The following is a 576,716-nucleotide window of genomic DNA, read 5'->3' as shown; positions in this document are numbered from 1 at the left end:
TTAATTTTCAAGAACTTTTCATCAAATTTTCTACGGAAGGAAAGGAATTTGAATTAAGAGGTATTGCAGGGAAACTAGGAAAGATAATCAGCTCTAATGGTATGACAAAGCTTTTAAAAAATGAGAAAAGAGGTGTAATTGCACAATTATGTTCGCTAGATGTTTCCACATCGGAATCATCTATTTCTCCAGATCTCCAAAAATTCCTGGAAAATCATTCCAAGGTATTTGAGACTCCCAAAGGTCTCCCACCTATGCATGATCATGATCACATTATTCATCTAATTCCAGGAAGTGTTCCTCCAAACATCAGGCCATACAGATATCGCTATGTCCAAAAGAGTGAAATTGAACATATGGTTGTAGAAATGCTAGAGGCTGGTATAATTCAACCGAGTCAAAGTTATTTCTTTGCTCTAGTAGTATTGGTTCACAAGAAGGATGGATCATGGTTGCTTGTGTCCAGATTATAGGGAGCTCAACAAGCTCACTGTTAAAGATAAGTTCCCCATTCCTGTCATTGATGAATTACTGGATGAATTGCATGGATCAATGTACTTCACCAAGTTGTATCTTCGTTCATGATATCATCAAATCAGAATGAAGACTGAAGACATTCTAAAAACAAAATTTAGAACTCATGAGGGTAATTATGAATTTTTGGTCATGCCTTTTGGCCTTACCAATGCACCTTCAACATTTCAAGGTTTGATGAATTCAATTTTCAAACCATTCCTTAGAAAATTTGTGTTAGTATTTTCTGATGATATACTAATCTACAACAAGTCTTGGAAGGATCATGTTGAACATGTGGACAGGGTGCTACAACTATTGGAGGAGAAATAATTATATGCAAAAAGATCCAAATGTTTCTTTGGAGTCCAGGAGGTGGAATATCTGGGTCATATTGTATCTCATGAAGGAGTTAGGGTAGACCCTAGCAAAACTAAAGCCATTAAGGAATGGAAAATCCCCACATCCATAAAGCATCTGCGAGGATTTCTTGGGTTGACAGGGTATTATAGCAAGTTTGTTAAGAATTATGGGAGAATAACAGCACCTCTAACAACATTATTGAAGAAAGATGCATTTTCATGGACTCCAGAAGCAACAAAGGCCTTTGAACATCTTAAAGAGGCAATGTACCAAGCATCGGTCTTACCTACACCGGACTTCACAAAAACCTTTATTGTAGAATGTGATGCTTCAGGAAATGGAATTGGTGCTGTTCTAATGCAAGATGAAAGACCCATTGCTTTTGAAAGTCTTCCAATCAAGGGAAAGTTTTTAAACAAAGCTATTTATGACAAGGAAATGTTGGCAATACTCCATGCACTTAAGAAATGGCGACCCTACCTAATGGGAAGACACTTCAAGGTAAAAACGGATCATGATAGCCTTAAATACTTTTTAGAACAAAGATTATCCTCTGAAGAGCAACAAAAGTGGGTCACAAAGATGTTGGGTTATGACTTTGAAATCATCTACAAAAAAGGGAAGCAAAATGTGGTGGCAGATGCACTCTCAAGAAAGGATGAGGATGTGGAAGCATTGTTGTGCGCCATTTCTATTATCCAACGAGATTGGATAAATGAAGCAAGGGAGGAATGGAAGAATGACGAAGAAGTGTGGGCACTTATTCGAAAGTTACAACAAGATTCCAGTATGTCTGATACATTTAGCTAGCAAAATGATTTGTTATGGTACAAAGATCGCTTATACCTCTGTAATAATTCCCAGCTAAAACAAAAGATTCTTATGGAATTGCACACTTCTCCCTTAGGAGGGCACTCAGGATTTTTAAAAACTTACCACAGGGTTAAGAAGGTATTTTTTTGGGATGGCCTTAAATCAGATATTCAAAAGTTTGTGGCGGAATGTTTGGTTTGCCAACAAAATAAAGTTGAAATAATTAAGACACCGGGTCTATTACAACCTTTATCCATTCCAAGCCAACGTTGGGAGGAGGTTTCAATGGATTTTATCACAGGTTTACCCAAGTTTGAGGAAAAGAGTGTCATCATGGTGGTAGTTGACAGACTTACCAAGTATGCACACTTTTGTGCATTATCACATCCATTTAAAGCCAGTACAGTTTCTACTGCATTTATGGAAACAATTCAAAAGCTACATGGAAACCCAAAGATTATTGTAAGTGACAAAGATCCCATTTTCACTGGAAATTTTTGGACAGAATTATTTTCTTGTCTTGGTACTCAGTTAGCTCATATCTCATCTTATCATCCTCAATCTGATGGGCAAACTGAGATAAACAAATGTTTGGAAGGATATCTTCGTTGCTTTGTATCTAATAAACAGACACAATGGGTCAAATGGTTGCCTCTGGCTGAATGGTGGTATAACACTTCCTTCCATATAGCAACAAAAATGACCCCATTTATGGCACTTTATGGGTATCAACCACCATCCATCACATCATATTTAAGAAAAAATTCTAAGGTTCAGGCAGTGGAACATCACATCAAACATCAACAACAAGTCCTCCAACTCTTAAAGGATAACCTCGTGTTGGCACAGAATAGAATGATACAACAGGCAGATCAACATCGCAGTGAAAGAAGTTTTGATGTAGGTGATTGAGTATTCCTATGGCTACAACCATATAAGCAAATGTCCCTCAAGAAAGCTAAGAAGGATAATAAATTATCACCAAAGTATTATGGTCCTTACAAAGTGTTGCAAAAGATTGGTACTATGGCATACAAATTGGAGCTTCCTGCGGCTTCTCGATTGCACCCAGTTTTCCATGTTTCATGTTTAAAGAAGGTTATAGGAGACAAGCTCCCAGTTCAAACAATATTGCCAGAACTTGACGAGGAAGGAAAAATTATATTGGAACCGGAAGCAGTCACAGAAACAAGAACTCGACAGCTACGAAATCGATCGATTTTAGAGTATCTTACCAAGTGGAAGAACTTATCCATTGAAGATTCCACATGGGAGGATGAGAATTTTATGCAGAAGTATCCAGAACTACTCAAGCATTGAGGACAACACTTTTTTGAAGGAGAGGGGCATGTTGGGTCCCTATAATACAAGTGATTACCCCATTACTATTGTAGTTATACCCCTTATTAATATTGTTGGGACCGTATTGCCCCCATATTGTTATTTTTGTGGCTTTATATCATTATTATTAGGTCAGCTGGATTATATTGTGACTCCTTAGACTCCTATATATAGAGAGGAGGTTTTTTCATTTGAATCATCCAAGAATTGTTCATTTATGTAATGTAAAGGAGGTTTCCCCCTCGAAGAGGCTGAATTCTAAGGCATTGATCTATCTTTTCTATCTTTTCTTGAGTTGGTTTCATAACACTCGTGCAAATGTTTTCCAGGATTACTCTCTTTAAATAATCTTCGTTTTCAAATAATTCATGCAATATTTTCATGAAATCAAACCTCTAGATGCGTGACAACTATTTTTTCCATGCAAACATATACGTATTTGCATGGTAGCCTTTTTTTTACATGCAACTATATACTTCTTTGTACAATAGCTATTTTCCAACATGCAAACATTTACTTCTTTTCTAAAATAAATCTAGCATAATATATATTAATTTCATGCATATGAAATTTCTTTTCTAAGAGAAATATAATATAATAGATATTGATCTCACACATATGCAAATTATTTTAATAAATTGATGCATAGATAAATTATCTTTTAATGCTTGGAATCCCTAAGCTCAACGAGACTCTTCATGCAATATTCAATGTCAAATCTATAATTTCTACCACACTACTATAGCCAACAGTAGCCTCATAAGAGATGAAGAAATAATTTGTTGAGCTCTTGAGAGGATCAACTTTCATTCAACAATTTTTGTACATATAATTATTTAAAAACACTCATTCCTTTCTCCAGACTTGATTCTACATGTATTTGACCATTAGCTCTCATTGTCCATAGGATTACAATAATTAGAATTAAGATGTGCAAAAAAATTTCTAAATCCTAAAAGCATTCCATAAATAAGATTTTTCCTAAATCCTAAAATCACTCCATAAATTATATTTTTCTAAATTATAAAATCACCCAATAAATCATCCATAAATCTCTCATGCATTTTCAAAGTATATTTGTTTTTTCTTTATGTACAAAATCTCACCTATCAATATCTTTTCTAAATCTATGACTCAATGTTTCTAAAACTCATAAATAGACCAACTTGGAAAATACATTTTTATAGAATAATATAAATTACTCTCAATATATAAATCAATTCTTTTAATAATTTTAATTAAGAATTAGAAGAATATTGTTCTAGTAATACCAATATAAGAATTAGTACTATTTAATTATTCAACAACACTCGTTTTATGAGAGTTTTTACGGTAGCTTAGGCGATGGATATTACATACTCCCCCATTTTAAAGAGAACACTATCCTCGGTGTTCTTCTCTCGTTATAGCTTTAACTTTTAATCATAATATAACAATCTAAATAACCAAAAGGGAAATATTTTCCCTTAAGAATGAAGGATTTTTATGTTCAATAAGTAAAATCAATAATGTTTATCAATAATCATAATCATTTACAACTACCAAAATAAGTAATTTCTACTTTTCTTCACTTAGCCATTATTGAATTTTTTGAGATGAAAAAAACAATATCTATACCAAATTACCATTACTTAACAATTATTCTTGGAATTCATGGTCACTATATGCAAAAAAAATTAACTATAGGTCGTTCCACAACCTCGATGGTGAGCATCATGTATTGTGTAATCAACAAATTCAATCACATTAATCACAAAATTTTCAATCAAATGAAATATTTTTAACTATCAATCACTTATGCAATTTCAAGCGATATTTTAATCACAATGCTTATATAAGTACTTAGAGAGCACCTAACTCTCTAATCACAAAAGTGATAAATCATTGCACCAAATGAACATTGTCTTAACTCTTACTAAAGACATCCACAAAATACTTTTTATAGGTACTCAAAGAGCATCTAGCTCTCTACTCATCAAAATGATCAATAATTGCATCAAGTGCATAATGTCTTAGCCTCTGCTAAAGACATTCACAAGATTGGTAATACAATAGAGGAACTTACATTTCTAGTAATTCTTTTATGAACATTAGGCTCCTTTATTGTCAATATGTATATAAAATGCTTACACAAACATATAGAAAATTTATATTTAACACATCATTTATCTTATTAATTAACTTGTTCTACAATGAGAACCACATCAAGAAAAATAATGAGGAACCGAGCACGTTCCTCCCGACCACAAACTACCTCTGCAAGTCCCCCTGAGCTAATATTTAATTGCCAATAGAATCAACAACCTCATTGATTCGTTGGTGGTTTATTTTATATTTTTTATTCCCATTTTGGGTCTACCAACTCTTTTTCTTAGGCCTTTTTTATTTATTTATTTATTTTTATTTTTTTCGAAAAAGGTTCTTTCATTTTTCTCTAAAGCTTGTATTTTTCTCTCGCAGTGCTTTATTTCACCTGGACTTAGTATCTCTCTCCAACTAAGTCATTTAATATGATCTTTCTCTCCCATCATATTAAATCCATTTATTTCTAATTATTTTCTCCTAGGGATTTTCAGGATATTTGTAGGGAAAATTCATCGTAGACTTAACCACCAATAGTTGTTTCCACAACACCATGACTAGCTCATACTAGCTCATCATCCCCTTGCAGCAACTACATATCCAAGATACACCACATGTGGAATCCATCTCCACTCAGAAGCCACAACATCATCTCTATTAGGTCTAGTCATAAGAATGTTGACATCAATGCCAACTAAACAAGACCATCACCAAACATGCATCCAACACTCATGCATATGACCCACAGCACCAAGAGGTCGTTGACATCAATGCCAACACCATAATGCCAACAATATTTTGGTGTGCTTCTAACTTCACGAATTTCGTATTGATAATAAAATTTATGATCTAATTTACACCCTTACATTGGAATGACAAGGAGTAAGAAGAGATACTTTCCAGTTGAGTTCAAGAAAGCTAAGCCTCGTACCTTTGATGGAGAGCTGAAGAAATTGGAAGATTCAGAAGCATGGATGCTTGGAATGAAATTCTTCAAGATGCATGATTATAAAAATAATATGGAATCCATGATAGCGATTTTCAGCCTCAAGGGAAAAGTGGGCATCTGGTAGGAAGATTTGAAGCATGTCATAGGTATCAGGACAAAGTAGTTTAATGGGCATGAGTTTAATAGACTTTTCAAAAAGAAGTATTCATCAGATACATGTTATGATGGTAAGGATCAGGAGTTCTATGTGTTGAATATGGGATCTATGACAAACAACCAATATACGACTAAGTTTATGGAGTTATTCAGGTACGTGCCATTTCCATTAGAATTTAAGGATGAGATTGAGTATGATGAGCCTCAGACATTGGAGGAAGTCAACGGGAAATTGAATCATTGTTATGAGTAGTCTAAGAGTAGATTGGAGCCTAAGCAGGGTTGGAAAGGTATTGAAAAGACTAAGAGAAAGTGGGAAGGAAGTCGATCCCTTAACCACTTTCATAAAATATTGCATAGAAACAATTCTTAAAAACAACATGTCTAGCTAGAGGTTATTACAATCATCATGATATCATTTACCCACTAATCCTCACACTAGCTATTCCCATCAGTAGATCATCTTGCAGCTAATGATCCTCAATCTAGTTAGACTATCAATTGTTTACCTGCCATAATGTTAAGCATAATCTAGAATTTGCATAAGTCACCATTGTTCCCTGCCATTTTTGTTGTCATCAAACTTTAATATCATGATTAGATAATCATCCATTAATGAATATTTATCAGTGTTGCTTTATCATCTATTCATGTGCATACATGAAACATAAACAAAATATTATGATATGCTTCCTTTTACAATCATTAGACGTGCATTAATCATAAGCATATAACTATCAAACACCACATTAATTTTTATTCCCCTCTCCCATAAGCCCACATTATTTCCCAAAGCACTACAACTGTCCTTATTCCTTTAAATAAAATCAGAACATTAGCTACAGTTTTTCATGTGAATGCACAAACTTTTCACAATAGTTTTTATTCCTGCTTGCAGATACATAATCTTTTCTCAAAAGAAAAATAACATAATCTTGAATGAATATGCATAATATTTATGAAAGAAAACTAATATAATCTTATATATACATGCATATTCTTTCAAGAGGATATCTAACAAAATTTTGCATGCAAATTCATAATCTTTCCAAAGGAAAATTAACTTAATAGTTATTGTTATTATGCATGAAAATATATATATTTCTATCTCAATAGTTATTATCTTTATGCATGTAATTACACAAAATTTATCAATAGAGCTATCCCCTTTAGATATTACTCTTGGTGCATGCAAATACGTAAAAGGAAGCTAACATAATGGACAATGTTCCTATGCATGCAAATGCATGTCCTTTCTAACAACATCTTTTCCAAATGAGAGTTATTCACAATAACTATTGCAAATGAATATACATGCTCTATTCCAAGTAAAGCTAAATGATAATTATTATTTCTTGTGTGCAGATACATGTACTTATATAAAGGAAAGCTAGCATATTTATTGCATGCATTTACATATTTATTTTCAAAAAGTCTAACACAATGATCATATTCTCCTCTACATGCAAATATATATATATAGATATATCTTTTCCACAGAATCTATTGTAATGACTTATTCTTCTCATGACTTATAAATATAAATGACTGAGGACAAAATAATACATTATTTTCCAAGAACACCAGCACATTAGCTATGTCTATATGTACATAAACAATTATTCTTATTGTGTTGATAAATGAGGTGGAAGCACTTTTTTTTACTCTCTTTTTCTTGTTTTAGCCATCAAATTTAGGAATGGTTTCTAAACATATGGAAATGAATTATTTAAGAACAAAAGAGGTTTTTGTCAGGAATGGATTCATTTAAGAAAAAAAAAACCTTAGTTTTTACATATGTGTCATGGTCTGGAATATTCAAATGAATCTTTGTAGCCCATTTTTCTAGATTTAAATATTAAGTAATTGATTGTTTTAATCATCAACTTTGGGCTCGTTTTTGAGAAGTTGAAAATGAATTTTCCATATTTTAAAGAGGATTTTGTCAACAACTGGAAAATTTACAAAAATGTCTTTCAATGTTTACACAATTATGACGGTTTGGGAGATATGAAAGCATATTTTGACCTTATTTTTTAATAACTCGTGCAAATATTTTCCAAAATTAGTCTCTTTAAATTATCTTTTTTTTCAAATAATTCATGCAATATTTTCAAGAAATCAAACCTCTAGGTGCGTGACAACTATTTTTTGCATGCAAACATATACGTATTTGCATGGTAGCCTTTTTTTACATGCAACTATATACTTCTTTGTACAATAGCTATTTTCCAACATGCAAACATTTACTTCTTTTCTAAAATAAATCTAGCATAATATATATTAATTTCATGCATATGAAATTTCTTTTTTGAGAGAAATATAATAAAATAGATATTGATCTCACACATATGCAAATTAATTTAATAAATTGATGCACAGATAAATTATCTTTTAAATGTGTGGAATCCCTAAGCTCAACGAGACTCTTGATGCAATATTCAATGTCAAATCGATAATTTCTGCCACACTACTATAGACAACAGTAGCCTCATAAGAGATGAAGAAATACTTTGTTGAGCTCTTGACAGGATCGACTTTCATTCAACAATTTTTGTACATATAATTATTTAAAAACACTCATTCCTTTCTCCAGACTTGATTCTACATGTATTTGACCATTAGCTCTCATTGTCCATAGGATTACAATAATTAGAATTAAGATGTGCAAGAAATTTTCTAAATCCTAAAATCATTCCATAGATAAGATTTTTCCTAAATCCTAAAATCACTCCATAAATTATATTTTTCTAAATTATAAAATCACCCAATAAATCATCCATAAATCTCTCATGCATTTTCAAAGTATATTCGTTTTTTCTTTATGTACAAAATCTCACCTATCAATATCTTTTCTAAATCTATGACTCAATGTTTCTAAAACTCATAAATATACCAACTTGGAAAATACATTTTTATAGAATAATATAAATTATTCTCAATATATAAATCAATTCTTTTAATAATTTTAATTAAGAATTAGAAGAATATTGTTCTAGTAATACCAATATAAGAATTAGTACTATTTAATTATTCAACAACACTCGTTTTATTAGAGTTTTTATGGTAGCTTAGGCAATGGATATTACATACTTCCCCATTTTGAAGAGAACACTATCCTCGGTGTTCTTCTTTCGTTATAACTTTAACTTTTAATCATAATATAACAATCTAAATAACCAAAAAACAAATCTTTTCCCTTAAGAATGAAGGATTTTTATGTTCAATAAGTAAAATCAATAATGTTTATCAATAATCATAATCATTTACAACTACCAAAATAAGTAATTTCTACTTTTCTTCACCTAGCCATTATTGAATATTTTGAGATCAAAAAAACAATATCTATACCAAACTACCATTACTTAACAATTATTCTTGGAATTCATGGTCACTATATGCAAAAAAATTAACTATAGGTCGTTCCACAACCTCGATGGTGAGCATCATGTATTGTCTAATCAATAAATTCAATCACATTAATCACAAAATTTTCAATCAAATGAAATATTTTTAACTATCAATCACTTATGCAATTTCAAGCGATATTTTAATCACAATACTTATATAAGTACTTAGAGAGCACCTAACTCTCTAATCACAAAAGTGATACATCATTTCACCAAATGCACATTGTCTTAACTCTTACTAAAGGCATCCACAAAATACTCTTTATAGGTACTCGAAGAGCATCTAGCTCTCTAATCATCAAAATGATCTATAACTGCATCAAGTGCATAATGTCTTAGCCTCTGCTAGAGACATTCATAACATTGGTAATACAATATAGGAACTTACATTTCTAGTAGTTCTTTTATGAACATTAGGCTCCTTTATTGTCAAGATGTATATGAAATGCTTACACAAACATATAGAAAATTTATATTTAACACATCATTTATCTTATTAATTAACTTGTTCTACTATGAGAACCGCATCAAGAAAAATAATGAGGAACCGAGCACGTTCCTCCCGACCACAAACTACCTCTACAAGTCACCCTGAGCTAATATTTAATTTCCAGTAGAATCAACAACCTCATTGATTCGTTGGTGGTTTATTTTATATTTTTTCTTCCCAGAAGATTTTAGTAGTGTCCCGCTTTTGGGTCTACCAACCCTTTTTCTTAGGCCTTATTTATTTTTATTTTTTTCGAAAAAGGTTCTTTCATTTTTCTCTAAAGCTTGTATTTTTCTCTCGCAGTGGTTTATTTCACCTGGACGTAGTATCTTTCTCCAACTAAGTCATTCAATATGATCTTTCTCTCCCATCATATTAAATCCATTTATTTCTAATTATTTTCTCCTAGGGATTTTTAGGATATTTGCAGGGAAAATTCATCTTAGACTTAACCACCAATAGTTGTTTCCAAATTCACAAGAAATATTCTAACTGTAGTGCACTTTCCTTAGTATTTTTCCAAAAATTTAATTTATTAATAATAATTAATTGATTACATCACAATAGTTAAATCAATTACATCATCACAAAAGTTTAAACATGGTTTCCATAGCCATCTAATCCTAAAATAGTCCATGTCTAAAAATAGTCAATGTCTAAAAATCCATTGTAATTTACATAACTCACGATTTTCATATTATCATTAAACCAAAGGAACATTTATGTGCATCATGCATTCATACTTGACCCTAAACATGGGTCCCACAATCTATAAAAGTAAGTTGATAATAAATCATCACATGTCATACAGGTGGTATACATTCCAAATTTCCAAACAGTAACAATCATGAAACTTGGAAAAATCATTCACATATCTTACATACCATATCATTGTACTTTCTCACTTACAATTGCAATTCACAATGCAACATTTTACCTTTCACGGGTTCTTATGCTGACGCTAAGCCACCCCTGGTTAATTGCATCAACAATATTAGTCACAACAATTTTTAATAAAACCATACCTTCTACCAAAATATTGTCTTGTACAAAACATCTTTCAAGTACACTCAAGATGCATTTCACTTTCACATGTATCTTTGCTTTCAATATTTCAACACGTAGAAATGTATTGGTCATGTTACTTTCCATAAACAACATTTTGTAATAGCACCTTGTAACAAAATTTGGTAACATTCTTCTATACATTGAAAGCAATATAACAAGTAAGGAAACATACTCCGAATGTTAAAACAAAATTTCCATAAGTTTTTTCTCCAAACAATAGGTAAGGGAACAATACCTTAATCATTGTCAGGCCCATAGTTTCTAACTCATGTAGCGTGTCATTTCATTTAGACATATGCATCTAACAAATAATCATTAAGCAATACTACTATATTCAAGTCATTCACATAGACTTCTCTTGGTTAATCAAACTAGTAAAACCAATAGATTCAAACATTGGAATTTTCTTTTTGCAATGAGAACTAAAAACACCATGTTTCCACAACATCATGGACTTTCCTGATTAGATTTACTATGTTTTGTTACCACAATATTCACATGCACTGGATGATTTCTAAAATATTTAATTAACATATTTGTTAAATATAAGTTACAACCCAGCTAATATCATCATATAATCATCAATTGTAAAGTTGTGAGGTTTAAAAAAAAAAACATCACTTGATTACTACTAGTCCTAACAATAAGTTAGTAGAACTGTCAAATCAATCACTTTAACAACACTATTGTATTATGATCCAAGTTCTTTGTCACCTTCAATAACTTACAATAATAGGTATGCATGGTTAAACCAATATTCACTTGTGCAATCATTGTATTTTTCTTGTATGTATATAAAAGCATAAACATAACTTTAATCATTCAAATGCACTAATTTATCATCAATGTGTAAGTGTAACAATTACGGTAACAATACAAACATTCCCAATTCCATAGTGTATTGTTACCAACATACCAACAATATGATGTAAATTATCGCAATCACTTGTTTACAACTTGCAATAATATTTCATTAAAACTAATGCATGCATATAAGTTTTGATAGTTAGACATGTAATACTAACTAATCAATGCTACTGACCTTCTTAAATTCAATCATGACAAGACTCGATCATTAATTATACATTACAATTAATTTTTACTACTTGACTCATTGTTCATTTTTAACATCTAAAGGGGTTCTTCCAATGTCCTTTAACATTCTATTGTTCTCTTCAAGGATAAACCCACCTTCTACATCCTTTAGTTTCACACAAAATCATTATATGCATTCATTTCTTATAAGTAGGGCACTGTAACTTAATAATTTTCCTATAAAGTTGCCATTAAAATTCTTATAATAGTATGCATGCAAAGGGTTCGTAATTAATTCTCACTATAACTAGTGAGTGCTCGATTTATTCATAAATGCAATAGATATTTTATTATATCTTATCCACATCAATATTCAAATGTTAGGAGCATAATTTTAACGTAGAAATTATCACTTACTATTCTTTAATGTAAATCATTAATCATGCATCTCATGCAAAATGTAGTCTACTACAAATTTGATTAGAATCATACCTGAGTTGATACTCATTAGCATCATACCTCAACTTCTTTTCCCCCCAACAATTCCTAAAAGGTGCTAGTGCTGCAAGCTTTTTCTTTGATACCACTTGTAACACCCCCAAGTAACCTCACAAGAAAATGTATGGAGTTAGGAAATTTTTACAACATTTACCAATGCGTAACTTTCTAAGTTACTTTCTCCATTCCTTCAATGACCATTAGATAAACCATCATCATTACATAGAGTAATATTTACTAAAACAATAGTGAGATGCACAACTATTAATTGTCATTGTTTTAGCATATTGACTTATACTTCTTGATGTAAGCTTGCATCAATTCCATGATTATTTTAGCTTAGTTAGTTAATCTCATTCATGATAATATAACGGTTACATCATGTAAGGAATCAACATTGTAAAAATGGCACAACAAGCAATCACATCATTAGACACCAATATACCTTAGAAACCTCGTAGGTTGAAAACCAATAAAAGTTTAATTTTATTATTAAATTCTTGTGAGGGTGTTCACCGCTCAATCAAAGGCTAATAAGTAATTCCATCACTTAATTATTGTCATAAAATATTACATAGAAATAATTCTTAAAAACAACACGTTGAGCTAGAAGTTATTACAATCATCATGATATCATTTACCCACAAATCCTCGTACTAGTTGTTCTGTTCAGTAGATCATTCTGCAGTTGATATTCCTCAATTTTCTCTGACCATTAGTTGTTTACCTGCCACAATGTTAAGCATAAGCTAGCCTTTTCATAAGTCACCATTATTCCCTGTCATTATTGTTGTCAGCAAAATTTGATACCATGATTAGATAATCATCTAATAATCAATATTTATCAGTGTCATTTCAACATCTATTCATGTGCATAAATGAAACGTAAACAAAACATTACAACATGCTTCCTTTAACAATCACTAAACATGCATTAATCATAATCATATAACTATCAAACACTACATTAATTTTTATTCCTCTCCCTCTCAAGTCGAGATTCTTTTCCAAAGCACTATAACTATCCTTATTCCTTTACAAGAAACTAGAACATTAGCTATGGTTTTTCATGTGAATACATAAACTTTTCAAAATAGTTGTTATTCTTGCATGCAAGTACATAATTCTTTCTCAAAAAAATAATCACGCATGCAAATTCATAATATTTCTGAAAGAAAATTAACATAATCTTATATATACGTGCATAACCTTTCAAGAGGATAGCCAAAATAATATCGCATGCAAACTCATAATCTTTCCAAAGGAAAGATAACTTAACAGTTATTGTAATTGTGCATGAAAATATATATTTTTCTAGTTCAATAGTTATGATCTTTATGCATGTTATTACACAAACTTTATGAATAGAACTAGCCCCCTTAGATATTACTTTCGATACCTGAAAATACATAAAAGGAAGTTAACACAATCAACAATGTTCCTATGCATGCAAATGCATGTTCTTTCCAACTTCATATTTTAAAAATGAAATTTATACACAATAACTATTGTAAATGAAAATACATGTTGTATTCCAAGTAAAGCTAATAGGATAATTATTATTTTTTGGGTGCAGATACATGTACTTATCCAAAAGAAAGCAGACATATTTATTGCATGCATTTACATATTTATTTTCAAAAGGTCTAACACAATATATTCTCGTTTGCATGCATATATATATATGACTTATTATTTTCATGCAATCTCAATATAGATAACTTAGCACAAAAAAACACATTCTTTTCCAAGAATAATAACACATTGGCTATATCTATATGTACATAAATAACTATTCTTATCGTGCTGAAAAATCAAATGGAAACACTTTGTTTTACTCTCTTTTTCCCATTTTAGTCATCAACTTTCGGTGCGGTTTTCGAGAAGTTAAAATTAATTTTCCAATTATGAAAAAGTATTTTGTTGAAAACAGGCTCAATTACAAAAGGCTCTTTCATTTTCTACACATGTTTCATGGGTTGGTAGGTGTGTTATAGACATTTTTGGGCACTGCAACCCCAATCATACATGTCCATAAACCAAGGGCTCCTAAGTCCCTAAAAGTGTTGCTTCACACCCTAAAGGAACAAGGTCAGCTGATTACATTATCTCCCAGAAGTTCTCCACAGAAAACTAGTCAAAGCTGGACCATACAAACTGCCCAGTGCAGACGATACGATGCATCTCACCTGCTCAGTGAAAAGGGTGCGATGGATGAGAGTAGACAAATGGCAGAGACAGTTTGCAAGGCGGATCGTCATGGAATCTTTCAGAAACTTCTCTTGTGACACTTGCCTCTCTGAATTCACCGAGGGATGAGTAAGAGATCATCAATCTCCAAGTGGAATTAAGAACTATCAGAGAGAGGAAACTAATCAAAATCCCAGAAGCTGACTCACCCCCCTGCAATCATCTATATATGGATCCCTCATCATAGAGATCGAGAGGCTGGAATTTTGTATCTTGTAAGGAAGTGATGGTGGTTTCTTGGTGGAATATCATAGTGTTGGGTGATCTAAGCTTTTCATGAGGTGAAGAAGGGCTTTCATGCTAGGAGGATGACACTGGATCAGAACAATTGGTTGTAATCATCTTTTATATTCTTGATATTAATAAAGCTATTCACGTTTTCCTCCACATTCTTGTATGTTGATGATATATGAATTTGTGTGGTCAATATATATCTGGTCCTATATTGTTTATGATTGTAGATCTTTGTTCTTCGATAGTATTATGCTGCTTTGATTCCACAGGTGCTCTTTGAAGCTGGGTAGACGAAGGCAAAGCGGCAAGGATCTGTCAGAGGGGAGAGGAACCAAGCAAGGAACTAAGCGCAAGACTGAGTTTGGTGTCCTTTGTTCCCCTCTTATCTACTTCTCATAAAGGAAAGCGAAAGTAGTTTTAGTTTGTTTGTTTCTTAGATAGCTACCAGTCTTAGTGGGACTAGCAGCTCCGAGTGGACACTAGATTTCCCGATAACAAAATGGCGACCCCACTGGGGAGCGAATAGCTTGTTTGCTTGTCTATACTTGTTTGTTTTATAAACTTACAGACGGAGCCTGAAGTTAAGCCAGCTAGCCTTTGAACTGCATTTGCTATGCAATTGCAAAGTAGATCAATGTTGCTTCAGTCTATCTCTAGGTTTTGTTTATAAACTGAACAATCGATTTGTGAACATCTTAATTGCCCTAGTGGTGGCTCTAGTAACCTCATTAGATTAGCCCCTGTGATTTCTATTTACTGACTATGATTAGCTCAACCTAAATCCCTGAACCAAGCTACAAACTGTGACCCGGAACCAAGTTGAAGTCTCATCCCTGGACCATCACACTTTCTCCTCTTGGGAATCTGGATGCATCACACCTCCTGTGTGCAGTAGGTGCGCTACATCTCACTTTCCCTATGTTGCAGGTGCGCTGATCAGACAAGACCTCTTCTGCTCTCAGATTTTGGTTCTCTGTTCACTCTCTTCAGCTTTATTCAGGAGTTTTGCTATCTATGATCAGTATACGACTGTAGAAACTCCCTTTCTTTGCATGATTCTGCCTCCATAGTACAAAGAATTGTGAATGTTTTTATGTATTGTGTGCCATTTACAGTTCTCTTTTACAAAAGAGTAGCATAATCAAGCTGTCATATTTTGATTTGAAAGTGTCGCAAGTGTCGTTTTCAATCAAAGAAAAGAATTCTATTGTTCTTGATGGTCGATTATACAGTTACTCTTGTATTTGATTTGAATTGGTAGTTTTTCAAGTGTCGAAAGCAATTTTCAATTACAAAGTGTCGTCATTATCTTCCTTTAGTTTTTGAAGAGAAATTTGTTAGTACTATCGCTATGAAAAGATAATTCAGATTTGTACTTAGCATTCTTCTTGTCTTTCACACATTAAGAATGCTGAAAACAAATACATGCATGTGCATTTTCATTTAGACTACTTGTTGGTTTGACTTAGGACAATGCATCTAGTGTGTGCTCTCTACTCTATGTTGAAAGAATATCATCTCTCTTTCTTTAGTAGCTAGGATTTTCATTGCAAAAGGAAGATTAAATGATTGTTTATCATCTTAGATTGAATTTTAGGAATTGTATATCTACATCACGCGGTGAACCTGAAAGGAAAATTTCTTAAGAAAGATCAACTGTAAAATAAATTCAATGAACATAAAAACGCTTTGGAACCTAACACACAACATCTAGAAGTCTAGGCTAGAGATGTATTCTAGCGTCGTAAAGCCTCGTAACTATCGCTTTCACTGTTGGTTGGGTGATTCCTCCTCTTTGAGATGACAAGTGCCAGTACGGACTTGTGCTCCCACGTACCGTCGAGTATATATTGGGATACCACAATAGGCTATATCCTTTATACATAGGAAGCCGTGTCTGCCGCCCTACCGATCGCAATGCACTGAACACAATATTCAGGAAGATTGACTGTCGTACTGTAGAAAGTATTCTGTAGTTTTGCAATTGGTTTGGTAATATCTCTATTTAGATTTCCAGAGTAGTCTCTTTCGTTCCTTTTTAGACTCCTTAAAGGAAAAGGTCCATCTGAGCACTTGTCACTTCAGGCTCATTAAAAATCGGAGGCGACTAGAGTCATCTTTTGTTTTTTCTTGACTCTTAAAATTTGAAAAAACAGGTTGTGTCAAAGCGTCTAAAATTTATTTTAATCGGAATAATATTACCATTCCCGCGTTGGTCTTAGGTTGAGGAAAATGGAGTCCACCAACCAAGGATTTCCCCTTGGAGGAAATCCTAGTCCTTTCTCCTTTCGGGGAGATGTTGGTGCACCTCATATGGCCACATTGTCACTTCCAAGATTGATGACTGGCTTGCCAATATGGCTCTTCTCGACCTCCCTCATTCAAAACACCGTAATTCCTGAGCAATCAAGTCAGAAATTAGATGATACCAAAGTTACCCCCCAACCTTTTACTTCATCCAATTCTCCCTCTCCTCCTTCCTCTTCGCTTGATAAAGCTGGTAAAGCCAAAAGACAAGTAACTAAGAAGAAGAAGAAGGGGAAGGAGAAGAAAGAGAAGAAGGAGAAGGAGCTAAAGGCGAAAAGGGGTAACCGGGCATCGTCTAGTGAAAATCCGCACACTGCACCATCCAAGCCTAAATCTCCATGTGTCATTTGCAAAGGAGACCACTATCATCGAGATTGTCCTTGCATCCCTCAGATCTTAAGGGACTGGTCTCCTCGTTTGCACAATCGGGTGTCATCAACCGCTGAAGATCATGTTGAAAGTACAACATTGACTAGTGAAAGTGAAGCATTTGGACAGAAAAGGAAATGTAAATTTCCTTGTAAACTATGTGATAGCGATCACATCGTCCACCGTTGTCCCTTCCTAGACGAAGCTAAAAGAGTCTTGGATGACCATCCTACTTCACCGCTACGACTTCCTCCTGGATACAAGAAACTATTGCCAAGTCCATCACTGGTTGAAAATCTGATTGACACGCCATTGTGGTCGGACGAAGCATCTATCATTGAAGATAAACCCGCTAAATCCATACCAAATGAAATTCAAAAGGTTGAGGTGGTAGTCGACCCGGTCTTGTCTTCGGAAAGTCCATCTTCAGATGATACAATCACCGAAGAGAATGAGAATGACACTGTTCAAATTATTTTCGTAAGCACAGACTCCGATGAACATGGGGGCAATCTAACCGTTCCTTTACCGCATGAAGGAAGTTCGTCAGAGTCATATCTGGCCGCCTATTCCGTCCCACCTCCAAGCAACCTAGTCGTTTCCTTCGATTGGAATCTACTAGACAGACCTCGTTTACTGGCTAATGTACCATTCTGAATCATTGTACAAGCTTACAAAATGATCATGGTCGGTACCATCATAGATGAAGGGCTTCCATGAGTATCCTTTCCTCAACTGCTTGGGAAGTGCTTGGTTCGCCATCGCTTCTGCCTGAGATGAGAAATCTAACAGGCTTCGACAAAGGAACCAGTCCACCGTTAGGGATCCTTCACAATGTACCCATAACGTTGAGAAGGAAAACCATTTATATGAATGTAATGGTAGTCCAAGGACCTCTAGATTATAATATACTCCTTGGGCGTGACTATATTTATAGCATGGGAGCCATTGTCTCCTCACTCTTTAGAGTAATGTGTTTTCCGCATGAAGGCCGAGTGGTCCAGCTCGTAGACCATCTTTCGTTCCCCAGCTCACACATAGCTAATAGTCAAATGCCATCCCTAAATGGTCTTTTCATGCAAGGAATGTCTCATCAATCTTCGGTCCATCCACCTGAAGAGCGCGAGTGATTCGTGGGGACATGACTGAAACCCAGCAGGCATGCACCCTGGTCTATTTCGGCAGGAAAACCTTGGGTATAGGGTAGGTTTTCGTGGAGCATATATGACTAGTCTGACACACCCGTCCGTTTAGGAAAATGGGATTGGACTTGAATAAGATTCGCTCGCCAAAGTTATGTGAGTAGAGGCGACCACGCCACTCACCTTTGTCTATTTCAATAGACATCGCCAAGGAAGTGTTTTGTTTGCAACACGGATGGAACAATCTCGCGAATGCGAGAGCTTTCATATGGTAACCTGAAAACTCTACTTTGCTATACCTGGGGGCTTGCAAACCTTTTTGCCTGGAAGTAAAGAGCGACCATTTATTTTCTTAGTTTGTAGTTTCTTAACCCTTTAAACTCGTAGGATTGGTCGTTCCTAACTTGCATAATGAAAGGATCCAGAGCAAAGTTTCGAATGGTGCAAGCTCCCCAAAAATTGAACCTATTGATGAGACATCCTCATTATACGACTGGCACGAGCAGTCTTTATGCGAAGCTCAAGCTCGTTAAAAATTAAACCTTAGCAATGAGCAAATGTTCCCCTGGAGTTTAAGCTCATTAAAAAATGAACCAATCCCCCAGTAAATAACCATTGTGAATGCATTATCATCAGCTTTTGAGCCCTGGTCGTGTTCTTACCATCACCTCCACTCTGTTTTAGCCGATCATTCACCTCCATTCGATTGTTTACCCCTTTTGAGGAACAGTTGCGAATAGAGATCCTGTTAGCCATCCTTGTGACACTGTCGTGTTTGGAAAATTCCAAACCTTACCTAGAATCAGCTACTACCTGAAATTATCACTCGTTCCTCAAAAGACGAGTCTCCTTTAAGCTCTTTTCAACTGACTCATAAAATATGAAAATATTGCCGAGCAATTGGCCTCTCCAGCTCGTTAAAGCTACCGGGAGTGTTATCCCTCCTCTAGATTTTAATCTTTTTGGACCTGAGGTATTATTACACAAAAAGATCGAGCGCTTGTTTTGTTCAACTCGTTAAAATTACTGAAAATTCATCCCTTTCTTATTATTTTATACTTTTTCGGACTTAAGGGGTTATATGACAAAAAGGATTATTGGAGTTTCCTTTACGTCCCTTTCAGACTCTCTAAAATTTAAAAGGACCGAGTTATCTTTGTCGTTAAACTCGTTAAAACCAAATAGCGACAAACTTGTCCATATAGACAAGAACGAGTTTCATTGTCGCTAGGCTCGTTAAAACATAGCGACGGGTTTGCTCGAAGGGAAAATTATAGAACAAGCATATGTTATCCTCCTCAAGCTTGACAAAAATAAAGAGGTACTAGTCAACAATGACTGGGAAAAAATTGGGAAGAAAACTTGAAGAAACTCTATTGGTAGCAAGTTGCTTTTGAAAATGACACTTTCACTCTGCATCTGAGTGGGGTTGGGTTATTCCTTTCACCGGTCACATCACCATTGGTCCATCGCACCATCCATATTTGGGGTCAACGCTACCAATCCATGTCAGTGTCGCCGATATGTTCAAGAGAAGTCGCTCAGAGAATTCACCTGTGTCTCATCCGCTGCAATACATTCATGCTCCATTCTTTCATGACCGCCACCCTGAACCCTATATCATCAGATAGTTTTCATCTCCAAAATCATTTACTCCGTTCCGTGTCGTAGATATGGGATTCATTAAGGCCCTCCTACGACGGGTCGCTTCTTGTTGACATCAACTCATTATCCAAGAAGGCGACTTAGGAATAACCCTTTCAGTAATTTAAAGCTTGCATGCCTCAATGGCAAGTTTCTCACATCCGGTGATAGGTTTACATCAATGGCCTTCGACCCAAATATTTTGCGTGGTGTTCGACGCCAAGTCCCTTTTCAAACCATGTGAATTGTACTGTAGTACCTTGAGGGTCATCATCATTATCGGTGATTCCTCTTGCGCTTTTTAACAGCTTACATCATTGGCTGGTAATCAGGCGATGTCTTTCCATATTCGACTCCAGAACAACTTTCACATGGATCGACTTGTAGTCTGAGTGAAGATTGGATGAGTTGAAGACCCCAGATCTAGTTTCATCCATCCGAGCTATGATATATTCAAGAAAATAAAGACATCAAATGTACATCATTGCTGCACAGATGGTTATCCGAATCAAAGGATGATGGCTCTATCAGAATCACCAGTCTGCCACACAGATGGTTGTCTGTCTTATGTACATGAAAATGAATTTATAAAGCTGAGCATGGGAATGCCTGCCTCAGCTAGATCGTGAAAAATATTATGAAGATAATGTATTGTATTGTATCTTATTACAGGTCGCCTTCCAGCTCGAAAAAACTTCGGATCCTCATGATAAATCATTTCACCCGACATCAAAAGATTAACGACCTCATGCTTTAGGGGGCAACTGTTATAGACATTTTTGGGCACTGCAACCTCAATCATACATGTCCATAAACCTAGGGCTCCTAAGTCCCTAAAATTGTTGCTTCACACCCTAAAGGAACAAGGTCAGTTGATTACATCATCTCCAGAAGTTCTCCACAGAAAACTGCTCAGAACTAGTCAAAACTGGACCATACAGACCGCCCAGTGCAGAGGGTGCGATGCATCTCACCTGCTCAGTGAAAAGGGTGCGATGCATACTGGAAAGCCCTTCTGTAGGGTGCGATGGGTGAGAGTAGACAAATGGCAGAGACAGTTTGCAAGGTGGATCGTCATGGAATCTTCCAGAAACTTCTCCTATGACACTTGCCTCTCTAAATTCGCCCAGGGATGAGTAAGAGATCATCAATCTCCAAGTGGAATCAAGAACTATCCGAGAGAGGACACTAATCAAAATCCTAGAAGCTGACTCACCCCCCTACAATCATCTATATATGGATTACTCATCCCAGAGATCCAGAGGCTGGAATTTTGTATCTTGTAAGGAAGTGATGTTGGTTTCTTGGTGGAATATCATAGTGTTGGGTGATCTAAACTTTTCATCAGGTGAAGAAGGGCTTTCATGCTAGGAGGATGATGCTGGGTCAGAACAACTGGTTGTAATCCTCTTTGCTATTCTTGATATTAATAAAGTTATTCAAGTTGTCCTCCACATTCTTGTATGTTTGATGCTATATGCATTTGTGTGGTCAATATATATATGGTCCTATATTGTTTATGATTGTAGATCTTTGTTCTTCGATAGTATTATGCTGCTTTGATTCCACGAGTGCTCTTTGAAGTTGGGTAAACGGAGGCAAAGCGGGAAGGATCTGTCAAAAGGGAGAGGAACCAAGCAAGGAACTAAGCGCAAGACTGAGGTTGGTGTCCTTTGTTCCCCTCTTATCTACTTCTCATAAAGGAAAGCGAAAATAGTTTTTGTTTGTTTGTTTCTAAGATAGCTACCAATCTTAGTGGGACTAGCAGCTCCGAGTGGACACTCGATTTCCCAATAACAAGGTGCAAAGGCATATTTGGACTCTATTTTTAAATAACGCATGTGTTACAGGGAAAAGTGTCTATTTAGAACTGCTCTATCCCACTAAGGTGTGACAGCTACCTTAGAAACAAACAGAGAAAAACTACTTTTGTATTTCCTTTATGAATTATAGATAGAGAGGAATAGAAAGAACCAACCTGTGTCTTGCGCTAATCCTTTGATCCAATCCCTCTCTTCTTTGATAGTCTCCGGCTACCTACTCCCTTGCATGCCCAGCTTCACAAAGTACCTGTAAGATCACAGAAGCAGTAGAGCACTATACAAATACATGGATCTATATTCATAAACAACTTAGGATCAGATTTAAGTTAACCATACAAATGTAACAAGCATCAATGATACAAAAGCATGGAGGAGAACTCAAATAGTTTTTATTGATAAACAAGAAAAGATCTGGGAGGAGTTACAACCAGTGGTTCCAACCCAGCATCAACCTCCCAGCAAAGAAGCCCCTCTTCACCTCAAACAAAGCATAAATCGCCCAACAATTTGATGTTTATCTCTAGAAACCAATAGCAATTCCTTACAATATGCAAAATTCCAGCCTCTGGATCTCTGGTATGAGGGATCCATATATAGATATCTGTAAGGAGGATGAGTCAGCTTGTGATTTGGTTAGTGTCTTCTCTCTGTCAGTTCTTGCTTCCACTTGGAGACTGAGGGCCTCTTACTCATCCTTGGTCGAATTCAATGAGGCAAGTGTCACAGGAGAAGATTCTCGAAGCTTCCATTGCCTCTCCACCTCGCGGAATGACACTGCCATTTGTCATTTCTCGCCCATCGCACCCTATAGAAGGGAGTTTTGAAATGCAACGCACCCTCATAGTGCATTTGGGTGAGATGCAACGCACCTAGCCAATGGAGCAGCTACAGTGATCCTGTTTTGACCAATTCTGAGCAGTTTCTGGTGGAGAACTTCTGGGAGAAGCTGTAATCTGTTGAGCTTGTTCCTTTAGGGGTTAGAACAACACTTTTAGGGAATTAGGAGCCCTTGGTTTATGGACATTTTATGCTTGGATTTGTAGGGCACAAAAATGTCTATAACAGCGTGCAAATTTTTCCAAGATTAATCTCATTAAATTATCTTTGTTTTCAAATAATTCATGCAATATTTTCAAGAAATTGCGTCTCTAGATGCATGGAAGCTATTTTTTTCATGCAAACATATAATTCTTTGTATGGTAGCCATTTTTCTTACATGCAACCATATACTTCTTTGCACAGTAGCTATTTTCCTACATGCAGACATTTACTTCTTTTTCTAAAAGAAAGCTAGCATAATATATTTCAATCTCATGGATATAAAATTTCTTTTCTAAGAGAAATATAACATAATATATATTGATCTCACAGATATGAAAATTATTTTAGGATATTGATGCATAGATAACTTATCTTTTCAATGCTTGGAATCCCTTAGCCCAACGAGACACCTGACGCAATATTCTATGTGGAAATGATAATTTTTGCCACACTACTATAGCCAACCATGGCATGGTAAGAGATAAATCAATCCTGTGTTGAGTTCCTAACACTATCAAATTTCATTCAACAATTATTGTACATATAATTATTTAAAAACACCCACTCGTCTTTCTTGGCATGCTTCTACATGTATTTGGCCTTTACTTCTCATTGTCCATAGGCTTACAACAAGTAGGATTAAGAAATGCAATAGTTTTTCTAAATCCTAAAAGCATTCCATTAACCATATTTTCCTTAAATCCCAAAATCAATCCATAAATCACATCATAAATCATATTTTTCTAAATCCTAAAATCACTCAATAAATCGTCCATAAATTGCTAATGCTTTTTCAAAGTAGATTTTGTTTTTCTCTACGTACAAAATATTACCTATCCATAGCTTTTCTAAAACTATGGTTCATTACTTCTAAAACTCATAAAATATACCAACTTGGACAATACAATTTATTTACATAGGAGAATGTAAATTATTCTCAATATAAGAATTAAGAATTAATTCTTGTAATATTCTTGTAATTAATAATTAGAAGAATATCTTCTTGTAATATCAATATAATAATTAATAATATTTAATTATTCAATAACACTCATTTTATGAGAGTTTTGACGATAGCTTAGGCCAAAGATATTACATGGATAATGATGGAGAGAGGAGAATCGTATAGGGAAAGAAGAAACCTACATCAATGAGAATGGTTACAAATGTAGACAAAGTGCAATAGAAAGAAAGGGTGTGCATCGTTTGTAGCTCATATATCCAGTGATAAAGGAAAGGATATTGAGGATGTTGAAGTCTTGAAGAGGTGTTTGGTTTTGCAGAAATTTCAGGATGTATTTCCAGTAGAGATTTCATAGTTTCTGCCTCATAGGGAATTTTACTTTTCTATTGAATAGTTGCCAGGAGAAACACTAGCATCAAGGGCACCATACCAAATGAGCACTTCAGGGTTGGTGGAATTGAATTTGCAGCTTAAGGAAATGCATGATAAGGGATACATTAGGCCAAGTGTATGGCTTTGAGGTGCACCCGTATTGTTTGTGAAGAAGGAGGATGGTACTCTCAGGTTTTGCGTTTATTATAAGCAGTTAAAGAGGGTGACTATCAAGAAAAGGTAACCTTTGCCAAAAATTGATGATTTTCTTGATAAGTTAAAGGGGGTGACATTGTTCTCAAAGACTGACTTGAATTTGTAGTAGTTCATTTTCGTCTTACTACTACCCTAGCTACTTTCATGTGTTTGATGAATAGTGTGTTGCATCATTATTTGGAAAAGTTTGTGATAGTATTCATTGATGACACATTGATATATTCAAAGAATGAGGAAGAGCATGAAAAATTCCTTGCAACAGTATTAAAATTGTTGACACCTAATCATCAAGATTGGGTGAACAACTGTAATTGATGTAAATAAAAAATAAAAAAGATGGAGAGTCACTAGGAGATGAAATGAACAATCTCTATCTCATGTATATAATAAAGACCAACATGAATGAATATCATGAATTTTTTTGAGGAGTTACCTCCTGGCCTGACATGGTATCAGAGCCAGCTCTATATTTAGCATTACAGTTTGCCCTTGTAACTCCCTCCTAGCCTATGTTATGGCTATTTTGCAAAACTCTTAGTACACTGTCATATGTGTTTTCTATTTCTGACATTATGAGCCCTATGGCAAAGACGAGAGTATAGTGGAGAGATTCTACATCTTCCCACCCACCAAATACTGGCATCACCATTCTTGGTCTTCCAGTCATAAAAGCGTTGCTCCTCCTGCTGCTGCCTGGCATTTTCACTACTTTACATAAAAGCGTTGCTCCTCCTACTACTACCCGACATTTTCTCTGCTTTACATAAATGTTGCTCCTTCCAGTCTCAAGCAAAAACTTTGCATACAACACCATATGCACCGTCAAATACTCAACCCACTGTTTTTGCTCTGTGGTATCATTGTTTTTGCTATGTGGAATTCTTGACTCGAATACCACTCAGCTAACCTATCTCGAATACACTCCATACTCTCGCAAAACAATTGTTTGTTGCCCCAGAAATCTGTCGCAGAGGCATTTCAAAAGCTCTTCCCTTTTCATTATTTTTTGGGGTTCGTCATAAATTTCAATGGATTCCAATGGAGGGGAATTTAATATGGTATCATTTACTTTCCTGAATGATGAAGAGGGATTTCCTACATTGTTGGCTGCAATGCGCCAGGTGATTTCCTACAATGATGAGGGGGTCGAAGCATCTATGTTGGGTTGTTGTAGTGAATTGAGAAAGGGTTTTGTGGGGGTTTTAGGATTGAAATGGTGGTCTAAACTGGGATCCATTCTACTGCAAAGTTGACAACGCCTATCTATCTGCTCTCAAACGCCTATGGTAATAATCCTCTCTTTGCATTCAGATTGGATGCTTTTCGTTGATTTGGAATGTTGTAGGAGTTTTCTAGCTCGAAGTTCCATGGTTCTCTGAAGATCTGTCCTATATATCAGAGTGCAATTATTTTTTTTTTAATTTTTGCACCAAAACTCTGTCTTTTTCTCCACCAGAAGTATTTTTTTTTACAGTTCACAATATTTTCCACAGTACACAGATTTTACAATGCATTCAATCATATCTATTGTGGTAGTAGTTCTCACTCGCAAAGAGAACTATCCTGAGTGGTTCTGGAAAATAAAACACACCTTCATTTTCAATGAGTTGTGGAAAGGAGTGTGTGTTGGAGACGGAGACAAAGAGCCAGAACAGCCTACCTCAGACAAGGATTTCACCATTTGGGAAAATAATAAAAGCAAAGCCTACGCATTAATTGCAGCATCTGTAAGTGAAGAGGTGAGTCGACGTATTTCGCCATTTTCAAATGCTTTGAAGCCTTACAAAAGCTGATGGAAATCTATGACTAACACTCTACACTTGAAGTTGTTCAACTCATGATTAAACTCTTCACTCTTGAATTAAAAAATAATGATCCTCTTGCTCTTGCATCTGAAGTAAAATCTATAATGAATGATATCAAAGCCACTAAGGTTGAATTGGATATTCCTCTTATCACTTTTCTCAAGGCACTTTATCCTACGTACTCCAATTATCTTGAGTCATTGCAAGCAAATGGAAATCTCAAAGATATTACCTTTGACTCTCTTGTGAAAAAATTTGCTAAAAGCGAGAAAGCTTTTGGAAAGAAGACAACCCCTGAATCTTCTGAAGAGGTTTTGTGTCTTGCCCAAAGAGAAAAGAATCTTGCTCAAGATTCTTCTAGAGGAAGAGGTGGTCAAAGAGGAAGAGGAAGAAATTTCAGAGGCAAGGGGGCAGACACTCTCAAGGAGAAAAGTCATATTTGCACTACATACGCTACAAAAGAAATTGGTCACATGATGCCTCCACATGCAAGTTACCTTGGGACAAAATTGAGCAGCAAAGAAACCAATCCAAAGGTAAAACTAATGACACAGACAAACGTAAAGCACTTGAATCCACTCATTATGTTGTGGCACAATGTAATATTGGAGTAAATGAAGACTGATTTAATGCTTCACTTACTTCTTGGAAAAATGATTGGTTGCTTGATTCAGGGGCAACTTGCCACATGACTCATAGAAAATATTTTTTTGAAGAATTTACTGACAATGTTGATGGAGTAGTATACTTTGCAAACCAATCAAAACTCAAGCCATCAGGGCTTGGCTCAATCAGGCTTAAATTGTCTGGTCCTCCAGACATTCTTCTACATCATCTTCTATATCTCCCACAGCTGAAGAGAAACTTGTTGTCCTTGGTCCACATCCGCTGGCAAGGTCACTCCATTCATATGTTTGATGGCAAGCTTGAGGTGAGAAAAGCATCTGACCACTCACTAGTGATGAGGGGGATAGAAGAAGAAAGGCTTCACAAGCTGCAGGGTATCTCTGCTCGTGCACAACATTTATCATACAATTCACATTATGAAGAATGTACACTTCCATCAAGTTTATTATGGCATGATAGATTTAGACATTTGAACTATGACAGCCTCCGCTTGTTGAAGAAAAATGGTGTTACTGGTTTGCCTACAATTCCTAGGAAACTTAAGAAATGTGATGCCTGCATTCTAGGAAAGCATAGCAAACAGTCTTTTCATGATTCACATTCAAGAGCACATAGAAAACTTGAACTCATTCATTCAGATTTATGTGGTCCAATGCCTATTCCTTCTGCAAATGGAAATAAATATATGATGACATTTATTGATGACTACACTAGAATGTGTTGGGTTTATTTATTGAAGAACAAATCTAATGCTTTTCAAACATTCAAAAACTTTCATACATAGATTGAAAATGATGCACAATCTCATATTGGCTCTATTCGCACTGATAATGGAAAAGAATACACTTCAAATGAATTATTTTGAGGAGTTACCTCCTGGCCTGACATGGTACCAGAGCTGAAAGAATGAATAGGACAATCTTAAATATGGTACACTCCATGCTGTTCTTCAAAAATGTAAAAATAATGTTTTGGGCTGATGCAGTTCTATGTGTTATATATATAAAGAATAGATGTCCATCTAATGCTATTAGAAACAAGACTCCCTATGAAATTTGGTATGGGAACATTCCTTCGGTAAAGCCTCTTAGTGCCTTTGGTTCCACCTGTTATGCCTTGATACCAAAGGTACATAGAAACAAACTTGGTGCAAGAAGTCATAAGTGTATCTTCCTGGGGTATTCAAACACCTCCAAAGCATACCATCTCTAAGATGAAGTCAATAAAAAGTTTGTTGTATCTAGAGATGTAATCTTTCTTGAATCATCCAAAACTGACAATTTTGTTGAGCAGCAACTTGATTGCTTGGATAGATTCACAAATGCAAAATCATTTCAAGAATTTGATAATCGAATTCAACATCTTGAAGGGGGATTCCTATACTAGATCAACCTATGGAATCTTCTTCTGAAGCACTCTCTCCCCCGCATGAAACTCCAACAACAGATGATACTTTAAGGGATGTGATTGATATAATTGGGAGACTAAATCTTGATTCAGACCCAACTCAATCAACGAAACAGCTTGGACAATCTAAGAAAGGTCCCCCAAAGTGGCTGACAAAGACACTTGAAAGTGTTCATCCTGATGAGGCTGGAAAGACAGGAACTAGAAATTCAAACTAGCAAAATGGAGGTGATGTAGATGACTCTGATTCACCTGTTGATATGGATGTTTCTTATGATTGTGAATTGAATTTTTCTATTGATTTTGAACCAACTTCCCTCAAAGAAGCTACTTCTCATGACGAATGGAAAGAAGAGATGCAAAAGGAATATGATGCCCCGATAAAGAATGGAACTTGGAAGCTGGTTGATCCTCCATTAGGAACCAAACTAATTGGCTGCAATTGGGTCTACACGAACAAGTATAAAGCTGATGGCTCACTTGACAAGCATAAAGCCAGGCTTGTGGCAAAACGTTTTGCATAGAAGGAAGGGGCTTATTATAACAAGACTTTTGCCCCCACAGCAAAATGGGCTACCATCCGGACACTCTTTGCCCTAGTAGCTTAGAACGATTGGAAATTCCATCAAATGGATGTAAAAAATACTTTCTTGAATGGAGATCTAAACGAGAATGTTTTTATGTCCCAGCCTGAAGGATTTGCTGTGAAAGGACATGAACATTTAAAGTATGCAAACTTTTGAAATCCTTATATGGCCTCAAACAAGCACTGCGAGCCTGGTATGAAAAACTAACTGAGCATATTCTGAAACTCAATTTCAAACATTATGATCTTGATGATGCAACTTTGTTTGTCAAGAAGGTTGGAAAAACAATTGTATATCTTGTGGTATATGTAGATGATCTTTTTATGATAGGAACAATGAAAGCTACATTGCATCCTTAAAGAAGGAATTCAGGAAAGGTTTTGAAATGACTGATTTGGGCTATGTTCCTTACTATCTTGGTATTGAAGTAATTCAACATCCGAAGTCCATATTCCTTTCTCAAAAGAAGTACATTGGAGATCTGTTGAAAAAGTTTGGCATGACAGAATGCAATCCTCTTACTACTCCAATGGAACAAAACTTAAAGCTCACATCCATTAAAGGAAAATAATTTGAGGATGCACTAAAGTATAGACAGCTTGTAGGAAGTCTCAACTACCTAACTACTACCAGACCAAAAATTTCGTTTGTTGTTGGAATCCTCTCCAGGTTTATGCAAAAGCTTTGTGAAGGACATTGGTCTGTTGCAAAAAGAGTTCTAAGGTACTTGAAGGGAACTCAAGACTTCGAATCAAGTATACACAGGTGGGCGACTTCAGCTTGATTGGATATTGTGATTCAAACTTCAATGGAGACAAAGAAACTGGGGTATCTACTTCAAGTTATGCTATGAGTCTTGGATCAGGAGCAGTCTCCTGGAGATCACGCAAATAATCAGCTCCAGCAGATTCCACAACAGAGGCAGAATATGTGGCAGCAGCTAAGGCAACAAAAGAAATTGTGTGGCTCAGGAAAATTATTGAAGATTTGCAGGTAAAACAAGTACAATCGACTCCACTCATGATTGACAATACCTCGGCAATAAAGTTGGCCAACAACCCAAAGTTCCATGATCGAACGAAGCACATCAATACTAAATATCATCTTATTCGACATCATGTTGATGCCAAAACAATCCATCTTCACCATTGTTCCACTAATGAAAAAATTGCAGACAGCTTCACCAAAGCGCTTGGAAGAGAAAAGCTTAGAAGATTCAGAACGATGTTTGGACTCACCAAAATCCCTTCATATTAAGGGGGGGAATGTTGACACCTAACCATCAGGATTGGGTGAAAAACTTTAATTGATGTAAATAAATAATAGAAAAGATGAATAGTCACCCGGAGATGAAATGGACAGTCTCTATCTCATGTATATAATAAATACCAACCTGAATGAATAACATGAATTATTTTGAGGAGTTACCTGCTGGCCTGGCAAAAAATATCGAGAAAGCATCAGTTGTATGCCAAGCTTAGTAAGTGTAGTTTATTTCAGACAAAATTTCATTATTTGTAGCATGTCGTTTCCAAGGTATAGGAGTGGACCTGAAAAATCTCAGAGCTATCATGGAGTGGGAAACTCCTAAGAATGTGGGTGATGTTAGATCAGTCATGGTACTGGAAGTTTACTATAAGCAATTCATTAGGAACATCTCACAGATTTCCTATCCTATTACATATTTACAATGCAAATGGAAGAAGTTTGAATGGACTAAGGAGTGTGTAGCTAGTTTTTAGTTGTTGAAGCATTTTCTTACAAATGCTCCAGTTTGAAGATTGCAAATCCTGAAAAAAGTTTGTGGTATGTACAGATTCTTACAAGCGGGAATTTGGTGGGGTCTTGATGCAGGAAGGACATCTAGTATGCTATGAGTTGAGGAAGTTGAATGAGCACAATAAAAACTATGTGACTCATGATCTTGAGTTGGAAGCTATCATTCATTCATTCATGTTGTGGAGACATTATATTCTTGGCAGGAGGCTCATATTTATGAGTGATCATGGTGGTCCGAGGTACTTGTTTGATCAACCTAATCTTAATGTTAGGTAAGCAAGATGGTTTTATACTCTTAGTGAGTTTTATTTCAAGATTAGGTACATCATGGGAAAGGAGAATAGGGCTACAAATGCTATTAATAGAAGAGTGTAGGCGAATCACATTACAACATTGAGTTCTTATAGGACATATTTGAAGGAGCATATATTTCCTGCATGACACTCTGAGGATAGGTATCAATGGTTTGGGCACATGTTATAGCAGTAGTGTGAAGGTGATAGGGATGAGAGGTATCACCTCACAACAAATGGCTTAGTCAGATTCAGGAATAGGAGTTTTGTACAACATGACAGTGGGCTCAAGAATCTTATCTTGAGAGAGTTTCATTTTAAGTCATATACAAGTCACCCGAGATATCTGAAGACAATGAAATTTGTTACTAATTTCTACTATTGGCCGAACTTAAAGAAAGAGGTGGTTGAGTTTGTTACAAGATGCTTGGATTTTCAACAAATAAAATCATAATATAAGCATGCAACTAGTTTATTATAGTCAATTATGATTTCAAAATGGAAATGAGAGGTCATTTCCATGGACTTAATTGTAGGATTACCAAGGGCGTCGAAGCAACATGATTCTAACATGATTTTGGTTGAAAAGTTAATTAAAATAGATCACTTCATTGCGGTTAAGTCTACGAATTCAACTAATGAGGAAGCTTATATTTTCATCAGGAAGATAGTGAGATTGAATGGTGTCCCTAAGAGTATCATATCGAAGAGAGATGCCAAGTCCACTTCCAAGTTTTAGAAAGAGTCGTTTGTAGATATGGGGACAAAGTTGGCCTTTATTACAACTTATCATCCACATGAAGGTAGAAAACTGGAGAGGGTTAACATGATTCTTGAGTACATGTTGATGATGTACGCCATGCATCAACAAAGGAAGTGGGAAGATTATCTTCCGCTGGAAGAGTTTTTTTACAACAGCGAGTATCATGAATATTTGAGGATGAGTCCAGTTGAGGCACTTTATGGGCGAAGTTGTAATACTATTATAAGTTGGAGTGATCCAGTGAATAGGATACGGATTGGACCAAACATGTTGGAAGAGATGGAATGGGAAATGCAGGTTCTCAAAATGAATCTAAAGGCAACACAGGACATGAAAAATAACTATACAAATCAGCATAGGGTATTTAAGGAGTTTCGAGTTAGGGAGCATGTGTACATCAAGCCCAAGAGGAGCTCCTTGAGGATGGGATTGTGATACCCCATTGTTTCTATGTAAATAAATAAATATATATTAATTAGATTATAATATTTTTAGTTGCGATGGCTAGTAAGCCATAGTGAAGTCAATTTGAAATAAATCACGATGATGTAATAAATAATTTTTATTAATGCAAAGGAAAACTGGAAACTACTTGGGAAAGAAACACTAGAGTTAATGATATTAATTCCAAGATCCGAAAACCAAGTTTGATGGATAATATCAAGAGAAGTTTCCCTTAAATCACCCTCAAAAATCCCTAGGGGATGATTAACAAGATTTAATATGATGGGAGAGAAAATCTATTAAATCACTCGATTGCAAAAAAACACCGAGAAAAGTGTGGGATAAAGCATTGGAGAATAAAAAAGCAGGCTTTAAAAAGAAAAAAGAAAAAAACAAAGAAAGAATAGGTTAGAGGATTGGCAGACCCAAAAAAGAAGGATGCTAGTTAGGAAATACCTGTTAGCAAAGAAAAGTCTTAAAATATATTTTTTTTGGAATCGTAAGAGGTTGTTGATTCCTTTGGTGACAAATCTCTGCTTGGGGGAATCGGAGGATAATTTGATGGTTGGGAGGAAGTGTTTCTCTGAAGCATAGGTTCCAGATAATTTAAATAAATAAATAAATTGGTTAAATTTTTTGTAGATTTATTAAATTATACCTGATGCAAATTATTAACATATCATTTATTCTAGAGGCATGCAACTAGAATTATAAATTGTGTATCTGTTTCGTGTAAGTGTATTATTTTCTTGTCATGGGGATCACTAAACTAGCTAATTTTGGGAAGAGAAAGGTATTGATTGAATTATGTGAAATTGTAGATGGGAAGAAACATTATGCGGGTATTTAACGAGTTGGGAGTTTACATTAGAATTTTTTTATTTGAAAAGAATTTATATTGCAAATTACGGTTTCAGAAAATTATCACTAAGATTTAATAGAAATTTTGGATGCAATGTATGTACCCCTCAAATGAAGATATAATCAATTAACAAACTTTTCATTCTGGGAATATTAGAAATCATAAAATCAATGGGAAAATTACTCAATCCTTCATAATTACCAATGTAATTATAATTTAGGGGATATAGTATACACCATTCATTTAATACTGGATGATTGGACGATTTAAATCCTCACGACATATGTTCATTCACAATATCACAGTTGGACCATGAAGAAGACTAGATATAGGGTTGCTAGTGTGATATTTGATGTCGCGTTGTAAGGAAATTTTTCAAAGTTAGTCAAATTGTATTAGGGCATCATTAAGTTTGTACACTAGAGGATTATTGTAAAGTCCTATGGTCTAGAATACTTATCATAGGAAAATAATTCCACTAAGACACCATTAGTGGTACACTCACAGTTCAAGCTAGAGTATATAGTGGGAAAAATTAAGGAAACAATTATCATAAAATTTCCCAAGTTAGGTAACATAATTTTTTTCTTAATTACCAACAACGTTAGGCTTTGAAAAAAGGAATTCGTGTGATTTGAAATACAGTTCACGAATTGGGAGATGAATGATTTTCCCATGTGTCTGCAAAAAATTTGGGAAGGCAGGAGGTGGATTGTAATAGAGACTCTTCTGGCATAGAGGTTGAATTCCTTTGTCCAAAGGAATGAAGGACTGAGGACTGATTTGTCGATGTAAGCAAGGCCAAGGAGTAATAGCAACAATCCCCTACACGGTGCTGTAGGGTAATAGTATGAGATTGAATCCACCAAGGGTCTCAACACAATTAGCTTGAGTGGGAATTCTACAATAACTACACTCACTCATAAACAATAGATATACATATCGAAACATACTAAAATAAATCCTTGACTTAGTATGGAAAATAAATGCTTGGAAACCAAATTGTCCAGACAATATTCATTGTAGCTAAACGTAACTATAAACATTATGATTCTTTACTGGTGTACATGTACAATAAGCAAAGGAACTAAATTTCATAGTCGTAATAACATACACAACTTCCAAATTAAATTGAAATTTACAGAAAACATTTACAAAATTCATCACTAGAAATATCCTCAAATCAAAAAGTTGAACCAGATATAGACAACTAAAACTGTGAAATATTATACCAGAGAAAATCATCCATAACATCTGAAAGAAAATGGGTTTACACCCATGTATTCATAGTTAGGGAAAAGAGCCCTGAGATTACATCACAACACCAGATCAAAATAAAGTATTGACCGAACGCCCCAGTATAACTCCTATTCTAGCCAGAGGAGAAACTTCCTCTTAAATAATTAAATAATCGGCATTTATATTGAAACAATTCTATTAACAATGAAGGGATTCGAGTTCTAAGTCAGTGCCCAAATAGGGAGAGCTGAATACAACTTGTAATGACCCTAGACAAGGAAACAACTATTGCATATAGGAGAAATGGCCTCATTTTTCTTTGTATGGTTGAAACCCTTCATGGATAAGCATACAATATGCAAGAGAACCAACCTATAGCAAGGATGAGAGGTTAGAAAGTGAATGATAACCTTAGACACCGTTGAAACTTGCATAATCAAAATTTTTGAGTTAACAGGGGTGTGAGGTATCTAGAGGAGAGAAACAAAGAGATTAACTCAAATCTAGTTGAAGGAAATAACAAAACTAATGTCATAAGGAAACCCAAGAGAGTACAAACCCAAAAACAATAAAGTTTATTAGCTGACTGAACACAAAATCTATTGGAGGGTTCTCATTTTGTGCCCTGGAATGTGCAATGTAGAAAGAGGGGCGTGGAATAGTTATTTAGTCGTTAAACCCTCCATAACATCAAGGTGGAGACAAAATGAAATCACTACAGTAAACGAATGAAGCATAATGAAAATAGAGGGAGCATACCTACTGGCTACAGGGAATCGATGCCGCATTGAGCTAACACCAGCAGTGCGAGTCAAAGAACTGACTCTCCCTACATAATGGAAATTAAGGAGATATACTAGAAAAATTATATAAAAGGGGAAAAACAACTAATTATACAAGTAACCTTGATACAATGGAAATAAATCATTGTGGAATTTGTAATTCAAACTAGTAAACCGCAAAGAATGTACAAAGCTAACAATAAGAACTAGGGGTAAATAAATCCTAGTGAGATTCATGGACTAGCATAGGGAATCTATCTGCGCTCATGTCTGAACCTTACCCAAGAAAACAAGAAAAGGTTGAGCATGATGAACATCGAGGCAAAAAAAAGCATTTGAATATGCTTGAATACCTAACTATTAACAACTCACTTGTCTCAGTGAAATGTGGAGACGCAAGAGAAATGCTACCAACTCTTAATAGAAAACCATTTGTAAGCATCTTCTCTCCCATCACAGTGGAATGGTTACAACAGTCGACTCCACAGAGCAGGGGAGGTAGTTTCTTGAATGAGACAGTTGCAAACCCTAAAGCTAGGGTAAAGAGAGGAGACAGTCTTATCACCATTGGATGAATATGGTTCAAATACCATCATTGAAGGATCAAGAGTATAACAGGTCAGGTAGAGGGCACATGGTGATGGCATAGGTGATGCGAGATCATCCGACTCGAGAACCAAAGACCAACATATACACATTTTAGTGGCAAGGTGGAAAAATAATTGTTCATTATTAATGTTGGTAAGTTTAATCAGAGTGATGTGCCATTAGAGAAAAGGGAGAAGTGCCCTTGTCATTATATTTACCTCCCCTCCCTATACTTAGCTACCAATACCAAAATTGGAAATCATGGTCCATGCCAAATTAAGTGTAGAAGGTTTATTCACATATAAACCTCATGAAAGTTATAACTTTAGGAAATGTAAACATTCAATCAATTCATAAAAGGTATCATTAGTGCAAACATATACATCTTCCTAAGTATATATCTAAGTGCTGACTAAATTACCAAAGTGATATAGATATCGAAACCATAGCTCACATAATGTCGCATATGCAAAGGAGGTGTTTAGTGATATCATGTAAAGGAAACTAAACAATGAAGAATGACATACATTTATCATACCTAACAAGAGGAATGGGAATTTTGATTTATGAAGGAATTTTTTTTTATAGGTAAATTAAGGTTTGTTACATGGATCAGTTGGCACCTCAGTATTGTGGGCCTTTTGAGATCCTTGAGAGGATTGGACTAGTGGCCTATCGACTTGTACTGCCCCCGACAGTGAAATTCCATGATGTTTTCTATGTTTCATTGCTTAATAAGTATGTCCAGGATGTTTCTCATGTGATTGACTGGTCTATATATTGCAAGTGGAACCAGAGGGAGAATTCCATCCATAACCACAACGTATATTACAGCAGAAATAGCTCATGCTCCGAAACAGAGCAATTTAGTAGGTTAAAGTGTAGTGGAAGCACTTTGGGCCCGATGAAGATACATGGGACATGGTTGATTAGATGTGACCTGTATATCCTTCATTCTTTGCTGGTTCAAGCAAATGAGTTTTTGGTATATGTATATGTGTATATGGATGTTTTTGTAGATACCGTAATGAGTTTTGTTACAAAGCTCCAATAAGTGTATTATTGTAATTTTTGTTATGTTGGTCATGGTTTACAATAGTTTCCATTATAAATATTATATCGATCTATCTTATAAATCTACATTGGTAGTATGCATTGTTTTTTATTGATTCTCAGGTTCTTTATGGCTTTCGGTTAAAACAAATTCTCTGGAAGCCTTGGAAAAAATTGGGTTGAGTTAATATTCCCTGCAGTCAGGCTAGATAAATTTTCTAGAGTCTTGGAAGGTTGTGGATTGAGTTACTAGTTCTTGAAGCCCTCGAGAACTTGGGTAGAGACTGATCTGGTTGGTGTTAGTGATGTTTGATTATAGAGGTGCAATCACATTGGTTGAGGGTTAAGGTGGTTTAGCCTCTGGAAGCCCTCGTTTGTTTTGTCTTGGTTTATTCCATGAGATATCACATTGATGCTTCGAATATGGCACGAGGTGATTGGCTAAAAGAGAGATTTGGTTCAACCCAATATATGATCGGGTGGTACGTGGAAGTCCTGGATTTGGTTTTTATTTTCATATATTAATAAGAGCTCTTATTCTAATATGATTCATGTATATTGGTAGCTATTATATTGGTGATATTATGGCTAAGTTTCTATGTTTTATATGTTGGTTATTTTATGGTTATATGATGTGTACCATCTATGGCTCTTTTCGTGAATTGTTTAGTTATTGATTGGTTGATGAATGTATGGAATAATAAGTGTTGGTGTAGCTATGTTAAGAGTGCATATAGCCTTCTTGGTGATTATTAGATGAATATTAGGCTAATATGATCAAATATGCATTCATGGCTTGTAGCTTACAGGTTTTCCATGTGTTGAACAAAATGATTGTTATGGACTAGGTATGTCCTAGGTCAATTATTGTTCAATTTTTGCATGAAAATCTTTCTCTTATGTCATTTATCATCTAGATAAGTTACATGAAATTTTGGGCAATGGCCTGGATGTTGGCCTAAAAAAATAGGTCATATCTGGATACCACACCCTCTGAACTAGAGATTTTAGGCTATAATCGCACGAAGTGTTGTGCATGTGGTTGGAGGCCTATGAATACACCATGGCCTTGTCATGCAGGCATTTGTGGGCTGAGGGTAGTGAAAAAGATCCCCAACTCATGGTTTGGTCACTTAGGGTTGTCCTTTTGTCTCGTAGTGTCTTGTAGCCCTGAGGAATGTTGTGAGTTGTTAGTTTGTCGACCCCACTTCCATAAATGGAGCTTGGAGGTTGGATCATGCAATAGTAACTCTTCGTCTCATGTTTACCTTCGTAGGCTCGTGAAAATGTGTAAATATGGGAGGAGGCATGTTACAATGTCTAATGTTTAGTCGTTGGTCCTCTACACACTTAAGAACTATTTCCCTACTTTAACTATATTAATTGCAACGATCTTATAAGATATGACCATGTTAGGTAAATAAAGCATAGTGGAATGGGATGTTTATGTAATCCCAAATCCAAATGTGTTACTTCTCACTCACTAGTAGATCCATTGTCTTAAGGATCCCTTGGCTTAAATTAATATCGACTAGAATGTGTCCTATAAACCTAGCATTGCTACTATTATAATTGTTATCCACCAAAATAAATTTCCAAATGTGTGGCCTATATATTTAAAGGAATGGTGTGACCATAGTTCCTGTGAGAGATTTGAGAATTTAACACACCTTGAAGTAGCACTCGTGAACTCAAACTTTTCAACAAAGTAAGGATGTCATAGTTTGAGTGTTAGATAATCCTTGTCAAGAAACTATTTACTATTGAAAATTCTTAGGGTAGCACCCTTAAAGTGAAACATAAATATGACCCACCCTCTAGAAAATAAATGAGAGGTCCACCCAGAGCCTAGTTAGGGAACCCACTACAACTGGAGCCAATCATCTATCTATTCCATTGCCACTCTTCAACTAAGAAAATTTCTAATGAGTACCATAACTAGTAGAAATATAATTTTTTATGCTCGAATATTTCCTCCACCACCAATTAGATACTACCATGTGGATTTACCACTCTCATCTTCCTCAACCTATAACTAGCCATATAATATGGACACTTTCCATCATTCAACTCCTCCACCAGAACCCTAGAGCCTACAAACCCCACTCACATAACCTTTTCATTTTGCTCCATTACAACAAAAAGTAGTAGGAAAAGTCTCCAAAATGGAAGCTTTGGCTTGAAATCCAAGGCATGGCCTAGTTCCTTTATTCTCCTCCATATTTCAAATTTATATTCCTTGAATATATAGTTGGCACTCTTATGTGAATCCTCCAACAAGGATTCTATGGAAATTTCCACCTAATGTCTTGACATAGCTAAATATATTAGCCCTAATGTAAACAACAATGCGACAATTTTAGCCACTTCCAAAATATTGTCTAAGGTTTTGAGAGATGAACAATCTTCAAAGAACAACCCCCCCATGAACCCTAAGTGGGGATACTCTAGAGACATGTCAATAGAGTGTACGCAAAAAATATCCACTTCAATCAAAAAAATCATCTAAATAATTAACCAACTAAGTATTAAGATCCACGACAATCTCCTCATCCAAACTCTAAAAGGATTCATCTCTACTACCTTCCCCACCTATATTCCTATTTCACATAGACCTTATTCATTTTCTTGAAAGAAACAAATTTTTTTGTTGTAATATCATCTCTACACTATTCGTGAATAACATAAGTTGTAATAGATTATATTACTTTTCCTTTTTCAATATAGTATAATTTATGAATAATTAATTCATCTTATTAAAGTATTATATATTAAGAAAAAAATTAACATCCTAGATTATATTATATTTTCCATTTTAATATGATGCACTATATAAATAAACATTTCTAATAAAAAAGGCAATAAATAAGCACATGGTAATGCACACACACCCACATTTTTCAAAATAATTTTTAATAGACACGTTCTTTCGTCATAAAGTAAAATTATGTTGATATATCTGTGTGTGTGTGTGTGTGTGTGTATATATTAAATTTAGCATTTTAAACATCTAACGAATGATGGTAATAAAAGATATTTTATATATAAACGTCCATGATTTATTCATTATAATAATGAGAAAAAACAAATTGTATAAGAACCTAAAGTTATTATATGAACATGATTATTGTAATATAAAATTCAAATGTATATTGAGTAAGTGGGAGAAAACAATAGACAAAAAGGGAAGTAAAAATGAATCCCCACAAAACTTATGTAATTTGTTACAGTTTTCTTATTATTTCTCATTAGTTGAAAAGTTGATATTAACGAATGGTTAATAACATCTACAAAATGTAATTTTTTTCCTTTTTTCAAGTTGAATAAAATTATGATTTTTCTTCGAAAAAAATAGACAAAAGAGCTTGCCTTATACACGTTGATATGAGTAACAAATTTATAAAGTAATGTTTATAAAATTACAAATAATAATAATAGTAATAATAATGAGAATACCACATTTAACAATTAATAAAAACTAAGGGTCAAATAATTTATTTGTTTACTGTAGATTCTTTTATCCACATTCACATGTTACAAAGGTTTGAATTTTCTAAAAATGTTCAAACAAAATGAAAAAATTTCAATCGAAACATTGTAAGAATGTATAACATGTTAATGATTAAGAATACATAACACCTTTGCAAGTGACTTTTGTTAGTCCCTTCATCGCTAACATCTATAGCATTCGACTAATGGTCAAAGAGCGTTGACTCTACATTATTTTGCTGTGTTTTTTAAATATAACCAAAGTTTTGGGAAAATGCTTAATACTTCTATCTTCCCATAAATTAAAAAATAATTTTCTAATTTTCTGCAAACCTTATTTCTAATTCTGGATTGGTTGAGGGATCTTTGATGCAACATAATTCTCTTGGTGGAGAGTGTTTTATTTTTGATATTTTTCAGTGCCTGGCAATTCATTTTAAAATAATAATAAAAACTCATTTTCCGAGTGGTGATTATGTTGGTGACTACTCTGACATCAACATTGACACCAACACTTTAATGTTAATGCTCTACCCAAGTATGCCAAAATTGACACGGTTGCGGGTGCTTTGTATTGGAGGGGAGGTGCTAAAGAAATCTCCAATTAATATTATTATGTTTCCTTGTGTAAAGGACAGGGTATGTGCGGGAGAACGAAGGTGCAAAGGTAACTTTATTCTGTAGGAACAAAACTAATTTTAAACTCCTTTACCGATTTAGTTGTGCAGGAGAGCAGTTGCATAAATTTGTGAATCTATGTGGAATGAAGGATGTGTGGAGGATGGGGTATGTGCAAGAGAAGGGGGGTGCAGAGGGAACATATTATGTTAACGTGTAATTAATGTAAATATAAAATAATCTCGAATTAATATTATTATGCTTCATTGTGTGAAGCTTTCCTTGTGCAAATATTTTACTATGTGGATAACGAGGTATGTGATGGATTATTGGGGTGCGGAGGGAACTTTATTCGGCAGGGACGAAAACATTTTCCAATTATTTTCCATTTAAAACTTTTACAGATCTAGTTGTTTGGGAGAGCAGTTACATAAGGCTATGAATCTGTGCAGAATGATGGATGTGCAGAGGACAAGGTATGTGTGGGATAATCAAGGTGGAGAGGGGAAAAACTTCCATGGACACATAATTAATTCAACTATGAGAAATTTAATTAATTCATAATGTAATAATATTTCGCATGTTCCTATTACATATGTAGATATTTTCTTAATATCCATATTGATTAATGTAGGGCAATGTCGGTTTTCATTTTCTACAATAAATTTATTAATTCCACTTTCATTCTCCACACAATGAAAATGTTCACTATCCAAGGGATGTGCGGAGGATGGGATATGTGTGGGAAAATTGGTGTCCATAAGTAAATTTATTTTTTCGATGAATAATTATTTTACAAATGAACAAATCTTGAAATAATATTATTATGTTTCATTGTGTTGAGATTCCTTATGTGAAGCATTCCTTCTGTGGAGATTTTATTTTTCATAGGACAAGGTATTTGTGGGAGAACGAGGACGTCGAGAGAACTTTATTCCATATCAAAAAAAAAAAACTATTTTCTATTTAAAACTTTTACAGATTTAGCTATGTGGGAGAGAAGTTGTGTAGAGATATGAATCTGCACGGAAGATGGTATATTTCTGGGATAATGGGGGTGAAAAGAGAAATTTATTCCATGTATGCATAGTTAATTCAACTATGAACATAAACTTTAATTCATATTGTAATAAATTTTCACATTTACCTATTACATATATACAAATTTTCTTAATATACATATTAATTAATTCAAATGTTTATCGTTAATGTGGTAAAAACATTAATTATTCAACATGCATGGAAAGTAGCTTTTAGTTTTCTGCAATTTGTGTAAATAACTGCATGAAACTAATTTTAAACTCTCTTCATTTAAAACTTTTGCAGATTTAGCTATGTGGGAGAGCAATTATGTAAAGCTATAAATCTGTGTGGAGGATGGAGTATGTGCGAGAGAGTGCGGGGGGATCCTTCAATTATTATTGTGACAGTGACAAGAAGACATGCATTTCTAGTGTTTTCATAATTTATTAGTCCATTTTAAGTTCTTTTTCCATTTAAAACTTGTACATATTTAACTGTGTGGGAGAATAGTTACATAGAGTTGTGAATTTGTGCACAATGAGAGATGTGCATAGGGTGGGGTATATTCATAAAAGACATAAAACCATCCAAATATATTTTAACTTTTTTGCATAGGAAGGAAATTAACCTTAGAATCTTTTCCATTTAAAACTTTGATAGATTTAACTATGCTGGAGAGAAATTTAGTTTAACTAGGAAGATAATCTTTAACTTGTAATGTAATAGGAAAATTAGAGAGAGCAATTTGTAAACTAGAAATAAAAATTATTTCAAATTTTCCTTGCTAGTTAATATTGTTTTTTCCTTTGTGTCAAATTGAGTTGAAGATCTATATTATTTGAGTGTGACAGAAACTTTCATTCACAATGTTGTGGTTTTTCAGATAAATTTTGTGTCGTTGAATTTCTTAGCTAATTCAACACAGTGAAAATTCATTAGCTTAAAAGGCTTTGAGGTATTCTCTATCTACATAAGAAAATTGGCAAATCCTTTCAATGAGAAAATTGTATGCGCTATTTACATAATCAATATTTTTGATGAGCACCTTATTGCAGGTGACTATTAAAATAGAGGAAATAATAAAGAGACTTAAAGCTCCAATCATTCCCAGCTAAAACCCCTTTCCCTTTCTCATGTATTCTCTGTATTATCACTTTTTTCTTTCACAGAAACCACTAGAGTTTTGATATTGTAAAAATTTTATAGAATTCGTTAACATAATTCATCTTGAAGTACACTAGAATTAATGGCATTCTAATATTTAGAATAAAAATCAGTAACCAAAACTCTCGTGGACCACATTATTATTAAAATGAATAGTAATGCAATTGTGTATGTTCTGACATCATTGGGAAGAGTGGCATGGCATTTCTTCAGTTAGTTCTTTAACACTAAGAGCAAGAAATGAGTTGCTAATTCTTTTATCTTTAATCATTTCATTTCAAGCTCCTTTTCATTCAAACATTTTAAAGATTTAATCGTACGACGCAATAGTTTCATAGAGTTGTGAATCTATGAGGAATGAAGGATGTGTAGAGAATGATTGCCGAAGACACTTAATATTAAACACTCTACACAATGTGTCAACAAAAGAAGCTATGTGGAGTACATCAACTCTTAGATTCAGTATGGGTTCACACCCAAAAATAATGTCCACCAATCTTTTATGTTGCATTGTAGCATGTAAGACATTGTTTATGGACTACATGTCTCCTTCAAGATCACATTCAATGCACTTGATATATGACTTAGTTATTTTCACCAATATATATAGTCGACCGAATGCAATAGTGGAATCAAAACTTGTATTATATGAAATGCTTATCTACATTCCCTTACCTCCACACATAGTCTTTGTTGGCACCACCACACATCACACATGTGGCTACTAAACTATTTTTCTTAAAATTTTAGCAAAATGTATGAAACTATCCTCATTCTCTCTGAGGATAGGATTAAAATTTTCTAAATATTCTTAGAAATATGACGAATTTTAGTTTGTTTATTAGCCTTTTCAGGGTCAAAGGTTGAAACAATGACACGTGGCACTTTGTACAAGTTCACTCTACTAAACCAGTCTATAATCAAGTCATCGCGGGAGTTGGGTATAACTCTTTCTTGAAGAATCCAATCTTGATCAGACCTATGGGGTTGGAAAGAGGACTCAAAGGGCTATCGCAGCACGCAATTTCATACCCTGGAGATCTGAAATTACATTGATAAAAGAGATTTAATATCGAGCTCCTAGAAGGTAAGAAAGAGCATGCATTCAAGGATCATTGCAGTAAGGACCATACATTAATAGTCAAGGGTAAGTATCATACAACAAGATATGTATGATTAGTGTTTGCATTTGAATTTTGAGTATCATCTCTTTCCTATGTTTTTGCAAGACAACGTAAGCATATACAATGTCTCGGTTATATCTCTATGTCTCTATATGTCATAGTTAGTTTTTCGGATGTCCTATTATTGATACTAAACATTTTATGCTTCATATTCTTGATGCTACACCAAGTTTTCTAAATCTACATGATGTTGTATGTTCATGTTACTTGTCTTTTCATAGTTGATAGAATGATCTCTGTTGTTGTACTTAAAACTTGGTCCATCACAACTCTAGAGTCTATCATCAATTTTTATTGTATATATCTTTAGGTCAGTTTTGGATATAGTCTTGCATAGAGTCCAGGTCTATATCAAGAGTGGGAGTCTTTGTCTACTGCTGCAACAAGTCAGCAACAACAGTTAAAAGAACACTTCAAGTATGCATTGTAAATTTTAATTTGTATTTATTCATTATTATGCACATACATGTGTTTTGCAGGTAGAGGTAAGTTGAAGGGTATTTTGTTTTGTTTTAGGATTGGTTTCGCCAGAAAAATTTTGCATGCAGGTAGAAGAAGATTCAAGTACAAATTCAAGCAAGAATTCTAGAGCAGAAGTATCAAATCAAAGGAAGCATTGTAGCGGGACATCCTTTGAAGACATGAAATCCATCTGTATATTTCGAAGAAGTGTTAAGGCCAAGAGTCTTCATTGTAAAGTTGTAAAAGAGTCATTTGTAAAAGTGTCATCATTGGAAGAGTCATTATTGTAAAAGAGTCAATCTGCCTAGAGTTGAAAAGGCATTAACGGGAGGTATAGGAGTCTCTGTTGGGATGATGTGATGGTTGGGTAGCAGGTCATAGTGTGATTGGGTGTTCACTGAAAATCAATGCTAATCATATTGTATCGTGGATCATTGTCCCTGGTATGGGAGTCCACACTTTTGTATTTAATTTCAGTCATTATAGGGTGGCAAGGAGGTGCTAGGCAAGTGTATGAATTCACCTATAGGTTTGGGCTTGTGAACACTTGAAGGTGGTAGGGTGGTGCTAGGGCGATTTGTGGCTCGCTAGGGTGTTGTGGAATCCATTCATATGATTACTCAAGAAACTAGGGCATTGGGGCATCCTTCTAGTGGGAGTTGGAGAAGGACGCTTCTATAGAATTCTAGGAAGTTGTTGCTTTCATTTCAGTTGGGGCTAAAGATTAAAGAATTTATTATAAAAGTGTTCGGGGGTTTTTTACCTAGAGTGGGATTTCCACCTAAAATTCTTATGCCTATTGTGTTCTTTTATTTACTGTTATTACTGCATAAACATTAATAATAATTGAAGATTAATTAATGTTCTGAAAATATTTAAAAGTGCTAATTGCTAAGGAATATTGATTCACCCCCCCATTAGTATTTTCAACAATTGGTATTAGAGCTTGGTTCCTTCAATAACAATATAACAATTGCAAGGATATCATGGAGTATACTAAGAATAGAGTTCCTTTGTTCAATGGAAATAACTATACACTTTGGAGTGGAAGAATGTAGGTTCATTTTCTCACGCAAGAATATGATGTATGAGAAATCATTGACAAAGGCTTCACACTGACCCAGGATGAACATGGTAAGAAAAATATGGTATATGATGCAAAGGCTAAAGATCTTATTATCAATGGGTTTATTGAAATTGTTTGTCTTAAGATATTAAATTGCAAAACTGCTAAAGAGGTATGGGGTAAGATTGAAAATATATATGTAGGTGACTCAAAGGTGAAAGAAGCAAAGCTTCAAATCTTCAGGGAAAATTTGAGCAACTCAAAATGAGGGAAGATGAAGATATTGCTGCATACTTTCAGCATGTTGATTAAATAACAAATACTTTGGAATGTTTGGGAGAAACTGTTGAAATGGAAATTGTTGTTCGAAATATCATTAGAACCTTCCTAGCAAGATTTAATCCTAAGGTATTTGTCTTCGAAGATATATCTAATATGACCAATCTCATCATAGATGAATTGCATATGAAATGAAGATTGAAGAAGAGGATGGCACATATCACTTAGAAACAACATTTTATGCATCCAAGAAGAATAGTAATGATAAGGAGACTCCAAAAGCAAAAACTTGCAATTGTAAGGATGAGGAAAAGGAAGAAGATGAAGAAGAATTCTTAGATAAAGAGTTTGCCTACTTCTCACAGAAAATGAGAATAGGTACGGGAAAATTCAAAGGTAAACTACCATTAATATGTTCTGACTGTGGTGAGGTTGGGAATTTTGCAGCCAAATGTCCTCACAAAAATGAGGCTGTTACGAATGGAAAGAAAGGTCCTAGGAAGTTCGACAAGCAAGGTAAGAAGAAATGGTGTAATAAAAGTTTCTTCACCAAAGAAGATAGTTCCTCATCTGAACAAGACAGTGATAACAAAGAAAAATTCAACAGAAGACTATTGTTTATGGCCAAGCCCAATAACCAAGAGGCACCAAATGAAGGAGACGAAGAAGAAGAAATGACTGAGGTTGAATTTATAACAAAGTGATCAGGGTTATCAAAGAGATCAAAGCTGAGAAGAAGCATGTCAACACTCTTGAAGATTAATTGAAGACAGAAAGGGAATAGGTCCTCAACCTTAAAATCAAGGTTGAAGAAGACAATAAAATTGAAGAATCTCTCATGAAAGAATTAAAGGAAAACAACAAGGAAAGAGAAGCATTAGAAGCTGAAATAGTTTCTCTACGAAAGGAAGTAAAAAATGGAAAAACTTTTCAAAACTATGGCAATAGTTCAAAGACTTTGGACGAACTCATTAGCAATCAACAGTCATACAACGACAAGACTGGTCTTGGTTTTAGAGAAAAAATCAAAAAGAAGTCGAGTCCTTCTATGACAATTAAAGAAGAGAGATATGACAAATCTACCAAACCGATAGATCTCTCAGCTAAATCAAGAGATCAAGACTCGCAAGAAGAACCTTGGAAGATAATTCCTCAAAAAAGATTTCCTCCAAGGTACCAACCTATATTTTATGGTCATTGTTATTCATGTGGAAGGTTTAGACATATAGCTGTGGAATGTCGCATGTATGTTTGGAATGAATATAATTCGAGGAGATCCTTCAGAAATGGATATTCCATAACTCATCATATTATCAACAAATTTGATCATTTGAGAGATGATGTCGAATGTTACAAATGGAACAATTTTGGACATAAGGATAGGGATTGTGAAGTTACAGACATGTACAACTATTATCGACAAAACCCTAAAAGAAAATTTGCAGGATCGAGAGATAGACACCAAACAGAATATTCTATGAATAAAATCGTATGTTACAAATGTCATAACTATGGACACATAACTCGTAGCTACAAGTGCAAGATGGAATCAACCATAAATGAAAATCTTGGTGACGAGAATAAGAAGGTTTGGAAAGGAAAACAGGTACAGGATGAACAAGTACAAGATGAGCAATAAAAGAAAGAAGGCAATAAGGTCCCAACAGTTATGCTTTCACGATTCATAATGGATTGTGAGGAATTAGCAGGTGCTTTGGTTAATGACTCAAGTCAAGATGGCCGATTAGGTGACTCACTATTTTGAACAATCTAGCTTGTTGACAAATTAATGTTTGTAGAGGAGGAGTCTCTGCGTCAATATATGACACAAGTCTATGATTGACGAAAATATAGTTTGAACAAGATGGCAGTTTCATTATAGGTTTAGGGGGAGAAAAACAGTTGAAGGATTGCAGGTTACCAGGAACAAGGCAAGATTAGCGTGAAAAGGATATGCAAAGGTTGAAGGAATCGATTTTGAAGAAAAATTTTCTCCCGTTCACAGAATGGAAGCTATCAGGAGGTTTCTCACTTGCGCTTGCTCGAGAAAAATCAAGGTCTACCAAATGGATGTTAAGTTAGCTTTTCTAAATGGTGAATTGGAGGAAGAAGTTTACATTGAACAACCTAAAGGTTTTCTACTCTCTAAAAACGAAGACTACGTATGCAGATTAAAGAAGGTTCTATATGGTCTTAAGCAAGCTCCTATGGCTTGGTATGCTCATGTTGACAGATATCTACATCAACAGGGATTTAAGAAAGGAATCGTTGACAAAAATATTCATGTGAAAGTGGATTGAGATAACCTAACAATTATCAAAGTATATGTGGATGATATAATATTTGGAAGCAGTGATGACATATTAAGTAAAGATTTTGCCACAAAAATGCAAATTGAGTTTGAAATGTCTATGATTGGTGAACTAAAATACTTGTTAGGTCTTTAGATTTCTCAGTAGGATAAAGGAATATTCATATATCAAACCATGTACATCAAAGAAATGCTCAAGAAATTCCAGATGGAAGATTGCAATCCAGTCCTTACCCCCATGGTAACATGTTGCAAGTGAAGCTTAGAAAATTCATCAAAGGATGTGGACCAAAGGTTGTATAGATTCATGATTGGTAGCCTTCTGACCTGGTGTGATGTAGGCAGTTGGACAACTAGCAAGATTCCAAGAAGTGCCAAAATATTCTCATGTTATTGCCATCTAAAGAATTCTTCGATATCTTAAGGGCACAGTGGAATATGGTGTATGTTATCCCAAAGGAAATATAAAAGCATTTGTCATGTACATCATTGCAGCAGATGATCATCCTACTCAAAGGATGATAATTTCAGCAGAAAATTATCAGTCTACCATCAGACGATCGTCTGTTCTATGTACCAAAATGTATTTATAAAGCTGAGCATGGGAATGCCCGCCTCAGCTAGATCATGAAAACAGAATGAAAAATAATGTATTGTATTGTATTGTATTACAGGGCACCTCTCAGCACTTGAATGAACTTCGGACCCTCTGGATAAAGCATTTCACCCGATAAACGGCCTCATACTTTAGGGGGCAACTGTTATAGACATTTTTGTGCCTCACAGCATGGAGCATGAAATGTCGATAATTACAGGGATCCAAAGTCCCTAAACATGTTGTTCTTACCCCTAGAGGAACAAGGTCAGCAAACCACAGCACTTCCCATCAGTTCTCCACCTGAAAACACTCAAAAACAGGCTTTTTTTGGATCATGTCAGCTGCTCCACTGAGCATCTGCGCTGAATGTCAACTGCTCCTCCTTGTACCTGCGCTGAAAGTCAAAACCAATGAAGGCTACCTGCGCTGGGCGAGATTGGCCAAGTGGCACAGTCATTCTGCAAGGTGTCAACTGCCCAGGAAGCTTCCAAACTGACACTTGGTTCAAGGAATTCGCCCTATGATGAGTAAGAGGTACTTGATCTCCATGTGGAAGCAAGGATCTCCAAGTGGACTCAAGAACTGAAGTTTAACTGAAGAGGGAGAGGACACAAGGCAGCTTTATGTCAGTCTCAAGCTGACTCATCCTTTCTCCTTCTACCCTATATATAGAGCTCTCTCATGAGGTCTAGGGAGGCTGGAATTTTGTGCAAAGTAAGGAAGTGCTGTTGGTTTACAGTTAGAGTTATTGGGTGATTGCTTTTATAGAGGAGAAGAGGAGATTTCTTGCTGCTGGGGAGGTGCTGCTGGATTGGAGCCATTTATGGTTGTAACCTTCTCAGAACCTTTATCTTCTATCAATAAAGCTTTTGATGTTCTCCTATATACTTGTATTGCAATGATGTATTGTTTTTATCTGTATATTTGATCCACTCTAATCCATGCATCAGTTATGAGTACATGTTTCTTGTAGTTTCCCTCTCTTGTTTTTGCAGGATCTTTGTGTAGCTGGGCCGGCAAAAGGAGCAAGGAGCTGGGAACAAGAGGCAAAGAGAGAAGACAGGATCGACAAAAGCGAAAGACATCGGTTGGTCAATCTTTTCTTCCTTCTCTGTACTTTCATAAAGGAAAAATATCAAAGCTTTACTTTCAGTTGTTGCTAAGGAACTATCACCCTTAGAGTAGGGATAGGGTCATTCCGAGTCGGATACTTTTCCCCACAACAAACTGGCGACTCCGCTGGGGAGCCTAGTATCTTGTTGGTTTATTGTGTTTCTTGCTATTCATCTCATAAACAAGGAGAGCACCAAATCGAACTGCAATTGAGTCCTTCAATTGCAAAGTAGAGGGCAGCTGCTCTGGCTCAGTTTCTGAGCAAGTTTATGATTTGAAGAGCTGATCCACAAGGACTCTTGTGCTCTTTGTGATAGCTTTTCATCCTCTTGATCATCCCTTAGCTTGTACTTGACCTATAGCTTTTTATTTCAGCAAAAACAATGAATTTTTGAGCTTTTTATGACCCGGAAACCCTTGTAAACGCAACTCTCGTGTCTCAGTGCAGGCTGTCCAAAGGCAGTCTGCATTTCAGCGCAGGTACTCCCTTCGGGAACTGCGCTGAGAGTCAGTTTGACAGACCAGAGCCTGCGCTGAACCAGTTAGGCTATGCCTTCCTGAGGTTTCCCACTGAGTCTTGGCCCTGTTTTCACTGTTAATTTGCTGCTGATTGCTTGTCATTTGTACTTGCTGTAAACCAACTTTCCTTGACATTATTCCGCCTCAGTTGTGTGATGAAACTGTGATCGTTCTTTCAGTATTTCTTGTTTCAGTTACAGTTTCCCATTGTGAAAAGCAAACCAGTATAGCTGTGGCCTCTTAGATCCTGAACTGTAAAAGTGTCTTTATGATCTTAAGAGCTAGTTTTATTACTGTTCATGGCTGTTTGAGTTTGTTTGTTTTTCATTTTGTGGTTTGAACCTATACATTTCCAGTGTCTAAACAAGTCGATCTTAAGGTGTCTTTTGATTTTGGACAAGCTTGTTTACTTCCGCTTGAAATTAGATTCAAAGTTACACAACAGTTTCCTTTTTGTCTTACATCAACATTAAGGATAAAGAAAAGAAATATCTGCATTGTGCATGTGCATTATTGACAGTTTGCATGTTGATTTAGGAAAAAGTGCATTTAGTGTGTGTTCCATGATCTGTGTGAAAAGTTGATGTCTTTCTTTTCCCTCAGTAGATTAAGGTTTTCAAAGTTGAAAGATTGAAAAGTTTTGCTTCTCATCTTAGATTGCATTTAGGAAGTTGTATATATACATCTCGTGGTGATCCTTAAAGGCAAACTGCTAAGCAAGATCAACATTAAAATGAATTGAATTTACATAACAACGCATTGAAACATAACGCAAACACATAGAGGTCTAAGCTAGAGACGTGTTTCGGCGTCGTTAAACGTGATATCTTAGCGTTGAGTGGTTGGGTGATTCCTCCACGGTGAAGCGATAAGTATCAATACGGATTTGTGCTCCCGCGTACCGTCGAGTATATTGGGAGACCCCTATAGGAATAAAGCCTTTATCCTTAGGAAGCCGTGTCGGCCGCCCTACTGATCGCGATGCAGTGAACACAGCATTCACGAAGATCGACCACCCGTACCGTAAAACGTATTCTGTGGTTTCGCGAAAGGTTTGGCACACCCTCTGCCTAGATCTCCAGAGCAGTTTCTTTTGGCCTTTTTCAAACTCTATAACTGAAAAAGTCCAACCGAGCATTTGTCACTTCGGGCTCGTTAATACATCGAAGGTGACTAGAGTCATCTTTAGCTTTTTCTCGACTCTTAAAACATGAAAAAGCAAAGTTGTGTCTAATAAAGCGTCGTTATAAAATTCATTTTAAACGGAACATAATCACCTCTTATTCCCGCGTTGATCTGTGAGTTGAGAACATGGAACGCCCCAACCAAGGAAGTCCACAAGATGGAAATCCTAGTCCTTTCTCCTCTTGGGGAGAAGATGGTGCGCCCCATATGGCCACATTGTCGCTTCCAGGACTGACAATAGGCCTGCCAGTTTGGCTGTTCTCGACCAATGTAGTTCAGGCCACCATGGTTCCTGATCAATCGAGTCAACTGTTAGATCAGTCTAGAGCTGCCCACCAGCCTTCTACTTCTGATAACTCTTCCTCCAATCCTTCATCTTCGCAAGGTAGAGCCGGTAAAAGTCAGCCTCCCAAGGAGAAGAAGGAAAAGAAGAAGAAAGAAAAGAAGAAGAAGGAGCCTAAGGCGACTGGGGGCAAGCAAAAGACATCTGACGAAAACCCACCCACTGCACAGACCGGGCCTAAATCGCCATGTGTCATATGTAGAGGAGACCATTTCCACAAAGATTGTCCCTGTATTCCCCGGATACTAAGGGACTGGTCCCCTCGTCTGCACAATTCGGAGGCATCAACCTCTGACAATCAGGTTGATGGCTTTCCGTCAACCAGCGAAAGTGAAGGATCAAGACAAAAAGGGGGAGTAAGATTCCCCTGTAAGTTGTGTGAAGGCAGTCATGCCATCCACCGTTGTCCCTTCTTAGACGAAGCGAAGAGAGTTTTGGAAGATCGTCCGGTTTCACCGGTAAAACTTCCTCCTGGATACAAAAAACTCGTGCCAAGTCCTTCGTTGGTTGAAAATACAGCTGGCCCGCTCAAGTGGTCGGCTGAAGCGTCAGTCACTGAAAATGAACCTACTGAATCCAGACCGGACGAAAGTCCAAAGGTCGATACGGCAGTTGACCCGGTTCTACCTTCAGAAGTTTCATCTTCAAATGACACCGTCGCCGAAGAGTCATCTTCATGCGACACCCTCACTGAAGAGAATAAGGATGACACCATCCAGGTTCTTTTCATCAGCACCGACTCTGATGAGCGTCAGGGCAATGCGCCCATTCCTTTATCGCAGGAAGGAACATCATCAGGGTCATATCCGGCCGTATATTCGGTCCCACCACCAAGCAACCTGGTTGTATCCTTTGATTGGAATCAACTAGGCAGACCCCGGTTACCAGCGAGTGTACCATTCAGAATCATTGTCCAGATCTATAGAATGATCATGGCTGGTACTATCATTGATGAAGGGGCGTCTGTGAGTATCCTTTCCTCTGTTGCTTGGAAAGCACTGGGTTCCCCGGCGCTTTTACCTGAGTTAAGAAATCTCTCAGGTTTTGATAAAGGAACCAGTCGACCATTAGGAATCCTCCCCAATGTGCCTGTTACATTGAAAGGGAAGACCGTTAATTTGAACGTGATGGTCGTCCAAGGACCCTTGGATTATAACCTACTCCTTGGACGTGACTATATTTATTGCATGGGAGCGATAGTCTCCTCACTCTTTAGAGTAATGTGTTTTCCACACGAAGGAAGGATGGTCAAGCTCGTAGACCAACTTTCGTTTCCGGGATCTCGCATCGCAAATAGTCAAATACCAATCCTAAATGGTCTGTTCACTCAAGATATGCCTCCACCCCCAGTCCTCCTTCCCGATGAGTGCGAGTGATTCGGAAAGAAAGACTGGAACCCAGGGGGCATGCACCCTGGTCCGCTTCGGGCAGAAGAAACCCTGGGTATAAGGTAGAATTTCCGCAGAAGAATATGACTAGTCCGTACCCCGTCCGTGGATGGAAGAGGGGTTGTTCTGGAATAGTATTCTTTTGTTAAAGTTATGTGTTTGGCAAAAGAGTCATTCACCTTTGTCTAAAGAGGTGGGCAATGCCCGAGTAGGAATTCCCTTATTGCGACAAGCAGTAACCATCTTTGGGGAAAAGCAAGCCTCACCCATTAAAACAAATGTTTTGAAGGATAAGTAGGGGCAGCCTCCAAAGAAAGAGATTCTATTGTTGTGACATAGGGTAACCATCTTTGAGTAACCTAATGATAGACATCGCCGAAGAAAGAGATTGATTTGCGGCAGCAAATAGAACCCTCTTCGGATAATAAGAAAGAGGCAAGCCTCCATCAATAATACCAATGTTTTGTCTTTGAGTAGTGTTCTTCTCTTGTCACAAATAGCTGTTCGTTAAAAGTTGGGCCGACGGGAAGACTGAGTACCGCGTAAGACCCCTTAGAATAACGAGAAGACTAGTATCGTTAACATTAGATTGGCAAGATGACAAGTAGCTGTGAACACCCAAAGAAAAGCAGAGGTGGGGGAGAGGAGGGGCAGCCTCGAAATTCTATCCTATACCTGGGGGCATGCAAACCTTCTGGAATGCAAGCTAGGGGCGGTTATTTATCTGGTTTTAAGATTAACCGTTTTCCAAACTTACATAAAGGAAGGATGAGTTGGAGCATAGCTGTGGTAAGGCGCAAGCTCTATAAAAAATGGATCCTTAGAGGAGGCATTCTTATCTTATGACTGGTATATCGAGCAGTTTTAGCACATAGTTCATGCTCGTTAAAAAATAAACGCAAGATCCGAGCAGTTTTAGCGCATAGTTCATGCTCGTTAAAAAATAAACATAAGTTTATGAGCAGGCTTTCCTTTAGAGTTCAAGCTCATTCAGAAAAAATGAACCGGTAAATACCCTTTTGAGATCGTAAATTCATCAGCCATAAAAGCCTTGGTCGTGTTTGTGCACCGTCACCTCCACCGTCATTCGGCCGATCATTCACTTCCATTTGTGTGTTTACCCATTTTGAGGAACATCTGCGAAGAGTGATTTCACCTAGCCATCCTTGTGACACTGCCGTGATTGGAAAATTCCAACTTGTACCTGGAATCAGTTGCTATCCCTGTTCATCACTCGTTCCTCAAAAGACGAGTCCTCTTTGAGCTCTTTTCAGACTCGTAAAATATGAAAAGTTTGCCGAGTTTTGGCCTTCCAGCTCGTTAAAAGGACCGGAAGAGCTATCCCTCATTTAGACTTTAATCTTTTTGGACCTGAGGGATTATTACACAAAAAGATCGAGCGCTTGTCTTGTTCGGCTCGTTAAAAGTACCGAACACCCATCCCTTCTGTATTGTTTTATACTTTTTTGGACTTAAGGGATTAGATGACGAAAAAGGAATTATGGAGTTAACTTTCTGTACCTTTTCAGACTCTCTAAAAATGAAAAGGACCGAGTTTTCCTTGTCGTTAAACTCGTTAAAATGATTAAATAGCGACAAACTTGTCTTTAGACGAGAACGAGTTTCCCTATCGCTAAGCTCGTTAAATCATAGCGATGGGCTTGCCCGAAGGGAAGGTTATAGAACAAGCATATGTTATCCTCCTGAAGCTTGACAAAAATAAAGAGGTACTGGTCAGAAATGACTGGGGAAAAATTGGGAGAACATCAAAGCTTAATGGTAGCAAGTCGCTCTTGAACATGACACTTTTCTTCCGTACCACATCGGGTTGGGTTGTTTCATTCACCGGTCTCATCACCATGGTCTTTGCCAAACCATCCACATTTTGGGGTAATGCTACCGATCCATCGCATCAGTTTCGTTATATGTTCAAGAGAGGTCATTCTGAAAGTGTCAACCGTGTCCCATCCACTGCCATACATTATCCTTCATCCATTCATGATCGCCACCCTGAATCATATGTCACAGTTTGTTTTCACCTCCACTAAAATCATTAGCTCCGTTCCGTGTCATTGATGTGGGATTCATTAAGGCCCTCCTTTGACGGATCGCTTCTTGTCGACTTCAGCTCATTATCCAAGAAGTTGATCTAGGAACAACCCCATCAGTACTTTGAAGCTTGCATGCCTCAATGGCAAGTTTCTCACTTCCGGCGACAGGTATACATCAATGACCTTCGACCAGAAGATTTTGCGTGGCGTTCGACGCCAAGTCCTTTATTCACGCCACGTGAATTGTACTGCAGTACCTTGAGGGTCATTATCATTATCGGTGATTCCTCTCGCGCTTGTTAACGGTTTTCATCATTGGCCGGTAATCAAGTGATGTCTTTCCATGTTCGACTTCAGCGAAATTCTCACATGGATCGACATGTACTTAGAGTGAAGATCGAACGAGTTTGAAGACCCCGGATCTAGTTTCATCCATCCGGGCTGCGATACATATTCAGGAAATATAAAAGCATTTGTCATGTACATCATTGCAGCAGATGATCATCCTACTCAAAGGATGATAATTTCAGCAGAAAATTATCAGTCTACCATCAGACGATCGTCTGTTCTATGTACCAAAATGTATTTATAAAGCTGAGCATGGGAATGCCCGCCTCAGCTAGATCATGAAAACAGAATGAAAAATAATGTATTGTATTGTATTGTATTACAGGGCACCTCTCAGCACTTGAATGAACTTCGGACCCTCTGGATAAAGCATTTCACCCGATAAACGGCCTCATACTTTAGGGGGCAACTGTTATAGACATTTTTGTGCCTCACAGCATGGAGCATGAAATGTCGATAATTACAGGGATCCAAAGTCCCTAAACATGTTGTTCTTACCCCTAGAGGAACAAGGTCAGCAAACCACAGCACTTCCCATCAGTTCTCCACCTGAAAACACTCAAAAACAGGCTTTTTTTGGATCATGTCAGCTGCTCCACTGAGCATCTGCGCTGAATGTCAACTGCTCCTCCTTGTACCTGCGCTGAAAGTCAAAACCAATGAAGGCTACCTGCGCTGGGCGAGATTGGCCAAGTGGCACAGTCATTCTGCAAGGTGTCAACTGCCCAGGAAGCTTCCAAACTGACACTTGGTTCAAGGAATTCGCCCTATGATGAGTAAGAGGTACTTGATCTCCATGTGGAAGCAAGGATCTCCAAGTGGACTCAAGAACTGAAGTTTAACTGAAGAGGGAGAGGACACAAGGCAGCTTTATGTCAGTCTCAAGCTGACTCATCCTTTCTCCTTCTACCCTATATATAGAGCTCTCTCATGAGGTCTAGGGAGGCTGGAATTTTGTGCAAAGTAAGGAAGTGTTGTTGGTTTACAGTTAGAGTTATTGGGTGATTGCTTTTATAGAGGAGAAGAGGAGATTTCTTGCTGTTGGGGAGGTGCTGCTGGATTGGAGCCATTTATGGTTGTAACCTTCTCAGAACCTTTATCTTCTATCAATAAAGCTTTTGATGTTCTCCTATATACTTGTATTGCAATGATGTATTGTTTTTATCTGTATATTTGATCCACTCTAATCCATGCATCAGTTATGAGTACATGTTTCTTGTAGTTTCCCTCTCTTGTTTTTGCAGGATCTTTGTGTAGCTGGGCCGGCAAAAGGAGCAAGGAGCTGGGAACAAGAGGCAAAGAGAGAAGACAGGATCGACAAAAGCGAAAGACATCGGTTGGTCAATATTTTCTTCCTTCTCTGTACTTTCATAAAGGAAAAATATCAAAGCTTTACTTTCAGTTGTTGCTAAGGAACTATCACCCTTAGAGTAGGGATAGGGTCATTCCGAGTCGGATACTTTTCCCCACAACATCAGGGGGAGTTACCCTTTGCCATTGATGACAAAGGGGGAGAGAAGCTAGTAGGAAGAGTTTTCATGATCACAGTGTGAGTACTTGTGTTTCCATCAATGCCAAAGAGGGAGATTGTTGATTAGTTGTTGTGATTGATGTCAACCCAAGAAGCACCAAGGGCTACCCTAATCTTGCATGAGCATTTTGACTTGAAATCTTACTCTATTCTGAGTAAAGGATCTTCTAGATGGATTCTACTCCTTGAGATGTTTCTATTGATATATGGCATGACAATTAGTCCTTGATGATTTAAGAGATATTCATGTTTGAAGTTAGTAAAGCCAATTAGTGGGCTAAAACACTATGGGGTTGTGGAATCACACTCATAATTGGTTGTGGCCATTTAATAGTCTAGAATTAATAATAATAAAAATTGCTCCTAAAATCCCCCCAATGTTCACTTGTTGAGGACCCTCTTAACTCAAGACATTCATATAAATAATGACTCTCGTATCCTCCTCTAGTACGGATTTTATGGCTTCAAATAGGCCATTGTGGCATTTTTCTCTATAACTATTTTTCTGCGACTCTTCAGACGCTGAAATTAAAACCCATTTGATTCAAAATCATGATAAATTTCATGACCTAATTTTAGAACTTGGTTCTCTATATTTCCAAAGATATGATCTGAGGCATTTAGGGTTTTTACAAGGTCCTGAATTCCATGTAAAACATGTGGCATTGGAAAACTCATCATAACTTTATCTCTAAGCATTGATTCAAATTTCATAAACAGTCATAGAAATCAGACAGACTGTGGTTTGTTGAGCAGTGTTTTCAGGGTTGAAGGTTGAAACAGTGCCATGTACCACTTCGTACAAGTTTTCTTTACTAAACTCATCTATAATCAGGGCATCGTGGGAGATTGGGCATAACTCTTTCTTGAAGAATCCAATATTGATCAGACCTATGGAGTTGGAAATAGGACTTAGAGGGCTACATATGAACTTTTATACCGTGGAGATCCGAAATTACATAGATACAACAGATTCAATATTGAGCTCCTAGAAGGAAAGAAAAATCATGCATTCAAGGATCACTACTATAAGGACCATACATCAATAGTCAAGGGTAAGTATCCTACAACAAGGTATGTATGATTAGTGTTTACATTCGAATTTCGAATATCATCTCTGACATATGTTTTTGCAGGACAACGTAAGTATATACAGTGTCTCAGTTATATCTCTATGTCTCTATATGTCACAGTTAGTTTTCCGGATGTCTTATTCTTAATACTACACATTTTATGCTACATATTATTGATGCTACACCAAGTTTTCTAAATTTATATGATGTTGTATGTTCATGCTACTTGTCTTTTTGTAGTTGATGGAATGATCTATGTTGTTGTACTTACAACTTGGTCCATCACAAGTCTAGGGTTTGTCATCAGTTTTTATTGTGTATATCTTTAGGTTAGTTTTGGATATAGTCTTGCATAGAGTCCATGCCTATATCAAGAGTGGGAGTCTTTGTCTATTGCTACAGCAAGTCAACAACAAAAGTGAAAAGCACACTTCAGGTATGCATTGTAATTTTTAATTTTTATTTATTCATTACTATGCACTTACATGTGTTTTTCAAGGAGAGGTAAGTTGAAGGGTATCCTTTTTTTGTATTGGGATTGGTTTCACCCAGAAAATTTTGCATGCAGGTAGAAAAAGATTCATGTACAACTTCAAGCAAGAATTCCAAAGCAGAAATATCAAATCAAAGGAATCATTGCAGCAGGACATCCTTTAAAGACATGACAGCTATCTATATATTGTGAAAAAGTGTCAAGACCAAGAGTCACCATTGTGTTAGCGCTTGAAATTTCACCTAGGCTGATATAGACAAATCTCAAGGCTACATCAAACCATTACACCTCGTAGCTAGCCCTACGAGGAAGGAGAAGGCTCTCTCCGGTCAGACTCAAGGTATTTTCTCAATGGGGTGAACTGACCAATTAGGATCAAATATATTAGGCTAGTAAACTGATGAGGAGGGTTGATTTAAAGTTTTTGGGGTTTTTGGTGGCAATTGGAGGGAGTGCAATTCAGGGTGTGGGGATTGAGCTCAGTTTTTGCAGGTGGGTCTTTGGGGCAAGGAAGGAGTTTGTGCTGATGCCTTAAGCTGAGATGGATGATCAAGGAAGAAAGAGAGGGAGCTAAAGAGGGCAAACAATGACTTTGAATCCTCTTTAGACAGTGGAAAACATAAATATTAAACAAAATTGAAAGCTGAGCATGGCATGCATGAATTCAAACTTTATCACTTCTTTTGTTTAATTAGAAGCAATAGAATAAGAGATGGAACACATAAACACACTTACAATTACAATAAGAGAACACACCATCAACACAAGAGTCCACAAGAATCCCAATGATGTCTGCAAAACCCTGGTCTTCCTTTTCCTCAAATTGCAGAGATACAAGTAAAATATACAATAGGAGCTTCTCCCTCAAAAGTCCAACCATGAAAATGAGCAAGAGAAGGCATAATATAGATCATCTAACTCTTTTCCCCACCTCTAGGGGTCGAGCTCAGCTTCCTAGGAGCAGTTTGAACTAATTCTAAACTGAGCACTAGATAATAGGCAGTCAAAACAACTTGCCTCTAAAACTTAGGTAACCCATCCATGCATTTAATATTCACTATTTACATCAAGGAAACTTCTAGAAGGGTTAAAGGAGAGTAAATGTATCCATGTGCCATGAAAATTATCCAAAAATCCATTATTTACAAGCATTAAAAGTCAACCATAGTAAAAACTAAGTTTTGCAGGCCGAAATGGTCAAAATGGTGAAATTTCCCTCACTGGTCGCGCCCCTCCCTTGGAGTGGTCGCGCACATTGGCAGCTGTGTTGGAGGGCCTTCCTGGTGTCCAAATCAGGTGCAAGATAGCTCATTAGAAAGGTATGTGAGTCTACTTTCCAACCCAACTAGAATTTCTGAATGTGGAGTTGATTTGACCCCTCAAAAGTCATTTCTCCCAAGACAGCTTTCTGCAACTCAAAAAGTGGGCAGAAAGTCAAAATTTGCATGTATTTTAAGCTTTTGGAGGCCCAAATCTCCATAAAAACTTGACCCCATGCATAGGAAAGTGTATTTTTGCAGGAAAATTCCAAAAATGCAAAGTTTTCCCCGTTCTGAGCTGTCCCCACGAGTGGTCGCGCGCGGGGTGAGACCACTCCAACGGCCAAAACCTGTAAAATTGCACAAAAAATTCACAAATGACAAAATTTTCTCCAAATTTCTTGAAATTTGGGCTGGGAGTCCCCAATCAAGTACCATGCTCATTCAAAGAGGCTTTGGCCAAAATTTGGAGTGGATCGGGCGTTTTCCTTCGTTTTTGTGCTTTGGCCAACCGTCCTTGGAGCACCTTCGTTCTCGCCGGTATTTTTGACATTTCTCTCAAACCATGACACCTGTGTAAAAAGTGAAAGAGGTTTTTCTTCCTTGTCATGTTGTGGACAAAAACCTCTCTCAGTTTTGAAAAATTCATCTTTGATTGCTCAGAAACAGCTTTTGAGTGAAACTTGTCCCGATGTGTGAAACAAGGGATTTTGTCGAAATGGAGCGAAATGAAGGGGATAGAGGGCTTCTAAATTCTTGGGGAAATTTTTGGGAGTGGGGAGGGATGTTAGGAAGCAGGGGAAAGTGGAATCTCAGAGATTGAGTGAGGGGAAGGGGTCGAAAAGGACAAAACACAGGCCAAACCTAGAAAATTGCCAGGTTGTAGCTAGAAACTAGGGTTTGTGCAAAAATGAGGAATTTGGCGGATCTAAGGGATGGGAAGTGTTTGATAAGGTACTTTAAGGATAGGGAAGGTGTATGAACATCAGGAAACAAGTTTTTCCGGTGATTTGACCATCCAAGAGAAATTGCCTTCAAAACCCTAGGAGAGGGAAATGACCTTGCCTGGGCGCAACATGAAGCATGAACACGGTGTAAAATGACTCATTAGACACTGACATGATAATAAAAACCCTACGAATGATGATAAACTCAGCTGAATGGTGACATGGACTGACATTTCGGCAAACCCTAGACCTAATGCCTAGTGACCAAATTTTGCTTGAAGACTCACTGAAATGACAAAATTTGACCTTGACACTTCAAAATCACTTTGTAAGAGCATATTTGATCACTGTAGGAAGGCTGGAAAGACTGACACTAACATTGGCTCCAATGGGGATGGTAGCTCCTTGGAGGTGCCAAGAACCTCAGACCTCTGGGAGAGCAGACCAGTGCCTTACAATCATTGGGCAATGGAGTCATAAACTCAAGCTGAAATGCAAGACTGAAAACTGACACAAACTAACTTAACCACAAGGCTAAAAATTCACTCATAAAGGACTCATGACTCAACTAAAAACTGCCTCGATACTTAAACACACTCGACCAACTGAAAATGATGCTCAAAGTGGAGCTTATTCATCAAAACCTACTCTAACAGTTTCATTCATCACCTGATCAAGTGAAATGAAACAACCAATGTAACCAAGTAAGTGTCCCATCTGCTGTTCGAATTCTCCACAAGTGCTTGCTTATGAACAACAAAAGAGAACTATTGAAAGGCAACTCCCATGACAACTTAGAAACAGACCCATTGAATGATATGAATTCTCTATCCGCCTCCAATAACACTGCATAAGGATCTTGAAATTCAAGCACACCGGAACTTAGCTCATCCAATGGATTACTTCTCTTTTCCTCATTACATGAATGCAAACTTTGATCTGAACCTTGTGACGAGACCTCTGTTGAAAATGACAAAGAAACCGGCTGCCGGATCAAATTCATATCAGCACATGTTTCAAGCTCACATGTGGTCAATGGAGAAAGACTTTGACTGCAAACCTCATCCAAAACATCAGCTATTGGATCATGAAAAACTTGATAAGACTGCTGTAATGTATCCATTGAAAATGCATGACATCCTTCTAGCTGTTCATCTTGTTCTTGAGAGATTTTACGAGAATTCTGCCTTATAAACTGAAATGCTTCGAAACAAAAGGGCATAGAATCTTCCTGCATCATCAAATCATGTATGTCGGCTGCCATACCTTCATCTGTAATCTGCCCTTCAAGTTCATTTGGTAGCTGCAAATCTGATGCTACAGGCTGCTCAAGAATTTTGTCATTTGTCTCATCCTCAACATTTACACTGATAGATTGCTGATTTGTTATAGGCTGTCCATTTAAAGATTTACTATACAACCTACCCTTCAAAAACTGAAATGTTTCGAAACAAAAAGGTAGGGAACCTTCTTGTATCATTTGATCAAATATGTCAACTTCCATGCCTTCATCTGCAACTTGACAACCAATGGCATTTGGGGGCTGCAAATCTGAATATGAGAAGTCTTGAACAAAATTTTCATTTCTCTCAAGATAGTCCAAATCAAGACTTGTTGACAGCTGATTTCTAATTTCATGGAAGTTGTCTTTAATGAACTGACATGAATCAAAACAAAAAGGCAAAGATCCTTCACTTACTTCAAAATTTGCTGCACTTTCCTTGTCACTGTCATAGCTGATATATGATGGCTGAACATTGTATTCAAGCTGCTGAAAATGAACCTCTTCCTCCCACAAACTAGCTGTTGGTTTATCTACAAGATTAGCTTCTGTTTGGAGAACATAATCATCGTCATATTGATCAAACTGAGGCAAATCATCGGTATAAAACATATCATCAAGCATGCAGGTCATATCAACAGTTCTTTCTTCTCCAAGGTGATCTACAAAGCAATCATTATCAGATCTACGACAACTAGGATAAGAAACAAAATGTTTTGGATCAGCAACTTGTTCTTCTCCAATCAGCGAGCCATGATCCTGAACATCATAAGCATTCCTTGAGTTGATCTTTTGCATCATATCTTCTACTGCACTTACCAAAATGTCAAGCTTCACCTCTAGAGATGCCAATTTTTCCGGATCTATGTTTTTCATCTCTTCTTCCTTCATCCTTGCCCTTCGGATCAACAGATGAGCCTCTACATTTACTGCATTGTTTTGCATCTCATGAAGTGTTGCAATATTCTTTTCTCTCAACTGAAACTCCATCTCCGGATCAAAGGCACTCGGATAGTGCAAGAGAGCAGATCTAGGAGTAGGCCTTATATCAACTGGGATTGAATAATAAACTTGTTTAAATCTGGCTAAAAACTGTTGTACTGTCTCCCCTGGCAATCTTTTCAGATGATTATACTCTTCAACAATCAAGAAAAGGTTCTGCCCGATCATCCACCTGTCGAGAAAAACTTTGACGAACTGCTGGAAATCTGAGATGCTTGCATCAGGCAGGGTTTTGAACCAACTCTTCACTTCAGCTTGCAAAGAAAGAGCAAAAAGCCTAATACTGACATCTTCTTCATCAACTTCAAAAAGATCTAGAAAATTCTCAAAATTCTGGACATGTTGCTCAGCGTTGACATTCTTACATTCACCATCAAACATCGGCAAGTATAGATCATAGTTTTTGGGGAAAGCATGAAGAACAGGAGGTAAAACAAGAGGTTTATACCGATCTGGAATTTTACAAGGTGTATGGGTATGTACAGCAGGTATAGAATCAGACTTGGTCGCTTGAGGTTCATCACAAAATTCGGAAAAAGGATCTTGATCAAGCTCAAAAGCATGCAAATCTTTGGTATTCACAATCTTCGAAGGAAAAGAATTAACTGCAGGCCGAGGATCTCTTCTCAAATACAATATACTTTGCAAAGCCTTCTTGACATTCTTGGGAAAAGAGAAGAAATAATTTATGACAAAGAACAAAATGTCTTGGATGAAATTCCAACTTGAATACCTGATCTTGCCATATTCTCCTTTCATGTTTTTGTTGGGCGGGATCATCCTCCAGTGGAGTCTTTGGATCTGATCTTCAAAACTGATTTAGAGTCGCCAAGTGAATGATTTCAGCCTTTCAAGTGTCTGATCGTTGTTCACCATCAACAATCAGATCTGAACTTGATACATGTACTGGGGTAATTAACAAGTTAGATGTCACGTTTACAAGCTAAACCGGAGATTGACTGAAGCAGCGTTTATCTACTTCCGCTTATGCAAAGCAAAAGCGTTTCGAAGGCTACCTGGCATAACTTCAGGCTCCGTCTGTAGCTTATAAAACAAAAACATCAACCCACAAACAAGTTTGTTCTCCCCAGTATGGTCGCCACTATGTTAGCGCTTGAAATTTCACCTAGGCTGAGATAGACAAATCTCAAGGCTACATCAAGCCATTACACCTCGTAGCTAGCCCTACGAGGAAGGAGAAGGCTCTCTCCGGTCAGACTCAAGGTATTTTCTCAATGGGGTGAACTGACCAATTAGGACCAATGATATTAGGCTAGTAAACTGATGAGGAGGGTTGATTTAAAGTTTTTGGGGTTTTTGGTGGCAATTGGAGGGAGTGCAATTCAGGGTGTGGGGATTGAGCTCAGTTTTTGCAGGTGGGTCTTTGGGGCAAGGAAGGAGTTTGTGCTGATGCCTTAAGCTGAGATGGATGATCAAGGAAGAAAGAGAGGGAGCTAAAGAGGGCAAACAATGACTTTGAATCCTCTTTAGACAGTGGAAAACATAAATATTAAACAAAATTGAAAGCTGAGCATGGCATGCATGAATTCAAACTTTATCACTTCTTTTGTTTAATTAGCAGCAATAGAATAAGAGATGGAACACATAAACACACTTACAATTACAATAAGAGAACACACCATCAACACAAGAGTCCACAAGAATCCCAATGATGTCTGCAAAACCCTGGTCTTCCTTTTCCTCAAATTCCAGAGATACAAGTAAAATATACAATAGGAGCCTCTCCCTCAAAAGTCCAACCATGAAAATGAGCAAGAGAAGGCATAATATAGATCATCTAACTCTTTTCCCCACCTCTAGGGGTCGAGCTCAGCTTCCTAGGAGCAGTTTGAACTAATTCTAAACTGAGCACTAGATAATAAGCAGTCAAAACAACTTGCCTCTAAAACTTAGGTAACCCATCCATGCATTTAATATTCACTATTTACATCAAGGAAACTTCTAGAAGGGTTAAAGGAGAGTAAATGTATCCATGTGCCATGAAAATTATCCAAAAATCCATTATTTACAAGCATTAAAAGTCAACCATAGTAAAAACTGAGTTTTGCAGGCCGAAATGGTCAAAATGGTGAAATTTCCCTCAGTGGTCGCGCACATTGGCAGCTGTGTTTAAGGGCCTTCCTGGTGTCCACATCAGGTGCACGATAGCTCATTAGAAAGGTTTGGGAGTCTACTTTCCCACCCAACTGGAATTTCTGAATTTGGAGTTGATTTGACCCCTCAAAAGGCATTTCTCCCAAGACAGCTTTCTGCAACTCAAAAAGTGGGCAGAAAGTCAAAATTTGCATGTATTTTAAGCTTTTGGAGGCCCAAATCTCCATAAAAACTTGACCCCATGCATAGGCAAGTGTATTTTTGCAGGACAATTCCAAAAATGCAAAGTTTTCCCCGTTCTGAGCTGTCCCCACGAGTGGTCGCGCGCGGGGTGAGACCACTCCAACGGCCAAAACCTGTAAAATTGCACAAAAAATTCACAAATGACAAAATTTTCTCCAAATTTCTTGAAATTTGGGCTGGGAGTCCCCAATCAAGTACCATGCTCAGTCAAAGAGGCTTTGGCCAAAATTTGGAGTGGATCGGGCGTTTTCCTTCGTTTTTGTGCTTTGGCCAACCGTCCTTGGAGCACCTTCGTTCTCGCCGGTATTTTTGACATTTCTCTCAAACCATGACACTTGTGTAAAAAGTGAAAGAGGTTTTTCTTCCTTGTCATGTTGTGGACAAAAACCTCTCTCAGTTTTGAAAAATTCATCTTTTATTGCTCAGAAACAGCTTTTGAGTGAAACTTGTCCCGATGTGTGAAACAAGGGATTTTGTCGAAATGGAGCGAAATGAAGGGGATAGAGGGCTTCTAAATTCTTGGGGAAATTTTTGGGAGTGGGGAGGGATGTTAGGAAGCAGGGGAAAGTGGAATCTCAGAGATTGAGTGAGGGGAAGGGGTCGAAAAGGACAAAACACAAGCCAAACCTAGAAAATTGCCAGGTTGTAGCTAGAAACTAGGGTTTATGCAAAAATGAGGAATTTGGCGGATCTAAGGGATGGGAAGTGTTTGATAAGGTACTTTAAGGATAGGGGAAGGTGTATGAACATCAGGAAACAAGTTTTGCCGGTGATTTGACCATCCAAGAGAAATTGCCTTCAAAACCCTAGGAGAGGGAAATGACCTTGCCTGGGCGCAACATGAAGCATGAACAAGGTGTAAAATGACTCATTAGACACTGACATGATAATGAAAACCCTACGAATGATGATAAACTCAGCTGAATGGTGACATGGACTGACATTTGGGCAAACCCTAGACCTAATGCCTAGTGACCAAATTTTGCTTGAAGACTCACTGAAATGACAAAATTTGACCTTGACACTTCAAAATCACTTTGTAAGAGCATATTTGATCACTGTAGGAAGGCTGGAAAGACTGACACTAACACATTGTAAAGTTGTAAAAGATTCATTTGTAAAAGTGTCATCATTAGAAGACTTATAATTTTAAAAGATTCAATTTTCCTAGAGTCGAAAAGGCATTATTGGGAGGTATAGGAGTCTTTGTTGGGATGATGTCATGGTTGGGTTGCAGGTCATAGTTGTTAAAGACATTTTTGGGCACTGCAACCCCAATCATAAATGTCCATAAACCAAGGGATCCTAAGTCCCTAAAGGTGTTGCTCCAACCCCTAAAAGAACAAGGTCAACTGATTACAGCATCTCCCAGAAGTTCTCCATGAAAAACTACTCATAACTGGTCAAAACTGGACCATTTCACCTGCTTGATGGTCAAAGTGCGTTGCATCCCACCTGCCTACACACATTAGGTGCGATGCATGTTGAAAAACCCTTCTATGGGGTGCGATGGGTGAGAGTGGACAAATGGAAGGGTAAATCCGCAAGATGGAGGATCATGGAATCTTCCAAAAACTTCTCCTGTGAGACTTGCCTCTCTGCATTCATCCAGGGATGAGTAAGATATCATCAATCTCCAAGTGGAATTAAGAACTATCAGAGAGAGGACACTAATCAAATCTCAAAAGCTGACTCACCCCCCTTGCAAACATCTATATATGGATCCCTCATCCTAGAGATCCAGAGGCTGGAATTTTGTATCTTGTAAGGAAGTGTTGCTGGTTTCTTGGTGCAATATCATAGTGTTGGGTGATCTAAGCTTTTCATGAGGTGAAGAAGGGCTTTCTTGCTGAGAGGATGATGCTGGGTCAGAATAATTGGTTGTAATCCTCTTTTCTCTTTCTTGATTATCAATAAAGCTATTCAATTTTTCCTCCACATTATTGTATGATTGATGTTATATGCATTTGTGTGGTCAATATATATCTGGTCCTATATCGTTTATGATAATAGATCTATGTTCTTGGATAGTGTTATGCTGCTTTGATTCTACAGGTTCTCTTTGAAGCTGGGTAGACGAGGAAGCGAGTGGCGAAGACCTATCAGAAGGGAGAGGAATCGAGCAAGGAACCAAGCGCAAGAGAGAGGTTGGTCTCCTTATTCCCCTCTTATCTATTTCTCATAAAGGAAAACGAAAGTAGTTTTAGTTTGTTTGTTTCTAAGGTAGCTACCAGCCTTAGTGGGACTAGAAGCTCTGCATAGACACTAGTTTTCCTGATAACAATAGTTTGATTGGGTTTTCATTGAAAATCAAAATCATATTGTATAGTGGATCGTTGTCCCTGGTATGGGAGCCCATACTTTTGTATTTAATTTTAGTCATTATAGGGTGACAGGGAGGTGCTAGGTAGATGTATGAAGTCCCTTACAGGTTGGGGCCTGTGAACACTTCAGGGTGGTAGGGTGGTACTAGGGAAAGTTGTGGCTCGCTAGGGTGTTGTGGCATCCATTCAGTTGATTACTAAAGAAACCAGGGCATTGGGGCGTTCTTCCAGCGAGAGCTAGAGGAGAATGATTTTCTAGAATTATGGGAATTTGTTGCTTTCATTTTTGTTGGGACTGAAGATTAAAGAATTTATTAGAAAATCGTTTGGTGGTTTTTGACCTGAAGGGAGTTTTCCACCTAAAATTCCTATGCCTAACGTGTTCTTTTATTTACTGTTATTAATGCATAAACATTAATAATAATTGAATATTAACTAATGCTCTGAAAATATTTAAAAGTGCTAATTGCTAAGGAATACTGATTCACCCCCCCCCCCCCACTCAATATTTCCAACAGTTTATGTTATGTTTATCGTGGAACAATAAGTCATTGTGAATTTATAACAATGCTTGAAGTATGATTGCTAAAGCATCAATAGGTAAGTGTTTTTTTACAATAAAGAGAGGTTGTACATATACAATTATAAGGCAACATAATCCATTTTGTTTAAACAATTTTGCATATGTTGTAGGAGATTTCTTATTTGATACGATGAAAAAATTATTGTGTTTTAGATACATGCCAACAAAGTTATGTGAAGGAATGATAGAACATTTTCGGTAATTGTTTACATGAATGGAACATTGAAGCGATATTATCTTATGAATGTGAATTGAATATAAATGCATTTATAGAAATGCATGTTATAAATATGTTGAATGTTTACCTGGAAAGGATGACAAAATCAACTTCAAATTCTATGGCTATGAAAGAAGAAGGACTTTACGGGGATAAAGTTTGTATACATTGGTTATCGAGTTGGCTAAAAATTTTGATAAGACTTTAGTAAAAAAATAATGAAAATTTGTTTGCATTTTAATTCAAATTTGTGCAAACAAAGTTATGACATATTGTTCCAGGATGAAAATCCAATTTCTGGACATTTTGAACAACTTATGTGCAAGAAAAAACATCCAATAATAACTTCTCATGAACATATAATAAATATAACAACATATGAACAAACAAAATATAGGTGGATGAAAATAGAGGAAGCCATGTGTAGACATATGTTTAAGAGATTTTTCGGGTTCAAGAGTATTTACGGTGAAAGTTTTTTTGAAACAGTATGGCAATTGGAATACAATGGATATGATGTTCCCAGATATGATGGATAATTGCAGAGACTTTTTTTAATGAAATCATGCATAATTATTCATTTTTATTAAACTGCATAGAAAAATACATGAACAAAGAAGAAATTATGAAATTCCCTGGAATAGTAAATTGGCAGGGATACATTATACAATTAGCAATGCCATATGAAAAAGGGAAGATAGATGGTGGCATTTTTGCTTATGATTCAATACGGTATCTCTTGAATATAATTGTATACATATGGTTTGTCGATATGCCGACTGTAGTAGCCGAATTTTGTGTGTTTGGGAAAGACATAATGATATTCCATGTTATGCAATTTGGAATGAGTGTAGGTCATTTGCATTAAGAGCCTCTGAAAGAGATAGTACAAGAGAAAAACATTTCATGTCATATTAAAGCAGTTAACAAAGAGAAATATATAGAACAATCTGATAAAAAAATATAGTAAGGTTAATGTTATTTTATTTGAAAATGTGGAGATATATGAGAATTTCATATAACTTTACATAGAGCTTATCAAATCAAACAAGCTATTGCGACTATTATGGAATCAAATAAAAAAAACATTTAAGAAACAAGGATGTTTTTGAAACAAATGTTGTTAGAAAACTATGCAAGCCATTAAATTATAGCTTTAAAAACATCAATATAGATGAATATACTGTGCAACTTAATACAAATCATGTCAATGTAAACAATAGACCACTTTGCTCATTGCATAAACTCAAAAAATACATAAGAAATAATAATGTCATCGAAACAATTTTGATTAGAAGATGATTGAAGCGGCCAAACTCAACACAACATAACATATTTCCAAATAAATGTAGAGAATCGTTACAAATGTTTGATTATGCATTTGAAATAGTGGACGAACAACAACAATTTAAGAAAATAAAATATGTTCCTATTTATTATTGTGTAACATGCAATAAAACTTCGTTTAAAAGAGATGTCATATAAAAACAATTCAGCAACGTGTCCAAAGTGAGAGAACGTCACCTCTCAGCCTGATCTTCTAGAAACTTTGCTCAGAACTAATGAATCAAAACACAATCCCACCAAATAACCGTGTATTATCATGAGGCTTGATAACCTTTTAAAGAGTTTTACAAATACATATTTAGAACTTTCCTCCTTTGTTGTCAATTTTCAAACAAGAAAAAGTAAATATATTTAGATATTTCCTTTCTTAATATAAGTTGCTTAGGAATAGATGTTTCCTTCCTCATTATATGTTACCATTATGAGCCAGGAATCCTCGCTTCACAATTCATCCTGGTTTAGATGGAAAGCATCCCCTGCTTTCTGCCTCTTGGTTTAAGTGTGAAGACATGGATATAATGGTTTTTGGATGCTTCTCGAATTGATTTGATGTGATGTTGAATGTTGATGAAGTAGTAGGTGCCTACATAGCTTGGGATGGGAGTGCATCTCTCCAAATGAACCCAAGCCAGATTCTACTATGTTAAATGTGAAGCATGTGCCTACTAAAGTGGGGTGGGAAGGCACATATCCAAAGGGAACCTGCTCTGAATGTTGTTCCTGATATAAACACTCATGGATTCTGGGTGGGGTACATAACCAAGCCACACCATAGATATACCAATTGATTTATACATGTGTTTCAATTTTGTAACAAAAGTGCCCATTGGTGTTGTAGATGTTCTCATGAGGTAGAGGAACTAAGCCTAAAAATGTGTGAAAGGGAGAAGAATACATGGGGAAAGATAATGGGTGAGGGTAGCAAACCTTGAATAGAAAATCCAGATCAAATTACCAATTTTATGGCTTCTCCTCTTGAGTTTTCCCACGGTCATGTAAAATATAGTGCTGCCAATTTCATGGAAGTCCTCAGACTTCTATAATACAATGCTTATTATAATAGTTTTGGATTCTCTCATTTCATCCCCATTTTTTATCAGCCATTAGTTCACTTAATCAACCTTTAGTTCTAGGGTTGATTTTTCTCTTGATATCCACCCAAATTATGGATCTCTTGTTTTTTGATTAGATGCTGTCTTCTCATTATTATTGTTTTGTTTTTATGTTGGTTAATTAATGTAATTACCATTTTTATGGCTTATGCTATGGTGTGTTTCCTTCGATTGTGTAAGATTTTAAAAATCCCTTAGGCTTCGATATTACCGTCCCTATGATTCTGTAACTATGTTTTGTAAAGCTGGTCCTTCTCTTTCCTTGTTAATGATAATGCCCTTTTAAATGCATCTCCCATCCCATTCTTTGGAGTGGATAATATGCATTTCTTAGTTTTTTGTTTTTGTTTTAGTGTTTTTTGGGTTCATATGTGAGTTCTATAATAACCCATATGCGAAGAATACCTTACAATTACTCTCCACATCCACAAGACTCTTGTTCTCTAGAAAATGTAATATGAGTCCAGAGAATAATTGTCTTATGGATGTTTATAGTAAAGATTAATTTTAGTGACCATTCTGTGGTATGGAGTAGGACATTCGCTAAGTTATGAAACTCATTGAAGGTTTATATCTCTCAACAAATGACCAAAGTCCTCTCACTCTTCAAATGAACAAAACATTCTTGAATTATGTTGATGTTCACTCATGTTAGGTTGATTTTTATGTATTTCACAAAGTTGAGGGGGTATCCTATGTTTAAGTATTTTTAGGCATTAAGGCTTGAATGATTGGCTCTAATTTAATATTTTTATTTATTTATTTTAAAATAAGAACAATTTTTTTTCAAAGAATTAGTTTATTATGCGCTAATTAGCATTACTAGTGGAATTTGTTATAGTCTCATAAGTATGTTCATCATTATGCCATTTCCCTTTAACTAAGATTTTTCTATACATGATCAAATTGTCAAAATTGTAGTTGGTGTGGGAAGTATCATTAGTTTGGACATTTTTACTATTGAACGATAAAACAGATTTTGTTTTATTTTGTTTGATGTAGGCTTTTTCTCATGAACAATTTTAGGAATAGTTTATGTGGACGTTGCTGCTAGTTTTGGTCATAAATAATAAAATCTGGAATATTGTGTTGTTTTTGCCATTGTACATTGGTTTTGAAAGCTTTTTCCTATGTAGATGTGTTCATAAGCTTTTTCCTATGTAGATGTGTTCATAAGCTTTTTCCTATGTGCATGTGTTTGAAATATTCTTCCTCTATGAAATATGTGAGTGATTTTCAAGAGGGAAATTTGTAATTCTCGAATGTTAACGAGTGAGTGAGTTTATGACCGAGTGCGAGTCTTCGCATATTACTGAAACTATTTAGACCTAAAAGGATATGATGTCTCTTGATTCTTGATTGGTTTTTTAATGCTTGATTGATTGAAGTTCAACTGGTTTATTATACTTTATATGGCTATGATAATATTTCTTATACTTTTTGTGGCCCTGATAAGTTTGTTGTTATCCTTCAATTCTCATTTTTTCTTATTAAGATTTGGTACGAGATTCCACTTTACGCCTCCTCTGTGGGAGTTATGAACATTAATAAAAATAAATTTTTTGTAACAAGTTTTTGCTTACTAAATTATGAAAATATCATTCACAAAATTTATTGATAGAAGACATCTAACTATCCTAGCTATTAATAGACTATTTCAATGGGAAATTTCAATATTTTAATGCTCATACAGGTAAAGAAATTTAGTAAGGTTTTGGGAGTTAATAAGTTGGTGCATGTGATATGATTAATGAAGGATATCCATCAAGTACATAAGCATGATTGTTATATGTTTGAGGAATTGGATGTGCGTGTTTTACCTTGCAAATTCCTTTGTTGCACCCTCGTATATCATTGATTTTCTGTTATATTTATTTTTACCCATTTCTTAAAGTGATTTAAGGGCAATATGAATGATTTTAGGGGTTGTAGTTAAACAAATTCCCCCTTCAAAGCCTTGGAATTTTTGCAAGGTGATATGTTAACTAGTGATTCCCATCGATCATTTCCTTTCCACATAGATTTCATTTCAACGATAGTTTATTATGTTCATTAATGGGATCATTATATTTCCAGATAAGGTCCAAAACTCTTGGCATTTTCAAAGAGTAAATAATTAAACTTGGGGGAAAAATATTAGAAATTAGGATTGAATATGTTAAAGTGTTGCAGGTAAAATAAAAAATAAAGTAATTACCGGTAGATATTCTACTAAAAATCATTTTCAAAACATATCGAACAACAAAAAAAAATGATGTCGAAATGTAAGTATAGAAATCGTCAATGGGAATTAATCCTGCAATAAACTGTTGATGGCAAATGCAAGTATTCTATTTTTTGTCCTTTGTTTAAATAAAAAATGTGGACAACACCTTTGATCTCAAACCCCATAAGTCAATGTTGAAAAAGAGTTTTAAAAAAGTCAATTTTCCAGATATGGTGTCAGGATATTTTCCATCGGTTGATTACTTTTCCATAATTATCGCGGTTTTTCTATGGCAGAAATAAATCACTATTTTTTAAGTTGATATTATTGTCAACCTACACATTGTGATATATTGTGATGTTTGGTAAATATCTCGATGTTTTCAAACTAGGGAAAAGTATGTGTTTTCAGATATTGTGGTTCAAATTTGTATGCCTAACTGAGACTGCGATCAATAGGCTTTGTTATGTGAAAAATTGAAGAGACTTAAAGCATTATTTTTTATTTGAATATTTGAAGGGAATTAGAGCCCAACTGTAAATTGTAAAGGAAGGTGTTGACAATGCTAGACCCACCAACATTCAAGGGATCGTTTGGAATAGGATCCCCACCCAGAATATGGATCGATTATCTTAAATATACACCTTGGTTGTAACTCTGAGCAAGAGAGAGGATTAAAAATGTGCCTTCAAAAAGCAAGGGGGTGTGCTTGGTGAGTGTTCGATTGTATATGTGTCAAAGTTCTTTCACTGCGGAGGGGATGAGAATTGGGCCTCTAAGAGAGAGGTAGTAGTACTACCCTAGTAGAGGCACACATAAACAAGAAGGATCCTTACAACACCAAGAAAAATAGTCCACAGAGATGCGATGGTCATTGAAACCAATTTAACAAGGAATATTTGTCGAATATCTAGCGAATAGTGCACGACGACGTGACAACGATAATAGAAATGACAATACATTCTCAATATGATAAGTACCAAAATAACCAAAATATTTCAACTACTTTACCACATATGAAAGTGAACATGAATTACAAACATTCAAACAATAGTCGTACAAAAATCCATAATCCATGCATGGAGAACGTGATGATACTCAAAAGTTATTTTCTATCTTATGTGGGATGGTGATTCTCTCTCTTGTTGAAGGTTATTTTATTGCTTTTGTGGGATACTAGTTGGGGATGGGGCTACTTAAAGTCAGAGAATTCATTAGGGGGCATGTGCCTCTAGAGATGGACATGTTACTATAGACCGTTTTCGTTGGCTTAATCTAAAGCCCAACTAAATTGATTTCTTTTTGTTGTCATTTGGTGATTTATAAACCTGAAGTTTTGAATAACAAATTGTCTAGATTGTAATTTCAAGCATCCGAGCTAGTTCAAAAACACTACTAAAACCCTGAGGATGTAGTGATTAGTTGTTCAGATCTATAAATTGCTTGATACTGTTGTTTCAAATTTCTAGCAAATTGGATGATGAAATATTCATTTTAAACTTAGAAAATACATTGGGGAATGACGCGATTTAGCTAGCAATAGCCTATGACCTTTTTTTCATTTAATGTTGTAATGTCTTGATATTTCAATAGAAATTATGGATGTAATACACATTAAATATCGCTGAAGTATTGTCCCCCTTTTACTAGTTCTTTCAAGTGCTGCAATGGCAACCTTTGTTAGAACCTTTTTCTTTTTCAATGCCTCTCATGCTATACTACATTTAAAAGTGTTTTTCACTTCAATATATCACAAATTTCATGATTTTTGTTCCTCCCTTCTAATTCCTCGTTCATATATCTATGTTCTATTTTTTGCAATCACGACCTAGTTTTTATAGTTAAATACTGAATCTAGCTTTGTCCATGCAATTGATACCATAGCAAACTAGCATAATATATTTTCTAATGCACATGAACTACTTCCAGTTTAATACCAATGTTTTGGCATTTTTGGGAGTTTCATGACTTGTACTAATTGTTCTATAGTCAATGGAAATGGCTTTGGAAATGTAGAAAAGCTTATTGGAGTGGTTTAATCTTAAAAAATTGTAATAGGGTGGTCTAGAAACCTTGTATTCAACATTTTGTGCTCGAGAGCATGAGGAACCCCCTTCTGGCTACAAGTATCTAGTGCTCAAAACACCCCTATATGTGGTATGCAATAAGCCTATTGTAATTGTTTTATCATAGATGGCTATAGGCAAGAGGTGATCCACAATAGTCTTATTGTAATTATTTTATAATATATAACCTATAGCCAGGGACTGGTTGTCTATATCTCATAAAACCATGTTATGAGTTTCTTAGTTGTGCCATAAACTTCAGAGTGAAATTTCAATAACATGCAAATTGAAATAGGAATTATGATAAAACTATATCCATATAATCTATATTAACAACCAATGTTGTGACATACCACCAGAGGGCTCTTGTTTAGTAAATTAATGGCCATGATTTGATTTCAAACGAATACTCTTTGTCTTAAAAGTAAAGAATAATATATTAAATTTAAATATGATTTACTTCTCCACATGTTAAGTAGGTTGGAGCCATTCTCCACATGTTAAGTAGGTTGGAGCCATTATAAAACTAGATCCATTATCCCGATTGGAATTGGATCGTTCTTTTCATTTCAATGCTTTGTTCCTGGGAAGTGATTTTGCATGCACATGATTTGGAAGATCTAATGATATGCCAATAAGAAAGTGGAGAGGAATGAAAAGATATCCCATGTCCATTACCTAATCTATTCCATTGAAATTGCTTTAAAGGCACATTGAAGGATTTTGGTTGTGTGAACAATGAGATAAACCTAGAAGGTGCTAATTCCTATGAAATTTTTATGCTTGTCTAGTTGAATTTCTAGGAGTTGTGTCAAAAATTTAATGTTTTGAATTCGTGAGGTATTTTTGTTTTTGAAACCATGAGACTTTGCCTCAGAAGTTGCAATTGGAAAACATAGACAGTTATGTTTAAAAAATACAATCGTATCATTTACCTCTTTATGGAAAAATAAATACTAATAGGTTGCAGGTACAAAGGGTTGAAAATAGTTTATCTAGTCATTAATTTAGGGTTTTTCTAGTCATTAATTTAGGGTTTTTCTATAAAGAGGAAATTTTTTTATGCCTTGGGTTTTTTTAATAAGTTTGAATGCTAAATAAGGCTTTCTTTTAATTGGACAAATTTTAAGTAGTTGATGTGGATCCTCACTAAGTTTTCCTCACTATTTTGCAATATATCCCTTAGTTTTTTCCACCAAATTTGTTTTGATACATGTTCTGAAGATTTTCTTATTGGGCTAAGAGGCGCTCTCTAACCCAGTATTGAAGAGATTTTGTAAGGTTATGTTATGTTATGTAAACATCTTGACTCCATAAAAATAAAATAAAATAAAAATAACGCTATGTTAAAATAAAAATTCTACGTTATTATTTTTTTTAATTAATTTTTCTTGGGTGCATAAAGTAAACTTGACTTGGCCAAGTTGCCAATTTTTTTTGAGTTCCAAGTTTATAATAACCCATGGTATGGCCCATGGTATGAATGTGGAATATAGCCTCTTTAAAGGGTGGAATTAAACCGACCTAGATTCTTCTTAACTCTCAATCTAACAAGCATAAATAGGGATCTTAAGGCGCCAAAATATTTGGTCCCTCTCAACACTTGGTAGATTCAGAGTTCAGATGGATCTAGGTTGGTTATAATTATTACAGTGGATAGTTGAATCGTTTTATATTAAAGTACAAAAATGCCATATTTTCTAAAATTATTATTAAAAGTTTCTTTAATAAATTCAAAAAGTTTAAATAATGTACATTATGAATTTTATTCAATATTAGTGAAATAGTAATATATAAAAGAAAATAGCATAATATGGTATAACTAATGATATTTTGAGATATGATTTCCTCAATAGATTTCAAAATAATAAATAATTTAGGTATTTTTGAATGCATATTTGTGAAATAGCTAGTGGAATGATTGTATGGTGGAAGCCACCACTTACATAGTGCAAGTGTGGATATGCAATCTTAACTAGTCAAAATAATAATAAAGCATAAAATGAGTCAAGAGATTGAGGGATTTTATATTAAATAAATAGGGAATGACCCTATTCAAGGATTTATAAAATACCTTATTTAGTGACTAGTTTGAATATGGTAGCTATAATTTTTAATCTTGTGCATGTGCTTGATATATACTAGAATATGGTAGCTACAATTTTGAAATTATTGCATTTGCTTCATATATGTGTATTGAAGTTTATCTCCAACCTAGTATGGAAGAGATGTTATAAGGTTATGTGATGTTATGTGGTGTTATGTTATGTAAACATTTTGGCTTCGTCAAACTACATAACAATAAAAATAATTATTGTTATTTTTAATGTTTTAGTTTTATTTTCAAATTATAATTATCCTTTCATTAATTTAATTTTTCCCTTTTTTAACTTTTCCTTTGGATATTTTATTTTTCTAATTTTAGTTCCTTTGTTATGTTTATATATCTATTTATGTGGATAAGCTTCATTTTTTTCTAATCTTGCTCTTATCATTGATTTACTCCTTAGTATTTATTTATTTTATTTTTATTATTTGTATATATGCTTGTTATTTATTTCCTTAGTCTTAACCTTCATTTTTCAATTTGGTTCCTTATTGTTTAATTTTGACCAAACCTTTGTTTAATCTAGAATATATTATTCTACAATTTCCTTACTAGTTGGTCCTTGTTCTTCCCATTTTAAATTTATTTATTTTTATTTTTAAATATATCATTCTAAAATATTCTTTTTAATAAATAATGTTTCCTTATTCAAAATTAGTTGTTACATTCTAACCATGGTTCAAAATGTGTCGACAAAACACTGATGATGTGATTTTTAATGAATTTTTTCTCACTATTCACGACATGGATCACAGAATCTTGAATTCAGATATTAGAAACCTACACAAAAGGGTCATTACGTTGAAGGTTCATCAATTTGAAAGGGGATGCTTGCAATTTTCCAAGATGAAGTTAGATGTGGCATTCCTAAAATGATGTAAATATTCGTTTGTATTTCCTTTATTCACTCAAATTAAACATCGGTTTAATAATTCCATAAACCATCGTGTATTTTTCAATGTGAGTTTAGCCCTAATTCATTATGATATTTGGAGGGTTATAAGAGGTCTTTATTTGTTATCACAAAAGTTGTTCTCATTTCATTTGGAGCTTTCCCACACGATTTTCAGAGCGCTTTGGACCAAGATGGAAGCCTGGTCAATTTTAAAATTTCTTTTCTTTGAAGAAATATGGAAGAATAAACAATATAGAAAGTTTCTCAAGCTCTCAGAAAAATCCTCTTCTCATGTAAGTTTTTTCTAATTTATTAGGGTATTCTTCCACTAGCAGAGTTAATAACAGTCAAATCTCTTCACTATGTTCATGGATCAATGACGTCTTTCTTCCAGATATTGGATCTGTGTCTTCCCAAGTGAACGAGAACATGGTTTCAAATTTTCTTTGTTAACTGGGGCACAATAATGATTCTAGAGCTCGTTTTAATGATTGTTGCAGAGGCATTTTGAATTACAAGGTTCTACTTCATGTACCCGTTTCCCTCCCACCCCATCTTTCCATTCTTTAATGGATGCTGTCCTTTCCAGCCAGATCAAGGGATCCACCAGGGCTAACCATGGTATTAACCTCCTCGATAAACCCTTAGTTTATAATTGTTTCTTGGATTCCAATAATCTCCTCTTGTTAGATAATATGAAATAATCATAATATTGTTGTCGATGATGATGATGATGATAATAATAAGTTTCCTCTCTCTTCCTATGATAATAGGGTTGTTAGTATTTCTAGATTTTCTTTTGACCCTCCTGTCTCTAGTCTCCTAGAGAAACTGTAACACCCCTCCATTGTATGTAACACTCTCTTTCTATCATGTTGGACCCAAGCTAAGACTGAGTTGTAACAGAAAAGCTAGGTCTGAGGTGTAACAATGAAAGTAAATACTTTATTATTAAATAAATAAAGATAAATTAATTGCTTGGAAAATGAGACACCAAGAGATGAGATTCTTGCCAAATAAAATCCCATTGATCAATGGGAATGGATAATTCTTTCATGATAAGACTTCTAGATCAAATTCTAGATAAGATTAATGGAATGGGAGATAAATATCCATTAAGTTTCTTAGATGGAGAAAGATGTTAAGTTTAGGAAAAACATAAAATCCTTGCAGGAGAGAAGGGCAATATTTTATGGGGAAAGCCTCATGGGAGTGAAAAGCGAGATTTTCTCAAAAGAGAATAGGAAAATGGATAAAAAAGATCCACAAAAGCGGGCCACTGCTAAAGGAAACCATATCATGGAAGAGGGAATTAAATACCCATTGAAGATATCATCAAGAGGCAGTTGATCCATGGAAAAGAATCTTGGCTTGGGGGTAAACTGGAGGAAGTTGGTTCTAGGTTGGGTGGTGGTGCTCAATTTTCCAAGTGACATTCTTTGACTTGATCTGGTTTGATTCGCTGGCATGGGATGTTTTGTATGTTGGCTCCTTACTCTTTATGCTTTTGAATATTTATGCATAGAGTGTCATTGCATGTGTTATGTTTGTTTACGAGATTATTGAATACTTATGCATATGACAATGGTTGAATATATATTTAATCAAAGTTGAATTTAGTGATGGGAGCATATTAGGTGGTTGTTAATATTGGGTCAAGGAGGTATGTGAAAAATGGTATCAAAGCTTCTAATTTCAAATATTACAGCCTATGGGCCAACCCACCTCTATAAGATATGACTGAGTTGTATATCCTAAAATAGCTCCTAAACAAATAAGAAGCTTCATTGAAGGGTTTGGTTATAAAATTGCTATAACCAAAATATTCCAATGAGTTATAGAGTAGTTCCCTAAGGCATTAGAATCCATAAAGGTTGAAAATAAATCTTAAAATGATTTATTAGAGGATGACTTTGAAACAGAAGGTAATTTTGAATTGAGGTTGCTTGATTTATGGATTTTAAAATAGCTAAGGTTTGATTTTTTTCTTGAATATGTTGACGGTCCTGGACCTGCCAACATTCAAGGGATCTCCCCAGTATGAAGTCCCAACTATACCTCACACCATTTGGTGTAGGATTCCCATCTGGTACGATGGCCCAATTGCCATTATCTTAAATGTTTGCGTTAGCTCTTACATGTCTGCATGAGATAGTGGTCTTGTTTACCTTCAAACAATGAGGTTCACGTGCCTGGTGAATACTAGTGTTAATTGTGTCAAGGTTCTTTCATAGCAGAGAGATAAAGTGGGAGTGAGTCTCAGGTCATATGGGAGGAAGTCCCAACTATGTTAGAGACACACAACACAACAAAACATGCAAATATTTTCGAAGAGTAATCCACGCGGATGTAACAGTCACAACACACAAAGGAAGATAACGCGTACAACATCTAGCAGACAGTCTGCGTGAGTACGATGGTCGTTATAGCAGGTTTCGTGAAAGGTTATGTTTGATGTCTGGGAGGTAACCAAAGTGGGTAAGATAAAGTTAACAACTTATACAACATAGTTTCACAAATATCCATATTGGAACAGTGAAATGAGTTCAATTGTTTAACACAAGTTAACGCAACATGTATTACAACTATTCAAGGTTAATTCTTAGAAACAGTTACAACACATGTGAGAAAACATGTTGGCCTGCGAGCATGCTTCTAAATTAAGTGAAAGTTCCAAGACATATCGCTACACCATACATCACAAAACCCATAGGTGGGGCGTTGGAGCCACTACTCACTCCTCAAAGAAAATATTATAGACTCTCAAGGCTATGTGGTAGGAGCCAAGGTGAAAATTCCTTTACGTGTACAAATGAGGGGGTAATTATAGCCAAGGGCGAAACTAGCCCTTGTAACTACTTGACTTCCCTCATGGTTGTTTGACTTCCATGACTTTTCAGACTACATGACTCTTCAGATTACAAGTGGTTCTCTTGGACTTCCACGTTACATTACATTGATTGACAACATTATGGCCCACAATAGTGATGTGTCCAACACGACTCATGACACGAATTGACATGACAGTGCTAGTATGTTCATGATGTTGTTGGTGTGCATGTCGAGCTATAGTGTTGTTGAGTGATGGATGTCCTCTAGGTGTATCACAACTTCCCCTCCACATGGAAAAGTTTGTGGATTCCTCAATGGTCATTGGGTTCACTTGATGTTGCATGTACACATTGCTTCTTTTCTTGTACTTTGGCATTATTAACATGTTCATTCGTTCGCAAAAATATCTCCTCGCACATTCAATCGTCCATCCGTTTGCACATGTTTTCCATTTTTCCGTTCACGAACACATATTCGCATGGTCATCCATTCGCAAACACATCTCTTCGCGTGAATCATTTGTTCATCTATTCGTTAACACGTCCTTTTGCATGTACTCTCCTTATTCATCCCATTTGTCATCGTGTCGCATTTTTCCATGTACCTATATCTGCAGTCAAACCATCTATTGATACAGTTCTGGTGGAGTGTACAAATTTCTTTTGCTTTCATCATTTCTTCTTGCAGTTTGTGAAGTGTATCCAACCTACACTGAACTAGCATGCAAGGCTTGCCTAGGGTTCTTGAGACAACTAAAGTGTACGCAAGTAGATGTTTGGCAGTAGGATGGCTTCCTTGCCATAGACTAGGAAGTATGGTGAGGTATTCAGAGAGGGTTTGAGTGTTACGTGGTCAGCCCATAAGGCATTCGTCAAGGTAGAGTGCCAGTTATGTTGCTCAGAGTAAATAGTCTTTTTGATTATAGGGATAAGATTTTTTTTCATAGATTCTGCGAGACCGTTTCTCTGCGGGTAGTAGTTAGATGAGTGTTTAAGCATAACACCATTTTGTAATGAAAAATCGTAAAGCTTTAAAGATGAAAAGCACATTGTATTATCAAACACAAGCAATACTAGATCTCTAAAGCGTGATATGATGTTCTGCTAGAGGAAGCTGATGACTTCCTGGTCATTCACTTGCTTGAGCGGAACTGCTTCTATCCACCACGTGATGTAATAAGTTACTGTCAGAATGTAGTGGTGTTATTTCAATGAATGTGGGAAAATTTCCCCGATAATGTCCACGCCCCATTTTTGGAACAGTTCAATCACTGCAACAGGGTAGAGTCGGGCTGTTGACCTTCACGTTCTGTTGATGCATTGCTGATAGACTGGGCACATGCGGGCGTAAGTATGTTCATTCTTGAATAACGTGGGCCAATAGAAACTGGCTCACATAAATTTGTGCACAGTGGTATTTCCCACAAAGCTACCCTCGGTTGGTCCGTCATGCAGATCTTGCAAAACCTTCTCTGATTCATGTGCCTCCAGGCACCTGAGCAGGATTTTGTTATTATTCTTTCTATAAAGCACTTTGTGCACCAACTAATAAGATAAAGCGTTGAGACGCAATGCCCCCTTCTATCTGATGAAAATGTAGAGGGTATGGTGCCGTGCTCAAGGTACTAGCACACATCTACATACTAATAATTTCCATTTACAACGGTTGGTGCTCGGACTACATCATACATCTCAATTTCCTACTTCAAACCAGCGAGATCTGCTTCTTCCTCCTGTGCGAGTACTGCCTCCGTTGCGAGTCTAAATAGACCATGACGCTTAACAGTGTGAACTAGATTGATGTCAAGACCATATTCTTACAAGCCTATCATCCAGTTCACATGTCATTCACCCATCTCTTGTTGTACAAGCAGTGAGCGGACTGCTAGGTGAGGCACATAGACTATGCAATGGTTTTTCAGCAAGTAGGGCCTAAAATGTTTCACCACCTTGTATATTGCATATGCTTTTTTTTCAATCATGGGGTAGTTGAGTTCGAGTCCCTGCATGCTTGCGCTCATGAAGGATATGGGATGTTGGTCGTTCATCTCATCCTTCTAAGTGAGCACTACAATGAGTAAGTCGTCAAAGGCAAAGGTGCATCACAGGAAGTCATTGTTGAAATCTGGGTTGTAGAGTGCAGGCACTTTTGCAATAGCATGCTTCATACAGGTGAATGCATTCTTTTCCCCCTTGCCCCAGTTGTAAACTGCATCCTTCTTTATCATGGCTTGCATTGGTTTGACTATCTCCGCATAATCTGAGATGAACATCTGGAGGAATTTTATCTTTCCCAAGAAGGACTATATTTCTTTCTTGTTGGCTGAGTGAGGGATCTGTGTGATAGTCCGAACTCGATCTCGATCAACCTTGATCTTGCTCTTGGCAATGATGTGCCCAAGGAGGTTTCCCTCAGACACTGCAAATATGCTCTTTTTGGGATTCAAGGAAATCTCGTATTTTCGGCATCACTCGAAAATTTTCTTCACATGGCATATGTAGCCTTCTCGTTTTCTGGAGAACACGGTAACATCATTGAGGTACACCACTATGCTATGCCCGATGAGTCCATATAAATCGATGTCCATGGCGCGCTGAAAGGTTGCGCCTGCATTCATGAACTTGAAAGGAATTCTTCTGTATGCGAACATACCCCACCTGGTATGAAAGCTAGCTTTTAGTCTATCAAATTCAGCTACTAGAACCTAATTATATCCAAAGAGCCCATCGAGTAAAGAAAACATATGTGCCCTAGATATTGTTTGTAGAATGTGCTCCATAGATGACACGGGGTATTTTTCTTTATCTGAGGTGTGGTTAAGGTTCTATAAATCAACACACTAGAGGATTTCCTCGGACTTCTTTCATACAGGAACAAGGTTTGAAACCCATGTAGAATGAGGAAAGCTATATATGATCCATGCATCCAACATCTTGGTCTACTCTTTTTGTATGGGGTGTTCAAGTGACAGATATACTTTCCTCAACTTATGCTGATATGGCTTGACCCCTTCTTTGATCGGAATGATGTGTTGGATTATTCGCATGTTGTAAGTTTTCATATTGTCATATGTCCACGCAAACACATCTCGATACTATTTGAACGGGCGAACAAAGGCTTGTCGCTCCTGTTGCGTGCAACACATAATGAGATTAACAAACTTTGGATCTTGCTATGTTCCCAAGTTGATTAGTTTGTGCATCATTGTAGAGTTGTGGGTTTTGTTGTTCCTCGGCCCCTGAAAGTATTCTTGCAAGTCATAGAGCTTTTCCAAAGATGCCACGCCTTTGGGAATGAGGTGGCCTTTCTTGATATTTGTCCAAGCTTGCAAAGATCGCTCATGCTCGTCTTTGTCTATCATTGCATCCTTGAAGGTGTCAACGTTGGCCATGAAATGCAGTATCCATTGATCATCATCAAATACACATAAATTAGTTATGTTATCCAGGATAGATGGTCTATACAAAATTTCAAAAGTAAATCTATCCCTAAGCGATGACATTCTATAAGTTGTGTTTGCCAAAGCATTGGCAGCTGCTTTACGCATTCTTGGCACATAAGTGATATTGAATGCTTGGAAGTTAGAGATCAGTCACCATACCTCTTTTTGGTAATTTTTGAGATGCAGTGATAAACAGTGAATGGTGTTACGTACCTGTCGTACCACTATTTCCAAACCACTTACCACTTTGAGCAAGACCATGTTCAGGCTAATGGAATTCTGCAAGCCCAACACGAGTGCTTCATATTCAATAACGTTTTTCGTGAACTCGAACTCTAAGTGACTCAAGATCAGATGATTCTTCTTATTTGAGCCGATCAAGACACACCTGGCTCTTAACCCATCCTGTGTCTTTGATCCATGGAAGTACATGGTCCACAACTCGTCTATACACTAACCGTTTGACGTGCTTGCACTACTGCTATTGTTGTTTCTATTGTTCTTGCTACTAATTTTACAATGTATTGTGCATGCTTCATTTCCATCAATTGGGAAAGGAAGGAGACCCAACTACGCATCTGGTGGGGCTGGGGCTAGTCGTGTGGGATAACACCCCAGTGTTATTTCGAAGGGGCAGTTGCAAAACATGAGCTTTGCGAAGGCCAACAGTTCATTTTATCCATTGATGGGAGTGACATTGTGCATCATACATCTCTTGGATAACACCCAGATTTGATTGTTTTTTCCCTTGTACAGAAGCCACAAGTGCGACCAGTCTGTAGCAAAGTATTTGTTCAGCTTGCTGGACCAGTCTCTGCTGAGCAGTAAGCCATACGCTTCTGGTATGTCCACAACAACAATGTTTATGCACTCGTGAACTCGGCTGTCGTGAGATGGTCTGATGATCACATCGTGAAGTTCACAAATGGGTGGTACATATGCTTGATCAAGTTGGATGATATTAGCAGATGTCTTCCTCCACTACGCATTGATATTTTTAGCAATGGAGAGTGGCATGACGTTGGCTACTGCACTAGAATCAACCAAACAATTGTCAACATTATAATTGAATATTTTGAATGGAAACAGGAATGGAGGGCAAACATAATTTTCTTCATATTAGATATCATTTTTGGGATTCAACTGCGTTAATTAAGTCATTCAAACGTATGACCATTTCCATGAGAGGTAGTCGTAACTGACTAATTTCTCATGATTTTTGAATAGTTCACTTAGCACTCATTGCATCAGGTGATGCTCACAGGGGTGAAGAAGTGGGATTGAAACTAGTGAAATGTGGAGAACGAATCACATAGCATCAATCATCACTTCCGGGCTTGTTGAAAGTGATCCTGGAGGTGTGCTTGCTCCCTTGATGGTAAAGGCTGCACTGTCTGTAGATGACTACCCCATTAATCGCAAAAATATGTCCTGCTAACTCCGGATCTTAGCCAACTCGAACAAACTGATGTTTGTGTGAGTTTTCTTCATGTCTTCCACAATGTTGTAATCTAGAGGGGGTGGAATCACCGAGGTGTTCGAGGTAAGAGTGGTATACGTGTTGTCCGATGGAGTGTTCTGCAACTTGCTACTCATGGACGTACTCTTGTCTACCACTATCTTCCTAAGTTTTCTTTGTATTTTCTACTTTTGGATGGTTGGTGGATCAACCCTCCTCGGCAGTTCAAGTTCCTGCTTCATTTCCCCAATTGTAGGGGGAGCCCCCTTACTTCTGAGATTGTAATGATCATTTTCCTTTTGGGGATGCTTCACAGTGTTCGTCTTCTATCCTTTTTGCATGCACTAATACATGTTAAGCACTCGCCTAGTGCTTGAGGTCTCATCTAGTGCAGCGTATTCATCATCATTTGTGTCTCCCTGTTGTCCCCGTGAACTGCTCTACATGTTTGTCATGTTGTTTAGATAATCTTCGGCAAAATCACATAACCAATCTTTTGTCGACGTGTTTCGAACCAACCAGTGTGGTTCATCGTCAGGACAAGTTGAAGAACCAATCTGGCTTAGCTTGATTAAATAGAGTGTGCAGAGACTCCAACGGCTATAATGCCAACGGCTAATTTTGACCTAATGATCCTGGTCAAACCACTAATTTAGTTATTAACATTCTTAGAAATAGCTAAAACAGGTAAATAAAGGAATTCATTTGTTAATTTAAAAACAAATAGATATAATATTATTAATAGCTCAAATATTAAGAGAATATAATATCCATATCTAATATATTTTAATTATAATGGTCATTAATAAATTATATCTCGTATAATAGTTCATATTTATTAAATAATCTATATTTATTATTATTCCAATATTATTTAAATACGGAGCCTACAACTCATTCCCAACCTGAACAAGATCCTTTTGGGTTCTTGTCTTCATGATATGAATAAAATTTGTTGTTCGCAGAATCATCAACCTGAAACACTGAGTTGGAGCTCTGTGCGGTTTTGTTCATGAAGCGGTTGTTACCGGATGACATGCATCCTTTTATTTGTATGGGTAGTCGGTTTCTCGAAAATTTGTTTGTTGTTTATTGTTTAAGTGTAGACACTTATGTTGCCAAGTTCTTGAAAAGGCAATTAAGGGTTTCAATATCACTTGTGTTCCTACCCTTACCCTTGCTTGCCGCATCCTGGGGCTTCCTATTTGCCTCCCTGGAGTCCTTTGCTGGTTCATCATCCTTGATAACTCCAATTATTCATAGGTCCTTTTCAATAGCGATTGCCTCTTTGCAGTTTTCCAAGATTTCTGGTTTCGTAGCTCGTTTGATGAATTGCGCAATGCTGTTCGGCAGTTGGTACATGTACTAATCGACGGTGATGGAGTCATGAGGTTTCATGTCTACTGCAAACCTATTCAATATGCACAGGAACCTCTAATTGAAATATCTTATGTTTTCTTTTCCCACCACCTTCAAGCTTCCCAATTATTTGAGTAACATGGTCGGGGTCTTGTCATCAGCAGCCTTTTCCAAAAACATACGTTTGAACATACCTGAGTTTTGTATGGAGTTGACAAGAAGGTTGTGGTACCATGCAACTACATGACCATCCAAGGTACATGGGAACATTGTACATGCGACGTCATCAAGAGTCTACAACTATACGTAGAAGTTGTCTAAGTGGTCTTCTACCTTCACTGTGATGTCAGGGTCAAAGTTTGTGATCATATTCTCTGAGTAGTTTGACATCTTGTGCAACACCTAGGAGACCTAATGGTCCTTGATTCATCCATTCTAGATTTTGGTTAGCCATGTCTTCTTTCTCTTCCTCCTCATCCTCTTCTTCATAATCTGATGGTTACATCTTTGAGTCTGTTGGTTGTCTCCACCTCCGCCTCCTCCACTGCCTTCCCCTATACCTCCTATACCACATTTTGAGCCCAATATCATGAGGTTGTCTCATTCTCCCAATCAAAAGACCGGAGGTCCATCTCCATCTTCAACAAATTATGCCAGACCTTCAAGTGTGGCAAGAACTTCTTCTTCCACTGTTGATACAACAATCCCTGTGGGAGTGTTTTTGGATTTCTTAATGCATATGGAGGATGTTGGATCCCTAGGATCAATGTAACTGCTTTCGAAAAGTGGTGGGTGATGGGACATACAGAGCGAAGTTGCTGATACGAAATTTTGTGTTCAATCCTAGGAGGTGAGGATTAACCAACTACAAAGTCATGCATAGGTGAGAGGGAGTGCAAGTTACTACCTTGACCAAATGATTGATGAGTGGGTGTGAGAGGACATTCATCCATAAACAATTGGCGGCCCTCCTCCTAGCACCATAAATGTTGACAGTGTTGGACCCGCCAACATTCAGGGGATCGCCCCGGTATGAAGTCCCAACTAGACCTCACATTGTTTGGTGTAGGATTCCCATCTGGTATGATGGTCTGATTGTGATTATCTTAAATGTTTGCCTTAGATCTTTCTTGTCAGTATGAGAAAGTGGTTTGCTTTATCTTCGAACAATGAGGTTTGCATGCCTAGTCAATGCTAGTGTTACTTGTGTCAAGGTTCTTTCACAACAAAGAGAGAAAGTTGGGGTGAGTCTCCGGTCGGATGAGAGGAAGTCCAATTGTGTCAGATACACATAACACAATAGGACATGCACAACTTCTAGAAGAGTAATCCACATAGATGTGGCAGTCATAACGCACTAAGGAAGATAGCACGTATAACACCCAATGGGTAGTCTGTGTAAGTGCAACGGTCATTATAGCAGGTTTCATGAAAGGTTATGTATGATGTATGAGAGGTAACCAACGTGGGCATGATAGCATTAACAACTTATAGAACACATTTTCACAAATATATGTATTAAAATATTTGAATGAGTTCAATTGTTTGACACAGGTTAAAGCAACATGTATTACAAGTGTTCAAGGTTAATTCTTACAAACAATTACAACACATGTGAGAAATAGTGTTGGCCTATGAGCAGGCTTATGAATTAAGCAAAAATTACAAGACACATCGATACACCATACATCACTAACCCCACAGGTGGGGCATTAGAGCCATTACTCTCTCCTCAAAGAAAAAATTACAGACTCTCAAGGTTATGTGCTATGAGTCAACGTGAAAAGTCCTTTTCGTGTACAAATGAGGGGGCATTTATAGCCAAGGGTGAAACTAGCCATTGTGACTCTTCAACTTCCCTCATGACTGTTTGACTTCCATGAATTTTTAGATTACATGACTCTTCAGATTACAAGTGGGTCTCTTGGACTTCCATGTTACATTACATTGATTCACAACAATATGGCCCACAGTAGTGATGTGGCCGACACGACTTGACATGACAATCTTGGTATGTTCATGTTGTTGTTGGTGTGCATGTCGAGTTGCAGTGTTTTTGAGTGATGGATATCTTGTAGGTGTATCACAACTTCCCCTTCGCATGGAAAAGTGTGCAGAGTCCTGGATGGTCATTGGGTTTGCTTGATGTTGCATGTGCATGTTCCTCCTTTTCTTGTACTTTGGCATGCTTGACATGCTTGTCAATTCTCGAAAATATCTCCTCGCATGTTAGCTCGTCTGTCTGTCCATGCATGTCGTCCGTTCGCAAACACATCTTCACATGGTCATCCATTCGTGAAAACATCTCTTCCCATGCATTGTTTGTTCGTCCATTTATGAACACGTCCTTTTGCATGTACTCTCCTTGTTCAATCCATTTGTTGTCATGTCACATTTGTTCATGTACCTGTATCTATAGTCACTCATGACGAGATGACATAAAATCCATAACCTCCTAGTCTGCCATGATGCACGGTCATTTGCTTTTAGATGCAGGTGATCAGGAGAGAGGAAAAGGCTGTGAAACTATGTGATGCAAGTTTCAATATAAGATGTGAGCTTCGGGTATTGTTGGTGAAAATTGTGCACAGGTCACTAGGGGATTGAGATGTACAATGTGGATCAGTAGTGATGATCCGCGGGATCTGGCTCGACTAGACGACAGTTCTGCACAATTTCTAGAGGGAAGAAGTTCAGGTAGCAGAGGGCCTTTGAAGCAAAAACCTCAAAATTCCTAGAGGGAGATGGATTCAGGCTTCAAGAGGCTTGGAAGAAAAAACTACGTAATTCCTGGAGGGTGCTGGCAGCGTGATGCAGGAAGGCTTGGCAGCGAAAACTGCGCAATTCCTGGATGGAGCTAGCAGCATGATGTATGGTTTGCTGGAGACAAAAATTGTGCAAATGCTGGAAGGCTGACCTGTTGGGCTTATGCAATTTTTGAGCTGAGTGGGATGATGGGCTACTAATGGGCTTGCTCAAAAATTTGCATAGTTTTCTGGGTGACCAATCGTTCAGCTATCTAGGTGACTGGCTGGAAAAACTACGCAGTTCTTGAGGGGAGACAGAGACAAATTCTTTGTGTTTATCCCGCATGTCTGTGCAATTTCCTTTGTCAATGGAGCAGACAAGGTCTGCAGCTTCTATGCAATTTCCGAGGGGAGTGAGCCTCAGGGTCACTGCCCGGTCAAACTCTCTCATTGACTAGCAGGAGGGTTGATTAATCAACATGTGGGTGGTGCAAATTGAAATGGCTTGTTAGACACTTCTGTGCCATGCTGGGTGACAATTGGTCGAGTTGATTGCAGGGTGGAGGTCCGGCTATTAGAAGGCGATCCGATTGTCACAATTTCAGGAAAATGACTAAGTGTGTGAATGAGAGAATTTGTGCATACATTAATTTTTCGAACACACATTCAACATAACTCGATGACAAGATGCCTAAAAACATCAAGACAACATATGCTCAACATGACTAAGCAACAAGTGCGATGCTTGTGATGGATCGTTGAACGACTGCGACGCTTGTGATGGATCATTGAACGATCGCAACGACACTTGTGCGACAGTGCATACAACTTCATGTGTGAGTGTAGCGGATGTTTACATAGCAGATACAACATGTACACACAAGGCAAAGACATTGTACATGACCAAAACATGGTCACAAGTGTGACATGGTGACCAACTTGAAAAAAAAAATCATTGAACAGCCAAGCAAAGAGGGTGCAAAGACTCACACGAGCCCATGGGGTGGGCCCGAGTGCATGAAAACGTCAAGTAGAAACTCAAGGGAGGCTTTGAAATTGGATACATGCCAAAATGTTGGAAGGTGTTGCAGCCGCTACAACAGAATATGAAGAGTGAAATCTCCTATATTGCTTGATAATTAACTATTTGTGTTTACAATAACACAAAGGGATCACTTAGAAACAGAAGTAGTCAAAACCCTAATTTGGATTAGTAGATATTAAATAATGAAGGATAGAATCAGTATACATGCCTATACTGAGTTTTTCCCAAGAAATATTTATATATATTCCAATGAAACTTTTATTTTTATAATTGCTAATGATTTTTTAATTGTAAAGAATGCACGGTGATAAATAGATTATGGAATTGTTTTCCAGAGTGGTAAGTAAGTATTATAGCTCTGCTTCAAGGATCTAATTATTTAATTAGATAAGATTAGTAATGAAATACGTCGAAATTGTGAATCAATGCGGGATACTCATATACTATTATGAAGTATGTATGAAGAAATCAATATGTAAGAGCCTGAGGTATGGGTTATCTATCATCTATCTCAAATTAGAATGGCCACGACCACACTTACATAAAATCAGAATGTGTTTGCACTTAAGTTTATCGTATTAGATACTTTTTATATCTCTTTAATTCGTCAAAGAATGTCGGGAAAAAAAAGAGACTCATAGACAACACTTGACGAGGAAGTATAAATGTGCATGTGAAAGAAAAATATTATCGCCAACAAAATCCTTATGTGTTAACGATACAAGTTTATAGCTATGGAATGGTTTATAAACTATGGAATTCTTGGTCCTTAATACCTTCGACTATGAAATTAGGACTACGATCATGATATATGGCAATACTAGCTGCAATGTATGTGTGACACTGAAATCATGGTAGGTTACAACTTACCCATTCAATATGAAGTTGTGATTTGTATGGAATGCATTAATGCTTGTTTTGATCATCAAAGGAATGAAATCAAGATGCTTAATATTAAGATGTTGAATGCCCATGTTGATTCTTTCCTCTCGAGATATAATGCATACATAGTAAATGTTGAAGTGTTGATAAATCCATTAATCTTGACCTAAAAGTCCACATCATTTGATCCAGTGCAGCCATTATATATATGGAGTTAAAATACATATTTTAGTAACCATCACAGGGTTTAATGGAGTGATTTTTAGAACAAGTAAAGGATTATTGTCTACATGGATCACTAAAGAATAGTGAAAATCGAACTGATATTTCCCTTTCAATGTCACCTTTCTTTTTTCCTTATCTGCCGATATGGAGGTGTTTGATTGCTGATTAAGTTGCCACAGTCATCTGTTGGATAATATTTATCCTTATGGTCATGCCTATAAAAGAATTCAGTGGATAATTGTCACACCATAAACACATTCAATTTGGATAATGGTTATCGAGTTTTTTCCAGCTGACCATGTATTATTAACTCTATCTTGAAGAGTTCCTATATCCATTACGTTATTGAGTCTGATTTATTAACATTGGGTTTACCCTTTGTTGTGAGGGACATATATGAAGTAATTTCCTCAAGTTCTCTAGCAAGTGATTGTGTTTCACTGGGGAAGAGATGGATCTGAGTGTTATTCCCTCAACCTTTCTTCTCTTTGCCACTTCTTATTAGGTATGTTGGTAGAGGATTGATATAAGTTCCAGCCAATTTGTCATGAATGTACCCTAGGCTCCACGTAAAGTGCTCCTTTTAATCCACTTCGACGAAGGTTATATGTTAATTTTTTCAGTTCTTGAGGGTATTCATAAACCTGAGCCCCATTGTGGCCTTTATAATAGAATACCATTCACATGAACCGTGACCTGGTTGCTCCACGCATATGATACCTAGGCTAACCTAGAAAGGTAGGGAGGCAAGGTGTGTTGGTCATTCTTAGTATATTGACCGAGAAAAAAAAAATCCCTGAGCCCACCCTCACCGAAATTACCAACTCGAAAGAGAATATATGTGAGTTGTATAACATTTGGTGCTTTGTGGGGAGGGCTAAGACAAGTGTAGAGCCTCGCAATCCATAGGAGGCTCGGCGAAGCAGCTGGTTGTGCTCACAATTATGCTCTTAGGAAATAATAGAGTCGTCGGACATGTTCCCTTTTAGGCGAAGGGATCTCACTATTACAAGCATCCAAGAGCCATCATGGTTTCCAACTTAATTAAGATCAATTTCCTAAGTAGGTAATGGGACAAACTTAAGATCATCTGCGCCTAACTGTGCATGGGTTCGAACAACACAATCAACAGCTTTGAAGGGTGATTGTTTCAGGAACATTGATTGTTCGATTAAATAAGAGGTCTCTTCTTACGAGACATAATTTCAGTGATTTTCATATGGGTATTTAGGTACGTTTGGGTGTAATTTAGATGATTTATTTTGTTTTATGCATACAACAGAAGAATATGAATACTTTCTCCTCGAAGTTGCATGATTACATTATGCTTTGCATGTTGTAAGTTCATTATGTTTTGCATATGATGGGTGAACAAGGATAAGGTCCAAGCTCATTATGTGCTTATGATCAGCTGCATTTGTACACTTACATGTAGGGATGGCTTAAATTTTCATTATTTATGTGCTTGCATGTATACGATGAGCTGCATTGTGTGCTTCCATGCTTGGATGGCGCAAATTTTCACTATTTAGCATGGTTTAAAAATTGATTTAAGATACTTTACAATGGGTATATTCATGCTTGATGAATGAGCAAGGATGTATTCAATCCTTGCATTTACACCGAATTTCTCAAGTCTAAGTATTGTGGATAGCTATAGTAGCATTGTTGGGAGAAGGAACCCTGAAAGGTTAGAATGTGTTATATAACATAGAACCTTGCAGTGTTCTAGTGGAGTAGAGAGTAATGCAAAGAAATGACGCGAATTAACACATTGATGAATTCAACAAGTATAAATGGTCAACCATAAATAACTGTTTAGTTGTGCTACTTATCGAGTATTAGGAATTACATGCAATTAAGTTGGATGTTATACCCACAGTAGTAATGAGATATCCAATTAGATAACATGTAGTACATACATAAGAATAATATATATCATTGAAATTGAGGTAGGAGAAAGCTGAAATACTAAATTCCTCGACATAAGAGGTGTAAAGTGTATAGTAACTTTAGGAAGAATATTTGATATATTATGTAATGAAATTTATGAATAAATAATGGTGGTGAATATGTGATTTTTGAAGTATGGTTATTGTATTGAAAGTTTAGATGATGGATTTTAGTGGTGTGATCATCATGGCTTGTGAATATGGATGCAATGGTTCAAAGAAGTAATGGTGGATAAATCAAGTTTGAATCATATGTTTAACTGTTAGCCAACAGGTCTCTTCTTCGATACTGTCATCGTATTATTTGGCCATATTAAAATTAAAATTATGAGTTGTATGATTGATATGCATAGTCTATTCAAATACATGCCTTAATAGAATGAAGTTATACTTATAAGAGATATTAAGGGAAGACGCGTTGAACCCTTACAAGGTAACTGGAAAAAAAAATAGATAAAATGTCATGTACTCTTTCCATAGATCATGGCCAACATGAGGAAAATACAAAAATTGAAGTATATAGATGGAATCTATATAAATATCAAGAAAGAAGTTCATGACATTCTATCAACATTAGAATAAATTGATGGTTAATCAATTGTTTTCCATCCTAGAACAGACTCTGGAGGTTTTCCTTAATTGGATCTATTCATGAAGTTTCCCATGAAATATCGTTAATCTCATGAAAGATAGGTCTCTGTACATGATATGACTATGTATTTTTATTATTTATACTTATCTTTCCATTTAATATTTTTTTGTTTATTGGTGCATCTACATGTAATGATGAAATCCACTTTGGAATGTGGTTTTTTCGCTGGTTGAGTCATGTAATTCACCTCATTAGGAAAATGCTCCAAATATACACTATTGGAGGGAACTAAACCTTACCAGGTCATTATCCAGATATTCAGTAGCAACATGCATATTTAATTAGACATGCATAGTTTGGAACCTACAGGTTTCTTTTGAGTAAAGAAATATTTCAATGATTGTAACTAAGAGATTCTAAGAGGCGTTTAGACTGAACTAAATTTAGAGTTGTTGAGTGTATGCACACAAGTAATACAATTCACTGTATACATGTTGAAGAATACATTATAGAATAATAATTTTATGACCTTCATAACTAGGTCAATGGGTGTGGCACCCAAATTACATTTAGTGTAAATACATAATAGGAGTGTAAAAGAAGCTCCTAATGCTTCTCGATTAATAGAAGAAATACAATATTAAATACAACTCAAGGGAACATTCTCAAGTTCACTGCAATTCCAATGTGTCAATTATTACACAATCTCAAACTCCATAACATTGATGTGCATATCAATCCATATATAGAAGGGTTTTTGTTAGTAATATCTCACAAATAGGGACCTTTCAAATTTGTAGCAACAAATAGATGCTTCCAGTAAAATAATGGTAGATCTTATGAATGTACTTCTTCTGGAAATTGATAAGATCGAAATGATCTGTATACTTCTACTATATAGAAAGAAAGACATGCTTTATGAAAACAGAAATGACAAATATATTAGATATGGTGGCGCTGGATGCATTTGAAGTAGAAATAGAGCAATTCATAACAACCTAATGACTAACAAGAATGGTGCACTGGATTCAGACCATGACTTTTCCGAATTAATAAACAATTTTTTTGTGAACCAAAAGGTTTCGCATTAATACAGGTTATGATGATCTAAGGATCTTATGCTAGTATTAAAATAATACATGAACCAAGTAAGGTATGACATATAAAAGGTTGTAGGTGATGAAGGGAGAGGATAACCAACCATGCAACATCTCGTTGTTAAATCAATAGGATGCTTCAACCATATTAGATGGCTAAGTGTTACTGGTAATCGATATTGTTGTGTACAAAGATAATTGGTTTCGATAAATTTATATCTAGAAATATATTCAAACTAATTGAGAATCGTACAATCTAAGATGTATATTTTGTATCATTATTTCCTATGAAACAATCTTGGAGAAGCCTACCTGTCAGATTGCATTGACAATGTTTTCTGGTTTTGAATATGAAAACATAACAATTATTGCATAAAAGATTTTCTGTTAAAGAATTGAATTGCTAACTGATTTGGTTTCCAAGAAATGAATTATATTATACCAGGTCATGATCTAATGTTCATGTGGTGTATCAACATGTTAATGACCTAGGTTCACGCCCTAGTACACATAGTACAGTGGAAATTAAGAGATTGGACAGTGTGAGAACATTGTAACCTTCATTTATGACTCATGTATATGAGGTGTATGTACTTACATATTGATTGTTCGATTGGTTTTGAAACTACACTAAATTATTCATGACCAACAAGGTGTTTGGTGTAGTGATCAAAAGAGAAAACAAGAAATCAGATATCATAACTAGATTATGTGTGGAGTACTTTTGAGTACCAAACAATTATTTTGTTGGCTAAAGATAAGGTTAAGATTGTTATTAAACTTCAAATATAACATTGAAGTCCATACTAGACTAACTATCATAGTCAATAGACGGCTTTATGATTGGCAGAGGTCATATTTCGTTGTTATTAAGAGATTGTCTAGTGACAGATTCAATCCCAAAACTCAAAGTTATTGGTATTGTAAAGTTGTATTAATCATGGTTATCTCTATGTTATTATTTTGCTGAAATTTTTCATGCAACCACAAGATACATGAAAAGGATATAGCTAAATAAAATCACTTGAATAATTTGACATAAAAATTCCAATTATGCTCTGGTTGAAGAAGTTGAATAGGTCCATGAATTCCTTATTATCCAATCGATAAACCGAGCATGGTTTGATTGGACTTTCCTAAATATTGTGCGAATAACTAAAGGAATTTTTGGCATTCACTTTATGAAAACATGCGGACAAGGTACATGTCGTTCATTTGATGCTATGAACATTTGGTATTGTGTACACATTGTGCAGGTGGTACTGTGCACATGTGGCACATATGAAACTCATGTGGATGTAGGTAGTGCATGAAGTTAGATGACATGTATAATTGTATGTGTGTGATGCCTACTATGTGTATGTGCACATGGTTGAGGAGAAGGCACTAGGTGGTTGTCTAGTGTGGAAATCGATCCAGAGTGCATGCCGAATAAAGACATGCGTGGAAGTTAAGGAGTGATCAAAGGATAAGTATCAGTGTTTTATTTCAATTTAGTATGCATATGCTTTATGATTCTTGTTTATGATGGTTACATGTGATTTATGATTTTCATGGTTACGTTTTGAGCTAACATGATGTGATATTTATATACATGTTGATTGGTCAAATGTGCTCATTTGACTTGTCGTGATTAATGTAGGGAGACTGCAAGAAGAAAGTGTTCGGCAAGAACAAAAATGCATTGGAAAAATGTGCAATTTTTCCTATTATTTAAATACAATGAAATTGATGATGAGGAATCATATGTAAATAGCGGGCAACATTAAACCGTAGTTACTCAAATAATAGTATTGTTATATCAAGTTATGACATTAACTATGGTAAACAAAATTGAGTTTTAGTTAAGGCATCGAAGTCTCTCACAAAATTGATTGAAACAAATGTTCTAAGTAGAAATTGAATGAGATTTGCTGGTGGAACTCCTTTGTAACCTATATATCGGAAGATTTGATTTAGGTGGCAAGGCCATCAAAACTTGTAAATTTACAAACATCTACCTATGAACGAGGAAATAAAGTGTAAGATGTAGTAATACACCAAGGATGGTGTAAATTTTAAGGGGGGGAGTATGTAACACTCTATTGCTATCATGCCAGACATAAGCTAACACTGAGTTGTAACAGAAAAGCTAGGTCTGAGGTGTAACAATGAAAGTAAATAATTTATTATCAGATAAATAAAGATAAATTAATCGCTTTTTAAATGAGACACCAAGAGATGATATTCTTGCCAAATAAAATCCCATTGGTGAATGGGAATGGATAATTGTTTCATGATAAAACTTCTAGATCAAATTCTAGATAATCTTAACGGAATGTGAGATAAATATCCATTAAGTTTCTTAGCTAGAGAAAGATGCTAAATTTAAGAAAAACATAAAATCCTTGTAGGAAAGAAAGGCAAGATTTTATGGGAAAAGCCTTGCGGGAGAGAAAGGTGAGCAACGAAAATATAAAAGCATTACAGGAGAGAAAGGAAAGCTTTTATGGGAAAAGCCTTGCGGGAGAGAAAGGTGAGCAACGAAAATATAAAAGCATTACAGGAGAGAAAGGAAAGCTTTTATGGGAAAAGCCTCACGGGAGAGAAAGGCAAGATTTTCTGGGAAAAGCATAGGTAAATGGATAAAAAAGATCCACAAAAGAATGACATCACTAAAGGAAACCATATCATGAAAGAGGGCATTAAATACCCATTGAAGAGATCAACAAGAGGCAGTTGATCCATGGCAAGAACTCTCAGCTTGGGGGTGAACTGGAAGAAGTCAGTTCTAGGTTGGGTGGCGATGCTCGATTTTCCAAGTGACATTCTTTCAGTTAATCTGGTTTGACTCAATGGCGTGGGATGTTTTGTATGTTGTATCCTTACTCTTTATATTGTCTAATCTTTATGCATATGAGTACCATTGCATGTGTTATCTTTCTTTATGAGATGACTAAATACTTATGTATATGAAAACTCTTGAATATAAATTTAATCAAAGTTAAATTTAGTGATGGGATCATATTAGGTTGTTGTTAATATTGGGTCAAGGAGGTATGTGACAGAAATGATTACATTTTCCTCTTTCTCCTATAAAAAATCTTGTGGAGGAAATTATTTATGAGATTGAATTTGGGATAAGGGATTTACCAAAAAACATTGAATATATCATGAGGCAAGGTTTTGCAGTTGTCCTTAGAAAGAAAAATCCCCCTAAGAGCAACATTAGCAAACATGAATTTGATTCCCTTAAAACATTGAACAATAACAAGGACATAGTTATTCTCAAAGAAGACAAGGATGGGGCTATAGTTATCTTAGATAAGGAAGATTACCAGATAAAAATGTTGGACCACCTTTGTAGCAACGAGAGCTATAGAAAAATTAATAAGGATCCCTTAAAGAATATCTCTAAAAAAGTGGCTCTAACTATAAAATCCAGTAGCATTATTATCTGCTTGAGCCATAAACTCATTGAGAGTAGCCCTATCACTCCTAAGATCTATGGACTTCCCAAGGTCCATAAAGAGGGGGCTCCTCTGAGACTCATTGTCAAAATTATAGGAGGGTTTAACTATCTTCTGGCAAAGTGTTTAGCCCAAAAGCTAGAACCCCTTGTTGGCCATACAAAGTTGTATGTAAAAGATTCATCATTTGTCAATGGGTTAAAGGGTATAAGGTTTGATCCTGGGATATTCTTGTGAGTTTCAACGTGGTCTCCCTTTACACTAATATCCATATTAATGAGGTCATTGAGGTCATCAATCTCATAATGGATCTTGATATTGCTAAGTTGGTTGAAATTTGTCTTACCCCTACTTTCTTCATCTTTGAAGGGAAATTCTATGAAAAACTTGTGGTGTTTCCATTGGTTCCCCCCTTTCCCCTATAGTGGCTAATTTGTTCATGGAGGACTTTGAATCTAAAGATTTTTCCTTGTCTCAATACAAACCGAATCTTTGGAAGATATTTGTGGATGACACTTGCATCATCTCGCCTCATGGCTGGGATAAGTTTGACCTCTTTTTCCAACATCTTAATAATCAGTGTAGATCCATAAAGTTTACTATGGAATGTTAAATCAATGGGAGCCAGCCTTTTCATGACGTCCTTATTTGAAAGAAGGATGATGTTTCATTCTCACACCAGGTCTTTCGGAAGAAAACTCACCTGGAGCAGTATCTTCATGTTAAGTCTGATCATTTCCTTGCTCAAATGTTGGGTGTTCTCAACACTTTAGCTACTCGTATGTTTAGAGCTTCTGATGGGAACCACCTTGATGATGAGAAAATCCATCTTCTTAATGTTTTCAAAAATAATGTTTATAATAAGCATCAATGTCTCAAGGCTTTCCTTAATGATGACAATGGTTCTAAGATTAAAAAGGAACCCAAAGATTGGATTTCATGGGTACACCTTCCTTTTATCCAAGGGACCACTGACAAGATTGCAAGGATCCTAAGAAAGAACAATATTACATCAACCTTTAAGCCCCTAAACACCATTCAAAGTTGCCTAAGACCTGTAAAAGACCTAATGGACCCTTAGAATATGAAAGGTGTTTATGTAATCCCAAGTTCATGTGAGGCACCCTACATTGGTGAAATTGTCTGCTCAATAAATTAAAGGATCCATGACCATGTGGCCAATATCAAACATGGGAGGACCTGCTCCTCAACATTGGTATAACATACAAAAAATACAAAACACCATATATTTACTAAAGATTCATGAGTCATTGTAAGGATATATCATTTCCATCATTGTAGATTTAGGGAGGTTATAGAGATTGAAAGGAGGCCAAGCAATCTAAATAGAAACAATGGTTGCAAAATTAGTAGTTGTTGGGTCCTTGCCCTTTCTTCTTCAATTTATAATTTTTTTTCTTTTTTTGTTTAATATTTATTTATTTATATCCTTTTATTGTTTTTATGTTCCTTATATGTCTTTTAGTTTCTCTCATTTATTCATTATATCATAGATTTATAACAAGTTTATATTTTTTTTATTAATTTATAGGTATATATAAATTACTTATATAGATTTATAGATATTTTTATTTCTTGAGTACATTTACTCTCATCAATGTTTATTATTGCCTATATACTTTATTCTATGTTATGTTATAATATTGTTGGATTGTTTATACTTTTTATAAATTACTTTTTCAACTATCCCTTAAAAACTTATTCTTGACTATTAATAAATAGTTAATTACCTTATTTTCTTTATTTATTTTTAATGTTTTAGTTTCATTCTTATATATTTTATGTAAATCAATATTCTATTCAACTCGCATAAAAGATATACATCCGAGGTTAAAAAAATAGGTGGTCTCACCTTGACTAGGTTTGTTGACCACCATATGCAAAAGGTGACAAATATACAAAAAAGGATGCTAGAGACATATTCCCAGCCCAAGGAGGTTGGTGACTCCAAAAAACAAGTAATACCAAGAGGGAACCTGTGATCATGATATTCATCAAAGGTGATGGAGTTTGGGTTATCTGGTGTTGCTCCTAAAGGAGGCAATGGGAGGAACGCACATTGGACACACCCTTCAAAGTGAGCCATCCATGACTCCAACTTTTCCACCTTTTCAGAGAGAAGGTTCTAGCCACATGACATCACCACCACTCACTCATGAACCTAGCACTGGAAGTAGTGTATTATGTCCAAGGTGGCTACCAACTCTATATGTTCCTCCCTTCTAATTCTCTCAATTGTTTCCATTCAATCTATTAAAGGTTGGATTAATTCTTGGTAATTCTCCAGGAAGCTCTGTTGAATTTCCAGTGGGTTGGTTTCCAAGAAGCTTCCAAACCCATGACTCTTCTTCCTACCATGCTTCATTCCTCCTCACCTCTAAGCTTGCGGAGGTCACCCACCTTTCCTCGTCACCTACTCGCCACCTCCGCGTCCCCCTCGCACACCAACAACCAACCACCTTGAATGTCTTGCAATCTTGCCTCCTTGACTCGACCCAACACCCTCCTGCACTAAATTCACTGGTGGGATGACCAATTTTAGGTCTTCACATCCCGCGGGGCTATGCTTTGTAGGGAGCGAAGATCAACCATGCTGCGGGGATTGCCTCATCCTGAAGGGGCCTGCAATACCACAATAATCACTACATGTAAGAAACATGGAGAATTCACCCACTCATGAGGTGAGCTCGGCTCTGACACACCATCATCTCCTCTTTGAAATACAAACCCTCCCATCACCCGAACAATAATGTGAACCACCAATACCTCTCCCGAAGCAGTACCTTGCTTCCCACCACCCTTCACTACTCTATTGATCGATTCCACCGCGGAAGTGCCTAGATAGAGAGCCAAGGTGATCGAATTCTAGGCTTAGAGTGGTCCAGATGAACCCCACTCTTACCAAACCACACCAACACCCTTCTCGTTAAATACTTCGACACTCAAACCCAGTGAATTGCAAGAGAGTAGCTCTCCTTCCCTTGGTATGTACCAAAAACCACAAGAACCACATGATGTGGCTCCACCCAACCCACTAGAGACTTCGCCTGTGCACCCACTTTTTACACCCACTAGTGAACCAAAATCCCACACCTTCAAAATTCAAATTGAACCAAAAAATTTGGGTAGTTATTGTTACCTCAATCCACGCTGCACCACACTAGAAAATTCTAGGGAACCCTTCCAGGGACAAGCGCAGTACTAAATAGGGTCACTCAAACCTGGAGAGAAAATGCTTCCAATGCCACAAAAACCAAAAGGTCAGACTCCTCTTCCTTCATTGTTGCACATAAAACCACTCAGACACATGAAGCTGAACCACCCCCTCAACATGAATGTTGTTCAAATTACCCATATCTCACCTTAGAACATCTCCTCCCACACTTGAAGGGGCACTGCGTTGTTTCACACGCTTAACATTACTCACCTCGACATTATGAACAAACTGTATGCCACGCAGAGTGTCAGGCCCATGAGCTGACACTGTTATGTGTGACGAGATGAGTCAGAGGAAAACTCAGTTTTATGCGACGAGTTGTGCAGTTTGCTTTTATGTGACAAGTTGTGTGGTTCACTTTTATGCAACAAGTTGTGCGGAGGCGAGCTCGGTTTTATATGACGGGGGGTGACATCAGTTAAATGTGGCGAGTCGACATGGCAGGCAATTCAACACGAGGGTCGAAAAACCGCAAAGGTGAAATCGACTAAGTGTTGAGTGGATGGGCGGCCATGGAGAAGTTATATGGTTGGGACGATGTATGGTTGGGCCGACATGTGGATAGACCAATGTTTGGTTGGGTCAACATGAACAACTGGAGTGACATGGGAGAAGTGTGGTCGGCTTGGAGAAGGGCTGAGCCCCTCAAACACATGGGCGTCCATATATATAGAGGAGGACCACTTGGAGGAAATCCAAGTGAACTCAAGAAATCGAGAAATCCATCAAAGGAAGGGCGAATGAGAAAGAGAAGAGATAAGGCAAGTGCAAAGGTAGCAGGTGGGGTCGAGGATTGAACTAGTAGTAGCAAAAAATTTTGAAGAGCAATAAGTTGGTCACCTTGACATTGGCAGGAAGGCGCATATGACCTGATGAGGCAACGTAGGCCCACAGATTCGGACAGGCGGGCGAATGCGAGTGCAGAGTGGGCATGACGACTCAGAGTTGGGTGCACACGACCCGACGAACAAACCTAGGAAGGTTGGGTATGCAGACATGGAGGTTGGGCGACCTGACCCAATGAGAGTTGGGCATGCGGACATGACAGGTGGGCGATCAGACTTGGTGGGCGACCTGACCTAGTGGGAAACCCAACATGGTGGGTAGTCGAGCTGCAGTTTGAAGGCAGGTTGCAAGTGTGACTTGTGGACTTTGCTGAAGGGAAATTTGAGGTTTCAAAGCAAAGGGGAAATTTGTCTAAGTGTGTAGACTTAGTTGAAAATTTGTATATTGTATACTTGTAAAAATATTGAACTAATATTACTGATTGGGCATAATCTATATTGGGGAGTTTCCCCTCCCATTGAAGAGAATTGTATTTCCGTTGTGCATATATATGATGAAAATATGAATGTATGAATGTTTATTTCATTGTGTTATAACACTAAGTAGAATTGGAGGAAAATAAACTATGAATGTTTATTTCATTGTGTTATAACACTAAGTAGAATTGGAGGAAAATAAATTAAGTGTTGAAGAATTGGACATATTTCGTATTCACAAGTATTGGTAAGAACAAAGTTGTAGTGTTACCAAACCTACCTGTGTGCAGTTGAAAGACTGCCACCAGGATAGGGGTGTGACAGTTGGTATCAGAGCCCATTGAAATTTGAAGGAAAGAGGAGCAGATATCATGTCATGATGAGTTGGTATCAGACTTTCTGCAGGGCTTTGATGGAAGATTTGAAGTAGAAGACTTGATTCAGGGTGAGTTGAGCTTCATGATAGTTGAAAGTAAAGCAGGTATTGGAACCTTATTGAACAAATGAAGATGGTAAAAAGGGATTTTCAAAGCTTGAAGACATGAAATATTATTGGAAAGACGAGAATCAAAAGCACTATGAGGCTCTTGACAAAGAGTGGGAACTCTTGATGCACATTGGAGACAAGATAGTGGACATGCAGAAGGACTTGGGTACTCTTCATGGAAGGACTGATGAACTTGATGAACTTGACAGGAAGATACGATAGGGTGACCGAAGACTCCAAGAACTCATGGATGAATGAGGTAGACTAAGGGAGAGAAGCAACATGTTATAGGCAAAAGTCAAGGGACTTGAGGGCGAAATCAAGACGGGCTTTCTTCACCAAAAGCTTGTTGTTATAGAAGAAGTTGAGCTTCATTACATTGATAGACTTGGGGCATATCATTGAGCCATGAAGGAAGATGTTCAGATGATTGGATAACTTTGAGTGGAGGAAGTCACTGTGTGCCAAGTAGGTGCACTTAAGTAGGATGCGATGGAGGAAGAGCTTGATGGAACTCAAGCTAAACCAGGAAAACATTGCTTAGATGGATCGAAAAAGGAGATGAAGTATGTTAAGAGGGAAATCAGGTCAAAACATGAGTCGAAAGACTCCTCTGAGGTCAAGTTATTGAATAAGGTTGCTGAGATAAGACGCAAGACAAAGCCCTGGGAGGACGGAGATGCCTTAAGGTTAATTTTTTTGCAAGCAATCATACATGGCAAGAAGTTTGTTGCATTGGTTGACATAGGCGCTACACATTGTTTCCTTAGCAAGAAGGCAACAACATCTTTTGGGAATAAATATGAAATGGGGAAAAAGTCGAGTGCTTTCAAAGCTATAAACTCTACCATGAAATTTGTGACAGGTGTCTTGAAGAACACTCAAGTGAGAGTTGGTGCATGGTTTGGAAAGTTGGATTTGGAAGTGATCGACATGGATGATAATGCGATGGTGCTAGTGTATGCTTTCTTAAAAGCTGCACAAGCCATATTGATGGTGGACTGAGACATACTCTTGATTATAGTTGGAGGACAAACTATGATGGTTCTGATGAATAGGAAGAGTTACTTGGGGTATCGACCAAGGATTTCTTCGATGAATTTGTATCAAAGGACCCTAATGCGAAGCATGATTATGTGGAGCAAAGGGAACTTGGATGTATGACTCAAACAATGAAGGAAAGAACGATGATTGATTTTGTTGCGAGAGATAGAAAGAAAGATGAAGGTGGAAAAGCAGTTTCACACATCTTGAGAAACTTGACAGGTGCAACTTCTACTGAGAAAATTCACCATGGAGTTGTTGATGGGCAAGGAAGTTCAAGTACTTCTTCTAAAGAAGTGATTGGGGAAGGTTATGCAGATAGCGATCCAACTGGCATAATGGATTTTTGCAGGTATGCCATGGGCATGTATAACTTTTAGTTGATGAAAGACAAGCTTGAGAAGCTTGCATGTTCACATGAGGAGGTTTTTGTTGTGCATGATTAATTGAGGATGTAGTATCAATCAGATCCATGGGTGGACGAGATCCAGGGAGGAAACTTCCTAGCCCTTCTCACGAGATAGACCTTGGAGGTAGGTGTGTGCAGGGCCTTGATATTCAGAAGGACTGCACCACCCTCACAAAGGGGCCTTGGAAGTGAGGCTTCTTTCTTGATAATTTGGTGATGCTTGGATGTATGTGACTGTTTCGGCAACACATTGACATTCGTAGCATGGACAACATGTTGCAGATGAGATGATGGAATATTTCATGGACATGGGAATGGCTAATTTTACACTCGGGATGGATTCTTGATCCAAATGAGAATGTCACAAGATGCTGAAAGAGAAACAAGTAACAGTGGCATGAAGAGGAGCATTCTCATGGGTTGAGAGGTACAGTTGGATTAGCTACCCAACTAGTTTGATTTGTGGGGGCGTGCAATGCACCAAGTTTTGTGAGATATATGTCTTGGTTATGGCTGAGATGTTGTGTTGGATGGAGTATCATGGCAGCAGTTCACATGATGATGATGATACATGGTGGGGTTGACACGATATATGTTGCAGTGATAGCATGTAGCTTGAGTTGGAGGGGATAACCTTCCACAATAGGGAAACATGTGGAGATTACGATGGATGTGGTTGATGATCATGGATGGAGCAGACTTTCTCATTGATGAAGTCATGAATCTTGGTGGTTTGTGTAATAATGAAGCAGAGTTGGGAAGCATGGACATTTTGGAGGTGTTGGAGCGAACAATGCTTTTCGATAATGTATGATGGTGTTGTCGAGGATGACAATGTCTTTAAAGCAGTGGAGTATGTCAGGCCCATGAGCTGACATGGTTATGTGCAACAAGACGAGTCATAGGAAAACTCAGTTTTATGTGAGGAGTTGTGCGGTTCAATTTTATGCGACGCATTTTGCAGAGGTGAGCTTAGTTTTATGCGACGGGGAGGGGGGCATCGGATAAATGTGACGAGTCGACACGGTAGGTGAGTTAACACTAGGGTCGAAAAACCACAAAGGTGAAATTGGTTAATTGTTGGGAGGATGGGTAGTCATGGAGAATTTATATGGTTGAATCGACGTGTGGATAGACCAACGTATGGTGGGGCTAACGTGAATGAGTGGAGCGACATGGTGGAAGTATGGTCGGCTTGGAGAAGGGCGAGCCCCTTAAACACATGGGCACCCATATATATAGAGGAGGGCGACTTGAGGAAAACATCGAAGTGAACACAAGCAAGTGAGAAATCCATCAAAGGAAGAGAAAATGAGAAAGAGAAGGCATAGGGCAAGGTTGGAGGGAGTAGGTGGGATGAGGACCGAAGCAACTATAGCTGGAAATTCTGAAGAACCACAAGTTGGGCTCCTTGACATGGGGAGGCAGGTACACATGACCCAACGGGCGGATGTAGGCATAGGTTGGGTGCACCGACCCAGATAGGCAAGGCACACACGATTGAGCGGGCAAACATGAGTGCTTATGTGCGGTTGAAAAACTACCTTCAGTATAGGGGACAGGGAGCCACGCGGTCCCGAGATCTCACCCCCATCAAGGAAGTGTCATTTTTATATTATAATAATCCTCTCATTACTTTCAATTTTCCATTATTTGACTTTTCTTTTGGATACTTTATTTTTATAATTTTATTTAGTTTGTTGTATTTATAATTTTATCTATGTGGATCACTTTTTTTAATCATTTATTTCATCCTTGATTTATTCTCTAGTATGTATTTATTTATTTTATTTTCATTACTTGTATAAATTCTTGCTGGTTATTTACTTAGTCTTAACCTTCATTTATCCCTTTGGTTCATGATTATTTAATTTTGATTTGACCAAACCTTTGTTTGACCTAGAATATGTCATTCTACAATTTCCTTATTAGTTGGTCCTTCTTCTTTCCATTTTAATTTTTTAATTTTAATTTTTAAATATATCATTCTAAAACATATTTTTTTAATAAATAATATTTCCTTATTCAAAATTATTTGTTACATTATAACCATTAAAATTAATTTTCCTACATGGTACTCTCTTTATTTAATGTGATGCCAAGGTCTAATTCACCATAATCATCTTGTAATGGCAATGAACTAGAAGAGATGGTTAGAAACATGTTTTTATTTAATTCTCTACTTGGCACTCTCTTTATTTAATGTGATTCCAATATTTGATTCTCTATCTTGTATTGAAGATGAACAAAAATAGATGGTTAGAAACTCGCAATGTGATTTTTATGGAAAGGTTTCTCACTATTCATGATATGGATAAAAAAAGCCTCAATTAGGATAATCAAAATAGAAATAAAATACAATTTAAAAATAAAAAATAAAATGTAAATCATTATAATTATTAATTAAAACATTTCGAGTGAGTAAAAATATATATATATATATATATATATATATATATATACACCTTAGATCAATCTTAACTTTGGATCTACAAGGTATCAAATCAAATCTCTTCATGTGCAAACCTCTTTTAGAATGAAAAGACATTTGGCCCCTTTAGAGGCCACATTTGGTCCGTCTAGAGGCTTTGTAGATTCATAGTTAAAATGGATCTAAAATAGTTAAATGTTATAAATTTTAAATCAAATGATAGTATAAACTACTTCATATTATTGAATTCTATCCAAAAAGGGATATAAATTTGATGGGCACTCTAATTTGTTATGATATATATTTTTTTTTAAATGAGGTTTAATGCTTATTTTTATTATTATTTAAATAAGATTATATTTTTAATGTAAATATAAAAGTAGTTATTTAGCAATATAATTTTTTTAATAAAAAATATTATTAAATTAAATATTATAATAATGTAGTCTTGTTATATAATTTTGGGAAAATCAAACCATTCATTTTCTTTTTTTTCTAATTGTGAAAGTAGTTAATAATTTGGAGCAATGATGTATAGAAGTTGCTTATTTAAATTGAAAGATTTACAAATCATTTTTAGAAAAGTTCTTATAGTGGCTTGGTCAAACTCATTGACTATAATGCATGGTCAAACCAATTAACTATAATGTATTTGGAAGAGGAATAACTTACTTCAACTTCTTGGTTAAACTCATTAATGAAGACTAACAATCAATTTACTTCAACTTCTTGGTTAAACTCATTAATGAAGAGGAACAAACAATTTCAACTTTCATCATGATGTGTTAGACTCAAGGACGACCTTATAAACAATAAACAAGTTTGAACCCACTTTTAAATAAAGATTTGGGAGGATTCTAACATGTCAAGCAATACAAATATATATGGCATGCATTTTGAAGAAATTCATAAATATTCCAACAACTAAAAATAAAGGAAGCTCAAATTAGATTATGAATGTATTCATTTTCTAATCAAATTTATAAACATACCCACTTTATAAAAACCTAAATCTATTGAGAACCTACCAACACTTAAAAACAACACAAGCACTCTCAAAATCAAACAACAAAAGCTATTTACATTATTTGTGCAATTTGATTACTCTATCTCCACAAAATAACTTTTAACTTCTAATAAATTAAATGTCTCACCGAAAATATATCTATAATAAAATAATAAAATACATAATAAAATATTAAAATAATATATATGTCTTCCTTATATCTAATATATCATCATAAGAGCTGAGAATGGAATGGATGATGTCATAGTGAAAGTACCTTAACAGATCACAGGACCACCATCTATCCAAGACCATATAAATCAAATTACTCATATATAAAATATTAAAATAATATATAAAAGTAAACGTGCAAATTACGAGTAACTATCCGTAGTCCCGTCGATACTGTTACTGGATTCCTGCCTAGAATTTCAAGATTTTGAAACAAATTGCACTTTTCATGTCGGGGCTAAAAACCATTCCATATGCGGGGGCGAGGCATGGATAAAGGAGACCTTAAGTGGACCAATTGCACATTAAATAAATTGGAGCAATATATGAATGTCCATTTTTAACAATCCGTACTCTTTGTCACGTGAACGAACTGTAAATGACGAGGCAGCTTATTTTGATTTTGCTCCACATTCGTTCGGTAATGTCTCCGTTGTCTTGTTATGTCGTACTGTTTAGGCTTAAGGTATTGGTTATGACAGAATCGGTGAGAAAATGTACCGGAAATTGTCTAAATTAAGTTCGCTAGCCGGTAGTTGGACGTGATAGAGGCGGATCGATGCTATCATCCTTTTTCTTGGCATATATATCCATGGATGTTCTTCTGGTGAGAAAACGGGTGAAAACTTCTCTAATTACGATCTTGGCATTTCTACGATAGAGTTCTGGTTTCAAGAGCTGATAAAGTCATCAGTAGCAGCCATGATTGGGTCACAGTTTTAGCGCCTCTCTTTGGCTAGTGGGTGTTCGTTTAAATTTCCTAATCTGATCTCCCCATGAATCCGATTAATTGTTTCCAGGAGAAGGAGAAGTTAGGGGAGAGGACGAGAAGAGCGAGGGGAAAAACCCAGATGAAGAGGATCGAAAACGCGACCAGCAGGCAGGTTACTTTTTTTAAGCGCAGGCAAGGACTGCTGAAAAAAGCTAACGAGCTGTCGGTACTCTGTGATGCGGAAGTGGCGCTTATTGTTTTCTCCCCCAAAGGGAAGCTGTATGAGTTCGCCAATCCCACCAGGTATGTATGGTTAATGTTTATTTACCCTACCTCTTGGATTGCTTTCTTGTATAAACCCCTGTTCAGCCCCTTTCTCTTCACATTAGTAAACGGTGTTTACATGGAGAAATCGAAACGTTTGGCGCAATAACTGCAATCTGTAGGTGTGTCTATTGGTAAATGGTCAAGCCATTACCCGGCCAATATTTTGGGACTTGGAAATCTAGGGTTTCTGATTGATATTCTATACTCGAAGTAAACATTCGATGAGCCGATAATAACGGCGTTAGGTGGGCCAAGTTCAAACTTCCAACTTCTAACTTCCAACTGTATCCTTTCCCGATGCGTTCGCTGTGAAATTTTCATGTCCTCTAGAAAATGATTTCCTTTTCCCAGAAATGAGTAATGAGAAAGCTGTTTAGGGCTGTTCCTGCATTGTGACGAGAGCAACGGATTCCTATCAATTCATTTTTCTGTTGACAACAAAAATATGTTGGCTTTATAGAGTTGTTCAAAATTCTACCGCTTTCCACTTAAAAAATTACACGTTCGCAAGAACCAGGATTAATAATAACAACAGAGTTAGTAGAAATTATAGCAAATCGAGAAACAGAAAAATACTTCGATCATTTTAGGAAGCACTGATTACAAAAAGCAAGCGGCTCCAATCCATGGGCATAAGATACTTTCAGAATACGGAAAATTATAAACTATGTATTTTTGTTGCTTTTTAAAGGTTTTTCTTATATTTGAGTCTAAGTCCAGGACTATAGAGATGAGTACGAGATTGCTGTGTAATTAATATTTAAAAAATATATTAACAACAAAAATATTATTTTAATATTAACTATAAATAAAATATTAATTTTATATTACTAAAAAAATTATAGTTTATTCATTAGTCAAAATGGAGTTGATGTTTGTCCTTCAAAAGATATATACTATTAACACAAAGAAAAAAATGTTAATAATAAATCAAATATTTAAGAAAAAATTTATATATATATAGAATCTAATTAAATATACAAATAAATATAGGTCCATTTTAACCTCAAATTTACCATATTATAAATGGATGAAATGTCTTAAAGTGTTTTTTTTTTTTTTAATTTTACATTATAAAAATAAGTCTGTACCTAGAAGGATTTGATCCTTATAAATCCATGATATATGCATACTAAGTTCTTTGCCCATAACTGCATATAAAATGTGGCATAATTTAATTTATGATAACATCCTCCCTTAATGTTGACATGTGAGCATAAAACCAAGAATACATGTCAATTAGCTGGTCACTAGAACAAAACTATATATTAATTGCACCATCATGTATCAACTCCATATACATTGTCGTTTGATGGAAAATATGGTTACATGCTATTTAAATAGCACTCTAGCTATCAAAATATACAAATGTATGTTGCAAATGTGGAAGTGCCTACACAACAAAATGGTCCCAATCCACACACTTATTTGTTTTGCATTAACAACACCATGAAATTATATCTTTGATGGATAAGAGCAATAGTATATTTCTTTTTGCTTGACCATGAAACTAGACCAAAATTAAACTTGAGGTTTAATTAGAATTGGATTTCCTATCATCCAGCCCAAATCTATCTTAGTAAAATATGTTAAAGAAATATTCATGTTACAATAATATTGTCCAACATGATGAGGCTCTCCAGTATTATTCATTGGGTTTATTAATGTACCTCATGATCACAAAAAAAGCGAAGTTGGGGATGGTATATGGTAAGTAGAGGAGATTCCCACCATTTGTTTACTATTACCACTCAAACTTTTACTCAATTTGTAAAGGTCCCAACCACAAAGTGAGAGCACAAGAGTAACTTAGAAACGTTATCGATTAGTGATTGTTACATACCTCCGTGACCCAATATTAACAGTTACCTTCTAGGCTCCCATCCCCTAATTTATCTTCGATTAACTTTAGATTTAGTAATCGTCACATGGATAATTATTACATCATCTCATGAACAAAGATTATACATGAAAGTACACTCGTACACTTAAAAATTTGACAACATCAAGAGTTACTAACTATATGATAGCACAATGCAATTATACCCAAAACTTTAAAGATGTGACAACATAAAGAGTAAGGAGCCACATACAACACATCCTAAGCAATTGAAGCAAACTAGATTAGCTGAAAGAACTGTCACTTGGAAAATCGAGCACTGCCACCCAACCTAGAACTGGCTACTTCAAGTTCACTCCCGATTCGAGAGTTCCTGCCATGAATCAACTGCCTTTTCTTGTTCTCTTCAATGGGTATTTAATGCCCTCTTTCATGATATGGTTTCCTTTAGCAACGTCTCACTTTTAGGTGGATATTTTTATCCATTTGCCTAGGCTTTTCATGGAAAAGATCGCCTTTCTTCCCCGCAAGGATTTTCCCATAAAATCTTTCCTTTCGCTCTTGCAAGGCTTTTATGTTAAACTTAGCATCTTTTTCTAGCTAAGAAACCTAATGGATATTTATCTCCCAATCTATTAAGCTTATCTAGAATTTTATCTAGAAGCCTTATCATGAAAGAATTATCCATTCGCTTTCGGCAATGGGTGTCTCTTTTTCCAAGTGATTAATTTATCTTTATTTATTTAATAATAAAGTATTTACTTTCATTGCTACACATCATACCTAACCTTTCTCTCTTTTTCCAAGTGATTAATTTATCTTTATTTATTTAATAATAAAGTATTTACTTTCATTTCTACACATCATACCTAACCTTTCTTAGTTTAGGTTAACAAAGTGTTACATTCAACAGAGGGGTGTTTTATACTCTCCCCTTAAATTTACACCATCCTTGGTGTATTGCTGCATCTTACAATTTACTTCCTCGTTCACAGGTAATTGTTTTTGAATTTCCAGATTCCCATGACCTTGCTACTTAAAATAGAACTTTCGATATATAGATTACAAAGGCATTCTACCGCAATTCTCCTTCAATTTCTACACGTAACATTTGTTCATTCAACTCTGTGAGAGACTTTAGATGCCATAAAAAAACAAAACTCAATTTTGTTTACCATAGTTAATGTCATAACTTGATATAGCAATACTACTATTTGAGTAAATATGAGTTAATGTTGTCTGCCATTTAACTATGATTCTTTATTTTCATTGTATTATAATAGGAAGAAATTGCATTCTCTTCCAATGCATTTGTGTTCTTGCTGAACAATTGCTTCGTGCGGTCTCTCTTCATTAGTCACAACAAGTCAATCTAGCACATTTGACCAATCAACATGTACAAAATATTACCTCAGGTTAACTCATAACCATCAAAATCATAAAGCATATGTAACCATCAATCATAGATCAGAACCATAAATCACATGTATATAAAACGGAAATAAAACATTGATACTTATCCTTGAATTACTCCTTAGCTTCCACCTTTGTCTTTTTTTCAGTACGCACTCTGGATCGGTTGCCACACCAGGCAATCACCTAGTGCCTTCTCCCCAACCATGTGTACCTACACATAGTGTGCATCACACACATACAGTTATACATGTCATATATCATCATGCAATACATGCATCCATACCAGTACCATTTGTACCATTTGTACACAGTGCCACCTATATAATATGTACACAATACCAAATGTCCATAGCATCACCTACACGATGTATACTTCTAACCATGTTAGTATTATGCCAAACATTCCTTCAATTATTCATATTACCTTTAAGCAAGTCCAATCAAGTTGTACTCGGTTTCTCGATTGGAGAGTACGGAATTCATGAAATTGTTCAACTCCTGCAACCAGAGCATAAGTAAATGATTTTTATGTCAAAATGTTCAAGTGCTTTTATTTATCTAATCCTTTTCATGGGTTTTGTGGTTGCGGGGCACTTTTAGCAAATTAGTACCATCGTGGTAATCATGCATACTACAACTTTATCATACCAATAACTTTGAGTTTTGGAACTTAATCGGTCACGAGACCGGGTCTTAATAATAGCGGACTATTGACTATGATAGTTAGTCTAGTATGGACTTCAACGTTATATTTTAAGTCTGATAACAACCTTAAATTTTTCTTTAGCCAAGAAAATAATCGTTTGGTATTGAAAATTACACCATACATAAACTAATCATGTCATATGATTTGTTGTTACTCTTTTGACACTTCTTCCAACACCTTGTTGGCCATGAATAATTCAGTGTATGTCCAAAACCAATTGAACAATCAGTATGAAAATACATACATTTCCCATACATGAGTTATAAATGAGGTTACAATATTCTCAATTCCACACCCATTAAGTTTTTAGTCACTATGTGACTCAGGGTGTGAACCCAGGTCATTAGCATGTTGATACCCCACTTAACACTGAATCATGACATGGTATAATACAATTCATAAATTGTTTATGAAATAATTGTTATGTTGTTATATTCAAAACCCGACAACACTATCAAAACAATTTGATAGGTAGACTTCCCCTGTATTGCTTGATAGGAAGTATTGGTACAAAATACGCATTTCAGATTGTACGGTTGTCCATTTATTTGAATAGATTGCTAGATACCCAATATCTTTGTGCACCACAATCCTGATTACTAGTGCCACTTAGCCATCGTTTTATTAATTTAGTAACAAGTTGTTGCATGATTTGTTATCCTCTTTCTTCATCATCTAGAACATTTTATATGTTCCAATTCACTTGATGCGTGCATTACTTTACTACCAGCCTAAGATCCTTTGATCATCATGAGTTGTATTAATGTGAAACTTTTTTGTTTTACCCAATATTTGTTTATTAATTTGGACCAATCATGTTCCAAATCTAGTGTGTAATCAGGTTGCTCTAGATTGTTCTAATTTTTTTTTTTTTTCAAATGCATCAAGCTCCACCAAATCTAATATTTTTGTCATTTCATAAAGCAGGTATCCTTTATGTATATGTAGTAGAACCACACAGACCATTTTTATCTTATGACTTCCCATAAGTAGTACATTTGTAAGATCTACCATTCTTCTACTGGAAGAATCTTCTTCTTGCTGCAGATTTGAAAGGTTTCTATTTGTCAGATATTAGCAGAACCCCATCTATAACTGGATGTATATTCCCTTCAATGTTGTGAATGTTGAGGTTGCATACTTTGAGTTGCAATAATTTACACATTGTAATTTGATTTTGTATTTAATATTGCCTTAGTACTATTAATCGAGAAACACCAGGAGTTGCTTTTACACTTCCATTATGTATTTCCATTAGATTTACTTTTGGTGTCAGTCCCATTGACCTTCTTATTAGAGTCATTATTTGTATGATGTCTTCTCCAACATGCATACAGTGAGTTGTATTACATTTGTGCATTTACTTCTCAAATCTGACCCTAGTTTCATCTAGATTGGAATATAATTTGTGCCTCTTATCTACTTTATTTACAATGATTTTGAGATTGATTTACTCTAAATAAACTTGTAGGTTCCAATTTAGGCATGTCTAATTAAATAAGCATTTGAATAATATCTTGGTAAGGTTTAATTCCCTTCAATAGTGTATATTTGAATCATTTTCCCAATAAGTTGAATTAACGGCTCAACCAACGGAAAAACCACATTCAAAATGGATTTCATCGAAAACCAATTTTAAAAATACATAGTCTCATGCGCTTAACGATATTTCATGGGAACCTTCATGAATAGATTAAATAAGACCTTCAGAAACCCACTTAATTAACCATCAACTGTTGTTAATGTTGAGAGTATGTCATAAAATTCTTTCCTGATGATGTATATAATTTCCATTTATATACTTTTCATTTTTATTTTTCCTCATGTTGGCTATGATTTATGAAAAAAAACACTTGACATTTTATCTATTTTTGTTTGTGAGTTACCTTATATGAGTTCAACGTTTCCTCTTTCATATATCATCCATTCGTAGGATTTCTATAAGCATAAACTTTATTCCATTAATTTATGTCCTTGACTAGACTATCCTTTCTGACATTAGTTGGAATTTTATTAAGCTACACCTTTGTCTAGTAATCATACAACTCATAATTTAAAGTAGTATGATGATAGTATGGAATAATTCACTTTCCTTATCCACAATTCTCTACACTTGCATTCATATTTATAAAACATGACGACCATCCTACAAAAACCCATCATCCAAAATTTCAATGCAAAAATCATACTTTAAAATTACTACAAATTTTTTCATTCCTCTCACTCTACTATGAACATTTAAAACTAGGTATATCATGTGTAAGTACCTTAAATTAGTTTTAAATCATGGTATAGGGCCTTTGTGCCCTCACAAGTGCATTCAACAATAACCTAAGCGTTGGAGATCTTTCTACAAAACATATAATGAATTAAAAATTTAATCTTTACATCATTCAATAAGTCGACACAATAGAAAAAGTAATCAATTTATGGTTGACCATTTCTACTTAAAAAAAAATCAGCTTTGTTAATTGTTGTCCTTTATTTGTATTGCCCTCTACTCCGCCCATAACCATACTGTAGAGTAATTTTTTCTTATATACCTTTTCACGGTCCTCCTCACAATGCTACTATAGCTATCCACAATACTTAGACTTGAGAAATTCGATATAAGTGCAAGGATTAAATTTACCCTGGTTCATTCATCAAGCTCGACTATACCCATTGTACAATATCTTAAATCAATTTTTAAAACATGATAATTATTGAAAGTTTGTAGCATCCATGCTTGTAAGCATATTGCTACAACTCATTGTAACCACACAAATGAGCCATACATATATGTAATCACATACATGTAATCATGTCATGAGTTTGGAACAGTATCTACTCTTCGTATGTAATGAGAATGATAACATACATCCTTCAAGCATAATGTAAATTACTATTGATGGAAAATAACAGAAGGTATGCCTTAGTCCTATGGTTTGCGTTCTGCATTAAGATAACGAGCTCGTAATTTAATTTCCTTTAATCTTACCGTTTTTGTGTGACTGAAGGTTACCATGGACCTTGACCATGTTCCAGTGTCCTTCTAGAGCAGCAAACAAGAGCATCGACTCTACCTCTTCAAGCATACCACAGAGGCGTCGAAATTTGAGATTTGGAAGACTTGTCCCTTAATACAACCGTTGCCATGGTGAAAGGTAAGTAGTCTCCTGCTCACAAACCGTTTGCATGTTCAATTTCCCCCAACTTCTTTCGGTGCTTCCAAGGGTTAGTGTTTAACCCTTACTTTTAGGCAGCCATATAGAAAAATAAGTTAGTCATATACACTACTTGCAGGGTAGCATTTGATGCCGATATACTATGACCATGCATCCACGTGTGTTTGAAGGATGTTGGTTATTTAAAAGATGAAAGCACTTGAATGCTACAAGCGTTGTAATATATAAAGACCGTGTGAAATAAAATGTACACACATAATACATGTAATAATACTAGTGTGCATGTGAACATCCAGTGCATGCATAAAGAAATGATGATTCACAAATAAAAATGTTATGTAAAGAACCTGCCTACGAAGACAACGAATTCCCCAACTTCTTATTCTCTTATGTATGGCTACAGTTCTTCTCATTCTCCTTGGCAGCCATTAAAGACCCACCAAAACACTGAAATAAAGAAATTTTAACAGGAAGACAGCGCGTGGATTAGAATGGATGACTCTTCCACACTTTTCTTTAATAAATTGAAGACAATACTTCACAGGTTTCCCTCACAATCGAGGCTAAACTCAGATTTAATAACATATTGGATATAGGATATATATATATATATATATATATATATATATTTTTTTTTTTTTCACACAATCTGTCAATCCCAATCCATGCGTAGCCTTCGTGTTCCAATGTATAACGTATAGGAAAGTTAGAGCAATGACTATGTTGGCAATGTGGAGGTCGAGATAAACCTTATCCCTATGAACACTTTTTTGAAGATGGAGGATTTGTGGATTCTCAACGAGAGCGGCATTGTGAATTGAAAGGGAAATGACCGTCGATATTACGGATTTGAAAAGGTAACAACTGTCTAGTGCTTTTCTTTGTCAATTATGAATAGGAAGGTGTAGTTATGCTTTCAATATACTAGTAATAGTAGCCGCTTCCTAAAGCTACCATATTCGAGCGAGCTTTTAGGGGCATACGAGTTTTGTTTTGTAAAAATCGTGAGTTGCATAACAAGAAAGAAAGCACTTGAAACTAGCCTTACTCTCTCGGTTTGAATATGGACTTTGGTACTAACAATGCATGAAGTATCATGGTTTCTTATATTTTAGAGCTGATGTTCGACAGCATAAGGATGAATCAGCCTGAAATTGATAGAATATCAATGCCTGGAAGCCAAAACTTGTCACTCGAAAACACCTAGAGGTGATTTTACTGTCACAAGCACCAAAAGACTAAGTAGCGTCCGGGAGAAGCGAACAAAATGGACAATGTCTCAATCAAAACCGGAATGCTATATGTTTTTCTTTTAACTATACAGGTATTTATCCGGCTAGTATCTGGTTGGAATCTCCCTGGATACAATGATTTCGCTTGTCCATATCCTAATATGGCAGATTGCTGAACCTGAATTACATGCCTACGTGAATAATTGTTTATTCAGGAATCTTAATTCGTTTGTAATCGACACATCACTCACATGCATAATTGGAAAGAATGCATCTAGTTATTTATACATACGAGAATTAACATCGTTGTTTCAGGCCGACATCGTGGAAATAATATGGACGGATCGAATTTAGTGTCTCCAAACCTTCTCTATCTCCCTCATGGGACTGTAGAGGTTTCTCGCGCCTTTTCTTTTATTATCATTCATTGTTTCGATATAACAAGATTTTGCGGTTAAGATCTATCTGTAAGACTTCTAAATACATTTGTAACTTTAGGGAATCCACGTTTCGTGTTAGGGAAATAATACTAGAGGCTGTTGTTCTCTAAAAATGAGAAATACTCACCGCTATAAACTAATATATATAACAGATAAAAAAAACGATCATTTATCATTATAAAAACAGTTGCCTTCTGGAAAATATTCGAGAACTGATGTCTAGATCTGTTATCTCACGCTATGTGTTTAGACTTTTATGGACTCTAGACCTTTCAAATACATTAACAAGAAGGTATACAACACCTATCCATCTGCCTATATTTTATATGGGCAGATGGGGTCCCGACTTACCCGCTGACAACCCTCAGAAAATAAAATTTGAAATCACAATATTTGTGTCATGTTTGTTCGTGGATCTAACATTGCACAAAATGCCGAAAGGTTTAACCCTCTGATCATTCTTAACTTGGTGGGCAAGTTTCCGAGCGTCTGAAATTACATCATCGGAAACATCACATTTCTTGTGGAGCACATTTTGTATTACACTTTTGTAGGGCTTCTTAGCGCTTGAGCCAAGCGTCCATGAATGCAACTTGTAATCATTAAGGTGCACGGGATAAATAGTATGAGTAGGTCGAAATTCATCCCAAACTTATCAATGGCCCTCATAATGAGGGTCTTTAAGTCAATACGCTTGTATTCATATTCATTCCCTAGCATGAAATCATTGCTACAAACATCAGGTGATACGGGAAAATGTTTGTAACGATTAGGAAGCTCAACACTCTTACCCACACCATACCATTTATCAATAAATGGAATGGCATCAACACAATAATCTCCAGAAACCCCATGAGTAGAATAGGGGCACTACTCTCTCGTAGAAGAGTACAATTCGACATTGTGAGATCAATGTCGAAACAAATCATGATCAAGTGATTCGCAATTTAGGCTTGTGGAGAACCTTTTCTACGCACATAGTTCTCATACCCTTCACCATACATCATTTTACAAACTGCTTTAGCTTTTATCGTGATTCACTAAATTATGCTCGAGTTAAAATTGGTTTCTCTTTTTCACAATGGTGATGAAATTGGAATTTTATCCCCTGTTCAAATTTCCCTTTCCAGTTTTCTTGAAAATATCGATTTACAAGGGAAATGAGTCGCTAGGGTGGATTTCCCTCTAGCCTTTTTGGAATTTCTTTACTTAACACTATTTTATCTCACACTGAGGCTATGAGAGCTCAATTTAATCCACTGCAAGCTATGCTGATCTTACATAAATTTTCTTTATTTCACCTATTCCAAGTTCTTACTAAAATTTTTATTAACATACCACTCCTTTGTATTCATATTTTGGATATGGGAAGGCTACAATTATACTTCAAAAGTATATCCTTTTGCTTCTTATTCTTTCTCATTATGTACCACACTTTGATATTGGTTCAAGTTATCACATACATTCTAATGTATTAGAGACTATATTGACTTACAATTATGAATTCCTCGGTTGTTATGAAACATAGTGTATAACCCATTCCATATTCTACAGAGGTGAGTGGCCCTTAGGCTGCAATATTTGAACTTAGAGCTCTGAGACCATTTGTCACATACCTCCATGACCCAATAGTAACAATTACCTACTAGGCTCCCATCCCCCAATTTAACTTCATTTAACTTTAGATTCAATAGTCATCACATGCATAATTATTCCATCATCTCATGAACAAAGATTATACATGCAAGTACACACATACACTTAAAAATTTGACAACATCAAGAGTTTTGGATTTGAGGCATATGTGGTTCATTTCTTTCAAGTTGAATCTCAGAGTATCCAACTTACTATGGATACTCTGAGATTCAACTTGAAACATCAAGAGTTATGAACCATATGATAGCATAATGCAATTATCCTCATAAGTTTAAAGATGCCACAACATAAAGAATAAGGAGCCACATACAATACATCCCAAGCAATTGAAGGAAACTAGATTAGCTGAAAGAATCTTCACTTGGAAAATCGAGCATCGCTAGCCAAACTAGAACTGACTACGTCCAGTTGACCTTGAGCCGAGAGTTCTTGCCATGGATCAATTGCCTTTTGTTGATCTCTTCAATGGGTATTTAATAGCCTATTTCATGATCTGGTTTCCTTTAGCGGCGTCTTTCTTTTAAGTGGATATTTTTATCCATTTTCCTAAGATTTTCATGGAAACACTCGCCTTTCTCTCCCACGAGGTTTTTCCCATTAAAGCTTTCCTTTCTCTTCTGCAAGGGTTTTATGTTAAACTTAGCACCTTTTTCCAGCGAAGAAACCTAATGGATATTTATCTCCCACTCCATTAAGCTTATCTAGAATTTTATTTAGATGTCTTATCATGAAAGAATTATTCATTCTCATTCACCAATGGGATTTCATTTGGCAAGAAGCTCACCTCTTGGTGTCTCGTTTTCCAAGTGATTAATTTATCTTTATTTATTTAATAATAAAGTATTTACTTTCATTGCTATACATTAGACCTAGCTTTTCTTAGTTTAGGTTAAGAGAGTGTTACATACAATAGATGGGTTTTACAACTATCCCCCCTCCTTAGAAGGCTTTCCTAACTCAGGTTTTTAAATCATGTTACAAAAAAGGCTCAAGATGGCTATGAAGAATTAGATTTAACAAAATGAAATTAATATAAAATATTTTATAAATAAGATGACAAGATGGCCAAAACAAGGTCAAATCCATTGGGAAAATGGAGTCAAGGATCAACTAAAAAGGACAAATGCTATGGTATTAAGGATGAATATACACATAATTAAGAACCTATAAACAAGCCTATCCTATTGTCCACTAAAAGAGAAACCTTTTGAGAAAAATCCAAGTGAAGAAAAACCTCTAATTGGATTAAATGGTGCATGTACTACAAGGTTATGAAAATAATAACTAGTTAATTAGGAAATAAAGCATATAATAACATTTCCAGTAATGAACATAATGGGGGGTAAACCAAATTAATACTCTCCTTACCAAAGGTGGAACTTTCTTAATGACGAAAAATGTTAATGATATTTTAGTCCTTCAATATATTTAGTGAAAGTATTACCAACCTCATCCTTTAGCAATTTAACCCAAGCAAGTGTGATAGAATAGTAGAAACCTCAAATTTCCATTGTCTTCAATATTAGCCACAAAGCTAGGGAAAATTACCCAAATCTAACCATCCTTACTAATGAAAAGAGATACCATTTAAATAGAGTGAGCTCAATGTTCTTACAATAAACAATGATTTCTTTTCATAGATCCACTAATTTCTCCAAGGAGAAAGTATAATAATTATTTCGCACAACCAATTTCATGAGAGAAGGCAAACAAATGATGAAATAGAAGTGGTTATGCCATCTGGCTTCATTTTCAAGAAATATGCTCACACAATCCCATACATGGTGATACTTACCCTTGGTGAATTCTTCAATGTAACCTTCTAGAAAAAAATCTTACTTAGTCACAGGGATGAGGATGTTGCTCAAGAAGGAACACCAACCATAAAAAAATATAGAATATTCAATGGAATAAGTATTCCTTAAAAATATGTTCGAGAAGGATTCTTTGTACCACTTTGCCCAGGCAAGATAATGATAAAATAATCCTCATGGAGGTGTCCCCTAGGAAGATGTTCCCAAAGGTTAGAGCACCCTCTCAAATGAGGTATTTACCCATCTTGTGTTTCCAAATACATGCCTATAATATAAATAAATGGTTAGGATACACTTTCCAAGAAGATAATCAACTTCCCCAAGAGGAATACATAGAGATATGTGAAAATAGTTATAACCATCTCTACAAATGGAATGCCCTCAAGGAAATTTCAATGTGATTGGATCTCCTCAATAGATGCACAAAACCTAGATGAATGTGCATGTATATCCAATTAACTCCTAAGTAATAATGCCTTTAGGGAGATGTGAAAAACTGGTTAGGGAACTACCTGCAAGGCTATACAAACATGCATTAAATATAAATGCAAGGAAAAATGTGAAACAAGCCCACATAATGGAGCATGCCACTAGGAGAATGGGTAAGTCAACATGAAATTACCTCTAAATGCTATAAAATAATCCAAGAGGGAGTTTCAGCCCAAGTAAGTATGCAAAAGTTGTTAGAAGCGCATGCATCGACACATGTCTTCCAAGAAATGATATAAAATTCATCCTAGGAGATGTTGGATGCAAAATAATATTAATGTAATAAAACTTGCGTCCAATTTCATACCCAAGTGACCAAAACCAGCGACGCACATGTGGAATGACTAGAAAATTATACCAAAGGGTTGTCTCACCTCTAAAGATGTGAAAAAGGTGAAAGAAAGTTGAGTTTTATACTCCCTAAAATAAATCGCTAACCAAAGGGTGCCACCTCATCATAAGATAACCAATATCCTCAAGGACATTCCCACTATCTGGAGATATATACTTTATAACCATAAAATGTGTACCAAACCAAAATACTTCATACAATAAACATAAACCATAACAAGTATGCGAATAATTAAATCACCACATGTAAGAATAATAATTAAATAATAAAACTTAGGGAAACCCTTAGTTGATGCGTGTGCCACTGCAAATGTGTGATCAATGCTAAGAAATACCCTCAAACACCTCATGTGCTAGATGAAAGCCTCCAAAAAGTATATGATGCTAGCAACTAGGGTCGTAATGTACATCATCTATGTTAGGAATATCTTGGCATTGATGTCATAGGATGTCTTGGATTGACAAAGATCAATTGTGTGCATGCAAATTGGTGAAACAAGTGTTTTTGGATTAGACTCTTCATATCAATTTTTGGAGCAAAAGATAAACCCGGATGACATTAGAAACTACTCATATTGATATCTCTTGAAAAGAGGTTTTCAATGGTATATGGAAGCTTGAAAAATTCCTAAGGATGAAGGAGTTATGTCCGCTCAAAGTTAAAAACTTAAAAAGTGTAAAAGGGGCAACAAGGCAAGGTTCTAAGCTAGAATAGTACCCAATTCAGGAGTAGGGATAGTCGGGTTGGTGCGCAAAAGAAATGAGATGACCCCCCATATTCCTGACCATGTGGGACACTATTTAGAAGGACACATGGCCTATTCTGATTGGATGATAGATTATTTGGAAGCACAGGTGGAGCCATGATGTCACATTACATTAGCATTATGTAAGCAGCTCAAAGGTGCAGGATGACGTCAACATCTAGGTCAGCCAGTGGGTAGGTCGACCAGTTTACTAACAAATGCAAAGCCTCGACCTCATAAGCCTCCGACCTCATTAAGCCAAGGTCATAACCATAATTCATATGGGCAAAGAGGCCACTAGACAAGTGCTTAGCCATTTGGAGATGTATCTGACGGTTTTTTCCATATTTGGGAGTTTAGGCAAAGTTAGCATATGTTATAGCCACAACCATGTGGCACTTGTTGAAGTCAACTCGACTACATATTGAATCATCGACTTGATTGGATATTGACTCGTCAAGTCGACTAAGTATTGACTTGTCGATTTGAATGAATATCGAGTCAACTAGATATCGACTCGTTAACTTGAATGGATATCGACTTGACTAGATATCAACTCGTTAAATTGACTAGATATTAACTTGTCTATTTGAATTGAGCCTCGATCTACTTGAAAGAGGATTGCATTGGTGAAGTCGATGAAGAACTGAGTAGTTGGTGGAGTATATGGAAGTTTTGACATATTTAGCACCTCACTAAAATTGGAACTCTAGCTAAACTCATTACTAAAACTTGTAGCTTACTATATTGTCCAAAACTAGGATATTAACTCAAATATTGAGTTCAGAAGCTCTTGTAGAGATGGAATTTTAGTTACACACATGAAAAACTCATGTTGAACCAAAAATAACAAGAGAAAGACTTGAAGAGAACAAGGAAATGGCGAGACTTAGCTAAAATTTTAAAATTGCAAATTAGAAGTTTTACTTAATTTTTCATATTAGTTCAACCTATCATAGATTGAAGATTGTTAATACACTTAAATTTAAAAACAAAGATTTAATTATCCATAAACTGTCATGGATATTCCACTAGATAGATTGTTAGAACATATTTGATAAAATTATACTTAAAAGTTCTAAAATATACACTATTACAAATTTATATCTCTTTAGATTTATAGATATGTAGATTACTATCAATATCGTATGTATGCAAATTAAAATTATGCAAAAAATAGAGAAAGGAAAAATAAAATCTCACAACACATTTGACACAAGATATGACCTGGGAAACCCTTTTGAGAGGAAAACCTAGATGCAAGGTGAGGACACTTTGCTCTCTTTCTCTAAATGGAAATATCGCTGCGAGTACAAAGAAGTATGGCATCTGGCCCATGGGATTCTACAATGCAAAAAATCTCTTTGTGTGCTCTACCTAAAATCCCTCTTAGCCATTTTCGCTTAGTTATGGAACAAACACACTCGAAAGAATGAAACCCCTTTTCCTCCTAGTGTCTTGGCTATAACACAACCTGATAGCCTACTAGTGGTTAGGTTTTACTACCTCAACTCTTAGCCAGAGTTACAATATAAACTCTTTTAGAATCTTCTTCATCATAATCATGATACTATCTCATTTTCCAAGAATTATGGTGGCTCACATCGCATCCTCTCAAATTATGGTGGTGAAAATAAGAAGGCCAACTTCTGGGTGGCATAACTTTTTCATATGAACTCTGATTCACATGATTGTTGTGTCATTCGAAAGTGTATAATAAGAAAAAAAGGTGTGGTACTAAATCAACAAAATATTACACCAAAAAACATTGCTTGATGCCTTAAAATGCTCCCAAAAAGTTTCAGACCCCAATTTGCCAAACCTAGGGCCCGCTAGTAAAAATGCTCCTAAGAGATTACTCCTCCACTTTTTGCATTATGAAAGAATCAATATGGATGAAAGGCATATAATGATCCAATCCATATCACACCTCCCCTTTTTGGGAGGCTTTTGGCCCCCAAAATCTTCTACTAAATGAGGTGATGAAATTTTTTCTCCACCTTCTCTTTGGTGTACCATTTAGCTTTTCCTAGAAGTTGTCCTTTCAATCCAATATGCCAAAGGTCATAATACCTCTATATTATAGTTTTGGACCTCTTCTACAAAAGTGTATCTTTTGTCAACTCTACCTGAGAATTTGGTGCCAAATTCTCCACAGAAGGTTGGACTTGTTCATATTCATAATCTAACATGGAAGTCTCATAAAGTTTCAGATTCTATATATTCACAACTGAGTAAGTGCACATATATGGTGGTAAACTTAGTTGATAGGAATTATCACTCACCTTTTTTAGTATCTTGAAGGGATCATACCATAGAGCCTTGATTTTTTTACCAGGCCCATGTAGCCTCTACTTGCTCAATTGTAGCCATACTTTGTCTCCCACCTTGAACAATTTCTTTGTTCTATGCTGATCATACTTGTCCTTATACTTCTCCTATGAATTTTGCAGTGTCTCTTGTACCTGTATATGGATCAGCTTGATCTTATCTATAAATTTTTCAGCCCTCAATGCATCTCCTGTAAAATATTCGCTCACTCCTTGCTGCCCATACACAATTTCCAAAGGAGAAGGTGGAAAATATCCAAATGGGGACTTTCTTGTAGAAGTGTGGACTGTTATGTTGTATGAATGTTGCATATATACCATATTTCATTCCAGGTCTTTCGATGCTTCTGGTTGTACGCCGTCATAAACTACACCAAAGCCTTGATGACTAATTTTTTCTGCCAATCTCTCTATGGATGGAATGTTGTAGATCTTTTCAACTTTTTGTCCATCTTCTTATACAATATCGTTCAAAATGCACTAAAAAATCTTGTATACTTGTCTGAAACAATGTTTCATGGTATCCCAAAGTACACCCATACTTGTCCAAAGAACAATCTTTTTGCTTCTTTCCCACTAACGTTCTATTTATAGGACATCAGAACCTACATCTTGTTGAACCTGTAAACTACTATGAAAATGTAGTCATGCCCCTTCCTGGTTGTTGGTGAACCTATCACAAAGTCCATGGAAATACTCTCCCAAGGATAACTCGGTAGAGGTAAGGGATGATATAGACCCTGTTTCTTGTTGTTAGGCTTGTTCGTACAAACAATCATTCATCCTCTTATAAACCTAAATACCTACTCTTGCACCTTGGGCTGATACACATACGTCTACAAGTTGGCCATGGTATTCCCTACACCAAAGTGACTTGCAATATTGGATGTGTGAGCCTCTCTAATTAGCTGCAATCGCTCACCTTTAGGAACACATATCTTATCCAACCTATAGAGTAACCCACCTTGGAGATGGTAGTCAAAAGTGTTGTCACCATCATGTACATTACCCTGACTCTGCATCTATTAAAACACCTCCTTGAAGTCCTCATCCTTTGAATATGCCTCTCTATATGTATTTTTGGTGAAGGGTTCCATGTGCATAAGAGTCCCCAAAGCTATGATCTTTGATGTACATGTCTTTGAGAGCATGTCAACTAACTTTTTTGTGCTGCCATTCTTGTGCTTAGTCACAAAATGAAATTGTTGTTGAAACCCCATGCACTTGTAATGCATGGTGTGTTGTAACTTACTCTGGGCTTGTAGGTACTCTAGCGGCTTGTGATCTGTGTGGATCATTGTCTCCATTCCCATCTGATATTACTTCCACTACTTCATAGCTTGTACCAAGGCATAGAGCTCCTTGTCATAGGTAGGGTAGTTAAGAACTTCCCCATGAAATACTTCATAATGATCGCATATTGGCCTTCCTCCCTGCATCAATACCATTCCCATAACATACCCACTCGCAGTTGTCCCCACTTCAAATGGTTTCTACAATATTGGTAATGCCACAACTAGTGATTGACTTATCTTCTTCTTTAGCTCCTCGGAAGACTTCTGCTGACCCTTTTCCCACTGGAAACTCTTTCCACTAACTCTTGTGATGTGGAGCGGTGCTTCTATCACTAAAAACGAGGTGATGAATTTCCTCAAGTAATATGATGCCCCAATGAAACTGCTGACCTCATAAACATTAGTAGGCACCAACCATTTTATTATGGCCATCATCTTGGTGGGATCTATCTTAAGCTCTCCTCCACATATCACATACCCTAGATACACCAAAGGCTGCTATGCAATCTGACACTTCTTGAGATTTGCTAGTGGTTGGTGTTTCTTTAATGTCTCTAGCACCCACGTCAAATGTGAGATATGTTCCTCCCAAGTAGTATTGTATACCAATATATCATCTAAATAGACAGTAACAAATGGATCTATAAAAGGGTACAGTACATCATTCATTAATATCATAATGTAATTAGTGCATTGCATAGGCCAAATGGTGTGACTAGCCACTCATACAATCCTTTCTTGGTTTTGAAAGTGGTATTCCATATATCTTCTTCTCTAACTCGAACTTGGTGATATATATACTTTAAGTCTAGTTTGGTGAAGTAGTTTGCTTGGTGCAAATGATCCAATAGATCTTGTATCCTGTGCAGGGGGTACTTATTCTTGAGCACAATCTTGTTAAACACCCTGTAATCTATACACATCCACCAAGTCCCATCCTTCTTTGGCGTAAAGATAATAGATGATCCACATGGTGATGTATTTAGTTGAATGATACCCTATTCCACTAGCCACGACAAATTTTTCTTCACCTCACTTTCTTTTATAATAAATTGTTTGTACAACCCAATGTTTAGCAATGGGGAGTCTGACAATCGCTGGATCTCATGCTCCACTTTCCTCTTAGGTGGTAACCCTTTAAGCTCCCGTAACACATCCATGTATTCCTATAGAAACCCTTCTAGTTATTGTTTCTATTTCTTAGTACACCCCTCTAGGGATTCTTTGCCTCTTATTGACTTTTCTACAAACTGATTTCCTCTTAAAACAATAAAATGTACTTCTTGCTTGAACTGATCAATTTCTTGGCTTCGTTGACACTTACCAACAAAATTTTTGACTTGCCTTTGTCTTTGTTGATGGTATACGTTATTCCATACTTGACGAGTCGATACTAGTTGGCTCTCCACATGAATATTGTGTCTCGCATGTACATGTAGGGGCTCCCAAATGAAACTCCACATACATCAAGGAAAACCACATCTAGTTCTACGTATTGATAAAATTAGCTTTGGTAGAAATTGTATTTTTGCATTGCTTTGTTACATTCAACTTTGCATCCTTATTTACCCATCCCAGTGGATATGGGCTTGGATGATCATGAAATTCCAACCCCAACTTCTTGACCAACTCTGCGACAATGAGATTTTACTACGATCTTGAGTCAAACGGAGCATCAATCTTGGTCTTCTTGACGTGTAACTTTATAAAAAAAAATTGGTCATTTTTTAATCTTCCTGTTGTTGAATGCTACTCAAATCCACCTCCTTTTGCACTGATGTACAAACCATTTTCTCATCCATGTCCAAGCTGATTCCAACTTGGTGGCTTGAATCAGTGGCCATGAGATTCTTCTTCTTATTGTCTTTATTTTTATTTTTCGGGCTAAGCTCCGGATGCAAATTCCAACACTTCTACTACTTATGACCCTCAATGATGCAGATCTTGCTGGTACCTTTGCACTGATGTGTCGTGGCTTCTGTCTTTCTAACTTTTCCCCCTTTTTTCTTCTTCTTCCCCTCCTTAGAAGAATTTTGTTGCTCCTTCTTCTTTGATGCATTTGATTTCCCCTTCTCCAAGCGTATGTTTTTCAGGTATTGTGCTTCTCACAAGCCTCCTCCACTAATTTGGGCTTGAACATCACTTGATCCTACAGATGGCAGTGGAGACCCCCAAATATTTTAGGAATACATCTGGTTTCTTTGGGGAGATACCCTACATTATGGCCATCTTTCTAAATTATGTGGTGTACTCTTGTAGGCTTTGCCCCTGCTTTTTCCTGAAGTAGGGCCATCATCTCGAGTGATCCTCTTCATACCCAATAGGGTAAAACTATGACTTTATGAAGGTTTAGAATTCCTCCCACTTAGTCATTGGAGGCCCTTCCTCCAATATCAAGGTCTCCATGTGGCTTTCCCACCAAATTGAGGCATGGCCCTCTAACTTCATCCACACAAATGAAATCATCTATTCTTCCTTAATTTGATGGACATTGATATACACTTCAAGTTGATGTAACCAGTCATTTAGCTTTAGAATGTCGATCTCGCCATCATACAACTTAATATCGACCTTCGCTTCCATTTTTAACAGGGATTGTCAATGATTGATGACACTTAAACTTGGTTGATCTTTTTCGGGTCCATTCTTCGATTTGTTCTCTATTTCTTCCCCATATCCTCACCCTCCCTCAATTTTTTTTCTCTATATTAGAATCCCCATCTTCTCCAAATATCCCAAGCTTATTTCTCAAGGACACCAGGAGGAGATTTACATTACAATTTATATCTCCAACTTGTTATTCTAGCTGTGAAATCCTGTGAATTTTTTACTTAACATGTTCTCTTCTTAGGTTAGTTACTTCATTTATTCATTTGCTTGTTATTAATTCCATTAATACATTAGCGATCACATTAACCATTATCATATGACACTAACTGATGAAAGAACATCAAACATAAATGTAGAAGACAAGCAAGACAAGAGGACACCAGATTCGACCAATTCTAGGTAAGAACACCAAGATGGGGAAAACCCTTTGATCAATTCTTCTTATTATTATGTCAAAATTTTCAGTATAGAGAGAGAGTACAAAATTCAAAATTAACTTGCCAAATCAAAACAACCCTGTCAAATTTGCAGTCAACAACAGTCAAAATCAACCTTAACCAGAAAGTCAACAACAGGTTAAAGTAACAACAAACTGCCCTCAATGCAGCTCGGTCATACTCAATCAAAATTGACCTTCAAAGGTGGTCAAAGACAACCCAAAACAATAATGAAAGCAATGGTCAAACTCTACGATCAATCCTGTGATTGATTTGCGGTAAAAGTCAAAAAAATGCCTCAATTACTGTGCCAATAGATGCGGCCTGCCAAAAATGAAATTCTGGCATAAAAAATGCAATCAAAGGAGTTCAAACCATCCCTGATCAATGATACTCAAACCTTCAACTGTCTCTAAAATTTCGGCCTTGTAATTCATCCTTAAATTTGTCTGTTTTCTACCACATCTGCGAGGAAAAAATATGTCCAATAAACTATAATAACTAATCAGAAGGAGAGAGATGATTGTATGTGTGAGTGAAGTTCCAAATGAGGCTGGAGGCCTCTCTTATTTATACAAATCATTGAGGGTGAAATGACATGTCTCTTGCGCTTCATGAGCCTACATGATGATGTGGCCGACCTTGACAATTTGCACATGTGAGGGCATAAATTCAAAAACACATTTCTGCTTATCCAAATTTGATGATCTTTAGGTCTATTTTGGTCCTCTCGAAAATAAGAATTCAATGAAATAATCATCCCCATCAAATGAGCTATCCAAAGTGGAATTTGGCCCTAGTTTTCACTTTTAACACTCCCTCTCAACTAGGGAGAATTCCACCTCCAATCCATCATGATAGCTTGTCATCATGAACCATCTCTGCATCTCATCTCAACTTTGCTGAACAATGATGTAATAATGGAAGAAGAATTGATCGAGAGTGAGTCATAAGACCTTGCCACTCTTAACTGACAAAAGTCATTCCAGGGGTAGAATCCGAAACAGAGTTGGTCCCAGATCAAGTTTTTGAACACCATTCATCCTAGACATAGTGAGTACAGCAGTACAAAATGCATCCATCTGTAGTGCTATGGTCCGCATCCATTTTTCCCAACTCATTGGCCAAATTAGAGGTACTTCCCATGTGTCCGACACTACATGGATAGGATGATGGGGCAACAATAGGGAAAGACTAAATCACATCATGCTCACAACCACACGTAGGGAAAGGATAAAGCACATCCTACAGCCACATGTGACAACCATCGTAGGGAAAGGATAAAGCACATCCTACACACATGCAAACCAATGAGAGTAAGGAAAGGATGAACCACGTCCTACGTGCATGCCAACCAACAATCGTAGGGAAAGGGTAAACCACATCCTACATGCATGCAAACCAATGAGAATAGGGAAAGGATGAACCACGTCCTACATTCATGCCAACCAACAATCATAGGAAGTATCCTACACGTGGGGAAAGGAATAACCATGTCCCATCGACATGTCAACCATCAATCATAGGGAATGAGAAACCTACATGTGGGGAAATGATGAATCACGTCCACCGACATGTCCACATGTTACAACTGATAGATGCCTATATTTATCTCCCACTGGGGTATCTAGAAGAGAAAGTGAACCACTCATCCGCTCATATTCCATAGGAGAAGTTGAACCACTCATCCTATGCATATATCATCAACTATAGGGGAAAGCGGACCACTCACCCTGTGCTCTCATATATCATCCGGAGTATCACAGTGGAAGGTGAACCACTCCCTCTGTAGATAATGTACCTATAGGGGAAGGTGAACCATTAAGTACCTCAGGCCCCCAGGAGATCCCAAACCCTCCTAGTAGTGTTTATCCATGATTCTTGGCCTCTCTGCGAAGAAAGATAATCTTGACCTTACCAAGAGGCTATGTAAGGATGAGAGTAATTTGCTCATCGAACCAACAATGACATAGTTTGGTAGCTTTGCAATGTACCATATCAATAAAGCAATACCCAATACTTGGAGTTTTCGTGGAACATGGATTCTCTAAAAAATGGATCCCACTCAAGGATATCACAATATACAATGGTGGTTACCGGTACATGCTCAAATGGGAAACTGAAGAGCTTCATCAACTAACTAGGTTCATCATAAGCCATACTTTCTAATATATACATTCAGCCTCAATAGTGCTTCTAAAAAAACTGAATCAAGGGATATAGCACTAGATGTGCTCTTTCCATCCATCACACTACCAACAGAGCCAACATCCGAATATTAATGGAATATTAGACTCTAGTATTGTATCTCAGATTATAGATAGTAAAATCATAGAGATATCTTAATAAGCATCTATCCAATATATGAGTCCCATCCATAGATCGACTTAGAGTCTTCATAGCAAGGCATATGATTGATAGGGTGTTTATCAAGAACACTAGGGATCCCACTAGATATAGATATGTAGGCCAACGACTTCTCCACCTCATGAGACCTTTAAGTGTGGGGAATAGTGCATCAAGGTTAGATCTTCCATCTTGACATCAAAAGTCAACTCCCTCTTACATTAGTAAACGTGAGGCTCATCAATCAGACATCATGAATAGTTGCATAATTACAATCCAATAACCATGGCTTGTCTTTAAATCCCTCTAAATATGGAGAAAGTGAGCGTGCCAAAACATAATGATCGAGCCATGTGTAGCCTATCCATTTTCGTGCTATAGACCCTTAGGTCCATGTGCCAAAGTTATCAATCATAATCATGCAACTTCCATGTAGCCTCTTAAGTAACATGGATATATCAAGGCATCATCAAAGCCATCATAATCATAATCAGCGGCCATGACTTGCCTTCATCAATAAACATCAGGCAAGAAGAGTCATCGGGTCACACTGCCAGGGATTCTATATCTCCCTCTAAAGCCTTGCTTCACATGATCATATAAATTTCAATCATGAGATTCTCATGCAAGGGATGAGACTTTCCATGAGGTAACTGCAACAACAAAATTCTAGGAAGCTTTCTTCATATCAGATAGTATACTCTAAAGAATCATCATGGTCCTTCTTCAACCAGAGTGAAGAAATCCTCCCATGAGATTGTCCCAGAACAACTGCATTATCCTTCAGTGCTAGATGATTGTAACCAACACATTAAATCACCCAATCCATGATGAGGAGGGGTCCTTCACATCCAGGAATTCATATTCATAAAACCATCCTTCATAAGATCCTGAAACAATGCATCAAAGTGCCTAATGAGCCAATCAAGATGCCAAAATCAGGGTCCTCACAGTTCCCTTTGCTCACCGTGCTTGCCAAGACATAGGATCTACGATGCACATCTTTCTTTCCAATGCTTTCTTCATGAGGCGCCAACAATAGCCATAGATAAGCCTTACCAGGCACAATATGTGATCATAAAATCATGATATAAGATATAGGGTTTTCATACACTAATGGAAGATGGAATTCAAAACATCATCCTCATCAATCATACCCTAGAATCCACAAACCCTAATAATCAAAAGAAAGGGTTTCTTATGAGGGAACATAATAGGGTTAGGGTTTCATATGTGAGCTAGGGTTTTCCATGAGCCATATAGGTTTATTATTTAAATCAAACCCTCCATCAAATGACCCTTAAAACAAATAAAAAAATAAATGCATTAGAAATACCTTGAGAGATACCATACCTCTGAGTTTACATTCATAGAGGCTACTACGGGGGTCTACTCCAAAGTGCCTTGCACTTCTTCTATTTGCAAGACTTTCGAGGGTACTATCATCTTTATGCAAAGGTGCCATAATAAAGGAGCCACACACTTTTCTTCGATGAACTTCCTTTTCTTAAGATGTTAGACAAAAATAGGATCACATGGAGGGTTGCCTCTAAACCTTCTCAAAATCACATCAGCTGCTAGATAATGTGCAACTTAGTTAACAATATGATATTATGGAGGGATTTTACTATTCTTCAAAACTCATTTTCAAATTTATGTCTAAAGAGACCAATCCCTTCTCATAACTACATCCTATATTTTATTGACTTCAGGGCACCTTTTATGAAGGCTTCAAATACATGAATATATATTCCTTATTGATTTGCAAGTTAGCTTCAATGGAGCTGGATTATAACACTTGTATATATATATATATATATATATATATATATATATATATGCACTTGTAATTGTGATAAAAACTCAATCTCTTCTTCTATACACATAATAGGGTTCCTTGATTTTACTAATATGGATGACATAGGATGCCTATTGATTTTCTTGATAAGTCTACAATTCGTACCTTGCAAACATATGCATACAAGATCTCAACTTCCTAAAATTATGGAGGACCTTAGAACCATCCTTTATAATTTTGTGCCTCCAACTCGAGGACAAGTCCTCCTCAAGATGATTGATAGGATACCACCCTTATAGGTGTAAATGAAGTCACCTTTTAGGGCCTCATAATCCAGTGGCCACAATGTATCTAAGTCCACACAACTGTTGATTTTTTTTAATTTTTAATTATTAATTCATATAGGGAATTTACTTTCTTCAGAACAATTAGAATAACAAAATGATAACAAGGATGTGTTGTTAAGAGTAGCAGAAGAAAAATACCCTTCAATTCTACTTGAGCAAAGAAATCCTCCAAAATTTCTTTAGACAAAGGGTAAAAATACCTTGTTTATACTTATAATCAAACCTTCAAAATAATGTACAAAAATGCCATGAATTGATCCACATTAAATTCCTCAACATAGATAGGGAACTTAATAACTCAGTTTGAAGGTTGTTGTGGCTCAATTACAAATGCTTTCACTTTGAAGAATAACATGGTGAAACCCTCTCCAATCAGGCAACAAAACTTAACACATGATGTTTAGTCTACCATTCTTTATATGACTTGAATTATCACATGCCTCCTAAACGGCCGTAGTCTTGTCAAAAGGAGTGGCACTAGTCTCAAGTGTTTGCAACCTTGATGCATGCCATAAACCATAGAATAGTGTGAATACTTTGCCTAGATTACTGTGAGATTACTGCAGTACCATAGGGTTGAGAATCCTCCACTTATGGTCAATCAAAGGTTCAGATCCCATAGCCAGCACAACCCTAAGCCCAAAAAAATGACAAAATTGTGCCACAGATGACCCTGGATGAGGCCAAGTAGCCTCAGGTAGTCTGATCCTTCAGTGAGTGACCTAACTAGAGAACAAGAGAAAAAATGCCAATCTTCTATAGTAGATTCGTTGCTACATAGGGGCACAATACCTTAGAAATTAATTCGCAGAAGAGTGTGTTAGATCAATGCACTCTTAAAAAAAAAACTTTTCATAGACTTCTTATCATGATAGGTAACTTAGTTGTTGAAGGAGGACTTTAGCATCTTCAGATTTGTTTAGTGGCCTTCATGAACTATTTAGCCCAACTCTTCCATTATTTTTTGAGACCTCTCATGTTTTATAGGGCTTGTAACAAGATACTTCAAATCCATTAGCATTCCACTACTTTATCTTGATTTCAGGGAACAAGACAACTTCTCTTGTGATTGCATTCCTTCTCTTGCTTGGGCTTAACCTCACCTAGCTCTTAGGTTAGTTACTTCATTAATCCGTTGGCCCATCATTAATTCCATTAATCCATTATAAATCACATTAACCATTATCATATGACAATAACAGATGAAATAACATCAAACATAAATGCAGAAGACAAGCCAAGACAAGAGGACACCAGATTTGGCGAATGCTAGGGAAAAACCCCAAGATGGGGAAAACCCTTTGATCAATTCTTCTTGTTATTATATCAAAATGTTCAACAGAGAGAGAGAGTACAAAAGTCAAAATTGACTTTCCAAATCAAAACAATCCTGTCAAATCTGCAATCAACAACAGTCAAAAGTTTCCCTAACTAGAAATTCAAAAACAGGTTAAAGTGGCAACAAATTGTCCTCAATGCACCTCGGTCATACCCAGTCAAACTTAGCATTCAAAGGTGGTCAAAGATAATGCAAAATAGTCATGAAAATAGTTTTCAAACTTGGTCTAACTCTATCGTCATGCGGTCAAGTCTTTGGTCAACCTTGCGATTGGTCTGTGGTTAAAATCAACAAAATGCCTTGGTTCCTATGCTAATAGATATGGCCTGCCAAAAACAAAATTCTAGAAAAAAACCGTGGTCAAAGGAGATCAAACCATCCTTGGTAAACATTGGTCAAACCTACAAATGTCTCTAATATTTTGGCCTTGTAATTCGTCCTGATATTTGTCCTTTTGTTGCCACACATATGAAAAAAAGATACTCCCAATAAGTTGTACAAACCAATTATAGAAGGAGAGAGACAATTTTGTGAGTGAATGAAGTACCAAATGAGGTTAGAGGTCTCTATTATTTATACAAATTGTTGAGGGTGAAGTGACATGTCTCTTAGGCTTAATGAGCCTACATGATGATGTGGTCGACCTTGAAAATTTGCACATGCGAGGGCATAAATTCAAAAACACATTTTTGCTTATCCAAATTTGATGATCTTTAAGTCGATTTTGGTCCTCTTGAAAAGAGGAATTCAATTCCATAATCATCTTGATCAAATGAGCTATCCAAAGTGGAATTTGGCCCTAGTTTCCAATTTTAATAAAAGCTCTCCTCTGCAAGATCATAATAGTTATTCACAAAGTTGTCGGAGATTATTAGGGTTTTACAACTTTTGGCCCATCTGATCTAGATCTTCTATAAATATCTGGAATATACCAAAATAAAATTTCTCCGATACCAATATGATATGTAAATTATTGTTGATATTCCATTGAATAGTTCATCACAACAAATCCAATAAAATTATACTTAAAAGTTTCAAAATATACATTATTACATTTTTACATATTTTCATATTTATAGATTTCTATATTATTGTTAATGGCATATGCATGCAAATTAAAATTATGCAGAAAATAGAGAATGGAAAAATAAAAGCTCACAAATAGATTTGGCACATGATATGACCTGACAAACCCATTCAAGAGAAAAATTGATTTGGAGGTGAGGCTTCTATGCTCTCTTTCTCTGAATGGAAATATGGATGCAAGTAGAAAGTAGTATGGCTTGTGGCCCATGCGATGCTACATTGCATGAATCCCATGTTCTATACCTCCTATCCCTCTTGATTAATTTTTCTCAACTATGGAACAAATCTACTCCAAAGAATGGAATCCCTTGACCTCCTAGTGGCCCGGCTATAACACAACCCAGTAGCCTTCTAGTGGTTAGGTTTGACTACCTAAACTCTTAACTAGAGTCAGAATATAGACTGTTCTAGAGTCCTCTTCATCATAATCATGCAAATAGCCCCTTCTCTATTATTTATGGGGTTTGAAATTGCATCCTCTCGAAATATGGTGGTGAAAATAAGAAGGTCAACTTTTAAGTGGCATAACTTTCGAGTACCAACTCTGATTGGTGCGATTCTTGCATTGTTGGAAAGGTCTCTGTGTGTAGAATATGAAAAAGGGTGAGGTGCTAAAGTGGAAACTTTTTGCCCCCAAAATGTTGTTAGATGCCTCAAAATGCTACCAAAAGGTTTCAAATCCCAATTCACCAAACTGGGTTTCATTGGTAAAAATGGTCTCAAGAGATTATTCCTCCAATTTTCAACTCTAAAAGCATTGACATGGATGAAAAAAAATATAATGATTAAATTTGAATTAGTTAATGAGATTAAAACGTATGTTAACTTTCAATTATGATTTAAACATAGCTAAGGTCAGAAACTAAATTTATTAGCTCAAATTATTTATAAGCAAAAATTGAATTAGCATGATGGGTGATAATCGATAGATTAGAGAAGAATATTGTTGAAGGTGTTTTATGGTGATTCTATAGAAGATATTTAATTGGTAATTAGGGTGAGTGATTGAGAGGAAAAGAAAAATTATTTTGTAAAAGAGAGGCTTTCATGGTTTGAGTTTGAAAATAGAATGAAAGATGAACCAAGGAGCTCCAGAAAGTTGTATCTTCCAATTCAGGGGTTGTATCTCCTTTTAGTAGCCGCTGATAAACTAGGGAGTAGTATATTCCTTCGAGTTAGAGCATGAATCACCGATAGTTTGAGGGTTGAAGCTACCAATTGATGTAATAACAAGTTGAAGCTTACCTTTATAAAATCAATTGAGAAAAATATTGAAGTATCTACATTTTTAATATGTATGTCTTGTGTTCGTTGATAATGATGCTCACATGTATTGTTGCTAAAGAGATTGTTGGTGTGTAAGAATTCTTTACATTGTGATTTTTTTTTTTAAATCTCACAATACTAATCAGATTACTTTAATAGTTGGAAGAAAGATCAGGGACAATGTCAAACCAGTTAGGAGGATACAACAACAGGGCACCTATGTTCAATGGAATGAACTGCATTTTTTGGAGGGCAAGGATAAAAACTTATATTCAATCTCTTCATGCAGATGTATGGGTCACAATGTAAGAAGAATATAAAAGGCATAAAGCCATGATTACTAAAGATCAGAGGATTGAATTCACATGCAATACCAAGGTTATGAATTCTCTACTCATTGGACTACCTGGACCAAAACTAGTCAAGGTCGTGGATTGCACTACTGCATAAGCAATATGCGAAAAAATGAGTTTCTGGTATGAAGGTGACAGAAACATTTTAAAATGTAATTTGAGTTTTTGAAGATGGACGATGATGAATATATTGTAGAATATTTTCTTAGGGTTGATGAAGTTGTGAACACAATAAGAGGTCATGATGAAGAAATAAAAGAGCCAGTGATAGTCCAAAAGATAATGAGATCTCTCATTGAGAGATTTAATTGTAAAGTTTCAGCCATTGAGGAGATGACAAAACTCCGTTCTCTCACACATTGGATCAACTGTTTGGAACTTGTAATGCTTATGGGGTGAGGATTTCTAATGGAATGCCTACAACAAGGGGGTCAACGTTCAAAGTAGACAAGAAGCCCAACAAAAAACATAATGACTCAAGTTGTGAATCAGATGAAGAGGAGTGCAAGTTCGTGATAAAGTTGAAGAGAGGCTTAGGAAAGTACAAAGGTAGACTACCTTTTAAGTTCTTTAACTGTGGAAAAGTATGTCACTACGCTTTTAAATGTCTAGAAAAGAAGACGAATGAATATGACCCTAGGGAGAAGTTTAGAGAAGTGGAAAAGGACAAAAGGAAGTTTCAAAAGAAATGTTTCTACACCCAAGACACCAAATCTTTTGAATGTGATGACAAAATATCTTCAGCGGAGGAAAAGGCTCATGAAAATTCAAAATAATTTATGCTCATGGCCATAGACAATGTGGAAATAGAACTTATCGGTTTTCATGGAGAAGAGGCTGAAGTTGACCTTGAAGGTGCTAGAAAATGTAACTATGTCCAATCTTCAATAATGTACTTGAGTCATTATGTAATGAACTTGTCAAAAGAATAAAGAATATAATTTTTATTATTATTATTATGACTTCTTAAAGCATGGGTTTCATGCTTGCATCACCATGTTATAGGTCAAAGTACCCATTGAGGACTTCCAGGATTTATTTTGAGTCTATAGTGTCATTGTACATTTAAAGACACCCTTCTTGGACTTTTGAATCATTTAAAAAGGTTAAGTATTCAGTCAAATATGAATTATGTAACCTCCACACCATATCGGACCTATGAGAAGATCAAGTCGGCCTAACGACCCTATTCGAACCCACAGGAAGCCTATAAAAATAAAGTCATCAAATTCATTTGGAGCATCATTCTCCCATCAAGTTTGAATTCTCTTGTAGCTGGATGAAGTGCAAAAATATCTTGTTGTTGGGTAGAAGTGTGAAGTTCTCTTGCATCTGGGAAAAGGTGTGAAGTCTGTTGCTAGGAAGCCAAAGTGAATGTGAGTTTGGGGAAGTCTAAGGAGGCAAGAAAAATCAAAATTTTGGTGTGTGTCTCTCTCTATTTCGTGCTCTATATTGGGAGATCGAAGTCTTCAAAGTTTCATTGTTGCTGAAAGCTGCCTATTTCCATAAGTTGTTACATAGTCGATGTTGTTGGGAAGAGGTCGAAATTCTAGAGGCTGACTTGGTGTGTAGGGAAAGGTCTGGTCTTGGTCTAGGGTGAAGAGTCTCAAAAAATACTATTGAAAGGAAGAATTATCTTAACTGGGTTTTCTCCTCGAGCGGGGTTTTGCCATCGCATGTGTCTACATCTGGTGTCTATTGTTTTATGTGTTGTTGCTTTTGGTAATTGCTTGATGATTTAAAGAAAGAAGATATAGTGAATCGTAATAATAAGGAACATCACAAATAACTATCAAGATCAAGAAAATCTTTACTTCGTTTTTAATTTTCTAACATGGTATTAGAGCTTTGATGAAGAAGGAAGAAAAAAGCAGTCTAAAGCACTTGACTCATTCATAGGTACTATCTCAGAGAAGGAGTCTATTATATTCAAGGAATATGTCTAACTCAATCAAGGGTGAGAACAAACTTGAAGGAGCATCTAACTTCAGATCATGGAAGAAGAGGATTGACCTAATCCTAGAGAAGAATAAGGTGTTGGACTTGGTAAAAGTAAATGTAAAGAAGCCTATAGAAGAAGCCAGTGACTCCGACAAAGCGAAATATAGGGATTTAGAATTGGTGGCCATGACTCTGATGGTAGAAGGAATAAAGGACAATCTTGTCTCAGGAGATGTATGAAGCCTTGTTTGGCATAACTTTTCCTAGTTCTTGTAGTTGGTCTCTAATCTCAGAGACCTTGATGAATTAGGGAGTTGTTCCTTCTTCCTTGGAGATATTCATTTTATATAGTTCATTACACAATGATATCACTTCTCCCACTTTACTAATTCAAAATAGCTCCACCAGCATATCGTATATTTCTTTAGACGTTTCAAGTTTAGAAATAGAAGGAATGAGAGGGTCCTTAATGGATTCTATCAGAATCCTTTGAGCCCTTTTTTTCATCCCTATTATACTTTGTGAGGGATTCAGTTTTTTCCTTAGAAGGAACAATGACACTCCCTTTGATGTAGTCCATAAGTTCATTTTCTTTTAGAAGTAGATTTGTCCTCTTTTTCCATGCAAGGGAATTAATAGTCCCAACCAATTTATTGCTTTCCTTGCAAAACGACATTTTGATATTTTCAGAAGAAGACGTAAAAATACATACTTGAGAGTGTTAGTGATGAGGAGATCTTGTTACTTCCTTCATTAATGAAGTTTCGGCTTCTTGGATCTTGGAGTTCTTCAAGATGCTTCCGTCAAGGTGCCTTGAGAGAGATTTACTTGTTGATGAAAACTTTTCAATGTGTAGCTCTAGAGATCTCCAATGATTGGCTTGGATCTAAGTACCTTTCTTTGAAAATGATGAGTCTTTGATGTAAACCCTTCTTGGATGAACATTCTTGAAGATGCCTTTATATGGAAGACTTTCTTTTGTTTCTAGAATAATAGTCCCTCTTGGTGGATCTAGGAGAGAATATAGTAATGCTCCTTGTATTTGATGGATCTGGAACCCTTACTTCTAGATCTGATGCTTAATCCTTTTATGTGTTCTTTAGATGCCCTTCCTTGATGTGTTACCTTAGCTCTAATACCATATTGAAGAATCTAGGGCATCTAGGTGAGGATGAGATTCTTCTAACGATGATAATTATTTGTGAGGTACTTTTTACTTTTCTTATTAGCACAATCTTCTCTTATTATTATTAGTGTGTGTTCTCTTATTTCATCAAACAATTACCCAAAACAAAAGAGAAAAGAACACAATATGTTGGCTCTCAGCTAGGGAAAAACCTCTCTCTCCTAGAGAGGAAAACCCTTCCTCAAATTTCTCTTATTGAAGCTTCAATTGACAAATTCCAAGCCCTAGGCCCTTGACCAGTAGATCCTCCAAGCACAAGACACAGTGTCTCTTTTGTACCGTCCCTTATGTTCTTCAATCAAAGACTTCTTTTGTACTACACCTTGATTTCTTCCTTTGTACTTCTTCCAACAACTGATGACACTTTCCTTCGCTCTTTTTCTGGAAACTGCAGAAACCCATGGTCTCCTTAGAGACCTCTTCTTTAGTGCCTTACTTTCCTTCATTTGGCAATCTTTCTTCTCCATGATACTTAGACTAGAGATTTGAGGCTCTTCTTCCGGTATATCTCTGAGTTAGAGGTTAATCTCCTTAACCTTATTTCTGACCTAATTTCTTCATACATGTGGTTGATCTAGGGCTTGAGATAGGCCTTTTTACTTTCTCCCTTCCTTTTCTAGATGTGGGACCTCCTTCGCTTGAGCTGGAGGCCTATTTGGAGTCTCTTCTTAGCCTAATCGAACTTTATTAAGTTTTTGCCCTTGTCGATCTGATGTGGCTATAGAACTGCCCTCCTTTCTTCGTACGTGTGACAAAATTAGGCCCTAAAACAATCCTCCCAAACCGGTTTTCTTCTTTTCCTTCTTCGCTACCTTGAAGCACCTTTTTGCTCCTTTTTCGCACCTATTTCTTGACTATCTTCTTTGCTGATTTTAGAGATCACTTGATGGTCTAATTGTGAGCTCGAACTTCCCTATATATAGGAGTATGTCCCTCCTATTTGGGCCTACTTGATCTAGTGAGGCCAACACGCCCTTAAGTCCACCAAAAAATTCATTTCTTTGAGCCAACTTGAAGAGGAGACTTGTATTTTCTTTGGAGGATCTTCTTTGACATCATTTTTTTTACTCTAATACATAGATTTACGTAGGGTAACATGTCCACATGGGTCGTCATCAATTACATTGACTCTTTGACTTTCCTAGAAGCACTTAAACATGTGCTTGACCTCTCAAATGGGCAAGAAACCTATTCTTGATAATAACAAAAATAATAATTCTTTTCCTTTACAAGTGCAAATATTAAAATTACATTTATGAAGACCGAACCTAGTTACACTTTCTTCAACATGTTAATGTTATTATAAGCATTGTAATGTCGTGCTAATTATAGAATATGTACAAAGTTTTGTTATCAGGGGGTTTGTATACAGTTGCATAATGTTTAGTCAATTCAATGTTCTTGAACTACTTACATAAATTATCGACTAGAGTTGGTAAACTTGTGAAGTGCAAGTGCACTATATATGCTAGAAGCCTTTTGAGTTTATTAAGATAATGATTGTGGATGGATTTTGTTTTTTTAAAAGATTTTCTTTGTTCCTATGTTCCTAATGAAAACTAAAGATTTACAATACAATCAATTCTTGAACAGGAAAGTAAGACAAGCTATCATGATCTCGTTCAACTGACTATTGTTAGTTACTATGTAAAATGATAAAAACAGAGCTATCTAAACTAATGTTCTAGAAACATAATTATTTCTACTCTAAAAAGAATTACTTTTATTCAAAGATAAACTTCATAAATCAATCTAGATTATGATCATTATGATATACACACTGCAATTAACAATCTTAATTGAAATAATAAAACAAAAGTAGAAAGAATGTGATCTAAAAAGACATAAATACTTATGAAAAGAAGGAGATTTATATACACAATCCTATTTTAGAAAGCATGTAAATGATTTGAAATAGACAAAAAACAAATGGAAAACTGTAAACAAATAATTACAAATAAAAGAAACTACGATAATGCAATTTTGGAAACACAACGAAATGAATTGAACTGAATACTAAGCAAATGAATGAACCTTGACTGTCTACAGGGGCCCTGCACAAAACATGTTTATAACTCTATCTCAACAACTAACTGCGCATGATATTTGATGAGCCCCAAATTTGGTAACTTGTTGGGCTCATTTGACCTAATCATCCTTGTTCAATCCTTCATTTTTCATAGCTTATGCATTATTTTTCTGTATGTTTATGTCATTTGTACGAATAAGGGTAGTCACTCTTTCTAGGTGGCTAACACGTGCTCATTTCAGGTCTTTTTGACACATGTTGAAGCAAAACCGAGCAATCATGGGCTGAAGACAGCCAAGCTTGGGGTGAGGATTCGTAGGGGGGTTGTCTATGGCATTAAATAGCCTTGCTTGGGATCTTCACCCCCAACTTCGAGCTCCAAAGGCCACCAAAACTGGATCTAGAAGGCAACCAAGCAAATTTTGGAAGAAGCTGTCTACTCACAGTTTGGGCAACCAAGTCCCATAGATTTAGGAGGCCAGCTAGGGCCCTCGTGGTGTATAAATGTTAAGGCCCCAGCCTTCGTGAGGGACTTTTTGGGAAACTCTTGCATACTTTGCACTACAGTGCTGCTAGCTTCATTTTGTTCTCTTGTAGCCATTTTTGGCATAACTCTTGACTTATGATCATGTTTTGATAATGAGAAGCAGTCCGATTTTATACCAACTCTGAGTTTTCTATAGGAGCCATAGCTCTCGGGGTTGGGCCCAACCTGAGAGCCTAGGGCCTCCTTCTTTGTATTGTTACCTTTTCTTTATGCATCGTGATTTTCCTTTTATGCATTTGAAACGTGTTTCTGTTAAGCAGATTTAGTTGTGTTGGTTAAATAGGTCACTGGTTATGAATAGAATTGCTTCAGATGTTTAGAATAGATTGGTAGGATAATAACAGTTAAAGCTCCAAGAAAAGGGTCGACAACACTCTCAGTTTCACCTCATCCTTATTGGATCAGGGGCTGGAATTGCAGAAACAGTGCTGCCCCAACAAAAACACTAGTTTGCTTGACCATGCAATCCTTGGTGTAATGTTTTCATTCGTAGAAGTTAGTTATCCGTTCATATCTCTGAAATGTTTCTTTGCTTGAGTGATGTACATGGTTCTCTTTATAAATAAAGCCGTTGTTCATTTGTTTCATTGACAGTTAGAGTAGATTAGCTAAGACTTTGATTATGTGTAGGACTTCGTTGATTCGGTTAAATGTACACCGTGCAGGGCATCTCTACCACTCTCTCATCCCCCTAAGCTTCGTCCAGGCCAGCTGCTCCATCTCCTAGTTAGGTTCCTCGTCTCACAACTGTCCTTTTGCCCACGTAACCCTACCTTCTTGCTCCATCATTGTCTTAGCCTTCTTTAAGCCAAGATAGTCTTCTACACCCTCTCACCACTCCATCCACCAGTCCCTGGGTCACACCAGGCCCTTATCCTACCTCCCTATCCATTCATGCATCTCCCCTCACTCCCCCATCCTCTAAGATCCACTTTTTAAACATCTTGTAGAAATTTCTGAACATCCTGTAGAAATCTCTGAACATCCTGTAGAACCCCTGCAGACTTCCTGTAGAAGCTCACAAACGAGGTTTCTTGATAGCCAAACTTTGTGAAACTCTCCGGAAGAGTGTTAGGGACTCCTTAGACCCTCTCTGAACCTTCCCAACCTTTTCCAAGCATTTCTCCTCCTTGATCCACCCCTGCGCAGTAAAAAGCCAGTTAAAAGTACATGCATGATAATTCTAATAACTTACTCAAAAATACAAAAAGATGTTTTTTTTCAGCTAGAGGTAGTCTAGACACATGCATTTTACCTTCATAGAAGTAATGGCATCTCTTTTAATAGTTTTCATTCTCTCCTTTGCATTAGTAGGATTAGCTGGTAGAATTAGGGTTTGCATTTTCCTTCAGTTTTTCAATCTCTTCTGCAAGTAGATTAGCTTCCTTTGAGTTAGCTTCCATCCATCAGTTAAAAAGCTTCTTCTAAGAGCTCATAGAAGTTGGCTTAAGCCCCTAGCGGACTTGTGCCAGCTGACCAAGTGACAGCTGCGGCAAGAGCTAGTACTTGTGCATACAGCACCGTCGCTTCCAAGTTTGTTACGAACTACCGGGTTGATAAAAGTAAAGAAGGGAGTCCCAGGAGTTGCAGCATTATTGCTGCAATACTGGAGCCCACCATCTTTTTGGCGTCGTTGCCGGGGAAGCGTCAGAGTATTAGTGATTGTTGCTTTTCTTCTATTTTTCTACTCTCGCCTTCTGCTAAATAGTTTATTTCATTTCCATTCTGCAATTTCATTTCCGCAAAAGTAAAGTAGATATTCCCTGCTTTCATAGATTAGCATTTCAATTCCGCAATTTCAATTCTGCAAGCGTAGATTAGCGTTTCAATTCAGCAAGCGTAGACTAGCATTTCATTCTTGCAATTTCATTTGAGCAAAATAGATTAGTCCTTTCCTGCTTTCATTTCAATTCCGCATTTCCATTTCAGCAAGATAGATTAGTTGCAGTTCAATCTGTTTTAGTTTTGCAGGTACCAGAAGAAAAAAACAACAAAAGAAATCAAAAGTCTTTCCATTTCATGCCTCGTAGGAACAGAGATAAAACCGGCAAATTCTTACCCAACACCCCCACCACTTCACTGAGTCACCCTTCTCTCTTCTTTGGTGACAGTGATCCAGAAGAACCTATAGGTGAGCCTCCTGAGATATACGAAGATCCTATAACATAAGAAGAGTTAGATAACACTCCATCTGAAGCCATGGCTGAAAACCGAAATGGTAGAAGAGAAGATGAGAGAATAGAAGGTGCCTTTCTCATCCGAGAGACCAATGGAGACATGAAAATGAAAAAAATCAGCCCCTCCGCTTTACCTCACTTCCATGGATTGACTACTGAAGACCCTGATACTTTCCTGTTTGAGTTTGTTGTCCTTTGTCGAACCTATGACTATACAGAAGATGAGCAAAAATTGAAACTCTTTCCCTCTAACCTCAAGGATGCAACATTACGCTGGTTCATGGGGTTACCTGGAAACAGTATCACCACTTCGGCTCAGATGAAGCAAGCTTTCAATACCAAATACCGGGACTACTGTAGGTCTAAGGAAGCCAAGGGAGAAATCTTTCGGATGACCATGGGAAACGATGAGTCTTTAGAAGATTATGAGGAAAGGTTCCAGCTTAGCTATAAACGGGCCAGGTGCACACTTGACCCCGAATCTCTAAAGCTGGTCCTGCTCCGAGGAGTCCCTGAAGATCTTCTAGATACCCTTCACATGCTAGCTGGCGGAGATATTTACCAACTACCTTATGAGGATATAAAGACTGTGTTTAGAAACCACTCTAGGGCAGCTCGGAAAAGAGGTAGGGGAAACCCACTTTCAGCTAGTACTACTTTCTCCAAGCATGAGTTTGCTAATCAGCTGGAGGACCTCAAAAGTGAGGTGAGACAGACCATTGCCATGCAACTAGATACCTTCCGAATCCAGCAGAAGAAAGAGGAAGCTGAGAGGGCTTTGGCCATCTTCTGTCCCAGGTGTACGAGGAAGCACCCTAAGAACGAGTGTCCATTACACTCAGTAGAGGTATGTTTCGTTTGTGAGGAGGACCACCCCACAAACCAATGCCCAACCTTACCTAGATTTAAGGCCATATACCAAGGGACTGAGGCACCCACCGAACCTCTCTACTTCCTCAACCAAAGGAGGCCGCATGGACCTAGACCTTACCAGCAGGGGATGCAAGGGACATCCCAAGCTTATTATAACCCCAACCAATCTGCTCCTATGCCTTCTTGGGGTCCCCCTGCTCATCCTTCCTGGTCTGTACCTCCTCCATGGTCTTACCCACCTCAATACCATACTCAGCCCACTACTCATTCGTTTCACTCACATGTCCAGCCACAGCCTCAGTGGAATGCACCTCAACCGGGGTGGAGGCCCCAGTACAACACTCCTCCCGCCATTTTGCCTCCACCACCGGCTCAACCACAACCATTACCTCCTGCTCCTCCAAGACAACCCCAAATTCCTGCTCAACCGAACCCGAACCCCAACAACCGACAGGCCCAACAGGTATATACTGGGGAAACCACATGCCCTACCTATGCTGTGGAAATTCAGGAGATCAACCTGCGATCCGGGAAGACTCTTCCGGATCGCCAACCTCCTCCCCCAGAGGACGAGGAAGATAAATAGGAAAGTGAACCCAAAGCCATTCCACCCTTTCCTGAGAGACTAACAGTAACCACACAACCCGACCCAGAAGAGAATGAGCTTCTGGGAGAACTCAAACAGTTGTGTGTGAGAATACCACTTCTCCAAGCCATCAAAGATGTACCGATATACAACAAATTGGTTAAGGAAAAGTGTTTCAGGCACCCAGGCAGGCGAAAAAGAGATGCCTCAACTATCAATGTCATAGGACAACTGTCTGATCTTATGTTGGGGCAAGTAATCTGTCCAAAGTATTTGGATCTTGGGAGTCCTGTAGTTGATGTCCACATCAATGGCACCATCATACCCCACACCTTGATTGATTTAGGGGTTGCCATTAATGTGATGACTAGGGACACCATGCTCAAACTCAACCTTCAGGGTTCCTTAAGAAAGACCTCGACAGTCCTCGGGATCGCTCCACCGTGACTCCCAAAGGGATTGTGGAGGATGTCTTGGTCTCTGTTGACTCTTGGGAGTATCCTGCGGACTTCTTGGTCCTTCAACCAAAGGCAAAGCTTAGTGGATACCCCCTTATTTTGGGAAGGCCTTGGTTAGCCACTGTGGATGCTTACATAAGTTGCCGAGCAGGAAACATGACCATAAAAAATGGTCCTATGTCCAAGCAGCTAGTCCTATACCCTCCTACCCAACCTCTGCTAGAGCATGACTTACCACTTTGGTTGGAAGAAGGAGAAGAGGATGAGGTATACTTTGCACCCTTGTGCACCTTAGGAACCACCAGTGGAGGTCCTCAAACCGAGGATGATTTGATTGAGACCTTGATTCAGAATCCGCCTCCCAGTGCATTGCCCTTAGAGAAATTGGTGGAGGATACTCAAGCCAGCACCTTAGTGGACCTTTGTGTGACTGATCCAACCTCTCCCAGAGTTAAAAATGTGGAGTTTGGCCCCGAGAGAACGTTAAAGATCAGCTCCTCCCTATCTCCTTCCCAGGAAAAGGAGTTGTATAGCCTGCTGGCCAGTCATCTAGATGCTTTTTCTTGGAGCTATAAGGAGATGAAAGGAGTCCATCCTTCGGTCTGTACCCATCACATCTACATTAAAGAAGATTGTAAACCGGTCAGGCAACCTCAGAGGAGAATGAATCCAGCCCTTAAGGACATTGTCAAAGAAGAATTGCAAAAATTGTTGGATGCAGGATTCATCTACCCCATCTCGGATAGCGAGTGGGTTTCCCCTCTGGTGTTGGTACCCAAGAAAAATGGGAAGTGGAGAATCTGTGTGGACTACAGAGAACTGAACAAAGCCACCAAGAAAGACCACTTCCCTCTGCCTTTCATAGATCAAGTGTTGGATGGACTGGCAGGAAAGAAGTTTTTCTCTTTCCTAGATGGGTTCAGTGGGTATAACCAGATCCAAATCAGCCCAGAGGACCAAGATAAGACCACCTTCACTTGTCCTTGGGGTACCTTTGCTTACCGAGTCCTTCCCTTTGGGCTATGCAACGCTCTTGCCACTTTCCAAAGAGCAGTATTGAGCATCTTTTCTGAGCTGGTCCATGATTCGGTGGAAATCTATATGGATGACTTCACTCCTTATGGGTCCAACTTCCAGGAAGCATTGTCCAATCTGGGAAAAGTTCTAACCAAGTGCATTGAGATGAACCTGTCCCTTAGTCCTAAAAAATGTGAATTCTTGATGACTGAAGGGACCGTGCTAGGACATACCATTTCTCGCCAAGGATTACAGGTGGATCCTAATAAAATTGCTCTCATAAAAAAGGTTCCACCTCCTCAGAAGGTAAGAGATGTTCGAAGTTTCTTAGGCTTAGTAGGATATTATAGAAGATTCATTAAAGACTTCAGTAAGCTAGCCTCGCCATTGTTTGGCCTCTTAGCAAAAGATGTTGAGTTCAAATGGACGGACAACTGTCAGAGGGCTCTGAATGAATTAAAGGATAAGTTGGTGTCCGCCCCGATCTTGAGAGGTCCAAACTGGGCCCTACCTTTACACATCCACACTGATGCCTTGAACAAAGCCATAGGGGCAGCCTTAGGACAGGTTGAACAAAAACATATGCCATATACTTTGTCAGCAAAAACTTATCCAAAGCAGAAATGAATTATACTGTAACTGAGAAAGAGTTCTTGGCCGTGGTCTATGCCCTGAACAAGTTCCGACACTACATCACTGGCTATCAAACATTTGTACATACTGATCATGCTGCAATTAGATATTTACTAAATAAACCTGATGTGAATGCTCGTATTATTAGATGGTTACTTTTGTTGCAGCAGTTTGATTTGACTATCGTTGACAAACCAGGTAAAGAAAATGTTGTTGCTGACTTCTTGTCTAGACTAGATTTACCTGCAGGTGAAGATGGAACAGTGGATGACCAGATGCCAGATGAACATCTGTTTGCTATCTCAGTACTCTCTCCATGGTTTGCTGACATAGCAAACTACCTGGTCTCAGCACAGTTCCCTCCGCATCTATCCTCAAAATAGAAGAGCAGAATTGTGAGGAAAAGTGCCTCATTCACTTGGATCAGGGGCAACCTGTTCAAACTTGGCCACGATCAGATCTTAAGGCATTGTGTAAGGGAGGAAGAAGTCTTTGACATCCTCCTAACCTATCATGATGGGCCTTGTGGAGGACATTTTGCAGCCAAGAGGACTGCCTTCAAAATTCTACAGACAGGCTACTATTGGCCCACGCTTCATCAAGATGTCAGAAGATATATCAGCCAATGTGACCGATGCCAAAGGATGGGGAAGCCGACTCCAAGGGACGAAATGCCTCTCCAACCTCAAGTGACTCTTGAACCATTCGAGAAGTGGGGTATGGATTTTTTGGGTCTTATCAACCCTCCTTCAAAGCAAAGGTCTTACATCATTGTGTGCACAGAATATCTGACAAAGTGGGTGGAAACCAAGGCAATCAAAGCAGCAACAGAAGAGAAGGTGGCTGAGTTTTTAAGAGAAAACATCTTCTACAAATTTGGCTACCCAAGAGAGTTAGTCACCGATCAAGGAAGCCAGTTCACCTCCAACTTAATTGAAGACTTGCTCGCTCATCATAAGATTAAGCATAGGACTTCCACCCCATATTATCCTCAAGAAAATGGGTAGGTGGAGGTCACCAATAGAGCATTATAAGGGATTTTGACTAAGGTGGTGAGCAGTAGCAGAAAGGATTGGGCAGATCGCCTGGTTGAGGCCACTTGGGCTTACAACACCACCTGGAAGACCACAACCGGCTTCACACCTTATGAGCTGGTCTATGGGAAGAAAGCTTTGCTGTCAATCGAGTTCGAGTACAACACATTGAGGATGGCAGCTCAGCTGGACCTAGACCTCAGCCATGCTCAACAAGAAAGGTTATTGCAGCTGAATGGGTTAGATGAACACCGAATGCAGGCCCTCCTTCACTCAGAAGTGGTTCAACTTCAGAGGAAGATATGGCACGACCGACACCTCAATGACAAACAATTCCAGCCGGGAGATTGGGCGCTGCTGTATGATTCCAGACATAAGGATTTCAAGGGGAAGCTGAGGACAAGATGGCTAGGACCATATGCAGTGGAGAAGTGTAATGACAATGGTTCTGTCCTTATTCGGACCATTGATGAAGAAGCCATCCCCATGCTCGTCAATGGGCATCGACTAAAGATCTACAGGAAACCTCTTTCGAGGCAAGAGTTCATCAAAACTGTGGAAAAATCAGTGCTGGTCATAGAGAAGGGTTCTGCCTCTGTTTTGGGCATACCCTGAGCATCAAAAAAAAAAAAAAAAAAAATGCAAATAAAAAAAGATCCTTGGGTGAAAACCTTTCTGAGGCACCCAAGGCAGATGGTAGGGGTGAAAACCTCATTGAGGCGCCCCTGCTGTCTCTCTGAAAAGAATTGGAATAAAAAGATCCTTGGGTGAAAACCTCTCTGAGGCGCCCAAGGCAGATAGTAGGGGTGAAAACCTCATTGAGGCGCCCCTGCTATCTCTTAAAAAAAAAAAAAAAAAAAAGAAAGAGAAAAAGAAAAAAGAAAAAGAGAAAGAGGCAGAAACAGAAAAAAAACAGGCTTAATCTTTGGAAATTGTTGCAGGTTGCAGGGATTCAATGTAAAAAGGAGGCCTCTCAACTCAAGGACAAGGGTCCCTACCAAGCTACCAGGCAACCTCACAAACACTCCCTCCATAAACACTCATCTCTTCCAAGGTTTGGACGCAATCTGGTCATAGTTTAGCCTTCTACAGGAAGCTACAGGACTTTCTACAGGAAGTTCTGTATTTCTACAGGAAACATCTTGTAGAGCCTTTGGGCGGGCCAGGACCGATCATCAAGAAGAATTTGAAGCTTGAAGTCCGTTGAGGAGGCATGCAACCACTCTTTTCTTCCATCCTCCACTTGTTTCACCTCCTTTCACCACCATTGCTGCCATACGGTCAAAATATACCTGCACAGTCATACCAGAACTTTGTTTTCTCAGATAAAGGAATTTCTTTGGGAAATAAACGCATGCAGAGGCTCGCATACCTTACCTGTCAAGGCAATCTCAGGACCCTGCACCTGTGAACGTGACTCAATTATTTCGGCATGCACCCCAGGAGGAGAAACGGCTACAGGATGTCCTACAGGAATCCTGTAGCAGCTGATCCGGCTAGAGCACATACCATGGAGACACCCGCAGCTCATGAAGCCGGTGCATGCAGCATTCACCGCCAGGAAACCGGGTCTCAAGGTCTCGTAACCAGCAGCAGCCAATGAAGAGGAGCTCCAGTGCCTGTGCATGAAGCAGCAGCAAGCGGATCCATCATTCCTCGTCCTGAAGCCTGAGAAAACTCACGTCCACGGCCGCACAGGTAAGTGCCTAACCTTATTTCGTCAAATTACATAAGCTATACTCTAAAATGTGCATAACTGTGAAAATGAACGGATTGAACAAGTCGGGTAGCCATTCAACTGGCCACCACAACCAGTCCGACGGCCTCGTCGGATCCGAAAGGCTTTGGTTATGTCGAAAAGATAGGAAATGGACACGTGGGAAGCGTCCAGTCGGAGAGAAGCGGCAGTCTAACAGGAATGGCAGCGGTAAATGCAAAGGGTAGGATTCGGCGGTTAGGGACATGCAGTGGAATGATAGCGGTGACGTCGGACAACGGGTCGACGGGGACAACTCACCCCTGCGCCATGAATTCCGCAGCAATTCAAATCAGCCGGCTGGATCACTTATGATGCACTGCAGTCAATTACTCACAACCGTTTTGCAGCCGAGTACGCGTCCTCAATCCTCTGAAGGTTGTTAGCTCGAGTTCTCAGCCTGTTCCAACGTCCTGTTGCTGCACAGAAAGTCCAGAACCACTGAAGCGTTCCCCAGAATCCGTGCACGACTCCTACAGGAAGCTGTGCTACAGGAAGCCCGGCATTACGGAGAAGTTTGGACTGTTCATGTCGAAGGTGGCAATTCTGGAATAAGGTAAGCCTGAACATAATTCTCCCATGCAATTGATTCAAAAGGTGGTGAAGTCGATGTGTTGAAGGGGTAGAAAAATGTGAATAAAAGTCTGTTCATGAATTTACAAGTCGTTTTCTTATCGCTGCATGAGAATTGTCGTCGTAGTATGTATGCAGGATTTTTCTCCGGGGTTTTGAATTACAATTGAGCCACTGTCAAGGCTCACTGGTAGAAAGTTGTGAATTTTATATAACTGTGTGCATAACAGAGACATAGCTCTGCGCTCTGTCTAGAAAATCCCGAAGCTCTACTTCTGTACACGAGCAGGCAAGCTCAGAACCACAAAACAAGTTTTTTACCATGCCGGGAGGGTTCATTAGAAAAGAGCCTTTGGACTCCAAGAAGTTACGGGAAACCCCTGAGGTGGTGGACTTGTTTTCCCGTGCACACTGGATGTCATTCTGTGACAAGCTTCAAGGTCACGATGACGAAGTTGCAGAAGAATTCCTAAGGTCCTTGAAGCCAAAGTCAAAGACATTGGCCATTGTCAACTTCAGAGGATTGACCCTCAGACTCACCCCACAGCTCATTAGCAGAGTAACTGATCTACCGATGGGGGTACCCTGGGATAAGGAGGAGAGAAAATTGGGTCAGAAAGCTAAAAAGGAGTTCTTCTTGCTAGAGGAACAATTTTCAGAGGACAAGAATGGAGTTCGAAGAACCAGCCTACAGCCGTTCTGGAGTGAGGTCAGCCTCCAGATTATGAAGTATATTACGTGTGAGGGGTGATTTAGCATCGTGTATGGCTATCATTTCCGGTTGCTCACAGAACTCAGGCACCGAATGGACCTACCCTCAGAGAAAAAGTTGAGCATTCCTTACTTCCTCCTGCAATCCATGACTGAGTGTGCCACCAAACTAAGGGAGGGAATGCCAGACCAGCTAGCCCATCATGGGCTCATCAAGCTCCTCGTGGAAGATGCACTCCACACTTACACCGTCCCTCTCTCCTGGGAAACTTTTCGGAATATGTCTAAGGATGATGACATCCGAATTTTGGTCGAGGAGCTCACTTCCTCCAGCAGCGAGGAGAAGGAGCACATTCAGACAAAGGAGAAAGATAAAAGACAGGAAACCCCGGGCACAACACCGAAGAAAGAACTGAAGGGAACTCAAGGAAAAAGCCAAGCTGCCAAAACAGGGGGTGATAAAACCACACCAACACCCAGGGAGAAAAGACTACAGAGCAGGGTGGAAAGGACTGAAAAAGTCCACGCCAGTGAGGGCACCTCTAAGGCAGCCTCAGCCAAGCTAAAAGAAAAAGCACCCTTAGCCAAGCAGGCTAAAACGGTGCCGTTTGCTTCTACAGGAAGTTTAAAAATAGCTTCTACAGGAAGCCAGAAACTAGCCACTACAGGACTTTCTACAGGAAGTCCTGAAAAAGGAAAACAGAAGGAGAAATCGGCCGAAATTCTTGCTAGGGAGGCAGCAGCTGTGCTGGCCACCCTAAGTACCTCTCCCAAGCCAAAGGAAAAACGAAAGAGGGAGACTCCTCTGTATTTCAAAGCAAGAAGAAGTGTAAGAATTAAAACCGGCAGACCCCAACCTCCATCCAAAGACCCAATTACCATTGAAGACACCCCTGCCTCGCCAAAGGAGAAGTCCCCCTCCAAAGCATCAGTCACTTATGAGCGGGGGAGCCCGAAGACATCTACTTGGAGGGAGAGAATGGAAAGATTGGCTTCAAAAACCTCTCTACAGGATGCTGAAGCCGTTCTATAGGAAACATTGGCCAGGCTCAAGGAGACCGAAAGAATGGAAGGGGAGGCAGCCAAATCACCACAAAAGGAAGAAGAGGTAGAGCACATTATGGAACCTAGCCCCCAGCCCAGCTTGGGCTCTTATTATAACTTTTTGGAGGCCGGAAAAATCATTCCACAGAAATTCACAGTGCCGCTTTTCATTGCACTAGAGGAAGAAAGAGTAAGGACCCACACATGGATGAGAATAGCCAAGTCTAAAGGAGTAGCAGATATAGGCCCTTTGGAGGAACAACTCAAGGAGGCAAGAAGAGAATTGGCTATGGCAAAACATGTGGGAAACTGCCAGCGAGTATTTCTACAGGAAGAAAATGAGAAGCTCAAACTACAGCTACAAGGACAGAGGAAAGAAGGGGACACAGCACCAGAGGACACCACAACAGAACCTCAAGAAAAAGAAGGAATGCAAGCTGGTCTTGAGGAACTAAACCAACAACTACAAGAAAGAGAATTGCAGGCAAGCATAGAGATACAAGCTCTAAAACAGCAAGTGCAAGAAAAGGAGGTGCAACTGGCCTGCATGGCCAGTTGGGCAATGGACGCTCTGCAATGTAGGCAACCAGCCAAATATTATGGCCTATACCTACGGGACCAGTGGCTGCAATTCCAAATTAATGCATTGGCACAGAGGGGTATCTCCCAAATCCAAAACCCCCAGCAGTTCACGGATTTATGTAACAGCAGTTCAACAGAGGACAAGGCCAAGCTATCAGAGTTCTACCTTCATAATTTGGCCCTTCCAAATGTAACCTCATGGGACCCCAACATAGTCGTGGGAGATATGCAGCTGATGGCACTAACCTCATGGTTAAACCACGAAGAAAAGAGAGCGACAGAGGTCAAAGATGTCATGAACCGAGAGCTACATGAACCACTGCTGATTAGAGCAGAGCCAGGGGACCCCACTGCATTGATATCAGCCCACCAACACCTAGCAACCAACTCTCAAGCTTTATTAAAATACATGGATTGGCAGGCTCAGGCTATAACACACTTCGAGGATATGGAGCGATTATTAGGGGACAATTGTGTTCATGCTTGCACCCGTAGGTGGAACACATTGTCCCATAGCTTCAAAATCAGGGAATATCACACTCCAACTAGAATGAGGGAGGCCCTGGCACGGGTGCCTCTCTACAAGAAGTCCATGCAGAACCTCCAGGCCAGCTGGATCAGCCTCAAGCTAAGCCCACCTTTGCTTTTCGGATTGGTAGAAGGAAGCACAGAAAAAGACGAGCATAAGCAGTGGGAAGAGGTGGAAAGGAAGGCCGGGTTCCATGACAGTGAGGAGGATACCACTTCAGAAGCCTGGGATGTGAGGGTGGCGATTAAAGCAATGAAAAACGAGGAGCTGGACTAGTTACTCAGAGGATGAGCAATCATTTTAGCAGGGGGGTGATGATGAGCCCCAAACTTGGTAACTTGTTGGGCTCATTTGGCCTAATCATCCTTGTTCAATCCTTCATTTTTCATAGCTTATGCATTATTTTTCCATATGTTTATGTCATTTGTACGAATAAGGGTAGTCACTCTTCCTAGGTGGCTAACACGTGCTCATTTCAGGTCTTTTTGACACATGTTGAAGCAAAACCAAGCAATCATGGGCTGGAAGACAGCCAAGCTTGGGGTGAGGATTCGTAGGGGGGTTGTCTATGGCACTAAATAGCCTTCCTCGGGATCCTCACCCCCAACTTCGAGCTCCAAAGGCCACCAAAACCGGATCTAGAAGGCAGCCAAGCAGATTTTGGAAGAAGCTGTCTACTCACAGTTTGGGCAGCCAAGTCCCATAGATTTAGGAGGCCAGATAGGGCCCTCGTGGTGTATAAATGTTAAGGCCCCAGCCTTCGTGAGGGACTTTTTGGGAAACTCTTGCATACTTTGCACTACAGTGCTGCTAGCTTCATTTTGTTCTCTTGTAGCCATTTTTGGCATAACTCTTGACTTATGATTATGTTTTGATAATGAGAAGTAGTCCGATTTTATACCAACTCTGAGTTTTCTATAGGAGCCATAGCTCTCGGGGTTGGGCCCAACCTGAGAGCCTAGGACCTCCTTCTTTGTACTGTTACCTTTTCTTTATGCATCGTGATTTTCCTTTTATGCATTTGAAACGTGTTTCTATTAAGCAGATTTAGTTGTGTTGGTTAAATAGGTCACTGGTTATGAATAGAATTGCTTCAGATGTTTAGAATAGATTGGTAGGATAATAACAGTTAAAGCTCCAAGAAAATGGTCGACAACACTCTCAGTTTCACCTCATCCTTATTGGATCAGGGGCTGGAATTGCAGAAACAATGCTGCCCCAACAAAAACACTAGTTTGTTTGACCATGCAATCCTTGGTGTAATGTTTTCATTCGTAGAAGTTAGTTATGCGTTCAGATCTCTGAAATGTTTCTTTGCTTGAGTGATGTACATGGTTCTCTTTATAAATAAAGCTGCTGTTCATTTGTTTCATTGACAGTTAAAGTAGATTAGCTAAGACTTTGATTGTGTGCAGGACTTCGTTGATTCGGTTAAATGTACACCGTGCAGGGCATCTCTACCACTCTCTCATCCGCCTAAGCTTCATCTAGGCCAGCTGCTCCATCTCCTAGTTAGGTTCCTCGTCTCACAACTGTCCTTTTGCCCATGTAACCCTACCTTCTTGCTCCATCATTGTCTTAGCCTTCTTTAAGCCAAGACAGCCTTCTACACAATCTCACCACTCCATCCACCAGTCCCTGGGTCACACCAGGCCCCTATCCATTCATGCATCTCCCCTCACTCACCCATCCTCTAAGATCCACTTTTTAAACACCCTGTAGAAATTTCTGAACATCTTGTAGAAATCTCTAAACATCCTGTAGAACCCCTGCAGACTTCCTGTAGAAGCTCACAAACGAGGTTTCTTGATAGCCAAACTTTGTGAAACTCTCCGGAAGAGTGTTAGGGACTCCTTAGACCCTCTCTGAACCTTCCCAACCTTTTCCAATCATCTCTCCTCCTTGATCCACCCCTGCACAGTAAAAATCCAGTTAAAAGCACATGCATGATAATTCTAATAACTTACTCAAAAATACAAAAAGATGTTTTCTTCAGCTAGAGGTAGTCTAGACACATGCATTTTACCTTCATAGAAGTAATGGCATCTCTTTTAATAGTTTGCATTCTCTCCTTTGCATCAGTAGGATTAGCTGGTAGAATTAGGGTTTGCTAGGGTTTGCATTTTCCTTTAGTTTTTCAATCTCTTCTGCAAGTAGATTAGCTTCCTTTGAGTTAGCTTCCATCCATCAGTTAAAAAGCTTCTTCGAAGAGCTCAGAGAAGTTGGCTTAAGCTCCTAGCAGACTTGTGCCAGTTGACCAAGTGACAGCTGCGGCAAGAGCTAGTACTTGTGCATACATCACCGTCGCTTCCAAGTTTGTTACGAACTACCGGGTTGATAAAGGTAAAGAAGGGAGTCCCAGGAGTTGCAGCGTTATTGCTGCAATACTGGAGCCCACCAATATTCATGAGAATACTTCTTCAATTAAAAAGGAACAGAGTCATGGAACTTCAAATTTTCAATTACAAATTACATATATGTCTACGTGTCCCTGTTTTCTGTTTATAAATATATATATATATATATATATATATATATATATAGCATTCACGCCCACCAATTTTGAGATTTTCATGCCATAAAGACAATCCTAATCTAAATGTTAATCTGATAATGGAAATAATAATGCTTCTTGACGATTTTCTTTTTGGAAAGCAAATCGGAGAGTTGTGATTGATTCGAACTCTTTCTGCTCGGTTTATCCACGCATTGAACTGCTTCCTTGACTCCACCACTAGGAAATTTCCTTGATGATTTGGCTCGGACGAATAGGAGGAGATCAATTCCTATCTGCCCATGTGCTTCTTTGCTTGGCTGGTGTACTGTAATTCGACAAACCATGGAGGTAGCTGCAGAATCATAAAACAGCGGCAGATTCGTGTTAATTCTGTAGCAATTACAATATTTAACTAAATAATAAGGCACATTAACAAGTATGAAAAATAAGACATCTTAGTACCTTACCATGTCAAAATATCTTATTTTATTGTTTATTGGAGTTTATAGTAGTGATGAAAAGACGAAAAATCGATGGAAATGATGTCAAAAACAGAACAATCATGAGACTCTACACATAATATGAGAAAAAAAACTTGTGAGGAGATGTGTTGGTTGTCTTGGTAAACTTAGGCCAAAGCTTGTTGTCCTGCGTGAATGCCATGAGTTTTGTTGTGTATTACTGAGTGATGATTGTTGAGCCGATTTAATCACTGTTAATATGACTGAATTGCAACCATTAATTGTCAACCCATCATAGTTCTATTTATTTCAAAGGAGTATGCATTGTCTGTGCCGATACACTTCAGCCAAGAGTAAAAATAAAAGATAGAATAAATGTGGTTGAATTTAATTGTATAAAGTAACACTCATGCAAAAATCAAAAACATTAAACAAAAATGAAACCACTCTTCATGTTACCAATGAAAACGGCGCGCCACACACCACACCACTAAGTAAGCCGGCTGACCAAATATTATGTTCAAATCTATCCTGTGTGACAGCATATTAGAAATATGGAAACACAAATAAACCCATTCTACAAATTACACGACGACAGAAACAATTTCACACTTACAAAAAGGAACAATAATTAATCTACCACTATGTTGTTGCTGCTACTACAATCCCTGCCAAAGAGGAGGGCCCTTCCTCCCTATCATGGCGCAGGGATGAGATACCAATTAGTAAAGTCTCAACACCACGTCTGAAAAGAAAACATCAACTACGTTGTTCTTTGTATAAAATGATTATTAGTTACAAGAGAAAAATAATGATAATGTTCATCCCATTTACATGGAACTGAGTATCCTTTATAAGATTTACATGTCCAAAATAAGAAGCAGATCAGTGATGAGAATCTCACGATTCTCATGATGATCAATATTGAGAGAAGATGGAAATCGTTACAACAGGTTTTAAATACAAGGCCTATTGTTGTTACATCATTTCTCAAATTCACAATTGCCTTGACTCCTTAGCCACCCATAGATAATACAATATTTACGACAGTTGCCCTGTTGAATAGTACCCACGGTCCTAGACAGTTGTGGTGTAGTCAACGTCCCACGATGTAACAACAATTCAAGATGTAACAACCATGCTTGAGGTGTAGCAACAACTTAGGGTGTAACAACAATGGTTTGAAACAACAAGTACTCAAAAAACCCCTTTGTAAATTATCACACCATTGTTCGTCCTTTGGCCGTGGACATTGGAGCATCACCTGAAAGAAATAGTGCCAAATAGCTTTTTCCATAACTGCCTTGGTTATCCATCAAAAAGAAATCACCTCATTCATATTTAACAAAAATGGGAAAATAATATGTTAGAACAAAAATGGATTCTTATAACCTAGAAAAAGGTAATTATGATATAAAGTCCACAGGTTCAGAGGTGAAATGGTCAAGGATGGGGGGGAAAGGTGGCCAAAATATGCACAAAGCCTATATCCAACATCTCCGCCAAGCTGAAGCATTTGCATGTCCTCATGTACAAATACTTTAGAGCCTGTTGCTATACTTCATATGCAGTTTTGTCAGATTATAGGCATTAGCGCCGTCCTCCTCAGCAGACCTGTAGCTTTGAGTGGCCATCATATGATGTGGCCAAGATTGATCTTCATAATCACACAGTTGATATTGAGGTTGGTACTCCTCCACTAGAAGCCAAATGAAAGGATACTTAAACCTGAGCCCTATCCAAAAGGTGCCCAATCGATCCACAATCTGGGCATACACTGGGACCCGTACAACAACAACCACGAAATTTTGAAAACCAAGCGGGTCGCTCTCTTGTAGTCCTGTACTACCAACCTCTGTGTGTTTATGGCACCCCGTTAGCACACGATTCTTCATTTGCAAAAAAGTGTTGAGGTAGAGCTTCACAATTCTTCGCCTGTAGAGGGCTGCCTGTTCCTTAACATCTAGAACGCTAAAAATTTCTTGAAAAGTCATCTTAATTCTGCGGCCATACCTAGTTCAGGTCAGATCATTAATGTTTCTTTCTCTTCATTTGCGTCCACTGTCTTCATGGACATGTGTCATTCTATCTGATTTTTCATAAAAGAAGTAAATATGCGCAATTGTAGATCGCCCATGTAAGAAAGAACACAAACAACCATGTGCGTACTAATATGCTCACAAATTATATTATGGATGAAAAGCTCGCAAAGCAAGCTTTGATCATGGAAGTCATAGGAACGAAAAACGTCCAAAAAGGTTCAAATAGAATTACCCAAATATGGTCTATTTTCATAGACCGCCTTTAATTGAAATAAGAAAAATCGTTCCCACAAAAAAATTGGGTAGGACGTAGAGGGTCTTCTACACCCTAATAGATTCAGGGTCAGTGCATGCAACTTGTGTTTGTCATTTGTTAAATCCTGAACCTGTGGCTGCAATAGCTGCAACTTCTCTTCCTTCTTCTTCATAGTTGCCTCCTCTTCCCATATTTCCCATTTTTCTACTAATTCCTTCTCAACCAATTCCTCGTTTAGTGAGTTTACTACTTTCTGGTGTGCCGCCAGTGAGATTAGTCCTTGCTGCAACAAGAGTGTTTGTTGTTTCTAATTCTGCAACTCTGATATCAATAAAATCTTCTTCGAACACCATCCTTATTTAGGACCATGTGTCCCTTCACATGCACTATCGCTTGGGGGTGTAACAACACCCTTAGGATTGAGTTGCTCCGTTTCGGCTGCTGGTTCTTGTATAATATCAGTGTTGTTAACGGGTTCTTATGTAACAGCGTCTTGTTTTCGTGCCAGGGTAGCTTTTGCCTCTAGTGTTGCTTCTTGTGTAACAATAGTATTATCGGCAGGTTATTGTGTATCAGTTCTCGGGTCGCTACCCATTGTTAAAATAGGCAACTAGGGCCAAAATCCATGTGGGTCATCTTATTTATGGCAGTTGATATTTTCTTGGATCCCTCTCATTGAGAGGTGTAGGATTGATCTAAAGATCATCCGATTCCGATAAGTATTCATGGAGTTATGAATTTATTTGCATTATAAGACAATTCATCAAGGTTGGCCGACAACCAAATAAACCCCACATGTGCTCAACGTTCTAGTATAAATAGAGGTGCCCGTCAAGTCATTTCAACACACTTGGGATCTCTTCCTCTCTTGACTTGTCTTTGGGTTTTAGTAGGAGGAGAGATCCTAAGGAATAATGTTGCCCTAATCTAGAGGGCAGAAAGCCAGAACTTATGGAAAAGCCAGAACTGCCAGAAAAGCCAAAAAAGCCGGAACTGCCAGAAAAACCAGAAATGCCGGAAAAGCTGGAAAAGTCGAAACTGCTGGAAAAGCCAGAATTGCTGGAAAGGTTGGAAATGCTGAAAAAGCTGGAACTGCCAGAAAAGCCAAAAAATCTGGAATTGCCGGAAAAGACAAAACTGTCAGAAAAGATAGAACTGCTGAAAAAGCCGAAAAAGCTGGAAAAGACGAAAATGTCAGAACTGTTGGAACTGCCAAGAACAACCGGAACTGCCGGGAACAACCAGAACTGCCAGAACTGCCGGGAACTGCTGAAACAACCAAAGCATTTGTCTCTGAAGGAGAGCATCATGCAAGGGACAACTAACTAACATTGGGACAGTTGTATGGTACTTAGCAGCAAATACACCAAGCATGCAATGTTACAACTAGCATGCAAGGGACAATTAGCATGCAACAACAAGCACGCCAGGGACAACAAGCAAGCAAGGGACAAGAAGCAAGCAAGGTGCAAGTTTGCAACCAACACATAGGTCAGGATGGCAACATGGTGCAACAATGGCACATAATGAAGTTCAATGATGGGTACAGTCATGATTAATGAAGCGTGATGAAATGCAGCATAGTGATGATGGGTGCGTCATGGTGCAGCGTGGTGAGGTGCAACATGATGACGAAATGCAGCACAGCGATAGGTGAAGGAGTCACCTTGGAGAATTAGTTGAAGCAGCGTGTCTTCAACTGATCTCATGTATCATCTTCTTAGAGATGGTCTATGCTCTTATCTAGATAAGTCAAAGTGTTGACTTCTGTTGTAAACGTACTATCTCTCTCTCTCTCTTTGCTGAACTATTGAAGAACATATAAGAAGAATTGATCAAGGGTTTCCCCACATTGGGGTTTGTCCCTGGCTAGCGCCACATCTTGTGTCCTCTTGTCTTGGCTTGTCTTCTGCGATTTATGTTTATATTCTATTTGTAGTTTACTTAATTTTGATGTGATTGCTAATCTGGAAAAGATATGGAGCTAACTATGAAAATTGAAATAAATTGCTCTAAGCATAGAACATACCTAAAATTAACATGGTATCAGAGCTGAGGTGAAGACAATGTGTTGACACCTAATCCGAAACAGATGAGGTGAAGCTGGACAGTCATCTAGAAGATGAACTAATCCATTGTGTATATGTATAAATAAATAATTGTCTAATGAATAAACCAATCAGTTCTGTCCTGCGCTCATTAAATTGCTGGAGTTACCCTGGCCTGACATGGTATCAGAGCCCAGGTCCCAGTCCCAAAATAGTGTAACTCCTCTGCCAGGTTTCTGCTGCCTCATGAAACCTCTGTCCTGAGCGCTGCTGGAGACTGCGCCCTCTGTCCTGAGTGCCTCTGAGACTGCGCCTCTGGAGACTGCGCCTCTGGAGACTGCGCCCTCAGACCTTGAGTACTGCGCCCTGAGTTGATGCGTTCATTCCCTGGAACGCTGCGTTGAGCTCCGTTACCAATGCGTTGATGCTGTTGAACTGAGAGCTGAGGTATCGTTTTTTTAATGCTGACTGTGGTATGCGTTCAAGATTTTGAGTTTTTTGGTGGCTGCCTTCTTAGTTTAATGAAGACTGATGGTGACTGCGTTGAAGACATGGTAACCTGGTGCATTTGAACCGCTGGGTATTTTTGTAAAGACTGTGGTAATTGATAGAATTGGTATCCGAGCATTTTTTTAAAGACTGTTCTAATTGATAGAATTGGTATCACTGCGTTTTTTTTAAAGACTGTTCTCGGGACTGTAATGTACGTCGTTTCATTTTCTTTGGGAGCTGGTCCTGTACCAGCTTTACTTCTACCTGAGATTTTTAAATACGGTTGTTTATTACTCCACTAATGTGTTTCGGAGTGCTGGTATTGCTTCTGATGTTACGGCAAGTGCTCTTGTGGGGGCTTCAAGTGCTCTTGTAGGTTCCGCAAACGGATCTACCCACGCATAAATGCAGCTCCCATAAAAAGCGAGCTAGGACTCCACCCTTCATTCGGTCGTTAAAATTGCAGTTTCGGCTTATAGTTCTCTCGTCCACAATTTGTACAGGCCACCACGGAGACGGGTCCATTTTGGCCCACAGGAGTCTCCCTCGAGCCAAGTGCTTTTGCTTTTAGAAAATACATGACGCTACTTTAATACTCTGATTCCTCTCCGCATCAGTTGGTGACTGCGTTTCTTTTTATTATTGACTGTGTAATGGTGACTGCGGTTTTTATTGAAGACTCTTGGTATGGTGACAGCGTTTTCATGGCTCCGCTCCTGCACATCAATGTAATCCGGCCTCACCGCAACGTTTTCATGTGATATATGTAAGCAGTATATGAGCGCCCTTTTTTTAACATTGATATATGTGAGCAGTGATATATATTTGAGCGCCCTCGTTTTTTTGAACAGTGATATATGTGAGTAGTGATATATATATGAGCGCCCTTTTTTTGTTGAACAGTGATATATGTAAGCAGTGATATATATTTGAGCGCCCTCGTTTTGTTGAACAATGATATATATGTGAGCAGTGATATATATATGCTGATGGAATGTTAGAAGAAAAATAAAATGCATAAGGCTATCATATAAGGATTTTTTTTTCTCTCTCAACAGAAGTGTTTTTGGCAGAGATATTTTTTTTACAGAATGCATTCAATCATTTCAATGGTCGGAATAGTTCTCACTGGCAAGGAGAACTATTCTGAATGGTCTCGGATGGTAAAACACACCCTCATCTACAATGAGCTGTGGAAAGGTGTGTGTGTCGGAGAAGAAGACAGAGACCCTGTGCAGCTCACATCAGACAAAGAACTCGCTATTTGGGAAAACAAGAACAGCAAAGCCTTTGCATTGATCGTAGCATCTGTAAATGAGGAAGTAAGTCGTCATATTTCATCCTATTCCACTGCCTTTGAAGCTTTACAAAAGCTGAAAGAACTCTATGATACACATTCTGCACTTGAAGTTGTTCAGCTCATGATTAAACTCTTCACTCTTGAACTGAAAAATAATGATCCTCTTACTCTTGCATCTGAAATAAAGTCTATAGTGCATGATATTAAATCCACTAAGGCTGAGCTGGATATCTCTCTTATTGCCTTTCTCAAAGCACTCTATCCTACCTACTCTTGTGAAAAAGTTTGCTGAAATCTTAAAGATATAACCTTTGACACTCTTGTGAAAAAGTTTGCTGAAAGAGAGAAAGCCTTTGGAAAGAAAACAGTCCGTGAATCTTCTGAAGAGACTGTTTGCCTTGCTCATAAAGAAAAGCATCCTGCTCAAGATTCTACAAGAGGAAGAGGTGGACGAAGAGGAAGAGGAAGATACTTCAGAGGCAGGGGGGGCAGACATCCTCAAGCAGAAAAGGCAGATCTGCATTGCATTCGCTGCAAACGAAATGGATCACATGATGCTTCTACATGCAAGCTACCATGGGACAAAGTTGAGCAGAGAAGAAATCAGCAGAAAGGTAAAACTGATGACACAGACAAAGGTAAAGCACCTGAATCCGCTCACTATATTGAGGCACAATGTAACATTGGAGTAAATGAAGATTTGTTTAATGCTTCACTTGCTTCTTCGAAAAATGACTGGTTGCTTGATTCAGGAGCAACCTGTCATATGACTTATAGGAGAGATTTCTTTGAAGATTTCACTGACAATGTTGATGGAGCAGTATACTTTGCAGATCAGTCAAAAATCAAGCCATCAGGGCTTGGCACAATCAGGCTTAAACTGCCTGGTCTTCCAGACTTTCTTCTGGATCATGTTCTATATCTCCCACAGCTGAAGAGAAACTTGCTGTCCCTGGTCCACATCCGCCAGCAAGGTCACTCCATTCACATGTTTGATGGCAAGCTTGAGGTAAGAAAGGCATCTGACCACTCACTTGTCATGAGGGGTATAGAAGAAGAAAGACTCCTTAAATTGCAAGGAACCTCTGCTCATGCACAACATTTCTCATATATTTCTCATCATGAAGAAGGTGCACTTCCATCAAGTTTATTATGGCATGCTAGATTTGGACATTTAAACTATGATAGTCTCCGCTTGTTGAAGAAAAATGGTGTTGCTGGTTTGCCTACAATTCCTAGAAAACATAAACAATGTGATGCTTGCATTCTAGGAAAGCATAGCAAACAGTCTTTTCATGATTCACATTCAAGAGCACATAGGAAGCTTGAACTTATTCATTCAGATTTATGTGGTCCAATGCCTGTTCCTTCTGCAAATGGAAATAAATATATCATGACATTTATTGATGATTACACCAGAATGTGTTGGGTTTATTTTTTGAAGAACAAATCTGATGCTTTTCAAACATTCAAGAATTTTCATAAATGGATTGAAAATGATGCACAATCTCATATTGGGTCTATTCGCACTGATAATGGAAAAGAATATACATCAAATGAATTTGAACACTATCTTCGCCAACATGGGATTAAACATCAAACAACTGTGCCTTATAATCCGCAACAGAATGGTGTAGCTGAAAGAATGAACAGAACAATTTTGAATATGGTACGATCCATGCTTTTCTTCAAAAATGTAAAGACAATGTTTTGGGTTGATGCTGTTCTATGCTCTGCATATATAAAGAATAGATGTCCATCTAGTGCTATAAGAAACAAGACTCCTTATGAATTGTGGTATGGACATGTTCCTTCGTTAAAACATCTCAGGATATTTGGTTCCACCTGTTATGCTTTAATACCAAAGGTACATAGAAACAAACTTGGTGCTAGAAGTCGTAAGTGTATCTTCCTGGGGTATTCAAACACATCTAAAGCATACCGCCTTTATGATGAAGTAAATAAAAAGTTTGTTTTATCTAGAGATGTCATTTTTCTTGAATCATCCAAATCTGACAGTGTTGTTGAGCGGCAACTTGATCGCTTGGATAGATTCACAAAACCGAAATCATTCCAAGAGTTTGATAATCAGATTCCACATCTTGAAGGGGGGATTCCTATACTAGATCAACATGTGGAATCTCCTTCTGAAGAACAATCTCCCCTGCATGACACTCCAACAACAGATGATGCTTTAAGTGATGTAATTGATAGAATTGGGAGACTCAATCTTTATTCAGACCCAACTCAATCAACAGAACAGCCTGGACCATCTCAGAAAGGTCCCCCAAAGTGGCTGACAAAGACACTTGAAAGTGTTCATCCTGATGAAATTGGAAAAACAGGAACCAGAAATTCAAACCGACAAGATGGAGGTGATGTAGATAACTCTAATTCACCTGTTGATATGGATGTTACTTATGATTGTGAATTGAACTTGTCTACAGATTTTGGACCAACTTCCTTCAAAGAAGCTGCTTCTCATGATGAATGGAAAGAAGCGATGCAGAAGGAGTATGATGCCCTCATAAAGAATGGCACTTGGAAGCTGGTTGATCCTCCATTTGGAACCAAACCAATTGGCTGCAAGTGGGTCTACAAGAACAAGTACAAAGCTGATGGCTCACTTGACAAGCACAAAGCTAGGCTTGTGGCAAAAGGTTTTGCACAGAAGGAAGGGGTCGATTATGAGGAAACTTTTGCTCCCACAGCAAAATGGGCCACCATCCGGACACTCTTTGCACTAGCTGCTTAGAACGGTTGGAAAGTCCATCAAATGGATGTAAAAACTGCATTCTTGAATGGAGATCTAAAGGAGAATGTTTTTATGTCCCAGCCTGAAGGATTTGCTGTGAAAGGACATGAACACAAAGTATGCAAACTTGTGAAGTCCTTGTATGGCCTCAAACAAGCACCACGAGCCTGGTATGAAAAACTAACTGAGCATCTTCTGAAACTCAACTTCAATCATTTTGATCTTGATGATGCAACTTTATTTGTCAAGAAAGTTTCCAAAACAGTTGTATATCTTGTGGTATATGTAGATGATCTTTTAATGACAGGGAACAATGAAAGCTATATTGCATCCATAAAGAAAGAATTAGGAAATTTTTTTGAAATGACTGGTTTGGGCTATGTTCATTACTATCTTGGCATTGAAGTAACCCAACATCCAAAGTCCATATTTCTTTCTCAAAAGAAATACATTGGAGATTTGTTATACAGATTTGGCATGACAGAGTGCAATCCCCTTTCTACTCCAATGGAACAAAACTTGAAGCTCACATCTACTGAAGGAAAGGAATTTGAGGATGCAACAAAGTATAGACAGCTTATAGGAAGTGTCATCTACCTCACTACTACCAGACCAGACATTTCATTTGCTGTTGGAATCCTCTCCAGGTTTATGCAAAGGCCTTGTGAGGGACATTGGTCTGCTGCAAAAAGAGTTCTAAGGTACTTGAAGGGAACTCAAGACCTTGGAATCAAGTATACACAGGTGGACGACTTCAACTTAATTGGATACTCTGATTCAGACTTCGATGGAGACAAAGAAACTGGGGTATCTACTTCAGGATATGCTATGAGTCTTGGATCGGGAGCTGTCTCCTGGAGATCACGCAAACAATCAGTACCAGCAGATTCTACAACAGAAGCAGAATATGTGGCAGCAGCTGAAGCAATGAAAGAAATTGTGTGGCTCAGGAAAATTCTTGAAGATTTGCAGGTAAAACAAATACAATCAACTCCACTCATGATTGATAACACCTCTGCAATAAAATTGGCCAAGAACCCAAAGTTCCATGATCGTACTAAGCACATCAATACTAAATATCATCTGATCCGACATCATGTTGAGGCCAAAACAATCCATCTCCGTCATTGTTCCACAAATGAGCAAATTGCAGACGTCTTCACCAAAGCGCTTGGAAGAGAAAAGCTTGAAAGATTCAGAACGATGCTTGGACTCACCAACATCCCTTCAGATTAAGGGGGGGAATGTTGACACCTAATTCGAAACGGATGAGGTGAAGCTGGACAGTCATCTAGAAGATGAACTGATCCGTTGTGTATATGTATAAATAAATAATTGTCTAATGAATAAACCAATCAGTTCTGTCCTGCGCTCATTAAATTGCTGGAGTTACCCTGGCCTGACACAATGCCCAAGCAAGAGTGAAAGAGAAATCACCGAAGACAATTGGGAAAGGACAAAAGGATTAGTGGATTCCTCATCCCTCTTCAAATTCACCAAGGGTGAAGTCAAAGCAGAGGATATTATCAGAATGGCGCAGTGGAATATGGCCTACCTAAAGATCACTTCATTGGAAGACCGGATCTCAGGGTGGAAGGAAATGCAGATAACTAGTTCGGCCATTATGCGAAGGAGTGTCTGAATGGTAGGGACACATCACTTGATGATGATAACAATCATTCCAAGGACATCTTCAATGATCAAAAGAATGACAGGTAATGCAGGTCATCAAGGAAACGACCGACTCTTCATAGAAAGCAAAGAACCCTAGGTATGAAGAATCAAATGTTGATTCAGATAAGATAAAGAAGCATTATCTTGTATTAGCCCTCTCCTTCAGATTATTTGGGAATTTGGCTTATAGATTGTAGTGCTTCAAGGCACTTCATCGAATAGATGGGTGCACTCTCTAATTTGGTAGAGATGGAATCAATCGTGGAATTATACTTGGAGCCGATGCCACCTATCCCGGAAAGGGTGTAGGGAATTGGTGAGCTCCAGTATTGCAGTAATGATGTTGCAACTCCTGGGACTCCCTACTTTACTTTTATCAACCCGGTATTTCATAACAAACTTGGAAGCGACAGTGCTATATGCACAAGTACTAGCTCTTACTACAGGCTGTCACTTGATCAGCTGGCACAAGTTTGCTAGGAGGTTAAGCCAACTTCTATGAGTTCTCAGAAGAATATTTTAATTGTGATGGATGAAAGCTAACTCAAATGAGGTTAGTCTACTTGCAGAAAGGAGATAAAAGCTTAAAGGAAACGCAAACCCTAGCAAACCCTAGTTCTACCAACTAACCCTATTTGTGCAAGAAAAGAGATGTAAACTACTAACATGGATGCCATTGACTCTTGAAAAGGTAAAATGAATGTGTTTAAGCTACCTCTAAAGGAAAATATGGAAAAATCATCTTTTTGTATTTTTGAGCAATTTTATGCAGAATTATTATGCTTGTGTTTTAACTATTTGTGACTGTGCAGAGGTTTAGAGGCGAAAGGAAATGAAGTGGGCGTTTGCATGAGGTTGGAAAGGTGTGGAGAGGACCTAAGGAGTCCCTTGCACCCTTCTGGATATTTCCACTGCGCTCAGATTTCAAAAAATCGCTTGCATGAACTTTTACAGGAGGCTATAGGGGATCTACATGAAATTCTACAGGAAGTTCTACAGGAACAGGCTGAAAGTGGTTTTTAGAGGGCTAAAGGTGGAAAAAACAGTGGGAAAGTGGAAATGAAGGATGGATAGGGATGTTAAGGGGTCTAGGATCTGGTAGATGAAGCTCAGGGGTGATGAAGATGGTTGGATCTGTTCAAGGATGAAGGAAGAAATGTTGCACAAAAATGTAGAAATTAGGGTGAGTTGGGAAAGTGTGGCGAATGAGGGAAAGAAATCTTGAGCGAAGGACTGGAGCAGGTTGTATGATGGAGGTAGGATAGGCTGGAGTGTCTTACAGGTTTTTTGCACACTACTTTCCAAAACTGATCCAAGCAAAGGCTAAAAAAAACAGAGATTTATCTATTTTGACCTAATCTGACCTAAAAACCAGAAACATGATGAACAGAAGTTTATAGACAGGAAATTACGCAAGAAAGCTATGGAAACTAAGCAAGAATAGATCTAAATATGAAAACACAACTGCTAGCAACTTTTCCGACTTAAAATCTAACACTAGCGATTGCATTGGAAGGCAAAAACAATGTTTTTGTGGCAGCAAATATAGCTTGGTCTCAGCTCATGGTCCCAAGGAGGGAGAAATGAGATCAAGGACTGCTTGGTAGCCTTTTTGTGGATCTTTTCCTGTTACCAAACTGTCAAATCAACTTGAAGCATGAACAACTATCTTAATCATAAAAAACAACCTAAGTAACAAAGCAAGATTTAACCTATATAACAGAAATTATCCTATGAATGCAGTAAAAACACATAAAAGTACACAAAGGAGGTACTGGGCACTTGGGTTGGGCCCAACCCCAAGAGCTACAGCCTCCTAAGAAAGCTCAGAGCTGGTGCAAAGCGGGAATCATCTTCATTGATAAAAAAAATAGTTACATCACAAAAACCATCTGCAAGAAGAACTCGAAAATGTGGTGATATAGGGCTGCACTGAAGTACGAAAATAGACTATCAATTGACTAACATCTGACTAAAATATGACTAACAAAATTGAGGCCCTAAGCCTTCTTATTTATACAAATGGAGACTCCTAATAGTCCTCCTAAAATTAAGGAACTCGGCTTCGTAGAAGTGAAGATAACAACAATCCTACTTGACTTGCTCGGTTGCCCCTTGGAAAGTGGACCTTTGTGCTCCGAGTTTTTGATGGAGAATTCGATGTAAGGGCTCATAAATGAAGGGGACACCCTCCTACAAATCCACTCCCTTGTTTTCCTACGAATTTGGCTGCCAAATGCTCATTAAACCTTTGATTTTGTCTCAAAATTGACCAAAAATTTGCATAACGCACACATTAGACTTTTTGGCATAATGACTAACCAAATTCACTCTAGTAGCATAAATATGATCAAAAACATGCAATAAACTAATGAGAATGGTGGATTAAGTCAAATTAGGAGGTAAAATGAGCCTATATAATTACTCATTTCTAGGGCTCATCATCACCCCCCTACTGAAGGTGTTGCTCGTCCTCTGAGCAACTAATCTATCTCTTCATCTTTGATGGCCCTGGTGGCCTCCCTATCATCCCAAGCTTCTGATGTGGTCTACTCATGTGTGCCATAAAATTTTTCCTTCTTGTCCATGTCCTTCCACTGCTCCTCCTATTCTGCTTGTTTGAATTCTACATTACAAGGCTTCTATTGCCCAGCTGGCCATGCAGGCCATTTGGGTTTCTTTTTCCTGTAACTACTATTTTAAAATCTGCACTTCATCTACTACCTGAGACTCTTTTTCTTGTAGCAGTTTCACTAGCATTTCAACATCAGCTTGTGGCTCTCCCTCTTGCTGTTGTTTCTACGTTGCTTCATTTTCTGTTAGGGGACCTTCTTGCTGTTGCTGCCCTCCCAAGATGGACAACCTATCTCCCTTATGAATTTCCTGTTGCTGTAACTACTTTTTCAGCAGTTCATTTTCTTCCTGTAGCTGGGCTCTTTTACTGTACTTTGTGCCTTACCATGGCCAAATCTCCTCTTAATTCCTTTAGCTTGTCCTCCATGTGGTGTTGAGTGCTTTTTTTTTTTTTTAAACAAAATGCTCAGGTGAGAAAGCAGGCAGAACTGACAATAGAGGGATAGCTAAATTCTCGTCTTTTTCTGAAACCAAATAAGGAATTTCCCGTGTGCTTCTCCTTACAACATCAAATTGCAATATTTCCCTTTGTTTTAAATTGCTTTTATCGTGAATTTGACTCTCTGCTTTTGAAAAGTTTATGTTTTTGTTTTTTTTTTTTTTTTCTACAGAACAGAGGATAAATAACACAGGTTCTTTTCAGAGAGTAGGAAGATATGCAAATTCTTTTTTTTTCCACACAGGCGGGTTTCTACGGTTGCATGTATTTTCTTTACATTAGAATTTGAGAAAGGAGGAGGCAGATTTCGAATGCAGAGAAGAAAACAGAGAACTGTGTAGAACTTAGGGAAAATATGCAGGGAAACTTTTAAGCTTCACTATCTTTTTTTCAATTCACTATTGTGTTTTTAATCCACCACAATATTCAAATAAGTCATATGCAGAGAGGTTTCTCGAGCCTACCTCATTTCTAGCTCGAATTTTGACAAAAATCTTGGGTTTTTCTTCTATAGAGTTGTTCTTTTCCCTTCCTGTAGAAATCTTCTGGCTCCTGTAGACTGTGTTTTCCATTCCTGTAGAACCCGATAAGCAGGAGGGTTTTGAAAAATGGCAGAGAACGACTGGTTCGCTGCTATGGAGGTGGTATAGAGCTTGCTACAGCTGCGGGGACGATGATAAAATGGAAACAAAGGTGGTGAGAGTATTTCAAAGAGGAGTTCTTACGACTATTTATGGAGACTTCTGGTGATGGAGGGTGAGCTAGCCAAGTGTATGTTGGCCCCATGCAGACCGTTGGTCCCCACTGTAGTGCTATTATGAAACTGTATGTTTTCTACCTGTAATCACTTGCCATCATTGGCGCTTGAGCTCAAAACAGCTGCCACTACCTGACTGTTAGATTTTTCCATGAGTTGACTAGACACATGTGCAGTGTGATCTCCAGATGAGTGCGATCGAACTAGCTGAGGGTGTCCAGTTAACTATCCACCTTTCTGGCTTAATCCAACCATTTCATTCATTTATGAAGTTTCGAATCATACAGATGCAAATAGAGGAACTAGTTTAGACACTTACCTGTAAGTCGAAATGTGCGTGCTGCTTGGTTCTTTTGCTGTTGCATTCTCATATTCAATGCTGCATACCTGTATCCCTTCTGCTATATGCTTTTTGTTGTCCGATGTGTGGCTATTTTTCTTGTGCAGGTAACCTCTGGCTGGATCTAAGTTGTAGGAGTTTGCTTCAACCTTCAGATTTACACCCTTATGCTGTTGATGTTAGACTTTTGTAGGACAGCGACTTGTTTTCTCCATAGCTCCCAAATGATAGACTGGATTGACCTAAATTTTTTTGAGCATGTTTCTATCATCATTATGCACCTCCCATAGAAAACTTGTGGTTAATGGATGCACAGATTTCGAGAAAAATGGAAAATGGTTGAAGGTGATGGAGGTCAATTTCATGGAAACCGTGCAATGGAATTGGCTGAATTTGCTTGGGTAGTTTACTATCACCCATGTGTATCTCCCCATGAAACAGGTTTTTAAATGGATGGACGGATATGGAGAAAATGCAAAAATGGTTGAAAGTGATGGTCGCTGATTTCTTGGAAACCGGGCACTGGAATTGGCTGAAATTGCTTGGGCATGTTTTCATCATCCCTATACAACTCCCTGTGAAACAATTTTTTAAATGGATGCACGGTTTTCAAGCTAGGGAAAAAACAAATTTCTGCTCTATGTATTTTTGTATCAGAGCATTCTGCAGTTTTTTTTTTTACAGTAAGAAAAATGAGCTTGGGTTGTAATGCAAACTTGGAAATGATGGAAGAGAGTTTTGAAGATTGCAGGGGGATTTATAAACCCTTTATGAAGCTTCCATGTTCCCCAAACTGCTTTTAAAATCCATTTCTAGCTTTCTGTAATTTCTACAAGAGCCTCCTGTAGAAAACACAGTTTTCAAAAAAGAAGCACAGTAAGGTGGAAAGGATGTCAAGAATGATGGAGAAGGGTGAGGGAAGATAGGATAGGTGCTGTTATTGATTTCAGAGCTTTCTTGGCACTTGCTGCTGCCTCCTGAAGTTCTGTTGCAAACCTGTAATACCACTGGAAATTCATTTTTTTCTTTTTTCTTTCTCTTTTTTTTTTTTTTGAGAACAACTAGGGTGCCTCAAGGAGGTTTTCACCCTAATTGCCTACCCTGGGCACCTCCAAGGGAGGTTTTCACCCAGGGATCTTATTCCCTTTTTCTTTTATCTTCTTTCTAACCCATTGACCGCCTCATGGAGGTTTTCAATCAATGAGTCAATCTGAGGTGCCTTCGAGGAGTTTTTCACCTTAGATTTTTATTTTTCTCTTATTTTTCATTTTTTCCTTTTCTTTTTTTCTACCCTACCCTACTTGAAAAACAAAATCATTTTCAATTATAAGAATACTTCCAATGGAGCCATGTACACATCTAGATGATAGACAAAATGATGTGGAGGCTTGAAATGCATGCTTTGACAAGTATCTGGATTTCAGAGACTGAATGATTTGACTTTGAAGGGATCAAGCATAGTTGAGGAAAATAGTGATACTGCACCTTAGTGACTGTCTGGAACCATATCTCAATATAGCTGTGATGTCCTTGGCCTTTCTGCTGATCTGGATCATTCTTCATGTCTTCTTCTACCATGACCTTCATATCTTCCTCTTTTTGTTGATTCTTCTCTTGAATACATGGAGGATTTGATGGTAACCATGAGGGAGCTCTCTCGATCTCTAATTCTGATGTTTTCTCTTCATCAAGTGCAACCCATGGTTATTTGATCTTCTCTTTTGCATCTTCTTCTGCTGGATGTGGTCCTTTAATGATATCAATATAATCTTTTTTTTGCAATACTCTTCCTGAGCTATGGTGAATATCATTGAGCTCAAGAGGAGTTGTTTGGAAGTGTTGTACCTCAGCTTTGCAATTGGGTTGAGCCACTCCAATGTGCGGATTGGGAAATGGTGGTTCCCCACTATATACTTGTTGGGCCTATCTGTTGTTGAGGTTTGGGGTTCGGCTGGGCAAGCATTTGGGGTTGCCTTGGTGGAGCAGGAGGCAATGATTGCCTTGGTGGAGCGGGAGGAGAATTGTACTGGGGATTCCACCCCTGATGAGGTGCATTCCACTGAGGCTGTGGCTAAACATACGGGTGAAATGGATGAGCAGCTGGTTGAGCAAGATATTGAGAAGGATATGACCAAGGAGGGGGTGTGGACCAGGAAGGATGAGCAGGGGGACCCCAAGAAGGCATGGAAGTGGCTTGATAGGGGTTGTAATAGGTCTAGGATGTCCCTTGCATTCCCTGCTGGTAAGGTCTGGGTCCATGTGGCCTCCTTTGGTTCATGAAATAGAGTGGTTCAGTGGCTCCTTTGGCCCTTTGATATGCGGCTTTAATTTCGGGCAAGGAAGGGTACTGATTTGTAGGATGGTCTTCTTCACAGACAAAGTACACTTCTACAGAGTGCAATCGACATTCGTTCCTAGGATTCTTTCTAGTGCACCTGGGACAAAAGATGGCCAAAGCCCTCTCTTCTTCCTATTGTATTCTTTCGATATGCATGGCAATAGTCTGCCTCATCTCGCTTTTGAAATCTTCCATATGATTTGCAAATTCACCTCTAAGGGATGAGTTGGAAGAAAAGGTACTGCTCCCAACATTTCTGTTTTCAGCTATGGGCTCCAGAGGAATGTTTTCTTCTTCTTCTTCCCCTATAGGTTCTTCAAATATGTCTAGTTGTTACGTAAGGGTGTTTCTTGATTGCAGCCACTGAAGAAGAGAGAAGGTTGGCTGTGTGAAGCAATGCGGGTGTTGTGCAAACATTTTTCTGAATTCTATCTACTCCTACGAGGCATGAAAATAAATCTTTTTGGTTGATTTTTGTTTTTTTTGCTTGTACCTGCAAAACTGAAATTGATTGAACAACAAATTGCAACTAACTATACTAACTTGCTGAAATGAAAATTGTAGAATTGAAATGAAAGCAGGGAATGTCTAATCTACGCTTTCTGAAATAAAATGAAAGTAGGAAATGTCTAATCTACGCTTGTTGAAATGAAATGCTAATCTATGCTTGCAGAATTGAAATTGCAAAATTGAAATGCTAAGCTACACTTGCAATGTTGCACAAAAATGTAGAAATTAGGCGAGTTGGGAAAGTGTGGCGAATGAGGGAAAGAAATCTTGAGCGAAGGACTGGAGCAGGTTGTATGATGGAGGTAGGATAGGCTAGAGTGTCTTACAGGTTTTTTGCACACTACTTTCCAAAACTGATCCAAGCATAGGCTAAAAAAAACAGAGATTTATCTATTTTGACCTAATCTGACCTAAAAACCAGAAACATGATGAACAGAAGTTAATAGACAGGAAATTACGCAAGAAAGCTATGGAAACTGAGTAAGAACAGATCTAAATATGAAAACACAACTGATAGAAACTTTTCCAACTTAAAATCTAACACTAGCAATTGCACTGGAAGGCAAAAACAGTGCTTTTGTGGCAGCAAGTATGCCTTGGTCTCAGCTCATGGTCCCAAGGAGGGAGAAATGAGATCAAGAACTGCTTGATAGGCTTTTTGTGGATCTTCTCTTGTTACCAAACTATCAAGTCAATCTGAAGAATGAACAACTATCTTAATCATCAAAAACAACCTAAGTAACAAAGCAAGATTTAACCTATATAACATAAATTATCCTATAATGCAGTAAAAACACATAAAAGTACACAAAGGAGGTACTGGGCACTTGGGTTGGGCCCAACCCCAAGAGCTACAGCCTCCTAAGAAAGCTCAGAGCTGGTGCAAAACAGGAATCATTTTCATTGATAAAAAAAAATAGTTACATCACAAAAACTGTATGCAAGAAGAACTCGAAAATGTGCTGATACAGGGATGCACTGAAGTGCGAATATAGACTATCAATTGGCTAACATCTGACTAAAATGTTACTAACAAAATGGAGGCCCTAAGCCTTCTTATTTATACAAATGGCGACTTCCAACAATCCTTCTAAAATTAAGGAACTCGGCTTCCTAGAACTGAAGATAATAGCAGTCCTACTTGACTTGCTTGGCTGCCCCTTGAAAAGTGGACCTTTGTGCTCCGAGTTTTTGATGGAGAATTCGAGGTAAGGGCTCATAAATGAAGGGGACACCCTCCTACAAATCCTCTCCCTTGTTCTTCCATTAATTTCGCTGCCAAATGCTCACTAAACCTTTGATTTTGTCTCAAAATTGACCAAAAATCTGCATAACGCACACATTAGACTTTTTGGCATAATGACTAACCAAATTAACTCTATTAGCATAAATATGATCAAAAACATGCAATAAACTAATGAGAATGGTGGATTACGTCGAATTAAGAGGTAAAATGAGCCCATATAATTACCCATTTCTGGAGCTCATCAGGAATGTTAATTCTCAATTGAATAAGGGTAACTCGATTCATTTACAGAATCTCTTTTATGTACCTAATCGCAAGAAGAACCTAGTGTCCATCTCGGAAATGGAAGTCAAAGGTTTCATGGTGGCATTCATCGATGGAAAGGTACATGTTAAAAAGTATAATTTTCAAAGATGCTTTTCCTCATGGGTTCAAGGTTGGCAATTTGTATCAAGTTGTAGGATGGTCCATTGGGGATCATGTCAATTGACATATCACATCTATATCACCGAAGGTCTACCTATGGGGCCCTACCTGATGTGAGTCAAATGGTGATAGGGATGTCTGAATTCAAGTAGAACATGAAGGTACATGTTTGAGATGTACCGAAGGAAAATCTTATAAAGGGACCATTCCCCTCATGCAGCAGGTCCACAGGTTTGGAACAACCCAACGAATTTGAGATTCATGATCGGGAATCTCATGTATACAGGTGGAATAAAGCCCTCTATGGCTTGAAGCAAAACACCCCGGGCGTAGTATGAGAGGATTGATAGCTGTCTAATGAAGCTAAGATTCACTAGGAGTGAAACCAATCCAGACCATTACTTGAAGGTTGTGGATGATAGACCTCTCATACCGGCACCTTATGAGGATTACCTATTTCTGATAGGTGCAGACCCTTTCATTTGCAGAAGTAAGAGGGAGTTGGATTCCGGATGTGGCTTGATAAACTACAAGCCTGTGACTACCTCGAAGATCTTAACTTTCAAAAGTCATATGGTAGTGATGTCGGACCAGATTTGGGAAATGCCTCTGAGTTTCATAAACTCATTCGCGTTGACGTTCTTGGTGAACTTCTGTCCGGACATATGTTTTGCAGTTAGCATGGTGAGCTCATATTTGGTTGAGCCTCACTGGATTGGTGCCAAGAATCTTCTGAGATATTTTCGGGGCACAATTTCTCATGGATTGAGATATATTGCCGGAAATATGAAACTGCATGATTATTCGAATGCTGACTGGGCCGGCAGTGTGGAGGATCACTAGAGCGCTTCTTAGTGTTGGCTCTCTTTGGATTCTGCTTCGATATCATGGATGAGCAGGAAGCAGAATTTGGTTGCTATAAGCACTACCGAGTCTGAATAGATGGCTACGAGTATCATCTCATGTGAAGTTGCATGGTTGCAAAAGCTCTTAAGTGAGTTGTTTGTACACATGATGAATACCATTGTGATTCTCTGTGACAACCAGAGGGGGGATTTGATTATTGAGGAATCCCGTATTCGACGATTGCTCCAGCAGATAGACATCAAATACTGCCTTATCCGCAATATGGTAAGTCAATGAGTGAGGAGGCTCCATCGCATTGAAACTGATGTATAGGTTGTAGACATTTTGTCAAAGCCTTGGGGAAAGGTCAACTCTGTGACTTTCCCAAACGACTTGGAGTCGTTGAGAGATCTTCTTATAAGGGTCCTGCATGTTTCATGCATTGAGCTTTGGGAGCTCTTGGGGGCTTAGGGTATTTATTGGAGCAACATACGACCACAGGGTGACTCACCCTCCCCTGGTGGTGTGCTATGAACAGGATGATTAGTTCTTCTATGGGTCAAGAAGATTAGTTCTCCCGTGGCAACTGTGGAATAGGATGATTAGTTCTCCTGTGTGCCGGGATGATTAGTTTTCCCGTGTCAACTATGGAACAAGATGAGAAGTTCTCCTGTGGGCCAGGATGATTTGTTCTCCGTGGCGACTATGGACCAGGAAGATTAGTTCTCATTTTTTCTTCGTGGCAACTGTGGAACAAGATGATTAGTTCTCCTGTGGGTTAGGATGATTAGTTCTCCGTGTGTTACAGGGAAAAGTGTCTACACAGAACTGCTTATCCCACTAAGGTGTGGTAGCTACCTTAGAAACAAACAAAGTAAAGCTACTTTCATTTTTCCTTTATGAAATATAGATGAGAGAAGAACAAAGGAGACCAACCTTCGTCTTGCGCTTATCTCCTAGTTCGATTCCTCTCTCTTCTGATAGTCTTTCGCTACTTGCTTCCTTGTACGCCCAGCTTCACAGAGTACCTGTAGAATCACAGTAGCAAAACACTATACAAGAACATGGATCTATAATCATAAACAATCTAGGATCAGATGTAAATTGACCATACAAATGCATAAAACGTAAATGACATAAGGGTATGGAGGAAAACTTGAATAGCTTTTATTGATAAACAAGAAAGAGCCAAGGGAGTTACAACCAGTTGTTCTGACCCAGCATCATCTTCTCAGCAAGTAAGCCCTTCTTCACCTCATACAAAGCTTAGATCACACAACACTATGATGTTGTCTCAAGAAACCAAGAACAATTCCTTACAAGATGCAAAATTTCAGCCTCTGGATCTCTGGGATGAAGGATCCATATATAGATATCTGTAAGGGAGATGAGTCAGCTTGTGATTTGATTAGTGTCTTCCCTCTGATAGTTTTTGCTTCCACTTGGAGATTGATGATCTCTTATTCATCCTTGGTCGAATTCAGAGAGGCAAGTGTCACAGGAGAAGTTTCTGGAAGATTCCATGCTTCTCCAACTCGCGGATTGACACTGCCATTTGTCACTTCTCGCCCATCGCACCCCATAGAAGGGCATTTTGAAATGCAACGCACCCACATAGTGTACTTAGGTGAGATGCAACACACTTTGCCTATGGAGTAGCTGAAATGATCCTGTTTTGACCAGTTCTGAGCAGTTTTTCATGAAGAACTTCTGGGAGAAGCTGTAATTAGTTGACCTTGTTCCTTTAGGGGTTAGAACAACACTTTTAGGGACTTAGGAGCCCTTGGTTTATGGACATTTTATGCTTGGGGTTGCAGTGCCAAAAAACGTCTATAACAGTTGCCCCCTAAAGCATGAGGTCGTTAATCTTTTTTGATGTCGGGTGAAATGCTTTATCATGAGGATCCGAAGTTCTTTCAAGCTGGGAGGAGACCTGTAATAAGATACAATACAATACATTATCTTCATAATATTTTCATGATCTAGCTGAGGCGGGCATTCCCATGCTCAGCTTTATAAATTCATTTTCATGTACATAGGACAGACAATCGTCTGAGTGTAGACTGATGATTCTGGTAGAGCCATCATCCCTTTGATTGGATGATTCTCTGTGCAGCAGCGATGTACATTTGATGTCTTTATTTCCCTGAATATATATCGCAGCCCGGATGGATGAAACTAGATCCGGGGTCTTCAATCTCGTTCGATCTTCACTCGAAGTACAAGTCGATCCATGTGAGAGATGTTCTGGAGTCGAACATGGAAAGGCATCGCCTAATTACCAGCCAATGATGTAAGCTGTTAACAGACGCGAGAGGAGTCACCGATAATGATAATGACCCTCAAGGTACTGCAGTACAATTCACGTGGTGTGAATAAAGGACTTGGCGTCGAACACCATGCAAAATCTTTCGGTCGAAGGTCATTGATGTAAACCTGTCGCCGGAAGTGAGAAACTTGCCATTGAGGCATGCAAGCTTCAAAGTACTGAACGGGGTGTTCTTAGATCGACTTCTTGGATAATGAGCTGATGTTGACAAGAAGCGATCCGTCATAGGAGGGCCTTAATGAATCCCACATCAATGACACGGAACGAAGCAAATGATTTTAATGGAGGTGAAAACGATCTGGTGATATAAGGTTCAGGGTGGCGGTCATGAAAGAATGGAGCATAAATGTATTGTAGCGGGTGAGACACAGGTGAATTCTCTGAATGACTTCTCTTGAACATATCGGCGACACTGACGTGATGGATTGGTAGCATTAACCCCAAATGTGGATGGTGTGATGGGACCATGGTGATGTGACCGGTGAATGAAACAACCCAACCCGACTTGGATGCGGAGTGAAAGTGTCATGTTCAAGAGCGACTTGCTACCAACAAAGTTTTTTCAAGTTTTCTTCCTAATTTTTCCCCAGTGATTGCTGACCAGTACCTCTTTATTTTTGTCAAGCTTGAGGAGGATAACATATGCTTTTTCTATAATTTGCCCTTTGGGCAAACCCATCGCTATGTTTTAACGAGCCTAGCGATAGTGAAACTCGTTCTTGTCTGCTATGGACAAGTTTGTCACTATTAAGTTTTAACGAGTTTAACGACAAAGATAACTTGATATTTTTCAATTTTAGAGAGTCTGAAAAGGGACGTAAAGGAAACTCCAAAATTTCTTTTTCGTCATCTAATCCCTTAAGTCCGAAAAAGTATAAAACAATACAGAAGGGATGAATTTTCGATACTTTTAACGAGCCGAACAAAACAAGCGCTCGATCTTTTTGTGTAATAATCCCTCAGGTCCAAAAAGATTAAAATCTAAAGGAGGGATAGCACTTCCGGTCCCTTTAATGAGCTGGAGAGGCCAATGGCTCGGCAATCTTTTCATATTTTACGAGTCAGTTGAAAAGAGCTTAAAGGAGACTCGTCTTTTGAGGAACGAGTGATAAAATTGGGTAGTAGCTGATTCCAGGTAAGGTTTGGAATTTTCCAATCACGGCAGTGTTACAAGGATGGCTAGTGGGATCACTCTATGCAGCTGTTCCTCAAAAGGGGTAAACAATCAAATGGAGGTGAATGATCGGCCAATACAGAGTGGAGGTGATGATGAGAACACGACCAGGGCTTTAAAGGCTGAAGTACTACATTCACGATGGTTATTTACCGGGAAATAGTTCATTTTTTAATGAGCTTAAACGCGGGGAGAAACATTTGCTCATGACTTACGTTTATTTTTTAACGATCTTGAACTATGTGCTAAAACTGCTCGATAAATCCAGTCGTATAATAGGAATGTCTCATATATGAAAACGACAATTTTTAGAGTTTTTCCCCACATCCTTTCTTTATGCAAGTTAGGAAACAACCAATCCAAAAAACAGATAAATGATCGCTCTTCGCTTGCATGCCAAAAGGTTTGCATGCCCCCAGGTATAAAACGGAGTTTCAAGGTCACCTTTCAAATCTCCAACAAAACATTTGTTTTATCAGGAAAGGTCTACCTCTTTCAGGTTACCAAAGATTGTTCTATTCACAGTGCAAACAAAACATTTCTTTGGCGATGTCTACCGAAATAGAAAAAGGTGAGACAATCCGCTCACATAACTTTGACGAGAGAATCTTATTCCAGTCTAAACCCCTCTTCCAATCACGGACGGGAGTACAGACCAGGCATATATCTCTCGCGAAAACCTACCCTATACCCGAAGTTTTCCTACCGAAGTAGACCAGGGTGCATGCCCCCTGGGTGTCAGTCATGTCCCCCGAATCACTCGCGCTCATTAGGTGGACGGACTGGGGATTGATGAGACATTCCTTGTGTGAAAAGACCATTTAGGGATGGTATATGACTATTTGCTATGCGTGATCCGGGAAATGAAAGCTGGTCTACGAGCTTGACCACTCTTCCTTCGTGCGGAAAACACATTACTCTAAAGAGTGATGAGACAATGGCTCCCATGCAATAAATATAGTCTCGTCCAAGGAGTAGATTATAATCTAGGGGTCCTTGAACTACCATTACGTTCATGTGAATAGTTTTCCCTCTTAATGTTATGGGCACATTGGGAAGGATCCCTAACGGTCGACTGGTTCCTTTGTCAAAGCCTGTTAGATTTCTCATCTCAGGCAAAAGCGATGGCGAACCAAGCGCTTTCCAAGCAGTCGAGGAAAGGATACTCACAGAAGCCCCTTCATCTATGATGGTACCGGCCATAACCATTCTATATATTTGAACAATGATTCAGAATGGTACACTCGCCAGTAAGCGGGGTCTGCCTAGTTGATTCCAGTCGAAGGAAACAACTAGGTTGCTTGGAGGTGGGACCGAATAGACGGCTGGGTACGACTCTGATGAACTTCCTTCCTGCGGTAAAGGAATGGGTAAATTGCCCCCATGTTCATCGGAGTCTGTGCTTACGAAAAGAATTTGGACGGTGTCATCCTTGTTCTCTTCGGTGACTGTATCATCTGAAGATGGAACCTCTGAAGGCAAGACCAGGTCAACTGCTGCCTCGACCTTTTGACTTTCGTCTGGTATGGGTTCAGATGGTTTGTCTTCAATGATAGATGCTTCGGCCGACCACCTGGGCGGGTCAATCGGATTTTCAACTAGTGACGGACTCGGCAAGAGTTTTTTATATCCAGGAGGAAGTCGTAACGGTGAAACCGGACGATCGTCCAAAACTCTTTTAGCCTCATCTAAGAAGGTACAACGGTGGACGGCATGATCGCCTTCGCACAGTTTACAAGGAAATCTATATTTTCCTTTTTGTCCTAGGGCTTCACTTTCACTAGTCGACGGTGTGCTTTCAACATGATCATCAGAGGTTGACGACACCGTGTTGTGCAGACGAGGAGACCAGTCCCTTAAGATCCGAGGGATGCAGGGACAATCTCTATGATAGTGGTCTCCTTTGCAAATGACACATGGCGATTTAGGCTTGGTCGGTGCAGTGTGTGGATTTTCACTAGACGATGCTTGGTTGCCCCCTTTCGCTTTTGGCTCCTTCTTCTTCTTCTCTTTCTTCTTCTTTTCCTTCTTCTTCTCAGATACTTGATTTTTGGCTTTACTAGCTCCATCAAGCGAAGAGGAAGGAGGAGAGGACGAATTGGAGGAAGTAGAAGGTTGGCGGGTAACTCTGGAATCGTCTAGTTGCTGACTCGATTGTTCAGGAATTGCGGTGTTCTGAATGACAGAGGTTGAGAAGAGCCATACGGGCAAACCAATTGTCAGTCCTGGAAGCGACAATGTGGCCATATGGGGTGCACCAACATCTCCCCAAGAGGAGAAGGGACTAGGATTTCCTCCAATGGGAATTCCTTGGTTGGTGGATTCCATTTTCTCAACCTAAGATCAACGTAGGAAAGGGTGATGATTATTCCGTTTAAAATAAATTTTAGACGCTTTGACACAACTTGTTTTTTCAATTTTAAAGAGTCGAGAAAAAACAAAAGATGACTCTAGTCGCCTTCGATTTTTAATGAGCCTGAAGTGACAAGTGCTCAGATGGACATTTTCCGTTAAGGAGTCTGAAAAGGAACGAAAGGGACTGCTCTGGAAATCTAGGTAGAGGGATTACCAAACCAATCGCAAAACTGCAGAATACTTTTTACAGTACGACAGTCAATCTTCCCGAATGCTATGTTCAGTGCATTGCGATCGATAGGGCGGCAGACACGGCTTCCTATGGATAAAGGATTAAGCCTATTGTGGTCTCCCAAAATATACTCGACGGTACATGGGCACAAGTCCGTACTAGCACTTATCGTCTCAAAGTGGAGGAATCACCCAACCATCAGTGAGAACAATAGTTACCAGGCTTTACGACGCCGGAATACGTCTCTAGCCTAGACTTCTAGATGTTGTGCGTTAGGTTCCAAAGCGTTGTTAGATTCATTAAATTTATTTTATAGTTGATCTTGCTTAAGAAATTTTCCTTTCAGGTTCACCGCGTGATGTATATACACAATTCCTAAAATGCAATCTAAGATGATAAACAGTTTTTTTATCTTCTTTGTGCAATGAAAATCCTAGCTACTAAGGAAAGAAAGACATAATTCTTTCAACAAAGAGCATAGAGCACACACTAAATGCACTGTCCTAAATCAAACCAATCAAACAGTCTAAATGCAAATGCACATGCATGTATTTGTTTTCGGCTTTCTTAGTATGTGAATGATAAAAGAAAGCTAATGCGCAAATCTGAATTACTTTTCAAGCGACAATTACTAACAAGTTTCTTTTCAAAATCAAAATGAAGATAATCACAACACTTTATGATTTGGAAATGAATACTTGCTTTCGACACTAGAAAAACTACAAATTCAGACCAAATACAATAGTAACAGGGTAATCGACTATCAATAGCAACCAAACTTTTTCCTATGACTGAAAACGACACTTGCGACACTTTCAAATCAAGGGACGACAATACAATTATGTTACTTTTTGCAAAGGGGAACTGAAAATGACTCAACAAATACACAAAAACATTTACTGTTCTTTTGCACAATGGAGGCGGAATAACAGCAAGGAAAAGGGGTTTCAAACAGAGATATACTGATTACAGGCAGCAAAATTCATGAATAGAACTGAAAAGAATGAATCACAGAAACCAAAACTGAACAATGCCTAGTCTGATCAGCGCACCTGTAACATAGTGAACTTGAAATGCAGCGCACCTACTACACTCGGGAAGTGCACTGAATTTCAGATTCACAGAACAGAACCTGCGCTGGGCCAGAGACGAGACTTTGCTTGGGTTCCGGGTCACAGTTTGCAGTTTAGTTCATGGGTTTTGGCTAAGCAAATGGTAATCAGTAATGCAACAATCAGGGGTAGATCTAAGGAGGTTCTAAGAGCTACCACGAGGGCAATTAGAGAGTTTGTGAATCAGTTGTTTAAGTCATAAACAAATCCCAGAGATTGACTGAAGCGGCATTTATCTACTTTGTATTTGCATAGCAAATGCAGTTCGAAAGCTACCTGGCTCGACTTCAGGCTCCGTCTGTAAGTTTATAAAATAAACAACAAGGAAGATAAACAAACAACCTAATTTGTCCCCAGCGGAGTCGCCATTTTGTTACAGGGAAAAGTGTTTACACAGAACTGCTTATCCCACTAAGGTGTGGTAGCTACCTTAGAAACAAACAAAGTAAAGCTACTTTCGTTTTTCCTTTATGAAATATAGATGAGAGAAGAACAAAGGAGACCAACCTCCGTCTTTCGCTTATCTCCTAGTTCGTTTCCTCTCTCTTCCGATAGTCTTTCGCTACTTGCTTCCTTGTACGCCCAGCTTCACAGAGTACCTGTAGAATTAGAGTAGCAAAACACTATACAAGAACATGTATCTATAATCATAAACAATCTAGGATCAAATGTAAATTGACCATACAAATGCATAAAACGTAAATGACACAAGGGTATGGAGGAAAACTTGAATAGCTTTTATTGATAAACAAGAAAGAGCCAAGGGAGTTACAACTAGTTGTTCTGACCCAGCATCATCCTCTCAGCAAGTAAGCCCTTCTTCACCTCATACAAAGCTTAGATCACCCAACACTATGATGTTGTCTCAAGAAACCAACAACAATTCCTTACAAGATGCAAAATTTCAGCCTCTGGATCTCTGGGATGAAGGATCCATATATAGATATCTGTAAGGGAGATGAGTCAGCTTGTGATTTGATTAGTGTCTTCCCTCTGATAGTTCTTGCTTCCACTTGGAGATTGATGATCTCTTACTCATCCTTGGTCGAATTCAGAGAGGCAAGTGTCACAGGAGAAGTTTCTGGAAGATTCCATGTCTCTCCACCTCGCGGATTAACACTGCCATTTGTCACTTCTCGCCCATCGCACCCCATAGAAGGGCTTTTTGAAATGCAACGCATCCACACAGTGTACTTAGGTGAGATGCAACGCACTTTGCCTATGGAGCAGCTGAAATGATCCTGTTTTGACCAGTTCTGAGCAGTTTTTCATGGAGAACTTCTGGGAGAAGCTGTAATCAGTTGACCTTGTTCCTTTAGGGGTCAGAACAACACTTTTAGGGACTTAGGAGCCTTTGGTTTATGGACATTTTTTGCTTGGGGTTGCAGTGCCCAAAAACGTCTATAACACCGTGGCATCCACTGACAGGATGATTCATTCTCCTGTGGACGGGATGATTAGTTCTCTTGTCGAGACATCCTACCCATGCAGTCTGGGACTCATGGGAAGTACCTCTCATCTGATCAATGAGCAAGGAAATGAGGATAGGGACCATAGTAGTACTATCGATGGACGCATCACTGTATCTACCGTACTCCCTATGGCTTTGAGACACTCTCTTGTGACATTGATCTGGGATCAATGAAACTGATCTAAGATCAATATGAATGGTTTGAGACACTCTCTTGTGACATTGATCTGGGATCAATGAAACTGATCTGAGATAAATATGAGTGGTTTGAGACACTCTCTTGCGATATTGATCTGGGATCAATAAAACTGACTTCGGGTTAGTAAGAGTGATGTGGCACACTCTCTTCAGATGAAACAGACTTCGGGTCAGTAGAGAATGGTATGAGACATTCTCAATCAATTCATCTTCTTCATGGTTCAGCAGAGTAGAGCGAAACAGATCAGAGCAGAGAAAAGCAGTGTAGGGCACTGATGGCAGAGAGAGTATAATCAGACATATTGATCAATGGATGGAGTTCTCCCTAGTTGAGAGGGAGTGTTAAAATTGGCAACTGGGCACAAACTCCATGTGGGTCATCTTATTTATGGTAGCTGATATTTTTCTTGGATCCCTCTCTTCAAGAACTGTCGGGAACTGCCGAAATAGTTGAAGCATCTGTCTTCGAAGGAGAGCATCATGCATGGGACAACTAACTAACATTGGGACAGTTGTATGGTACTTAGCAGCAAATACACCAAGCATGCAATGTTACAACTAGCATGCAACAACAAGCATGCTAGGGACAACAAGCATGCTAGGGACAACAAAAAAGCAAAACACATAGGTCAGGATGGCAACATGGTGCAACAATGGCACATAATGCAATACAATGATGGGTATAGTCATGATTAATGAAGCGTGATGAGATGCAGCATAGTGATGATGGGTGCATCATGGTGCAGCACTGTGAGATGCAACATGATGACGAAATGCAGCACAACAATAGGTGAAGGAGTCACCTTGGAGAATTAGTTGAAGCAGCATGTCTTCAACTGATCTCATGTATCATCTTCTTAAGAATGATCTATGCTCTTATCTAGATAAGTCAAAGTATTGACTTCTGTTGTAAACGTACTATCTCTCTCTCTCTCTTTCCTGAACTATTGAAGAACATATAAGAAGAATTGATCAAGGGTTTCCCCACAATGGGGTTTGTCCCTGGCTAGCGCCACATCTTGTGTCCTCTTGACTTGGCTTGTCTTATGAGATTTATGTTTATGTTCTATTTGTAGTTTACTTTAATGTTGATGTGATTGCTAATCTGGAAACGATATGGAGCTAATTGTGAAAATTGAAATAAATTGCTCTAAGCATAGAACATACCTAAAATTAACATGGTATCAGAGCTGAGGTGAAGACAATGCCCAAGCAAGAGTGAAAGAGAAATCATCGAAGACAATTGGGAAAGGACAAAAGGATCAGTGGATTCCTCATCCCTCTTCAAATTCACCAAGGGTGAAGTCGAAGCAGATAATATTATCAGAATGGCACAGTGGAATATGGCCTACCTAAAGATCACTTCATTGGAAGACCGAACCTCAGGGTGGAAGGAAAGGTAGATAACTAGTTCGGCCATTATGCGAAGGAATGTCTGAATGGAAGGGACACATCACTTGATGATGATAACAATCATTCCAAGGACATCTTCAATGATCAAAGGAATGGCAGGTAATGCAGGTCATCAAGGAAATGGCCGACTCTTCATAGAAAGCAAGGAACCCTAGGTATGAAGAATCAAATGTTGTTTCTGATAAGATAAAGAAGCGTTATCTTGTATTGGCCCTCTCCTTCAGATTCTTTGGGAATCTAGCTTATAGATTGTAGTGCTTCAAGGAACTTTATCGAATAGATGGGTGCACTCTCTAATTTGGTAGAGATGGAAACAATCGTGGAATTATACTTGGAGCCAACGTGACCTATCCTGGAAAGGGTGTAGGGAATGTTAACTCTCAATTGAATAAGGGTAACTCGATTCATTTACAGAATCTCTTTTATGTACCTGATCGCAAGAAGAACCTGGTGTCCATCTCGGAAATGGAAGTCAAAGGTTTAAGGGTGGCATTTATCGATGGAAAGGTACGTGTTAAAAAATATAATTTTCAAAGATGCTTTTTCTCATGGGTTTAGGGTTGGCAATTTGTATCAAGTTGCAGGATGGTCCATTGGGGATCATGTCAATTGACATATCGCATCTATAACACCGAAGGTCTACCTATGGGGCCCTACCTGATGTGAGTCAAATGGTGATAGGGATGTCTGAATTCAAGTAGAGCATGAAGGTACATGTTTGAGATGTATCGAAGGAAAATCTTATAAGGGGTTCCCTTCATGCAGTAGGTCCACAAGTTTGGAACAACCCGAGGAGTTTGAGATTCATGATCGAGAATCTCATGTATACAGGTGGAAGAAAGCCTTCTATGGCTTGAAGCAAAACACCCTGTGCGTAGTATAAGAGGATTGATAGTTGTCTAATGAAGCTGAGATTCACTAGGAGTGAAACCGAACCAAACCATTACTTGAAGGTTGTGGATGATAGACCTCTCACACCGGCACCTTATGAGGACGACCTATTTCTGATAGGTGCAGACCCTCTCATTTGTAGAAGTAAGAGGGAGTTGGATTCCGGATGTGGAATGATAAACTACAAGCCTGTGACTACCTCGAGGATCTTAACTTTTAAAAGTCATATGGTAATGATGTCGGACCAGATTTGGGAAATGCCTTTGAGTTTCATAAACTCATTTGCGTTGATGTTCTTGGTGAACTTCCGTTTGGACATATGTTTTGCAGTTAGCATGGTGAGCTCATATTTGGTTGAGCCTCACTGGATTAGTGCCAAGAGTTTTCTGAGATATCTTTGGGGCACAATCTATCATGGATTGAGATACACTACTGGAAATATGAAATTGCATGATTATTCGAATGCTGAATGGGTAGGCAGTGTGGTGGATCACTAGAGCACTTCTCAATGTTGGTTCTCTTTGGATTCTTCTTTGATATCATGGATGAGCAGGAAGCAGAAGCTGGTTGCTATAAGCACTGCCGAGTCTGAATAGATAGCTACGAGTATGATCTTATGTGAAGTTGCATGGTTGCAGAAGCTCTTAAGTCAACTGTTTGTACACATGATGAATACCATTGTGATTCTCTGTGACAATCAGAGGGGGGAATTCGATTATTGATGAATCCTGTATTCGATGATTGCTCCAGCAGATAGACATCAGATACTGCCTTATCTGCGATATGGTAAGTCGATGAGTGAGGAGGCTCCATCGCATTGAGACTGATGTATAGGTCGCAGACATTTTGTCAAAGTGTCAGGGAAAGGTCAAATTTGCGTCTTTCCTAAATGACTTGGAGTCGTTGAGAGACCTTCTTATAAGGGCCCTGCATATTGCATGCATTGAGCTTTGGGAGCTCTGGGGGGCTTGGGGTACTTACTGGAGCAACATACGACCACAGGGCGACTCACCATCCCTGGTGGTGCGCTATGAACAGGATGATTAGTTCTTCTGTGGACCGGGATGATTAGTTCTCTCGTGGCAACTATGGAACAGGATGATTAGTTCTCTTGTGGGCCGGGATGGTTAGTTCTCCCATGGAAACTGTGGAACAGGATGATTAGTTCTCCTATGGGCCAGGATGATTTGTTCTCCATGGCAACTATGGAACAGGATGATTAGTTCTCCTGTGGGCTAAGATGATTTGTTCTCTGTGGCGACTATGGAACAGGATGACTCAATGTGTAGCTCTAGAGATCTACAATGATTGGCTTGGATCTGAGTACCTTTCTTTGAAAATGATGATTCTTTGATGTAAACCCTTCCTGGATGAACCTTCTTGAATATGCCTTTATATGGAAGACTTTCTTTTGTTTCCAGAATGATAGTCCCTCTTGATGGAAATAGGAGAGAAGATAGTAATGCTCCTTGTATTTGATGGATCTGGAGCCCTTACTTCTAGATCTGATTCTTAATCCTTTTATGTGTTCTTCAGATGCCCTTTCTTGATGTGTTACCTTAGCTCTAATACCAGGTTGAAGAATCTAGGGCATCTAGGTGAGGATGAGATTCTTCTAACGATGATAATTATTTGTAAGGTACTTTTTACTTTTCTTATTAGCACAATCTTCTCTTATTATTATTAGTGTGTGTTCTCTTATTTCATCAAACAGTTACCAAAAACAAAAGAGACAAGAACACAATATGTTGGCTCTCAACTAGGGAAAAACCTCTCTCTCCTAGAGAGGAAAACCCTTCCTCAAATTTCTCTTATTGAAGCTTCAATTGACAAATTCCAAGCCCTAGACCCTTGACCAGTAGATCGTCCAAGCACAAGACACAGTCTCTCTTTTGTACCGTCCCTTATGTTCTTCAATCAAAGACTTCTTTTGTACTACACCTTGATTTCTTCCTTTGTACTTCTTCCAACAACTGATGACACTTTCCTTCGCTCTTTTTCCGGAAACTGCAGAAACCCATGGTCTCCTTAGACCTCTTATTTAGTGCCTTACTTTCCTTCATTTGGCAATCTTTCTTCTCCTTGATACTTAGAATAGAGATTTGAGGCTCTTCTTCCGGTATATCTCTGAGTTAGAGGTTAATCTCCTTAACCTTATTGCTGACCTAATTTCTTCGTACATGTGGCTGATCTATGGCTTGAGATAGGCCATTTTACTTTCTCCCTTTCTTTTCTAGATGTGGGACCTCGTTCGCTTGAGCTGGAGGCCTATTTGGAATATCTTTTTAGCCTAATCAAACTATATTAAGTTGTTGCCCTTGTGGATCTGATGTGGCTATACAACTGCCCTCCTTTCTTCGCACGTGTGATAAAATTAGGCCCTAAAACAATCCTCCCAAACTGGTTTTCTGCGTTTCATTCTTCGCTACCCTGAAGCACCTTTTTGCTCCTTTTTCGCACCTATTTCTTGACTCTATTCTTCGTTGATTTTAGAGATCACTTGATGGTCTAATTGTGAGCTTGAACTTCCCTATATATAGGAGTATGTCCCTCCTATTTGGGCCTACTTGATCTAGTGAGGCCAACATGCCCTTAAGTGCACCAAAAAATTCATTTCTTTGAGCCAACTTGAAGAGGAGACTTGTCTTTTCTTTGGAGGATCTCCTTTGACATCATTTTTTTTACTCTAATACATAGATTTACATAGTATAGTCAAGATGAAAAAATCAAAGCTCAAAATGACAATTCTGGTTGAGTTTGGAGGGCCTCTGTGTTGAAATATGTAACTAGGTTTAGTCTCTATAATGATTAACGTACTCTTGATATTGTTATTTGATGTAAAAGAAAAAAGGAGAAACAAAATATTATTATTATGATAAGTATGGGTTTCATGCTCAATTCAAGTGGTATTTCTAGGTCATGCATGTTCTTCATGCTTCTAGCTTTTGTTAGGTCAAACGAATTAATGCCATGATTCAAAGAAGTCATTGTAATATTTGTAAGACTGTATTGGGAAACATGTAACAAGTAATAAAATGAATTTTTGTGTCTAAAGTGTCAAAGTAACCCTTCAAGACCAAGTCGACCAATCCAAAAGAAGTCGGCCTAGTGAGTGGTAATTCAACCGTAACAGAAGCATATAAATAGGACTTTGATCTGAAGAAGAAAGAAGAGCGGAAGGCAAGAAACTAAGAAACAAGTCAAGGAAATAAAGTATAAACCCTAGCGAAGAATAACAAGACAAAATTTTGATCATTCTAGATCACGCGTACAAGGAAATCCATGGTTTCTCTGTTGCTACAGGTCTGAGATATTGCAAGTCGAGTTAGAGATCTGCACTGTATGGTTGGGGGTCTGGTTGGAGCAATTTCTCGGAAGTTTGACTCTTGTTGACATTTTTGACTTGGGCTTGGTTGAAGGAACATTTGTTGGAAGATCGACTTGGTGCTTGGAAGGTCCCTTGGTCAAAGATATTTCTTGGACTTCTCATTTGAATAGTGTCCATAAGAAGAGAAAAGATTCTTTTGAGTTTTCTTCTCTAGGAGTGGTTTTATCCCTGGATTGTAGCCTACCTTGTGTCCATTTGTTTTTTACGATCTTCATGTTTTGGTAGTTATTTGATGATAAAGAACATAATAATAACAAGTAGAAGAAGAATATAATCAAAGAAGTAAAAGAACATCACAAGTAACTATCAAGTTAAGAGAAATCACCTTAATTAGGTTCCATATTGATTTCTCAGCATGGTATCAGATCTAAGGTTATTGACTTAGGGAGCTAGAAGGTCACATATTTTTTTTCAAAGAAGGGTTACAAGTACAAAATAAGGGATTGTCTATCCTCAAGATCGAAGAAGACTAGTCTAGGCATATGATTTTGAAATATATCCTTATGAACAAGACCAAAAGTCTCAAAGGGTTTGAGATATGTTTGAAAGCTTAGAACAATAGAAAAATAAGGGTTGTTGCCTTTTACTAGAAGGTTGAAGACTTAAAGAACACGAGAAGCACTTTCGAGTCACACATATCATCATTACAACGGTCTGAATTATTGAAGCTTAAGGTCTGAATTATTGAAGCTTAAGGTTTGAATTTTTAGAAGTATCTAGAGAAGTTGAAAATCATTATCTTCTCAAAGATCTGAGAGCCTTATTACAGTCCAAGTGTTCTTGTGCATAATTTTTAAGGGTAACTGAATTCTCAAGTCACTTATTTGAAATAACTACTGTGAACTAGAAGAAGACCTAATAGGAAGCATGGTAACCTCCTTATAGAAGTATCTATTGGAGATATTGAGAGGGGGGTGAATCTGTATTTCTTTTCAATTGTTACTTTTACCAGTTAGATCATTTATATTTAGAACACAAAATGAACAATAAGAATAAATTATTTTATTAATTTCTTTTTCACAGTAAATCGAGTACATTGTATATAGGGCTCCAATCCTAGAAGAAGACACTGATATTTAATCTCCCAGGCTCCAACCTATTTCCAACCACCTACTTGGACTTTTGTGAGGCTCCAACCCCTAGGGCACCAATCCTTCTCTGGTACAGACTTCGATCTGGTTTTTTGAGGACTCTGATCCTCTAGGGCTCCAACCCTATTTTATCCAAGGCACCAACCTTGTGAATTCTAAGGCACCAACCCCAAGGGCTCCAACCCTATAGCTTCACTTTGTCAAGGTATGTTTGGTTGTACTTTACGACTCCCAAGGTCTTCTTCACCGAGCCTTGTCAATATTCAGGTTCACTGTAGTCGTCAAGCTACTTCATCAATGACAACCTTAACTTAGAAGGTGTCATCATTGTTCTTAATGGTACCTAAAACAAGTTTCTTAAGGTTACATGATAAGGGCCTTCAACAGTGCATCATGGAGTCTTCAATAATGTCTCCAAGAGGCTCCAATTCAGTTGCTACAAGATAGTTCTAACAAGGTGTTCATGAGGTTGTTAAGGGCGACTCTTTAAACAACCTTTTCAGCTCCAAAGTGTTACAGAGGTAGCTAAACACAAATTTTCCAAAAGTCTTGCCCACACGATAGAACCATCTCACAGGTTCGAGCCTAATGGGTGATTGTCCACACACTTTTCGGGCCTCTCCAAATTGTTGTAGCTCCCACCCTTTAATCACAGATTCGAGGCATTGCAAGAATGTAGGTCTGAGCCCTCTCAAGATAATATGACAATATGTTGATTGTCCTCTACAATCTGATTTCCCACAGGTCTGACATTCACAACATCACTGTTCACCTACATCCAAGGTATGTAGTTATTTCCCACAAGTAGCTTTCTTCAATATAAGGTGAGGGTCAAGCCACTTTTACCACATGTGACTTTTTTATGTAATTTGAGCTTCTTGTCCACTATTACACAGGCAGTTGTCCGAGGGTGATAGCCTCTCTTCCGCAACTCTGCTTACATGTCAATGTCACAAAGTATATGGATGTCCTTCAAAATCCCAGTGTTCAACAAGACACCTGTCCGAAGTGATCTGAAATTTGCAACATTTAGCTTGGTCCGAAGTTCTTGGTCAAAGGTCCAAGGTATATGTATGTTCAGAAAACTGAGTTTAACAGATATACTCCCCCTCTCAAGATTCTTCTTTTCTTCACGACTAGTAGTTCTTCATAGGTATGTTACTCCCCTTGTCATGGTGCTCTTCTTTATGGAAATGTGGTCCAGGATAGATGTGCTTAAATTCCTTCATGTGATGAACCAAATCCCCCTGTCTGCACGACCTCCTCTAACTCATGAAAGATTACCTGCTTAGTGATTAAGTGGAAGAGATCTTTAATAGTAGTTCATGGATGAATAAGAGATCATGTTCTTCAATGGAAATGCTCCTGAGAGACGAGCTATCAAAGGATGATTGTCCATGTGGCTCATCAAGGATTTCATAGGGCCCATTCATGGATAACTTCCGAAAAAATGCTTAATCATCATAAGCTCCCCATAATCGTATGCATAGTCTTCCTTTTGGCAGAGTCTGCCCATCAAATATTTGGAATATCAAGGATGAATTCATCACGTCAACAACATGTGTTGTTGGCTAGAGTGTTCAAGGGACTTCCGGATTCAATTTTCTTCCTTCTCCATACTTGTATAACTTTCTTCTCTAGCATGGTTCTTCCTTGTGTAGGGGCCCAAGTCAAGTTACAATCACATGACATATGTCCAATGTTATGACACTTGAAGCACTCTATGTTGTTCATGAATAAGAATTCATGACTTCTTCTTGCAAAATTGCTTCTCAAAGATTGACGGGGACCATTATATTTATCTTTGTGATATGCCCTACAATCTTTTGCCATGTGCCCAAAGTTTGTACAAGAATAGCAATAACCAAGGAATATACTTTTGTACCTGGGAGAAGAAGGTTTCTTTGATGTACTTCTAGAGTCTTTTTGCCTTGGAATCCTTTGATGATAACCATTTCTTCTTGCATCCTTGACACCATCTGCATTTGTTCTTGGAGGAGGGTTTCTTCGATAGTTGTCTTGACTCTTCTCCTTGCCTTTGCTGGAATTGGGAGCATCAACATTTCTTCCGGGTTTCCTCACATCCTTTTTGTTTGAAGAATTAGGGTTTGAATCATTCTTTCTTGAGGATTCACCTTCATATCCAAGACCTGACTTATCAAGGGGAGACCTTTTATGACTTAGGATGTCATCTAGGGTTTGAGAACTTTTCAAGTTCTTATTTAGCAAGTCAACTTCGTTTTTAAGAAAGACAATTTCTTCCTTCATTTTCTTGAATTGTTGATCCTTCTTTGATAGAATGATCTCCATTTCTTCCTTCATCTTGGTTACTTCACACGATTGGGACTTAAGAGAAGTGATTTCTGATTTTAACTTAGTGATGTCATCATCCTTTTCTTCTAGTTGGCATATCATGGTGTTTCTCTCCTTTTCGGCTTCATCAACTTGTCCTCCTATGAATGTCAAAGCTTCCATCACCTTCTCAGTGCCTTGTGCTTGTTTCCTTGCTTCTTCTAGTTGAGATCTAAGGGAGGAGAACTCTTTCTTGGATTGATCAATCTCTGCTTCAAGTTTGTTCAAGCTCTTGTGCCTTTGTTAAATGTGGATTGACAAGGTATCTTCCCATTTCTTTGCTTTATCCAATTGATTTATCATGGATATGACTTCTTCATGATGCTTTCTCTTGTTTTGATGAAATTCTTCCTTATTCTTGGCGAGCTCCCAATCTCTTTCTTGTACTTGAAGCTTTACAAGGTCAACTTCCTTCCTTATCTTGTTCTAGTCACCAACATGCGCTTTTGTCTTAAGTTCCTCATTTTCCTTTTTCAAATTGTTAATCTCTTCTATGCAGCCATAAGTTTAGTGAGGAGATTTTCTTCAAAATATTCTTCATTTTTTCATCTTCTAGGTCTTCTTTAGCCTTGATGTTATCACTCTTATCTTCAGATTCCTTGATGGGCTCTGGATTTCCTTCTTGTTTTCCATCATTTTCTTGACTAGAGATCATTGTTAACGCTCCTTTTGAGTGAAGATCATGAAGTTTATCCCATATGCCTTTTGCTGATGAACATTTTTCAAAATTGGCCTCCATAGAATTAGGTAGCCCATTCAAGATTGCTTTCATTACTCTTGTAATATGTTCCTTGGATTCTCCATCCATCATGCTATCAATAATCACCGATTTCCATACTTGAATGCCTTCGAGTCTTTAAGAAATTCCTCATTCTTGCCTCCCATATATCAAAGTTTCCATTAAACAATGGAGACTTAAAAAATTGATTGAATTCAATTGTGATGGTTGAGGGAGACACATCTTTAGGAGGATTGGAGACTTTCTTCCTTGGCTTCTTCATTTGTGTTCTAATGATCAACCTTCAAGCTATTAGGTTTTAAGTGAAGGTATTGGCTCTAACACCAATTGTTTGAAACACTGAGAGGGGGGTGAATCAATATTTCTTTTCAACTATTACGTTTACCAGTTAGATCATTTATATTTAGAACACAAAATGAACAATAAGAATAAATGCTTTTATTAATTTATTTTTCACAATAAATAAAGTATAATGTATATAGGGCTCCAACCTTAGATGAAGACACTGATCTTCAATTTCCTAGGCTTCAACATCTTTCCAACCACCAACTTGGACTTTTGTGAGGCTTCGACCTCTAGGGCATCGACCCTATCTTCTCAAGGCACCGACCTTGCATTTAGAGGATCCAACCCCTAGGGCACCAACCCTTCTTTGGTACAGACTCTGATCTAGTTTCTTGAGGACTCTGATCCTCTAGGGCTCTAACCCTATCTTATCCAAAGCACCAACTCCAAGGACACCAATCTTATATTTTCCAAGCACCAACTTGGACTTTCCAAGGCACCAACTTTGTGAATTCTGAGGCACCAACCCCAAGGGATCCATCTCTATAGCTTCACTTTGTCAAGGTGTGTTTGGTTGTACTTCAGGGCTCCCAAGGTCTTCTTCACCAACCTGTCAATCTTCAGCTTCACTGTAGTCTTCATGCTACATCATCAATGACAACCTTAACTTAGAAGGTGTCATCATTGTTCTTCATGGTTCCTAAAACAAGTTTCTTAAGGTTACATCATAAGGGCCTTCAATAGTGCATCATGGAGTCTTCAATAATGTCTCCAAGAGGCTCCAATTCAGCTACTACAAGATAGTTGTAACAAGGTCTTCAAGAGGTTGTTGAGGGCTACTCTTCAATCAACCTTTTCTGCTCCAAAGTCTCACAAAGGAAGCTAAACACAAATTGTCCAAAAGTCTTTCCCACACGAGAGAACTATCTCACAAGTTCGAGCCTTATGGTTGACTGTCCATACACTTGTCGGGCCTCTCCAAATTGTTGTAGCTCCGAGCCTTTAGTCACAGATTTGAGGAACTGCAAGAATGTAGGTCCAAGCCCTCTCTAGGTAATACGACAATACGGTGATTGTCCACTGCAACCTGATCTCCCACAAGTGTGAGGTTCACAACGTGACTGTTCACCTAGATCCAAGGTATGTAGTTGTTCCCCACAGGTAGGTTTCTTCAATCAAAGGTGAGGGTCGAGCGAATTTTAGCACATGCGACTGTTATATATAGTTTGAGCTTCTTGACCACTATCACATAGGCAGTTGTATGAGGGTGATAGCTTCTCGTTCGCAAGTTTGTTTACATGTCACTGTCACAAATTAGATGGATATCAGTAAAAATCTGAGCCTTCAACAAGGCACCTGTCTGAAGTGATCCAAAGTTTGCAACATTTAGGTTGGTCTGAAGTGCTTGATCAAAGGTCTAAGGTATATGTATGTTCAGAATACCATGTTTAACAGATGTTTTATCACTGTAAATAATTCAAGCTGTATAATTTCTCTATTATGTTGACCGAAAATCCGTGTTAGAAATGAAGTTTCAAAAATTCGATCAAATCTCAGCAATGACAAGCCTCTCGTTCTTCATGTGATGTGAACTTCTGCGCTACGCTATGCTTTCACCGAGACCCTTTGAACTGATGAGATTCCTTTGATAATCTCGCGGGTGAATTTTTTAAATGCACAACCGCATAATCTCTTACTGTTCGAATTTCCTCACGAATCTGCTTTAGAAATCAAATGTTCTTTTACATGTATTAATACACATTCATGTTACGTATGTGGTGGAGTTGCCTTAGAGCTGACCAATGCTCAACGTTTGGTTAGCTGACATTTGATGGTGGAGCCAACCTTAGATTAGCATATTTAACTTTAAATATTCCGACGTATTCAATATGATTTTTTTTTTTGTTGTATTCATGCATTGTTTCATATCTATGTGGTAAATACATTTTTATTGTTATATTATATATTTTATGTCATATAAATATAACATATATATTTATGTTTGATATAAATATAAAATATATATGTCCAATGATTTTCCCCCTTTCTTAAATCTTTGGTATATTCTTTCATTTTGGTCATCCCTCAAATGTCAAATTAGTGTTAGGGTGTTAGTTAAGGTTTCATGTACTAGGATTTGGGTTTGCCAACAAGGCTAGGGTTAGGGTTCATGGTTTTAGGGTTAGAGTAACATAGTCTAGGGTTTTGGTTATTTATCACAAGAATATTTGCCATCTCGACAATGCAATATAGATATCAATGACAACCTTGATTAACAGTATCAAGACCATGGTTTATAGTGGCATTATAGACCTATTTATAAGGTTGATTCTATAGTTACAATCAGTCCTAATCAAAGGTTTAAGCCTTCAAAGGAATCTTCAAAAGTCCAAAATCTGAAGTGTATATGGAAGCAACTCTTGTGGGCTTGAAATAGTTCTAAACCAAAACAAAATAAAAAATCAAATTGTGGGCTTGAAGAAATTAATGTGTAGATTCTAAATTGCTCATGAAATTTTGTAAATCACAATATTAGAAGCTACTCTACTGATATTCGGAAGTAAATTCATGATCGAGAACACAAATCATTAACATGCATCAAGATTCAACACACATATAGAGAGATTTACCTAGGAGAAAGAAATTTCTTAAAAGCCCTTACTATATATATTGCATTAATCAAAGACTCTGGATGAATGTAATATGCTTGCTCAAGCCTGAGCACAACTTGTACATGTATCTTCTATCCTCTGCCTTATTGACTGACCTTCACCAATACTTAGCGAATTTTCTAGCCCTCCAAGCTCCTAATTCCTTGTGTTGTTCCTCAAGGAATTAGTCCATATTATTTAGGAAATTCCTCAATCTGGATTGCGCAATTCCACTAGGTCCTTCTTTGACTGCATGAATGACCTATACAACTTGGAATAGTTTACAACTGATAGTACACTTCCCTTGAACTCCAATCTCAACTAGGTAACTCGAATTCTCTACATGCAACAATTATTTTGGGTTGATTGATTAGTTGATTGGATGATCACTCAGAGTGAAAAAAGTTACACACCTTTAACTTGATCTCCACTAGTTCTACTTATAGTGAGAACTAGTTACACTAACAATAACTCAAATCTACTGAAATAGATTGCTACAAATTAGCAATCAATCATGTAGAATTGAACACAAGTGTCTCCAACTCGAATTTACTGAGTTAACTAAGTGATAAGAGCCATGTCACCTGAGTTAACTACCTCCAAGTATTCTGCTGAAATTGAAATTGAAATTTCTCGTAATGTAATCAAGGGAAAATTAAATTGAGACATTTTTTGTTGCATTTTCAACACTCCCTCTCAGCAAGAAATGGATTCACATCTACCCTGATCTAGCACCTTTGGAATGTACTGCATGCAACACTTCTCTTTGTTTTTGCTGCTACTACAACATCTGCAACTGAGAAGCATCCAAAAAAATAAAATAAAATAAAACAAATTGAATCAACTGTGTTTTCAACTGTCTACTGGGAAAATTGTGTTGCTGTTGACTCTACTATTGAGCCTCCCACTCTACCGTCAACACTCCTCCGCACTCCTCAGTTTCTGACTAACATTGATCATCCTACTACTAAATATTGTGGGCCCCTATAGCAAGGGTAAAAATCCATGAGACAAACACATCTCAATGGATCGTGCCCAAATTTCTGCATTCTTGGACTAATGGTGTACATCGCTTCACCTTGCTCCTGGAGGTATAATTGAATGTTCTCCCTCTACCCACTTGGCTCAAACTCTCCCCATGATGTAGGTATCTAGTTGATTAGATTTCTCCACTTTACCTCTTGTCTTCTTCTCCATTTGTGGCTACTCCACAACTTCTTGAGGCTGCTTCTGAGGCTGCATGTTGAAAGGTCTAACATGCTACCTCTCAACCACCAAATTTACCTTGCTCCTCAAGACTTTACATGCATCTTATACCTCAAGTGCATATAGGTTCTTCACTCGAACCTCAATCTGGTTCACCTGTCCCATAGCTATATGTCTCAGGAATGCCTTTGCTTTATAGAAGATCACATTGTACCTACGGTCTTCGAAAACTGCAATGGAGACAAGAATATTCTTTATACCAAGAACAAACATCACATCCTAGAGTCTGAGAGGGGAGCTCGGCTTCCTATGAGAGGTGACAATACCAATCCTGGTTGCACTGTATCTTCCGTCGTCTCCAAACTCAATGTTCATATGGAGATCTTTCTCCTCCAAGTCATTGAAAAATTCTTTGTTCCCTATCATGTGGAACGAGGCGCCAATATCCAAGTACCACATACTCCCCATCACTGTGCTTTCCATGCATGCGATGAGAGTGAAGTCAAGATCGAACTATAAAGCGAAAGCTTCACCTGCTACTGCTAATGCAGGCTCCTTAATTTTCTTTTTCTGTGGACATTTCGCGGCATAGTGCCCAAATTCATGACAGTGAAAGCACTTGATTTTGGTCAATTTTTTTTGCTTGCCCTCTTGGATAGAATGAGCCTCACCTTGCGATTTCTTCCCCTTGGCCTTATTTCCCTTGCCAACTAATGCAAATTCCTCTTCCTCTTCTTTGGATGAGGTCCGATCTTTGTTGCTCCGCCTTATTTCTTCCTGCACTAGATCAGACCATAACAACTCCCATCTTGGTAGTTTCTCTCTTTCATTACCAAATGTTGGTAACTATGCCAACTCTTGGCAAGGCCTAGGCCGGCTAGAGCTACTAGGTATTCTTCAGGAATAGTAACACCGACCCCGCCAAGTTCATCATTTTGCATCTTAATACTTCGAAGTTTGTCCTTGAGTGTCAGCTTCCTGTGGTCACTATTGTTCTCAAACAAATCTTTCAGTGTTCTCCACATTGTGAACATGTCTTTTTCCCATGGAGATTCAAGGCAATATGATCTCGAACTCCTTCCAATATGATCCTGCTCGCTTTAGCCACATCCTTCTTCCAGTGAGCAAGATCCTGGGGATCATAGATCGGGTGTTTTGCTACATTTGTCTTGATGTATTCTAGCATCCCATTATCATCTAATACTACCTCCATGTGAATCTTCCATGCCACAAAATTTGTGGTTCCTTCCAAAGCATACTCTAGCCTAAGTCCATTAAAGGCCATCTTCTTAGCTCTGGAGAAAACTAGTAACACTGTTTTTCAAATTCGAACCTCTTGCAATGACAACATCAAAATATCTTCTCTACTGTGAATCTAGCTCTGATACCATGTAGAAATTAATGTGCAGATTCTAGACTGTGCATGAAATTTTCTAAGTCACAATACTAGAAGCTATTTTGCTGATTTGCGGAAGTAAATTTATGATCGAGAACAAAAATCATTAACATGCATCAAGGTTTTACACAGATAGATAAAGTTTTATCTAGGGGAAAGTAACTTCTCAAAACCTCTTACTATCTATATTGTATTAATCAAAGAAACTAGATGAATACAATACGCTTGCTCAAGCTTGAGCATAACCTGCACATGTCTCTTCTATCCTCATCTTGACTGACTGACCTTGGCCAATACTTAGCCAATTTTCTATTCCTCCAAGATCTTAATTCTTTGCATTGTTCCTCAAGGAACTAACCGCTATTATTTAGGAAATCGCTCAATCTAGATTGTGCAATTCCTCTAGATCTTTCTCTGACTGCATGCATGACCTGTACAACTTGGAATAGTTTACAACTTATAGTACACTGCCCTTGAACTCCAATCTCAATTGGGTAACTCGAATTCTCTGCATGCAACTTATTTTGGGTTGATTGATCAGTTAGCTGGATGATCACGCAGTGTGAAAAAGTTACACACCCTTAATGTGAATTCTACTAGTTCTACTGACAGTGAGAACTAGTTACACTGACAATAACTCAAATTAATTGAAATAGATTGCTACAAATTACCAATTGATCATGTAGAACTGAACTCAAGTGTCTCCAAATCAAATTTACCAAGTTAATTGAGTGACAAGAGCCATGTCAACTCAGTTAACTACCTCCAAGTGTTTTGCTAAAATTGAAAATTGAATTTCTCCTAATTTAATCAAGGGAAAATTAAATTGATACTTTTTTACTACATCTTCAAAATTAGAGAACTATTTATAAGGTCGATTCTATAGTTACAATTAGTCCTAACTAAAGGGATAAGCCTCTAGAGGAATCTTCAGAAGTCCAAAATCTGAAGTGTATATAGAAGCATCTCTTCTGGGCTTGAAGTAGTCCTAAAACAAAATGAAGAAGCCTTCTTATAGAAAAATCCTGGACCAAAATGTTTGAAGGCATTTTAGGCCTAATTTGAAGGTCTTGACAGTAACGTTTCTAATTTTGTCTAGAAGGATGAAGTCACTTTCAAAAATTCTAAGATCTATACAATTCCAAGCCTAAATTGTGGCATCTCGAAAGCAACAAGAAGATCATGACATCTTGAAGAGGCCTCTGTAGTACACTTTTTGAGATCTTGGAAGACAAGGTTTGTAGTCCTTGAGGTATGTATAATTGTTTTTATTTATATAAGGTCTAACTAAAATTAGGTTAGGGTTTGTAGCCTTCATATTGTTGGTGGTTATTGGCATATGAGTTCTTGTAACACCTAGTTGGTATTTGAAAACCCTAGTTGAAAGCAAAACCCTAACCACATTCTATTTTGTTCCCACATAGGAACCATAGTTCTTGATCTCTAGGGTTTGTAGGTAGTGTAGGTAGAAATGATAAACCCTAGTAAGAGTAGAATTGAATTTTAGATTCAGACCCTAGGGTTGATGCTTTAAAAGGTAATATCAAGATACTTAGGGTTTGGATCTAGAAACCCCAAAAATTATCCCTCTCTGAAGATTCCATGGAATCCGTAATCGTAATCCTGCTCTTGTACTTCTATACTTTTGGTGGTACTTATTAGTGAATGTTTCAGGTACTTGACGAAATACTAATATTATTGCATGAAGAGCATGATGAATAAAGAGAATAGTAACTTGGTAATCAAATTGGATCCTTGCGCACTCTCATAAGGGTAGGCTCATATGAAGATGAACCATGAGGATGTTGATGTTTCGTTGAAGAAGATTGTCATGGTTAGATGGAGCAAATTAACAGGGAGACATTCAAGGTTTGTAGAAGTAGCGACTCAAGGTATGTTTAAGATTATAAGAGTTGTAGCAGGTCTCCATCATAAAAGAAGGTACAATCAGTTTGTCTTTAAAGTCTTTCTTTATGACTTTCTAATTTATAAGTTGTGTTATAGAATCATGAAAGATTTGTATATTGTTAAAGTGTAATGCTAGGTGCAAATGATTATTCTATGGTTGAAAATATAACATGGCTTAGTTGATGGATATCTAAGGTTTAATATTAAAGTTTTGAAATTAATATCTAAGTTTTGTAACAAAACCCTAACAAAGGTCATTATAAGACTATAGGGCATGAAAGTATAATCCTAGTTGATTTCTTCCACTATGATTGTGACCCTAACTAAGTATAGGTCTTGAACATCTAAAGTTTAATTTCTTATTCAAAGTTTTGATAGCCCCAGATGCTCTCCTTGTGATAACACGATAACCCTAGTTTGATAAAGTTAATTCCATGCTCTTGTATATATTTTTGTGATTTGTTGTAGTTGTTATGAGATTTCTAGGCACATATTTTGCAAGGGGTTGTAAAGAGGTATGCCTACCTCATACTTGATGATGACCTTATGATCATGATGATGAGCATAAGGGATATACAAGAACCCTAATGGCATTAAAGTTTACATTGATGATTGAAAGATGACCTTGTTGCCATATGAAGAAAAAATGAATAAAGTTTTGGAAGGTCAAAGTTCTCCAATGATATGATGATGCAAAAGAAAAAACCAGTTTAGCTAGAAGAATAAAAGTGTTGATAATGGACTTATCTCCCTAGTTGAGAGGAAGGACATGATGTTCCATTACTAACAAATGTACATATAGCAAAGTCCATAAGGATAGAATGAGTTTGGAGAATAGCCAAAGCACTACTGGTGTTTGTTTTTGATGAAATTCATGAATAAGAATCAATTATTTTGACAAGTGTTGAGGTTGAGTTCAATGTTGCTTGAGAAGTTGGAATAGGAAGCTTCCGTCAATATTTGTTTGGATATTATGATGACCTAAGTAGCATCAAAATAGTTGAAGACCACAAATTTAATGCTAACATATTGATAGTAAGAACCAATATATTGGAAGTTCGACACTGGTTGGGGTCACGAGGCTACAATATGTTTTGATGGATGAACAAATCGTTGATGTGTTAATCTCTCCCCGAGAAGTTTAAATATTTAATAAGCATGCTTGGATTGGTGATTTGGTTAAGAGGGAGATATGAGTACCTTAGGTTGCATGCATGTATGATGGTACTCTGGAGGACTCCTTGCCCTAGTTGGTATTGAAATCTCAGTTATAATTTGGCCTTAGTGATGTCTAGATCCCTGTGTGGGAGGGTATCTTGGCCTTGATGATATGGATCTCTTTTTAAGCGATGATATCTTGACCTTGATTATACCTAGATCCTTGTGAGGGTTGGTGTATTTACATGGAGGCCTATATGGTATTTATTATCCAGTTCAATTAATACTAGGGTTGTAGCCTGATGGTACCTATAGTGGAAAGTTGCCTTCATCACACCTTAGTCCCTATTGAGTTGGTGTCTTGGTAGATAGCCTTTATGACACCTGGATTGATACCCTAATAGTGTTTTTCCTTGATCGTATCTATCATTGTATACGATTTTGTACTCTTCTTGGAACATTTCAAATTGAGGTCTTCCTCGTACTGGTTGAGAAATTATGAATACCTCCCTAGTTAAGAGGGAGTGTTGAAATATGTAACTAGGTTCAAGCTTCATAATGATTCATGTACTCTTGGTATTTTATATTTGATGTAAAAGAAAAAAGAAGAAAGAAAATATTATTATTATGATAAGCTTGAGTTGCATGCTCAAGTCAAGTTGTCTTTCTAGGTCAAGCATGTTCTTGATGTTTCTAGGGTTTTCTAAGTCAAAATAATTAATGTCACGAGTCAAAGAAGTCATTGTCATAACTGTATGACCCTATTGGGCAAATTGTAACAAGAAATAAAATGCATTTTTGTGTCTAAAAGAATTAAAGTAACCCTCCAAGACCAAGTCGACTTGTCCAGGCGAATTTGGCCCAGTGAGGGGAAATTCAACCCCACTAGAAGCATATAAATAGAAGGACTTCGGCCTCATTTGGGAGACACACATTCATAAGCTTGATATGAAGATAAAGGAAGAGTGAAACGCAAGAAATCAAGAAACAAGTCAAGGAAACAAAGTACAAAACCTAGTGAAGAAGAAAAAGACAAAATTTTGATCATTATAGCTCACATGTGTGAGGAAATCTAGGCTTTTTGTGCTACTGCAGGTTCGAGATATTATGGGTCAAGTTGCGGGGTTGAGGGCCTAATTTGAGCTATTTTTGAAGAAGTTTGACTCTTGTTGACATTGTCCTCTTGGGCCTTGTTGAAGGAACATTTGTTGGAAGATCGACTTAGCACTTGGAAGGCATCATGGTCAAAGACCTTGAGCCTTGGAATTCTCATTTCAATTGTGTCCATAAGAAGAAGATATTCTTTTGGATTTTCCTCCCTAGGAGAGTTGTTGAACCTGCCTTGAAGCTTTTACATCTTGTGTCCATTTGTCTTTAATGATCATCATGTTTTTGGTAGTTGTTTGATGATAAAGAACATAATAATAAAAAGGAGAAGAAGAATCTAATTGAAAAAGTAAAAGGACATAACAAGAAACTATCATGTTAAGATAAATCACCTTAATTAGTTGCCATATTGATTTCTCAACACTCTATGCAATGCTACAGGATTGGGATACAATGCTTAAGGATTTTCCTATTTTGCTATAAGATTAGGTATGAGAGAAATTTGTGGGCTTATAAGGTGATTTGAAGGTGAGGAAAGATGGAATAAGGTAGGAGAAGGGTGTATGAAGCCTTTTCCAAGCCTAGTTCTCCTCAAGAGCCCATCTTGCACAAGGAAAGATGTAAAGAATGGCTTCTAACAAATCTGAAAAGAGTTCTCCCTAGACACTTTTCTTGAAAAGGTTGTTGAGGAATGAGGGAAGGTATTGATGATAGGATAAAAATTTCAAATGACAATGCTCATCTCTACGTCTCACCTATACATAAGAGAAATTATGATTTTTATACTTGAAAAGACTAAAATAGCTAGTTTGTTAGCAAATGATCAAGAAAATCAAAGGAAAATGAGATGGCGTAAATTTTATTATTAATTAATATGTACTAGGAACCCAATTCAAGTGGAATCACTCAAAAATACCCCTGTTAAAATGCGCTAAAAATTAGCAGAAAATTAGTACTCTAAAAACAAGAAATTCAAGAATCAGTGAGCTAGCTAACCTACCAAATGCCTAACCAGTTTAAGTGAAAGTTCGATGGGGTGGTTTCTTTTATTAAGTTGGATGTTTTTAGGCTTCAATACAAATGGAATAAATTATAAAGAATCTCATTAACACATGCTAAAATTCAGCAGAAATTTATTACTATTTTGCTACAAGATACTTTGAGAAATTCCAAAATTGTGAACTAGTAAACCAATCCAAGTAGCTCAATCATGGATATGAATTTTCAAAGATTTTCGAAGGATGCATCATGCTTGTGACTCTATAAATAACCTACAAAATAACTCACTTCCATCATTTAACAAATATAACCAACAATAAATGAAGCATGAATACTAAATGAAGAAATAAGAAAAGCAAGAATAAAAGATGCAAGTGAATAAGAAGTGTACATAAGATAAAGAAATTTGTACAACAGGGCTCTGAGGCTCTTGGGATGGCCAAGCCTAGGGATACTTAGACTCTTATGATGGAAATCAAGCTTTAGAAGCTAAAAATGACACCAAAATTCATTATTAGAGTTAATCCAAGTACATCCTTGTTGGGAATGAAAGTAGAATTGCTAAATAATAAATGGTGTAGCTAAAAAGAAGAATCACACCTTAAAGGAAATGGCTAATTGTATGCTTCAATTTAGAGGACTTAGTCTTAATTTTGGGGCAGAAGCAATTTACTGTGCAAATTACATAGTAAATCACACTCCTACTAAGGTTTTAAAGAATAGCACTCCAGAAGAAGCATGGAGCTCAATTAAACGAGATGTAAGTCATTGTTATGTTTTTGGAAGTGAAGCATGGGCCCATATTCCAGATGAGAAAAATAAAGCCTTAGAAAATAAGAGTGAAAAATGTATTTTTGTTGGATATTTTGAAGATGTCAAAGGATATAGACTTCTTCAACCTAAATCCAAAAATGTTATCATTAGAAGAGATGTAAAGTTTGCTAAAATATATAGGCCTACCAGCCTAGTTTGACAAATGTGCCACCTCTCTCTATCCCTTCTACTTCTAAAAATATTCCTTCTTCAGATGATGACAGGGAGGATGACAATCCTCCCCTAGCTTCTCGGGATCCTCCTTTAGCGCCTCGGCTTCCAACATGGGTTTGCGCAACTCGGGATGCAGCAGGTGCTCTTGCTGGTGATCCTACAAATCAAACACGTACATATTCTCAGTTCGATAGAGCCTCTTCTTTACTGGCTCAAGCTTTAACGAATTATGATCTTGACACCTTTGTAGAAGCTTCAGGCCATCCAAATTGAGACGTAAGGATGAATGAAGAATTTTGTTCATTATTGGAAAATGATACATGGGACCTTGTTCCTCTTCCAAAGGGATGAAAACTTGTTAGATGCAAATGGATCTACAGAACCAAGTTTGGACTAGATGGAAAAATTGATAAACATAAAGATCGCCTTGTTGCTAAGGGTTTTTGACAAGTTGAAGGCATTGACTATATTGAAACCTTCTCTCCTATTGCCAAATAAACTCTATCCGCCTTATTCTTTCCCTTGTTGCCTCTTTCAAATGGGAAGTCCATCAGATGGATGTTAAATCCGCCTTCTTGCATGGGTACTTGCATGAAGAAATCTATATGGAACAACCTCCTGGCCTTTTACAAAAAGACTCTAGCCTTGTATGTCAGCTTAAGAAATACCTTTATGGTCTCAAGCAAGGCCCCCGGGCTTGATATGTTGAAATGGATAACTTTCTTTTAGATACTGGCTTTTCTAGGTGTCATTCTGACAATACTGTCTACACCAAGAAAGTGGGTAAGTCTCTTATCATTCTTGTCCTTTATGTTGATGATCTTATCCTTACTACTAGTGATCCGAACCTTATAAAGAATGTGAAGTCTAGCCTTAAAAAGTAGTTTGAAATGACAAATTTAGGACACTTGCATTATTTTCTTGGTCTTCAAGTCTTGCAAAAATCCAAAGAAGGTATTTCCCTTTCATAGTCCAAGTATGCTTGTCATCTTCTATGCCATTTTCACATGGAAGACTGTAAGTCATCCCCTTCTCTCTTTCAGTCTGGAGTCAAACATTCAATGACTTGTACTTCCCTTGAAGTTGATGCTACCTTATATCGTCAACTTTTTGGGAAACTTTAGTATTTGACCCATACCCGTCCTAAAATTTCCTTTGTTGTTGGCCTTGTTGCTTGATTTATGCAAAAACCACATGAAAGTCATTGGAAAGCAGAAAAATGAATACTTCGTTATGTTCGAGGTACAATTCAGTTTGGGATTCATTATAGCATAGAAGCATCTCCTCTATTGGTTGGTTTCACTGATTCTGATTGGGTTGGTGACCTTGATGATCGGAAGTCTACTACAAGTTATGTCTTAACTCTTGGTTCTGGACCTATTACATGGCCTTGCAAGAAACAAAGTATCATTTCTCTTTCTTCAGTAGAAGTAGAGTATCGTGGTACCGTTCAAGCTAGTAAGGAAGCCTTGTGGCTTCGTTAGATCTTGTCAGAGTTTGGTTTTTAGCAACAACATTTGACTACACTTTGGTGTGATAATAAAAGTTCCATTAACCTATGTAAAGATCTAGCCCAACATCAGCACAACAAACACATTGAACTGCACATGCACTTCATCAGAAAGCCCGTTCATGACTATGCTCTTGAAGTGCAATATTGTTCAACAGATGATCAAGTTGGAGACATCTTTATGAAGGCTCTCATAGAGGCGAAGTTCACTAAACTTCGATTTATGGTTGGAGTTCAGGAAGTTTCCACTAAGGGGGGATAGGCTCTAATGCCTCCTTCCTTCTCCTATTGTGTCATATTTGTACATCCTTCAATCCTATCCCAAGTTGTTATTAAGGGGGAATGTTAGGATATTCTGACACATAGGAAATAATTAAGTATAACTTGGCCTAGTGTATAGTTAGGTAAAGTGTGTTTCTTTAGTGTGTATTTTTTGTAACTTATAATCCAACGGTCATGATATGTTCTAGACATGAAGTGATCCGGCGGTTCATTCTCTCCTCGGTATTACCGACATTTGATTCGTGGCTTAACACAATAGGATTGGTCCATGATCTCTATTTAAAGAGCATGTAGGGTCATTTCTCTCGTAACCATTCATGAGAGAAGCTTATGTAAATTTTCTTTCTTTTACATTAATAAATTGCCTGAAGTGGTTGCATTGGCTCAGGCTGTGGACTGTTTCTCTCTTTGAGGGTTTTAACCACGTCAAGAATACTAGTGTACTTATCTGTGATCTGGTTGTGGGTAGTCTCATTTGGTGTTCTATCTAAGGAACTTACCCTATAAATTCCTGCAGGCTCTAGAGTGTTTGTCTAGTCAAGGCTTTAGGACTAGTAAGTCAACCCAGCAAGAGCTCTAAAGCATTTTTCCAACCAAGACTCCAGAACTAGCAACTCAACTCAAGCTGTTCCAGAGCTCTAGAGCGTTTGTTCCAACCAACGGCTCTAGGAACTAGTAACTCAACCCATAGCCATAAGGAACCTGAGCACCAATAAAAAACAACAATTGGAAAAACCCACAACACCATGGCCATCCAGGAAATGGCAATTCTGGGCAAAACCACTTTCAGTCCAGACAATCTTCCATGTCAATGAAAGATCATAACCAAATAACCACATGCATATATCATGCATGCCAAAACCAACAAGGAAATCATACATGCAACTTGATGCCTGTAAGGAAATCTTGTTGTAGCTTCTAATCTCATTGTCCCCTTGCATTTTCCTGCTTTCCTTTTCCTTATTTCTCCAAATCCAGTGAAAACTAGAGTGTTCCAAGCATGTTCTATGATTTCTCTAAGTGTGCAAGAGTATTACAGAGAGAATAGAGAGAGAGCTCCACCATAGAAAAAATGTTGACATTGAAAAAAGCTAAACCAACTGAAAAAAGTTGTGATCTGATCCTCAAAATGATTTTATCATTGAGGCCTCTATTTTCTTTATTCTCCTCTATTTTTCCTTTAATTTTCCTTCTCATGCAATTTTGTGACCTTTTATCTTCCTTTTATCATATTTTCCATTCTTTTCATAAACAAATGTCAATTAATGCTACTTTGCCTTTGCCAATTTCCACAGCCATAAATTAATCACAAGTGATCCCTGTTACCCACCACCTGTGGATAGTGTGTAGGGGAGAAACGTTTTCTCCTAAATGGTCCTCAGTCAGTAGCCAACATCCCCTTGTAGCCACTAGATAGCTTGATGTGCCATTTTTTGTGACACTTGAGCCAGTCATGTGATCCCTCAACCAATTGTCATGAATGTATGTTTGAAGGTGAACCTTCCGACCCCAAAGGTATGGCTTTTCATTGGTATAGTTGAGTAATTTTCCTTACTTTTCATGGGAACTTTTGGACATAGAATGGTGGGGGGTTCAATGGAAAGAGTGGTTTAGGCTTATATTCTTCTCTCCATTGCTTGATTTCATGGTTAGCCTTGTATCCTAGTCTTGTGCGGTCTCTTTTACTAACCATTTGGCTTTTGGGTTGGCACTACATGGGAAATCCATATTTTGGTTGCGTGGTCCCACTTCCTGATACCACCTACATCACTCCCCTTCCACGCATTTCACCTCCATTCATATATTTTCCCATCTGGGTCCACATAGGGTTAGCCTCCCCCTCCCCTTTTTCTCACCTTGGGTCAGGCCTGAAATGATGCCCTAGGGGTTGATGTACCTAAAAAGAAAAGTAAAATAATAATTTGGCCACTCTCAACAATAAATGTACCACAAAATGCAAAATATGGTCGGGACATACAAATTTAGCACTTAGGCAAAATCCAAACATGAGTTCTACCCCTTACTCATGTCCATCATCTTGGTTCCTATGGGCCCTAAATGAGCCCCCTCTATCATTAAGGAATCCATGATTGTCGTAACCCCTAGTGGGCAATGAACCACCCCACTTTAAGGGCAAGGGGACACATTAGATCTTTGGCAAGATTGTAGGTGGATTGCCATTTGGGGCTTGGTTTCCCTAAATGGGATCCTAGCCCTCTAGAGGGCCATATTGGCGCTTGTAGGATGAGCATTGAGAACCATGGGCCTCCACCATAGCCAAGAAGACTTCATGGATCCCGAACAATGTTCGTTGATTGCTCGTATTTCACCTTTTGGACGAAGATGATGCACCTAGTTCACCATGCCCAATCGACTCCACAGATGCACCATGCACTTAGCAGATGTTCTAGAGTCCAGAGGATTGTTCCACGCTGTAGAGGCATGGCTTATGTCATCATTCCAGTTCTTACAGATGGTCTACAAGCACTTTCGATCCATTTTGAGACCCATGAGGATGACCTTGTGCCTCCCACACCCACTTGGGAGTACCACATGTCTTTTCTTGGAAAACAAGGGGCCAACCCCTTGTCCACTATGTTAGGATTCCATTTCTACATCATGGCACCCTTTGGACTTCATTAGGCCTCCTCAAAGGCCCAACAAACCATTCAGATGATCATTCGACCCTCTTGAGAGGCTTATTCATGTATTATTGAGCTATTTGGTGGGTCTGTCACCAAAATTTAGTGTTATTATGCACATTATTTTATTCTGAGGGCTAAATTAGGCCTAATTAGCTAAATCAAATTCATTAGAAAGTGTATAAATAGAAGTGTGATGGAATCATTTGATCATCATCACTTGGTTTTGGACTTGTATCTCTTTAGAGAACTTTGCTATTCTTCTGGGAGGACGAAATTTTGGAGCATGGAATGAATTTTGATGTTTGGATTATTTTTATCATGTTTTGGAGCTTCTTGATTGGCAAATTTTTGGATGGTTGGATATATTCTTATACATGTAAGTGCAATTTAATGCTATTCTTTCTTTATTTTTGTCACATACATTGTTGCTAGGAATTTTGCTATACTAGGGCTTAATTACTACATCCATTATTGCGAAATTGTGGAAATTTTGTTTCATGATAGTGCAAATTCATGTATGGGACATGTATAATGAATGAATGTTTATAGGGTTATTTCATTGTTGAAATTTATCTTAATAAGCGATCTATTTTTCAAAATGAAGTATAAATTCTTTGAAGCTGCTTTTTCTTCTGCCTTAATGTTAAGCAAAAATGTCTTTAAGGCATCCTTGACCTATAAAATCAAATTTAAATTCATAATCATCCTTGAATCCAAACTCCCCAAAGGATTAGGCACTAGTCCACCATAGGTGATCACCTTAAAGAATATTTTTCTCATCTTCTCTCTTTCTTTCTAGGCCTAGCCTACATAGGTCACCTAGGGCATCAATTATGTCACAATCTAGCCATTCAAACACTTCAATTTTTGGTCCACAATTGAGCTAGAGTTTTCTCTAGAGTCCCTCCAAATTTGAAGCAAATTCGGATGGTGTGATCTCGAGATATTGTAAGCCCTAGCTCAGGGACCGTTTATTGCCCTAGGTTTCCCTTGGCTAGTGACCTCATCTGAATCATTGCATTCCATTCCAAGAAGATTTTTCCATTGATCCTCTTCTCTTCCACAATTAGTTCAAACCCCTACTTGAGTGACCAATTCCTCTTACTTGACCTAATTTTGGGTCCACTTGGTCCCGTGTGGTCCCGCAACTTTTCTAAGATAATTTCACAAAGAGCACTTAGAATCCAAGTTTCCACAAGGATTTCGAGGTCTAGGAATCTCCTTGAAAAGTCATATACTCAAACCCTAGCCCTTGGAATTCTCCTAAGCCCTTCCTAGAGAGCCTTTCATCTTGCTTTGCAAGCAAGTAAGCCATATATTTGAGCCTCTCTTGTGAATAGGCTTCTAGGATCACCTTTCATCCTATCATTGACCCCTTCATCTTCATGATCTTTATTATACTGGGTATCCTCCTATCGGTTAAATTCCATAAAGAGCAAGGATCCTTAACTCAGGTGGCAATGGGCTATCGCTCCATTGTTGCCCGTGACCTAGTAGTTGCCCTATAGGTTCCCCTCCTAGGACCCTTGCTAGTTTGAGTTGTAACAATCCTCATCACTATGTTTTTGCCTCATATTTAGCTTGGAATATGTGTCCCATGACTTTCGTTATTATTTTTATTTATTTCATAGAAAATCAACTAGGGGTTGTTACATGCATGGGAAAATTAGGTCATATTTTTTTAAAGCTAATGGATTGGCTTGCAACCCAAGTGCATTTTAGCTTGAAAATTGTTTTAGGGACTTTGTAGACTTGATTATTAGTCATAATACTCATATAAATAGAGGATAAACATCTTTCATTTGGATCATAATCACTTGTGACTATTTTCGGTCCTCTTGGAGATTTTCGACCTTCTTGTATCTTGCAAAGATGTGACTCTATGGTGTACTTTGCTATTTGGAACTATTTCTTTGCTCTTGGAGATGTCATTTTGAAGTAATAAAAACATTGTTCATGCATTCTATCTTCTAATTGTACCTTGGATTTGATAAATCTTTACGTTTGCATTTAATGTATCGAATGGTTAATTATCTAGGGTTTCTATTGTGCTAGTTATTGTTGGAAAAATTTGTTTGGAATCTAGATGATAATATTGCATGCATTACACAACTAGCTCTCCCAATTGATTTTTCTTCCTCGGATAAGTCATAGCTAGGGTTTTCAAACCTAGGGTTTTATTATTCCCTTACTACATGCCAAGATCTAGGAAATATTTCACTCCCATAGACTCCATCAGCGAAGGACTAGGCACTGGCCTTGGTCACTTTGTTGACCTTCCGTAAAACTTCACTAAAATCTCATCTTCTTTCTCTAAACCTGATTTTCAGCCCATTAAAGACAATTCACTAGCCAGGGCTAGGGCATGTACTTCAACTAGGGTTGAAGTCATTGGATTGTGGGAAGATTCAACATTGGAAGTGTTATCACTGAAAATGCTGTAGTAAAATTTTTTTAGCTTGGCTTAAAGTCAGAGCAGTTTCGCAGCGCCAGAATTCTTTTTAGCAGTTTCGCAGCGCTACCTGTTTGAGTGGTTTCGTAGCGTGCTACGAAACTGGGGATTTGTTTGAGTTTTCAGTGAAGGTCCAAATCCTAGCATGCTTATTGTACAGAGTTCTTCTTCCCTCCAGGAATGTTGATGAGAGCAGTGGCAGTATGTTCAAGGAGACACCTTATGATGATGCAGCTATTGTAGGATTGCCATCAAATACATTAAGGGAGTTATCTCTGAATTCTGGCTCATGGGTGATTGTGAAAGATGTACATACTAATGTGGGAGACTTGCAGGAGATGTTGTGTTGAATCCTCTAGACAAAGAATCTATTAAATGTTATAAGTCATAGAGTGTTTGATATTTGGGATTGTCTTTTCACAATCTGTAACTTCTTTCACAAAGCAGGGCGCCACAATGGATTGAAAGATTTGAAAAATATTTATGATAAAGTTCATGTTCCCGTTTGTTGGGTATTGGTGTTCAAAGTTGGATTAGGTAATAAAGGGGCTGCGCTTGCAAATAGCATTTCCAATTGGCTAAATGTGGCACTTCTATCAATTTATGTTAAATCTTCCCCTGCATGCAAGAAGACATGGACATCTTTTTCAAGGGAAGCTTTATATGACATTACAAACTTTCTTAAGCTTACTATTCTATCTGCAGTAATGCGTTGCTTGGAATACTGGTCTTTTGAAATGCTTGTTCTCTTCTCCGGTTTTTTGCCTAAGCCTGAACTTGAGATATCAGTTCTCTCCATCTGTCTTAGCACTCATGCAGTTGCATATATGATCCCCTTTGGCGTGGGTGCTGCTGTAAGTACACGAGTTTCCAATGAACTAGGAGCTGGACGCTCACGCACTGCACAGTTATCAGTGTGTGTCGGGGTTTGTATGGCAGTCAATGAGGCTCTTATGATAAGATATATTTTATTCTCTATCAGAAATGTATGGGGCTATGTTTATAGCAATGAAGTAGAGGTAGTTGAATGCATTTCAACCATGATGCCACTGCTTGTACCCTCAACATTTATGGATGCCATCCAAGGTGTTCTATCAGGTATTGCTAGAGGATGTGGATGGCAAACGTTGGGTGCCTATGCAAACCTTGGGGCATACTATGTGGTTGGCATGCCTATAGCTGTCATTTTAGCCTTTGCACTGCATGCTGGCGGCAGGGGACCTTCGGCATTTGAGCACCTGTTCTGTTGCTAAGAACATTGCGCTAACAAAGGAAAATCTTATCAAAAATTTATCACTGCTGCACAGAAAAGGATATATGGGAGCACCCAAAAGAAGTTGATCAGGTTTTGGTTAAATATGAGCGCCTTCAAAAATTTCGCATTCATACTCCAAGGTATGCACTTGTGAACAGAGATTACCCCTATTAAGAGTTGAACTACTTTGTGGAGTAAGGGATTTTGTTCAAAACCATGCATAGCGAATTATCAAGCCTTTTGTGGAAAAAACCAGTTTATGGAGATGATCACAGTGTCTATGGTTTAGTGGCCAATCTTCTGGCTTATCATATGTTTTCGAGCCTCTTACACTATTATGGAGGATTGAACTCGCGTTATCAAAGGCAAACAGAGCGAAAAGTTGTAGAAGGACAATGGGATTTCCAAGAGCTAAGGCCGCTGCATTACTTGTATCTTTTTGTCCGACAATATCCATATGGAGGAGGCGAAGGCAGATATGAAAAATGCAGTTCTGAAAGAGTCCAAGTGTAATGTCTGCAACATGAGATCACTGGAATAGTATGAACGCAATAGTATCAATGATTTGGTTGTCGCTAATTGAGTGACATCCTTGAATACTTGATCTGGCCATTAATTGTTTTTTTTCTTCAATTGAATGAACCTCCAAAGGGGTAATGTAAATGCATTAATTCTCAAATGGTTCGTTGATTCGACCTTCAAAAAAAAGGTAATGAAGATGTTACTATATACACCTGCGCCATCCGAACAGGGTTCTTTTCGTTCAAGACTTCCGTTCTATCCTCGTAAACTATCTGAGCAATCTGAGGATAAAAGTTAAATGTAATTTAATGTGGACATCATGCACTTTTAAACAAGAACGAAATTTTAGGTCATTGGTTTGGCACCGACGTGAGTCATAATACAGATGGCGCTGAAGGAGTTAGGTTTAGCCTTTTGGCTGATCTATATACGTCCACGTCCTCGGTATCATGCTAAATCGAATCCTCATGACCGTGAATGATGTTAAGGGGCGCATAAGAAAGGGCCTACAATTTATTTCTCTGGAGCCTACAGAATCGAGACAATTGGATGGCAGAGAATTCAAGTAGCAGACAACAAAACCAGTGAATCTCCATCTGGCGGTTCGTTTGCAACTCGTGCCTAACCTCATGATATCTTCCAAGCAGTAAATACTTTATCTGATGTGTTTTCTCAGAAAGGGAGTTCATTTGTTCATAATATATTACAGAGAAGATCTAGGTTGCTTCCAGAAGAAACAGATGGATCCTCGGCTTTACTTAATTCACCGGTTCATATCACAGCTCTGAACTTTGAGAATTAAATTAACCAAGTGCTTCATGGCCTAAAAAACAGAGTCTCAAGAAGCAGAATATAAGTTTGCTTATGAAGAACTATATTTCCTCTGTTACTTACAATACCTTGTTGCTGGGAGAATTCATACATTCAGCAGTCGAATGCCATGGTGCTGCACAAATAGTCAGAGGCTGTGCAATTTATATCAGAGAAACTGGAGCACTTTGCCAAATAGTGGTGACCGGAGTATACTCTTTAAATGTTTTCCTTTCTGCGCCAGTTATGATTCTTTTTATTTAAATTCATATTACAGTTTCAGGTGAAGATGATTTTTAGAGTTGGAAAGGGCTATTTTATATACAGTAAGTCGAAGGCCTTAGCTGCGCTAAATGGTATGAGGATGGAAAACTCACACAAACTGGAAACGATCTATGGTCTATCTCCTTCAGGTGTGAGGAGTATCTTGAGCAAAAGGTTATACCCACAGAAGGATCAAGACATTATTACTCATCTTCTGTGGACGGTCCAGTACGCAGTAAATTACCTTACATGGATGTTGTGGGAGGTTCCAAGAGTCCTTTAACAGAGGAGACAAGTTTTTCCTCAGGAGAGATATTTGTTGCAAGCGAACCTTTTCAAAACAATCAAGTGCTTAAGCCATGAACACTGATGATTATTTAGAAAACCAGAGAGGAAGAGTGTATTTTTTGGAATCACACAGCAGTTTCGTAGCGCGCTACGAAACTGCTGTAGGTGATGATTTTAAAAGCGCAGAGCAGCTAGTCTGACACGGTGAGCAGGAGTTGAGGAAAAGGAACAGCTGTTTATCAAGACCACCTACAGCACATCGGAAACCTGGCATCGTTCCATACCTGGAGTTATTAAAAGATTTGGGAACATGCTGCTATACTTTAGGAGAGTGTTGGGAGACAGAGACCGTTAAGATAGGAGCATCTCTTCTGGTCAATTAATGAGCTATCAGCGCTCTTAAGCATCCTAAATCAGCATCCATTGCACCTGTAGCTCAGCCATATCAGATTAATTGGAGGAGGACAGCTGTCAAAGCATTCAAGAAAGCATCAAGCATACGAGGAGAATGAAATTAGTATTTTATTTTGATTAGGATAGTGTGTAATTATAGTTCAGCATATTTGTAATTAATGCATTAGTGAGTAGCATGTAGGAATAATTAATAACCACCTTCGAGGCTCCCCTCATGCTGGAGGAGGATGCTCGAGGTGTTTTAGTATGCTTGCCTATATATGGGCCAAGGTTAGATGTAGAAGGGGTTGGATATTTTATGAAAACAGAGTGCTATTTTGGCTTGTGTAAAGAACAGTTTGCAGTAATATAAGATATATGCCTTTCTTCTCAGGATTCATACAGCATTTCCATGTTCAAGATGTATTGTTTTACTTTGTCCTTCATGTCTTTTTTCAGTTGCTTAGAGGAGTAATCACTCAGAATTCACATATGTTGCTCTGACTTCCTGTACTCTTCTATGAACTGTGGTTTTATAAGAGTTATATTTTGAACATTTAAATGTCACATGCCCTGACTTCTATGTAGAGGAAATATCATTGTTTGTTGTAGCATGTTTGACTCCATAAGCCCAATGGATGTATTTGTATATTTGTCCAGCCAGCAAGTTCATTAAATCTATTGTACAAGAGTTAGCCCTCTTATCAACATTCAAAATCAATAACTTTTTCTTGAGAGAGCCCTCTCAGGCTAGGGAGGCTAATCCTTAGTCAAAAGCTTGGCCTGAAATAGTTACACAGAGTCTACCTGATCAGCAGCCCTTCAGTGCTTGGTTTTGTGATAACAGGAAGGAAAGATGATTTCCTCAAAATCAACTCCTTTATTGGCTAATCCATCCATTCTAAGGCTAAAGCCTTATGCCCTAGGTAAATTTTTCCCTAGAAAAGCCCTAATTTTCCCTAGGCTTCAACTTGGGGTTTGTTGAAGGCTTCTTGTTCCATAAGTTGAAGCTAATCATTGTTTGGAAGCCTTTTCATGGCCTATTTATTCTAGTTGAGTCCTTTTGGCTTACTATTCCTCAAGCCCTAGATCACATTGTGGCCTAATTAGGGATATTGGAGGATGTGAGTTGCCCTAGTGTGCTAGCTAAGTCTTGTTCTCAAGTAGAGTTGTATTCCTTGATAGCATATTGGAGGATGCGAGTTGCCCTAGTGTGCTAGCTAAGTCTTGTTCTTAAGTAGAGTTGTATTCCTTGAGCCTATCTTGTCACATTATACCTTGTACTCGATAAATCCTTAAATGACCTACTAAAGGGAAACCTCCTTAGTGGTAAAAGTCTACAAATGAGCAAGAAATAGTGGTTATGGTGATAGTGAACCACACTTCATTGTTGTCCCTAGCTCTGGAATTGTGAACTACCCTTAGGAGCAGTAGATTTCGAGGCAACAAGGTCCTGAACCAGAAAACCATTAATATAAAAACACTTAATTACACTTTTCTCCACAACGATCTGCTTGAAGAAGTCAAAATAAAATCTGGAACCATTCCACTTAATGAACCAACATCTCTATACGCTAGCCTCTTTTCATCGGAAAAATATGGCTGCTGGAGACGCTTTACCTCAAAGGCAACTGCCTCACCGTCCATATCCCTGAATCAACTGGAAAAATTCAGCACTTATTACAGTTTAATATAGCAAAAAATTGTCTGATGGGTACCATTCGAAAGTCGATAAAAAATATCGGCAATTCTTGAATAACCACCCAACAATCGCTAATAATCATAACAATCACCAATATATATGTTAATCATAACAATCACAAAGTTATATGTTTCACCAACTATCACAAATATAGTCACAAAGTTATATGTTTATCATAGCAATCACAAATATAATCACAAAGTTATATCTTTCAACAACTACCTGTTTCAGAAAACTGTCAGAAGCATATCTGTTGAAAGGAAATATATTCTGGCAAAGGAAGCACACTACATTTGTTATGCCAATGGTAAATATTGTCCCTGCCATCCATAAAACCGCTAAGCACATTTTTTTGAAAGCGACCTAATTCCGCACTATCTCTGCGTGGCTTCGCTATAGCATACAACCAACGGAAAAGATTTTTATGAAACTGTTAAAAACATGCAAATCTTAAATGCCATTTTAGAGTTTATCCGATTTTAGAGTTTTTAACGCCATGCATTAACTAGGCAAATAGGTTTTGTTTATCCGATTTTAGAGTTTTTGGTTGGTTATTATGATTTTGGAGTCTTTTTTAAAAATTCGGTGAATTTTTTTTCTCTCGATCTAATTTGTTTGATTTAAAATTGATTTTTACTAAATTCATAATTAAAATTCACAACTTAAACTTATATGATTCTAATAAATCTCTACCAAATTATAAACCAATTAAAATTTTATTTTTTACAAAAACCATCCCAACATATATCAGATATTAAAGCCCAAATAAACTTGAGCTGTATCGTAATCGGAAAGATATGATATGTAACTGAAGTTCATTTTAATACGCGTCTGCCGTAAAAAAAAATATCTGTATTGATAAGTACATTTTCGAGCTTTTGGAACGGGACGCTTTCACTAAGTGCTTGGAGGTCAAAGGTAAGATCAATCTCGATAAATTTAGGATTTCAGGACATCCTTTCCCAAAATCCATAATGTATTTCAGGAATCGAGCATGGATTTTCAGGAGTCAATGTTTTGAATCACTACTCTGGGTTTCTCCTTTGGTTTATATCTTTATATCAATTCTCTCCATCTACATTATTGGCATGTTGAATTAGTTCGTCAATCAGAAAAAAACGTATTAGATTATGAATGTCTTGTAATATTAAAGATCCATCATCTATCTTATTGGTATGTAATATTATGAATGTGCTATAATAATATTATAGATCGAGTATATTTTAGTACCCAGCCTAGGTAGGTTTATTTTAATTAGAGATTTATAATATTAAAGATCCATCTATTTTATTGGTATGTTATATTATAAATGTGTTATAATAGGATTATAGATCGAGTACGTTAGATTGGTAGGTTTATTTTAATTAGAGATAAAAAAAAAATTCTATTTTTAGAATGTAAATTTTCAAAGATTTGAGGTATGGAATGGTTAATTATTTAGGGTTTCTATTGTGCTAGTTATTATTGGAAATTATTGTGTGCAATTTAGATGATAATATTGCATACATTACACGCTTAGCTCTCTCAATTGATTTTTCTTCTTAGGGGAAGTGATAGTTAGGGTTCAAACTTAGGCTTTCATTATTTCCTTACTACATGCTAAGATCTAGCAAATCTTTCACTCCCATAGATTCCATCCCCCAAGGATTAGGCACTGGCTTTGGTCACTTTGTTGACCATCCACAAAACTTCACTAAAATCTCATCTTCTTTCTCTAAACCTGTTTTTCGGCCCCTTAAAAACAATTCACTAGGTAGGGCTACAGCATGTATTTCAACCAAGGTTGAAGTCATTGGCTTATGGGAGGATTCAACATTGGAAGGAAAGCTGATTGCATCAAAAGCAACTCCTTTATTGGCTAATCCATGCATTCTAAGGCTAAAGTCTTATGCTGTAGGAATTTTTTTCCCTAGAAAAGCCCTAGTTTTCCCTACGCTTCAACTTGGGGCTTGTTGAAGGCTTCTTGTTCCATAAGTTGAAGCTATTCATTGTTTGGAAGCCTTTTCTTGGCCTAGTGATTCTAGGTTAGTCCTTTTGGCTTGCTATTTCTCAAGCCCTAGAGCACATTGTGCCCTACTTAGACATATTGGAAGATGTGAGTTGCCCTAGTGTGCTAGCTAAGCCTTTTTCTTAGGTAGAGTTGTATTCTTTGAACCTATCTTGTCACATTATACCTTGTACTTGATAAATCCTTAAGTGACCTACTAAAGAAAAGCCACCCTAGTGACGAAAGTTCACAAATGAACAAGAAATAATGGTTGTGGTGACAGTGAACCACACTTTATTATTGTCCCTTAATTTAGCTCTTGATTTATGAATTACCCTCACAAAAGCCGTTAGATTTTAAAGTAACAAAGTCTTAAACCAGAAAACCATTACTAGTGTAAAAAATTTAATGACACTTTCCTCCACCACCATCTGCTTGAAGAAGTCAAAATAAAATTGGGAACCATTCCCCTTTCATAAATCCACTTAGAGAGGACTCGAGCACTTCCGGCAAAATAATCTTCAAAAATTTAATTACACTTTCCTCCACCACCATCTGCTTGAAGAAGTCAAAATAAAATTTGGATCCATTCCCCTTTCATAAATCCACTTAGAGAGGACTCGAGCATTTCCGGCAAAATAATATTCAACTTAATGAAGCAGCATCTCTATATGCTGGCCTCCATTCAACGAAAAAATATCGCTGCTGGAGACGCTTTCCCTCAAAGGCAACTGCCTTACCGTCCAAATCCATGGGAGAAATCCAGCACTTATTACAGTTTAATATATCAAAAGATTGTCTGATGGCCACCATTAAGGTCAATAAAGAATCAGCCACTAATAATCATAACAATCACAAATATAATCACCAAGTTATATGTTAATGATAACAATCACAAATATAATCACAAAGTTACATGTTTCAACAACTACCTGTTTCAGAAAACTGTCATAAGCATAGTTGTTGAAAAGCAATAAATTCTGGCAAAGGAATCACTCGACATTTGTTATGCCACTGGTTAATATTGTCCCTGCCATCCATAAAACCGCTGATCTTATCTTTAAAAAGGTGTTTCATTTCAGAGCCCTTATGCACAGAGTTTACGGCGAAGCGAAAACGCTAAGGACAAACTGAGGAAACCACTGCTGGTGATTTCTTCACTTACACAGCCACCGAATCAGTAATACCTGCAAATTCCGAAACAGCCCTGCCTCCCCAATCAGAACCTGTATTTGCAGTGAAATAATTTACATTTTTGAATTATAAAAGTCCTTTAGATGCCCCAGCTCTCAAATTTTTGCGTTTCTAAATTCACTCATATAGCCAAGTTTTTGAAATTATTAAATTCCCGAACTGATTGCACAACTATCCATGTAGATTCCCTCTCTCAATAAGAAAGGATTGTTCGTGTTTATTACTCCATATACAGCCTCCTTCCTTTGATTGAGGTAGAACATTTTGTTTTAGTGTGTTAAGGGTTTCAAGGTTTGAAAAGTATTATTTTTTTACCGGAACATGTTGGAATTCAGAGGCACAGCAAGTCAATAAAAACACACAGCAAAATAAATCAAGCACATAAACACAATTTTTAACGTGGTTCACCCAACCAATCTCGGCTACGTCCACCAAACATAGGCATCAGGAGTTTATTAATCAAATTAGGAGATTACATCATGAAATCCTCACACTCTCTTGGCAAATCATCCGAATGATTGCCTGTTATATAGCATAGAGTATCTAACAGCCTCATAACTCCCTCACATCAAATATAGGAGGCATTAACTCCCTCCCAACAACCTGGAGCTAATCTAGGAACTGAATCCCTATTGTTGTCATCGGCTGAGATTTTTCCTATTTTGCTCAAACAGAAAATCTCAACAATCTCCACCTTGACAACAATTCGCCTGATGCCCTGTTATTATTATTTTATCTTTTCTGCAAGCCAAGAGAAGCCAAACACCAGCGTAGCTTCTCCAACAAAACTGGTTTCGTGAACATGTCTGCACAGTTCTCCTTTGTATGCACCTTTTCAAGAGAAACTCCCCTTTCAGTGATAACCTGTCTTACAAAATGATATTTGATTGGAATATGCTTTGACTTACTATGATAGGCCGGATTCTTAGCCAAATGTATTGCACTTTGACTGTCACAAAGTAACCTGATGTTATCCTGTAACCTACCAAACTCACCAAGCAAACCTTTCAACCAAACCGCCTCTTTGCAAGCATGAGAAGCAGCAATATATTCTGCTTCAGTAGTGGACAAAGCAACAATGTTCTGTAGCTTTGACATCCAGCTAATAGCTCCACCTGCAAGAGTAAAGACGTACCCTGAAGTTGATCTTCTCTTATCCAAATCACCTGCAAAATCGGAATCAACATATCCGCAAACAAATTCACTACTCTTATTGTAAGAAATACAATAACTACTTGTGCCTCTCAAGTACCGAAGCACCCATTTTACTGCTGATCAGTGCTCTTTACCCGGATTTGCCATGTACCTGCTGACAACCCCAACTGCATGAGAAATATCTGGTCGCGTACACACCATCGCATACATCAAACATCCTACTACATTGGCATAGGGAATTTGAGACATATAATCCTTTTCTTCATCTGTATTAGGACATAAACTCGAAGAAAGCTTAAAATGGGAAGCTAAAGGGATCGACACAGGCTTCACATTGTTCATACCAAACCTCAAAAGTATTTTCTCAACATACTTCTGTTGTGATAGCCACAGCTTACCATTACTCCTGTCTCTGAAAATCTCCATGCCCAAAATCTGTCTTGCCGCTCCTAGATCTTTCATATCAAACGTTCTTGCCATCTGAGTCTTCAACCTGTTGATTTCTTCAATGCTTTTGCTTGCTAAAAGCATATCATCAACATACAACACTAAGATAATGAACATGTCATTATTTAACTGCTTAAAATAAACACAATGATCATATTCACTTCTTACATATTTCTGACCCAACATGAAAGAATCAAACTTCTTATACCACTGCCGAGGCGACTGCTTCAGGCCATATAATGACTTCTTGATCCTGCAGACAAATTTCGCATTGCGATGCTGAACAAACCCTTCCGGTTGTTCCATATATATTTCCTCATCTAAATCACCATGTAGAAATGCAGTCTTAACATCTAACTGCTGCAACTCCAAATCAAACAAAGCCACTAATGCTAACACAATTCTAATTGAAACAATTTTAACCACTGGTGAAAATATCTCATGAAAGTCTATGCCAGCTTTCTGAGAAAACCCTTTTGCAACCAGCCGAGCTTTGTACCTGTCTTCCGTATCATTCACACCCCGTTTCAGCTTGAACACCCACTTGCATCCCACAGTTTTCCTGCCTTTGGGAAGTTCAACCAGATCCCACGTGCCATTCTTACCTAAGGCCATCATTTCTTCCTTCATGGCTGCTTTCCATTTGTCACTATTTGAACCTTCTACAGCTTCCTGATAACACAAAGGTTCATTATCATTAGCGATCAAAGCAACTGAAGTAACATGATCATCATACCTTCTCGGACGACATTTGATTCTTGTAGATCTCCTTAAGAATGTTTCTGGTGCTTCCACAATTCGCTGTCTATCATCTGTAGAAACTTCTTCATGATCGCCATCTGAGACCTGTTCATGTCCTCCATCTGAACCTTGTTCATAATCTGATTCTGAAACCTGTTCATGACTAGAATCTGAACTATGGTCGTTATGACTATCATTAGAAATGCTGTCAAACTGAATATGCTGGAAATCAGATACATCATCCTGTTTCAATCTTCTATCTACATCTAACTGTACAAGAGAGGATTCATTAAACTTTACATCTCTGTTGATGATGATTTTGCGGGTAGTAGGATCCCACAATCTAAATCCCTTTGTTCCATCACCATACCCAACAAAGACATACCTCTTCGATTTCGGATCTAATTTAGTTCGCTGATGTTTAGGAACTAGAGCATATGCATCACAACCAAACACTCTGAGTTTAGAATAGTCACAAGGGTGTCCTGTCCATACCTCTTGCGGAACCTTGCAATCTATTGCCGTTGATGGAGATCGGTTTATCACATAACAAGCAGTTGCCAATGCTTCCGTCCACAACTCCTTCGGCAACCCGGCGTTACTCAGCATACACCTTGCTCTCTCTAGAAGAGTCCTGTTCATGCGTTCAGCAACTCCATTCTGCTGAGGAGTATAAACCGTGGTCTTATGTCTTTCGATCCCTGCATCCTTGCAATAGCTGTCAAACTCCTTAGAGGAAAACTCACCACCATTGTCAGTTCTTAAACATTTTATAGTTCTACCAGTGTTGTTTTCTACCAATGCTCTAAACTGCTTGAAAACTGTAAAAACATCAGACTTCCGTTTCAACATGTAGACCCACACTTTCCGAGAAAAATCATCAATAAACGACACAAAATACGACGAGCCACCATACGACGCTATAGGGGTTGGACCCCAAACATCTGAATGAATATAATCAAGTATCCCTTTACTAGTATGTTTGTCTGTTTTAAACTTTCGTTTACTTTGTTTACCAAACAGACAATGTTTACAGAAATCCAATTTTCCAGATCTTAGATTAGGAAGTAACTTTCGGTCAGCCAAAATTTTCAATCCTCTTTCACTCATATGCCCCAATCTTTGATGCCATAAGTGAATGGAACTACTGTCATGTTCAGACACAGACACATGATCTGACCCAGTTCTACCTTCTAACTGAAATAGATTTCCTACTTTCTTAGCTTTCATAACTAGTAAGATGCCTTTGTAAATTTTCATAACTCCACCTTGAATTACAGTTTTATATCCATTCGTATCCAGTGCTCCTGATGAAATTAGATTTTTTCTTAGATCTGGTACATGTCTCACATCAGTTAATATTTTGGTTGTGCCATCAAACATTTGTAGTTGTACACTTCCTATTCCAACAATACTGCAAGTGACATCATTACCCATGTACACGACTCCATCATCAACTGATTTATATGTTTTAAACCAATCTTTATGAATACACATCTGGTTAGATGCCCCGGAATCTAACAACCAATGTTGATCATGTTTTGAAATATTAACTGACAATACCTCATCACTCATACCTGAACCAGATACTGAACCTGTATCTGTGGTGTTGGCTTCCTTCTTTTCTGTCGAAGAGCCTTCTTTAGCAGCCTGCTTTCGCTTCCAGCAATCCTTTTTTAGATGTCCAGCCTTGCCACAATGCCAGCACTTCACCTTGGGCTTCTTTCCTTTGGATTTTGAGCGAAAGTCGCTATGCTTTCCCCCGGAGTGTCTCTCTCGTGAGCGACCTCTGGCCATCATTACCTCTGATGTAGAGGTGTCTGCATTCGACCTCTTCCTCGTCTCCTCAGCCAACAAGGCTCCAACAACATCGTCAAATTCAAGGATATCTGATGTACTAAAGCTTATGGAAGTAACAAAGTGATCCCAGGATTCAGGCAATGAACACAATAGAGTTATTGCCTTATCCTCTGAATCAAATTTCACATCTAGACTGTCTAACTGCACCAATAAGGTATTAAAAACATTCAGGTGATCAGCAATTGAGGTACCTTCTTTCATCCGCAAACCATAAAGCTGCCGTTTCAGGAGAATCCGATTTGTCAAAGACTTCGTCATATAGAGCTTCTCAAGCTTCGACCACAAGCCTGCGGCAGTTTTCTCTGACACAATGTTAAACAGAACATCGTCCTCCAGACATAACCGAATTGCGCTCAGAGCTCTATCATCCATCTCATCCCAATCATCCTCCGTCATGGAAGGAGGCCTTTTGTTTTTCCCCAACAATGCTTTCGCCACACCTTGTTGAACCAGCAGATTGTGCATCTTCACCTTCCAGATCTCAAAATTATTCTTGCCATTAAATTTCTCAATTTCAAAACGGGCACTTTGATTTTTCGCCATTTTGTATCAAAAAAGCACAATAATCTCCAATATCAACGTTTTAAATACCAGCAATTTAAAAAAAAAAATTGCCTATGCCTTTAAAACAAAAAATATCTTCCCTTCACAAAAAAAAATTTCTGCCTTTGCATTTGGTTTTACACAACCAAATAACCCTGCCTATGTCTTTGTACCTTTGCCTTTCATTTGCTGGGCAAGTTACAATTAATGTTTTGTGTTCTTAGCTTCTGGCTCACACGGTCTGCCAAGCGAATTTTAACAACATCAGTTGTAAACGTCCTCACTTGAATAACAATTCCCAAACTCTGAACATTAATACATCAGACAAATTCTAGTTCTCTTTCCACACTCATTCATACAAAATTGCTGTAAAAAATTGGTATGTGCCAACGAGAAGCTGGAAAATGTCACGCGGGCGTTTTTTTTTTTAATTCTGCGCAATATTACAGTTTATCCATGCATTCACGCACAGCTACAAACATTTTAAATGAAGTGGGAATTGGACTTGCAATTTGCCGAGGTTTACCAACACGCATTTGAATGTTTACCAACACGCATTAAAAAACAGCGCACCAGCAAGCACATATTTAACACTGAAATATGCACCAGCAAAACGCACCTTCTGATCTCCATAACGGAAAACGCAACCAGGAGTATTTAATACGCACCAGGAGTATTCAATGTAATACGCACCAGGAGTATTCAACCAGCAATCCACGCGCACCAGGTATCAGCGCTCCACGGAGTTAATCAACCAGCAATCCACGCGCACCAGGTATCAGCGCTCCACGGAGTTAATCAACCAGCAATCCACTCATGCACACACAGGCTCAGCGCTCCAGCAACACCACCTCCAACATGCTCTAATACCACTTGTTGGAATTCAGAGGCACAACAAGTCAATAAAACACACAGCAAAATAAATCAAGCACATAAACACAATTTTTAACGTGGTTCACCCAACCAATCTGGGCTACGTCCACCAAACATAGGCATCAGGAGTTTATTAATCAAATTAGGAGATTACATCATGAAATCCTCACACTCTCTTGGCAAATCATCCGAATGATTCCCTGTTATATAGCATAGAGTATCTAACAGCCTCATAACTCCCTCACATCAAATATAGGAGGCATTAACTCCCTCCCAACAACCTGGAGCTAATCTAGGAACTGAATCCCTATTGTTGTCATCAGCTGAGATTTTTCCTATTTTGATCAAACAGAAAATCTCAACAAAACAGAGAAATTTTTATACGAAGTTTCTAAAATATCTGTAAATTAATATGTGAAATATTTAGAAAATCTCTGTATATTGGGGCTGTCAGGAATTAAAAGTTGTCTTCGATGTACACTTATATTCTTCTCAGAAATCACCTAGAATTCTGCAAATAAAAAATACCTGTCCCTGCTATTTGCCGCGCTAAAAGGTCTTTCCTCTTTGGATAAGTCTTCCTTCTCTGGATTTGTATTTGTTGAGCACGGTCGAGGTTTTTGTCTCGGTAGAACGTGGTCGAATGTCATTCTCAGAACACATTTTTTTGAAAGGGACTTAATTCTGCACTATCGCTGCGTGGTTTTGCTATAGCATACGACCAACCGAAAAAAGCCTTATCAACGTGTCAAAAACATGCAAATCTTAAAGGTCATGCACTAACCAGGCAAATAGGTGTTGTCTATACGATTTTGGAGTTTTGGTTTGTCTCTACGATTTTAGGGTTTTTAGTTAGAATTTGGTGATTTTTTTGGTGTAAATTTGATTTGTCTCGTTTAAAATCATAGTTACTAAGTTAAAATTCGAATTTATAACATACAATAAAAAAAATTCATTTGCAAACAAATTAAATAATATATATCTAAAATATTTAAATATATATAATTTCTTCCTGTAACAGCAACGCCTTTTAATTATTTTTCTTCTGTATTTATTTAGAAACTTAAATAATTTTTAATAATTTTAATTAAAATATAAATAATTTTAAAACTCTAATTCATTTAAAAAACCACTCTGAAATCTATAAACTTTTCAAAACTCAAAGCTTAAATGAAAAATCCATCTCTCACTACAAAATTTATTTAAAATTATTTAATAATTCATATAATTTAAAAATTAAATATTTTAAACTTATTTATTTAGATTACTCTCTAATATAAACATATCGATTATTCTCTCTGGAATTTATTCACTTGGAAGTTCAAGGTCAATCTTTTTCCTTTTCTGGTTTTGTTAGCTTTTTAAATCCTGCACAGTAATACTGGAATCGGAAATAGAAAATTTAACTTGCTCACAATGAGTTACCATTTCCTACGCATGATCCAAAGGCCATGAACGGAAATCAACAAATAGATGCGGATAAGCTATGCACTGGATTTTCTGTCATCCATTACAAATTAGTAAACTATGAACTGAATTACTCAAATTAGCTATTAATCTTCCAACTAAATCCAACATTGGTTGTTAAAATTCAAATTTTTTATTCCAATAAATCTCTATAAAATTATAAACAAAATAAACCAAATCTCGACATAATTATAAACAAATTAAACCAAACAACTTACCAACTACGTAATTATAAACAAATTAAACCAAACAACTTGCCAAAAATACATCCGCAACATATATCAAAAGCAGGTCTCTAATTTGTTTTGAAACCTGCTAATTTATTTTGGGTTTCAAAACGTATTTCACGGTAAGCTAAAAATTTAACCCGTCAGATATGATGTCTCTTTTAATCTCTAACTAGTCAGAATTACGTCATTTCAAATTTAAACTGTCAAAAATTATAATTTTTTTTCAGTAAGAAAAATCATCCTGTTGTATATTAAAATATATGGATCGTGTATACAATGAAGACCGTAGTCTTGGAGAGTTGTTCTGATAATAATGCATCAAGCCTCGGTCACATAGACGAGGGAGAATATACATATATGAACCAGATGAGCGCATATGAATGCGAAGAAGGAACAGCAGCATGTGGAGCATATAAACCAGATGAGCGCAAAAGATTGCGAAGAAGGAGACAGCAGCATGAGGAGCATGAAAATAGAATATATGCGCATGATTGACATGGATATCAAAATGGATTCCGAGAAAAACAAAATGTTACAGCCATTGTATATTGAGAAAATCATCGACATATATGAAAAGCCGAGCTTCAATGCGCTGGTGCAGGAAGGACTCGGCAGTCAGATCTGTGTGGGCATGGATCCCAAAATAAATGGCAGAATGGAGGCCAGCGGCAGACAGGAGGCCTGGAAGATGCGCCGGTTCCTCCATGTCCAGATATTCCAGCATGTGAGGCAGAAAAGAGCCTGTTTGTCGGAGCTTTGATCTGCCCACCATATAAATGCATCCTGTACAGAGGAGAATAAACAGTGAGGAAAACCGAAGTGTGTCGAGAGTTCATACCAGATTGCTTGTGCGGCAGGGCATTGGAGAAACATGTGGAAGTTGGATTCATTCTCCTGGAGGCAGAGAAGGCATCTGCCAGGACCATGCCAACCTTTCCTCTGTAAAACATCCCAAGAGAGGTTCTTATCGGAGAAAAGCAGCCAAGAGAAAAGAATGGTTTTTAGAGGGCAAGGGGCCTTCCAGAACTTAAGAGGAAAAACAGAGGGAAGGGGAGGGAGATCAGCAATGATGGAGGAGTATATTCTCCGGACAGAGATGTGATGAATGTTGGAGTCGATGGACCAAATGAGGGAATCTTTTGTACCATGTTGGACAATCCCATGGTGGGAGAAGCGGGAAGTGAAGGATAGCCATAGAGGGCGGAGGGGGGGAGGGATGGCGAGCTGGAGGTCGGTTTTCCATATCGGATGAAGAGAAGACCAGGAGTCTATGAGGGAGTTCCAAGTGAAAACACCTCTAGAATGGAAAAAAAGGAGCAATGAAGGGGGGATCATGGACTCCAGGTTGTATAGAGTGGGGTCTATACCAATAAGGATGGAGGAGCCGGAGAATAGGGTCCATTTTAGGTGTCTCCGGAAGAATGGATGTACCTTTTTGAAACTGTTCCAAATGGGGGAGCCACTTCGAATGCCAAGAGAAGATCGATGGAGCCAGTGAGCCAAGGGTCGGCCCTTTAGATACTTCTGTCTTAACAAGAGACTCCACGGACCATTTCCAAAAAAGCCTCTGTGTAAGGATTTGCAAATGAGCGCCCTGCCAAAGCGTTGCATATCAAGGAGGCCCCATCCACCCATCTCTTTGGGGCGAGAGATAGCGCCCATCTTAACCAAGTGGATTTTGGTGGGGGAAGATCGGCCGCTCCACAAGAAGATGGCAGCAATGGAATTCATTTGTTTGATAACAGAGATCGGGAGGAGAAAAAGGTGGCACCAATACACAGAGAGCTGAGAGAGGACAGACCGAATCAGAATGTATCTACCTGCAAGAGAGAGAAAACGCATTTCCCACCGAGAGATCTTGTGGAGGAAGCGGTCCGCCAGCCAGGACCAATCCATACAGCGATACCCCAATGCTTTAAGGCGGAAGCCCAGATAGGTAAAGCCGTCTTTTAAGAGGGCAAGATTGATTCCAAACCGATCAGCGATCCACTGGGCCAAAGCAGGATTCGAGTTATTATGATAGAGCACAGATTTTCCACAGTTGATCGAGAGACCTGTAGCAGCCTGGAATTTATTGAAAAGCAAGAAGAGGTATATCCAGGATGGCTTGCAAAGCATGGCAAAGAGAAGGATATCGTCGACAAAGAAGTTGTGGGAGAGGGAGATATCCCTGCATATACGGACCGGCTTGTATCTACCCTCGTCCACAGCATGGTTGATGTGCGAGCTGAGGCAGTTCATAACCAAGATAAAAAGGAGCGGGGAGAGAGGGCATCCCTGACGGAGCCCTCTCTCGGCATGAAAGAAGGTGGATGGAACCCCATTGATGATAACTGAGAACTGGACGGATTCCACGCACGCCATAATCCATCGAATAGCCGGAGGCCTTAAGCCGATTTTAGAAAGAAGAATATTGAGAAAACTCCAGTCGACACAATCAAAGGCTTTTTTGAGGTCAATTTTGAGGGCGGCAGCGTTGATGTTCTTGTTGCAGATAGAATGGAGACACTCCTGAGCCATGGCAACCGCATCCATTATGAGCCGGTCTTTGAGGAAAGCGTGTTGATCTCTGGATATATAAGAATTGAGGACTTTCTTCAGTCTGTCTGCTATTATTTTTGAGATGATCTTATATAGAGAATTGCACAATGAAATCGGCCTATAATCGCCAAAAGAGGAGGGTCTTTCAGACTTAGGGATTAGGGCAATAAAAGTGGCAGCTAGAGCGGAGTTGATGTTGCCAGAAAGACGAGACATATCGACCATACACAGGAGATCTTTTTTAAAGAGCTCGTAAAAGTGGGAGAAAAATTCCATCGGCCAGCCATCAGGGCCGGGGCTCTTGTCTTTGCTGAAAGACTTTATGGTAGCAGAAAGTTCTTCCTCCGTGACAGTCCTGAAGAAAACATCGTTGGCCTCATCGTCGAACATGGTCGGAAGATGTTCAACCGCCCAGAGGGAATCGTTTAGATCACTGTGTTGTCTCGAGTATTGCTGCCTGAAGAAGCGAGTGGCCTCCGCTGCGATTTCATGTTGAGTGGAGAAGCATTGACCATGGTCGTTTTCAATTTTCCAGATTGAATTTTTGATTCTGCGACCGTTTGCGAAGTTGTGGAAGAACCGGGTGTTCCTGTCCCCGTCTTTGAGCCAAATGGCACGGCTTTTGAGCCGCCAAGTGGCTTCTTCTTTAAGGAGAAGAGCATGTTTTTTCCTTTCGAGGGAGCATAAGGAGGAGGCCTTTTCAATCGTTCTGCCACTGATATGAATAGAGGAAGCAATTCTGTCTATTTCTGAGTTGATGTCGATAAGATCCTGTGCATCCTTTAGCTTCTTTGAATGCTGCCATGTCTTTGTTTTATCTCTTAGAAGTTGAATCTTGTCCCGAAATGTTAGAAGGAAAGCATCCCGAGAGCTGTTGATCTCCTCCCAGCATTTTTTTATAAATTCATTGAAGGATTCGTCCTGGAGGTGGGTGGAGTTGAATTTAAATGAGTATCCCATTCTTCGATCCGCCTGTGCCCATTCGAGGAAAATGGGCTTGTGGTCGGAGGTGAGCTCCCCACCTGTCTTAGCATGTGGCATCCCCCATTGGAGGATAACGCTGGCGTGCACAAGAAAGCGATCTATCCTTTTCGCTATGAAGGCGGAGCCCAATCTGCCATTGTCCCAGGTGGGGGTCATAACGACCGGGCAGATGTCGACTAGGTTCCGGTTAAAAAACTCCCTCCGCATTCTGACCGCCAATCTGTCAATTGGTTGGCCATGCCCCCAGCATTCTTCTGAACATAAGGTGAGGTTGAGGTCGCCAGCAACCAGCAACGAATTAATGTCCATAATGCCTGTGGAGAATAAAGAATCCCAAAAGGGAGATCTGTGCCTGTAAGGGGCATATATATTCAGCAAATTTATTGAATTCGGGCGCCCTCGAATGGTTGCAGAGAGAAGAATGCCTGCGGAGCATTTAAATGCCTTTGCCTTGATCAAATTTGGGTCCCACATGGAAACCAATCCTCCTGAGTGACCTTCCGCATTAGTGGCGGCCATGTGCCAATTAGGAAGCATCTTGCGGAAGAAAGCTAAGGAGACCGAGCTGGGGTGCATAGTCTCTTGGATGAAGATGATAGAGGGCCGAGCAGAGAGGAAAGTGCCCTTTAGAGCCAAGAACTTAGGGCCGGCTCCAAGGCCCCTGATATTGTAAGAGATAAGGAAGGTCATTTGGACGGCTGGCCAGCCGAGCTTGCTCTAAGGGGCTGTGGAGGAGGGGATTCGAAGATAGGAACATCAATAAGGGGGAGGTTTGATAATCCCAATTCAGAGGATATGGCCCGGCCTTTATAGTGACGACTCCCACCACGGGTCTTTTTTCTGACAGTGATGTTTTTGGCCGAGTTGGGACTGATAGAGGGGAAGGATGGTTTATGTATTGTCAAAGGTTCCAAAACAGGAGGGTTACAGTTGAGCAGGTGTTCGATGTCACTGTCAAGAGTGTTGACCGGGGAGTCCGATGGGGAGTTGAAAGGGGTCGGGGAGAGGGGGACTTCTTTCCCTTTTTGGGTAGCAGAGGGGGGGGACGTGGAGGAGGAGATGATGATGGGATGAGAACCGACCACAAAATCTGAGACGTTCATGGTCGGGGGGGCAGTAACAGGAGTCTCTTCATGCTGTTCATTGACAGGGGAGCTGTAAAAATCTTCCTTCGAGATGGGATTTGGAGAAGAAGGGATCACCTCGGTTGCCCCCGGCGAGATAGGAGTGCTTCTAAAACCTGTGAATATTGGCGATTCTGGTCTGAGCTGGGAGACCTCTTTTGAACATCTGTAATCTGCAGATTGGAAAGAAAAATTCTCCCCCAGGGGGCCAGCTTTATCGGAGCGAGAGACAGATCCATCATTTTCCTCATTGACCCGAGAGAGGGGACGGAGTCTGCGTCTGCGATAGTGACAATCTTTGACTAGATGGCCGGTGCGATGGCATGCAGAACAACGGAACGGAATGCCCCAATAATCGAGCCTTTGGAAGATCTTTGCTCCATCCCAAGTGATCTCAATTTGGTCGGGATAACCCCCTTTATATGGTCTTTCTATGAGAATCCATGCAATTCTCTTATCCTTTTCACCTCGGACCCAGGGGTCGACGTAAATGAATTTTCCAATGGCACCTCCGATAGTGGCGAGAATCTCAGGCGTCCACAGCTGCAGAGGAAGATTCGGCAGTTTGACCCAGATCATGCTGTGGGAGGGGGTGTTCTTAAGAGGGTCGAAACCAAGATACCATCTTGAGAGAGGAAGAAAACTTCTGCCCGAAACCCATGGCCGATTCAGAATCAATTCCAGGTCTTCCTCTTTTTGGAAATGGAAGGAGAACCAGTCCTTCATTAGCCGAGAGATGATTGGAGTGTAACCTATAATGGGAATCCAGGATTTGGAGACCCAACTTCTTATCTGTGTTTCATCGAGCTCCGGAAAATACCATTTCCCCACAAGGGCGAGCCTTTGGAGGCTCTCGATTCGTTCTACCAGAGTTGGACCTGTGACAGAGACAGCCGGTTGAGGAACCGTTTTGACTGGACCTTTTTGCTTGTGGCGTCCCTTTGTGAAACGGTTAGAATCAATGGTCCCCGAGGGGGGAGGGTCCCTTAGCCCTGGTGGCAGGAAGTCGGACAGCGTGGAGTGCCATCGAGGATTTCTCTGGATCAAATTATGGTCTGTCTCAGCTTGTATTGCCGCGGCAAAAAGTTCCTTGGTGGCCGGTGAGTCACTGTCTGTGGCCATCCCGAGAGGAATGAAATAGTCAGGAGATCAGAAAAAAAATCCCTGTAATAGTATCCCCCGTACTAAAGAAGATGCCAGAAGAAGGATCCCTCGCACAAAAGAAGATCTCAGTGAGAGAAACCGGCGGAGAATGTTGCCTGGAGGGAAGGATCTCTGAGGATAAAGGACGGGAAAAGGACCGACCAGTGTTGTTAAAATCGCGATAAAATCGCGATTTTATCGGAAAAGCGCGATTTTTTCATTTACCCGATTCAAATCGCGATTTTTATGCATAAAAATCACCACTTTTTTTTATAACGATTTTTATCGAAAAAATCGCGAGTTTTTGAAAATATCGCGATTTTTTCGAAAAAATCGCGATTTTTAAGGAAAAAATCGCAGGCCGTCGGGGCAGCGGGCTTTTTATATGCAAAATCGATTTTTTTTATGTCATTTTGCTGTTTGCGCGCGGAGGAGGAGGAGAAGAGGTGAGGGAGAGGAGCTGAAGGGTTTCCGTCGGATTTGGGAGCGAATCGAAGCGTTTTTAAGAGGAATCCAAGCCTAGATCACCAATTTGTCCATAAAAGAGGTATGTAGATTAATTTTTTTTGGTTTTGCTTCTATAAAAACTTTGGTTTTCATTGTTTTTAAATTTTTTTTTGAAATTTTTCATTGATTTGGGATGGGTAATTTGTTATGACTATGAGAACCAATTTGTTATTTTTATTTTCTCATTTTTTTTAAACATTGTTTATTTTTTTTGAATTTTCATTGTTTTTTGGCATTTGGTTGGGTAACTTGGGTTTAGAAATTGGGATTTTGGAAATAATTAGCTTGTAATTTTGCAAATGCTAAATTGTAATTTGTATTATCATTTATGTAATCCTAAATTCCTATTTCCTAATCCTTATTTTTCCATAGGTTTGCAAATTCAAAATTCAAAAACAAACATGCCAAGGAAATTGGATCCTTTCTGGGAATATGGTGACCCTAAAACTCCGAATGATAGACAAAACTTGTATTGCAAGTTGTGTGGAAAGGAAATATTCGGGGGGGTGTACAGGTTGAAGTTCCACCTTGCACAAATCCCTGGACGTGATGTGGGGCCCTGTCTAAAGACAAATGCTGAAATTATCCAAAAGGCCATGAGAGCATTGGGAGAATTAGAGCACACTAGAGACGCCAAAGAAGAACTCAAAAGGCAACTAAAAAGGTCAGCTGAAGGAAGTGGGCCAAGTGGCACAGGTTCTACTGCAGCGTCAGTCAATCCGGTAGCTGCATCATCATATTTTGTTCCTCGAACCACACCTGGTTCACAACCAACTATTGGTTCAATGCTAAAAAGAACTGAAAAAGAAAAAGCTGACAAGTTGATGACAAAATTTCTCCTCTGGAGTGATATTCCTTTCAGCATTATAAGGAATAATCCATTTTTCCAACCTACTGTTGATGCTATTGCCAGTGTTGGCCCGGGGTACAAACTCCCTTCTCTTCATGATTTCAGAGGCCGGCTTCTTCAAGATGAAAAGCGTGACTGCACCCAAAGATTGGAGGATTTTAGGGCATCATGGGCACAAACAGGATGCACTGTTATGTCAGATGGTTGGACTGACCAAAAGGGGAGAACCCTTATAAACTTCTTGGTTAGTTGTCCCAAGGGGACTATGTTTATCAAATCTGTTGATGCAACTCATCAAATCAAAGATGCAAGAACTTTATGTGATTTGCTGGATGTGTTTATTTTGGAGGTGGGTGCAGAAAATGTTGTCCAAGTCATAACGGACAATGCTGCAAATTATGTTGCTGCTGGTAGAATGCTTATGGACAGGCATCCTGCTTTATTTTGGACACCTTGTGCTGCCCATTGTATTGATTTGATGTTAGAGGACATTGGGAAAATTCCCTTTGTCAAAGAGGTTGTTGACTCATCAAAAAGCATCACAAAATTTATTTACAATCACACATCTGTGCTTAGCTTGATGAGAAGATTCACCAACAACAAAGAGTTGGTGCGCCCCGCCATTACACGGTTTGCGACAAGTTTCATATCTCTTCAATCCCTCTTGAATTCTATGTGGGATTTGAAGAGAATGTTTCTTTCAGAGGAGTGGCGTGCTTCGTCAATGAGCCGCAAACCAGAAGCAGAGGCCGTCTGCAGACTAGTTTCATACCAGGAAGACTTCTGGGCGGGAGTGCAGGAGGTGTGCGCTGTTACAGAACCTTTGGTAAAGGTTCTTCGGTTGGTTGATGGTGAGAAGCCCGCAATGGGCTATTTGTATGAAGCCATGGACAGGGCCAAAGAAGCAATTCGGTCCTACTATGATGACAAGGGAGATGATGGGTTCCAGAGACAACTCCTTCTATGGAATGTCATTGATGAGCGATGGAACAACACACTCCATCGTCCAATTCATGCTGCGGGGCTTTTCCTGAACCCTGCATTTTCTTATGCATGTGGGTTTAATTTTGATGTTGAGGTCGTGGAAGGATTATTAACCTGTGTCCAGAAGATGGTGAGATCTTCAGAAGAACGTATGGAGATCTCTAGACAAATTGAGCAATATAAGTTGTCAGGTGGCACATTTGGCTTTGAGATGGCTGTCATTGATAGGACGGTTAAAATGCCAGGTATTTTTTAGTTTGTACTTTGTAACTTTGTTTCAAATTTCATTGTTTCTTCAAATTCCATTTTTTTCTTATGTTTATTTAAAATTTTATTTGTAATTTTGTTGTAGACGCATGGTGGAAGATGTATGGTGGCAGAGTACCCCTTTTGCAAAATCTTGCCGTACGCATCCTCAGCCAAACATGCAGCTCCTCGGGATGTGAGCGCAATTGGAGTGTATTTGAAAAAATACACAACAAGAAGCGCAATAGGTTAACACTTAAACATTTAAAATATTGCAAATTTCCAAATAAATTTTTGAATTCATTAAAGTTTTAAACAATATTTTTTTTATAATATTAATTATTAATTATTAATTTATTATTTCATGAACTTTGTACAGGTTGGAGTCCCATAGACTTAATGACATGGTCTATGTCTACTACAATCTTCGATTGTGGGTGAAACAACTAGAGAAGACACCTGATACGGAAGCCATCTCATTGGATGGGATTGACACCACTGCTGAATGGAGGGTTGAGACCGAGAGGCCTCTCATGGATCCCACTGAGGATTGGTTAGTGCAGGATGAGGGGGAGGAGGAGGGGGAGGAGGAGGAGGAGGAGGAGGAGAGGAGCAGGAGCAGGAGCAGGAGGAGGAGGAGTTGGAGGAGCAGGAGGAGGAGGTGACACCGCCTACCCGGGCTACCCGGGCTACCACTACCAGAGGACGTGGTCTCCGTCCACCTCGGCCTCCTGTAGCTGCTACTACTAGTTCTTCAGCTTCTAGAGCACGTCAGACTCCACTGCCATTTCCACCACCACAGGCACCAGCTTCTACATCTAGAGGGAAAGAGAAAGTTGTGCCATTTTCTCGCAAGAGGGGCAGAGGAAATCAATAGGATTAGACTTTCATTTTATTGTATATGACATTATGACATGATGAGATACATTATCATATTTTTTGTTGATATTTTGAGGCTGAGTTGGACTTGGGACTCAGGACTTACTATTCAGGACATGATTCAATGTTATGTGTGATTTTAGCGCTAGAAATGATATTAAACATCTTATATATTAGTTTTTTTATCATATTTATGTGTCAATGTATTTATTTTATGTTGTAGATGGTTTAGATATTAAAAAAATTGAAAAAAAATGAATATTTTTGTGCCAAACGATTTTTTCCCGCTTTTTTCCGCTTTTTTCCCGATTTTAACGAATTTTTTCCGCTTTTTTCCCGGCGCCGATTAAATCCTGATCGCGATGTGTGCAACACTGGGACCGACCCAAAATCAAGAATAATCTAGAATAAGTCCCTTTGGAGAAAGATGACGGGAGCCTGCCGCCGTTTTGCCATGTTGTTAGAAAAGGTGGCAGATTACATTAATAGAGCCAGATGGAGGAAACTTTGAAAATGCGAGATGACGTCGGAAAAAGGATTTGAAAGGAATTCCGGGGGGATGGACGGAATGGATTCCGGGAGGGTAGACGGAAAAACCTCACGTCCTCGAGGAGAGTCGATGGCGGGATCAAGAGTTACAGTCGATGCAACAGCAGCAACAATGTAAAACACACCACCATTTACAGATGCGAAAACGAATATCTCGACATGGACTATAGATGTAAAACGAGGCTCTGATTCTGCTTATGAGTGCACTAAACCACATCCGCATTGAGCAGGAAAGACAACAGATAGAAGAGGCCAGAGTGATTAATCCATGTAATAACGATAAGCAGCCTATCTATAAACGCAGACAGAAATTGCAATGTGTATGTTGCCCAGAAGCATATCCCGAACAACTAAAACCTGTGTCTAAGAGAGCGAAGGATCTTTCTTGACAGAAAGAAAAAATTAACGACTATAACGTTAAAGATGTTAAAAGGATAAAGAACTGACCTGAGAGGGAGCCGCGCGAAGCCAGGAGCGACAAGCCATGTACAGACCGCAAGAGACATACGGAGATGCAGAAACGGAGGGAGCCTCCAGCCCTCGAGGCTGGAGGAAGGAAACCGATTGAAACAATATGCGCAGGCTTAAATAGAAGTAGGCCTGCATGAAGCTTAGAGCGATAGCGTTCCACGTACCCCTATGAGCATGTAGGTGGTGTAATAGAGCTACGAACAGATGGCTATGGCGAGAGGTGAAATGTAGACTGTCGATAGGCAGTTCCGTGAACACGAGTTCGTCTGGAAAGGAGTGTGGGTTCGACCGTAGGTCCTTCCGGCTGATAGCTATAGGAAGCAGAAACAGCGCTATGGATTGGGCAGCAAGCTGTTGGTGGTTGCTGCACAAAGAACACTGGATGGGTCTGTCATGGACTCCGCCGGTTGGATGCTCCTGTCGCTCGGCTCCCTCCAAATTTCTCGTATCGTTGCCCACCACCAATTCCATGGAATATGCATGGCGTCGAGTTGGAATTTTGTGTGTCAAAAATTATAATACCAATACCATTTAAGAGATTTTTTTCTTAGCATAAATTTAAATACAAGTAATTGGTTGCATGCTCAATCTCTCCCGTATTAAATCCACAACTCTACCATAAAGCATGTTTGCATTGAATATTTATAATTGGGAATTCAGGTTCCCAACAACTGTTATGCATTTTCAATCTCTATAACTGACAATACTCATAAAATTCTGGGTAGAATATTTTTATTTTTGGAAACTGAATGCAATTGACTTTTATTTATAGGATTCACATTAATTTATTGTATAATGCAATGTCGTATACCACCCATAATTATTTCTAATTAGAATTTGTGTGTTTATAACTAAATAGGTTAAGGGTTCAAACTTTGTAGAATCCTAATAACCAAATTGTTGTCTCAACTAAAAACTTTCTGGAATAATCTTTTAAGAAGAAATCATATGATTATAAGTGTTTAAAATGATTATTATATAATAATATGATTTATTGCATATATCAAATTCCAAATTTGATATGTTATTTATTTGTGTGAACTTGTCATATGCATTTTGAAACTTCACATATTCAAATTTAAATGGATTGACATAGAATTCATACTAATAGCACCCAAAACTTTAAATTTATTGACATAAGTGTATCTATGCACTTCACACTTCCTCAAGAGTTGAGAGGCCATCCTGATCCCACTCGCATGCCCAACTAGGGTTTAAAATGTCTCTAGTTTACATCAAGTATTTTGAGGTGTTCTTGACTTGTTAAAGAAATACTAGGACTTTCTCCCAATGTGATTGTTGAGGTTGTACGTTTGATTGAGGCGGCTAGCTTTATGTGTTTTATGAGTGTACATGGTTTGAGGTTAATAAAAATTTAGTTGCTTCGCCTAGTGGTATGCACTTGAGGTTGGAGGGTTTCATTATTAAAAAAATAAAATCAAAATGCTATTGTATATTTTTAAAAATAATTTATTTGTATTTTTTGGTGGATTTTTAAAAATAATATAATTGTTTTTTTAGGTTTAATGTTGATTTAATTAGTTATAATATATTTTGGGTTGTTTTATAAATTAATTGTTTTAATTATTAAATGGGATTGAAGTCCAATTTAATATAATTATAACACAACTCTTAAATAAGAAGTAAGGATTAGTTGTTTTGCTTATATTTTCAAAAGTTTAAAGAATTTAAAATGCTTTGTATGAGTAAGAATAAAAATAAATTATGGATATCCCATTATTATGAATCTTTTAGTCAAAAGCATCAAGTATGAGTTTTAATAGTTTTTTTCTTTATCAATTCTTTCTCTCTCTCAAACACACATACACTAAATTAAAATCATAAAAAAATTAAAGATATAAAAATTAATGGAATTAAGGTCTAATTATTTTTCATTATATAATTTGAAAGTTATCCTATGAATAACAAAACCTATATTCTTAAATCCCCTTTGCAAATTGAAATAATTTACCTATATTCTTAAATCCACTTTGCAAATTGAAATAATTTTTAATGTCAAATATTTTATAACATAAAATAAGATTGAGAATGAAATAACTTATTTCTTTAATTTGAAAATAAGAGACTATATGATTAAAAAGAGAGAGAATTAAACAAAAGATATTACTATGGAATAAAATTGCAACATATAACATGTTTATGGTAACTTAGGAAAAACAAGGTACTTTTAGAGGAAGATTAATGAAAATTGAGATGCAAAAATAGTTGAAAAAGAGTTTCGAGATAAAGGGAAATTGACATTCACAAACTTGAATAGAATGAAAAATACAAAAACGTCAACCAACTTCCATTTGAGAGACAAAAAAGATTTGAAATTCTAAGCCTGGTCAAAAGCTAAGATCAATCTCGATAAAGATGAACCTGGCTTCACAGAAATTTAGGATTGTAGGACATCCTTTCCCAAAATCCATAATATATTTCAGGTATCGGGCATGGATTTTCAGGGGTCAATGCTTCGAATCACTACTCTTGATTCCTCCTTTGCTTTATATCAGTACTGCCCATCTACATTAGTGGCATGTTAAATTAGTTCATCAACCATTAAAAAAACCGTATCCATCTATCTTATTGGTATGTTGGGATTAATTCCTCAACTTGAAAAAAACGCGTAATATTATATTATGAATGTGTTATAATAGTATTATAGATCGAGTATATTATCGTAACCAGCTAGGCTTATTTTAATTAGAGATTTATAAGGGATATTTTTTTCCCTTTGGGATGCAAACCTGGATCCTCTTCGTATTTAACATGAATCTACATTAATTTTATATATTAAAACAAATCCGATCCATGTATAGAAACCATCTTTTAGTTTTCAATATTATACGGCTCGAAAATCCTCATTCCACTCGACACACAAAATTTCTTTCCCCAAAACCCTCATTATTCGGCTAGCAATCATCCCGTGTATATGTTTATTATCAGCATAAGATGAATGAAAAAGGAAAAATCATTTGATAATCGAGGCGATCAGATCTACAAACGTATATGTTTATTATCAGCATTAGACGAATGAAAAAGGAAAAATCATTCCATGATCGAGGCGAATAGATCCACAAACTCATCCAATCTGCAAAGGAAGACGAATTATCATGCAAAGAAGTTAGAGAAAATTCAAAGAATGGAAATTTATTTTAAAGACCAAAAAATTGGTCAACGCATGGTGATATTTTAGTAAAAATATTCAAACTTTTAATGATTTTATATAGTCTTTGTATTTTTTTGCAATTTTTATATATATATATATATATATATATATATATATATATATATTTTTTTTTTTTTTTTTCTAATAAAATTTGGGTGAATCATTTTTAGGAAAAAATGTGAATTACCAATTTTTTTTTAGAAAAAGCATGGAAAATTAACCCATCTACGTATATTAGTCTCTAAAATTTTCCTTGAAAACAACCCCACCATGATTCTTCGACAATAAACAATAAACACTTTTCATTATCAATCTTTAGATGTGCCTCTTAGCGCACCCTCAAAGGCAAGATCACGCAAACCACTCAAAAATGAATTGAAATGAACAAAGTTCTTTCTTCAGATTAATTACTCGAGAAGACTTGGAATATAAAGATATCCATGAGGATACAAATATTATATATTAAATGTGTGAATAAGAATGATGATACAATGAGAGTGAGAGACTTGTTTATATACCAAGCAGATGTCTCTTCATGGAAAGTCATGTCTCATTTAGACATGACTCTTCAACCTAATTACTAATTAACTAATCATTATTTATGATTATTATCATTTACATTATTTTACATTATTTCCTATATATTTATTCATAACATTGCCTTCTTCCTAAAAAAGATTTGTCCTCAAAGCTTGTCGATAAGAAAAGCTTGATCTCTTCTTCATGTTCGAATTTCTTCTCGTCTCGGAACAGACATCTTCATCGATACAAGTTGATATGATTTTCTAAGTGACAAACAAAATTGTCGCACTAGGAAGGGATCAGACCATCCTAGATTAATCTTCTGTGGAATATTCCAATCACTGGAATTTTGTAATGACTTGTCATCATAGGAATGGATTGAGGTTACATCACTCTTCTCTGGAACATCAGTTTGTTTTTTCTGTTCTGAATGGTTCCAATACGTAACATGGTTGAGTTGTCTACTCGCATGATTCAGATGCCAATAGGGAATTTTTTTGCTTTGATTTTCCATTATTAAGTGTGTGATTTTTATTTATGTACTTTAGGTGACGATGTTGTTGAGTTGGTTATAGAATCTTCACTTGGGGTGTTTATCATCTAAGCTACAACATCTAAATGCGTCTTTGCTTCAACTGGCTTGCATTCTTCTTGATTTATGATATTCGTTGGATCGGTATTTGTTCCTTTACCTTCAACTTAGACAGACGACTTCAAAATTTCTTTCGTAATAATTTATTTGAGCTTATTTTCCAATGATTTTCTATTATCCTTAAGTTTTTTAATCTGAGTGAGTAGACTTCGATTATGGTTTTTGAGACGTAAAAGTTCCTCATTTTCTACGTCAACTTTATTTTGGTATTCAAACTTCTCAGTTTTTAAACACATGATTTGTTCTAATAACCTTTGGTTAAGGTTATTTAAGCATAAACTTTCCTCTTCTTTTCTTGATAGATTTTTGTTGAGTTTCTTTTCAGAAATTTTATTTTCTTGTTCCAACTAGTGTTTCTTAGCTTTACATTTTATTACTTGTGTAAATAGTTTTTGATTATGCTCCTTCAAACATGAATTTTCGTTATTTTCGTTGGATATGACTTCTTCAATTTGTTTTTGTTTCTTTGATATTGTTTCTAGATTCTTTTAAAACATTAGTTTCAAAATATCCTTAAGATCTTTTGCTGAAGGCATTATCACTTTTGATTTTGTTGTCATGTCTTCGAACGTGACCATTGTCTTCTCAAGAATTTGTTTTTTTGTGTTTAGAATGAACATACATAATTCCTTGAACCAAGATCGATTGAGAATTATGTCAACCTCTTTGTCAAGCATAGTTACGACACAAAATTGAGATATGTACTAATAATCATCAATTGTCACTTGTAAATCATTAATTTCATATTCTTTTCCACCAAAGAAGGCTTCTCATTCGCCTATATTTGGCTATAGAATTAATAGTTGATTTGCTAAATTAATATTAATGTAATTATCTTCAATGTTTGAATTAATGACGATGTTAATATCTTTCCTTTGGATACACCATTTCAATGGAAATAATTTAAATTTTAGAATTGGAATACCTTTATAGGAAAATCTTCCTTCTTTTATTTTCGAATTAGACTCTTTTTTTTTTGAAGGAAGTGAACTACTTTTGTATTCATTGATGATATTTAAGGTTTAATAATAACCCCTTATTATTTATAATTACAACAAATGGAACCTTATTATTTCTAATTACCTCAAATAGAACCTTAGGGTGTATTATCTTTCTTAAATTTCACTTAATATTTTTTTTTTTGTACTTCACTTTAATATAAACTCTTAACTCTTATTCTCTCCTTATGTAACTTTTTATAATAATACCTGCATTGTACTCATATACATTTTCAATAATTTTATGACTTTATTTTTTCTTTAAATACCTCTTTATAATATAATATTTCTCATATATATATATTCTTTTTGAAAAGTTACAACCCTAGTGAAATGTGGCTATTCACCACTTTGGGGTATAATATAAAATATATGTCCACTTATGTACTTTTGACTCAGTTAATGTTCTCCACATAAAAGGTAAAACTTACCTTTCACATAAATAGATTTTGTATTCCTTTTTTCTTTTCTTTTACTTTTAAAATATCATGGTCAATTACCATGGGTTACTAAAACCTCAGTTAATGTTGTCCAAGTAAAAAGTAAAACTTATCATTCACATAAGCAGATTTTGTATTCCTTTTGTTTTTCTTTTGCTTTGAAAATACCATGGGAAATTACCATGGATTTCTAAAACCTCAGTTAATGTTCTCCACGTAAAAAATAAAACTTACCATTCACATAAAGAGATTTTGTATTCCTTTTATTTTCTCTTACTTTTAAAATGCCACATGCAATTACCATGGGTTTCTAAAACCACGGGCTTGTAAACCACTTAATAAAATAATATTAGTTACTCCTCCTCTTACATATAGTTTTAAATATATTTGGAAGGATTCCCTCTTAACTTTATCATGCACTTTTTATCAATAATGTAGAACCTTTTTATATATATGAATGTTCTCCTTCAAAATTTACATTGGACTATATATATATATATATATATATATATATATATATATATATAATCTTTATATGTCTTTATTTTTTTTATTTTTATTTTTTAATTTGATTTCTTTTTTCTATATTTTATTTTATTTTTATTTTTTGACTTTTTATTTTATCCCCATATATATATATATATATATATATATATATATATATATATATATTATTAGTATTATTGAATGGCCAAATAATTTATAGTGAAATGAAGAAACTCCAAATTCTTGTAGCAAAACGATTCAACGAAAACAATGTCGATGAATTTGACAGTCAAATAAATCGATCAGAGAACATGGCTCTATGCAACGGTCGAGCAACCAGAGGATCAACTGCTCTCATACCAAATGTAGTGAATAAAGTTCCTTTTTCAGATTAATTACTCCAGAAGACTTAGAATATAAAGATATCCATGAGGATACAAATATTATATATTAAATATTTGAATAAGAATGATGATACAATGAGAGTGAGAGGTTTTCTTATATACGAAGCAAAGGTCTCTTCAGGGAGTGTTATGTCTCATTTAGACATGACTCTTCAACCTCATTACTAATTAACTAATAATTATTTATGATTATTATCATTTACATTATTTGACATTATTTACTATATATTTATTTATAACACAAATCATTACAACGCCCCTCACGGCCCTAAATTACAAGAAAAAAATAAAATACATTTGTAGTTAATTCGATCTATAGATAGAATATCGTGCCAGCCTTTATTATATAAAGTTATAGTTAATTCTATCTACATAGAATATCGTGTGAAGTTTTATTATACATTCCACAATTAGAAATAACATTTTTGTACGAGAGGGGCTGTACAGCTAAGTATGGGGTAGATCTCACTTAAAAATTTAAAAGTGTAGATATACATAAACTTAAAGGTAACATTTAAGGTTTAAAATTTCTAATATAATGTCGGCCCTATTTTTTTTTTTATCGGTAAAGTCTAAATCTATTAATAAAAATATAGTACAGACAGGAGAGGCAAAAGACCGTCAGACCGGAAATGATGGAATCATCAACCTCGGTCCCGGAAGAGAGATACAATCACAGAGCTACAGAAAAAACAAAAGACCGACAGACCGGAAATGATGGATACATCAACCTCGGTCTCGGAGGGAGGATGCAAACACAGCTACATCAGAAGATTCGAGAGCAAATACTAACAATCAGGCTATTATCCCAGCGGGACAGTGATTACACCACAATGTTTTTTCCCCTTCTTTTTGTTAACTTTTGTCCAGCCTTCATGGGGATGATGGGCAAGAACAACTTGAAGACTGGCGTTCTCCATCATCGGGGACTCCTTCTCTGAATCAGAGGAAGAAGTCTCATGGGGACGCTTCTGGGAGTTTGCTGGGACATGGGTGTGCCCCATATTGTCCGTGGGCGGTTCCATCTGCTGCATCGTCAGATCTGGTTCTGATTCTCTTTCCTCCTTTTCCTTACTTGGGGGACTGGAGTTTCCAGCTGGCGGCGTTGGACATGGAGCCCAACTCTTGGGCTTAGAGCGTGCGAAGAGGCCCTTTTTCGTTCTTGCTGATAGCGATGGGCAGGAGTTATGCAGGTGCCCTGTTAGGTGACAATGGCGGCATCTGAAGGCAGTGTTTTCGTATTCTAGAAACTGGGTCCAGATGAGGTCCCTGATCTTGAGATTGATGTACTCTGGCAATCCCTTGCTTAAGTCTAGCTCCACACAAACTCTGGCGTATGTATAGAGACCCTGCCGTTCTCTCTTGTAATCTCCCGTTAGAAAGCTACCCAAGGCATTGCCTATTTGCCTGTATACTTCTGTACGCCACAGGTGAACAGGGAGATTTGGAAGTCTGATCCATACCGGGGCTTTGGTGATGACTGCTGAAGCTGGGTCAAAATCTGGAAACCATGGAGTTAGGAAGAGGCCAGCTGAACCCATGAACCAAGGGCCTTCGTCTAGGGCGTTGTAGCAATGCTCGAGTTCATCGAACAACACTATAAAATAACCCTTTGCACAGAAATAAACCTTGTAACGGTCAGTCCAGTTGTCTTTGATCCAGTCATGAAGATCCTGTGAGCGCGGCCAGAGCCCATTGAATCTGCAAATGATGGCCCTTTCAGCAAATTTCTGGGTGTCGTCTTCAAGATCAGGGTAGGAGATCTCAACTGAGGGGACCTCCTCCAATTTGTCAACCAAAAAAGGCTTGGGTGAAGTCTGCATTGGTGGATCTGTCTTTTCAGTCTGTTTGGCATGGACTGCATCTTTATACGAAAAAGCCTTAGCTGAGGAAGGTTCTCCTCCAGCACCTCCTCTTAGACGAAGGGTTAGGATAATAGATGCATCTTTCTCAATGCCATAAAAAGAAATAGGGAAGAGATCCTCAAGATGTTTACCTTCGTAGAGAAGCCTTTGAGCTGCAAGGGGGATCCCCAGTTTGCTGTTCAGTGCATGCTTGAGATTCCACACTAGATCCGTCTGGCAAACCCATTGAAGCATAGTTTTGCCTGAAAGGAGCCTGATTTGTATCTGGAATGATGAGGAAGATTCTGAAAGCCTTTTTCCCCAACCGTTCTGTGGAGAGGGTAGGTAAATGCTTTGATTGATTTTCGATTCCCGTATTTGTCGAATGAGCAGGGGCTGCGTGCTTCTGTTTGGAACCGTCCCTTCCATTCTGGAGGCCTGGGACAGAGGAGAAGCTACGGGATCTGCATGATCTTTCTTGTCCACCTCTCCGTCAGTCAGAAGGGGGCTGCAATGGCACGCAAAGGAAGCAGGGGGCCAGGCTTTCCTTGAGTTCTCGGCTAAGGGATTTGCAATCCCTTTTAGGACTACGGCACCAGTGATCATGGCTTGGAAATCGTGTGTACCTGCCTTAGAGGGAAAACCTCTTGGTCTTTGCCCAGATCTCTCCGTCCCCATCGCAGCCAGAACAGTCTGTGATCCAACGGCGTCATGGGGCGTGAAGGCAATCGTGCAGGGATTCGAGCTGATGTTCTTGGCGAGGTCCTGATGCGTATCTACAGCTGAGAGACAGCCCCTCAATCTCTGCCCTGATCTCTCGAACCTCTTCTCACGCAGAGCAAGCCGAGAGCCGACGGCGGCCGAGGGCAAGGAGGCGGTGAAGCTAGGGTTCGCCATTCGTTCAAAATTCTCAATGTCGGCCCTATTTAAAAATCAATCTAATTATTGTTATTTATAAACACGATATAAATTTAAAATAAATAAACGTAAATATAAATAAACCAAAGGTATGGTAAATAAATAAAACCACTTTTTATATTTACTCTATAAACCTCTTTATATTTAAGAAAACTCAACATCTAATTATATACCAAGTCTATGGGCCAAATACCATGCGCGGAATTATTATTAATACCATGCAAAAAAATTTATTAACCCTAATCTTAATATTATTAAATTTAATATTCATATTAATATATTATAATATTAATATTATTCAATTCAATAACTTTGGATTAATACAATATTAAATTTGCTATATTATAATATATATTAATATACTATGACATATTTTGACTCTAGATATGTATGGGAGGGAAGAATAAAGGCAAAGTGATAGAGGTGGAGAGATTGACAGGGGAGAGATGGAGATAAATTGAAGGGGAGGGGAGAGGAGGAATTAAAAGAGAGAGGGGGAGAGGAGTGGGAGAGGTACAGAAGGGTAAGAGAGGGAGAGGGAGACAAAAATATGGAGGGGGGAGAGAGAAAGAGAGAGGGAGGGACATAGTGAGAGGATTAGAGAGAGAGAGAGAGAGATATGGGCAAGAGAGAGTGAGGCAGGAGAGAAAGGGAGAGAGAGGAGGGATGAGAGAGAGAACTTGTGAGAGATATGAGAGAGGGAGGGAAGAAGAAAGATATAGAGAGTGAGAAGTGGAGAGAGAGAGGGAGTGGAAAGGGAGAGATGGAGAGAGAGTGTGTATGTTTAAGGTTGAGATAAAGAGATAAAGGAGAGATAGAGAGAAGGGGGGAGAGAAGGAGAGAGGGAGGGATATAGTAACATAGTTGGAGAGAGAGAGAGAGAGAAGACTTGAGAAAGAGGAGAGTGATGAGGGGAGAGAGAGGATTGGAGGGAAAAGAGAGAGAGAAAGAGAGAGCAATGGGGGAAGAGAGAGGTAGGTAGGAGAGAAAGGGAGAGAGGGTAAGTACGAGAGAGTGGACTTCAGAGAGAGGAGGAGAGAGGGAGGCATAGGGAGATGGAGTTTGAGGGGGAGAGAAGAAGAAGTACATAGAGAGTGAGAAGTGGAGAGAGAGACGGAGTGACAAGGGAGAGATGGAGAGAGAGTGTGTATCTTTGGTGGTGAGATAAAGAGAAAAAGGAGAGATGGAGAGAATGGGGGGGAGTGTTGAGAAATATAGGGCATTAGCATTAGGGGATTTCTCTTTTATTAGCCACTGCTCGTGAATTATTTTTACTCCTTTAGATTAGTATCTACTTCATGTTAGATTATTAGTGTTCTTCTTCATCAAACAGTAACTAATGCATGAACATACATAGACAAGAGACACAACATGTAGGCTATGAGCCAGGGCTGAAACCTTTCAACTTTGAGGGGAAAACTTGCACAAATTCTTTTTATAGAGATTCCAATTGACGAATACCAAAACCAAGACCCTTGACCTATTAGCCACTCCAAGACCAATACACAAGTCCTTTTCTACTTATGTCTTCTAGATTCTTCTTTCATTACATTTGCCTTCTTATCATTGTGACATCATCATGACACAGAGATCTTATAAACTTGAACTAAATCATAACACCATGGCAATATACCAAACTCTAGCTTTGAACTGCACCCTATCATGTACCTTCATTTGGACTGTCATTCTCATATGTCACTGTTCATTCCAAGTTAAGAGAGAGAGACATCTGAGATGTCTCCTATAGTCCTTCATTGTTTTCCCTTAGAATGTCTTCACTGTCCCTAAAAAGGTTCTCTTTGTCCCTTTGATGCCTCTCCAGAACCCATATAAACTTACCTCCTTTCTGTGGTTCATATTTCAAAGGAATTTGAGCTTGATGACCATGGAGATAGGAACCAAACCTTCACCATCTCTTCTCTTTTATTCAAACTGTACGCTGCGATATAACACCTGAAAACATCACCGAAAATCTGAGAGTTGTCCAAACTAGTTCACTGTAATTACCACCGAAAATCTCAGAGTTGTCCAAATTCTGAACTGTGTTATGTGAAGAACTTAGCAGTGTATATATAGTAATTGGTCTGAATATATAAGCCGACATGAGATAGTGAACCATTGTGTCTCATTAGGTGAGCCGATGTGTATTATTCCATACAGTTTGGAGGCCGACTTCAAGAGAGGCATGTGTTTGTCTTTTGGAGGGTTCTTAGACACTTTGATAGACTTCACATATATATGACACATGCTCAAGAAGAGTTCATCATACATGACATTAATTCTTTTGACTCTAATGATAAAATGCTAAGGCTCTCAATGGGAGCCACTAATAAAATAAAATCTCTTGCTCATGAAGCCCATGACGCAAGGCATGAAAAAATAATTTTATTTCCTTTTATTTGACAATAGAGAGAAGGAGAGAGGAGAGAGGGAGGGATGTAGTAAAATAGTTGGAGGGTGAAGAGAGAGAGAGAGAGAGAAGAGAAAGGGAGAGAGAGGAAGGAAGAGAGAGAGAGGATGTGAGAGAGTGGAGAGTGTTGGGTTGTCTTATATTCTTTCCATGATTAGCTGACGTAGTTAACCGGGGGTTAGAGGGGGGGGAGGTCACAAGGGGTTTGAGGGGTACCTGTAACCCCACTTTATGGGGTTCGGGGTAGCGCCTCGGAAAATTTTGGTTTTGGACATTATGTTAGGTTGGGCAGACCCACCTATGGTTTTGTGCATGTTTTTTGCACATGTTTTTGGACGCGATGGTTTTCGGTCCATGGTTTTGGATGTGATGGTTTTTGGTCCATGGTTTTGGACGCGATGGTTTTTCGGTCCATGGTATTGAATGCTTCAACATGTATAAATATGTATTGTAACATTGAAAGGAACATAATGAAAAATCAAGCTGGTAGTCCCGGTTTTGGGATCCAGAAGAAAATCTTTGTGTATATGTGTTTTATGTGTTATGCTCTCACATTTTTTATTTTCTGTGTTTTAGAATTTGTATGCAGGTAATTTTTGTATGGGGTTAAAACCTACATTTGGTATCAAAGTTGTTTTGGCTTCAAGGGGACGCGTTTGTTGCTGAGGGGTTTTTCTCAGGCCTGTAGTAGACCCTGTTCAGTGGGAGATCTACGAGATCGATTTTGGTGGTGAAAGAAGATGGCGAGCAGTGGAAAGATAGAGATTGAGAAATTTAATGGTCAAAGTTTTGAGTTGTGGAAACTCATGATGGAGGATATGTTGGTGGATAAAGATCAATGGATCGCGGTAGATCCGAGTATTAAACCAACGGGGGTGTCCAATGAAGAATGGAAGAAGTTGGATCGGAAGGCAAAGAGCACAATATGATTGTGTGTCTCAGATTTAATATTGCTGAATATATCAAGGGAAGCTACGACGAAGGATTTGTGGGACAAGTTAGGGACTTTGTACCAATCTAAGTCTCTGGTGAATAAACTATTCTTGCGGAAAACGTTGTATGAACTGAGGATGAAAGATGGAGACTCGGTGACAGACCATTTGAACGCATTTAATACTGTGGTAAGTCAGTTAGCATCTGTTGATATTAGAATTTCAGATGAAGATAAGTGCATTAGTTTGTTGTGTTCTCTACCAGATTCATGGGATAGTCTGGCTATTGCAATAGGTAGCAATGCAACTGCCTTGCAGTTTGATGAAATAGTCTCAGCCTTGTTGATGGAGGAGATGAGCCAAAATGGTGATGCCTTGTCTGTACGAGGATGGTCCCAGAACAGAAACAAAAATAAGTCATTGAGTGGGAGATCTAAATCTAAAGGGAGATCTAAATCTCCAAGAAAACCTGTAAAGGTGGTGTGTTGGAAATGCGGAAAGGAAGGCCACTACAAAAGGGATTGTAAATCTAAAGCTCTTGATAAATGAAAGGGATCTGATGATGCTCCTTCTGCAGAGGAGAAAACCACCTCAGATGAAGGTGGGGATGTGTACTTAGCTTCTTCAAGAACACATGTAGATCATGAGGCATGGTTGATTGACTCAGGTGCATCCTTTCACTTCACTCCCCATAGAGAGTGGTTCTGAAAGTATGAGAAATACGATGGTGGTGATGTCTTCTTAGGGATTCTAGGAAGGCTATAATTATTGGTCGTGGAAAAGTAAAGTTGAAGTTGCAAGGTGGAAGGGTTAGAACACTTCCGGGTCTTCTGCATATTCCTACATTAGCCAGAAATCTGATTTTTGTACGCAAGTTGGATGATGTAGGTGTAAAAACCATATTCGAGAAGGATACTTGCAAAATGGTTCAGGGAGCATTGGTATTGATGTGGGGAGTTCATATTCAAACTCTATACAGGCTGCAAGATAGCAATGTTATTGATGGGTGCAACAATTCTATGGTTCTTGGAAGTGGAGTAGAAAATCTAGTGGTATCTCGAGAGAAGACCATGTTGTGGCATCAAAGGCTTGGACATATTGGAGAGAATGGCCTTCAAATACTTCATGATAAAGGTATGGTAGAAGGTATGAGTAATAGCTCTCTGGATTTTTATTTCTGTGAAAATTGTGTATATGGGAAGCAGAATCGGGTGAGTTTCCCCTCTTGTGATAAGAACGCGAAACATATATTAGAGCTTGTGCGCAGTGATGTGTTTGGACCTGTGAAGGTTCCATCACTAGGTAAGTTTGTGTACTATGTATCATTTATAGATGACTTCTCGAGGAATACATGGATATATTTCCTTAAGAAGAAATCTGAAGTCTTTGACAAGTTTAAAGAATTTAAGGCTCTCGTGGAAAATCAGACAGAGAAGAAGATAAAGGTGTTGAGGATAGACAATGGTGGAGAGTTTTGCAGCAAGGAATTTGAAGAATTCTGTAAGAAGTGTGGTATAACACGGTAGAAGACTACTCCATATACACCTCAGCAAAATGGAGTTGTAGAAAGAATGAACAAGACGTTGATGGAAAGGGTAAGAAGAATGCTCAATGGTGTCAGGTTAGGACAAGAATTCTGGGCAGAGGCGGTGGATATTGCATGTTACCTGATCAACGGGTCATCTTCATCAGCATTGAAGGATAAGACTCCACAAGAGGTATGGACTGGTAAGAAACCCTCTCTTTCACATCTGAGGGTATTTGGATGTGATGCATATGTACATGTTCCAAAGGAGAAATAAACCAAGTTGGATAGTAAATCTAAAAAGTGCATCTTTATTGGGTATAAGGATGGTTTAAAGGGTTATAAGCTTTGGAACCCAGTAACAAGGAAGGTTGTGTACAACCAAGATGTGGTGTTCAGAGTGGTGAAAGATGTTATAAAACATGAAGCCTAATGAAATGAACCTGAGAAGATAGAGTTTGAGCTAAAGGAGGAAGAATCAGACTCTACAGCAGAGGAGGAATCAGAAGATGAAGAGCCACAAACTTCGGTTGTGAGAAGATCAGTTCTAGAAATAAGGTAGCCATAAAGGTATAGTCCATCTGCTTTCTGTTCAAATTTTTCTTTATCTATCACTGGTGATGATCCCAAAACTGTGAAGGAAGTAGTATATTCAGAGGATGGAAAACTCTGGAAAGAGGCCATGGTTGATGAAATGACATCTTTGCACAAAAATGAAGCTTGGGGTCTGGTGTAGTTGCCGGCTGGAAGGAAACCCATTGGCAACAAATGGGTGTTCAAGAAGAAGACAAATGCAAAGGGAAAGGTGGAGAAATACAAAGCTCGGTTGGTAGCAAAAGGTTATTCCCAGGTGCCAGGAATTGATTTTGGTGATATTTTTTCTCCTATTGCCAAGGTAACTTCTATTAGATTACTTTTATTTGTTGTTGTTGCTTTTGATTTTGAGGTAGAACAGATGGATGTGAAGACAAAATTTCTTCACGGGGATCTGGAAGAAGAAATCTAGATGAAGCAATCTGAAGGCTTTGTGGTGAAGGGTAAGAAAGAACTGGTATGCAAGTTAAAGAAGTCTCTATATGGGTTAAAACAGTCACCAAGGATGTGGTATCAGAAATTTGATACATTTATACAGGGACTTGGCTTCACCGGAAGCAAAGCAGATCATTGTGTGTATTTTAAATTAATTGGTGGTCGTGTTATTTATCTGGCCTTGTATGTGGATGATATTTTGCTAGTTGGAAATGACAAAGAAATTATCTAGGATTTGAAGACCCATTTGTCCTCCAAATTTGACATGAAATATCTTGGTGCTACAAACTATATTTAGGGAATGGAAATTAAAAGAGATCGGATAAAGAGGAAGCTATGGTTAAACCAGAGGAAGTATGTCGAGACAATATTGCAGAGGTTTAATATGCAGGATAGTAAACCGGTGAAGGTTCCTATTCCTATAGGTGTGAGGTTATCTATTCAACAGTGTCCCAAGACATAAGAAGAGGAAGAGAACATGTCTCATGTTCCATATGCAAGTGCAATCGGTAGCCTGACGTATGCAATGGTCTGTATTAGACCAGACATTGCACATGCAGTAGGAGTATTGAGCAAGTTTATGTCAAAACCAAAGAAGGAGCATTGGATTCTAGTGACGCGGATTTTCAGGTATTTGTGTGGCACTAATGATTATGGTTTGTGCTACCAAGGAAGACCATGATTCGATAGAGTGTTGGATATTCGTGGCTTTGTTGATGCAGACTGGGCTAGATTTCTGGATCAGAGAAGATCTACAAGTGGGTATGTGTTTAACCTATTTGGAGGTGCATTCATTTAGATGAATAAGAAACAATCTGTAGTGGCACTATCAACTACAGACGTAGAATACATGGAAACCACTCATGCAAGCAAGGAAGCAGTTTGGTTGTAGAGATTGTGTTTAAGTATGGGGTTAGTACATGAAGCTATAAGGATAAACTGTGACAGCCAAAGTGCAATTTTCTTGGCAAAGAACCCTGCATATCATTCAAAGACAAAGCACATTGATGTTCAATATCACTTTGTGAGGGATATGATAGAAGACAAAAAGGTGTTGCCGGTAAAGGTGGACACTTCAAAGAATACTGTAGATGCATTGACAAAATCTGTGAGCTCTAAGAAGTTCTCTTGGTGTAGAGAAACAATGGGTGTTGTAGGGCTGGATAAATGATTAAGCTCTCTTGTGGCCCCCTGTGGAAAAAAAAACAATAAGTGGGAGAATGTTGGGTTGTGTTATATTCTTTCCATGACTAGCCCACATAGTTAACTGGGGATTAGAGTGGGGGAGGTCATAGGGGGTTTGTGGGGTACCCGTAACCCCACTTTATGGGGTCCAGGGTAGCGCCCCATAAAAGTTTGGTTTTGGACATTATGTTAGGTTGGGTGGACCCACCTATGGTTTTGTGCATGTTTTTTGCACATGTTTTTGGACGCGATGGTTTTTTGGTCCATGGTATTGGATGCTTCGACATGTATAAATATGTATTATAACATTAAAAGGAACATAATGAAAAATCAAGCTGGTAGTCCCGGTTTTGGGATCCAGGGGAAATATCTATGTATATATGTTTTATGTGTTATGCTCTTACATTTTTTATTTTCTGTGTTTTAGAATTCGTATGCAGGTAATTTTTGTACGGGGTTAAAACCTACAGAGACAGGGAGGGAAAGAGAGATGGAGTTGGAGGGGAAGAGAGAGTTAGGTAAGAAGAAAGAAATAAAGAGAGAAAGGTGGAGAGAGAGAGGGAATGAAAAGGGAGGTGGAGAGATAGGAGAACAAGAGGGGAGAGAGATAGAAGTGTGGGAGAGAGAGAGAGAGAGAGAGAGAGAGAGAGATTGGAGAAAGAGAGTGTATGTTTTAGGGGTGATATAGGGAGACAAAGGGAGATAGATATATAGATGGAAATTGAAGAGAGGGAAGAAGAGAGAGATGGAGAGAGAGAGGGACAAAGAGATTGACAGATATGGAGTGAGAGAGCGTGTGTTTGGGGGGTTGAGGTAGAGAGACAAAGAAAGAGAGATGGAGGGAGATATAGATATATATGGAGGGGAGAGAGTGGGAAGAAGATTTCTTGCACTAGATGCATTGATTTCAGTGTAGATAGTGATTTCTAATCATATTTGATTGCTTGCACTAGATGCAGTGATTTTAGTGTAGATGTTGATTTCTAATGATATTTGATTGCTTACACTAGATTCATTGATTTCAATGTAGATGATTACTAATCATATTTGATTTCTTGCACTAAATGCATTATTAAGTCTAGATGGTGATTTCTAATCCTATTTGATTGCTTTAACTAGATGCATTGATTTTAGTGTAGATGTTGGTTTATAATCCTATTTGCTTTCTTGCATTGATTTGAGTGTAAATGTTGCTTTCTAATATTATTTGATTGCTTGCATTAAATGCATTGATTTCAGTGTAGATGCTGATTTCTAATTTGATCTAATTGGATGCATGATGGTGCATTGATTTTAATTTTTCTTTTGACCCTATATTAAGTTGGGCGGACCTATCTATGGTTTTGTGCATGGTTTTCGCACATGGTTTTGGATGTGATGGTTTTCGGTCCATGGTTTTGGACGCGATGGTTTTCGGTCCATGGTATTAGATGCTTCGACATATATAAATATGTATTGTAACATTGAAAGGAATATAATGAAAAATCAAGTTGGTAGTCTCGGTTTTGGGATCTAGGGGAAAATCTCTGTGTATATGTGTTTTATGTGTTATGCTTTCACATTGTTTATTTTCTGTTCTTAGAATTCATATGGAGGTAATTTCTATACAGAGTTAAAGCCTACAGGAAGAAAGTTATTGGTACTTACCAATTTGTTGATTTCCTTGCAAAATGACATTGATGTAGATTTATAAGGGGACATATACTTATTTGATAGATTTTGAGATGTAATGGATTTGCTTCCTTCTTGAACACTTGATGGCTTGCCCTCCTAGGATCTTGATGTTCTTCAAGTTGCCTTCTCCAAGTGAACTTGCTTGATGAAGAGGTTTGCTTGCTAACTTGTAGATGATATAGGTCCCTTTTTTATCTTCTCTTCTTTGTAGGTGCCTTTGTGTAAGGATCTTCTTCTTGCTATGTAGTCTTTTTTGATGAATGATAGATTGTAGGCCTTGTTTTCCTTGAGTGGATTTGGCTCGATGCTTCAACCTTGTAGATGCCTTTCCTTGATGAATGTTCTTGAGTTGCCCTTTCCTTGATGTGTCACCTTAGCTCTGAAACCATGTTGAAGAATCTAGGGCAATTAGGTATAGAGTGACTCTTCATCACAAGATAAAAATTTGCGAAGCACTTTTACAATTATCTTAGATTGGTCTTGTTCTTATTATTAGTGTGTGTGTTTCATCAAACTGCTACAAAAAACATAAAGACAAGAAGACAAATGTTGGTTCTCTTCCAAGGCCAAAACCTATTTCTCTTAGAGAGGACAACCCTTTGGTAAGTTTCTCTCATTGAAACTTCTTATTGATAACTACCAAACCCTAGACCCTTGACTAGGATGTCCTCCAAGCACAAGTCAACTCCTCTCTTCTTTCTACACTTTGTTCCCCAACACATAGACTTGCTTCTTTCAGCACTTTGCTCCCCAACACTTTGTCCTCCTCCTTTGTCTCTTGTATAGAGATATACCTTCCTTGAGTGAGCCTTCTCGATGAGAGGTTCCTCTTATATCCTTTCCTCAAGTAGACTTCTTCTTTTCCTGACCAAACGAGATCCTTCTTGAGATATGGGTGTATGATTATTTTGTTGTTCTGTTGCCCTAGTTTTCTCATGTGTGGAGGGTACCCTTAGTGAATTAGGGTCCTTTCACCTTTGCTAGAGAGGGAGACTTCTTCGCTTGATTTGGAAGGCCTTGTAGGCCTAATATCTAGCCCAAACACCAAGGAATCTTTCACTGAAATGTTATTGTTGTTATGTTTGCAATCTTTCCTCCTTCTCCTCACACGTGAGACTTTTTCTAGCCCTAGAAATAGTCCCCTACACTTCAATCTTCTTCCTCCTTTCTTCACTTGTCTTGGAGACCTTAGACTTGTCTTTTCCCTTCACTTTCTCGACTTCCACCTTCACTGATTTCAAAGTTTGCATTTTATGCTTTATGAGGGAGTAGACAACCACTATATATAGAGGATTGTCCCTCCTCTAAGCTAACATTAGGCCGACATTTTGTCTTCAAGCTGACTTCACCATATCTTCACTATTTTCTTTATTTTATTCATTTAGATGGCCTTGCTACATGGAGAGGACTTGCACTTGTCTTGGAGGTGTTCCTTTGAACTTATACATAGCGTAACATGCCCTCTAAGGGTCTTATAAATATATTGACCTTGACTTCCTAGAAGCACTTAAACATGTGTTTGACCTAATGCAATGAGCAAGAAACTCATTGACAAGTATCATAAAAAATATTTTCTCTTTCCTTGAATAAATACAAAAGTCAAACTTACATTTATGAAGATCAAACCTAGTTACACTTCCTTCAGTACACTAGTATTATGGGGACCTAACACAACAACACTCTCTGGAAAATTTTCTTAAAGCACATAGGCTTCCTATCATTTCATATTAGATGAGAATGAAAACAATAATGCTTGATTCTATAGCCATTTATAGTGGTTGACTCAAAGATTTTTATTTTTCTAGGCTTGAGAACTTATGTGGCTTGAAAACTTTTCTTGGATGTATGAGTTTTAGGTTGATGACAAGTATTTAAAGTGAACATAAATCTAGTGCATAATGAGAAACTTAGGGTATTGTGTTTTATTTCCAAAAGCACAATGATAATGTGGTGAATTTACAATTTGTTTCCTTCCACTTCTTGTTTTAAACATTCGACATGTGTTGACCAAAATTATCATCTCTCCTGGATGCATTAAAAAATACTCACATCCATTGACCATCATAATTTCACTATACACTTTGGACAATTTCTGTATTCCAATCTAGTAAAATTGAAAGGCTTACTATCCCTTTATTTATTTTACTCAATCTTTTTACAAATTGGAATGCATTACCATTTGAATAGTTATTCTACATGATTCAAGCTAAAAGGAATGAAATAAAATGAGAGTTTCAAATAAACAAATTAAGGAATAGCCAATGCACAAGTAGAATGCATCTATGGCATGAGGAGGGTGTCAGGAAAATTACATTGCACTTGAGGGAAAAGAATGCAAGAAATTGATAGACTTGGAGATGAATGGTTACTAATAGGTAAGGGATGAATATAATTCCCAAAAAAACAAGAGGGAGTGTTTTTTAGGGTTCTCCATCACCTGTAGAGAAAAGATTGTGGAATAAAATGGAGACCTAAATCAAGTAATGGAAGATATTATAGGTCAAACTGGTGGAGAATATGGCAGATGTTAGAGTTACAACTAGATCTAATATCATTGTCAAATATTACTCCAAAATTTGGTGATTCATATTAATGAGAAACAAATTGTATAATACAATCAATACAATATTTGGTTTCATTTCTAAAGTCAAGTGACTCTTCCTATCCACCTATGAATATTCATTTTATATTAATTAGAATATTTACACATAATCTTGAATGGTTATCTATCCAACAATTATGAAACATCACGTTGGGTTTGAAGTAAATGAGGTTGGTGACAAGTTTTTTATCATCTTAGTGAAATGTGAGATAATTGTAGGATCACTATGGGAGTCATTAAACAATGGGTAAAGAACACAATAAAAATTATAGTTGATAAATAATAGTCTACAAAATGAGAGATGATTTATGGAAATTGGTGATTCCTAGAGAGATAGATATTTAAAGGTATGGGATAAGACATTTAGAGGGAGATAAACCTTTTACAACATATTAAGTAAAGTATTCCTTGGTGTTGAGTGTTCCTTATATTATTCTTGGTAAGTTGCCACCTATCCTTTCATATCAAAGACTTTCAATGCTAGAGCCTATTTCTAACTATTTCTTCTTTTCACTTCCAGGTGTTTTACATTTATTTGGTTCGAAGGAGCCCAGTCCTAGTGCATTTATGAAAAATGAATTTTATTTTTTTAACTTATATAAACACTAGGATTGGGCTCCTTCGAACCACATAAATATGTATATGGAAGCAAATGCAATAGGATGTAGCTATTGAAATTTCCTATTTTGAGTTTAAAGCTAGGATTTCAAATGTGTGTTTCCTTCTAATTGCAACAAATCTAAATGAATGATCATTTTAATTTCTCTACCAATGCAATCCATTTTTCGTTTCATCTAATTCAAAGATAAGGTGTTTTTTTCTTACTATTATTTTAAAACAATTATTCTTTCTATTTTATTTATTTCATTGGAGAACCATATGCTGTGAATACCATTGCTTATATTATCTCTATTTTGAAGCATTTGTCTATATTATGTGGTGTTTTATGTGTATGTATATATTTTTATTCCTCCAATAAAAAGGGAGTACCTCCTCTCTTAAAATGAAGAGGGTAAGGTTTCCCTGTTATTCTTACACAAAAGACTTTGGCAGTCCAAACTTTTCATGCCATATGTTGTCACCAAGGTCTTGGATAGTATTATTGATTAACATCACAATATATAATGATCTCTAATGCTTTATTAATAGTGACTTCATTTTTGACATGACTCTTGTTATTTTGAGGAATGATAGGTTTTATTTCATCATTTTTTAGTTTTTTTTTTTTTTTTTTTTTTGGGGGGGGGGGGGGGGGGGTGGGAGTTGTTATAGGTGGGGGGCATGGGGTGTGGCTATATTTTTTTTTGGAGTGGGACAAGTGCTCATGATATCACCTTCCTTATTTGGAAAAATTCCCCCCCCCCCCCCCCCCCCCCCCCCCCAATTTCGTAGGAATTATGCCAATAATTAATGTTCCACCCAAGTCTTGGGAATTTTTCTCATGGATATTTTCCCTAAGGGAATATTTAGTTTTATGATATCCTAGATAATCATAATTTTTAGAAGAAAATGAAAATTATGAATTATGATTTGCTAGAGGAACCACCCTTGCAAAAATGGACAATTTGAGTGCCCCATATACAAAACATGCATGGTAACACTTTTTCTTGATTATCGTAACTGATGAATGTGAATATGTGCAATCTGACCATTACAATATTGTTTTATCTAGCCATCATGATTGATGGAGGTTTATATTCACAAATTAACCAATCTAATTCCAAAAGTATCTCAATTGCTCAATTAGTATTCAATGCTTTGACATATCTAGTTTGGTTTATTAATTCCCGACTTGAATGTGGTGCTACAACTTGGAATTTATGGTGTCTTTATTGAATATCTCATTTTAGCTTCATTATTTCACTCCACATTTTCCTTTGATTATTGTTACAATTTCTCTTGTATAACTTTCATTTGCTTTGTAACAAATGGAAGCAATCATGCCTTTAATAATAGAACCAATTTTTTTTGGGGAAGAAAAAATGTGGATTAATATGTTTCCAACACAATTTATACTTTGATTTGTTATTCTAAATTGGATTAGAGATTCATACATTGAATATTTATTCATCTCCTACCTCAAATATGCTTGAATTGGCATTTATTTAGATTAAATAATAAGTAGTATTTTTCCTTGTTGAAAGTGAATTTTTCTTTCACAAGTATTTCTTCTTTCCCTATCTTGTTAGTAGTGCAGAGATACTTTTGACTAGATATTTTGAGTTTTAGATGGTGAAAATGGCATTTTAGTCAAATGTTTTAGATCAAAGAACCTATCAGAGTTTGGGTGTGGTTAGGCGTTGGTAATTACATTGCTAAGGGAAATGAATCGTTAACAAAGGGTATTGTAGAATGCGTTTCCAAAAGCTAAGATTAAGCGTGGCTCTAGTAGCAAGGAAATGGACAAATTCAATTACCATTTAGAAAAATACATAAGAAGGATAATATAAGTAAGTAAATTAATAGTGGATGAATGAATGATATGTCTAACTAAAATTACTTATATGATGCTATGTATACCAACTGATGGGTTGTGCTTTTCATTTAGGATGTGTTTACTTATTTACTATTGAACTTATATTATCAGTGTTTTTTGTTATTTCTTGCATTCACTATGACACCTAGATAAACAAAGGTCCAAGTGGGAAGTAGCTAATCATGAGGCTGATTTAGAATAACCAAACAATAATTACCCTTTTGGTCACTAATCATATTTCAAAAGGCCTAGAAAAATACAAACATGAAATCACTAATACCCACCACTTACTCCTAGTTAGCTCATATATATATATATATATATATAGAGAGAGAGAGAGAGAGAGAGAGAGAGAGAGAGAATAATAATATGCAATGTCATATTTCACAATCCTAGAAGAAACTTGAAGCTCAATAGTTCAAATCTCTCCTTGAAGATGACTAGCCTCAAATAAATAACTAAGGGAATCAATTATCAAGAGATATTTGGTCCTAGGGGGTAACCTCTCCAAATTGACTAGTGGAGAAAAATATGCACAAAGAGGGTATTGTTAATCATAACAAAGGTCAATGAATAAGAAACCATAGTTTTTATAATCCTCACACTTGAACCAAAACCAAAGCGAGAAAATATGTGGATAATGAGAATCTATTCAACATGATCATATGTTTTGTCAACATTAATTATGAGGAAAGAGCTTTCTTTCTAAATTCCTTTACCAACTCTGTAGCCTCCCAAATATATATCATTTTCTACAGAATAAAGTGACTGCTTAACAAAACCTATTTATTCCTTATGCATAAACTTCTCAATGACATATGCCACCCATAGTGTCACTTCCTTAGCCATGATTTTTTAAGAAAAACTTGAGAAAATTATTGGCGATGTTCTCATAATCGTGTCCCTCATAGAACTCTTTGTAATGATCTTGATGAACCCTTGACTAATACTTTATTAAAAAATATGAAGTAAAATGTGTTTGAATATAGGTGATTAAAGTCATCTCCAATAGTATCTCATGTTTTCTTGTAGAACTAACAAGGAATTCCATTAATCCCTTGAGATTTACCATTTTTCATATAGGTAAGGGTTTCAAAAAAATGAACCTTCATGAAATCCATATCCAAATTGTCATCTTCTACAACAAATACCACGTGTGGATCCACCATGTAACAAGCATATTAGGAGAAATGATTTCTTTTGTGAAGGGATAAGTAAAAAAGGAATTCTAGAAATGATTAGTAAACATACTGCATCAAGCATTAGAGGGATATTTCTTAAGGGAACCACTTTATATTTGAATACCAAGAATTGTGTCAGCTACCACTTTCTTTTTAAATAAGTCAAAGAATAATTTAGGGTCATCACCTGCCTCTTGAATCATCCAAAACTTGTGTAGGCCATGGTTCATATAGAATTATTCTCCTCATATGTATGCACTACCAACTCCAAGTGTGCTACATCCTCTTGAAGGACATGTTATATAGGTCTTCCTCAAGGAATATATGGACCTCTTCCAACTTTTTCCCAGACTTTTGATGTTCTCATGTACACTTGCAACCAATCATGTCGACCTAACCTACATGATTTCGATAGTCCTTCAAATGTTTGCTTTCTATCATAACAACAACACTCGTCCCTAACTATACATGGAATAATTCTCCAGACATGATGAACCAAAACATGTAAATCAAGGAAATCTAAATGAAAATGATTGAGGTCATACAAGAAAAATTGCTTTTAGTCAATCAAATCACCCACTTAAATGGAAGTCTATGTTTGTAGATGGTCTAAGGTAGTCGTCTAATTTTGATAATTAACAAATTTTCCCTAGTGATTTTATAACTCATCATCTATCATGCTTTCCACTTTTAATATTTTTTTTGCTAATTTCATATAGACAAGAATTTTTTTTTATTTTTTTTATTTTTCTGAAGTTAATATTGAGATAACACTGCGATTGATCTTAAGAGTCAGCTAGAAATTAAATGAATTTGATTTTCAGGTGCATGTTATTTTATTTATAATGTTGGAAAATTGATGATTCTTTATATAAATCGATTGAGTTGATTTTAGAATAGCCTATTGATATTTTATGTATTTATGTATTGTGAAGCATGCAAACATTGTTGGAAAGATACGAAAAGTGTTCAAATGAATGTAACACAAGTAATACAACCAAAAGACCAGATGTTCAGGTGACACTTCATCTTTAGATCTATGTGTAAACTTTTAAACAACAATTTCATTAAATAATTATTTTCGATATTAGTTTACAAAATGATAAATTTATCCCTAATTCCAAGATCAATTAGTCAATAAGAAGATACATTCTGTTTTACGTCTCTTAGTAATTAAGCTTAAATATTTCATCAATTTTCACAATTTTATGAACATGTGGAAGAAGTCATGTCCAATGACAGAAAAGTATTAGTAATAGTTTTTTTTATTAAAATACTTCCTATATTTAGAGAAAAATAGTTACATCAGAGACAAAATAATAAATGAGGAGGGAAAGTACAATACTATTCACAAATTACTAGGGTAAGTAAAATACGATTCACATTCTCTTTAAGAATGAAATAGAAAAAACAAGACACATTGAGTAGACAGAGAGAAATTTTGAGGTGAAAAATGGGCCTCAAAACAAAACTGTACAACAAAGATAACCTTAATAAGAACCAATAGGATTCAATATGACGATGTCAAATATGAGTGATGATTCACCATTTTTGGAGTAAAAAGATAAAAAAACTTCTTTTCAACTCGTATTTTCAACTTATCTCCCTACAATATTTTTCAAATTTTGAATTGGAGCACTAGTTGGATGTGGAATTTAATTACATATATGAGTACCCATGTTGTATACTTTCGATGGATCCTACTACACGAGAAATATGAAATACATGAAAAAACATGATTGCAATCCCATTTTTACTTGTATTTCATATTTTTCATGTAGTGGGGCTCATTGAAAGTATGCAGCATGGGTATTCATTGGATGAAAAAATAAATTATGCATCCCATGAGTGCTCCTGCTCAAATTTGAGTAAAATCATAGGGAGACAAGTTAAAAATACAGGTTGAAAAATTAGTTTTTTCTTTTTTTCCCTGCAAAATGTGATGAGTTAATCTAATATTATTCTATTATTTCCACTATTATTTTATGATATTCCTTAGGAGGCTCATTTAGACCTCAAAATTTCTCTAAAGTAAATATTTTGAACTAGTTTCCATCTTTGATTGACATAAATCATCAATGAAAACTTATAATAGTACGTCTTCTTTCCATAATTGACAAAATACAAATAAATAGCTAACCTCTTTGCAAAATACATGTTTGCACCAAAGTGTCCAAAGAATAAACAAGGTTAAATCCTTAAATAGTTCCAAACTCAACTGGAAGAGAATGAGAACAATGATTTGGAATCACCGAATAGCAATGTTAACCAATGCAATATCACTTGAAAAATGGCTACATTCGCAAACCGAACCAAATCCCTACATGATATAAGAATTTAACAATCTGAAAGGTGGTACTTTGTTGTTTCCAACATAATGTATGAATGCTAGATCTTATTTGAGAGATTTCCTTTGAGTAATTTTCCATTGTTAGGAAAGACCTAGTAAATAACTAGACATGAAAACACTCAAAGTTTATGGGTGAGCTAAATTGTCCACACATTTTGCAATATGATGATTCACCATTACTCTATGTTATTACACATCCACCATGTATTAAAAATAGGCTTGAGGTCTTCTCATCGATGAAGAAGAGTGTACAACCTCAAATAATTATAATAGACAAAGAGGTGCCAAAAAGTCCACTTCATATAATACCAAAAATTGCCAAGAACATTTACATTCCTTTTGAATAGGTCCCCTTCCAAAATAATATTTTCAATCTCGATAATATTATGCCAATCCATAAATGACAAGGAAAAATTATGCATAAAGGATCACTAATACTTCTAGGTGTGAAGGCTCACATTTCTCAATTCCCTCTAATACAGAATATTCTTCTTACTTCATTATTAACCCTATAAATAGGAGATTTTTGCAACACATGTACCATGCACGTTCCAATTCACAATGAACCTTCTAGCTAAATGTGATATTGATGGACTATTTGACATGTACAATTGAATAAAGGTAGTGACCTCCTTCATGTTCCTCAAATACATTTGATAATAAAGGATCTTGAGACCTCAAAGAGATAAGGAATGAAAATTGTGTCACATAATTTGAAATATCCCTAGATCCTACAAGTATTTTGTCTCATGAGAAGATGATCCCTCAATTATATTTGTCAATGGGTGCATCTTTCCGGAGATTGGACCACACATTTAGAAATCCAAGGTGATAGCCCAAGTCATAATATAAATCAAATGTAGACATCCCTTGGGCATAATGTAGATGCCCCAAGGTACTATAGGGAGGCCCCAAGCTTTGCCATAGTTGGATGAGGAGTACAATTTAAGGATTTTGTCTAATTTATGATAGTGATCCCTACTAGGAAGCCAACATGATAGAAAATGATATGAGGTTTGAAGAATACTTCTCACTGCAATTAATTTTGCAGAAAGTTGAAGGTAATTATAGTTCAAAAAGTGGAGTCTATGTTTTAAATGTCTTAAACACCATTTAAGCATAGCTAATGGACAATTCCCCACACAAAAGGACATGCCAAGACATATTACTATGACACTTTAATGATGAAGGTTTGGGGTGGAAGAAATCCAATCAGGTGGTTCATCTATATCATCCATAAAATAATTAGTCATGATCACTAACCATAGCCTTAGAGGCTAACAAAAATACCTAAAACAAACTCTAGCACTAGCCACTATCTCTTGGTGAGCTCATATTGACAACAAAGACATATAAAATGTGGTCACCCACCATATAATAGGCATCTACGTGTGTAATACCTTAAATATTTCTCTACAAGCAAGTGTCATCCAATAAATAATCGAAGGAATTAACAATCAAAAGATATAGACAAGGTTCCATGAGGTATCTATGCTTAATGGATAGAAGGAGAATATGTGAAAAGAGTGTATTTTTTTACTATATTAGAAAGCTAAGGCATAAGAAATATTGACCATATCTACACAATTTGGAGAAAAACCTAAGAAATACAACATGTTGGTAATGAATTCCTAACAAATCCAATCATAGACTTTATCAAAATCAATTTTTAGGAAAATATTTTTTTGCGAGACTCCCTTACCTACTATGTGTGCTCACAAAAAAATATCATTGTCCAAAATAAATTTCCCCTAAAAAAACCAATTTACTCCTTATTCATAGTTTTTTTGCTACCATGCGTCACTTGTAGTGCCACCACCTTATCAATGTTTTTGTAATCAACGCTTAGTAAAATTAGTAATCACCACCCTATAATGGAGTGCCTAGCAATATTCTTTGGAATGAGCTTGATGAAGTTGTAATACATATATTATGCCAAAAATTATGAGGAAAAGACATTTAAATCCAAGTCACTGAAGTTATTTCCAAGAGTATCCTTGTTAAAATTGGCAACTTGGGCCAAACTCCATGTGGGTCATATTATTTATGGCAGCTGATATTTTTATTGGATCCCTCTCATTGAGAGGTGTAAGATTGATCTAAAGATCATCCGATTCCGAAAGTATTTATGAAGTTATGAATTTATTTATGTTATGGACAAATTGTTAAGTCAACCAGCAACTCATGTAGGCTCAGATGCCCAACAGATGCATTTATTCATCATCAACATTTGTATATAAATACAAGAGGTCTTTTCCTCATTTGGACACGCTTGGATCTCTTCCTCTCTTTACTTGTCTTTGGGTTTTAGTAAGAGGACAAATCGTAAGGAAAAGCCGAAAAAGCCGGAACTACTGGAAAAGTCGGAAAAGCCAGGACTGTCAGAAAAGTTGGAAAGGTCAGAACTACTAGAAAAGCTGAAAAGGTCGGAACTTCTAGAAAAGCCGGAAATACCAGAAAAGCCGGAACTGTTAGAAAAGTCGAAACTGCTGGAAAAGCCAGAATTCCCAGAAATGTCGGAACTGCCGGAAAAGCTGGAAACATTGGAAAGGCCAGAAATACTAGAAAAGCCAGAAAAGCAGGAAAATCCAAAAAAGTCGGAAAAGCCAAAACTGCTGGAAAAGCTAGAACTGCCGGAAACGCTGAAAACGCCAAAATACAGGAAGAGCCGGGAAAGCCAGAAAACCCGGAAATGTCGGAGCTGTTGGAACTATCAGAAAATTCGGAACTACTGAGAACTGCCGAAACAACCAGAGCATCTGTCTACGAAGGAAGGCAACATGATGTATGAGATCGTGGGTAGCATAATAAGAAGTATGATGATATGAGCATGGGCATCATAATGATGCATGATGATATGAGCATGGACAACACAATGATGAATGAGATCATGAGCATGGGCAGCTTGATGATGAATAAGACCATGGAAGATGCAGCATGATTAGCAACATGAAGATGAGAGCAGCTCAGTCATCAAGGTTCAACACATGTGACAGTACAACAAGGTGTCACATGATAATGTGCAGCAAATAGACGAGATGCGGCACTATGATAGGTGAACGAGTCACCTTAGACAATCAGTTGAAGCAATATGTCTTCAACTGATCTCATGCCGATATCAAAAGTCAAAATGATTGACTTCTATTGTAAATGCACTATCTCTCTCACTTTCTCTGCTGAACTTTGAAGAACATAAAAGAAGAATTAATCAAGGGTTTCCCCACATTGGGGTTTGTCCCTGGCTATAACCACATCTTGTGTCCTCTTCTCTTGGCTTGTCTTCTGTGATTTATATTTATGTTCTATCTACAATTTACTTTATGTTGATGTGATTGCTAATGTGGAAAGAAATTGAAATAAATTGCTCTAGCATAGAACATACCTAAAATTAACATGGTATCAAAGCTGAGGTGAAGACAATGCCCAAGCAAGAGTGAAAGAACAATCACCAAAGACAATAGGGACAAGACAAAAGGATCAATGGGTTCCGCATCTCTCTTCTAAGTTCACAAAGGGTGAAGTCAAAGCAGAACATATTGTCAGAATGGCATAGCAGAAGTTTCTGATGGCCCATCTAAAGATCACTTCATTGGGAAGTTCGGATCTAAGGATGGAACGAAAGGCAGATGCCTTGGTTGCAATAAGTTCGGCCATTATGCGAAGGAGCGTCCAAAGGTAATGCAGGTCATCAAGGAAATGGTCGACTCTTCAAAGAAAGCAAGGAACCCCGAATCACTTTTATGTGCCTGATCGCAAGAAGAACCTGGTGTCCATCTCGGAAATGGAAGCCAAAGGTTTCAGGGTGGCACTCATTGATGGAAAAGTACGTGTTTGGAAATAGAATTTTCAAAGATGTTTTTGAGTTCAGGGTTGTATCAAATTGCAGGAAGTCCACTAGGGACCATGTCCATTGTCACGTAGCACTGAAGGTCTGTGAGTTAGATGGTGACAGGGATGCCTAAATTCAAAAAGAGCATGAAAGTACATGTCTGAGATGTACCGAAGGAAAATATTACAAGGGGACCATTCCCCTCATGTAGCAGGTCCACAAGTTTGGAACAACCCAAGGGGTCTGAGATTTATAATCAGGAATCTCGCATATGTAGGTGGAAGAAAGCCCTCTATGGCTTGAAGAAAAACACCCCAGGCATAGTATGAGAGGATTGATAGCTATTTGATAAAGCTGAGATTCACTAGGAGTGAAACGAATCCAAACCAACCGAAGGTTGTGGATGATAGACCTCTCATGCCAGCACCTTATGAGGAAAACCTACTTCTAATAGGTGCAGACCCTCTCATTTGCAGAAGTAAGAGGGAGTTGGATTCTAGATGTGGAATGGTGAACTGCAAGCCTGTGACTACCTCGAGGATTTTAACTTTCAGTAATTATATGGTAGTGATGTCAGACCAGATTTGGGAAATGCCTCTGAATCTCATAAACTCATTCGCGTTGATGTTCTTGGTGAACTTCCGTCTAGACATGTGTTTTGCAGTTAGCATGGTGAGCTCATATTTGGTTGAACCTCACTGGATTGGTGCCATGAATCTTCTAAGATGTCTTCGGGGCACAATCTCTCATGGATTGAGACACACTACCGAAAATATGAGACTGCATGATTATTCGAATGTTGATTGGGTAGGTAGTGTGGAGGATCACTAGAGCACTTCTTAGTGTTGTTTCTCTTTGGATTCTACTTCGATATCATGGATGAGCAGGAAGCAGAAGTCAGTTGTTATAAGCACCGCTGAGACCGGATACATCTCTACGAGTATGATCTGGTATGAACCTACCTAGTTGGGGAAGCTCTTCAAGTGCATTGTTTGTACCACTGTGATTCTCTGTGACAAACAGAGGTGGGATTCGATTATTGCGGAATATCGTATTCGACGATTGCTCCAGCAGATAGACATCATATACTACCTTATCTAGGATATGATAAAGCGATGAGCAAGGAGGCTCCATCGCACTGAGATGATGTACAGGTCGCTACACTTTGTCAGAGCCTCGAGAAAATATCAATTTTTTTATTTTCCTGAACGACCTGTAGTTGTCAAGAAACCCTTGTAAAAGGGTCCTACATGTTGCATAAATTGAGCTCTAGGAGCTCTAGGGGCTTGTGATTCTTATAGGAGCAACATACAACCACAGGGTGACTCACCCTCCCCTGGCGGTGCACACTGGGACAAGATGATTCGCTCTCTTGTGGGACAGGATGATTCACTCTCCTGTGGACAAGATGATTCGCTCTCCTATGAACAAGATGATTCCCTCTCTTGTGGGACAAGATGATTCGCTCTCTTGTGTAGCAGGATGATTAGTTCTCATGTGAAGTTTGGATGATGTATTCTCCATGACAACTATGTAGCAGGATGATTAGTTCTCCTGTGAGATTTGGATGATTTATTCTCCATGACGACTATGTAGCAGGATGATTAGTTCTCGTGAGGTATGGATTATGTGTTCTCCATGACGATTATGTAACAAGATGATTAGTTCTCTTGTGAGGCTTAGATGATGTGTTCTCCATGGCGATTGTGTAGCAGGATGATTAGTTCTCCTGCGAGGACAGGATTGATTAAGTTCTCCTGTCAAGGCATCCTACCCATGCAGTCTGGGACTCATGGGAAGTACCTCTAATTTGATCAATGAGCAGGGAAATGACGATAAGGACCATAGTAGTACCGATGGACGCATCGCTGTATCTACTGTACTCCCTATGCTAGGATGACTTTCATTGATCTAGGATCAATTGTACTGGTTTGGGACCAGTGGTAGGAGTTGTACCTACTATGACGCTGACTTCGGGTTGGTTGAGACTGGTCTGAGACCAGTGCTACATACTTTGAGATTGACTTCGGGTCAGTGGAGGACTGGTCTTGGACCAGTGGTAGGGGTTGTACCTACTATGATGTTGACTTTGGGTTGGTTGAGACTGGTCTAGGACCAGTGGTACATACCTTGAGACTAATTTCGGGTTAGTGGAGGACTAGTCTGGGATCAGTGGTAGGATTTGTACCTACTATGACACTGACTTCGGGTTGGTTGACACTGGTCTGGGACCAGTGGTACATACTCTAAGACTGACTTTGGGTCAGTGGCGGACTGGTTTGGGACCAGTGGTAGGAGTTGTACCTACTATGACATTGACTTCAAGTCGGTTGAGGACTGGTCTGGAACTAGTGGTACACACTCTGAGACTGACTTCGGGTCAGTGGAGAATGGTATGACACATTCTCGATCAATTCTTCTTCTTCATGGTTCAGCAGAGCTAAGTTGAGCAGAGCAAAGCAGAGCCAACAAAGTTGAGCAGAGCAGAGCAGAGCCAGCAGAGCCAGCACAGCTGAGTAGCGCAGAGCAGAGTTAGTAGGGCCAGCAGAGCATAGCAGAGCCAGCAGAGCAGAGTAGAGCCAACAAAGCTGAGCTGAGCAGAGCATAGCCAGCAGAGTTGAGCATAGAAGTAGAGCTGAGCAGAGAAGTGTAGGGCACTGATGGCAGAGATAGTACAGTTGGACATATGGATCAGCGGATGGAGTTCTACCTAGTTTAGAAGGAGTGTTAAAATTGGCAACTAGGGCCAAACTCCATGTGGGTCATATTATTTATGGCAGCTAATAGTTTTATTGGATCTCTCTCATTGAGAGGTGTAGGATTGATCTAAAGATCATCCGATTCCGATAAGTATTTATGAAGTTATGAATTTATTTATGTTATGGACAAATTGTTAAGTCAACCAGCAACTCATGTAGGCTTAGAAGCCCAACAAATGCATCTATTCATCATCAACATTTGTATATAAATACAGGAAGCCTTTTCCTCATTTGGACACACTTGGATCTCTTCCTCTCTCTACTTATCTTTGCGTTTTAGTAAGAGGAGAGATCTTAAGGAAAATCCAGAACTACTAGAAAAGTCGGAAAATTCGAAACTGCTGGAAAAGCTGGAAAAGCCAGAAAATCCGGAACTGCCGGAAAAGCCGGAAATACCGGAAAAGCCGGAAAATTCGGAACTGCCGGAAAATCCGGAAACGCTGGAGAAGCCAAAAATATTGGAAAAGCTAGAAAAGCCGGAAAATCTCGAACCACTGGAAAAATCAGAACTTCCAGAAAAGCCAGAAACGCAGAAAAATCCAGAAATACCAGAAGAGCCGGAAAAGCCAGAAAAGATGGAAATGCCGGAACTGTCGGAATTTCTGGAAAAGCTGGAACTGTCGGAAAAGCCGGAACTACCAGGAACTGTCGAAACAGCAGGAGCATCTGTCTACGAAGGAAGGCAACATGATGTATGAGATTAGGGGCAGCATAATAAGCAGCATGATGATATGAGCATGGGTAGCATAATGATGCATGATGATATGAGCATGGGTAGCACAGTGATGAATGAGATCATGAGCATGGGCAGCTTGATGATGAATAAGACCATGGAAGATGCAGCATGATGAGCAACATGAAGATGAGAGCAGCTTAGTCATCAAGGTTCAACACATGTGACAGTACAACAAGGTGTCACATGGTAATGTGCAACAAATAGATGAGATGCAGCACTATGATAGGTGAACGAGTCACCTTAGAGAATCAGTTGAAGCAATATGTATTCAAATGATCTCATGCCGATATCAAAAGTCAAAGTGATTGACTTCTATTGTAAATGTATTATCTCTCTCACTTTGTCTACTGAACTTTGAAGAACATAAAAGAAGAATTGATCAAAGGGTTTTCCCACATTGGGGTTTGTCCCTGGCTAGCACCACATCTTGTGTCCTCTTGCCTTGCCTTGTCTTCTGCCATTTATATTTATGTTCTATCTACAATTTACTTTATGCTGATGTGATTACTAATGTGGAAAGGAAATTGAAATAAATTGCTCTAGCATAGAACATACCTAAAATTAACAATCCCACATATTCATTTACTAAAAGTTATAAAGAATCTGATCAATCACTAGATATTTACCATTTTACATATAGCTAAGACTTCCAAAAGTTTACTTTTTGAACCTCGTATGCAAGTTATCATGGCTACAACGAAGATATTGTGTGGAACCATCTTGTAACAAAAATTTCTAGCAAAAAAAACCACCTCTGTAAATAGGTAAGGAGAAAAAAATATTCTAAAAATGGTCAAACATACCTACAATTGAAAAGGGTTCTTTCTCAAATGAACCATCATCTCTACAAAGACCAACCACATTTCAATTGATTTTCTTCTTTAACAAGTAAAGAATAACTTGTAGCCCTTGTTATCCTCTTCAATGTATTTTAATTAGGCACAAGTCCTAGCTTCTTTAGCGATATGCTCCTTTGTATGCATCATTAACTCAAAGTGGACAGGATCCTCTCGAAGGAAATTGATATATAAGTCTTCCTCATGTAAGAGATGAGCCTTCTCCAACTTGCACTTAGCCTCGCAAATCTCCCATCTAAAATTATGAATAGCCATATGCCCCTAACCATGCATGAATTTGAGAGTCATGTCGATAGCATCTTCCTAGCATCAAAACCCAAATCATATCTATAAAAGGATGTGGAACAAGGTTGAAAAAATGATGAATGAGAGCACTAAAATCAGTTTAATCCAAATGAGAAGCAATTAACTTGAACAAGGGAAATTGTTTTTGTGTCCATGTAATTTCCTGCCAAAATGGTAGTATAAATGAGCAAATGGTTTGATCCAATGCTTCAAGTCAATAAATGATTTCACCAAAGCCTTTTAGAAAAGGAAATACCAAGTTGGGTTCCATACATAATATAAGTAATTTCCTACGCCCTCTTTCTCCCTTAGTTAAAATTAGATCAAGTGAACCCACATCCATAATTCAACTCCTTTTTCACAACTTTAGGATCAAATAGCTAAAGGGTAGCTTTACTATGCTTGCTTCTTGGCATGATAAGCCATGAGACTTGCATCCATGGTAGGTTTAAGTTGAACTAATGTTTGGTCCATAAAGAAAACTAAATTAAAGCAATCTATCCTATATGAGAAGAGTAACATACATCCAATAAAATTTTGAAGGTAAAGAATTATAGCATGCACCACCTCAACCTCACTTAAATGTCATATGTGGTATAAAAGGGACCATTCCACACATAGATAATGTGGTTGAAGCTCAAAACCAATAGATTTCACCTCTTAAATAAATTTGGCTTATATTTCTACAAAACTCCTAGAATAACCTACTAGTATCTTAGGTTGTCTTCCCTCTCAAATTCCAATAGGGAAGAGAAAAATTCATTAAAATAGCATAATGTTCTTTATAAAACTTAATATGTTGCTCAATGCCCCACTATCCAAGGAGGATGCAGACTTTGAATGATTTTTTACCAAGCAAAGGAACTGAGTAGTCTACCAAACCAGTGTTGCACACATCGCGATCGGGATTTAATCGGCGCCGGGAAAAAAGCGGAAAAAATCGTTAAAATCGGGAAAAAATCGGAAAAAAGAGGGAAAAAATCGTTTGGCACAAAAATATTCATTTTTTTTCAAATTTTTTCAATTTTTTTAATATCTAAACCATCTACAACATAAAATAAATACATTGACACATAAATATGATAAAAAAACTAATATATAAGATGTTTAATATCATTTCTAGCGCTAAAATCACACATAACATTGAATCATGTCCTGAATAGTAAGTCCTGAGTCCCAAGTCCAACTCAGCCTCAAAATATCAACAAAAAATATGATAATGTATCTCATCATGTCATAATGTCATATACAATAAAATGAAAGTCTAATCCTATTGATTTCCTCTGCCCCTCTTGCGAGAAAATGGCACAACTTTCTCTTTCCCTCTAGATGTAGAAGCTGGTGCCTGTGGTGGTGGAAATGGCAGTGGAGTCTGACGTGCTCTAGAAGCTGAAGAACTAGTAGTAGCAGCTATAGGAGGCTGAGGTGGACGGAGACCACGTCCTCTACTGGTGGTAGTGGTAGCCCGGGTAGGCGGTGTCACCTCCTCCTCCTGCTCCTCCAACTCCTCCTCCTCCTGCTCCTGCTCCTGCTCCTCCTCCTCCTCCTCCTCCCCCTCCTCCTCCCCCTCATCCTGCACTAACCAATCCTCAGTGGGATCCATGAGAGGCCTCTCGGTCTCAACCCTCCATTCAACAGTGGTGTCAATCCCATCCAATGAGATGGCTTCCGTATCAGGTGTCTTCTCTAGTTGTTTCACCCACAATCGAAGATTGTAGTAGACATAGACCATGTCATTAAGTCTATGGGACTCCAACCTGTACAAAGTTCATGAAATAATAAATTAATAATTAATAATTAATATTATAAAAAAAATATTGTTTAAAACTTTAATGAATTCAAAAATTTATTTGGAAATTTGCAATATTTTAAATGTTTAAGTGTTAACCTATTGCGCTTCTTGTTGTGTATTTTTTCAAATACACTCCAATTGCGCTCACATCCCGAGGAGCTGCATGTTTGGCTGAGGATGCGTATGGCAAGATTTTGCAAAAGGGGTACTCTGCCACCATACATCTTCCACCATGCGTCTACAACAAAATTACAAATAAAATTTTAAATAAGCATAAGAAAAAAATGGAATTTGAAGAAACAATGAAATTTGAAACAAAGTTACAAAGTACATACTACAAACTAAAAAATACCTGGCATTTTAACCGTCCTATCAATGACAGCCATATCAAAGCCAAATAAGCCACCTGACAACTTATATTGCTCAATTTGTCTAGAGATCTCCATACGTTCTTCTGAAGATCTCACCATCTTCTGGACACAGGTTAATAATCCTTCCACGACCTCAACATCAAAATTAAACCCACATGCATAAGAAAATGCAGGGTTCAGGAAAAGCCCAGCAGCATGAATGGGACGATGGAGTGTGTTGTTCCATCGCTCATCAATGACCTTCCATAGAAGGAGTTGTCTCTGGAACCCATCATCTCCCTTGTCATCATAGTAGGACCGAATGGCTTCTTTGGCCCTGTCCATGGCTTCATACAAATAGCCCATTGCGGGCTTCTCACCATCTACCAACCGAAGAACCTTTACCAAAGGTTCAGTGACAGCGCACACCTCCTGCACTCCCGCCCAGAAGTCTTCTTGGTATGAAACAAGTCTGCAGACGGCCTCTCCTTCTGGTTTGCGGCTCATTGGCGAAGAACGCCACTCCTCTGAAACAAACATTCTCTTCAAATCCCACATAGAATTCAAGAGGGATTGAAGAGATATGAAACTCGTCGCAAACCGTGTAATGGCGGGGCGCACCAACTCTTTGTTGTTGGTGCATTTTCTCATCAAGCTAAGCACAGATGTGTGATTGTAAATAAATTTTGTGATGGTTTTTGATGAGTCAACAGCCTCTTTGACAAAGGGAATTTTCCCTATGTCCTCTAACATCAAATCAATACAATGGGCAGCACAAGGTGTCCAAAATAAAGTAGGATGCCTGTCCATAAGCATTCTACCAGCAGCAACATAATTTGCAGCGTTGTTCGTTATGACTTGGACAACATTTTCTGCACCCACCTCCAAAATAAACACATCCAGCAAATCACATAAATTTTTTGCATCTTTGATTTGATGAGTTGCATCAACAGATTTGATAAACATAGTCCCCAAGGGACAACTAACCAAGAAGTTTATAAGGGTTCTCCCCTTTTGGTCAGTCCAACCATCTGACATAACAGTGCATCCTGTTTGTGCCCATGATGCCCTAAAATCCTCCAATCTTTGGGTGCAGTCACGCTTTTCATCTTGAAGAAGCCGGCCTCTGAAATCATGAAGAGAAGGGAGTTTGTACCCCGGGCCAACACTGGCAACAGCATCAAGAGTAGGTTGGAAAAATGGATTATTCCTTATAATGCTGAAAGGAATATCACTCCAGAGGAGAAATTTTGTCATCAACTTGTCAGCTTTTTCTTTTTCAGTTCTTTTCATCATTGAACCGATAGTTGGTTGTGAACCAGGTGTGGTTCGAGGAACAAAATATGATGATGCAACAAACGGATTGACTGACGCTGCAGTAGAACCTGTGCCACTTGGCCCACTTCCTTCAACTGACCTTTTTAGTTGCCTTTTGAGTTCTTCTTTGGCGTCTCTAGTGTGCTCTAATTCTCCCAATGCTCTCATGGCTTTTTGGATAATTTCAGCATTTGTCTTTAGACAGGGCCCCACATCACGTCCAGGGATTTGTGCAAGGTGGAACTTCAACCTGTACACCCCCCCGAATATTTCCTTTCCACACAACTTGCAATACAAGTTTTGTCTATCATTCGGAGTTTTAGGGTCACCATATTCCCAGAAAGGATCCAATTTCCTTGGCATGTTTGTTTTTGAATTTTGAATTTGCAAACCTATGGAAAAATAAGGATTAGGAAATAGGAATTTAGGATTACATAAATGATAATAGTAAATACAAATTACAATTTAGCATTTGCAAAATTACAAGCTAATTATTTCCAAAATCCCAATTTCTAAACCCAAGTCACCCAACCAAATGCCAAAAAACAATGAAAAATAAAAAAAAATAAACAATGTTTAAAGAAAATGAGAAAATAAAAATCAAAAATTGGTTCTCATAGTCATAACAAATAACCCATCCCAAATCAATGAAAAATTTCCAAAAATTCTTTAAAAACAATGAAAAACAAAGTTTTTATTGAACCAAAACAAAAAAAAATTAATCTACATACCTGGTTTATGGACAAATTGGCGATCTTGGCTTGGATTCCTCCTAAAATCGCTTCGATTCGCTCCCACAACCGACGGCAACCCTCTCCCTCCCTTCTTCTCCTTCTCCTCCGCGGCGGACTGCTGAATGAATAAAAAAAAAATCGTTTTTTCCATATAAAACCCCGCTGCCCGCGCCCCCCGCGATTTTAACCGAAAAAATCGCGATTTTTTCGATAAAAATCGCTATAAAAAAAATGGGCGATTTTTTCGATAAAAATCGCGCTTTGAATCGGCAAATTTAAAAAATCGCGATTTTCCGATTTTATCGCGATTTTATCGCGATGTGTGCAACACTGTACCAAACTATACCAATATTTTCCAAAGGAGTAGGATATGAAGACCACTTCCCTTCATTTAACCTATTTTTACAACCTTCATCAACATCCATAGCTTAAGCATGATCACTAACACCTACATTAATATATGGAATATTCCTAAATTAGTGTATAGTCAAAATATTGCTCTAGTTCAATTTACGATAGATGAAACATAGCTTCACTAGCCTAGCCCTTTGTGTTGGCCCCCATGGCCACCTGCCCAAAATAAATCCCCATTCTGGATGGGTTATCCAATGCTACATTACATGTACCTTGAGAAGTTATTTGGGGTTTTTTCCAATGTGGGAAATCATGAATTAGGTGTTCTTGAAATTGACATGAAAAATAGGCATTTTTAATGATTTAGATAGTGCACCTCTAGTGATAAACCTCATAAATGAACGGAGCCATTTATTACTTTTAGCATAAACACTAGGGCTACCTAGAAAAGGCTGCAGGTTAGTCGAAAAAGGAAGGAACTCCAACCATAAAGTATAATATGCATATCCTTGATCTTGTAGATGAAAATATACCTTTTATTATTTAACATAGGGCAAACCAGTGTTGCGAACATCTCAATAACAACTCGATTTTATCTTGAAATAACGATTTTTTGGCCTAGCCAGTGTTTGCCGATTTTTACAAATATTTTTATGGTATATTAATTTTCCTGATGTTTGCTAATTTTTACTGATATTTTCTCGATTTTTCTGATTTTTTGGTTTTCTGGACCCTTGCCAATTTTATCCCGATGTCGATATTCACAACATTGGAGTAAACCATTGATAGTGTTCCACGTTCCATATTGCAACACCTATCTCAATATAGTTGAAAGAACAACATCATAATCATCAATGTAGTGGAACATAAGGGAACAATAGAAGAAAAAGCATGCACACATAGAGACACTAGGATTGGTCAGAGAGAAGAGCAAAACCCACTATGGGGAACACCCTTGTAAATTCTTATTCTTCTAAGATCATCATCAAATGATTCAACAAAAGGGAGTACAATGATCCATATATTCATCAATGCAATAAAAACAACTAGAACATCCATAACATAACCTTAAACATACTTATACTCAAAGATCCTAATTCTGAGAATTATAATGCACTGTCACTAACTGTAGTTAACTGGTGGATACTGTCGTGACTACGTTGAACACCAATGAACACTAATAACTCATCTTTAGGTCCCACACACATGCAAAGATAATGCGTGTGAGTGTTTGATACAAATCTAGATGCTCTCTGTAGAACTGGATGAGTGCATTTGGGACAAATCTGGATGCTCTCTAGTGAACTAGATGAGGGTTTCTGGGGGCCAAACCTAGTCAAATCTACCACAAACCTTGGATGATCCCATCAAGCTTCTGCCCGAGCATCTATGGCAACCCAGATGCTCCCTAGACCATTCTGTGTGTGCTTCCGGGGACCAAACTGGACTGCGAAAACCCTAGCCTCCCAAACATTCCCATAAACACTTTGTGTGTGCGTCGAAGACTTCTCGAACGCTCCCATGACCATATTGTTCCAGCATCTAGGGACAAAAAACTTTAGCTATGTGCGATCGTCCGAGACTTAGAAACCCTAGACATGTGTGAGCTTCAATGCTATAGTTTCAGACCCTTTGTGCGATCTTTCCTCCATCGGACATGTGCGAACCAAACAAAAAGAAGAGAGAAGAGAGTGCTCGATTATTGTGTCCAAATGAGCTTCAAATCTCTTCTATTTATAGGCTTTCATGAGGTTCTGCTTGATGTTGAGGCCAACCTGTCTAAGTGAACATGTGCTTAGGGTTGACCTAATCCAATATACATGAGTAAATAAATAAATTAAAAAACTAAGTTCTACTTGTCATCATAAATCATCAATTTACATCTCGATCTATCTCTTGCTTATTTATGCTTATCTCTTGATTGTTTTTTCTCGTATGTTGAACATTCTAGAATCTAAAAGAAGAATAATTTGCTATCGAGGGGAACTTAAACTACCACCCTCTATCCATCAGGGTGCTACCCAAAATATCGTCATTAATCATCATTAGAGAGCATATCATCAAGGAGCTCATCTCAACTTATAACCACATCGGGGAGCACATCTCAACCTGAAATCTCATGGGGGAGTTATACATCTACAACTCCATATCGAGTAATAGGATATCCAAACACACACACAGGGGAGAACATCTCTACCCTGGTATGACATCAGGGAGATTAGTCTCAACCTCGAACAGCATAGGGTTATCTCAACCCATTCTATTTCCTATTGACCCTCCCATCAATGACCCTTAATAGTCATGTGGTAGAACACTTGCATCATAATCGACTTGCATTGTACACCCCAAGTACACTCTCAACTCGTTGGCCAAACAAGGAGCGATATTCTCGATAAGCCCTGCTTGTGGGTATGATGCCAACTAGGGTATACTTTGCAAAGACCAGACAGGGGGGAAATATTCTCTGACCCTATGAAGATAGGGGATCAACATCTCCAACATTATGGGTAATAGATAGGGGGCATACCCTATTGTCTAGAGTTCCCTCAACCCGAGGAGACCTCTATCTTAATTCGTCACCCTGGGAGCTCATACAGGGAGGAAGAAATGGATCCATGTCCTCGATTAGTGCTACTCTCATCATACTCAAATATGGTATATACTTGTCTCAATAGTAGTAGTTTCCTGTGAAAATATCATGTTAGATCATACATAATCACGTAGATCACAAAAGGATACCATAATCGTCCTCCCTCTCAAGGAGGTGTCAGTCACAAGCCTAAGCTTGTCTCGAACAACTACAGTGTCTCAATATATGGAAGTATGTCAGTTCCAACTATATATATATTGGATTCCCTTACATCGCAATGTATCCATGTCATATTCAGATCATGATCAACTAGATCCCTAAGGAGCTTCTACATCTTGGCTCGTAGCTAGCCATGCTAGAAAATTCATACTCAATCTCAGTCTAGTGTAAAACTATAGACATGTCAATACTATCGTGGCATATCTCACATCAAGGCAACACTCATATGTGCTCATTAACAATAATCTCTATTAACAACAATACATCCATGCAATCACATACCATAAGAGAAATATCTCAACCTAAAAAATAGAACATATCATGAAAACATTTCAAAGGATGTTCGTTGGCAACTTTATGTGAATGAAGCAACTCAATCATGAATTTATTCAAGTTCAATGCACATGATATATATGGAAGGATGTTCAAAAATGGAGCATCAATGCTTCAATCAACTCGCGGTTTCCAAGACAATTTCAACAATATATTGAGCCTCAAATTGAAGTATCAAAGGATTTGTATTTCCATTATTCAGAAGCATTTTTCAATGGCCTTGCAATATAGAGATTCTTTCCCAAATTTCAGAAATCAATTCATCATGCCACGATACATCATTTCTAGCTTCAGAAGCCATTTCCCTCTTACATCAATAGAGGCTCATAAACTGTCACGAGTAGATCATTAGTATGTAAAACCAAAACCATAATCAAAATCAAAGTCATACCATGGAACGCATCATCCTGATTTCATCAAATAACTGTCAAACATGGACATATTTGGATTGGGGAGATTTCTTCATGCAATTCTCTCTACAATCATAATTCCTTACTAAGCCAACATAATCATCCTTACATAAATAAATGTTGTATCAACAAAGTCGGCTCATCAGAGTTTAGAAGTCAAATCAAAACTATTATCAAAGTCATCAATATCATAATATCAATTATTTCAACCAGGTGACAACTAGAGCTCAATCAAGTCTTGACATCATTTAATTATTGTGCCAACACATTGTGATCTATCATGGAATACCAATCCAAAACTTCATCAAGTCATTTTTATGATCATAATTCTGACACTAGGTGCAAATGCATATACCAAAGGTAAGTCTTGCAAGTTCCATCTTCATACTGAATCACAACTATCAATACTTCAACCATTATGCTAGGAGCAAGGAGACCTATATCAAACTAGTTTTCCTAATACCCACATAAGTCATTGAATGTCACTATCCCGACTTAGCATTGGTATCAGGGAAAATCAACAATTGTCACATCAAATTGTTATTCATCATATCAATTCCAAATTTGTTATCCTAAAGAGATCTATAGTACAAAGCATATCTCAATATCAAGTCGAAGTTCTAAGTCATTATCAAGCATCATGTTAAAACTCAAAACAATGCTTATCTATGTCAATCAACCAAATGATACCAAACTCTTGTAGCACAAACCTCAAACATAATGACACACACAGATATATATATATATATATATATATATATATATATATATATAAGTTCAGTCTTCATGTTGATATTATGGAAAACATTCATGCTTTTCCTTCTTTCATCTCTTACTATTATCTACAACACATCTGTAATACAAACATCTTCCAGGTGAATTTTCATTTCATGCACAATACTTCATTATCATCAACACTTTAACCTAACAACTTCATAAATCAGTTTACGGTGGCTGAATATGTCAGAGACTCATTGATTCAAAGTTCAGACAGCTTCAGAAAACTTCGGATGATGGTCAACTCTAGTCAAATCCCTGGACACGCCCTTTAGGTTAGCATGGGAGCATATTTAACTTCCTGTATGCTTCCTAGGCCTTAGCATGTGTGCACCTGGGGACGAAATCTCTTCGTTTTGTGCTTGCATCTAGAACATAAAACTTAATTTTTGTACAAGCTTCAGATATGAGACTTTGTCGCAGATCAATAATGTCAGATGCACATAAATCATCCTTCAACATTACAAAATGCAAATAGTGATGTGAGTAAGAATCTTGAGAAGAGATTCTCCCTATGACTGGGAATCTACTTCATTCATCTTCATTCATGTCATCAACCTATCTCTACTAGAGACATGTAATAGTATCTGTTGGATCATAAACATATATCTATCATGGTCATCAAAATCATGTCATCAATCTTTCATCAAGGGTTAGACTAGAAATATTAGGGCAACATGAAGATGTGACATCATATGAGCACAATAACACTTTCTATCAAGACAATCCATCAAGTTAGGGCATTCAGTTTAACCATATGCCATGAATCCTTGAGCACACTAGTAAGAGATCTCAAATATCAATCTCATAGTTATACCTCTAACATTAAGGTTACCATGCTTATCATGATCAATAGGATCAAGTCAGGTCATACAATAAAAATTTGACCAAAACAACAAGAGTGTCAATCTCTCTTTCCATTATCATGCTTATCACAAGCATTATCAATAGTATCATGTATAAGAATCAATGCATTAACCTTCTATGTGAAATCCATCATGTCTTAAGCACGACAAGTATCAAGAGTATCATCTGCTAGTGTCAGGGTGCTAGCCTTCTTTATAGGATCAAGGTATCAAACAAATAGATGTTAGCCAAACATCAAGTATATCAATTTATCAACATTAGATAGCCTCATAGAATTCAAGAAGATCAGAATGTTAAACACCAGGTCCATCATTCCATCATAGGAAACATAGATCGAAGTCGCTTTCATATGCATGTATGAGCCAAAATAAAGAGATATTCTCATCATATCTTAGGGCTTACCTAGCCATTAATGTTATTGGTGAAATAAAACATACTATGAATACCTTGTGGTATTCAAATACTTGTGCACCTTTTTATTAGACATAGGCATCCTGAAGTACTTTGTCATCTTTTCATATAGTGCCTCTTTACCTTTTCTAGCTCTAGCTATCCTTCCTGCATTTCAAATGATACTCAAGAAGGATTCACTCACCATATCTCATCAAGGAGGTTAGAAACATCCAGATACTCAAATACATATCCAGGAAGTACAAAAAATAAACATAATAATCATACCCATAAGTCTAAACAAAAGCAAGAGGCATCATAAGTCAAGAAATACTTATCTTCATTGAGAGGTGATCCTCTCCCTCTAGAACTAACCATCGCCATCCATAGTCCACATACTAATGTTACCTTTAATCGACAAACCAAGCCTACTAGGGATTATCCCATATGGGGCTTCATCAAATATTTCACAAGAGCTTGAGCCTCCTCACATTGACCATGCTATATCTCATGTCTTTTCCATACACTGTTAAGAAATTTACAGCAAAGAGATAAATCATTACTGAGATTTACAGAGGAAAAATAAAATAACCAGCAATAATACACATAAATATTATACACATAATATTTATCCAGGAAAACCCCAAATCCACGGAAAAACCCAACCCAATGAGATCTCATTAGCATTGGCCAAAACCCTGGCCAACCCATCCAAGTGAGCCTTCACCACTCACCTCCAGGCCTCCATTACAATGAAGTATTCCAATCCTTTTATAGGGTCCATTACATGCAATACCACAAACCATAATACCATGGGTACACTATACCATGTACCCAAAACAACTACTATTTAACTAGGTCAACCATGACTCAAACCCCGAGTCAATTTTACCTAACAATTCCCCCCTTAAACTTGACTTGGGGTTCCTTGACTAAATCTAGCCAAAACCTGTTAAGTGAGATAATCCCGCTCACTCTAGCCCTTACCCTCTTCAAAATTTTTACCCGGGATTTGTTAACCCAACATCCCCCTATTACGTAGGTCTAACCCAGACTTTACCAGTAATTACCCAGCGGTACACATGCCTTACCAGGGCTTACAGCAGTATGCACATTTACATGCAAATTAAAAATTTCACTCCATTATAATAATTTTTTATTTTTTTTGTTTACCCTTGTTGCTATTTTTGTACATATGACATCAATGTCCATATAAAGAGAACCCATCTACCAAATTACATGGGTCACCAGCCGATATATCTGCCAGTTATCTAGGAATTATTTTCAAGTACATGGTTCATCAATTAATTAATCCACGTGCACATATCCCCCTCATCCACTAAATCTATCATGACCCAATAGTGTGCAACTTTGCTTCACAATCTATGGCTTTTGATCCAGATCTACAAGAAAAACTTAATTATCTCTCTATCTATTAGGCCAATACAAACCCTTAGCAACAAAAAATGTCCTTCTAAAGCCAAATTACCTCTGATACCAATTGTTAAGAAATTTACGGCAGAGAGATAAATTATTACTAAGATTTATCGAGATTTACAGAGAGGAATAATAAAATAACCAGCAACAATACACATAATATTTATCCAAGAAAACCCCAAATCCGAGGAAAAACCCAACCCAATGAGATCTCATTAGCATTGGCAAAGACCTTGGCCAATAAAACAAAGTGAGCCTTCAGCGCTCACCTCTAGGCGTCCATTACAATGAATTATTCCCGACCTTTTATAGGCTCCATTACATGCAATACTGCAGACCATAATACCATGGGTACACTATACCATGTGCCCAAAACCACTACTATTTAACTAGGTCAACCTTGACTCAAACCGTGAGTCAATTTTACCTAACATAAACCACAGTTTTCTCTCAAATCCTAACCCTAATAACCTAGTTTCTTAGGTTTTTCTTCAATCGCTAGAATTCTTTTAGGTATCCACCATCCTCTTCTTTCTTCCATTAAGGGTGTCATCATCAGGGTGATCTCCATGGGTTTTCTTCAGCCTAGCATTGATACCATGTTATATTTTCATCGGGCTACATTGTTCTTTTCTTAGATAATTACATTTATTCATTAACACATTTAATGCATCCCATAACATTGTAACATTATTCAGATCTACACAGTTATTCATCAGCATATGAAACCATGTAGAAAGAAAAACATCATCATCATCAATGCAATGAAACATAAAGGAACAATTGAAGAAAAAATATGCACACATAGAGACACTAGGATTGGTCAGAGACTAGGGAAAAACTCACTATGGGGAAAACCCTTGTAAATTATTCTTCTTCTTAGATCATCATCAAATAATTCAAAAAAAGAGAGTACAATGATCCATATCTTCATCAATGCAACGGAAACAACTAGAACATCCATATCGTGACCTTAAACATACTTATTCTCAAAGATCCTGATTCTGAGGATTGTAATGCACTGTCACTAAATGTAATTAATTGCTTTATATTGCTCTCACTGTGATGAACACTACTCAACACATATAACTCATCTCTACATCCTAGATGCATGCAAAGATACTATATGCAAGTGTTTAAGGCAGATTTGGACACTCTTTGCAGAATTGGATGAGTGTGTCTGGGATAGATCTTGAAGCTCTTTGGTGAACTGTGTTGGCATTATGATTCAAGTGTTGTCCTTGATGGCAACTCACTCAGAGGTTGGTACAGGTGCTCAGAGGTTGGTACAGGTGATGGCAACTTAATCAGAGGACAGATCTTAGTACAGCATGCCAAGAAAGTTCATACACGCAGGTTCGTTAAGCCCAAGTCGCGTATACAAGCAGGTTCACTATATACCAAGTCTCGTATACGCAGGTTCTCTATATATCAAGTCGCGTGTACATGCAGGTTGGCTTCAGTAAAAGAGCGTGTATGTGGAAAAGTACCTTTGGTCCGTGGCGGTTAGTCCTTGGAAGTTGTGCCTATGGTTTCGGACCATGGTGTCTCGACGGGCGTGTCGATCCCTCGTTTTGAGGTTGATGGTATTGTGTTACTATGGTTTTGGACCGTGGTATTGTGAAGTACCTAAGGCTATATAAGGAGAAGATCATTAGGCAAAGGAGCATGCATTGGGTGTCTGACGAAGTGAGAAGATCTGGTATTGCTGGTTATCTGTTCGGGACGCTTGGCAAGGGTCAGATCTGACAGCGAAGGTATAAGTAATTATTTCTAGATCTGCACGCGGGTTGCCTTTGGTGAAAGCGCGTATACATGCGGTTTTGGTACAGTGAAGTAGCGTATGCATAATAAGATTTGATATTTCAGGTTGCTGCTGATTCTGGTGGTTGTTGTAGAGTTCTGGGCTCTGGTTTGGGTTCTGTGATCTTGATGACAGGGTTTCAGTGATTCAGTATTGGGTTGTTTAATGAATTATGATGCAAGTATAAGTTGATGATTGTATTGCAGTAATGTTTGTTGTGTACTCTTGGATCCAGTCTGAAAATTGATGAAACGTGGTCCCTGAAGGAAAGAAGGTTGTAGGGTCAGCACCTACGTACTAGTAAATGGATCGGCTAGTACAAGAGCTGAGGGGGTTGTAGCTCCCTTCCAGAAGTAGTTGGAAAACGAGAGAGGGTTGTAGCCCTCTGCAGGTTGTAGCCTGCGTACTGGTAAAGGACTGCACCAGTACATTGTAAAAGAAGTTTCTTATTAAAGAAGAAAGAGACGAATTGCAGCAGGTGGTTTTCACCCACATTCGGTTTCCACCTTATATCATGGTGTTCATGTGTGTGGCTCTTGTGTGATGTTCTGTTCTGTTATTCTGCACCTGTTTACTGTTAATATGCTTAATAATGTTCTGATGCATTTACTGAAGATTAAGCTAACTGAATTATAAGATCTCTGTATATACGCGAGTTTCATTAGACACAGTAGCGTGTACACGCGGGTTCACTTAATTGAAGTAGCGTATATGTTTCTGAGTATGAAATTGGAAAGTTTTTACTGATCTGATAATACTGATTCACCCCCCCCTCTCAGTATTATTTTCAACAATTGGTATCAGAGCAGGTCCTTCAGAGGAAGCTTGATCGCTTGAAGGAAAAGATCCATCAGAATGGCTAATCCAGAAAGAGAGGCACACATCAGGCCACCAGTCTTTGACGGGAACAATTTTACTCACTGGAAGATAAGAACCACTGCATATCTACAATCACTTGGAGCAGAAATTTGGGGAATCGTAGAAGGAGGATACAAATTCCCATCAGCAACTCCTACAGATCCAGTAGAGAAAAAGCAATATGAGCTCAATGCCAAAGCTGTTACTGTCCTATTGAGTAGTTTGACACAATCAGAATTTATGAAGATCATGCATTTCAAATCAGCGAAGGAAATATGGGACAAAATCGTCACAAGCTACGAAGGAGATGATCAGGTAAAAAGAGCAAAGCTTCAAACTCTCAGAATCCGGTATGAAACTCTTAAGATGCATAGTAATGAAAGCATAGCTAATTATTTCCTGTGTATGGATGAGATTGTGAATTGTATGAGGGATCTGGGTGAAGAATTTGAGGAAGTTGTCTTAGTTGAAAAGGTTTTGAGATCTCTGTCTGCTAAATTTGATTATAAAGTATATGCCATAGAAGAAAAGGAGAATGTGCAGAAAATCACCATGTCACAGCTTCACGGGATCTTAACTGCTTTTGAAATGCGACGAGAGGTACCACCAGAAGCCGCATTCGAAGTGTCAGAGGAAGAAGATGAGGTAAATTTTGTCAAGAATCTTGAACGGGGAACTGGACGGTTCAAAGGTAAGCTACCTTTCAAATGTTTTCTATGTGGTAGAGTTGGTCACTATGCTGCTAGATGCCCTCATAACAAAGGAAAGATATCTGAAGAAGATGGTAGAAGTTATTATACCCATATTACAAGCTCATTCAATGATAGTGAAGATATTAGAAGTCTCATGGCACATGAAAAGAAGAATGCTTCATCCAATAATGGCAAAGATATTAAAAGTCTCATGGCACATGAAAAGAAGAATGCAGAAACTGAAGAAGTTACCAAATTAAATGAACAATTGGAGACAATAACCACGGTAAGGGAGCAATTGCAGGATGTAGTAAAGGATCAGAGCATAACTATTCAAAGGCTTGAATCAAAGATCCTCTCTCTAAAAGAAGATCTTAAAAAATCAAGAGAACAGAACAGAGAAGCTCTTGAAGATCAAGAACATGAAGTGATCAAACTAAAGCGACAAGTGGAAGAAGGAAGAAAAGCTGAAGAAGACCTAAGGAATCAGTATCTGAAAAAGGAAGAACAACATCAAGTTGAGGTAAATATCTTGAAAGGTAAACTAGAAGAAAAGGATAAGCTTTTACGATTTCAAGATAGTACTAAAGTCTTGGATGATATTCTTAATAGCCAAAGGTCTCCTGCTATCAAAACTGGTCTTGGTTTTCATGAATATGTTCAAGGTGAATCTAGTTCACAAGGTGAGGCAAGAAATTCTAAGGAGAAATCTGAAATGCTCAACAAGGAACAACCAAGGAAAGAAATTCCTCAAGGAAGATCCTTTAATCCTAACTATGGACATGATAGACGATTATCTCTTCCACTGAATAATGTTGAATGTCATGTATGTCATAATCTTGGACATGTTGCAGCCATGTGTAGAAGTAGAATGGTTCAAGACCATTACAAAAGATCATTGCATCCCAGGTATTTCAGAGGATATTGCTTTGCCTGCAATGCATATGGACACAAAGCAATTGATTGTGATAGAAGGAACATGAAATATGTAAGATGTTATACATGCAACAAATATGGACATAAAGCAAGGGAATGCAGGAGCAGATTTCAAAATTCAAAACAAGAGGACCATACATCATCACAGTTCCAGGAATTGAAGAAGACAGAGACAGAAAAGTGTGGCATAACTCAGTCAGCTGACATAACAGACACAGGGGAATCTGAAAGTGATGAATTTCAGTATTCCTTGCATACGCTGATATAATGAAGACAAGTCGCGTATATACGCGAGTTACAAGCTGCAAAGTCGCGTATATGAAGAAAGGGCAGCAGAACAGACCCAGGTTCAGTCATGGTTGGCTCAGGCTCAGGGGGAGCAGAACAGACACAGGAAATGGTTGGCTCACACTCAGGGGGAGCATATACTTCAAATAATTCATTGTTGGCATTATGGTTAGAAGTTGCTGATGAAACTAAATGATACATCTTGTTGTTTGATCAAAGAAATAGTATTGCAGACTGATGCTTATGATCTGAATGGCTGGTCTTAGAACCTGCATCTGCTCAGGGGGAGCATGGATAGATTGGTACACTTTGGCATAACCAAAGGGGGAGCCAAATCAGAAACTTCAGCATGTACTCAGGGAGAGTATGGACAACAGAAGGTATACCAAAGAAGAAAATATCTTGGTCCGCCCTTTGCCCTTGATGTCAAAGGGGGAGAGTGACTTGGTGTGGTGGTTGCCATCAAGTCCAAAGGGGGAGATTTTTGGCATTATGATTCAAGTGTTGTCCTTGATGGCAACTCACTCAGAGGTTGGTACAGGTGCTCAGAGGTTGGTACAGGTACTCAGAGGTTGGTACAGGTGATGGCAACTTAATCAGAGGACAGATCTTAGTACAGCATGCCAAGAAAGTTCATACACGCAGGTTCGTTAAGCCCAAGTCGCGTATACAAGCAGGTTCACTATATACCAAGTCGCGTATACGCAGGTTCTCTATATATCAAGTCGCGTGTACACGCAGGTTGGCTTCAGTAAAAGAGCGTGTATGTGGAAAAGTACCTTTGGTCCGTGGCGGTTAGTCCTTGGAAGTTGTGCCTATGGTTTCGGACCATGGTGTCTCGACGGGTGTGTCGATCCCTCGTTTTGAGGTTGATGGTATTGTGTTACTATGGTTTTGGACCGTGGTATTGTGAAGTACCTAAGGCTATATAAGGAGAAGATCATTAGGCAAAGGAGCATGCATTGGGTGTCTGACGAAGTGAGAAGATCTGGTATTGCTGGTTATCTGTTCGGGACGCTTGGCAAGGGTCGGATCTGACAGCGAAGGTATAAGTAATTATTTCTAGATCTGCACGCGGGTTGCCTTTGGTGAAAGCGCGTATACACGCGGTTTTGGTACAGTGAAGTAGCGTATGTATAATAAGATTTGATATTTCAGGTTGCTGCTGATTCTGGTGGTTGTTGCAAAGTTCTGGGCTCTGGTTTGGGTTCTGTGATCTTGATGACAGGGTTTCAGTGATTCAGTATTGGGTTGTTTAATGAATTATGATGCAAGTATAAGTTGATGATTGTATTGCAGTAATGTTTGTTGTGTACTCTTGGATCCAGTCTGAAAATTGATGAAACGTGGTCCCTGAAGGAAAGAAGGTTGTAGGGTCAGCACCTACGTACTAGTAAATGGATCGGCTAGTACAAGAGCTGAGGGGGTTGTAGATCCCTTCCAGAAGTAGTTGGAAAACGAGAGAGGGTTGTAGCCCTCTGCAGGTTGTAGCCTGCGTACTGGTAAAGGATTGCACCAGTACATTGTAAAAGAAGTTTCTTATTAAAGAAGAAAGAGACGAATTGCAGCAGGTGGTTTTCACCCACATTGGGTTTCCACCTTATATCATGGTGTTCATGTGTGTGGCTCTTGTGTGATGTTCTGTTCTGTTATTATGCACCTGTTTACTGTTAATATGCTTAATAATGTTCTGATGCATTTACTGAAGATTAAGCTAACTGAATTATAAGATCTCTGTATATACGCGAGTTTCATTAGACACAGTAGCGTGTACACGCGGTTTCACTTAATTGAAGTAGCGTATATGTTTCTGAGTATGAAATTGGAAAGTTTTTACTGATCTGATAATACTGATTCACCCCCCCCCTCTCAGTATTATTTTCAACAAACTGGATGAGGGCGTCCGGGGGCCAAGCCTACTTAGGTCTACCTCAAACCCTAGACACTCCCATTAGGCTTCTATGCGAGCATCTATGGTAGCCCAGTCGCTCCCTAGACCATTTTGTGCGTGCATCTGGGGATAAAACTAGACTGTGGAAACCCTAGCCTCTCAAATGCTCCTATAAACACTCTCTGCGTGTCTGAGACTTCCTGGATGCTCCCATAACCATATTATTCAAGCTTCCAGGGAAAAAAATCCTTAGTTATGTGCGAGCATCTGAGAATCATAAATGCTAAACACGTGTGATCTTCGACCCTATAGTTTCAGACCCTTTACGAGAGCTTTCCTCCGTCAGACCTGTGTGAACCAAACAAATAGAAGAGAGAAGAGAGTGCTTAATTATTTTGTCCAAATGAGCTTGAGGTATCTTCTATTTATAGGCTTTCATGAGGGTCCATTTGATGTTGAGGCCGACCTATCTAATTGAGCATGTGCTTAGGGTCGACCTAATCAAATATGCATGAGTAAATAAATAAATTCAGAAACCAACTTCTGCTTGTTCAAATAAGGTGACCTTTAGGTTGATTTTGATCCTCTTGAAAAGAGGAATCTATTGTAATTATTATATTCATCATATGAGCTTTCCAAAGTGGAATTTGACTGCAGTTGCATAATTTTAATAGTTTAGAGGGAGCAACAGGACGAATTTCTCGAGATTGCATAGAGCCTAAGCCAGAGAGATCGAATTGCCAGGCGAGTAAATTTTTCAGTGCAGGTTGGCCAAAAAATTTGGCTTGCTAGATTCAGTTATTCTAGTAGGAAGAGAAAGAAACAACTCAAATTTTCGGTGATTAGATTTCTTGTCTGGGCAAAGAGGGTTCTGCAATAGTTTGGTAGAGCAGAATCCATACCAGGTGGAAGTGAAAGTGCACATTTAGAGGGAGGAATTTCTAGATTTTCCTAGAGGGTCTCTAGTTCCAGTTTTCTAGAGGAGATCCACAATTTTCCTGTTGTAGAAGGTTGTACAAGTTTTCCAGACTAGCCAATTCAAATTGTTGTGGTTACAGTTTGAGTGTTGTTCTCCAGAAAAGGACGTTCGGAAAGGCTAAGCGAGTATTTCCTGGAAGTAGTTGAAGCTAGAGCGAGGTAGATAGATTAGTTCTACACATTCTAGAAGGAAGCGAGTTTTAGAACATGGGGACGAGTATGAGAGAGGAAGATATTCCTCTATATTTCCCTACCTTTTGAGTTTCGTAATTTTGAAACTTTTCATAGATGGCCATACAAGATTGCCAGAGGAGTTCGTATGAGTTACCTAGAATGCAGATATGGATAGTAGATTGACGTCTAGTTACTGGAGATATGCATTAGAGGAAATGCAAATGATCCATTGCATATTGCAAAGCAAGGAAGGGTCCCAAGCAGGGACTAGGCTTGAAAGGAGATAGTTGGGCACCAAATCCAGGAGGTGGAGGAGCTTGATACTTCAATGTGCCAGATGGGTAGGGTCCAGTGTAGAAGCAACAATGACTTTAGTTAGAACAGCTCTAATTATCGCAGTAAGACCATCAACTTTGCTACAAAGGCCCATAATATCATATTAGTAGGTTTAGTTTTAGCAGGTGCTACTAGTTGTTTAGAAGACAGTTGCATAGCTAGTTATAGTAGTACTCGAGAGACAATTTCAAAAGTAGTTGTAGTGAGACGGGTAGTTCAAAATTCCCAGTTGTAATCTGTAGGTGAAATTTAAGCCAGGAGATTCCCAATGCAAAGATACGCAGTCCATATTTGAGTGCAATGGGACAATGCGAGCTGCGAGGAGAGAGGAAATAGATTTCCCATAGGGAGATCAAGACTCAGAGGGATTCTAGTTTCAGAGGGAGCATACCTATGGAAGCTAGCACTTCATGATTTGGGCAGATAAGACTCTTTATTGCAGTAGTTGTAGTAGTAGTGTGATGTATCAATAGAGAAGTAGCAACAAAATTATGAGTAGATTGGAGTTTAGAGGCGCAGACTTGGGTAGGTTCCATTAATGTATCCTCCTCATGGGTCATTAACTGACTACGGGGGGCCAACATGATTCAATAGAGGGATGGATCAGTGTCAACGATGCAGTTAGATTTCGAGTGACAATTGTAGACTAGTAGCAATCAGGTGTTGAGGAGCCAGTGCAGTGTTGACAATAGAATAGGTGGCTCAAATGCAGGGTTGATAACAATGCAAATTCTTCAATAGACAGTGTAGGTTCTAGTATCAGTTAGGACTTATGATACAAATGCAACAAACAAAGTTGATTCATTGTTTATGATGATTCTCAGTTGCATTTGCAACAACGATAGATGAGAGGGAGTTCTAATACAGATGTAGAGTTGGCAGGAGTATAGAAGTGTCAGCAGTAGCAAAGATGTAATGTCAGAGTTGCGCTATGGTTGGTGGGAAGTGGCAGTCAATCACAGTGGCTAGACATCAACAATATGACATGGGGGTGATATAGAGACAGTGTTTTATAGAAGTAGTGGTGCAACACTAGAACATCATCCTTGTTAAGAGGGAGTGTTAGTTTCTATAGCATCAGAGGTATTATAGTCTCGAAACTTTGTGGGAGGTGGAACCATAGGAGTTCTCCCTAACCCAGACATTGTTTTTGCAAATTCCACATAGAAGTGTATCAATTAGATTATTAGCTTATTTTTAATTATTTTCTAAGTCTAAACTTCGGAAAAGGGGTTAATTAATCAGTATTAATTGAGATAAGGTGTGATTCATCTTGAAACTCACATGGATCAACTCGGATATTATATTGACCCTTGATTAAGTTTTAATCTTAGTCAATGGAAGTCCAACATACGATTATAAGAAGTAGTTGATGGGTACATGGAGAACACACACCAATAGTGCGAGTTCCTTGGCAGATTGAGCTATCTAGTTGAAAAGGTTGAGTAGGGAAGAAGTGTTTGAGCTAGAACGGTTGTAGGTGTTAGAGGTGCAGGCACAGTGAAGCTGTTGGAAGATTTCCAAATCTGGTGAGTGAATTTGCAGAGAGGCCGAAATTTCTCCATGAAGTTGTGTAGAGGCAGCACAAAAGGCTCAAAGGGAAGTTTGATTTATTGAAGGAAGAAGACATTTTTAATTCCAAAGGATGGGTAGAGGTTCTAGACGGTTGAAGAAGCATTTTCCCAATCAGTAGCAGGCTGGATGACTTTATTTTGAGTTGTTCTCATTAGAACGAGTGCAAGCAGCGCTAGTGCGGGCAACGTGAGTGCAGGCAACACAGGTGCAGACTGAGCGTATAGTAGAATGCACTAGGGTGATGTAGAAGTTGCATATATCTAGGTGGATGCCTTGATTTTATGTGGTAGGCAAGTGTTAGGATTGCCTGGAGTGATGGTAATTTCCCTCAAGAATTGTTTTGCAGTATTTTATTTACAAGATTGCCAGTTCTTAACATCCAAATTGTACCCAGAATTTCACTACTACTTAATAATATAAAACCCTCAGCGCTTGCACTGATTTTCCCAAGTTGGGTTTATCTGGGGACTTTTGACCAAAAATAACAATGTCGATTTTCATGTGTGTGCTATCATTTCTCAGTTTATAGCGCTATTATTTTCCACAGTTTTATTTGTGAAGGTTGTAGTGTAATTTATTCAGTATTTGTCGTAGCAAATAAATTGTTAAATGTAGTAAATAAATTGTTAAATTAATTAACAATTAAAAGAATAATTTCCAGTTGTTGCAATAGGATTTCTTACTTGTAATTTTCACATTCTACTTATTGTTTTTCCTCGTCCAATGGAATGAGACAAGAGGAGATGATATAATAGTAATTGTATGAATGAGGAGTTAACAACTAAGACTCACTGAAGAAATTTATTGACCAATCATATGTTTCTAAGTACAATGAACAAATGGCTGATAGAAGGAAGAAAGAGTCACTTTTCAGTGACATGTCCAATTCACTTACTCATCTAGATAGAAAAATTCACTGGTCGACCACATACCAATGGTATTTGAATTTATCTCCTTACGATTAGAAAAATAACAATATTTGGACCACTAGACTAGAAAATGTTACATGCGTTCCTAATGCTTTTGATTTTAGAGAGTTAGTTTATTTATTTGCATGACATTTTGATCCAAAGGTCAAAATTATTAAGCATGGAGTGAAGAAGAACCCAGTCCCAGTCCCTATAACTCCAAAGACATTTAGAAAAATTGTGAATCTATTGGAATCCACCAAGTTACTCAAGTTATCTGAGTTTGATACCTCCTTTGACTCTCAAGCCAGCATAATCAACATCATCCAAGATTTCATGCTACCATTTGTACATATTGCATCTGATATTTGTTTTAGGGATATTTCATTTTTTGTTGAACACTAAAGGGATTTTAAGGCCTTTTTCTCATATAATGGGGTGGAAAACTACATCAAATGTCTGCAAGTGAGTGCTCTATGCATTGTATTATTCTTTCAAAAGAAATGTCATTTTCGATTGGGCAAACCTTATTTTGAGTGAAATATTAGTCCAACTATCGAATCTATACAATACTCCCAATTTATTCATGATGACCTACTTAATCATAGCATTGGTCTTATGTTGTACCTTACGCAACATACCCCACAAAAATAATTCAAATCTAGACCGAGAACGAATGCAATTTTAGTACACAATATTATGGAAACATAAGTGCCCTTTCCATTTTTGTCAATTGCAAGAATCCTTCGTTAAAGAGCTTGATCATATGATGATTGGGCGAGATCCTAGTATAATATCAACCGTGACATATGCTTTCCTTTTGGGAAAAGGAATACATGAAGAAAGGAAAGAAACCACGTTGGTTCGAATCTCTAGATTCTATGAGAAGTCCCTATTTCTTCCAAAGTTTGTGCTAGAAAATTACTTTATTCCTAAGTATGTAGGAAGTATCATCCATGGTTAATTTTGTTTGAAAGAAAGAAAAATAGGTATTTTATTTCCTTACCTTTTATTGTGGAAGAATTAACTGTGAGCAACACAACACACTCAACTAAGTTTTCTGAGTCCTTGAATCTTTTCAATTTAATTAAAGTTGAGGCCATTCAAGGATTTGAACCAAAGGTATGTTTTCAAGGAAATCTCCCATCGTAAGATATGGAAATTAATTTACAAGAATTACTGAGGTAAGTTGGGAAAGGCACATCAACCCATTAAGAGATAATCAAATGCGTACCATTTCTGAAGAAGTTGTTATAGAAAAAACCACCAATTTAGGACAATGTAACAAAGAAAGAGGTACAAAGACTAAAAGTTCCCCATCAACTCCAAAACCTCTGGCTCACCTGAGTTCATATTCATGTGATAGGAGGAACAACAACATTGTGATTGGGAGAATGAGTAATGATATGTCCTCAAGTGGAGGCAATAGAGAGGAGCCACCTCCCCTTGTGATCATAGAGATAAACACATTGTTGATTCATTAAAGAGTAAATATTATAAGGTCAGTTAACCTGCAAAAAAGCCAATCAACATGGAATTTCATAGCACCATGCTACATGACTAGGTTGTAGCTTGCATAGCTACAACCCAAATAATTGGAAGAAACTACAAATGAGACAATGAACTTTAATAACCACTCAATAAGCATGCAAGATGCATGCTATGATAGGACTAATAAAATGTTGTGAATGGAGAAGGTAAAGATTCAAAACCAAAGGGCTACTTGTCATTCAGGAATAGAGGTTGACATATCTGAAGTAGGAGCTACTGGACTCCTAAAGCTATGCCAAAATAATAGTGAAGCCCTGACACAATTTTTTACAGAATAAGAGGAAGAAAATCTAAGGTTGAAGAAAGAATAAATGAGCTTGAAGAATCTCATAATTTGACTCCTTTATTCATGATTCGTTTGGCCATCCAAACACCCAAGGAAATGGTAACTACAGTGGGCACACCACATCAAGTACAAAATGTGTCACGTCTTCTAACTATAATTTGGTCTTATATTGTAAGTAATATCAATAAAAGAATTGAAGTTATTGAGGAAATATAGGGAATTTCACCTTACACTTAAGAATTTTTTCACAAATAATTCGATTATTCATTGCATATCAGAAAGGGGCTTAGAGAATGATAGACGATTTGAAGATAATGAATTACCAACGTTTGTACATAAAGCCAACTCACTCAATGAATTTTAGAGAGCAAAGCAATGCATCTTAGGGCCTAAGAGAATTGAAAAGATCAAATTTGGTTGGTTTAGCAAAATCAAAATGTTGGAAGAGGCTATTGTTGGTTGTTTGACTATTGATGATAAAAGAGGAAATGCTTGCCTTAAGGCTATTAAATTTGTTTAGCACCTCTAGGGCCCATGAATTGTTAGAGACTCTAGGCTCATCCCTAAAGATATACTAAAAGAAGAGATAGAGGTTCTGAAGACATTTACGGGTTCTAAACATTATAACGGATTTCCTTGAAGCTAAAATAAAAAAATTTTAGTCACATTTGTTAAAAATAATGAAGCTAAATTAGCTACAAGCGGATGCCTAGGAAGTTGAGGAGGAAATTTTCAATCTAGATTTCAAACAAAATATTATGGTTCCTCCCATGAACTAGATAGGTAAACATTAGATTAGATGCACAACCAAAGTTTGTGAAGATAGGTGACTGTTGGGATGAGGATACAGTTGATAAGGTCATAGAACTGTTGCGTGAATTCCAGGATTTGATTCCCACAAAGTTCTCGAATATGAAGGGGATAGTAGGGGACTTGTGCGTGATGAAGATTACTTTGAAGCAACTTGCGAATCCTATAAAACAACGACCCTACCATTTGAATCATAATTATAAGGAAATGGTGTGTAAGGAGTTGGACAAAATACTAGAAGTTGGGATCATTGAGCCGGTGGAGGAGTCAGACTGGTTAAGTCTTATGGTAGTCCAGGAAATGAAGCAACAAGATAAAATCCAGACACATAGATCTAAGGAAGCTCAATGATCCGTGCATCCATGACCCATTCCCAATGCCACTTAGAGATGAAGTCCTAAAGAATGTTGGAGGGCGGGAAACCTATTCATTCACTGATAAGTTTTTGGGGGGTACCATGAGATTAAATTTATAAACTAATTTAAAAGAAAAAACTTTAAAGATACTACAATTAAAATATCAAAATTATGTAAATCTTTTATATATATATAAAGTTTTAAAAACAAAATAAATAAAATCAAAAACTTTTTATATACTGAAAATATGGATTAATTTTTTTTTATAAATTTAAGTGAAACATCATTTTGCAAATATTAAATGGATGGAAATGGTAATTATACATTCCCGTTGTTTACTCCATGAAAAATGGTGACAATATAGTTATGCAGTTCAATTCCTTTTAGCGACTTTTGCAAAATAAAGTTTTAAAATGGAATATATAAATTAATGGGAGCAAAGGAATGAGGGGATAATTTTATTCTAATGGCCATAAATACGCACTGGGGAAATATTTAGAAATTATTTCAATAATTTCAAAAAGTGAATTTATTGTGATAAATACAAATGATATTACATCACGACACAGTGATAAATACAAATGATATTATTGCGCTTTTAAATTTTGAGTAAAACTTAGATATAGATAATTCTTATATTATCACAATAAATATAATAATAGATCACATCGCAATACCAATATTTTTTTTTAATATTTTAACTATAATTTTGTTATGTTATATTATATATATAACATAACAATATATATGTTAATTTGGCAGGATTATATCTTTATTATGTTTAATATATTAGATTTCATATTAAGAAGTATCTTAACAGAGCGAGCAAATAATTACCATCAATTTAAAATTCCATAAATCATATATAAATATTTTGATTACAATTTTATTATATTGTTATTTAAGTAATAATTTCATTATATTTATATGGCTTTTTGTAGCTTTGACAAAATCTCAAGAGGAAATTTAGGAGATATTTTTAGTCAATTTTCATTTGTACAATGAGTACCTCTTACTGTAAATTTTCATATGGCCTTTGTCCCCCTTTAAATTTCAATGACTAACATGTTTTTATGATTATATATTCGTTTGTAGTATCTAAAACGTCAAATTGCAAATCTGGAAGAAACGATTCAGATTCTTGAATCAAGACAAAGGTAGCGTAACTTTGAATATCGGTCCATGCAATAGAATTAAGCTGAATATCGGTCCATGCAATAGAATTAAGCATATTATCTTTATCAATGTCTTTATATTCACAAGATTTCTTCTGTGTTCTTCTATATGCTTGTAGAAAGATGTTAGGGGAGGAGTTGGAATCATGTGCATTGAAGGATTTAGATGAGTTAGAGAGCGAAGTTGGACGAGGATTGGGCCATATACGAGAACGAAAGGTAGTTGTAACATGACATCGTTAACATGTATTTTTTAAAGGGTAAATACTATTTTGTTAATTGTTGTTTCCGTTTTGAGGTATCAGAGCGAAATGTTGGTGGATCAAATAAAACAACTTGAAAGAAAGGTATCTCCCATACATGGACTCAACTTAGATTGCAAGTACAGACTTGCTTACGTCAATAAATATACTTGAATATGTTTGAATTCATGTTATGGGAAAAGAGATGGTTTTTCATATACTTGAATATGTTTGAATTCATGTTATGGGAAAAGAGATGGTTTTTCATATTATTTGTAGGCCACATTAGAAATATCAATTTATCATTTTTCTACCGGTAAATATTATTTTGTTAATTGTTGTTTCCGTTTTGACATATCAGAGCGAAATGTTGGTGGATGAAATAAAACAACTTGAAAGAAAGGTATCTCTCATACATGGACTCAACTGAGATTGCACAAGTACAAACTTGCTTACGTCACTAAGTACAAACTTGCTTACGTCAATAAATATACTTGAATATGTTTGAATTTATGTTATGGGAAAAGTGATGGTTTTTCATATTATTTGTAGGCCACATTACAAATATCAATTTATCTTTTGTTTAAATGTAGTTGTTAACTTTTTGTTGTAGGTAGTTTTCACTTTGTTTCAAATTGATTAAAAAATAAAATATATATATATATATATATATATATATATATATATTTCAAAAAAACAAGTTATTGGAACTTTTGAATGTCATTTTTCTAAAAAATTTAATATTTTTGTTCAAGGTGGGGCAAATCCATTATAGGAGGCTTATTTAATATTTTATGTAGTGGTGGGTTAGATCCTTGGGGAGGAAAACACAGAGGTTTAAAGAGCACACAACTCTCAAGTGCGATGTCATAAGTAATGGTTATGCTTGTGAGTGCTCTCGTAAGTGGTATGGCGGTAAACCACTGTTGGGAGAGCAACGGTCGAGATCATCCCCGATAACACTGTTGGGCGATGTTATTTACCACTGTGTGTGCCCCTGTGAGGGGTAAATGGTTTCTCCCTTGGTTTGCGGCAAGCGAACATGATTACCAAGTGACCCTCCACAAAAATCCAAAGTGATCGAATGAAGACAAAGCATCTATTTTAATTTGGAAAACATATTATATTTTGTAATTTCAAGTTAAATTATTTTAATTCCTAGGATTCTTCTTTGAGTCCTCATAAGGACCGAGTAAAGTTAAAAGTAGTTTGAAATCAGTTCTTGACAATTAACATTTTTTGTAATTGTCCTCAATGTAATGTTTCATTTAAAAAGACATGAGGGAACTAGTTTTGGGGTTCCAAATTTTGGCCTCAGAGAGAAATACTTGTGTAATGTATCAACATTTTCTTGGAGAATTAATAAAGTTTTCTCGATGATTCCAACTGCCTTTTGAACATGATATGTGTTTCTTTTTCTACTGTAAGTCATTATATGTTTTTCTTCTCTTGAAAATGTGTAAAGAAGTTGTTGGTTATTTACATTAAGACAAATTTACTTGGCTTGAAAATCTTACAGTACCTATAGATTTCTAATTTAAATAACCTTAAATTGCACTCCATATTTTCATATTTTTCATCTTCTCAGTCTTTCATGTTTTCTTCTAAGGTTTATTATAGAAGATTCTGCAACTACAACCTTCTATTTTGAATCTTCCACTTTTTCACTATGTCATCTTACTACAACCCTAGGATCATTTTCTTAGGTAGTGTGGCCATCCAGAAAGGTGTCCTTTTCTCCAAGAGCCTCCCTTGCATTACTTCTTTATAAACTATCTCTGAGTAACAATGTATGGGACAACAAGCAAAGTTTTCATCCTTTATAAAATATCTCTGAGTAAGCAAGCAAAGTTTTCATCCTTTTGTACAGATGTCCTAGCAATTGACCTCTTCTTAGCTAGAGGTTGTTTCTATGATTACAACAACTTCTATGATATTCATTGCCAACGTAGTACATTTCTCATTCTCCTCTGTAGTCTTTTTCCAAAGGTGAAATGGTAGATTGGTAAGGTTTGAATTTATATATGTGCAAATCTTGTCTAGGAGTTACTAAAATTATTTCATGAATATAATAAGGTTACAACACTTTAAAATGGTTCAATTAACAACAAATATGATTAGAGGTTGCAATGTCAAGTCATTATAACATGCGTAAAAAAAGGTTGAAGGGAAATGTAAAATTTTATGTTAAAACCAATGTTTTTAAAACTGGAACCGGTGACTGGACCGATCCACCTAATGAATCGGTTTACCGACCGGAACCGGTCTAACCGGGACTGGTTTGGTCTAAACGAACCAGTTTTAGAAAAATACATTAAATAATTATTTTTTAATGAAAAAAACTATTTTTAAGATTTAAAACCATGATTCCAAGCCAATAGAGACAAAATATGCAAAGATTGCTCATTTATATACCATGTAAAGGTGAACATATCAAAATGGCATCGAGTGCAATACATATCATTGACAAAATACATAAGCAATGAGGCTTTAAATGGCCTCTAGAGTGCAAAAACAAAGCCTACAAACTATGGGGCCAGTGGCCTACTACAAGACTTCAGTCTAGACTCTACATATATGATAATGGTAAATACTATAATAGTGATCAACATTATCACTTGAAGTTGAAACTTCTCATGAGTCTCAGTCATCATGATCAAACTCATTTGGTTGAGTCTCGACTCCCAAACTTTGCAGTCACAAACTTCTCTATTGGTTCAGTGACTTGAGTCTCAAACTTCTGAAGGTATTCTGCCCTAATATGCCCTATTATTTCATTTGGTGCTCCACATGGCTTTACATGGCCTCCTATCCCAGCCAAGTGTTGCTTGAACCTGTTAATACCCCCTCCTTGAATGGATTTTTGGCAATATTTGCAGATCATTTTGTCATCAATCATATCACAATGAGCCCATGCAGTATCTCTGGCTTTTGGAGGCATGATGACTCCCTGGATGGTAGATCATAGAAGTGAGAAGTTTATAACACATAAAAAAAATTAATTCATGGACAACAGTCAAATAAGGAATTTTCAAGTGCAAATCCTTACCTGGAAATGCAAACTAGCTTCCTTAGCCTCCTCTTGAAGATGGCAACTCCACTGATAGCTACACACTATCTTCAAAATAGCTCCAACTCCAACTCCAAGATGACTACTTCAGCAAAAACTCAACACTCTCCAAGCTCACAAACAAACTCACAAACACTCAGAAACACTCCAAATCAGTTGTATGAGACAAATGAGAGTGAGAGGGGCCTCTTATAGCTTGGAGAGGGTGTTTTTGGAGGGAAAACACCCTTATTTCCCCCCCAAAACCCCGAAACCACAGTTAGAAATCCACATTTTGCAAGTTATGGTGGGCATGCCTAAAACCGGCCGGTTTGATACAAACCGGCCGGTTCCATCCTACACTGGCCGGTTTGATACAAACCGCCCAGTTCCGTCCTAAACCGGCCGGTTTTCACCTGTTAGGGCCAAAAATTGGAGAAACTGCCTTTCAAACCAGGGTTTTTGGCCAGTTTAGACCGGCGGCCTTGCTAACCGGCCGGTTAGACTAGTAACCGGTTTTTAAAAACGGTTTTAAAAACACTGGTTAAACCTAAAAGAGAATCTAGGTGGAAACAAAAAGTAACAATTACAGGCTAATAACTAAAGATTGGAAAATAGATTAGAATTCAATTTCTCATTATATCTCTATGTCAAAAAATGAAATATGCATACAATGAGATATAGCATCCATGAGGACATGTGCTTTGGTTGGATATCATTGTGCATGGATAATATCTCTCAACTATAGGCCTAGTTAACTAGTAGAGTAAACTAGTTAACTAGTAGAGATAACTATAGAATCCTCATGCATAAGTGGAACTATACTGAAGTCAACTGAAACCTAGTCCTAGTTAACTAGAGAATCAACATGCAATCATCAATTAACTATTTCATGGCTCATGCATGACTCCACTCATAGTGAAGAAAAGTAAAACTCATGCATGCATGACTGCACTCATAGTGAAGAGAAGTAAAAATCATGCATGCATGACTCCACTCCACTAGTTTGACTGAACTACAACTAAGTGTGACAAAATAGTGAAAATATATAGAGATGGTATACACCAATACCCCCACAAAAGCTTAGCTAAGGTGAAAAATTAAATAAGGTGGATACTAGCAATAGGTAACCATGTTAAGTACCCAATATATAATCCACCTAATAAGAGAAAAAAGAGGAAAAATGGAAAACCCAGTGGGAACCCACCCCCTCGGCCCTCCCCTCCCCCTCTGCACCACCCCCCCCCTCCTCCCCATCAAATTTTGTTAAGATAGTTGCTAGGAAGTTATTGTTGCATTTACACCAAGAAGATCTCAAAATGCTACAAATCATTGTTCTATGAAGGGGTTGGTGAAACATCGGTGAAACTATCAAAAATTTGTTCGATGGAGGAAGAATATTGCATATCAATGATATAATCATAGATCACGCCTTGAATGAAGTGCATGAGAACTTATACCTATTTGGTATGTTGTCACTGGACCAAATGTTTGCAAAACTTTAAAGTACTTTGCTTGTCACAATAGATGACTATCAGGCGATGGAACTATATGCCAAATTGTATGACAAAGTGTTGTAACCAGATAACATGTGTGGTTGCATTCATTGCACCCATATACTCTTCCTATAGTAAAGATAAAACAATTGTTGATCGGTTTTCGCTGAACCAATAGATAGGCCCTGATCCAAGGCTAAAAACATAGCCTAAAGTGGACTTGTGATCTGTGTCATTACCTAGCCAATATACATTTGTGTATCTAGTTTAATCATATGGGAATCATGTTACATATTGGATACCATAATTTGTGGTTCCCTTAACATACCAAACAATCATCACGGGTGCTTTCCAATGGATTTCATGAAGCTCCTTCATCAACCTGGATACTACTCCAATGGCATAGAAAATGTTTGTCCATGAGTGAGTGAGGTACAAAAGACTACCCACCAAATTCTTGTAAGGTGTATAATCTATCAACGATGTTGTACTTCCATATTCTAGATTAATTCCAAATAATAAAGGCATGGTTGATGGATTGTAGTCAATCATCTCAAGTCTAGCAAGTACATCCCATGCATACTTTGATTAAGCTAATGTGATTCTTAAATTAGTCCGACTAATCTCAAGACCAAGGAAGTAGTTGAGAAGCTCCATTTCAGTCATGGAGAACCTGTCATGTAGAGTAGACTTGGCATCAACGTTTGTTGAGAGTGAACTACCTATGATAAGTAAGTCATATACATACAAGTCTCTCAATAATAATGAATCATAATTTCTCAACATATAAAATTTGGATGAAACTTACAATGTTGGTGATCCGGATCTTGGAGGAGGCCCCCAAGATCTAAAAGATTGAAATGGATCTTGTGGGGGAGGCCCCTAAGATCTGAAGAATTGCAATGCTAGAAAGAAAATGACAGAACACGCAATAAATAAAACCACCAAGAAACTTTTTATTAAAATAGATAATAACTATAAAGGCTACATTGTGGTGGACCCTTTGTCCTTTTACAAAATGCAACTTGTTACTTATAGTATTTTTCAGTTACAATACCACGGGTCAATTCCATGGGTGAATGAATACCATGGGTGGGTGTCACAATACCATGGGTCAATTCCATAGGTGAATGAATACCATTGGTCGATGTTACAATACCATGGGAAAATACCATGGGTGGATGTCACTTACAATACCATGGGTGGATAAATACCATGAGTGGGTGCCACTTACAATACCATGGGTAAATTCCATGGGTGGATGAATACCATGGGTTGATGCCATTTTCCATTTGGATCATTCCTCCCTCCTTAAGAAGCAATGGTCCCCATTGCGTGAAGTTCCCTCCTGCGAAGCCTTTGTTGAATATGAAGACCCATAACCATGATGAACAAATATCCGAGGATAGAGATACCCCGTAATGCTTGTGACCAACTGTGATATTGACAGTGTGCGGCCTAGAAAATGGAGTTCGATGAAGTGTGGGTTTGTGGATGACCCATAGCCATGAAAAATGAAGATATGAGGATATAGATACCCTGTAATGCTTGTAACCAACTGTGATACTAACAGTGCGCGGCCTAGCAATTGGACTTCAATGACAAGGATTTTTTGCAGTTGACCCATAACCATGATGTTGGTTGTTGATGAAGTAGCAGGTGCCTACATAGCCTAGGATGGGAAGGCACGTCTCCAAATAACCTAAGCCGAATGCTACTATGCCAAAACTGATGAATGTGAAGCAAGTTCCTACTAAAATGGTGTGGGAGGGCATGTCTCCAACGGGAACCCGCTTCGAATGTTGCTCCAGAATTAAAATGGACATAACTCAATTAATATAACTCAGAATATTTATTATAACATGTTTTTTGAAGCAGAAGGGCCATTTTGCATCTTGTTATGTGTTGGAAATCCTTATCCGGACACCCTAGAATCTTCGTTTCATGCTACAATTTTTCTGTCATCACAAAAGTTCTAAAAAAATAGTTGATTTTAAATGAGCGATATCTCCCACATCCGAACTCCGATTCGACCCATTTTTTTTTAAATTGGCTAATTTTTTAGGAGGGGCTCATATCTACAATCCTTTTTCTAAAATTCTACACAAAAACTTCATAAAATGATAGGAGAGTCGCCGTCCACCAGTTGTCGTTAGAAAAAAATTCTCCAACATAGCTGATTTTAAATAAGTGATATCTCCATCATCCAGACTCCGATTCAGCCTATTTGTTTTTTTAATTTTGGTATTTTTTCGCAAGGAATCGAAATATGTTATTTGTTTTAGATCTGATCTGCAAACTCGCTGCCCAAAAAAAAAATTCCTGGAAAAAAATGAAAAAAGAAAAATTCTTCCTGCTTGGCCCAAGAAAGTGCTCTATGGAGGTCGCAGCGCGTGCTTGAAGTTTGTTGAATACTGCTACAAAAATTTGAAACTAAAATATGCATGAAACCCTTCATTCCCATGGAGTTGTAACCTGCTCGGATACCACTGATTCGGATCTTGGGGGGAGGCCCCCAAGATCTAAAAGATTGAAATGGATCTTGGGGGGGGGGGGGGGGGGGGGCATGATCTGAATAATCGCAATGCTAGAAATAAAATGACAGAACAAATAGTAAATAAAACCATTAAGAAACGTTTTATTAAAATCAATAATAACTACAAAGGCTACATTGTGGTGGACCCTCTGTCCTTTTACAAACTGCGATTTGTTACTTATAGTATTTTTTAGTTACAATACCACAGGTCAATTCCATGGGTGAATGAATACCATGGGTGGATGTCACAATACCACGAGTCAATTCCATAGGTGAATGAATACCATGGGTGGATGTCACAATACCATGGGAAAATACCGTGGGTGGATATCACTTACAATACCATGGGTGGATAAATACCATGAGTGGATACCACTTACAATACCATGGGTAAATTCCATGGGTGGATGAATACAATGGGTTGATGCCATTTTCCATTTGGATCAGTTGGAAACCCTTAGAGAGAAGGTAGGAGTCCATCTTCGCATACCATGCACAATGTCCCCGTTTGAGGCCATATATAGATCGCTTTAGTCTACACACTAATGATAAGTCTTGAACATATCCTTTTGGTTGCTCCATATAGATATCTTCATTAATATCACCGTGAAGAAATTCATTCTTCACATCCCTGTGGTGAACCTCCCACTTCTTTTTTACTGTAATTACAAGAACCATCCTAATGGAGTCCATTTTTTCCACGAATGCAAATTTCTCCTCATAATAAATCCAATTTCCCCCTTGATGGCTTTTTGTGGTACTCTCTTATGGATGTAAGCAGCATAGTCAATTTCTTTAGCCCATAACTTTGAAGGTAATGACCTTGCATGCATCATGCAATTGGCCATTTCTTTTTGTGTCTCGTTCTTCCCTTCTACCATTTTCATTTTGATATGAAGTGTAAACAATTTTTTTCCATGTCTTTGTTCACATGTTCCCCCCCATTATTTGTGTCAAATTTTTTGATGCCTTTTGTTGCCTGATTTTCTACATGTGCTTTAAATTCCTTGCAACATGCAAATAATTTTGACTTGGATTTAATAAAATAGACACGGTTATAGTGTGACCAGTCAACTATAAATGTAAGAACATACCGCACCTTACTCATAGATGGTCGGGGAAGAGGTCCACTAATATCGTTGTACACAAGCTTGAGGATTGATGATGCCCTTGTCGCCTTTACTTTCTCGAATTTTTCCTTCAGATGTTTTCGCATAATGTAGCCACGAAAAACTCCTTTGGAAAATTGAATTTTGGGAATCCCCGTAACCATTTATTCTCAACTGAGTTGTTGTATTTATGTACAATTCAAATTCCCAAAGCTTTAATTCCATAGTGCACTCTCTTGGTTTGCATACATCGGTAACATAATCAAAGAAGATAGAAATGAAATTTTTTAAAAAGAATACAAACTTATAGAATGATCTACTTTACCTACAACAATTAGAGAACCATTTGCCATGTTAGAGATGGTAAGAGTCTCATGTGTAAGTCCCACCCTCTTTTCTCTGCAGGAATTTATTATCTAATAGACTCATAGTAGGTTTAGAGATAGTTGTGGCCCACGTATACATCTTGAAAGAAACCATTTTCTATATCTACTATTCATTTTCCATGTACTTCAATAAGGTATTATCTTTGATTAGTATGGGAGGACCAGAACATGTTTCCATGGTCGAAAAGAAATATCATGTTGTGACCATATGGTGTAGCACCTGCTATCAATATTCCAAGAATCAGAAGAAGAAAAAATTGCTACAAGTTCATGAGATTTACCTCAATCATCTGAAGTTTTCTCCTTCATTTTGGCACCATCGAGAATGCAATCTCCAATATTTTTTGTTGCAGTGTCTGTACCATTATGTTAGTTTGCTTCTTCATGCATGCAGATTCATGATGAAATCCATTATTGTAGTAAGTGCACTTTTTCTTTTGCTTCTTCGATCCCCCATTTTTAGAGTCAGAAGGCTTGTCACTGAATATAGAATTTAGTCCTTTTCTATTATCATGTTTTGTATTTCTTTTTTTCTTTTGCTTACTCTTGTTGTCACCTTGAATAGAAAGTGCATGCGCATTAAAACTTTTGAGGGTTCCCACTTTGATATGTTTGTCCTATTCTTGTAAGAGAGACTCAATTAAAGAGTCAATCAATGGAATTTTCCAACTTGCACCCATAATATTGAAGCATTGAATGAAGAAACAATAATAGATTATTTTGGTTTGATTTTTGAGAGAATCGAGATAATAAGTTGTTCCTCTTTCTGTACAATATTGAATGCCTTTAGCTCTCAAAGTAGTGACTTGAACATCCTAAAGAAGTATTGTAGTGTTTCAAAACCTCTTAAGATTAAAGATTTGAGATCATTATCCAACTCATATCCTGCATCATGTACTACGTAATACCCCTAGCCAACTTTTGTTTTGTACATATATGCATATGGATATTGAGGTTGAGGTTTCTGTGGAAGTATCCACATGATTAGGTCGGCGGATCAAACTATCAAATATTAAGGATGAAGCGCCTATGTAAAATATATGTACATTGATATATAGGTTGATACGTCAGATGTATGCTACAATAAGCCGATGAGCTGAGTTATATTATGTGGCATGCATTCCCATGTGGTTATTTAGTTAAATATAGTTGGTGCTAATCGCTTAGATGCTTATATTCCATTTTTGCTAAGTGGCCCAAGGGACGAGTTTGTAAATAAAATGTGAATATTCATATTATTAATAAAATAAGTTGGCTACAGAGCTGACTCCACACAAAGAGTGTGGGTGGCGCAACTCTAGGGAAAAAATAAATAATATGGTGTTGTTGTTGAAAAATGCACCCAAGGCCCACGTGGCTCTAAAAAGGTGCCACATGGTGAGGTAAAGCCATGGAGTTGAAAATAAGGGTAGGTGCCTCCACGAGTTATGCATTCATTCCTAAATTTTGGAAGTGATATATTGATGATATCTTTGTTATTTGGTCCCATGGTCTTCCTAAGATCCAGGCCCTCCTTCCCATATTAATCACATTTCCCCTCACATTCAGTTCACTATGGAACTTAAAGAGATCCAAACCCTTCCCTTTATTGATGTTCTTGTCTCTCGCCTCCTTGAGGACTCCCTCTCTCACCAAGTATCGACTAGAAACTCACACTGATAGATACCTTCATGCCAACTCCCACCATCATCTAGCTCAAAAGTTTACTGTGCTTAAAACCTTTTTGTCCAGCTCGTCATTCAGATCTCCTCTGCTCAATCCTTTCCCAAAGAAAAATCCCATCTTAGAAAAGCCATTAAATCCAATGGTTTTTCCACATCCCAGATTAACAAGGCCTTTCATTCTAGTCTCCACCCCAAGTCTAATACCATTCCAATATGCCTCCTTTATCCAAGGTAATCTTACCCTCCATTCAAGGAGTTATCAATTATATTTCCAAAATTCTTTCTAAAAAGAGCATCAAAAGCTTTTTCAAACCCTAGAAAACCCTTAGCCAACTCTTTAAATCAGCTAAGGAACAAAACGACCCTATGCTAGGCCCCAAAGTCTATGTAATACCTTGTTGCCATGGAAAGTATTACATAGGAAAAACTGGTATATCCTTTAAATCTTGTCTCAAAGAATATATAGTTGACACCTACCACAACTCCATTGTTAAAACTTCCATCGGCAAACAATCCCATAATACCAATCATCTTATTGGTTTTGATAAAACTAAAATCCTAGCCTTCACACCGTTCCATTCCAACCGAGTCATTAGGGAAGCTCTTGAAATTGAAAAACATCCTGACAACTTTAATCATGATGATGGGTATTATTTAAGCCAAATCTGTAAACCTACTATTCGTTTCCTTTCCTCTGAACATTGACCCCTTAATTCAAGTCCTTACCCCTTGTAGCCCCCCTGCCTCTCCCTATTTTCTTCCATTCCACCCCACCTCATTTTTCCTTTTGTTTTCCACCCTTTGAATATCCTCTTATAATTTCCCTCAATTTAATTTAATTTAATTTTAGTTTATTTAGTTACTTATTTAGTTTAATTTAATTATTATTTATTTCCATTGAATTGTTTAGTTTAGTTTAATTTGTCTTTAATTAGCTCTCTTTCTTTCTTATTTTTAATTCAACTACCTTTTCCTTATTAATTTCTTATTCAATATCAAAATGATAAATTAAAATTTCTATTTTCATTAAAGGTTCTTTTAGTTCCTTGGTTTTCAATTCTTATAATTCTTATATTCTTTGGACCAAGTTTTAATGATCAATTTAACTAAATTCTTTTTACCAAGTTTAAAAATCATATTTTTCTTTAATTCATATAACCAAGTTTATTTTAATATGTATTTTATTAATCTAAAACCTTTTTAACTAATAATTTGTTTTCATATTTTTATGTTTACCCATTTTAATTAATTTTGACCAACCTCTAAAATAATTTAAAATATAATTTATATTCCTCTTTCAATTGACTTTTTCTAATATAATAAGAATTCTCTTTTTTTATTTAAGTTAAATTTATAATTTGTTCAAAATAACAATTATTTCTATTTTTGGATATATTTAATTCTTTAATAATCTATTTATTTATTTATGTTTTTGGATAATTTTACATTCCTCTTGACCTTTTCATATATTATAGTTTGTTTTCTAATAGTTTGACAAAAATTTAAATGCTATGAATGGTGAAAATTCACCTTGGAATCAACATATAGGTGTTAATAAAGGCCTATTAATGGATAAGTTGGTTTAATTATAAAGAGAACTGAGAGAAGTTGATTAATTTTAGTTTTGGAGGGCTAAAGTCTAGGTGCAGGGCACCGCTCCCATGAAAAATGGAGATTAATGTTATTTTTATTTTCAATTTATATTTATATATATAATGTATGTGTGTCTGCATGCACACATTTCAATATGAAGGTGTTAAGATGAAATGGTGAAGAAGGTCGAAATTTTATTATGTTAAAATCTATATATAAATGGTTTTATACAGGGTATGCAATTTATATACTTATATATTACCATGTTTATAAAATATATAACTATATAATCCCCCAATGGAATGCGTAATAAAAGGTTGAATGTGAGTTGACTTGGTCTTAAGTTGCATAATATGTATAAAATGTCTAATATCGAGCGTTTTATATAAGTTATAAGGTTTGAATATATTTTAAACTCCCACCGTATGCATTGCCTTCCCCTAGAACATGGTCGAGTGTATCGCATACCCCCTCTGGAAAACTGTCGCTGAGGTTGTCGACTAGAGTCACGGTGCCTGATGAGGTGCGAGGCTATAGGTAGAGTCGCGCAGTGGTTCAGAACTATCAAGTAGGGCTAGAATATAAAGAGTCTCACATCAAGGAATGGGCCACGAAGGGCTAGCGATGTTTCTGCTTAGTTCGTAGTGAGAAGGAGCCATCGTTCACGAGGAGGATTTGACCAATGATCGATGTGAAGGTGGTCCACAAGCCATGGTGGAGATGTGGGTGCATGTCAAGGAACTTGAACTTGGACAAGGGAGGGCATAATCGTAACTAAGAAAACCTTCATTAGAGAAATATTGAGGTAAAAAATGGGCCTCAAAACAGAAATGTACAACCAAAATCAACTTTATAATAACTAATAGGATTCAAGATGATGATGCAAGCATGGGGGATGATTCTTGTTTCGAGTAAAAAGGTAAAAAAGAAAAAATAAAAAGAAAAAAATAAAAAAAACTATTTTTTCAACTTATATTTTCAAATTATCTCCCCAAATATTTACTCAACTTTCAAGTGGGAGCACTCTTTAGGTGAAAAATTTAATTCCTCATCCAAGGAGTACCCATGTTGAATGCTTTCAATGGAACCTTCTACATGAAAAATCAGAAATACATGAAAAAAGATGATTGCAATCAACTAGTTCACGTCCAATGGGAACTTGAGGAAATATGAGCAGAATGAGCAAGACTTATCAGTAGGGTGGAAAGAGTTTGTATGAAAAAGTAAAATTAGTTATCAACTAAAGAATGTAGTTGTAAGATTTATGAGATTAAGAAGAATTTGAATTTTTAGACATGGGAGAAGAGAGAAATAGGCTTACTTCATGGGGACATAACTTTTAACTTTGAATGTCAGAATTTGAAATGTGACTAGTCAAATTAAAGGTAGTTTCAACCGAATTATAGCCATTCCCCTAGAACGTTAATTTTGAGCTAAAATTTTTGAGACATTTCATAGGAAGGCTAAAGGAGTATGCAATAGACAAAAAGATGGCATAGTATTCCCTATAGAATTCCAGGGGGCATAACGTTTTCCACAATATTGGAATGGAATAAAAAAGTAGTCAATAGAAAACTATTAACAAGGAGAATATTCTAGAAAATCGAAAATCTAAAATAAGATGAGATTTGTGAAGGAAAATCTCAAAGGAAGCTATAGGTGTTGGAAAATAAGTAGCCCAGTTAAAACTTCCGGAGGGAATAACTCTTAGCCTAAGCATAAGAATTTAGTAAGTGACCTGTTAATAGAAATCTCTAGTAGAACATGTTAGTGAACCCAAAATTAGAATGTATGTGGGAATGTTGAAGAAAACTTCAAAGGAAGTTACATATTATAATAGGGTCACGATGACCTCTAATAATGGTAGGGGTTTTGACACCTAATATAACCTAAAATAGATACAAGTACAACTAAAATGGGTGTGACAATATGAAATATAGGTGGTTGTTAAGATAATAAGGAATCATGGAAAAAACCATGAAATAGGATAACCATGTTATGGACTTCATGTTATGAAATAAATTGAATAGGATAACTTCTTTAACCTTTCCCATTGTTGTTTGACTGAAGATATTAAATTAGATATACAAGTGTATGTGTAGCATGTGGACATAGGTGTGTGTGATGTATGAGCATGTGTGCAATGGTTGCATGTTGTGTGACAATGATATGGTAAAGTGTTTGTGCAATAGCTCATATAGAATTTAATCATTGTTGTTACGTTGTTGATGATGCAACTGTCAGGACTACCTTCTTCTTTCACACGAAGGCCTTACCAAGATGGATCGTCCAAGAGATTGTGTTAATGTTTCTTAGGGATATATTGTTCTTTTCTTTGAAAATTGCATTTCCTTATTTACGTATTGAATTCACCCCATAACATCATAACATTATTACCAACATATGCAAATACGTAGAAAGAATAATTTCATCATTAATGTAGCAGATCATAAAGGAACAATAGAAGAAAATAATTAACTTATAGAGACACCAGGATTGGTTGGAGACCAAGGAAAAACCCCACGAGGGGGAAAACCCTTTTAAATTCTTCTTCTTATTAGATTATCATAAAATGTTTAGCAAAGAGAGAGTACAATGATCTAGTTCGTCAAGCTCAAAACTATCTAGAAAAACAAACCAAACAATATACCAGAGTTGAACCTAGTCATACTAATCAAAAACATGATATAGAAGCTCAACTATCAACATCTATCGTCAACTGCCAGAATATATGGTAAACTTTCACCTACAACCTTAGGTCTCGACCACACGGAGCAAGTACTCTTGCGTGTTGCTGAAGTTTTCTAGCCACACGAATAGGCATGTTAGCGTGTAGCTGTAGCCGAAAAATTCCCATGGAAGCCTTGAAAATATGAACCAAAAGCCATAATATGTCTGTGTGAGCTTCAGACCCTACAATATGGACGTGTACAAACCAATCTCCATGAACCAACTTCAGACCTGTATGAGCCAAACCAAAGAAGAGAGAAGAAAAATGCTTGATGATGATCTGCAAATGAGGTTCACTTTACATGCATTTATAACCATCCAAGGGTGTCCAATTTTCTTTTAGGGTCGACCTATCCTTTTGTGCACATGTGGGTTTCCATATTAAAATTATATTTTTCCTTAACCAAATTAAATTCTTCCAAGGGCTGGGAGGTGTCTTTCTTGATGAGGAAGATTGTCCAAAGGATGGAATTTGTCCCTGAGCTACCAAATTAACACTCCCTCACAGCTAGGGAGAAATTACCGGATGAAACATATGTCCTATCACGAATATATCGTTAACAAATGTCATCATTGCTCATCTCTACAAATCTCTGCTCATATTTTCTCATCTTTGCTCATCTTTACTTATATCTCCTCGTTCCTACTCATCTATGCTCATATGTTGAACACTCTTGAATATAAAAGAAGAATAATTTAACATTGGAGGGAAGCCCAACCTAACACCCTGTATCCGTTGGGGAGCCATTACTACCACCTAGAATCATTGCTAGTTGGGAGCCCAATGCTACTACTTTGGAACCAATGACAATGAGGAAGGTCTTATGGGACACTCTCACCTCATGTCTGTGACAATGGGGAAGGTTCTATGGGACACTCTCACCCCAAGTCATCTCACATAAGGGAGCATCTTACTGCCACCCTATATCGAGTAATAGGTGAGATACCACTTACTAAGAAAGGATCATAACCATCCCATTATGTAATCAATGGGAGAGATACCACTCACTATATGAGGTAAGAATCATAGCCATTCTATTTCCTATTGATATTCTTAGAAATTAGCCTCAAGAGTCATGTGGTAGAACACCTGCATCATAATCTGAGGTTAGGTGAAATACCGAGTTATCAAAGGTAAGGATCACACACCCCCAAGCCTCTTCAAATGATTGGCCAGACAAGGAGGGGCAATCCCAACAAGCCTTACTTCTTGGTATGATGCCAACTGGGGTATTATTTGCTAGACCAAGATAGGGGGACATACATGACTTATCAAAATGGACAAGGATGACACACACCCTATGGGTGATACTTATAGGGGAGATACTCGAATTACTTCAAGAGTAAGGATCATACACACATATTGTCCAAAGTTCCCTCAACCCCAAGAGCACTGAACACTCCATTCTTGCCTTGGGAGCTTAACCAAGGGGGGAAGAGTTATGCTTAGTATTCTTGATAAGCTCGGAACCTTGCTCAAGAGGGTCACATTCATCAATCCACGTTGCTCCTTGTACCTTAGAAACATATCAACATGCTCATATCCAGTACCAGATCAAACAATTCACTAAATAATTCAATCATACTGCTTTATGTAGTTCTTTTGAGAAACAATCATCTGTTTTCCTGTTCATATGGAACATCAAATAAAATATTATGTTATGGAAAATACATGTCATAAAAGGATACCTTATTCATCTTCCCTCTCATGGAGGAAACAACCATAAGCACGATTGTCTCATACAACAACATTATCTCAATCTATGAAGATATCTCTATACCAGCTATATATGAGATTCTTTGCCAATCATATCCCAATATTGTTGTTGCAATATATCACTGTCATATCCAGATCCTACTCAAATTGCTCCCTAAAGAGCTTTCTTAACCAAGCTATCTCATAGATATCCATGCTGGCAATAATGTACTCAACCTCGACTGTGCTTAAAGCTATGGACTTCTATTTCCTCCTCACCCATGATGTCATGGAAGGTCCCAAGCTAAAGCAACACCCAAATGTGCTTTTCTTATCAATAACATTTCTACGTCAGTCAACATCAATGTAAACATGCAATTATACATCTCTTGTAGCATATTTGAGGCTAATATTGGTTGTCCCATGCAGATTATTTCAAAATGTGCTAAAAAACAATCAAATTTGTATGAAGTTGTTCATACATGAAATGATGCAAGGTGCTCACTATAAATCACATATCAAGACGGGTGTTCACAAGGAACAACAATATCTCAATCAACTACCGGTTCTTGGATCCAACAACATCTCTACATAATTGATTGAAATTCAATTCCATCAGGGTGTCCAAGGATTTGCATTCCCACTTTCCAAATCCCTTCAATAGCTTCACGACATTTTTTCCTTTTCCAAACTTTTAGTCCCATAAAGTAGTGCATAATTCCAAGATCCTTTATCTTAGACTAGGATGTTAAATCCCTCTTACTTTGATCATCACAGGCTTAATACCTATTAATAATAGATCATTAACATATAAAACCAAAATGAAAGGAATACCTTGGACCAATTTGAAGTAGAGGTTCATATCGACATGACTTCCAAGCTTCACTAGGTAGTTGCCAACGCAGACACACTAGGATCGAGAGCTTGCTTCAAACCATAAAAATATTTCTACAAAAATGACACTGACAAAACCAATATACCCAACTTCAAATAGATTAACACTGTGCAATCAAATCAACCAAGTCTTCTTATCAAGCCTTGAATGCCAAATAAAAACTAATAACAAATCCATAAAATTTTCTGCCAATATCATTGTTCAAACTTTTAATCCAAGTCCCCAAGTACCAAGTTACAACTTTGTCTATTGTGATAACAACAACTATCATTTACCAAGAAATATCAAGCCAAACTTGATCAAACCATCCACATGATCATGATATGAATCATTTATGTCACTAAATATAAATACATATACCAAGGACAAATCATATAAGTTTCCACCATCCATTCATTATGAGATTTCTGTAATATCCATAATAAAATCACTGCATACTAAGGACTAGCCCTTTATTGTAATACTAGCTTGAATGATAAAAAAATATAATTATATCCATGCTACAAATTCCTGCAGACACGAGATTTGTTAAGACATTCACAAAACATTATGTAGATCTTACTGTTCCTTAACTTCCCTGCTCATAGAACTCTCTATCATCTACTTCATATCATAGGTCTATCATACTCTTGGTGCAATCTTGGTTTTTTGCATAGGATTTTTTATTTTTTGAATCCCACAGTCTCAGCTACACCCATATTCCTTATTCTATGTGGTTGGGATGCCTATACTCACACCCTTAAGCCTTTCTCATAGTGGTTGGGCCTTGGACTAGGAGAAACCTTTTCTACTCAGACCATAACTTACCAAAACTAACAACATCAAATGATCATCTATTCATGTCCAAAGACCTTTCTTTGACAATCAAAAGTCTTCTATTCATTTACTGCAAATAATAACACGTGTTGGGATCTTTTAGAAAGTTTATCCCTCTGAATGGAAAGCCCCTTCAATCATCATTATTCACTATGTCAACATGTCTATCATAATACTATTATGCATCAATAAACTATTGGAAATTGCAATGACTAACTTTGGATCTTTTCTCCTTCTAGTTGTCTTATACAACAAGTTTTTCACCCATCTGTTGGGATGGAATCGATATTGGTGATTCTTGTGAGAAAAGAGAAATAATGGGTTTGAAACCTTTTTTTCGAAGCTAAAATTGTATGGAGGGAGAAGAGGATATTAAGGTATTCGGTGACATAAAAGAGGATAATATTTAGAGCTCTAGTTGTGATAGAAAAAGTGAGGATGTTGGAAAATATTATTGGAATAACTTAAATGCAGGATGGCATGCATACAACAGGAGGACTCCATTATGGTAAACATCTTGTATTCAATTTGATATCATGGTGCCTGCTACTATATCAAAAGCTATGATATAGATAATCTTGGTTGTAAAATAAAAATTGAAAAAGTTCCTACTTGTGTGTAAAAGAAGGGCCATACACCAAAATTAGAGTCAAATATTGTTAAATGCATCCATGTTGTTTGTGGGAAAATTCCCTAGGGATAGGGTTGGAAGCCCAAATAGAGTAGGATATAGAATTCAACAAAGAGACTCAAACAAGCATGCGTAAAATTTGAATTGACAAAGTAGGTTTTATGTATGTACTTGTATTTCCTACCACTGATGATGTTCTCGTAGGGTTCAAACCCTAACTTCTGCTCCCAAAGTTGCATAATTCTAGTATGAACAAGAAAACAAACATAGATCATAACATTCAAAGTATATATGTATATAAAGAATTTAATACATAAAGATATCCATTATAGATTCACATTCATAATAAATAGAGAAAATAAGAATGAAATATGAGTTTCTTTATTGAAGTAGCAACAACAAAGAGGGAGTCATGATATGACCTAATCCATGTCGTTGACACTAATAGAAGCTTCCTTCGGATCCTTCACACCAGAGCTAACGAAGACCTCCTCTCCAAAAATAGCAATGGGTCGCGATATATGGGAACTTAGCATCAATGTGAGGAAACTAGGGTTTCCTGGAGATAGGGAAGTGTCGAGAGCACAAGATAACACATATCTAATCTGGGGGAGATTTGGCAGAGTAAGGATGTCAATCATTAGGATTCCTTTGAGCCAACCCATTCGGTGTATTTTCACCATAAAAACCTAGTTTAATTGGTTATGCCACGCGCTCTTGTAGGTGGGTTTCTAGTCTAACCCGTAAACCCTGCCTAAAAACTAACTTAATTATATTTTTTTTCAAATTTTTTAAAAACTTGTACATAGGAAGATTTCACAAGAACCGTGTATACACATTTTAATAGTGGGAAGGCCACATATAGATTTTGAAAAATGATTTTATAAGATAAGGATAGGTCAACAAGGGAAATGGGTTTACCTAGGCTAATCATGAGCATCTAATGAAAAAGAATGGAAAAAGGTGTTATAACAAATGCCACCTAATGTATGAGGTTAGAATGGGGTCTAATGGCTGAAATACATTAAGTATAAAAAGGGAGAGTCATCAAAAGAACATAAGAGAAGATCACCAGATTTATTCTGCATTAGTACTTGGAGAAGGAATTAGAATGAAAACTAATATCTAAGGCGAGCATACCCATTCTCAAAGGAAGGAGAGAATGGCTTCCGATTAAGTATATTGCAAATATATGATGAAGTATATAGAAGAATGATAATGATCATGAGAATACACATCAATGCTTACTAAAGGAATCATAAAGAAAATTAATATTCAAGGCAGGAATAAACATGCTTAGAGGAAGGAAAGCATGCCCATTTATTAAGTACACGACATATCCATGATGAAGTATATAGAATTATGATAATGATCATGAGAATACAGAGTGGATTCCATGATCGATAATAGTGGCGAAAAGTACACAACAAAACTCTGTCTGAGTAACATATAAGAGCATATTTGTAAATAAATGCAATTTGTTTATATATAATATTTGGACTTGTTTTCTAAGCAATGCTTGTAATGATTTACATGTTTATTGGAAGAAGAGAGACTGTACACCTCTCTTCCTCCATCATCTAATGTTGTATTGCAGGCAAGTGTTATGTTTTTGCAGGTCATAGGAAGAATGAAGGAGTGAACTCCATGGATGAAGTAATTTTCAAAATCAAATTCATATTATAGAATATGAATACAAATGTTCAAGTCAAAGCAAAGTGAAAATTCACCTGATGTTGAGTTCATTCAATGAAACTCAAACTCTTGAAGCTTGCTCTTAAATGCTGACCACCAACATCAACAAACCCTACAACATGATCGAGATCAAGGCAAAAAGACATGAAGCTAATCATTAGAAGAAGCAGTCAAGTTCAGTACCATGTCAAGTCACATCAATCTTAAAAGAAGCTTTTCATATTGAATTGATATTGTTCATGATTTGATCCATCATCCATACTATATGTTAAGCTCCACGACCATGCATGTTGAAGTCCAGATTTACTACTATATTATGACTTTGATATAATCTATTTCCATAAGATTTTCATACTTCCCAACTCCATTACACCCCACCTCCATCAGAAAAGAAAAAAAAATAGAAAATATCAAAAATAATAAAGGAGTTTGGTTGTGAAAATCCACAAAAGTGGCACAATACAAACTCGAATTCATATCGGAAAACCAACTTGTTTGGCCAATATGAATTCTTTATTTTGTTTTACCATTTCTTCAGTTTGAGTTTGCAGGAATCATCCTCCAAAATGAACAAGACTTGAGGACAAGTCTTCCCATCAGCAAGGGGGGAAGATTCACAAAAAGAAACTTAGTTGTGCAGTTGAATTGAAGACGGAACTTGTATTGTTGGCAGTTGGGACCTGAAATATTTTTGAAATCAATTGCAGGGGGACCTGAAATGCTAGCAAAAACATGTATATATTGCATAAAAATATACATGACAAAATGGACCTGAGTTATCATTAATCAATTGCAGAGGGACCTGAATGACATCAACAATCAATGGACCAGAACCAATGAAGGATGCTAGAACAGAAGGCATAAATAAGATCTATCTATCTACGATATTTGATCAAGACAACTTCATCCAATATTGTTAAAGAACAACAGCATTCATCCAATACTACAGGGAAGTACAAGAATAGTAAGTGCACAATTTTGCTCTTGTAAATTCAAAGTTTTGTAGAAATTTTTAGACTTTGTTAAAATCGAGTTATTACTTGAATGCATATTTTATACATTTTCCTCATCCTATACTTAATCCAATGTACATATGTACATCTTACATTCATTCCATAACCCTAAATATCATTCTCTATTTACCTATATTTATTTTCTTTATTCCATATTCATTTCAAAACCCTAACCCTAAGTATTTTTCTTCTAAGCAAAAAGGATCAAAGTGAGAATTTAATAGGTTGAACCTGCACAAACAAAGCAAGCATTAGCCTTCTTGAAACAATTTTAAAACATGACCTACAAATGGTCATTTTAAATTAAGGAGATATATTGCAATACATATGGAATATGTGCATTTTGAGAAATAATCAAATCGAAATGATTTATGTATTGAGGCTATCATGGAAAATGCAATATGATGGCAAGTGAGAGCATGACTCTTGAAGGTTTCACAATGATGTGAGATACATAGTATCAAAATCCAGAGGGCTCCATGCAAATAATGTGCATCATGGTTAAAATAATGTGCATTATTCTATTGAAAGAATAATAGTTTGCATTTGAAACATTTACCCATGTTCTTGAAAGAAAATAAAAGAATGCATGTGAAGGACTGCATAAAATATTAGCCACGTTTATGGGCATCCAATAGAATGAGTTACGACCTTATGAAACAAATTTTTAAATTACAGCAGCAAAAAAAAGGGTCAAATTTTCAACAAGAAGTTTGTAGTTTTGAAACTTTAAAAAATTACACAGTTATGAAATGATGTGGGTTGTGGAGCAATGCTGATTAGCTGTAAAGGATACTTTGGGGCTGTAGAACGATATCCGTAGTAAAAATTGTGAGACTCTGAGCTGTGGAAAGAAGAAATTACGAAGAAGACTGCAACCAAACACAATGCATAAAACATAAACCAGTACTCAAAGAGAAAATACAATGGTATTGTGGGTTGGTTGTAGGAAACCCACAACGGATTGGAGGACAGCCATGGTGGAAACACAATGCAAACTTAAACGATGAATGCAAAATAGTCGTAAGTAATGGCAAAAGTACCATGATTCATGCAACAATGTGGAAATCAAAACAAATAAAATATACAACAGTCAAAGGTATGGTGATTTGATATGCAACAAAGCTTAATGGTCTGTGCACGGTATAATGGTCAAAGGACAACAACCAAACAATGGAATGGTCAAAATGTTTTGGTAAAAGAAAACCCTGTACAGCTACAGTCAATTGTAAAAACATTTTGAAACAAGCAGAAATAAACCCTGTGTGTATTAACAGCAAAGAGCTCTGCCATTGTAGATGCTCAGAACCGTAAGTTTGTTTCCATCATAGCCGTTTGAGGCTCAGGCAAGACGATAGATGTGAGAAGCAAAACGTTTTGATAGCGGATGATAAAAATAGTTGAGACCGTGGAGAGATAAGTAGGTAAATTAATGGGGATAATGCCAAGCCGTAATTTATGCAAAGAATCCCAGATTTTATGTTCCAGATTTCGTATGCATAAAATCCTCTGCCACCTGTAGATTTTGAGATATGTTGCCACACGCTGCCTTCTTGTTTTGAAATGCCGAGAGAAGATTTTAAATTGAAATTGTCTTGCCTACACAATAAGCCAACAGATTCCAGGAAATTCGTAGAATGAGGAGGAACGTAGGTTAATTGAGCCACATTGCAGAGGAAATCACTACAGTTCATCACAGCCAAGTAAATCGATTCTCCATGCAATCATCGAGTTTATTAGATAAAACAGAGTGTTTGCATAGTAAAGTTGATTGCTTACATGATGACATCTTCAGATTAATTGCACGAGGAATGAGTTGTTAGTTATGATTACGGTTCTCCATGCAATAAAATGTTTATTACGGTTTGACTGCATGCTGGAAGTAATGAACAAAAAGTTTGAGTGTAGTTTTGAAAACATGTAGTTCGTTGAGCCTAAACTACACCTGTACATGCATTTCTATGATCAAACAGTCAAGTTTCAGCTTCAATGCGTGAAGGAATGGGTCTTTAAAAACACAGTGTGGGCTGATGTTTAAAGATTTGCGTTCATATTTGCTAACGGTTTTCAATAAATTTGTAGAATCCATGGCCTCGAGCCTCATTTGGATATTGGATATTTTTTAATGGATTTCAGCCTTGATCCATACATTGACACTATAAATAAAATTAGTTTTTGAAGGGAAAACTTCAATACGTCTGTTGGAGTCCCTAAATACTCACAATGGAATTTCTAAGATTTTGGTTTATTTGTGTAAGTGTGGCACTCACTACGTTGGTTGGGGTTGTAGCCATTGCCTATGGAAATGAAGGAATTATCTCCATTAGATGCCAATGGACATTGTAGTAGGTGCAATTGATTGTCATATTTTGATTGTATAAACAATGCAATGGTTTATATTGGTCATTGGAACAGTGAATGGAAAATTGTCATATGACGATTGATATGCTGAAGATTAGGCTTGCATAAAGATTTATACAGAGAACAAAATTTTTCCTTCTTTCTTTTTACACACAGTGGGCAAAATGCGTTTCATCCATGTATGGGCACAGTGAAAAAATTCGAAACAGAGAGGGGATTTTTGATGAATTTTGGCAAGACACAGAAATTGAAGGCAGAGAAGAATGATTTTTATTTTCTAGATTTCGATTTTTGGGGAATATTATGTAGCTGAGCATAATTATGATTGCCTTGTAGGTTGATTTTCATTTTCCAAGAATCAATTACTCAAAAGGTAGTGAATGAATGAGTGGTTATGTTGCATGCAGTGGTTACCTTGAGTAAATCTCCAGCTTTCAATTTTTGAGAAGGCGCAGAAGGTGAATTTGAAAACGATTATTCAGATTTGTGAAAATTGTTCATTTCAATAATTTGATTTCAATTGATTTCAAATCTAAGGATCATGAAATTTTATTCAGTCCCAGAAAGGCATTTCGATTTTTGAAAGCCAATATTTTTCGTTGCCTTTTTCTGAGTAAAATAACATGAAATTTGAAAAACGAAAACATGGGTTTTCTTTAGAATGAGCCTAATTAGACTCCATGTAGGCAGTTTTCTCAAATTCATTTTTATTTGGGGTATTTTTATGGTTCTTCCAACCCATATTTTGCAGATTGCATGGGTAAAACAATGGCTAAATTGAGAGTGAATGCCTAGTCATAAATTTTTTTTGCTTCTTTTAATGAGATGTAAGGGAAACTGGATATTGGATGCTTTGAGTAAAATTGTTGATTTGAGAGAAACATGAGTCCTGTGTTGGAATGTATTGCCAAATTCAAGTTTCATTTGTCGTCTGAAGCTGCTCATCCAGAATGATATACTAGTAAAGAATGTCATCCACAAGAAAAGAGAAGAAGTACATGAAAGCATAGATATCCTTTTACAGGTAGCTCAAGAGAAAGCTTCATTTTCAAGGGACAGAGCCATTGGTAGAACAGCAAGGGAGGTCAGCATATAGAGGCAGAAGATCAATGAGACAAAGGCAAGCATGAGGACATGCTTGAAGATCAACAAGGGGGAGATGTTGGCCCTCAGTTTTGGTCTATTTTTGCTTAGGGAAACCTACTTAATCCTTATATTTTCCATCCATTTTCCATCACATCTATCTCATTTTGATTTATTTTATTCATATTTAGGTGTTTAATTTTAATTTTGCAATTTCTAGAAGTTTTTATGAAAATTGAGTTTCAAGTGCAATTTTGGACTGAATCAGAAATTCCCGTAATAGCTATGTGGATGACATGTTTGCAAGACACTTGGGCTTGAGTTTGATGCATGGATGGACAGCTTGGAAATTAGGACTAACCTAACTCCACTTGGTTCGGCCAGAACAAGCTTTATTAGGCCCAGTCAAGGCTGGTCAAACATGACTAGTCGCAAGAAAATCCCTAGGAAATAGGGCAGTTTTGAGATTTTATGGGATTGACCATATTTCTTGGGATGAATTGGATGAGTTCGACTTAGATAGGTGGATATGAGTAGATATGAGTGTTAGAGATAATATAGATCAGTTTGTTTCATTAAACCTCTATTTAAAGCCAAGACTTTGATGGCTTTTGTAATGGAATTTGTATGTAACTTTTGTATAATTGGAGTTGGGAGCTAATTTGAAGAACTTGTTTCATTCCAATTTGTTTTTCATGCTTGGTTGATTTACTAAAGTTTCTGTAGCTGAGATTTCTTCAAGTGTGCAAGGCAAGGGTGGAGGGCCCCCACACCAAGCTAAGTACACTTCTTGGTTCAATTTTCATAGTTTTCATAGACTAGTTTTTGTTTCAAATGTATTTAGATGTGTGATGATTGCTGAATGAATATTGGTTTAATTCTAATCTACATATGAAGGGACACAAAGGAATTTAAGTTAAATTCCCCTTGTATTTGATCTTGAACTAAAATTGAATTTCATTCTCCATTTCTCATTTGAAGTTATTTCTGCATTTCTGGTTTGAAGCAATGGTGACTGTGATATAGTAGGATTGTGAAGAAGGACAATCTGGAACTCCTTAGTTAGGAGCATCTTCTTCTACATCTTCTGCATCATAAGCCATTGTTAATTAGTGCTCTTAGATTTATCTTCATGAAAGTAGTATTGTAGGGAAGGACAACCTGGTTCTCCTAAGTTAGGAGTCTCTTCCCTCATATATTACATAAATGAATTAGAAATTGTTAAAATAGGTTTATACTTGTAATATGTGCTTCCTTAATTATTCAAATTTTATCTTCTAAACTTGATTATATCTGATGTCCATATACAGTGGATTTGCCTCCAAGTTTTACAAACCCGGATTAATAATTAAATACTTGTGTTAATTTAGTCAATAAATTAGCCCAACAGGTGTGACTCTTGATATCCTTTTGAAGAAATTTGTTGGAGTTGATAAGTGTATCCCCATCAAAAAGACGTCAATGTGGACCCTATTTATTGACATATGTATATGACTGAGATGTTGATCTGATACTGAGAGTAACTTGATGAACTAGGTATGATCAACATAATGAGTAAAGAGGCACCATAGAATGGAAGACACAAATTTTTACTTCCCTTTAACAAAAGAACAAGATAATTTGTGACTCTGGTAGCATGGACCATCATGAACTTTGTATAAGTCTGAGATATAGGAGGCATGAATAGACTATTCATATGACTCAAAGAAGAACCAAGTATTGACTCTAAAACAATGTTTGACTTCTTAAGGCCATACTAAATCCCAACTCAATGGGGAAAAGACTCATAACTAGGTGCTTATTTCAAGGGTGACAAAATTGACTGTATTTCCAAGTTAATGAAAGAAACTCTTCCCATCCCATTTTTTTTACACACACACACACACACACACACACATATATATATATATATATCTTTTTGATATTATAAAAATATTGAAATGAATAAAATAATTCTTATAGTGCAGTGGAGGGAACGATTCTCATGGGCAAGCATACTAGTTCTAGTGCTTGGAACATTCCTATGTTGAATGTAAGGTAAAGCATGCATAACTGGAGGGATGTTGCCTTGAGGGATAAGGTTGTTAATTCGTAAAGGTAGTAAAGGAAATGCTTACGTTTTTTTAAAAGGCATTAATAAAGGTTGCTTATACGAGAGAAAGTTGGAGCTAGCATAAGGCCAAAAGTGCAAGCATTCATTATGGAATGCAATAGTACAACTCAACATGTGGCAGACTCTGAGGTATAAGGTCAAAAATAAGAGTGAGGAATAAGAAAGTGGCTTCAGCAAACAATCATGATGGGACTGAAGAGGACTCTCAACCCTATAGAAAATTTTCAATATGGGCAAGAAACAACTAGTGCAGTCCTAACAAAGAAGCCCATGTGATGAAGGCACTACATCTAAGTTACGATATATAAACAGTCAGTGAAAGGTTAATCATGGAAACAAAGTGGGATTGACCCTATGGTGAGGTACTACAAAGGGACGTCAAAATGTAATATGAAATGACAAATTTCTAATCTATATGCCAATTTTAAAAATAATACCTAGCACAATGGGTTAGAAATCATTGTAATATAGTAGTAGAAATAACACTAATTGACAAATTTTGTCATTTAACTATTGGATGCGGGATCCCCCAAGAGCAGTTTTGGGGCTTAGAGCCTAGATTTTGGTCCAATGTTGTAATCCCAATGTAAAAAATCTGTATTTTGTGGGTGCAAAGTGCGTATTTGTTAAAGAGTCAAAGGGTTGTCTGCCCTTATTTTGATAATGTAATATCAGCTGTAGAGAATCTACCCATGGTTCGTGGACCATGGGATTGTATAAATAGAGTGAAGCTCTAAGTAATCAATAGAAAAGATCAAATAATGAAGATATGATGTATGCGAGATAGCTCTGAAGTGTAAGTCTAACTTTTGGGTCGTAGTGTAGGTAGAGGCTCTGCAGCTGAGTGCGCAGAGGCCTAGTAGTCCGTAGCTGAGTGCGCAGACCCCTGCAACTGAGTGCGTAGGGTGAGTCGAGTTTGTAATCATCTGGAAGTATTAATGAAGAGAATTTTCCTATCATATAAGCATTAGAAGTGAATTTTCCTATCGGGTATGAAATTCACTTCTAATGCTTATATGATGCACGAATGTGTATAATTGTATTGAACATCTATTTACGTGAAGATAACTAAGATCTGTTAATAAGATAAGTAAGATACTTAGCGTAGTTTGGGGAAATATCATAGTTCACTGCCCTAGCAGAGCGTAAGCATCTCAGCCCCTGGTTAGGGCTGCGTGGAAGTTGATTGTAACACTTTGTGAAGGTACTGAAGCGTGGAACAGAGCGCGAAGAAACCTGCATGAAGGTAGGTAAAGTTGGAATAAACTAACATCACAACCATCTCAAGGGTGCGGAAACTTGGTTCTAGCATCCCCCCATACTGCTTCAGGTGAGAGTTTAGTTCGTGCTTTGCGGGCTGATGCCGAAAGGGCCAGTAGTGTAGGAATTTGTTTGGCTAACTAACGCTGAACCTGGGTTAGTCCACAATAAGCCAACAAATGGTTCTGTTGCCGGGACCAGAATCTGGATGATATATGTGTGATGTCGTAGCACTAGAATCCAACTAAGAAAGAAATTGAAGGTTAGTTGGATAGAAGAATTCACGAGTTCGCGGCGTAGGAGAACAGAAACCCGCGACTGTCGAAAGAATAGTGGTTAGATAGCTACCTGTATATGGAGATCCACAAAATCTTTTTCGTTACCTTCCCTACTGAGCTATACGAGTGGATCGCGAAGCTAGCAGATGGCCAAGGAAGGTGGAAGCTTGACGGTCCTATTGTGTGGACCCGGAGCTAGTGCAAAAGTTGGAAGCAACGGAGGATAAGATTGCACGAGCCGTCGATCATTGGTTCGACCGCATTATAGGAGAATTTGTTACTGAGTTCGTGGTCGGCACCTCAGTCAGCTATAGCAAGGCAGAGCGATGCTTTCTAAAAGGACCGTGAGGTAAGTACGCAAAATATTTGAATACTTAGATTAAAATGATGTTGTGCAAAAAGCGGGTTATGCAGTTACCTTGATGTTTGGGGCTACGATAAGTGGAAAGGTTTACAGGAACGAAGGGAATAAGGGTCTAGAAAATAGCCCCTTGATTTCATCTCCGCGAGGAGATGTGGCGGAGATGTGGAAGAGCTTGCGACGGTCTCTCCGCGAAGTTCTATTCATTTGATAAGACAAAGAATTCCACGAATCCCACCTTTGTCCACACCACCACCGGCTTCACCGCCATCACCTCCATCTTCACCCGTACCAAATCCACCACCACTGCAATTCAATATGGCAGACACAGTGAAGTTTCCTGTGTTCAATGGTTTGGGAAATGAGGATTCAGACCAATTTCAGTTCATTTTAAGAGTTTTAAGGGAAGCGCAAGGTGTCATAGATGACCATATAAAGAAAGCAACACTAGTTAGCACTCTGCAAGATCGCATGTTGACTTGTTATATTAAGTACTCCAATGATAACCTAAATGCGAGAGTCGCAGATATCCAAACAATGCTAAATAGAGAATTTAGTAGGCCTAAATCCAAAGCACAGTCGATTGTGGGATTCAAAGAGATCACGATTCTACCAGGTGAGGCTCCTTGGGAACTAGATTAGAGGCTAAAATATATGATCCGTGAAGCCAATATAAATTTGACAGATGGAAAACATCATGAGTGGTTTGTAGTTTCGTTACTACCACATTTAAGGAGTGTGCTACTGCAGCAGAAGATAACAACTCAAGCAGAGGCCTTAGATATTGCTATGAGGCTACATGAGACTCCGATGCAAGATCCTAACCTAGGAGTTTAGCAGATCCACGCACAACTGAAGAATCTGTGCCTTGAGATGCATAGTTTGAAACAGGACAGGACAGTTTGACTGGAAGTGCGCGAAGAAGTATGGTGCATGAAATGCAAGAGTCAGGGCCATGACAAAGACCACTGCCCAGTCTTTACAAATTACCTTGCAGGAGGAAGACTAATGCCTCTAAGGCCGGAATCTCAAGCAGGATCTAGCACGTCGCTTGCTGTGTGGTGTGATATCTGTCAAATAGCCAAAAAACATGCCATGAACAATTGTCACTTGTTACAAAAGTATACACAAACTCTGCAACAGTTATTCCACAACTTTTGTAGGTCGGTGGGACATGACGAGCGTACTTGCAGAAGCTATGAATTAGTGATGGATAGAATGACAACCTATAGAGTTCAGGTCGAAACACGTCCCTTTCACCAGAATGCAGGAATGGCACAGATAGGATTTCAAAGGTGTAGATGAGGTTGAGGCAAAGGAGGACCTGGTAGAGGTTGTGAACAATTGATTTGCTACAATTGCGGAGGGCCAAGACACTATGCCTGCGATTGCACTAATCCAATGCGCCCGTCATGTAAGTATTGCACGTTGTTTGATCATGATACAAAAGATTTTCCTAACACACTAATAGCTAGGATACATGACAAAGGAGCACTACCGCCTCCCCCGACTCAGAACGTACAAATGATGAGGTCTGAGTCGTGCGAGGAAGATCTGGACATAAACATAGTGCTTCGAAGTGGAATCGTGATGGGAGATGATAAAGGAAAACAATCGGAAGACGGTACATGGGTTCGTAAAGCCCTGGAAAAAGAAGCTGAGTTTGATTTGGAGTGCACTCAGGAAACCTTCATGGAAGCTAAGAAGAGCTTTTCTGAGGCCTCCACTTCAGGAAGCAAAGATAAGCCTGAGCTGGAGATGGACCCATCCATGCTCACAACTTTCCTCGAATCCTGTATGAAGTTACTGCACGACAGTAAGGCTATGAAAGGGCTATAGGAAATTATCAATAGATGTGCTGGGATCGTGCTAGGTGAACCGTGCATAGTCCACAAGATCGTAAAACATAAAACCAGGATGGGGCATGAAGTGAGACTCACCGCACAGATTTGAGAATAGGAAATGGATCAAGTCATCCTAGATTTGAGATTGGATGCGAATGTTTTACAAAAACAGACATGCAAGCGAATGGGAAGACTTGCACTGCAATGATCTCCAATTCAGCTAAGGATGGCGAATGACCAGAAAATAATACCCATGGGGCAGTTGCAGGGAGTAACTGTGGATATTGAGGGAGCGAGCAAGCTAGAAGATTTTGAAGTGATAGAGACTGTTGATGACAACAATCCCTACCCCGCACTTTTGGGAATTGACTGGGCCACTGATATGAACGGGGTAATCAATCTGAAGAAGCAGAAAATGATCTTTGAGAAGAAATCACTACGTGTAATTATATGTCTGGACCCTTTTGAAGGGTCGCGATATACGAAGTCGGTCCACGACTATGAAAGTGATGACTACATGGACTATATTTATAAGATAACAGTGTGAGACCAAGATTGGGTAAATCCCACTGTGGATGGATGGATTACATCTGAGTGCGAGAGTTCCTACAGTTCGGATTCTGATGAAGAAGTGGAACGATGGCAGAATCGGTTACACGAAGTAACTACATTGAATTGCAGTATGATGACCAGGTCGTTGTGCTGCATGTTGTCAGAGGTAAGAAATATGCCTACTTATGATGGACTGAATGAGTTTGATGTCTTCTTGGATGCGTTTGAAAGGGAGGTGCCAGAGAAGCAACACTTCCTGGCCCTAGCCTGGGTGCTGTGTATTACGCCCGCAATATGGTGGGGTATGTACAAGAGGAGTTTTAGTGATTGGCGCGAGTGTAGGAGAATGGTGTGAGTATGATTTGGGAAGCCTAAGATGTGACTGACAGAAAACCGTGATGGGCAGGATAATCTGCCAACGCATCTGGCCAAGTGGACGCGGACATATGGAGAAGAGCCCCAACCTACGCAGATGCATATGTACTCCGCACTAAAGTACCTGGTCAATAAGCCTATGTTGGGGGGGCACATCTGCAGATGGCTTTTATTGTTCCAGGAATACCATTTTGAAGTTGTTGTAAAGCTTGGACGATTGAACACGGGACCAGACCACCTATCGCGCATTGAGACAGGTGAGGGACCCACCAATTTGGAGGAAGGATTACCTGACGCGCAAATTTATGTTATGCGCATTTCAGATGGAAATTTTGAAGATATAATACACTTTCTAGCAACTAGAATTGTGTCAGAAGTATACTCTGTCTAGCAAAACAAGGAATTAGTAGTGTGCGCGGTAGATTTTTCTGTCATTGTTGGGCATCTATACAAGATGGGGAATGATAAAATGCTGTGAAGATATGTACTTGAATTTGAATGAAGCAGCATCCCCGCGGACGCTCATGAGGGCACTGCGGGAGGACATCATGCAGGAAGAGAAACCGCGCAAAAGATTCTACCTGCCAGGTTGTGGTGGCCAATCCTTCATTAGGATTCAAAATAATATTGTAAGGCATGTGATGTATGTCAAAGAACAGGCAGGCCATCGCGGAGGGATGAAATGCCTTTGAATCCACAAATGGTGTTGCAACCTTTCGAAAAATGGGCAATAGATTTTGTAGGACCCATCAAACCTCAAGGAAAGATAGGCGCGAGGTATATTATCACTGCAACGGAGTACTTGACTCGTTGGGCAGAAGCGTAGCTAGTGAAGGATTGCACGGGTGAGACTACTATGAAGTTTCTATTTGAACATGTACTGACACGATTTGGATGTCCTAAGATCTTGATGAGTGATTGCAGTACACACTTCCTGAATGAGGCGATTAGTGCACGAATGAAGGAATTTTAGGTGTACCATCAAAAGAGCACACCTTATCACCCATAGGCTAACGGGACAGTGGAGGCATTCAACAAAGCATTGGAAACTGTGCTGACCAAGGTATGCAATGCATAGTGAAGTGATTGGGATCTATGCATACCTGCAGTGTTATGGGCTTATCAGACGACATGCAAGAAGCTGATGGGCGAGACACCTTTTAGACTTGTCTATGGAGTGGAAGTCGTAATACCTATGGAATACATCTGCCTAGTCTGCGCATAGTAGTGCTCATAGGTATGATGGATTAGAGAGCCCTAGAAGATAGGCTCGAGCAACTGGATGAGCTTGAAGAAGAGATATTTTTGGCTAGATTTCACCAGCAAGTCCAAAAGCAATGTAAAAGGCATGGCATTACCAACATATTAAGCTACGCACATTCAAGGTAAATGATCTGGGTTTGTTGTATGATAGTAAGTTTGATAAATTCCCCGGAAAATTCAGGATGCACTGGTTAGGACTGTATATTATTAAGGAGATTACTGACGGAGGTGTGGTATAGTTGGTAAAGTTGAATAGAGAACCCTTCCCAGGAAAAGTGAATGGCAGTTGTTTGAAGCCATACACAGGTGGCTTGACCATCTGACTAGCTGACCGAAGCACTGTATTAACGCTCCAAGCAGCTCAAGGGAGGCACGAGGCTATAAACTACTCTTCCTGGGAACTGTGCGATGTCAGGACTGTGCGTAGTAGCGAAGTGTCACAGGATCCGCGGTAGTGCGAAGACAACTGTACTGGCGCGCAAGTCTGCCGGAAAATGACCATTAAAGTCACTATTCACGATTTGATGCTTGGTTTGAGGCCAAATGGAGCAAGCGACAGGTATTTAAGGCGAACTTTCTGGGCTAGATTCTTGAAAATCTGCTGCCAATCTAGCATTAATGGACCGAATGTGGGGGGAACGGTCGAGTTCAAATTCAAAAGGCATTATAAATTAAAAGTGGTTGTCCAGCGAAAAACACTTGGCAATTTGAGAATTGAGTTGTTGCACGCTCAAGAATTCATGAACTGAGACTTATTCGAGACTCTGAAAGCGAATTTGATGTTTGAGCAACTACCAGAGACACTGAAAGAACTATGGAGTAGCATTATGTCAGCACCCGAAGAAGCCATGGACACACGAGCAGTGACAAGCAAGGAAGTCACGCAGGAAATTACGGAAGTGGAAGCCCCAAAGAGTACCAGAATAATCGTTGAGGTCCCTAAATCAACGCGAACACAGAGACCTAAGAAGGATAAGTAAGCCATGATACCAGTGTGCATCTCGCCTTGAAATCCACTGAGGACCAAGCTCACATTGTAGGAAAAAGGGAAGGCCATTAATCCGGAGTCCGATGAGGAGGAAGAGTTTGAAGAAATCCTGGTGGATGAGGAGGATGTAGAGACGTAAATCAAAACCTAGGGTGCGGACCCTATCACGAGGTTGCCAAAATATGTTCCTCCGTGAAAGGGTAAAGCTAAGGTGCCAAAATATATATATGAGAGCAAGATATCTCTACAAACTCTGTTGCTCCCTGATGATATTATTTTTTAGGGACGCACTTGGGGCGAGTTCTCGTGTTGAAATTTGAATATTGGGACCTCGCAGACCATGAGAAGTTCCCGCATTTAGCAACTATGAAGCTAATGCGGCAAAAGATGGACGCAATGACTGGAATGATTGAATTGGAGCCGCGCAAATGGCTCAGAGGGGTCGCGAAAGTAGGGTTGCTAAACCTACTCTGGGTGCCACATTACCACCAGGCCCCAATGGTTGTTTTCGTCATCAGGCAGCTGCTCTACTTGGTGCATGATGGGTGCTTGTGGCTGGAGGAGCCCATCCCCATCACAGACCATTTGATTCACCAAATTACATGGCTACCCTGCTCGGGGGAGGATCCAACAAAAATTTCAGAGGGAAAAAGTGGCGAGTTGGCCCTTGCGAAGGCCATGAAAAAGAAGTTTAAGTTGGAGAAGAAGAAGCGAGGGTATGCCATCTCCAGCATCAACAACCATGTTGTCAAGGTCGCAACACAAATATTGGCAGGAAAGGTGATGTGGAAGTGTCTCGTGGATGAGGTGCCCACGCCAGTGGTTGCACTAGTGGCACAATGTGTAGAAGGGGTCGAGTTCAACTGGGCGAACTATCTATGTGGTGAGTTCCTTGCGAACTGCTACGAGGCATAGGAGCAGGGAAAAGGTTTCATTACAGATGGCTCCTGTTGTCGATTGTACTGGTGGCATGGGAGATACCCAAAGATAGCCAGTTCCCTTTAGTCACGCTAGACTTTCCAGTGGCAGCGAAGTATGTTTCGTTGTGGGCAACCAAGGACACACACTGGATTAGAGAAAGCAAGATATTTTGGGTGCTAATGGATTTAACATCCGGATGGGGATCAATCGTAAGCTGCAATTATCACCCCACAGTCTACAATAGTTTGCAGAGCTCTGTAGAGTTCAAAGTAGACTTCCACCATGTCTTCATCAGGGCACGGAAGGACCCTATGCAGATGTGGCATGATTACCGTACTTAGTAACTAATGTTGTAATTTTAGTAGTCCTTGAGTCTTGGCTGCCAGTGTGGTGTGCTCCAGTTAACTCTACGGTGGAAACAGAGAATTTCATCGCGCAACACATGAAGGAAGAGACAAAACTTAGGATGGCGCAACTGGCAGAAAAGCGCAGGAAAGAAGAAGCAACTGCTAATGCCTAGGTAGCGCGTGATGCTGTGGAGTTGGCGGAGCAGTAGAAAACAATAGACGAAGAGCACGAAGGATAGAAGTCACCTTTGCCCGAACTAGAGACAGACATAGAACAAGGTGGCACGGACCCAAAAATGACGTCTACCCAGCTAAAATGTCGATGACCATGAGAGCAGGTCAAGCCATGAAAGAAAACAAAGGCCTCGAAGACGTTCAATCTAATCACCCTCACTGAGGGGGATTTGAATGATATCAGCGAAACGATGAGGGATGTCATCGCGAAGGCCCTCTAGCAGTTTCAGGAACAACAACAGTTGGTATTAGGGGCTCTCCATACAGAAATACAGGAGTTGTAGGTGCACACTCCATAGGCTGGCACAGTGTCCACTAGCCTCGCAGTCAGCATGTTAGCTGTCGTGGAAATGTTGCGCACCAGGGTGACCAATATGATAGTGATACCAGATGGGGCACTTACTACAGAAAAGGGAGCCGACAGACCCATGGTGAGTAGTTTGAAAGGGGTAGGGTTGAACATGGCTGTGCTCCCTTGGGAGACACTTTACCTCTTACAGGATGGAGTCACCGCAAAACTTCGGGCCAGAGAGAGTCATGCTCTACAGGTAATGAGTGAGTAGCGCATCAACATTGAGCAGTTGAGCCTGCATCGGAATGAGGTAGTGGAGAAAAACACATAGATAATGCAGGTTGTGGAGGAATCCTGCCAAATAGTACTAGGGTTGGCCATTCAAGCAAAGGAACTGATGGAGGTATGTATCCGTAAGTTAGCCACAGGGGTGCGTGATGCAAGAGCAGAAATGGCCAGGGTTTAGCTGGAGCTGAACCTGTAGATCACAGAATTGTAATTGAAGGCTCAGCCTTCAACTCTGCTGGAGGTCAGAGAACAACGTACCAGCATGGTCACAACAACAATTGCAGTAGTCGACAGTGTAGTGATAGACTGGATGAAGCTGTTTGAACAATCATTCAAGGTCCTAACCACCCGGCAGGAGGACCCAAATGTAGAGCACCTAGAGACAGAGGCGCTTGAGCTACAACAGAAATACAATGAAGTAAAAGCGACTGTGCAGAAGGTTTCCCTTACACAAGGGCTTGCATGGCTGCAGTAGGCAAAGGCGCTCAAGGAACAGGTGGATGCCGCTCGGCACAAAGAAGCGGTCTTGAAAGCGCGCCTATAGCCATGGATCAACGAGGCTTATACAATTACAGCCTTCATTGAAGCAAAGCTTGCACAATTGCAAGAAACGTAGGAGAGGATTCAGGGCAGCATTTCAACAACAAGGGTCACCAAATAGTGTGTGGAGGAAGTCCAATAGGCAGCCACTCAGTGCGTTGCCGAACTTGCCGCAATCTAAACAGAGCTGGGAGGTATTCACGCTAAGGTCTCCGCACCTACAGAGTGACTTGAGGGAGAGTCACGATGTTTTTGTTGGGGGCTTGTTGGGCACAGAATCCCCCAAGGGCAGTTTTGGGGCTTAGAGCCCATATTTTGGTCAAGTGTTGTAATTCCAATGTAAAGACTCTGCATTTTGTGGGCGCAGAGCACGTAGTTGTTAAAGAGTCAAAGGGCTGTCTGCCCTTATTTTGATTATGTAATGTTGGCTGTAGAAGATCTACCCATGATCCGCGAACCATGGGATTGTATAAATAGAGTGAAGCTCTAAGTAATCAATAGACAATATTGAATAATGAAGATATGATGTATGCGAGATGGCTCTGAAGTGTAAGTCTAAGTTTTGGGTCGTAGTGTAGGTAGAAGCTCTACAACTGAGTGCGCGGACCCCTGCAGCTGAGTGTGTAGGGTGAGTCGAGTTTGTAATCATCTAGAAGTATTAATAAAGAGAAGTTTCCTGTCATTTCTACGTATTTATTTCTTGTTTATGCATTTGTTATATTAAGTATGAAATTCATTTCTAATGCTTATATGATGTGTGAATGTGTATAATAGTATTGGTTAAGAGAACGAAAGTAAGAACATATGTTTACGCAAATATAACTAAAGTCTGTTAATAAGATAAGTAACATACTTAGCGTAGTTTGGGGAAATATCATAGTTTGTTTCCCTAGCGATGCGTAAGCATCTTAGCCCCTGGTTAGGGCTGCGTGGAAGCTGATTGTAACACTTTGCGAAGGTACTGAAGGGTGGAACAGAGCGCGAAACAACCTGCATGAAGGCAGGTATAGTTGGAATAAGCCGACATCACAACCATCTCAAGGGTGTGGAAACTTGGTTCCAACATGCCTCCATACTACTTCAGGTGAGAAATCAGTTCGTGCTCTGCGGGTTGATGCCGAAAGGGCCAATAATGTAGCGATTTGTTTGGCTAACTAATGCTGAACCTGGGTCAAGCCCTCATAAGCCAACATTAAACTAGAAAAGTATTGTCAAGGCACTAAATGATAGGTTAAAAATAAAAATATTAGTTATAAAATTGATGAAATATAACAAAGTGGGTAAATTTTTTATATAAATATGTCTACAAGGTCTTTTTAACTCACCATTTTTGTTTTTTACTAATCATATTGACTTTGAGATGCTTTTACCCCAAAACTTGAATCATGGAATCGAATCAACATGTAAAGGAATACATTATTGACACCATCAAGTAGAAAACACATAAACATATCTATATTATTAGATAGAAGAAGAATTATTACAATTATCTTGGTCGGATCAAGCCTCCTCTCTAGTCCTTTAGGTCCTCTCTCCCTCTCTCAACTTCTTGGCAGCATAACAATACTAAACCTCTTGCAAAGTTTCAACAACCATTCGACCCCTTTCACAACTACCAAGCCTCCAATATATAGATGTTGAGAGGCTCATCCTTGCCAGTTCTTTCATGAGTTACATTAAGGAAAAATATTGGATGTTGCCTCACTTTATTTCTCTCTCCCTTCCTGCGAGACTCCACCAGGAATAGAAATGTCCTTAGTTAGGTCGGAGGTGGATGTTTCTTGCTTTTCAAGTTTACATTTGAGTGAAAAGAGGAGTGTTAGTTAGTCAACTCGCGCTTTGACCTCTCAAATCTCACAAATATCTAGCAACATTTCCATTTAGGAAAAATAGAGTGTTAACCTAAGGACTAACGCCTTTCATTGAGATATGGAACGTGTTATAACTATCCTTGTCTATTTCTGGGGTGTGTTACCGTGTAAAATAGGTCTTGTCTTCAACAAATGTGTCTTTCTCCTCTGAGCGACTGAGGAGGTCATTTTCCTGTATAACAGATGCCCCCTAAAGTTTGAGGTCATAGACGAAGACAATGGCTGAAATAATTTATAGATATTGTAATAAAAGAGAGAGAGGATTACTGCTTTAGAATTGTTGGAGACCTGAAACAAACGACATATGTCAAAAAATATAAGATCATGTTCTGATTCGGGCATTCCCATGCTCAATAGTTGTGCCAGAGTGTTTTCTCATAAAGGGATATGACGATCATGTCCACCGACAAGCACAATGTGGAACTGTATCATAATATGATCAACCTAACAAGCTGTCTACGAAAACAATATTCGTAGCTTGGGAGAGGAAACAATGTTGAGTGATGTAAGCCTCTACCAAAGGCCTTGGTCGCCACTGATCCGAACAACATATTTCTTCACATGCGAATAAAGGAGTTGAAGTCGAACTTGTGAGAAATCGCTTGATTACCAGTCAATGATGAAAAATGTTAACATGCATGAGGATTTCCACTGATGAGGATGATGGTCTCCAAGATGCAGAATACAATCTAGCCAGTGCGAGAAGGATGTCGTTGTTGAACACTCATAGAATCATTCAACTAGGAGCCAATGATGAAATCCCCCAATAAAACACAAGGTAACCTGCCATTGAGGACTGCAAGTTCCTGGGTAGTGATATGTTTCAGGATCTTCTTCCTAGATAGAGTGTAGAAGTTGATAGGAATAGATCTATCAAAAGGCAGGGAATGAAGTGTCCTACATCAGGCGACACAAAATAGGGCAAGAATGATTGTTTTGGAGATAAATTTTGAACAATGGGTTAAGCAGATGGAGCGAATTTTTTAAGTATATGAGGGATGGTCGATACAAGAAGCAAAGAATAGATGGGTCACTTGAACAATACAAGGCATGACACAAAGGTTTACCAGGTATCTTAGACTAATGAACACCAAAAGTGTTAAGATACAGGGATGCAGGAACATCAGAGTATGAAGGCCAAACTCGTAGGATGGTAAGGTTCAATGAGAGGCTGACAAAGGAGGTTTGCTGAGAGAGTGCCATGTTCAAGGAGTATACTACTGCCAAAAAATCCTTCTGAATATAGATATTGAGTCACTGTGTTGTCCAATTTTTCCCATCTCATTAAGTTTAATGAGTCCAATGTTGATTTATGGTAGTATCAAATGTGCTTTCAGCCTAAAAATTTGCAGGGAGGCTTGGACACATGTATTCCACAATACCCAGAGATCATTTTGGGAAAGTCCCCCAAGAGACAGTTTTATTAAAATAATTAATTATTTTTAATGGGTGCCTAATTCTAAACTTAGGAAATTAAAATAATTAAAGGGTATTAATCAAACTGTGGGTGAAACTTCTAGAAGAAGATGAGGATCACTTCATTATGATATGAGTTATTGATTAGAATTGAATCTGGGTCATTGATTACACACGTACTTCTCAAAACTCACCAAAGCAAGAATTGAAAAACAGATTTTTGTCTATTTTAACCTAGATTCTGAGCTAAAACGAGAAAAATGTTGAACAGTACTTTATGAAAAAAACGTCATGTGAGAAAACCATGGTAAATGAAGAGAAAATGATCTAAGCATGTGAATCCAAACTAATATCAACTTTTCCAGCTCAAAATGTCACACTAGCATTTGCATTGGAATAGCAAAAACTGTGTTTTTGGTGGCAGCAGTAGTGCCTTGACCTCAAATCATGGTCCCAAGGAGGGAGACGGGATATCAAGACCTACTGTTAGCCTTTTTGGATCTTTTTCTGTTACTGCAGAAACTTACTTAAGCAACTTGAAGCAAAAACAACTATTCTAACCATCAAAAGCAACCTAGTCTAATGAAGTAAAATGGGTATATGCAGCAGAAATTAACTCATGAATGGAAACAAAAACATATAAGTACAAAAAGGAGGTGCTGGGCAACTTGGGTTGGGCCCTAACCCAAGAGCTTCAGCCCTCTGGAAAAAAGATCAGTGCTAGCTCAAAACTTCATTCATCTTCATTATCAAAAATAGCAGTTACATCACATAAAAACTGTCTCAAAAAGAGCTTGAAAATGAGCTGAGTACAATGTTGCACCAAAGTGCGAAAATAAACTAATAAATGGCTAACATACTGAGGCTTGAAGCCTTCTTATTTATACAAATAGGGACTCCCAACAGTCCTCCCAAACTTAAGGAACTCGGCTGCCTAGAACTGAAGATAACAACAACTCTACATGAGTTGCTTGGCTGCCCCTTGGAATCATCAATGCGGGCCTATGTACTCCGAGCTGCTGGTGGAGAATTCAAGGAAAGGGTCATTAATGAAGGAGACACCCCTCCTACAAGTCCTCTTCCTTGTTTCCTCGAGTTTGGCTGCGATATGCTCATGATTTCCTTGTCTTTGTCCAAAATTGTCCCAAAAAATCTGCAATAAACATTCATTAGACTGCGCAGTCCCTATGTAGAAGATGATGCAATGACACACAGAGGGGGCAGTAGGTCCTCTCCAAAGTCGGAATTTAACTGATAAGCATGAGAATATCGTCAGCAATACTTCTAACAGAAATTGCTCTTCTATTCTGTTGGTTTTATCTTGTACATGAGATGTTTGTTGACGATCAGTAAATAAATGCTCATTCACTGCACTGGTTTTCCCACATTAGGTTTCTCCAGGGACAATTGTCCAAAAATAACTGTGTCATTGTGATTATACTTACGCTAGTACTTTTCCTTGCATTTACTTTCCATAGTATTTTAATTGTGAAGGCTGTAGTAGAATTTATTTCGATATTTGTTGTAGAAACATTGTGCATAAATTATTTATGAAATAATAAGTAGAAGAAATAATATCAGTCATTGTTATTGGATTTCTATTTATAAATTTTCACATGTATCAGAGCTGAATTAAGCATTAGTGCAAACTAGAAGAGCTAGCATTGAAGAGGAGGGCATTTCAAATTGTCGCATAAGCAAAAAATCAAATCCCCTTAGGAATTGCACAGTCTGGTCTAAGAGGGAAATATTTTTGTAGGAAAATATCTCTCTGAGAGAGTAGACAGAGAGGAATATTTCAAGATCAAAGGTTGCTAGTGACAGAGGGAGCAGCGCAGAAGCTTAGACATAGAGTAGTCTTCAGGTGAAGACACAGTTTTTCTACAACAGTTGTTGGGACAAAAAAGCATAAGAAATCGATAGGAAAAATAGCACAAAGAAGGATGGAAAATCAAGTTGTGCCTGCATTATCTTCCAAATTGGAAGAAGAAATTGCATGCTTGTCAAGTTTAGTGTCAGAAGATGTTTGGTATATTGATAGCAGGGCCTCAGCCCATATGAATGGAGTACGAGAATATTTCTCAAGCTATCAAGAAGAGCAAATGGACATCGAGATTACTATGGGAAACAGAACGAAGTGTACTCCAATAGGGAGAGGCACCATAGCATTTAAGATGGGAGCAAGAACCAACATCTGAGCCACTAATGTTTTGCATGTGCCCGGGTTACGAATGAATCTGATTTGAGAGTCCCACTTATAGGATAAGTAATACGATGTATACATCATTGGAAGGAAAGTATACATCAAACATCCAAGTTGGAATAAGAATATACAAATTGGAGTTCGAAGAAACAGAGTGTACAGATTGTAGCTTGAGTCTCCAATGGCACTGATAGGCAACAATCATAATGGTGAAAAGGAACTGAGTGAATTGTGGCAAAGGCGAATGGGACACTTACACCATGGAGCATTGAGGATGCTAAAAGAGACTATTATAAGAGTTAATTTCCTTAGTACTGAGCATGATGATGTATGGAGAGGATGCATACTAGGGAAGTACATTAAAGAAACTTTTCCCAGAAGTAACAATAGAGCGGAAGGCGTATTGGGATTGACAGACTCAGATATTTGTGGCCCAATGTCCATAAGAGCTCTTAGTGGTGGCGCATACTTTGTCACCTATATTGATGATCACTCTAGAAAAACCTGGATCTATTTCTTAAATACCAGGGATGAGATTTTGATCGGTTCAAAGAGTTTAAGGCTCTTATATAGAAGATGACAGGGAAAAAGATAAAGGTATTGTGCTTAGATAATGGTGGAGAGTATACAGACAACGGCTTTACAGATTTCTGCACAAAGGAGGGCATCAAAATAGAATTGACAACTCCATATAATCTAGAGCATAATGGACTAGTAGAGCAAACAATAAAACTATTGTTGGGGTGGCAAAGGCTATGTTGTATGACCAAGAATTGCCTAGATTTTTGTGGGAAGAGGCTTGCAACATAGCCGTGTATATCCACAATAGAACTCCTCACAAAGCATTGGGGAAGAAAACGCCTGAAGGTGTCTTCACATGGAACAAGTCAGAGGTAATATCTCAGGATATTTGGAAGTGTGGAATATTTTCACATTCCAGATGAGAAGCATAGTAAACTAGATCAGACTGTAGAAAAGGGGTACCGTGTAGGATATAGCAAGACTTTGAAGGCATACATAATCTACATTGCTAGCAGTAGGAATATTGTAGTAAAACGAGATGCAAAGTTCATGGAGGATAGAGATTTCAGGAAATCTTGAGAGATGTCAGCAGAAGGTTAGTTAGTAGATGTTCCATTATTCCAACAACAGTAGGGGAAACAAGGAGGACAAGCAAAGGGATAGAAACCTGGATTGAGCAAAGTGACTAGCACCAATATTTCCTCAGAAGTAGGAAATCCAAGTAGTTCTAAGCAGATGGAATATTAGGAATAGGAGGGGGATTTGATTGAGCCTCCCACCAACAGTGGTAGAACCAACAGGGAAATATGACAGAAATTGAGGGATGCAGAGGAGTTTGTCGGAGTTCTTATAACCAAGAAGAGGTAGCATAGACATCCTGACAGGTACTGAGCCTTGGTAGCACAGGTTGAAGAACCCTCCATCTTTCAAGAAGCCATACAAAACCAAGTTTGGGTGGATTCCATGGTAGAAGACTAAAGTTCTATCATGATGAATAATGTCTGGGATTTGGTAGTTAGACCAAAGAATAGATTAATTGTAGGATCAAGGTGGATCTATAAGATCATGTATGCTGCAGATGGAAGCATAGAGAAGTATAAGACTTGGTTTGTGGAAAATTGGTATACACAAAATGAGGGAATAGGCTATGAGGAGACCTTCGCCATAGTAGCCAGATATACCTCTATCAGTCCCGTTATAGCCCTAACAGCTCAAATGGGATGGGAGATTCACCAAATGGATTTCAAGACAACATTCTTGAACGGGGTGATAGAATAAGAGGTGTATATAGAAAAACCCAAAGGCTTCGAAACTCATGAAAAGAAAACCCATCTATGTAGGTTAAATAAATCCATGTATAGGCTCAAGCAGGCACCCAACGCATGGTATGGTCAGATTAATAGTCACTTGCAGCAGTTGGGATTCATCAAGAGTGATGCTGATCCCATCCTTTATTATCTAATGGTGGAGAATGAACCACTTACTCTAGTATTATATGTGGATGACATGTTTCTAATAGGGTAATATAGCCTCATAAATGACTGCAAGAAGAATCTTGAAGTATAATTCAACAAGAAGGATATGGGGTTCATGCATTATTTTCTAGGGCTGAAAGTTTGGCAGAAGAATGAGGAGATCTTCCTTAGGCAAGGAAGATATTCTATAGAAGTTCTGAAGAGACTCAGAATGCAGGATTGTTGACCCATGGCTACTCCCATGATCACCAATTGAAATAAAATAGATGCATAAGGATACAAGGAGGTCCACCCCACCTTGTACAAACAACTCATTGGGTCCGTCATATATCTGGTCAACACTAGGCTAGATATTTGATTTTTTGTTGACACACTCACTCAATTCATGGTGGAACCAAAAAAGGTGCACTGGGCAGTAGCTAGGCACAATCTTAGATATGTGTGTGGAACAGTCAGATACGGGTTGAAATACACTCGAGCAGATGACATAAAATCAAATGGATTCACAGATGCAGATTGGGTAGGTAGTTCAGTAGACCAGAAAAGTACCTCCTGGTATTTCTTCAACATTGGATCAGGAATGATCTCTTGGTGCACTAGGAAGCAAAAGTCGATAGCTCTGAGCTCAACAGAAGCAGAATATATGGTAGCCAACACAGCTATGTGCGAAGCTATATGGCATAGAAAACTACTTGTGAGTTTGTTCAGGAAGAGGATGGGAGCGACCAATATTTTCTGCGATAATCAGAGTTGTATTAAACTCTTTGAGAATCCATTATTTCATGACCAGTTGAAACACATTCATATCATATGTCACTTTATTAGAGACAGTGTTCAGCGTGGGGAAGTACAGTTGCAGTATGTCTCCACAGGAAATCAGGTAGCTGACATACTCACAAAAGCTCTAGGAAGAGCTAAGTTCATTAAGTTAAGGGAGCATATGGGTATGGTAGAGAATCTGTTTCAATAGAAGAAACAGGTAGTTTCTCAGTTGCAGTGGCAAGAAATGAGAGGGAGTTGCAATACATATGCAGTGTTGGCAGTGGCAGGGCCAACAATAGTACAAATGAAACATTTGTGCAGCAGTTGATGGATAGTGGTGTCAGACATCAACAACACAGAGGGAGATGTCACATAATCAGAGTGATGCTTCAATAGGTTGCATTACTAGAGCACATTCTTCACTAAGAGGGAGTGTTTATTTACGGTAGCATCGAATGTGCTCTAAGCCTCAAAATTTACGGGGAGGCTTGGACACATGTATTCCATAATACCCATCAATCATTTTGGGAAATTCCACTAGGAGACAGTTTTATTAAAATAATTAATTATTTTTAATGGGTGCCTAAGTCTAAACTTAGGAAAATAAGATAATTAAAGGGTATTAATCAAACCTTGGGTCAAACTTCTAGAAGAAGACGAGGATCAAGTCAGTATGATTTGAATCATTGATTATAATCTAATATGGTTCATTGATTACTCAACTATAGGATTATAAGAAGGACTTTGATGGACATTTGAAAAACACACTAGGAAGATACTCAGTTACCCAAGCAAGATCGATTTTCCTACTAGTAGAAGTTTGGCAAGAGGAAATCGAATCAAAGGGAGAGTTGCAGATGAGAAGGAGAGAGGGCATCAACATTAGTCAGGGGTGCAAGAGCAGAGAGAAGATGCAGAGAAGAGGAGGGACAACATTGAGGATGTGATGTTGGGACTGCACAATCCTTATGTAGAAGCTGGCGCATTGAGACGCAGAGGGGGCAACAGGTCCTCTCTAGATTCAAAATTTAGCTGAGAAGCGTGCGAATATCGTCTGTAATATTTCTCATGTAAAATCCTCTCTATTCTGCTGGTTGTATCTTATACATGATATTTTTGTTGAAGAACAATAAAGAAACCCTTATTTGCTGCACCGATTTTCCCACATTGGGTTTTTCCAGGGACAATTGTCCAAAAATAACTGGGTCATTGTAATTATACTTGTGTTAATATTTTCCCCTACATTTACTTTCCACAATGTTTTAATTGTGAAGGTTGTAGTAGAATTTTTTTCGATATGTCCTCGAGGAACACTATGAATAACTCATTTCTGAAATAATAAGTACAAGAAATAATATTAGTCACCGCAGTTGGATTTCTGTTTAGAAGTTATCACATCTGGACGTGTAAAAATATGAAAAGATCTTAGAGAGCAACTCTAGGGGGGTCTCTTTGTTATGGTTGATAACCCGGTGCGGCAAATGTTTAAAAATATACCCAGCATAATTCGTTTTCCGTAAGTTAGTTTACTAAGTCAAGATAAAGTGATAAACCTATGCTCAATACACGTTTGCCTCATTTTGTTATGAGTGCGTGGGGACAAAGTAAACTCGATATTCTTCATGAAATTTTCATGAGTCAAACGAAGAAAAACTGAATATATCTTCATAAAATTTTAATGAGTGAGATGAAGAAAAATCGATATGTCTTTTTTTGGTTTAGGGAACGAGAAAAAATATATAAAATAACTACTCAGGTCTTCTTTATAGGAGTTTTTCGAGTCCAAAGAAGATAACTTGGGGATTTTTTGAGTCCAAGAGTGAGAAAAAGTCCCAAAAAAGAAAGTGCTCGTATCGTCTTTGTAGGAGTTTTACGAACCCGATTTTTCAGTCTAAGAGCAAGAAAAAAGTCCCAAATAAGAACATGCTTATCTGGAGTCAAACTTGGTCAATTCTGCTTAAAGGCACTAAAATATCATTAGAGCATAAGTAAAATTTGACATCATATCAAAATGGGGTGTTAGGTCCCTATACTACTAGTGTAAACCCTTATTTTTACTAGTACAACCCCCTTATTATATTGTTCTGCCCATGTAGTCTCCATATTGTTATTATTGTTCCCCATAGAAGTCCACTATTGTTATTATTGTGCCCGTACATTATTATTGTTATGTCGGCTCTGATTATATGATGACCCCTTAGACTCCTATATATAGAAAGGAGGTATTGTCATTTGTATCATCCAAGAATTGTTCATTTGTGTAATGTAAAGGAGTTTGCCCCCTTGAAGAGGCTGAATCCTAAGGCGTTTATCTCTCTTTTCTATTTTTCTGTGAGCTGGTTTCATAACGTTTGGTATCAGAGCTTTGGATTCTAGGGTTTCGATGCTCCAAACAGGTCATTGTGGAATTTTCACTATAACTTTGTTTCTGCAATGTTTCAAAAGATAAAAACAAAACCCATTTGAGCTGAAATCATTATGAACTTTGGGTCCTAATTTTAGAGCTTGTCTCGCTATATTTCATGAGATATGATTTGAGGAATTTAGGGTTTTTGCAGACTCCCGAATTACATTCCAAACAGGTGACCTAGGGAAAATTGTCATAACTTTTGTTCTGAGAATCAGATTGAAATTTCATAAGAAGTTTTAGAAATAGCATGGATTTTATTTTTCTTTATATTAGTTTCAGGTACTAAGGTCGAAACAACGACACGTGGCATTTCGTATAGGTTCGCTCTACTGAACTAGTGTATAATAAGGTCACGTGGGAGATTTGGCATCACTCTTCCTTGGAGAATCAAATCTTGATCAGACTTGCAGGGTTAGAAAGAGGACTCAAAGGGCTACTTCTAAACATGATTTCAGATATTCTCAATCCGTAGTTATCTAGATAAAACAGATTCAATATCGAGCTCTTACAAAGTGAAAAACAAAAGGTGTGTAGTTTTTTAAATTTTGCATCAGATTGGTTTGAAAAATTAGTTTGAAGGAATTCAAAGGGAATAGTGAGGAATTATTAGCATTAATTGATGCCCTGAAGAAAGAAAATGGAGACACCTAGTAAGAAAGCTGAAAGCTCTAGCATGACTTGTGAAGAAAAGGAAGAAATGCAACATGATATATCAAAAGTACATGACCATGTAAAACAAATTTCACTCTCATAGAAGGTAACTGAAGCCAAGATGAATAGCTCAGAAGCTAATATGAATGGCATGCAAGTTAATATGGATGGAGTGGAAGCTAAGATGGGTGGCATGGAAGCTAAGATGAATGGCATAGACACTAAGATGGAAGAATTGAAGATAAATTTGAATAAGTTGCTACAAGAAATTGTTACTAATGGTGAAAGGGTAGTAAAGGAAACTCATGATGAGAACAAAATAAATGTTAATCATGATTTCATAGACTCTAATTTTGGATTGAAGACCCACCATGTTCCAAAAATCAATATGAGGAAGTTTGATGGCAAGGATCCTAGAACATGGATACTACAGATGGAGTAGTTTTTTGATCTCCATAATGTGAAAAACGCACAAAAGTTACGTATTGAACTTTATATTTGGAACCAAATTAGTTTGTATGGTATTGATGGCTTTTCTTTCGTAAACAAATTGTCACTTGGGAAACTTTTACAGAAGAAATGATAGCACATTATGAGGATACAAAAAGCAACACCTTTTTTAGCCAATTGATAAATCTCAAACAGAAGGGTTCAATGATGGAGCACATTGAGGACTTCCAAAAATTTAACATAAGGGTAAAATATATTCTAGATGAGAATAGGATTGATGTGTTCATAGGGACTTTAAAGGATAATATCCAACATGAGGTTCGACTTTGGGAACCTGATTCATTGGAGAAGGCATCCAGGTTAGCAAGAAAAATGGAAAGAAAAATTATGGCATCCAAGAAGCCTACCACTCACAACTATAAAGATGGAAGTGTTGTTTCCCCTAGCCTTCCACAACCTACAAGGTTGACACCACAACAATTGGAAGAAAAAGAGAAAAAGGGCTTTGTTACAGTTGTGATAGAAAATACACTAAAGGTCATAGGTGCGCTGAGAAGAAATTATTCTACATAGATCGTGAATAGGAGGAAGAAAAGGAACAAGAAATGTCAAAAGAGGAGGATATACTCCAGGAACAAACCCTAGATAAAGAAGAAATGAATCTGACCATATCTTGTAATACATTGGCTGGAATTACCACTCCTCAAACTATCAATATAAAAGGACATATAAAGAAGAAAAAGGTAATAGTGTTGATTGATTTGGGAAGTACCCATAATTTTATTCATTGTAAGATAGCCAAGGAACTCAATTGCTTCCTATATCCAGCACCAGAGTGTCAAGTGGTGGTTGCAAGTGGAGGAACCATAAATTGCTCTGGAAAGTGCCATAATATTAGGCTATCCATGGGAAAATATGTATTGAATAGCCCAATGCTTTCCATTCTAATGGGTGGTCCTAATGTTGTACTAGGAGTCAAATGGCTACAATCCTTGGGTACAATAGTTTTTAATTTTCAAGAACTTTTGATGAAATTTTGTGTGGAAGGAAAGGAAGTTGAATTAAGGGGTATTGCAGGGAAACGAGAAAGATAATCAGCTCTAACGGTATGACAAATATTCTAAAGAAGGAACAACAAAGCATAATTGCACAATTATGTTTTCTAGAGGTTCACACATCGAAATCATCTATTTCTCCAGATCTCCAAAAAGTATTGGACAATCATTCCAAGGTATTTGAGAGTCCTAAAGGTCGCCCACCTATTCATGATCATGATCATTGTATTCATTTTATTCCAGTAAGTGTTCCTCCAAACATCAGGACGTACAGATATTCCTATTCCCAAAAGAGTGAAATTGAACGTATGGTTGTAGAAATGGTAGAGATTAATATAATTCAACCTAGTCAAAGTTCTTTCTCTGCTCCAATAGTTTTGGTGCACAAGAAGGATGGATCATGGTGGATGTGTCCAGATTATAGGGAGCTCAAAGAGCTCACTATTAAAGATAAATTTCCCATTCCTGTCATTGATGAATTATTGGATGAATTGTATGGATCAATTTACTTCACCAAGTTGGATCTTCGTTTAGGGTATCATCAAATTAGAATGAAGACTGAAGACATTCTGAAAACAACATTTAGAACTCATGAGGGTCATTATGAATTTTTGGTCATGCCTTTTGGCTTTACCAATGCACCTTCTACATTTCAAGGTTTGATGAATTCCATTTTCAAACCCTTCCTTAGAAAATCCGCGTTAGTATTTTTTGATGATATACTAATCTATAGCAAGTCTTGGAAGGATCATGTTCAACATGTTGACAAGGTGCTCAAACTATTGGAGGAGAAACGATTATATGCAAAAATCTCCAAATGTTTCTTTGGAGTACAAGAGGTGGAATATCTGGGTCATATTGTATCTCATGAAGGTGTTAAGGTAGACCCTAGCAAAATTAAAACCATTAATGAATGGAAAATCCCCACATCCATAAAGCATCTACGAGGATTTCTCTGGTTGACAGGGCATTATTACAAGTTTGTTAAGAATTATGGGAGAATAGAAGCACCTCTAACAACATTATTGAAGAAAGATGCATTTTTATGGACTCCAGAAGCAACAAAGGCCTTTGAACATCTTAAAGAGGCAATGTGCCAAACACCGGTCTTAGCTACGCCGAACTTCACAAAAACCTTTATTGTGGAATGTGATGCTTCAGGAAATGGAATTGGTGTTGTTTTAATGGAAGATGAAAGACCCATTGCTTTCAAAAGTCGTCCAATCAAAGGAAAGTATTTACACAAAGCTATTTATGAGAAGGAAATGTTGGCATGCACTTAAGAAATGGAGACCCTACCTAATGGGAAGACATTTCAAGGTAAAAATGGATCATGATAGTCTTAAATACCTTTTAGAAAAAAGATTTTCCTCTGAAGAGCAACAAAAATGGGTCACAAAGATATTGGGTTATGACTTTGAAAGCATCTAAAAAAAAGGGAAGCAAAATGTTGTGGCAGATGCACTCTCAAGAAAGGATGAGGATGTGGAAGCATTGTTTTGTGCTATTTCTATTATCCAACAAGATTGGATAAACGAAGCAAGGGATGAATGGAAGAAGGACGAAGAAGTGTGGCCACTCATTCAAAAGTTGCAGAAGATCCCAGTTCAAACAATATTTCTAGAACTTGACGAGGAAGGAAAAATCATATTGGAACTTGGAGCAATCATAGAAACAAGAACCCGATAGCTAAGAAATCGATCAATTTCAGAGTATCTCACCAAGTGGAAGAACTTACCTGTAGAAAATTCCACATGGGAGGACAAGAATTTTATACAGAAGCATCAAGAACTACTCAAGCGTTGAGGACAACACTTTTAGAAGGAGAGGGGAATGTTAGGTCCCTATACTACTAGTGTAAACCCTTATTTTATTAGTACAACCCCCTTATTATATTGTTGTGCCCATGTAATCCCCATTTTTTTATTATTGTGCCCCATAGAAGCCCACTATTGTTATTATTGTGCCCTTACATTATTATTGTTATGTCGGCTCTGATTATATTATGACCCCTTAGACTCCTATATATAGAAATGAGGTCTTGTCATTTGTATCATACAATAAATGTTCATTTGTGTAATGTAAAGGAGGTTGCCCCCTCGAAGAGGCTGAATTCTAAGGCATTTATCTCTCTTTTTTATCTTTTTGTGAGCTAGTTTCATAACATGGCGCATGTTTAAACAATATAGGAATGAAATAGTTCAATTTCAATGACTAGCTAGAGTGAGTCATACCTCCAGAGTGACTATCAGAAGGGTTACAGGCATTCATTTTCTCTATTTTGAGTCCTATGAGGGTGCTTTGGAGAGAAAAAGGAGAAACAATTTCCTAAGCGATTGTGAGACATTTAGGCTACCATTCGATGCACTGTTAGTTCCAGGTTATTTGCCTCATCCCTATCTTGCATTTAAATACCCGTTTTAGTCTTTTTTTGGGTAATTTTTTAGTTTTAGGAAATCCCTAGGTGGCTTGGTTGGCTAACGTGGTAGTCCAGGGTAGGGGATGCATTAAATGCCCTGCCCATGAAAGGGAAGGGAATTAGCACACTATGTGGGCTCTGGAGGGCCGTGTTAGTCGACCAAGCATAAGGAAAATTATTTTTCTTTACCTCCTATGGGTTTTGGAAAGATAAATACTAATTTAAGGGTGCTTATGTGTGGGAATTAAACTTACAAAATGAGTCTATGGTGAGAAAGAGCTCAGAATGTTGAGGAAATACAAATGCTAAATGATCTAGCGTTCTTGACAAATTTGTGAAGATGTGGGCTGCTGAAATATGCTAGGCTAGACTAGATGAAGATTCAGGATGATGTCCTTAGTAGATCAGCCAACAGTGGGCTAGTGAGTAGTGGGCTAGTGAGCAATAGGGTTCCTGTTGAGTGGATCATAACTAGACCAATGAGGGCTATTCTATGGCTGATCATATACTTGGAAGGGTCTACAATCCAACATGTGGCTACAAAGACCAAGTTGCTACTAGCAATAGACTAGTTACATCCACAGGTATTCAACTGGTGTGAGGGAGTCCTCCGTCAGGTGCAAGCAGAGTTGACAGCTTGTAAGACCCGGGTCCAAAGAGAGTTTGTGTATGGTACTTTGATCGTGTCCTTTATACTTGAGAGAGTGCCCTTGATGAGGCCGCGCATGAGTGGGCTAAAGAGGACTCTCAAGCCTATATAAAATTTTCAGTATGGGCAACAAACCGTTAGTGCGGTCCTAACAAAGAAGCCATGCAATGAAGGCTCTACATCTAAGTTACAATATATAAACATTGAGTGAGAGGTTAATCATGGCAACAAAGTGGGATTGACCCTATGGTGAGGTACTACAAAAGGAGGTCAAAAAGTGATATGAAACGAAAAGTTTCTAACCTATGTGCCAGTTTTGAAAATAATACCTACCATAATGGGTTAGAAATCATTATAATATAGTAGTAGCAATAACACTAATTGACAAAGTTTTTCATTAACCTAAAAAGTTATTGCCAAGGCACTAAATGATATGTTAAAAATAAAAGATATTAGTTATAAAATTGATGAAATATAACAAAGTGGGTGATTTTTTTATATAAATATGTTTAAACGATTTTTTTAACTCATCATTTTTGTTTTTTACTAATCATATTGACTTTGAGACGCTTTTACCCCAAAACTTGAACAACTAATTGTGGGAGTTCTATCCAACCAAATCAAATTCCACAAGTTGTAGGTAATTCTACACTTCATTCTCACTCATTTGATTCATTTTTTAAAGAATTTCTTTAGGATTTTTCCTTCCTAAATTCAATTTAAAAATAGAGCTACACATACACAACTTTTATTTTGTCGGGTCAAGTATGGGTGCTATAGGGATTAATGCACGGGTGGTTGTGGATGAAATACCCTCTCAGATCTTCCCGAGATCCAAGGAAGACTGTTTAAGCTTAGCTGCAACTATCACACAGAAACTAACATATATTCATATTAATGCATGATTGACATAGTGAAAGGAGAAGGATTACCTCAGTCCTTGGTGTAACCTTGCTGGAGAACTCAATGTGGCAAAGTGGAAGACCTCTCCGCCAGCTCCTAGACTAGAACTTGAACATACAAGACAAAGTGTAATTCTACAACATATAAAACGTGATAATCAAAACATGAAAATATGAGAATACAAGATAACGTGCACATAAGCTACTTATTAATCATGGAATCGAATCAACATGTAAAGGAATACATTATCGACACCATCAAGTAGACAACATATAAACATATCTATACTATTAGATAGAAGAAGAATGATTACAACCATCTTGGCTGGATCAAGCCTCCTCTCTAGTCCTTCGACTCCTCTCTCTCTCTCTCTTAACTTCTTGGTACCATAATAATACAGTTAAATCTCTTGCAAAGTTTCGACAACCATTCGACCCCTTTCATAATAACCAAGCCTCCAATATATAGATGTTGAAAGGATCATCCTTGTCAATTCTTTCATGAGTTACATTGAGGCAAAATCTTGGATGTTGCCTCACTTTATTTCTCTTTCCCTTCCTACGAGACTCCATTAGGAATAGAAATATCCTTAGTTAGGTCGAAGGTTGATGTTTCCTTCTTTACGAGCTACCGTTTGAGTGAAAAGCGGAGTGTTAGTCAGTCAACTCGCACTTTGACCTCTCAAATCTCACAAATATCTAGTAACATTTCCCTTTAGGAAAAATAGAGTGTTAACCTAGGGACTAACGCCTTTAACTAAGATATGGAATGTGTTATAACTCTCCTTGTCTATTTTTGGGGCTTGTTATCCTAGAAAATAGGTCTCTGATTTAGGTCTTGTCTTCAACAAATGTGTCTTTCTCCTTTGAGTTACCGAGGAGGTCATTTTCCTATATAAAAGATTCCCTCTAAAGTGTGAAGTCAGAGATGAAGATGATGGCCAAAATACTTTATAGATATTTTAATAAGAGAGAGAGGATGAAAGCTTTGGGAATACAGGAGACCTGAAATAAATGACATGGAAATAAATATAAGATCATGTTTTGATTTGGGCATTCCCATGCTCAATAGTTGTGTTAGAGTGTTTTCCCATAAAGAGATATGATGATCATGTCCACCAATAAGAACAATGTGGAATTGTATCATAATATGATAAACTTGACTAGCTATCTATGAAAACAATATACGCAGCTTCAGAGAGGAAACAAAGTTGAGTGATGTAAGCCTTTACCCAAGGCCTTGGTCCCCACTTATCTGAAAAACATATTTCTTCACATGTGAATAAAGGAGTTGAAGTCGAACATGTGAGAAATCTCCTGATTACCCATCAGTGAAGAAAAATGTTAACATACGTGAGGATTTACACCGATGAGGATGATGGTCTCCAATATGCACAGTACAATCTAGAGAGTGTGAGAAGGATGTCATTGTTGAACACTCGTAGAAATATTCAATTGGGAGCCAATGATGAAAAGCCCCAATCAAACACAAGGTAACCTGCCACTGAGGACTACAAGTTCTAGGGTAGTGATATGTTTTTGGATCTTCTTCCTAGATAGAGTGTTGAAGTCGATAGGAATAGATCTGTCAAAAGGCAGGGAATGACGTGTCCTACATCAGGCGACACAAAACAGGACAAGAATGATTGTTTTGGGGATAAATTTTGAGCAATGGGTCAAATGGATGGAGGGAAGTTTTGAAGTATATGAGGGATGGTCGATACGGGAAGCAAAGAATAGATGGGTCCCTTGAACAATAGAAGGCATGACACAAAGGTTTAGCAGGTATCTTAGACTGATGAACACCAAAAGTGTTAAGATACAGGTATGCAGGAACATCAAAGTATGAGGGTAAACTGATAGGATGGTAAGGTTCAATGAGAGGCTGACAAAAGAGGTTTGCTAAGAGAGTGCCATGTTCAAGGAGTATATTGCTACCAAAAAATCCTTTCGAATATAGATATTGAGTCACTGTGTTCTCCTAATTTTCCCATCTCATTAAGTTTAAAGAGTCGAGTGTTGACTAATGAGGTAATATGGCTTTTCAAGATAAATTCAATAATAGAATTATCCCTAGGATAATTCGTTCAACATATATGGCCCATACATAAAGAGATGGTATATACAAAGATAATCCAGCAAAAAATGCATGCAACAATTAGCCCTAGTATAGCGAAAATATCATCATCAATGCATGTGAGAAAGTAAAAGAAGAAATAAAACTAAATTTTTACTTACATGTAAGAGAATATATCCAACCATTAATAAAATTTCCAATTAAGAAGCTATAAGATAAGAAAAGATAATGGATACATCAAAATTCATCCATGCTCCAAAATTTCGTCCACCAAGAAGGAATAGCTAAATATCAAGAGAGATACTAGTCCAAACCAAGTGATGGTGAGAAATGAACTCTCATAATTTGTATTTATGCACTCTCAATGAGTTTGATTTAGCTACTTTAGCCTACATTAGCCCCTAAAATAAAAATAATGTCCAAGTAACTATCTTTTGGTGACAAGCCCCCCAAACTTGCTCACAAACAAAATAGCAAGCCTCTCAAGAGGTTGAATGATCAATAATACATGATGTTGGGACTTCTAAGAAGCCCGACGAAGTCCATAAGTTCCATAATGACGAATAGGACTTCCAAAAGTAATGGACAAGGGGTTGGCCCCTTGTTCTCCACATAATAAACCCAGGGTGTGACCATTGATTGTGAGGACACACAAGTGATCTCATGGGTCTCCACGTAAGTCGTAGATGCTTGTAGACCATCTACAAAGGCTCAGCTGATGTGTAAGTGATGCCACGTTAGCATACAAGTCCTGGGTCATCTGCCAAGTGCATCATAAAACTATGGGGTTGGCTGAGTAGAGGTGAACAAGGTCCATCTTCCTCATCCAATAGATGAATCTTGAGTAATCTTTGAACATCTCTGGGGATTCATGGAGTGATTTGTACTATTGTGGAGGCCCATGGATCTCGACACATAACCTACATGTGTCAATATATCCCTTTGGAGTGTTAGACCCCATATAGGGAGGCCAAACCTTAAGTGGAGACCACCTACAATATTGCATAAGATCTAATGCATCCCCTACTCTTCCAGTACAACAAGTCATCAAGGACATTGAGTAAAAGAGATTACACACCATTGACAATAAGTGGGGACTTCATAATGGCATGCCCTTCCATAGTAGATTTTGGCATGTGATAATCTCTCCAAACTACAAACGGGGTTAACTAAATATCCTATTAGGTGGTTTCTATTTCTAAAGGGGATAGTGTTTCCAAGGTACATTATTTAAAGGGTGGTAGCATGTGATAGAGAGATGGATGGAGTAGGGAATGAAAGGGACAACCCTGGGCCACATGCTGGGGTATAACGGTAGCTAATAAAAGTGAAGCATACACTTGGGTATATAAAGTATAGGAGAGAAAAATCGTGGTATATGGGGTGCCTCAACCTTGATTTTTCCACCCTTATTTATATGCCTTTTTCCTTTTATGTTTTTCTTTAACTGAATGCTTGGAGCTCAAGGTATAATAGCTTGATGTGTGTGATATAACAGTGAATACCCCCTTTAAGGTAGGGCAATTCATTTCCCACCAGGGGTTGTGACAATCATGGGTTCCTAAATGATAAAGGTGGATCATTTAGTGCCTGTATGAACTAGGGTGATGGCCATGATGATCAGGTAGAGCTTATGTATTGGATTCTCCCACATTATAAATGTGTTTGTTCTAGCCATCTTTTTCATTTTGAGGTACATATTCCTATTGAATGTGGCCAATTATGTGTTTATATTTATTTTTAGTTGCATCAACCTCCACGACGTCATTCCATGCCCGACCTAAGGTGTGAGAAAGGGGAAGGGGGAGGCTAACCCTATGTGGACCCAGAAGAGGATTCTGGACTTAGGTGGGAGAAATAATGAATGGGGTTATAATGACTGGAGGGGGAGTAATATATGTGGATGAGGAAGGGAGACCACACAACCAAAATCAAGGTTTCCCAAGTAGTACCACCCCTAAAGCCCAAAGGTCAGTAAAAGAGATCCCATAGGACTAGGGTCCAAGGTTAACATGCAAAAGAGGAGGGCACAAGAGCACAGACCTAGCCCACTCTTTCCGTCGAATCCCCCCATTAATCCATGACCAGAAGTGTCCATGATAAGAGAACTACAATACTCAATTACCAAATGACAAGGCATACCTTTAGGTTGTGAGGCCCACCTTCAAACATACAATCATAACATATGGGTGAGGGACCACATGGTTGGCTCAGGTGGTGAAGAAATGGCACAACAAGCTAGTTGGTGGCTGCAAGAGACTGCTAGCCACCAACAAAGGACAATCTTGGAGAAAATTTTTCCCCTAGGGATATCACCCACAAAATGGTGGGTAACATATGGTTCGAACTGGGACATGATCCCTCCAAGAAAGGGATGGAGCTACTCGAATGGGAGGTCATGAGAACTCCAACAATATATTCATTACCATAGAATTTATTACCTGCACATATAATAGATGAAAAATAATGGGCAACATGTATTCACAGCATCTCATGATCGTACATGCTTGGATTAGATCAATAAAATCGACTCATAGAAGTAAACTTTCAAATGTAGTCTTTAAATCTAAATGCAGATAATCTATCATGAGAAATATAATATGACGTTAGTTCTAATGCAAACTCAATATGCAATGCATCCTACTCTACCATGCATACGGTCATGGAAAGGGGTGATACGATTTAACTTTCTCGGCTCATGCCAAAGTTCGTCGTTGAATCTAGCAATGTAATAATAGTATCCCCAATGTTTCCATGAATCTCAATGGGCATTGGGCCTCTCTCAACCAAGATCATGCCCTTGACCTCATATTCCTTCTTAGGCTTCCATTTCTTGCTTATCTTGGGATTTAGTCATTTGATAATGCAAACTTCTTGTGATAGGAGAATAGGAGAAGGATTCTCGATTTCATTTGTTTCATAGTATGGATTGGTCTAGGCTTGATCACATGAGAAAGGTAGGTAGGCTCTCTGCAGAGGAAAAAAGGGGTACCATCGGTTTGTGGGATAGTTGCATATGACAGGTCCATTTGGAGATGGCCTCCAACCATGGCTCCCCACTTCATAGATAATAGCATACCCCACACATTAGGGACATCTATGACCACAATATCCATGAGAAGTGATATATCATGGTTCCTAGCCAAAGAGACATTTAGGTCTTTTATGAGACATTCTACCTCTACAGTCTTAGAGTTAAAACAACCTACCTTTTTGTATGGGTGAGTGATGTTGAGACACAATTGCTTCATAACTTTTATAGGAATGATGTTTGTGGAATCCCCTAAGTCTAACATACAATTGTTTAAAAAGAGGTCATTGATAGCCAAGTGAGCATACATGGTTCATACCTAGGCTTTCAATCAGGAATATGAATGTTTTGTAATTCTTGAAGTAATTCTTCAGGTAATTCTTCTTCCTGAATATGTTGGGACTTCTTAGTTTTTTGTTGTTGGAAGGGAAGTTTTGCAATTTCTTTCAAAATAACAGGTATGGTTATTTTCACTACGACAACCCCTATGTCAATGTCAATGTCAAGCTTAGTCTATTTTCCTTTCTCTTTCTTCTTGATGTTTTCCCTCCTTGGAGGATCCTTTTTTGAATTGGCTTTGGTTGGTGGATCTTTCTTGGGAGTAATTTCAGTGAGAGACTCCTTGGGAGGGGCTTTCTTTGGTAATGAGTCTTCCTTAGATGGTTCCCTAAAGGTTGTAGGGTATTTTTTATTTTCCTTTTGTGAATATTGGATCCCTTTTAACGTTCCCTTGCTATTAGAGTTAAGAATGGATTATTCCTTTTCTTCCTTAAGGGTGACCTCACTAATGGAAGGGTGTCTGTACCAGCCTCCTAGCAAAATATTGAAGATGTCAGATTCCACAACGTTAGCCTGCTCATCATTTGCTTCATCCTCACTTTATCCCTCTTCACTTCCCTCATCCTCAGAAGAAGAGTCTGGCTCAACAACATTAGTTGGAGCCAAACTGTTTGGAATTGAGACGAGCTTGGCCTATCTTCTTCATTTTTATTTTTGGGAAAAGGTTTTCCTTCTGGAATATAAATAGATTTTTGGGCCCTTTCCAAGGTAGTGATTTTATTCATGATAACCTTGCCACATGAGTTGGCTACTTCAGTAAACTTCTCCACTTTCTTGAGGATGGCTAGGAGGGTTTCTTCATGTTGATCTTTTGCTTTCTCGTTCTTGACCTCGCCTTTATCTGTAAGGTGGTCAGTGACATCTACCTTTGAGATTCGTAAGTTTTCCTCAACTTCCATTGCTATCTCTTTGGATTCAGCCAATGTGGAAGATTCCTTGTTCCTTAATGCATAGGTCATGTGGCCACCCACAAATTTTATGAATTTATCAAGGATATTAGCTTCAAAGGGTTTCAAATTATCAGGGATATCCTTGACTACCCTAACGAAGTCATTATAGTTTTCTATGCATGTTGGGGGAAGGCTAAGGTACCATTCTCTTGCTTATCCTTCGAGCGATAGAGATAAAAGCATCATGAGCCTATCTTCATTGAAGATCCTCCTAGTGGACATCTGCGAATAGAATTATTCAACAAAGTCACGGGCAGTCCAAGTTGCATTCCCTTTGAACTTTGGTAACCATCAGTTATAGTTTTCAGGTAATGGTTTTGGATCATCACTAAATTTCAAAGGGGAAAAGACACTACCCAAGTGTCTTTCACTTTTGGTCATCATGGGTTGGTCATGTTTTGGGTCAGTCTTAGAACTAGATGCCATCTTTGGGGAAGGGTCACTGGCTTTTTAAAATTCAGGGAGAAGAGCGGTCCCAATGGGTGATGGGGCTCCTTTGTTCTTCTTTTTTATAGCACCCCTAATTTCGGGAGGCATTTTGTCACTTTCAAGTAAACTAGGGATTTTAAGAATGAGTGGAGTCACTAGACTCTAGAGAAATATTTGAATTGCCATTAATGAATCAATTCCTCAATGATTCGCTAGGGAGGTAGACCCGCTACCTCAGTGGAACTGGTGCCAAAATGTTACTAAGCAAACTAGCTGGGGGTCCTAAGGGGGTAGTTGCTAGGTTGAGAGAAAAAATGAAGTTAAAGCCTACTGTCACCATAGCTAAAGCTTCCTGCTCTTTACAGACTTTCACCGATGGGAGGAGACCCGATATATAGAGAATCACTTATGAAGGATAGATCAACTAGGATGGATGTGAAATGATCTTAGTGATCCTTTCCTAGGAGAGAATCGAGAGTGGGACTTGATTTCTTTTTAAGCAAGGTGCGAGGTTCTCTAGGATAGGGGAATATGGATTTGAGGGCTTAGATTAGGGGATGTGACTTATAAAGAAGCTTCCTAAGCCCTAAAATCCTTGTCGAACTTAGTTTACCAAGTGGTTTTTGAGGAGTTGACTTTGATAATATATGGGACCACAAGGGACTAACTAGACCTAGGTTAGGTCAAGAGGAAGGAGTTCAACAACCAATGGTAGAATTGACCTAAACAAGGATGACAAGGGGATCAAAGAGGTGATTTTTAGTTAAAGGTGAAAAATGATTCCTATAAGGAACTAGCTTAGGGAAACTGAAGGAAAAAACTAATCTCGAGGTTAGGGCTTGGGATATCTCACAACCCCACTATTGGAATTCCCTTAAATTTAGAGGAGGTCTAGGAGACACACTAGAGCAGTAGAGGCCAAGAGATCAAAGCTTTTCATTAGGTAATTTGTCAGGAAAATGATGCCCTATGAGCCCTAATGTGGATAGACTTAGAAAAGGAGGAGAGGTGAAGAAAAATGGTTCTTTAAGTGATCATCTTATGGTATACCAGTACATAATCCCTTGGGGAGATTGAAATCAAGAAGAATATGAGAATGGACTTCATTTCTAGGTCAAGGAGGCTTCAATGAATTTCAACGCTTCCAATAGTAAAACTTCGATCTAGTAATTGAACTAGTAACTTTGCATAAGAAAGAGAAAGAGATAGCCCAAAACCTTCGACCTTGATCCTTCCATCACTTCCTCTTATCTTCTTAGAATTTCACACTTTTTCTGCCTCCACTTGGATATCAAAATTGTGATAGAGATGTCTCCAAATGAATTCAAATTGCTTGTATATAATAATATATAGGCTTTAGGTGAGGTCAAATTGGCTAGTTTGAGGCTGACTTGGTGTGGAGGTGTGAAATGCCTTATTTGACTCAATAATAAATCTTTTTACATGTTTTCAAAGACTAAGAAGGGTCTCCTAAAATGTACAATGGCTCTAATGACTCAATATAAATCCTAGGAGTCCACAATGGGGACTTTGACTAATGAAAGATGATGCAAACATGAAACTCGTGCTTTATTAAGTCATTGTAGCAATAATACAAATTTCCTTATTAATTCTTTTGATATGTACATTACATAATGACTCAAATACATTTTTTAAGATCAAACCTAGTTACATTCTTCAACACTCCCTCTCAGCTAGGGTGGTATTCATAATAACATATACAAGAACAAGGAAGATCGCAAAACACATGAAATATGAAGAGTTTAGGCACCACAATGCCATGGACCTGATTCCTGACTAGGGCAATCTACTTGGGTGGGACTAATATGGACTAAATATTTCAGCCTCTCTAGGTACCATCAAGCTTACTTGCTAACCATCAACCCAGGGATCTAGGTGTGTATTTGACGTCAAATTTCTATGACCAATGCCACCCTCACTACTTTGAGATCTAGACATCAACACATAGTGCTACCCTGATGTCCTACTAGACAATGTATCTCACACACAAAGCCTCAACAAATATCTTTCAAACTCTTATCATCATCAACAAGATCAACAATATCTACTAAACCAAACACGTTTATAAGATATTCAAATTTCTTAGTAGGAAGAGAATTTGTTAGTATATCAGCTACTTGATTGTCGGTCGAGACATAGTGTAGCTTCACAATCCCACCCTGCACCAAGTTCCTAATGTAATGGAACTCATTGTTGATATTCTTTTTCCTACAATGAAACATGAGATCTTCAGACATCGTGATGTAGCTTTGATTATCACAATAATGCATCAATCCCATACCCTTCATCTCAAATTTGGCTGCCAACATCTTCTTTCATTCTTGTATTCTTCTCTCCACACCTATGATAGATCATCCACATATAGTAGAATAATGATTGGCTCATTATCCAGAACCTTGATGTAGAGATTTGGATCAACAGTACTTTTCATGGACCAAATTCTTAGAAGGTATGCATCCATTCTTGCATAGCATGCCTTAGGAGCTTGTTTCAAACATTATAGGGCCTTATTAAGTCTACAGACAAGAGTGCCTTTTCTATTTACTTCAAAGCCTTCGAGTTGTTCAATGCATACTTTCTCATTGATGGTATCATTCAGAAATGTTGTCTATACATCGATTTGATGGATATTCCATCCCATTGTAGTAGCCAATGAAACGAAATATTTAATGGTAGTATAGCTTGTCATGGGTTAAAAGGTTTCTTCATAAAATATGCCTTGCTTTTTAGAGAAACCCCTTGCAACATGTTATCACTTAGAGGAAACCAGGCTGCGGGAAAACCTCCAAGGTAACCTCAAACCTCTTTTAGGTTGAACGTTGGCCCTTCAACCTAGAGAGGGATCTCTTCCTGAAACTCAACTACTCTAGGTCATTGTAGTAGTAGGTTTTGCAATTGAGTTGTGTGGCAAGATTTAGGTTGCAGGATGAAATTTAGCTAGGATTTATACAAAACACACTATTGGGCATGGAGTCTAGTTTAACCAAATAATGCTACAGATCTAATGAGAAGGACACAAAAAGGAGGGTAGAAATAATTCCTTTGACAATTTGAGAAATTTGGAAGAAGAAAACTAAAGAAAACAATATTATAGCTAAATGAAAGCAACAAGTACTAATGCTGCAAACAAAAACTTTCTGGACAAGAAAAGATTTGTTGCAACACTGATTCTTGATTATCTTCATGTATATCATATAAAGTTGAAAAATCCATGCTTGCAAAACAAGAGCGATTGAGGATGGTTGTTCATATATTTCAACAAAAACATCATATTGATTTTATAAATTTTCTGATTTTATATCTTTAAGAGATGTGAGATCGTGAATGATCTCTCCATTTCGGAAACAATCCATAAGAACTTTCTCTTCTTCCATCACTGAAACACGAGGTAAATAATCTATAGAAATTATAGACTAGCTATCATTACCCCTTTCTTAGTCACTTAAAGTCTGAACATTTTCATGAACTTCAAGGGAAGAATTATAATTTTTAAATTTAAGATCCTGATCTAATTCTCTTTCATCCAAGGAGGAAACTTCAATTTGTTGTAGGGATGAATATTCACATAAGGTTTCATATATTTCCTCATCCATTAACTCTTCATTACTATGCACATATTTTAGATACTAAAAGAAAATTCATAGTTTTCACAATAATATTCAAACAACAATAAGGGAGGGTGATTTTATATATAATACTGAAAGAATGTTGTGTGGAAATCCCTTAGAGAATACAAGCTACCAAGTCGTAGTTTTTCATACCACGATCTCACATCTTCTTCTAGGGTAGCCATAAACATTTTCATGAGGTAGTCTTAAGGCAAGTAAATTCATAACTTAGGAATATGCAAATGAAATTTCACCAAATGTAAACTAGCATCATCCCTTTCTTGATCATTAAATTTTGGTAGACAAGTCTACCAATCTATTCAAGGGATGTTATTCGAAAAACCAGGAATATGATCACGATTCATAGGAGCATACCTTCTAGAAAGGAGATCCATCTTGAGACAGTGGAGTCACCAAACAATTCTTTAGACAAATGAGTCTTCGGCTAGTGAAGTCGTCATGAAGGTTTTGAGTTCTAGATTTAGTTGAGAATGGACTCGCCAGGTGAATGATGTACAACCTTTCCGTGTCTATCCTTTCTTCACCATTAGAGATAAGATCTGATCTTTTTCATTCTCCTATGGATGATTTGACATGAAAATTTTCATCCTCAATAACGACGCCAAAATGTTATAACTTATAGGAAAATCAACTACAGGAAAACCTCCAAGGTACCCTCGAACCTCTTTTAGGTTGAAAGCTGGCCCTTCAACCTAGAGAGGGATCTCTCCCTAAAACTCAACTACTCTAGGTCACTACAGTAGTAGTTTTTTCAATTGCGTTATGTGGCTAGATTTACTTTATACGATAAAATTTGGTTGGGATGTATACAAAACAAACCATTGGGCATGGAGTTTATTTTTATCAAATGATGTTATAGATCTAATGAGCAAGACACAAAAAACAGGGTAGCAATAACTCTTTTGACAATTTGAGAAATTTGGAAGACAAAAACTAAAGAAAACAATATTATAGCTTATAGAAAGAAAAAATTACTAATGATTGAGAAATAATGAAACCAAAGCTTAAAGAATCCCAATTTTAGATACTGAAGTTTCCAGACATGAAGAAGATTTTTCATAAACATAGAAATAACGGACATGTAACTACAACACATGAATTTTCTACAAATGTTCATGAAAATTTAATATATTTAATATCTTCTCAAATAAACCAGAATGCTAATGTTTTTTACAATAAAATCCAACCCCTCTTCATTACATAGTCCCTATCTTTATAGAAAAGGCAAACTAAATAAAAACTAGTTTTTTAGCAAAGCTTTAATTACAAAGTCTAAATAATCACAACGTACATCTCAAATACATGCATATAAAACTTTATAATCCTATCTGGATATAAATATCCTTTTGTTTCTAGAGTCATGGCTGGAGATAAGGATCAACAAGTTAAATTTTGTGAGGTGGCAGCCAACTCAACAACTGGCCATGACCTTTTTCTCACAAAATCCTAAAAAATAGGGTCCAATGATCCCTTCGAAAATCCAAAACTGTGATAGCTATCAGAAAACCAAGAGTCTTTTCTTTAAATGGATCCGTTTTAGACAAAACCTCTTTCGATTTCATAAAATTCGTTCCCATTTTTCTAGAAATCGTTCCCAAAATTATTGTTCTATACAACGAAAATAGAGTTTTAACTGGTGATTTATCTAATAGGGTGGATATCAACATTTCCTTTCTGCCTATTTTAGAATTCATTGATAGTGGGAATTTCAGTATTTCTCTTGTCAAACATTACCAATTTCATAGCAAAATAACCAAACTTAGAAATGAAATCACTAATTTACAAAGTGAAATGAGTTTAATTGGCGGAGAGGGGAAATCATTACAATTCAGGGTGAATTGACATTTTAAACCATGATTAATCGATAAAACATATATTGATGGAAGTAGACAAATCAATGATTTAACATTACACTTACTTTTGGCACGCTTGTAAACCTTATCATTCTCATTGACGTGGTTAGTGTAATTGCAAAATTTAAATTTGAAATTTGTTTTTAGCGTTGGTAATTGGCCTGTCAATTATATCGGAAATGCTAATAAGCTCGTTGTGAGAAAATTTCTTCAAAAAACATTATAAGAACATTAAAGCATTGATATCTCAACTATCAATTATTTCCCTATTTATTACTACTAAGATGTTAATGTTGAAACTAACAACATTTTCTGAATTAAAAAAAAAAACTGAGTTAATGTGATAACACAACAAATCTAGCTTTGTATTTGTATATACTTCCATCAACAACGTGCTTGATCTTGTAGATCCATTTGGAGATGACAACCGATTTGTCACTAGGCCTAGGAATTATTTCCCAAACCCCATTATTTATGATGGATTAATATTATTCTTGCATTTCCTTCTTCCATATTTCTTGATGAGCAACTTCTTCAAATGTGATAACACAACAAATCTAGGTTTCTATTTGTCTATACTTCATCAACGCACTGCTTCATTTTGTAGATCCATTTGGAGGTGACAACCGATTTGTCACTATGTCTAGGAATGATTTCCAAAACCCCATTATTCATGATGGATTGATTATTCTTGCATTTCATTCTTCCATACTTCTTGATGAGATACTTCTTCAAATGTAGATGGTCTAGCTTCAATCAGTTTTGTCATGTATGCAACATATCTAGAATGTCCTTTTGGCCTTTTGCTTTTTCTAAAGGTTCCTTTCGTAGCTCCATCTCCTTCAGCATCTTCAAGAGTAGCTTTTAATTAATTTGGCCTCTTCCTTGTGTTCGGTGTGAACATAGGTTGAATAGGCTCACTTGTTACTTCTTCGTCTTCTTGAATTGTAGAGAGATTGTCGTGGTGTACTTCTTCTTCTTTGAATATTAGTGTACATATTCATCATTGGAATCAATAAGGATATATTTGGATCCTTTGTAGGCATGACTTTCATCAAATATAACATCCCTGCTTACTTTAATATGTCTTATGTAGATTCTATATGCTTTTGAGTAGAGATTATAGCCAACGAAGATCCCTTTGATGCTTGTAGAATCTAAATTCTTTCATTTATCCTTTGGAACGTGGATATAGGCAAGACTCCTAATGATTTAGAGATGTTCCACACTTGGATTCTTCTCTGTGAATGCTTTTGCAGGTGCCACATTCTCAAGAATTCTTTGAGGAATTCTATTTTGAGTATATACTATTGTCATTGTTGCTTCAAGGAGAATTTTTCGTATACCTTCTTGAATTTCCCTATTCCTTCTTTCGGCCATTTCATTTTGATTGGGATAGTATTGAACAATGAGATGCCTCTTAATCCCTACTTATTTATAATATGCAGTCAATTCTTTAGAAGTGTATTCGCCACGATTGTCGGATCTCAATGCCTTTATTTTCATTTTGGTTAGGATTTCCACTTCATATCTAAACTCCTTGAATTTCTCAAATACTTCATCCTTTTTCTTGAGAAGGTAGAGCCATGTATTTCTAGAGTAATCATCAATGAATATTACATCATAAAAATGAACTCCAAGTGAGTTTTTAGACATAGGCCCACACACATCAGAATGAATGAGGTCTAATATTTCTTTAGACCTTGTTTTACTATGGTTTTCTCATATGTTTACCCAAAGAACATCCCTTGCAAACTCCTTCATGGTCTTCTTTAATATTGGTGATGCCATGAACTAGTTGATTAAGAGTGGGAATGGCCTATAATCCAGACACATGCACCATGATCCATCCTCCTTGTGCACCAATACTACTGGAGCAGAGAGAGAACTTTGGCTAGGTTGAATTATACCAGCCTCAATCGTTTCTACAACCGTACATTCAATTTCACTCTTTTGGGCATAGGGATATCTGTACGACCTGATGTTTGGAGGAGCACTTCCTGGAATCAAATGAATAGCATGATCATGATCATGAATAGGTGGGAGACATTTGGGAGTCTCAAATACTTTAGAATGATTGTCCAAGACATTTTGAAGATCTGGAGCAATAGATGATTTCAATGTGGAAATATCTAGCGGACATAATTGTGCAATTACACCTCGTTGTTCCTTTTTTAGAAGCTTTGTCATACCGTTAGAGTTTATTATCTTTCCTGGTTTCCCTGTAATACTCCTTAATTCAAATTCCTTTCCTTCCACATAAAATTTCATGAAAATTTCTTGAAAGTTAAAAGCTATTGTACCCAAGGATTGTAGCCATTGGACTCCTAGTACAACATCAACACTTCCCATTCGAATGGAAAGCATTGGGCTTTTCAATACATATTCTCCCATGGATAGCTTGATATTATGGCACTTGCCAGAGCAATTTATTGTTCCTCCATTTGCAACCATCACTTGACACTCTGGTGCTGAATATAGGAAGCAATTCAATTCTTTTGCTATCTTACAATGAATAAAATTGTGGGTACTTCCTGAATGAATAAACACTATTACCTTTTTCTTCTTGATTTGTCCTTCTATCTTGATAGTTTGAGGAGTGGTAATTTTGTCCAATGCATTAAAAGATATGGTCAGATTCATTTCTTCTTTATCTATGCTTTGTTCCTGGAGTATATCCTCTTATTTTGACCTTTCTTACTCCTTTTCTTCTTCCTCTTCACAATCTATGTAGAATAATTTCTTCTCAACACACTTATGACCTTTAGTGTATTTGCTATCACAACTGTAATAAAACTATTTTTATCCTTTTTCTTCCAATTGTTGTGGTGTCAACCTTATAGGTTGTGGAAGGCTAGGGGAAACAACACTTCCATCTTTATAGTTGCGAGTGGTATGCTTCTTGGTTGCCATAATTTTTCTTTCCATTTTTTTTTCTAACCTGAATGCCTTTTCTAATGAATCAAGTTTCTAAAGGCAAACATCATGTTGGATATTATCCTTTAAAGTCCCTATGGACACATCAATCATATGCTCCTCTAGAATATTTTTACCCTTATGTTCAATTTTTGGAACTCCTCCATGTGCTCCATTATTGAACCCTTTTGTTTTAGACTGATCAATTGGCTAAAAAAAGTGTTGCTTTTTGTATCCTCATAATGTGCTGTCAATTCTTCCATAAAAATTGCCCAAGTGATAATATGTTTATGAGATCAAACCCATTGATACTATACAAACTGATTTGGTTCCAAATATAAAGTTGTAAAATGTACCTTTGGTTTTTTTTGCACATTATTGAGAACGAAAAATTGCTCCATTTGTAATATCCATGTTGCGGGATCCTTGCCATCAAACTTCCTCATATCAATTTTTGGAATATGGTGGGTCTTAAATCCAACATTAGATTCTACGGAATCATGATTAACATTTTTTTTGTTCTTATTATGAGTTTCCTTTACTACCCTTTCACCATTAGTGACCATTTTTTGTAGCAACGTATTCATATTTATCTTCAATTCTTCCATTTTATCATGCATGCCATCCATTTTAGCTTCCATGCCATTCATCTTAGCTTCCATGCCATCCATCTTAGCTTCTACACCTTTCTTTAAACAATCCATCTTAGCTTCTACACCTTTCTTTAGACCATCCATCTTAGTTTCTACATCTTTCTTTAAACCATCCATCTTAGATTTTGTTACTTTTTGTGCAAGTGACACTTATTGCACTTGGTTTCGTAATTTTGATATATCATGTTGCATTTTCTTTCCTCGGGGCATCAATTACCGATAATAATTGCCCTTTGAATTCCTTCAAACTAATTTTTCAAACCAAGCTTATGCAAAAACTTAAAAAAACTACACACTTTTTTTACTTTGTAGGAGCTTGATATTGAATCTGATGTACCTATGTAATTTAGGATAACCCATTTTTGAAATTGTGATCTATAGTAGCCCTCTGCGTCCTATTTCCAACGCCACTAGTCTGATCCAAATTGGATTCTTCAAGGAAGAGTTATGCACAATCTCCCAAGATGACCGGATTATAGACATTTCCAAAAGAGCAAACTTGTATGAAGTGCCACGTGTCACTGTTTCGACCTTTGGATTTGAAAAATATATACAAGAAACTACAATCTGTCCTCTTTCTGTACCTTCTTACAAAATTTCAATCCGATGCTTAGAGAGGAATTTATGACGATTTTCCCCAGGTCACCTGTTTGGAATGTAATTTAGGAGTCTGCAAAAAGACCAACTTCCTCATATCATATCTCCACAAATATACCGTGAAAAGCTCTGAAATTCAGACCTGACGTTCATTACGATTTCGCCTCAAATGGGTTTTGCTTCGCTTCTAAAACGTCGCAGAAAAAAAGTTATAGCGAAAATGCCACGATGACCTGTTTGGAGCAGCGAAACCCTAGAATCCAAAGCTCTGATACCAAATGTTATGAAGCTAGCTCACAAAAAGATAGAAAAGATAGATGAATGCCTTAGAAATAAGCCTCTTCGAGGGGGCAACCTCCTTTACATTACACACATGAACAATTCTTGGATGATTCAAATGACAAAAACCTCCTTTCTATATATAAGAGTCTAAGGGGTCACAATATAACATAGCCGGCCTAACAATAATAATATAAAGGCACGAAAATAACAACAGAGGGATTCTATGGAGCATAGTAATAACAATATTGGGACAATAGGGGCACAAAAATATTAATAAGGGATACAACTACAATATTAATGGAGGAATCACTAGTATTATAGGGACCTAACAAACTCTACCAGATCCCAAGCCTCATTTTTGTGCAAAGATGCCATTTCATCAACCATGGTCTCTTTCCAGTGTTTCCATCCTCTAAACCTACTGCTTCCTCACAGTTCTGGGATCATCATCAGTAACCGACAAAGAAAAATTTGAACAGAAAGCAGATGGACTATACCTTTCTGGCTGCCTTCTTTCTCGAACTGATCTTCTCACACCCGGTGTTTGTGGCTCTTCATATTATGATTCCTCCTCTGATGTAGAGTATGATTCTTCCTCCTTTAGCTCAAACTCTATCTTCTCAGGTTCCTTTGGTTGGATTTCATGTTTAATAACATCTTTCACCTCTCTGAACACCACACCTCAGCTATACACAACCTTCCTTGTTACAGGGTTCCAAAGCTTATAACCCTTTAAACCATCCTTATACCCAATAAAGATGCACTTTTCATATTTACTATCCAACTTGGTTCTTTTTTCCTTTGGAACATGTACATATGCATCACATCTAAATACCCTCAAATGTGAAAGAGAGGGTTTCTTACCAGTCCATCTCTTGTGGAGTCTTATCCTCCAATGCTGATGAAGGTGACCTATTGACCAGGTAACGTGCAGTATCCACTGCCTCTGCCCAGAATTCTTGTCCTAACCTAGCAACACTGAGCATGCTTCTTGCCCTTTCCATCAACATCTTGTTCATTCTTTCTGTAACTCCATTTTGTTGAGGTGTATATGGAGTAGTCTTCTGTCGTGTTATACCACACTTCTTATATAATTCTTCAAATTCCTTCTTGCAAAACTCTCCACCATTATCTGTTCTCACCACCTTTATCTTCTTCTCTGTCTGATTTTCCACGAGGGCCTTAAATTCTTTAGACCTGTCAAAGATTTCATATTTCTTCTTAAGGAAATATATCCATGTATTTCTTGAGAAGTCATTTATAAATGATACATAGACATAGACTTACCCAGTGATGGAACCTTCACAGGTCCAAACACATCACTGTGCACAAGCTCTAATATCAGTTTCGCCCTCTTACTACTAGAGGGGAAACTCACCCGATTCTACTTCCCATATACACAATTTTCATAGAAATAAAAATCCAGAGAGCTATTACTCATACCTTCTACCATCCCTTTACCATGAAGTATTCGAAGGCCCTTCTCTTCAATAAGTCCAAGCCTTTGATGCCACAACATGGTCTTCTCTCTGGAGACAACTAGATTTTCAGCTCCACTTTCAGGAACCACAAAATTGTTACACCCATCAACAAAAGTGCTACCTTTCAGCTTGTACAGAGTTCCAATCCAAACTCCCCACATCAATATCAGAGCTCCTCAAACCATCTTGCAGGTATCCTTCTCGAGCACTATTTTTACTCCTGCATCATCCATCTTGCTTACAGAAATCAGATTTCTGGCCAATGCAAGAATATGCAGAACACCTGGAAGTGTTCTAACTCTTCCACCTTGCAATTTCAACTTTACTTTTCAGCAACCAATGATTCTAGCCTTCCTATCATCCCCCAAGAAGACATCACAACCATCATATTTTTCATACTCGCAGAACCACTCTTTATGGGGAGTGAAGTGAAAGGATGCACCTAAGTCAATTAACCATGCCTCATGATCTAAATGTGTACTTGAAGAAGCCAAGTACATATCCTCAACTTCATCTGAGGTGGTTTTCGCCTCTGCAGAAAGAGCATCATCAAATCCCTTTCCTTTATTAGGAGCTTTAGATTTACAGTCCCTTTTGTAGTGCCCTTCCTTTCCGCATTTCTAGCATGCCACCTTTACAAGTTTTCCTAGAGATTTAGATCTCCCACTCGATGACTTATTTTTTGTTTCTGTTCTGGGACCATCCTCGTACAAACAAGGCATCACCTTTCTGGCTCTCCATATTTTTCTGTCTCATCTCCTCCGTTAGCAAGGATGAGACTATTTCATCAAACTACAAGGCAGTTGCATTGCTAGCTATTGCAATAACCAGACTATCCCATGAATCCGGTAGAGAACACAACAAACTGATGTACTTATCTTCATCTGAAATTTTAGTATCAACAGATGCTAGCTGACTTACCACAGTATTAAATGCATTCAGATGCTCTTTCACAGAGTCTCCGTATTTCATCCTCAGGTTATACAATTTTTTTTGCATGAACAGTTTATTCACTAGAGACTTAGATTGGTAAAAAGTCCCTAACTTGTCTCACAAAGCTTTTGCCGTAGCTTCCCCTGATACATTGGGCAATACTGAATCTGAGACACACAATCGTATTGTGCTCTTTGCCTTCCGATCCAACTTCTTTCATTCTTCATCAGACACTCCCGTTGGTTTAGTACCCAGACCTACCATGATCCATTGATCTTTATCCACCAACAGATCCTCCATCTTGAGTTCCCACAAATCAAAACTTTGACCATTAAATTTCTCGATCTCTATCTCTCCACTGCTCACCATCTTCTTTCACTAATAGAATCGATCTTACAGATCTCCCATTGAACAGGGTCTAACAGAGGCCCAAGCAAAACCCCTCAGTGACAAAGGCATCCCCTTGAAGCCAAAACAGCTCTGATACCAAATTTAGGTTTTTAACCCCATACAGAAATTACCTGCATACGAATTCTAAAACACATAAATTAAACAATGCGAGAGCATAACACATAAAACACATATACACAGAGATTTTCCCCTAGATCCCAAAACCGTGACTACCAGCTTGATTTTTCATTAAATTCCTTTCAATTTTATAATACATACTTATACATGCTGAAGCATGCAATACCATGGACCGAAAACTATCGCGTCCAAAACCATGGACCAAAAACCATCGCGTCCAATAAACATGTGCGAAAATCATGCACAAAACCATAGGTGGGTCCGCCCAACCTAACATAGGGTCCAAAACTGGACCCTATAAAGTGGGGTTATGGGTACACCTCAAACCCCATGTGAGCCCACCCCCCGCTACACAATCAGCGCAATGAAGGGGGGCTCCGCCCCCTCTAACCCCCCGGTTAACTACGTGGGCTAGTCGTGTAAAGAATATAACACAACCCAACAATTTTGTTATCAGTTGTTTACATAGTTTATGTATGCCATCATCTATTTCACTACTTCTAATTGAATGATGTCAAGATAGATAGGTAAAATCCATTGTTTGCAGTGCTCTACCTTGGGAGATCGTTCAGTATTCTATGGTTTTTGCTGTTTGAGAAGGATCCATGATTGCCACATGCCCTCCTCAACTCCTCACCATCTTAGACACCTCACCTCACTTAATTTCAAGTGCTAAAGCCTATACCTACCTTACCCCATAGAACACCTTGCATTCTGACCTAATTTCCCAGATCTAAGCTGCCCAGCTCCATCTGATCTAGCAAACACCAACAAATTCAATCAAAACATTTCGAGCTACTATACCTAGCCTAAAATCCCTATCTAATCCAGTCACCTTGATTGAGATCCTAAAGGAGAGAGCCCTCTCCCGACCTTGTAGGGCTAGCTACAAGGTTAAGTGTGGTTTATGGTTACCCTAGAATTGCCTCCCTTCAGCCTGAGGTCAATCTTGGTGATAACATAGTGGTGAGCATACTGGGGAACGTAGTTTTGTGTTCCTCAGCAAAATGTATCAAGTTTAGATCTAATTGTTGATGGTGGACAACGATCAGACATTGGAAGGCTGAAATCATTCACCTGGTGACTCTAAATGAGTTTCGAGATAAGATCCAAGGACTCCACTGGAGGATGAACCTGACCAACAGAAACATGAAAGGACAATATGGAAAGATCAGGTATTCAAGTTGGAATTTCATCCAAGACATTATGTTCTTTGTTATAAATTATTTCTTCTCTTTCCCCGAGAATGTCAAGAAGGCTTTACAAAGTATATTGTATTCGAGAAAAGATCCTAGACCTACAATTGATTCTTTCTGTTTGAAGATTGTGAATACAAAATGTTCACATGCCTTTGATCTTGATCAAGACTCTTCTTCTGAATCTTATGATGACTGTCTTGAAACTGATGAGCCTCAAGAGACGAAGACTGATTCTCTAGCTTTTGCATATACTCCTATGCCTTGTAAAATTCCAGATAGATACAAGCCTTTTATTTTACCTCCTATATCCCATGTGGAATCTTCAGCGGGATAAGTTCTTCCACTTGATGAGATACTCTGAAATGGATCGATTTCATAGTTGTCGAATTCTTATTTCTATGACTGGTTCCAATTCCAATATATTTTTTCCTTCCTCATCAAGTTTTGGCAATATTGTTTGAACTGGGATCTTGTTGCCTATAACCTTCTTTAAACATGAAACATGGAAAACTGGGTGCACTTGAGAAGCTGCAGGAAGCTCCAATTTGTATGCCATAGTAGCAATCTTTTGCAACACCTTATATAGGCCATAATACTTTGGTGGCAATTTGTTATCCTTCTTAGCTTTCTTGAGGTACATTTGTTTATATGGTTGTAGCCGTAGGAATACCCAATCACTTACATCAAAACTTCTTTCACTACGATGTTGATTTGTCTGTTGTTTCATTCTATTCTGCGCCAACCCGAGGTTATCCTTTAAGAGTTGGAGAACTTGTTGTTGATGCTCGATGTGATGTTCCACTACTTGAACCTTAGAATTTTCTCTTAAATATAATGTGATGGATGGTGGCTGATATCCATAAAGTGCCATAAATGGGGTCATTTTTGTTTCAGTATGGAAGGAAGTGTTATACCACCAATCAGCTAGAGGCAACCGTTTGACCCATAGTGTCTGTTTATCAGATACAAACCAACGAAGATATCCTTCCAAACATTTGTTTACTATCTCCGTATGCCCATCAGATTGAGGATGATAAGATGAGCTATGAGCTAACTGATTACCAAAACAAGAAAATAATTCTATCCAAAAATTTCTTGGAAAAATGGGATCTATGTCACTTACAATAATCTTTGGGTTTCCATGTAGCTTTTGAATTGTTTCTATAAATGCTGTAGAAACTGTACTGGTTTAAATGGATGTGATAATGCACAAAAGTGTGCATACTTGGTAAGTCTGTTAACTACCACCATGATGACACTCTTTCCCTCAAACTTGGGTAAACCTGTGATAAAATCCATTGAAACCTCCTCCCAACGTTGGCTTGGAATGGATAAAGGTTGTAGTAGACCTAGTGTCTTAATTGTTTCAGCTTTATTTTGTTGGCATACCAAGCATTCCACCACAAACTTTTGAATATTTGATTTAAGGCCATCCCAAAAAAATTCCTTCTTAACCCTGTGGTAAGTTTTTAAAAATCCTAAGTTCCCTCCTAAGGGAGAAGCGTGCAATTCCAGAAGAATTTTTTGTTTGAGTTGGGAATTCTTATAGAGGTATAAGTGATCTTTGTACCATAACAAATCATTTTTCCAGCTAAATGTATCAGATGTATTGGAATCTTATTGTAACTTTCGAATAAGTTCCCACACTTCTTCATCATTCTTCCATTCCTACCTTGCTTCGTTTATCCAATCTAGTTGGATAATAGAAATGGCGCACAACAATGCTTTCACATCCTCATCCTTTTTTGAGAGTGCATCTGCCACAACATTTTGCTTCCCTTTTTTGTATATGATTTCAAAGTCATAACACAACATCTTTGTGACCCATTTTTTTTGTTCTTCAGAGGATAGTCTTTGTTCTAAAAATTGTTTAAGGCTATCATGATCCGTTTTTACCTTGAAGTGTCTTCCCATTAGGTAGGGTCACCTTTTCTTAAGTGCATGTAGTATTGCCAACATTTCCTTCTCATAAATAGCTTTGTGTAAATACTTTCACTTGATTGGACAACTTTCATAAGCAATGGGTCTTTCATCTTGCATTAAAACAACACCAATTCCATTTTCGGAAGCATCACATTCCACAATAAAGGTTTTTGTAAAGTCTGGTGTAGCTAAGACCGGTGCTTAGCACATTACCTCTTTAAGATCTTCGAAGGCCTTTGTTGCTTCTGGAGTCCATGAAATTGTATCTTTCTTCAACAATGTTGTTAGAGGTGCTACTATTTTCCCAGAATTCTTAACAAACTTGTGATCATACCCTATCAATCCGAGAAATTCTCGCAAATGCTTTATGGATGTGGGGATTTCCCATTCCTTAATGGCTTTAATTTTGCTAGGGTCTACCTTAACTCCTTCATGAGATACAATATGACCCAGATATTCCACCTCTTTTACTCCAAAGAAACATTTGGATATTTTTGCATATAATTGTTTCTCCTCCAATAGTTGTAGCACCCTGTCAACGTGTTCAACATGATCCTTCCAAGACTTGCTATAGATTAGTGTATCATCAAAAAATACTAACACAAATTCTCTAAGGAAGGGTTTGAAAATGGAATTCATCAAACCTTGAAATGTAGAAGGTGCATTGGTAAGGCCAAAAGGCATGACCAAAAACTCATAGTGGCCCTCATGAGTTCTAAATGTTGTTTCCGGAATGTCTTGAGTCTTCATTCTGATTTGATGATATCTTGAACGAAGATCTAACTTGGTGAAGTAAATTCATCCATTCAATTCATTCAATAATTCATCAATGACAGGAATGGGAAACTTATCTTTAATAGTGAGCTTGTTGAGCTCCCTATAATCCAGACACATGCGCCATGATCCATCCTTCTTGTGCACCAATACTATTGGAGCAGAGAGAGAACTTTGGCTAGGTTGAATTATACCAACATCAAGCATTTCTGCAACCATATGTTCAATTCCACTCTTTTGGGCATAGGGATATCTGTACGACCTGATGTTCGGAGGAGCACTTCCTGGAATCAAATGAATAGCATGATCATGATCATGAATAGGTGGGAGACATTTGGGAGTCTCAAATACCTTGGAATGATTGTCCAAGACATTTTGGAGATCTGGAGCAATAGATGATTTTGATGTGGAAACATCTAGCGAATATAATTGTGCAATTACACCTCGTTGTTCCTTTTTTAGAAGCTTTTTCATATAGTTAGAGATTATTATCTTTCTTGGTTTCCCGGTAGTACCCCTTAATTCAACTTCCTTTCCTTCCACATAAAATTTCATGAAAAATTCTTGAAAGTTAAAAGCTATTGTACCCAAGGATTGTAGCCATTGGACTCCTAGTACAACATCAGCACCTCCCATTGGAATGGAAAGCATTGGGCTTTTCAATACATATTCTCCCATGGATAGCTTAATATTATGGCACTTGTCAGAGCAATTTATCGTTCCTCCATTTGCAACCATCACTTGACACTCTAGTGCTGGATATAGGAAGCAATTCAATTCTTTTGCTATCTTACAATGAATAAAATTGTGGGTACTTCCTGAATCAATCAACACTATTATCTTTTTCTTCTTGATTTGTCCTTCTATCTTGATAGTTTGAGGAGAGGTAATTCTAGCCAATGCATTACAATATATGGTCGGATTCATTTCTTCTTTATCTATGCTTTGTTCCTAGAGTATATCCTCTTATTTTGACCTTTCTTGCTCATTTTCTTCTTCCTCTTCACAACGTATGTAGAATAATTTCTTCTCAGCACACTTATGACCTTTAGTGTATTTGCTATCACAACTATAACAAAACCCTTTTACTCTTTTTTCTTCCAATTGTTGTGGTGTCAACCTTATAGGTTGTGGAAGGCTAGGGGCAACAACACTTCCATCTTTATAGTTGCGAGTGGTATGCTTCTTGGTTGCCATAAATTTTTCTTGCTAACCTGAATGCCTTTTCTAATGGATCAAGTTTATAAAGGCAAAAATCATGTTGGATATTATCTTTTAAAGTCCCTATGGACACATCAATCATATGCTCCTCTAGAATATTTTTACCCTTATGTTCAATTTTTGGAACTCCTCCATTTGCTCCATTATTGAACCCTTTTGTTTGAGACTGATCAATTGGCTAAAAAAAGTGTTTTTTTTTGTATCCTCATAATGTGCTGTCAAATCTTTCATAAAAGTTGCCCAAGTGATAATTTGTTTATGAGAGCAAAGCCATTGATACCATACAAACTGATTTGGTTCCAAATATAAAGTTGCAATACATACATTTTGTGTGTTTTGCACATTATTGAGAACGAAAAATTGCTCCATCTGTAATATGCATGTTGCAGGATCTTTGTCATCAAACATCCTCATATCAATTTTTGGAATATGGTGGGTCTTCAATCCAACATTAGAGTCTACGGAATCATGATTAACATTTCTTTTGTTCTTATTATGAGTCTCCTTTACTACCCTTTCACCATTAGTGACCATTTCTTGTAGCAACTTATTAATATTTATCTTCAATTCTTCCATTTTATCATGCATGCCATCCATTTTAGCTTCCATGCCATTCATCTTAGCTTCCATGCCATCCATCTTAGCTTCTACGCTTTTCTTTAAACAATCCATCTTAGCTTCTACACCTTTCTTTAGACCATCCATCTTAGCTTCTACATCTTTCTTTAAACCATCCATCTTAGATTCTGTTACTTTTTGTGCAAGTGACACTTGTTGCACTTGGTTTCGTAATTTTGATATATCATGTTGCATTTTCTTTCCTTTCTGCATCAATTACTGATAATAATTGCCCTTTGAATTCCTTCAAACTAATTTTTCAAACCAAGCTTATGCAAAAATTTTAAAAAAACTACACACCTTTTTTTACTTTGTAAGAGCTTGATATTGAATCTGATGTATCTCTGTAATTTAGGATCATCCAGTTCTGAAATTGTGATCTGTAGTAGCCCTCTGCGTCTTATTTCCAATGCCACCAATCTGATCCAAATTGGATTCTTCAAGGAAGAGTTATGCACAATCTCCCAAGATGACCTGATTATAGACCTTTCCAAAAGAGCAAACTTGTATGAAGTGCCACGTGTCACTGTTTCGACCTTTGGCTTTGAAAAATATATACAAGAAACTAAAGTTCGTCTTCTTTCTGTACCTTCTTAAAAAATTTCAATCCGATACTCAGAGAGAAATTTATGACGATTTTCCTCGGGTCACCTGTTTGGAATGTAATTTAGGAGTCTGCAAAAAGACCAACTTTCTTAGATCATATCTCCGCAAATATAGCACGAAAAGCTCTGAAATTCAGACCTGAGGTTCAGTACGATTTCGTCTCAAATGGTTTTTTTTTCACTTCTGAAACGTCACAGAAAAAAAGTTAAAGTGAAAATGCCACGATGACCTATTTGGAGCAGCGAAACCCTAGAATCCAAAGCTCTGATACCAAATGTTATGAAACTAGCTCATAAGAAAATAGAAAAGATAGATGAATACCTTAGAAATAAGCCTCTTCGAGGAGGCAACCTCCTTTACATTATACAAATGAACAATTCTTGAATGATTCAAATGGAAAAACCTCCTTTCTATATATAAGAGTCTAAGGGGTCACAATATAACCAAGCCGGCCTAACAATAATAATATAAAGGCACAAAAGTAACAATAGAGGGATTCTATGGGGCACAATGATAACAATATTGGGACAATAGGGGCACAACAATATTAATAAGGGATACAACTACAATATTAATGGGGTCATCACTAGTATTATAGGGACCTAACAAACTCCACCAGATCCCAAGTCTCATTTTTGTGCAAAGATGCCATTTCATCAACCATGGCCTCTTTCTAGTGTTTCCATCCTCTGAATCCACTGCTTCCTTCACAGTTCTGGGATCATCATCAATAACAGACAAAGAAAAATTTGAACAGAAAGCAGATGGACTATACCTTTCTGGCTACCTTCTTTCTCGAACTGATCTTCTCACACCCAGTGTTTGTGGCTCTTCATCTTCTGATTCCTCCTCTGCTGTAGAGTATGATTCTTCATCCTTTAGCTCAAACTCTATCTTCTCAGGTTCCTTTGGTTGGATTTCATGTTTAATAACATCTTTCATCTCTCTGAACACCACATCTCAGCTATACAAAACCTTCCTTGTTACTGGGTTCCAAAGCTTATAAATCTTTAAACCATCCTTATACCCAATAAAGATGCACTTTTCATATTTACTATCCAACTTGGTTCTTTTCTCCTTTGGAACATGTACATATGCATCACATCTAAATACCCTCAGATGTGAAAGAGAGGGTTTCTTACCATTCCATACCTCTTGTGGAGTCTTATCCTCCAATGCTGATGAAGGTGACCTATTGACCAGGTAACATGCAGTATCCACTGCCTCTACCCAGAATTCTTGTCCTAACCTAGCAACACTGAGCATGCTTCTTGCCCTTTCCATCAACGTCTTGTTCATTCTTTTTGTAACTCCATTTTGCTGAGCTGTATATGGAGTAGTCTTGTGTCGTGCTATACCACACTTCTTATAGAATTCTTCAAATTCCTTCTTGCAAAACTCTCCACCATTATTTGTTCTCACCACCTTTATCTTCTTCTCTGTCTGATTTTCCACGAGGGCCTTAAATTCTTTAGACCTGTCAAAGATTTCATATTTCTTCTTAAGGAAATATATCCATGTATTTCTTGAGAAGTCATCTATAAATGATACATAGTACACAGAATTACCCAGTGATGGAACCTTCATAGGTCCAAACACATCACTGTGCACAAGCTCTAATATCTGTTTCGCCCTCTTACTACTAGAGTGGAAACTCACACGATTCTACTTCCCATATGCACAATTTTCATTAAATAAAAATACAGAGAGCTATTACTCATACCTTCTACCATCCCTTTACCATGAAGTATTTGAAGGCCCTTCTCTCTAATAAGTCCAAGCATTTGATGCCACAACATGGTCTTCTCTCTGGAGACCAATAGATTTTTAGCTCTACTTTCAGGAACCACATAATTGTTGCACCCATCAACAAAAGTGCTACCTTTCAGCTTGTATAGAGTTCCAATCCGAACTCCCCACATCAATATCAGTGCTCTCCAAACCATCTTGCAGGTATCCTTCTCGAACACTGTTTTTACACCTACATCATCCAACTTGCTTACAGAAACCAGATTTTGGGCCAATGCAAGAATATGCAAAACACCTGGAAGTGTTCTAACTCTTCCACCTTGCAATTTCAACTTTACTTTTTTGCAACCAATGATTCTAGCCTTTCTATCATCCCCCAAGAAGACATCACCACCATCATATTTGTCATACTCGCAGAACCACTCTTTATGGGGAGTGAAGTGAAAGGATGCACCTAAGTCAATTAACCATGCCTCATGATCTACATGTGTACTTGAAGAAGCCAAGTACATATCCCCACCTTCATTTGAGGTGGTTTTCGCCTCTGCAGAAGGAGCATCATCAGATCCCTTTCCTTTATTAGGAGCTTTAGATTTACAATCCCTTTTGTAGTGCCTTTCCTTTTCGCATTTCCAGCACACCACCTTTACAAGTTTTCCTAGATATTTAGATATCCCTCTAGATTTAGATCTCCTACTCGATGACTTATTTTTGTTTATGTTCTGGCACCATCCTCGTACAGACATGGAATTACCTTTCTGGCTCTCCATATTTTTCTATCTCATCTCCTCCGTTAGCAAGGATGAGACTATTTCATCAAACTACAAGGCAGTTGCATTTCTAGCTATTGCAATAACCAGACTATCCCATGAATCTAGTAGAGAACACAACAAACTGATGCACTTATCTTCATCTGAAATTTTAGTATCAACAGATGCTAGCTGACTTACCACAGTATTAAATGCATTCAGATGCTCTGTCATCGAGTCTCCATATTTCATCCTCAGGTTATATAGCTTTTTTTGCAGGAACAATTTATTCACTAGAGACTTAGATTGGTACAAAGTCCCTAAATTGTCCCACAAAGCTTTTGCCGTAGCTTCCCCTGATCATTCGGCAATACTAAATCTGAGACACACAATCGTATTGTGCTCTTTGCCTTCCGATCCAACTTCTTTCATTCTTCATCGGACACTCCCGTTGGTTTAGTAGCCGGATCTACCATGATCCATTGATCTTTATCCACCAACAGATCCTCCATCTTGAGTTTCCACAACTCAAAACTTTGACCATTAAATTTCTCGATCTCTATCTTTCCACTGCTTTCCATCTTCTTTCACCAATAGAATTGATCTCGCAGATCTCCCACTGAACAGGGTTTAACAAAGGCTTGAGCAAAACCCATCAGCGACAAAGGTGTCCCCTTGAAGCCAAAACCACTCTGATACCAAATGTAGGTTTTTAACCCCATACAAAAATTACCTGCATACGAATTCTAAAACACATAAAATAAACAATGTGAGAGCATAACACATAAAACACATATACACAGAGATTTTCCCCTAGATCCCAAAACCGTGACTACCAGCTTGATTTTTCATTAAATTCCTTTCAATTTTATAATACATCTTTATACATGCCGAAGCATCCAATACCATGGACCGAAAACTATCGCGTCCAAAACCATGGACCAAAAACCATCGCGTCCAATAAACATGTGAGAAAATCATGCACAAAACCATATGTGGGTCCACCCAACCTAACATAGGGTCCAAAACCGGACCCTATAAACTGGGGTTACGGGTACACCTCAAACCCCATGTGACCCCCCCCCGCTACACAATCAGTGCAACGAAGGGGGGGCTCCGCCCCCTCCAACCCTCTGGTTAACTACGTGGGATAGTCGTGGAAAGAATATAACACAACCCAACAATTTTGTTATTAGTTGTTTACATATTTTATGTATGTCATCATCTATTTCACTGCTTCTAATTGAATGATATCAAGATAGATAGGTAGAATCCATTGTTTGCAGTGCTCTACCTTGGGAAATCATTCAGTATTCTATGTTTTTTTTCTGTTTGAGAAGGATCCATGATTGCCACATGCCCTCCTCAGCTCCTCGCCATATTATACACCTCACCTCACTTAATTTCAAGTGCTAAAGCCTATACCTACCTTGCCCCATAGAACACCTTGCGTTCTGACCTAATTTCCTAGATCTAAGCTACCCAGCTCCATTTGATCTAGCAAACACCAACAAATTCAATAAAAACCTTTCAAGCTACTATACCTAGCCTAAAATCCCTATCTAATCCAGTCACCTTGACTGAGATCCTAAAGGAGAGAGCCCTCTCCCGACCTTGTAGGGCTAGCTTCAAGGTTAAGCATGGTTTGTGGTTACCCTAGAATTGCCTCCCTTCAGCCTGAGGTCAATCTAGGTGATAACATAGTGGCGAGCATACTGGGGAACGTAGTTTTGTGTTCCTCAGCAAAATGTATCAAGTTTAGATCTGATTGTTGATGGTGGACAACGATCAGACATTGGAAGGCTGAAATCATTCACTTGGTGACTTTATATCAGTTTCGAGATCAGATCCAAGCACTCCACTAGAGGATGAATCTGACCAGCAGAAACATGAAATGACAATATGGAAAGATCAGGTATTCAAGTTGGAATTTCATCCAAGACATTATGTTCTTTGTTATAAATTATTTCTTCTCTTTTCCCGAGAATGTAAAGAAGGCTTTACAAAGTATATTGTATTCGAGAAAAGATCCTAGACCTACATTTGATTCTTTCCGTTTAAAGATTGTGAATACAAAATGTTCGCATGCCTTTGATCTTGATCAAGACCCTTCTTCTGAATTTTATGATGACTGTCTTCAAACTGATGAGCCTCAAGAGACGAAGACTGATTTTGCAGCTTTTGCATATACTCCTATACCTTGTAAAATTCCAGATAGATACAAGCCTCTTATTTTACCTCCTATATCCCATGCTTTCCCTAAGAATCATTACCTATATCTACCAAGATTTCATGGTGAATGTGACAAAATCACTGCTGAGAGACATGTACTAAATTTTGAGTCTTTTCTTGACCTTTATGAATTTGAGGAAGAAGATGTCAGCGTTAGGATTTTTGCTCTTTCTTTGCAAGGGAAAGTCAAGAGTTGGTTCAAAACCCTGCCTAATGCAAGCATCTTAGATTTCCAGTAGTTCGGAAAAGTTTTCCTCCACAGGTGGGTGGTCAGACATAACCCTTTCTTGATTCTAGAAGAGTATAACTAGCTGAAAAGACTACCAGGGGAGACAGTGCAACAATTTCTTGCTAGGTTTAACCAAGTCTATTTTTCGATGCCGGTTAATATAAGACCTCCTCCCGGATCCGTTGTCTTGCACTAACCAGAAGCCTTTGATCCGGAAATGGAGTTTCAACTGAGAGAAGGGAACCTTGCAACACTTGAAGAGATGCAAAATAGTGCAGTAGATGTAGAGGCTAATTTGCTGATTTGAAGGGCAAAGTTGAAGGAAGAAAAGATGAAGAACATAGATCCAGAGGAATCGACATATTTAGAGGTAAAGCTAGACATTTTGGTAAGTACAGTGGAAGAGATGATGCAAAAGATCACCACAAGGAATGAGTATGATGTTCAAGACCATGGCTTGCTGATTGAAGAAAACCAAGTGGCTGATCCAAAACATTTTCTTTCTTATCCCAGTTGTCATAGATCGGATGATGATTTTTTTATAGATCATCTTGGAAAAGTGAGATCTCTTGATATGACACTTATGCTTGGTGATGTGTTTTGTATTGACGATTTGCCTAAGTTCGATCAGTATAATGATAATTATGTTCTCCAAACAGAAGCTAGTCTTGCAGACAAATTAGCAGCTGGTTTGTGGAAGGAGGAAATTCACTTTCAGCAACTCCAATCCAGTGATAGCCGATGCATATCAGCGATGGAAGTGAGGAAGAAAGTGCAACAAATTTTGAAGTAAGTGAAGGATCTTTGCCTTTTTGTTTTAATTTGTTTTAGATGATCAGAGAAAACTTTTGTGCAATTCTCATATATAGATTTGCAGCCCCCGAATGCCATTGATTTTCAAGTTGTAGATGAAGACTTGGAAGCTAGAACATATGATCAGATGATGCAAGATGATTCCGTACCATTCTGTTTTGAACCATTTAAGTTTTTGAAAGGAATTTTGCATAGTACATCTTCAAATGAACAGCCTGTCGAAAATCATATAATCTCATTGGAACCAATAGAAAATGGGTTGCAACAATATTTTCAAGTTTTTCACGATCCAATATCTGATGTGTTGGATGATGTCTGCAGTCAAAGTCCTTTTCCATTAGCTAACTGTGAGCTTGAAAAAAGTATTGATACATTCTTGATTCGGCAACCGGTTTTTTTGTCATTTTCGGTAGGAGTTTCATCACAAAGTTCAGACGAAAGTTTGCATTCATGGTATGAGGAGAAGAAAAGTAATCCATTGGATGAGCTAAGTCCTGGTGCACATGAATTTCAATATCCTTATGCAGTGTTTTGGAGTCAGATAGAGCATCCATATTATTCAATCTGGGAAAATTTGGATCTGTTTACAAGATTTCCTGGGAGTTGCATTGCAGTAGTTTTCTCTTGTTGTTCATAAACAAGCACTTGTGGAGAATTAAAACAGTAGCTAGAATGCTTACTTGGTTGCATTGGTTGTTACTTGTTTTATTTCAGTTGATCAGGTGATGAATGAAATAATTAGAGTAGGTTTTATTGAATAAGCTCCACTTCGAGTGTCTTTTCCAGTTTGTTAGTTGTGTTTTAGTATCGAGTCAGTTTCAAGTCAGTTTGTGTCTTTGAGTCATCAATATTCAGTCATGTATTCTTTATTGAGTTTCTCTTACTCCATGCCCAATGGATAAGGCTACTAGGTCTACAGTGTTCTTGGCACCTCCAAGGAGCTACCATCCCCATTGGAGCCAATGTTAGTGTCAGTGTTTCACACTGCCATCAATCATCAAAAACTTCTCTTTTGTATTTCATAGGAGGAAACCCATACTGATGAGTTTGCATTCCATTAGGTCATGGATTCACTAATGGTAGGGTTTACTTCAATTTTACCTCATGATCTGTACTTGCTGATCCTCTTCCATATATTCCAGTCATGGCTGATGTTCCCTTTGCAATTCATTTCATTAGGTCGTAGGGTTTGGTCTCATTAGGTTTTAGGGTCCTGCCATGGTCAAATCCAATAATTACATGCCAATAATGATCAACAAGGACATGAGGAAGCCAATAATGATTAGCAAAGCCATAATTTATCATTTTGAAAGCCTAATGTACTTCTCACCTCAAAACTTGTTTTGAGGTGAAAACAGGGTATTTTTTTTTATCTCCATTAATGATGTAATTTTATGTTTTCATATGTAATATTGGTTCCCAGCTTCTCCTAAACATCTTGTGATGTTTCCAAGCACCTGCCACTGCAAAAATCAAGTCATCTTGAGCACAAATCCACCTGCAAAAGAAAAATAGAACAAGCACTAAACCCTAATTTCCTCTCCCACTAAGCTAGGGTTGTCTATGGGATTAGATATATCTAAGCAGAGGAAGCATAAGGGATATTCGAAGGTATGAGGCCATTTCATATCATCAAACATCAGGTCTCCATCATTTATCGAGAAGTCATTCCAAGGAACAAGCCATTCACCACACATAAGCGATAGTTTTTCTTCAAACTATGTTTTTGAGCAAGAAAAGATGAATTTTACAAACGTGAGAGAGGCTTTTGTCCATAATTGACCCAAGAAGAAACAAATCTTTCCATTTTTACACAAGTTTCATGGTTTGGGAGAAATGTCAAAACATCATTTGCCTCAGGAGGGTTGATGCACATCTAGAGTGACCTTGGTCAAATCAATTTTCTCCTAGATGGAATGACCAAATGACTTGCTTGATGAGTCAACTTATAAATAGACACAAAGAGCTTTCCAATGACCTATCATGAGCTCAATTTGGAGTTGAGGAAGACGTTCAACAGTTTACTGCAAAAGCACTATGCGTTTTGGCAGCCTCGTTCTGCACATTTTGACCAGTCATGGAAGATTGCGCTTTTGACAGGGAAAATGAACCCCAAATTGAAAAATTCAAGATGTTATGAAAAGCATACTCGACAAGATTTCTAATGAGCTTTCCCATGCCCAATTTGGACATCGAGAAGGTAGTCAAAAGTCATCCTGAATTGGCACTGTGCTTAGGGAAGGAGGCATTGCACTGAGGGCAAGGTGCTGCTCTTAGGGAGTTTTTTGCCTGTGTATTTTTGAACAGGCGCTGCGCTTAGAGAGTGGTGCTGCACTCCTAGTTAGTGGCGCTACACTTAAGCCAACTAACACCAAAAATGTCCCAAACTTCAAATTTTTTCTAAATTTCCTCCAAATTCGCCTTGTGCAAGTAAGTATCAGTCCTCTCCCTACCATTTAGTTTGCATGTGTAAAGATTTTCATGGTTTTCCACTCTCTATATAAAACCCTAATTCTCACTAGAAACCCTAGTTATTTGGTTTTCCCCATTACTCAACCTCATAACTAAACCCTTATCCCCATCACTTTTATCATATTCTACCACTCATTTATCACTCCCTAAACCCCCTCCCTCTTATGTTTTTCTCATAGTTTCCTACATTCACTCACACCCATCCCTGCAAGCCATTGCACATACCATTCATCTCATACATTATCAAAACTTTGAAACTAAGAGAGCTAACTAAAACATGGACAGAGGAAGTGATTTTGAGTATGATGAAGAGACAGCCAGTGATAGTTCTGTGGAGAGACATAAAGAGAGAAAGCCTCATAAAGGAGATAAAACGATAAAAGAAGACCCCAACAATCTAAGAGAATTGCAACCTTGTCCATTAGCAGTGCTATGTTTTAAACACATTGGATGTTATGAATTTTGTGAACTAGTAGAGAGGGTCCAGTTTCATCATGAGCTTGCTAGACTTTTTGCAACTCAATTGCCACTACAAGACACGGAACAAAATTTGCAACATGAGAATGAAGAGGATGAAAGCTAGGTTGAGGAGAGCCTTAGAGGGCAAGAAAGAGAAATATAGGTTGAAGATGTTGGGTGAAGTCTCTTTGGCCAACCAAAGCACTTGATGGTGGTGCTCCATGCCAAATTTGGGCAAATTTTGAGAATTTTTTGTATTTTTGAAATTTTGAAATTCACAACACAGAAAATTTGTCCAGGGGCATCCATTGGAGAAAAAGTTGATATTTTTGGATTCAGAATGATGAGGACATGCACCCTGGAAATTTTCAAAAGTTTTGGAGTAGATCTGGTTCACCAAAGGTCAAAAAACTACCAAAAGATGACCTTTCTACTTCTTTTTGGACACATAGAAGCATTCTTGAGAGATTCAATTTGTGAGGTGGCAAATGACCTCTAATTCAAAATTTCTAGGTGTTCCAGAAACTAAACTTGAAGACATTTCCAATGAGCTATCATGGGCTCAATTTTGCTAAGGGGAAGGCCTCCAAAATTAGGGGGAAAGTGGCGTTGCGCTTAGGGCCATTTTGCTCAGGGAACTAAAATTCGCCTGTTTTGACTATGAATTTGATTTCTCTCTCCTCATGGATGATTTCATTGATGTAATTGATGACATGGCATGTAAATTTAATGGTAAAATAGTGTTAGAGGGTAGATTCATTAGTTAGAGGTGGTTTTGAGGCAGATGAATCAGTTTCCCCTATTTTAGATGCAAGTTGTTTGACTGCCTATATTCCTGGTTCTTAGTTTAGAAATGGTTGAAACAACTCCTCTTATCATGGTTTCCACCCCTGATGGCTAGGATGAGTGAGTTGGATGCCTATATTATGTATCTTCTTTCTCATTTGCAAGGGTTGGACTCACTTGGATGCTCTGAGCTTGATTGTACACCATTCTAAGTAGTTTGGCAAGGAAATTAATAGGAATTGCAGCTATTTTTGTGGGATCCTTGTGGTATGGTCTTTTAGCATAGTTTCTTCTTTTGTTATCAGTTGTTTACATATTTTATGTATGCCATCATCTATTTCATTGCTTCTAATTGAATGATATCAAGATAGACAGGTAGAATCCATTGTTTGCAGTGCTCTACCTTGGGAAATCATTTAGTATTCTATGTTTTCTACTATTTGAGAAGGATCCATGATTGCCACATGTCCTCCTACGCTCCTCACCAGTCTTAGACACCTCACCTTATGTAATTTCATGTGCTAAAGCATATACCTACCTTGCCCCACAGAACACCCTGCATTCTGACTTAATTTCCCAGACCTAAACTGCCCAGCTCCATCTGATCCAGCAAACACCAAAAAATTCAATCAAAACCTTTTGAGCTACTATACCTAGCCTAAAATCCCTATCTGATCTAGTCACCTTGACTGAGATCCTAAAGTAGAGAGCCCTCTCTCGACCTTGTAGGGCTAACTACAAGGTTAAGCGCGGTTTGTAGTTACCCTAGAATTGTCTCCCTTCAGCTTGAGGTCAATCTAGGTGATAACATATTCATCCCTCTATCAGTCCCTTCTTTTACAACTTGAAGCCTCACTCTATTCATACAATCCCATGGTCTGCGGACCATGGGTAGGCCGACAGTACATTACAAAACTTAGGGTGGACAAATCTATGACTCAACATACATTTCACGCTCCGTGCCCGCAATTCACGAAGTCTTACAACATTATTTGACCAAAACTTGGGCTTTGAGCCCCAGAACATGTTGTGGGGGGGATTCCATGCCCAACAGGCCCCCAACACAAACATCATGACTCACCCTTGAGTCACTCTTTCAGCTCGGCGATCTTGGCGTGGAGTCCCTCCAACTAGTCCCGAACTGCTCAGAGGTCCCCAATGCACTGCTCTGTGATTTGCTGGACGTGCTTCATGCGCTCTTCCGAAGCCTCTTTTTAAGGAGCAAATCCCTGCCTTAACGCGTACATCCCCTACATCTATGCAAGCTTGTCTTCGATATCTACCGTGATGGTGAAGGCCTCGTCAATCCATGGCTGGACACATGCTTTGAGAACTACCTCTTTCTCTCGCGCTACATCCACCTGCTCCTTCGGTGCCTTAGCTTGTTGCACCTTCGCAAGCCGTTCTGTAAGGACTACTGTCTGCGTAGTTCCTTGGACATTGTCGTACTGCTCCTGAAGTTTGCACACCTCTATTTCCAGGCGTTGTATGTTGTGGTCCTCCTGCAAAGATGTGAGGACCGTAAATGCTTGTTCCAACATATGGGTACAGTCTTGTACTATCCGTCCAATTTCTTCCAACCTTGTTTGGATAGTGCTAGCACGGTATTCCCTAACTTCTGGGGGAGTGGAAGGCTACGCCTTTAACCGCAGCCTGGCGATTTGAAGATTCAGCTCCAGCTAAACCTTTGTCATTTCTGCTCTAGCTTCGCGGATGCCGGTCGCCAACTTGTGGATCTGCTCTGCTGCTGGTAGATCTGCTAGGATGGCCAGCTCCAGGACGCATTTGCAAGCGTCATCTACCACTTGTTCCAATTGCTAAGTCTATGATACCAGTTCATCACACTAAAGTCTAATCTTTTCGATGTTTATCTTTTGCTCACTCGGAACCTATATCGCACAGCCTCCCCAACGCGGAGTTCTGTTGTTATTCCATCCTGCAGTTGGTATAGTGTTTCTCGCAAAAGGGTAGCCAAATTGAGGCCAAGTCCTTTGATCTTCCCAACCTCAACTCTATCGATCTCATTTGCTGTTGCTAGCACTCCTTCCAGTAACACTATGGTATTGGCCATCCTTGCACGTAGCATTTGTTATGTTGCTATTGTAACTACTGCGATGTAGGTGGAAAAGGTACCTTGCTAAGGGGGCCGCACCTGTAGTTCCTGTAGCTGTGCCCTTAGGGCCACCAACATAGTCTGCTGCTCTGTCATAACTTCTTGGAGCGCTTCCTTGGTGACATCGCGAGCTATCTCATCGATGTCGTAGAGATCTCCTTCAGTTAATGTGATTGGGTTGATGGCCAGCTTCGAGGCCTTGACCTTTTTCTGTGGACCCGCTCTCTCTAGGACACGTGGTCATTTGAGTTGGATCGAAGTGGTTCCTGGGTCCGTGCCCTCTTCTACAAGGTCTGTGTCCTCTGCCTCTTGTCATACAGACACTTCCTATCCCTCCTCTGCCTGCGCTGTTGTGGGCTCTGTTGTCTGCACTACTGCTGTTGTTTCGACGACCTGTTTTTGCTCCGCGGCTGTGTGTGCCACTTCGCAGGCTACCCTGACCTCGGCTACCGTTTTTACATTGCACCTTTCCTCAACTAGTTGGGTGGCACACAGCTTGGCATCCTCCTTCCTTTTTTGCACTGTTGTCTTCTCCAATTCTACCAAATCCGGGGTGCGCCACTTAGGAGGCCATGTCTCTAACACTGTAAAGATCACGTTGTCAGTGGCTATGAATGGGAGCTTTGTCCACTGCTGTGCTGGATCCTTTTGCACCCTGATGTAAATATTGTGCATGTCCACCTTGAAATTTGCAAAACTTCGCAGACTGTTGTGCATTGTGGGGGACAGACATGACCTCCTAGTAATCCACATCCAGATGCTCACCTCCATGAGCACCCAGAAAATCTTTGTATTGCGAATCTGCTTTGCGTCCTTGGTAGCCGAGAGCGAAGCGTACTTCGCGGCCTCTAGTACATCATGCTCAATGCTTAGGAACTGACCGTCCTCCGACAGTTCTCCTGCTACCAACAAGAGGGACAAGAGCAACCATGCGTAGTGGAAGGTCTTACCCTCCTCCTGGGCCTCCTTGTAGTTGAGCAAAAATTCTACGCAGAGGAACTCGGCCTAGTTGAACTGGACCCCTTCCGCACACTGTTTGGCCAAAGCAACTACCAGCTCTGGTACTTTATCACCACGACATTTTCTCATTACTTTACCACCAGGAGTTGGATGGCAACACGCACCCCTTTATCCTTGATACTGTTGATGGCGTAACCCCTATTTTTCTTCTCGAGCTTATATTTTTTATTCATGGCTTCTGTGAGAATCAAATCGCCGCTTTTTCCTACTATCGTCGCAGTGTCCTTTCCCTTACATAGAAGCCGAAAAATTTTGTGGATGAGATCTGACATGATGGGAATAGGCTCCTTCAACCATAAGTACCCATCATGCACCAGGCAAAGCAGCTATCTGATGATGAAAATGGCAATGGGCACGTAGTGAAAGTGTGGTATCCATAGCAGATGAAGCAACATGGGCTTCTCCACACCACTCAACCATTTTCGTCGTTGTAATGTGATCACCGATCCCTCTGTATTCTGTTTCATTAGGCTCTCCATCTCTAAGTGTGGGAACTTCTCGTTGTCCACGAGGTCCCAGTCTTCAAATTTCATGGTAGGCACATGTCCTAGGAGCGGACCCTCAAAGGTAATTCCATCAGGGAGGAGCGGGGTTTAGAGTGCACTCTTCATTGCATCCAGATCCTTTGGTACCTTAGCTTTCCCTTTTCATGGAGGGACATACTCGGGAAATTTTGCTACAGAGCGCATTGGTTGGATGTCCGCCTCCACGTCTTCTTCTTCCTCTACCTCGGAAATCAGAGCCTGTAAGTCCTCCTCCTCTTCATCTATCTCAATGGTGATAGCCTTGCCCTTTTCCTCCATTGATAGCTTACTGAACCGTGGATTCCTCGGGGACATGTGGACTAGTCCCATTGCCTGCTTATCTTTTTTCGGTCTTGGCATCCGAGGTGATTTCGGGATTTCTGGCACAACCTCAGTACCTTTGGGAACATCGTGTACTGTATGGATCGGTGCAGCCTCACCGACAGTTCCTTCTTCAATGCCCAAACCTCCCCTGGTATCCGTCATATTGTCTGTACTGTATGCGGTCTTTCTCAATCATAGGGGCTCGAATATTGCTCGATGCTCAACACTTTGTGTTGTATTCAACCGCTCAAGTCTCAAGTGAACAAGTTTTGTCTCATGGCTAGCCCATGGAGTTTTATAGCACCTTTTGAATTCAAATTCGACCGTTCCCCTTAATTCTAGCTAGTCAATGCTTTCTTGGCGGCAAATTTTCCAAAATCTTGCCCATAACTGTTGTCTTAAATGGCCACCGCCTACTCCATTTGGCCTCAAACCAAACATCTCGTCATGAAAAGTGACATCACTGGTCACTTCCCAGCCTACCCACGTGGCAGCGCACCCCCCTGTGCGAGCATGAACCTTGTGACCAGCTATTCCTATGCGCCTCTGTCAGAGCGCACAACTGCCAGGCAGAATCATTTATAGTCCCGGACACCCTTCCAGCTGCCTGGAGTGCTAAGACTGTGCTTCCTACGGCTAGTCAGGTGGTCGCACCACTTGTGCGAGGCTCCATCTCACCTTATAGTATAGTCCGTGGAAAATTCTCAATTTCCCTCGTGATAGTCGGCGTCGTACGCTCTACTGTATGCAGTGCGTTCCCGTGGTTACTGCGTTGGGAGATATGTGGTCCTAGCCATGGCAACAGGCTAATCAATTCTTGGCGATAGCCTTCGAATTCATTGGTATGGTCATCTGCACCTTGTCTTTCCATCCTTGGTTTATCAACGAGACATGCTTGCTTGATCTCGCTTTCCATCTTGACCTCTACGTCCATCAAAATTATTTTCTTCCTTAGTCTTACCTAGTCTTTTCTAAGTTCGTGAATTCTAAGGTTCCCTTGCTGAATGGCTTCCTGAAGCCTTATGTGTTCTACCTCACGTAGCTATGTGATTTCTTCGTGCTAGGCTTAGCTATGTGATTTCTTCGTCCTAGGCTTCACGCACTATCACCCCTTGTGGGTGATATTATGTGTGGATTCATCGTTGCATGCCCCTTAGAAATTACAGTCCCTACCTTGTTCCTCAACCTTAGAATTGGTTTCGCGATCAGGGTTTAACACATGGTCCTATAGGCCCCATCGAACCGCTGGTACACATAGGTCCCAGTCAGTTCGTCTTACCTAGTGAACCCTGTTCAACACTTTGCACACCCTATGAATGCTTCTTCATGGATAGTTCTTGGTGCGCTTCGCCTTTCCTGCTACTGTGTTTTGTTCCAATTCTCTATTCTGGGAGTGATGTGCGCTTGTGTGGGTTGCATGTCATATGTTTGTACCCATTGGAAAAGGTGGGTGCGCAAGTTGTTTTGCCCCTGGTAACCGGCTCTCATCCTTAGCTGGGGTTTTCCAAATTGTTGGCGCATCATCCTCTTGCATTCGTGCCAGTCCTCAAAACTTCCCTGATGCATACCCCACCACCTCGTGGGCATCGCGCACAGTGCCCATTTCAGAGCATCGAATTGCTGCTATTCTGGTACTGTGCTTTCAAATTTGTTCAGGAATTCATCCACCACTATCAACCCATCATATGTAGGTAGATCCCTCACCTCTGTTGTCATGTAGCGCAGTGATCTAACCATCATGTTGTAATTAAGCATTGTTACTTCATGCAGCCGATTCTTCCAGCGCTCTATTTCATCGTCTAAATACGAAGCGTAGAAGCTTTCACGCTCCCACGAAATCCTTCCATCTGCAGTCGGATTCACCCAATCCTGTTCTCACGCAGTTATCTTGTAGATGCAATCAAGATCATCATCACTATCATCTTCGCACACCGGTTCTGTCTATCGTGCTGCTTCGGCTGGATCTAGCGGTACTACTATGCGTAGTGACTTTTTCTCAAAAATCATTTTGCACTTCTTTAGGTTCATGACTCTGTTCATATCGGTGGCCCAGTCTATTTCTAGTAGTGCGGGATAAGGATTGCTATTGTCGACAATCTCTATTACTTCAAAATCTGCTTGCACGCTTGCACCTTCAATATCCACTGTTACCCCTTGCAATCTTTCCATGAGCAAGATCTTCTATTGGTTCACCATTTGCAACTTAATAGGAGACCATTGTAGCATGGGTCTTCCCATGCGTTCCCATGTTTGTTTTGGCAGTACATTCGGGTCTGATCCGAGATCTAGGATTACCTGATCCATTTCATACTTGCTGATTTGCATAGTCAACCTCATTTCCCTTCATGTGCGCAATGCATGCTTTCCCAGTTTCTGGACCACGCACAGTTCTCTTAACCACACACACCTAATGATAAGTTCCTATAGTCCTTTTATTGCCTTCCTGTCGCGTAGAAGTTTCATGCATGTCTCCATAAAGGTAGTGAGCATTGAAGGATACATCCTTGGTTCTAGATGATCCTTACTACCTGAAGTGGAGGCCTCCGTGAAGCTCTTCTTAGCTTCCATGAATGTCTCCTTCGCGTGTTCTAAATCAAATTCGGGTTCCTTTGTAGGAGCCTTGTGAAGCCATGCACTTTCTTCTGACTGCTTACCTTTAGCATCTCCAGTGGTCATACTGCTCCTGAGCACTATGTTTATATTCGTGTCTTCTTCGCGCAGTTCAGACCTCATCATCTGAAAATTCTGAGTCGGAGGAGGTTGGAGTACCCCTTTTTCATGCAGCCTCGCTATCAATGTAGGGCAGTATTCTGCCTCATGATCAAACTGAGTACAGTACAAACATGATGTCCTTGTCGGGTTTGTACAATCACGGGCATAGTGCCCGGGCCCTCCACAATTGTAATAAATTAGTTATCCACGACCCTTCCTGGTCCCATTCCACCTCGACCTTGTTGACACCTGTGAAATCCAGCGCGTGCCATTCTTGTATTTGGGTCGAGGGCTCGTGTTTCGATCTACACCCTGTAGGTAGGAGTCTGATCCATCATTAATTAGTAGCTTCTGTAGGTGCGTTCATCATGGCCTACCCACCTGCAGAAATTAAAAAACAATTGATGGGACGTCTTTGTATACTTTTGCAATAGATGACAATTATATATAGTGCATTTTCCTCCTAGCTGACAGATCGTGCACCATTGTGCAGGTGTCGTTCTTGGTCCTGCTTGTGCCTCAGGTCTTAACGGCATTGGCCCTCCTCCCGCCAAGTAATTCGCGCACATTGGACAATGGTCATTGTCATGCCCCTACCCTTTGCATTTTATGCACCATACCTGCTCGCGCACCTCTGGCCGAAGTGTCCTATCCTATTCCAAACTCTGCATCTCCAGACACAAATTTTGCAGTTGCACGTGGATTTTTTGGACTCCCAAACCAAGGTCTTGTATAGGGGTCTCATGCAATCTCATTTCCATCTCCAAAGCTTCATCCTAGGTGGAAAGCTTTTGTTGTGACAGTGTCGTCCTTAAATGTAGTGTTAGTGATGCTACAAACCATGCGCGGTGTTGTACATCTATCAAAGTCATGTTGGCTTCGCGAATCATACTCTTCAGTCTTTGATCCAGATCCTAAGGGGTCTCGCCTGGGAGCATCGTGATCTCCTTAAACCCAATAATTGATTGTGTCTCTGACTTTGGCCTGCTAAATTCCCTGTTCAGCGCGGTCTGGATTTCTGCAATTCCTGTGCTTGGATGGTCATTAGAATGCTTGATGTACCATGTTAAGGCGTGATCTTGCAACGCGATTACTAGCGTAGCCTTTTTGATATTGTCATCCACGACTCTTTGTGCTTCCCATACTACCCTTACTACAAACTAGAATTGGTCTGGATCTTCATTCCCTACTCCTCTGAATACTGGTAGTTTGATCACACTTGCCATACTGAACTGTGGTGGTGGCGGAGGTTGGGTGGGTGGAGATGGAGGTGAGGAGGGTGAGACAGGTGGCGGTGTAGGTGGAGGTGGTAAGCGCGGGATTCGCTGCCTTCTCAAACTAACTGTGCTTCTTGTAGAAACTCTCGTGAGCTCTTCATCGCTTTCCCACGAGGGTGAAATTACAGGATTGGTTTCTAATTGTTCACTACCTCCGCTTCTGTAGATCTTCCCACTTTGCATAGTTCCAAACATTAATTTATTCACATAACCCGCTTTTCACACAATAGCATTTTAATCCAAGTGTTCAAAGATTTAATATACTTACCTCGCGGTCCTTTGAGGAAGTGTCACTCTGCCTCACTGTAGCTGACAGTCATATCTACCACGAGCTCAGTGATAAATCCTTCTGTAGTTCGGTCGAGCCAATGGTCCAGAGTTCGCATGATCTGGTCTCCTAACGCTTCTAGTCTGTGCACTAACTCCGGAGTCCACATGATTGGTTTGTTGAGCCTACACCTTCCCTGAATGTTTTCTAACTTCGCAATCCACTCATACAACTCAAAAGGAAAGGATTGAAAGAAAATTTTGTGTATTTTCGTATATAAGTAGCGCTCCAACCACTGTTCCTTAGATACTTACGGATTCTTGTTTTCCTACGTAGCGAACTCATGAATCTTCTTGTCCAACCACCCTTCAATTTCTTTCTTTGTTGGATTTTAGTGACACGACATCAAACATCTCTTATGCGGATCCTGGTCCCAGCAATTTAACCATTTGTTGGCTTGTATGGGCTTGAACTAGGTTCAGAGATGATTTAGCCATAAGAACTCGGTACTACTGGCCCTTTTGGCAACAGTCCACAAAGCGCGGACTGAGGTCTCACCCAAAGTAGTATGGGAGGGTGCTAGAACCAGGTTTCCACACCCTAAGATGTCTGATGGTTTCTAGGTGGTCCGCGGTTTGACCCTACGTGCATCTATCGGTCCCTCACGACCTGCGATGCTGCCTTCGCGCAACCCTGCTCGAGGCGTGATCCGTGTTATTGCCCTAGTTCCTTACTATTAACTCAATATTATTCGATTACTTAACTTATTTGTATGAGCCCAATTATACTTAACAATGTTCAGTATTCATATACATGTGCACGATAAACAAAATAGTATAAATGCATAGAAAGTAATACAAAAGTAGATACAAAGTGTTTGGAATCAAACTTCTCTTTATTATTCTTCTTCTTGGATTACAGATTCAACGTCACCTTGGGAACTCAGCTGCAGAGTCTCTTCCTACCACTATGACCCAAGACACTTAGACTTCTTCTCTATCCGCTAATATTACATTTATCCCTCCATCAATCCCTTCTTTTACAACTTAGAACCTCACTCTATTTATACAATTCCATGGTCTATGGACCATGGGTAGGTCGACAGTACATTACAAAACTTAGGGCGGACAACCCTATGACTCAACATACATTTCACACTCTGTGCCCACAATTCATGGAGTCTTACAACATTATTTGACCAAAACTTGGGCTTTGAGCCCTAAAACATGCTGTGGGGGGATTCCATGCCCAACAATTATCCCTTTGCATTCTCTCTAGGATGCACTGTGTCACTTCGTACTCAGTCTCTGACTGATGCATATTCCCTCCTCTTCCTTCACCCTACAGCTCTCCCTCTAAAATCGAACGCTTACTTCTTGAGAATTGATTTCCCTCAGGTTACTGAGTATTTTCTCAGTGTGTCTCCAAATTACTCTCAAGTATTCGTTTATACTTTTCCTGTTGAGATATCAACGGTTGTGATCTAATCTCTAATCAATAGCTAAGATCAAATTATACTTGATCCTTGTCTCTTAGAAGCTTCTCACCCATATTTTCATTAATACCCATTAATATTTTAATTTTACTAAGTTTAGACTTAGGAACCCCATTAAAAATATTAATTATTTTAATAAAATACAATCCCAGTGGAATTTCACCAAACGATTTATGGGTCTTGGAGACATAATGTGTTCTAGCCCCTCCACAAAATGTCGGAGCTGGAGCACATCCGATGCTACCCAAAATCAACACAAGGCATGCAGGTACCATGGATATGTTGCAACCATGAGCACTATGATGCAAACCGAACCTCCCACCTTTGAAGAAGTCATGAAAGGATAAGTTCGGAAGGATTTTATGGCAAAATAATATGAATCAATAATCAAGAATGTCCTATTGAATGTTGTTCTGAGACTAGAGGGAAAATCTATGGTGACCTTAAAGTGGCTGATAAGCCCCAAAAATAGGTAATTATATGGGCTCATTTTACCTCTTAATTTGACTCAATCCACCATTCTCATTAGTTTATTGCATGTTTTTTATTATATTTATGCTAATAGAGTGAATTAGGTTCGCTGTTATGCCAACAAGTCTAATGTGTGCTTTATGTAGATTTTTGGTCAATTTTAAGAGAAAATCAAAGGTTTAATGAGCATTTGTTAGCCAAATTCATGGAAAAACAAGGGAGAGGATTTGTAAGAGGGTGTCCCCTTCATTTATGAACCCTTACCTTGAATTCTCCATCAGAAATTCCAAGGGGCAGCCGAGCAAGTCAAGTAGGATTACTGTTATCTTCAGTTCTAGGAAGCTGAGTTCCTTAATTTTAGGAGGACTGTTGGGAGTCCCCAGTTGTATAAATAGGAGGGCTTAGGTGCTCAGTAGTTTAGTCAGATTTTAGTTAGATGTTAACTATTGGATAGTCTATTTTCACACTTTAGTGCAGCCCTATATTTAGCTCATTTTTGAGCTCTTTCTGTAGACAGTTTTGTGATGTGACTATTATTTTTTGATCAAAGAAGATGAATCCAGCCTTGAACCAGCATTGATCTTTCTAAGGGGGCTGTAGCTCTTGGGGTTGGGGCCAACCCAAGTGCCCAACACCTCCTTTGTGTATTTATATGTTTTTTTCTTGCATTCATGAAATAATTTATGTTATTTAGATTAAATCTTGCATTGTTACTTAGGTTGTTTTTGATGATTAAATTAGTTGTTCTTGCTTCAAGTTGTTTAAGTAGTTTTCTGCAGTAACAGAGAAAGATCCAAAAGGGCTACTAGCAGGCCTTGATGCCCTTTCTCTCTCCTTGGGACCATGAATTGAGGACCAGGCACTGCTGCTGCCACCAAAAACTTTTTTTTGCCTTTCATGCAATCTCTAGTGTGATGTTTTGAGTTGGAGAAGCTGATATTTGCTTGGATTCACATGCTTAGACCATTTCTTGTTCATTTACCATGGCTTTCTCACATAGTTTCTTGTTCATAAAGTTTTGTCCAACACTTTTCTATTTTTAGGTCAGAATTTAGGTCAAATTAGACAAACTCTATTTTTCAGTTCTTGCTTGGGTTAGTTTTAGGAAGTAGGTGTGCAGCTCACTTCAGAAACATTCCAACTTGTCATCCCTCCATAGCACAACCTGTACCAGCTCATCTTTCGCAGATTCCTTCACTCATTCACCACATTTCGCCAAATTGTCCTAATTTCTGCATTTTTCACAAAATCGCTTTCTTACCCTTTGAACAAATCCAACCATCTTTGTCATTCCTGATCTTCAGCAACAGAGTCTTAGACCCTTCAACACTTTCATCCAACCGTCATTCCCCCTTTCCCACCATTTTTCCTCCTTCAAACCTCCAAAAACCACTTTCGACCTCCTCTTGTAGAACTTCTTGTAGAATTTCTTGTAGATCCCCTGCAACCTTCCTGTAGAAGTTCATGCGAGCGATATTTCGAAGTCTGATCACAATGGAAATCTCTAGAAGGGTACTAGGGACTTCTTAGGACCCCTCCACGCCTTCCTCATCATCTGCAAAAGCCAAACTCCATCTCCTTCTGTCGCCAAACCTCTGCACAGTCACAAATAGTTAAAACAGAAGCATAATAATTCTACATAAAATTACTCAAAAGTACAAAAATATTATTTTTCCACATTTTCCTTCATAAGTAGCTTGAATACATGCATTTTTCCTTTTCAATAGTCAATGGAATCCATTTCAATAGTTTCCTTCCTTTTCCTTGCAAAAGTAGAGTTAGTGGGTAAAACTAGGGTTTGCTAGGGTTTGCGTTTCCTTTTAGTTTTCATCTTCTTTCTACAAGTAGAATAACCTCCTTTGAGTTAGATTTCTTCCATCATAGCTAAAAACTTCTTCTGAAAACTCATAGAAGTTGGCTTAAGGTCCTAGCGAACTTGTGTCAACTAATTAAGTGAGAACTTGCAGTAAGAGCTAGTACTTGTGCATACAGCACCGTCGCTTCCAAGTTTGTTACAAACTACCGGGTTGATAAAAGTAAAGTAGGGAGTCCCAGGAGTTGCAGCATTATTGCTGCAATACTAAAGCTCACCATCTTTTCGGCATCGTTACCGGGGAAACGTTAGAGTATTTTGTGATTACTGCTTTCTTCTATTTTCTACTGCAACCTTCTGCTAAGTAGTTTATTTCAGCAAGAGTACAATATTTGTCTCATTTCAATTATGCACTTTCAATTCTGCAATTTCAATTCAGTAAGTGTAGATTAATTATTTCCTGCTTTCATTTCAATTCTGCAATTTCATTTCAGCAATCCTAACTTAGACATTTCCTGCTTTCATTTCAATTCTGCAATGTCATTTCAGCAAGTGTAAATTAGACATTTCCTGCTTTCATTTCAATTTTGCAATTTCCATTTCAGCAAAATAGATTAGTCCTTCCCTGCTTTCATTTCAATTCTGCATTTTCATTTCGACAAGATAAACTTTATTTAGTTGCAATTTGTTGTTTAATCCATTCTAGTTTTGCAGGTACAAGCAGAAAAAAAGAAACAAAAATTCTACCCAAAAAAAAGAGAGATTTCCTTTCATGCCTCGTAGGAGTAGAGATAATTCAGAAAAATGTTTGCACAACACCCCCACTACTTCACATAGCCAACCTTCTCTCTTCTTCGGTGGTTGCAATCAAGAAACACCCTTAGGTAATAGCTAGACATATTTGAAGAACCTATAGGGGAAGAAGAAGAAGAAAACATTCCTCTGGAGCCCATGGTTGAAAACAAAAATGTTGGGAGCAGTACCTTTTCTTCCAACTCATTCATTGAAGGTGAAATTGGAAACATGTGGGAAGATTTCAAGAGCAAGATAAGGTAGATGGTTGCCATGCATATCAAAAGAAGACAAGAGAAAGCAGAGAGGGCTTTGGCCATCTTCTTTCCCAGGTGCACTAAAATGCATCCTAAGAACAAATGTCCATTGCACTCTGTAGAAGTGTGTTTTGTCTATGAAAAAGACCATCCTACAAATCAGTGCCCTTCCTTGCTCGGAATTAAATCCGCATATCAGAGGGCCAAAGGAGCCACTGAAGCACTCTATTTCATGAACCAAAGGAGGCCACATGGACCCAGACCTTACCAGCAGGGAATGCAAGGGACATCCCAAACCTATTACAACCCTTATCAAGCCACTTCCATGCCTTCTTAGGGTCCCCCTACTCATCCTTCTTGGTCCACACCCCCTCCTTGGTCATGTTATCCTCAATATCTTGTTGAACTAGCTACTCATCCATTTCACCCCTATGCTTAGCCACAACCTCAGTGGAATGCACCTCATCAAGGGTGGAGGCCCTAGTACAAGTCTCCTCCCGCTCCTTTGCCTCCACCACGTGCTCAACTGTAACCATTACCTCCTGCTCCATCAAGGCAACCCCAAATACCTACCCAACTCAACCCGAACCCAAATAACAGACAGGCTCAGGAAGTATATAGTGGGGAACCACCATTTCTAAACCCGCACATTTTAGTAGCTCAACCCAATTGCAAAGTTGAGGTACAACACTTCCAAACAACTCCTCTTGAGCTCAATGATATTCACTATAGCTCAGGAAGAGTATTGCAAAAAATAAATTATATTAATAGCATTGAAGGACCACATCCAGCAGAAGAAGATTCAAAAGAGGAGATCAAAGGACCATGGGCTACACTTGATGAAGAGAAGACATCAAAATCAGAGATCGAGAGAGCTCCCTCATGGTTACCATCAAATCCTCTATGTATTTAAAAGAAAAATCAGAAAAAAGAGGAAGATGTGAAGGTCATGATAGAAGAAGACATGAAGAATGATACAGATCAGCAAAAGGACCAAGGGCATCACAGCTATATTGAGATATGGTTCCAGACAGTCACTAAGTTGCAACAATACTCTCTTCCTCAACTATGCTTGATCCCTTCAAAGTCAAATCATTTGGTCTCTGAAATCCGGGTACCTGTCAAAGCATGCATTTCAAGCCTCCACATCATTTTGTCTCTCATCACGATGTGCACATGGTTCCATTGGAAGTATTCTTGTACTTGAAAATGATTTTGTTTTTCAAGTAGGGTATGGTAGAGAAAAAAAAAAGGAAAAAATGAACATAAGAGAAAAATAAAATAAAATCTAAGGTGAAAGCCTCCTCGGAGGTGCCTCAAATTAGCTCATTGATTGAAAACCTCCATGAGGCGGTCAGTGGGTTGGAAAGAAGAGAAAAGAAAAAGAGAATAATATCCATGGATGAAAACGTCCCTTGGAAGCGCCCAGGGCAGGCAATTAGGGTGAAAACCTCCTTGAGGCGCCCTAGTTGTTTTCAACAAAAAAAAGATAAAAATAAAAAAGAAAAATGAATTTCCAATTGTATTGCAGGTCTGCGAGAGAACATCAGGAAGTAGCAGTTGGTGCCAAGAAAGCTTTGAAACCAATAACAGCACCTATTCTACCTTCCCTCACCCTCCTCCATCATTCTTGACATTCTTTCCACCTCACTGTGCTTCTTTTTTGAAAACTGTGTTTTCTACAGGAGGATCCTGTAGAAATTACAAAGAGCTAGAAATGGACTTCAAAAGCAGTTTGAAGAACATAAAAGCTTCATAAAGGGTTTATAAATCCCCCTGCAATCTTCAAACCTCTCTTCCATCATTGCCAAGTCTGCATTATAGCCCAAGCTCATTTTTCCTTACTGTGCAAAAAATTGCAGAAGAAATTTATTTTTTTTCCTAACTTGAAAACCGTATATCCATCTAAAAAACTGTTTCATGGGGAGTTGTATAGGGATGATGGCAACATTCTCAAGCAATTTCAGCTAATTCCAGTGCATGGTTTCCAATAAATTAGCCTCCATCACCTTCAACCATTTTTGCATTTTCTCCATATCCGTCCATCCATTTAAAAACCTGTTTCATGTGGAGATGCATATGGGTGATAGTAACCTACCCAAGCAATTTTAGCCAATTCCAATGCACGATTTCCAAGAAATGGACCTCCATCACCTTCGAACATTTTCCATTTTTCTTGAAATATGTGCATCCATTGACCACAATTTTGCTATGGGAAGTGCATAATGATGATGGAGACATGCTCAGAAAATTTTAGTTCAATCCAGTCTACCAATTGGGAGCTATGGACAAAACAAGTCACTGTCCTACAAAAATCTAGCATCAACAGCATCAGTGTGCAAATATGAAGGTTGAAGCAGACTCCTGAAGATCAAATACAACGAGAAAGGAACCTGCACAAAGCACAACCACATATCAGCAACCAGACAAGAATGCATCCATAGAAACAAAGGCATGCAGCAAAGGGAAGGGCCACAACACCACACAACAAACACATTTGACTTCCAGGTAAGTGACTAAACCCGTTCCTCTGTTGCATGAATGTAATTCAAAAACTGCATGGACAGTAAGATGGTTATGATTAAATGAGATCGGTGGCCAGCTAAATGGCCACCCTCGTCCAGTTTAGACAACACCTCGTCCAGTTCTACAACGCTCAACTGGAAATCATACAACACACGTGTCTAGTCAACTCACGGGAAATTTAAAAAACGGGTAGTGGCAGATGTTTTGAACTCTAGCACAAATGATGTCAAGTGATTAACAGGCAGAAAACATGAAGTTTCATAATAGCACTACAGTGGGGGCCAACGTACACTTGGCTAGCTCACCCTCCATCACCGGAAGTCTCCGTAAACAGTTGTAAGAACTCCTCTTTGAAATACTCTCACCACCTTTGTTTCCATTTTATCATCGTTCCCACAGCTGAAGCAAGCTCTATACCACCTCCATAGCAGCGAACCAGTCGTTCTCTGCCATTTTTCAAAACCCTCCTGCTTATCGGGCTCTACAGGAGCACTACTGCGTTCTAGAGGAGCAGGAACACCGTCTACAGGAAGATTTCTATAGGAGGCCCAGAAAACAGCGTTGGAGAGGGAAAATTCGAGATTTTTCTCAAAATTCGAGCTTCAAAAGAGGTAGGCTCGGGAAACCGCTCTGCATATGATACATTTATATAAGGCGGTGGATTAAAAATACAGTATTGGGTTGAAAAAAGAAAGGAAAGTGAAGCTTAAAAGTCTGCCTAAATTTTTTTGAGTTCTACACAGTCTCTCAGTTTTCTTTTTTGCATTCAAAATCTATCCTTTTCTTCCTCACATTCTTCTGTAAAAAAAAGGGGGGGGGATGCAGCGATAGAAACGAGCAAATGGGAAAAAAATGAATTTGCAAGTCTATCTGTTCTCTGAAGAAAAAACACTATGTTATATATTCTTTGTTCTGTCACATTATTGATTTTTTTTCTCCAAAAACTGAGAAGCAAATTCAGGATAAAAACAGTTTTAAGAAAGGGAAAAATTGCAAATTGATGTTGTGAAGAGAAAGCACATGGGAAAATTCCCTCTCTAGTTTCACAGAAAAAAAAAAAAAAAAAAAAACTCAACTGTCCTTCTGTTTCTGGTTTTGGAATTTTTTTCCTGTCAGCTACCAGATCATGAAATATGTCACTTGTGGAGGCAGATTCAGTATATCTTATGGTTATCACCTTAGGTTATTGCATGAATTGAGATATGGGATGGACCTACTTGCAGCTAGAAAACTCAGTCTCCCATATTTCCTCCTCCAATATTTGATAGAATGTGGCACCAAGTTAAATGCAAGGGTCCCAAACCAGCTGGCCCACCATGGGCTCATCAAATTGTTGGTAGAAGATGCCATACACACATACACCATCCCTCTAGCATGGGAAGTCTTCAGAAACATGACAGCAGAAGGTGACATAAAATTTCTCACCTATGATATCAATCCTTCTGACAGTGAGGAAGAAGAGCAGAAAGGGGGAGAAGATGAAGCAACTGATGACTCAGCGGGACAAGAAAAGGAGAAGGAAGAAACTAAAATAGAAGAGGAAAAAGATGAATAGACAAAACATGAAGAAATAGAGAAAACAGAGAAAGAAAAAGAGATAGGAGGAGAAAAAGAGGAAGTAGAGGCAAAACCAAAAAAAGGGTCCCCTGAGGCGCTAGAAAGAGAGGCAGCAGCTGATCTCACTGCCCTGAGCACACCAATTAAGCCAAAAGGAAAGAGAAAAAAACAAGCCTCCATGTATTTCGAGGCCAGGAAAAGCACAAGAATTCAAACAAGCAGAATAGGAGGAGTAGTGGAAGGACATGGACAAGAAGTCAGAATTTTATGGCACACATGAGTAGACCACATCAGATGCTTGGGGTGATAGGGAGGCCATCGAAGATGAAGAGATAGATTAGTTTCTCAGAGGATGAGCAACACCTTCAGTAGGGGGGTGATGATGAGCCCCAGAAATGGGTAATTATATGGGCTCATTTTACCTCTTAATTTGACTTAATCCACCATTCTCATTAGTTTATTGCATGTTTTTTATTATATTTATGCTAATAGAGTGAATTGGGTTAGTCATTATGCCAAAAAGTCTAATGTGTGCTTTATGCAGATTTTTGGTCAATTTTGAGACAAAATCAAAGGCTTAATGAGCATTTGGTAGCCAAATTCATGGAAAAACAAGGGAGAGGATTTGTAGGAGGGTGTCCCATTCATTTATGAACCCTTACCTCGAATTCTCCATCAAAAATTCCAAGGGGCAATCGAGCAAGTCAAGTAGGACTGCTGTTATCTTCAGTTCTAGGACTCAGAGTTCCTTAATTTTAGGACGACTATTGGGAGTCCCCAGTTGTATAAATAGGAGGGATTAGGTGCTCAGTAGTTTAGTTAGATTTTAGTTAGATGTTAGCTATTAGATAGTCTATTTTTGCACTTTCGTGCAACCCTATATTCAGCTCATTTTCGAGCTCCTTCTGTAGACAGTTTTGTGATGTGACTATTATTTTTTGATCAATGAAGATGAATCCAGCATTGAACCAGCACTGATCTTTCTAAGGGGGTTGTAGCTCTTGGGGTTGGGCCCAACCCAAGTTCCCAACACCTCCTTTGTGTATTTATATGTTTTTTTCTTGCATTCATGAAATAATTTATGTTGTTTAGATTAAATATTGCTTTGTTACTTAGGTTGTTTTTGATGATTAAATTAGTTGTTCTTGCTTCAAGTTGTTTAAGTAGTTTGCTATAGTAACAGAGAAGATCCAAAAGGGCTACCAGCAGGCCTTGATCCTCTTTCTCCATCCTTGGGACCATGAATTGAGGACCAGACACTGCTGCTGCCACCAAAAACACGTTTTTGCCTTTCATGCAATTTGTAGTGTGATGTTTTGAGTTGGAGAAGCTTATATTTGCTTGGATTCACATTCTTAGACCATTTCTTGTTCATTTACCATGGTTTTCTCACATAGTTTCCTGTTCATAAAGTTTTGTCCAGCACTTTTCTGTTTTTAGGTCAGAATTTAGGTCAAATTAGACAAACTCTATTTTTTGGTTCTTGCTTGGGTCGGTTTTAGGAAGTAGGTGTGCAGCTCACTTGAAAAACATTCTAGCTTGTCATCCCTCCATAGAACAACCTGTACCAGCTCATCTTTCGTATATTGCTTCACTCATTCACCACATTTCGCCAAACTGTCGTAATTTCTGCATTTTTCACAAAATCGCTTTCTTACCCTTTGAAAAAATCCAACCATCTTTGTCATTCCTGATCTTCATCAACAAAGTCCTAGACCCTTCAACACCTTCATCCAACCGTCATTCCCCTTTTCCCACCATTTTTCCTCCTTCAAACCTCTAAAAACCACTTTCGGCCTCCTCCTATGGAACTTCCTTTAGAATTTCCTGTAGATCCCCTACAGCCTTCCTGTAGAAGTTCATGCGAGGGATTTTTTGAAGTCTGATCGCAATGGAAATCTCCAGAAGGGTACTAGGGACTTCTTAGGACCCCTCCACACCTTCCTCATCATTTACAAAAGCCAAACTCCATCTCCCTTTGCCGCCAAACCTCTGCACAGTCACAAATAGTTAAAACACAAGCATAATAATTCTGCATAAAATTGCTCAAAAGTACAAAAAGATGATTTTTCCACATTTTCCTTCAGATGTAGGTTGAATACATGCATTTTTCCTTTTTAGTAGTCAATGGCATCAATTTCAATAGTTTCCTTTCTTTTTCTTGCAAAAGTAGGGTTAGTGGGTAAAACTAGGGTTTGCTAGGGTTTGCATTTCTTTTTAGTTTTCATCTTCTTTCTCCAAGTAGAATAGACTCCTTTGAGTTAGCTTTTTTCCATCACGGCTAAAAGATTCTTTTGAGAACTTATAAAAGTTGGCTTAAGCTCCTAGCGAACTTGTGCTAGCTGATCAAGTGACAGCCTGCAGTAAGAGCTAGTACTTGTGCATACAGCACCATCGCTTCCATGTTTGTTACGAACTATCGGGTTGATAAAAGTAAAGTAGGGAGTCCCAGGAGTTGCAACATCATTGCTGCAATACTGGGCCTCATCAGTGGCTATTCAATATTAAACATGGAGTTGATGGTAGCATTGATAAATATAAAGCAAGGTTCATGCCCTGAGGATTCTCCCAGAAAGAGGTAGAATATTATGACGACATATTTGTACCTGTGGCTCAATATATAACCATTTGTTTGGTAGTCGGTCTTGCCAAAAGACAAGGAAGGACCCTGTTGGTTCTCAGATTATATAGGTACTGTGAAAACCGCTTAGGGTGGGTGTTGTCAATCTGATCCCAACACACTATGTTCTAGTTTTCTCCCAACAACAAGCTATTGCGGGTATCCCCTATGGAAATGAGGTGGAGGAATACATGTTAGGAGCCAACTTTTTCGGAAGACACTATTGAGTGGCCTATCTACTTGGTAGAATTTATAAATATTAAGAAATTGATTAGATTTTATTTTGAGACCAATGTTTGATGGAGTCAAAACATTTTTCTTATTTGAAATTATATCTATGTAAATGGATGAACAAATGCCGCTTATATGATGGACAAACCTATATGAAGATGCAACTCGTAAGAACTAGGTGTGGTGAAAGGAGCTTGGTTAATTTTAGATTAAATGCCTAATCTAAGTTGAACCTTTTCCTTAATTATTTTGAGAAACAGTGTTACAAGTGGGTTGTGAAATTGAAGCCAATGAGAAGGAGGAAGTGTCCTGATTAACAATACTTGTGTTCCAACCACACTTGTCTTTGGCGCTACAAATACTGTGGCTCTAATGACTGCGATGTAATTGTGTTAACCACTAAGAAGGGTTGAATCCGTATAGCTAGATGAGAGGGTTGTCCTAGGATTCTAGCAACCAAGCTTGTGATTGAAGGTAACTAATTAAGTGCAAAGCTAAGAATAGAATGCTTACGCAATGATTATGAGTGAAGTTACTAGAGTTAAGATTGTTTAAGTGTTTAAGTACTTGAATTATGATTACTCTTTATCACAATAGTACTTAGCAACAATTATAAGACAATCTTAAAACAAGACAAGTGCTTAACAATACAAGTGCTAATAGGAAATGTGTTAAAATTGGCAACCAGGGCAAAACTTCATGTGGGTCATCTTATTCATGGCTGATAATATTTTTATTAGATTTCTCTAGTCGAGAGGTGTAGGATTGATATAAAGATCATCCGATTCCGATAAGTATTCATGGAGATATGAATTTATTTTGATTATGGAATTATTATCAAGCCGACCTACAACTCATGTAGGCTCAGAAGCCCAACAGTCGCATCTATTCACCCACCAACGTTGTGTATAAATATAAGAGGACTTTTCCTCATTTGGACTCACTCATCTCATCACATCTCTCTCTCTCACACATGTGAAGCCGGAAGCTGTTGAATCTGAAGCTGCAACTGCAGAAGTAAAGATTGACTTGCGTGGCCTAGAAGATCTCCTCTTTGGAACTGTGCTGTAAGTTCATCTGAATCTCCTCTGAAAGCCGCAACTTTTGGTGGTGGAATGAAATCAATCCGACGCATGGGTTGCAAGATATCGATTGCCCTAGTTTGAAGCCGGAAACTGCTGAAACTGAAGCTGCAACTGCAGAAGCAAAGATTGACTTGGGTGGCCTAGAAGATCTCCTCATCTGAACTGCACTGTAGGTTCATCTGAACCTCCTCTAGAAGCTGAAACTTTTGGTGGTGGAATGAAGTCAATCCGACTGTCGGTTTGTGAGATATGGTCTGCCCTAGTTTGATAATGAAGCCGCTAATGCTGATGCTACTGATCTAGGGTTTACTACTGCTGATATGAATCAGATTTATTGTACTATTTCTCTCTGCTGAATTATTGAAGATAAAAGAAGATTTGATCAAAGGGTTTCCCCACACATTGTGGGGTTTGTCCCTGGCTAGCCGCCACATCTTGTGTCTCTTGTCTTGGCTTGTTTTCTGTCGATCGTTTAATGTTCTATCTGCACTTTACTTTATGTATATGTGATTGCTAATCTGTGGAATATAATAAGAAAAAGAAGTAAACTGTTATAAGCATAGAACATACCATAACTTAACATGGTATCAGAGCTGAGGTGAAGACAAAGCCCGAGCAAGAGCAAGAGCAATCATTGAAGAGAAGATTGGCAAGGCTATCCTAAAAGAACTATGGGGTCCTCAACACTCTTTCCTGCCGAAGACAAGCTCCATGAGAAAGCTGACTATCACGGATGGAAGATGTCTATCGATCTAACCCTTGAAGATCAAGGAGTGCTGGACCATGTAAGAGGCAATATTGTTGAGCCTTCATCAAATGCATCTGCTGCTGCCTGGAACAAATGGAAAAATGGAGAAGTCAAAACAAAGAAGATCATCCGGGACTCTATCGACAAGCACTTGGTGGCCTACATCTCTGATCTAGACACCTCCAAAGAAATCTACGACATACTGGTGAGTTTATTTAAAGTTAATGATGCAAATCAAGTTTTGTTTCTTAGAAATAAGTTGAGGGAAATCTAGAAGGGTAAAGATGAAATTATGCAAGCATACTTCTTAAGAATCACCGAGATCAAGAACGATCTCCTATCTATTGGGGAAACCATTACTCACAGAGAAATGGCACTCACAACTTTTGGAGGATTACCATCTGAATGGTATGTGTTTAGGACTACTCTTCTGAACTATAATGTAATTCCTGGTTTCGAGGAATTAATGGCTAGATGCATTCAAGAAGAAACAAGGGAAGAAGTGCAAGAAATGCCCATGCCTAAAGGTCCTCCTGCTGCCTTTTCTTCTCATGCAAAGAAAAGAAATAATTCCGGGACTAAAACAAAAGGAAAGGCTAGACCTAAGGTTAGAAGAAAATGACGATTTTACATTTGCGATAAAGCAAGTCACTATGTATGAGATCAAGAGCATCATGATTAGAGAAGCATGGTACAGTATGCAGTGGTGCAACTCGAAATCCCTCTGATGGTAATCAAAGGAATGACAAATTCAACAACGAAGGTAAGAGGAGAGCTGGGAATCAAGGAAGAGGACAAGCATTCAAGAAGGCTAGAAATTCTAGGATGTATTAAATGCACCTGACCTCAAAAGGAACCTAGTGTCCATCTTGGCAATGGAAGACAGAGGCTACAAGGTAACCTTCAGCAATGGCAAGGTATGTATATGGAAAAAAAATGTTAAAGATGCCTTTACTCTTGGGTTTAGTGTTGATTCATTATATCAGGTCGATGGAAGTCCGCTAGGTGTCATGTCTTGTGACACAACTCTTTAGTCCGAACTTTGGCATCGGAGGTTTGCCCACCTTCATTACAAAGCTCTACCTGATGTAAGACAGATGGTAACAGGGATGCCCGAATTCCAAGTAGAGAAAGAAGGTGTATGTTCGAGATGTGCCAAAGGAAAGCTCAAAGGGGACCATTCCCTTCAAGTCAAAGTAAGACCTCCGATATATTACAACTAGTTCACTCAGACATATCAGGTATGATGCCTGTGAACTCCTTGGGAGGATACTCATATTATCTCACTTTTACAGATGACCATTCTCGAAAGACCTGGATATACTTCTTGAAAAAGAAGGATGAAGTGTTCCCTTGGTTCCGACACTTCAAAGCCCTAATCGAGAATCAAACCGAAAAGTAGATCAAGATCTTAAGAACTGACAATGGGACTGAATATGAATCTAATGAGTTCCATGATTTTTGTAAAGAGGCTGGCATCAAGAGGGAGACTACTACACCATATACTCCTGAACAAAATGGTGTGGCAGAAAGGAAGAACCACACAATTATGGAAGTTGTCCGGGCCATGCTACATGATCAAAGACTTCCAAAGTTTCTATGGGCTGAAACTACAATCACCGCCATATATGTACAAAATCGATGCCCTCATCAAGCATTGGGTTCCTAAACTCCTGAAGAAATGTTCACCACCGGTCAAAGGGAAGTCGTGATTAGTCATGATGTCACCTTTGACGAAGATATGGCTCTCAGCAAGGTGATCAATCTTCCGACTTTGAGGAGCTCTCAAGAAGCCGACACCAGGGAACCGAAAGAAAAGGATGATGAATCCATGCCTGATGGAGAAGAACCCATGGATCCGATTGATCCTCATCCACATGAGCCTTCCTCTTCTAGGAAGAGGCCTTCATGGCTTAGGGGGATACTTGATGATGCTGAAGGACATGCTGCACCATGAGGAACCTTCCATCAAAGTAAGAAACTTAACAGGTATCAGGGATACCTGACCATCATGAGCACGATCATACAAAATGAACCTTCATCATTCTCAGATGTCATCAAGCATTAACTATGGAAGGATGCTATGACCATAGAATATGAGTCTATTATGGAGAATGATGTCTGGGAAGTAGTTCCCAGACCCTGGACAAGACAATTGTTACTTCAAAATGGGTTTACAAGATAAAGCATGCAGAAAATGGAAGTATGGAAAAGTATAAGGTTCGTTTTGTTGCTCGAGGTTTCTCCCAGAAGGAAGGTATAGACTATGATGAGATATTTGCACCTGTTGCCATATATACGACCATCCGCTCGATTATAGCCCTTGCCGCTTCACAAGGATGGAACCTACATCAGATGGATGTCAAGACTGCGTTCTTGCATGGCTCGATCAAAGAAGAGGTCTACATGGAGCAACCCGAAGGATTTGAGATTTATGATCGGAAATCTCATGTATGCGGGTTGAAGAAAGCTCTCTATGGGCTGAAGCAAGCACCCCGAGCATGGTATGAGAGGATCGATAGCTACTTGATGAAGCTGGGATTCACTAGGAGTGAAGCCGATCCTAACCTTTACTTTAAGGTTTAAGATGACAAGCCTCTCATACTGGTGTTGTATGTGGATGACCTCTTTCTAATAGGTGCAAACCCTCTCATTCACAAATGTAAGAGGGAGATGGCTTCTGAATTTGAAATGAAGGACCAAGGACTTGAAGTGTGGCAGAAGCCAAGGGAAATTTTCCTGTCTCAAGGAAAGTATGTGGTAAATATATATTGGAAAGATTCGGTATGATGGACTGCAATCCTGTGACTACCTCGAGGATCTTAACTTTTAGAAGTTATATGGTAGTGATGTCGGACCAGACTTGGGAAATGCCTCTGAGTTTCAAAAACTCATTCACATTGATGTTCTTGGTGAACCTCTGTCCGAACATATGTTTTGCAGTTAGCATTGTGAGCTCATATTTGGTTGAGCCTCATTGGATTGATGCCAGGAATCTTTTGAGATGTCTTCAGGACACAATCTCTCATGGATTAAGATACACTGCCGTAGATGTGAGACTACTTGGATATACTGATGTTGATTGGACAGGCAGTGTGGTGGACCGTAAGAGCACTTCCGGGTACTGTTTCACCTTGGGATCTGCTTTGATATCCTGGATGAGCAGGAAGCAGAAGTCAGTGGCTTTGAGCACCGCCGAAGCAGGATATATTGTTGCTAGCATAACCTTGTGTGAGGCAGTCTGGTTGCGAAAGTTCTTCAGTGAGCTGTTTGGATTTACATTGGATACCACTGTGATTCTCTGTAACAACCAGAGGTGGGATTCGATTATTGAGGAATCTCGTATTCGTCAATTGCTCCAGCAGATAGATATCATTTGGGATATGGTAAGTCGATGAGCAAGGAAGCTCCATCACATTAAGATGATGTACAGGTTGATACACCTTGTCAAAGCCCCGAGGAAAGATCTAATCTGTGATTTTCCCAAACGACTTGGAGTCGGCAAGAAACCCTTGTACAAGGGTCCTGCCTGTTGCATACATTGAGCTCTGGGAGCTCTGAGGGCTTGTGGTTCCTACTGGAGCAACATATGACCACAGGGTGACTCACCCTCCCCTGGTGGTGCACACTGGAACCAGATGATTCGCTCTCTTGTGGAACAGGATGATTCGTTCTCCTGTGTAGCAGGGTGATTAGTTCTCCTGTGAGGCCTGGATTGATGTGTTCTCCATGGCAATTGTAGCAGGATTGATTTGTTCTCCTGTGAGGACAGGATTGATTAGTTCTCCTGTCGAGGCATCCTACCCATGCAGTCTGGGACTCATGGGAAGTACCTCTCATCTGATCAATGAGCAGGGAAATGAAGTTAGGGACCATAGTAGTACCGATGGATGCATCGTTGTAACTACTGTACTCCTTACGCTAGGATGACCTCCATTGATCTGGGATCAATGATACTGGTCTGGGACCAGTGGTAGGAGTTGTACCATACTATGACGCTGACTTCGGGTTGGTTGAGACTGGTCTGGGATCAGTGGTACATACTCTGAGACTGACTTTGAGTCAGTGGAGGATGATGTTGGTCTGGGACCATTGGAGTTGTACTCACTATGACGCTGACTTTGGGTTGGTTGAGACTGGTCTGGGACCAGTGGTACATACTCTGAGACTGACTTTGAGTCAGTAGGATACATCCTCGATCATTTCTTCTTCTTCATAATTCGGACAAAAGCAGAGTAGAACAGAACAAAACAGTACAGATCAGTGCAGGGCAGAACAAGACAAAGCAGAACAGGTAGAATAGAGCAGAGCAGGGCAAGGGTCAGGGCAGTGCATTTGATGAATAGTAATGACCGATAGACAGATTGCAGATGAAGTTCTCCATGGTTGAGAGGGAGTGTTAAAATTGGCAACCAGGGCAAAACTTCATGTGGGTCATCTTATTCATGGCTGATAATATTTTTATTAGATTTCTCTCGTCGCGAGGTGTAGGATTGATATAAAGATCATCCGATTCCGATAAGTATTCATGGAGATATGAATTTATTTTGATTATGGAATTATTATCAAGCCGACCTACAACTCATGTAGGCTCAGAAGCCCAACAGTCGCATCTATTCACCCACCAACATTGTGTATAAATATAAGAGGACTTTTCCTCATTTGGACTCACTCATCTCATCACATCTCTCTCTCTCTACTGCGCTGAAATGGGTCTCTCTCTCTCACACATGTCAAGCCGGAAGCTGTTGAATTTGAAGCTGCAATTGCAGAGGTAAAGATTGACTTGCGTGGCCTAGAAGATCTCCTCTTTGGAACTGTGTTGTATGTTCATCGGAACCTCCTTTGAAAGCCGCAACTTTTGGTGGTGGAATGAAATCAATCCGATGAACGGTTTGCAAGATATCGACTACCCTAGTTTGAAGCTGGAAACTGCTGAAACTGAAGCTGCAACTGCAAAATCAAAGATTGACTTGCGTGGCCTAGAAGATCTCCTCATCTGAACTGTGCTGTAGGTTCATCTGAACCTCCTCTGGAAGTCGAAACTTTTGGTGGTGGAATGAAGTCAATCCGACTGTCGGTTTGTGAGATATGGTCCTCCCTAGTTTGATAATGAAGCCGCTAATGCTGATGCTACTGATCTAGGGTTTGCTACTGCTGATATGAATCAGATTTATTGTACTATTTCTCTATGCTGAATTATTGAAGATAAAAGAAGATTTGATCAAAGGGTTTCCCCACACATTGTGGGGTTTGTCCCTGGCTAGCCACCACATCTTGTGTCTCTTGTCTTGGCTTGTTTTCTGTCGATCGTTTAATGTTCTATCTGCACTTTACTTTATGTATATGTGATTGCTAATCTGTGGAATATAATAAGAAAAAGAAGTAAACTGTTATAAGCATAGAACATACTATAACTTAACAAAATGAATCAACAAGATACTTCAACCAACGATATAAGTAAAAGAACTCAGAGCACCCATCCACAAGATGTTAATAACAATTATTCAAGATGTTCTTATGCTAATGCCAATTAGATTTCAAATGCCAAAGCAACTTATACTATCAACAAGATCATAAATTTAGAGTTTAAGTGTGAGTGATGTAAGTATAAAAAAATGAAAATTCTTATAACTTACGATAAGAAAATCCAACGTTAGATCTCAAATATCCCAATACATCAGTAACACTTCATAAATTTCAACACTTATTAGTCTCATAACAATAGTAAGACAATCGCTTCAAATCATGAAATTTACCAAGCATGTGAAACAAAAAAAAAAATCTCCAATGATTAGCCAATGAGTTTAGCCCGCTTTCAAATGTAATATTTAGAAAATTTTTAGATCTAATTCATTGATTACATCAGTACGAAAGTGTGTGGATGGTACTTAAAATTATCTTTCCAAAATGAAACTTTGATTTTTTAGGACCTTTAAGTGTGATATTCGGAAAACATCAGATCTGAAAAATTTGTTACAAGAGTGATTAGATCAAAAAATCAGCGAGTTAGTTATGCCACAACAAGAGCTAAATTTAGCCCAAAACTTGGAGAAATTTCCAAAAAATGAAAAAATTGAGTTTTTAGCCTTTTAAATGAATTATTTAGAAAATTTTAGATCTAACATGTTCAGTTATGTAGTAAAATTCTAGCAAGCAAAAAATCAGATCTAGGCTAGATAAACAATGCCCAAGTGGCCAGATTTTAGGAAAATTTAGTTTTTTCAATTTAAGAGTGTTTTGACCAACTTGACATGATCTTAATGCCTATGTATCACTGTTGTAAAATAAAAATTATAGCAGTAACAAAGTAGTGAGAAACTAGGGTTTACAGAGAAAACACTAGGCCCAAGGCCTTGAAGATCCCTTGGTCCAAATTTTTTGAAACTTTAGGATGAGCTTGCCACCTGAAAATCAAATTTTTAGAGGCAAAAAATGTGCAAAACCAACAAATATTCAGTCCAGAAAATTGACAAATGGATTTAGGACAACTAGGGCTAGGCAAAGGCCAAAGATGACGAAAATAGGAGGAAGGAGGCCAAGAAAACGCTGAGAAATTCAATGACTATGGAAGAGTAGGGCATAAGAGGTAAAACATTCCCTAGGATGCTTGACGTAGGGAGAAGGAAGCCCTCCTAGGGATGAATATAGGGTTAGGAGGACTTTAGGGTTGTCATGGGCCCCACAAGGGCCATGACCTAGGCAAGGAGGTTGAAAAAGGGTGGTCGAGGCCCATAAGGGTTACGACCAGCCTTCAAAATGTTGAAAAGGGCTAACACTAGCCCTTAGAGGCTGACGCATGCCCTTAGGGGCATACGCAAGCCTCAAGGAGCCTCACCAAGGTGATGCAGGGGGTCCTAGGTCTAACGTGGGGTGGGGGGGTAGAGGAAGTTGGCCTTAGAGAGGCCGGATCTGGGCCTGGGAGGGCTAAAACTCAAAACCCCAGCTTCAATTTTTTTTTTTTTTCCTTTCAAATCTTCAATTTATTGCAAACTTTCCAATGGTTGGCCTTGCAAAAATTCTAGAGACTAAATCTTATCCTTAAGGGCCTAGATCTAGCTCTATTCCAGCCTCTTCTCTTGATTTCACCTCTAAAAACGGAGACAAAATACCCAAAACTCCAAATATATAAAAAATATCAAAGCCTTAAAACCCCAATTAACAAAAATAATTTACAAATATACAAGGGTTTTAAACTAAAATTAGAGAAAAAATTTATGGAATTTTTTCTTTAATAAATGGCTAAAAATACTTTACAAACCCAATGCACACTATAACCTTAGCAAAGATTAAATTGACCATATATTTATTTATGATCCAATCAAAGTCAGTTGATGCCCATAGTTTGTGAACTTGGAAACCAAGGACTGAGGTACCTGCAAACACTATGTATACTTCTCAAGAAAATATGTTAATCATATGGTGAATCAAATAATCTAAGATTAGCCCAAAACTATTAGTAGAATGACTTTATCCTTATCTAATGAAATTTTTTTTTTAACATTTACAAGCACAACATAGGAACCCGTAGCCAACACATACCACAAATCAATGAACATTGAACACCTTGAACTGCACCTGAAAGTATGTATTATGATAGAAATAAAAGTTACCAATGGGACAACAGTGTTACATCAATGCTTCAACAACAATTTCTTAACCAGAAATTAGATGGCTAGAGACTCAAATGAATATAATTTATAGCTAAATCCTCCAAGTGGAGAAATAATAGCTATTTTGCTTGATCCTTGTTAAAATAATCACGGTAATTGAGAATTACTTGATCATCTTTTAATCTAAGTTGTTAAATTATTATTTTTGAGGAATTTTCTAATTTATCAAATTTCCTCAAAAATTTAACTTTGACTTAACCACCAAGGTCCAAGGGTCTAATTTTTCTTGAAATGTCCAATATTCGCTTGGTGGAGGACCTACAAAAATTAATTGTTTTAAGACCCACAAATTTTTCCACTTGAGAATTTAATTTCTCTATGAATTTAATTTTGACTCTAATTAATTAAACTTTTGGCTTAGGATTTTGACTTATTTTTTCCATAAAATTTAATTAATTGACACTTGAAGGGAATAATTATTTTTTCCACTTTCTAATATTTTAACCATGGTGTCTAAATTTGAGGGACCATGCACTAAAATATTTTTTACATAAGATTTACAATTTCAACTCTCAAAGGTGGAATACTCGTTCCGCTTAGACCCTCAAATTATATACCCAATTCTGCAATACAATATGATTTAGTAGAAGAAGTAATTTGCAATAAAATAATTTAGCCAATTAGCTTAAATTATTCTGAAATCACTTTTACATAACACTCCACTAGAACACTAGTACTTGCATATGACTCTGAAGATAAATTTCACCCTAGGTTTAGGGTGAGGTTGGAAGAAAAAAATATGTTGACCATCTATGTTTAGAAACAAAAATGAGTCAGTGAGATGAAAAACATCCTAAGATGAAATTATCGCCAAAATAATAGTATTACATATGTTGTTACATAAATTCATGGTCTTACTAGCATCATTTACATTACATGACTTGCAGATTGGGTTTATAATGACACATAAAATGTTGATAGATGATGTGATCATGTTGAAAAAATTGGTATGTCCGCTTCCTTGGAACTTTGACAAATGTGCAACAGACCCTACATCAAATTGGCGTGAAGACAACATTCCTCCACGGCATGTTAGAGGAAGAAGTGTACGTTGATAAGCCATAGGGATTTGAAGTATAGGATCAAAAGACACACGTTCTCATGTTAAAGAAGGCATTATATAGTTTGAAGAAAGCCCCCAGAGCATGGTATGCCTGCATAAATAGTTATTTGGTGAAGTTGGGATTCATAAGAAGCAATGTTGATCCCAACCTTTACTTCAAGGTAGTCTAAGGTATGTCGTTGATTTTGGTTTTATATGCTGATGATCTATTCTTGACATGTAGTGAACCTCTGATGATTGACTATAAGAGGGAGTTGGCCTCTGAATTCGAAATGAAGGATCTTGGACTCATGCACTAATTTCTAGGCTTTGAGATGTGGCAAATACCCGATGAATCTTTCCTTTTACAAGGGAAATATGTTGTGAAGTTGTTGGAGAGATTTGGAATGACAGAATGAAAGTCCTTTCACACACCAATGGAAATGAATTTCAAGAAATTGTATGGAGAAGTTATAGGACCCAATTTAGTGAATCTATCTAAGTATAGATAATTGATTGGGGCTTCGATGTTGGTAGTGAACACTTGTCCAAACATATGCTATGATGTGAACACATTGAATCAATTCATGATCAAGCCTCTCCATGTGCATTGGATGACTGCCAAACACATTTTGAGATATTTGCATGGGATGATCACTCTTGGTCTGTGATATTTTTCCGAAGATGTTTAACTACATGGATATACCAATGTTGACTAGGCAAGAAACGTTTTCAATAGGAAGAGTACATTTGGATGTTGTTTTAGTCTTGGATTTTGCATGATATCTTGGATGAGCAATAAGCAGAAGTTCGTAGAATTGAGTATCGCTGAGGAGAAATACATTTCCGCTAACATGGACAACTACAAAGAAGTTTGTTTGAGGAAGCCTCTACATCAATGGTTCTTATTTGAAGAACACCATTATCATGACACTTTTATATTACATAAGGCTCTAACCATCTAGTCCTTAACTTGTATTTGGAATCTTTATACCGGGAATCATACAGGAAGGCCCAATCACCTTCTTGAAACTGTTTGTCTTTTATACTCTTGTCATGACATATTTTCCTTTCTACTTGAGTCACTTCTGTGTGCAAGAGGGCCTGCATCCTAAATTCATCTAATCCATTTAATTGGAGTAGTATTTCCTGTTGTGCCCTTGTGATATCTAGATCCAGTTGTGCTGCCATCCTCAAGCTGTTGTATTCAAATTCAATGGACAACATGGCTTTCTTTCCATAGGCCATCTCATAAGGAATGAAGCCAGTGGTGGTCTTTCAGGTGGTTTTGTTGGCCTGGGTGGCCTCAACTAATCTCTTTTCCCAATCCTTTCTACTACTACTAAACACCTTGATCATAATTCCTTCCAATGCTCGGTTGGTGACTTCCACTTACCCATTAGCTTGTGGGTGGTAAGGGGTGGATTTTTTGTGCTTGATCTTGTGCTAGCTTAATAGATTTTCAATCACGTGAGATGTAAATTGACTGCCTTGATCAGTGACCAACTCTCTAGGGTACCCAAACTTATAAAAAACATTCTCCTTTAAGAATTCAACCATTTCTTATGTTTCTACTTTGATGGATTTGGTTTTAGCCCATTTTGTTAAGTAGTTAGTGCACACAATGATGTATTTCTTCGGTCTGGATGGAGGGACAATGGGCCTGATGAAATCCATGCCCCACTTTTCAAATGGCTCGAAAGTCACCTGAAGTTGTAGAGGCATCTCATCCCTTGGGGTAGGTTTCCCCATCCTTTGGCACCGATCACACTGGCTGGTATACCTCCTTACATCATGGTGAATAGTGGGATAGTAATAACCCACTTGTAGTACCTTGAATGTTGTTCTTTTGGCTAAAAAGCGACCTCCACAAGGCCCATCAAGATAGACCAGAAGGATGTCGAAGGCTTCCTCCTCCCTAACACATCTTATCAAAATTTGATCTGAACCTAGCTTGAAGAGATTGCACCCAATCCAAGTGAACGGGGTGCTTTTTCTTATGATTCTTCTCTTTTCCTTGGTGGATAAATTTGGAGGGAATTGTGCAAATACCAAGTAGTTTTTTATATCATCAAACCATGAAGAGAGAACTGAAATGGAGAATAAATGTTCATCTGGTAACTAGTCATCAACCATTCCTTCCTCCCCTACAAGCAAAGTCAATCTGGATAAAAAATATGCAACTACATTCTCCTTGTTAGGCTTATCAGTAATAGTTAAATCAAATTGTTGCAATAAAAGTAACCATCTAATAATATGAGCATTTTCATCAGGTTTATTCATCAAGTATTTAATTGCAACATGGTTGGTATGTACAAATGTCTGGTAGGCAGTAATGTAATGTCAAAATTTATTCAATGAATGCACAACAACTAGGAGGTCTTTTTCAGTTATTATGTAGTTTAGCTCAGCTTTCGACAGATTCTTACTGATGACTTGTAGATGGTATAAGGAAGCTTGTCATATATCTGGCCTAGAGCTGCTGCTATAGCTTTGTGAGAGGCATCAACATGAATATGAAAAGGAAGAGCCCAATTTGGGAGGTGGAGAATAGGTGTAGTAGTCAACTTCTCCTTTAGGGTGTCCAAAGCTTCTTGGCAACTTTCTGACCATAACAATTCGGAATCTTTGGCCAATAACCCAAATAAGGAATAAGTTAACTTGCTGAAATATTTTATAAATATCCTATAGTATCTGGCTAAACCTAAAAATATTCTAACATCCCTCTATTTCTGTGGAGTCAGGACCCCTTTTGTGATGGCTATATTATTTGGGTCTACTTGCAGTCCTTCCTAGGATATTGAGTGACCTATAACAGTCCCTACGGTCATCAAGAACTCAATTTTTTTGGGACTAAGGGATAAGTTCATTTCAATGCACTTGTTTAACACCTTGCCTAGGTTACAGAGAGCATATTGGAAATCACACCCGTAGGGTGTGAATTCATCCATTTAAATTTGTGTTGCCTCATGGACTAGCTCTACAAAGATACTCAGGACTACTCTTTGGAACGTGGTTGGGGCATTACATAGACCTAAAGGAAGGACCCTGTAAGGGAAAGCACCCCAAGGATAGGTGAAGGTGGTTTTATCCTGGTCCTCTAGGCTAATCTGGATTTGATTGTACCAACTGAATCCATCCAAGAAAGAGAAGAACTTCTTTACTGCCAGACCATCTAGCACTTGGTCAATGAAAGGTAGAGGAAAATGGTCCTTCTTTGTGGCTTTGTTTAGCTCTGGGTAATGAAAACAAAACCTCCACTTTCCATTTTTATTTGGAACAAGCACCAGAGGAGACACCCATTCACTGTACGAGATAGGGTAAATGAATCCTACATCTAGCTGCTTATGCAACTCTTCTTTTACTATATCCTTGAGGGTTGGATTCATTCTCCTGTGGGGTTATTGTCGGGACAGGATCCCCTAGGGTCAATTTTGGGGTTAAAAGCCCAAGTTTTGGGGTAGAAAGCCCAAGTTTTTGTAAATAAAATGAAAAGTCTCCACAAGTTGTGGTCGCTGAGTGCATATATGTAAAGTGTCATAAAGGGTTTTCGCCCTTCTTTTATGTAAGTTGTGTCGGATTTAGATGATCCACCCATGGTCCATGGACCATGGGACTATATAAAAAGGAGAGTCCTAGAAGAGTCTAAGGTAGTTGAAGTTGGATGATGATGAAGGTAATGGGTCATTAGTGAAAAGAGCAAAGAGTCTTAGAATAGAAAAAGGCTCTACAACTATGTGCGCAAAGGCCTAGGCTAGAAGTCCGCAGATGAGTGTGCAAACCCCAGCAGCTGAATGTGCAGGGTACTTAGAGTCTATAAGAAGATCTTAAGTACTAATGAAGAAGGTTACTGGAGAAATATCTGTGTTTGATCTATTTACTTTTGTTATGAATAAACGCGTTTATGTTATGTTGAATAATGGTTTCATGATTTAATGCTATATTGATGCGCGAATCTATATGTTTTGCATTGTTATCTGAATGCAAGTGATAATATTTGTTTACGCGAAGAACATATTAATGCATGTTGAAGTTATCAGATACTGAAGCCGATCTAGGTAAATATGGAAGTAAGAGTAATTACAGAAGTGTGTAGGTGGTTGATTCGCCTAGTTAGGGTTTGCGAACGATAATCATGGACCTTCGCGAAGGTCTAGAAGCAGATTAAGAGAATTATACCAATAAGCCCTAAAAGGCTTATTGATCTGTGCGAGGCAAAGTTTGGGCATAAAATGACATCACTACCATCTCTGGGTGTGGAAACCTAGTACCAGCACCCCCCCATAGTGCTCCAGGAGAGACTTCAGCCCACAATCCATGGATTGTTGCTGAAAGGGCCAACACTGTATGAATTTGTTTGGCTAAACTAACATTGAACCTAGGTTAGGGCCCACTAAGACAACAAATGGTTCTATTTCTGGGACTTGGATTTGCATAAAGAGATGTGTAATGTCACATCACTAGAATCCGACTAAGAAAGAAATTGAGGATTGGTTGGGTAGAAGTATCCATGAATTCGCGTGCAAGAAAACATAAATCCATGATTGACGAAAGAAAAGTGGTTGGATAGATACCTGTACACAGAGATAGACAAAATCTTCTTATGTTCCTTCTCAGTTGAATTATATGAGTGGATCACTAAATTGGCAGATGGCCAAGGAAGGTGGAGTCTTGATGGTCCAATAGTGTGGACCCCAAAGTTAGTACGGAGATTAGAAGCCTCTAAAGATAAGATCACACGTGCTATCGATCATTGGCTTGATCGTATCATAGGAGGATTTGTGACAGAGTTCGCGGTCGATACTTCGGTCAGTTACAATGAAATAAAGTGTCGCTTCTTCAAGGGACCGCGAGGTAAGTATTTAAGGTCTTTAAATACTTGGATTAAGATGCCCTTGCGTGAAAAGAGGGTTATGCAGTTACCTTGATGTTTGGAGCTATGCAAAGTGGAAAGTTGTTTAGGGATAGAGGGAGAACAGGCCCTAAATATAACCCTCTGATTGAACCTCCTCTAAGTGACGATGAGGGAACAACACAGGTTTCACCGCAAAGCGTTGTTTACTTAATAAGACGAGGGTTCCTGGGAATACCTCATCCACCCACCCCACCTCCACATTCACCTCCACAGCATACACATTCACCCACACCTCCACCACCTCTGCCACCATTCAATATGGCGAATGCAGTAAAGTTGCCTGTTTTCAAAGGTTCAGGAGATGAGGACCAGGACCAGTTTTGGTTCGTCACGAAGGCCGTATGCGAAACTTGGGTATAATGGATGATCATATGAAGAAAGAAATGTTGGTCATTGCATTACAGGAATGCGCACTAACATGGTACATTAAGTACTGCACTGATAACTCGATGGATTCATTAGAAGATATTTAGACCGCAATGAATAAGGAATTCAGTATGCCTAAGTCTAAAGCACAATCAATTATGGGATTCAAGGAGATCATAACAAAGCATGGCAAGACACCCTGGGTTATGGATTAGAAATTGATGTGCACAATCTGCAAAGCTAACATGAATCTTACAGATGGGAAACACCACGAATGGTTTATGGCTTCGCTCTTGCCTCATCTGAGGGTTACTTTATCACAGCAAAAGATTGGGACCCAGGTGGTAGCCCTGGAGATTGCAATGAGATTGCATGAGACACTGATGCAATATGCTAACTTGGGATTTCAGCAGATTCACACGCAGTTGCAGAACTTTTGCCTAGAGTTTCAAAGTCGAAAGAAGGATAGAGCAGTGTGGCCAAAGGTGCACGAAGAAGTTTGGTGACTGAAATGCAAAAGTCAGGGGCATGACAAAGATCACTACCCAGTCTTCACAAATTATGTTGCAGCAGGAGGGCCGATGCCTCTAAGGCTGGAAAATCAAGAAGGGCCAAGTACAGGACCCGTGCTCTAGTGTGTTTTCTGTTAGGTACCTAGAAAACATATGACAGACAATTGTCACCTGGTGTAGAAATTTGTACAGACACCGCAACAACTCTTCCGCAACTTCTGTCAATTGGTGGGTCATGAGGAGCGTAACTGTCATAGCTATGAACTAATGATGGATATAATGCACGCATATAGAGTGCAGGCAGAAACTTTGCCTCCAGATCAAAGCCCTAGGGGAGCGCGAGGAGGATTTCAGGGGCACGGGAAAGGCCGAGGTGGAGGAGGACCTGGTAGAGGTCGAGGACAGGTGATTTGCTACAACTGTGGGGGACCAGGACACTATGAACGAGAATGCATGAACCTGACACACTTTTCATGTAGATACTGCACTCGGTTTGAAGACGCGGTAGAAGATAGCCCTGTATTAGTAGCTAAGATACGTGAAAAATGGGCACAACCTCAACAACCTACCTAGAATTTGCAGATAATGAAGGTTGAACCTCGCGAAGAGGATCCTAATGTGAACATCGTGTTGCGAAGTGGAATGACGATTAGCGAAGACAAGGTAAAGAAGCCTGAAGAAGGTGAATGGGTGGTCGGGTTTGATAAGCAGTCTGAAGAAATTGACTTATCCTGGCTTCTACCTCAGGAAGCCAGGATAAGTAGTTTGAAGAAATCGACCCATCCATGCTTACTACATTTTTGGGTACTTGTATTAAGCTTATTCGAGATAGCAAGGTCATCAAGGGATTACAACAGTTGATCAATAAATGTACTGGTAATACTCCTGACAGACTACACGTGGTTAGGAAAATTGGTAACCATAAGGCAAGAACAGGGTGGGAGATCAGACTCACAAAGAAAATAGGAGAATATGAAATGGACCAAGTTATTCTGGATCTAGGGCTCGACATGAATGTTTTTACTAAAGACAAAAATGGGAGACAATGGGGAGACCTGTGCTACAGTGGTATCCTATTCAATTGAGAATGGCGAATCAACAAAAGATTATCCCCATGGGAAGATTATAGGGAGTGACAATCGATGTCGAAGGCGCGAGCACGTTGGCTAATTTTGAAGTGATAGAGATTGTGGATTACATGAATCCCTACCCCGTGCTCCTTGGGATCAACTGGGATATCGACATGAATGGGGTGATCAATTTGAAGAAGCAGACAATGTCATTTGAAAGAAAATCGCTTAGCTTAGTAGTACAGTTGGACCCTGCAGAAGGACTGCACTACACTGAACCAGTCTGTGATTACGAAAGTGATGATGATTTGGACCAGATTTATAATATACTGACGCGAGATCAAGATTGGGTGAATCCGACCGCTGATGGATGTATTGCATGGGACCACGAAAGATCCTGCACATCAGATTCAGACGAGGAATTGGAACATTGGCAGAATAGATTACACGAAGTGTCTACGCTACGATGTAACATGATGACCAAATCACTGCGCTATCTATCATCTGAGGTAAGAAGTCTTCCTTATTATGATGGTTTAACAGATGTTGATAAATTTTTGGATGCATTTCAAAGGGAAGTGCCGGAGAAGCATGACTTTCAAGCCTTGGACTTGGCACTACGTCATATGCCTGCAAGATGGTGGGGTACACATAAAGGCAAATTTGATGGATGGCGCGAATATAGAAGAATTTAGAGGGTGTGGTTTGGTCACCCAAAGGTACGATTGACAGAGAAATATAATGGAAGGAGTGATCCTCGTGATCACTTAGCCAAACTGACCAATACTTATGGAGCAGAACTGCAACCTGATTGGGTGCATCTGTTCTGTCATACCTTGGATGTAATACCTATGAATTAGTACTTGGAGACAGAGCTTTGCCATGGCACAGATGAATGGGATATTTTGAGATAGGGATTCTTGGTGACCTTTAGCTTTGAAGATGGATTTGAGTGCATTGATGAAGCATTGTAGGAGGTCAAAGCAGCGATATTCAAAATACCACAAGACCCCTTGGATATGATTCAACCAGATTTTACCACCGAGCTGTACCACGCACTGGAGTGCTACAATGTGACTGCTAAAGAGGAAGACAAAGACCCGAGGAACATCAATATGCCAGAAATAGAAGGACACCACGAAGTTGAGGGGCTGCAAATAGAAAATCTAGATATCACTGCACCGCTAAAAATGAGACAAGTGAACAATGGGACAGAGTCAAAGCCAAATTTTGCAAATATAGGGGACTATTCGGATGATGCTACGGTGGATAAGGTCGCCGAGTTGCTCCACAAATACCAGGACTTGTTCCCTATGAAGTTCTCAGACTTAAAAGCGATAATAGGGGACCTAGGAGTTATGAAACTTATGTTGAACTAGACGCGAAGATGATAAAGCAAAGGCCCTACTGCCTCAATCCAATGTATAAAGAAAAGGTCCACTTAGAGTTGGATAAAATGCTTGCAGCAGGTATATTATTGAATCGGTAGAAGAATATGATTGGGTGAGACCAATAGTAGTTTAGGAAAAGAAGCAGAAGGATGAAATAAGGATATGCGTAGATCTCAGGAAGCTGAATGACACTTGCGTGCATGATCCTTCTCCTACTCCGTTCATTGGTGAATTGTTGGATAATGTAGGAGGACCAGGATCATATTCGTTCATTGATGGGTTCTTGGGGTAGCATTAGATCAACATCATGCCAGACGATAGAAGTAAGATGACCTTCACAATCGAGTGGGGATGCTTTCAGTATACTGTAATGCCTTTTCGGCTGAAGAACGCACCGATGATCTTTTCACACGTGGTCATCGCAGAATTCAAGGACTTCATTCACAAGTTTATGGAGGTATACTTTGACAATTGGACAGTGTTTGGGCTGGTGAAGTGCCATGTAGCTAGTCTACGCTTGATGCTGGATACATGTCATAGGTATCAGATTGCACTCAATTTGAAGAAATGTTTGTTCTGTGTTCCTTTCGGAATCTTGCTCGGCCATGCAATATGCAGAGAAAGATTAACGATGGACCTAGCTAAGATTGTAGTTATAATTAATTTGGAGGCACCAAGAAGTGTGAAACAGCTACATGCAACGTTGGGGCATACGAGATACTATAGAAAGTTCATCAAGAGTTATGCCCAAATTACCGCACCGATGGAGAAGCTACTAAAGAAGGATGCTACATTCTATTGGAACGAAGAATGTCAGCGGAGCCTAGAGATGTTAAAGGAAAAGATGGTCACCGTACCGATCCTATTCTTCCTGGATTGGAAGAAGGGATTTCATGTGCATGTGGACACATCATGTATTGTGCTTGGAGAAGTACCGACATAGGCCGGTGAGGGAGAGTTGGATCACCCTATAGTGTTTTCAAGTTGGAAGTTGTCTAAAGCTGAGAAGAACTATTCAACGACAGAGTGCAAGGTTTGGATATGGTGTACGTGCTCCAGAAGTTCAGACACTACTTGCTAGGTGGACACTTTAAGATGTATACAAACCATTTTGCATTGAAGTACTTGGTTAGCAAGCCTGTGTGGTGGGGGGGGTATATGCAGAGGACTGCTGTTTCTTTAGTAATATGATTTCGAAGTCATTGTGAAGCCAAGACGACTGAATGTAGGACCAGATCATCTGTCGCACATTGAAGTAGGAGAGGAGCCTACTAATTTGGAGGAAGGATTTATTGATGCGCAACTCTTTGCGGTGCCCATAGCTGATAATCACTTTGCAGATATAATACACTTCCAGATGATGGGAACGGCTCCAGAAGGGTATACTAGTCAACAAAAGGAATTGGTGGTGCACGTGGTAGACGTTTTTGTCATTGTAAGACATTTATATAAAATGGGCTTGGATGAAATTTTGAAACGTTATGTGCCTGAGTTTGAACAGAACAACATCCTCGCTGAAGCTCATGGAGGAGCTACAGGAGGTCACTATGCAAGAAAAGCAACAATGCAAAATATTTTATGCACTGGGTTGTGGTGGCCGACATTGCATAAGGATTCCAAGGCTTATTGTAAGGCATGTCAGAGGACAAGCAGGCCATCACAGAGGGATGAGTTGCCTCTGAATCACAAGTGTCATTACAGCCATTCGAGAAATGGGAAATTGATTTTGTAGGCCCGACTTAGCCTCCAGAAAAGAAGACGGGTGCGCGGTATATCATCACCGTGACGGAGTATTTGACTAGATGGGTGGATGCGCAACGTGTAAAGGATTGTACATGGGAAACAACAGTGATATTCCTCTTTGAATATGTGCTGACTAGGTTTGGTTGCCCGAAGATTTTGATGAGCGATGGTGGTACACATTTCCTTAATGAAATGATCAGTGCGCGCACTGAGGAATTCCAAGTTTATCATCACAAAATCACGCCATATCACCCGCAGGCTAATGAGACAGTTGAAGCATTTAATAAGGTATTGGAGAATGCGCTGATGAAGGTTTTTAATGCACAAAGGAATGATTGGGACATGTGCGTACCCACGATGCTATGGGTGTACCGAACTACTTATAATAAACTAATTGGACAGACACCCTTTAGGCTAGTTTATGGCATAGAAGCTATGATGCCAATGGAGTATATTGTACCTATCCTACGCATAGTGGTGTTCAAAGGAATAGCAGATCACAGAACCCTGGAAGACAGGCTCGTGCAACTGACAGAGCTTGAAGAGGATAGATTTTTGGCTATATTCCATCAGCAAGTTCAGAAGGAGCGCAAAAAAGCATGGCACAATCGACACATCAAACTATGCACCTTCAAGGGAAATGATTTGGTTTTATTATATGACAACAAGTTTAATAAATTTCTAGGAAAATTTCAGATGCATTGGCTGGGGCCATATGTCATCAAAGAGACTACTGCTGTTAGAGCAGTTAAACTGGTGAAATTGAATGGAGATCCATTTCTTGTAAAGGTAAATGGAAACTGATTGAAGCCATACACCGGGGATCTATCCAGATGACTATATGATGGAAACACAGTCTTAGCGCTCCACATAGCTGAAAGGAGTCGCAAAACTATAAGCTACACTGCCTAGGTTGTAGAGCTGCACGACTGGTAGACTACGCAGGATGGAAGAATGTCACAGCATCAGTAGAAAAGCGATGGGAGTTGCGCTATGGAAGAAGAGACTATGCAGGGTAGCCAGATAGTGACCATTACAGTCACTGTTCATGATTTGACAATGAGAAAATAGCTAAGAGGAGTAGGGGGTGGGGAGGGGGGGGCATTTAAGGATGAAAGTAAGAGTGAGAGCTTTGAAACTACACCACCAATCTAGCATTTATGAGTCGATTGTGGGGGGAACGGTTTGATTTGAATTCGAATTTGCCTATAAATTATAGATGGTCGCCCAATGAAGAACACTTTGTATTTTGAGAGTTATGTGTCCTTCTATCGATTACGCATGAATCCCGGGGTTTTGCGGATTTGGTGGCTAGTTCAGTGTTTGACAAGTTACCTAATGAAACCCAGGAGCTCCTGAATAGCCTCATGTCAGTGCCCATGGAAACTGCAAGTGTTAGAGGATCTATGGCCTCTGAGGGAACTTGCCTTGAGGTTTCCCAGGTTGAAGCCTATGCTGGAAGGAGAAGCTTCCAAGATGAAGAGGGATAAACAGAAGGTGACATAGCTGGTGCATGAGTCACCAAGAAAGCATCAGAAGAAAGAGAAGCCCACCGCATAGGAGAAAGGCAAGGTGGTAAACCTAGAGTCTTATGACGGCGCCAAGGAAACTGGTATGGGTGCAGAGGACATTGATATTGAGGGAGTAGACCCTATCTGAAAGCTACTAGAATACATCCCTCCACATCGAGGTAAGGTGAAGGTCCCAAAGGACCCAGGCGAGGGAAAGTTTCTCCTTCATAGACCTCTGCCGCTAGAGAATATCACATTTGAAGGACCGCGCTTGGTGCACATCCCCCATCTAAAGCTTGAAGATTGGGACTTGGCAAACACGGAGCTGTTCCCCCACCTGGCTACTGATACTTTTATGAATCGCATGTTCTACAAAGATTCTAGGGTCACTGTGTTAGAGCTGGTGAAGTGGATTCGGCGGGTGGAAAAGGTAGGATTGTTGAATCTGCTATGGGTGCCGCATTTCCACCGTGCCCCCATAAACTTGAATGTTATGAAACAGTTGTTGTGTCTGGTGCATGACAGGTGCTTGTGGTTGGAGGAGCCGATCCCTATAACTGACATGCTAATCCATCGAATCACCTTCTTACCACATTCGAGGCTAAACCCAGCGAAGGAATTTGGTGGAAAGGTAGGTGAGCGCGACCTTGTCGAGAGGATGAAGGACAAGTTTAAGCTTTTCAAGAAGCCACACGGATATTCAATTTCCAGCTTAACCGACACCACAGTGAACGTGGACACCCAGATATTGGCGGGCAAGGTAATGAGGAAGTGTCACACAGACGTGGTGCTGACACCAGTCATTTCATTAGCAGCCTAGTGCGCGAAGGGCGTACAATTCACTTGGGCACGCTATCTGTGCAGCGAGTTCCTCACGAACTGCAGGGACGCACAGGACTAGATCAAGACGTTTAACTACTCATGGCTCTTACTTTCTATTATGCTAGTCACGTTGTAGTTGCCGGAGGACAGTTAATTTCCTCTGATTGTGAAATATTTGCTAGAAGTAGCGAAGTTTTCTTCTCTATGGGCCATGAAGGACGCTGAGCGGGTCTGCAAGAGCAAGGTATTCTAGGTGTTGATGGATATAAGCATCAATACCCACCTTAGTGTATTATTAATTATGCTTAAGGGTTTGTTTTGGGATGATTACTTGAAGAAACAACTTAGTGTAATAGCTCGTTGGAATTAGGGGCAAAAACATCTATAGGGAAGAATGATAAAAAGGGGCTTTGGATGGTCGGTGTGACCATGGGGGCAAATTAAACATTTTTTAAGGATTAAAAATGACTTTAATTAGTTAATAAAAGTCATTTTATTAAATGAAGAAAGCAAAAGTGATTTTAATATTTAATAGGAGGGAAAGGGTAAAAAGGGTGGAAAAAAGTTAAAAACAGTCAAGTGAGTTATCAAAAAGGGAAATGAGGGGGTCTCTCATTCTAGTTGGTCATTAAAGAAAAATAATTTTTTGAGAGCTCTTGGAGAAGATTTTAGAGTTTTGTAAAACATAAGTTTGGTTGCTCATTTCATTGTTAAAATCATACACCCTAGCTACTTTGGAGAGAGGAGTTACTTAGATTTCTCCATTGTGTTTCATTAAAGAAGAAGATTTGAGTAAGATAATGGGGGTAATTGTGATATAAGCTAATTTTATCCTCTAATATTGATTTTATCATTCTCTTTGATAGGTTAATATCACCCACTTAGAAGAGAAAAGATTTCCATACCCCAAGGGTTGATCTTTTGTGTTGAAGAAGCCAAGTTCACTATTTATTTGTTGCTCACTGATACTACCTCAAAGCGATGAGTTAGTTGTCACTTGTGGGCCAGGTCACTCTCTAGAAAAGGGTCAAAATCATTCATGTACATGGTTGGTCTAGTTTATCTTATCGAGGGCTAAGTTTATTTTGCTTTGTTGATTGAATAACATTTCTACAAGGGTCGATTCATATCCTATAGTGGCTGATTGATTTATGAGTGAGAAGGGTCAAATTTCATCATGTATATCTAATTGTGGATACTCCTCTAGAAAGTTCATGATAGCTTTGATTCCTAGGCATTTTTGCTTCAAATTAGAAGGTCATTTTACCTTTGTTCAACAAGTTGAAACTCTTGTATATATATATATATATATATATATATATATATATATATATATATATATATATATATATATATATATATAAAGCTCCATGCTCCCCACCATAGCAAAGAATACAATAAATACATTAGATCTTGGATTGATAAATATACAAGAGTTTCAACTTGTTGAACAAAGGTAAAATGCGCCTTTAATTTGGGCAGCGTATTATTGAGGATACGGGTGATAAAGTTATATATAGAAGGGTTGTGTATTCACCCATGATCTTATTGTTGAAATGTATCAGGGTCATCTCTGCTACTATAGTGTAATGTTCTTAGTTACATTCCATATAAACAAGAATATTTTAGGATAGTTGTTTGATTCTAGTGTCATGTATTATATTTGAGTTTAATATGACCATTATTTTATTACTTTGTGGTATTTTTATATGCATAAAACTTGGCACTATATGGTTATTTAAACTGAGAAAAAGGAAAGTGCACCTATAGCAGTTTTGAAACGAATTGTTTAACAAAAACTCACAAAGTCCATACAAAGCAAAAGTCAATTTTTTTTTTTGGAATTTAAGGTATTCCTAAGAGGGTATCTTATAGCAAGGGGGTTAGGCATTCATTTAGGTGGATGAGGACCTAGTGTTAGGTTGCACATAGCATTTTGTCTATCTTGTGCAAACGCACAACCCATTCCATGGCATTCCCCTATGTCAAAGTATTTGACATTTATTTTTAACCGAAACTCTACCCAAGGCTTCCTCAAGAAGTATATAGGTACCTCCCACTAATTACAACGGGGTTTATTGAATGCTATAAACTACCTATCCATCTAATGTCCTAGAAATGGTTGGTAGGTGCATTAGTCCATTCAAATGCATTTTTTGGTTACTATTATCAATTGGTTGTCTCTTGGGTATACAAACAAAGACAAAAAATCTTATTTAGTTATGTTGAGGTATCTCATTTGGTTTTTATTTAGACCACCTCTCTAGTGTTCACAAATTATAGCTCTGTAATTAGAAATATTGGTTAACTAGCTTTGGGCATTAGAGGTGAATGATACAATTCTGTTTAATGACCTTGCACAGAACACTTGTGACTTCTCTCTAGTGTTTTGGAGATCCTATATTAATGACCTCAACATAGATAAGGATGCATCCCATCATTTGGATTTCTTGGTTCTTGTTTTGGGTTTAGTTGTTCTGAATTTTGGTTTGGTGATGGCGGGTTTGGGTTATGATTAGATTCCATATTACCCAATTTCCCTACAGTTCAATACATTGATTGTGTTGGCAATATTAATTTGGCCGTTTTTTATAACTTTAAACCAAAGTAAGAAAAAAAACCATTACAATGCTTACCTGGACTCCAAAGATGACGTATGGTGCTAATTATATTGAGCAAGTTGGTATTGGTTATCTAGTGGTTGTCATTGATGTCAAATTTATTCATTGACTTCAAGTTCAAGGAAATGTTCAAAACCACATGAAGTGTTCTTAGTTGGATAGTCCTCTCCAAGACCTTCCCAATAATGTATGGAACTTAGCATAACACCCATGGGATGGGGAGAAATCATAGTTTAAAGTTTTAAAATTCAGCATAGTTCTAAAGGCTCATGGTTTTGAAAGGGCCTCACCTTATCAGGCAAGTGAATCCATGGAAGAAGATGAAAATCTTAGGAGGAATACTTTTACAGACAACGAATGGTAAGCCACTGGTCCTATCTCTAGATCACGTGGTGTTGGGCTTAAGTGCATAGGCACTTATCGAATTACCTAGTACATTTTATGTGCAAACAACAACAATAGGCAGGAGTAGCGAACGATAGGTGGTAGGGATGAAAGCCCCCTGTCATAGCCCCTAGTCACAAGGGGCCAGCAATTAGTGCTCAATCTCTTATAGAATCGCTTAGTCCAATCGGTGTTCACACAATAGAATGGGCAGCGAGTAATGAATGGTGGCCAGTAAAGCTCTTGGTCATAGCCCCTAGTCAATGGGTGTTTAGCTTAGGTACCAAGTTTCTATCAGACCAACAAAACCAAAATATGTACATATAAAAGAAAAAACGGAGAGCGACAAATGACAAGCCTTTGCACGATTTTCAAGGTGCTAAGTGGCATAGATAGGTGGCTCGCTAATGACATGGCCCATTGAGATGATGAGACGTGGCAGTGATGTGTATAGGATGACAAATGACACTTTGTGATCATGACACATGGTAGGTGAATTTTCCCTTTTTGGGTGGCCAAGTGGCCCTTATCTCAGTAACACAACAATGATGTGGCATGACAAGTGGTAGAGAGATGATGTGGCATGGTGATGGCAGAGAGATGATATGGCAACATGAGGGAGTGACACATGGCAGTTGGATTTGACATTTTTGGATGGCCAAATGGACTGTTGGCAAGTGGCACATGGCGGGTACATGTTAGCAAAGGACATGTGGCAAGCTCTGACTGGTTTGTAAGGATGATGTGGATGACATGTGGCATGTGGTGATTGGTACACGTGGACTTAACATGGAAATTTTGAATGCCTTGGGATCTGTGCCAGGGTCTAGGTTTACAATGTTTTCTAGTGTTATACGTTTTTGGTATTTTTGCGAGTTTACAATGTGGGGACTATAAAATACTACCCATGGCCCATTGGAACGGGAACAAGCTTCAAAAACGTTTTCTAGTAGCAGAGTGGTGAAGGGTGAGGTGAATGCAGAAATTTAAATATTTAGTGCGGTACTGTTAAGCGACAATCTTGTTTGTCAGATTGCTCAACTAGTAAAGTATTGTTCACATGAAAAGGAAATGAGTGATGGGCAGCGAGTGGTAGGTATTCTTGTCTACTAACGATTGCATTGAACAGGAATATGCCTGTTAACTGAAGTCTATCTTGGTCTCGAGAATGTAGCAATTTTTTTGATAGTGAAGGTCCGAGATCCGTCAAGAGCTGAGTTCCAAGAACCTATCATAGGGTCCATTAAAGGCAGGTGACAGACTTATTCATGACTATTGTTGATTTGGTCTCAACATCGGAATATTGGAGATGTGCATGGAATTTGTTGTTAGAACAAATGGCGAGTTGGTGTATGAATGCCAAAATTCAAGAAAGTGATTAAAGTCTAAGAATGGACATGTGAAAATGCACCATATCTATAAAACTAGACGCGACGACGTAAATAGTGATGTTCTGATGCAAAGGGAAGCATGCTATGGTTACTAATAGTGTAGTATAGCTATTGATGGCACACAGTGGCACACAAGCTTTAGAGAAATCTATGAGATGAGGAGTTTAATAGCCAAGCGAAAAAGAGAAGATATGAAACTAACATGTAGCCTTCATTGCTAGTTAAAAGCTAATTCTAGAATGAAGGAGCAGAGAAGTGGCTGTGAATTTAAAGAATTGTATACCTAAAGATTTAGAGGTTGAATTGGGACAAAGAAGATTTGATGTTTATCAACTGTGCCATGAATCTTAATTAAAGGTGCCATGGACCTAAGTTTGAAAAAGAACAAAAAAAAGATCAAAGTAGTCATAACAAGTTAGTGCATGTAAATATTAGGGGATTGGTGCCTCCAGTAGGTCAGATCTTGCAAATAGTAGGTGTTGGTGCTTCCGGCAAGTTCTTTCTTGTAAAGAAAAGGGTGTTGGAGCTGCCTATAGGTTGGTGTCTACATATCTTGATGTAATATGAAGTTGGTGCTTAAATTTACATCATAATAAAAAAGAATTAGTGGTTTTCTTGTTGGAGAATCTAATTCTAACCACCTGCTAAGTTGGTGTCTACATAATTCCAAGTGTCTTAGTTCAATTTTAGTTAGTCCAGTTTAGTTCAGTCTCACTGCAATTATTTATTGTTTTTTTTTGTGAATAAGATAAAATATATTACTGCAGAAACTCACAGATTACATAATTTGGGCTATGTGGGAGAGAGAACCCGACACAAGACCCAACCGAAATTCCTGAAGTTTCCATGGATTTCTTTTTTTATAGTGAAACCATGACAAAAGTGGGTTCTGAATCCAGAGGTGGAAACTGAAAGGAACCCTCTTTACAGCATTCTCAAACTGAGAGTACAAAAACCAAGAGAAGAGAATAAAACCGTAGCGAGATCGACAAGGTAAGAGTCATTTTTCTCCGAAACAGACAACCCTTTGTGGAGGAAGAAAAACAAAAGGAGGTTGATGAAGTCACTCCTGGTTGATGGTTACAAGATCCTCGTCCAGACGAATGGGAATCTCGTGAGAGATTCCGTCCTATTGCATGGTGGTGTTCTGTCGACTTTTGGAGGCCCCAACGACCTCTTTCTTGATGCTTTGGGATCCTTCAGCAGTCAAATGGACCTTCATCATCGAATTCTTCTTGATAATTGTGTATTGTGGTGCATCCCAAGTAATGAATCTACAGTGGTGGATGGCTTCGACATACATCACAAACTTCTCAGTCAGCCAGTCAATATTTGTTTCCAGTGCCTTGGTGCACTCCTCCTGCTCCTACATTGCTAACCCCATGATGGTTTTCATTTGCCACCATGTTTCGATAGTTCATGCGTAAAGGTTTTCGTGCACTCGGGTGAAGGCAGGGTCCGGAATCCAGGAAAAGTCAACGTCGACCTCCTCGGTAGTGACCTCTCTACGGACATCATTTGCTTGGGCTTCTAATTCAACAATGCACTGCTGAGTTTCAGGATTTACTGCCAACATGTAACATAGAGTTGCACACCTTATAGGGGTCTTCGCGCAAGGGGTGGGGGGCAAACCCAGGGATTGCTAGTGGGAGGTTACATGACTGCGTGAACCTCCCAGACTAGAACCAGGGGTGGAGCAATTCTTTGGGGCCATGAGAGAAGCAATAGGGCTAGGGAGTGAGGGGAACCAAAGTGCGAAGGACCAACCGAGAGGGATAAAGGTAGAGAGAAGAATGATGGGGAGAAGGGGGAGGGGAAAATATATAGAAGTTGGGTGATGGTGGGAGGCCAGGAGCAGGGAGAAGGGACGGTAAGGGGAAGCATGTGAAGTTCTAAAGCACAATGGTGGAGAAATGTCTGAGCAAAGAGGATGTGACTGGGAGGCGGCGGTCACACAAGGGAGAGGGGAGGTGGCATCGTGGGCGCTAGAATCAGGCAAGCCAAGGATGAGTCTGTGCACGTGCGCCATCCACCTGTCCTTCCTACGAAATAGAGAATCGACCTGGAAATGATGAAGGGTAAGCGAACAATTATTGTTTGGTAGAGTGGTTAGCTTTGTCATTGATTGATGTGCATTGCTGATGAAGTTCACCTTCCTCCAATTCTTTCCATGCTCGGGACTTCAAGCATAGGGTGCTAGTTGTACCCTCATTCTCCAGTCTATCCGCGAGTTTGTTTCCCTTCCTTCTGATTGCTTGAAAGTGGAGTCCTGCCATGTTGTCAATTCTCTACTTGATCCGCTATATTATTTTGTTTAGACACCAGTTTTCAAAAATTTTGTCCACGTCGATGCCCTGCTGAAGTTTTTTTCCAATCTAAGTGGCCAACATGGAATATACTTCTACAATCAGAGGACTAAGCTTTAGGTTGTGCTTTGTGCTGATGCCATTTTCCACAGCATGAAGTTCTACAACATTGTTTGTGGTTGAACTTGTATTGCCCTTATATATCCAGATTATCTCTCCCTCAGAGTTTCTGAAGACTCTTCCAAAACTGGGTAGGCCCAGATTCTCCTTCGCTGCATCACCGTAGTTGATCTTGAAAGTCCACTTCTCTGGTGGCCTCCAATTTTTTTTTTCAAGGCTAGAGAGGGGGGTGACTTCGCGGACCTTGATCTGAGGGAGATCCAGTAATAAGAGAGTTATCTCTTCGAAGATGATGGGAGGGGCTTTGACAGTCTAGGAGGGTATAGAGGTCATTGTTTCCCGGATCACACTTTTGATCTTCGAGATTATGATTTCCTCCTGGGTGGAGATGCCATGATCTTGAATTGCACTCCTTCCAAAGAGCCCAACAGATCATACCAGGAATTAAATTCCATGCACGGTTAACCAGAGGATATGAGGAGAAGACAAATCTCCAATTCACGATGGTACTTTGAAGAGAGGAGGGTTCTCGATGAGAGATGTTGAATACTAGTGAATCTAGTCCGATACATTGGATGTGAGTGGGCATACATTTTACAGATGATTAGGGGTTTATTCTTCTTCTCAACAGAGAGGGAATCTTGATGGGCCAATAAAGCCTTTTATTCTTAGGTTGTCCCACGATAAAATCTTTCTAGGCATGACTAACCATAGAAATGTAGATATTTTCGACCAGTGCTTCCTATCCCAGATTGAGTTCCACTTCGGTTTTGGTTGAAGTTGATATCACTTGGCTATGTATTTGTAGTCTTATTTTAAATTCAAATGTCCTGCTGAGTTTTTCCCCCATCTGAGTTGATCCTCAATAGATTCAAGGATGATTTGTCTTTCTTGCAGTTTTGATGAAAGGTCCGACCAGGCTTGGGGATTCATATGGGGAGTCCAATCCTCCTGTTCCACCAAATTATCCATCTGTCCGTTTCGTCACTCGTTGTCTAGTACTGACTGACTTTGATTTTCCCTCTTCTTTGCATATCAGCCTTGATTTGGTGATAATGATCTTGATCAACTTTTGGTCTTTTTTTTCAGGTTTCCTCCTAGAAAAGAGCCTTGTTTTCGTTGCCTATTTCCCAGAAATTATGATTTTGAATGATGTCACTGTTCTCTCACACTTGGTTTCAAATGACTGAACCTTTGATATTTACATTTACCCTGATAATTTTCTCTTGTGAGAGGGAGGGGGTATAAATTTCTTTCCATAGGATTCTCCAAGGGGAGTTGAGGTTTGCAATCCATCTCCATAAGTTTTTGGCTCCCGTGGCCCTTCCTAGGAGGTCTATGTCTCTAAGACCAAGGCCAACATATTTTTTGGTCTTACAATTTTTTGCCCATGCCACCAGAGGCCATTTCTATTTTACCTCTGCACCTCTCCATAAGAATTTCCTCTAAAGGTTGTTGATTTTGTTTAAAATCACTTTTTGGGTTGCTAGAGCCGAGTACAAGTAGAGTGGGATGCCCTGTAAAATAGAATTGACTAGGATAAGACAACCTGCTAGATTGAGTGATCTGAAGGTCTAGTTGGAAATTATTTTCTCCCTCTTATTAATTAGGTCCTCCCAAGTGGCCTGGGAGAGAGACCTTTCCATAAGGGGAACACCAAGGTAAGTGGAGGGGAGGGTACTAATGGGAATGGCTAGGAGTCTGGCGATGTTCCTGCAAATGGGCAGCAAACTATTAAATAATAACAACTTGGACTTTACGGGGTTGATGGAGGTTCCAGATGCAACAAAGAAGTTCAACAAAATTTGTTATGAAACCAACTCACAAAAATATAGAAAAGATAGATCAACAACTTAGAAATCAGCCTCTTCGAGGGAGAAACCTCCTTTACATTACACAAATGAGCAATTCTTGCATGATGATGGGCCTCAAAATTAGACATAAATTAAGGCCCATGTCTCTAAATTAAAACATAAATTAAGGCCTATGACCATCTTTCAGCACATTAAACCTCTCTTTTTGCATTAGATAATTCATTTTTAGCTTTAATATATTCATTAGGAAGGTTTATGAATAATTGAATATTTGTGCCTAATATTATTTATTTTTGTGGAATATTATGAGAATATTGGGTAGATTATGAAGAGTTGGAGGAGGAGATAATTTAGGGACTTGTTACCTACTACTGGAGGATCAATAATAAATAATAAATCAACAAGATATTATGGAATCATGGCACAAATTGTGGAACTCCAATGATTGAGAAAATATAGGAATGTGTTCCACTAAACAAGGGACCAGATCCACTAATCAAGGGATTTTGGTGGGGAAAGCTTCCTCCATTCATGGGGAATGATTCCTAATCATTTTGTATAAGTACCAAGTCGAATTTTCCACTAGGGATAGATTTTAATTATTGTTATTGTAGAGAGAGCTTGTATTTTTGTAGCTCCATTGTATTTTCTTGCAGGGATGTAATTCTGTTGATGAAAATAATGAATATTGTTGTCATATTTAGCTTCTAAACCTTGTTCTCCTCCATAGGTCCACGAGTTTCCTTGGGCTTGGCCATCTCAGGAACCTTGGAGCCCTTTTGTATCATCTTCTTTCCTTCTTTTCACTACTTATTCACATGCATCTCTTGTTTTTATTTCTTTCTATTTTTGCATTTAGTATTAATGATTTCTTGTTGTAGGTTTGAGTTAAATGGTTTATGTAGGTTCTTTTGCAGGATCACAAGCATTATTTCATCCTTGGAAAATATTTGGAATTTCATAGTAATCATTGATCTGCTTCGATTAGTCTTCTTATTCCCAAATCTAGATTATTGGACCTCCTTTTTAGCAAAGACCAGTAAATTTCTGTTATTTTTTAGAGAATGCTAACAAGCTTCAATCAAGTTGTTTCCACTTGCATTAGATCACAAAAACATTTTAGTTCATAAAAAATTACCCCATTGCATTTTCACATGATTTGGTTAGGCATATTTTAGATTTACTGGCCCACTAGTTATCGAATTTCTAGATTTTCGACTAGTAATGTTTTTTTTTTTTTTTTTGCATGGGTTAATAAAGGTCTTTTTAAGTGATTCCACTTGGAATATGGATCTAATAAATCCTAGTTAATAAAAAAAATTGTCCCATTCAATTTGGATTTTATTTTCTTGGTCATTAAACCCTCGCCACTTTCATCATTTCACAAGGAAACTTCTCCAAGCTTTTTGAGCAAATCCATCCATCTCCCGACTTTGGTTTTGACTTTTAAAGTGGTCCTAGGCACTCCCTTGAATCATTCCATCCACCAACCAATTTCGCTAAGCTTTCCATCACCTTAAACATCCATCCTTTTGCTCTCAGCTGTATCCTATAGGTTTTCAGGGGATCTTGTAGGTCTTTAGTACATCCTGTAGGTTTTCCCATAGTGGCCTGTTTTGAGGCCGAATTGAGGGAAAACCTCCAAGAAGATACACAAGGTCACCTAATGGTCTCGCAAGCCTTCCAACCATTCACCATCATCTCCAAGCCACCTGCCACATCACTAAAAGTGATTATCTTTCACACTCTCACATGAAAAAAGACAAAAAGAAAAACAAATTTATTTTATTCATTTACATGCACAACAGTAGAAGGTTTGATGGTTTGAATCTGCATGCTTAGGATAGTAGGATTGCATACATGTTAACTTAGCATTCTTTTGAAGAAAGGCCTCTTAGCATTTAGTTACAAAATGGTGTGTTTTAACATTTGATTTCATTCTCTTTCCTTATACTTTCTTTCTTGCAATAGGTTAAGGTTACATTTCGAACATTTCATTTTCTGCAATTAGTTTAGGATTTGGCTTCAATACATGCATTCCATTACATCATGACAAAAAATGAAGGACACATAGCATGTCACACATATAGTGTCAATACCTCTTAAGTTTGTACGAACCTTGGGTTGATAATTAAATTCGGTAGCCTTGGGAGTTGCAGCATTCTCGTTGCAATACCGAGGCTCATCACTTTTTGGTGCTGTTGCCGAGGAGGTGTCAAAGCATGCATTATTTTCTTCCTTGGTGATTCACTTCTTTTTACTTTTTGAAAAAAAAAAATATTTGCATTAGCCATATTTAATTTCAAAAGTAGAAAATTGCATTGCATTATAGTTTTCATTCAATCATAAAAACAAAAACAAAAAATTATCCAACACCAACCCACCCCCCCCCCCCCACCCCCATTTGATCACATGGTGCAGTAAGAGCGATATCACCATCCACTTTTTCATGTAGAAGAAGAAAATGACAAAGAATGTAGAAGAAATGGATGGAGACGATGACAATGAAGAAGATATTCTTGGATTCCACATTAATGATCTGAATGTCACCGTGCATATTAACATCCCTCCATCTTCTCTTCCAAAATTTCATGGTCTAAGGTTAGATGATCTGGAAAACTTTCTCTTTGAATTTTAAATTGTTTTTAGATCTTATGGTAACTTATTAAAAAATCATAAACTGAGATTGTTTCCGGCAACATTGAAGGATAGAGCTCTTAAATGGTTCATCAGTTTAGGGACTAATTCAATAAGATCAAGGAATGATATGAAAAATATATTTGTAGAAAAATATAAAGATCATGATCTTAGGGAAGAAATATTTAGAATGAATCAAAGAGAAGATAAGAGCCTTGAGGATCTAATATAGAGGTTCATGTATAATGTTAAGAGGGGAAAACTACATCATTTAGGATCCAACACACTAAAAACACTCTTACTTAGAACAATTAGGGATGAGTGGATTGATATTATTGATCTCATGAGTAGAGCTGATGTATTCCAATTATCATTTGAAGAAATTTGTGAAACATAGAAACACATATCAAGAGGAAAAGCAAGAGTAGGTAAATCAGCATCAAGATCGGTAAGTCAAGCTAAACTTGGAAATTTGTTTGATGATTTTAAAACATAAATTCTTAGCAATCTAACAAAACAAGTAGAAATGTTAAGAATGCAAGATGAAGGAAAAGAAAATGCTGATATTTGTGTTGCAGAATCACATGATGTTAAACATTTTCCATCATTACCAAGGTTGAAGGAAGTTTACCAAGAGGACAATGGAGCAAGTCAATTGCCAATGCAGCTATGTTATGTAGCTCCAAGAGGACCATGGCAGCCTATTCAGCCTGATATGATGCAAGAGCCTAATTCACAATTTCAAGGTTATGCATATCCACCTCAAAGTAATTGGAACACACCCTTTCTTTCACAACATTGGCCATCTCAACCCCAAAACCAATCTTTGCAACAAGGTTGGCAAGGAACTTATGGGATCTATCCACAATATCCTCAATGTTTTCCTCAATATGCTCCATACCAAACTCCATGTTATCCCTACCATTCATCTCCACCACAACCACATCCATCTCAAATATCCACTCCCACTCAACTACCTGTACCGCCATTTCCAAACCCACACATTGAAGTAGCTTAGCCCACTTACAGTGGTGAGGTACAAAATTTCCAAACATCTACTCTTGAGATCAATGGTATTCACCATAGCTCAAGAAGAGTATTGCAAAAAAGAGATTATCCTGATATAATTAAAGGACCACATCCAGAAGAAGAAGAATCAAATGAAAAGACCACAAACCATGGGCTACAATTGATGATAAACAAGCATCAAAATCAGAGATTGAGAAAGCTCCCCCATGGTTACCATCAAATCCTCCATGTATTCAAGAGAACAATTAGCAAAAGAGCAAGATTTGAAGGTCATATTAGAAGAATACATGAAGAATTATCCAAATCAACAAGTGGACCAGGGGCATCACAACTATATTGAAATATGGTTCCAAATGATCATTAAGTTGCAACAATACCCTCTTCTTCAATTATGCTTGATATCGTCAAAGTCAAATCATTTGATCTCTCAAATTCAAGTACATGTCAAAGCATACATCTCAAACCTACACATAAGTTATTTTTTGTCATGTTGATGTGCACATGGCTCCATTAGGAATATTCTTATACTTGAAAGTGATTTTGTTTTTCAAGTCGGGTAGGGTAAAAAACAAAAAATGAAAAATAAGATAAAAAATAAAAATCTCAAGTGAAAACCTCCTTTGAGGTGCCTCAAATTGTCTCATTGATTGAAAACCTCCATGAGGTGGTCAATGGGTTGGGAAAAAAGAAAAAAAGAGGAAAAATAAAAGATTCTAGGTGAAAACCTCCTTTGAGTTGCCTAGGCAGGCCTACTAGTTGAAAACTTCATTGAGGTGGCTAGTAGACCTAGAAGAGAAAAAGATGAAAAAAGATAAAAGAAATCCTTGCTCCATGCATCTCTTTGAAATGCATGTACTCTCCAACAACTGCAAGCAACAAGAACAAGTTGGTACCAAAAGGAAAACTGGTCAAGCCTAGTGAAAAGAAGTCAAATTTTGGCTTTCTCCTCCTTTGCTCAAATGCTCTAACAAGGCCAACGCCATGCCAATCCATCACCCTCATCTACTTTCACCATCCACCCATTATTCTCAAGCTTCTACCATTCAGTTTGTTTACTGTCCTAAAAAACTACATGATGCTCTGTTTTACTACAGGATACAAAAATACATAGAGCAAAAATTTGTTTTTGCCATAACTTGAAAATCATGCATCTCTTTGGAAAGCTATTTTAGGGGGAGATGCATATGGATGATGGTAACATGCTCAAGCAATTTCAGTAAATTCCAGTGCACGGTTTCCAAGAAACCAACCTCCATCAATGTCAGCCATTTTTGCATTTTCTTGATATCTTTGCATCCATTTAAAAATATGTTTCATGGGGTTATGCATATGGATGATGGTAACATGCCCAAGCAATTTCAGAAAATTCTAGTGCATAGTTTCCAAGAAATCGACCAAAATGTTTTTATGGGGAGGTGCATAATGATGCTAGCAAAATGCTCAAAAATCTTAAAGTAAATCTAGTCTACCATTTGGGAGATATGGAAAAAACAAGTCGTTGTCCTGTAAACCTACACAATTCCCTAAAATCTTACAGGATACAGAACATCACCTACAGGATTGGCAGTGAGCAGTTTTAAAGGGAAAAAACAGAGGTTGGCTTCATCAGAGTGTCATAAGGAGCACAAAGAGGATTCATCAGCATCACCCTCTAGTACCTACACATCAAGGAACAACATCAAAGAAGAAAGAGGAAAACGCATGCAACAAATACAAGGAAGGATTTCACTCTCCAACAAACAACATCTACAAGAAGGCCCTCAGGTAGGTACATGTATGCAATATTCTTCACCTCTTCTCTTGAGCATATTATAGCTAGAAATTTGTTGTCAATGCATGAGAGATGAGGTTTTATAAACTAAGGATGTGTCAACAGTCTCAGTCGCCTTCAACTAGTTAATTGCAGCTCACTCTTTCACTCATGCAATGTTGAAAAGTCAAGTTATGAAGAGTGATGATTTCAAGGAATAAGGACAACAATTAAAGGCCAAAGTCACCACAGCACTCCAAACCCTCCATCCACTTCATATTCACTGCCTATTCATCATTCATCCATCCCATTTCATTCTTGAGAAGAAAGAAGAAAAGCATCCTCTCCATTTTCACAAACCTACACTACTCCCTTTGCGCCCTAACATCATCATCCAATCCCTTTTCATCATTTCACTCCCATATAGTTAGAAGACCATGAAAGAGGAGGAATGACTACTACGGGAAGGAAAAATGTTGCTACAACAAGGAAGAAATGAACAAATTATGCTAAACCCCAAGATGGAAAAGTTTTAAGAGAGACCTAATCAAAATAGAAAAACTCTAAGGCCATTAGGAAATCATTTAAGCCACAAGAGAGAAGAAGAAGGCAACAAAAGGAAATGAGGCATTCACCATGAAAACATAACTCAAACTGCAGTGATAAAAATAGGGTTTCCAAAAGGTCTCTAATCTCTTTCTAGATTTTTTCCAAGGCCTCAAAGACGTTATAAAAATGGGAGAAAGGCATGAAAGTCAAGTAAGGGTTTACCCTAACCTCAGACTATCATTTATGATCAAAATGGGTTTCCTATAGTTTTAATAGGGTTTCTTGTAGTTTTGATTGGAATTACTATAGGATGTTCTAGTTCTCATCTAAATGCATTTTGAAGGTGTTAGAGGTGTCCAAATGGCGTAACAAAGTAGTAGAAGGTTGATAAGGGTGTGGAAGACCTTGCCAAACTGAAAAATATTCAAGAACCCATCTTGAATAAGGGGAAGAAGGCAAGCTAATGGGCTCAAGAAACAATGATTTTTCTTTGCACAAATATTTTTTTTGGATTTTCCTTGCAGAACTTACAGCCAAGATTCTTAATGCACAAGAGAGAGGCCACCAGGACCATGAATGATGCACAATGAGGTCACTAAGTTGCTCAGAGAATGAGCAACACTTTCAGTAGGGGGGTATGATGGGCCTCTAAATTAGACATAAATTAAGGCCCATGCCTATAAATTAAAACATAAATTAAGGCCTATGACCATCCTTCAGCACATTGAACCTCTCTTTTTGCATTAGATAATTTATTTTTAACTTTAATATATTCATTAGGAAGGTTTATGAATAATTGAATATTTGTGCCTAATATTATTTATTTTTGTGGAATATTATGAGAATATTGAGAAGATTATGAAGAGTTGAAGGAGGAGATAATTTATGGACTTATTCCCTACTACTAAAGGATCAATAATAAATATTAAATCAGCAAGATATTATGGAATTATGGCACAAATTGTGAAACTCAAATAATTGAGAAAATCTAGGAATTTGTTCCACCAATCAAGGAACTAGATCTACTAATCAAGGCATTTTGGTGTGGAAATCTTCCTCCATTCATGGGGAATTATTTCTAATCATTTTGTATAAGTACGAAGTCGAATTTGCCTCTAGGCATAGATTTTCATTAGTGTTATTGTAAAGAAAGCTTGTATTTTTGCAGCTCCATTGTATTTTCTTGCAGGGATGTAATTCTATTGATGAAAATAATGAAGATTGGTGTCATATTCAACTTCTAAACCTTGCTCTCCTCCATAGGTCTCTGCATTTCCTTGGGCTTGGCCATCCCAGCAACCTTACAGTCCTTTTGTATCATCTTCTTTCATTCTTTTCACTGCTTATTCACATGCATCTCTTGTTTTTATTTCTTTCTATTTCTGCATTTAGTATTAATGATTTCTTGTTGTAGGATTGAGTTAAATGGTTGATTTAAGTTATTTTGTAGTATCACAAGAATTATTTCATCCTTGGAAAAGATTTAGAAGTTCATAGTAATCATTTATCTGCTTGGATTAGTCTTCTTGTTCCTAAATCTAGATTGTTGGACCTCCTTTTTAGCAAAGGACAATAAATTTCTTCTATTTTTTAGAGCATTATAACAAGCTTCAATCAAGTTTGTTCGAGTTGAATTAGATCACAAAAAGATTCTAGTTCATAACAAAAAATACCCCATTGCATTTGCACTTGATTTGGTTAGGCATTGTTTAGATTTACTAGCTCACTAGTTCTCAGATTTCTAGATTTTCGACTAGTAATGTTTTCTTTTTTTGGCATGGGTTAACAAAGGTCTTTTTGAGTGATTCCACTTGTAATAGGGACCTAAGACATCCTATTTAATAAAAAAATTGTCCCATTCAATTTGGATTTGATTTTCTTGGGAATTAAGTCCTTACCAATTTCATCATTTCACAAGGAAACTTCTCCAAGCTTTTTGAGCAAATCCATCCATCTCCTGACTTTGGTTTTGAGTTTTGAAGTGGTCCTAGTCACTCCCTTGAATCATTCCATGTTGGAAATAATACTGAGAGGGGGGGTGAATCAGTATTATCAGATCAATCAAACCTTTTCAATGCACAGAAACATATACGCTACTTCAGTTAAGTAAAACAGCGTGTACACGCTACTGTGACTAAATAAAACAGCGTATAAGCAGAAAACTCATAACTTAGTTAGCTTATTCTTCAGTTAAGTTCATCAGGACATTATTCAGCACATTAACAGTAAGTAGATGCAGTATAACAGAACGGATCAAAAGTCACACACATGAACACCAAGATATAAGGTGGAAACCCAATGTGGGTGAAAACCACCTGCTGCAAGTTATCTCTATCTTTCTTTAAGAAACTTCAGTTTACAATCTTTTGTACTGGTGCAGCCTTATACCAGTACGCAGGCTACAACCTGCAGAAGGCTACAACCTTCTCTCGTTCTCCAAACTTCCTTGGAAGGGAGCTCCAACCCCCCTGTTCTTGTACTAGCCAAGATACTAGTACGTAGGTGCTGACCTACAATCTTCTTTTCTTCAGGTATCACCTTTCATACATTTTCAGACTTGAATATTCCTGAAGCACAACATTACAATCTGAAGACCACAATTCATTCAATTTCCACAACAGATCATTGAAGCATAAAACAACCAAACTCTGAATCACTGAACCACTGAACCCTGTCAATCACCAGTTATCAGAACACAGAGCAGACTACAGAACTCTGCAATAACTGTCAGACCCCACTGTAAACCCAAAAACAAGCTTCAAAAGATATACGCTACTTCAAGGAGCCAAACCCGCGTATACACGCTCTTTTACCGAAGCCAACCTGCGTACAGATCTAAAAATAAACTTTCTCAATTTGCAGCTGTACCAGACATTAGTTAGATCCAGAACATAGCATTGCGATAATATGCAGATCTAGAAATAAGCATGATCAACCATATCATGATAGTGCATTTCAAACCATTAGATCCCGATCTATCCTTAGATCTAGTCTTCCATCAACCAATGTGATCTCTCCTTGGCTTAGATCAAGCAACCCAGCACCTGCAAATCAGATCTCTTTCACTCTTAGATATTCAAGCCCTTGTCGAAAGATGATTTTGCCTAATGATCTTCTTCTCCTTATATAGTCTTAGGCCTAGCTCAATACCAAGAGCCAAAACCATAGTAACACAATACCATCAACTTCAAAACTAGGGATCGACACGCCCGTCGAGACACAATGGTCCGAAATCATAGGCACAACTTCCAAGGACTAACCACCATGGACCAAAGGAACCTTTCCACATACACGCGCTTTTTATGAATCGAACTAGCGTGTACACGCGACTTGGGCTTAACGAAACGGCGTGTATGAGCTTCCTTGGCATGCTGTACTGAGATCTGTCTTCTGATTAAGATGCCATCACTTGTACCAACCTCTGAGCACTTGTACCATCCTCTGAGTGAGTTGCCATCAAGGACAACACTTGAATCATAATGCCAACAATCTCCCCCTTTGGACTTGATGGCAACCACCACACCAAGTCACTCTCCCCCTTTGACATCAAGAGCAAAGGGCTGTGCTCCCCCTGAGGACATGTTGATACCTCTGCTTGGCTGTGCTGACTCGTGCTCCCCCTGACAGTAGGCCAGATCTGAAAAAGATGTTCTTCAACAAGAGCCAAGATTTATACACCATAAGGGACCTTCCTATCACCAAAAGACTCAATACATACATCCATACTCCCTACCAAGAGGGGACATATCAGAAACAACCAATTATATTACAGCATTCATCCCAGGCATAGTGGGGAAACCAACATAGGCCGTTACATGACCTTGACACCATAAAAGAGATATGACAAGAGAGATACATGACATAGAGACAACAGATCTAGACCAAGACTTAGGAAAGACACCAGCAACATCTGATAAACATCTTGTTAGATCAGGAACCAGAATTTCTTTCTGAGCTCCTTCTTCTGAAACCAACAACCAAAACATCTGAATGCCAACAATGCTTTATGAGACTTTTGAGCTGCTCCCCCTGAACCTGTGCCTGTTGCACTCCCTGAAACTGTGCCTGAAGAATTCTGACATTCCTATTGCTTTTCAGAACTTCAGAGTTTTCCCTTGCTGTTCAGAACTTCATATACGCGTTTTATCCTGTATAAAACAGCGTATGTACGCGGATATTCTTTCTGAAACAAGCGTCCAGCATACACGCGACTTTCCCACCATAAATCCGCGTGTATACGCTCATATCCCTTCCGTAACCTGCGTATACCAACTTTTCTGTAGAACAAACAATCTTCAACAACAGGATGAAGCATCAACTACTCCCAGCTTTTGTCTGAGATATTCAAAAGTTTCCCTGGGCAGTGGTTTTGTGAGAATATCAGCAACTTGCTCCTTAGAAGGAACATACTCCAACTTGACCTTCTGCTCAAGCACTTGTTCCCGAAGAAAATGGTACTTGATTGGTATGTGCTTGGTCTTTGAGTGCATGACAGGATTCTTTGAAATGCTGATTGCACTTGTATTATCACATAAGATAGAGACAGGTGGAGTGCAAGTGATTTGAAAGTCCTGCAAGGTCTGCATCATCCAAAGAAGTTGTGTGCAACAAGATGCTGCAGCCACATATTCTGCTTCAGCTGTAGATAAGGCAATCGAACTTTGTTTCTTGCTGAACCAAGATACTAATCTAGAACCCATGAAGAAAGCACCTCCACTTGTGCTTTTCCTATCATCCACACTTCCAGCCCAATCTGCATCTGTGTAAGCATGAAGAGTGAGATCAGTATTTCTAGGATACCATAAGCCATAGTTTTGGGTCCCTTGAAGATATTTGAAGATTCTTTTGACTGCCTGAAGATGAGTTTCCTTTGGGTTGGCTTGAAATCTTCCAACCATTCCTACTGCATGTGTAATATCTGGTCGAGTACCTGTCAAATAAAGCAAACTCCCAATCATGGATCTATAAGTGGGTTGGTGAACTGCTGCTGATTCATCATTTGCACTGAGGCTGCATCCTGTAACCATGGGTGTACATACAGGTTTTGACTCTTCCATGCCATACTTCTTCAAGATCTGCTTGAGGTATTTGGTTTGAGACAAGAAGATACCTCCTTCATTTTGTTGGATTTGCAATCCAAGAAAATATGTCAATTCTCCAAGAAGTGACATTTCGAATTCTTTCTGCATAACCAAGGCAAAGTTTTGACTCATGGTCTCTTCATTGCTGCCAAAAATAATATCATCTACATAAACAACAAGGATTAGCAATTTGTTATTTTCAACTTTTATATAGAGATTGCTATCTGCTGATCCTTTTGAAAAGCCTTGTTGGTGAAGATATTTGTCCAAGCGATAGTACCAAGCCCTTGGAGCTTGTTTGAGCCCATAGAGTGCCTTTTTCAATCTGCATACAAGGTTTGGATCATTTCCAAGAATGAACCCATCTGGCTGCTCAATATATACTTCTTCTTCTAAGTCTCCATTTAGGAAGGCTGATTTCACGTCCATTTGAAATACCTTGAAGTTTTGAAAGCTTGAGAGAGCAAGGAACATTCGGATGGCCTCTAGTCTTGCCACAGGAGCAAAGGTCTCTTCAAAATCTATTCCTTCTTGCTGTGCATACCCTTTACAAACAAGTCTGGCCTTGTTTCTAATTACTTCTCCATTTTCATTTAACTTATTCTTGAAGACCCATTTTGTTCCTATTACATTCTTATCTTTTGGTCTAGGAACTAATTCCCAAGTGTTGTTCCTTTCGATTTGCTCAAGTTCTTCATCCATTGCTTTGACCCAACATTCATCTTTGCATGCTTCTTTCACATTTTGTGGTTCAATGGAGGAGAGTAGAGCCAAGTAGCTTGAAGCTTCTGCAAGTGTCCTTCTTGTTTGTACTCCTGCTTCTTTCTGCCCCACAATCTGAGTTTCTGGATGATTCTTTTGGACATATCTGGATGGAGTCTTCTCTTCTATTCTTGTCTGCTCCTCTGGTTCTTCTTGAGATTCTTCTTCTTCATCATTTCGCCTTTGAGAGTAACCTTCATCTTCTTCAATGTCTTCATGATGAACTTGCCTAGGAATATATCCCTTCTCATCAACCACTATATCAATACTGTCAACAATTCTGCCAAGTCTTTTATTGTAGCACTTGTATGCTTTGCTATGTGGAGAATAACCAAGAAGAATGCCCTCATCTGCTCTAGGTTCAAGTTTGCCAAGTTGCTCATCAGTATTCTTAATATAACATTTGCTCCCAAAGATTTTGAAATGCTTTACGGAAGGAGTTTTACCACTCCAAAGCTCATGAGGTGTTTGAGTGCTGTTTACTCGGACATTTGTTTTGTTAAGAATGATAACAGCAGCATGTGCAGCTTCACCCCAGAAGGTTGCAGGAGTACCTGATTCATCGAGCATAGCACGAGCCATTTGTTGGATAGTTCTGTTCATTCTTTCCACAACCCCATTTTGCTGAGGAGTTCTAGCTGTAGAGAATTCTCTTCTTATCCCATGTTCATCGCAGAAATCGAAAAATTCATTTGATGTGAACTCCCCACCTCTGTCAGATCTGAGGCACTTAATTTTGTGTCCTGATTCATTTTCAGCCAATGCTTTGAAGGATTTGAATTTTTCGAATGCTTCATCTTTGTGCTTCATAAGCCCTAACCAAACAAACCTTGAGAAATCATCAATGAATAATATCAGATATTCTTCTCCTCGAGGTGTCCTTTTCCTAAATGGACCACATACATCTGTATGGACTAGCTCAAGAGGCAAGCTAGCTGATCCTTCCTTTTCTGGAAAGTTAGTTCTGGTTTGCTTTCCAAACTGACAAGATTTGCATATAGTGTTGTCTGGAATTTTGATATCTGGAAGATCGCGAACTGCCTGATATTTGCATGCTTTTCTTATTTGTGAGAAGCTTAGATGTCCCAACCTTCGATGCCATAGCCAGTGCTCTTCATCCTTGCTAAGATAGCATTGTTGTTGTCCTTCTTCAAATATGTACAGATTATTTGGAGTTCTTTTGCCTTTGAGAACTGTTTTACCTGTATCAAGATCACGAACAAGACATCCATTCGATCTGAAAATAACCTCGGTTTTTTGATCACACATCTGACTGACACTTAGAAGATTATGCTTCAATCCATCAACATACAAAACATTTCCAGCCTTGACCTTTTCTTTCAAAGGAGCAATACCTTTTCCTTTTATAGTTGCAGGAGTATCATTTCCAAAAGAAACTTTCTTTCCCTTTTCTAAAGTAGAATAAGATTCAAGTTTTTCTTTATCACCTGTCATATGTTTCGAACATCCACTGTCAATGTACCATAGATTTTCTTGTCCTTCTGCATAAAACGCTATCCCACATCTTTCTGTCTGAGGTTCTTTTATTCTCCATTTTTTGGTGCTCGTGGCTTGTTCCTTTTTCTCCTGAAACCTGCTCCTGCATTCAGATTCTTTATGACCAAAATTATTGCAAATAGAACATTCAACTTCATTTTCAAGAACCGAAAAGTTGTTATAGGTCCTCTTTGCAATCCCTGTCATACTTCTTTGTTTTTGAGCTTCCCTAGTCATGATTGTTTTATATGCAACACATTGAGCTGCTTTGTGACCAAAGTTATGGCAAGAAAAGCATTGTCCATTGAAGAAGCTTCTGCGGTTATTGAATCTACCAGCCAACTGATTGTAATTTCTATTTTCATCTATTCTTGTGCCAAACTGAGAAGATTTTACCTGTGGTTGGTTGTAGCTTTTGTTCACCCTTAAGAAGGATTGTCCCTGATAGTTTCTGTTTGTAATTCGTCCCTGCTTTACCTGATTATCTTCATTGTTCTTCTGCTCATTTCTTCTTGCTGCATCAAGATAATTCTTTGAGGTGGATGCTTTAGAGGTTTCTCCATTATAGCCCAAACCTGTCTTGTTTAGAGGAGACCGCTGCACATTGATAATCTCATCCAAAGTTTCAGATCCTTTGACAAACTTAAGATTAATAGCTTTTGTTTTCTCAATTTCTTTTCTGAGACCAACGATTTCACCTTCTAGTTTTTCAAGATGTTTTTCCTTTTCATCAATTTGAAATTGCAAAGTATCAATGATCACACTCTTTTCTTCTATGCATCTCTTGAGTCTAGTAATTTCATTATAGAGATTATCCACATCTACAGCATCCTCATAATCATCATCTTCAAATGCCATTAATAGCTTATATTTATTACCTTGTTCATCTTCATCACTGTTTGATAAGCCATCACTATCTTCATGGGTGTAGTAGCTTTTCTTATTTGCACTTTGTTTCTTATTCCATCTAGCAGGTTCTTTTCCTTTATCTTTATTAGGACATTTTGCAGCATAATGACCTACTCTTCCACAAGCAAAGCATTTGAAAGGTAGCTTACCTCTGAACCTTCCAGCACCCCTTTGAAGATTTCTAACAAAATTTGATTCTTCTTCCTCTTCTTCTGGAACATGGCTTGCCTCATAGTAATCTTCTTTTCCTGATGCCTTAAAAGCAGCTTCCCTTCTGTCTGATGGACCTCCCTTTCTCATTTCATAAGCAGTTAGAATTCCATGTAACTGAGACATAGTGAGAACTTTGAGATTTTCCTTTTCTTCTATTGCAGATACTTTAGATTCAAACTTGGGGGATAATGATCTTAGAATCTTTGAAACTACTATAGTCTCTTTTATTTCTTCACCCAAATTTTTCATACAATTAACAATCTCGTCTACCCGAAGAAAATAATTTGCCACACTTTCATCATTATACATCTTGAGAGTCTCATATTGAATCCTGAGAGTTTGAAGTTTAGCTTCCTTTACCTGTTCATCTCCTTCATAGCTAGTGATCATTTTGTCCCATATCTCTTTTGCTGATTTGAAGTGCATGACCTTCATGAATTCTGTTTGGGATATACTTCCTAATAGAGTACTGACTGCTTTTGCATTTGTTTCATATGTCTTTTTCTCAGCTGGATCTGTAGGAGTAACTGAAGGAAAAGCATAGCCTGTTTCTACAATGTTCCAAACTTCTGTACCAAGAGATTGAAGATATGCAGTAACTCTTACCTTCCAATAATTGAAATTTGTTCCATCAAAAACTGGTGGCCTGATTGATGCTTCTTTCTCGTAGTTGCTCATGATGAATGATCTACCTTCAAGCGATCAAGCTTCCCTGAAGGACCTGCTCCGATACCAATTGTTGGAAATAATACTGAGAGGGGGGGTGAATCAGTATTATCAGATCAATCAAACCTTTTCAATGCACAGAAACATATACGCTACTTCAGTTAAGTAAAACAGCGTGTACACGCTACTGTGACTAAATAAAACAGCGTATAAGCAGAAAACTCATAACTTAGTTAGCTTATTCTTCAGTTAAGTTCATCAGGACATTATTCAGCACATTAACAGTAAGTAGATGCAGTATAACAGAACGGATCAAAAGTCACACACATGAACACCAAGATATAAGGTGGAAACCCAATGTGGGTGAAAACCACCTGCTGCAAGTTATCTCTATCTTTCTTTAAGAAACTTCAGTTTACAATCTTTTGTACTGGTGCAGCCTTATACCAGTACGCAGGCTACAACCTGCAGAAGGCTACAACCTTCTCTCGTTCTCCAAACTTCCTTGGAAGGGAGCTCCAACCCCCCTGTTCTTGTACTAGCCAAGATACTAGTACGTAGGTGCTGACCTACAATCTTCTTTTCTTCAGGTATCACCTTTCATACATTTTCAGACTTGAATATTCCTGAAGCACAACATTACAATCTGAAGACCACAATTCATTCAATTTCCACAACAGATCATTGAAGCATAAAACAACCAAACTCTGAATCACTGAACCACTGAACCCTGTCAATCACCAGTTATCAGAACACAGAGCAGACTACAGAACTCTGCAATAACTGTCAGACCCCACTGTAAACCCAAAAACAAGCTTCAAAAGATATACGCTACTTCAAGGAGCCAAACCCGCGTATACACGCTCTTTTACCGAAGCCAACCTGCGTACAGATCTAAAAATAAACTTTCTCAATTTGCAGCTGTACCAGACATTAGTTAGATCCAGAACATAGCATTGCGATAATATGCAGATCTAGAAATAAGCATGATCAACCATATCATGATAGTGCATTTCAAACCATTAGATCCCGATCTATCCTTAGATCTAGTCTTCCATCAACCAATGTGATCTCTCCTTGGCTTAGATCAAGCAACCCAGCACCTGCAAATCAGATCTCTTTCACTCTTAGATATTCAAGCCCTTGTCGAAAGATGATTTTGCCTAATGATCTTCTTCTCCTTATATAGTCTTAGGCCTAGCTCAATACCAAGAGCCAAAACCATAGTAACACAATACCATCAACTTCAAAACTAGGGATCGACACGCCCGTCGAGACACAATGGTCCGAAATCATAGGCACAACTTCCAAGGACTAACCACCATGGACCAAAGGAACCTTTCCACATACACGCGCTTTTTATGAATCGAACTAGCGTGTACACGCGACTTGGGCTTAACGAAACGGCGTGTATGAGCTTCCTTGGCATGCTGTACTGAGATCTGTCTTCTGATTAAGATGCCATCACTTGTACCAACCTCTGAGCACTTGTACCATCCTCTGAGTGAGTTGCCATCAAGGACAACACTTGAATCATAATGCCAACATTCCATCCACCAACCACCTTCCCTAAGATTTCCATCACCTTTAACATCCATGATTTTTCTCTCAGCTGTATCCTGTGGGTTCTCAAGGGATCCTATAGGTTTGTAATACATCGTGTAGGTTTTCTTGTAGTGACCTGTTTTGAGGCCGAATTGAGGGAAAACCTCTAGGAAGCCACATAAGGTCACCTAAGGGTATCCCAAGCCTTCCAACCATTCACCATAATCTCCAAGCCACCTGCCACATCACCAAAAGAGATTAGCTTTCACACTCTCACATGAAAAAAGACAAAAAGAAAAACAAATTTATTTTATTCATTTACATGCATAGTAGTAGAAGGTTTGATGGTTTGAATCTGCATGCTTAGGACAGTAGGATTGCATACATTTTAACTTAGCATTCTTTTGGAGCAAATCCTCTTAGCAGTTAGTTAGAAAATGGTTTGTTTTAGCATTTGATTTCATTCTCTTTCCTTGTACTTTGTTTCTTGCAATAGCTTAAGGTTACATTTCGAACATTTTATCTTCTGCAATTAGTTTAGGATTTGGCTTCAGTACATGCACTCCATTACACCATGACATCAAAGGAAGGACACATTGTACTAAACTTGGGTTGATAATTATAGTCAGTAGCCTTGAGAGTTGCAACATTTTTGTTGCAATATCGAGGCCCATCACATGATACAAATGACAAAATATCCTTTCTATATATAGGAGTCTAAGGTGTCACAATATAACCAAAGTCGGCCTAACAATAATAATATAAGGGCACAAAAATAACGATAATGGGCTTCTATGGGGAGCAATAATAACAATATGGGGAGAATAGGGGCACAACAATAATAATAAGGGATACAATGACAATAGTAATGGGGGAATCACTAGTATTATAGGGACCTAACATGCCCCTCTGATACATTGTATGCATCTGCCACAACATTTTGCTTCCCTTTTTTGTAGATGATTTCAAAGTCATAACCTTGTTGGAAATAATACTAGGGGGGAGGGGGGGTGAACCAGTATTAGCAAGTCAGTAATATTTCATTTCCATATTCTGATTCATATACACTACTTCAGTTAATTAAACTTGCGTGTATACGCAATTGTATAAAGAAACTAGTGTATACCATGTAAACTTATAATTTAGTTAATTCTTCATAAGTTGATCATTAATCTTTGCATCAAAACCATATAAATAGTAACCAGGAGCAGTAAAGACAGATCAGACAGTCACACACATGAACACAAGATATAAGGTGGAAACCCAATGTGGGTGAAAACCACCTGTTGCAATCATCTCTATCTTTCTTTTTAATAAGAAAATTTTTTTACAATGTTTTGTACCGGTGCAGTCTTATACCAGTATGCAGGCTTCTACTTTTAGAAGGCTACAACCTTTTCTCATTCTCTAGCTTCTCCTAGAAGGGAGCTACAACCCCCTTTCTCTTATATTAGCTAATGTACTAGTACGTAGGTGCTGACCTACAGAAGGCTATAATCTTCTCTTTTCTTCCAGGGACCATGTTTCATAAATTTTCAAACTGGATCCATCAATAACATCAATCAAACATCAAATATATCTGCATCAACCAATCTCCTTTGCACCAACCAAAAATGAATCAAACAATCACTTTTCTGAATGCTATAACCAAAACACAGTAATAGTAACCAAAACCCAATCCAGAATCCAGAGCACTGCAACAGTAAACAGAAGTAGCTAAAACATATTTTATGATGTGTACGCTACTTCAATGTGTCAAACCGGCATGCATACGCACTTTTCTCAAGGCAAACCTATGTATACGCAGTTTTGAAATACCGAACCAGCGTGTATACACGCCTTTACTTTACAAAACCTGCGTACAAATTTGTAAAAAATGATTTAACCTTTACCACTATTAAGACAGTAGTTATACCCAGATCATCAGATTTACAAATTACGACATGCGCCAATTATTCAAATAAAAGATCAAAAACCACACAAAGATACTTTTCTTCAAGCCTGAAGATCTTGACCCATCAATAGAACTTATCTTTCTTCAAGTGCTCAGGTTCCTCCTTGATTTAGATCTAGCTATGCACCATTACCCAATCAGTATTCTAGATCTTGCTCTTCATTAGATATTCAATACTTGAGTGCCTTTTCCTAATGATCTTCTCCTCCTTTTATAGTCTTAGGCCTTACTCAATACCATGCTCCAAAACTGCTTAGAACCAAAACCAAATGTACATGCCTTTCCTTGCATGAAAGTGCGTGTATACGCATACACGCCTTTTGGTCATCGAAACCATGTGTATACATGGCTTGGTCAAGAGGAACCTGCGTATATCTCTTTTTCCTTCATTCTGTGAGCCTGAAGTGTGATATGTTATCTAAGTGAGTTGGCATCAAGGACAACACTTGTGCCATAGAGCCAAACCTGTGTCATAATGCCAACAATCTCCCCCTTTGGACTTGATGGCGACCCCAAGTCACTCTTCCCCTTTGTCATCAAGGGCAAAAGGTTATGCTTCCCCTGAGTACATGCTGAAATCTCTGATGTGCTGAAGTGTGTTGTTCATGCTCCCCCTAACTGTAAGAAAGGTTTGCAAAAAGATATTCTACAAGAAGAACATGACTATATATATCATAAATGACCTTCTTATCACCAAAGACTCATACATCCATTTTCCAACCAAGTGGGGATATACCAAGATTGACTCATCCACCCAACCAAGTGGGAATACACCAAAATTTTATACATGATAAAACAAGAACATTACATCATCCATCCCATGCATAGTGGGGAAACAAAATAAGCCATTACATGACCTTGATAATAAAAGATATACATGACATAGAGACAAAATATCTAAAACAAGACTATGATAGCAGCTATCATTAGCAACATTTGTCAACCACCATCCAGACCAGTAACCATGATCTCCCTCTGCACCTGTTCCACTTGAATCAGAAACAACTGTGAAACCGTACCAAGATAATGCCAACAATTAGAAGTATATGCTCCCCCTGAACCTATGCCAGATGATCACTGTCAAACCCATATCAGATTCTTTTCATCCTGAGTTTGGCCCATTGATATTCTTCAACCAACATATACGCGGTTGTATCCACAGAAACCTACATATGTGCACAGATACGCTTCATGAATCTCACGTACAACCACTGTTCTCTGAAACAAATAAATTTTAAAGGCAAGATGATGCATCAACTACACCCAACTTTTGTTTGAGGTATTCAAATGTCTCTCTGGGTAGAGGTTTGGTGAATATATCAGCCACCTATTCCTTGGAGGAACATACTCCAGTTTGACATTTTGTTCAAGCACTTGTTCACAGAGAAAATGATATTTAATAGGTATGTGCTTGGTCTTGGAATGCATGACTCGATTCTTTGAAATAATCATAGCACTTGTATTATCACATAGAATGGTGATTGGAGTACATGTGATCTACATGTCTTGCAACGTTTGTATCATCCAAAGAAGTTGTGTGCAACAAGACGCAACAGCCACATTTTCTGATTCAGTTGTAGATAATGCAATTGAACTTTGTTTCTTGCTGAACCAAGACACTAATCTGGAACCCATATAGAATGCACCATCACTAGTGCTTTTTCTGTCATCCACTCTTCCTGCCCAATCTACATCTATATATGCATGAAGTGTAACATTTGTATCCCTAGGATACCATGAACCAAAATTCTGAGTTCCTTGAAGATATTTGAAGATCCTTTTGACTGCCTGAAGGTGCAATTCCTTTGCATTTGCTTGGAATCTTCCAACTATTCCGACTGCATGCATGATGTCTGGTCAGGTGCCTGTTAGATAAAACAAACTGCCAATCATGGATCTGTAGGTTGGTTGATGTATTGTTGCTGATTCATCATTTGTGCTAAGGCTGCATCTTGTTACCATAGGGGTACATACTGGTTTAGAATCTTCCATGCTGTATTTTTTCAAGATTTGCTTGAGATACTTGGTCTGTGACAAAAAGATTCCATCATTCTTTTGTTGAACTTGTAGACCAAGAAAATATGTGAGCTCACCTAGCAGGGACATTTCAAATTCTTTCCGCATTACCAAAGCAAAGTTTTGACTCATGGCTTCTTCATTGCTACCAAAAATGATATCATCAACATACACAACAAGTATTAGCAATTTATCATTATCAATCTTTATATATAGATTGCTATCAGCTGATCCTTTTGAAAAACCCTGTTGATGTAGATATTTGTCAAGACGGTAATACCATGCTGTTGGAGCTTTTTTTAGACCATAGAGGGCCTTTTCTGAGTCTACATACAAGTTTTGGATCATTTCCAAGGATGAATTTGTCTGGTTGCTGAATATATACTTCTTCTTCTAATCCCGATTAAGAAAAACAGATTTTACATCCATTTCATATACTTTGAAATTCTGAAAACTAGAAAGAGCAAGAAACATTCTTATGGCTTCAAGTCTTGCAACAGGTGCAAAAGTTTCTTCAAAGTCTATACCTTCTTGTTGAGCATACCCTTTACAAACAAGTCTGGCCTTATTTCTAATAACTTTTCCATTTTCATTCAGCTTGTTTTTGAATATCCATTTGGTTCCTATGACATTCTTATCATTAGGTATAGGAACCAATTCCCAAGTATTATTCCTTTCAATCTACTCAAGCTCTTCATTCATGGCCTTGACCCAACATTTATCTTTGCATGCTGCATTTACATTTTGTGGTTTGATGGAGGATAGTAATGCAAGATAGCTTGAGGATTCTGTAATAGTTCTTCTTGTTTGCACACCTGCCTCTTTTTGTCCTAAAATTTGAGTCTCTGGATGATTTTTTTGCACATACCTGGATGGAGTCTTTTCTTCTGCCATTGTTTGTTCTTCTGGTGCTTCATTAGTTTCTTCTTCTTCATGATTAGTCTGATTTGATGTGGAAGGATAATCTTCATCTTCTTCACAATCTTCAGTTTTTACCTGCTTTGGATTCTTGCCTGATTCATCAATCACAACATCAATACTTTCAATAGTTTTCCCAAGTCTTTTATTATAAAATTTATATCCTTTACTTCGAGAAGAGTAACCAAGGAGAATGCCTTCATCTTCTCTAGGTTCAAACTTGCCAAGATTTTCATTAGTCCTTTTGATGTAACATTTTCTTCCAAAAACTTTGAAGTATTTTACAGTAGGAGTCTTACCATACCAGAGTTCATGAGGAGATTGAATGTTGTTTACCCGAACGTTTGTTTTGTTGAGAATAGTGATGACAGTGAATGCAGCTTCACCCCAAAAGGTTGCATAAGTTCCCGACACATCTAGCATAGCATGAGCCATTTGTTGAATAGTTCTATTCATCCTTTCTACCACTCCATTTTGTTGAGGAGTTCTTGCGGTAGAGAATTCCCTTCTTATTCCATGTTCTTCACAGAAGTCGAAGAATTCATCCGAGGTAAATTCCCCTCCTCGATCATACCTGAGGCATTTGATTTTCCAATTTAATTCATTTTCAACCAAGGCTTTGAAAGCTTTGAAATTTTTGAAAGCCTTGTCTTTGTGCTTTAGAAGTCCTATCCAACACATTCTTGAAAAATCTTCAATGAACAATATAAAATATTCTTCTCCATGAGGTGACTTTTTCCTTGATGGTTCACATAAGTCAGTATGAACAAGTTCAAGAGGCTTACTAGCTGATCCTTCCTTTTCAGGGAAATGAGTTCTGGTTTGCTTACCAAATTGACATGATTTGCATATTGTATTTTCTGGAATGCGGATATTCGAAAGATCACGAACCACCTGGTATCTGCATGCTTTTCTTATTTGAGGGAAGCTTAGATGCCCCAATCTTCTGTGCCATAGCCAATGTTCATCATGTTTGCTTAGATAGCACTGTTGTTGTATCCCTTGAGTATGTACAAGTTACTTGGAGTTCTTACACCTTTGATCACTATTTCTCATGTATCAAGCTCACGAACAACACATCCATTTAATTGAAATACTACTTCATTTCCTTGATCACACATTTGACTGACACTCAATAGGTTATGCTTTAGTCCATCAACATACATAACATTCCAAGCCTTAACCTTTTCTTTTAAGAGAACAAACCCTTTACCTTGTATGACTGCAGGAGTGTCATTACCAAATGAGACCTTCTTTTCCTTTTTTAAGGCATTATATGACTGAAGTTTCTCCTTATCATCTGTCATGTGTTTCGAGCATCCACTATCGATATACCACTGATTTTCTTGTCCTTCTGCATACAAGGCTATTCCACATCTTTCTATTTGTGGTTCTTTCTTTCTCCATGTTTTGGGGCCCAATGAAGCTTGCTCCTTCTGAGATGTTTGCCGAAATTTACTCCTGCATTCAGAATCTTCATGACCGAAGTTGTTACAGATAGAGCATTCTATTTCATTTTCAAGAGCAAAAAAGTTATTGTAGGTTCTTTTCATGATCCCAGTCACATTCCTTTGATTTCATGCTTCTCTGGTCATGATGGTCTTTTAAGAAACACTTTGAGCAGCCTTGTGTCCAAAGTTATGACATGAAAAACATTGGCCATTAAAGAAATTCTTGCGATTACCAAATCTACTGACCTGATGATTGACATTCATTCTTGAAGCAAATTGAGATTGATTTACCTATGGTTGGTTATAGCTTATGTTCATCCTTGAAGTAGATTGAACCCGATTTACCTAATGATCTTCTTTATGCCTTTGTTGACAATCGTCAACCTATTCACTTCTCCTTGCTGCGTCAAGATGGCTTTTGGAGGTTGATGGCTTCTGTGCTTGAGATGTTTCTTTAGTATATCCAAGCTCCGCCTTTATCAGAGGAGAACACCACACTTTGATAATCTCTTCTAAATTTTTTTATCCTTTCATAAATCTAAGATTGAGTGCTTTTGTTTTTTCAATATCTTTTCTTAGACCCACAATTTCACATTCTAACTTTTCATTTTGTTTTTCCCTTTCAGCGAGTTGGAATGTTAGAGTATCTATAATCATACTCTTTATTCTAAACAGATTTTGAGTTTAGAAATTTCTTCATAGAGACTATCTTCATCTAAAGCATCCAAGAAATTATCGTCTTTAAAAGCCATCAAAATTCTATAGGCATTACCATGTTCATCTTCATCACTATTTGATAAACCATCACTATCTTCATGCATATAATAGCTCTTCTTACTTACATTCTATTTTCTATTCCATTTTGCTGGTTCCTTACCTTTATCAAGCTTATCTTTGTGAGGACATTTGGCCACATAATTACCAACTCTTCCACAAGAAAAGCATTTGAAAGGTAGCTTACCTCTAAATCTTCCAGTACCCCGTTGAAGGTTCTTGACAAAGTTTGCTTCTTCCTCTCCTTCTGAATTATGTCCTGATTCATTGAGTTCTTCTCTTCGTGAAGCTTTGAATGCCGCTTCTCTCATATCTGATGTACCCCCTTTTCTCATTTCGAAAGCAGTTAGGATTTCATGCCGTTGTGTCATAGTAATACTCTGAAGATTCTGCTTTTCTTCTATTGCAGAAACTTTTGATTCAAACTTAGAAGACAAGGATCTTAAAACCTTTTCAACTACAGTGACTTCTTTTATCTCTTCACCCAAGTCTTTCATGCGATTAACAAACTCATCTATACGTAAGAAGCAATTAGATATACTTTCATCATTTCACATTTTGAGAGTTTCATATTGAATTCTAAGAGATTGTAGTTTTGCACGTTTTACCTGGTCATCTCCTTCATAGCTTAGAACGATCTTGTCACATATTTCATTGGCAGTTTTGAGCTGCATAATCTTAACAAATTTTGATTGTGACAGACTCCCAAATAATGTATTGACCGCCTTGGCATTTGTTTCACACTGCTTTTTACTTGCCATATCTGTTGGAATTGTTGATGGAAATGTGTATCCTCCTTCCACGATTTCCCAAACATCTAGTCCAAGAGATTGAGGATAGGCACTAGTTCTTACCTTCCAATAGACGAAGTTACTCCCATCAAAGATCAATGGTCTAATGGATCCCTCTCTTTTGTAGTGACTCATGATGATGGATCTTTCTTTAAACGATCAAGCTTCTTTTGAAGTACCTGCTCTGATACCAATTGTTGGAAATAATACTGAGAGCGGGGGCGTGAATCAATATTAGAAAGTCAGTAATATTTCATTTCCATATTCTGATTCATACATGCTACTTCAGTTACTTAAACTTGTGTGTATACGCCACTGTATATAAAGGAACTAGCATATACCCTGTAAACTTATAATTTAGTTAATTCTTCATAAGTTGATCATTAATTTGTACATCAGAACCATATAAACAGTAACCAGGAGCAGTAAAGACAGATCATACAGTCACACACATGAACACAAGATATAAGGTGGAAACCCAATGTGGGTTAAAACCACCTGCTGCAATCATCTCTATCTTTCTTTTTAATAAGAAACTTCTTTTACAATGTTTTGTACTGGTGCAGTCTTATACCAGTACATAGGCTTCTACCTGCTGAAGGCTACAACCTTCTCTTTTCTTCCAGGGACAATGTTTCATAAATTTTCAGACTGGATCCATCAATAACATCAATCAATAATCAAATATATATACATCAACCAATCTCCTTTACACCAACCAAAGCTGAATTAAACAATCACTTTTCTGAATGCTGTAACCAGAACATAGTAACAGTAACCAAAACCCAATCCAAAACCCAGAACTCTACAATAGTAAACAGAAGTAGCTAAAACATATTTTATGAGGTGTACACTACTTCAATGTGTCAAACTGGTGTGCATACGCACTTTTCTCAAGGCGGACCTGCGTATACGCAGTTTTAAAATACCGAACCAGCGTGTATACGTGCCTTTGCTATATGGAACCTACGTACAGATCTGTAAAAAATGATTTAACCTTTACCACTATTCAGACATTAGTTATACCCAGATCATCAGATTTACAGATTACAACATGCACCAATTATTCACATAAAAGATCAAAAACCACACAAAGATACTTCTCTTCAAGCCTTAAGATCTTGAACCATCAATAGAACTTATCCTTCTTCAAGTGCTCAAGTTCCTCCTTGATTCAGATCCAGCTATGCACCATTACCCAATCAATATTGTAGATCTTTCTCTTCATTAGATATTCAATACTTGAGTGCCTTTGCCTAATGATCTTCTCCTCTTTTTATAGTCTTAGGCCTTACTCAATACCATGCTCCAAAACCACTTAGAACCAATACCTTGGACTAAATACCTAGGGTCAACATGTCGGACAAGATACCTTGGACCAATACCACGGATCACAATACCATGGTCCAAATACCATGGACCAAAACCAAACGTATGTGCCTTTCCTTGCATGAAAGTGCGTGTATACGCATATGTGCCTTTTGGTCGTCGAAACCGCGTGTATACGTGGCTTGGTTAAGGGGAACCTACGTATATCTCTTTTTCCTTGATTCTGTGAGCCTGAACTGTGATCTGTCATCTGAGTGAGTTGCCATCAAGGACAACACTTGTGCAATAGAGCCAAACCCGTGTCATAATGCCAACAAACCTAACATCTTTGTGACCCATTTTTTTTCTCTTCTGAAGATAATGTTTTTTCTAAAAAGTGATGAGCCTCATCATTGGGTAATTATATGGGCCTTAATTCACCTCCTAGCTTAGTCAAACCAACTATTCTAACAACTTATTGCATACTTTTGATTATATTTTTCTTATAAGATGAATTAGATTTCAATATTTTTCTTTATGTTCTAATGTGAATTTAACATAGGATTAAAGGATAAAAGCAAGGAATTTTGGCAAAGACATTGGTCAAAACTTGAATGGGACAAGGGAGAGAAATTATAGGAGGTAAATCCTCCTGATTTACTACCCCTCCATTTGAATATTCCTCCCTCAGCTCGGAGTGAAAACAGCCAAATCATGAGGACTAGAAGGCAGCTGAGCAAGTGCAAGTCAAAGCACCAACTTATCTCGAGTTTGGGAGCTCAGCCTCGCTAATTTTAAGGAAGTCATTGGAGACTTCAGTGCTATAAGTAGAGAGGCCTAGGACCTCAGTAGGATTCATAATTTTGATTGTAAAACTCTACTTTATTTTCGAGTTGCAAAACTTGTGACAGTTTTTGATGTAATCCATTGTTTTGATAATAAGAATGAGTTTTGTTTTGAGCCAGCACTAAGTTAACCCAGAGGGCTTAAGATCTTGGGTTAGGGCCCAACCCTAGTAGCTAAGGGTCCTCTTTATTGTACATGTATGCTAGTGTAGATTCATGGTTTAACCGTTCATTTTCTTAAGTAGCTACATTTCCATTACCGCAGTGTAACACATAGATTCATGGTTTAATTTTTCATTTTCCTAAGTAGCCGCATTTCCATTACAACAACATAGAGTAGATTGGTTGTGTTTTAGTTTTCTTCCATTTGCACCTTCTTTCAATTAGCAGGTTGGAAAGGAGGAAAATATCCCCATAAGGTTGTCAGTAGGTGTCTCAGCCTCACCTCCTCCCTCTGGGACCATGACTTGAGGAACAAACCCTTCAGCAACCCCAAAAAGCATAGATTTCTAGTTCTCGCATGAGCTTTGGAGTTTTTTGTCTTGATTCAGTACTTGGTTCATTTCATTGTTTTATTTCAGTGATAATATCTCACTCATATTCTCATTTCCTTTAGCACTTTCTTCATGCATAATATATACGGAAGCCAATAAATCAAGACTTAATCAGATTATACCCATAGATCTCCTTACTCTCTGATCCATAAAAAACCTTCCCAATCACCGTTAACCGCGTGTCGCATATTCATTTCAACATTTGACTTTAGGTGCTCCAAATCTCCACTATCAATCTATTTTTCTTCATCCAACAGCTATCATGTCACCCGCGAGCCAACTAGCTTGGTTGATCTCCACCATTGATCAATCCCACATGATCCAATGACTATCATGCAATCTCACGTGAATTATTGCACGACCGATACCCGACCAAGAGCACGTGAGAAAAGTGGTTTTCCCGTGCTACGTGTCACTCACTTAGGCTAATCGCATGAAATTTAGAAATACAGGTTACAACTCTTAGGGTGCGCGAGATACTGCTTACCACCTATATTGATTTCAATGTTTGACTTTAAGCGCTCCACATCTCCACCTTCCATCTGCCTCACTTGATCCAACAACTATTGTGTCACCTGATCGCCAACTAGCTTGGCTGATCTCGACTGTTGATCAATCCCGCATGATCCAACGGCCATCGCACAATCTCGCGCGAATTATTGCATTGTCATTATCCGATCAAGAGCACGCGAGAAAAGTGGTTTTCTCATACTACGTGTTACTCACTTAGGCTAATCGTGCAAAATTTAGGAATTCCACTTACAACTTTGAGGGTGTGCAAGAAACTGCTTACCACCTATGAAAGACCGCTCCATCATTCTGCATGTTTTTTTCCTTCTGTTGCCACGTGACTTAATGTGATCCATCCATATATTCACTTAATCTTCGCAATAAGATCTTCATCGCTCATCTTTCATTAATCCTGTTCATCCATCGATTCACTTAAACTCCGTGATAATATCTTCTCCGCTCATCTTCCATTAATCTTGTTCAACCATCTATTAACTCAATCTCCTGCAATAAGATCTTTGCCGCTCATCTTTCGTTAATCCTGTTTGTTCGTCTATTCACATAATCTCCTGCGATAAGATCTCCATCGCTCATCTTCCTATGCATTGTTGCTTCATTACATCTTCCTTTCACTAATTTCGATCTTCGCTTGCTCTTCCACTTGATTCCTTCTCGAACATTGTTTTGCATATCATTTAAACGCTGCCACTCTTGAGTTTCAATTCAGTTATTCAGTCAAACTCTAACACTGTCTGATCATAAAAAGAGCAGAAAAGTGAAAACAAATTTAGTCTAGTTTCCTTGCTTACACATTAGTTTGGTTTGATACTCTTTAATTCTATAACTTAGATAGCAGTATTAGGTTAGTTTTCATTTAGCAATTTTGCTTAGCATAGTTGTTTAAATGGTTAATTAGGATATGGTGTGATTTAGCATTACATGTTGTTTTCTTCATTACTGTAGTAGAGTAGCTCTTTTAGAATAGATTTTCTCTTCTTCCATCAAATAATCAAGCTTCTTCTGACTCTATGGAAGTCTAGCTTGGAACCCTGGGGTCTCTCGCTAGATGAACAAGTGACAATAGGCAGAACCTTCACTTCTACTTGTGAATATAGCATTTTCACCTCCAAGTTTGTATGAACCCCAGGTTGATAAGTAAAGCTGGTAGCCTAGGAGTTGTAGCATCCTTGCTGCAATACTAGCGCTCATCACTTTTTGGCGCCATTACCGGGGAGGTGTCTGAGTAGAATGTGAGTACTGCTTTCTTTTCTTCTATTTCTAGTCTGCTTTCTTTTCTTCTACTTCTTATCTTCAATTTTATGCCATTAGTTTATTTCTGCAAAAGTAATCTAGTAGCTTCCTTTCTTTTAGTTGTCATTATCTGCTTTCCTTTCCATTCTGCAAGTAGAATTTCAATTCAGGAAGTAGTTTCTTTCTGTGAGTAGTTTTCATTCAATCAACAATTTCATTTCTGCAAAGTACTTTCTTGCTAAAAAAAAAAAATCTTCCAAAAACCAACCCAAAAACATTTCCTTTCATGCCTCGTAATAGGGACAATTTCAGAAAATTATTGCCAAATACCCCCACTGCATCCAATAACCAACCTTCTCTCCTCTTCAGTGGCTGTGAACTGGAGGAACTCTTAGGTGAGAAACCTGATATATTTGAAGAACCTATAGGGGAAGAAGAAGAAGAAGAACCCATTCCTACTGAACCAATGGTTGAAAACTGAAATGACAAAGGAGATAGAGAGAGAATTGAGGGTGCCTTCCCCATTAGGGAAACCAATGGGGACACTAAGATTAAGAATATAAGCCCCTCTGCTCTACCCCATTTCCATGGACCGACCACAGAGGAATCTGACACTTTCCTATTTGATTTTGATGTTATATGCCGAACCTATGACTATGCAAATGATGAGAAAAAGTTAAAACTGTTTCTATCTACCCTCAAGGATGCAACATTGGACTGGTTCATGGGTTTACCTAAAGATAGCATCACAACTTGGGCTCAAATGCAACAGGATTTTAACAACAAATATAGGGACTATTCTAGATCAAAGGATAATAAAGAAGAGATTTTTAGGATGACCATGGGCTAGGATGAATCCTTAGAAGACAACGAAGGAAGATTCCATCTCAGTTACAAAAGGGCCAGGTGCACACTTGACCCTGAGTCACTAAAGTTGGTCCTGCTTAGAGGAGTAAGGGAATATCTTCTGGATACCTTACACTTGTTAGTAGGAGGAGATATCTACCAATTACCCTATGAGGATATCAAGACTGTCTTTAGAAACCATTCTAGGGTATCTAAGAGAAAGGGGAGGAGTAGTCAAGCTATGGCGAGTACATCATCTTCCAACTCATCCATCAAGGGTGAAATTGGAAATATGTTGGAAGATTTGAAAAGTGAGATGCTGCAAACCCTTGCTTTGCAATTAGACACCATGAACATCAAAAGGAGGCAAGAGTAATTAGAGAGAGCCTTGGCCATCTTTATTCCTAGATGCACAAGGAGGCATCCTAGGAACGAATGTCGAATGAACTGCATTGATATTTTCTCAATCTGTGAAGAAAACCACTCTAGAGACAAGTTCCCTTATTTACCCGAACTCAAAGTTGTAATCAAGGAGTTGAAGGGGTCAATGAGTAGCTTTGTTACATCAACCAAAGGAGACCTCCTGGGCCTAGACCATACTAACAAGGTGTGCAAGGGTCATCCCATGCATATTACAACCCCAACCAAACCATAGCTATGCCTTCTTGGGGACCCCCTGCTCATCCTTCTTGTTCTACACCCCCTCCTTGTTCCTATGCATCTCAGTATCATTCCCATCCAACCAGCCAGTCATTTCAAACTTATGTTCTGCCACAACCTTAGTGGAATGCCCCACTCTAGGGGTGGAGGCCCCAGTACAACAATGCTCTAGCTCTATTGCCTCCACCACTTACCCAACCACAACTCCTACACTCTGCTCCACCCAAGCAACCCCAAATGCATGTCGAGCCAAATCCGAACTTGAACAATAAGCAGGCTCAACAAGTATACAGTGGAGAGACATCATACCCAGCTTATGCTACAAAAATCTAGGAGATCAACCTAAGATCTGGGAGAATTCTCCTGATTAACAAACTTCCCTCTCCACATAGGGAGGTTGAGGAAGAAATATAGGAAAGCAACCTTAAAGTAAATCCATGCTTTCCTAAGAGATTATCCCAACCACTCCAACCTACACCAGAAGACACTAAACTTCTGGGAGAATTGAAAAATCTATGTGTAAAGATCCCCCTTCTCCAGGCAATAAAAGATGTTTCCATTTACAATAAGTTTATTAAGGAGAAATTCTTCTAGCATCCAAGAAAAAGAGAAAGGGATGCCCCTACCATTAATGTCATTGGGAAACTGTCTGACTTAATGTTGGGGCAGGTAATATGTCCAAAATATTTGGACCCTGGAAGCCCTGTAGTAGATGTGTACATCAATGGCACCATCGTCCCACACACTCTGGTTGATCTTGAAGCTGCCATCAATGTGATGACCAAGGAAACTGGTGGGCTCCAGTATTGCAGCAATAATACTGCAATTCCTGGGACTCCCTTCTTTACTTTTATCGACCTGGTAGTTCGTAACAAACTTGGAAGCGACGGTGCTGTATGCACAAGTACTAGCTCTTGCCACAGCTGTCACTTGGTCAGCTGGCACAAGTCCACTAGGAGATTAAGCCAACTTCTATGAGCTCTGAGAAGAAGCTTTTTAACTGATGGACAAAAGCTAACTCAAAGAAGGTTGATCTACTTGCAGAAAGAAACTGGAAAGCTGAAAGGAAACGTAAACCCTAGCAAACCCTAATTTTACCAGCTAGCCCTACTGATGCAAGAAAGAGGATGCAAGCTACTGAAAGAGATTCCATTGACTTCTAGGAAGGTAAAATGCATGTGTCTAAGCTACTTCTACAGTAACATTTGGAAAAAAACATCTTTTTGTATTTTTGAATAAGTTGCCAGAATTATCATGCATGCAATTTAACTGTTTTTGACTGTGCAGAGATGGATTGGCGAGAGGAAATGCTTAGAGGAGGTCGGAAAGGTTTAGATAGGGCCTAAGGGGTCCCTAAAACCCTTCCAGAGAGTTTCACAGAGTTTGGATATCAAGAAACCTCATTCGTGAGCTTCTACAGGATGTCTGTAGGGGTTCTACAGGACGTTCTGGAATTTCTACAGGATGTCTGTAATTTTCTACAGGATTCTCAGGAATAGGATTTTGGAGAATGGATGGAGAGAGAAAGGTGAAAGAGTGGGTATGGAGGTAGGACAAGGGTGTGAAGAGGTCCAGGACTTCGTGGATGGAGCTGAGGAGAGATGAAGATGGTTGGATTTGTTCAAGGAGTGAAGCAATGTTGCGCAAAAATTAGGGTTATGTGAGCAAATGGCAAACATGAGGCCAGAATCCGCGTTAGGGGATGGAGCAGATGGGATTGATGGAGTATGGGAAGATAGAGAAGTGGCACGGGTGCTCTGCAAGTTGTTTCTTCAACTGAACCAACGAAGACTTGGAAAATCAGAGACCTAGTTACGTTAACCTAATCTGATCTAGCTAACAGTAAAGAGAATGAAAAAAAGTTTATTTGCAATGAAACCATGTATACTAACTATGCAACGAAGAAATCAAGAATCTGAACATGTAACCAACTTCTGCAAATAAAAAATAGAACACTAATGATTGCATGGTAAAGCAAAGACAGTGTTTTTGTTGGCAGCAAGGTCACCTTGATCCCAGCTCCTGATCCCACTGAGGGAGAGGTGAAATCAGAGGTGCTTGATGGCCTTTTTCTGATGTTTATCCCTCTTAATAACCTATCAACTCAATCTGAACATCAAAAGTATTTCTAATCATCAACAGTGACCTAGATAATCAGCAAGATTTTAATCTACTTAACATAAGTTATTTTGCAAAGACATCAAAAGCAAATAACAGTACATAAAAGGAGGCCTTGGCGCTTGGGTTGGGCCCAAGCCCAAGAGCTACAGGCTCCTAAAGAAAACTCAGAACTGATGCCAAATAAAGCTGCTCTTCATTACTCAAAAATAATCATCACAAGAAAGTTATACAACAGTAGCTACAAAAAAACGAGTTGAGACAATGATAGCACTATAGTGCAAAACCCAACAGTTCAAAAAGTAAACTACGAAGGCTAAGGCCTTCCTATTTATACACTACGAGTGTCCTAGCAGCCCTCCTTAACTCAAGGGGCTCGGCTGTTCAAATTGTCAGTAGACAGTCACTTTTCACAAAGCTGCTCCGCTGCCTTTAGGATTCGTTTTGGTGGCCTGCTGAGCTCTGAGTTGAGGGTGGAGATTTCGAGGAAGGGCCATTTAATGTAAGAGACAACCTCCCTACAAATCCTCACCCTTGCTTCCTCATGCTTGGCTATCACCTGGCTCATAATTGCTTGGCTTTGCTCCAAAATTTGTCCAAAAAACCTGAAATAACCACATATTAGCCTACTTGGTAAATTGACCACCCCTATTTGTTCAAATAACATAAACATACTCAAAAAACATGCATAATCTATGAGACATGGTGGATTGATCAAGAACAATTAGGCAAAATGAGCCCAATAAGTTACCCAATTCGGGGCTCATCATCACCCCCCTGCTAAATGGCTTGCTCATCCTCTGAGCAACTAGTCGAGCTCATCATCCTTTATAGCTTTGACCGCCTCCCCAACATCCCAGGCCTCCGTGGTGATATCTTCTTCCCGGTCGTGGAATCCTGCTTTCCTTTCCACTTCCTCCCATTGTCTGTCTTCTTCCTCTTCCTTAACTCTTTCTAGAAATCCCAAAAGCAAAGGAGGAATAAATTTTAGACCAATCCAATTGGCCTGCAGATTTTGCATCAACTGTTTGTAGAGAGGTACCCTTGCCAAGGCCTCCCTCATCCTGGTGGGAGAGTGGTATTCTCTTATCTTCAAGTTGTGAGGCAGGGTGTTCCACCGCCTTGTGCAGGCATGCAGGAAGTTTTCCCCAATAGTCTTTCCATGTCCTCAAAGTGGGCAATAGCTTGAGCCTGTTGCTCAATGTATTCTGGTAAATCCTGAGGGCTGTTGGCCAAGTGCTGGTGGGCACTTATCACTGCTGAGGGGTCATCCAACTCTGCTCTGATCATTAGTGGCTCACTGAGTTCTCTGCTCATAATACTGCGGACCTCTGCTGCTCTCTTTTCCTCATGATTCATCCAAGAGGCCATGGCCATAAGTTGGACATCTCCTATCACAGTGTTGGGATCCCATGCATTCATGTTCGGAAGGGTGAAGTTGTGCAAGTAAAACTCTAATAATTTGTCCCTGTCCTCTGATGAACTACTGCCACATAGAGCTGCAAATTGATGATAATTTTGGAAAGGAGTGATGCCCCTTTGGGCCAAGGTGTTGATCTGAAACTGTAACCACTGATCCTTAAGGTATAGGGCGTATGATTTGGCAGGTTGCCTACACTACAGGGCTTCCATCGCCCAGCTGGCCATGTAGGCCAATTGGGCCTCCTTTTCTTGTACCTGTTGTTTCAGAGACTGTATCTCCTGGCCTACTTGCAATTCCTTCTCTTGTAGCCGTCTATTCAATGTCTCAATTTCAGCGTGCAACCTTTCTCTTCTCTGCTGCCCATCAAGGGTTTCTTTGTCTGTTGTGGGCTCCTCCTGTTGCTGTTGTTCTCCCAAGATGTGAGGCATGTATTCCTTCTTCTGTCCCTGTAGATGTAGCTGTTGTTTAAGAAGCTCATTTTCTTCCTGTAGCTTGGCCCGCTGGCAGCTCTCCACATGTCGTACCATAGCCAATTCCCTTCTCGCCTCCTTGAGTTGTTCCTCCAGGGGACCTATATCTACCACACCGTTGGACTTAGCGATCTTCATCCAAGTGTGGGTCCTCACTCTCTCTTCTTCTAGTGCAAGGAAAAGTGGCATTGTGAATTTTTGGGGAATGATCTTTCTGGCCTCTAATAAGTTATAGTAGGAGCCCAAACTGGGCTGGGGGCTAGGTTCCATAATGTTCTCCACCTTTTCTTCCTCCTGTGGTGATTTAGCTGCCTCTCACTCCATTTCTTCGGTCTCCTTTAACCTAGCCAGTGTTTCCTGTAGAACAGTCTTAGCATCTTGTAGAGAGGCCTTTGTGTCCAGCATTTTCATTCTTTCTCTCCAGGTGGATGTCTTCGGGCTTCCCCGTTCATAGGTGATGGATGCCTTTGAGGGAGACTTCTCCTTTTATGTAGTTGGGGTGTCTAAAATCGTGATTGGCTCTTTTGACGGTGGCTGGGGTCTGCCAGGTTTTATCTGCATGCTCCTTCTTGCCTTGAAATACATGGAAGGCTCCCTCTTTCACTTCCCTTTTTGCTTTGGAGATGTGCTTAGGGTAGCCAGCACAGCTGCTGCCTCCCTAGCTAAAATCTCAGGCGATTTTTCCTTCTGTTGCCATGTTTCCAGACTTCATGTAGAAAGTCCTTTGTTGACCGTTTTCTGGCTTCCTGTAGAAACTGTTTTCTGGCTTCCTGTAGAAATTCTCTTCACTGTTTTGGTCTGCTTGGCTGGGGGTGTCTTCCCTTTCAATTGTGGTGTGGTTGCCTTGGTTGTGTCCTCACTTATTTGGACTTTTTCAGTCCTCTCTGCCCTGCTCTGCAATCGTTTTTCCCTTGGTGTTGGTGCCTTTGTTCCACCCACAGTTTTTGGCTCAGTAGCTTGGCCTTTCCCTCGTTTCTCTTCTTGTTCTTTCTGTGGTGGTCTGTCCTGTGTTTCCTTACCCCTGGCTTTCTCTTCTGCCTCAATGTGCTCCCTTTCTTCACTACTGGATGAATTGAGTTCCTCGGCCAGAACTCGAATATCATCATCCTTGGACATGTTGCGGAAAATCTCCCAGGAGAGAGGGACAGTGTAGGTATGGAGGGCATCTTCCACTAGAAGCTTGATAAGCCCATAATGGGCTAGTTGATCTGGTGTCCCTTCCTTCAATTTTGTGCCACACTCAATTAATGATTGTAGGAGGAAATAGGGGATGCTTAACTTTTGTTCTGGGGGTAAATCCATCCCATGTCTGAGTTCACTTAGCAACCGGAAGTGATAACCGTGGACAATACTGAACTGCCCCTCACAGGTAATGTATTTCATGATCTAAAGACTAACTTCGCTCCAAAAAGGATGTAGGCTGGCTCTCCGGACCCCATTCTTTTCTTCTGAAAACTGTTCCTTTGGTAGGAAGAATTCTTTCTTGGCTTTTTGGCCCAATGCCCTCTCCTCTTTGCTCCAGGGTATCCCTAATGGCAGATCAGTAACCTGACTAATGAGTTGTGGGGTAAGCTTTAGGGTCAACCCTTTGAAATTCACAGTGGCCAGTGTCTTTGATTTAGGCTGTAGAGACATTAAGAACTCTTCTGTGACCTCATTGTCATGAACTTGAATTCTGTCACAAAAGGTCATCCAATTGGCACGGGTGAAGAGGTTCACCACCTCGGGAGTTTCATGCAACTTTTTGGAATCCGAGGGTTCCTTTCTGATAAACCCTCCTAGCATGGTGAGAGTGCCCTGTTTCAATGCTCCGAGCAGAAAGGGACTGTTGTTTTATGGGTTCCTCTTTTGATCCTCAAGACAGGATTGCTCAGGTGTTTGTATTTCAACTTTGCACCAATTCCCTGGTTCTAATGCTTTTGCTGCCCAAAACTCGACTGTCAAAAGGGAATTAGGCTTCCACAGACAGAGTGCAGAGCTTAATTTTCATCCCCAGCATGCATACAACCACATAAAATTCACATTCTTCATGCACAGGTTAGCCCACACAATGGTTTATCGTTTCTAGAGGAGGAATTTCTTAACAAGAACCGTGGGGGAGAATTTGACGCAGAACCAACTGAAAATTTTTGTGTATCACACAGGCAAACTACTATTCTTGACCCACAAGCAGACTTGTCTCTTATTCTCCTACTCCAGACAGTTCAATTCATAATGTTTTCGACATATACCATGCATGGGAATGGTGTTTTCGAGCCTACCTCTCTTCGAAACTCCAATTTCGACACAGAAAATCCAGGTTTCTCTACTCTGGGAGGCTATGCCGTGTTTCTTGTAGAGCTCCTTCCTGTAGAATGCTTTGCCGGCTTTGGGAGGATGTTACAGCGCTTCTGAATGAGCCTGGGACGCGGGAGAATTTTGAAATAGGCCGAGAAGCTCGGGCTAACAAACTGCGAAGGAGGAGGATGCGTACCTTGTTGAGAATGGTTGCAAGTGTAAATGACAGTGGTTAACGTGAGTTCTTCAGCCTAGCATTTTTGAATTACGGTGCAATTCATGGTGAGGGGGGTGAGGTGGCCAGGACGATCCGTTAGCCAACGTCATGGCCATCATTCCTCTGCGTGTCTCTGACCGCCATTACCTCTCCTTTGCCATTAACCGCCGCAACCCTGCCAATCCCGCTGATTCTCCCCGACTGGACACTTCCCACATGTCGGCTGCACGTCTCTTTGGTGAATTCGAACGTAACCGAGCTCGTTTAGATCCCACAAAGCCATTCGACTGACTGTGGGTGGCCAATTGACTGGCCACCGAATTCGTTCAATCTAAACCATTTCACAGACATGCAGTTTTCGGAATATAGTCTATGCACTTTGATGAATAAGTTTAGACACTTACCTGTTTGGCCGTGGACGTGTTCTGCAGGCTTCGGGACTTGGAACGACGGCTTTTCTTGCTGCTGCTTTGTGCACAGGTGCTGGAACTCCTTCTTTCATTGGTTGATGTTGTATGCACGGCTTTGGGACCCGATCCTCTGGTTGTAAACACTGCATGCACAGGCTCTGTCTGATTTCAGCTGTCGAGGAGGTGTTCACGTCCAAGCGGAGTTTTTTTTACATGTCCCCTGTGTCGATTTCAACTGCTACTAACTCCAGAGTATGTGCTCCAGACGGATCAGCTGCTATAGGATTCCTGTAGGACATCCTGTAGCTTCTTCTCCTCCTGGGATGCATGCTTAAATGAGCAAGGTTGTATTTGCGGATGAAGAGTCTTGATGGAGCTTTGACAAGTAGAGTGTGCGAGCCTTTGTGTGCTTGATTTGTCACTTGGAAAAAAAATTCAATCTGAGGAAAACAGGACTCTTTGTATGACTGTGCAAGAATACATAACCAGATTGTTGCAATGGCGGAGGAAAGAGATGAAACAGGTGATGGATGGAAGAGAGGGGTGGCTGCAAGCCTAATCAATAGACTTCAAGCTTCAAATCCCCTTCCAGAATCGAATTTGGCCTACCCGACTGCTCTACAGGATGTTTCCTGTAGAAATGAAGAACTTGCTGTAGAAAGCCCCAAAACTTCCTGTAGAAAGCCTAGAACTTCCTGTAGGAGGTGGAATCTCGCCCGAATGTGATCAAACCCTGGGAAAAGTGAGTGGCTATCGAGGGAGTGTCTGTAAGGATGTCCTGTAGCCTGGTACGGACCCCTGTCTTCGTTTTGCACGACCTTCTTTATCTACAATGTATTCCCTGCAACCTGCAATAATTTTACAGAGATTAGACCTGTTTCTTTTTCTTTCGTTTTTTCGTTTTTTTTTTTTTTTCCTTTTTCTTGAGAGATAGAGGGGCGCCTCCATGAGGTTTTCACCCCCCCTATCTGCCATGGGCGCCTCAGAGAGGTTTTCACCCAAGGTTCTTTTTTATTCCATTTCTTTATTTTCTGAGAGACAGCTGGGGCGCCTCCATGAGGTTTTCACCCTCACTGTCTGCCCTGGGCGCCTCAAAGAGATTTTCACCCAGGGATCTTTTTATTCCTCTTTTTTTTTTTGATGATCAAGGTGTGGGCGGAATAGAGGCAGAACCCTACTCTACTACCAACACTGATTTCTCCACAGTTTCAATGAACTCCTACCTCAAAAGGGGTTTCTTGTAGATTTTCAATCGATGCCCATTGACAAGCATGGGGATGGCTTCTTAATCAATGGTCCTGATAAGGACTGAACCATTGTCATTGCATTTCTCCACTGTATATGGTCCTAACCATCTTGTCCTCAGCTTCCCTTTGAAATCCTTGTATCTTGAGTCATACAGTAGCGCCCAATCTCCCGGCTGGAATTGCTTTTCATTAAAGTGCCCATCATGCCATATCTTACTCTGGGGTTGAACTACTTCTGAGTGGAGGAGGGTCTACATTCTGTGTTCATATAATCCATTCAGCTGCAATAATCTTTCATGTTGAGCATGGCTGAGATCTAGGTCCAGGTGAGCTACCACCCTCAATGTGTTGTACTCGAACTCTATAGACAACAAATCTTTCTTCCCGTAGACTAGCTCATAAGGTGTGAAACTTGTTGTAGTCTTCCAAGTGGTGTTGTAGGCCCAGGTGGCCTCAACCAGGCGATATGCCCAATCCTTTCTGCTGCTACTCACCACCTTAGTTAAAATCCCTTCCAATGCTCTATTGGTGACTTCCACCTGCCCATTTTCTTGAGGATGATATGGGGTGGAAGTCCTGTGCTTGATCTTGTGATGAGCGAGCAGGTCTTCAATCAGGTTGGAGGTGAACTGGCTTCCTTGATTGATGACTAACTCTCTTGGGTAGCCAAACTTGTAGAAGATATTTTCCCTTAAAAACTTAGCCACCTTTTCTTCTGTCGCTGCTTTGATTGCCTTTGTTTCTGCCCACTTTGTTAGATAGTCGGTGCACACAATGATGTAAGACATTTGCTTTGAAGGAGGGTTGATAGGACCCACAAAATCCATGCCCCACTTCTCAAATGGCTCGAAGGTCACTTGAGGCTGGAGAGGCATTTCATCCCTTGGGGTCGGTTTCCCCATCCTATGACATCGGTCACACTAGTTGATGTATCTTCTGACATCTTGATGAAGCGTAGGCCAATAGTATCCTGCCTGTAGAATTTTGAAGGCAGTTTTTTTTGCTGCAAAGTGGCCTCCACAAGGTCCGTCATGACAGGTTAGGAGGATGTCAAGGACTTCCTCCTCCTTAACACAACGCCTCAAGATCTGATCTGGGCCAAGTTTAAACAGGTTGCCCCCGATCCAAGTGAATGGGGCACTCTTCCTCACAATTCTGCTCTTCTCCTTTGAGGATAGATGCAGAGGGAATTGTGTTGAGACCAAGTAATTTGCTATATCAGAAAACCATGGAGAGAGTACTGAGATAGTAAACAGGTGTTCATCTGGCATCTGGTCATCCACTGTCCCTTCTTCACCTGTAGGCAAATCCAATCTAGACAAGAAGTCGGTAACAACATTTTCCTTACCTGGCTTGTCGACAATAGTCAAATCAAATTGCTGCAACAAAAGTAACCATTTAATGATATGAGCATTGACATCAGGCTTATTCATTAAATATCTAATCGCAACATGATCAGTGTGTACAAATGTTTGATAACCAGTGATGTAGTGTCTGAACTTGTTTAGGGAATGGACTACAGACAGGAATTCTTTCTCGGTTACAGTATAGTTGATTTCTGCCTTGGACAGGTTTTTGCTGACGAAGTATATGGCATATGGCAGTTTCTCCTCAACTTGTCCTAAGGCTGCCCCTATGGCTTTGTTCGAGGCATCAGTGTGGATGTGGAAAGGTACGACCCAGTTTGGCCCTCTCAAGATCGGGGCAGACACCAGCTTATCTTTCAACTATTCCAGAGCTCCTTGACAGTCGTCAATTTATTTGAACTCAACATCTTTCCCTAAGAGGCCAAACAATGGCGAGGCTAGCTTACTGAAATCTTTAATGAATCTTCTATAATATCCTGCTAAGCCTACGAAACTACGAACATCTCTCACCTTTTGAGGAGGTGGGACCTTCTGGATGATAGCAATCTTGTTAGGATCCACCAGTAATCCTTGCCAAGAAATGGTATGACCTAGAACAGTCCCTTCAGTCGTCAGGAATTCACATTTTTCAGGACTGAGGGACAGGTTCATCACAATGCACTTGTTTAGAACTTTTCCCAGGTTAGTCAATGCTTCTTGGAAGTTGGACCCATAAGGAGTAAAGTCATCCATATAGATTTCTACCGAATCGTGGACCAACTCAGAAAATATGCTCAATACTGCTCTCTGAAAAGTGGCAGGAGCATTGCATAGCCTAAAGGGAAGGACTCGGTAGGCAAAGGTACCCCATGGACAAGTGAAGGTGGTATTATCTTGGTCCTCCGGGCTGATTTGGATCTGATTATACCCGCTGAACCCATCTAGGAAAGAGAAGAACTTCTTCCCTGCCATTCCATCCAACACTTGATCTATGAAAGGTAAAGGGAAATGGTCTTTCTTGGTGGCTTTGTTAATTTCTCGGTAATCTATGCAGATTCTCCACTTCTCATTCTTCTTGGGCACAAGCACTAGAGGTGAGACCCACTCACTATCGAAGATGGGGTAGATGAATCCTGCATCCAACAATTTTTGCAATTCTTCTTTGACAATGTCTTTAAGGGTTGGGTTCATTCTCCTCTGAGGCTGCCTGACTGGTTTACAATCTTCTTTAATGTAAATCTGATGGGTACAGACCGAAGGATGGACTCCTTTCATCTCCTTATAGCTCCAAGCAAAAGCATCGAGATGATTTTTCAGTAAGTTACACAGCTCCTTCTCCTGGGAGGGAGATAGGGAGGAGTTGATCTTTAAGGTTCTTTCGGGGCCAAATTCTACATTCTTAACTCTCGGAGAGGTCGTATCGGCCACACAAAGGTCCACTAGAGCGTTGGCTTGGGTGTCTTCCTCCAACTCCTCTAAGGAAAGTGCACTAGGGGATGGATTTTGAATCAAATTCTCAATCAAATCATCCTCGGTTTGAGGGCCTCCCCTGGTGGTTTCTACTGTGCACAATGGTGCAGAGTAGACCTCATCCTCATCTGCCTCTTCCAACCAGAGTGGTAAGTCATGTTCTAACATAGGTTGGGCAGGAGGGTATAGGACTAGCTGCTTGGACATAGGCCCATTCTTGATGGTCATGCTTCCAACTCGACAACTGATGTAAGCATCCGCAGTGGCTAACCAAGGCCTTCCCAAGATGAGGGGGTATCCAGTGAGCTTTGCCTTTGCCTGAAGGACCAAGAAGTCCACAGGGTACTGCCAAGAGTCAACAGAGACCAAGACATCTTCCACAATCCCTTCGGGAGTCACGGTGGAGCGATCTGCTAACTACAGGACTATCGAGGTCTTCCTTAAGGAACTCTGAAGTTTGAGTTTAAGCATGGTGTCCCTAGACATCACATTAATGGCAGCCCCTAGATCAATCAAGGTATGGGGGATTATGGTGCCATTATGTGGACATCAACTACAGGACTCCTAGGGTCCAAATACTTTGGATAGATTACTTGCCCCAACATTAGATCGGACAGTTGTCCTATGACATTGATAGTCGAGGCATCTCTCTTTCGCCTGCCTGGGTGCCTGAAACACTTCTCCTTAATCAATTTTTTGTATATTGGTACATCTTTTATGGCTTGGAGAAGTAGTATTTTCACACACCACTGTTTAAGTTCTCCCAGAAGTTCAGTCTCCTCTGGGTTTAGTTGTGTGGGTACTGTTAGTCGCTCAGGAAAGGGTGGAATGGCTTTCGGTTCACTTTCCTGTTTCTCTTCCTCGTCCTCTAGGGGAGGAGGTTGGCGACTTGGAAGGGTCTTCCTAGATCGCAAGTTGATCTCCTGGATCTCCACAGCATAGGTAGGGCATGTTGTCTCCCCAGTGTATACCTGTTGGGCCTGTCGGTTGTTGGGGTTCGGGTTCGGTTGGGCAGGCATCTGGGGTTGTCTTGGAGGAGCAGGAGGTAATGGTTGTGGCTGAGTCGGTGGTGGAGGCGGAATTGCGGGAGGAGAGTTGTATTGGGGCCTCCACCTCGGTTGAGGTGCATTCCACTGAGGTTGTGGCTGGACATGTGAGTGAAACGAATGAGCAGTGGGTTGAGTATGGTATTGAGGTGGATAAGACCACGGAGGAGGTGCGGACCAGGAAGGATGAGCAGAGGGGCCCCAAGAAGGTATATGAGCGGATTGGTTGGGGCCGTAATAAGCTTGGGATGTCCCTTGCATCCCCTGCTGGTAAGGTTTGGGCCCATGCGGCCTCCTTTGGTTGAGGAAGCAGAGAGGTTCAGTGGTTGCCTCAATCCCTTGGTACATGGCTTTAAATCCGGGTAAGGTTGGGCATTGATTTGTGGGGTGGTTTTCCTCACAAATGAAACATACCTCTACTGAGTGCAATGGACACTCATTCTTAGGGTGCTCCCTCGTACATTTGGGACAAAAAATGGCCAAAGCCCTCTCAGCTTCCTCTTTCTTTTGTTGGATTCGGAAAGTATCAAGTTGCATGGCAATGGTCTGTCTCATCTCACTTTTGAGGTCTTCCATCTGATTAGTAAACTCATGCTTGGAGAAGGTGGTACTAGCTGAAAGTGGATTCCCCCTACCTCTTTTCCGGGCTGCCCTAGAGTGGTTTCTAAACATAGTCTTTATGTCCTCATAAGGTAGTTGGTAGATGTCTCCTCCACCTAGCATGTGAAGGGTATCTAGAAGGTCTTCAGGGACTCATCAGAGTAGAACCAGCTTCAGAGATTCAGGGTGAAGTGTACACCTGGCCCGTTTATAGCTGAGTTGGAACCTTTCCTCGTAGTCTTCTAAAGACTCATCATTTCCCATGGTCATCCGAAAGATTTCTCCCTTTTTTTCCTTTGACCTACAGGAGTCCCGGTATTTGTTGCTAAAGGCTTGCTGCATCTGAGCCCAAGTTGTGATACTGTTTCCAGGTAACTCCATGAACCAGCGTAATGCTACATCCTTGAGGGTAGAGGGAAAGAGTTTCAACTTTTGCTCGTCTTCTACATATTCATAAGTTCGACAAAGGACAACAAACTCAAATAGGAAGGTATCAGGGTCTTCAATGGTCAATCCATGGAAATGAGGTAAGGCTAAGGGACTTATGTTTTTCATTTTCATGTCCCCGTTGGTCTCTCGGATGGGGAAGGTACCTTCTATTCTCTCATCATCTTCTCTACCGTTTCTATTTTCAGCCATGGTCTCAAAAGGAATGTTTTCTTGTTCTTCTTCTGTTATAGGATCTTCGTATATCTCAGGAAGTTCACCTATAGGTTCTTCTGGGTCATTGCCACCAAAGAAGAGAGAAGGGTGACTTAGTGAACTAGTGGGGGTGTTGGGTAGGAATTTTATGGTATTATCTCTATTCCTATGAGGCATGAAAAGATTTTTGGTTGCTTTTGCTTTTTTCCGCTTGTACCTGCAAAACGGAAACAGTTGGAATTGCGACTAACTAAAATCTATTTTGCGGAAATGAAAATGCGGAATTGAAATGAAAGCAGGAAAGGACTAATCTATTTTGCTGAAATCAAATTGCAAGAATGAAATGCTAGACTACGCTTGCAGAATTAAAATTGTAGAATTGAAAGGCTAATCTATGAAAGCAGGAAATGTCTAATTTACTTTTGCAGAAATGAAATTGCAGAATGGAACTGAAATAAACTACTTAGAAGAAGGTTAGAGTAGAAAAATAGAAGAAAAGCAGCAATCACAAATACTCTGACGCTTCCCCGGCAACGGCGCCAAAAAGAATGGTGGGCTCCAGTATTGCAGCAATAATGCTGCAACTCCTGGGACTCCCTTCTTTACTTTTATCAACCCGGTAGTTCGTAACAAACTTGGAAGCGATGGTGCTGTATGCACAAGTACTAGCTCTTGCCGCAGCTGTCACTTGGTCAGCTGGCACAAGTCCGCTAGGAGCTTAAGCCAACTTCTATGAGCTCTGAGAAGAAGATTTTTAACTGATGGACGAAAGCTAACTCAAAGAAGGCTGATCTACTTGCAGAAAGAAACTGGAAAGCTGAAAGGAAACGTAAACCCTAGCAAACCCTAATTTTACCAGCTAGCCCTACTGATGCAAGAAAGAGGATGCAAGCTACTGAAAGAGATTCCATTGACTTCTAGGAAGGTAAAATGCATGTGTCAAAGCTACTTCTATAGTAACATCTGGAAAAAAAAAACATCTTTTTGTATTTTTGAATAAGTTGCCAGAATTATCGTGCATGCAATTTAACTAATTTTGACTGTGGAGAGGTGGATTGGTAAGAGGAAATGCTTGGAGGAGGCCGGGAAGGTTCAGAGATGACCTAAGGGGTCCCTAACACCCTTCTAGAGAGTTTCACAAAGTTTGGCTATAAAGAAACCTCATTCGTGAGCTTCTACAGGAAGTCTGCAGGGGTTCTATAGGATGTTCTGGAATTTCTACAAGATGTCTGTAATTTTCTACAGGATGCTCAGAAATGGGATTTTGGAGAATGGATGGAGAGAGAAAGGTGAAGGAGTGGGTATGGAGGTAGGACAAGGGTGTGAAGAGGTCTAGGACTTGGTGGATGGAGCTGAGGAGAGATGAAGATGGCTGGATTTGTTCAAGGAGTGAAGCAATGTTGCACAAAAATTACGGTTATGTGAGCAAATGGAAAACGTGAGGCAAGAATCCGCGTTAGGGGACGGGGCAGATGGGATTGATGGAGTAGGGCAGATAGAGAAGTGGTACGGGTGCTCTGCAAGTTGTTTCTTCAACTGAACCAACGAAGACTTGGAAAATAAAAGACCTAGTTACATTGACCTAATATGATCTAGCTAACAGTAAAGAGAATGAACAGAAGTGTATTTGCAATGAAACCATGTATACTAACTATGCAACGAAGCAATCAAGAATTTGAACATGTAACCAACTTCTGCAAATAAAAAATTGAACACTAATGATTGTATGGCAAAGCAAAGACAGTGTTTTTGTTGGCAGCAAGGTCACCTTGATCCCAGCTCCTGATCCCACTGAGGGAGAGGTGAAATTAGAGGTGCTTGATGGCCTTTTTCTGAAGATTTTCCCTATTAATAACCTATCAACTCAATCTGAACATCAAAAGTATTTCTAATCATCAACATTGACCTAGATAATCAGCAAGATTTTAATCTACTTAACAAAAATTATTTTGCAAAGACATAAAAAGCAAATAACAATACATAAAAGGAGGCCTTTGCGCTTGGGTTGGGCCCAACCCCAAGAGCTACAGGCTCCTAAAGAAAACTCAAAACTGATGCCAAATAAAGCTGCTCTTCATTACTCAAAAATAATCATCACAAGAAAGTTATACAGCAGTAGCTACAAAAAAACGAGTTGAGACAATGATAGCACTATAGTGCAAAACCCAACAGTTCAAAAAGTAAACTACGAAGGCTGAGGCCTTCCTATTTATACACTACGAGGGTCCTAGCAGCCCTCCTTAACTTAAGGGACTTTGCTATTCAAACTGCCAGTAAACAGTCACTCTTCACAAAGTTGCTCGACTGCCTTTAGGATTCGTTTTGGTGGCTTGCTGAGCTCTGAGTTGAGGGTGGAGATTTCAAGGAAGGGCCATTTAATGCAAGAGACAACCTCCCTACGAATCCTCACCCTTGCTTCCTTATGCTTGGTTGTCACCTGGCTCATAATTGTTTGGCTTTGCTTCAAAATTTATCCAAAAAACCTGAAATAACCACGTATTAGCCTCCTTGGTAAAGTGACCACCCCTATTCGTTCAAATAACATAAACATACTAAAAAAACATGCATAATCTATGAGAAATGGTGGATTGATCAAGAACAATTAGGCAAAATGAGCCCAATAAGTTACCCAATTCGAGGCTCATCAGACACCATGCTCAACCTCAACCTCCAATGGTCATTGAGGAATACCACAATAGTTCTGCAACTTGCAGACCATTCCACAGTCACCCCTGAGGGAATTGTGGAGGATGTGATGGTCTCGATTGACTCCCGGGAGTACCTTGCAGATTTTCTAGTTCTCTAGCCTAAGTCTAAGCTTACCAGTTACAATCTCATCCTTGGGAGGCTATGGTTGGCCACAACCGATGCTTACATTAGCTGCAGAGCTGGGAATATGACCATCAAGAATGGGCATATCAATATGTCAAAGAATTAGTCCTATACCCTCCTGCTTAACCTTCTCTAAAGCATGATTTACCTTTATGGTTGGAGGAGGAGGAAGAAGATGAGGCTTATTTAGCCCAACTTTATGCTTTGGAAGCAACCATAGGAGGAGGACAACAAGATGAGGATGACTTAATTGAACACCTGCTCCAAAGTCCAACTCCTAGTTTGTTACCATTAAAAGAAGAAGTAAGGGAAACCTAGAACAATCATCCAATTGACTTATGCTTGGCCAATTTTAATCCACTCCGTGTCAAAACCATAGAATTCGGCCCAGAGAAAGATTTGAAAATTAATCCATCTCTTTCTGCTCTTGAAGAGGAAAATCTATGCAACATGTTGAGAGAAAACCTAGAAGCGTTTGCTTGGAGTTACAAGGAAATGAAGGGAGTACACCCCTCAGTGTGTACTCACCACATATACATCAAAGAAGGTTGCAAGCCGGTCCGATGACCACAAAGGAGGATGAATCCAACTCTTAAAGAAATAGTCAAAGAATAACTGCAAAAACTGCTAGATGCAGGATTCATTTACCCTATCTCTAACAATGAGTGGGTCTCTCCTTTAGTGTTAGTTACCAAGAAAAATGGTAAGTGGAGGATTTGTGTCGATTACAGGGAGTTGAACAAAGCCACAAAGAAGGATCATTTTCCCCTACCCTTCATTGACTAAGTGTTAGATGGCCTGGCAGGGAAGAAGTTCTTTTCTTTCCTAAATGGATTCAGTGGGTACAACCAAATCCAAATCTGCCCAGAAGACCAGGATAAGACCACATTCACCTGTCCTTGGGGTACTTTTTCTTATAGCGTCCTTCCTTTTAGCCTATGCAATGCTCGTGCCACTTTCCAGAGATCAGTCTTGAGTATTTTAGCTGAATTAGTACATGATGTGGTGGAAATTTATATGGATGACTTTACACCTTATAGATGTGATTTTCAAGAAGCCTTGACTAGCCTAGGAAAAGTATTGCACAAATGCAATGAAATGAACCTGTCTCTCAATCCAGAAAAATGTGAATTCTTAATGATTGAAGGGATCGTGCTAGGTCATTCCATATCTTAGCAAGGATTGCAGGTGGACCCAAACAAAATAGCAATCATCCAAAGGGTCCCACCTCCTCAAAAACAAAGGGATGTCAGGAGTTTCTTGGGGTTAGATGGATACTACCAAAGGTTCATAAAGGACTTCAACAAGTTGGCCTCTCCTTTATTTGGGTTGTTGGCCAAAGATTTAGATTTTATATGGTCAAAACGTTGTCAAGAGACCTTAGACATTTTAAAGGGTAAGTTAACCACTGCATCCATTCTTTGAGGCCCAAACTAGGCCCTCTCTTTTCAAATTCATGCTGATGCCTCACACAAAGCCATAGGAGTAGCCTTAGGTTGGGTAGAGGAGAAAATTCCCTATGCCATCTATTTTATCAGTAAGAACTTGTCAAATGCTGAGCTAAATTATACTGTGACCGAAAAGGAACTCCTGGTTGTGAATTCATTAAACAAATTTAGGCATTACATTACAGGCTACCAAACATTTGTGCATACTGACGACATTGCAATCAAATATTTAATGAACAAACTAGATGTGAATGCTAGAATTATAAGATGGTTGCTTTTATTACAGCAGTTTGATCTAACTATTGTTGATAAGCCTAGTAAGGAAAATGTTGTTACAGACTTTCTATCTACGATGAATCTGCCTACAGGTGAAGAAGGAATGGTGGATGACCAGTTACCAGACGAGCATTTGTTTGCTATTTCAGTTCTCTCCCCATGGTTTGTTGATATAGCAAACTATTTTCTATCAACACAGTTTCCACCAAACTTGTCCTCCAAAGAAAAGAGCAAGATAGTCAGGAAAAGCACCCCCTTCACCTGAATTGGGGGCAATCTTTTCAAACTTGGCCCAGATAAAATCTTGAGAAGGTGTGTAAGGGAAGAGGAAGCTTTTGACATCCTTCTGATTTGTCAAGATGGGCCTTGTGGAGGTCACTTTGCAACAAAGAGGAAAACATTCAAAGTGTTACAAGTGGGCTATTATTGGCCCACTCTTCATCAGGATGTGAAAAAGTACATTAGTCAATGTGATCGGTGCTAGAGGATGGGAAAGCCTACTCCGAGAGATGAAATGCCCCTACAACCTCCAGTGACTTTCAAGCCATTTGACAAGTGGGGCATGGACTTCATTGGGCCTATAAAACCTCCTTCACAGAAAAAACACTACAATATTGTGTGAACTAATTATTTGACTAAGTGGGTTGAAACCAAGGCGATTAAGGCAGCAACAAAAGGGAAGGTTGTTGAGTTCCTAAGGGAGAATGTATTCTACAAATTTGGGTACCCTAGAGAGCTAGTCACAGACCAAGACAGCTAGTTTACCTCCAACATGATTGAATAATTGCTCAACCATCACAAAATCAAGCATAGGACCTCCACTTCTTATCATCCACAAGCTAATGAGCAAGTGGAGGTGACCAACAGGGCACTAGAGAGCATCTTAACCAAGGTAGTAAGAAGCAACATGAAGGATTGGGCAGAGAGACTAGTTGAGGCCACCTGGGCCTATAATACAACATGGAAGACCACCACTGGATTTACACCCTATGAGCTAGTCTATGGGAAAAGGCTTTGTTGTCCATTGAGTTTGAATATAACACATTGAGGACGGAAGCAGAACTAGATTTGGATCTCAGTCATGCATAGAAAGAAATATTGTTCCATTTGAATGGTTTGGATGAATTCAGAATGCAAGCCCTCCTACATATAGAGATAGTTTAGCTTGAGAGGAAGATATGGCATGATAGACATATTAAGGAAAAGCAATTTCAAGAGGGAAATTGAGTATTTTTATATGATTCTAGCTATAAAGACTTCAAGGGCAGGCTAAGGAAAATATGGCTCGAACCTTATGTGGTGGAAATATGCCATGATAATGGTTTAGTGCAAATCAGAACTATAGATGAAGGATCCATTCCATTGCTTGTTAATGGACAACGATTGAAAATGTACAAGAGGCCTTTATCAAAACAAGAGTTCAATGATAATATCAATAAAACAGTGATGAAGGTGGAGCAAGTTCCAACTCCTCCCTCATTAGGTCATTGAAAAAGAAAAAAGAAGAAAAAGAATAAGGACTCAGGTGAAAACCTCCATGAGGCGCCTGAGTACCATCTTTGGGTTGAAAACCTCGTGAGGCGGCCCAAGGATGAGAAAGAATAGAAGAATAAGAATATCCCTGGGTGAAAACCTTCCTTGAGGCGGCCAGGGAAAAAATCTAGGGTGAAAACATCTCTGAGGCAACCTAGGTATTTCTCAAAAAAAAAAAAAAAAGAGAGAAAAAATACATAATTGTTATTTGTAGATGGGCGAGAAAGACAATCAAGGAGCAAAGAGAAGATCCAAAGGGAACCTTGCCTCACATATATTAATCTCCTCCACTCCTTGCCGTTGATCTCTTCATCAATTCCATTGTTTTTTTACTTCATTGCTTCATTTTATGCGAAGATTGTGTTTTCTACGGGATGATCCTGTAAGAATTACAGTGGCCCCGAAAACCTACAGGAAGCAATCTGTGGGTGAATGGTAGGTTGGTTAGGTCTTGTAGCAGCCTATCCCACAAAATATCAATCATCAGCTACAAGTCTTCACTAGGGTGATCCAGGAGCTCCAGACAACAAACATCAGAGGAGGAAGAAGAATGACCATGCAACAAATAAACAACGAAACACCTCTGATCTTCGACAACTGCAACATGGCATCGAGACCACAGGTAAATATCCCACTCACTCACTCATTTAAATCATTTGATTGAAAGTTGTAGGGGTTAAGAGGTAGTTAGTTTATGAGTGAAAGGTGGCCAGTTAACTTGGCCACCTTCGACAAAGCAGACAGTCAGGTGGCAAAAAGGAAATTCTTTTTAAAATCAAAAGAGAATGCAAGAGTCCAAAAACAATGATTTACTTTTTATGGCATTCAAATCTGATGTAAGGTGGGGCCCCAACCCATATTAAAGTTTGAGTGATAGCACAAGATTTAAGTAAGCGTGGGTTCGAGAGGCAATTAAAGTGCTCTGCAGGGGAGAAACAAGCACGGATTATAACTCAGGCTCAACCCCCGTAGTTGACCATGACGTCAAGGTGTTTGACCGAGATCTACGGCCTGAGATTGCTACGATGGGGTTCAATCTTGATGAACATCCCGTAAACCCCCTACCCCCACAGCGGGCCACCCCAATTGCTCCACTCCATCTCATCTCCTCCACGTCATCTGCGACCCTCATTCATTACCGTCCACCTCATTCACTGTACTCCGTCACCTCATCTGCCATTCCATAGATATAGTGTTGTGTATGGCTACCATTTTAGGATTCTTAAAGAATTAATATTTTGGGTAGAAACACCATCTCACCAAAGACTCAGTATACCCTATTTCTTGATGCAATCACTCATAGACTCCAACAATAAACTAAAGAAAGGGAATTCCTGTTATAGACATTTTTGTGCCTTACAGCATTGAGCACGAGATGTCCATAATCCAAGGGATCCAAAGTCCCTAAAAGAGTTGTTCCTACCCCTAAAGGAACAAGGTTAACCAATGACAGCTTCTCCCAGAAGTTCTCCAGCAAAAACAACTCAGAAATGGTCAAATCAGGATCAATTCAGTGGCTCCACTAGCTGCCTGCGTTGAAATGCAGAGGTTACACTGGCTAGGTGCACTGCAACGCAGGTAGAAGCACTACCAGGGTGCGCTGAGCGGGAAATGACAAATGGCAAGTTCATTCAACGAGGTGGAAAGACCCTGGAAGCTTCCAGAATCTTCCTCAATGACACTTGCCTCAATGAATTCGACCAAATGATGAGTAAGAGGTTCTCAACCTCCAAGTGGAAGCAAGAACTGACAGAGAGAAGCCACAAGTCAAAACATAAGCTGACTCATCCTCTCTGCTTACATCTATATATGGATCTCTCACCCAGAGGTTCAGGAGGCTGGAATTTTGTACTTTGCAGAGAATTGCTGTTGGTTTGAGATTGAGATTAGTACATTGGGTGATTTATGCTTTGTTGGAGGAGAGGAAGGGATTCCTTTGCTGGGAGGTAGATGCTGGATCGGGACTCATTTGGTTGTATCTCCTCTTGAACCTTGTTATCATATCAATAAAGCTATTTGAGTTTCTCCTATATGCTTGTATTTCAATGATGTTTTGTTATATTTGCATATTTAGTTTACATCTGATCCTAAACTAGTTATGAATGTGAATCTATGTCTTTTGTGTAGTTTTCCTCTCTTGTGATCTTGCAGGAACTGGGTGAAGCTGGACCAGTGAAAGAGCAGGCAGCGGGAAGCGAACAAAAGAGAGAGTGATTGGATCGACAAACTAGTGGAAGACACCGGTTAGTTACATCCTTCTTTCTCTATTTACATCTCATAAAGAAGAATACTCAGATAGTTTTCCTTGTTTGTTGCTAAGGCACTATCACCTCTTAGAGTGGGATAGGGGCATTCCGAATTGGATACTTTTCCCAACAACAAATTGGCGACTCCGCTGGGGAGAGTATCTTGTTAGTTTATTTGTGTTTCTATTGCTATTCATTTCATAAACTCAAGAGTGCCGAATCGAACTGCATTTGCCATCTACAAATGCAAAGTAGAGATCAGCTACTCTAGTCCACTCACTGGGCCTGTTTATGATCTGAACAGCTGATCCACAAGTGCTCTAACAGCCCTTTGTGATAGATCTTAGTCCTCCTATAAATCATCCTTCTAATTGTACCTAATTGATAGCTTTTATCTGGCCAAAAACTGTAGATTAAACTGCAAACCGTAACCCAGAACCCAGAAACAACTCTCGTTTCTGCTTCAGCGCAGACCCTGTGAAGAGGTTCTGCATTTCAACACAGGTCCCGTGAAGGCTACCTGCGCTGAAGTTCAGTTTCTCTGTGTTGAGGGTGCGCTGATCAGTCTTTGCCTTGTGCAGCTGAGGTTCCCTGCTTCCTTTTGCTCAGTTTTTTCTCTGTTTTTTGCAGCCTGTTATCAGTCAATGTACCTATCTGAAACCCCTTTTTCTTTGCCTCAATTCCACCTCGGTTGTATAAAGAAACTGTATTTGTTCTTTGTGTATTTGTTACATCATTTGCAGTTTCCCATTACAAAAGTAAACTAATCATACTGTTGCCCTTAGATCTAGACCTGTCGTAAGTGTCGTTTTGATCTTAGGAGTGAGTTTGTTTGCTGTTCACAGTTGATTTAGCTTCTACTTTTGTCTTTTGGTTTGAATTTATGCATTTCAGGTGTCGAAACAAGTAAATCATAAAGTGTCGTAATCGTCTTTTTGATTTCGAAAAAGGAACTTGTTTGTGTTTTTCACTTGAAATCGAATTCAAATTTGTACAACAGCTTTCTTTTTAGGCATCAATATTAAGAAAGTGAAAACAAATACATGCATATGTGCATTTGCATTTTGACAGTTTGTATGTTGATTTAGGGAAAAGTGCATTACTGTGTGCTCTATGCTCTTTGAGAAAAGATGGTGTCTTTCTTTTCCCCTTGTAGCTAGGATTTTCATTGTTGAAAAGATATAAAAGTTTGCTTATCATCTTTAGACTGCATTTAGGAATTGTATCATACATCTCGTGGTGATCCAAAAAGGCAAACTTCTAAGAAAGATCAACCTAAAATAAATTGAATGAACTTAACAACGCTTTGTTTTTCGGGAGATGACTCACCATGTTTCTTCTTCTTCCCTTTGCTTTGTTTCTTCTTGCTTCCTGGTTGTTTGGTTTTTTTACCTTTATCTGCTGATACAGCATTTACTTCGAAGCAAGAATTTCGTCTTTTGCATTTTGATCTGAAATCTTACGGGCTTTCTTGGACGAAGCCTTTGTCGATTTCGCGTTTGTCGTGCCAATCACGCCATCGCCGGCATGAGAGTCATTATTTGATTTAGGAGGAGGAGGAATTGAGAATTCCGGTCTAGGGGCGTCAGGTATTTTGTCGTAGAGCGTGCCAGACTGAGTATAGACCAAGTCTAGATATTGAGCACGAGTGATAACTTGCTCTTCCGTTACGACTCCCCCCTTCGCCACATCTTCCGTTATGGCAGGAAGTAACGACTTGATAAACCATTCAGCTAATAGCTGATCGGGAACGTACATTTTTACCATCCTACGACGACGTCGCCACTCATGTATATGATCAGATATGTGAGTGGCCGTTGTCTGTTTGAAGTTGGTTAAGATTTCCGTTCCTGTCTCATACCTTATCGGTAATTGAAAATGGGTTAAGAAAGTCGTGGCTAAGGTGCTGAAATTGTCGAACGAAGCTCTAGGCAATTCAATATACCATTTTGCCGCCGGACCCGTTAACGTCCTCTGAAAAAGGCGAAGCCTTATCGAATCATCGTTTAAGGTGTTTGATGAACACCATAGATGAAATGTCATCACGTGATTCGATGGGTCTTCACCTGGATTTCCATTAAACTTAGGAATGTCTGATGGAAGCTTGTGAGGAATCGCTGGCCACCAAGGGGCGTAAGCGATTGGATCGTTTGTTAACCGGTGTAAATCGGGTAACTCTAAAGTTGCCATGAATGGTAACTGTTGATTCAGGTTGGGTGAAGCATACCCAGGGTACGATGGAATTGCCTGAGCAGTTGGCCTTTGCATACCAGCATAATGTAGTTGATGTTGGTATGACTGATACGGTTGGTGGACTTGACCACTGTAAAGTGGTTGATTTTGACCGTTTTGAATGTACGGTTTTCCACTGTTCGCAAAGATCTGCTGCTCAGAACCTTAGTACACTTGTTGGAATTGTGGTTGTTGGTATTGCACCAGCCACGGTTGTGAAGCCATGCTCTGTTGTGCTATACTAACCGTCGGACCAAGATGTGGGGTAATTGTACCCGTTTGAACCTGTGTCGCCCCACCAGTTGGCGATTGTGGTTGAGTCACAGGGTCAAGGGGCTGTTGCATTACGACCTGAGAAATATGAGGTTGACATACAACAGGCATCGTTTGAACTTGTGACACTGTTACAATAGCTGGTGTTGTCGGGATGTTCGACATAGGTACACATTGTTGCATAGAATACACAACTCTTGGTTGTTGGGGTAGCATAGGTACCCAACCACTTGTCGTAACTCCAGTATAACTTGAATACTGTTGAGAACTCCCGTACGGATATCCTCCCGGAGGGGGTAATGAAAGGGCATACTGCCCCCCATACGGTGGTAATCCAGAACTCAAGGGGATTGTTTGCCCTTGGGGACTGGATGGCCCAAATTGACTTCCAAATGGATCAATTTGTCGAGTCTCAACATAAGAGTTGCCGGATATTATTCCGGAGGAACAAACAGGAACGGACCACACTGTCGAAATAGTCCCTAGATGGACTCCTTCTAGCGGTTGTGAGCTAGTCGGGACAAATGGTATGCCGGCAAACATTGTCGGAGTGACGGCAGGGAGTTCTCCCGTCGTTGTGTCATTTGACACAGTCCTAGATGTTGATGGTTGTTCAGACATTTTGAGTCTATCCAAAAGATTACCTAGCGATTCTACAGGAACTTCCACTGGTGGTAGACTAACTTCTGATGTCGCAGGAAATAGAGTGACCCCGACTCCAAAATGTGTTGGAGTACTTGCTTGCGGATCTTCTACAATTTCCTCTATCGTAATCAAACTAGGTGGAAGGGGATGACCGTCAGGTCCGTAAAATATTTCTGGTGCCGAAGAAGGGGTTGAATCGACAGCGACAGATGTTTGAGGAGCAAGACTCTCTGAACCGGTTGCAGATGGAACTGGTTCAGTAACGCAAGTGTTTGCTCTCAGACTAGGATCAGTATCACTGTCCCTCTGTGGCTGTTGAACTTCCTCTATAGGGGCAGGGTTTCCAGAAATGTTTGGAGTAACCGGAATCTCGGATGTTGTTGGAACACTTGTTCTAACTTTGATAGGAGATTTTGAACCGGTTAAACGAGTCCGCTTTGTCCGTACTGTTTTCGATTCCAGAGACAAAGACGGTTGACTCGTAAGCCTCCGCGAACGACGGGGTTTCAATTGACTTTCTTCCACGATTGCGGATTACTCGATCAACCAAAATACAAAAGGGGAAAGTGAGTTTCGGAAGTAAATGCCGTATCAGCAGATAAAGGCAAAGAAACCAAACAACTAGGAAGCAAGAAGAAACAAAGCAAAGGGAAGAAGAAGAAACAGGGTGAGTCATCTCCCGAAAAAACTTCTTCAAACCCTCCTGGAGATAGGAAACCCCCTTTTGGGTGTCAGATATGTGATGAGAATCACTGGACGAGAGAATGTCCATACAAAGCTGAGCTTAAAAGATTCTTTAAGAGTTCACAAACCTCAGCTGTGTTAACTGACCCGTTTCCAAATCCAGGCACAAATCTGGTTGATAGTGGAAATGCTTCCCTGTCGTAAGTGCTAATGTTGTCGATTTCCAAGCAACAAAATGATGCTTTGATTTCGACAAGGAACAAAGATTACAGGAATCCGAAGCTGTCGAACGACAAAGGTAAAGATCAACCGAGTAGTTCGACAACAACTTCGACAGAAGTTGTACCACCCATCATTCCTGAATTAACAATAAAACCGCCAAAGGGAGTAGTACACAAGTCGACATTTAATCCTCGCACCAGAGCAGCGCAGCATTATAACATAGTGGAAGATTTGGCCCAATCGCCATCCGCTATGTCGACTCTTGAAGTACTACAAAATTGTCCATCCCAAAGGCAGGCTTTGTTATCGGCCATTGGTGGGATTGATCCTAAGGATTCCAATCTTGTATCCTTCGACCACAAAGGATACGATCCTGAGTTACCAGCTCAACTAGCTTTCCTTATTCAAGTGAAAGCCCTCAACAAAACTGTTCACCGAACAATTATTGATGAGGGGGCATCTACATGTATTATGTCGATGAGTTGCTGGAAAACTTTAGGATCTCCAACCTTGTCGCGATCTTCGACGACATTAAAAGCATTCGACAGAAGGACATATACCCCATATGGTATCCTAAATAACTTGAAGGTTGAACTAGGGGGAAAAACAGTAGAAATAGATGTTGAAGTCATCGATGGGAATCTTGATTACAACATCCTGCTAGGAAGACCGTGGATATATGCCATGGCAGCTGTTGTGTCGACCTATTTCAGAAAGATCGCATTCCCTTTTCAAGGGGGAATTACGATCGTCGACCAACAAAACTTCCTCCCCAATGGTTCACAAGTTACAGGAAGCATTCCCATGATCCTTGGAAGCCCCCATTCGCTTCAGAATATCGGAGTAGGCCTACTAAAAGATCCCATATTGATGGGAACTTTCGCTCTTCCACCTCCAATTGATTTTGCGGAAGTAGCGTCGATAGGTACCTGCAATATGATATCTTCCACGAAGATCTCAGAAGACGATATCAACATGGATCATGCAATGGTTTTGCCCCCGAGCCCAGTAGAAATATAGTAGCAATCAATGTTTCAGGCATGGGAGGCGAACCCAAATCAACGCTCATCAAGCGTTTGGGTAGATAGGTCTAGAGAATATGGTACCCCTTTAGATCCTTGGTCGAGAGTGCATGGAACCGACGAAGGAATTCTACAATCAATGTTGATTGAAGGGGCACCATGGAATGATTGCCACCATCGTTCCCTTCTTCCAGAATATGAAGAAGATACTCAAAATGACCTTTATCACCCTTCAGTCTTTGAATTCCTATCAAATACTGTAAATACAGTGGATTCCGAGCGAAACTTATCCAATATTGAAGAGACTATAGCCATAAATATCTCGACTAAAACAAATGTTGTAGAGAATATTTATGTCGGGAAAGGTTGTTCTCCTTCAGAACTGGAAATATATAACGCTCTTTTTCGCGAGTTCAGAGATGTCTTTGCTTGGTCATATGATGAGATGCCAGGCATTGACTCGAGTATCGTTGAACACGAAATTAAGATGTATCCGGATGTCAAACCGGTACGACAATGGCTCAGGCAGGTGCACCCCAAGAAAGCCGCTGCCATTAAGGCAGAAGTTGAAAAACTTCTCCATGCTGGTTTCATCTACCCGGTTCCTCTAACCGATTGGGTATCGAATATTGTCCCTGTTATGAAGAAAGAAGGGACAATTAGAGTGTGTGTCGATTATAGGGATGTAAACCAAGCTTGTCCGAAAGACAACTACCCTACACCCTTCATCGACCAGATAATTGATGAATGCGCCGGATGTGAAATCTTTTCATTCATGGATGGATTTTCCGGGTATAATAAAATAAATATCCGCCCACAGGACCAGTCAAAGACTGCATTCATTTGTCCATGGGGCACATTCGCATATCGAAAATTACCCTTTGGTTTAAAGAACGCAGGGGCGATGTTTCAGAGGGCAATGAATTATGCCTTCCATGACATCAAGAACATCGTTCAACCCTACCTCGATGACCTTCCGGCTCATTCGCGAAAGCGGACTGATCATCCGCAGCATTTAAGAGCGATATTTCTACGTTGCCGACACTACAAGATACGACTCAATCCGCACAAATGTGTATTTTGTGTCAGTTCTGGTCGTTTACTTGGCTTTGTAGTCTCCAAGGATGGGATTCGTCTCGACCCTTGCAAGGTCCAGGCAATCATCAATTTGCCTCCACCTTCAAATTTGCTTCAGATTCAGAAACTCCAAGGGAAAGCTAACTTTCTGAGGAGGTTCATTCCAAATTACGCAGAACTTGCTAAAGGTTATACACGTCTTTTGAAAAATGAGGTACCCTTCGTTTGGGATCAGCTTGCGCAAACTTCCTTTGATGCTTTAAAGGATTCCTTAATAAAAGCATCATTAATGTACGCCCCCGATTATCAAAGAATCTGGCTGCAGCAGATACAACCATCGCAATGGTTTTAGTTCAAGAAGTCGACGGAATTGAACACCCTATATATTATTTAAGTAGAAACTTAAATGATACAGAAAGCAAATATTCTTATGTTGAAAAACTAGCGCTTGCAGCTGTTCAAGCGATACAAAGATTTCGACACTGTCCTCTTTCGGAAAACTACCATTCTGTCAGATTGCAACCCCATGACTTATATATTGTCGCGACAGTTGCTGGGGGGAAAATATTCAAAATGGATAGCAATCCTTCAAGAGTTTGATCTGGAATTTGTAAAATCCAAATCAAAGAAAGCTCTAGTTTTCGCAGAATTATTGTGCGATCTCCCATCGTCGTCCAATGATGAAACATCCGAAGAATCAATCATGGACGAGAATTTGTTTCTGATATCTACAAGCAATGAGTGGTATGGAGATATAATAATTTATCTCCAAACCCAAAAGTTCAGGCCTAACACCTCTCACTCTGAACAAAAACGTATACGATACCAAGCAAAAGACTACATGATCGTCGGTGATACGCTTTACCGTCGTGGTATTGATACAGTTCTGAGGAGGTGCCTCACCCATGAGGAGGCCGAAAAAGCCCTGAATGAGTGTCATTCAGGTGCATGTGGGGGGCATCAATCTGGATATGCTACAACACAAAAAATCTTACGAGCAGGATACTTCTGGCCAACCATGTTCAAAGATTGCATAACCGTAGTCAGAAGTTGCCATGCTTGTCAAATTTTTGATAGCAAAACCAGAAAACCACCCGCACCTTTACAGCCAATAGTAGCTGTTGGGCCTTTCGCCAAATGGGGCATCGATTTCATGACATGTAACCCCACCTCGACTGGGGGGCATGGGTATATTATAGTCGCCGTTGACTATTTTACCAAATGGGCCGAGGCGATGCCTACATTAGATAACACTGGTGAAACAACTGCCCTTTTCTTTTTCAATCATGTAGTCGCCAGATTCGGCGTACTACAGGCTATAGTTACGGATCATGGATCGCATTTTCGCAATCACATGATGGTTGAATTAGCTGCCAAGCTAGGGCTATCTCATGACAGCTCTACCCCGTATTATCCGCAAGCCAACGGACAAGTTGAAGCGATCAACAAGGTCCTGAAGCGTATGTTGTAGAGGATGATCGGAGTTCACAAAAGAAGGTGACACCTAATCCTGTACTCAACCTTGTGGGCTTACCGAACATCAGTAAGGAATGCGACCGGGTTCACACCTTTCCAACTGGTATATGGCCTGGAAGCAGTCTTACCAGTCCAGTGCGAAATCTCGTCTCTTAAACTCGCAATCGATCTCTTCCCCAGAACTTCAGAAGAAGAGGCCCGTTTCTTGGAATTAATCCAATTGGATGAAACCTGTCGTGATGCCGCTTTGGCTAACGAAGCCCATAAGAAACGAGTCAAGGCGCAGTTCGACAAAAATGTCAAACCCCGTGTCTTCTCAGAAGGTGACTTGGTCTTGCTTTACGACCAAGAATCCGATAAATTGGGAGCAGGTAAATTTAATTCTTTATGGCTAGGCCCCTATATTGTTAAACGAGTGTTAGCAAAAGGAGCCTACGAGTTAATGGATTATGACGGAATTCCACTGGTGCAACCTCGCAATGGGTTGTACCTTAAGCGTTACTATGCTTAAATAGTAACCAATATGCTTTTGTTGTATTTTGTTTTCGCTAAAGTGGTCGTTTTGGTCGAATAATCCACCTTTTTACATTTATTGCAGATGTCGAACCTTTTGGAGACATGTGTGGGATATGCCGATGGAGCAAGTCGTAGTTCGCGGAACCTGTCCTCCGCAGCCTGGGCCATTTTTGATCCAAGCGGCGAGTTAGTAAGTTTCAGAGGTGTATGTATTGGTCAATCAACGAATAACATCGTTGAATATAGCGCGTTGATAGAACTGCTCTCTGATGCCATCACCCATGGTATACGCCGACTAATCGTCAGGCTAGACTCACAACTCGTAATACTACAACTCAATGGTATATATTCCGTCCGCAACCCAGCTATTTATCGCATGTTCCTAAGGGTTAAGATTTTGGAAAGACAATTTGATTTAATTCAATACCAACATATTTCCAGAAACTTAAACACACTAACCGACTCATTAGCAAACTATGTGTTAGATAGACATTTGCGACATTTATAAAAAGAAACACATCATCAATGTTGTACATATGGATCATATAACTCAACCAGAATAAAACCGCGAAAATCAAAATATATATATATAAGCTGTTTATGATTTACATATAATGTTCTGTAACCAAGACAAAATCGGTCACACGACCCAAAAACTAAAAAATGCTAGGGGGCACCCTAGTCTAGTGATGCTCATGATAGCACGTCACGGCCTGTGCGATCATGCGTAAGAGACAAGTCCATCGTCTAGGCACACCAGTAGTATGACGCTGCAACTGTAGAGGTAACTCGTCGATCCTCACATCTGGAATGCCGAGAGTAAGGCTCTCAACCTGCTCTTGCACAGCTGAGAGGGTCTCGGCCACATCAAGGTCACGAAGAATAACCCTCCCGGCGGCCTCCCCTGCTAGGGCAGCGGCTGGCGCTCTCGGGCGAACTACTGGACGAACAGGACCAACATCTGCATGCACACATGAGTTTGATTAAAGTCTTGATAGAATAAAGCACAAGGACATTATGAATAAAAACAGTAAACAGTGATATGGTCGAAGATTTTACCAATAGCGCCCCACTGCTCGCCATCCGGTAGTACCAAATCCGGATCACCCCAGAAGTCCATGCCAACATATGGATACTCGGAATAGACCATCTCCTGACGCTCAAACCACCTGAAGAAGGTATCAGAGAAAGAAATCTGAGATTGACCAGCATGCTTAGACATGTGATCAACCCATCTCTGCATGCGTGGTTCAGTAGGAGAAGGCAAGTCGAGTGCAATGTACTGTGGCTGCATCAGTGGTATCTTCTCCAAAGCGAAGGCGGTCAAAATAGAACCAAACCCAAAGTTCTTCAGCTTCCCGTCCTTTACCTTGGTCAACTAACTTTTCATCTGAAGAAGTACTGCATCACACCAGTTGAATATTTTCGGTTGGAGGCACTCCAAGGCATGCTGCACATAGGATCTGTTGGCTACATGAAGAGACGCACTACCGGCCATCCTACCAATAGTGTACAGGATAGACCTGAGGGACCTGTCAACAACCTCACGGATAACGATCTTGCCATCTTTACTCGGCTGAGATCCTTCCCTGAAACACTGGCGGACGTAATCTCTCACAGAGTCACTCCCTCGGGCCGAACCTGACAAAGAAATGGGGGCACCCCGCCTTGACAAGCCAGTCAAGAAGTAAATGTCTACTGCGGTCAAGGGGATAGATTTGCCCCTAATCTGGAACACTTGGTTGATAGGATCCCAAGCATCGAGCAAATATTGCAGTAGGTTGATCTGCTGTCTCATGCTAGAGATGCGGAAGAACTTCAGCAGGCCACAGTTCCGCAGCGCGTTCACCGTGACCGGATCATGTAGGGCAATCATGTCCTCTTCTTCATGTTCTCGTTCTCGCCATGTAAGGGTCATTTTGCTCCAATATCTCTGAAAAACAAACATGAGAGGAGTTAGATCCTGGATTTGATGAGAAACTGGTAAAAATTTTCATCAAAAATTGTGCAACAAAACTCTTTTTCTGCGCCCAGCGCACCTGCCCAGTGTTCCACCTGCGTTGAAGGTCAAACTGCCTTCATGCTGCTTGACATTCAACGCAGGTTTTGAGTGCACTAGGTGCGCTGATGGCAGAGCGACCCCATCAAATCCCAGGGGCTCAGAAAAACAGGAAATCAAGCACAGAATGCAGAAAGGAAACCATGAAATGAAAGAGCTCAAGTTTAGCTCCTACCTGGTCTAGACGGCGCCGAGAATCGTCCACAGAATCTCCCGAAATCAGCTGATGAAAATCAAGGGGGAAGAGGCTGGAATTTTGTACTTTGCAGAGAATTGTTGTTGGTTTGAGATTGAGATTAGTACATTATTGATTTATGCTTTGTTGGAGGAGAGGAAGGGATTCCTTTGCTGGGAGGTAGATGCTGGATCGGGACTCATTTGGTTGTATCTCCTCTTGAACCTTGCTATCATATCAATAAAGCTATTTGAGTTTCTCCTATATGCTTGTATTTCAATGATGTTTTGTTATATTTGCATATTTAGTTTACATCTAATCCTAAACTAGTTATGAATGTGAATCTATGTCTTTTGTGTAGTTTTCCTCTCTTGTGATCTTGCAGAAACTGGGTGAAGCTGGACCAGTGAAAGAGCAGGCAGCGGGAAGCGAACAAAAGAGAGAGTGATTGGATCGACAAACTAGCGGAAGACACCGGTTAGTTACATCCTTCTTTCTCTATTTACATCTCATAAAGAAGAATACTCAGATAGTTTTCCTTGTTTGTTGCTAAGGCACTATCACCTCTTAGAGTGGGATAGGGGCATTCCGAATTGGATACTTTTCCCAACAACAATTCCCAACAATTGGCTCATCATGGGTTGATCAAGATCCTCATTGAGGATGCCCTCCAAGACCTCAGGATTCCTTTAACATGGTCAGTCTTCAAAGACTTACCAGTAGAGGATGACATCAAAACCCTCACTTATGATGTTAGTCCTTCTTTCAGTGAGGAGGAGGAGAAACAAAAATAAGAAGATACAGAGCTAGATGGGGATGAGATGGATGAAGAAGAAACTAATACAGAGAAACATGATGAAGGAGAAGAGAAGGATGATGATGCTGAAACAGAGGAGGAAACGAAGGAAGAAAATGATGGAGATGAGAAAGAACAACAAGAGGAAGAAGATAAGAAAAACAAAGAGCTAAGTGGCTTAAGGGACAGAGAAGCAATAATGAGAGATCAACTTAAGAGGGAAAATGCAAGGCTAAAAGGATAGCTACAGGAAAGGGAACACTAACTAGCATGTATGGCCAGCCTCTCCTTGGAGGCCATCCAGTGTTGGATGCCAGCTAAATCCTATGCTCTTTACGTTAGAGAACAATGGATGCAATTTTCAGATTAAAACACTAGCACAAAGGGGCACCATGCCATTTCAGGACTATAGGCAGTTTATTGATCTTTGTGATCAAAGTACGCTAGAGGATAGGGCCAAAATGGTTGAGTTTTACATGCACAACATGGGCCTCACATACATGAATGTTTGGGATCCTAATGCTGAGCTAGGAGATTTGCAATTAATGGTTGTGGCATCATGGATGAACCATGAGGAGTTAAGGGCTGCAGAGATGAAAATAATATTGCCCAGAGAACATAATGAACCTCTTTTCATTACAACTGAACAACCAAATCCCAAGGCCCTAATCAACACCCATAATCTAATTGCAAATGATCCTTAGCTGGCACCTAGATATCTTGTTATCCAAGAGCAAGAAATTTCACATTTTGAGGATATGTTTAGGCTACTAGGAGATGATAGTATACATGCCTGCTCTAGGAGATGGAACACACTTCCACATAGCTTGAAGATCAGAGAATATCACTCCCTCAAAGGTTAAGAGAGGCACTCAACAGGCCACCTATGTATAATAAATCAATGCAAAGGGTGAAGGTCAATTGGATAGGCCTAAAACTCAACCCACCACTACTCCTAGGGATGCTATAAGGGAGAAAAGAAGATGAGGAAAAGAGGCAGTGGGAAGAAGTATAAAGGAAAGCAGGCTTCTATGGGCAAGAAGAAGAGACCACAACAAAGGCATGGGATATCAGAGAGGCTACCAGAGCCATGGAGGACATGGACATTGACTAAGTTGCTTAGAGGATGAGCAACACTTTCAGTAGGGGGTGATGATGAGCCTCATCATTCGGTAATTATATGGGCCTTAATTCACCTCCTAGCTTAGTCAAACCAACTATTATAACAACTTATTGCATACTTTTGATTATATTTTTCTTATGAGATGAGTTAGAGTTGGATATTTTACTTTGTGGTCTAATGTGCATTTAACACAGGATTAAAGGATAAAAGCAAGGAATTTTGGCAAAGACCTTGGTCAAAACTCGAATGGGACAAGGGAGAGGAATTATAGGAGGTAAATCCACCTGATTTACTACCCCTCCATTTGAATATTCCTCCATCATATCGGAGTGAAAACAACCAAATCATGAGGAATAGAAGGCAGCTGAGCAAGTGAAAGTCAAAGCACCAGTTTATCTTGAGTTTGGGATTTGGGCCTCCCTAATTTTAAAGAAGTCATTGGAGACTTCAGTGGTATAAGTAGAGAGGCCTAGGACCTCAGTAGGATTCAGAATTTTTATTGTAAAACTCTATTTTATTTTCGAGCTACAAGAATTTTGAGAGTTTTTGATGTAATCCATTGTTTTGATAATAAGAAAGAGTTTTGTTTTGAGCCAGCACTGAGTTAACTCAAAGGGCTGAAGCTCTTGGGTTAAGGCCCAACCCTAGCAACTAAGGCTTCTCATTATTGTACATGTATGCTAGTGTAGATTCATGGTTTAATTATTCATTTGCTAAAGTAGCTGCATTTCCATTACATTAGTGTATTGCATATATTCATGGTTTAATCATTCATTTCCTTAAGTAGCCACATTTCCGTTATAGCAACATAGAGTAGATTGGTTGTGTTTTATGTTGCTTCCATTTGTGCCTTCTTTCAATTAGCAGGTTAGCAAGGAAAAAGAGGTCCCCATAAGGTTCTCACCGTGTGTCTCGGCCTCACCTCCTCCCTCTATGACCATGACTTGAGGAAGAGACATTTCAGCAACCCCAAAAACACAGATTTCTAGTTCTCGCATAAGATTTGAAGTTTGTCATCTTGATTCAGTACTTGGTTCATTTCATCGTTATATTTCTGTAATAAGATCTCACTCATATTCTCATTTCCTTCAGCACTTTCTTCATGCATAATATATGTAGAAGCCAATAAATCATGTCTTAATTAGATTATACCCTTAGATCCCCTTACCGTCTGATCCATAACAAACCTACCCAATCATTGTTAACCACGTGTCACATATTCATTTCAGTGTTTGACTTTAGGCACTCCAAATCTCCACTGTCGATTTGTTTTTCTTGATCCAACGGTTATCGCGTCACCCGTGCGCAAACTAGCTTGGTTGATCTCCACTGTTGATCAATCCCACATGATTCAACGACTATCGCGCAATCTCGCATAAATTATTGCATGATCAATACCTGACCGAGAGCACACGAGAAAAGTGGCTTTCCAGTGCCATGTGTCACTCACTTAAGCTAATCGCGTGAAATTTAGAAATACATCTTACAGGTCTTAGGGCGCGCAAGATACTGCTTACCACCTATATTCATTTCAACATTTGACTTTAGGCATTCCACATCTCCACCGTCGATTTGCCTCGATTGATCCAATGGCTATCGCATCCCTCGATCACCAACTAGCTTGGATGATCTCCACCATTTATCAATCCCGCACGATCGAACAGCTAACGCGTAATCTTGCACGAATTCTTAAATGGCCGTTCTCTAACCGAGAGCATGCGAGAAAAGTGGTTTTCTCATGCTACATGTCACTCACTTAGGCTAATCACACAAAATTTAGGAATTTCACTTACAACTTTGAGGGCGCGCTAGAAATTTCTTACCACCTATGAAGACAGCTCCATTATTCCTCACGTTTTTTTCCTTCTGTCACCATGTGACTTAATGTGATCCATCCATCTATTCACTTAATCTCTACAATAAGATCTCTGCCGCTCATCTTTCATTAATCTTGTTCATCCATCGATTCACTTAAACTCCACAATAAGAAATTTGGCGCTCATCTTTTGTTAGTCTTGTTCAACCATCTATTAACTCAATCTCCTGCGATAAGATCTTCACCACTTATCTTTTGTTAATCTCGTTTGTCCATCTATTCATGTAATCTCCTACGATAAGATCTCTGCCGCTCATCATCCTATGCACTACTGCTTCATTACATCTTCCTTTCGCTGATTTTGATATTCGCTTGATTCCTTCCCGAACATTGTTCTGCATATCATTTAAATGTTGTGACTCCTGACTTTCAATTTGGTTATTCAATCAGACTCTAACACTCTCCGATCATCAAAAAAACCAGAAAAGTGAAAACAGATTTAGTCTAGTTTCCTTGCTTACACATTAATTTGGTTTAATGCTCTTTACTTCTCTAATTTAGATAGCAGCACTAGATTAGTGTTGATTTAGCAATATTTCTTAGCATAGTTGTTTAAATGGTTAATTAGGATATGGTGTGATTTAGCATTACATGTTGTTTTATTCATTACTGCGGTAGAGTAGCTCTCTTAGAATAGATTTTCTCTTCTTCCATCAAAGAATCAATATTCTTTTGACTCTATAAAAGTCTGGCTTGGAACCCCTGGGGTATCTCTCTAGATGAACAAGTGACAATATGTAGGACCTTCACTTATACTTGTGCATATAGAACTATCACCTCCAAGTTTGTATGAACCCTGAGTTGATAAGTAAAGCTGGTAGCCCAGGAGTTGTAGCGTCCTTGCTGCAATACTAGTGCTCATCAAAAGGTATTTAAGAATATCATGATCTATTTTTACCTTGAAGTGTCTTCCCATTAGGTATGGTCACCATTTCTTAAGTGCATGTAGTATTGCCAACATTTCCTTCTCATAAATAGTTTTGTGTAAATACTTTCCTTCGATTGGATGACTTTCGAAAGAAATGGGTCTTTCTTCTTGCATTAAAACAACACCAATTCCATTTCTTGAGGCATCACATTCCACAATAAAGGTTTTTGTGAAGTCTATTGTAGCTAAGACCAGTGCTTGGCACATTGCCTCTTTAAGATGTTCAAAGGGCTTCGTTGCTTCTGGAGTCCATGAAAATGCATCTTTCTTCAATAATGTTGTTAGAGGTGCTGCTATTCTCCCATAATTCTTAACAAAATTGTGATAATACCATGTAAACCCGAGAAATCCTCATAAATGCTTTATGAATGTGGGGATTTTCCATTCCTTAATGGTTTTAATTTTGCTAGGGTCTACCTTAACACCTTCATGAGATACAATATGACCTAGATATTCCACCTCTTGTACTCCAAAAAAACATTTGGAGCTTTTTGCATATAATTGTTTCTCCTCCAACAGTTTGAGCACCCTGTCAACATGTTGAACATGATCCTTCCATGACTTGTTGTAGATTAGTATATCATCAAAAAATACTAACACAAATTTTCTAAGGAAGGGCTTGAAAATGGAATTCATCAAACTTTGAAATGTAGAAGGTCCATTGGTAAGGCCAAAAGGCATGACCAAAAATTCATAATGACCCTCTTGAGTTCTAAATGTTGTTTTTGGAATTTCTTCAGTCTTCATTCTAGTTTGATGATATCCTAAACGAAGATCCGACTTGGTGAAGTAAACTGATCCATGCAATTCATCCAATAATTCATCAATGACAGTAATGGGAAATTTATCTTTAATAGTGAGATTTTTTAGCTCCCTATAATCTGGACACATGTGCCATGATACATACTTCTTATGAACCAATACTATTGGAGTAGAGAAAGAACTTTGACTAGGTTGAATTATACTAGCTTTTAGCATTTCTGCAACCATATGTTCAATTTCACTCTTTTGGGCGTAGGGATATCTATAAGGCCTGATGTTTGGAGGAACACTTCCTGGAATCAAATGAATAGCATGATCATGATCTCGAATAGGTGGGAGGCCTTTGCAAGTCTCAAATACCTTGGAATGATTGTCTAAGACTTTTTGGAGATCTAGAGAAATAGATGATTTCGATGTGGGAACCTCTAGTGGACATAATTGTGCAATTATGCCTCGTTGTTCTTTCTTTAGAAGCTTTGTCATTCTCTCAGAGCTAATTATCTTTCCTGGTTTCCCTACGATACCCATTAATTCAACTTCCTTGCCTTTTGAAGAACATTTCATGAAAATTTCTTGAAAATTAAAAGCTATTGTACCCAAGGATTGTAGCCATTGGACTCCTAGTACAACATCCACACCACCAATTGGAATGGAAAGCATTGGGCTATTCAATACATATTCTCCCATGGATAGCTTGATATTATGGCACTTTCCTAAGCAATTTATGGTTCCTCCACTTGTAACCATCACTTGACACTCTAGTGCTGCATATATGAATCAATTCAATTCCTTTGCTATCTTACAATCAACAAAATTATGGGTACTGCTTGAATCAATAAATACTACTACCTTTTTCTTCTTGATATGCCCTTCTATATTGATAGTTTAAGGAGTGGTAATTCCAACCGATGCATTACAAGATAAGGCCGGATTCATTTCTTTTTTATCTAGGGTTTGTTCTTGATGTATGTCTTTTTCTTTTGACGTTTCTTATTCATTTTCTTCTTCCTCTTCACAATCTATGTAAAATAATTTCTTCTCAACACACTTATGACCTTTAGTGTATTTTCTATCACAACTGTAACAAATCCCTTTTGCTCTTTTTCTTCCAATTGTTGTGGTGTCAACCTTGTAGGTTGTGGATGGCTAGGGGAAACAACACTTCCATCTTTATGATTATGAGTGGTAGGCTTCCTTGTTGCCATAATTTTGTTTTCCATTTTTCTTTCTACCTTGAATAGCTTCTCCAATGAATCAGGTTCCCAAAGGAGATCCTCATGTTGGATGTTATCCTTTAAAGTCCATATGAACACATCAATCCTATGCTCCTCTGGAATATCTTTTACCCTTATATTAAATTTTTGAAAGTCCTCAATGTGCTCCATCATTGAACCCTTTTGTTTGAGATTTATCAATTGTCTAAAAAAGTGTTTCTTTTTGTATCCTCATATTTTGCTATCATTTCAATCGCAAAAAATAGCCCAAGTGACAATTTGTTTACAAGAGCAAAGCCATCGATACCATACAAACTGATTTGGTTCCAAATATAAACTTGCAATGCGTACCTTTTGTGTGTTTTGAACATTATGGAGATCAAAAAATTGCTCCATCTGTAGTATCCATGTTACAGGATTCTTGCCATCAAACTTCCTCATATCAATATTTGGAACATGGTGGTTCTTCGATTTAATGTTAGAGACTATGAAATCAAGATTAACATTTATTTTGTTGTCATCATGAGTTTCCTTTACTACCCTTTCGCCATTAGTAAGCATTTCTTGTAAAAACTTTGTCAAATATCTCTTCAAATCTTCCATATTAGCTTCCACGTCTTTCTTTAAATCATCCATCTTAGCTTCCATGCCATCCATCTTAGCTTCCACGTCATTCATATTAGCTTCTACGCCTTTCTTTAAACCATCCATCTTAGCTTCAGTTACTTTTTGTGCGATTGAAATTTGTTGCACTTGGTCTCGTAATTTTGATATATCATGTTGCATTTCTTCCTCTTCTTCACAAGTCATCCTAGAGATTTCAGGTTTCTTACTAGGTGTTTCCATTTTCATTACTGATAATAATGCTTCACTATGCCCTTTGAATTCGTTCAAACTAATTTTTCAACCAAACTTATGAATTTTTTTTTAAAAACTACACACCTTTTTTCATTTTGTAGGAGCTCAATATTGAATCTATTGTATATCTGTAATTTGGATATCCAAGGTTTGAAATTTTTTCCTATGGTACCCCTCTGAGTACTGTTTCTAACCTCTCAAGGCTGATCAAAATTGTATTCTCCAATCAAGAGTTATGGAAAATCTCCCACGATGACCTGATTATAGACTAGTTCAGTAGAGAAAGCTTGTATGAAGTGCCACGTGTCACTGTTTTGACCTTAGGATCTGAAACTGATACATAGAAAACTACAGTCCATCCGCTTTATGTAACTTCTTATGAAATTTCAATCAGATGCTTAGAAACAAAGTTATGATGATTTTCCCCAAGTCACCTATTTGAGATATAATTCGGGATACTACAAAAACCCCAACTTCCTTGGATCATATCTCCGAAAATATAGCGAGACAAGATCTGAAATTCAGACCTACGGTTCATATAGATTTTGGCTCAAATGAATTTTTTTTCTCGCTTCTGAAACGTCGTCGAAACAAAGTTATAGCGAAAATTCCATGATAACTTGTTTGGAGCAGCAAAACCCTAGAATCCAATCTCTGATACCAAATGTTATGAAACCAACTCACAAAAAGATAGAAAGATAGATCAACGACTTAGAAATCAACCTCTTCAAGCGGGAAACGTCCTTTACATTACACAAATGAGAAATTCTTACATGATAGAAATGACAACCTCCTTTCTATATATAGGAGTCTAAGGGGTCACAATATAACCAAAACCGACCTAACAATAATAATACAAGGGCACAAAAATGACAATAGTGGGCTTCTATGGGGCACAAAAATAACAATATGGGGACAATAGGGGCACAACAATAATAATAAGGGATACAATGACAATAGTAATTGGGGAATCACTAGTATTATAGGGACCTAACAGAATGGACATGAAAGAGGAGGCTTATGTGATAGATGTGAGGCCCATGAGAAGGGTATCATCCACAAGTTGTTGGTGCGTCGATGGGGGAGAAGAGGCATGGGGTTGGAGACCAGAGAGCTTATTTTCTTGCAAGGCAGTAGAGATAGAGCTTCTTAGCCCTTCAACCATTATAACAAAGACGAAGGAGAGAGACTGAATCCCCTTGCCTGATACCCCTATAAGGATTAATGGGTTGCGAAGGGGATACATTCACGAGGATTTAGAAAAAGGATCCCAACATCATAGCCATGATCCACTTGATGTCATCATTGTGGAACCCAAACGCAGCCAGGACTTGGCTGATATAGTTCCAGTTAATTTTGTCAAAGGCTTTTGACATATCTAGCTGAATCATCATACAAGTTTTTTTTGGGATTTAACAGAGTCGATAAGCTCATTAGAGAGGATGATAGTATCCATGATTTGCCTTCCTTCCACATAGCCAGTCTGTTGATGGGAGATGAGGAGAGGGAGGATGACTTTAATTCGATTTGTGAGAACTTTGGAAATTATTTTGTGGATTACATTGCAGAGGGCTATGGGCCTAAATTTGTTCGAGGAATCATTTGTAATGCCTTTGGGAATCAGAGTTAGGAAGGTGAAGTTAAGGGATTTAAGGAAAAACTTTTGAATTCGAGATTCTTCCATAAGGGCATGCACTTCCAAATTGATGATAGGCCATCAAGCTTTGTAGAAATCAATGGTGAAACCATCCAAACCTGGTGCTTTGCCATTGGGCATTCCCATGACCACATCTTTCACTTCCTAGAGGGAGACTTTCCATAGGAGCATTTTGTTATTATCCTCCATGAGGATTTTGGGGATATGCTTGGTGATTTTTTTGATGTCCTGATCCTAGCCATTCCTTGGCTCTTTGAGAAGAGAGCTGAAATAGTGGTTCAGTTCTGTTTCCAACTCCTCTTGAGACTAATTGAGATGACCAACTTGGTTCTTCAAAGCCAGAATTTTTTGTTTCTCCTATGCTGTATCATTCTTTTATGGAAAAAAGTTGTGTTCCTTTCCCCACATTTCAGCCAATTTATTATGGATTTTTGTTGCCACAACTTTTCTTCTTGGATGGATCTTTCCTCCCAGCTTTGTCGTAGTCTTAGTTTTTGTTGCTTACTGTTATCCGTTAGCCCTTCTTCAATTATATTTTGTTGGAGAAGTTCCAGTGGATGCTCCAAGTTTTTTTATCCATGATGATGTTGCCAAATGTTTCTCTGTTCCAATTTTTGATTTCCTCTTTGATATGTTTTAACTTTTGTTGGAACATGGACATTTTGTTTCCAATTCTGATGGAAGTGTAAGTCCACCATTGTTTCATTTTTTTACATGAAGTCTTAGTGATCCAACTAGAAGGCCTCGAATCTGAAAGGCTTATTTTTCGGACCATTGGAAATTTGAATCTTGAGAGAGATTGGGTAGTGTTCTAAACATGCTTGTGGTAGGATCCTTGCCTCTGCTTCCCAGGAGGTAAGATAAGTTTCCTCGGATAAAAGGAAGTGGTCTATACAGGAGGCAATTTGACAGTCGCCTCCTCTTCTATTATTCAATGTGAAAATGCCATTGCTGGTAGGAATGTTGATGAGGTTGAGGTTTTTAATGGCGGTGAGGAAAGCCTTAGATTCGATGTCAAGGTTTCAGATACCTCCTTTCTTCTTAAACAAGTTAGTTATCATATTAAAATCACCTACTATGATTTTGAGAGGACGGTGAAGAGGGTCAAGGAGATTGGAGATGGTTTGGAGAATTTTGATACGGTCTATCACCTTGTGTAGGGAATAACTATTAGTTATGCAAATTCTCTCGTTGGTACCTATGATTCTCAAGATCACTATTATGGAATGATGGGTGGCCAAAGAGGATATGAGGTCGAATTTAGAGTTTTTCCAAAAGGTCATTGTGCACCCCCACCATACCTATAGCCATGTTGGCCAAGGAGCCGTATGGCTTGAAGCAAGAGTTGAGAAGGAGGGGGGGGGGGGTTTGAGGCAATTCAGGTTTAGTTTCTTGAATAAGCAGGATGTTAGGATGATTAGACATGATTCTGTTTTTTAAGATACGTTTCTTCCCAAGACTGTTCAGTCCTCTAATATTCCAAGAGATGCAATTCATTGACATGGAGATGGGTATAGAGCTAGAGCCTTTACCTTCCCTTTGTTGATTAATTTGGCGCCCAGTTCTTGGAGGAGGTGACTGGTGGTATTTCGACCTTGCTTTCAGCTTGGGCCTTTGAGGTTGAGTCCTTCTACTAGAATATTTACTAATATGCCCTTTGAATCCTTTCTTTCTTGTGCTGGATGGTGAGCTTTGAGTTTTAGTTCATCCTTGAGAAGATAAGCTCCTTTGATTTTTTATAACTGTTGTTCTGATATGGCATTTATTCCTTTTTGTTTCCATTCCTCTGCAATTTTTACAAGGTCTACCTATTAGGATATTCTGACACATAAGAAATAGTTAAGTATAACTTGGTCTAGTGTAGAGTTAGGTAAAGAGTGTTTCTTTACTATGTACTTTTGTAACTTACAATCCGACGGTCACGATATGTAGTGATTCGACAATTCATTCTCTCGTCGGTATTACCAACACTGGATTCATGGCTTAACACCCGATTGGTCCATGATCTCTATTTAAAGAGCATGGAGGGTCATTTGTAGGATAACCGTTCATGAAAGAAGCTTATGTAAATTTTCATTCTTTTATTAATAAATTGCTTGAAGTGGCCACGTTGGCTCAGGGCGTGGACTGTTTCCCTTTTTTAGGGTTTTAACCACGTCAAGAATACTAGTGTATTGATCTGTGATCTGTTTGTGAGATGTGTCCTTTGGTGTTCTGTCTGAGGAATTTACCTTGTAAATTCCTACATGGTATCAAAGCCAAGTTGAGGGCTGCATCCGTTGGTGATCCAAATCTGAAGCTGATATAACTGCATCTGACTATCGTTTCCTATATCTACTATTTCTGACTACTATCGAGCCAAGAGGATTGCTCTATTGTGTTAGGAACATCTGTTTCAGTGAGGAACCCCTTTTGTTTCATGCGAAAAGGTTTCTGATAGCCCTAGCTATGCCATTTTTAAGATCTGGAGGTATACAATGTTTATTTGTAGTTTCTAGTTATTTTCTCTTTGTTTATTTCGGTTTATTTATCTCTTTGTTTTTTACCAAATCTACATCATTTATTTCTGCATATGCTCTTTGCCCCACGACTCTGTGTGATCTAGGCAAATCAAAAACAGAAAAGAAGTTTTTTTCTCGTGCGTATGCTCTTTTCCACCGCACCTTAGTGTGATCTCGGAAAATCAAAAACATTGAGGAAAATTGTTAGTTTCCAGGTAAAGCTAACATCAAACCATAAGTTTTTTTTTGTATGTCCATTTTTGGTTTTGTGGTTTTTGCTTTGTGGGCAAAAAAGAGCTTCCTCAAGTAAACACGCACCCGAAAGCTTCGATAAAACAAAAACAAAAGCAAAAACAAAAGCAAAAAAACCTTCATCTTTTCCAAAAATGACTAACCCCTTAAACTAGCTCACTTGGTCCAAAGTTACTTTATGAGAATAGAGGTCTTCAGTTCAAGCCTTTTTTTTTGTTGAGTTACTTTTTCAAAAAGCACATGTAACTTATGTTTTAAGTTACTTTATGTAAAAGTGTTCTCACCCATTATAAAAAGTGAGTCACTTATAACTTTAAAGTCTCGCTATCTTTTATTTAAGTTACAATTTAGTGGGTAGCTCATAAAGTACCATTGTAAAAGTGACTTTCACTTATTTATAAAAGTGAGTCATATAATTGTTTTTTAAAAAGTGAACTAATTAGATTAAGTTTGGAAGGGGGCCAGATTTTTTGAAAATATAACATTATCATTCATTTCCGCACATTCCCGCACTTCGTCGGCATCTTCAATAACTTTTCTTCAAAAAGCCATAACTTCTTCATCCGGAAGCCATTTTCAGAGCCGTTTTTTTTAATCAGCCTAATTTTTCGAGATCTTTTCATTGGAACACTTAGTTTCAACATCTATAGCTTCATTTATTGTTAAAATGGAAAGTCCATGCCAAGTTATTCTTGACAACACCAACTACTTCCAATGGTGGTCCTACATTGTGGATTTACTTAGAGGTAAAGGTCTTTACAGAATAGCCTCAAACCAAGAAACCAAACTGAAAGATGAATATAAGGCAGCCAAATGGGAAAATAGGCAAGATCAAGCACGTGGATTAATAGGGATGTCTATTTCTCCAGACCTTAGATTCCATATCGCAGAACTTGATACTCCTAATGAAGCAATGAAATAGATCAATAAAGTTTTTGGAATTAAAAATGAAATTAGAGCCCATCAACTAGAAAATGAGTTGCTTACATTGGACCCCAATAATCTTTCTTCCATTGAAGATTTTTTGTCCAAGTTCAAGACCCTTAGATTTCTCTTGGAAGGTGTTAAGGTTAAGAAAGAATATGGTAACCATATCTATTCCATTATTACTAAGTTGGGACCATCCTACTTTGTGTTTGTTTCCACCTTCCATTCTACAAGAGAAGCCTTCATTTCTCAAGGAAAAGACCACAAGTCCTCTTCTTTTGATACCTTTTGTGATTCTTTAATAAGAGAACAAGAAAAACTCTTACACCTTGGTCTTCTTAATCTTGGAAACTCTTCTAAGAGAGCCTTAGCCACCCAGCAGCAACCAAATTCAAAGAATCCTAAGAAGCTATATCCTAAAAAGAATGGTCCTAAACCAAAAAAGAGTCCTAAGAAATTTTAGTCTCAAATATTTCAACAAAATGATGAGGAAAATGAAAACAAAGGGAAGAAGACTGATAGACATTGCCACTTTTGTAATTGATATGACCACTTAGAATCCAAATGCTTTAAGAAGATAGAAGCCTTGGAAGCAACAATGAAGAGGTATAACATACATTTGGAGCACTCTTCAACTTCAACTTCAACTTCATCTTTAGGAATAGTACTTTCTGCATGTGGTTGTCAAACATCTCAGTGTGGATATGCACTAAATGTATCTTCTTCTTCTAATTCTCATGAGTGGCTCATTTATTTTGGAGCTTCTTATCACATGGCCAAAAACAAAGCCATGTTTTCTTCTTTCAATGATTGTAACACCAAAAATATATATGTTGGTGATGATAAATCTCTTAGTGTTGTAGGAACTGGAAATGTTCATATAGAAAATGGTCAATTAAATGATGTATTATGTTTTCCAACCTTATCTTGCAACCTTCTATCTATATATCAAATAACTCATTCAAGTGAAGGTAAAATTGTTGAATTTTCACCTCACAATGTTGTAATTAAGGACCTAAGAGATCCTAGACAGATTTTAGCTACTCGCATTGTTGATGATTCTACGAGGTTGTATAGGTTTAACAACTTTGGGTCATCAAACCTTCCCTCCGTATTTTTTGCTCATAATGATGAAGTGAGCAAACTTTGGCATGAGCAATTTAGTCACTTAAAGTATCGCTCCCTTCAGAATCTATGTAAAGAAAATATGGTGACATGTATTCCAATGGTATCTTGTAGAGATGGTGTTTGTTCCAGATGTGTACTTGGAAAACATTATCAGGATAGTTTTGAAAAACGTGCCTCTTGACACGCCTAAGCCCCTTTATAGCTTTTGCATAGTGATTTATGTGGTCCACTTCTAGTTGTTTCATTCTCTGGCTACAAGTATTTCTTAACTTTCATTGGTGATTTCTCCAGACGCACTTGGGTATACTTCTTAAAACTCAAGAGTGAAGTATTTAACATGTTCTTGGCCTTTAAGGCCTTTGTTGAAAAACAATATGGACATCAAATTCTTAAGCTAAGATCTGATAACAGCAGAGAATATGTTAACAACAAATTCATCAACTTTTGCACTAAGAAGGAATTCAAATGCAGCATACTATTCCATATAATCCACAACAAAATGGTGTAGCTGAAATGAAGAATCACACCTTAAAGGAAATGGCTAATTGTATTCTTCAATGTAAAGGACTTAGTCTTCATTTTTGGGCAGAAGCAATTAACTGTGCAAATTATATAATAAATCACACTCCTACTAATGTTTTAAAGAATATCACTCTAGAATCACTTTCGTGTTTTTGGAAGTGAAGCATGGGCCCATATTCCTGATGAGAAACATAAAGCTTTAGAACCTAAGAGTGAAAAATGTATTTTTGTTGGATATTCTGAAGATGTCAAAGGATACAGACTTATTCCACTTAAGTCCAAAAATGTTATCATTAGAAGAGATGTAAAGTTTGCTGAAAATATATCGGCCTACGAGCTTAGTTCAGCGGATGTGTCACTTTTGAAAATATTTCTTCTTCAGATGAAGACAGTGAGGATGAAAATCCTCACCCACCTTCTCATGATCCTCCTTCAGCTCCTCCGCTTCCAAAATGGGTCCATGCTACTCGGGATGCAGTAGGTGCTCTTGCCAGTGATCCTACAGATCAGCGACGTACACGTTCTTAGTTCGATAGAGCCTCTTCTTTATGGGCTCGAGCTTCAGCTAATTATGATCCTGACACCTTTGCAGAGGCTTCAGGCCATCCAAATTGGGACGCAACTATGAATGAAGAATATCATTCATTATTGGCAAATGATACATGAGATCTTGTTCCCCTTCCAAAGGGACGAAAACTTGTTAGATGCAAATGGGTTTACAGAACAAAGTATGGACCAGATGGAAATGTTGATAAACATAAAGCTCGTCTTGTTGCTGAGGGTTTTTCACAAGTTGAAGGCATTAACTATACTAAAACCTTCTCCCCTGTTGCCAAAATGAACTCTATCCACCTTGTTCTTTCCCTTACTGCCTCTTCAAAACACGGTATTATGATAGTCAAACGGAGATAGTATGCCAAAATTACGACCCCGGGAAGTTAATGTACCAATTTAGCCAAATGAAGCCCACAGTTTTGGTGCTTCATCTCCGAAGGTTAGATTTTTTGGTGCTTCATCTCCAAAGGTTAGATTTTTAGATGTTTAGGGTTTTCTATTGTTTGTCAATAACAAATAGGCCTTTTAACCTCATTGTAACACAATTGAGAGGCATGTAGTCACATCTTCTTAGAGATAAGCTACCATCACACGACCTAGTTTATTCCCCTTTTTCTATGTAAACATATTTCAATTATTTGATATTAGTAAAATGACATTTTATTTCCACTGCTGTATTTATCTATATATTTGTATTTTGTTGTGTTTATGTATAAGTCTAATGCAATGTGTTTACTAAGTATCCCAAAAACTGACTTGAAATTTGGACGAAAACTTATTTTCACTTTTGTTGGTGTAAAAGTTCCTTAACCATTTCCATATGTTTCTAATGCTCTATCCATGTGTGATTGAAGAGTAATATGTCACTTATTTAAATTTTCCAGGATGGTTTCAGCAAATGTTATTGATGAGTTTCACAAAAATGGCTGAACCATTTTTCAAATCAAATGACGTTATTACTCTTTGAATGCGATTTTCCCCTTGTCATTTTAGCAAATGTAAATTTGGTGGTACGGGTTTTTAGATATTTGAAATGGCATTTTCGAGAGATGATCTATCATCTAACAAATCCCCTATTTGGGGGTAACGGCTACCTATTTTTCATAGCTATTGTATTGACTGCAGGATAATGGGCCACTAGCCAATACCGTTTGTTTTCATTCCAATTCCTTAGAAAGATAAACGCACATGGTGATGAGCTCAGTTGTATATGTCTTGCATCAATGATATTAGATAGAAGTGATGATATTAGATATAATCACTTCTGAATTGCTCTCAGTTTTCATCCAGATGCTTTTGTTGTTTGTAGAGTTTAAACTTAGGAAGTGTTTAGTAAGCATGAGCTAAAATTAGTGTGATTATTATTAGCATTCTAATAAATTTTTAATAAGATCTCCATGTATATTGGTTTTTTACTCTCAAGAAATTCAAGCAACATGAATTTCTAAGAAATCAATCTACTTTATAATATTTTGTGAGATTTATGAGAGGTTAATATATATTTAACTACAATAGTAGTTTGTGATTTCCTCCCGTCCATCCATCATGGTGGTATCAAAGCTAGTGCATTTGAACAAGGTTAAAGGCCGGAACTTGTTTTACCATGCAGGGAGATATATCATTCACTATCGTTGCAGATTGCAGGTAGGCCGCACCTTTCATTGGATCAGGGAAAGCCGTAGTTATCACTACTGTAAGCTGCCTTTCGACCTTGGGTTGCCACCAATCGGAAAAGCAGCCGCATAGTCTAAAACTCTATTCCAAGGAGAGACAGTGAAGAAAATTGTTGGAAGTCTGGATAAAAGATTTTCACAAAAATAATTATTTGGATTAATTAGCTTCACGTGCATGAGGAGTTTAATAGATATTCCGCTTGTTAGATAACTTTTTGAAAATTGTATTAGTTATTCAATAAAAATATTAGAAAAAGGGGTGAATGAGACTTATCTAAAAAAAAATTTATGAGAAAGAGTTAACTAAAGAAAAAAATAAAAGGAAAAGAATAAGGCAAAACCAGAAAGACAGGTATGTAGTGTGGAGTGGGTGATTGACAGTTTTTGGTTTTTTTCATCTCTACACCTTTTTTCAGTAATTCTTATTTTCCAAACACTTATTTCAGCTGATAAGACTATGTGCAAGAAGTTTATGGGATACTATGTTAATTGGATTTGAAGAATTCTCAAGTCAGGTAACTTATGACGTTACAATTAAAAGATCAATTATGACGTTACAATTAAAAGATCAAAATTATTAAATTAGATTGAATAAGAAAGATGTTACAACAACGTTGTTTATTAATTGGATTTGAAGAATTTTCAAGTCAGGTAACTTGTGACGCTATAATTTAAAGATCAAAAGTATTAACTTAAACTGAATAAGAAAGATGTTACAACAACATTGTTTACCATTTAATAAGACTTCGATAAATACATTTTTTGCTTCAGTAACTAGGTCCAAAAAAGTTTGGTATATAGGTCATATATTGAAAGAATGAGTGACACCTATCAACATCAAATTGAATCAAAAAGCATCCTAGTTGATGAAGCCATTGATGCAATAGAAAAATTGGAATATCTTGACATTGCAAAAATAATTGGAGAGTTGTGAAAGATATTGCCAAAAAATAAACATGACAGAGAATTGCACTTGTCCTAAATAAGGTTGTCCTAAATAAGGTCAAGTTTATTGAGAAAATTGCACAAGAAAATGTGACTATGTACAAGATACATATCAGGAATATGATGAAAAGAATTTCAATATACATATAGATGAGTGGATAATGAAATTGAAGTTGAAGATGAAAATGATATAGCCTTTGAAGTAATATCAAAATGTGAAGAGAATATAGTAGTGAATGTTGAATTTATTTATGAGGCTGAATTAGAAAGCATTTCTTGAGGATTGACTTGAAAAATTGACTTGAAAATCTTGATGGAGATGAAAGTGAGAGTGGGAAAGATGCCATAATTATTGTAGAAGAAACATCAAAAGGCAAGCATAAGTGATTGAGGTTATTGTAGCAATAGAAAATGAGATGAAAGAAAATGACAATGTTTGATCCAAGTGGATGTTGGTGGCCACCCACCAACCCATTTGGACCCCCACAACTGTCTCTTTCAGTCTTTTCAGTTTCCTAAATTGTAGCACAGTTTACTATTTTTAGCAGTTTTTCGGGTGCTGAACTTCCGGAGCCGTTTTGAGGCCCTAAACAACGTTTTTTTGGGATTCTGGGGCAACATGGGTCCATGGACCGATGTTGCCTCCCAACGTGGTAGTACTCGGATAGATCTTTCTAACGAGCTATCATACGCGTCAAACGGAGATCGTATGCCAAAGTTACGACCCCGGGAAATTGATGTACCAATTTACCCAAACGGGGCCCACAATTTGGCGTTTCATCTTCTGGGGTTAGGTTTCGGGATGTGAAGGGTTTTCCATTGTTTCTCAACAATAAATAGGCCTTCGAGCCTCATTGTAATACAGTTCGGAACAGTTCAGAGGCATGTAGCCGCACATCTCTTCTCAGAGATAGCTACCATCGCCCTAGCTGGTTTATTTCCATTTCTGGTTGTAAGCATATTTCAGTATTTTCCATTAATGAAATGAATCATTATTTCCGCTGCATCTATGTGTTTATGGTTATTGCATCTCTGTATTTATGGTTATCTCTGTAATCTATTGCGTTCCCATTTAAATCCGGATCAGTGGTATCAGAGCGGTCTGCTTTTTCTCTGTTTTTCTTTGCATGTCCCCAACGAGGTCGGGATATAAGGAGTTAGGGCTTGAACTGGTCGAACCTTTGCAAGACCAGCCTCGCAAATCCCGACGGCCTCCCATGGCGGATGAGAAGAAAGACGAGGGGGCAGGAGATCCTATCAAAATCTTGCTCGAAGAAGCACTCGAGCGGCAAAGGAACGCGATGATGGATAGCTTTGCGCAGATCCTTCAGCGGCTACCCAGAGGCGACGCATCAGCTTCCAACAGCGACTCTGGAAATGCCACGCCATTTAAGGTACAAGTTAATTTTGAAATCCCCATCTTCGAGGGTCAAATAGACGCAGATGCCGTAGATAAATGGTTAAATCTGCTAGATGGGTATTTTTCTGTTCATGAATTTTCAAGTCGGGAAAAGATTGTTTTCGCTCTTCTCAAAGCAGCCCCCCACGTCAAGGACTGGTGGGAAACCTACTGCGAACAGAAGGATGAAAGTACAGGCTCACTATTTTCAGCCGCACCCACTTGGAATGACTTTCGAGATGCCATCAAGGAGCAGTACTACCCTGTCGGAAGTTATGAGGACAAATACATCAAATGGACCACACTACGGCAGGGACGAGACCAAGATGTGCCGGAGTTCACAAACATTTTTCATACCCTTCGCACACAGTTGGGTATCAAAGATTCTGAGCTGCATCTGGTACTCAAATACCGTGGCTGCCTACACAGATACATCCAGGAAGAGATGGTGTTCTTGAACATCTCCTCACTTGGCACAGCATACCGATACGCTGTCAAAATCGAGCAAAAGTTCAAACAGAAGAAGCGAGACTTTGGATCTGCAAATCTGAAGCCCAAAGGACAAAGCCAAGGCGGGGTGACCCAAAACAACCCGTCGAAGCCGCAAGAAAAGAACAACACCACGAAGCCGAAGAAGGACACAGGAAAGTGGTGTGATTTCCACAAAAGTCCCACTCATAACACAAGTGAGTGTCGGACCAAGCAGTCATTGGTGGCTGAGTTGAAGGCTTCCGAATCAGATGCATGTTCCGATCCTGAGCCAGAACCCGACAAGGGGAATGGCAAAGGGAAGCAGATCATTGATGCGGATCCCAGCGCCACTGTTGCCACTGCCAAGATCCAGAAAGATGAGCCCGAAAATCCAGAAGAGGGGGAGCGTCTTTTCCACTCACAGATGTGGGTGAAGGGTTCACCGCTGCGATTCATTGTCGACAGTGGTAGCCAAAAGAACCTGGTTTCAGCAGAGGTCGTGAAGCGGTTGGGCCTACCGACTACACCACACCCACAACCGTACAGTATCGGGTGGCTTCATGAAGGACGAGATCTCAAAGTTCGCCAGCAGTGTCGCCTTCCCTACAGCATCAAACCCTTCACAGACGAGGTATTGTGTGATGTTACACCTCTAGATGTTTGTGATGTACTATTAGGCCAGCCATACTTGTGGAGGCGACATGCTGTGTATGAGTCAAGGCCTCGTGCTGTCATTATTTCTTTGAATAATTCATTATACAGGATACCAGAGGTAGCCCCACCTACTGCCACATCCTTGATCACTACCAAGAAAGGTAGCAAGCTCATATCACAGACCAGGAAATTCATCTGTCTGGTTCACTCCCAAAATAAGGGGAAGATCGTTGCTACATCCATGACCCCTGCAAAGGGTTCCTCCACGCAGCAGCAGCAACAAAGGGATACGGTCATGACAGAACACAGGAACAACTTCTCCTCACCCACAGGGGTACCACATAAGTTTCAGGTGGGCAACAAAGTTTGGTTACATCTGCAGAAAGAACGCCTTACAAGAGCCCATCAGAAGCTCCGACCACTCCGACATGGTCCTCACAGCAGTACCAAGGCTATGGGCAACAATGCTTTGAAGCACAACATTCCTCCATTCCTTCGCTTGCACCGAGTATTCAATGCGGACCATCGTCGACCATGCTTTCCACCATTTCTGGACACATTAGAGATTGCAGAACAGCTCACCAGAGAACCAACTCAGCAGAAGCTTCCTCATCTCAGGGAGGAACTCAACGCAATGGGGACCATTGCTTCCTAGGGGGGAGGAATGATCCAGGTGGATGTTGGTGGCCACCCACCAACCCATTTGGACCCCCACAACTGTCTCTTTCAGTCTTTTCAGTTTCCTAAATTGTAGCACAGTTTACTATTTTTAACAGTTTTTCGGGTGCTGAACTTCCGGAGCCGTTTTGAGGCCCTAAACGACGTTTTTTTGGGATTCTGGGGCAACATGGGCCCATGGACCGATGTTGCCTCCCAAAGTGGTAGTACTCGGATAGATCTTTCTAACAAGCTATCATACGCATCAAACGGAGATCGTATGCCAAAGTTACGACCCCGGGAAATTGATGTACCAATTTACCCAAACGGGGCCCACAATTTGGCGTTTCATCTTCTGGGGTTAGGTTTCGGGATGTGAAGGGTTTTCCATTGTTTCTCAACAATAAATAGGCCTTCGAGCCTCATTGTAATACAGTTCGGAACAGTTCAGAGGCATGTAGCCGCACATCTCTTCTCAGAGATAGCTACCATCGCCCTAGCTGGTTTATTTCCATTTCTGGTTGTAAGCATGTTTCAGTATTTTCCATTAATGAAATGAATCATTATTTCCGCTGCATCTATGTGTTTATGGTTATTGCATCTCTGTATTTATGGTTATCTCTGTAATCTATTGCGTTCCCATTTAAATCCAGATCAATGTTGTTCTCTATCTTACAGATATTGACAGAGAAGTTGAATTAGGGATAACTAGCAATGTAGAAAAAAAATAGATGAAGATGAGGAAATATTGAAGAACCTGACCTAACAAGAAGTTGAAGAGAAAACCCACATGAATATGAGGAAATATTGAGGAAGACCAAAGTAAAGCTAAAGACCAAGCACAATAAAGGGTTTATATGTCATAGATAAATTTTTGAGTATAAGCTAAAAGAATTTTGTATCCTATAAAGTTGAGAACAAACAATATCATCTGGCAGAAGTAAAATAAGTTTTTGAATTGATATAATTACTCCAAGATTCTTCTTAGTTTTCATCTAGATGCATGTTTTGCAAGTAGAGTCTAAATTTGAGTTAGGCTTGCATATAAGAACTAAAATTAGTGTGACTTTTATTAACGTTCTAAAATCCTTCTAGAAGACCTTTCCATAAGATTTTGTCTATTTATTCTTCAACTATCAAGCAATTCAAATCCCTAAGCAACAACTTTATTGGAGAGTATTTTGTAAAAAATTATATGCATTTAACTAATATAGCAGTTTCACCTCTAGATTAACTCAATATTATGCTGGTTGGTCCTTTAAGACAGTATCCATTTAGATTTTTGCTAGATATTTTCAAACCTTTTAACGAGTAGTCGCATGTGGGTACTGAGCAATAAAAACCCTACTGCCTAAGCCAAATGCCCTAGAAAGTTAGGTTGCATACATGGAATTTAAAGCAATTTAAATATGAAAGTGTGCAATGTAACTTACAGAACATTAAATATCGTGCAACAAGTTGCCGATTGCTCACCGTAAGCTGGGGTTGTTCACTATATTTACATTGACGGGGAGAGCTGTTGGAAATTTCTGGTAATTTAAAACACAATTAACTGAACAGAGAAAATGCTCTATTTTTGCCACAGGATCTTTAACACAGGGAAGCTAATAAAATTTCTGAGAACAAAGATTTTTCACACCCATAATAAACATGTATTAATTTATAAAAGGTCAGGTACAATTTTCTTCCTCTCTCTCAGAGGGATTCACCAAAAACAAAATACTTTCTCTCTTTTACAAATGATTTTTACACTGCTGTGTAAAATCTTCATTCACATTTTACTACTGTAAAAAAAACTTTTACATTTACTGCTGTAGAATAAAAATTTACATGGATTTACTGCTGTAAAAAAAAAATCCTTCACATTCACCCCTCTATGAAATTTTCATTACATTCAAACGGCTGATCATTCACATTTCATATTCAATTAAAAAAAACAATTACATTTGCGCTACTGCGCCACACCATACATTTCGTTTCAATGCATTTCAATGCATATGCTCCACATTTTTATTCGCATGCGTTGGATTTCTTGTTCTTTTCTTCGTTTCCGCGAGCCCTCTTTTCATCCCGTGTTACATTACACACTCTTTCGCACTGCAGTGCTCTATATATTTTTTTTTACCTATGCCTATGACAGTGCATTAAATACATTAAATAAAAACGGCGGTAAAAACAAAAACTAATGTTCTGGCAGGTTGAATAAGATCTATGTCCGTTGACCTGATCGGACGCATTTCGCACACCAAACTCACACAAGCCAAACGATGTTTAATGTCCGGGGAATTGGTGGTTTCGGAGTTGTACACTGGACGCGTGTCAATTGATCGGGGTGTTCGGAGCCCTTCTTACGGATACCGCTTTTGCCAATAGGTGGTGCGGGGAAGTCTGGGTGGTTTTGCCAAAACCACGCTGCAATAAATGTGCGGTTGAAATTAATATTTCAACACTCCCCTTTAATTTCAACTGCTGGGTTATCAGTCATACCTAGACATTTCCTCAAAAATTCAAAGCTTTTCTGGTCCAATGGCTTTGTGAAAATGTCTGCAACCTGTCCCTGAGTCCTGCAATGTTGTAGAACAATTTCTTCATTGCTCACCAATTCTCTGATGTAGTGAAAACTTGTGTCGATGTGTTTCGTTCTCCTATGAAACACCGAATTCTTGGATAATGCAATAGCTGAGCTATTGTCACAAAAAATCACTGTTGCTTTTGCCTGCTCTTGGCCTAAGCTCCTCAACATTCTTCTCATCCAAACTGCTTGACATGCTGCTGCTGTAGCTGCCACATATTCTGCCTCTGCTGTAGACAATGCTACAATGGACTGCTTCTTAGAAGCCCATGAAATGGCTCCTGAACCCATGTGAAAAACATAACCGGAAGTGCTTTTCCGATCATCTACACTTCCAGCGCAATCACTATCAGTGTATCCAACCAAATTTGAACATTCTGAAGTAGTATATAAAATCCCAAATCTTTTAGTACCTTTAACATAACTCATAATTCTTTTTGCTGCCTGCCAATGTGTTTCCTTTCGCCTCTCCATGAATCTGGAAATTAAACTAACAGCATACATTATGTCAAGTGTAGTTGTAGTTAAATACATAAGGCTGCCAACTATGCTCTTGTACAAGCTAGGATCAAAATCCTTGCTGCTGTCCTCTTTGCTGAGTTTTAATCCCATTATTGTGGGAGTGATTGCTGCCTTGCACTCTTGCATATGGAATCTTTCCAACACTTCATTTACATATTTTGCTTCTGAGATAAAAATTCCATTTTTATTTTGATCTACTTCTATTCCTAAGAAGTATCTCAGCAAACCCATGTCAGTCATTTCAAATTCTTCTTTCATGACTGTTTTGAACTATTCAATGAGGTAGTCATCATTACCTGTAAAAATCACATCATCAACATATAACACAACAATTAGCAATTTACCATCCTTTTCTTTGACGTAGACAGTGGGTTCTCCCTCACATTTGTCAAATCCATTCTCCAGTAGATAGGAATCTATCCTACTGTATCACACTCTTGGTGCTTGCTTCAGCCCATAAAGAGCTTTCTTCAATCGACACACTTTGTGCTCTTGGCCTTTCTTCTCATAGCCTAGAGGTTGCTCAACATAAACCTCTTCCATTAACACTCCATTCAGGAATGCTGACTTCACGTCCATTTGGTAAACTTTCCACTTGTTTTGTGCTGCTATAGACAACACTGCTCTCACGGTTTCCATTCTTACAACCGGTGTGAAAGTCTCCTCATAGTCTCTCACATACTGCTGCTTGTATCCTTTGACAACCAGCCTTGCTTTGTGTCTTTCTATTTTGCCTTCAGCATTACTCTTGGTCTTGTAGACCCATTTGACTCCAATGACTTCTTTACCTTTTGGTAGCTCAACCAAATCCCATGTCCTGTTTCTCTCTATGGCATTCATCTCCTCATCCATAGCTTCTATCCATTTCTTATCTTTAATTGCATCTTCGAAATTAATAGGGTCATCAACATGACAATACAAAACAAACAAGGAATTCATTCCTTCATCATAAATGTCACTTAAATTTCTGAACTTCTTACCTCTTTCATTTGGTGTGCAAGTGCTTGAAGATGCACTTGAATTTCCTCCTTGTGGTGTGCTTGGAGAAACACTTTCATTTATCCTCAAGGGTGTTCCTTGCTGTCCTTGTGTTGGCGCTGCTGTTTGGGGATGTATTTCAGCCACCTCCTCATCATCTTCATCATGAGACAAACAACTTTTAACATTCACTGTTTTCTCTATGCTTCCATCCCAAGCTTCCTCCTCAATGAGCTGAACATCTCTGTTGACAAAAAACTTCTTGGTGGATGGGATATACAACCTGTAAGCTTTGGATTCCTCACTGTATCCAATGAAAATACATTTCTCCCCTTTGCTGTCCAACTTCCTCCTTAGCTGATCCGGAATGTGTGCATAGGCCACACATCCAAAAATTTTCATGTGGGTGACTCTTTGCCTTCTCCCACTCCATGCTTCTTCCGACACTTTGTTCATCACAGCTTTTGTAGGACACCTATTCAAAATGTAAACTGCACAATGTACAGCTTCAACCCAATAATCATTTGGCAAATGTTTTGCCTTCAACATGCTCCTCGCCATATCCATGATGGTCCTATTCTTCCTTTCAGCAACTCCATTTTGCTGCGGGGTGTACCTAGCTGTAAACTGCTTATGAATTCCATTTTCTCTACAAAACCGTAGGAATTCCTTGGAGATGTACTCACCTCCTCTGTCAGTTCTCAAAACTTTGACATGCAGCCCGCTTTGGTTTTCCACAAGTAACTTCAAATTCTGGAATTTTTCAAACACTTCACTTTTGTTCTTAAGGAAATAAACCCAAGTCTTTCTGGTAAAATCATCAATGAATGTTAGAAAATATTGGCTACCAGCTAAAGATGGATTTTGCATTGGTCCACACAAATTTGAGTGGACAATTTCTAAGGGTGCCTTTGCCCTTATGCTTTTCCCTGATGGAAAACTTTCTCTATGTTGTTTCCCCAAGATACAACCTTCACAAAGGCTGTCCGGTTTCTCTATCAATGGTAATCCTCTTACCATTCCTTTCCTACTTAACAGGTTAAGACCTCCAAAGTTGAGATGTCCAAATCTCAAGTGCCATAACCAATTTTCATCCTTTGGTACACTTTGGAAAGCCTCTTGGGTAACTGCTGCAATTACTTCTTTGTTTTTCAAATCTGCCCTTATTCTGAGAAGGAACATCATGTTCCTTGTCATTTTCACTTCAGCAATGCATCGTTTGCTGGGTGCTCTATCCATAATGGTGCATACATCATTCTCAAAGAAAACATTGTACCCCTTATGGACAAGTTGTCCAATACTCAAGAGGTTACATCTCATTCCAGGAACATAGTAGACATCTGCTATGGTTTTCTTCTCACCTTTCTTTGTAAATATTTTTACCTCTTCTTTTCCCATAACAGAAATTTTGCTATCAGTTCCTAGCGTGACTTCTGATTTCACATTTTTATCTAGGGCAGAAAACAGGGCTATGTTTCCTATCATATGGTTGCTGCAACCTGAGTCTAAAAACCATATGTTTTCACTGTTTGTTTCAGCCATGTTACAAGCTAACAACACATTATCTTGACTGATGTTTTTTCTAGTGACATTTGCATTTGGTCTATTACTCATATCATGCTGCTTCTTCCTACATTCATTTGCATAATGCCCATATTTTTTACAATAATAACATTGGACATTGATTTTTCATACCTTTGTCTTTGAGCATGATGTTGTCCTCTTTGTTGGCTGCTGCCTTGGCCTTGGTTTTGATTTGGATTGCTGCTTCTTCCTTGAGCATTTGCTGAACTGTTCCTTCCATCTCTGTTCTGGCTTCTGCCTCTTCCTCTCTTGTTTCCTCTGCCTTGACCTCTTCCTCTTCCAAAGGACATCTGGGTCTTGAAGGCTTGCTCTAGAGATGAGTTTTCATTTCTGCTCAACCTCTGCTCATGTGTTATCAGTGATGCATGAAGTTCATCAACTGAAAAGTTTGAGAGATCCTTTGTCTCTTCTATGGTGGTGACAATCACATCAAACTTTGAGGGTAGGACCCTCAATATTTTCTCCACAATCCTCCTTTCTTCAAGAGTTTCTCCATGAGTCCTTATCTGTGTGACCAGACCAATCACATGTGTGAAGAATGAGTCAATATTGTCTGACTCCTTCATGTTCAGATTCTCAAAATCTTTCCTCAGCAACTGTAGTTTTGCTGTCTTCACTTTCTCCATGCCTTGATAGGCTGTCTTGAGGGTTTGCCATGCTTCTTTGGATGTCTTAGCTGCTGCTATCCTTGGAAACACACTCTGGTCCACTGCTTGATACAAAAACACACGGGCTTTTGAATCCTTCTTCCTATTACTCTTCAATAGATCCTTCTCTGCCTGAGTTAATCTATTAAACTGATTTTCATCTGCTGGTTCTTCAAAACCATCCTCAACAAGTTCCCATAGATCTTGTAAGACAAACAGGGCTCTCATGGTTATTGCCCAGTAATCATAGTTTTTCCCATTAAAATGTGGGCGCTGAGTATTAAACATGCCCATGCTAATGCTTGTGCTATCCATTCCTTGCATTCTCAGCTATGCCTCTAAATCCTTGACTGTATATTAAAAAGAAACTCACTGTTTCTTCAGCAGTAACACAAAACTTTGAATACCTGGGTTCTTTTGCCTGAGACTTCACACTGCTGGAGAAGATTTACTGCTGCAACTAAACTCCTTCTTTCAGCTTCTTTATCACCTTCAATCAAAGAGCCTGAATCAGCTTTGATACCATGTTGGAGATTTCTAGTAATTTCAAACACAAATTAACTGAAAAGAGAAAATGCTCTGTTTTTGCCACAGGGAAGCTAATAAAATTTCTAAACTTGTATTAATTTATAAAAGATCTGGTACAATTTTCTTCCTCTCTCTCAGAGGGATTCACCAAAAACAAAATACTTTGTCTCTCTTTTACAAATGATTAAAAATTTTCACCAAAAACAAAATACTTTGTCTCTCTTTTACAAATGATTTTTACACTGCTGTGTAAAATCTTCATTCACATTTTACTACTGTAAAAAAAACTTTTACATTTACTGCTGTAGAATAAAAATTTACATGGATTTACTGCTATAAAAAAAATCCTTCACATTCACCCCTCTGTGAAATTTTCATTACATTTAAAAAAAAACAATTACATTTGGGCTACTGTGCCACACAATACATTTTGTTTCAATGCATTTCAATGTATATGCTCCACAATTGTATTTGCACTGCTATGTGTTGGATTTCTTGTTCTTTTCTTTGTTGTCCGGAGCCCTCTTTTCATCCCCTGTTACATTACACACTCTTTCTAATACATTAAATAAAAATACATTAAATAAAAACGGCAGTAAAAACAAAAACTAATGTTCTATATTGCATTAAATACATTAAATAAAAACGGCAGTAAAAACAAAAACTAATGTTCTAGCAGGTTGAATAAGATCTATGTCCGTTGACCTGGTCGGACACATTTCGCGCACCAAACTCACACAAGCCAAACGATGTTTAATGTCAGGGAAATTGGTGGTTTCGGAGTTATACACTGGACGCGTGTCAATTGATCGGGGTGTTCGGAGCCCTTTTTATGGATACCGCTTTTGCCAATAGGTGGTGCGATGAAGTCTGGGTGGTTTTGCAAAAACCACACTGCAACAAATGTGCGGTTGAAATTAATATTTCAACGAGAGCAAATAATTGCGTGAGGTATTTTCTAACTTCCACTTAGTGTCTACCATGACACCATTCCAGTTGGGATAGAAGGTGGAGAAATTTGAGATGAGATGAGGTGGTAGGGTTTATGATCTTTTATGAGACCATACTGGTAGGGGATGCCCAGAAGAAAGTCCAAACATCCCTTCTTTTAATGTCACATTCTAGTATGTCAAGATCCTGGTAGGGTTTGCGTAGAAGAAAGTCTCACATTCCATTTTTCATAAGTCACATTCCTCTGTATCACGGTATGGGGGAATGGCTGTCATTGTACATTTACGAATGACCACGAAGCGAATTCTCGCTGATTGTACCCAGCCTAGATGGTGCGGTTCAGGATGGTATGGTGTTGGGAGATTCAAGACAGCTACGAGAGTGGAGGCTATGAGATATATTTTACTTCCATCACCAAGGTTTAGAAGAGCTACTTTGTGTTTAATTTGACAGTTATGGGTAAACAATGCCTTGCCGTAAATGAGAATTAGATTTATCACAGGGGCCGTGGGGTTTTAGAGTGAAATTCCAGCTTGCAGATCTTGACTCGGCTTATTGTTGATCCGGTATGAGTGTTCTGGATGAAAGCGTGCGTCGGCGGTTTCTACGGTCCTCCAAGGAATGGATAGTGCTCCTGTGAAACCGAAAAAGTTTGCCTCGGCTTTGTTGATATGTTTGGAAATGATTGGGTTTTCTTTGAAAAGGTCTTGCCCAGGTGGGGTCTCCAAGCCACTAGAACATTGTAAACCCTCAATAGGGGCTATATGTCTTTTTAGGGTTTTGATCATTTTTTATTTGAGAAGTTTAATTAGAGAATTGGTGTGATGAAGAAGGAAGAAGTGCATGCAAAACAATTCGGAATTATATTTGACAAACGGTCTGTGATAAGGGCCAGATGTTTTATTTTGGTTTTTGATCATTTTTATTTGAGAAGTTTAATTATTAAATTTTTTCGGTGATATTCTCATCCAATTAGATTTTGTAAATTATTTTGTAAATTAAATAACTCAAACTTGACTTAAAAAACAAAAACAATGCCAATAAAATAAGACTTATTTTATTAAGATGATTTTGCAAATTAAATAACTCAAACTTGACTTAAAAAACAAAGACAATGCCAATAAAATGAGACTTATTTTATTTTATTAGGATGTTTTAAGTGAAAGTTTATATAGTTTCCACTCCCAATGTTAACTTTTGGAATGTTAAAGTTAATTACACCTTGTATTGGAATATGTTGAATGGTTGTGATTAGGTTAGTGGATTATAAATTTTGATTATTTCAATAGAGAGTTTATTTTTCCTTTAATATCATTTAAGCTTAAAAGAAATTAAAATAGTAACTTCAAATGAAATCACATAGATATGTCAATGTTATAATAACCATCGTATAAATTGAATTTTGTGTAACCTGTTTTAATGCTGTGAAAATTGTAGGAACAGATATTAAGAGAAGAGAATGCTTTACTCGGGAAAGGGATGAGAAAAATATTTGAATATAACTATCATTAAATTTCGTTTTTGATTACTTTATTTTTAATTTATGAAGTCTTTTAAATTAATTTTTTTTTTTTAATTTATTTATTTCAGCGTGGTAATTTTGTATATGTGGATGGTTCCGTTTTGACAACTCCTCCAAATGGATTTCGAAGCATCGAAGACAGTGAAGTTGAGACTCAACTTGTTATAAGACCGCCGCATTGAAGACAGTGAAGTCGAGACTCAACTTGTAATAAGGCTGCCAAATATAAAGGATCATTTTCTTTTCAATAACTCTTATTGAGATCTATACTCGTGATATTAATTTAGAATGAAATTGGATTTGGAAGCATCCAAAATAGTGAAGTCGTTAACAGTTCTCAATGAAATTCATAATCGTCTCATGATGATGAACTATTTTATATTTTATAGTGTTTATAAGATTAATGTTTTCTTTTAAAATGGCACCTCACTGTTTAAGAATCCTGGAGTAACAGAAATCTGAAGACTCTACGAAAGAGCTTGACAGAAACACTGAATACTCTATCGAAGAGGTTAATCATTACATTTACAAATACATAGATATATACATAGATTGAGTTTGACTGTCATTTATTTTTCACCAATATTAGATTATTTTTCATCAACATTAGCTGACTCCCACATATTGACATTGATGACTTTGCTGACTATGGCAGTCATATTACCTTCCTGATTAATGTTCTAACAGGTCCCCTTAATCACTAGCTATACTTTAACTTAACTGCACTAGCTATACTTTAACTTAACTGTTGGTCTAAATGTCACCTAGCTTTACAATAATACATTTTATTTTTACCATATTGGTCTAAATGTCACCTAGGCTTACAACAATACATTTCATTTTTACCATATTGCTAAAAGGTCCATGCTTGTTCATTTGCTGATTTAGTTTCATCTTCACCTTTCTAGGTTTCCTTATGAGCTCCTTCAACTTCTCTTTCCTTATATACTAGCAACCTCTTCGAGGATGCAAAACAAGATCCCTAACAAATTAATTTAATTCATGCTCTCTCCACTTTCCACTAGAAATCACCAAAACACATTTATCTAAAAACAAGTTTTACTCTAATTAATTACAAGATCATGTAGAATAAAATGAACTCGTTGATATTCATGTTCATCAATAAAACTATTACGTGACTCGAAAATACTAGCAAAATAATATTAGGAGGTCCAAAAATACTTGCCAATGAGCTCTCTAAAAATACATCATCAAAAAAATCAGTATCCAACATTATCCCAGTCATTTATCGGCGTAAGAATACACATCCACTGCTGCAGCTCCAAGTTCAACAGATCAGCTGAGATCGATCCACTTTTACACTTATTACCTTGACCAACCGTTCAACTCCTTCCACATACACGCATACACTCCACTCATGAGTTTTGCCCATACATCTATTCCACATAGGTAACAACTCCACAAATATACTCAACATCTACAACATCTCTTACTTGCTCCTCCTCACAGAGCCAAGTCAACAATTCACCTTTGCCAATGTGCAACAGCTCTTCCAACAACTCTTCACCACTGCGAAGGATCTGATAGAGGACAGATCAGGCTCTCAGATCTGCAGAGTTGACTGCCGAACAGCTAATCGACCAGACGTTTCAAATACACAGAAAATTCAAAAGCCAAGGAACAACTCTTCAATGGCTCTTCACACACAGTACTCAAATCCACATGCACCTCACAATGCCACTCACACAGCTTCAAATTGCACAATGTCTCCAGAACTGCGCTCTCCCACTGCACTTACACATCAACAGCTTTCATAGCTGACTCTCTATATTCAAAACACAGCCGATAAACAACACAATCTTTCCTCCACACTCACAGTACCACGCTGCACCTCTCACAGCTACCTTCCGGCGCCGAACAACTCTCACCAATCAGGGCCAACAACACGCACACTGTCTCACAGCTCAAAACAGCACATAACACTTCCTCCACACCACACTAGGCTCTTCTCACCACTCGCCAGAAATAACAAAATCTCCAGCAATTGGCAGCTCTTCAATGGCTCCTTTGACTTCAACTGATGTCAAGCTCCAAACACAAGTTTTTAGTATCTTAACAGACCTCACCACAGATATTCTGCACCGGATTTCCTCCTTTTGACAAACTGGTGCGCATGAGCACTCTCTCCCTTGGCCTTGGCCAATCAGGTCGACACCAAATGCTTATAAATGGCAGCAAACAACACATTCAAATCACTGCTCACACCAGTAAAGATTATTGACAACAAGCACAACAGCAACACGACAAAGCCTCGCAACACTCATAAAACGAAGACTCTATGCAGATACCATGACAAAAACTTGAAGACTCTATGAAAATGAATGTTTAACCAACAACCCAAACTTCGAGAAAGTACCATAATGAAAGTGAATGTTCAACGAGTTAACCAAGCCCCATCCTGAATAAACTTGTTATTAATATAGATACTTAGTATTTTAATGTTTTTATTGCACATATAAGTATCACAACTGGATTATCTGCTTTCAATACGTTGCAGAATAAAATGATGATAGTAATTAGATAAAAATGTGGAGCAGTATAGCAATCTCAACGGAAATTTATGATCCCTCAATTTAATGTTTTGGATCCATGTACAATATTGTAATAACAATGTAAATTTAGCTCATTTTTTAATCTAATTAAAAATATACATATAAACCTAATTATGTAAAAAAAATTAAATATAGTCATGTGATTTTTTTAAATTTATTTAATATTAATTAAATAATTTTTAATATTATTTATCATAACAATGCACCTTTTTTTATACTGAATTTAAAAATACCTTTCACATATTTTTTCAAGACCATCATTAAAATACTATATAGGTAGAAAAGTTGTATTTTATATAACCATATAGTATTATATTGGACGTGTAACTTCATATTGAATTTTATATTTATATTGAATATATTGCCGGTGTTAATTTTTAAATTTACAATTTAAATGAGATTAGGTTTGTTATAATTTAATTTAATAGTATTATAAATAGATTGGTAAACGACTATTTAAAGGGTAAATCTGATTGAATTTAGCCAGTCTTGATCTTTGAACCTTCGGCCAGCTTTGATGGAGCACCATAATTAAGCGGACAGAGTTGTTTATTTTGGAATAAAATTTGATGTATAACTTCACATTGAATTTTATATTTATATTGAATATATTGGAGGTGTTAATTTCAAATTTATAATTTAAATGAGATTAGGTTTATTATAATTTAATTTAATAGTATTATAAATAAATTTGTAAATAATTGAGTTGACAAATTTGCTTATTTTGGAATAAAAATTTTAGAATTTTGGTTTGATTATTAGATAACATATTTATATAAATTAAATAAACTGTAAAAACTAATGAATATCAATTTATAATAAATATCAAAACACTTATTTCCATTTTACTATAGAGATTTTTAAACAAATGATGATGATGATGATGATGATGGTGGTGGTGGTGGTGGTGGTGGTGGTTAACGTCCACTGAGACCAAACAATGATCTATTGGACCTAAATAAACAAATTATTTATTTTGATTTAAGATTTTATTCCTATGCTCAAAAAGCTTGGAGAATAATTTTGACATTGTAAAAGGCTAGGAAGGTGTATTGTAACAAAGATTGTGAAAGGGCACTCTAAGAGGAAGTGGTTTTCATCCTCGACGCTCCTATTCTATTCTTTCCATCCATGGCCATTTAGGAACTGCCCAAGGACACATGAGAATTCGTTCTAATCTTTGTTATATTAATTTTCTTCTTTGAGCTAGTTAAAATAGAGAGATACTTTTGATCTTCTAGGGTGGGGTTGATGACCTTCTTATAATAACTTAATTTTCTTTTAGCCGCTAAATCTTTCTCACACCACAATTTTTCTTTGAACTTAGTAGTAACAATACCATGATTTATCAATGCCATATGCTCTAAAAATATTAACTCACTTCATATGACACTCTTTTTTATGACACTTTTTTAATTAATAAATTAATTAACTAAAAAACTTTTGAAATAAATTTCAACGTTTGCTTTGTGTATACTACTATGAATATTCTAATATATTCCATGGAGGTTAAAGACCCATCATCCACTTAATAACTAGTACATCCATATAAATTAAATGTTTGGTAAATGAGAATAGGGCATCAACCCATAATAAGCATCTAAACATTTACTTCATAATACATCTCAAGATGTTAAAATTTAAAAAATCATAAAAACCACCTAGATTATAACTTTGTTTTAGAGGATAATTATTCTTATTATTATTACTAATTAGAAAGAATCAATATATAAGTTAAAGAGATATACATCTAAAACAAATATGACACTAAATACTTAATCATGGAAATGTATTTCATTTTACTAGGGAGATTCTTAATCTATAAATAGGCTATGTTACCAAACTATGGGCTAATACAATGGTTTATCAATGCCACATGTCCAAAAAGCCATAAGTCACTACATATGACACTTGTTCCTGTGATATTGTTTTTAATTAATTAATTTCATTAAAATAGTAAAAAGAGCATAACTACTTTGGAGATAAGTATTAATCATTGATTTGTAAATATGATGCAGCCCAGGCCGCTTCCAGGCCGCTCCTACTAGGATCCTCCGACCACCATGCATATAAAAGCTTGTGTAATCTTACGATTTATAAAACCCATGTTTGGCATACAATACTATGAAAACCATACCTTTTAACACTCGGTACTCTTCATGCAATTCTTTAAAAGAAGCATACAATATGTGGACTTGCGCACTATTTAAGAATGGACATGGCATATATGTATTTACTTACGCATATCGGCAGCAGTCTTCCCCTTTCTTTAGTATCACGCTGGTATAGGCTGGTTCTTATTATACACACGGTCTCGTATGTATATATGGCATCGCTTTACCATAGACAGACTCGTATAGATGTATATGTTGCTATTACGGATAGACATCTATGTATCTTAGCCTTTATACAGTTCGATCAACACAAATATACGTCGCTATCACCAAACAAGATCCGCTGTCCTCCGTTTCCTATACTGTCCAGTGCTCATAACTATAAGTCGCATCGTCCTACCTTGGATAAGGCGTATATATCCTTCAGCTCCTCCATACCGTTTCGGTCAACACATATACATAAATCGCATTTGCCCAGCAAGGACTTGCTATATTTCAATTCACGGAACCTCAGACTCTATATGCATAGCAAGCTAAATCTTTCCGACAGCTACATTCAGAACTCACCCTCTGTCACAATATGTCTCCATCCGGACGGAAGGCTTTGAAAACCCGCATATAAGCCAAGGAACAGTTCCAAAAAACCCTTTCGACGCCAATATGGTCAACACTTTTAGTTATGAATTATCAACGATGCCACATCCATTTAAAAATTTACAAGAGTTCTTGCTATACCAAGAATATATGCGCCACAGTAAAATAAGAGTCAAAGCAATATGACTGTGAATGAAAAGAAAGGTACCTTCAACGATTAATATACAGGATTATAGCGCATAGGAAAAATAAGAACCATTACCACTTCGTGCAAATTCAATGTTACCAAACATCAATTTCTGCCACCATACGCAGAACCATATCTCGGATTTACATAAAAATAAGCATTCACAAAAGTTCTATTTATGGCCAGATATACAAATCTATGGCCCTTTTACAAACTGTCCGAAGGCTCTCAAGGAGAATCCTTCCTCACTTCTCACACTCACTCCTCACACTTCCTCCTCACACTCACTCCTACCTTCAATGCCTTTGAGGCTCCATAATTTATTAAACTTAGCATGATCTAAAAATCCTAAAATCACTCAACTAAAGCTCATGCAATGCATACATATGGGAAAAGCATCTTTTCAGCTTTATTCAGTCTTTTTCCCTTGTTCTAAAATAGAAAAGCTTCCTTATGATCCACATCCATTCCTTTATGCTAAAAGTTCTCCTAGTTTTATTTATTTATTTTGAGAATATCTAAGTAACTTGGAATTTAGGAAACTAATGCATGACCCCTATGTCTATTATTTACAATAATTTCCCTTTTGAGTTGAATGCTCCCGCATCATACTCCCAAGGTAGAAAAATTTCATGATCTCCTGATCATGTGTTCAGCTCTATGTTTGCCTGGATCCCATATCTTGTACTATAACTTTCCATTTTCCACTGCTTCTGTCTGTTGTTCTTCTCCAGGTCTCCAAACTTTATGCTGCTTTTGCTCCACTAGCTATACTCTTGCAATCTTCTGTTGTCTTCCTCTTGCTTCTTCTGCTACTTCTCTTCTTTGCTGATGTCTTTTTCTGAGACACTTTCAGCATGATTCTTCTGATTAATTCAATTTCCTTGTCCAATAAATCTTCAAGCTGCTGATTTCTTGCTTCTATGCTGGTCTGTATTCTGACTGCCACCAGATCATCCACCCCTTCTTGTCTTCTGGAACAAAGAACTTCTTTTCCTTTCATTTGACTGTTCAGCTGAGTCAAATGTTTCTCAGCACCGACGACCATTCCTGCATTCACAAAACACATGTTAAAACAAAAATCACAAGGCATCAGTGCCTTACTTCCCTCTGCCAGCATCTCAGTATGTTGTTCCATCCCAATCAGCACATCAGTATGCTGATTCTCTCTGCCCAGAGAATTCTCTAAAGAATTTTCAAGACTATCAACCAGTCTTTCTCTCATACCACCTGTTTCCATGATGTCTTTCTCCTCTCGTTCACTATACTGAACTCTTTCATCTGCTGCAATCTCCCTGTCATACTCTGGATTCTCCAACAAATATTCTAATAATGCAATTTCTCTGTAGCATTGCTGAAGCATATCATCATCACCTGCATTCATACATAAACTTCCAGTTTGAAAATCACCAAGTTTAACAGACTCAACTGTTGCTTCACTTATTCGTGCTACAGACTGATCCACTTCTTCTGCATCCATACGAACTTCCACTTGTGCTGTAATAGTTGCACAAGGTTGCACATCCTCCTCAGTAAAATCTGTAATCACATCACAATTGTCAGCTACAAAAATACATGGTTCTACATTATCCATCTGATCTGGATTTGTCCAATAACTCAAGAAATCATCAATGATCTTCTCCTCTGTTAACTGCATGCTTATATGTAAATCTCTTTTCTGTTGTAGCCTCTGCCACTTCACTCTCTTCTTCATCAGTAAACCATGTCTCTGGTCTTTCACATTTTCCCGTAACAACTCCATCAATAGCTCAAGATGAACTGCTATCTCAGCTTTCTCTTTCTCATACTCTTCCTGAGTCAACTGTTGTCTTATGCCATTCGCCTTGGCATATTTCTTCTCTTTTTTACTGTGGCCTCTTTCTGAACCTCTGCTCTCTCCTTTATGACCTTCAGTAGTCATCTCCTTCGCCATGAGTTCCTCACCTATGAGTTGCATGAAGCCTCTACCACAGCAAGCTCTCTTGCTGCCACTTACCTCACCAATCCTTCCCTCCGGATCTGGTCTTTTGGTAATCATTGGTCCTCTGCTGGAACCTTTCGAGCATCCTCTACTGCTCCTGTAGGCTTCTCTCATCTGCAACTTTATTCAACCTCTGTTGAATCTTTAGGTTCTGCCACATTCACTTAGAATCCTTTGTTGGACTCCTTTATCACTGCACTCTAGTTGTGATCTGCTTCTTCCTACTGAGATTTCTTCACTATGCCTGTAAATCAAATTATCAAGCATAACCTTTAGACCAGAGATAAATAATACCTGTCAGCTCACCTTTCAAGATCCTGTTGATCTTGTTTCACTTCCTCATCCGCACTGCATCTCTGTGCTGCAATATTCATCAGTTCCAAAATCCGACATTCATTCATCACATGCAATTAACTTAACTAAAAAAAACTTGAATCTTCAACCAGAACTATTCTAGCTCTGATACCACCTGATGCAGCCCATGCCGCTTCCAGGCCGCTCCTACCAGGATCCTCCGACCACCATGCATATAAAAGCTTGTGTAATCTTACAATTTATAAAACCCATGTTTGGCATACAATACTATGAAAACCATACCTTTTAACACTCGGTACTCTTCATGCAATTCTTTAAAAGAAGCATACAATATGTGGACTTGCGCACTATTTAAGAATGGACATGCGCATATATGTATTTACTTACGCATATCGGCAGCAGTCTTCCCCTTTCTTTAGTATCACGCTGGTATAGGCTGGTTCTTATTATACACATGGTCTCGTATGTATATATGGCATCGCTTTACCATAGACAGACTCGTATAGATGTATACGTTGCTATTACAGATAGACAACTATGTATCTTAGCCTTTATACAGTTCGATCAACACAAATTTACGTCGCTATCACCAAACAAGATCCGCTGTCCTCCGTTTCCTATACTGTCCAGTGCTCATAACTATAAGTCGCATCGTCCTACCTTGGATAAGGCGTATATATCCTTCAGCTCCTCCATACCGTTTCGGTCAACACATATACATAAATCGCATTTGCCCAACAAGGACTTGCTATATTCCAATTCACGGAACCTCGGACTCTATATGCACAGCAAACTAAATCTTTCCGACAGCTACATTCAGAACTCGCCCTCTGTCACAATATGTCTCCGTCCGGACGGAAGGCTTTGAAAACCCGCATATAAGCCAAGGAACAGTTCCAAAAAACCCTTTCGACGCCGATATGGTCAGCACTTTCAGTTATGAATTATCAACGATGCCACATCCATTTAAAAATTTACAAGAGTTCTTGCTATACCAAGAATATATGCGCATAGGAAAAATAAGAACCATTACCACTTCGTGCAAATTCAATGTTACCAAACATCAATTTCTGCCACCATACGCAGAACCATATCTCGGATTTACATAAAAATAAGCATTCACAAAAGTTCTATTTATGGCCAGATATACAAATCTATGGCCCTTTTACAAACTGCCCGAAGGCTCTCAAGGAGAATCCTTCCTCACTTCTCACACTCACTCCTCACACTTCCTCCTCACACTCACTCCTACCTTCAATGCCTTTGAGGCTCCATAATTTATTAAACTTAGCATGATCTAAAAATCCTAAAATCACTGAACTAAAGCTCATGCAATGCATACATATGGCAAAAGCATCTTTTCAACTTTATTCAGTCTTTTTCCCTTGTTCTAAAATAGAAAAGCTTCCTTATGATCCACATCCATTCCTTTATGCTAAAAGCTCTCCTAGTTTTATTTATTTATTTTGAGAATATCTAAGTAACTTGGAATTTAGGAAACTAATGCATGACCCCTATGTCTATTATTTACAATAATTTCCCTTTTGAGTTGAATGCTCCCGCATCAATATACTACTATGAATATTCTAGAATTTGACATAGAGGTTAAATATTTACCATTCAACTCATAATTATTGATAATTAAATTAAAATTAAGGAAGCTCTGTTCCAAAATAGACACACCAAGAATCGATGATTAAATTAAAATTCTAAAAGCCCTTTTCCAAAAGAGACATGCTATTTATAGATTAAGAATCACCATGGAAAAGTAGAAGTGAATCTTCATGGCTAAGAATCTTGTTCCAATTTTTAAAAAGTTGTATATGTTTCACTTATATATTAATTATTTTTATAATTAATAATAATTTAAAATAAAATTATAATTTAATTATTTTTATGATTTTTTAAATTATTTTGATTTGTATGTCTATTTTGGAATAAGGCTTCCAAAAATTTAATTTAATTTGAATAATTATTTAGTGGACAATATGGATTTATCTTCCATAGGATATTCTAAAATATTCTTGGTAGTATACACAAATCAAAAGCTCACATTTATTTTAGTTATGCATTTTTTTTGTTTTAAACAAACTCATTAATTAAAAAATATGTCATATGAATATTATATGAAATGAGTTATGGTTTATTGGGAATGTGTTATTGATAGCTCATGGTATTGTAACGAAACTTATTTATAATATAAGAATCTTCATGATAAAGTGGGGGTGAATCTCTATGGTTAGGAATCACGTTACATGTTTTATTTTAAAATGTATGTTGAAATACGTTTTTAGATGCTTATTATGAATTGTTGTCTATAGGAATTTACCAACCATTTAATTTATATGGCTACAATACTTTGAGCAACCTAAGATGTATCATGAAGTGCATGGTGATGCTAATCATGTAATAATAGCTATCCCCATTTACTAGCAATTTAATTTATATGGCTAAGCTAGTATAATGTATTTTAGATATTTACAATATAAAGTGTATTTTTTGGTTTTTAGATTTTAAAATTACTATTTTTGGATCTTTATCTTTGTTAAGAGCCTAAATGACAAGAAATAGAGGTGCCTCCAATTATTGGACCATTTGAGGGAGAGGTTAAATGAATATTCTTCTTTGTCCCTTCATCCAATTCTAACATTTAAAGAGGACCATATATAATAAGGTGATCATAAGCTTGACATTAAAAACAAGCATTCAAACAATTTAGGTGGTGAACCTTGTGTTGACTAACACTATCAATTGTGTATACAAAGATAAAGGGAGGGATCTTGTACTATAGATCCTCATCCACACACACTTGAGGATTTTTCCTAAAAGAAACCCAATGGCCATATGGAGTAATAGACTTATTGAACTAGTTAGTAAAGTGGGTTTCAAATGGATGCAAATGCACTAGGATTGTGGGAGGCATTGACTAGATACGTAATGGGCCTAGTAATGGTCAATGACATTGAAATATACTCCAGATATTGTTGTTGGTGTAAGGAATGGTTCAATTGTTGTATATTTATGTTTAGTTGGCTTAGGTGCGAGTGTTTTAGGGTCAAATGTCTTAGGCCTTAGAATATTTGGTCCTAGGGGGTGTTTTCATAGATGTTGCTAAAAGTCGTGGCACTAGTTAGATATTTTGGGGCCTTATAGACTACCCTCAAGGTGGTACATTTAACTTGGTTGTTGATTTTCCTAGCATGATACCTAGAACAATGTGTTAGTGATCATGGATGACTATGATTCTTCTAAGCCAATTAGAATGATATTGAGTTTACTTGGTAAGTCATAAGGAAAAAAAAAAAAAGTGGTTTGCACTCTTACTAGGGTGGATTGAGCTAATGGAGATTATGTTTGCGATCAATGACAAAATCCTACAAGAGTGTGGTGGTTCATTTTGATGAATTTGAGATGGAAATCCAATTTAGTAGTTTAGGATTCATATTCAATTAGCATGAAGCTCTCATTACTATATTGGACTGCCCATGGGATGACACTTCTTAATCAAATATGTTTTCTCAAAGTGCACTGCAATGTGTTTGAAGAAATTTGTTCTTTCACTAAAAGTTAATTCAAGTAGTTTGAATATTTTTGATGGAATGATATATTGTTTGAATGATAATTTTTAGAGTTCAAATAATTTTCAAGGAAGTGGAAGTGTGGTGATTGTCGTCTCTTCCAATTTGTAAAGTTTTGTAGTTGTGTCTAGTTCAAACCTAGATGACTAGTCATGTGTATGGGCCACCCTTTCGATTAGGATTGGGTGGTGTTCATGGCCCAAAATGACCATTCAACATTATAAGGGAGAGCACCCACTCATGAACTTAAAGCAACTCCTTTTCTGTTTGGAATTGTGGTTCCAACTTCTTAAACTAGGTCTAGTTACCTTGTTTCTATCTCTGCTCACTTAAACTATACATTTTGATTACCAATAGAGAACAGACATCAGATCATCCCTCTTGCTGAGCTCATGAAAGAAAGTGGCCCTTAAGCTTATCTAGGCTCATCCAAGCCACAACTAAATTTTGCCCCTATATGAGTGGTCTTTTAGAATGTAGAACTTAAAACTAAATGCAAATTTATGCTAAGATGCAAGTAAATATAATACTAATCTATTTCTATTAAAAGAAGGATTGGTATCTCCCTCAACCAAGAGCAAAGTATTTAAATGATTGAGATTTTAACATGCCTTATTTATGTGAATACCTCGCTAATGAAATAGTTCTACTAACTGATATTATAATTACCAGAACATACTCTATTCATAGACTTACTAACGTTGAATGATTAATCAATAACATTAGGAAATAGTTCACTTAATGTAAATGGTGATTAAATTTAATTTTGATAGCACATTTCTCAATAAAAAGTTACTCAGAAATATGATTTTAGCTTATCTAAGCAAAAGAGAAAATTCATAATAGATCTATAAGGCTCATGAACTAGATAGCTAATTCAAAAGACAACCTTCCATACCAAACAATAGTGCATAATATAAGAAAGATTCACACAGATCTGCTATTCAAAATGAAATTTGCATTAAAAATAAAAGTATTTAAAATGCAAAATTATTAAAACATAGTCTCTATGCTATGTTCGTTGAACTGACCTCCAACAATCCCTTACAAATCAAACACTCTTCTATTAAAAGGAAGAGTTGGAATAGTGCAAACTTTTCTTATAACAAAAAGTCCAGATTTGAAAAAGACAAATCCTACTGACTCAGATCTGAGATTTTCCTTCGACTTCTACAACTCGAAAACCCCATACAATAGTTCTTCAGAATTCCCTAGGTGCAGAGAAGAGGAACCCCCCCATCAACATTCTCTAAAAGCCATATTTATAATTACAAATGAAACTCCAAAATGAGAGAATCGTTGGACAACAAATTTGCTCTAACCAATTTTGATTGGCCATAAAACTTTTCCTCTCTTCCTGGAGCAATTCTATTATTCTTGGTCTTCTCTTCTTCATCTCCTCAACTGCTCTCGTGCCAAAAACCAATCAAAAGTAAATTAAATTGAAAATCAAAATTAGAATTACCAAATTTGGGAAAACAAACATCTCCAATAAAAAATTAATTAACTAAATAAAAAGAAATATGAGCTTCCCGTTGATCCTTGTAAAGACCTTGTTGGTCACAAATAACATAACCGAGTGGATCTGCAATTGTCAGAAGCTTTGGGAAAATGAAAATGTAAAAACTAAACTCAGAAAGTTAGTTTTGATTGCAAATTCAGAGCTTAATTTTATGCTAAATTTTAGATTGAGTTTATGACCAAATCTGGTCATGCAACCACTTCAGGAATATTTTCCATGATTTTATCTATCTAACGAGTCATACCAAGCCTCATTTGGGCAAGTAAACCTCAATTTATGAGCTTCCAAAGTTGAAGTGTCAAAACTATAGTAGTTTTAGAAAAATACATGGCTATGCTAAAATTAAGCAGATTTTCAATTTAAAATCCTAATCTAAAATAAAATTAATATATTAAATATTATAATTATTTCATTATATATATATAAATATTATAATTATTTCATTATATATATATATATATATATATATATATATATATATATATAGATATATAGATATCTTAACTTAAATTAAATTGCACTTAATTATAGGTTAATTAATTCACAAATTAATTGAATTAAATACTAAATTAAATTATATACAAAACAATTTATTAAATATTAATTTTATTAAAACAATATATAACTTTTAATATTATATAACAATGAATTAAATAATTACGTTGTAAGGCATTTCCCTCTGAAATGAACTCCCCCAAATGCCTTTCTATCCTAATTGTAGCCATTAGATCTATTGTTAGATGATCCAATCGTAATGAGCCGTCTAATTTAATAAAAAATGTTATAAAACATTAAGAAACCCTTAAAAAACATTAACGTATTAGTTATTAGTTAATAAATTCGTTTCTATTACCTACTAAACTGTTTACCCTAATCACATTAATGAACCCGTCCTGCGCGCGGATATCCGCGTTTGATGCAGAGGAGGGTGGGGGTGTAGAGGAAGGCACAGGCGGAGTTGCCACAGAGGAGGGCAGGTGAACTGCAGAGAAGTGTTTGGGAAAAGGATTGAAAGATGATGACGAGGGCCGCAGAGGACGAGGGGCCTTCTTCTTAGCTGCATGAGGGCCATGTAGGCCATTTTTTCTGCAGGATCGTTTTTCCCTCCATCCGAATATGGCACCCTCTGCATCACAAATGGTTATGGTGGTAGTTATTAGGTTTTATATATATTCGGGTCATTGTTCTCCTATATTTTGCTTTATGTTTGCTATTCGTGAGAACCTGCAACTCAGGTGTATGGAGGATTGATTCTACTCTGCCTAAGGACAAAGCCGTAAAAGTTACCTGTTGATATAAGCTAGAATCAACAAAGAAAACTAAACATGTGTGTTTCTTTTCGAAACTAATGCAGAGTTGTTATTTTTCTTTCTCAGGTTAAATGCTCCGGTGGCAGTATAGGCTCTTAATAGCAACAATTTGCATCTTGATTGGTCACATTGATATTCTTGGTGAAAGTTTCTGTGTAGCTGTAGCTAGATCCAGTCTTAACAACGTCATAACCTGGTACAAGCAGTCCTAAATTCTTTGAACTGTCACAGAAACCAATTCTTCTTTTACAGAGCGTACTTTAACTTTCCTGATGAATACAAGAATTTGCCAATTTTTCAAATGAGGAACGATGGTTTCGCTCATTTTAAAATAGCCCAAAATCCTCAGTTACATAGGACCTGAGAGGTGAGCAATTCTTAGAAGAACCTAAAATTCTCTGTTACAGGGACTTGAGAGGTGGGAAATAGTGATCTTAGTTCCAATGAACTAGGGCACTCTCCAAAACACTGCCCCCAAGAATATATTTCAATTTGATTTTGGGTTTTAGCCAGCAAAGCTCACGGTTAATTCAGTTGATCTTGGTTCCAATTAACCAGGGCACTCTCCAAAACACTGCCCCCAAGAGAGGGTGAACTGTATATACCTCTTATATAGAATGAAGAAGCAGTAACATCAAAGGTCTTTAGAGTTTTACACATGTAGTGCCCTTTACCAAACAATGTCTTTAAATGAGGTTAAACTAATATAGAGCAATGTGTAACTGCTTTTGATCCATTAGTGGTGTTTATAAACTTCATCTATGTATTGGATTGATAGAAATACCCATTAACATGTAGAATAGACTTGAATCCTATTTTTTACATCCAACAACTAAGAGTTTACTAATTCATCATGCTTTTGATCCATAAGTGAGTGGCTATAAACCTTAACTCTGCATTGAGTGATATAGATACCCAGTAACATGTTGAATATATTTAAATCTTATAACTTTTACAGCTAAAAACAAAGAATTTACCACCACCTATAGCTTCTTTGTGTAATAAGGAATATGGGCTTCAGGTAGTTGTTATTGGAGAGTCAAGTCAAGTCACTTATTCGTCAATTCATTGGTTGGCCCGCCGCCTGCCCCTTGAATAAACAGAAGATTTTGCACAGTTTGACTAAATGGGTTGAATTTAGATTCATTCACGTTGCATTCAGATATGGAATGTAAAGCTTAAATACTCATTATCATCTCATTTCTCTAAACCCTCTCTCCCTTGCTTCTGCACTCCGTTCATTTAATATTTCAAGCATTCACTGTCTGTTACCTTCCTTAACCGCTTAATCCATTGAATTCAGTCCAAAACATAAATACCAATATGCCTACAACTACTGCTACTCATTCGAGGAGGAACATCCCCAAAAGAGGGCAAGTGAAGGCAGCCATTGCCTCTTCCCTCGCCCAATCCATCAGATCACTCTTAGGATGCCCTAAATCCTTCAACCACTATGTTGTTTCCTCTTCCTCTACTCTCGCGACTACAAATCATTTGAGAGCACAATGAATGACTTGCAGATCAGATGGGCTTATCTCCAAAATGTTGATACAGATTTGAGTTTCTTTCATTACAAATTCAATGATGCAGAAATTAAATCATTATGGATGAAAGCATGGGATCCCGAGATATGTTGTCCAAATCATTTGCTCATTTGTCTGACTCTTTTCCTTAGATTTGAAACCCTACAACACGAATGGAGTTTGCTCTTTACGTTGTAGTGAGTCACCAAATATAAAGAGGGGAAATATTTTCTACTACAACAGCTTTTCCCAGTTGCAGTTGAAAATCTCTGAAATACAAAGTTTGTTGATCAGAGATTTTGAGTTGAAATATATGGCACTCGGTTCCCCTTGGCATATCTCTTTGTGGAATTTGCAAATTTGGCAATGATCAAATATAATATCTCAATGTTAATGTTGTTTATCAGACCTCCTCCCTGCCTTTCTTTTATAAAGCTCTGCTCTGCTAACATATTTATTGCAAATGTAAACATGCCATATAGTTCGTCGATGTCATACCAAGTTCAACTTTTATAAGGTTAATTTATGGGAGCTTGTATGTTTTGATAGAATGTGAGAAGTTGTCAATGTGAGAAGAACGTTGGAATTTTTTTATGGTGGTAGAGGTTGCAAATGTGTCTCCTATTTTTTATACCATGGACATAACTTTGCTGCAAAGATATTTTTCTCAACTGAAAGAGTTTCTCACAATTAACAAGCATAGTGGACTTAACTTGTGGACAACCATTTTTTCTTTTGAAGACTGCAATTTTTCATCTGCGGGATTATAGATTGTAATATAATTACAATGTATTTTATTTTTGCGCCTTCGCTTATGCTGGTTATTTGAACTTTTGTTTTGCCTTGATTGCAATTGAAGGTATTTTGAAGCATGTTTTTGGGAACTTATATAGATGACCTCAACCTGTACTGGTCTCACTGATTATATGTAGTATATATATGCTCTTTTTCTCCCCCATATATTTTCCATGGTTGAATCCTATTTTTTACATCCAACAGTGAAGAGTTTACTAATTCATCATGCTTTTGATCGATAAGTGAGTGGCTATAAACCTGAACTCTGCATTGAGTGATATAGATACCTAGTAACATGTGGAATAGATTTAAATCTTATAACTTTTATAGCTAAAAACAAAGAATTTGCCACCACCTGTAGCTTCTCTGCGTAAACAATACATTTTTCACGGTTTGACTAGATGGGCTAAATTTAGATTCATTCACAATGCATTTAGATATGGAAAGTAAAGCTTAAATACTCGTTATCATCTCATTTCTCTAAACCCTCTCTCCCTTGCTTCTGCAATCCGTTCATTCAATATTTCAATCATTCACTGCATGTTATCTTTCTTCACCGCTTAATCCATTGAATTCAGTCCAAAACATAAATACCAAGATGCCTACAAGTATTGCTACTCATTCAGGGAGGAACATCCCCAAAAGAGGGTAGGTGAAGGCAACCATTTCCTCTTCCCTCACCCAATCCATCAGGTCACTGTTAGGATCCCCTAAATCCTTCAACCACTCTGTTGTTTCCTCTTCCTCTTCTCTTGCGACTCTTTTCCTCATATTTGAAGCCGTGTAACACCAATGGAGTTTGCTTTTTATGCTGTAGTGAGTCATCAAATATAAAGAGGGGAAGTATTTTCTACTACAGCAGCTTTTCCCAGTTGCAGTTGAAAAGCTCTGAAATACAAAGTTTGTTGATCAAAGATTTTGAGTTGAAATATATGGCATTTGATTCCCCTTGGCATATCTCTTTGAGGAATTTTCAAGTTTGGCAACGATCAAATATAATATCTCAATGTTAATGTTGTTTATTAGACCTCCTCCCTGTCTTACTTTTAGAAAGCTCTACCCTGCTAACATATTTATTGCAAATGGAAACATGCCATACAGTTTGTCGATGTGATACCAAGTTCAACTTTTATAAGGTTAATTTATGGCGGCTTGTATGGAATATTGGCTTCAGGTAGTTGTTATTGGACAATCAAGTAAAGTCGCTTATTCATCAATTCATTGGTTGGCCCGCCACCCGCTGCTTGAATGAATAGCACATTTTTGCACAGTTTGACTAAATGGGCTGAATTTAGATTCATTCACATTGCATTCAGATATGGAAAGTAAAGCTTAAATACTCGTTATCATCTCATTTCTCTAAACCCTCTCTCCCTTGCTTCTGCACTCCGTTCATTCAATATTTCAAGCATTCACTGCCTGTTATCTTCCTTAACTGCTTAATCCATTGAATTCAGTCCAAAACATAAATACCAAGATGCCTACAGCTACTGCTACTCATTCGAGGAGGAACATCCCCAAAAGAGGGTAGGTGAATGCAGTCATTGCCTCTTCCCTCGCCCAATCCATCAGATCACTGTTAGGATCCCATAAATCCTTCAACTACTCTGTTGTTTCCTCTTCCTCTTCTCTTGCGATTGCAAATCGTTTGAGAACAAAATGAATGACTTGCAAATCAAATGGGCTTATCTCCAGAATGCTGATACAGATTTGAGTTTCTTTCATTGCAAATTTAGTGATGCATAAATAAATCATTGTGGATGAAAGCATGGGATCCTCAGATCTATTGTCCAAATCATTTGCTCATTTGTCTGACTCATTTCCTCAAATTTGAAGCCTTGCAACACCAATGGAGTTCGCCTTTACGCTGTAGCGAGTCACCAAATATAAAGAGGGGAAATATTTTCTACTACAACATATTTTCCTAGTTGCAGTTGAAAAGCTCTGAAATACAAAGTTTGTTGATCAGAGATTTTGAGTTGAAATATATGGCACTTGATTCCCCTTGGCATATCTCTTTGAGGAATTTGCAAATTTGGCAATGATCAAATATAATATCTCAATGTTAATGTTGTTTATCAGACCTCCTCCCTATCTTGCTTTTAGAAAGCTCTGCTCTGCTAACAGATTTATTGCAAATGTAAACATGCCATACGGTTTGTCGATATCATACCAAGTTCAACTTTTATAAGGTTAATTTATGGGAGCTTCTATGTTTTGGTAGAATGTGAGAAGTTGTCAATGTGAGAAGGACGTTGGAATTTTTTTATGGTGGTAGAGGTTGCAAATGTGTCTCCTATTTTTTATACCATGGACAGAACTTTGCTGCAAAGATAATTTTCTCAACTGAAAGAGTTTCTCAAAATTAACAAGCATAGTGGACTTAACTTTTGGACAACCATTTTTTCTTTTGAAGACTACAATTTTTCAATTGTGGGATTATAGATTGTAACATAATTACAATGTATTTTATTTTTGGGCCTTCACTTATGCTGGTTATTTGAACTTTTTTTTTGCCTTGTCTGCAATTGGAGGTATTTTGAAGCATGTTTTTGGGAACTTATATAGATGACCTCAACTTGTACTGGTCTCCTGTACTAGTCTCACTGATTATATGTAGTATATATATGCTCTTTTTCTCCCCCATATATTTTCCATGGATGAGTTTATGCACTCTCCAAAACACTGCCCCCAAGAATATATTTCAGTTTTCTTTTGGGTTTTAGCCAGGAAAGCTCACGGTTAATTCAGTTGATCTTGGTTCCAATGAACCAGGGAACTCTCCAAAACGCTACCTCCAAGGGAGGGTGAACCATATATACCTCTTATATAGAATGAAGAAGTAGTAACATCAAAGGTCTTTAGAGTTTTACACATGTAGTTCCCTTTACCCAGCAGTGTCTTTAAATGAGGTTAAACTAATATATAGCAATGTGTAACTACTTTTTATCCATTAGTGGTGTTTATAAACTTCATCTATGTACTGGATTGATAGAAATACCCATTAACATGTAGAATAGATTTGAATCCTATTTTTTACATCCAACAACGAAGAGTTTACTAATTCATCATGCTTTTGATCCATAAGTGAGTGGCTATAAACCTTAACTCCACATTGAGTGATATAGATACCCAGTAACATGTTGAATATATTTAAATCTTATAACTTTTACAGCTAAAAATAAAGAATTTGCCACCACCTGTAGCTTCTTTGTGTAAACAGCACATTTTGCACAGTTTGACTAAATGGGCTGAATTTAGATTCATTCACATTGCATTCAGATATAGAAAGTAAATCTTAAATACTCATTATCATCTCATTTCTCTAAATCCTCTCTCCCTTGCTTCTGCACTCCATTCATTCAATATTCCAAGCTTTCACTGCCTGTTATCTTCCTTAACCGCTTAATCCATTGAATTCAGTCCAAAACATAAATACCAAGATGCCTACAGCTACTGCTACTCATTCGAGGAGGAACATCCCCAAAAGAGGGCTCCATTCATTCAATATTTCAAGCATTCACTACCTGTTATCTTCCTTAACTGCTTAATCCATTGAATTCAGTCCAAAACATAAATACCAAGATGCCTACATCTACTACTACTCATTCGAGGAGGAACATCCCCAAAAGAGGGCAGGTGAAGGCAGCCATTGCCCTTCCCTCGCCCAATCCATCAGATCACTATTAGTATCCCCTAAATCCTTCAACCACTCTATTTTTTCCTCTTATTCTTCTCTCGCAACTCTTTTCCTCAGATTTGAAGCCCTGAAACACCAATGGAGTTTGCTCTTTACGTTGTAGTGAGTCACCAAATATAAAGAGGGGACGCATTTTCTACTACAACAACTTTTCCTAGTTGCAATTGAAAAGCTCCTAAATACAATGTTTGTTGACTAGAGATTTTGAGTTGAAATATATGGCACTTGATTCCCCTTGGCATATCTCTTTGAGGAATTTGAAAATTTGGCAATGATCAAATATAATACCTCAATGTTAATGTTTTTTATTAGACCTCCTCCTTGTCTTGCTTTTAGAAAGCTCTGCTCTGCTAACATATTTATTGCAAATGTAAACATGCCATGCAGTTTGTCAATGTGATACCAAGTTCAACTTTTATAAGGTTAATTTATGGGAGCTTGTATGTTTTGGTAGAATGTGAGAATTTGTCAATGTGAGAAGGATGTTGGAATTTTTTTATGGTGGTAGAGGTTGCAAATGTGTCTCCTATTTTTTATACCATGGATAGAACTTTGTTGTAAAGGTATTTTTCTATGGTATCTTTCTCATGTGCATTCATCGCTTAGATTTCATCTGGGTTTATAGACCTGTTCATTGAATAATATCAAAGACCTATTTACACTCACTTCCATACTTATAGCTTTGCTATATAGTATAAAGTACCATTACTTTCCTTATTGTTTATACTACAAATTAAGTTATTTATGTCATGTACAAAGGATATGGAAAAATTCCTCATTGATATCTTTTAGGCAAAGCTCCTATAATCCTATAGCTACCAACATGAACGAAAAGGGGGATAGTTGATGCCCTCTTTTACCCCTTAATCATCTGGAGGGAGAACCATTAATCATGATTTAAAAAGATGCTGACTGTTTCCGTTTCTCAATTTCAATTCCTTCAACCAAGCTTCTATTGAGAGTGGACAATGCACAAAAACATGAGATAGTTCACTGAATGATATAAAGGATTCAGGATATTCATTTCCATACCTTGTAGTGAGCAACTTGATATATGTTCCATTTATAACCCCAGTTTGTTACCCTCTCCCCAGTCTAATAAAGAAAATACCATTTTTTTCTTTTTGTTACTCTCCGCTTAATTTTCTCATGAAGTCAGGTGTGTTTTTCATTTCGAACCTAACACATTTTATATTTCCTATTTGTTGGGTTTTTATGCGGGTCATTTAAACAATATTTACAGTATTTTCTATCAGTTTGGTTTCTTCTGTAAGTTGTCTCTTGCAAAAGACAGTATGGGGATATTCGGTGGCATACTCCATGGTATATTTCTCATGTGCATTCTCCAATTTTACAGTTTATAGTTTTAAGTATGTTACGCCTATCTGATTGTTTCTAACATGCGTAGGTTTCTGAAATTGTTAATTTACAGTTTTAACTATGTTTCAAAAAGAATGATCATATAAAAGTTGTTGTAATAAATATCTTCATTATTATGTTTACAAGCTTAGATAACCACTCATTTAGAAACAAATTGAACATGCTTCTTTCCCTTTAGTTCATATATTTTCGTGTATTGTTATAGGAATGTAATGAATATTAAACATCTTACGCGAAGAAAACAACATTTTTGTGTTTTGTTTTGTACAATACTTATTTTTTCATCTCTACTTCCAGAAAATGACAACAAACCTTATTGAGAATGCAATTTTCTCAATGTTACCTGGATAAAGTCATATTCAACCATAGCTACAAATTTTTTAACTTGAACCTATACAATCAATGCAAAATTCAACTCCACGATATCGTACTGCAATCTCAGATGAAACACATAAGAAACACATTATGCTTCCAAAAGATTTCAATGACCTCGTAGCAATAGGCTTGCTACAAAAGGGTTATGTTGTAAATGTTAAAAGTTGGACTACTTCAGCTATTAGTCCATCAATGTAACTTTGTTGTAAATTTCTTATTTCAAATTGAACATTTTTATTGATAGCACTTCCACCTCTAACAATTATTCCTATGACTCTCATTTGTCGTGTAGGTCTATAAAGCTAATAGACTTCGAAATTTCTACTTCATTTGCACCCTTAATTAGCAATCCAAAAACTATGAGTATCCTGATCACATCTGATGAAAACACTCCCTCCTCATCGAACCCAGATCCTTTATAAAAAAGACACTGCCCTCTTCCAACTACTCCAACCCCATCCGTTTTGCCATTTCAAATTCCCATCAAATCGCTAAACCCTTACCACTCAAATTGGTGCATAAAAGGATACGTCCAAAGGAAAACAACTCTTCGACAATTTTAGAATCAATACGGACTTGGTAAAGTGTTTAGTTTTGACCTGTTTGATACAGAGGGTGGAGAAATACATATTATTTGTTTCAACAATGTCGCAGATTATTTTTTTGACAAAATCCAACATGGAAATGTCTACATTCTCTCTAAAAGGAATGTGAAAATGGCTAATAAGGAATACAACCACTTGAGAAATTACTGGAAAATTTTGTTGAATGCAACATCTACCATATAACATGTTTCCAATGGAAAAAACATAATCCAACAGTGAAATTCAATATAAAATCAATCAACGATATCAGAACAACAAACGTCAACTCCGTTGTTGGTATTCTTGGTATTGTCACAAACATTTCCAGTGTGTGCATGATACGTAGAAAAGACGGCTTTGAAGTTACTAAAAAAACACTACAACTTCAATACATGTCTGGATATAACATAGATGCAATCTTTTGGGGAGATAATTTTGATGCCATATCACAAGAAATCTCCTCCCTATATGCTGCAGGAAATAACCCCATCACTGCAATCAAATCTACCCGTGTTGGAGAATTTAATGGAAAAAATATCAAGACTGCAACGAGATCCATTATTCTTGTAGATCCTGACATTGAAGAGGCCCACTCGCTAAAGTCATGGTTTAAAAAATAAGGTTCAACTGCAGCTTCTACATCTTTGACAACAAGATCTCCTTTTGGCCATCAACAAAAAAAAATAAAAATTGCTGATATTTACAGTATGGATTCCTTAGAGAAACCAACATTCTTCCAATTAAAGGGCACAATAACAAAAATTGGGATGGAAAATTTTTACTACATTTCTTGCCCGTCCATCATTGATGGGAAAAATGCATGAAAAAACTTATTCCACAAAATACAGGGATGTGGTTTTGCCCAAAATGCAATTCTGAAGTAAGTGACTGTGATTACAGATACTTACTGAAAATTGACATACAAGATCACACTGGTGAATTAGCTTCAACTATTGCTTTCGAAGACGTGGGATCTACAATTCTTGGGAATAACGCCAAAGACTTCTATTTATTATCCTCAGATCCATATCTAATCAAGGAAATTATCTCCAAAGCTCTATGGACAGATCATATCTTCACAGTATCGGTGAAGACAAAAACTTTTAAAGTAATACCACGGTTGAAATGTGTTATCATAAAAGAGGAAAACTTTCTTTTCACGACAGAATGCAACAACATCCTTCGAGAAATTCAGAACATATCGATATCGTAGATAGATATCACAAAATGTATTCCTTGCTTTTTGACAACTCCTATTATCAAATTTTATAAACACAATTTTACACCATATATTGTTGCATGTGTTCTCACGAAATTTTTTTATATACCATTGAAATAAGTATTCGTCCTCCATTGTATCTAGCATTATGTGAGTAGACAAATTCACATTCTTATCATCTCTTTTTCTCTTAAAAAATGAGGTAACTTGCTGCATTACACATTAAACTATCTACATGTCTAAAGGAAAAATACTAAAATGTTCTTTCAAACACATTATTCAAATAAAAATTCACATAAAACTATTCAAAACTTAAATTTCCTTCCCTTCTTTCACTTTTATACAATAACATGGTTGTTCTCTCGAAATAACATTCTTGTTTTCCCCTCTCTTGCTTATAGGTACCATAAATTTTGTGAATGTCTTCTTCTTGTAATGATGAACATGCTCGAAGATACTATGCAACAAATAAAGAATGAATAAATTCACATCACCGTGAGATTTATCAGGTAAAAAAAGGCATCAGAGAATGGCAAAAACACAAAAAACAGAAGGAAAACCAACATTCTTAGTCTAAAACGACCCACCCCGAAAAAATCCTCCTTTGCAATTATCAAACTCTTTATCTTCTCAGCAAACCTCTCAAACAAATACATCCATACCTCATTGCCCTAACCCCTCCTTCGCACATGCTTTCAACAACGTTTATACTAATGAAGCACATTGAGATTTCTGTGCAAAGATTGATAAGCTTCCGCCTAAATGCCCATGCTCCATTTGTCTTAAATCATATACTCAAATACATATATGCAATTCCAACCAAATGTATTGCTGCTTTAGATGCATCTGTGAAACAAAGGGTCATCGCTTCTCATTATCGAACAACATGGACCCTAGTCCTCAACAAGCTGTCCTTACATCTCTTTCACAAATAGAAGAAATGCTCATTGCTAGGGTTAACCCTATACTGCAGGTAACACATGCACATGGTGGCCAATATAAATATAGTGGCCACACAATTTGTTTTCCTCAAGACATTAAAAAAATCGCAAACATGTTGCCATGACGTGTTGAAAACTTGGACATTCTAATTGTCACTCGTCATAGTAATGACCATAAGGCTTATGATTTCATTGTCAGTAGACATCATGTTCTCGCTGCATTAGAATACAAATTGGCAAATGACCCATACTATAAGAATGCTCGTATTGATAACAACGCACTGGCATCCTTACTAGAAATCCCCACCGATGTCTCCTCCTCCCTTCGCCATTACAATACTACATAAACAACTGTCCACCTTTCACTTGAACCACCACATGAGCCCACCGAAGATTCTGTAAACCCATCCCTAAACCAAACATCATCATTCGTACCCATTATTCCTAATACAAATACAGAAATCCAAGAAATCCGCCATTATTTACATGCTTACAACCACCAATCTGATACTACAATTGAATGGCCAACAATTGGCTTATCCCTAATCAATGAATACAACATAGAAGGTCTACTCTCTATGGCCTTCCCCACCCTTTTCCCCACAGGAGCTGCAATGCCAAATCAAGCAAGAATGAAAGCAGTGTAGTTACATGAATATGCACTTCATCTCATACATTACTATGATAACAGATTTGGAAAGCACCTACGCTTTCGTTATTACATATATAATCTCATGATGCGACATCGCAGTCAAGCAACAACCTCGATTTTTGTGAAAAAGAACATCACAAATAACTTTCCAATATCTATTCAAGATATGAACATCTGATTAAAACAATTTCCAGATGAGAAATTGGCAGAGCAAGTCATGCAATTCGGTTGCTCTTTATGTGGAACAAGATCATTTTGGCACAAAGCTAAAAATGAACTAACGGACATGATATCTCAACTCGGTTTCCTAACGTTCTTCTTCACATTAAGTGCAGTTGATAAAAAATGGCCTTATCTTCATGCAATCATTCTCGGATGTCAACCTTCTAATATTGCAAAACAACAAAAAAGGATAAATGATAACATTATTTCTAACCCACATTTAACATCACTATATATGCACCATAGATTCATAGCATTTCGTGAGGTTATCTTAGAGAAACACTTGTAGACAAAAGACTACTGGTACATGTACACATTCTACCACATTTTTTTCGAAAGACTCTAAACATCATACCTCACCCATTACAAAATTATCTACAGAAATGCATACTTGACAGGTATGAATGGTAACATAGGGGATCTGCACACATCCATGGTTTCCTTTGGATAGAAAATGCACCTTATATGGAAAGCCTCAACTAGGAAGACACAGAAGTAGTGGATATTACTAGGCAGTTCTTCAACAAATATATTTCCGCTTGGAACCCTCGTACTCCTTCGATTTCAAACCAACCAATTGCTCAGACAAATCCCAAAGACCCTTGTCTATTTTCCACACCGCAAATCTTCAGAACCAGTCCTTTCAATGATTATGAACAACTCCTCAATTGTGTTGAACATCACACAAGATGCACCGAAAGCACATGCCTAAGAAAGAATGGATCCTCATTCCAATTCGTTATAAAGCACCATGGGAATTACATCCAAAATCAGCCTTACTCATTGACTCCAATGGCCAAAAAAAATACACCCCTGCTCGCAACGATGATCGACTCAATACCCATAACCCTACCATCCTATATATTTTGCGTGCAAATGTTGACTACTTACCAATACTCTCCATACACATTGTACAAAAATATATAGCCAAATATGCATCCAAGGCAGAAAAAAAAAATATAAAATCTTCCACCACATGCTACGTAGAATTTTCCTTGCTTCAACCATTACTGACCCAACAACATCTGCATTTAGAAAATTTCTTGTAGAAACCCTTGTTGATCCTGACATTGGAGCATAAGAAACCTGCCATATGCTGCAAAAATTACCATTAACATTGTGTAGTCAACCATTCTTTTCTTTAAACGTAAACCAAAAAATTCTTATGCGCCTTCCACAAATGAACACCACCTCCATTACATCCCCACACATCATAGATACATATATCCAGTGCCCTTCTACCCTAGAATCCACATCACTTATAGAAGTAGCAAGATCCTGGTCATATGATCTTCGTCACAAAACAAACAAATGGAAACAGAGACCTACAAAAGCAATTATTCGGGTCATACCACGTTACTCCTCCATACCATCCACAACTGAACCTTACTATGCTGACTTTTGTAGAGTTGAACTTATGCTATACAAACCCTTTCGCCATATCGTACAAGATATAGGAGATTCTGTTGCAGAATTGGTCACAAATTGGCAAACATTTCGTCCCTTCTACAAACCTTGGCATCAACACCACACACTATCTCATATTGAACTTGTCGGAAATGATAACTCAACTATTCATGAAACCAATCGTCCAGACACCATGGAAATAACTGAATGGGAATTACTTTCCCAATTATACCCTACAAATGAGCTTCTCATAAATGACCTTGACATGCTTGGCCTTCGTGGCTTTGATGACAACCATAACTAGAATCATACCACTAACCCATTAGATCTACAAAATAGTGCCATACAATTCATTGAGAATAGCCGCTCCATCCAACGCATTCTTCAAACACGTCAACGTATCCTAGCAACCCTTACTACATTATCTCCAATGCAAATAAAAGCTCTAAATATTATTTCTAATCATTTTGTTAAGAAGGATTGTTTAACCGCTCTCAGAATGATAATACAAGGCATTGCTGGTACAGGAAAATCCCTCCTTATCGATTGCATCAAAGATATGCTCATAACTCTTGCAAGCCCAGAACCTTCACCAATCATGCTCCTCACCCCTACAGGGGTTGTTGCCTTCAACATACAAGCATCGACAATCCATTCTGCTCTGCACCTTCTTATAAAGGATCTTATGCCCTTAGAAGTTAACGCTCTTGAAAAATTCCAAGAAGAACTCAGGCATATAAGGTACATACTAATCGATGAAATGAGCTTCATTGGGCGAAAGCTTCTCAACCATATTGATGAACATCCTCGAGAGGCATTTCCACAGCAAAGAAACACTCCTTTCGGTAACTGTTCCATTATATTGGTTGGTGATCTCAGTCAGTTACCACCCGTCAAAACATACCTCTATATGCAGGGACGAGCCACGGAAGCGCACTGTGGAACACCTTCAACACAGTCATCACATTAGACACAATATTTTGTCAACAAGGCGACAACATCACCCAGGTTACTTTCAGGAACATCCTCCAGAACATTAGAGATGCAAATCCAACAATCGACGACTACAACATACTCATGTCGCGCATAGATTCCTTTTTATTATAAGATGAAATACAATCCTTCCATGATTTCATGCATCTATTTCCAACAAATGTTCAAACAATGGTCCATAATAAATAAATGATAAAATCTCTAAACACTCTAATCGAAAGATCCATTGCTGGAGATGACAACACATATTCCAATATTTCCTCAGAAGATGAGCAACTTGAGCGAATTGTGTTACTATGCAATGGCAAAAAATTTATGTTAACTTCCAACCTTTGGGTTTCAGCCGTACTTGTTAATGGTTCCCTCGTAGAAATTGTAACCATCTTTTACAAAGAATCAACTGCACCACCAAAAATTCCAACATTTGTTGTGGTAGCTTTTCCCAAATACATTGGGCCTCCTTTGGATGAAAGAAACCCCACTCACTTGCCTATTCCAACAATAAAAAGAAATGGACGTACACAAATTCCACTAAAGATGGCTTGGGCTTTAACCATACATAAATATCAGGGTATGACACTTCCAAAAGCAATAATTGACATTGGGAAAACTGAACGTCAAGGTCTCACATTCACAGCAATTTCAAGAGTACCTTCTCTACAAGATCTCCGGATTAGCCCCGAATTCAGTTTCGATCGTTACAATAAAATGAAGGACGACAAAAACATTACTCGCAGAAAACACATGGAAGAAATTCTCTGGTCAATGCCACCTCCAGATAATATGCTCCAATCCATACTTTAACATCACCAAAAGGTTTCCTCTATTTATTTAGCTCATTCTATTTCATAACATACCTTTCATATCTTTCAACAACAATCAAATTTAATCATTATTAATAATTATACAAATATTAGAATTTATTTATATTATCTATACATTTCATTCTAACATTTTCTTTCTTTTGCAACAAGACATATGGACTCAAAGATAGCACTACTATATAACTATTGGGACGAAATCGAGGCATCAATACTTACACTGCGACATATAAAAAACATATTTTTTTCGGTACCATGCATCATTCACCATGCATCTTCAACTAACAATATATAAACTCCCATGGAAAAGGTAACTTCATTTCCATTCATTCCAAATTCATTTTAACACAACTCACATGCAAAGTATTACTAATAAATTTCCACAATTAATTTACATATTACAAATTCTAAAAAAATATACATTTTGTAGGTTCATTACTGCTTCTTCAAGTCTTCGATGCCTCCAGCAATTTTTTATGCAACTTCAAATATGGAATGACAACCATAATGTTCTTTAGAATATTATATTTCTTCTTTAACCTCTTCTGTTACAATTCATTAGTTGTATTTCCAATTGAAACTTGAAAAAGGATGTTTCGAGATCAAATACCATTTTGATAGTTTATGTCTTCAACCAATTCATTATCAATGGGTTTTAACATATTTTTTTAATAAAATCAATTTATTTTAATGATTATAATACATGTTTTAAATATATCTTGATATTAATTAAATTTCCCGTTTGAATAATGATTTCTTAAATAACCCTATCCAAATCGATATGGATACCCAGTTGTTGTTCGCGTGAATTCATTCGTTTACCTTCACCTTCAACTACGCAATATTTATCCAAATACGAAGGTGTCTAAACAAGTTCAATAGATATTTATAACTACTTTTATTCCATTTCATAGCCACTTTAACCCCCAAATAATATTTTCGGCATGGCTTCATCAAATTAAAACTTGAAATCATCAACCCTTGCTTTCAAAAAAGCTCATAAAAGCCCATTCACATTTCAATATTCTTCCACACACTATGCCTTACGGCATTTCCTTTGAAACATTAGGTGCAAATGCTAGTATATATGAATTAGTCTTGGTATTACACCAACGAATGAAGTATTAAACCAAACCTCCACGCGTAGTATATAACAAAAACACATTACACCAGACCATCGAAGTGTTGGGCAATGGAAGGTATTGGAGATCATAAGTGGTAAATATCATAAAAAAATTAATCAGCTACTTCGATACCAAAGATCCTAAAGTCCTGAGGTACATCGGAGGTCAGAAACATCGGAAGGTTTGATTGCCATTTTATATCGAAGATTATATCGATATCGGGACATCAAAGTTGTTAATGATATCATAGATCAAAATATAAAAGTTTCGATATTGCTATTGATAAGTGTTGAGGTCCTATGAAACCTTTGTTAATGTTTTGACCCAATTTCTATATAACTCTGAAATTAACCTTTGTTAATATTTATTTAACTATGCTTTTTTTTACTCGTTGAAGTTTATAATAAGTCCATAAAAGTTTTAATTTTAGAGAGTTTTTTTTAAGTGGATCTCCGATAAGTACAAGGCTCTGAGATGAAATTGTTCCGAGGTCTCAATGGAATGAATGAGAAGTAAAGTGTGAGGGAGGAGTTGAGGAAGGTGAGGTGAGGAGTATGGTGGAGTGGGAAAACTCTAATAAACTATATCCAGTTGGTAATTTAAAAATCCAACAAAATTAACTACAACCACTTTACAATTTTGATATTTCAAATCTTGTAATTTCTTTTAAATTGGGATTTAATCATAGTCTTAGAAATTTGAAAACAACATAATTTTAATTGTTTTACAATTTGACTACAACTATTTTGTAGGAACATTAGTGAAAAATGAATTAATTAGAAAAATTATTTAAAAATCAATATTTATAATTAATTTACAAAAATTAAAATTATATACATTTTTTTAGATTTTTTAACCCTCGCGGTAAAAATTCAAATCTCGGATGAGCACCATTTGTAAACCATGTAACCAAATGAAATGAAATGAGAACCAATGAAAAGCTTGAAAAAAGGAAAATGCACTGAAACAATCAAAAGAAGAATCTAAGGAAAGTAAAAAATTTACAAACTTGTAGAACACTTAACCAAGAGAATACCATAAAAGGTGATTTAGCCAAAATTTACAGAAGGGGTCCCCATTATTTGAAATGAATAAGTCAAGAATGAGGGGGTTGAGTTTTCACCTCAACAATGGTGACACATGGGGAAGAACCAATTATCTCTCGTTAAAAGTGATTAACTTCAGTTTACCCAAATATTAAAAATGAGGAGGATTATTAAACCTTCAACCAAAAAAACATTTTGCATGGGTTCCACATTAGTAAATCAAGCAATATAGGTTAAAAAAGATAGGTACTCAAGACAGACCGAGTAAAAATCATGAATCCAAATTTTGTGAAAAAGGTAATATTTAAGATAACCTTGTATAAAAAATAGAAGAAGTTACAGATAGGAGTGTTTTGATAAAACATATATCCATCGATATGAATGGTCTCTAGCATTTCCTCACTTCCAGCGAGCCTGAACAATACCTCAACAAAGTTGTCTTTTATGTCATACCAGCATGGCCCTGCTGCGAGCGAGCATCCATAGCCCCGACAGGTTTACTTGTATTTCCCATGTTTCCCCTTTTAATCACCCTTTTGATAAGCACATTTGCAAGCTTTAGTTTATGATGTACCTGAGTGAAAGAGGTGGGATGGTAATAGAGGCTTATGCTAATGGATATAATGCTTCCATAATATTGACTCCAAAAATATTTTCTCGTGACTACCAATTAGAGGTTTTTATAAAATGAAAGGATGATAAGGATTCATTGAGTTAAATTCAAGTCATTTCTTTCCTTGAAAATGTGAACTATATCAATTAGAAAAGGATGCATGTTCCTCCATGGAAAAGATTTAAAGCAAGTGGGATTTATGATTCCATAAAGATAAACCTTTAAGGTAAACAAAACTCATTGAATGACATATTAGAGTTTTCCCATGTATTGCAACCAAAGATGGGTGAGGAAAAGGCCTTTTGCATAAATCTTGGTGGAGTAACCAAAATCAAACCATAACCAATAAAAAGAAATGAAATAGAAGTAAAAGAAGAAATCAACAAACTCTAAAAATGTAAAAATAAAAGGAAAATCTAAAAGACAAACCCAAATTAAAAGACAAGCCCAATCAAGACCAAAGATGTATCAACAAAAGAGTAAAATAAGACAAACACGCGTGTTCATCTTATGTTGATATTTTTAGTAAATTTTATCTTGCAGAGTCATAAGAAATTAAGCTCTCAAACCATAAAGTAAATAATAGTCATGAGAGATAATAAAGCCAAATGTGAAGTTTTTATCTTTTATAGATTCAGTTTCAAAGCATGCATGATAGTATCTAAACAATTTTCTAATAAAAGTAGTACTTATTAAATAAACTAAAAAGTTCATGGACTCCACAATTTAGCTGATTTGATAAACATTGTAACCACTCTTCCAAACCTTAAAAGCAATCAAAATTCTGGGAGACCAGCAAAACAGAGATATATATGAGAAAAATTAAAAACAAAACTGAAACAAAAATGTAAAGAAATAGAAAAGGATGAAAGTGGCATATGAAACTTACCATTGGAGAATTTCGTTTAATTTACTTGATAGATGTCGATTTTCTTCAACAAAAGATAACCTCTTCTTTTGATCGGAATTAAAAAACATGAAGAAGTTGAACTCTTGGGAGTTTTCATTGGTCCAAAATCATCATTTATTAAAGCTAAGCTAAAGCAAGAAATGAACTAGAAGGAAACAATGATGATTGTTCAAGGAATCTAAAGTAAACCAAATCCATCATAAATGAGAATGAGGATATGCTTTTGCAGTGATGATTATTCTCTTCTCGTCACTTCGGAGTTTATATTAACTTCAAAATATTGATACAATCCAAAGAAATCGATTCAAACTCCAAAATAATGTAGCAATCGTGTATTTGTAGAGGAATTAAATATTTACATGATAAATATAGAGCGACATATCAAAATAGAAAAACCACAAGTGCATTCAAACATATATTGACTATAATCAATTACCTTTGTATGTTCCAAATTTACTTACTATCTAGTTGTATTTCCTTAGTGTTGACAGTGATGGACCCGGTAATATTCAAGGGATCTCCTTGATAAAAAGACCTAACTAGACCTCAAACTATTTGGAGTAGGAGTCCCAACAGTGGGTGGAAGTGTAATTCCTTAACCGCAACAGGCACAAAGGTAAGGTAACTTTGGGTGAGAGCAAGTGTGTGACCCAATGGAGAGTCAAGTGCAATGTATGAAGGTTCTAACACACATAGGGGAAAGGGAAGTGCACCCCTTAGAAGCCTGTAATAGTACACAACTTGAAAGGAACACACGAGCGGAATGACATCACAAGCTAAAATGCGGAATAGTCCACAAATTAAAGTGATGACTTAATCCAACAACACACATTAAACATGATTCATACAATTGCATACAAAGTAGGTCATAAGAAAATGTGTAAGTTAAACAACATATATTGCTAAACTAACCCAAATAATCAAACTACAATAACAACATATGCATGAAGGCGTTTTAGCTCTGATATTATTATGATAAGTAAAAGTCCCATATATACATACACCATTGATGACCAATAGCCCCAAGAGTGGAAGATTACAATCAAGAACACATGTTCCTCCAAAGAAGTATACTTACTCTACACTATGGAGAAGCCAAGGCTAGTCACAATACTCCCAAGACTTTTCTAAGCCTAAGCCTAGCCAAAAGATTGGCTCCCAAAATCCTATTCTATGAGTTATGAGGTTCTATATATAACAAAAGGTGGGGTGACCTTAACATTCCCCTTTATGACTCTTTGAGTTTCATCATGAATCTTCAACTTCTTTACAAATAACTCATTACATAACATGATGACCTTTCACATTCCACTAATGACCCTTGGAATTTTAGTTACAAGAGATTTTAAAATAATATTACGTTTTCCACATGTACCCATGTGAGACAAAATAAGCTAGAGGTAGCCTAACAAGACAAAAAACTATAACTCCGAAGTTTGGGGAAAGACCAACTCGGCAACCTCCACTTGGTGCTTCTCAGTCACATATTGATGGCAATCTTGGTACTGAATGCTGATATCCCCAAACTACTTGATGGTGTATTTCTGATAGTGGACTCTTTCCTCCATAGAATTTGGGTATATGGTCTTGGAACCTGTGTCCAACGTGTCCTAAAGCATGTGCACCATGGTGTTGACCATGACCGAACCATCAATATACTTCTGCATGTTATGTGCGCTCAGCTCCAAGTTTTCCTTAGTGGCTTCTCACCTTAAATACTCCATTAACCCATGAATCTCTATCCTAACTTGGTTCTCGAGTCTACCCTCGGTGGGGGAACTAATTTATGGGATCCTATGCATTCTCACCTCACATCTAGACTGTTATAAAACCGTGCATATGAGGCATCTATGCTGCTGATGAATGGGGCGAGCTGCTCATAGTTATGGGTTAACATCCAAATATTTTCTTTCTCTAGCTCTGCGTGTGGTTTCATCTTCTTTGGAAAGTGAAGTAGGGCCCCTTTGTACCTCATTGTCTACTCTTGCACATTGGTGATGGAAGCATGTATGTTCCTGAGAGTTTGAACCAACTCTTTCCTCCATTGTTTTAATCCATTCACACGGACAACTTCTTTATGTACAGAGACAAATCTATCATAAAGATTTCACATGGTAGTCTCAAATGTTAATACTTCATCAAGTATTGCTTTCTTCATCTCCCCCATTGCAAAAATTGCACTCTGCTCTTTGATTTGTTCTTCCTCTTGCCTGGTAGCCTGCAAGTTCTTTTCCATTTGTTCATTATCATCCAAGAGGAACTTAACATTTGAGATTGTTGCTCTTGCATAGGCCAAGCTACCATCGAAAAGCGCAACTGGATGCTTCCTTGTGTCTTACACTATCACCCTTTCCTTCAACAATGTAAACTTTGAAACGAGAACTGATACTGTTACCCGTTTTGTAGAGATAGCAAAAAAGTGACCCGATTTTGAAAAGGGGTGATGCAGAATACACATGTTTTGTAGAGATAGCAAAAAAGTGACCCGATTTTGAAAAGGGGTTATGCAGAACACACATGTTTTTTTTAGAGCATAGTTTTTGGCACTTTAATTTTTTTTAATTTTTTTTATGTACATTGTGTTTTAGAATGGTAGTGATTTTCATGCTGATTTTAAAAAGTGGTTATTCTGCATCAGACCCTTTTTTTAAAAGACCTATTTTTTGACTTTAACTTTTCTAATGTATGTAATGTAAATAATTATTTTGTAAATTTAATAATTTTGGAAGTGGTCTTCTTCTTCATATTTTTTTTTTTTTTTTTTTTTTGGTAGTGAGGTTTTTATTGATTTGTATATTAAAATTTAATTTTTTTTTTTAAACAACCTTTTTTATTATTTAAAAAAAATTATATTTTTTCTAAAACAATTTTTGTTTTTATTTTTATTTTTTCCCTAAAAATACAAATTATTAAATCTACGTTTTATATTTAAAAAAATAAAAAAATAAATAAAGCCTAAATTTAAAAAAAAAATTTACATTTCTTTTTTTATTTAAAAAAATTTAATAAAATTAATTTTCTTTTTTGTTTTCCAAATTTTTTTATGGTTTGTGAGATAATATTTTTTAACATTTTTTTTTTTTTTTTTTATCTTTTATATATATTTTTATATTTGTTTTTTATGTAATCAACATTTTAATCTTTATTTTAGTATTTTTTATCTTGTTTTTGTTAATTTTCTATTTTTGTAGATCTAGTTGGTTTTTAACTTTAATTTTTAGTTTTTTAGTTTTTCCTTAATTTTTTTTTTAAATTTTTCTATTTTCACCTACTTAATTTTTTTGTTCTTTTTAAATGTTTTTTTTTTCTTTTCCATTTTTTTTTTGGGCAATTTTTTTTTTATGTTTTACAAGATAAATCTTTTTCTTTTTTCTCTCCATTTTTTAAATATTTTTTTTACTATTTAATCGTTTATAGTTTTTTTTTTTTTTTTTTAGTTTTTTAATTCTTATCATTAATTTTGTTTTTTTTACATTTTTTAATTGACTTTTTTTTTTTTTTTTTCGTTTTTTATTTTTATTTCATATTTTCCTTTTAGTATATATTTTAATCTATGTTTTGTTATTTTTTTTAAACTTTTTTTTTGTGTTTTTTCATTGTTTTAATTTTTTTTTTTTTTTATGTTTTCATTATTTTTTAAAATTTAATGTTTTTCAGGTTCATGATAAAATATTTTACACCATTATTTCTAAATGTTAAAATTTTACTGTTGAAAAAAAAAAGTGTTCTCCCAGCATCAACACTTTCCGTTTTGAGGGTGTTTTTTGGATATTTTTTGCTCAAAAAATTTGTTTTCACCGCCATTTTTAAAACATGTTGAAAATTTACCCACGAAAAAAAAGTGTTATTCCAACATCAACACTTTTCATTTTTAGCATTGTTTTTGATGTTTTTTCGAGGTTTTTTTGCCAGAGTTCCTGTTTTGAGTTTATAGTTCCCGTTTCATAGTTTACATTGTTCTTCATGAATGCAGGTGATGCATGATCATCTATAAAGTGATTCCTTTTCTCCTCTACAATCTTATTTTGCAACTCATCAAATGATATATTGTACACATCCATGACTGGATCATCATCAAGGAGAACAATGTCTCCTTGCTCGCTCAGGACTAGTTCTAACATTGGAGGTGGTGGAGACTGATATATGACCTCCGACACTCTCGACATAAGGTCAATTTCTTCATTCTATGGTTCTTGTTTCAACTCCATGTTTGTCACTTCAATAAGTTGCTCAATCTCCTAAGGAAGCTCCCGATCTTGCAGCTATTCACCGTCTTCCTCATCTGCTGGTTTTTTCGACACCTCAACCTGTATGGGCATTGTTTGATCCATCATCGTGCCTTTCCTTTCCTCTTACTCTTGTTTCTTCTTCTCTTCTCTTTCTCTCCTCCTCAGCTCCTACTCTTCCTTAAGCTTCTTCTCTGTCTCCTACAACTTTATTTCTACTTCCTGCAGCCTTTGTTTTTCTCTCTTCCATCGCTCTGCTCTCTTTATCTGATGCTCCCTCTTTTCTTCCGCTGCCAATGATTCTTTCCCCAAGAGAGGGTCCACCTTCATCTTTCAGCTTTGCTCTGCTTCTAGATCTTCAAAAACCTTCCTATTTCTCTTGTCCTCCACTGGGTTGTTGCTCATTGTGGTTGTTGTTGTTGTTGTTGCTTCTTGAGTTGTTGTTTCCCATAGAGCAACCTTGCAAGTTGTTGCTATACTAACCGGCTCATGGATTTTGAAGGAATTCTAATAATACCTCCAAGGGTCCTCGTAATGAAATTTCTTGTGGATCCATGGATAGTACACCTTCACACAGTGGTTCTTGAAAATATCATGGGGATCATGCAGATTAAAGTATTTGGTGCCGAACTCAAATTTCAATATCTCATTAGCTTCATCATCTTCATATTTTAAGCTCTTAATATTGTACTATCTGATTCGCAAAGGAAGAGTAGGCCATGCCGCTTTCTTCTTCG

The 576,716-nt window shown here is 38.1% G+C and overlaps 1 protein-coding gene across 2 annotated transcripts; it reads left to right on the top strand.

The window, feature by feature from the left end:
- Nucleotides 1-110,857: 110,857 nt before the first annotated feature.
- Nucleotides 110,858-539,655, top strand: LOC149212078 (MADS-box protein SOC1-like). 2 transcript variants are annotated; one of them, XM_089390541.1, is made up of 8 exons: nt 110,860-111,048; nt 111,242-111,456; nt 270,007-270,088; nt 305,996-306,057; nt 306,195-306,294; nt 306,381-306,422; nt 306,679-306,720; nt 539,343-539,655. In XM_089390541.1, exons 1-8 carry the CDS (start codon nt 111,001-111,003, stop codon nt 539,454-539,456), a joined length of 705 nt encoding a protein of 234 aa, XP_089246667.1. In that variant the 5' UTR covers nt 110,860-111,000; the 3' UTR covers nt 539,457-539,655. The 2 variants fall into 2 exon arrangements, with proteins under 2 accessions (XP_089246668.1, XP_089246667.1); XM_089390542.1 differs by lacking the exon at nt 306,381-306,422 and having other exon boundaries at nt 110,858-111,048.
- Nucleotides 539,656-576,716: the final 37,061 nt, after the last annotated feature.

Source organism: Pinus tabuliformis, chromosome 1_1 (assembly GCF_031772625.1).
Source record: "Pinus tabuliformis cultivar Carrire ecotype Pingquan chromosome 1_1, CPIR1, whole genome shotgun sequence".
NCBI classification, from domain to species: domain Eukaryota; kingdom Viridiplantae; phylum Streptophyta; class Pinopsida; order Pinales; family Pinaceae; genus Pinus; species Pinus tabuliformis.
The sequence above is the reverse complement of the archived record's forward strand: the minus strand, read 5'-3'. Positions and strand labels throughout refer to the sequence as shown.

Excerpts from the sequence above, each read along its gene's own strand:
- LOC149212078 (XM_089390541.1), top strand. The coding sequence starts at position 111,001 with ATGCTATCATCCTTTTTCTTGGCATATATATCCATGGATGTTCTTCTG. Across the intron at positions 111,049-111,241 it reads TATCCATGGATGTTCTTCTG|GAGAAGGAGAAGTTAGGGGA; the intron begins GTGAGAAAACGG and ends AATTGTTTCCAG. Across the intron at positions 306,058-306,194 it reads ATTCTTGAATCAAGACAAAG|AAAGATGTTAGGGGAGGAGT; the intron begins GTAGCGTAACTT and ends ATATGCTTGTAG.